General features: G+C 46.4%; 1 protein-coding gene and 4 long non-coding RNA genes across 6 annotated transcripts; 2 read left to right on the plus strand and 3 right to left on the minus strand.

Annotated features, from left to right (window-relative positions):
* Positions 1-28,034: 28,034 nt before the first annotated feature.
* Positions 28,035-28,629, minus strand: LOC135383825 (uncharacterized). The gene is made up of 2 exons (XR_010420086.1): positions 28,564-28,629; positions 28,035-28,218 (listed from the first exon to the last, which is right to left on the minus strand). It is a non-coding gene; the product is annotated as an uncharacterized LOC135383825 (long non-coding RNA).
* A 72,374-nt stretch (positions 28,630-101,003) lies between these two features.
* Positions 101,004-365,057, plus strand: LOC135385702 (POU domain, class 2, transcription factor 3-like). The gene is made up of 11 exons (XM_064615169.1): positions 101,004-101,056; positions 171,897-171,963; positions 231,690-231,766; positions 265,991-266,096; positions 345,872-345,987; positions 351,867-352,112; positions 352,820-352,903; positions 352,966-353,142; positions 353,479-353,684; positions 359,124-359,269; positions 359,360-365,057. Exons 2-11 carry the CDS (start codon positions 171,906-171,908, stop codon positions 360,016-360,018), a joined length of 1,875 nt encoding a protein of 624 aa, XP_064471239.1. The 5' UTR covers positions 101,004-101,056; positions 171,897-171,905; the 3' UTR covers positions 360,019-365,057.
* Positions 159,588-188,688, minus strand: LOC135385704 (uncharacterized). Its single transcript, XR_010420480.1, has 2 exons — positions 188,295-188,688; positions 159,588-159,861 (listed from the first exon to the last, which is right to left on the minus strand). It is a non-coding gene; the product is annotated as an uncharacterized LOC135385704 (long non-coding RNA).
* On the minus strand, positions 305,996-356,773 carry LOC135385703 (uncharacterized). 2 transcript variants are annotated; one of them, XR_010420479.1, is made up of 4 exons: positions 356,310-356,773; positions 340,728-340,919; positions 307,148-307,433; positions 305,996-306,564 (listed from the first exon to the last, which is right to left on the minus strand). It is a non-coding gene; the product is annotated as an uncharacterized LOC135385703 (long non-coding RNA). The 2 variants fall into 2 exon arrangements; XR_010420478.1 differs by lacking the exon at positions 307,148-307,433.
* A 13,691-nt stretch (positions 365,058-378,748) lies between the features above and the next one.
* Positions 378,749-379,647, plus strand: LOC135383826 (uncharacterized). The gene is made up of 3 exons (XR_010420087.1): positions 378,749-379,084; positions 379,186-379,275; positions 379,335-379,647. It is a non-coding gene; the product is annotated as an uncharacterized LOC135383826 (long non-coding RNA).
* The last annotated feature ends 38,637 nt before the right edge of the window (positions 379,648-418,284 follow it).

The raw sequence follows: 418,284 nt of genomic DNA on the forward strand, positions 1-418,284 counted from the left end.
GCAACCGACTCGAGGAACGGCTTTATGTAACAAGGTGAAAACATGCTTTGCAACTCGGTTTACATTTAATCTGGGTGGGCGGATAACAAATGGGCTGATCCAGCGACCAAGTGCCGGTTCCTCATTTCTCTTTGCGTGCGCCCTTCGTTCAAATGTTGCGTGTCAGGATCATTAACCACTCGAGGACAAAGAAAGAAGCATTGTGAGACGTGCATGCCAAGCAGGGAGAGAGGTTCTTTCCTTCTCTCTGTTTGTGTAAATAGCTCCCATCCCATAATCGGCCCTGCACGAGGACCATCTGCGATCACACGGTCGCTCGCTCTGCGAAGCACAAGGGGCATTGCCTGGACAACAGTCCCTTTGATGTATTGCGACAAATGCAGATGGCGTGACCGTGCAGGAGGAGGATGCTTTCGGCCTTCCGAACGTGAAAGCGGTACCGTATGCGCCGCTTAATAATATGGCTTTTGTTGAACATAAAAGTACACGCAAGCAACCTGGTGTAGATTCGAAGGTAATATTTCTTTGAGGTAGAGGGAAGGCACAAAGTAGACAGAGCAATAACGCATCGATAATTCGCAATGAAGTAAATTTACCACTATACACAACCAGAAGATCTCGAGTTAAACACAACAACTTTATTGTGAGATGATGAATGGGGAGTTTCATCGTAAGGGCCGATATTCTGCCCTATTTGCTGTGTTCTCCTGTCTGCTTAGTGCTTTGTCTTGTGTCTTCCATCAAGCTCAAGGAAATGTCGCCTTATTCAAATAGTAGACGCAGCAATCAAACAAGGAGAACGAGGGAGTGGGTGCGAATTATAGAATACCTTCTAGCTCACCATATGCGAATCCCAGTGATGGTTCTTTTTCTTCAACTACAATTATTCAGTTGTCACCTTATACGATGTCTTCCGTGTCATTGTGTCTCACGCAGCGCAAGTGCTGTTCGTCGACTCAATGCGAGTCTTTCTAAAAGCATGGAAAAGTGGGTAATGCTGTTTTGAGCACGACCTACTAGATTATAGCGACCATGTCATATCATAGGGACCCCTTCCCACGCCGCATTTGGAGGCTAGCGGTGGCGCTACTCCTCTGCCCGGTTATTGCTTCCTCAATTTCTACAGTACTCTGTACTTTAGCTTACCTTAGTATTTTTGTACAAGCGGTGGATGTCCCATGAGAGATGCTTCCTTATAAAGTTGATTATCATCATCACTCTACGCGTTTTCATAGCAACTGTTGCTGTCGTCTGCTACGGTAATCGTGGTGGTGGTGCTGAGCGTTCAAAATTCAAATGTCCATCGTCCAATCATGATGCAGGTCTCGCGGGCCAATGAGTAGCGCCCCTATCGGATCGTGCGGACGAGCTCCTCATTGGGTTTGCCGATTATGACATGGTCGTTATAATCTACAGGGTGTATGCTATAAAAGGTCAGTCACATTTTCGTGCAAGAAGTGATACCTCCTTGATGCTATACCTCTGTGCGAGAAGACTTCCTCTGCCTCAAAGTGAATAATTTATGCTAGAGGAACCTACGAAACGATTGTGGTTACCTAGCACTGTGTAACAAAATAAATATGACCATGCAAACTTTCACCTCCATCTATCGGTATCGCGCATAGGAAACACATGAAGACGAAAGTTTCCGAGGCCGTGTTTATTTTATTACGCAGTGAATGGTAACCACAATTTTTTCGTAGGTTTCTCTGGCATAAGTGATTCACTGTATGGCAGCACAATTCCGTCTCTCAAATAGATATATTGTCACACGCGGAAATGTCACTGACCTTTTATAGCATACACCCTGTAGTTGGTCGTGGTTTTGCCAGGGATGTCTCAGATGTTTCAGTCGAGTTGTTTCGAGTGAAAAAATCGCCGGGGGAAAGGGGGGGAGAGAGAAGAACGAACACTATAGGGGTGTGTTTGATGGGACCACTCAGGACACAGATGTGGCAAGGCTTCCTAAGTATCGAGTCCCACGTCGCCGTGCATTTTTAGAGTTGCAGCTTATACATTATTTGTCTTTGCGAATTACACTCTTAAAGATGAACTTCACCTTCATGTCGGATCTTTGTCTCCTTTTAGCCTGCTCGCTGCACAATATTACGTCATTGAGATGTTTTCTTTTTTGTCGTGTTTGTCCACACAATATTTATAAAATGCAAACCGTTCGAAACGTTGTAAATCAGCCGGACGTTTATTCACTCGTATTCAAATTTAAACTTACGTGCATAATGACGACATTTATGGGATCGTCTGTTCGGCCATGTTAGCGCAGCTCATATTCCCGCTTGTTCGGACACACATCTGGTGTGGCATACACCGCTGCGGGCGGGCATTTATCATCACCACGCATTTCCGTGGCTGTCTCGTAGCAGAACAAAATGGATCAATTTAGCCATATACCTACGTTGCTATGTTAATCTCCACTTGATGTACACGATTTACGCGTTACACGGCCAGAGGCTGCTCCTGCGCAATTACGCATCGCTGGGGCCCAATATTACACGCTGATGACGAATGTTATTCGATGCTGGACTTTGCAAGGATGTGGTGCCACATATTGGGTACTGGAACTAATGTACGCGCAATTCTCTTTGCAGGTAAGCTTCCGGGGTTGCAGAAGGCTCGTATAGCGTACGTTGTGGTATGTAAGCCCATTTTCTCTCGAATGATTGTGATTTTTCTTAACCTGTTATGGCGTGTTACCTGTTCAGAAAGTATACGAGTCCAAAGCGAAGCCTTCTTTGAATGAGTTCTATAACAATGCGTGTGCGACAGTATTCAAACTGGAGCCCACGTTTTGATGTTAAAGCCGCATGTTCGCACAGGCACGTTCCTTCACCATATAGAAGGTATGGAGGATCAAAATCTTGCACCCACGAAAAATGAGCAACAAACGATAATCAGAACGCGTGATTAAATATTTAGCCGATACACTCTCAAGAGGAGGCTTCACCGCGTAACACGTGGTCCTTGTTCCGCAGAACTCCTCCGACTCAAGGAGATGCTGCCGTCATCGTTCTCTCCCCTGGTTTGTCGAAAACAGGGGACGTACATCATTTTGGGACACTTGTCCCCAGCTCCCGTGGCTCCGTGGTTAGCGCGCTGGCCATGTCACGTCAAGACTGGGAGGTACCAAGGTTCGAATCCCGGTACCGGCCGTGCTAGCTGTCTGTGGTTTTCCCTGGGTTTTCCTCGGACGCTTTCAGACTGTCGGCATAGTTCGCTTAGAAGTCGGCCCAGGACGTACATTCCCCCAGGGCGTCAGTCGTCACGTTGTCCATCTCTGTTAGGCGGACAACTGCGAGCCCTTTCACCACCACCACCACCACAACCACCACCACCTTGGGACACCCGTGCGGTTATGTTAGTTTTCACGCATCAGATGCAAGGCCTACGAGTTGTTGCTGAGTTCCTCTGCAGCGCTGGACTATAATGGACAAACTCTAATAGGACACTTTTCCATCATCATCCCTTTCTCATCCCTTCCCCAACAGCAATGCGGCAGTGTACCGCCATAGCGGCGGTGAATGGTGTGTGTGTGTGTGTTAATTTTCATTAAAAGGTGTACGCCACGCGCTTTCCGCAAATCAGGAGTGATTGCGATATCGTCCTATGCGATGATTGGCCTTCATTGTGTTATTTGGCTGATTTGCGGAAAGAGCGGGGCGTACGGCTTTTTGTGACGGTGAACATAACCGCATGTGCGTCACAAAAAGGCTTACGCTTCCCGTTCTCAACAAGTAAAAAAAAGAACGATGTTAATCAGGATGACAGTGTGCTAGGAGCGTGCTGTGCGGTCAAGTTCTGTTTCAAGAGTGATAGACCGCTGTCGCAGGAACGTCTGTTGCTCTTTGGTTTGAATTAAATATTTGTTAAAAAATGCTGTAAGAAATTTTTTTTCCAAAATCTGATTATTTCGTGTTTGCATTTGGTACTACTGTACGTTTATCCTCAATTGTATCTGCCGTCTCGTCCAATCTTGTTGGAACGCCCTGTCGAAGTTTAAAATGTCTTTATCCGCCTTCGATACCCGGAGAATCTCGGCTCAAAGTGTCGTTTAATGCGAGGCAATTTATTTGGAACTCCTCCTCGCTATCAGATGCTGAACAGATTGCACGCTCTGTAAGTAGGAAAATAGGATTACCGACAACGAATGAGATATGAAAGAAGGACGTCACCAAAATTGGAGCCCAGTTCGACTAGGAAAGCTCAGACTTCCTTCCAATCTTGTAATGGTATATTTTGTAAATGAGGTTAGGACAAGACCCTCCGTGATAGGCCGAGACGGACGACGGGGACGTCCGCCATTGGTCGCCGCGAGAAGTCGCGACTGAAAAATCTGTCTGGAGTGCGTGGATGTCGAAAGCTGGAAGCTAATCCATTTGTTAGGCGGGATCGTAGCGACGCAAAGCCTATTCTGCTACGAAATTTCATCCAAATCCTCTCGCTCCGTTTGCCATGCAATTTTCTCATGCTCTCTCCTCCAAAATATATCAAACTAACCGTGTTCTGTCCTCTAATGAGGGCACGGACCAGAACGGCGATTGATTCTTCAGTAATCCTCAGTCCGTATACGTACGCTGTCGTCGTCGTCTTTCCTTGACGTTCCTTTCGTGTGAGGTGGCTCGGCTGCATCCACCGTGCAACGGAAACGAGCGTCTGCGCTGTCGAATTCACAAATCCGATTACAAGATGCATCTCGGTGTAGCATTGCTCAACGACGAAGCTCTTCCTTCCTGGCGTGGGGCAATGCTAAATAAACCTACAGCTGGACCGAACAGGCGGGCATTGTGCATTCTAAACGCATCGCAATTCGAGTCAATGCACCCCAACCATTGGGGAGCGAAACAGTAGATCCACGGGTATTGGGCAAGACTACTGGGCCAACCGATAAATAACGCTCACAGCAGAAAGATAACTCCGTGTGTTGCGCAACACGTGTTCGAAAAAGCTCACCTTGAGAGCGCCAATATTCCGTTTCGTCGAATGCAAATGCGCTCAAACCGGTTGCCCGCTATAGTGTATCGGGGCTCGCCCCGCGCATACATTTTATCTGCTTCGAAAATGAAATGACGTATGTTGAGCAACGAAGTCACGAATGTCTCCCGGCCGCGTGCGTCAAACCGGTTCTATTTCTCTACATACCCTCATTTCCCATACATATATGTGTCGTCCATATTCGAACACGTGTACCTGTGCACTTCACCCGTGTTCGTTGACGGCGATCTGTATTGCGCGGCGAGCGCTCTATGCTCTCACTCTTTTGGATGGTGTAGCGGTCCAAGATTTATTTAGTTATTCTCTCTCTCTCTCTTTTCTTTCCTAATCTATAGCTAACTCTTCTCTGATCGTAACTTCTGCCCTCCCCCCCCTTTTTTTTTTCGTTATCACAGCCGTTTCCGCAAACAGATATCAGAGGGACGAATGCTATTTACTTTTATTTCTATTTACTGCCTTTGTGACTTCGTGGTATCACACATCAATGAAAGAAAATATATCTGTCCTAGATTTAAGGCTGACGGGACTGGCTGTGACGTTTCCACGGCAGTGCCAATACGTGAGCTAAATCGTGCTTCAGTCCCGTTTGTAGAGCAATCCCGCACATCCCTCGCTAGGAGAGGCCGAATTTTCTTCCGTGTCACTTCTCCAGTATATCAGAAAGTTGAAAAATTATCGCACGTTACAGGCGGCAGATATAGCGATATCGGGCCCATCAGTGTCGACAGCCCTGTACGTCCGTCAGTTCTAGCACATATAAACTCTTTCGGCAGAATGCCCAAAGAATCCTTTTTTTTTTATTGTTGTCCATATGCCATGTAACGCATGTGATAGACTTGCGACTATACAATGTACTTGCCAGTCATGGTCAAGTTACTATGCCAAAATAGCAACTGAGTTACAGTTACATGTACCGTTTTTTTTTAAATTTAACTACTACAGCTATAGTTACCACATCGAAGTAACTTAAAAAAGTCGAATAAGTGTGACTAAAAATAGTCTTGGCGATTGTACTGTCCAAGCGTAATTATGCCGTGTTATAGACAGGATTTTCTACGGTTCAGTGCAGGGCCTTGGGAGTTAGTCTGAGGTTAGTTAGTTGGTTAGCTTTTGGCAATAGTCGTGACGATGCCGACTAGTGTGCGGCCGACAACGGCAAGGCCATCCTGACTGCGTATGAGATGACAAAATTCGTGGAATTCCTGTTGGAAAAAATGGCGGGGCATTTCAACCCTCGACAAAATTTGAGAGAACTGACCCGTGGGAAAGTATTGCAAAACCTGAGTAACTTAGTTCCATTACATTTCGCAGTTACCCTAACCAAAAGCGGCAGCCAGTTACAGTTATAAGTTACTTTTGCTGAAAAATAACCAGTTACGACAAAATGTGCCTAGTTACAGGTACAAGTATAATTTGTGAGTTAGTTACTACCCAAGGCTTGCGACGACGGGACGACGCACTCAGGGGCGTAGTAATACTAACGGCTTACGCGGACCCAAAAAATCCCGCTCGTATGCATGCCATGGAAACCAACCTAATCCGCTAGAATTTCACACAACCAGTCGGGGTGTATCGAATATACCCTGAATCCCATCGTGCCTATATAAGTATCCCAGTATCACGTTGCACAACACGCACTGCCTGCTATTACTACACGTACTAATTAAGGCAGCAACTCCGAACACGACCGTTAGAGGAAAACTGAGGGCGCATGTACGGTATACGCCAAAAGAAAGAAGGAAGTGTTACGCCAGGGAGCGAAGGCCACGCACTCGGCAGGGTGCTGCCAAGCCTTCTTGCGCCAATGTCGCGCGACCAGCCCCGTATACACGGCGTCCACATCCTCACAGATTGGTGGCCGCATGCGTGTACAAATGGAATCGGTATTGCAATCTAACCCGGTTGGCACTTCTCAATTATTTCGCGAGTGAACTCGGAACCTTTTAAGGGGCTCGTAACCACGAAGATTCATGAGGTACAAAAAAAAAGAAAAGAAAATGTCCCCAATATGGCGCAATAATATCGAACGGGAAAGAGATGTTCCGGGTTCTTTTGTTTATATTGCGTCGTTCGGAGAATGATATAGCTACCAGGCGTGATTTATCGGTCGATGCTGCATGTTCGATATGAGTATATTCCCCGGGTCGTCCGCTATCCTGGACGCACAAGGAGACGATAAATTGCCTTCTGATGCTGTGGATCTGTGAATGCCGTCCTGAGAGCTTCGATGATGTGCTCCTGTGGAGATGCGACTGGATCTTTCCGTTTGTCTTTTGTGAGCTGGACATGGTTGTCCAGTTGAGAAGACAACGCGCGGATCGTTTTCTGAGAGATGCCATCGAGAATTCTAACTCTGAGCTTGCGAAATATTGAAGTGTGGAAAACCTCCCCACTTCATCATCACAATATATATGTTGTTGTTGGAGGGGGGGGGGGGGGGGAGTGGATACTTACAGCTCGAGCGAAAAATAAAGAGTAACTTCCGTTCATTTACTAATTGGTCATATCTTTGCTTTGAACAGCATAAGGGAAGAAACGCTGTTGTATTGTGGTGCCTTGGGCGTTATTAACGAGGTATTAAAGCCGCCCTTTGAAAGACTACATTATCTATGAATAAAGTAAATAAGCCCGAATAAGATAAATAATATGATGGATGGCCGAATGTGGATGGAATTTTTTTATCTTCAAGTGTTTTGGATTTTCTTTTTCTTTAAGTATTTTGGAGTAGCCGGCTCCCGTGTTTTGTAGTAGTAATTCCAACTCCAACTTCATAGTCCTAGAATACTAAATGTTCACCAAGTAATCTCACATAATGTACTAACCATTGCTCGCTCATACATTACAGGCTCAGAAATGCTGAATTACAATCAACTTAAATAAAACGTCATAGCAGGGCAGGAGCGGTCGGTCTATTCAATCTTCCAACAATAAGAACCAATTATGGTAAATATTCTTTTCTTTTCCGCAGCGTGAGCGAATGGAATCGCTTGTCGCCTGAAATAAGAAGCATTGTAAACTCTAGGGCCTTTAAAGCTCGAACTAAAACCTTTCTCTTGGATACCTAGCAACCACTACATACGTCACTTTATAAAAATAATCTGTATATACTTCATCATACTTATAATCCAGTTCTGACTTATGCCTATGTATGTGATACGGATTTATTAGTCTACGGGTGTACTGTTTGTGATCTTATGTATGCATTATGGAGGACCCTTTATCAGGGAGTTGTTTGTCCCTGGGTCCTCGACCTGTATATTATGTCAATGTGTACTTTAATTATATGGGACAATAAAATTCACGATTCACGATAGAAAGAAATAATAAGATAAACCTCTTTCTGTATAGGCTCATCTCCTGGGAACGACGCCAAAGTAAAACTAAACCAATTGTATAATTGTTGCCAGTCCCGAGTGGCTCGAGACTAACATCTCCATTATTTTTGTCTTTTACAAATCATTCAATCAATCAATCAATCAGTTATACGAACGAGAGAGGAAATATCGTTTGTATACGAGAAAAATATGGTAGTGACGAAAACCAGCGCAATTTTTCGATAGTTTCGGGGGCCACGAATTGCAAGGACCACAATGGAGGGTCTGAACGTTACAATCGACGACCTCGTAATCTCGACGACCTCGTAATCCCCAGCATGATTTCCAACCACGCTTCAAAAGTTCAGAAAGAAATAGGTCGTATTGTTGTGGTGGTTTGTTGTGCAGCGAAATTCAGTATTTGAAAACGTGTCGTGTTGTCGCTATACGTATCAATTGATGGTACTTGGAAATACCCATACCATAATTGATTATGACAATGTAGGGATTTAAATGGCGCACAAACAACTGAGGCTATACCGTGCGCCATATGCCATGGGTAGATGAGGTTGATAAATTGTTAGGAAAGCCATGGTGATGATGATGACGGACAGAGGAAAAAATGGGGAGGTGAGTCGAAGAAAAAAAACAGGAACGGCGGTAAAAGGAAGAGTTCCTTCGGTGAAAGAAGACGAATGCCACAGCAAGAGCAAAGAACCAAACAGAGTGAGTCACAACATAGTGTCACCAGTTGTCGGTCACAATCTTAAGGCACAACGTAAAGACGCAACAGTCTTGTAGTTCTAAGCATAGAAGTCACTGACAAGTTACTATAAGCACTGATCAACTTGGTTGAGTCAAGAAACCGCAGCAGAATCCGCAGTGCCGAGAGCTTGGTTGTGTGCTGGTCAAGGAAAGCCATATTGATCGGCGATCAGTAGAATAACCGAATGTTTAATTCCAAATTCCATCTCCATAGTGACGGCACTCTGTATCAGAGGTAGAGAAAGACCATTAACTAGAAACGCACAAAGAAAGTTTTCACATTTTCCACGCTCTTTAAAAACGAGGAATATAAATAACAAGCCCCCGATGTTTATGCGATACTTATTCATTTGTGTGTGTGTGTGTGTCTCAGTAACGTGCTGCGCGCAAAGACACGGTTGGGCTGGACATTTCACAACGGTATCGAGAGGAGCTGTTTTTCGAGCGCTGCCAGAATTCGAGATGGCCCGCTCGATAGGAGGGGACTCGAGCAACGTATTTCCAAGTCGGAATAAAAACTTAAAAAAAAAAAAGCGAGGACGTTAGCATCTTCAACTTTAACCGCGGGACAACCAAGCGAGAATATTTACGACTGCCGATAAGAAAAGTTGGGTCTTTTACTGTTTTTCGTTATTACAGTTTGACCGCGATATAGAGTCTGCCTGCGGGGATGAAACGAAGAAAAGCGCAATCTTTCCCTCGGTTTCAATCTTGAATTCCCGCGCGGAATATTTGGATGGGGCCACGGTTACCGCAGTTATATGGACTTTCCAACTCCGGACGACTCCTTCTCCATCTTCTTTGCTGCGGAGTTGCCAGATCTGCGTCGATTTACGCTTGCGTGGGAATTCGCCCAAAGTTCCGCTTAAAGCTGGTATTTCAGGGGAGCCCCTCTGTTTTCGGCGATGCACTTTCTTTCTTTGCTTTCTTTAGAAGAAGAACGTATGCGCGTATAAATATAAAGTGGTCGCGTTGCTCTGTGGGAAGATGGAAAGCAGGCTCATCAGTATTCCCTGGGTAAAGTGGCACAAGTATATGGCTGTGAGGTTGTGGGATAAGTTGTGTAGGGGGCCGAAAAAGGGCCGAAGGGGAATCGTGATTTATTTGCTGGTCTCGGGGGCCCCTTTTGTGGCTGCTTTGACGGAGGAGAGTGCAAAGGATTCTCAGGAGGAGATGAAGATGTCCAGCCATAGAGACCAATTTTCTCCCTGTTTTTTTTTTTTTTTTTTTCGTTTCTCGCAGAGTGAAGGTTGACAAAGAGAAGACAAATGATGTTCTATTTCGCCATTCGGATGAAATATCTGTTTCGTGCAAGCATATGTGGCTTGCAAATTCTGCCCATCAGTGAGATTTGTGTGGTTTCTCGATGAATGACACCCAATGAATCTCTCAGATGCGTCCAAAGTTACTGAGGGTCATTTTTTTTTCCGTCTCGCTTTTGATGTGCGAAATGCATGTACGCCAGGAGAAATATAAGGTACGCACTACACTGGGGGGAGTACAAGGTCCACTTAAGAATGCTGAGAGGCACATCAATCTGTATTAAATAGCCCTATGTGTGTTCGGCAACCTCTCACGGTAGTTAACGTAGTCGTCGCGAAGCCGGCACAATTTCTTGATTGCTCGTGAAATTCTGTGAAATCCTCGTGAGAGTCCTAGAATATGTTAGCGCCGTTATATCGGCACTGAATGATAGCAGTGAATAACACAAATACGTGCAAACATTGAGTTTTCTTTGTTAGAGGCCCAACAGTGTCAGAAACACTGCTGATGCCTTTCATCAATTGCCCTTGTTTAATTCGAGCATGCAACTTGGTGTTGTGAAGCCTTAAGTGTTGCATCAATCCTTCTATACAACTATACGGTAGTTTTAGGAACTGAAGCCTCATAGAACTCAAGCAAACACTTACTACGAAGGTATAGCAATTGCTTGAGCGCAGAGCAGGCTTGTAAAAGATACTGAAAAACGCATTGAAGTGTTAGCACCAGAAGAAAAGCGACTGAGTAGAGTACTACATGCTCAACGATAACTTGATTGCTTTCAAACTACTATAAAGTTACGATTCGTGAAATTTGCTGTCAAACACACACAAACCGAGTGAAGGTAACTAAAACAGATATCGTTCGGATACTCTCCCTTTCCCTTCTCGGTACATATGCTCTCCTTCGCGGACATTTCGCCCCATAATATGCATGACTCGCGCGGATATCCGATGCTGTGCTCGGAGGAGGCGACGGAGAGCTCGAACAAGCCGAGCAAGCCACTTCAAACTACCTAGTGTTTTAATCAACTGCTGATTTCAAGTTTTTAACATTTATAGGCGTCCTTGCTCGCTATTGCTCCACGAAACACCGACCCTCTTCCGGCTTCGACGTACCCCGAGCATTCATGAACATTCCCTTCAGGCCAACACATTGTTCAGCGCATCCACTAAATGTAAGGTGCCCTCCGCTTTTGCAGGCTACGCCGCAGAATAAGGAGATGGCACGGAATATGTGAGGTGAAATGTATGCACGACGTGGAATAGCGCCCAACCAAAACTGACTCTTTTTCTCGATCTGCCTCTCTGTCCGAAAAGAAACGATATCGAAAGGGAGTATCTTAGGAGTAACGTAAGATATGGATACGAGCTACTGCCAGAAATATTTCAGTTAAGATACTATACTACCTTTTAAAAGTATTTGTAAGATACCAAGTCACTCCCAACGCATTTAAGATATACAGTAACTTTGGTATAGAGTACAATACTACCGCAGAGGCTTCGTAAGTCGAGAGCCGTTACCCTCTGTTTCTGACGTATGTGTATAGGAAAACACTTTGTGTTCCGTAGCCTATTCGAGTGGCACGTCGCCGAAAATATACGTTCAACGCACTTATCCGTTATCGTTTTTCTTTCTATTTCAAGTATCCTGTGTTCATTATCATGCGACGACGGCTTGTAACTGTTTATCCTTTTTAACGTCACTCGTAGCAGAAAATGTTAAAACCAGCTGCGTATGAGCGCGCTATCCCTCTCCTTAACCAGGGGTGAACAGCGATACTTGTTTTGTGTGCGTGCAATAATAGTAATAGAGCAATACACCTCAGCTCATGTACTGTATACTGTAATACTGTACTACAATACAATGCATCGGTAATGAAAGAAATGCTTTACTTTAAGATGGTTTACTTTACTTTTTCGAGGCCCACAAAAGCATAAACCTGCATACACTAAAGCATTTCTTCAATTACTATTATAAGAATAGTCCGGTGTAGAACGACTGTTTGATAAGTCGCTATGAAATGTAATGTCCGAGATTTCCCCAAAGATGATGATAATGCTCGAGAAGATGACGTTTTTGAGTTTCAGTTTGAAAAGAGAGAGAGAGAGAAGAAGAGAGCGAATAACATCATCCCCACCCCCGAAAGATGACGTTTTTCTTGCCCACACTGTTTGCATTTGTTGTGTTATTGTTACAACTCCTTTGGCTACTAACAGTCTCAAAAATTAGCAAAGGTCTACGTCAGCCTTCTTGCCCCAGTGCTAGGGATGGTTGACCTTTCTTTTCTTGGAGCTTTGAGGCGCGATGTCCAGATACTATTCCATAAAGGAGTCCCCCAAAGAGACCCAAGCTTTAGTGATCTGAATGGTATTTGAACACACAAATATCTCAATGCTTTTGAGGCATACCGTAACTGAATTACAATCACTGTGGAGACTCAGAGGGATTACTGTCTTGTACAGTATAATAATGCTTGTTGACATATTGTACACTCTACAAATAGGTGGTGCACTCTTAAAAATGAACTTCACCGCATAGCACGCTCCTAGCCAACCATTATCTCGAATGATATCACTATCTGCCCTGATTTGTTGAAAACGGGAGGCGTACGCCTTTCTTGTGACAATTATGAGCAGGTAAGTGTCACAAGAAAGGCGTACGCCTCCCGTTCTCACCAAATCAGGGCAGATAACGATATCATTCGAGATAATGGTTGGCTAGGAGCGTGCTATGTGGTGAAGTTCATTTTTAAGAGTGTGGTGGTGACGAAAACAGAACACAACTTAACCGCATAGCCCGCTGTGCTCCAACCACTGCCAAGAATGGTACGATTATCATTCTGATTCGAAGAGAGAGGGGGCGTACGCCTTTTTGTGGCAGTTTTCATATATCCAAATTGCTACAAAAAGGCGTACACCCATATCTCTCTTCGAATCAGAAGCGATAAACCTATCATTTGTGGCAATGGTTGGCTCACCGCATAGCACGCTGTACGGCAACCATTGCCACGGATGATAGGGTTATCGCTTGCGACTGGAGGACAGAGGGAGGCGTATATACGCCTTTTTGTGGCAATTTTCATATATCCAAATTGCCACAAAAAGGCGTACACCCCCATCTCTGATCGAATCAGAAGCGATAGCCCTATCATCCGTGGCAATGGTTGGCGCACACCGTGCTACGAGGTGAAGTTCTGTATTTAGAGCGTAGTCTTTCAATACTAATAAAATACTTTTTGAAACGTGTGTTATAAGACGTACTACAAAAATGTGTTACAATTACAATATTACAAATACAATACAATACAAAGTATTAATACAAGGTATTCTGGTAGATCCCCACCCCTGTCCCAGCGTACTTCCCACTGCGCGTTCATGCTCACGGCTTCTCCCCGTGCAGCGAAGCTATGCGGAGAAGCGAGCACCTAGGGGCGCTTCTCGTCTGCTTTCTTATCGGCGTGAAGTTCGTGTCGACATGTGGCTACCGCTGTTGCTCATCCACTTATCAGATGGCGGCGACGACTCGTAAAGTGCTTAACCCTTTCATGCCGCCGCTGTTGATCGCTTCGCGCCAAGTCACGTGGTGTACGTCGGGGGAGGTCGTCGCCGGTTTAGCGGAGCGCCCGCTGGAAATTGTCGGCCCGTGCCTCCTCCTCCGAGATGCTCCTTCAACTGCCGTTGTCTCTCGTCGTGTGTTTTAGGAGGAGGCGATCTACGCTATCCTTCTGAGTCACAGTTGGGGCAGGACATTAACCAAACTTGTCACGTATAGGCGTGCGCTCCCGTTTTAGACAAATCAGGAAAGAGCGTAATATGCGGCGAAGTTCTGTTTTTAGATTGCAGGGAGGCCAAGCAAGTATAAGTATATATGGAGACATACAGGCTCCGCCTATCACTTTCGAAAAGCCTTAAAAAGATAAAAAAAAAACACTGAAAGTATTGTTTATTAACGTATACAAGTTTCCTTTCAGTAGTTTGCATTTCATCAGGTACAAAAGTGATAAAGAGCCGACATCTGTATATAACATACGAAGTGGTCACGTGACCACTTCGTATAGTCACAAAATCTAGTCACCTCGTGCGTTTTCTCAAGGAAACGGGCCTTGCGCAAAGACCGCTCTAGCATACATCCCATCCACGGTGCACTTCGGTCTCATCGGTTTCATTCATCCTGTACATGCCTCACCTTCAACACTCCACCTACATGGTTTTCTTTTTCTCTTTGTTTTGCTGTACACTCTTAAAAATGAACTTCACCGCATAGCACGGTCCTAGCCAACTATCATCTCGAATGATATCGTCGTCTGCCCTGATTTGTTGAAAAAGGGAGGCGTACGCCTCCCATTTTCAACAAATCAAGGCTGATAACGATATCATTCGAGATTATGGTTGGCTAGGAGCGTGCTATGCGGTGAAGGTCATTTCTAAGAGTGTAGTCGTGAAAATGCCCTCTCACGTGCACTCTTAAAAATGAACTTCACCTCATAGCACGGTCCTAGCCAACCATTATCTCGAATGATATCGTTATCTGCCCTGATTTGTTGAAAACGGGGGGCGTACGCCATTTCTGTGACACTTATGCTGTTCATAATTGTCACAGAAAAGGCGTACGCCCCGTGTTTTCAACAAATCAGGGCAGATAACGATATCATTCGAGATAATGGTTGGCTAGGAGCGTGCTATGCGGTGAAGTTCATTTTTAAGAGTGTGCGGCAAACAACGGGAAGCTAATTTCGACTTCCCCCTCCCCTGCTTTTAGAGTGTATAGAGTATATAGTGAATAAACAGTAGTTTCCGTGTTTTTATCTTTTTATCACTTGTGTTGACCGCACTTGACAAAGTTTCTACGTTCCTTTTTCGAAAAGCGCGTACAATGAACTTACAAAATGGCTTTTCACGTGCATAGGGAAGCAGAGAAGCCGAAGCTCTTTAGGTACACGTAATGTATCGAACTCAACTATAATTCAAATGTGCCATACCAGCATCGGCCGACCATCGTCAGCGGTGCGCTGGTACACTCTTAATAATGAACTTCACCACATAGCACGCTCCTAGCCAACCATTATCTCGAATGATATCGTTATCTGCCCTGATTTGGTGAGAACGGGAGGCGTACGCCTTTTTGTGACACTTATGCTGTTCATAATTGTCACAAAAAAGGTGTACGCGTCCCGTTTTCAACAAATCAGGGCAGATAACGATATCATTCGAGATAATGGTTGGCTATAGGAGCCTGCTATGCTGTGAAGTTAATTTTTAAGAGTGTAGGCAACGTTTTAGTGGGTGTCGTCATAAGGTCAAATAGAACATGACGTCCTCCCGTTAGGGTGAGAGCCCCACCAGTGAAAGCCCTGTGTAAAGGCAATGAAGTATGTGGGACGACAATGTCTGTAAAGTCGGAGCATAAAAAACGCGGACAACAAGAAGGACGGAAAAAGCACAAGGAACACATACGGGCTCCTACTAACAACTAACGTTTATTATTTCCGTATGAGGCGAGGGAAACCACACGCGTGGAAGCACACTCTTAAAAATGAACTTCACCGCATAGCACGCTCCTAGCCAGTCATAATCTCGAATGATATCGTTATCTGCCCTGATTTGTTGAAAACGGTAGGCGTACGCCTTTTTTGTGACAATTATGAACAGCATAAGTGTCACAAAAAAGGCGTACGCCTCCCGTTTTCAACAAATCAGGGCAGATAACGATATCATTCGAGATTATGGTTGGCTACACTCTTAAAAATGAACTTCACCGCATAGCAAGCTCCTAGCCAACCATCGTCGCGAATGATATCGTTATCTGCCCTAATTTCTTGAAAATGGGAGCCGTACGCCTTTTCTGTGACAATTATGAACAGCATAAGTGTCACAAAAAAGGCGTACGCCTCCCGTTTTCAACAAATCAGGGCAGATAACGATATCATTCGAGATGATGGTTGGCTAGGAGCGTGCTATGCGGTGAAGTTCATTTTTAAGAGTGCAGAAAAGGGGGGAAGGGGACTAAAACAAGTCAAACTAGGCAGGTGCATAATTCCCATACATATAGATAAGAATTATGCACCTGTTCCGTCACGGCGCCCATGTTCACAGCATGAGACGCTGAGAACCAACCATCATTTCGAATAACATCGTTCTCTTCGGAGGTTTGTTGAAAACGGGAGGCGCTACGCCTTTGCGTGACACTTGTACAGTTACGTTAATTGTCACTAAGAGGCGTATACCCCGCGCTTTCCACAAACCAGGAGTGATAATTGTATCATTTTGCGCAATGACTGGTCTTCCGCGCTGTTATACGACTGGACACCGCTTTGAACCAGGTCCCCCAAGGTCGCCATTTTCCCATGTATTTGTTCCTATCCCGATGCGTGCAATGCCGGAGGCCGCCCTTAGATACCCCATTGTTACCAGACGTTGGCTTGCGTTTGATTGTAGCGCGCTAAAGATCCAGTTGAAGCACAATTCAAGCCAGGCCAAGTCACCGAAGGGGAAACGGACGACTGCGCCTGCGGCGCCCACTGGCGGCGCCTGGTACAACAGGTACGCCATGTGATGCACGCAGCCGTGCACTAGATCCTTCCGATCGCTCAACACGTTTAAAAACGGGACCAAAAAGTGAAACACGACACAGAAAGTTGTTATACGCGTTTTATTTGGACATATAAAGACTAGATTCATTCGCAGAAACAACAAAAACATTTTGCCGCTAAACTTAGCGCGCTGAAGTGATCCGGAACGGCAACAGTGGGGTATCTAGTGGCGGCCTTCTTCGTTGCACGCTTTTCTGAGGTGAGTTTGGGGGACCTGCTTTGAACGATTCTCCATCGGACGCGCTTTGGGAGAATAGCCCATATTCCCCATTGAGACAGCGAAAAGGATCTTGACCATCCAGTGACAATACTGCATCGCTAGCTATGGAAGACCGGCACCATGGGAACTACTCCATTTGTGGGAGGGCCAAGGCCAGTAACGAAGAACATGTAAAGGATGACCCCGTTTGAAAAACGTCCACTGCTCGGCTTCCCAGTGCATAGACCCACCATGGCCCCTCTATCGAGGGGCCGTGGACCCACAAATATGCGATCATACACATATCCCCCCCCCCCCCCCTGTCGATTCCTGGGGACATTACTGCTTCCACGCACCCGAGTCGCAACAGGGTGTTACGCGGTCAACTTCTGTTTAGTGTGGTGCGGCCAACCCATTGATCATTGCCATTCATCATCCGAGCGGGTTTCGCGCAAAATGAACTGTGGGTTGTGAGCGATGTACAGATATAGACAGGTGGAGAGAGGCCAGCGGTGGGGAGGTTAGTCCTGCGCCAACTCAAGGGGCAGCGCGTCACATCCACCATCGAAGTCTGTCAGAGACCCTGGGAAAACCTGAGACAGCACAGCCGGTGGCGAGATTTCAATCATTACTGGTAGCCTCTGAAAACTGGAATATACTCTCGTCGATCGGTTTTTGAGGATGGCTCGGAATCTTACTATATCACTGATGTTCGAGCAGCTTCACGGTGCTGAAAGCGCTTCTCCCTGATGATTGTGTCGATGCACCCCCCCCCCCCCCAAGTACACACACATCTAAAGTGACGTGATAAACGACAGGCCGGTATCGTTCGGTCGCCGCGAAAGGTGATGGTGTTCCTCGACTGAACGTTTCCGAGTTCATGTATACGCTCACTGTACTCTCCGGAAACAGGACTTCACCGCATGACATGTGATAGCACGATGATACCGTGCGTTACCACTCCTGAATTGTCGAAAGCGCGAGGCGTGCGCTTTTTTGTGACTGAATGAGTGTTGCAAAAAGGCGTATACCGCTATTTTCAGCAAATCAGAGAAGATAATGATTATTCGGGAGTAATAGTTGATAATAGGAGCGTATTTCCCATTCGACCTCACTCCTTTCGCGCTGCTTTTGCGGTTTCGCAACCACGGAGTGCTGTTCCGCCCCCTCTACGACAAACAGATGTAATCACCCATTGAAACCAACGCAGTTCGAGGCCTTTGCAGTGCCGCGATGATGCAACGGCACTCCATATGCACACACGTCAACCGAACAACCAATGGGAAGAGAGCACACCAGTCGACCTCATTCTACATGCACGAATGAGATCCGTCCGAGGCAAAGAGCGCGATAGAGTTGGTTGCATATCTTTTTTATTGGCACCCTTCTCCTCCTCCGTTGCGAAACGGGAATCCTTTCGTAACGGTTGGGTGCAGCACCGCCCCTATCACAGTGAGACGCGCATTGGTGAATATCGAATGAGAAGGGGTGGCTCGCGCATCATCCATCTTCCCCCGTATTCACCCATCGATTTTATTCCCCCTTTCCGACACCCAAGAAAGCTCTTTCCCAACTCCACCGCGAAATAAAATTTCGATCCTTTCTGGAAGTGCGATAAGCAAAAGGGGATAAGCGCGGAAAGTGCGCTCGAATCAGATGAAAGGCTGCAGCGTGTGACGAGCTTTGCATCTTATTCGGCCGACCGTCGCAGCCCTCTCTCTCGATATATACGACTTGCGTTGACATTTGGCTGGCCGAGGAAAAGGAGACGAAAAAGCAATTCAGGATTTCCGAGAGGAGAAATGAAGTTTCTTCCAGAGCGTATAAGAATGATCTTATTCCAAAGTCCTCCTTTCTATTTTATTTTTTCCCAGTCGAGAAAAAGAATAGAAAGACTGGGATGCGCGCGAAATTCTGGAAAACAGATACGCTAAGCTTGAATAAGACGATTTCTGGTCCTCTCCACCTTTTTTCTTTATTCCTTTTTTTTTTATGCTCCCTCTCCTTAATCGAATGAGCACCGAAGTGGAGGTTAAAGCCAGGCCGAAAAATGCGGCCTACCTGAATAAAGAGATTTCTCCCGAAAGGCCCACTCTCACTTTTACTTTGTGGGGAGGTTATTTCCATTTTATCGGAAAAAACTTGCGCGTCTTATTTATTTCTCTCCTTTATTTTGATTTATACCCGCCCTAGCGAACTGCACTCTATTGAAATTCGGGGCGAGATTAGAATGCGTCTGCCGCGCTGGCCCCGGCCGCTTTATTTCGCCGCATTTCTCCATACATTCAGCAGCCGCTTTTTAAGATACGCGAATATAAGGACTCCACCTGGGGCTGCGGAATTATGCGGCTGGCCGTGTTGCGTCTTGGACCCCGCGCGCTCTGCAATTCAAGAGTATGGGGCCCTCTTTTTACTCCCACGCGCGGAGTACTGTATACGGGCTATTTTCGTATGGAAATATGGCGCACTTTTTCGAATCCCCCAAGGCAAAGTCGGAAGTAGGTAGTCTCGTTTCTTTTCTTATATGCGCGTCCGTGTCAGGTTTTGAAAGACCCTGACACGAGGGACGAAGGAGGGCACTGTAAAGCTGGGAGAAAAATATTAAAGACGCGTTAGCGAACTTGCTCGTTTGCGATGGTCCTCTCTTTCCTGCAAAATTAGTATGTGGCAGCTTGCGTCTTTATTAAATCTGTGTTTGGAGAACGCAGATTGAAAATCGGGCCAAGGAAAGTTGGGATTTTCGCGCTGATACGTGATATCGTGCTATCACTAGTACGATCGAGGGCGTCGCACGGCCTGTGCCTGAGGAAGTCACTCAGAATACGTAAGGAATACACAATTACAGATAAACGTTTCTTTAATCTGAAATTCTATATGATCGGCTCAAGATGCGTCGCGATTTTAGTTGTGAGTTCATCATCAACGTCGTCCAGAGCTTTTCAACCCACTGATCCTACGTTCCACGAGGCCTTGTAAATGGTATCACATATGAAGAGGTCCTGTTGTCCATGTTCAGACATTATTACGTCGAGTAATTCTGTGTGTCACAGGTCATAAAAGACATCAAACTATTGGTAATATAATGTACGATCGAGTTACCGAACGATGCGATGAACGTGGCTGAGAATCCCACATTAGCGATGTCTGCAAACAATGAGCCAATTAAGAACTGTCCGCTATAGGCGGCGTCTTTCGTGGCCGCGGTTTCCGTGATGGTTTCTAATTCGAGATGGCGGTGAGAAAATGGGGAGGGCGGTCAGCCGTCTGAAACGGAACGGCTTGCGACGCTGACCGTCACGTGATTTTCGTTCTTGCACGCAATCATTATTCTTCATTTCGATGCTTTCTAAAACCCTGTTCCTCAAACCGGTCACTTTCGCAATTTGCACGACGAGCGTGAGACAGTCCCACGTGGCTTATTATGGTTTTACAAAGGGATTACTCAAAGTATATATACTCATTTGTATTGTACCATACTTCCTCATAAATACGCGGCCGGATCATGTGGAACATGAAAGTATAGTAAGTAGCTGCATGGTAAGCGCTCTTGCATGGTCTGTGCGGTCCATAACTTACATGTATAGATATTCTGGGAGCTCAAATAGTGCTTTATAGAAACGAGTGGAAAACCTCACCACTTCGTCGTCAAAAGATAATTGTTGTCATTATCGAAACGATGATTATGGTCACAAAACTATCGTGCTACCTGTCTCGACTCAATTTGAGTCGTTTGGGTTGCGCCGTGCTTTTCACCTACCTGCCCACAGGCTTTTATCGTTTTATAAGTATGGCGTAGGTTTAATAACTTAGCCTGCGAATACGCGATCTTGTGAAAGGTGTCGCGTTGATATTCGCTATCGTCTGCTGTTATAGGAACAAAAAAAAAAAAAAACGATACACCATATAAAAGAACAGCTGGTCGCACCAGTGCGACATACGTTTCCATTTTTTTCTTTCTATTACTATTCTATTCTAAAAAGAAAACGGTAAATTAGAGAAATTGATAAACATGTGTCGGATACCCGTTGAGATTATTACACTTGTACCTGGAGCTGTGGCCCACTTACGCACTTTCTAAGGGATACTTGAGGGCAACCACATGGTATAGATATTTTCCTTTCGTCCTATAGACTCATTACATCTATCTTTCCAACAGTAAAGATTATAGTGTTAGCATTACTCCACATGTTCAACGAAAGCCAGATCGGGCATCCAACACTCTTAAAAATGAACTTCACCGCATAGCACGCTCCTAGCCAACCATAATCTTGAATGATATCGTTATCTGCCGTGATTTGTTGAAAACGGGAGGCGTACGCCTTTTCTGTGACACTTATGCTGTTCATAATTGTCGCAGAAAAGGCGTACGCCTCCCGTTTTCAACAAATCAGAGCAGATAACGATATCATTCGAGATTATGGTTGGCTAGGAGCGTGCTATGCGGTGAAGTTCATTTTCAAGAGTGAAGTGTGAACACGATTTGACTGATTGACTGCAAAAAAGAAAAAAGAAAACCAAGTGGAAAGAAGTGTGGAGTGAACACAATTTTCCGTGTTCCACTTTCAATATTCCCGCACCGCCACCACCTGGCAGTTCATTCGTGGTCTCAGAAGTCCAGCGGCGCCGCCGCACGGGGGCCTCGCTTGTTCCTCACCGCCCATTCGTCTTATTGCCATATTTCGTAACATGTACCGCGAGAAGTGCTGCAATCTCAGCTCAAATCTCGTCGGGAATGTCGCGTTTCCGAGCAGACGACATTTTGCAATGACAGTCATTTAGCGAACCAGTTCTGCCTTGTACATGGTTCCAGAAATAGGCGCCACATATAAGCTCGTCGTTAACGTATTTCCGTTACGTGGTAGAAAAAAAGAAAAAAAAACGATATTTCTACCGCCCGAGTCCCTTATTTTTTACGGTTCCTTACGGGTTGCTTATGAGAAGGCATTTTGCTTTTTCTTGCTGAGGGTGTTTCGTGACTATTGTGACGAACGCAAGTTGCGATTCGTCTTTATTTTACGCGGAAAAAAGTTCTTTCGATATATACGTGCCCCGCATAGCAGTGTCGTCCGTGAATGCGCGAATCCATCGCAGTTATATTATCGCTCCTGTGCACGTTATGGCTTCGGGAAATGTGCGGTTCATCGGTGGAGTTGTTTTCCGACGTTGCTTACCATCTAGATAGATAACGCCTTCGAAATATTAATAATGAAGCCGATGATGCAGCCAGATAAGGTACTCGCAATATAGGCTTTAAGGACATCTGTCAATGTTGCGAAATTTCACAAGAGGAAGATACCTTATTTTTTAGGAGGTGCGCTCTAGGAAAAAAGTTTATCCCGATGCTGTACCATTGGTGAGCCAGTATTTTGGAGTGGGCCGGACAAAAAACGTAGTTGAACTGAAGATGCGATGGGAATAATGGGTGCCTGAAATACATGTAGCCGGAATATTTGGTTTTGAAACAGTCGGAAACGCTAGAAAATGGATTTAATCGGATTTTGCTGCGGGCTGCGCGCTCCCAGCTGAAGTCAGGTAACAGTGTGCGGACCGACGTCACTAGAGTCTGTTATGAAGACAGGCTGTCCGTCACAAAATGCGATCTTCCGACTCACAATCTGCTGCCCAACGGTCGCCAGAAGCATCTCTGTTCATGCTTTCGGTAGTATCGGGTTGCAACCAGCCTGGCAACGCCGTCAGCGGAGCGATTGGAAATCTCGCTGACAATGCCAATGACGTCACCGGAAGAGGCGAAGCAGGGAAGGGCCACTTTAACCGGAAGCGGGCAGTTGGTTTCGAATTCGATGTTTTTGATGTTTTATGAAAAAACACGAACGAATGTTGCGAAACATTTTTGTGTGTGTTTTCTTCTTGGAAGGCATCTCCAAGTGGATATCATATTAGCTTTAGAATATCGGATTCCTCGCGGACGCTACCTTTATTAAGAATGCGTTTGTTTGTCTGTGGGTAGTGGTGAGTAATTACTGATTCACATGGGGGAACACTGCGATGTTACTGGTACGAACCCCGCTGTATATACCTGCGGTGTTTATTTGCCCATGTTTCTTTTTGTGATCTTATGCAATTACTTACACACGCCTGTCTCTCTTGTCAAACTGCATTTATTTAGTTTAGTTTAACGAAGTATATATTTATCGGACCACTACACGAAGAAATAGTATAAGGGTGACGGTGGTCAACAACAACAACTTTATTTGAGATGATGAATTGGGAGTTTCATCGCCAGGGGTGATACTCTACCCATTGCTGGTGGTGATGTGGGGAATGTGGGGGAAATGACGGTGGTAATGATAACGATGATGTAGAAAATGAGGGATGTAAGTCGGGCTGACTACCCCGGTACACCTACACAGTGACAGCGTTGACACAGTGCTGGTAAGAAAGGGAAAACATATGACGACTTTTTAAATTAAGCATTTAAGTATTTATTGTTTAATGATAGGATATTAGAGATTTATTACCAGCTTCCGTGGCATAGTGGTTTTGATGATCGCCGTCCACGCCGAGACTGGGAGGTGACGCGGGTTCGAATCCCCTCACCGGCTGTGCTGTCTGAGGTTTTTCCTGGGTTTTCCTGCAGACTTTCCAGACGAATGTCGCCACAGTTCCCCCTGAAGTCGGCAAAGGACCCATACTAACCCCCCTGCCCCCCCCCACTCCATCCTGCTGTGCTCTCTCCATCTGCCTACGTCTGTACGCCGCTCATAGCCACAGTTGCTTCGCGGCGCTAACAAGAAATATATATATATATATATAAACGATTTTTTTTTTGCACCTCTCCGGTTAATTTCGCGACTCTAGCAAACATTGAAAATCATGTAACTGTTAATTGGCGTTCCGTTATTTAATATCCCCTGAAATATTTCTGTTCGTTCTTGCGAGGAACGCCGCGTTCATTTGTAAACACTATTTCGACAACTGTCTCATTCCTGTACGCACGTTTTCTTTCTGTTTACATTCGGAGACTTTCAAACACACATTCTATATAAATGAACCTTCATTTTGGAGCATATACGTGCGCCCTTGACAGCTGTATCGTTTCGATTACTTCACCTCCGTACAATTTCACCTCGTCCTCACTTTCTACGATACCGGGTCGACTAAATAAAAGAAATCCCGAGGAAGAAGTAAAACTCGCAAAAAGAAGTTGTCCTCTCACCGGAAGGGCCTCCTTGCAGCTTTTGTAAGAGTGCCGTGTCGATTGTACTTGACAGAATCTTCAAATTTAGCGAAACCTTTTCTCCCCTCAAAGAAGAAGGAAGCATGCGCGGTCCGTGTAAAAAAAAGTCCTCCTCCCTTCGTGTCCACACACGCAATTTCGAGTGCTCCCCATTATATTATGTACGAACACCTATCTCGAGCAAAACTTTTTCGTCGTAAGGGCCTTCTTTTCTCTCCCTCTGTCTCTTTCCCTCTGTGCCGGTCTCCTCATTTTTTCCCGTTTTTGAGTTTTTTTTCTTTTCTTTTCTGCGTGTCCTCCTCGCCGTCTGTGCCTGGCGGCCGGAATATTCTCTATATTATGGTCGGTGGTCAGAAGCTGTGAGATCGGCGTACACAACAGGCGCACACGACGAAATGAGACAGGCCGTAGGCTAGAATATCTCTGTATATTCTTTTGCTTTGGGCAGCCTTCATTTTGCGTTCTGTCGCTTTCCTAAGACGGAATCCCAATATCGACAGAGTTTTCTGTGTGGGCTTCCAGTTCCCCTAACGTGAGCTGTTTGGTCACCGCTCTCTCTCTCTTTTTTTTTTTTCGTCCCTCCCGAGTGAGTTGGAGTTTTGATTGTCACTTTTTACTTCCGGATAGTGGCTTCCTGTACTTGGTCTCTTTACTCGGGGAACGGACGATGGATTTGTTGGACATTCTGCCTGTCGCCGCCGTCGCTCGTTGCTGCTGCCGACATACGCGTATATTGTGTGTAAGCATCACCTCCGGGGTGCATGGGTGCGTTTCCCGCTCATGCTATACATAGCGGAAAAGTCTTCTTAACTTTTCTCTCGTCGCTAGGTTTTTCTGGTGCAGATATATATCGCAGAAAGTCACGGGGTAGACATTCAGATGGGGGAGGGGGGGGGGGGTCTTGCGGCGCAGTAGAAGCATAAGGTGATGATTTACGTGATATTGTTTTCGAACTGAAAGTCTACAGGAACCACACAAAATAATAAAAAAATAAATGAAGCAATTTTGAAAGCAGTTGGGCATCCGACACGTACTTTCTCAGTGACATAATTTGGTTGGTTGCTTGGTGGTTGGTAAAATAACAAAGGGAGGTTGAATTCGCGCAAGCGAATTCTGCTACCCCCAAAAAAGGGAAACGCTACGATTGCACCACAGAAGGTGCGAGCGCACCGCAAAAGTTCACCGGGGCGAGCGACTCGACCGCCACCACGCGACCACGCGGAACCGAGCGCGCCGTTCACATCAAGGATCATAGTAATGTCCAAGCACCGTCTAGTATAGGGTTTCTAGTCCAGATTTCCCAATGAAGTTGACAAGAGCATTGAAGACCGCGTCCCTGTGCTTAGCATCCCATACGCCTAAGACTTTCTCTATGCTGAAGTCCCTGCTGTCGAGATGGCCAAGGGTCTGCCTCAAGATGCCTCTTTGTGCAGCATGTTTTGGACAATGCATGATGATATGTTCAGTGTTTTCCACTGTCCCGCACAGTAAACAGTTGGGCGAGTCCACCTTGCCCACTTTATGAAGAAACTGGCGAACATATAGGGCACATTCAGGCGTAGACGATGCAGGAGAGTTTCTATGTGTGACATAATTTATTTGTGACAGACATGATTGCTTTTGTTTAAAGACCTAGCATTGCATTTGTATGACGTTACTGGCGTCTGTGGCTCTGTCGTGAAAGTGTCATTTCTATGACACTATACGGAATGTCGAACCGGGTCGCGCAGAGCAGTAATTTAGCGGTATAGGTGTACAGCTCGCTTCGACACACGGGCCTTCGAGAGGGACGTTAAATCGCGCGTGCAGTGTACTGAAATTTCAACCCGCTTCGAGAACCCTCAGATAGGCAAACAGCAGCACAACGTCTTGTCCCAATATTGGACCAGTATTGCCGATATACAGCCAATATTCGGCCAATATATGGTGATGGCCGAGAAACTATACGATATTTGAGGGATGCTGTTGTGTTCATGCGCCTCTAAACGAAAAAGCAGAGCAAAGGTTTGTATCGCCTTAGCGAGACTTCAGTTGCATTTACACAAAAAGTGTAGCTACTGGGGCCGGCATGCTGCCGGTGTATGTGGGCTTGGATAGTACATGGTAACTTACAGGAAGCGTGCCGACATTTGGCTGAAAACTGCTGAAAAGATGGGAAAAACCACACAGTTAAAGGTGTACGGAAATGACAAGTGAAGGCCCATTCAACAACAGCAATCATACGTGCAGTTGTATTCATGAACCTGTATGGTATTCCTGCACACCAGAATTGGGGAAATTTCTTTCATTTTGTAATGCGTGCGTGACCATATTGCTCTTTACAGTCTTGTGTGTACTTTGTATACTTTGTATCTTAAAGTTGTGCATCGTTGTGCTCATTACTTTTTCATTCGTAGTAATGCATTGCTAATGCCATTTCTTTAATGAGGTAATGACATTAGTTTGGCATTACATTCTTAGAAGCCTCTAACAAAGTCCTATATGCAGTGTTGAAGAGCGTGATGATAATTAGAGTTTCAGAAAAATCTCTACGGATGAATAATTAATCACAGCGTAGAAGGAGTTGGTGTTCAAAGGCGACACATGGACATGGACACGGGCGTTCGCGGACGAAGCTCCTTGGTAACTCCTTCTTGACAAACATGACTGGAAATAACCAGTTTGGGGATCTTCTTTGTCTGTACACTCTAAATCTTTTCACACCTTTAAAGGTGTAACAACGTGCATGGCGCACGCCTTTTTAGGTGTAATTTTGGTAACATCGTAATGAAGCACGGTTTGGCACAAATTTTGTTTACTCGAGTGTTGTCTGTCCTCCAAAAATTCAGTCTTGCAACATCTCAACAGTGTTCAACAGTATTGTAGACACTTGCGCGTGCTCGATTATCGATAGCGATACATATATGCATTAGCTCGTACCTACGATATCCAAGACATAATGAAAGCAAGATTTGCACTGACACTTGATCTTTAGTAATGCTTTCCAAATTTTGTAAAATATCATCCTGGAGATGCAATGTTGCGCAACCAGGTTGAATGTTCATAGCGCACACCTTTAAAGGTGTGAAAAAGTTTACAGTGTATACCAGGCACGATTCCAAAGTGGCTTCAGACAGCCCCTAAATTTTTCAACCCAAGTGATGAGTAATGTCAGTACGCATTACTCATTACTCATCCACAAAATGCAGTGCATTAGCATTATACCACTGCAAATCTAATCTCTCTCCCCCCCCCCCCCCCCCACCCACGCACCCATTGGCGAGATATGTAATGCATTATCAGCAAGGGCGACTCTCTATTTCTTTTTTTTTTTTTTGGGGGGGGGGCGGTTTCTTTGTCGGAGCGCGTACACTCTGAAAAAAAAAAAAGGAGTCGTACCGACTCCTTTACGGGGGTAAAACGTCCTAACTCCGGGGTGCAAAATAACACCCCTTTTGAATAGTATCTGCAACTCCGGAAACTACGGAGTAAAATTTACTCCTACGGTACAGAGTAAAAGTTACTCCCATACAGCTCCCTATTTACTCCAGCATATCGGGTGTAAAAGTAACTCCGTTCATGAGGCTAGCATAACTCCACTGGGGAGTTCTTGTTATGCTACATAAGGCATAAAAGTTATGCCCTTCACCTGTAGTGCACATTACTCCAGTCGTCTCCTCACCTTGAAGATCATGCAAATAAGTGTTGCAAAACAGTATATCTAAATAAGAAACATTTATTGTGTCTCTGATACAAATTGGCAAGAACAGAAAAAGGAAGCTTTCAGTGCTTAATATGATCCTATGAAAACAACTGGTAGGATGCCACAGGTACAAGTACATTCTTTCATTATAAGGTTGCCACACACCCAATGCAACTATCACCTGGCATATACTTCCAACTCCTACAAACAGGAAACAAAACAGTTATTTGAAGTTCATCTGTCACTATACATTAACATATCAGTGCATAGGAATTTGGCATATCGGCACCCACTTTTCTGCTTTTTCATGAGAAAGCAGGGGGAGACGCGCCTTTTGAAGTGCATCTGGCTGAGGCATAAAGTGCAGTACATGTACTTTAGATTTTTCTTTTTTCTTGGCAGAAGAGTAGTTGCCTTATATGAGAAACTGCTGTCATATGCAATTCACAATTTGGAGCCTACAAGAATATCTTGCCTAAAATAGATGTGTGTATACACTTCCCAATATATCTATTGTAAAACACCTGTAATAAGATGAGCACTTACACAAGTGAAAAGGTCAGATGCACCTCCTTCAGCAGATGAGCAAGGGCATGAATTGCTCATGCTGGGTAATAATCTGCAAGATAAATATAGGTAATGGAGTCCGAGCAGTGGCGATATGTTACGTTATCATAAGTCAAATACTTTCATAACTAACAATTTCTTGTGCCAAACAAACTATGCTAGGAAAATGAGTGGTTTGAATCATGCCTGTGCGTGCAAAAAGTGCTTGGTGCTATGTCGGTTACTTACTATCTTGTCCATCAATAATATTCTCATTTATGAGCTGATCATTACTCTAACTAGTCCCTTTGTCTTCCTTGCAATGTGCATCCATCCTTTGTGGAGGTGGAGCAGCACTTTCTTTTCTCTGTCTGCCCAATGTGCCGTGCAAACGACTCGTAAATCTGAAACAGTAACAACAGCATTAGAACTCAACACTGATCATGCAGTGGCGGATCCGGGGGGAGGGACGGTTGGGCGATCGCCCCCCCCCCCCGGCTCAAAACAGTAGGTTTAGCAGCGGTGTCCCCCCCCCTCGCCCCCCCCACTTAGGGGCTTCGACAAACAAACAACAACAAGAAAAGCGACACGGACTGGATCCGCCCCTGCACTGACACCACTTGTCTTCGGCAGGATACACGTGAATGATAATACAGAACGGCGGTAATACCTACCCCATTAAAACTTACCAGTGCAGGGTACCTCCTCATAGATGGGGAGTAACGCGTTACAAAGTAGTGCGTTACCGGTAACGCGTTACATTCGAGTAGTGAAATATGGTAACGCATTACATTTGGGAGAAAAGTAATGAGTAACGTAACGTCATTACATTTTTAACAACTAACGCGTAACGGCGTTATGCGTTACTGCGTGTTCGGGAACTTGAAAGCTTGAGCGAGGACCGTGCCTGCAGAATCCGGGAAAATCCCCGATTTTTTCTATTCATCTTGAACAATGACAAGAAGGTCACATCGACACCCACGAAGAACGCAAAAGAAGGGTTGTTGCCCTACCCTGGTTGAGGTGTCACCTTTGTTTGCCACCTCTGTTTTTCATTCCCTCTGGTATTTTTCGGACGAATGGGGCAAAAGCGGCAGAAAAATAGCCCCTACCCTCTGAACAAGTAACAAAGTACCAAGGAATTGGCTGTTTGGATTTGTACTGTATGAGATAAAAGGTCACCGTCTCTATCAACCTTGACAAGGAGCACTCACTGGTCATTAGGCGTCCTCTCAGCCCAACGGGCGAAGCTCACAGATGAAAATTTTGAACATCAACTACTTCTGTGTTGCAATAAATCGTACATGTAAGTTGTGTTCATGCGTGACTCTTGTTTGTGCCCAACATTGCTTGTATTGATTTGCGGAATGCACTTATGTGACTCAACCAAAAATGGTACATATTATAAGGACAACTGGTGAAGTAATGCAAAAGTAACGGCATTACTTATCAGAAGTAACGGCGTTAGTAACGCGTTACCTACTACCGCAACAGTAACGAATAACGTAACGCGTTACTTTTCGAAAAAGTAGTGAGTAACGGTAGTGCACTACAAAATAAAAGTAACTTCCCCACCTATGTGGCTCCTTACCACAACCTGCACAGTTCACTTCTCATTCCAGAGACATGCCGAGTGATGCTAGCCGTTAGGTAACTTGCCACCTTCGTCATCTGCAGTGCGTTCCATCAAAGCCAGACTATTCTGCAATGCTGTTCACATTAATTAACAAAGCGTCCTATCCAAAATACGATTTCACTTATCGTCAATTTGAAGTTCCTGTTCTTCAAAGAAGTTAGACTTCTTAGGATACAAAGGTCCACTTACGAAAAGAAACTCTCTTGAAGAAGCATAACTGTGAACAGATACCACATTTTCATAATTCGTGTACGTAACACAGGACGCATACTTACATACATACATACAGGACGACATTCAGACACATGATTTGTAGTTGTGGCATTCATTGCACTTCAGCACGCCGACGTTGTTCTTCGACGATAATCTTATTCAGCTTTGAGAACATCATTGATACAGTTTCAAGTTCCCGCACGACAACGGCCAACCGCTAAACGACCGCACGATGTCGGTGTTACTAGACTAGGCAATGAAAAGAACGAAAACGGTCCAAGAATATGAAGACGCCTCGCGCTCAACTCTTACCACGGAGTAAAGCGCTGGTTGAATGGAGTTATTAGAGCATGAAAACATAGAAACGCAGAAACAGGGAGTTGCAATGGTGTTTGGTGAGAGTTAAATTGCATCAAGGGGTGTAAAATTGCCTAATACTCTCGTTCGACTCCTTTTTTTCTCAGAGTGTAGTAGGGGAAGGAAGAGAGGGCAATCCAATGTATAAACTGACGTTATGGGGGCGATCGCCCACCGCCCCCCTGGATCCGCCACTGATTATCGGTAATGCATTACTTCCACCTCTGCTCCAGTCCTTTAAAGCGTTAAAAACCAGACACCCCACTCTGTATGCCTCTTCCAAACCGAAATCTCACGAAACCGACTGCGTAATTCCGCTCTCCGACGCATATGACCGATGACATTCACTATCAGGCATGCCGGCAGAAACCTCTCAGTCGAAAATAATGCGAACTATACGCGGAGCCCATTTGCCATTAAAATTCACGGGGTGCCCTCTGCCTTACCTATACGCAAGAAAGGGGCCCATTTTAAGGTTCCAAAAGCGACGACCTGTGTCCCTGCGATTCCGAAATCGCAAGCGTTCACCAGCAGCTGCAGCACGTAAAGATAAGCCGATGTTCTGTTCGTGGCCGGGCTCTTCGAAGCGAAATAAAAAAGCGTCGTGAATGCGGGAAATGAACGTATTCGTCTCCTCCGTCCTGTTTTAAACTTCCGCCTGTCTCGCGTTTATTGTTATTATGGGATGCAGCACTTAGTCCACGTATCATGCAACGACGGCTCTCAACAAAGAAAAGATAACAGGTCGATTGACGGTATAACGTGACGTGCATTAGGATCTCAAGTTTCACTGATAATGTTGCGTATATGTCGTTTTTTAGAAGTCTGGTCCTCATATTTAGTAGGTACGCACATATAGTTTAAGGGGACCGTGGAGGGATCCTCAAAACCTCTTCAAGCACTTTTAATACATTCCTGCACGCTAATACATTGATTAAAACAACGGAAATGTGAGCTAAGAACCACGAGCAAAAAAGGGGCGACTGCTGCGACCGCTGCCGGTGCGACGTACTAAGTAAACGTGACGTCTGAACTGTGAAGCAGATGAACTTCCCCCTTGGAGGACTGGCTTGGAATGAGCAAATGATGCAAGTGACGGACGGCCGCTATTTTTGCGTGTGACCTGCTGCCGTGTGGAATGCAATACGGCAAAAATCGAGGCATATGTTCGAAGTAAAAGTCATTATTGAAAACCATTCTCGGCCCGGAGAACTCCAGATTTTCGAGAAACTCTTCATGCTCCTTTTAACTGCAGGAATGTTCTCCGAGCATGTGATACGTAACACCCTTAGTCGCGTTTAATTGGTGTCTGTCATAGGCCGATTCGTACTTTGATTTTGAAACTGGGAATCACGATAAGGTGCACAAAGTGTGACCCTCTTGCTCAACTAATATATAGTGCTTGTTTACGCTACCGAAGCCCCTAGGGACAAGGACGTCGTATAAACACGACTCCACTCTATAGTGTGAAATGAATGCAGAATGATGACCTGAAAACAGCACTCTCTCTCTCTTTCTCGATATGCGCTTGCCGATAGGCGTTTCAAGTCCGTCATGGGAATAATTCGAAAGTGTTGGACACAGCGTTATCACAGCAATGTTCACTTCAAGAGGAACGTTCAAAGAGAGGACAACCAAATAGTGATGACCATTGATCCTAAGCTGGAAGGAGGGAGGGGGATATATTTATTAGACTAAAGGGGAAAAAAACGAGGGGAAAGGTTCCTAAGCTGGGATCCTAATCTACTGCCGTCCGTTGTGGTATGCTCAGTGACGATAACAAGACCACTTTACTGTTTACAAACAAGATGGGCTTCGGTGGCTCAGCCGGTAGCGTGTTCGCCTTCTGGTCCCGAGATCGCGGGTTCGAACCCGGCCGAGGACGCCAGCAACTTGGTGGCAGGTTACAAGTTGCTTAGACACGCCGTCTTCCGCGAAGGACGTTAAATACCGTGTGATGAGCTTTCATCGCACGTTAAAGAACCCTCAAGTGGGCAAAAGCAATCCACAGACCGACCGCTGTGGCGTCGCTCATGATCTCAGTTGTGTCGCGACGTAAAACCCCCAATTATTATTATTACAAACAAGAGGCGCCATCTGCGCATGTGCGTGGTTGGTATGGGCAAAACAAACTGAACGCAGCCGTGCGAATGCTTTCCGCAAGTGCAACATCGGCTGTGACTGTCTCATTCCACAATACCCGAAATAATTTACAGCTCTGAAGGAATGAGACAAGTGAAGTTGTTTATGAACGGTATACAACATGACGATCCCTTTGCGCTGTACATCGACAAGTCGACAACCCAGCCACAAAACATGCCGCCAATCACAATCGCATTGTAGTTCATCTAATATTTTCGCCGAGCCAGTTCACTGCTGATACTCTGTAAGCGTATACAACTCACTGGAAGCACGCAATTACTTCACCTAATGCGATCTTTGTGCGGTGCGTTTGTGAAAACAGCGCTGATTTGCTACCGTGCACCGATTCATGTGAGCGTCGTTGATTTGTACACAGCTGTCGTGAGGGAATCTCACAAAGGCGATGTCAGGGAATGTTTCCGTTGAACCCAGCAAAACGATTCCAACACACAGAGACGACTCACAATCAAACGATTTCTTCGTTCTGCGTTGCGCGGAAACTGATTAAAAGTGATTTCGCCACCCTTTCCCTATTGAGTTGTGTACCCCAATGATACATGCATGACTTTGCGGCATGCCCACTTTGCATGAAAACGATCACTCCAATAACTCCAATTGATTGCTGTTTTGCCCACACCAAGCAGACGACCTGCTGACTGCAGCGCCGCCACAAGCCGTGACGTCACGTGCGTAAATTGGTCTATAGGGAGTTTTAGGAAAACGATTCACGATAACGTTTCCGAAAACATGATAAGCCAATCGGCTGATTCCTTTGAAACGGCTGACATCATGTTGCTGATATCTTATTGACTGAAAGCGATACGGAGTCGGAATTGGAGGGCGCTTATGATTTCCTAAAACCCTAATGATCGAGACCTGGAACGACAATTTCAGGTGTGCGAATAGTTTGCGTAGGCCAGGTTTTCGTAAGGCTTGCGTACGCTTGTGTTAGTGTGCTCCCTTCAGTCCTTGTCTTTCGCGTCCCAAAATTTTGCAGTAGGCCAGTTTAGGTTACATGGTCGGCAGCGAGTCATCGAAGTGTCAGTCAGTCATGGTGAATTGTTGCAGCGGGCAATGCGTCCTTCGTTCAGTAGTCTGTGAGAGCTGCTCGTAGTGTATCCGGTATATAATCAGATAGTATTTGTGATTAGCAACACTTATTAATCTATCAATAAAACAGGGGGTACAAGTAGTTTGTCCTCCTCTTCCCCATACAAATTTCACGTCTAGAGATGCTCTCCAACGTATCGTGCCTTCTCTGACTTAATTGATCATGACGACTTTTGCGGGTCTGGTTTCATCTGATTCCATCGCATCATTTCCGTATTTTCCATTCGGCTATTCCATATCACAAGCTGCTACATGCGGGGTTAATGGCCGACGCGCTGCTTCTAAATACGCCGGTGCATGGTGTTGCAACCCTGCCTGCATTTAGCTAAAAACGGCATGCATATGCGCGCGGAGGTAGACATGGAACAGGTTTTTCGCCTGTATGCGGGCTAGTTCCTGGACTGCCGGAGTTAAGGTACGTGCGCAGTGAGGCCAGTTGGTTAGTTGCGCATTCTCTGTCTGTCTGTTTATTTAATATTGCAGAAGAAAAATCCGAAGTTAGATTTCTCCTCATCACACCATTAGGATATATTTAGTTAGTTAGTAGATTAGTAAAATATAATGATATAAAATAGCATAAGGGTCTAGCTCCGCTTTGTTTTCAACACTGTTTCAAGCGGCTGTGGCTCTGAGCGACGCCTGTTTAGACATGGACAGATGGAGACGGTATGCATCTTGGGCCTACTTCAGGGTTTACCGTGCTGACGTCTTTCTGAGAAGCCTTTTTTTTTCTTTTCGGAGTCGTAAACTACATGGGATTCTTCAAAGCCTATATCAGAGAGGCACTCTAACGTGCAAGTATTTCTCCGCGCGGATTGACGGATATGACATTACCTTGAGAGCAACACGAAAGGAACGGAATTTTGCAGTTGCGTCGTTCGTGTTTTACGCGCGAACGAAACTGCGGATTTTTTTCCTAGAAAAAAATTCATTAAGCTTATCAATAGACTTCCACTGCATTGTGATGGTTGCGGGAAAGGTTGGTTATTGCACAAGTAGAGACTCAACTTCTTGAGCTTCTGTGTTTTTCAATGTATGCAGCTCTCCTTTCTTTCTTTCCCTTTTCCTCGTTGCAGCCCTTTTTTCCACGTTCGTTGCATAATTTCTTGGCTGCGTTTTGCGTGAGCTTCACGTATATGACGTTCGTCACTATGGAGCGCACAAGCGAAGATAGAGATCCACCGAGTGCACGATTGTAATGGATGAGAGGGACCGAGCACGTCATGAATTCACCTATTGCATGCTACCTCTGCGGCACCTATACACGAAGAATTTTGTTATTTATGTTCCTGGTTTCGAATAAGCCACGTTTCTCCGAACATATAGCACGCGAGCGAGCAAAATTTATAGTCTTCAACCTACAGGCTTCTTCTTGGAATTTATGACCCTCAGCGACAAGATGCTCTTCTTTCAGCACCTGCATACATGTATTGTTCCTTTCGTTACGATACAAGTCTATTGGTCTCCACCGAAGACTTTCTCGTATCGTCTTTCCGTTTCCTGCTGTGCCTGCCATCCATTTTTGAGTATTCCACGCGTCCACTTGTCGCGTAAGAGCGGCGCGCAGCGAGCGACCTGTCTTCAATATTGCACGACCATAGCGATTAGCGTGCGCCGTCCACGCGCGCGATTGCCGTATTATACGCGCCGGCGTACAGCGCTGACCGCGGACGTCCATTTCTATACATATATAAACGCGCCCGGAGCGCATTTTACTTATAAACACGGTTGTCTCGGTGGCATCGTTGAAAATTCCGAGCACGATGCGGGGCCTATTCTTGTTTGGCGCGCCCCGCAAGTGCACTTACTCGCGGGCTGCCATGAATACACTATGCCAGGCTGGCCTCTCATATTCCGTCTTCACTGCCGCTCGCTCGCTCGCAAACGAGACCGCCGTTGTTGCGCGGACGATTTAGGGAATAGCGGGACCAGTCTGCATCTTATGTCTTACTTGAGGCTGTTTTTCTGCTTTGTGTACGGCTATTGTGCCTCTAATGGCCACATACGAGTCGACGGTCTTTTTCTTTTGATCTCAAATAGTTGCATAGTTCTATGCACTGGAAAGAGCGCCGCTTGTTCGTGTCGGATGGGGTCGGTCACAGTCGACCCGGACAATAATAGACGCAACCGAATAGCTAATCAGGAAGCGCACACTCTGCGCCGAGTGTTACTCTAATTTCCTGGCTGAATATTTAGACGTCTCTTTGCGCTGATGCAACACGGTATTAACGGCTGAATAAAGACCACGGGGTCAAAGAAGAATGAGGCCGAATAGGAGCTGTTAACGTGGCGTCATCAGCTGTAGCCCTGTTTCTTTCGTTGGCCGTTTTCGTCAAAGACATTCGTGGTGCCGCTAATAAATAACCAGCTTTCTTCTTCGGCGTTCCGAATGTTAAAACCTGAATAATAAACAGCTTCCTTGTGTGTAATATTGAATAATTTTAAATATACGAAGCATGAGCTAGTTAGTAAGCTAGTTATTAAATTAGTAAAATAAAGTGAACCTTGGTAAGTAAAGGATGATTTTTTGCGCTCTATTACGTTTTCTAGGAAGTCAGTTTCTAACGTGACTTTGCTTGCAACCCTCTTGGATGGAAATGAAGTCACCATGATCCGGTGTGATGTTACGGTAGATGGGAAAGCGCTTGTCTTAGAATCATACATGAAGTAAAGGAGGGGGAAGCCGTATTTCAAGCAAAAATGAAACTCAAAGTGGAATGAGCCATGTGACGTTACAGCATCTTTTCCGGTCGCGGTATTAGAGTAGTCTATATATAGTCCTTTGAAGGTAAGTTTTAGGTCGTTTTCCAGCACTGTCCGCGTAACAAATATGTAAAGAGGAACTCATAAATTGCTCAAAAGAACTACGAACGATCAATTTCTGGTTTCACAATAGAGATAGGAGAAGAATGTGGATTTTTACAGATCGGTTGTTCATGTTTCTTTCCCGCTACTTCCCCCCCCCCCCCCCAGCAACTTTTGAAGAGAAAAAAAAGAAGATAGTTCTAGAACAGCAATAGAAGACAGCAATATGGCTGAAAGCAGGAATACGTGTGCGGTCTCTGTGCTGAACTGAGGGGAAAGTTGTTCTGATATCGGTCTGGGAAAGGCCCAGGGAAACTTGAGAGTTCACAGTTGCCAATTTGGTCGGCACAGATATACATAGCATAAGTCTTGCAAATTGATTAATTAGCGAACTTTAGCCCATTTTCGTGACTGCACAGAAAGATGTCACCATTTAGATATTTCGTTATTTTTAAGAACGTGAAGGAGGCAAGCAAGCTGTTGTGAACTTGTCGATGCCAACGTATCTTCGAGTCTGAAGAAAGACGAATGAGGGGACGAACACGCACGAAATAGACAAGATAAGACGGACTTGTACGAAATTGAATCCGTCCTGTCCATTTCGTCCCATCGTTTATATGTCCTCAAAATGAAGGATATGTCGCAATGTTCAACGTTATTTTTAGTCATTCAGTTACTTTGATTGTTCCCCGAGTTGCATCATTAATGGCAGTAAAATGCTTATTACCACAGTTATCAAGAAAGCATCAGTGTCATGTGTCATACTTTCAGTTCCAATCATTTTCTGAGTAGCAAGAAAATTCTGCTACTGTTTAAAATTAGTATATATTAGGAATATGTATAGTGTAACTGTTAGGCATGGGAGTGTTATGGACATGTGTCATGTCACACCAAGTACTTGCATAAACTCTCATTATTGATCTCACCCGGCATTCCACTCCTCGCACTCGGCCATCGTCACTATACATGCATTTGTTTTTGCCGTCGTGGTAGTGTGAAAATGCGAGGAAACGGGAGATATATGTGGCGGTATGTCTGCTCTCTAGAGGGCACTGTGAGGTGACGTTCTGTTTTTAGTGAGTAACGCCAAGAAAAAAAGGAGCCACACACTCTGTCGCCACAGAGGAAGATTCACTTTCGAGGCCTCCGTCTCGATGACATGCTCTTCACGACTCCGTGACGGGATCTTCGTTCATAGCCTCAACCTGAATGAGCGCTATCATGAGAGGGTCGTAAATTTACGCCCTTTTCCCCCGGAGCCCTTTGGGGAATTTTTCTCACTGCGTGGATGCTGGGGCGTTTTTGTGACGTGATACTAATTTGAGCGAGTGACACTCCCCTCGAGGCTTTGAATTGTCGCGTAGGGAACTGTGCACTATTCTTGCATACTCCTCCAGACGATGGCTTTCATTGGCGTTCCTGCGGAGTGTGGACCTTTTCGACATATAATTGTTGCCGGGAAAAAGACGGGAAGGTATACGAAGGGCACCCAATGAGTTCTCGGCCTGACCCAAAAGGACGTGGCAGAGGTAAATCAATGCTGCTTTTTAACATAGTGTTCGTCCGCGTCCACGCACTTCACCAAACGATGTGCTTGGATCCTCGTGGAGTAAAGATCTGAAGTTCGTTCTGTGAAGAAATGGGTTGCGGCGTCACTGACGTCATCAGCAAAAGGGAAATTGACGCAAGAGAGTTGCCATTTCATCTTGGAGGAACAAATCGAAGTCCCGATGGCGAGACCTGGGAGGTATGGTGAATAGGAGTGGAGCCGCAGGAGTCGATGGCAACCTTCGCTACAGTAGCACGGTGTGGGGGCACATTGTCCAGAGAACCCTCTTCCGGAGCATACTGCGTCGTTTGGCCTTGATCAATCAGGGTTGCGTGTAGTGCCCGGTGATGGTCTGCCCTTTGAGCCCGATGAGCAGCATGCCGTCCGAACCACAGAAAACAGTGGCCATCACCTTGCCTGCTGAAGGTAACCCTTACGCGTTGAGGAGTAGGGGGGTTTGCACTGTTTGGACTGGGCTTTACTTTCGGGTTAGAAATCGTAGACTCGGGTTTCGCCAACAGTCGCAAACCTGGCACGGAAATCCGCGAGATCTGCCGGAGCAGCTGGAAATTGTCTGTCGATGTCGTGTAGAGCGTTCATTTCTGATCAGGCGTGAACAATGTGGGGATCACGTACATGGCAGAGACCACGTACATGTCAAAATATCGGGTCAGGATGCGCTCTCAACTGTGCTTTCTCTACCTCTGACCTAAGCGATATGGTCCGGATGTCGACCCGGCGACCTGCTATGACCTCACCGCTATCGCGGTTGCTGTTTCATAGGCCTGCCAGGAGAGGGGTCGTCTTCCAGGTTGTCCCGTCCTCGCTTGAACTGCGCAGCCCATGCTTCTTCACCGTGCTGTAGTATAGGAAAGTCTTCCCTCGATAATTGCTACCATGTCCTGGTGGTTGCCAGCCCGAGTTGGGCCCTTCGGAGGCAAATATTCGATGACTGTACGTGCCTTCACATCCTCTATTTTGCCGGTCTCGGTGGCTCAGTCGGTAACGTGTCCGCCTGCGGGTCCCAAAATCGCGGGTTCGAACCGGGCTGAGGACGGTGGCAACTTGGTGGAAGCGTACAAGTTGCTCAGACACGCCGTCTTCCGCGAGGGACGTAAAATGTGCTGTGCCGTGTGTCGAGATTTCTGCGCACGTTAAGAGAACCCTCAGGTTGGCAAAATTAATCCACAGACCCGATCACTGTGGCGTCGCTCATGATCAAAGTTGTCTCGCGACGTAAAGCCCAGAATCTATTTTAACCCAACTGCGAGGATCGCCACCTGCCGGCGGCCACCATGGGAAAGCCGTGTAGCGCGCATCCGCTATCTCTGGTGGGCGCCAATATAGAAGAGTGCCTACGTCCTTTGATAAAGTTTCGACTGCCTCTTCTTCCTCCGTGGTGTGTGTGCGCGCAATCCTTCTGTGTTAGGGATACGGAGTAGTACATTGCCAGTAATGTATTTCACATCGGTAATGCTAATGCATTACATTTTGTGGAGGTGTAATATAACGCCATCACGTTTGGGCCGGGTAATGCGTGATGACATTAATTACTTAGGTTGAAAATTCGAGCAATGACTCAAGCCAGCAGTTACAAATTGTGCCTGGTACAGGCAGGGAAGTTGGCCAATCTGTTTCTCTCTCCCGCGCGCCATATTTTTCACTGAGCAGGGCACCAAGAAGGAGGACAAAGTCCAAGTGGCTGTCTTTTGAGAGGATGAAGAAGAAGAAGTCTCTGAACACTAACGGATTCTCGCTTCGCCCTGAGGGTTAAGTGCACGCGCAGGGGCCCTTCGTCCATTCACGAAGCATGGACAGAAGGGCCCCTTCACGTGCGCTTAACACTCAGGGCGAAGCGAGAATCCGGGCCTAATTAAGGCCCGAATTCTCGGTTCGCCCTCAGTGTTAAGCGCACGCCCTTCTGTCCATGCTTCGTGAATGGACGAAGGGCCCCTGCGCGTGCACTTAACCCTCAGGGCGGAGCGAGAATCCGGGCCTAACTCCTTCTGTGCGCTGCAATGAATCTTATCAATGGCTGGCATTTAGGTAATGGATAATGTTCTCCTTGTCGACGAAATCGTTCATACGCCGGTGATGGTAATTAGAATCTCGTCTCTACAGCACACGTGCTTCACACACTTACGCTGAAGCTTAAAACAAATGTAGCTGGAGGTGCCCTCCAGGGAGACCACATAGCTCCAGACACCATCCAGTTAGAAGAAGAAGAAGATCACATATAGGTCTGTGTTAGAGGCTCTGAGAAAATGTAATGCCAAAATAATGTCATTACTTGATGAAAATAATGGTATGCATTATCGCGAATGAAAAGTAAAAATTAAAAGTAATTTCCCCAACTCTGTTCTGTATGAGGCCTATAACTTATGGGTTGGCGCACGTTACGTGCCCTGTTCCTCCTCTGCAATGGATTTTGCAGTGGTTCAGTTCTCGTATCCGTTGCGACATCACTGCATCCGTCGGAGAGGTCAGGCAGAGGAGAGGAGAGGGGTGGAGAACGGGAGAGCTCACGTGCTTGCGACTGCCAGTGGGAATGACCGTAGCTCTCGCTGTTCTGACGTCAGAGGTCGAAGTGTACGTTTTAAAGGGTGTACAACTACGGCATCACACGTAAAAAATGAATTCCTGTTCCCTCAGTACTCTGACATACGTATATAATGAACTACACATAATAAGGTGTCACGATCCCTTCCGTTTCTCCTTCCTTCTCATTCCTTCCCTCTGGAACGCAAGTAACTGTGGCTGGAACATGCAAGCTGCGCTCCGTAACTAAAGAAACAGGTGATCCACTGAGGAAATGGTATCACTTTACCTTTTATACCAGCAGCTTTCCAAGTATATTTCCAAGTATGATCTACGTGTTTTCTTGCCAATACGCTTTCAACTGTTCAACAATTCGTCCGGCAATCGTAACGAATATTTTCGCGATGTTTTTGGAAAGGAAAACGGGGAGGCGGCTGTTTCCTATCCGTTCGCAAAAGGCGTACGAAACGGGGCCTCTCAGAAACAACGTACTCATAACGAAAAGAGGTCCCTGGACATCGTTTTCTTCGGAGGTGGACCGCATAAATACATGGCGATTCGGCTACCAACGAAATCGCGTTATATTCAGAAAGCGTCGGCCGAATCCATACATGTGGGTATTGGCCCGCCCCGCGTTTACGTAAAAGCTTCTTCTGTCATCATCGTTTATCTTTGGCCTTTTTTTTTTCAAAAGCTCAGAATATGGAACGAGAACGAATATATTGCGAAACATGGTTTCGGAAATGGTAAATATTTCAATTGCATGAGGTCAGGCGAACACGGTCAATTGCGTTATGCTCCGCGACGTCATTGTATTTGCGTGTTACCTTCTTTTATATGTGCTTCCATATAGGGTTTTTGTAGTCGACAGGTGGAAAAGAACTCCGAATAAATCAACGTTCATGAGGGACATTTTTCCTGTACCTATAGCATTTGCAGCCTGAGTTTGTTTCGAGAGCCACTGCCATCACAGTTTTCTTACCGATAACGGGAACGTTTCCCCTGTCCTTGTGCATGTTTCGGCTGTTTGTGGGCGTACCCAGAACGACTTTAGCAGGGATTCGCCATCAAACCTTTCACGCCTGCGACGCATGTCCAACGACAGCACCTCGTCGTTTATTTCATTCTCCGAGGAGGTCCAAAACATTTTCAGCATATTCCTTTCTTTAAAACGGAAGTTATGTCTTTTGCAGCACACAGGTGACACCCTGCTTTAAAGACTTCGCTCTAAAGCTGGGTTCAGACGTGCCTATCAAAATGCGCCGCCGCCTCAACGTTCTCGGCTTGTTTGAAAGAAGCGAGTCGCAGATCGTCGTTCCGCAACAAATGTAATTCACACGATGGTCTTAGCCTTGGCCGATCTTAGCGATTGATCGAACTGATCGATTGATCGCTCTGAGATCGAACGGTGTCGGCGCGCTGCGGAGAACGGAGAACTACCGCAGTGTGAACGCGTCGTCTGCTTTTACACGCTTATTTCGCGTTCAGTGCAGTAAGTGGCGCACTGGGGAACCGAACAGTATCGTACCATCGCGGCACAAGTGATCTTCCGGTGAATATACACAAGAATTGCGGAAAAGAACCATCAACTCTGAACATCGGCCCACGTGTTAACCACACTAGAATGGTGACAGTGTCGCCCCCTATAGTGCGATCTCGCAGCGAATAGTTCAAACAAAAACGGACTGACTACAACCTTTTAGCAGAATAACCGCAGTAACCCTTTTATTTGCAACATGGTAACCGGGTAATGTTTTAATTGAGAAAACTTAAAGGGGCCGTAAACAGGTACAAAAGGTGCACATTTCTTTGTGTCATATTATTGAAACTTATGCAGTGAAAACTCCTCGCAATTACGAACGCTCAAAAACAAAAGGCACTTGCATAGGGATGCAATATTCACTGCACTCTTTCGCATTTTAGCTCCACCCCGCGCTCTAACTTTACGTCATTTTGACGTAGCGCTTTCCTCACCAATTACGATCGAGTGTTCCACGTATGATTTTTTTCAAATGCGGAATTGGACTAGATGAACGTGAATCCTCTTCTATTCAGAATCTAAACAGTTACAGCCTCAAACTGAAAAAGAAATGCGTTTAATTTAGGTATCATTTAGGCACTACGTTTTCTGGGCAGTAGCACGCAGCACACCGCGAGCGCGAATGAACATCCGGGACTACCGTTCCGGAATCTTAGGTAGGTGCGCGATGGAACATCTTCGTCATCTTCAAATGGTTCTGACAACTGGGCTGCCGTACTTTGGTTTGAGCCACGCAGCATCGCGTAACCAGCTCGCTTGGTACAGTGGATAGCGTGCTGGCCATATCACGTCGTGACTGGGAGGAACCCGGGTTGGAATCGCGTCATGTGATAGCAGCCCAACTGTTGACGTTTGCGCCAGTCGGCGATGTTGAAGATGTCATGACGTTGAATTTTGGAACCACGGAGCGCAAAACGTCGTTTCACACAAACAAACTGAGCGCTCCGACTCACAGCTAATAACGAGTATGTTTATTGGCTGGTAATTTGAAACGTCATGTGCCCAGCTCGGCCCCCGATTGGACGGCTCCCCTACGGTTTAGAGAGCCTCGTTTCAGAGAATTGCGTTTTAGAGAACAGGTCACTTTTTAGCGAGTTACGTTTTAGGGAAAAAGAGTCTCGTTTTAGCGAATACCGTTTTAGAGACTCCGGGGCACGTTTTAGGGAATGCCGTTTTAGAGAAAACAGATTTCGGTTTTGGTATGCTAGCTCCGAAGAACATAAAAGATGAAAAGAGGAGGGAAGCACAGCAGAGATGAATATAGTTCTGGCTACTTGTTCGAGCGAAGACGAATTATTTTGCAACCGTCACTCCAGCAAGCATACATTTCTTACATAGTTTTATTACACATAAGACATCGTAAAAACTAACTCCCTGTGCTCCCTAAGCGTATCAAGACGGAGTAGTTTGTACAGGTTGAGCTTATGTTGTGTGCTTGTGTTTGCCTTGCTTGCTCTCCCCATCATGGTATCCTCCCCGTGAGAATACAGGGTGTGTTATTTATTTTTGGAAACGCATCACATCACAGCGCGTTCAGTTAAGAAAGAAAGAAAATAATAATAATAATAATAACAATAAATAATAATAATAATCAAATAACAACACACGCTGTATATTGCTCACAGTGTAGAAAAACTAGCAAATAATATTTCATAAATTTAATTAACTTAAAAATTATTATTACTTAAAAATTAGTTCGGATGCAGCCATACATAAACCTCACCAACTAGCCAGACCTAAACACCATACATAAACACCGGCTTCTAAACTGAGCATACAAGAAAAGGGGAAAAAAATGCGTTGATGATTAGTGGGAAGCGAAACCTAAACCAAAATCGTGGTGGATTTCGCTAAAGCGTTATTCTCTTAAACGGTTTTCGCTGAAACGTAACCTACCGCAATCTTCTCTAAAACGCTATTATCTAAAACGAGGCTCTCTAAAACGGGATCTCTAAAACGAGGTTCGCTAAAACGAGGCTCTCTAAAATGAACGGCTCCCAAACGCTACGTAGCCATGTGACGTATGCGTGGTGGAGAGAGGCTCGCGGTTACTCATCTTTGAAAGCAGTTATATGGGTCAATGAGCTGGCACGAGCCGAACGAAATGTATATTTGGGCATTATGATCTGCGTTCTTTCATGGGGTATCATTATTTCAGAAATGTTCGGTGGTCTGTTTACGGCCCCTTTAAAGCGATTTAGGTGGCCCCAAGCTTTGTTTTGCTAGCGTAAGAGCTTTGAAAGAAACGCAAAGGGACTGAAAAATACGTAGAAAGCGATTTTTTTTCTTATTGATTTTAGGTGTAGTAACTTGACACTCTTAAATATATTTTTTCTTTTTTTGCATTTCAAGTATACGTGCAGAACCTGCAATCGGCTTAGGCATTACTTCGGTTTCCACCAAACCAACTAAACGTGTGATTTTGCAGAGATTCAAGGCGTAAAAGGCAACAGGTTTCGTCCAGATTCTCCAAATGAGATGCCGTGGGAAAACACACGAGGATAATTTTCCTCCTTTTGCCCATGTATGCGCGAAGGTGATTGAAATGAAAACCACAAATGAATTGCCTGCGTCCATTTTTTGTTAACGTGCTTGCGCTAAAGCGCGATTCCTTCTGCACCCTAGGTAATAGGTAATTGGAGTAGATTTACGACGCGCGTTCAAGTCAAACCGGGACTTTTCATTTTTCGCAAAACTAAAATGAACTTACAGGCGAGAAATTAGTTTTATTTTTCAACGTAATCTCCAGCTGCACTAATGCACTTGTCCCAGCGTTTCACGAGGGCTTTGATGCCAGCAGCGTAGAAATCCTTACCGGCGCGTAGCAGCCATGATCGGATCGCATTCTTGACCTCGTCGTCGCAGCTGAAGTGGCGGCCCCCAAGGAACGCCTTCAGTGGCCCGAAGAGATGGAAATCGCTGAGGGCGAGGTCTGGACTGTAAGGGGGATGTGGCAGCGACTCCCAGCCAAGTTCCTGTAGGTGCGTGTCGTGAGATGCGCGGTATACGGGCTTGCATTGTCCTATAGGATCAGGACTCCTTTGGTGATTACGCACGGCTTTCCGAAACTGGATGTGTTCATGTATGATAGTGTTCAACGTTCACGCAGAAAGGTCCGTCTTTCGAGCCAGTTCGAGACATGTTATCCGTCGGTCCTTGAGAATCAGGCGCTCCACAAGTTGGATGCTCTCAGGAACTCTGACACTGGGCTCTGAGCGGCCCCGTCCGGGATCGTCCTGCACTGATGTACGGCCGTCTCGGAACCGTTTGCACCACTCAAACGCTTTGCTGCGGCTAAGTGTATCGTGGCCATACTGAGCCTGAAATCTTTGTGAATTTCAGATGACTTTACGCCTTCATTCACGAGAAACTTCATGACAGTTCGCTGTTCGATGTGCGGGCTCACCTCGTTGTTGGCCATCTTGGCCAGGACGTGTCTTCTGTTTTGCACAAACTTTGGACCACCACACCAGAAGTAGCGCGAGCCATTTGTAAACTCAGGAGACAGAAAGTCCCGGTTTGACTTGAACACCCCTCGTACTTGCGAACCCGGCACCCTGTCTTTCGGACATGTGCACAACCAGTCATGCACCCCATTCTTGACTTCACCGTCGCTTGAATCTTCTGGAAGCAAGGTGGCCTTTAAGCGCTCCAAACATGTGGAAATGTGAAGGTGTTAACACCTTCACATTTCCACATGTTTGGTCACATTTGGTCGGGAGAACAAGAAGGCTGTGGGAGACATTTACGTCGCAGATGGTGGTCGGTTGCGACCGTGCTATAGGGACGTTCGCCTGGAGTTTGGCAGCGCGACACTAGCGCCGCGTTTCTCCCCTGGTGGTACGGGGAGGCAAAGTTTCAAAGTAGGACTCGTCGGGCGACGAATGTGATTACATGCGCTATGCACGACCTTCCACCTGCTTCCGTGCAATATCTGGGAATGTACAGCCCGTGGAACGGGAAAAATAAAAGCCTGGACCACGTTACTGTTATAAAATGTACGAACTGCACAAAGAACACCGGAGCGTACCTGTATCATATCTGTTCTCCTGTTATTTTTTGCATTGAAACTCAAGCTGATAGCTGTGTGATTCTGCAGGCTCATAAACTTGAACTGCTCGGTCATTTGTATCTGCTTCGTGCTCCACGCTCAGGTTTTTTTTATAATGAAATTCGTCCATCAGCTCGTCTGCGTCTACGCCATTCTGTCGTAGACGTATACCCATGCGTAGACCTGTGTCTGGGGCTGCGTAGTACTATGTGAAAATCATGAGTAATGTGGATCACGCATTCATTTATTTTTTAAATTCTTAATTACATATTCTACAGATATAGGTGGAACAAATTCCTAGGCAGCGAGTGCGTGGCACGCACAGGAGAAGTATGAGATGTCACGAACGCATGTAAATCCCGAAATGATCAGACCTGTGCAGGATCCACCGGGGGTCATTGCAATTGGTCATTGGATTATGAAAGTTGTATTGCACTCGAGACATGTCTGTCATTAAGTTAGAGCCTCAACGTCAATAATCCCAGCCACAAAGACATTTCAATTTTTGTTGTCATGACTGTTCTGATCTGACTCCCATATTCTTCTCTTTCGAAACAGTCACGGATATGTGATAAGTGGTAGCATTGTTTCGAGTAAGCAAAGAGGGAATGTAACGCTCATAAAAATACCGAACTACTGGCTACTGACAAGCATGCATAGTGTTCGCTCCGTTCATTTTATAAATCATTACTCCAGCGGCGCTCACACCTCCTTCGTAAACCCGAGTAAAACATTTGAAACCAGAGATATCCAACTGTATGCATTCATGCTTTATTCTTCAGTTAGGTTTCGCTCAGAGCTAGTAGATCTACGGCACCTGGAGAGCACCGGCATTTTACTCGTATTTCGAGCCTGTCCGATGATATTCTGCCATGCGCCAAAAACGCGCCGCTATAAACGGTTTCCCTTCTTCCGACTTGATGGGGAAACAATCCCCGGTCTCTTTTGCCTTACAAAAATCGCAACACAGCTTGGCCATTTTCACACAGCACATACCATGTGCGTGATCAGAGAACACCGCTACTTTGGAAAACTTAGCACTATCGTCACAAGTGGCGCTGAATGCCGTAATCAGGAGCGCCCTCTGGCCCAGCCCAACAACCCTATATAGGAGCGGAGTGAGGGCGTGCCTTGTGGCGCTGAACGCGAGAAAAGCACTTGAAAAAATAAAAAAATAAAAAATCGGAGTGTGAGATGATTCGATGATGAGATTTCAAGTACAGGGCCCTAGTGATTGAAATTGTCTTGTCATCCGACGGCATATTTCCAGCGGTCCACAGGCAAGCTACAGTCTTTAACGGTATCATCACTGTTAGGCATCTAGCCGAGCAAACACATAATTTTGCTGTTAATTAACTTTCAATGTGCATCTGTTGGCTGCCTACGTGAAGGACACGTTAGAAGAACGACATACGCTTTTGGATCCCTCAATGGGGATTACGGTATATACTTTCTAGGTCGTCCGGAGCCAGCGTCCCTTTCAAACCATCGGAACGTCCGGAGTCGTGGAAAGCGGGTCAGCCGGACCAGTATGCCTTTGTTACCCACTTCGGAGAAAGCTATGTTTGAAAGTGAAAGTTTTCCATATCAGCTCATGTTCACGTGTAAACTTTGACGTCAGTTTGTAATTATCTGATTGGTGAAGGAGGTGTGGCCTTTCCGTTAAAAGGCGACGCTTCTTGATCATTGGGGTTGATTGTCGGTTGTCGACGTGCCATCATATGTTGTAAATAAATGTAAATAGTTGTTTGTCTGTTGACTTCGCCTGCGAGTTCGTTCTTCAAGCAAGGTGTCGGCACAATCCGGGATTTGGGCCTCCGAATATCTCATCATCGCTAGGCCCACCCCGAGGAGGAACCTAACTGGCGCAGTCGGCAGGATTGTGCCGGCTTTCTGCGACGAAGAGGACACAGCGGGCAACGGTGGAGGCGACAACTTTTGCGTTGGGGACCGGACGGAGACCCAGGGTTTGGACTGCGACGCAGACTTCTCCAGAGCCAGAGGCATCATGCAAGGGGAAGTAGCATCCAAGTGTCTCACGCTCCAGAACAACAAGGTGATGACGACGACAACGCAACAACCCGACCGGATGACGCAGAACCCGTTCTAGCCACTGGAAGAATTTCGAGTGCCAGGATCACCGGACATCGGAGACCACAACTCAAGCTCCGGAAGCAAACTACAAGGTAGGTGCTTCTTTGGTTGCGGACTGTAATGCATACTATGACCGAAGGGTATAGCGAGTGCATAGGCAGGGGCAACATGAGGAGCAGAGATGAGTTGGAGGTAGATGACGCGTTGATGGCTGCCATCGAAATTGAACGTGGCGGGAGTAGAATGAGGGCGTCGGTCGCAGAGGAGTGGAAGTTTCTAGACAGGAAACTTTACCTCGCACAACTTCAAGCCGAAACGCGTCGGCTGCGTAACGGAATAGGGACCGAGCCAAACCCGAAATTTGTAACGGTTCGAAGCCTGTTGAACAGGTTGAGCATTTCACTGTCAAAAATGCCAGAAGATGAGTCGTCTACGCCCGAGTGGCTAGAAAACGTAGGAAATGTATTTGATTCGGAAAGTGTGCCCGAACAATGGAGAGTCGGATTCTTGTTCCCACTTCTAAGCATACGGGCCAGGCAATTGTTTGCAGAATTGCCTCTAGCTACGCGTGGTAGTTTCGACATTTTAAAAGCTACCATTCTAAAAAGTGCATTGAGGCATAAGTGCCCAATTATTGGATCCACAGAAAATCAGACAGGTGTTGCAAACAGCTCAGAAACGCTAGAGAACGAGTCAGACGTTGGGCAGCAACAGCTTGATAACCATGGGAACGCACCGATGGTGTCAGTAGATACACGAGGCAGCTTAGTGACGATAGGTAGCCGATGCGAAGGCGGTTCTCAGCTTGTTAGTGAGTGCCAAGTAGAGGCTGACTGTACTGACCAGATCGGCGACGGAGTGTCGAATTCGACCACTACGACGATAGTGGAAGAGCAGATCTCTGAAATCAGTCGCATAAATGAGCGCTCAGAGTGTAGCGGCAGGCGAACGTGGCAACCCGCTAGAGAAGGTGAGGTGTCGCGCTGCGCAAGTGACGAAGCACACGTGCGTGGCGAGCATGATGTGCGGTTCTCGACATCTATGGTATGGGATTTTGAGAATCCATGTGAGCAAAATGAGTTGGACGCCAATGGCTGCATGGCTCACACGCTGAAGCAGTACAGTGACACGGCGCCGGAACCAATTGAAATGATAAACAATGATGGAGATCTGTGCCGTTGTGGGCAGCCTCGCATTCTTAAGCTGATGAATGAGCGTGACCGTATGATAATGCTGATACTCTACCGTCAGTCGCCGTTGTTCACGCCTAAGGCAGGCAGAGGGTGTGGAACAAATACGACAGGTAGATTCGTATTCGACACATTCGATTGAGGTGCCCGTTTGTACCATTATCTCGGTCATGGTGTGCTGCAGTTTGTGATCAGAGAGGCACTCTGCCAGTGTAGGTGATCATCGTCCAGTGGCTGCATCACGATGTAGCGTACATGTACAATCCTGTGGCGGATGCATCCACAGGCCAGTGATGTAGAAGAAATGTTTCCAAGAACATTGGTTGAGCCTGGAACTTTTACATAGACTATCATGTTGTCGCTCGGCTTTTATATTTGTTTGTGATGCATCACATTTGAAGTCTATGCATCACATTTGTGGCGGAGGTGTTAGGCATCTAGCCGAGCAAACACATAATTTTGCTGTTAATTAACTTTCAATGTGCATCTGTTGGCTGCCTACGTGAAGGACACGTTAGAAGAACGACATACGCTTTTGGATCCCTCAATGGGGATTACGGTATATACTTTCTAGGTCGTCCGGAGCCAGCGTCCCTTTCAAACCATCGGAACGTCCGGAGTCGTGGAAAGCGGGTCAGCCGGACCAGTATGCCTTTGTTACCCACTTCGGAGAAAGCTATGTTTGAAAGTGAAAGTTTTCCATATCAGCTCATGTTCACGTGTAAACTTTGACGTCAGTTTGTAATTATCTGATTGGTGAAGGAGGTGTGGCCTTTCCGTTAAAAGGCGACGCTTCTTGATCATTGGGGTTGATTGTCGGTTGTCGACGTGCCATCATATGTTGTAAATAAATGTAAATAGTTGTTTGTCTGTTGACTTCGCCTGCGAGTTCGTTCTTCAAGCAAGGTGTCGGCACAATCCGGGATTTGGGCCTCCGAATATCTCATCATCGCTAGGCCCACCCCGAGGAGGAACCTAACTATCACCATGTTTTGTTGCCGGGTGGGTCAGGTCCTGGGCTCTCAAACACCACCGTACGCCAGAGAGCACCATACCACGCTGCCATACCGCTCTGCTAAGCCTTCGATACTTACTAGAATTTGCGATTTTCACTCGAATCATCATCGTGTGGGTGGCATCTATCTATTTATTCGTGTTCATTTATGTTTGTGTGTATATATAGACGTTTTCGGCCACGAAGTGATATTGGCGCAAAATACATGAAGCAGTCTTTCATTTTTGCTAGTATCTGCACTTCTGTCGTATCTAATTGATTTTGTTCCTATATTTTGACACATAGTTAACTCTTAATGAGTAGTCTTCCATTTTTCTAATATTGCACTTCTGTCGTCTGTATCTCATTAATTTGGTTCACATATTTTCACACATGTACATTTCCTCGACGAAGAGATACGGTTGGGAGAACGAAGAATAACTGAAGCAAACTCGTGGGGATTTTCCAAGAACCGTTTACGAGCAACACTCCCTGATTTATCAGTGACGCGAATCCCCGTCGCAGTTTTCGTGTTTTCCATCGCTGCAACATACTGTTACGTTGTTACATGGGTGCACCGTTCCAAAGGCCCGCTGCAGTGATATGCTTGCCCTGGATGCACCTTCTTCAAAAAGGCGTAATGGTTCCATCTGCTCAGTACAGACACTAAAAGGAAGAAACATTAGATCTTTTTTGAGCAGGGCGCCAATGCTCTAGGGCGCCTAGTAGAGTGGCGCCATCCTTTCTCCGTGTGGAGAAAACAGGAGCTACTGATCTCCCTTCCGTTCTGCGCCGGAGTGCAGGAACGCGCCGCAGCGAAAAAAAATGGCGCGACAAAAGCTGTGCCTCGTCGGTGTTGCCCTCTCGGGGGAAATTGGAACGGCTTTTGTTTTGGCGCGCTTTTCGATTGCGTCCTGCGAAACCGTTTTTAGTCAAAGAACGGCGCAGGGTGTATGGTAGAGACCCCAGTGACGTAGCCAAAGAGGGGATTCGGGGGTTTTGGATCCCCCGAAATCGTGCCTTCGGTAGGGCACTTGGAAGGGGGAGACTCCTCCACCACGTAAAGTTTCCGTAGAGCCCATCCCGAAATATTTTTCTGGTGTCGCGGCTAATGCACGGGTGGCGCGTGCGCATTAACGCTAGTTCTGCGAATGAACAATATGGAGTCGGCCTGCATGAACTTTCCATCTCTAATATATTCTACAACGTTCCACGCACTAATGATGATACGCAGGTTACTTCCAGAGGCATTGTTCAGCTGCGCAAGGAAGTTGTTGGGGTATCGGGCTGTGAGTATGTGCTGCAGGATTTGTTTAAATAATTCAATGTCTCATTTGGTTATGTTGATGGAAGATACACATTCCAACTACCTCAAATAATTCAATCTATTAAGTTTTTGGATGAAGAGCTGCAGCAAACCATCGGTGTGTCCACTATAGAAGGCTAGCAAGTTGTATGTGCTAAAGGATCGCTTTAGAACACGTACCTGCGAGAGGAAACTATCTCAAGGATGTTTGTATAGGAAGAGCTTACTATCATTACACAATATGGCCCAATCACGTTCACTCCAGGTCGCTCTATCAGTGCCACACCAAATCGCTTATTTAAAAGACAGGAAAACAATATTGGTCCCACGTCTCTTTGTTATCCCGCTGAAGAGGCTCCTCAAATTAAACACCAGCAAATTGATAGAAAATACAACACAACCCATTACAGACCCATTTGTATTCAGTTTTGGGGCTGTTATAGAAAAAGCAATAGTTGCATAGGAGGAAGTCCAAGTTCCATCAAATTATTATCAGACACGAACCGCGTTCGCTTCTACAAGCTATCAGTTCTGATAACCGTTCTACAAGCGGCGTGGCGTGGCCGTTGATGATAGCTAGTAAAGGTAATGGTGAAGACTGTCTGAGAGCTGGAGGGTTCGAATTCTACCGCCAGGTGTGCTGTCCGAAGTCTTCCCTGTGTTTTCAGGCAGACTTTCTCGTCGGATGTCGGCACAGTTCCCCCTCAGGCGGATCCATACTAACCCCCCTGTCTCCCTCCACTGCCAACATCTGTACACCTCTCATAGCCACAGATGCCTCGCGGTGCTGACCCACAGTTACAAGAAGAAAAGAAAAGTCAATGTCGGTGTGATGTAATTCGTACGTTATGTTGGCGGACGTGCTTCTATGTGGAAATACCAGCGCATGGCCAAGTGGATAATGGCATCCGCCTTTTCGTGGTAGCCAAGGTCGTCCTGAAGATTGGGAGGTGGTGGGTTCGAGTCGTACCACCGGCTGTGCCGTCTGAGGTTTTCCCTAGGTTTTCTTGCAGACTTTTCAGACGAATGTTGGCACGCGGTTCCCCTTGAAGTCGGCCCATGATGCAGAGTAACCCCCCTGGTCCACCACTCCTTCCTGCTATTCCTCTCTCCATCTGTTCACGTTTGTATACCCACATTGTCATTGTCATTGTCATAGCCACAGGTGCTTCGCGGCGCTAACATGGAATAAAAAAAAAGTGGAAATCACGTGTCAACATTAACCACTACGAAGTTCGCCGTCTTCCCTGTGGCATTTTTATACAAAGTGCTGAAATGGCACGCTGCTTCTAAAAAAAGAAAAAGGTAAAGAAGAACTAAATGCGGGTATAATTTTTCTCACCGTACGTATTCGCCGATTTCGAGGGCGTAAGCGAACTTCGACGCAGCAATTACCGAAAAACACCCATTTTGGAAAACTCAAAAGCCGGAAAGCGTACACCGCGTTCGTCCCACAATGAACACTGAAAATATGGAGCCCTAACCAAGAAGGGCCACTTTGAGTGCCGCTGCTGACTGTTCCTGCTCTCAGCAACTGCCTTCTTCAAACGGAATGTCGTATACAGCTCAGATGACAGAGAGAAATGTAGCTTTGCCGCAGCGAAGTCTCTCAAAACGTTGTAGAACGCGTGTCTCTCAAAACGTGTGTTGCAGAACTTAGTTTTTTGCGTTGACATGCCCGGTATGTTGCTGCATTGAGCAAGGTTTCACGAACCCTCGCAATTGTAAACACTGATTTTTTGCTGTACCTATGGAGAACAAACTGGTAGGGAGTCCATATTACCCAGGGGTCAGTTTGCGGTGGTTATAAATACCTTCTAACCGCCTTAAACTAACCATCAACTGGTAGCGAGCAACATAAACTTTGAGAAACAGTTATATGGAGATTGACCACTAGAAAGGTAGCTTGAAAAGTGAAGCGAGCAGAGAGTTTATGGACTGTTTTTTTATCTTCTTTTTTTTACCTTTTGAGTGCCGCCCTCGGTGGCAGTATTTTAAAGTAGAAATAACGCAGCTGAAGCTATGCTGCACGCACCATTTGGAAGTACCATGTATTTTTTGTATTCTGTGTATTTGGATGCTACGGTGTGCATCATTCATTCATCATGCATCACTGATTAACACTGTACAATCATAGCTTATTTTAATGTTTGTAAATAAACGTTATTACCTGGTGGAAAAAAAAAAAGCCATCGGTGGCTCAGTCGGTAGCGTGTTCGCCTGCTAATCCCAAGATCGCGAGTTCGAACCCGGCCGAGGACGGTGGCAACCTGGAGGAAGGGTACAAGTTGCTCAGACACGCCGTCTCGTGGTGCGCCGTGTGTGGAGATTTCGGCGCACGTTAAAAAACCCTCAGGTGGGCGAAATTATCCACAGACTCGACTACTGTGGCGTCGCTCATGATCGCAGTTGTGTCGCGACGTAAATCCCTGGCCCGAATTATTATTATTTCCTCTTGACTCCATAGCTTTGTGGCTATAGCTTCAGAGCAGACGATAAACCCGTTAGTCCAACTGATCCATGTTTCCCCGATTTGTATGATTATTTGAGCTTTTTGAAAATGTGAAATCAAATGTCTTTTGAATGCCTGACCAACCATGCCTGGTGCGCAGAGATAACAACTAATCCGCCACTTTAACACTCACTCAAGATGTAATTTGGGTGTAATCACACACAGAAACACACACACACACACACATATAAATGGGATGATGATGTGGTGGGTCATTCCCCGCCGTTATGGCGATAGACTGCCCCACGGTAATCACGCTGTGTGGCACGACATACGAAATCTCATACCTGTTATGTGAAGTCTCTTTCTCAATTTTTTCTTCTCTCTTTCAATTCACTAAACTCTCTTCATGCTGTGTCCAAGTTTCAAGTATTGAAGTATAAACAATTGCCTCGACACTTCGCCAGTTACCGACAAAAACAGATATAATATATCTGAGTACACCGCGGGGATGAACTTGTGGTCACCTTATCGCGCTTTCGGAAATTTGCAAATAGGAGCGTCAGAAGGTAGCGGCAATGCAAGTTGCGGGGACCTTAATTCCCCCCGCCTTCATGCACAGATCTCCCGACAGGGTGTTGGTGATCTCCATCACAAAGCAAATTTCTACAGGATCTGCACCCGTTCGTTCGCATCAATTTTGACTCTCTGCAGATAATTCTAAGTAAGGAAAACCTCTTACTGAACGCGTTCACTGGTACCGTCACTTCCCCTTTGACATGAAACGCATTCCAGACCTAAATATGTCTATACAGACATAACCATCGCCTAATTAACCACAATAGCGTAAAGTAAAGCTGTTTTAGCATGTTTTGAGTCATCCTTTACTGCTTGTGCCACTTTACTATGTGATTTTCTTTTTTTTTTTTCGTTTTTACAGTACGTTCTTAATGCACCAATCCATGCATCGAACTTCAGAATCATCAGCAAATCTCAAGTGCATGATGACCAGTGCCCGTTCCAAAGCTTTTTTCTCATGGTACGGCACTTTTATTTCTGCCGCACTCAAATGTGAAACTTTCAGTAGCCTTCTCATCAGATGACTTGTGTCGTGACCTTCCTATCGTGACCTATAGAAACTGCAGGCCTCATTGCATTTTTAAAATACGTCATTGCAAATTGTTTTAAGTTGTTCTCTTAGATGCGGTCTGTCTTGACCTGCGATGCGCGATGAGATGTCATCAGATGTCATGTCAATCTCATGAGATCCCTGGCTAGCGTACACGCGTTGTGGCCACGAGAGTCTTGTCTTTCGTTCAGTTCTTTCAGTTCTTTCGTGATAGAGTGAAAATCGTAGACCTTACGAAAGTGACTAAACATTTTAAATGAATTTGTATCTTAGTAGCATACAAAATTGTTCCAAAAGTAATTCCAAATGCACCGTAAATTACTTGCGAAAGTAATTCAATTACAGCTGTGGTGTGATGTGACGTGATAATGAAGAAAATAGTTACATAACATCAAATGTAATTATTTGGGTAATGAGTTACTCATAATGGAGTTAATTACATTAATTGAATTACTTTACAGATCCAGATCTGTTCGTGAGCTATCTGTCGGTGGTCCGTTTGTCTGCAAGAAACGCCAGATGATCACAGTGCAGTTGTGCTTCCTTCGCTCGCGTACGTTATTTATTGCGCAACTCGATGCTTTTGGTGCCTCCACGGGACAAAGTAGCTAAAATGTTTGTTTGCTTGTGCAATCTAAGTTTCATTTCACGATGCGTTCGAGTCGAACGCCATCCCCTGCATCCACGCTGTTCTTTCTGCCGGACAGAGTGCTGAATGCCATTTCTGAAGGGGCACCTGACCTGGGTCCGTTCAGTGCTGTTTAATTCAACGAGCATTCTTGTAACGAGCGGCCAGAAGCAGCAGTTGTGTTTACGCGGACCATTACCAGAGCGCAAGGGCCATTGTTTCGTCGTTGGCGCCGTCATTAGCGCCAACCTTGTGAGCCCTGGAAATCCGTCGCCACGGATCAGGATGCAAAACGTGCTCTCTTTGCTCCTTCTTAAGAAACAAGGCACGCAAATCGCACGTTTTAATGGTTCGCCCAGAGTGCCGTTAAAGCGCACAGCCTTTGAATTATACTACGGTACACACGTAATCGGAGTCATTTATTGCTCTCGCACCTGGTGGGCACCTTTGAGGCTTCGTTTGGTACGCCTCCGTTGCAGACTTTGGAAATAAAAGCCCTGACACGCAAAATGCACAATTTCGCCAACCCCACGTGTTGACGGAGGAGACGCAGAAAAGCGAGGATCGCGGAACGTATAATGCATCGGCAGAGCACAAAAGATTAAAAGATGTATCTGGTAGGTTTCTCTCAATATAAGATAGTAGCAGTCACCCTTTCGTGCTTTGAAGTATATACTGACGTATAGTCATTCAGTGCTTTCACACATCAAGCATCATGGAACAGCTGGTCGCACCAGTGCGACCGACGTTTCAATTCTGTTCTTTCCACTTCTATTCTATTCTATACTGACGTCTCTCCTGCGCAAGGCTTCTCGTTTGTGCTTGTCTGGTGCTTACAACATACAGGCGGGTTTCGGTCTTCACGTTATAAGGCGGAGGTGGGAGGAACGCAGCATTGCAGTTACACTTTGTAATGTGACCGCACGGAGCGAGGTCTGTAAAGAACACGTGGTCGTTGCGGAGGTTCGCGTGCATGCGCTCAGTTGCCTTCCACAAATTTCCCACAAAGGCCAAGTTAACGCAGCTCGCCAAACGCTCTGTGAGAGCACTAACATATCTTGTAATGCGAAATACCTTCAATTTGAGGGGAGTCAAGTATCGCACGAGGGTCAGCCAATCCCTTGCGTATTACAGAAGCACAATCGCTCTTTGCCTGTAATACGTACTATTGTCAAATTTTCCCCACGTATCGTGAGGACTTCTGCGTCCGATGGCGACCGAGTGGAACATCGGAAACACCATGCAGATATTTACGGCAATAGCAGCAAAAACGACAATATGCGGCTGAAACAATGAAATCGACAGCACAGCTTGTTTGGCTCGTTGTGTGATGCTCTCCTTGTACAGAAAGACATAGAGCCGAGACGAGCTCCAGAATCAACGCGACCACAGAACCACCAAACACCTTCGATGAACGACGAAATTTAGTTAGAAAAAGCAAATAGGTGCCGACGCCAAGATTTGAACCTGGATCCTCCCGATTACGATCAGGGACACTACCAATTATTGTAGCCGATCAACATTCTTTCATTTTCAAAAAACAAACTTTGCTTGTGAGCCACAACGAAGCCAGCGTGCGTATATGACTAATAAGTACGTAATGATTTCTGACGAATACATAAGCACATATAGACAATGAATGAAAGCAACAACAACAACAAATACACTGATTATGATGAATGGGCAAATTCGCCACCTGGGTTGTGGCCCACTACCCCAATGCCGACGGGAGTGCATGATATGTACAATGTCAATGAGGGGACGAGGGGGGAGGGACGGTAGCAAGGCCGCCCATCAGGATTAAAGAACATAAAGGAGACCGGTGTCTTGCAGAAAATCCAGGAAAATCACAGGGACGACGGTGTTGCTGGATGTCGGTCCAGGGCCCAAGGACTGTCGCCAAAGTACGGAGCGGCAGTGATTGGCTTCAGTCGGTTTCTCAAACTTCCTCGTTGAACCCTGAAAAGGGCACAGACCACGAGGACGTGCTGGATGTCTGCTAGCACGGCACACCTGGAGCATAACATGGTGTCAAAGCGACCAAGCCTGTATTTAAAGAGTGGGGCGAAGGCGACACCCGGGCGGAGCCTGTGTATCATTCACGAAAAGTTGCGAGGCAGACGATTGTGCAAGTTTAGGGATAAACCGGGATCCACGTTTCACATGATGGTCCTTGATGGGACATCTTGACACCATTGTAGATGGGACAGGGGCTTTACCATATCGGCAAGGTAGCTTCTTCTATCCCAGGGGTGCCGAACTCATTCGTGTCCGCGGGCCGCACTGAGCCATGGAGGAACTACGCGGGCCGCGTAGCACGGGTTTGGGGTAGCCTTTTCCGTATATATTTGCGTTGCTGAATCACATGGTCAGCAATCTTTCTTATTTGCTGTGTGCTGAGGAAGCTTGGCACCTCTTCTTTTTAACTATTGCGTCAACATCGGGTGAAAGTAATTGCGCAGTTGCAATCTTAAGGACTGTGTTGAGGTGTTCGTTTGTGAGTTGTGAGCGTAACTTTGACTTATTCAGGTTCATCACAGAAAACACCTGCTCGCAGACGTATGTTGATACAGTTGTCTTGCGACGTAAAGCCACGAATTATTATTATTGTTAGAGGTCTGTTGTACCGAACATAGATAGGTTTGTCTGCGCCAACATACGTATTTTCGGATACTTTCGTTCAACGTAAGAATAAAACGAAGCCGCACAAACTTCAGCGAATTTGTTCTGTATGGGTACATCGCACTGCAGGTCAATCAGTTCTATTTTTTAAGTCATGAGGAACGTTGTCCACAGCTGCGGAAAATGGCCAACAAAAAAACTTCGTCTCAAGTCTCCTGAACTCGAAGAACCTTTGCTCGAGTTCACGCGGGAGATCACCAAGCTTGCGAGTGAACCGGCCCGTTTCTGGTGGCATTGAAGGCACTAGTATTAGAAATCGGCCATGTAGGGTTTTATCCGAAATGTTGGCAGGAATGTACTAGCAATATCAATCAAGTAAAAATTAGCCACGCAGGGGCAGGTTTAGAGGGTCATCAGCGAAGACGACGAAAGTAACACAGGGACCCAGACAGGGAACGTCGAGCCTTCAACCTATAATCATACGATTAAAGGTTGATTATGGTTTAAAGTTGGACGTTCCCTGTGTGTCTCTGTGTTACTTTCGTGGTCTTCCCTCTTGCCATGTGCCAACCGGCCCCGTTCGTATCTTATTTAGAGAGTCATCGGCCGTTACAGGCCAATGGCAACAGCCTTCTATGACTAACCAATGCAAGATAAACTGCACGAGTACAGAGCCCAGCCAACGCCCAGTACAACGCCACGACAGTTCATGAAGCTTGGGACGAATTTCCCCCCCCCCTTTTTTTTTTTTTTTTTGCTCGAGGGCCACGCGGGCCGCATGGCAACACCATTCGGGCCGCCACTTCGGTACCCCTGTTAAATCTATCCCCTTTGGAGAGGATAGTAGATATTGTTGATCGGGACCCATACGCCGCTGCAGCAACAACCCTGTCTGCTTCTCAATTCCCGTGGATGCCACAATGTCCCGGAATCCACTGCAGGGATACTTTGTGACCACTACTCGTCTATAGACGGCTCATTTCCTGGAGGATGAATGAATGAAAGCAATCATATAGGCACCGTTTACACGATGGAAATTGATATTGAGGCTGAAACATGGAAGAACAATGAACCTAAAAACAATGAATGAAGAAAGAAGGAAGTCACCGAAAAGGTTCGCCAGCTGCAGGACTTGAAGCCACATATTCTGGATTGCCTGGTCCAGTGTTCTACCAATTGAGCTAAGCTAACACGCCTCTCCAATGACTTCCAAGGTTACGTCATCTGAAGGTACAAACCACACCCACTCACACACTCATTCCACTTTAACTCTTACATGTTTTCTCACTCACACTTAACCTTTTCACTGACTTCCTTCTTTCTTCATACACCGTTCACACCTCTTAATAGAAGAGACGAACGTGCTCGAATATGCACATTCGTCAGCATGGCCTTCTCGCTAATTGGGGAGAGTAAAGTATATTTCGGGACGGACAAGTCACTCACACTCTTCCAATTCTCTCTTACGTGTTTGCTCGCTATCATTATATTCTGACGGTGAAGTGGGGAGATTTTCCTCTCTAGGAGTGGAACGCTACCCCATAGGGGTCTAATATGAGTGATGACGGCGATGATCGGAGTGGCGATGGCGATCCTGATCGTGATGGTAGGAATGTCCCAGGTTGGCGGCAACTTGAAATACGGAATACGAAAATAAGGAGGATCTAGATTAAAATCCTGGCGCCGGCTCTCATTGGACACGAGTTCGGAATCCCGGCATCGGTTGTGCCCTATGGGTGTTTTCCTCAAACGGTGCGAGGCAAATATAGGCACAGTTCCCTGTGAAGTCATCCTTGAACGCAAGGTTCACCCCGAGCATAATATCAGACAGCGCAGTGGTAAACATGACGCCAATGAGCCATCCGCGGCGAGTGCGCTCGTCACCGCGTTATGTCCGAGGTGCCCGAACCTTCATAGTAAGTGAGATGACAGTAGGATATCGTTTCTGTCGGCGTTTGACCTTCACCATGTTATGCGGTGACGTATTCCTATTTTGAGGGAATACAGGGAATGATATTAAATAGCATTTCATGCTCTTGTTCTGTACTACGCGTGCAAGGTATGTGTCTTTATCAGCTGCGGTATTACAAGTATTAAGGAGTTTCAGAAATCGTAAGCGGCCTCCAATTCCGCTTCAGTATTGCTGTCAGTGAATCATATACCAGCAACGTGGTGTCACCCGCTCCAAAGAAACAATCAACAACTTTATCTTGAGATTATGAATAGGGAGTTTCATCACACGGGGCGATAGCTTATCGTGAAACTTCTACGTTTTCCTAAATCTCTATATAGACGACCTGTGCTTCTACGTCATTGATTACGTAACGCCGTCGCGCAAAGCATGCTGTGGGCACTATCAGCTTTATCAGCCTATCAGCCGACGCGTTTTTCCCGCTTCTTGCCCACCAGAGCAAAATATAACCTCGAACCGGTCTTCTCCTGACGTCACATTTTGTAAACAGAGGGTCGTCTATAGACGACCCTCTCTTTAAAAACTCGTGACGTCACGAGAAGACCGGTTCGAGGTTATATTTTGCTCTGGTGGGCAAGAAGCGGGAAAAATGCGTCGGCTGATAGTGCCCACCAGCCATGCTTTGCGCGGTGGCGTTACGTAATCAATGACTTAGGGGCGCAGGTCGTCTATTAACGGCTGTCCGCGAGCCACTTGCAGTACGCGGGATATACGATTGTATGTCTCCCTTGTTCGCTCACACTTAGGAGCGAATTCCTGTTAGACGGAACCTCCACAACCCCAACATGCGTGTTGTTCATTTGAGAGCGACTTGAATAATAAACTCTGCAGATTAGTATAACCCGAGATTAGTATAACTCTTACTATAACAGCGATGTTAGTACAACCCTGATCTTAGTACAATTCACTCCGGCCGTTCGCACATGACGTCCATCCTGTGGGACGCGTTTCCTTTTCGCCGAAGCACACTCCTATAGAGCAAACGCAGACGATGTAAGAAATGCTGGTTCCTTGTAAAGACGAAGCCCAGGAATGGCGCCGGCGAGAGAGAAAACGCATCCTCGTAATGAACAACAGCCGCTCGAATCAGGGCGCGAGAAGAAAATAAAGCCTCATAATGGAGGGGCGCATCAAAAAATGGCCCTCCCGATAGAGTCAGTCGGGGCCAAATTTTTGTTTAAGATAAGTGCATTGTCTTTGGCTGCATTAATCTTCCACGCCCTGGCAACCAATAAATCAGTGAGAGTAATAAGCAGACCCGGGTGAGGTCCTTTTGAACTTCCCCCTAATGGAAGGCCCGCGTTAAAAATGCGTTAGCCGCCGTCCTTTTACACTCTGTCAATTGGTGTTAAGCGCTCCTTGCCATACGCGCTCCTTAATTTAGCTGCTCATTTGTTTACGTTATCTTGGTCTTTTTTCCCGCACTCTAATGCCGCGTTGATGAAGGTAACCCAGCGATGTGACTCATAACGTGTGTCGTGTCTAAAATATGATGGCCGGGACGTTTCTGCCTGGCTATTGTGGTGAGAAAATTGCGTATTAAATGGGTCGTTTAGTTGCAAATCAAGCCGAGAAAGAAAACGAAATTGAGTGTTATGGCTCATATGGGTAAGTTCGTATTCCTACGTGTCATGCATGACCTCCCTTGACACGCACTTGAGCCGAAAAGGTAGTTCAGAGTCCAAGATAGTTCCAAGTGGTAGTGATTGCATGTGCTCTTCGTTGTGATGCTCGCATAAGGAGTCAACCTGCTATTAGGAAAGCCTTCAGCGCAATAATAGGAGGCTCCCACATATACCGCCCATGTTTCCCGTATTTATTTTACAATTCCGGGAACAACAAGTTCTGTAACAGCAACTTTCGGGATGTTTATTTTTTTTTATTTTACTATTTTTTTTATTTTTGGCGGGTGGTGGGGGGTGGCACTTGAGGTTAGGGCCCGGCCATTTCACACTAACGTTTTTGTCGCCCGTTTGCTTCAAAACTAGTATCGAAGGGCAATCGAGCCTCGTAGATTGCAATGGGTTCGTTTTGGCTCCGTAAAAGTCACGGACGAGAAAAATGTTGGTGTTAAACCGGCCTAAGGAATAAAAATAACCTGCCGAATTATGAATACATCGTAGAAACCAAATGCTCTGCGCGTGGAAAAGCGTATAAGGCTTTCGTACTATTTCGCAACATCAGAGCACATGTGTACCTAATACTTTTTATTTTGGTATTTTTACTTTCTTATGGCAACGTTTTTGACAGAAAGGATCACATTGCGTATACAGAATAAACCAAAAAGTTTTGGTAGTTTCATTTCATCAATAGTAATGAAAGTAACAACAGGAGAAGCCGGCAGTAAAGCTTGTCCAATCCTTCACGAATGTGTTTTCAAAGGAATCAGGTGTAGAGAAAGGTTTCACAGGAGGACTACGCTGTCAGGAGGATTCTTTTTGTTTGTTCTTAATGTTGTTACGGGAGTTTATCAGTCACGTATTATACTGAAGTCACTGTGGATGCAGGCATTCAGCAGTAACCGCTTGTTTACTGCCTTGGTACGTCAGCGAAACTTAGCTGGCTAAGTTGTAATAATTAAGAAATATCTTGCTAAATTTGTTGACTATCTGACAGCGTAATTAAAGAAATAGCGAATTGCTTTGCCCGAAAATTTTCGGTGACCTTTCGTTTTTCGTTCCTCTGAGGACTAACGTGATGATGATGATGATGTATAACTGGAACGTAAGTCGCAACAGGGTCGGGTTTGCTATCCCTGCGCTCCTAAGCTAATGAGAAGAAAATAAGAATATCAGCAGGAACAAATCAAAGAAATAGAATGAAGCGGATAACGTCATATAGAACCAAAAGATAGTTTACTTCCCCAGGGCTTTGGGCTCACTGTATATCCGGATAAGTTTCACGTTCGTTCGTTGATATTCGTTTCCCCGTTTTCGTCCTGAGCATATGGTGAGTTATGTACAACGTGCTAGTAAGCGCAGACTAGACGATTGAAAGTCGAAAAAGAAAGTGCCACATTGTCGAAACTGTGCATTTACTGATCAGGATATTCAATATGACCACGTAAACTTGTGTAGTACAAGTTCGTACTGTAATCCGCACATAAGGGAAATTTTGCATCCTGCTCTGCATTATGACCCCTGTTGTGTCGTCGCTGGGAACGAGGCTACGGAGCGCACGGAAGCTGGTGGTTTGAGAGTCACGCGAGAAGGTCTTGCTCTTTCCATTGGGATGAATACTGGTGGCCGACTTCTTTAATGAGTGCGACTGACGATAACGTGACATAGACATCCGGCACATATCTGGGTATCGTATCAACGTCCGAAAGATCAAGGAAAAAGAAGATTGCTTGCTTCCGCGTGCGATATGCACAGTTGTTCACGTGAGGAGCGCTGGTCGATGCGATATCTTTTCTACAGCGGTTCCCGAGCGGGAGAAAAGGAATGGGCACAATATGAACACGAACGGACACGAAAATGAACGAAAACACACACGGGAAAATGAGGGAACTCGGCAAACGGCAGTCCAAACGCGCACAGTTCCTGTGACTACTACGGGGTGGCAGCACTAATGGCGGCGCCCATTCCTTGAATTGTGTTCTTGTGTATACCTAGGTGAACGTTTTAAATAAAGAAGTGGTGGGATGCTCAAATATTTAGTTGATGCAAGTGAAAGCTGGAGCCCTCCTCGAAGTGTTGCTTTCTCTCTCCATCTTACACATTTTCTCGGGATTTTCATTTGGGCAATTACTTACTTACGGCGCGCACGAAAGAGGAATGACACTGCGCGTCGATCGTTTTCTTTTGTCTTTTATCCGCCATTGCCCTCAGGAACTGTCGTGCACCTTGTATGCATGTGCCTAATGTTCGCACAAACTTTCGTATCATTTCCAGCTTATATAATTTTGTATAATTCGAATACTCGCATGGTTTGGAATATCTCCTCCGCGGTGCTGGTGTAATAGTTTTGTACAAAGGCACACAGCCGAATTATGATCGCACCGAGTAATCTTGTCCTCTTATTTCTTTCCAGGTAAGGTACACCGACTTTGGCGATCCACGACTTCGTTTGGATCTGAGTAAGAAGTTGCTTTCAAATGTAGTGTCTGACTCTTATATCTTTCCTTGCTCTTGCTTCGGTGTATCCAAATACGTGTGCAAAACGTCGACCACAGTTAAAACAGTATTTATTATTATTCTATTATAATTAGTTATTTATTTTCATTTCTACAATACAGAAATGCGGGTACCGGGTACGGGCACAAGCCTGACAAATCATATCCGGACCCTTGTGGCAGTGGAGTGCGAACAATTCATGTAATCCACAGATATATTGTGGTGGTGGTGGTGGTGATGGTGAAAGGGTGCACAGATATATTGTACACAAGCCTCTAACAGGAAAGCAATGAATGGGAACACGCGAGGAAACAGAAACAGTTCTTATTAACCTGGTGGCATTAAGAATTTGCAAATAGCAGATAGTTGTATAGTGATTTCTTAAAATTATTGATCGAAGTGGCATTATTAACAGTGTGATCAAAATTATTCAAGAAGGTCTACCCGCTATATTTCTCTGAGGAACGGTCGCGTGGTCGTGCATGTTTACTGGTTTCTCTAAGTTTATCCGATTGTGAGTGATGTACTTATATCTGCCTTGCAGTATCTACCTGAGTAATAAATAACATCCTGACCAGAAGGTTGGAATGAGAAATTTAGATGATTGCGCACCATAATCGGTTCTTATCGAGAGAACCGTGTAATCGGGATGATTTCTGATAGGATAACGTAATTGGATTTTAGGAGAAAAGGCATTGAACCCAGCTCTCAGCTCGTTATACAGGGTGTTTCACGAAAGTCCCCCGGCTGAATAATTCGTGAACAGGTGGCGCCATCGAAGAAATTTCTTTTTGGTAAAGATCCTTGGGACATCGGCCATGAACTGAGTAGCGAGCGGCTCATTTGCATACGCTCATTAATTAAATAAACATGCTAACTTTTAGCTTTTACTTCGCACGCTTACGGAACCTCTGTTTTACGCATCGGGACCTTCAGCGAAAAGTATTCCAAGGGAAAAAACGCATCGACACTTAGTGATTTTTCCGAGTAATTAATTGGTTTCGGTTTACATATTTCTTGCGCGGAGCAGTGCACCAATGCGCTCTTTGGATGAGCTATCCGGCCGTCAATTTCGTGTTCATCTCCTGGTTCACGCACGGGGGCGGCGGAAGATTAGGAACAGCCGCAAGAGACGCTTTGGTATCCGTTCTCAAAGCGACTGCATGGTAGACAGCGCTAGCGGTTCTGTCGTTCCGTAGGTGAGATGCGTGCTCTTATCATGGATGATGACGAATGCGCCTCGAGCGCTGTGAGCAAGTGGAGTACACTCTAGAAAATTAGCTACACAACATTGCACGCTCCTAGCTCACCATTATCCCAAGTGACAACGTTCTCTCCCCTGATATGAGGAAAATGGGAGGCGTACGCTTTTTTTTGTACCAATTATGCCGAACATAAGGCAAAAAGGCCCCGCCTCCACTTTTCAACAAATCGAGCCAGAACGTTGTATTCGGGATGATAATTGGCTAGGAGCGTGCGATGTGGTGCAGCTAATTATTAAGAGTGAACCCCACTTGTTCACAGCACTCGAGGCGCATTCGTCAACATCCATGATCAGAGCACGCTATCTCACCTACGGAACGACAGAACCGCCAGCGCTATTCACCAATCGCTTTGAGAACGAATACCAAAGCGTCTCCTGCGGCTGTTCCTTATCTCCCGTCACCCCCGCGTGTGTCAACCAGGCGGATGAAAACGATATTGACGGCCCGATAGCTGAACCAAAGACCGCATTGGTGCACTGCTCCGCGCAAGAAATATGTAAACCGAAACCTCGCAAAAATCACTAAGTGTCGGTGCGTTTTTTTTGGTGGAATATTTATCGCTGAAGGTCCCGATGCGTAAAACAGAGGTTCCGTAAGCTTTTGAAGTAAAAATTTTATTTAATTTTTAAATTAAAATTTCATTAATTTAAAGTTTTATTTAAAAACTTTATTTAATCAGTGAGCGTATGCAAATGAGCCGCACACTACCCTGTTCATGGCCGATGTCTCATGGATCTCTACCAAAAAGAAATTTCTTCTATGGCGCCACCTGTTCACGAATTATTCAGCCGAGGGATTTTCGTGAAACACCCTGTATACATGGGTGGGCCTAATATGTCATATGTGAAAATTTTATCTATTCTTAAAATACGATTACATATTTCGAAAAAGATCAGATGTGTGTTCACGTGGAACTACGTCTGAAATATAACGTTAGCCCTTTTTTTTTTTTTTTTAAGTATGTACAGCTTACCACGGCTAGTCCCAGTTGTGTTCCCCCACGACAATAATAAAGCCTAGAGAAGGTAGGGAGAAGTACACACTTCTTTTTGCATATACAGGAAGTAAATTTTTGATACGGTATGTGGCCACTACGGTTCTAGAGATGTCTGTACAGACATGCTCAACGTGTGAATTCCAAGAAAGGGTATTTATGTTTTGGTATTGTGGTGAAGGCATCACAAGGAAGTAAACGCCCCTGATATCTCTCGTATAGTAACTCTGGCAACGAGACCTGACTACTTGGTATACGCCCGAGGCCTCGTCTTCGCAAAAGGGAGCCGCGCTCTTCGTACCGCAAATTCTTCGTGTTCGTTATTCCGAACGTGCCACCTTGCTCTCGCGGCGCTTTTATTTTTCGTCGTCAATTCCATCATCTTTTTCTGCGTTTGCAAGAGAATTCTTTATTTGGTGCGTGTGCGCTCCTTTCTATTTCCTCGGGGGTTCTGAAACCTTATTCGTTCCTGCAAATCCAGAGGTACCTCCCCCTTTGCTTCTCCCGCTGCTTTCGCGCTATTTCTTGCACTCGTATATATACAGCGCTATGAGGCAAATGCCGCGGGTGAGGACGCTCTCAAAAAAAGGAACCGAACGTAGAACAAGAAGAAAAAAAGCCCACCGAGTGAAGCCGAGCGAGAATGACAAAAATCGCGCGCACGCGAGCAGCCTCTCGAGAGGGAGAAAAAGAACGCCTTTATTTCTTTGCTTCCACAACTGGATCCTATCTCTCTCTTTCTCTCTTGCCGCTTGTCCCTCTGTGTGTGTGTGTGTGTGTGTCTGTGTGCGCTTGTGTATCGATTCGTGTGTAGTAGAAAATATCGACCGAGTGCCGCGTCTGACTCTTTATATCTATGCAGGGCGGGATTCGTTGGAAAGTTTTTTTTATAAAGTAAAAATACGCGTTTTATTTTTAAAGCCGGGGCGTGCGGGATTCGCAAAACCCCATCTCATACATAGCCAATGAGAAGTGGTTTTATGGAAATAGAGGCGGTTCTTTGAGTAGGCGGAGGCTGCCGCGTGTTGCTCTTGAGCCTCAGAGCTTCCTGTTGGGTTGCGAAATGTGCCAAGGCTTCCTTCCTCTTGCCTTGACTTTATAGGGACGTTTCACGCGCTCGATGACGCGGGAAGGACCAGGATTCTTCTCTTCGAGAGGCCATCTATGCACTACAGCTACGCTATATACGTTAGCGTTGTTGCCACAACCATGTGCTTTCTTGAAAAGCGTGAGTTAAGAAAAAAAAAAAAAAAAGGCGGCATTGAAGTAGCCGAGCTATACAATCTTAAAAATGAACTTCACAGCATAGCACGCTCCTGGCCAACCATCATCTCCTATCATATCGTTATCTGCTCTGATTTGTTGAAAACGGGAGGCGTACGCCCTTTTTTGTGACAATTATGAACAGCATAAGTGTCACAAAAAGGCGTACGCCTCCCGTTTTCAACAAATCAGGGCAGGTAACGATATCATTCGAGATGGTGGTTGGCCAGGAGGGTGCTATGCGGTGAAGTTCATTTTTAAGAGCGTAGGTACTTTTTCATTAGTTTTGTTTTATCTCTGTATAGCGCGAACAGATGCGTAGTCACAGCCTTCACATGTGAAATCAAAATGTTTCGTAGTGTAAGTGGTTAAGTTCCCATGCACCCCAGGAACACCTCAGTCAGTTTTCGTAAAGTAAAAAAAAAAGTACACTCTTAAAAATGAACTTCACCACATAGCACGCTCCTAGCCAACCATCATCCAGAATGACAACGTTCTCGCCCTAGATTTGCTGAAAACGGGACGCGGAGCCTATTTTGTTTGAGCCATTATGCACGGCACAGAATAGGCTCCGCCTCCCGCTTTCAACAAATCAGGGGCGAGAACGTTGTGATTCGGGATGATGGTTGGCTAGGAGCGTGCTATGTGGTGAAGTTAATTTTTAAGAGTGTAGAGATGTCGGAAACGTGAGAATTCAACGGGTACAACCTGCAACATGTACACTCTTAAAAATGAACTTCACCGCATAGCACGCTCCTAGCCAACCATCATCTCCTATCATATCGTTATCTGCCCTGATTTGTTGAAAACGGGAGGCGTACGCCTTTTTTGTGACACTTATGCTGTTCATAATTGTCACAGAAAAGGCGTACGCCTCCCGTTTTCAACAAATCAGGGCAGATAACGATATCATTCGCGATGATGGTAGGCTAGGAGCGTGCTATGCGGTGAAGTTCATTTTTAAGAGTGTAGTGATCGTCTTACGTAGTGAGAGGCACGAAATGAGGCCCCACTGTGCATCCTCCCGATGGTGATGTACGAAAGCTATACTCATATTACAATTACACATATTCCCTGGGCCTAATTACGCAGTCAAGTTTGGCACTGAAGAAAGTGCGGTCCCGGACAGTCAAAGTTTCCACCTCCTTGGTCTCATTTGTGAGAAATGCTCAGTCCTGCGCCGGAAGCCATTACGTATGCCATTCTCCTATTCGTACGCGGTTTCTTGCGTCGTCCAGTTTAGTCATTCCTTACTGCATTCACGAATATGGTTATAGTCCGTTTAATGTCCCCTTCTTTATCGCCACCTTCCTCCGTATCTACGCGACCTCTCGCACGCATCTTTCCTTACTGCCTTCATCTGTCCTGCTTCAGTGCTTTCCCTTGCATTGTGCCACATTATGTCGCCGACGCTTCCCTGGCGGCAGAAAATGCGTCAGGCCCAAAAGAGCCAGATAATGAACGGTATATAAAAGCGGAAGAAGAAATAAACGCCATCGGTGCCCAGAAAATGGAGAAAGCATTCACTTTTATTGCGCGCTTTTTATTTCTTTCCGCCGCTTTGCTGCTTCACGTGTCGCACACTATGAACGTCATCCCCTATGAGGACTCCAGAAAGGGGTTCTGCCTCCAAAAGTGCTCCACTTGCCCCTGTCTTTTCAATTTGGGCGTCAATGAAGTTGCATCTCGATGCAGGCGCTTCCCTCCTGGCTTTTCCTTCTTTTTTTCGTTCTTTGACTCTTTGGCCCTTTGCTAGTGAACGGGCGAGGGAATAAGGGTGCTGCGATCGCTATGCGTTTGATTGATTCCCTATTGAATACAGCGACTTCTTCTTTGGTTTTTATTGCGGGTTGCCCGTCTTTGTGAGCTGATGTCCGCCACTGACTCTTTCTTCTTCTCGCTTAAAGTTGGCGTGATTGCCCTCAGATAATGCGGGCGGCCGTCTCAGCGTGATATAGTGGCACAGTTCGGCTCCTGGGGAGCAGCCCGTTGTATCCGCCTTCGTCGTTTAGTTTTTCGAATTCTGGTTCTTCCTTGACACCGGGTCGTCGTGAATTAGATGTAGCGGTTAGTGGTGTAAGCTGTCGGAAAATGTGGGTATTAGACAGAATTTGTCCAGGAAGTGTTCTGGCTGTCTGCATATATATTTTGTAGCCCGTGCCAACTCGTCAGACGAATACCAAATGCAGAGATTGGATATTTAACTGTATCTATATGTAGAAAATTTATTATTTCCGCTCCAATAACAAGTACAAAGGGATCAAATATGTGCGCGGCGTTTCATATATATACTTACTGTTAAAATGAAAATAGTGGCCGAGGATCGAGTCTCAGAATTGCTGCCGTACGCCAGCCAACGCTTGGTCATATACTTCCAAGGTACTTGGAATCAGAGGTCTTTTTGACAGGTACGTTGTCGTTTGTTTATTTTCGCAGCGCGTAGTCGGTTCGCACGTATTACCATAATTTCGATATACAGACACACCGTCGTAAAAATAGGTGCCAAAGGGATACAGCTGCTCGTTTGTTCGCGCTGCTCCTGCCTTAGCACCATTCAGTCTGTTCTGCATTTCTTCTGCGGGGCCTCTCGGCGATGACTTCTGCGCTCTTTCTGAAAAATGTACCTTCGATGACGAGTGATATGGAGTACCGTTATATCTGGAGACGGCGGGGAGGGAATAGCGGACTTCAGCTGCTGTATAACCACACGGCGTCGTCTTCTCGCCTAACCCCTGATTTTGAAATCACTATTCGTCGTCTCCAAGTTGAGGTCTAGCAGAAAATTTGTAGCATTGGAGTGGATTGCTGGACCATTCGCCGTCATTGAATTGTCGCCAGTCTTAATTGTTTGCCCCACTGTGCTTAATCAACATCTGCTGTTCATACTAATTATACCGCGTGTCATGTTTCAGGCATATATATATATATATATATATAGTGTGTGTGAACATCTTTCTTTCTGTTGTATTGGTGAGGGTATTGTTGTGCTAGCAAGAAAATTTAACCCTACAAAACATCAATTGGACCTATAGTTGGACTACAGTCGTGCTAGCTATGCTGTTATGGCTATACTACTGTGTAATACACGTACAATGCAGTACAAACGCGGGCTATTTACCACAGATGGGCCCCCATCGTAGTATATTCTCCGGGAGGCTGTTTATTGTCGGGAGCCCGTTATACTGCGTCTTCTGATGGGCAGTTTTCTTCGATCGGCGGATCTACCACCTCTGTAGGGAGTTCGTCTCCCGTCGCTACAATATACCTAATTGTAGCTAATGGAAGTGGTTCTAAAGTTGCTTAATGGCTCTTTGCTGTCTGCTGTTAAGTAAGGGTGAAGAGAAGCACCGGGGAGAACCTCAATTACTCCGGGTGAGATTCTCCTCCATGAAGGATCATCAGGTTAAGGTGAGCAAAACGAAGGACAGAGGCTGTGATCAGGATGAAGGATGCTATGCTGTTTTTGTTAGACCCGCTATCCGCACGTATCCGGAAACGGAATTTCATCGCCTGTAAAGCATGCTCTGTCGCATCACACACACACACACACACACACACACACACACACGCACGCACACACACACACACACACACACACACACACACACACACACACACACACACACACACACACACACACACACACACACGCACGCGCACACACACACACACACACGCACGCACGCACGCACACGCACGCACGCACGCACGCGCGCGCGCGCATGGCTATTCGGGTTTTTCGCTCTCACAGGCTACTTCTTGTTTGAAATCGTTTTTAGGGAAGAAGATAAGCACATGTACATTGATGTTCTGCACTGTATAGGTATACCCTTCTATGACAAAGACATCGTAAACAGGACATGAAAGCACAATTAGCGTGAGGGAAAGACCATGGATAAAACTATGCGTTATATCAAAACATATTTAATATTGAGAAATTGAGACATTCTGATAAGATGTTACGAGTTTTCGACCCCTATACCGTAAATTATTTTTGTTGCATTTTCCTTCCGGCCAATCCCTTCTCGCCCACACCGTGTGTACCTGCAAATGATATACAACGAACCACTCGGTCTTTGGGTAACTCTTTTTTCTTTCTTATTATTTTTTCCGAATAATTGAGAGACGTACGAATTTATTAGACACTACTTTTGCTATTGGTCTCAAATGAGCTACCAGTATCCTTCTTTTTTTAGGCGCTGTAGTAGGTCCTAGAGGGTCTATAGCGAAAATGGCACAGGACCTCACTGGAAAATCTACTGGCTCGGAACGTTTAGTGTTCTTTGATTTACACTGAAAACCAACAGTCCGGTCTGTTATGTTAGAATGTAGCATCATTGCTTACGATGCTTAGAGCGAGCCGCATCTCACAAAGATGTTGTTTCTTGGTCTGAACGGTTGAAAATGTGACGAGTACAGTTGTACGGAGTAATAGTTTTGCGAACATGAACAAACTCTCGCAAAGAGGTGACTTTAACGGTGCGTTCATTAGACCCGATCTAGTGAATTAGGACATTTGAATTTTCCGCGAGACTTTCTAAATGTGCGTCGTCCCAAAATGGCAATGAAGTCAACCAAATACGCACATTCATGTCATTTCAACCAAACTTCTCCGTCACGCATATTTCGTCACCTGCTCCTATTTGGGACTGCATATGGTCATGTGCAGTGCCAACACGAAATTTTCGAATTTTTGATAGAACGGCATCATTATATTGCCGTACGGCAAAGCTCTGTGCCTGATAGGGGGAGGCTTTCGGTTTGCCACCGCTTTTTGCGATGCTTCGATGCCTGTTTTTCCACAACTTCTTCCTCGCGTCCCACTGACAGCGTACATACAATAAACGTACACGTAACGTCCTCGCCTTATTAATGGGCGCGCAATGTCTCTACCCGCAGTTCACTGGTCGAAGGGTAAGCCAAGCGTCGGACACACATCTTTCACGGCACGAAAGAAAGAACCAAGTCCGGCACACGGGGACATATTGCGCGTCCGGGAATATAGGCGGCCATTAGTCTGCGAGAAAATGGAATGGAGGAGATTTGGGCCGCGTGATGTTTATTGATAGCGGATTTGGAGCAATCTGGAGCCGCGCTCCCTTCATAATAGCCGGGCCTATGTTTTGGCACGCCGAGGCGCCCCGTTTGTGGTGCTCACCAGAGCAGCACAACGCTCTCTTCCACCACCTCCTTCTGCGCTCCAACAACGCGCCTTTTTCCCCGAGATTCTTCTATCCCCGAAGTTTATGTAGCATGCAAGAAACACGGGGCTGGCGCCCGCGCGCTCAGCATGTTTGCTTAACGACTTTCGCCGCCAGTCGTTTCCTGTCGTAGCCTGCCTATTGCGGTGCCGGCCAAATGCCTCGTTTTGTCTTTTGCCTGCTTGTTTGCCCGCTGTTTATCGATGATGTCCTGCGAGAAGCTCCATCGCATGGACGATTTATTCACGCGCCCGGTAAGTATGCGGTCCACCATACGATGAGTATGATGGAAGGGATACGGGCCAGCTGTATCGGTTTACGTCATCCAAGTTACGATAATTTAGAGCGACGCTTTTGAATTCTCGGCGGCATGAGTAGAACTGCGAGAATACACCAGCGACACGCTTAATATGCCCCTTTTCAAACGTCCCAACTGCCGTACAGAACGGTTGTTTCGAACGAATCGATCGCTTCATCGAACGTTTCAACTTTTCAGCTGAGCGCAGGAGTATTGCGCTTATACACGCGCATAGTACCTTTTGGCTCTCGGCGTTGTTTCTCCATTAAAACAATGACGTTTCCTTACCACGTGCCCTGTATGGTTTAACGGCGTCTAGCATGCGGCCCATATCCCCAACTTCCGTATTAATGATATCTCACATTCCGTCGCAGGAGGGAGCCTTCTGCTGGAGTAATATTCTTCCACGTATCTGCACCCAGGGAAGGCTGGCATCGTATTTTCGGCACGTAGAAGTAATATAAGATTTGCCTCGGCAACCTGCATGCGGTTGCTCATAGCGCAAGAGAAGGCATAAAGCTGCTGGCGTCGTGATGTGTGCTCTCGGAGTCTCACAATTTCCCTAACAGTGGTCGTTTTTATGAACCTTCCCCCGTGCACGCGCCCAGTAAATATTTTAGGGGAGTGCTAGAAATGCGATCAGCCATAACACTTCTCTCTCTGCGGGCATCGTATCGCTCTCTTAGTTGTTGTTTTTTTCCCTCCCCGTTTGACTTCCACATACATGCTTTTTCCTCACCGAAAAAGTGAGGCATTTTTGTAATGCGCCGTTGGTATAGCAACAACAACAATAAATGTGATTTACGTAGAACGCGTACGGCTATACCTGTAAGAGCGTAATTTGACACAGCTTTCGTTTCATGCCTATAACGTTTGAAACCTCAGCGAATCCACACATTGGGACGCGGAATGCGTGCTATCGGAAGACCGTCACATTGCATGTGTTGAGGAGTCCCTGTGGCCAGTGATGGGAAGTACTTGAAGTACCAAGTACTACTTTAAGTACATTATTCTCAGTACCTAGTGCTTTACTTGAAGTACATTTCAATTTGTGTACTTCGTACTGTACTTTAAGTACTTTTCTTCGTTACTTGCCTTTCATGTACTCAAGTACCCAACTGGCAATGCAAACTAAAAATTGGAAAATATCAGTGAATATTTTCTAAAAAGGGTGCTTAGTTCCTGTTAGCATGTTTGTCCTTTGTCTGAGAAGCAAGTCTCGTTCGTTCAGAGACCAGCCCGAGAACGTTGCGCACTATATGCAGGTGGATAAGTTGAAGGAATAGTTTTCACTACCAGAACTGATTCCCTGTGTACGCGTAAATGTAAATTCTGTCACTTGTTTCAGTTCACGTTAATGAGTCAGCTGTAAACTATCCATGTTTTCTAGCTACACATAGCAAAAATGCTTTCTAAACAGTTTCTGAAGACAACAGTCGAAACGTGTACCTCACCTTTTGTCACCACCAAGTGTTCAAACGTGTTGCGATACGATCTAAATTTGTAATGTACTTGATGAGTACTTTAAAGTACTTTGCCAGTGACTTTGTACTTTACTTTAAGTAAAATTTTGAGGTACCTTGCCCATCTCTGCGTGGCAAATGCGAAACCAATGATGTACTAATGTTGAGAACTTAACATCTGTGCGCAGAAGATGTTTTATTTTTCTTTAAATCAGTCAATCAATCAATCATTGCTTTTGAGAAAGTGCATCGCACTGGTCATGCTGAAAACGGCACTTCTTTCTTTGGTTGTTTCCTAGTGTGTGTGCGTGTGTGTTTCTCTCTCTCTCTCTCTGCTTGGCAGCTTTTCAACTCTCTTTTTCGGGAGCGTTCAGCAACACCTTGAAAAGACGTTGAAGAATCCAGAAACAGGATTCCGACAGCATCCATGACTCAAGAGCCACCGTTTCCGATCAGCTAAGCGGAATTCTCCTCTCCTTGTTGAAGATCAAATTTGTCGCATATTTCAGGCCTCAAGGAGGGATACATCCGATGTTCTGTCTATGGTACATTTCCCCCGCTGAGTGAAAATAAGATCAGGCAAAACCTGATGCACATGGGAGTGCACACTCCACGTTTATATAGGGGGGGGGGGGGGGGACTTATTGGCAGAAAAAAAGAAAAAAAAAGAAAGGGGAAAGGTCAGCCATGCAGCACGCCGGCTTGCTATTTCCTAAACAAAAAAAAAGAAAAACAAATATAAACAAGAAAGAAAAAGAAATTGATATAGAAATTCATAGAAATTTATTTTTATATAGGGTCTCGTTTGTGCCCCATTCCTTGCTGCCGTTAAACTTGTTTTATAAACTTAAATTTTACAGATATCATACTGGGAAAAGTATCGGACGAATAAACGCTCCTTATTCTCTACTTCCATCAACAAGGTGAATACGTTCGAGCATTTCCAACCGTGTGGTTTCCTCCTCAAGGAATTCTGTTTATCCCAGCTTCATTTATAACCACCTCCGCAGCATGTGCCTTCTATACTTTGCACAAGTTATCATTCGAGAGTAATGAATCCACATTTTTTTTCCTTCTCTAATCTAATCTAATCCTTCTCATTCCATGGCGCACGGCTCACGAGAATTTCCCCTTTGTGAGGGATTTGAGTCTCAATCGCGTCCCCGTCCGCCGTTCCTGTCAGGTGTCTTCTGCAGACTCTCGAACCATTTTACTCCATCCATTATTAAACGCTTGTGCCTGCCAATACTTTCTCAGTCCGAGAATTAACGTCGGAATCTCGTATATTTCTCTACAGTTGAATGACGTGCGTAGTCCGGATGGCGTCATCGTCTGCGTCCCTGGATGACATTTAAGCATTTTGCTTTGTTCGCAGCCATGCGTCCGAATTGTGCTGTCATTACACGACCACGAATGTCGTACATTCCGCATCCCGGGTGTATTGTAATCGAAAATGTGAGACGCACCAAAGATATGATGCCGCATTGGTCAACCCGTGTGACACGAAGGGGCGGGGTCTGCTTACGTCACTGGGTGGTGCTTCACGGTTCCACGCTTTCTGAAACGTGAACTCGCTCGATTTTCCTGGAATGTCACCGACGTCGTGAGTATTTCTCCTTTCGACGATTAAGCCGGTGCAGCACACCGCAGAAGGAGCAAAGAACAAGTACGCGCGCATATAAAAACGGGGACGTCTGTCAACTTGATCGTGGAGGGCGTAGAAAAAAAAAATGTTGGGAAGCTCTGGAGAGATGTTGTGCGTGTTGTTGTGGGGTGGTTGCATGAATCTCATCCATCATAAAGTAGGGAGGGGACGGGAGGGCGTTGAAGGGCGATTTGTTTGGGAGTTGAGGGCTCTCCGATGGAAAGGTACAAGTGTGGCGAATCAACAACGGCCCGTTTACTCAGCTTTGACTTACTTTGCGGTATTACTTGTCATCTTGAGTTGTCGTCCTTCCGTTGCGCTATTTCTGATCGCTCGTTAAACACGGAGAAATAACTGTCGTTTGAGTGAGTTAAGTGACGTTGAGCTGGGTTATTATATATATATATATATAATTAATATATTATATACGAATTTGATTTCAGATATTATTGTATAATAATTCGATGTTACGGACATATTTTTATATGAGTTTATATATAGCATTCGCCAGTCAGGGATGCCGTAATTTTGTTCCGCATCGCTTTCAGACTTGATGGAACAATCGCAACGAACATATTGTTACTTTCGTTTACTTTAACAGATAAGTAATTTGGAGTAGCCGGTTCCTATAGCTTGTAGGAATCAACGCCTCCATATTTTTCTTGCCTTACTTTGCTCGTGAAACAGTGGCATCCCGGATCTTTTTCGCCCTGGACGTCGAGAGAATACCGTGCAGGCGAACAATTCTCTGAGAGGGATTGGTTCAGATACTCAGTTAGTTTCAGTGTTTCTGCACTGTTTTTGCGACAACAACAACAATAAATGATGACGATGAGACGGGGTGTTTCGCCGCAGTGGTGCGGTACCCTACCCCATCGCGGTGCTGCGAAGTGGTTCATTCTGGTAGTATACTCTGTGGAAACAGACAGAGGCGAGTGATTTGACGGCGGAGTGAAAGTAATGGTAAGTTTAATGTATGTCGCATTTCGGTTATACAGGCTGTGCGTGAGTAATTACCAAGTATGAAGCGGATGGCTCTGTTTTGAACTGATTCAATTATTTGGTTAAGCGTCCAGGGTCCCAAACAGACGCTACATATTCAGGCTTAGGTCTGATAAGGGTGTTGTATAGTGTGAATTTCAACTGTAGCAATGCTATAGGGAAAAATTGCGTTTAACAGATCCATATGAGCGGATAACTACGGCGTCCAGTAGGGTGAGGTATGAAATAATATAACTTAGAACGCCACGAGAGAAGTACGATCATGTATGAAACACAGGAGGGTTACATCACTCGATGGGCCTAACCAACATCAAATAGGATACGGTCGACGTCCCCGGCTTTTTAATAGTCAAGAAGGATATGCCACGCGGCCACTTCTCATCAGCCGGTGGGCGACGGGCTGGACGGTATAAGATGGCTATTTCGGAAATAGAGCGTATACGGCCGCTTCGTTCCGGCCTTGCCAATGCTGCATCGACAGCGAGCACGTACACTCCAGCAATTAGGCTAATTCATCTGCTGACGGATAGCTCTTCGTTCGGATGCCCTGCCGATCACGTCCCACGTGTTTGCTTAATCAGTGACGCCGGGATGCGATTAACGGAAAATCGAGAATCCTCTTGGCTGTGGGACAGTTTCCAGTGAAATGTGCACTGATGAGGTAGTACTGTGATATACTTTTTTTAATCATTGGTGTATCCTGCTTGACAAACTGAAGTTGGATGTATTACGCAATTTCCAGGCCGTTGTTTGAAGAAGATTACAGCTACTGAAGGGGTACACGGACGAAACAGTGTTTACCCGGATAAGTCTAAAAAGTTTGCGCCCACTCCAACAGAATCAGCCGACGTCAAGAGTGTAATCACACCTGGTGTCGGTCCTCGTGTGCGGTCATCAATTCGCCCACGTAACATGTTTCAAGGAACGTACCAACGTGTAGTACGACGTACTAGTTCCGCGGCGAGTAACCAGTTCCCAGTGAAACATGTCAACATGATATCTTTTGGCCTTGGATAAGGCACTTATTCCTCGGATAATGACTTATCAATTGGCTGTAATCAGTGGGATGTAGGAATAGGACACGTATGTGAGGACGCTGGAAAGCGCTGTAGCAAAAGGGATATAAATGTTTGCAACATATTGAGGCCCAAGGCTCACACTATCCCTAATGACTTGGCGTTCTGCTATAACGTCCATCAAGTGTTCTGCACTCTAAAAACAGAGCTTCACCGCATGTAGCACGTTTCTAGCCAACCATCATCCCGAATGACAACGATTTGATGAAAACGGGGGTACGCCATGTTTGTGGCAATTATGAACTGCATAATGCCACAAACCACCTGTTCTTGAAGAGTGTGTACAGACGTTTGCACGAGCATAATCAGCATGCGCAGACGACCACACAGAAGCCTTCTCCCTTGGCCCTCAGGAGGTAACGATTGTGTTGTTACAGAGAACAGAGACACGGTGGAGACGTGTGATGTTCCCTGACAAGACAGTTCATCCTGGAAAGTGACTCCTGTAGTGTTCACGCCCTGAGGGAATCCGGCATCAGGTCCGATCCCACCAACATTATCGAATGCGAACAGTATGATTGTAGCGGTGTGATTGTGTAGAATGGCATCGTGAGCGACTAGCGTACACTCCTCCATGTCTTCTATACGGAAGTACGGTAATAGACGCAGCGTGAGAACATCCTTCAACACCATTTGCAAGATTTGCGGGGAGCATTCAGTCATCTATGACTACGTGGGCTTCCACACATCACCTGCTTGGAGCATTACCCCGTTCGCAACCGTACGCTCTCCGGACCACAATCTGAGCGCGCATGTGTACAACGCCCTTGGACTACTCATGTCATAAGACCAGCATCCTGCAAGGAGTGTACAAGACTTGCCCCTGATGTTAGATCAGGAGTAAGATCGTCTCTCCCAAGAGTTGCTGGGCAATGGAGCATGAAAGCACGATGTGCTGTGTATGTTCCTCGTGTGGGGCCACAGAGGCCATTGAAAAATGTCTACCACAATGCACTGCCTAAGACATGTACGCTCCCCTGAAAGCTGCGCTCGACCGCATGGGGATTCGGATATTAATGTTATCGAAGGCAATGTTCGCGCCCCAGCGTAATTGAAATAAATATGTCTGGCAGGACAGTCGGATTCCGAACACCTCTCCTGCGAACCTTTTCTCTCGAAATTTACTTCTTCTTCGGAGCAAGCAGGAGACTCTCTTCATCGGCTTTTGCAACGTTCCTGTGACGTTCCGCCAGGTTAGTCACGTGCTAGCGTCCCTCTCCCAGACTTCTTCTCACTTATTCTCCGCAGCAAGAGCGACTGAAGCAGATCAGTTGAGGGCAGGTAAAGGGGAACTCCCCCGTGTCGTCACAATGTCGTCACACTGACGTCGCGCATACATCTCTTCGTGCTGGAATTTCAAACCGCGTAGATTCCAGTTATTACGTATACCGCTGAAGTCGGCGAAAAGTGAAGCATGGTTTATATATAATTCGGAGTTTACGTCGCGAGACAACTGAGGAAGCATGGTTTCGATAAGATGGGGAATGCACCACCCGCCGTCGAAACAAAACTATACGACAACAACAAAAACTACTTTATTGTGAAATGATAAATGGGAAAAATATACGAATTGATGCTTGGAGAGCGAATTAACCCGTTCACGCACCTGTCCAACGAGAGAGAGGCTTCCTCAGGACTAGTTTTTTTTTTTTTTTTTTGGGGGGGGGGTATATTTATTAGAACAAAGAAAAAAAAGGAGGAAATGTCAGCCGAAATCCATCGTGAGCTACAGTAGCAGCGTTGACGCTTTCTCGGCGTATCAGAACCTATCGGTGGTGAATTTTCCCAGCATTTTTGTAGCGTCCAACAATTAATTTGTACATATCTGTTACCTTAACTTGGTCATCATCCTTCCTTAACATCCTTCACAAGTGTGGCCATGTAATCTGGCAGTTGCTGCATGGTAGTAATCTGGTGTCTGCCAATTTCGACTCATCATAGTTGAACGGGTATTTACTATACACTCTTAGAAAAAAGGGTGGAGCAGTTACACCTTTTAGGAAGTAATAGTTGGCCGCATATGTTGTGCTTAAAAGGTTGCAATGTTCTACCTGCTACCTAAAAATGGTAGGGTTACAGCTTCTGATTCGGTGAGCGAGGGGGACGTACGCCTCTTTGTAGCAATTTGGATATATGATAATTGCTTTTACCACTCTCTTACACCCTTTAGCAGACGCTATGATGACCTAGGTGGTAACTATAGAAGTTACCACCTTTTCACAGCCTTTTTTCTTAGAGTGTACAGTACAACACACTGTGTGATGAAGAATGACTTAACTGTCAGCAAATTATACTTGTTGACAGAAAAAATACTATAGTCTCATGAGGATTAGTTTGTGATCAGGATTTTGACGGTAAAGTTCTTGTTACGAATTGTTCAAGACCTACAAGTTGCGTTTATATAACGGGTTTTGCGAGTTCTGCAACTCTTATAGTTAATTGTTTCCTCACCACGGACATCTGATACCAGTGATTGATTGATTAATTATAAAAAATGTCTGTATAGATACACTATAAATCGATATAGCTTTAGTGAGCTCACATATGCAATACGCTTTTCCATCAATCAACATACCCTATGACGGTAAATTATTGTATTGTACAGATGCAGTAAGGATTATTCACGCACTTATGGCGTAAATAGGCAGCAAAATGCCGGTGCGGAACATTTAATTGGGTGTTGAGCACCGCGAAACAATAATGATACACAGCATGAAGGAAATTCGATATCCGTAATGCATTATTCCGAGGAAGGTTGATATGCTCGGTGTACTTTTATTGATGTGGTTAAGTTAAACGAGCTGCGATGAATAATTTCTAGAAAGTTTTAACAAATCAGTTCATTGGATTGATTTTTTTCAGCACGTTCTTGCTGTTGACGTTCGTTTTTCTTCCCTCTCTTTTTAAAAATTCTGCGCTCCATGACTTCCCGCATGAAATCATTATGAGAATTTATCCTTGTTGGACATTTTTCGCTCGTCTTGTCGCACGTCATTTTATTGCAGGGCTAACGAAACACCAAAGCGCCCCACAACGGACGAAAAATGGGAATTTCCGTGGCGCACCGTACGCTTGAGTGTTCACACCACTGGGGTATAGGACCGAAACCGTGTGGGGTGAAACAATCTCCGTCATTGTCATCGCATAGCTGTTGTTGTTGTTGTGTCGTTTGTATCACTTTTAAATTTTTCAATCGATCGTATTCACTTTGAGAAGCGTCTGGGTTGGTTATTTTTGGACGGAACAAAACAACTCGAGAGGCAGCCCGTGCAAACGCCCGTCACCACGAAATTACTCTATGTATGTATGTAAATGACTCAATGACAGTATGTATATCGAGCTTCGTAGCAGCACTCACTTTGTTTTATACCCTCTCTTGTGGCGTTTTTGGGCTTACTGTTCTAATATATGTGTATTCGGTTTCGAAGAGACATCGCTTCGATTCGAAATTAGAATGTAATGTGCTTATTCACTTCGAAAAAATCTTAATATTCGCACCGCCCTATTAGAGACCTCTGCACGCACTGACGTGGAGCAAAGAAAAACCAAAAACAAAAAAATATGAGGAACCCCCGAAGTGGCTTCCCGAAGACATGTACTGACCATGATTTTGAGTTCGGCGGCATTCAGCGTAACACTTTTATGTACAATCCCGTGAAGTGAAATGTATACTCAAAAAGACAAGGACAAGACGAGGTAGATCGATGTGTCTTCTTTTCTTTTTTTTCTTTTTTTGTTCTTTCCTTTCTTGTTCTCTTCTTGTTTTGTTCTCTTCTGTCATCCTTTTTTCTCAACTGAAAGGCTCCGGAAAAAGCTGTCTGCTGCAAGCGCGACTCCAGCTTACGAACACTATAAACAAATACCCTCTTATAGCGACATGTCAACTTTGTACTGGTGCACACCACGGGTAGCGTTTATGTCACGACATTGAAGACACGATATGATACGCACATGAACCTATCGAACCAGCATCGCTCAGCTGGACAGAGAGCTACGTCGACACACATCAAAGAAACAAAAAGCTAGTTGTCATCCATCAAGTCCTTAGTGATTTCTGGTTGGCAGATTTTAGCGTCACCTGGGCGCATACAGAGGTCGCTGTGTAGCCATAAAAATGATAAACAGGGATCGGATATAGGCAGGGAGGAGGGGGGGGGGGGGTCGTCCTCATTAATTGAGTGGTGCTATCGCATCCCGCCATCGCAGCGATCCGTCACGCTAGTTGGCTCTGCCGAAGGCCCACTGGGGCAATCAATTAGTAGGTGTTTGTTTGTGGCTTCTCGGCTACTATGCCGCATGCAAGCTGTCTTAATTATGGCTCGTTGATGGGCTTCCTCGACGCAGAAGCGAGGTACCGAAGGAGTGGCGAACGATCTGGTCTAATAGGGTGTAACGGCCGGCACTACCACCGGCTTGATCTGGAGAAGGGTGACCCCACGCCGATCAGTATGTACGTGTTCCCTCCGTCAAGCTGTTGCACTCGTAGTGACTTTGTCCGTCCTATCACGGTTAATGTAACGTAGCGTTATGTTATATCTACATGAGCCATGGTGAAAGAACGAATGGATGCCAGTATATGCAGTTATTCTAAATCTGCTCTACAGTCCCTTACATCGCGGCTGGAACACACAACTGTCTAGCCCTTATAATCAGTGACATCCTCGACTTATATCGAAGCGCTGTGGTTGCTGGGCCCGACATCATCTGCCAGTGGACACCACGCCATTGCGCATGGATGACGCAGCCGCCTGTGCCGCGTAGTGAACATCAGGACCATTCTGCACGATATATAATATTCCTCACTGTATAACGACCACTCGGGTCACCAACTAGCTAAGGAATAGTGACTCGCTGAAGTGACTCGGTCCTCCGTTCTGCACCGGGTTGACCCAGAGTTTACTCTTACCTTGCCATCTCTTCTGAGGCCGTTCGCCACGCTGTGCCATTGGGCTTCGCATAAATATGCGCTATAGGGCAGACGACAGCTGCACTAATTGGTCAAATCTGTGGATCTGTTCAGGACACAGCACGTATATTGCTGCCTTACAAACATCAACATCGACATCATCGCTGTGCCGTTTATACATTTTGTACAGTCTTTTATATAGATGTCACGTATGGTGGATTTGCTGTGACCACGGATGTGATTTCTGGTGTCCACCAGTGGCATGGCAGAGCGGGTTAATGCGTCCCGCTCGTTGGTGGAAGCCAAGGTCGTGCTGAAGACTGGGAGGTGGTGGGTTCGAATCCTACCACCGGCTGTGCTGTCTCAGGTTTTCCCTGGGTTCTGGGTTTTTCGAAGACTTTCCAGACAAATGTCGGCACAGTTTCCCCTGAAATCGGCCCAGGACGCATACTAACCACCCTGTCCCCCACTCCTTCCTGCTGTCCACATCTGTACGTCGCTCATAGCCATAGCTACTTCGCGGTGCTAACACGGTATTTAAAAAAAATTCGGGGGTCCTTGAGCCTATCGCTGTTTCTCGTCCTTTTGTTTATTTTCTTTCCTCTTCCTATCACGAGCACTGTGGTAGCTAGCCCTCTTCATGGACCCACACTCTCGAATTTTGAGCCACTCCCTGCGAGCAAATCAAACCAAGGGCAAACGAGTTGGATCCTCTTCATATAGCGACTCGCCAACAAAATCACTCCACAAATAACAAGCCCATACCTCGAATGCAATCAGCCCGCAAGCCGTTGCACCTAAAAATATATCAGCTTTGACCAGTTCGGTACGTAGGTCCGTGACAGCACCTAACGCACACAAAATGACGGGAAGAGAGAATGAGAAGAAGACGAGAGAATGAGAATGATGAGAACAGTCGATGTCGTTTCTGTCAGCACTCCACAGCTTTTCTTCATAATTATCTGGGTAAAAAATATGGTAAGATATTTCGCTCGTGGCATTCCCGTATTGAAGCAGCACAACTATCGTGCTCGCACTTATGGGTCGGTCCTAGCACCGCCGTCAAGCTGTTCTCCTAGGTTTTCGGCAAACTCATTGAAGCTAATGACGGCACAGTTCGAAGTTGAAGTCAGCTCAAAAGGCATGATCCACTCCTGTCCCACTGCACGGTGCCGCGCGTCACAGGCAGATCGCTCGGTAAACGCATATCGAGAGAGAGAGAGAGAAAGCTCTTGGTTCTAGATACGTCCAGCGCATACCCGGTAACCTTGCCATCCGCACGATTTCTGCAACCATTCTACGCGACGCCCGCCCACGATTCCGTCACTCCGATAGTGGTCGTGCGGCCACAGCCCATTTTAAAACCCACTCGCGTTCTCTCCAAGATGGAAACCCCGCACCTCAGACACGATCGTAATTGTCTTGTCAAAGCCACCAAAGTTCAACAGAAGCCGTGGGTATGCTGTGGAGAAGCTGGCAGCCATTTCTCCCATACTCGGCCATTTCCCAAGGAATCTGTTCCTGCCTGCGTCGCACTCTCCTGTTTGGCTGTTCAGTATTCTGCGATAATACCGGCGCCCGATTGAAGAGAAGATATTTAGATATCGCTTTGGAAGAAGAATAATGGTAATAACCAAAAAGAAGGAACTCTATTTATTCCCCGACGGTTCATAGAGACGCGAGCCCTACACACGTGGAATAATAAAATCAAAGGGAATAACTGCGTAAAATGATGTTGTGGATTTAGGTTAGAGGGAGAGGGAAATATGAGGGTAGATGGCGGGGAGACGTTGCAGTGACCGATGCGGGTGCGTGGGAGGAAAGCCGCATTGAAATGAGGAAGAGAATAAAAAATTGATTAGGGCTGGACGGCAAAATTGGTCAAGAATTCGGGTCACGTACGGAACGGAGAAAAGTTGGTTGAAACCCCGGAGGCCGCCCTCCTGGCGGTCGAAGGAAGCTTTCTTCCCGTCTATGTGTGTGTGTTAATTTCAGTGGTGCTCGACTGCGCATGCGTAAGTAATTCATCCCTGATGTTTTCGAAAATGGTGGAAGAGCTCTAATGTTTGCTATCGGTGTTCAGCTGACACCTTGCTGGCCACAATACACGATATTGCGCGCAAGTTGCTCTTAATTCCAAATTTACGGTATTTTCGTGCTACGCCATACCGTATATAGCTACCGTTCCCATCAACGCTTCTCTCGCGTATCCAGCTAGTGGGTTCGTGCTGCAACTCCGGCCTTATCGTGAGATCCGACCTGTGATTGAGAAGACTGACGCACGAAGAAAGGCACAGTCTAACTACGTAGAAACAATGCCTGAGACGGGGAATGAGACACAACACACAGTGTTGAGTCTCTCTTCTTGTCTTGGGTAACTTCTTTTTTTGTCTTCGTGGTTTTTATTTTTTTATTCTGCGTTAGCGCCGCGAAGCAACTGTGGCTATGAGCGGCGCACAGATGTGGGGAGACGGAGAGAGGACAGCAGGAAGAAGTGGGGGACAGGGGGGTAAGTATTGCTTCCCGGGCCGACTTCAGGGGGAACTGTGCCGACATTCGTCTGGAAAGACGCCGGAGAACCCAGGGAAAAGCTCAGACAGCACAGCCGGTGGTAGGATTCGAACTCACCACCTCCCAGTTTTCAGCACGACATTTGCTACCACCATCGAGCGGGACGCCTTAACCCGCTCGGCCATGCCGCTGGTTTTGTCTTCGTATAAGCCTTTCTCAGACTTCTGTATCCATACATGAAGAAACCCAGGCTCTAGGTGAATGCTTGTAGCCTACGCAATAAGAAGACGACTCGCATTACGTGTAAATCTACTCCCAAGTATTCTTCTTCTTCTTCTCTCTCTCTCACTTTTTCTTCTTCTGTGGTTGAGAAGCTAAGGCGAACAGGAATGACGCTGTGTTTGCGTCGCCGCATTCTTCGCCACACTGTAAAAAAAAGATTCGTAATTTTACGCAAAAGTGACTGCTAAGGGTGTTGCCAGGGTATGTCCTGTAAAGTAGTTATTGCAAAAAAAAAAAAAAATCGTTTGCAGTGCACAAGTCGGGGGGGGGGGGGGGGGTGCTTTGCTGGTCACACACGGGTGGGCATCGTGATCGAGTGCACTCAGCACATCTCCCATAAGCGAAAAGAAAGCCACTTACATTAAAGGGATAATAAACTGCGAAAGTCCACTCAGTAACTCTGCAAGTGCAGACCAAACAGATTTTGTGCGGCATATATGTTACGGCACATTTGCCGGCAACAGGGTTGGCAGTGACTTATACAGTAAAATTCGGGACATTTTTCTTACACTGGAGCAGTGGAGATAACTGAGTAATCCGAGTCTACAATTCATTACAGTCGAATACCGAGCTACTTTCTTGTATACTGCATGTTGGGTCTATCATGTCTATTGGTACAGCCCAGCATTTTTTTTTTTTTTTTTCGTTTTATATACGCGCTCTCTGGTAACGCATTTTCCTTTCGTTTGTCTGAATGAGGGTGAAATACGGGCGGAAAGATTTCTCCTAGCTGCTGTCCAAAACGGGAACCGTGGCTGGACATGGCCCTATAGCTGGAACAGTTATTAATGTCGTTACATGTTTTAAAAGCAACAGCACACAATCCGTATTAACGTCATTTCCCGCGCACCTTGAACGAACCATTGCTGCGTTAAAAACAATGTTGCGTGGGGGCATTTATTTCCGCGCGATTACGATGTCAGAAACAGAGTGTCCTGGCAGAGATTTGCCATTGGTCATCTCTTTGACGAGGACCCTTTGTGTGCTCGAACAGCGATCGCCGCCTAGACAATGCATGCCCTGGGTGGGTGGGTCCGGTTTTCAGGAGTCTTCCCTTGCGCGAGGTGATTATTCACGCTGAAATATGGGCCTCGGCCAGAACCCGCCCCTTGGACGCGTGCGTATGATGTTGGTCAGGGCCATTGTGCGATTCCCGCCGTGCCTACAACTTCCTTGCTATAGCGGAAGAATGCTATGCTACAATGGTGTCTGCTGCGGCAGTCCATCTAGAAATGTTTCGGCCGTTAGAAACGTGTAAGTGCGCTGCGTGGGTTATTCAGAGGTGCATCGACAGATCGATACGCGTCTCCATTTAAGGGGGGGGGGGGATATGTTTATTAAGAAAAAAAGAAAGGAAAGGGCTTGTACATGCATCACGTAACCTGTTTCTGCTCGGATGTAAGCCAGGAGGCAAATCATGTAAACGTAAATCGGATGTAAAATGGAATGTCCGGAAGTATACAACCCGACGAACTGGTGTCGGCGATTGTCACAATAGGTCACCGGTAATTTCGTGCGGAAATGACGTCAGTGTCCTTGCTTCCGTGCCTAAAGCGCCTCAGAGGTTCCGATAGGCAAGGTACTTGTGATCGCTGCGTGTTTAAAATTGGTTTCCCAGTCGCTTATGAAGCAGTACGGGTGGCTGTTGCGCTGATGTGAAGGGCTGACTATTCCCTTCAGGACTACAATGCCAGGTATTGGCACAGCGACGGTAATGCTGCGTACTTCTCCTACATATGAATGTATGGAAGAATATGAAACCCACGACATCAAAAACGAATTTTTGACATTTTGATTTTAACACAGTTTTTATTTTCAGCTGCAGCTGAAAATCGCTGCTTACACACGTGACGCACCTTGAAGATTGCTTGTTGCAGCCGTTATACTCAATGTCACGTTACGTGAGTGCTTACCTTCGGTACATCAGTTAATGTACATACACAGAAAGAAGTCTATATTAGTCAGGTTCTGACAGCCGCGCGTTACCGCTTTCTAAATATGTTTTTAGAGCCAGGCACATCCACCTCCAGCACCCATAGCGTGCGTCGTCTGCTAGCGTAGACACGGAAGTCGGCCGTTTCCCCATGATTCTTAAAAAGTACCGGTCACCTATTAAGTAGGCACTTGTCACAGTGTCACAATTGTTTCCCAGTAAATTGCCCTCCTAAACGGTGCAAGTGCTCTGGCGCACTTTTTTTTTTTCCTTTTTTGCGTGTCTGTACGCGCGCTCACGAACTGTGCCACTTTTGTTTTGTCGTCTGCAAACTGGAAATACTGCATTCTTTGCTCATTTGACTGCATTTACACCGCACATGATGTAACTGTTTCATTTTAATGCTTTGCTTCATGCCGCTTAGTACATCATCGTATTGGTACAACCTCGTGTTATCCACTGGACCCGACTCCAGAAGGGTGCTCTGTCCAGACGACATCTGCAACAGCGACGTGCAGGCGTGCCAACGTGTAACGTAGCTGTTGCTAGGATTCCACTATTTATCCTGCTTATGTTTGTGTATTTGCATAAATTTATGTTCAATATTTGTACGGTAACGTCATCTCAGGCCCCTGTTAAACTGAGTCGGTTGGACTGTGTTGAACGAGTCCCACCAGGACAAAAAAAAAAAAAAAAAAAATGTCGGAGTCACGTAAAACTGGTATAGTGTTGCGCGAACCAAAAATTGCAAAACGAGACTGAACTAGGAGTTTTCCTTGTCCAGCTAAATGTGCATTGAAAATCGTAGCGAATTCCTGAGTCGTAATTGTGTAAATTTTGAGAGATTTCGTTGTAGAACTTATGGTTCGTGTATGAGAATATGAGGCAAGTAACTAAATAAAGCTGCAAGTAAAAAAAGTGAAAAAGATGGATTGTAGGGTATGACCGTTCAGCTCACCGAAGGCGACTCTCGGCGAAAAATATTGCGCGACTAGCGTACAATGCGATTCTCTGAGAAAAAAATATTGCCCATAGCGGTGCTATTCCGGCTCGTTGTTCGCGCACCCGGTCACCTCTCCTCAGGTGCCTTTATATTGGAGCCCAGAGGAATTAATGCGATCCATGGATCCGTGTCGATACTTTCAAGTAGAAAGAAGTACTATACAGAAACATGTAGAAATGGCAGAAACGCGGACGCGCCACCGAAGGGCACACGCTTGTGTTGGGGGGAATTGGAATCGAGGGGGCTGAAAAGGGGGGGCGAGGTAGCCGCCACTGTAATGCGCTCATTGAAGCGGACTGTGGCGCTGGCCGCCGTCCGGCAGATGGGCCTCATAACGGGGTTCTTTCTTCTTCTGCCGTTTCCGCTCTGTCTATCATTGCACCTCCCCCCTCTTCAACATTTTAGCCTTCGAGGTAAAAGCGAACGAGCGTCACAGAAAAAAAAAAAAAAAAAAGAAAGCTAGAAATAAAAGCACTCGTAGGAAGGAAGAGCTGCTGGACGTAGAAATTCGAATTGGAAATGGACACCGTCCACTCGGGGAGAAGATGAAAGAAAAAGAAACAGATAAAAATTGCGAGAAGTAATATATTGAACTCTGTCGATTCCCCCTCCCTCGCTTTTGGTTGCCCTTTCTGACAGAGTTGCTGATATCGAACTTTCCTTTTTTTATTTAACGAATTTATGGAGAGGGGTCGAGATGGGTGCTATCTCGAGTCCATCCTCCCTCCTTTTATATACGTGGGTTTTGCTGCGTAATTCTTTAGTATTATTTCCATTCTGGCCTACACGTGACGTATACTTGGATGTGTTTCGGCGATATTCTATTTTCGTCGTGTATTCCTCCTGCAAGCGTTCTTCTCTCCTCAGGGTGGTTTTATATGCGGAGAGAGATGGCCAGACATGTATTTCCTGTCGGTCACTTCTTTCTATCTGCGTCGTTTGCTTCTTTTGAAGCTAAACTCTGTATGATACCACGCCAAGATATGTCGATTTGCTGCTTTCTGTTGACCTTCGCGTCGTACATGTTGTCTTTATATCACAGGAATGGTTGCAAATAGTTGTTCCTATAACAACAAGATAACATACTCGAGGATTTCTTCTTCTTCTTCCTTTTTTTTTTTTTCATGAGTCACGCTTCTTTAAACTGATGCGATTTACAGTTCTCCTTGCACGACAAGTGTGTACTTTTGCACTGAGAACCTGCGACATCCTGACGAGCCGAAATCCCACATGTAGTGTGTAATTGCGGTAATTTACGAGAGTGTTGTTGTGCCGGATCTTCCAGTTTTATTTTGTTCGAGTGTGATCCTTTGAAGTGTGATACATTCCCGCAGAAGTATTGTTTACTTGGTTGGTTCGGGGGTTTTAGTTGGCCACCTCTCTACCTCCGATAACTTCACGGCTCCGTGCTGCGCCGAATGCGCATGCGCCGGCTGAGTCGGAGGAGCCGATCGTGACGTTTCTGCCACTAGGTGACGTTATAGCTAATGTTCTTATCAGTCGGGGACTTATCGGAGAACATTTCGTAGCTGCTAAACTCAACTTGCTGAGAGGTTCTCCTTTTTCGGGGTTCATATGTGGGTATAGGGTCAAGTACCGCTAGGCACACTAAAAACTTACTACCCTTCTACTCCCTCACGAAATGTGCAAGTCATTTTCGTGTCACCGTCCGCATAGAGTTTGCATCGATGAGACACGAAATTTCATGGCGTATATGAAACGTTTACTACATCAGGAATGTTTACCGAAGGAATACTAATTGTGTTAGGCCGTGCTGGATTATGTGCTTCCTTCATATGTACGGAGGATGTCCCGAAAGCCACATAAAAGTCGTAACTCTTGACTTCAGCAATAGGTGTCAGGAGCCAACAGTCAAAGCTTCCACTTTCATCCTTCACTTCATAGTTCCAACTGTAGCCTATATAGCCAAGCTTATCGGGCAAATTGAAGGTGCGCATCAAAGTGTATAGTCATAAAAAAGAGAAGACAACTCCCTACATCTATCAATTCTTTTTCATTGGACGCGTTGGGATGCCTAGTTTTTTGTTTTTACAATTTTCATTATTTCGAAACAGTCCCATAGCGCAGTGCAGTCATTGAGCACGAGCCTGCATCATTCACTATTTTCATTCATTTTCATTTCATTTTTCATTTTATTTTCCCTCGCTCCAACCACTTCAGCTACTCACGCCTTTGCTCCTCTAGCGGGGTCCTGGTGGCGTCATCGAAGTCCCCACTTTCTCACCAGATTGATTAACGAACCACGACGGAGCAAGGTTGCTGGAGTTAGGCGTGGCATACGTGTCGTTCTGAATCTCGTCTACTGACTGTACTACATTTCAAGATGAAAGACATCAGTATATATCGCGAATGTCTTCTTTTGAAAACAAAAATAGGTAACAAAGAAAAAATTAATGCAGGCACGCAGAGAAATATGCAACGTGGAACGAAGTAAGCTGCGATCTTTCGGCATTTTGAAATCTCTTTCTGCAGCTGAATCCTCGTGGCAATGAAGATCGCAACGAAACCCAGAACCCGGAACGAACCCGGAAGAAAGTAGAAGTATTGCGAGTTAAGGTTCCTTAGGTCATATTCCTATATTCGGCTGGCTGTCTGTATTCGCCCCCTTTGTTTATTATCTGCACCCGTTGCTGGGGATCTCCATGCGACGTCCGCGTTTGTGCTGCACAGGATGGACGTGAGTTGCAACATGGCATGTATGTTGGGGAAGATATGGGCGTTGCACTGTCGGCTAATGTAATCTCGGGGAGGCTCGCTGGTCATCGGAGTGTTATGACGCGCTCCGGCGGCTACATTTGGCTGGCGAGGCCCGATTACGGTCGGCAACCCTCTCTCGCCTAATGTGGCAGCGGTGATGATCACTTTACGTCATTTCTGCGCAGCTTGCTTTAATAAGTGAGGAAAGCAAACACTCTTGTTACGGCCGTAATGGCACCTCTAATGATCGGATCGCCGCCTACCGTTGCAGAATTAATAGGCAGCGCCTTTCTGATGAGGAACTTGGTGCGTCTGCCACCTCCGCATGGATAAGCCCCAACGAGTGGGAAAACTTTGCACAGCGGATAACGAGTTGATCGATTTTCTAAGGAGCGTGGATGTGGCATCTTGTAAAGACTTGGTATTGCATCTAGGTGGCGGTTGGAGCGACGCAATGGAATCTCGTTCCTTTTATATATTTGCGAACGCAACGGGATCTTTGGTTGCTGGTTTCTGGATTCATCGCGAGTTGGATATATTTTCCCACACCACATTAACCGTGTATTCACACGAGCTACGTCCTCACGGAATATTTTAGTGGAAGAAAGTACTGCTCACGGAGCCCAAGTTTCGTCCCGTGTTATGTTGAGCATTCACACGGTGCCGGAATATCGGGAGTAGCGTACTGCACACTTAGCAGACGACACCGTCAGCGTCTTTTGCTGTCGTCTGCTACGGAATATGTTGTGGCTGCGTCGCAGGGTGTATTCCCTATGGTTAGCAGAGTACGTGAAGACACGTCGTTGAGCTGTCGTGCTCACGTGACAGCAGACGTATTTATGACGCATATGACGTATTTCGCATCTTCCGCGTCGCTCGGTCAAAGCCGTGTATAGGGAGAGTCTGGCCATTCTGTGATCTTTTCCCGCCCGGAGATTGGGACCCGCCGTGACGTCAGAGCAGTCATCGCTCCGCCCACTTATCCGGAAAGAAAGGCGAGCCGCGGCGGCAAGGGGGCTTCAAGGCTGTACCCCTGCTCCAAAATGGCGGAATGGGAGATTTCAAGGCGGTTGCTCTGATCCAAAATGGCGCCACTGGCCTTGGCGCCGCCCGTCGTGTGACGTCGAATGACGTGCTTTTAGGCAGGCTCCTCCCAATGACCAAACTCTCCTAATAAACGGCTTTGTACACGGTAAGGGATAAATGTGTCCTCTCCATCGTCAACCATATATGCCACGTCTATGCGATCTGCACAGAACGCGGCGAGATCCCTCGCAAGTGGATGTCGTGCTGCTGTATCAAGGTCTGTTATGTTTGCACCAAGTACTAATGCAGCGCGTTTGTGACAAATAGACAGCATCCGCAGTTCAGATTCTCGATATCGTAAGTAATTCTATGGGATCTGTACCAAGCCGCGTGCCTCGTTGCGCCCGAAGAGCACTACAAGGCGTCGATCCAGACGGGTACTCGAAAAGCTCGAAAACTCTAGCCACCGAACATAAATAGACCAGTTTTTTGTCTCGTTATCTGATTTATTGTTAGCACTATGTTCAGGAGACAATAATCATGCATGATGTCCTCACTAAGTCAAGCCACACAAACTTTGACACTGGTGTATTCTCAAAGGATTTTCTTTCTTTTTTTATGCTGATGGTATTTCACATCTAGCTTCCTTTTTATTTCTCCGAGGGTATGGGGATAAGGTAGCCATAAGCACGCAGGCATTTCTTTAAGTGCATAACTTTGCATTTCTACAACTGTTCATGGGAGTGACATCACTGTGAACCCATATGCCCTTTCCGGTTCAGAAATAGTTCCGCCGTCCTTGACGAACAGACAGAAGAGAGGCTTTCGCCTCGCGAAAAAGGAAGAAAGAAGTTAGTGAATCTTCATAGAGAATCCCTTGAGAGGTTCCCGCCATTTCCTTCTCATCCATGGCGACGCAAAGCATCACTTCCAGATGCCGCCACTAACAAGAAGGCCTTGTATACAAGAGAGACTGAACCCCTTTCGGTTCACTCGTATAACGAGCAATGCATCCAAAGCGACGACCGAGGAGTCATCCTCTCCCCATGTATTCGCATCTTGCGCGCCTATCTCTGCTTGGCCGGTGGCCGTAATGAGACTACTCGCTCATTGATGTGCACGTATTCCATATTGGAAGGAAGGAAAGACCGACAGATTCATCTGTTTCCTTGGAAACAACGTATTCTTGCCGTCTTGGATGTGTTTTTGCTTGACGTGGAGGCCCGCTCTCATTACGCCAATGGTCATATTCTCCCGAGCGGAAGATATATACGGGGGAGTGAGGCAAGGAACCATGATGAGGAGCACGATGGAAGGAGCGGATTAGAGGAGGCACCTTTCGCATTAATCATGCGCCTGCATCTATTCCGCCGTGTCAGCAACAGCAAGACCGACCCATTAACGTCATAAATTCACTTTCGCTACCCTCACTGTTTTCTTCTTTTGCCTCGGTCGCGGAAGTCGGAAGTTTCTTCTGTCTGCTGAGTCGGTGCCTTTCCTATTGGATTTCGCCTCTACTGCAGCCTGGCAGCGAATAAGCGAGCGCTACCATTTTGCAAATTTGTAACGCTGATAGTCGAGGCGGATATATTAGCTGCGGAGGAGAAGAACAACGTCGGCCGTGCCACGCGCTGCGGTACTGCCAAGTTTTTGATGGTTCTTTTGAATTTTCCGGTAGGGGGCGCCGACGTTCACATGCCCCTGGATTTGTTCCTTGGTCCGTTTCAGAGTTCCTTTGTAGTGGAGAAAAGAAACGTGCTGTCTCTCTTCAGAACAGCGTCCGCTTAGTTGATTTTCCTCTATAGTGGTATTTTAGCGTAGATGCAGGCGAGCTGGTGGACAAACTCCATAATGTGAGAAACCTGAGCGATGGTCGACACAGAAAGACAAACACGACACAGCGACTCAAACCAGCATAACGTTTAATTTTCACATCAGGCAGTCATAAATAGTCTCTGGTGGCTTTTCTTGCCCATCTTGGACACTTGTTCTAATAAGGGCTGGGAGTGTGTGTAGATCGCGTGGTGCAAGGAGGATGATGATGATGGTAGGAGAAAAATTTTGCAGATGTGAGAGTCCGTTTACCGCGGGACGAACTACTCCAGGTCTCCAGGTCCAGGTAAAAGAAGAAGAGTTAGCTGGCGTTCCTTCAGTTGTTGCATGTATGCAAATGCGAGTTCAAATCACCTTCTCGTTTCGTTTAAATATTATGATTACTTATCGTGTAGTATTCTTCAACGGCTAATCGGGCTGCCGATGGAGGACCAACGTTGATGACGCGGGTTATCATTCCGCGTTCGTGCGCACAAATTCCTTCCCCGGAACTGAGCTCTCAAACTGACACTCACACGCTTCGAATTTTGCTCTACATCGAGGGTGGCGGAACAGAATGGCCAAGTGCCATGTGCTTAGGCGTCATCCATCTGTGGAACGTACCGACGATTGCCATCGGCGGGTTCTATAGGAAATGGAGCCAACTTGGCCGAGCAAGGGAGCGAACTGTGAAGAGGGGCAAGTCGGTAGAAATCATCATCAGATGGCACCACGCCCCCACTTAGCTCTCTTCGGAGGAAAGGCCCGTTTTTTTTTTATTACTTTGGACGCGGCAATCACTTTGTTCATTGTCGACGTCGCCGTTAGTAGTTTTGTACTTTGTAAAAATCAGAGAGAAATTGGGAAGGACAGCTTCTGAACACTATGGATCTGTTTCTTCGTCACCTAAGGCGCTGTTTCGCAGTCGAGCTATATAGGAGTGCGCTAGTATTTTTGGTGCCAGCCAACCTTCCCTTTTCGATGGCATAATAGATTTTATTTCTTTTAATCGGGGCCACGACCGGGAAGCAGCTCGAAAGAGAAGGTGGTGGAAAAATGGCGTCTGTCTCGGCGACGTGAAGGCTAAGGAGGACTAAGGACTTGGATGAGAGAAGGAAGATGGATTTGCTTCCGTGCCGTCTGTTTCGTTCAGCTGGATTGGATGCAAGAGGCGACTCGTTATCACATCGGTGACTCCGGCAGCTGGCCCCCGTTCGTATACGTTAAGCAAAATAGTTTGATGCATGCTTACGCTTTAAATATCTGACACTTCCGGCATATACTTACATATTCAGTTGTGCACGTTTTCCATATCTTCTTTTTCTTTTTGTTGTAGTAGTTGTTGTTGCTCTTTTAGTTATCTGCTTCCTCGTGCATTTCATGTTACGCTAAATGTGACGTGTCAAGTTTTGAAAGTGTTTCATTAGTGCTAGGGACATTTTACATGAACTGATATGATTTATATTGCGTGATACGGTTCCTTTGTTGCATGGCACTGCTCATGGCATGTCCTGATGGCACAAAAAAAAAAAGAACTTGAGGCAAAATCACTTCTGATATTACACTTAGAACACACATACACACACATGCACAATACACTTTGAAATTACTCGCATTTTGTGTCACCGCTGTGACGGTCTAAACACTGTGAAGTCATTAGGTGTTACTTGACCACCAAAACCATTTGTGGATGAGCTCTGACAAGTAATTGTGACCTGGTAGTTTATACACCGCACGTGACGCGATCATAAGGAGTGTTCGAAAGCAGAAATCCTATTCTAAAATGTAGTATGTCTAATCGTATCGCTTCGTCTTTGAAGAGACCTCAAATAAATGGCAACTTTCCTGTGTAGTTCAAGCATTCAGTCATTCGCGTACGAGCCATGGATGTGATACCAAGATGGCGCTGTTCGTTCAAACTCTGTTAGCCACACAATGCATACTTCTAAATTGCGTACACAGTTGCTGTCGGCTAGCTAGTAGCTAGCTATCGTAATTTTTTGGGCTTGGCCCTTTGTCTGGAACGACCTGGTGAGCACGCACATTGCAAGCTGTAGCTGTAGCTATTTTCTTAGTGCGAGTCACATCATATCTACCCATAGAGTTCATCACAAACCCTTTGACTTCCACGTACGGCAAACGTTTACGTCGGTCGGCCCGTCGCCATACTAGTTGTTCGGCTGTTATGTTAATTATGGCCGACGCTGTAGAGATGCTTCATTTCAGTCATGACGCGTTCGCTGGCCTCTAACTGTTCCTCTCTCTTGAATTGTCAGTTTCCATCACTCTCCCGCAGCTGCTCTGGTCCTATAATGACCACAAATCGTATCATGCGACTTTATTGTTTTTTGTTTGTTTGTTGTAGTTTTGTTTGTTGTTTGATTCGCATCGTGGTTAATGTTACTCAATGAAATGTCGAACCTTAACCACTGAAAAGACCAGAGTACTGCAAATGGACAATCCGATAATTGTTGGTTACAGTAAGTGCTCAAAGATAATAGAATGCTACGGCGCTGACAGGTGTAGTTTGTGAGGAGAAAAGCAACATATTTATTTATTAATTAATACTACTCACCTCCTTCTGAGGGCCCAGGTAAAAGTGGCGCAATCAGGCCACAGCAAGTATGATATTGTGCTCTTACAATGCTCACAGGTAAGACCACTCCCTCGACAAGAACTCATCAACATGTCTTTCAGAGAGGACAGCATCTGGTAGGCTGTTCTAAACGCTGCTTATGCGCGAAAAGAAAGAAAAAGCAAACGGTTTAAAATTTATTAGTATTGCGTGTGCGAGGCTTGTCAAACTGATTCGGACCGGTCCCTGTTTATATTGATTTTATCGTCTGCCATCGTGTATATAGTTTTTAACCACTCTATTTCACGCCTTTTGTTCAGCGTTTTGATGCCTACTTTCTTGTAAAGATTTGTTACGCGACTAAGCACCGTATACAAGGTGCTTTTTTTTATTAAATATGCACTTTAAAAAAGGCTGTGAGAGCAGCACTGGTGCAGCTTTTGTGGGCGAGTTACGTGGCCGGGACGTCCTGTGGGAAAGAGCATGTACCTATTGGACGACTAATTACCCACAATTCATTAATTCATTATCTGATTAGATGTATTCGCGAAAATCAGCGCATCACATTAGCAGAATTGCAGGCGACTATTATTTGAATCGACCCTCTTTCTCAAAAATCCTGAAACGAGCGCGTACTTTGCGATATAAATCGCCAAACTTTGGTATGCAAATGAGACGAAACCAGAACTACGCACTTCTCAAGCACAGAAACGACATCGCTTCGGCTTATCGCGGTCGAAAAACGGTGATGGTGGTCGTGGTGCTGCTGAAAGAGCTCGCCGTTGTCGGCCTCACAGACCTCAGACAGGGCCTCACAGGCCTCACAACGTCACGACTAACGCTCTGGGGAAATGTGCGCCCTGGGCCGACTTGTAAGGGAACTAATGCCGAATTCTAAGTCACGTCGAGACTGAGGTATACCTGGGTTCCTTATGCCGGTGCCGGCTGTGCTATCTGGGGTTTTTCCTGGGTTTTCCTCGGGCAGTTTCAGTTGGAAGCGGAGGGGGGGGGGGGGTAATGGCAGGATAGGCTCGCCGTTGTTGGCCACACAGAAGTGGGCGTCGTCACGACTATAGCAAAAAGAAAAAGAAATAACACAAAACAAAAAGAAAGAAGCGGTCCGACCGACAGATCAGCGTGTGTTCCAATCAGCTCCATCGCTACGAAACACGTGGCCGTCCGACGCGAACGCCCTTTCCCTCATTTTGTGCTCGAGCCGCACAACACTCGCGTACTGGTCTGACACGCTTCAGTTTACCAGCTCGCATGGCGCTACACCCGTCAAACCGACCGCACAAGCATTTGGGGGTTGTGGCCTAGTGTTTAGGATGATGGCCTTCCACACGGAGTCCGATAGGTATATAACACGGGTTCGAATCCTGGCACCAGCTGTGCTGTCTGGGGCGTTCCCTGGGTTTTCCGGCAGACTTTCCAGACAAATGTCGGCACAGTTCCCCTTGAAATCGGCCCAGAACGCGTACTAACACCCACTCCTTCGTGCTATCCTCTCTCTACCTGTCCACGTCTGTACGTCGCTCATGCCACACTTGCTTGGCGGCGCTTACACAGAATAAAAAAGATACGTTGGTTAATTTGGTTTTTATTACGTGTTGCAAGCTGATGAGGACGCCTACGCGGGCGTCCTCATCAGCTTGCAACACGTAATAAAAACTGTTCATGAGAAAGGAAAGCCTTTTAAACCCTTGTAGGGCATTCCGGCAGAGGCCCCTTGTGGCTGTTACAGGCATTCTTATCGCTTATCAATGTGCATGCTCAGCATGTACACAAAAAAATACATTTCTTCGATTTCGGTAACGTGAAGACATTGGCACGTGAACACAGATGGGGAGTGAGAAAATTCCTAGAGTCATGGCACATTCATAAGTGATAAGAATGCCTGTAACAGGCACAAGGGGCCTGTACCGGAATGCATAAGGGTTTAAAAGGTTTTCCTTACTCATGAACAGTTTTCATTACGTGTTTCAAGCTCATGTGGACGCCCGCATACGTGTCGAAACGTCCTTTTTGTTATCGTCGAATGTTTGTTGTGGAAGCCAGTGTAACAAAACAGTGAATTATTTTGTTATAAAGCTTTTGGCTCGTTCTGGAATAATTTTTGCACGCGTATGCTGCGCTTACCACTCAAACGTAAACTCCAAAGCGAGTGGCAAGCATAAATATTAAAACTTGCACGACCTCTCATAATTTCTGTTGTGAGACGACCATGATTGTTCCCTTTCGTTTTTGCGAAGACGAATCAAATGTACGCTCGAAGAATTCTCTTTCGTCATGTGACAGAAATGCGACATCTCGTCGGCAGCGTCTGAGAGGGATATTGGAAAAATCGGGAATTCTCCCATTGCTCCAGGCTTCCCTGACGTTTTGTGTTTGTTTTGCCCGCTGGAAATGAACTCGTGGCTCGACGTCTACTGAAACTCCCGAAAATGCCAGAATTCATAGGACTTCGGGCACCGTGTCCAAGGGAACCATTGGTCAGTCGCATGTACTGTCGATTTCAAAAGCGGCCATCCATTTCCATCTCTCTCTCTTCCTTTTTCGTATTGAATTTCTCGAGCCGGCCGTGCTGTTTCCAGTTGCAAGAGAGGGAATGGCTCCTGTTGACTTTTGTTGGCGATGAGATTTCAGAATAATGTTTATCTTCCCCCAAGGTTTGATGGAATTCGGCGCGTATCTCCGTCACTGCTGCGGGCGTATACACTGTAGTTTCTGGCGTCTGCCTGAAAATAAAATCGAGACGTGCCTGGTTGCTAATATAGGGTGGGCGTGCCTTTCAGCGATGATACGTGGGAGGCAACTTGAATTTGTGAACACGAAGTGGATTAAATTTTCGGGTGCACCATGTATTTCTCTGCGGTAGCGTGAATGCCACGAGCGCTGTCCTCGCCTTGGTGAAGCCTTTTCGCCACCTTTTGCGTGTATTAAGGTTTCTTTTTCTTTTTTAGACCATTTACAGCTTCTTTCTCTCGAGTTTAAATGTTCTCGTTTTTCTTTCTTGCAGGTAAGCGCACAGTCTCTGACAGGTGGATGGACACGTTCACTCATATTCCGGAAATTCTGTAAGTACATAGTACACATTGACTATGGCACCGCACAACCATTATCCCAACGGTGCCTTCGTAACGCGAGCAGTGTAGGTCAGCTCTACATTAACCTAACTATCATCGGTCACAAAGATGTACCGTAGATATACTTCCGAGTTGCTTAAAAATGTCTGGACCCTCAACATAGCGTCACTTAACGTCAAGCGCAAACGTTTCCGGAAATCCCATAGCAATTGTAGCAAAGATAGCCAATAGGTACACCTTAGTTTAAACGCGGACTGGTGACAGAATACAGTTGTCGTCCAACCTGTCTACTCTCCCTAGTGGGCTGTAAACAGGTGGAGGAAAAATGTGAAGGGAGAAATGTCCCAAAGTGGCCCCGGGCACCTGTCACGACAAGCTGCAACTGCTGCCGTATCCAAACACATCGTCTCCTCCCTTCCGGCAGCGAGGGAGGAGGAAAGGCTCTTTTCCGTTTCCCTTCAGTCTTCTTCCGCATCCTTTTTGCCAGGCGTCGATCAATAGACGCTAGTTGATTAATTTGACGAATTAATCACGCGCGTGCAGCCCTAATGCCGTGCCGCTGAAAGAGCCGATATGGTAGGCTGTCGGATTTAGCGCGCCTCGGAGTCTGGTGGTGCAGCTATGTGAGGACTGTTTTATGCAGCGCCACCTAAATGGCCGGTGCTGCTTCTATTTGTGCTGATGCGATTTGCGTTGGGTTGCGGATGAGGAAGAAAGAGAAAAGGGATGAATAGTCATCGAGTGTATGAGAGAAGGAAAATGAACAATATGGATATAGTAGTCCCGACGAGGTCAGGTCGGGCGACTCCAATGCTTGTAAGCGGGGAAAATACACAGAGCGCGCAGAAACTGAAGAAAAAACCAGCTGGAACACCAAGCTTTGCGAAATGCAACACAAATAAATCTGACTACTTGCCAAATGACGCATACATGAGACCATGGGGGAGGGGGGGATAAGTTTATTAAGAAGAAAGAAAAGAAAGGTCAGCCAGACGGAGGTCGGCTTGCTATTCCAAAAAAAAACGGGAGAGAAAAGAAACAGAAGAAAAGGAAAAGAAAAAGAGAGAAAGGAAAGGAAAAGGAAGAACACGAAACTAAAACTGAAAAATCACACACACGGTCACACAATCACAAGGCGTTGACAAGGTTCGAAGCGTGGAGAAAGCGGAGGAGCGCAGTGGTGACGGCTAGAGTCACTAAACAGGGGTACAGGGGCTCCCTATTTAGTGATTCTAGCCCACTGGGTCGGCTGAAGAACGGGACCGGGTAAGGTAGCCAGTGTCATAGTGCCGTAGCCAAGTTGGGATACACGACGACAGAGGGCGTCACGGTGCAGAAGGTGTCCGGCAGTGTAGGATGCAGTGGGGAATATCACCCACCACGCCACAGCTAGTGCAGAGGGGAGTGCTAGGGGAGGCCATGGCTTAACAGACACACATACACAAATCGAGTGTTCTTGCCAGGTAAAGGCGTCGTCACGCATAACCTTACCGCGCGACATCACCACCGTAGGGGGTACCGTACACCGTACATCACCACCAGCAATGGGGTAGAGCGGCCCTGGCGATGAAACTCCCCATTCATCATTTCAAAATAAAGTTGTTTTTCAACAGAAAAAGTAGGGCCGGTTGGTACAAATCCATTTTTTAGCGACGAAAAATAGGGACACTCGGTTAGACACAGAATAGGAAAGAACAGGTCGCAACTTTCAACCGATTTACTAGAATGAGACCAAAATACAGGCCTATCATCCATACCCTCCCCCTCTTCTTCCAAACTTGAGCGCCGCATACTGCTTCAGCCGCCAAAATAACGACGATATCGCCAATCATGAAAGATCACGCCCTTCAGAAAGTTGTTTTTGTTGTTGTACCGCGCGAGCGGGTGGCCCGCGGAGACGCCAGCGCCGCCAAGCGTTGATGCTGGGCTGGGCTGGCTGGGCGCAGGGACCAAATGTCTCCAACCCAGCGTCGACGCTCGGCGACGCTGGCGTCTCTGCTGACCTAAAGTCACTGGATTGGGTCGCCAAACCCAGTCACCACTGCGTCACCCAATCCAGTGACTTTATGCTTGGCGCTAGCTCGCGCGGTACGGTTATGCGTGACGACGCCTTTGCACACGTGCAGTTACAGAAAGTGGAGTCAGAGTTGCTTACCAGTCCTTGAGAACCCGATCGCGGCCGGACTAACTTCTCCATATTTCCCACGGGAAATGCTTTGCCCGAGAACACGTGTTGTACCCCTATTCTTTGGTATCGCTTCTTTCTGCAGCATACAACGATCGGTTTGTCGTGCCATGTGAATGTGAACATATCGCGTTGAAACTTACACTAAAGGTAACTGGCATGTTTTGGTTGCCTAAATTACTGAGCGGAGAATTGGGGGAAACACACCTTTACTGTGTGATGACGTTGATGACGTGTCGGCCAAATGTGGATACTGGATAGAATGGGATAGGATAGAACATACGAGCGAAACCATCAGACATGCTTTAAATTGAACGCTGTATTGTAAAATGCACCCGTGCTGGTCGCTATACGGCATGGTAAACGCCTAGACAAGCAGCGCGTTTTCCCCTTCATCCGCTCGGTGCAAGATGCACACCCGTATTACGTCAGTCATTAGAGTGTTTTGGTGCATCGTACACTATCGCCTTTACGGACGTATGGGATAGCGTGGTGGTTCTGCGCAATTTTGCGAAGCTCTGTTTATGTTTTGCGCATGCGCAGAACCACCAGCGCTATCTCTTACGTACGCAAAGGCTAGATTGTTCGTTAATTAAGTCATGAGGTCCTTCCGTGTTACGGAGCGAGCAGTTCTCATTACTTCTTAAAGATTTCGCTTTAACAGATTAATAGGTACAGGTGCGGAACAGATCTACTCGCACACAAACCCCTGTGCAAATGTCAATCTTCACCGCCTTGGTGACCTTCGTCGGGTGTTGAAAGCGGTCTTTGTTCTGCACCTCCACTGTTCTCATTGTTCGCAAAATACTTAGATGTTGCGTTAGATGTTCCTTTGCAGCGATTGGTCGACTCTTCAAGTAACCTGTACCGTAGTTTTGCCATAGCTCGGATATATCCAATCAGGCAAAAGTATGTTCAGGATCTTCCTTCCCGCGTAAATGTAAAAATCTTTGATTCGTTCGTCCTCTCTTAGGCGTGTCTCTATACTTCTCCAATTGAATTGTTACTACGACCTCGATGGATCAATTGGCGTGTCTGCCTACTGGCCCCACACTCTTAAAAATGAGTTTCACCACATAGCACGCTCCTAGCCAACCATCATTCCGAATAACAACGTTCTCGTCCCTGATTTGTTGAAAACGTGGGGCGGAGCCCATTTTGTGACACTTATGCTGTTCATAATTGTCACAAAAAAGGCGTACGCCTCCCGTTTTCAGCAAACCAGGAAAGATAACGATATCATTCGAGATTATGGTTGGCTAGGAGCGTGCTATGCGGTGAAGTTCATTTCTAAGAGTGCATGGTTGCTGTTTCGATTCCGGCCGAGGACGCCAGAGGCTCGGTGGCACGAACTGATGTCTATGTATAAAGGCTGGATCGCGCATACACTCTTAAAAGTGAACTTCACCGCATAGCACGCTCCTAGCCAACCATAATCTCGAATGATATCGTTATCTACTCTGATTTGTTGAAAACGGGAGGCGTACGCCTTTTCTGTGACAATTATCATAAGTGTCACACACACACACAAATAGAGATACGATGATGAGATGATGATAAGTGTCACAGAAAAGGCGTACGCCTCCCGTTTTCAACAAATCACGGCAGATAACGATATCATTCGAGATTATGGTTGGCTAGGAGCGTGCTATGCGGTGAAGTTCATTTTTAAGAGTGTAGGAGAGGACCAGCGGCATGGCCGAGTGGGCTAAGGCGTCCGCTCGTTGGTGATAACCAAGGTCGTGCTGTAGACTGCGAGCACACTGATTCCTAAGAAAAATGCGTGCTAATCAGCAATAAGGAGCGTTTAAATCGTTCGGAGGTGGTGGGTTCGAATCCCACCACCGGCTGTGCTGTCTGAGGTTTTCCCTGGGTTTTCCGAAGACTTTTTAGACGAATGTCGGCACAGTTCCCCTTGATGTCGGCCCAGGACGCATACTAATCCCCCTGCCCCCCACTCCTTCCTGCTGTCCTCTCTCCGTCTGTCCACATCTGTACGTCGCTCATAGCCACAGTTGCTTCGCGGCGCTAACACGCAATCAAAAAAAAAAAGCATAGGAGAAGGACGCGTGAGTGAGAGTTGCGTCAACCGGCCGCCATGTTGGAGGGCCCACTGGCGCCGGCTGCTCCCATAGGAATCAATGGGAAGCGATTTGATTTGGAGTATTTATTGCGATTTAAACGCTCCTTATTGCTGATTAGCACGCATTTTTCTTAGGAATCAGTGTGCTGATGTATTCCAAACGTACTTCAGCGTATTCCTGTAGTTTTTAATGATAATTGCCTTATTTTGCCTCTCCGCTGCCTGTATTCCGAATAGGGGGTCGTATCTGTCGTGCACAGGGCGCATACGCATGAAGGTGATTTTGGTGAATGTCAACCTATAAAATTAATTATTTTTGCTCAGGAAGGTTTCACACTGTTTGTCATTGTAAGGTACTTCCGTTTTTTATATTTTTTGTTTGTTTTCGTTTGCTGTTCGGTTTTCGTGTGCTGTTCCGCTGTTCTCGTTTGTTATTATGTGGTTTGGTATTGTACGGTTCTCGTTTGACTTTTTCCTTTATCGTATTATGTTCTACGAGTGTCTCTGTGTGTGTTCTGCAATAAGACCTCGATCCTTATTCTGAAGGGGCTCATTATTTTATTCACCACATCACCACCAGCAAGGGGTCGAGTATAGACCCTGGCGATGAAACTGCCTATTCCTCATCTTAAAATAACGTTATTGTCACGAGTGCTTTGCAGTTGTTCAGCTGTCAGCGTATTTCATTATAGAAATTCAAAGCGCTGTGCACGAAGAGCACGCACATGCATGACTTATCACACCCGCTGTAGGAGCGACTGCACATACGAGGTTAACACAGCAGTTTATTTACTTCCACCGTGCCTCACAAATTAAAAGAACAGCGGAACAAATTGGCATATTGGCACAGGTTCTGCATCCGCTTCTTCGGCACAGCTGAACGACTGTGAGGGGAACCTGCAAGCACAAGCGCATTGTTTATAGAAAATACATGGTCTTGAGATTTGTAGGAGCAGCCACAAATACTTTCTTAGTACGTAATGACACCAGCGAAGTAGCAATGCAAACAAATCTGAGTTGTCAGATACATGCGATACGAATAAACAGATTTTTCCTCAAAATAAAGAGGTTACCTGTGAAAAATTATCCCTCTTTCTCTGTCCGTGGGAAGTGTACTCAAAGCTGCAACAAACTGGCATGACATGCCCTTTAGTTTAAAGCAATTTTTTTAAAATACGGGCAGCCCCGCTTGAACTAAATGCAGACGACAGAATGCGTTGGGCCCACCAATATGGCGGCCGGTGACCACGCTGTGGACCACCCTATGCGCGATCCAGCCTATACTATAGAGATCAGTGGTTTCACCGTACGAATAAAAATAGGTAATTGGAGTATGTTTACACGTAAGATGTGTCAGCCTATATAGTGCGGCAACATGCTGCACGTGCCGCAGGGTAGGACTGCGAATAATTTCGACAACCTGGGGTTCTTTCGGCGTGTGCCGGAAATATCCGACAGATGGTACTGGAAGCAATGTTTACCCAGAGCCATACCTCCCCAGCGTACCGTTCACGGCCTGGATTGAACTCGCGATCTTGAGCTCAGTAACCCAACGCGTTATCAACTGAGTACCGAGGCCGGTCGAGGCAGGGTACAAGGTGCTTAGATACGCAGCCATAATCCTCGCCATAGTGAGCCATAGACAAAGTACAGCAGGGAGAGCCGGTAGGCATATAGTGGGGGCGCACCATTCGATTCCGGGAGGGACGTTAGATATACGGTGTGTCGTGTGCTGAGATTCCAGTGCAGGTTGAAGAACGCTCAGGTGGGCAAAATTAATCCACAGACGAACCACGACAGTAGCGTCACTCATGATCATAGTTGTCTCACGACGTAAAGCCAGGAATTATCATGAATTAATTGTTACTGTTGAGTTTTCAATTACGTCACATAGAACCCATTGGATTCTTTCTGATAGGAAACGCTTTTGAGCTGGTGATTCCGAGAGCACGAAATCAGTAACGTACAAGACAAGCATGAACGAGTGAATGAGCTCAATTGTATCGCTAGGCCCGACACAAAAATAGCGACACAATATTTTACTTGCTGCACTGAAGAAAATGACGCTCATTGTCACCTTCAGAATCATCTCCGTAAGGGTATCCCAATTAAAGAACACGTTGCTAGACGAATCAATGATTGCAGATCCAACAACTGCTCGTTGCATCCATGCTAAAGACCATCCTGTACTGTACACTCTAAGAAATAAAGGTAGAAATTTCTACCAATCTCGGTAGAGCTGTATTGCAACCACATTTCTACTCAAACCAATTTTACCTTTTAGGTATAACTGCAGAGTAGAAACAAACTACACAGTAGAAGTTGTCGTTCTACCAGCTTGGGTAGGAAATCCTACCCCTTTTTTTCTAAGAGCAAACGTGAGAGAGAAAACAAGGGAAAGGGTCGCCGCCTCTTATACCCGCGGAGGAGAAGGTGCGCGTGGATTGGCCCGAAATGGTACAAGTACTGTTGTTCTACCAGCTTGGGCTCCCGTGGCTCAGTGGTTAACGTGCTGGCCATGCCACGTCGAGACTGGGAGGTACCCGGGTTCGAATCCCGGTGCCGGCTGTGCTGTCTGGGGTTTTTCCTGGGTTTTCCTCAGACGCTTTCAGACATATGTCGGCACAGCTCCCTTAGAAGTCGGCCCAGGACGCACATTCCCCCAGGGCGTCAGTCGTGACGTTGCCCACATACGTGAGGCCGACAACGGCAAGCCCTATCGCCATCACCATCACCAGCTTGGGTAGGAATTTCCACCTTTTTGTGTTAGAGTGTATGAGATAAGCAACACAGCAGAGAGGACACTACAACAACAAGTTTTAACAAGAGGTCTGAAAATCTGCCTCGAGGCACGTCGAGCCACCTCCAATGTTTTGGCAACAGCAGAAGCTAGAGAACTGCCTGTAGAGGTGCTGAGAACGCAAGAAATAGTGCGCTACTATCTGCGCCTGCAAATGCGCCATGACAAGCACCCCCTGGCACGGGAATTGAGATGCCGAAATTCTGACTTCTACACACCACCACCATTCCCCTTCTACCATTGCTCCTTACCTGCACAACTTGCCTCAAGAGAGCCTTCAAGAGCGACTCAGCATCCCCCCTGGACTCCAGAGCTACCGCGGATTTGCACATCCGTGCCTGGAGTACACCACTCCAAGTTCACTTTGCTCACTGCCGTGCTGAGACAGCATTGTGTTCCTATGATGGAGCGTCACTGTAGCAGCACTACTATTTTCACTGACGGATCGACGACAGCATCAGGCTCAGCATCTGCTTTTGTGGATCCACTGCACAGGAGAGAGGGAATGGCACGACTGTCGCAAAAAAAAGATCTTCAACAACAGCAGAATTGGTAGTCATCCAGCTGGCAATACAGTACGTAGAAGCACAACAGTCACCTGCCGAATGGGTTGTATACAGCGATTCAAAAGCTGGACTCCAAGCCATGCTTTCATTCGTGGGAAATGGCTGTATGACAGCAACAGTTCGCCAAATACTGCATGAATGCAGCAAACGTAGAGTCGCCGGCCACAAAGTAACTCTGCAGTGGATTCCTGGACATGTGTGTGTGTGTGGGGGGGGGGGGGATATGTTTATTAAGAAACAAAGAAAGGAAAGGTCAGCCAGACGGGACATGTGGGTGTAGGAGGGAATCAAGCTGCAGACGAACTAGCGGGCATAGCACACCCATCTTCAACACTACATCCGGTGATATACTCAAAGTCAGATGTTACATCTTCATTAAGGTCATTGTCGCAGGAATTGTGCAGACGGCTATGGGTACAATTGCAGAGTGATTCGTCGCTGCTACATCGCATAGATCCGGAGCTGAAGTTCTGTGTTCCATCTACGTTACCGCGCTCTGTTCAGACGTTTTTACGGTGTCGGTTGAATGTTCCTTATGGCCATTTTCTTCATAAAGTTGGAAGAGCCGACTCATCGAATTGTTCGGTTTGTGCAACGGTGGAGGATAGTGAGCATATTATAATGCACTGCACTAGGTATACATCTCAAAGAGCTACACTGAAAGCTATACTTGCTCGACTAGACAGCAGGGTCTCCGATATAGTGAAGGTGTTGGGACTTTGGGCACCGAACACGAGGGATGCTGCTTTGGCGGCACTTGTGAAATTTGTTCAGAGCGTTCATTTGTTCTGTGGGATGGATAAAACCTTCTAGGATTCTCTATGCATAATCTTGGGATAATTGTGAACAGTGGACTTCTAGTGAACATGTGAATAGTGAATAGCGAACTTGGGAGTAGAGCACATAAGTATTTTTTTGGGGTGTGTGGTGAGAGGTGGCGTCGAGGATGTTAGGAGTAGCAGAACAAGTCGGGAGACGAGTTCAATTTCCCTTTTTTTTTCTCACAAACAAACAAACAAACCATCCTAAACAACGATCATGCTAAAGAAAGTGGTAGGGTCGAAACCCGTTTGTGCTGTCTTGTGTTATCGTGAATTTTCAGGCCGACTCTTCCGATAGAAATGGTGGCAGAGTGTCACCTACACCTTCATGCTGTCGTATATGGAAGCTCATCTGGGCAAGTGCAGGAGGTGGCCAAGGTTACTGTCCTGGTCGAATACAGTTTTATACATATAAAAGTTTGTGAGCAGGCACGATTGTTTCTGTATTTGCACTTTCGGAGCGATGTTTGCAGATTTTCTTGGAGCGTGTAAACTACGTTCTGCGGGTCAGATCAACAGCTCTCACTGCTCCTTGGTGTTCTGGTGAGAGCAGGTGCTCCAAGCTTATTGCGATCAACCGTCAAATAACTGAAGCAATTCTAAAATGAGTGAAGCAAACGGTTTAAGACGACGTGGAGTCGTGCAGCGGCTGCGGTTCAGATTTGACTTGGATTGAATTCGCAACACCTTACCACCCTCTATATGAGCCAACTTTGGACCCAGATTTGGGTGCGGTATTTTTAATGCCGATAACAGTGGCGGCTGCCGCCGGCGTTTACATAGGAAAATGGTGGTCGTGGTACGATGTTCAAAGGAAGAGGAGTGAGGTCTGCCTGCTCAGACTAAAGGCGGCAAGTTAAACTCCTTTGTGAAAAATGGTGATCCATCTGGTCAGAAGTACGTATAGTTTTAGGAGATTGGCCGTGGTTAATCATCATTAGCCGTTTTAGGAAATGTTATCGTTATTCGGAACCTGGTCATTCACAGGGATACAGGATTAATACACACTCTATTTGGATACTGGAATCAAGTTTGCAGGTTAATAAGTTAAACAAAATACTTGGACAAAGTGACTGGGACATGGGCAGAAATGTACCTAGCAATATTTTCCCCCTCATGTTGAGCTTGAATTTTCGTTTGAAACAGTAAATTAAAAAAACAGTACGGATACCTCCAACCTGTTTTAGCCAGCTTTCCACATATTACTAATATTATACACAAGTCGGACGTTACGGCGTTGGGACTGATCTCTCCATTTTTTCGTGTGTTAATTAATACACTTTGAGCCGTTCTGTCAGAAGTCAATTTGATCACATATGGTTAGGCCCGTACTCGATTAAAACCAGCTTCTACGTCATATTTGAGCGAGGAACACTTCAGATAAGAGCGTGAAGAGGGAAGTAACATAAAACAAGTCTCAAGACAGAGACGAGCTTGTGTGGTTATAAAGGATTTGTACAAATATGGATATCAAACGGAGCAGGAACAAAGGACGCACCGTTATTCCCATTGCAATAGTTTGTATACCGTGGCCCTCAAACGAAGCGATATGATTCGATAACATCTTTCTTCTTATGCATGATCACTCAGCGGGGCGACCAAGGTATTCGGTTCCGATTCTCGTTGCGTGAAAACGGATTACACAAACTGAAGAGCTTAGCGCACTAGCATGGTCAAGCCTTCCAAATTCAATTTCATTTCAGTTCTGTAATCTCGCATAATATTTACGAGTTACTCGTTGAAAGAAGGTGGTGGCTCCGGAGAGATTATGGCTCACAGAAAGGTATCAGCAAAAATGATGACGCATGACGCGTTATTTGTTGCCGTACGATCTACTGACGAGCAGTAACACCACACCAACAGAACCCCCTACCGGGATAGGCACACCGACAATTTGTAGTCTTATGAGCCTCATACTTCGGCAGGTGTGTGTTCCCGTAGCAGATATAGCAATATACGAGAGAAGCTGCTTATTTATGAGGGGTGGAAAGATCGTAGTTTACAATAACTCCTGGATGCCCTCGCAGCGATTTTTTATGAGGGCACGTAAAGGAAATTCCGATCGAGTGAATTCAATCTAGCGGGATATTGCCACTCCCTGGTGATTCCGTAAGGTCATCATCATCCTTCCTGCTGCAATAACTTTGTTTCTCCAACTTTGAACCGTTCCGATATAAATGCTCGCTAGTTTATTTCCTGTTGCAGTTGGAAGGATACCATACAGTATGGCATAAGAAGTAAACGCGGCAAGCTATCTTTGTGTGGCACTGCACTGTGGCAGTCGATGCGCAAGGTGCACACCGCGCAGATGGGTGTTTGTGCATGTAAAGTGGTATAGGTCACTTGACTTTATACTTTCTTCAATATATGTGTGCACATGTTGGTCTCTTTCTGTGTTACGTTGGTGTCGATCCTGTGCTTCCTTGGCCGTGTCATGCACACACTGCGGAACTTTTACGTTTTTGAGAGGAGCCCACACTCTTAAAAATGAACTTCGCTGCATAGCACGCTCCTAGCCAACCATCATCTCGAATGATATCGTTGTAAACGGGAGGCGTACGCCTTTTTTGTTACAATTATGAACAGCATAAGTGTCACGAAAAGGGCGTACGCCTCCCGTTTTCAACAAATCAGGGCAGGTAACCGTATCATTCGAGATTATGGTTGGCTATAGGAGCGTGCTATGCGGCGAAGTTCATTTTTAAGAGTGCAGTCCGATAACGATTGTTTTGACAATGTGTGTGAATGCATAAATTGTGTAATTAGCCGATGTTTACGGTTTTTGTTTTGTGCGGTCTCCAGCGAGTGCCTCTTGGCGTCGTCAGTTACTGAGGAATTCACGTTCTGTTGGGAATTATTTTTGTGGCTTTTTCATTCTTTCTCTCTTTTGCGATATAAATATATTCGCAGCGCCATTTTTTACCATGCTTTCGTGGTTCAGTCATGAGAATGCACGTCGGTGTTGCTTGCGCTTGGCAAACGGTTCTTCAAGATCCCTGTACTCGTGCACCTCTCTCTTTTAACTTTACGAGTGGACCCTACTGTCTTTAACGAGATTAGAACGGGTCTCGCGTGCGTGGTACCAGCCACCGTTGTCTCGCGACGTAAAGCCGGAAATTATTAACCTCTGTGTCATGCAAGATGCAGATAGACCTATGTCTACATTTTTCCGGCGCTATTGTTAACAGCGATGGATGTTAGATGATACGAATAATTTATTCATCACTGATATGCTTGTGCGTGCGATTACGCCATTAAGAACCGCGATTGCACGCGGCGACAAATTCAGATTGAATCCAACAACGAACAGCTTTGATCGAGCGCGAAAGATGTCCCATAAGAATGCAGAACTGCATGGTATCTCCGCTACGAATGTCGGCGTCTTGTAATTGCACGATCGATCGAAAGTTGGTGTTCCGGGTAAGTTCGAGGTATGGCGAATTTACATTTAATCTCTATATGTCTAATGTCTCAATCTCCACTTCTATCAAAGGTGTGCTCTATCTCCAATATATGTATCTTTAATTATGACCTGCAAACTGGAATCTACATCCAAGTTCTCATGACATGTCCTTTCTTTTGTATACAATTTCTCTTCCCCATTGGAAAGTGGAAATTAAAAGGGCCTACGTCGTATATGTTTACTCGAAAGGGGGGAGGGGGAGACTTGAGCAAGGGATAATTCTGTCACACAAGTGTCGTACGAGGGGACAAGGCAGTGCACCATGTTGTAGTCATTACGGGAACATTTCTTTCTCAGTCCAGGCGATAAATGATCGGGTATCGATATAGCGCATTCCTATCGCTCGTTTGTCTCCTGAAGCCGTTCCTGTACAAAATTCGCGCACTCATTTCAGCCGGGGTCACGTTTGTATTACAATGGTCCCAGAATACCGTCTTAGTAACAAAGACAGAATTGTGAATCTGCGCTCTGGGAGCCATTGGGACGCATGGAACCTCTCGTGTGAATAGGGAAAAGGAAATCCATCCCCAAAACACTGCTCCTGCTGCTTGTACCCAACGATTCTATTTGTCGGTGGCAATTTGGGCATCCCGAATGTGCACCATTAATCCTGTCGCGGGTTTATGTGCGTGTGAATCGCGGGCACAATGCGCTATCCTTATTTATAGCGGGATATTGTCGGCCATTTATCTCGGCGTGCAATTTTCTTGGAAAGAGGAAAGTTCCAGGTACAGCGCGAATAAAGCTCCCCGATGGGCCAAAGAAAAGGAAGACAGAGTTTGATTATTTGCTACGGGTACGGCGAATGAATTCCATGCTTTGCCTTGCGGATGAATGCATGAGATGTAAGGTGCATGTTTGTAGAGCTGCTCACGTTCAACGGGCTTACGGGCACAGGTGGAAGTTGATGTAAGTCTGAAAAGCCGCAGTTTTCGGGTAAGATATATTTGTCCGTCGAAATATAATGGCAGTCGTCGAAAAAGCCAGTCAACGGCGGGAACTGAGCTCGCACCGCTCGATTACCGGTCGAGCACGCTAATAACTGCACCGCTATTGTTGGTTTGATTCCCACGTCTGTCTGACTTTTCGACGACCGTCACGTTTCGAGGTTTGATGTTCTAAAATGCCTTGAGGCTTGCTTTGCCATTGCCAGTGTGTGTTTTATAGCCTCAGAACGATTGCTTTCCATCATATTTGTCCGTTTCACGTTTTATTTCTAACCGCGCACTGGATCGAAAGTGGCGCGACACAGTACGCATGCACTTTGTCGCCGCTGTGCTAGTTAACGGAGCGCTTAGTACGTCACTCGGTGACTGCAAACAGTATGGATAACATAGCAACCCGCATTCCAGGAACGCCAGGAAAGTGTTGCATCATTATCTACACTGTCTACCTCTTTATTCGACAGTGTGGTCGAACCTTCGATTCAAAGCATTCGCTCTGCATTTCTTAGCGGTCATCAGCCGGGGCCATCCAATATCGTTCACCTTTCCCATCGATTTTGTGGACAGACTTACTGGTCTAACAATGGCACGATGATGATCAGAAGAAGTGCCGTCAAATAAATTCTTCTGTCTCGCAGCGTTGCCACCATCAGTGCGCTCGCGAGCGATCACCCATGGTTTTTGAGGCGTCGCTTCTCCAAATCGCCTTCGTCCCAAAAGTTCTACGAAGTAAAGACACAAATGAGTCGTCGCTTGTTAGCGCCACGCTCGATGCCGCCAGCAGCAAAGGGCCTCGGAGTTCTGGCCCTTAAGACTCCGCGGATTTCAAGCTGAAATCGGGCGTCACACTTCGCTTCACTGGATGTCTCTCGTGCGGTGGACGCGCGCAAGAAAGACTTCAGTGAACAAGTTTTGTGAACAACGCTGTTTAGGAGTTGTTTTATCGGCTCTGACACGCTTCTCGACATGTGGGGCAGCGCTTATTATTTTATTAGCTTCGAAAGAGCGCTTTAAGAAATATTTGTTTCGCTTCTTTTGGGTTCCTCCGAGCTCGAGGAAAAGACGTTTCCCGTCATCCATCTCTTGGGGACAGTTGGATAGTTGACACGACAGTTTCGAACGTGCTGTTCTTATTCGGCACAGGAGAAATATGTTCGCGATACGACCGAGGAATAAATTATGAACGTGCGTTTCGAGAAGTCATGCCCAGCTCAGTTGTGAGAGGAAGAGCGAAAATATTTGACATGCCGAACTTTCTTCGCGGCATTCGCGTGAGCCTCCGTAACAGATGTGAGTGCGACGACGACGTGTAAATATCGCATTCTCGTCTTTCGTCCGCTAATTTTCGTTTTTGTCACCACAGTTTCTTCGTGTTTCTTTGAGTCCCTGGCACATGAACCATCCAGAACACCAAAAGTAGAACGTGTTTTTCTTTTCTTATCAACTCAACTCAACCCAACTCAGAACGTGATGGACTGCAGAAGCGTTGAAAGGAACTGTGCGCCACAGCAATCTTCGTGAATAGGCCTGCCCTTATTGCTCAAATCATCAGTACGACTCAAGTTTTAATTTGCAACTCTAATAATTATTGTTAGTATAACAACCGTAATGGACATGCCGGTATAGTACACATTGCAATTTACTGAATCTAGGTCCCGTTAGATACCCAACAGTTCAGAAACTCAGACGGGACTCTAACAAACGTTGTACCGTAGACTTTCCATGAAAGCTGACAATCTGCACCAAAGCGGTCACCTCAAAAGCACGTCGTCACTTTACAGGATAGACCCAAACAACGCCTTTGTGGTACTTGCGTCGCCGTTCCAATCCATGGATACACTGTTGCAGCGCTTTCGACTGAATGTCCGTTACAGTGGCCGGATTCTACGCGAGATCGGGATAGGGGCCACCCTCAACTGATGCTCTATGTGTGAGGACGGGGACTACACCCTGGTCGTGTGCGAACGTTACTCTGAAGCAAGTTAACTGAAGCCTACGATTGGAGTTGGCAGCTCTGGGCGTCCCGCCTTTCTGCGTTGTCAAAATTCTTGGGCCGTGCAGGGACCCACAATTTAAACAACGAGCGTTTCGCGCTCTAGTCCAGTATTTCCGGGACATTGAGACAGACACCAAGTACTAGAGCTTTTCTGTTCAGTGAAGAGGAGTGGAACTCATCACGTCACTCGATATTTTTGCTTTCTTACCGTATATTGTCGCACGTCCGTGCGAGGGCAGACAGCCCTCTCTTTCTTTTTTCTTTCTTTCGATAAACGATACCCCCCACGGCGCGAGGGTAACTTCACTCCTTCGTTACCTTTCCTTTTATTTTACCTGCCCACTTTTTAATTTTTATTCATTTATCCTACAATCCCAAGCGGCGGCTGAGTACTCAGATTCAGGTGTCATGGAATAGACGGACCCACATTTGTGGAGCCACCAGCCCCAGATTTTTCTTATATCCAATCCAGATGCAGACCATACGTACCAGCCTGTACCTACAACAGTCAAAAAATGAAAAAAAAAGAAAAAACAGAAGGGTAAACGACAATGTATACTACAAAGTGTACAGCTCACAAAAAGGGCCTCGCAGTCGCTCTGTCAAGATCGGTAACAAACTCACGGAACCGGACTGTCCGCTTTCATTTGCACTCTCCAGTCTTGAATGCCCCCTGCATTGTGGATGGGCTCTTAAGTGACCAGCCTCCCCGTCTAGCGAAACTGACAAGCAACTGAAAATGCGCGTCGAAAAGCGCCCAAAAAAAAGTCTTTTTAGCCTGGCAGGATGAAAACGCTTTCGCAGTTCTCAATTAGGTGAATCAGCAGCTCTCAATCGCAGTACATGGAACCACATTTAGGCGGTGGCGTCGAACTTGAAAATTTTCTCCACCTAAAGCAACCAACCGAACTGTGTATGCTATGGGCGATTCTGTTCTATACCTGCCTGTCCATGTACACCGTGGGGTGGGACAGGACTCGCTGAGGAATTCGAACGTTGTTTGCTGACGCATTGATGCAAGACGGCATCGTCCGCGTCCTTTGATGATTTCGCAACTGCTCCTTCTGCTATTGCAGTTCCTTAATGTTGTTTTTTATTTATTTATGCTTGTTACGGCCACATCGCCTTGCGGCATAGAGTAGCGGGGGTGTAAAACGAAAATAAATGAAAATGTACATAACAGTCACGTTTGCCCGGTAGGCTAATTCACTTCAGTCATGAATTCATTTATCGGTATAATTATTTTTATATAGTATTTATTCTATCTGTTGTTGGGCGCCATAGTTTTCCCGGAGGAGAAGTGCAGGAAAGTGTCATCATTAGAGCGCGGATTTCCATGCGATTTCATGTTTTTGTTTTTCTTTTTCATTTGGTTTCGTACCTGGACGATGAAACAAACGCTTGTGGTCTTAGTTTGAGACCGATCAGAAGGGTTCTATGGTGCATATAAATGCATTTTTTTTTTGTGGCATATTTCGCATGAAAATGCGTGAACAATGCATATTTTGCCATATTTTCAGGTGCAAGAGCTTACTTCGTCTTTTCTCATGGGTGGTTGTGCTGGTTTCGAGAAGCTTTGGGTCCTCTTTCGCCAAAATTCTCATCAGAATCGAATATTTTTCATGTTTCGGTGGAGTGAGGTGCGGCGCTCTGCCCGTACCCTGGCTGCTCCACCCTCCACTGCGTGCATGGCCGATAAGCCGTTCTTCATCTTCGCCACTTTACCGTTACGAGGACGGGTGGCGTTCGCATTTTAATCGGCACTATGATGCAGTGTCGAACGCAAAGCCTTCAGCTTCATGATTTATATACGAGGGGTGTTAAAGTCAAACCGGGACTTTCTGTCTCCTGAGTGTACAAATGCCTCGCGCTACTTCTTTTTCGTCATTTTCACACGAGACAGGCCTCCGCGTTCACCACGTGGTGGTCCAAAGTTTGTGCAAAACAGAAGACACGTCCTGGACAAAAGATGGCCGACTACGAGGTCAGCGCGCACATCGAACAGCGAATTGTCATGAAGTTTCTCTTGAATGAAGGCGTAAAATCATCTGAAGTTCACAGAAGACTTCAGGCTCAGTATGCCCACGATACACTTAGCCGCAGCAAAGCGTTTGAGTCGCGCAAACGGTTCCAAGACGGCCGTACATCAGTGCAGGACGATCCCGGCCGGGGCGGCTCAGAGCCCAGTGTCAGAGTTCCTGAGAACATCCAACTTGTGGAGCGCCTTATTCTGAAGGACCGACGGATAACATGTCTCTAACTGGCTCTAAAACGGGACCTTTCTGTGGGAACGTTGAACACTATCATTCATGAACACCTCCAGTTCCGAAAAGTTAGTGCCCGTTGGGTCCCGAGGCAGCTCTCCGTGTTTGACCGGCAGAGGAGGCTGGAAATCTCCCAAGAGCTAAAGTACCGTTTCGACACTGAAGGACAGCCCTTCCTTGATGGGATCATCACGTGCGATGAAACGTGGGTGCACCATTATACTCCTGAGTCTAAACGCGCATCAAAACAGTGGAAGCATCCGGGCTCGCCAGCTCCCAAGAAGTTCCGAAGCACCCTGTCTGCGGATAAGGTCAAGACCACGGTTTTCTGGGACAAGGCTGGCGTTGTTCATGTTAATTTTCTGCCCAGTGGTACCACCATCAATAGTGCATATTACTGCCAGGTTCTCAGGGATGGGCATAGGACGCTGAAGCAAAAGCGGCTGGGCCTCATCACCAAAGGAGTCCTCCTCCTACAAGACAATGCACACCCGCAGATCGAGCACCTAACGACAGGCACTTTACAGGAACTTGGTTGCCACATCCCCCTACAGTCCAGACTTCGCTCACAGCGATTTCCATCTCTTCGGACCACTGAAGGCGTTCCTTGGGGGCCGCCACTTCAGCTGCGACGACGAGGTCAAGAATGCGGTCCGATCATGGCTGGCGAGAAATTACGGCGGCATTATTACAGGCGAGAAATTAGTTTTATTTTTCAACGTAATCTCAAGCTGCACTATTGCACTTGTCCCAGCGTTTCACGAGGGCTTGGATGTCAGCAGCGTAGAAATCCTTGCTGGCGCGTAGCAGCCATGATCGGACCGCATTCTTGACCGCGTCGTCGCAGCTGAAGTGGCGGCCCCCAAGGAACGCCTTCAGTGGTCCGAAGAGATGGAAATCGCTGTGAGCGAAGTCTGGACTGTAAGGGGGATGCGGCCGCCAAGTTCCTGTTAAGTGCGTGTCGTTTTACTTTTCCGAAAAATGAAAAGTACCGGTTTGACTTGAACACCCCTCGAATATGGGGCCTAGTATTCTTTGACTCGCGACGTAAACCCCCAATTATTATTAGTAGTAGTATTCTTTGTTGCGTGCTGCACAATGAAGGCGTTTTTATTTTCGCCGCATCCGATCCCAAATGAAATGCTTAATTCTTTTTTAAATAGACATTCTATATGCATTGCTTTCATACTAAGAACAATGAAACAAAAATACATATGCCAACGGTTTTTATTGCATATTTCGAAGATTTTGAGTGCATAATTGCATGCATATTTTCGGAGCTTTTAGTGAATATTTATCCACGCTCATAGTATTGAGATTAGTTTTTGAACTCAGCTAATCTTATTTATGTCCTGCGACCTGATTTCCATTACTATACTGCTGTTCCATTACTACTGTAGTTTGCTTTGAGGTCTTGACCTCTTCATTAGTTCATCCCTTAGTCTGGCTTTTCCTGTGTGAGCTTTCGCGGGGTTTGCCATTCGGGCGGTTTTCTTCTTTTTTTATGTGTGTGTGTGTATGTGTTGTTGTTGTTGGCCGTGTATACTTTCCAAGACAAGATGTACTGGTGTAACAACTGTAACCGGTGTACCGTCGGGACAAACAACTCCGTGTTTTTCATCCTCATCTGAACTAAAGTCTACGTAACAAGTATCGTTGGTTAACAACGTAATATTTCAAATCTCACAAGTATAGCGCAAGTAATTCTCATTCCGTCAATAACAATACTTCCACACTGTGGGGTTTTTCGTCGCTTCGTCCCGTCTGCTCTAACGACGGGGCTCGTATTGAGGAGGCCGTGGAAACTGTAATTGTCTCGTGCGATTTGCCTACGCTGCTTCTTCTAAAAAAACACCTTGACCGTATCCTACACGTCCCCTTTGTGCCGCCCAATTACCGTTCGATCCGCATCGTCTGCATCGAGAAATGCATTAACAAAGAAGGGATTTCTGAGAATAGCAAAGAGCCAAAGAACGAGGAAAGTATATACAATGTCTTAAAGTACTCGAAAGCAGACGCCGTATGCAGGTGAACCTGTAGGCAAATGGGACGTCTGGAGCCATCCGTCATCCCGCGCTTGAATGCGCATACCGGACCGGCTGAAGAGCGTGGGTCTTGCCTTCTTTCTATTTGCCTTTTTGCAAACGCTTTGAAGAGCTTGCATATTTGAAGGAAAAGTCTTTCCATCTTTTGGTTTTCCGCCCCGACTTGTTGACGCGGCTTTTGCGGCGTCTGGGAATTAGGAGATTGCTGGCTGCCCAGATGGGGCTTCAAGGGTCTTCATGGTGTCACTGGTGCGTGGAGGGCTGACAGTTTTCTGAGTGATGATGAGTGGCGAATGTTCGTTCTCTTTGTTTGTACGGGGCACTGCCGTCCAGGTTCTGTATATACTGCAGCTAGATATAATTGGTCGAGCCTTCTTTTGAAGGTGAGAAAGAGCGCCGGTGTTGTGTAAATTGAACGTCCATTAGAGGAAACAAAAAATAAATAAAATAACGAGTAAAATTTGGGTGGAAGTCTCGATACTACTGTCGAAGCTTTTAATACTTCGTTAGACTTGTAGACCGCCTCCGCGGTCCGCAGCACGTACTGTCGGCAACGCTGCTCTGAGTGAATGAGGTTGCTGGAAAAGACCTAGGAGGGATGCCAAACATTGTCTCCTTCTCAGCTCCATCTCATCATCGTTTCTTTATATATGTGTGTGTGTCTCCTGAGCCTCAAAATAAGTCATCTGTGTGTGTGGGGGGGGGGGGGTCCTAACCCCCCTTCCCCCCCCCCCCCCACTTCAAGTTTTGCGAGCTAGCATGCCTTGAAAGGGCAGACCCCGTTTGAAAAAGCCTTGGATTCGGCGCTGTCTGCCACTGCAGCAGCGGTTCCAGCTTCAGACCAGCTTCCAGCTTGGGCACTATAGGGCATCCTTTCACAACTTTTTCTTATTTTCCACACCCGTTGAGCATTTCACACCAACGACATTGCTACGGTTCTGTCCATGTCCACGAGCGGCCCCTACGACGTGCGACCTGATTCCACTCTCTGTCCACCGGCACAAAATGAAGCGAAGGGGCAGAGAGGGAGGGAGGGAGGGAGGGAGGGAGTGGAAATTCGTTAGCGATGCATTCGCCAATTTCGGAGCCTTCTCTTCCTCCCATGACGGCAGCTTCTTTCTTTCTGTGGATCAGCGCCGTCCGTCTAACTGTTAGGACCGTTCAGACTGACCGGATATGGAAACTAAAGTCCCTGTGAAATGGGAAGCGGGGGAAAAAAGAACGTCTGCCTCTGGGCGGGAAGTCGTTATACTTTCCCTTTGTTATGGTCAGTCTGACTTGGACGGCCGGGGAAGTTTCGGACTCCGCTATATTCCGGATGTCGGGAAGGTGTTTTTTTTTTTTTTTTTCATTCTTTTCGATGCCTTCGTGAATGCGTTTAAAAAGAAGTTTAAACTACGAAGGGAGAGTGGTAAAATAAAGAAGGCATAAAATAGGATAGCTTGAATACAACCAAGTCGATTTCAGACGAACAGGGGATATAGTCCAGGACGAATAGGAGACTTGTGAGAGGGGATAAAATAAAAATAAATAAATAAAAAGGGAGAAAGACACGGATGAATGGAGAAAGCGAGAGTGTGCTGCCACGGGTGTTTAGCAGTTTTTTAGTTCTCACTTTTATATGTATGTATTTTTGTAAAGTAGATACCGTGGCCATTTCCTCTCGTGGTCAGACTGATATTCTATGAAGTGGGTTTTGAGTGTGAAATGCATCGCGGCAGTCTAGTAAAAAAAAAAAGAAAGAAAGAATGAACCGGGAGGAGAGCGCATTAAGAAAGGAGCGTTATAAAACTTTTGTGGCCAGCAGAACGGAAGACGCGTCAGCTGAAAGATTTAAACTGGAGCTGGCCAAGAAAATCCCTTCCTGCGCGGGAATCAAGAAAATGGGGCGAGGCTAATAAGAGCCGGATGGAAGAAATAAATCAGGCCACCTGAGCTCCCTCTCTGAAAGAGGATCCGCACTTAGAACGCTCCCGAAGAATCTATGCAAAGGGATCCCTTATCCCTAGCACGGACGCGCGATCCAGGCAGGAAGTATAACGCCGTTCGTTTGGCTCCTGTGTAAAGCCGGAGAATGTATGCTGTGTCCAGGAAAGACAGCTACATTCTCGAATAGTGGGTATGTATTTCACCAAATAAGTGTGTGGGGCACGAGCTTTTCGTACATGTATTACCGCAATGAACACGTGAATTGGACACCCCGCTTGACCCCCCCCCCCCCTTAGAAATGAACTTCACCGCATAGCACGCTCCTAGCCAACCATGATCTCGAACGATATCGTTATCTGCCCTGATTTGTTGAAAACGGGAGGAGCACGCCTTTTTTTGTGACAATTGTGGACAGCGTAAGTGTCACAAAAAAGCGTTACGCCTCCTGTTTTCAACAAATCAGGGCAGATAACGATATCATTCGAGATGATGGATGGCTACGAGCGTGCCATGCGGTGAAGTTCATTTTTAGGAGTGTAGGCACGGTCATTCGCGATCGAAACGACGGAGCACCGAAATTCGAACGTAACTTGAGCCAAAAGCGATGAAAATAGTGAGCAATAGCAAATTATTTTTGTCTCTCTTTTATCTCGTGCAACCAGGAAGGAGAGAAAACAGTTTGGTGCTCTGCGCAGCTTTAATATGGATTTATATCCGCGATGGATGCACATAGCGGCCATAAAGACGATTGTTCTCGCACATTCCACTGTGATGCAGAAAAAAAAAAGATCAAAACACGTGGGCTAAAAAGCGAAACAACCTTCTTGATGTCTTAACGGCGCTCGAAGAACAAACGTCTCTGGCGATGATCGCTGTGCTGTGGACAGACTTTCAACTACTTCTCTAAAGCGAATCTCCCCCCCCCCCCCCCCCACGCAACCGCAAGCCTCCCATAACCTATTCCAAGTATGTAGGCCGCTCTATCTGTCTAAAGTAGCGGCCAGTTATATTCAGATGTTATGGCCGGGAGTTTGGAGATGGATAGTAATGACCGCGCGGATTTACTCGGCCCGCAGGAAATACATGAGAGCCGGTGGGTGCCGTGCATCGGAATGACGGCCGGTCCCCGTTGCCCGGGCAACTAAGCCTCGTCCCCTCACCCGCGCTACATCATCATTAGAGGCTGGGAGACAGTCGAGAGACCGTGTTCCGAAATTGTAATGCTGCCGCCCCACCTTTTGAAGCTGCTGTTTCTTTAGTTGCCCGGGGCGTTGTGTATTCAAGACGAGGTGAGGGGTCCTCTCTCTGCTCTTTGGCGTTTTCTTCTTTTTTAAATATAGAGCAAGACGCGTGTTTGTTTGACTTGGTCCGCTGGTGGCGTAACTATGGCGAAGACGTGCTCAGATTGGTCAATGTCTCTCGGACGAGGTTCTGCCATTAATTTCCATGAAGTCTCTGCGCAGAGGAAGCAGGGTCTGATAGTGACGGCATGCTGCAAGAGAAGGCTTCGCAGATTCCTTGAAGATTGCCCTCGTACGCCGTGCTGTATGGTAATGCACTATGTGGTAATGTGCATGTGGTATGTATATTTGCTTTACACTGTACCATCTCGATGTCGACACCGTACAGCCATGGGCCATCGGGTTCTGAATCCCTTTTGCATGCAGGACGACGACAGCGGTGTGCACCCCAATGAGCAGAACTGTGGAAGAAGAATAAATAATGAACTTGACACGCATGGGAATCCCCTGATGGGTTTGTCAGTGTCTGGCAAGGACACATACAGCAGCAGTGCACACTTATAAAGTACAACGTTCCGTTACACCCGTAAGATTCCCTAAACCGCGCATGTGTGACGAGTGTAAACGCAATGGTTGTTGTAAGTCAACAAATCAAGTAAATCCTATCCATGTGCATCACCAGAACTGCGACATTTCTCAAGACGATACCCTGATTGCCTCCTCTGTCACTTCTCTGTAACGTTTTGTTCCTTGCAAAAATTCCGGTAATTGCAAAGATGATTCCTGCCATAACATATGTGAGCCCGATTCTGGGGCACCGTATTTCAACACCTCCTTTGTGACTCCTTTGAGAGGCGAGCTTATGCGCCCGTCGAGCAGCCACCGTATTTTACGTGCTCTCGTCGATACTTGGCCAATGGTTGCAATATAGATGTCTGTATGATTTTCCTCGGACACTTCTCGGCAGCGCCGTATTTTGTCGGATATCGATCCTGGGTTTTGTACAGCAGGCTCTCCCGCCAATCCTAACGAAAAAAGAATGGAAAGGCAAAGCTGCATCGGCAGCAGTTTGTGCCTGCCTGCCTGTTTTCCATCTCGTCCATTTCTTTGAGCGTTTCTTTCCTTCTTGTTTGTCATCCCTTGCGCGGACCATTTTCAATCCCAGGGGCTATTTCGGTGCACTTATTGTTTTCTTTCTATAATGCCTTCCTTTTTTGTATGTATACATCGTCCGATGTGCTCCTTAATGCGTGTTTATAGAGATACATCTATATATATTTATTCCACGCGGGGACCGAGGCAAAAGGGGGTGACCCGTTGTTGCCTTGCGACTGCGCGTCGCGCAGCCGCTCGCCATTGGTCCGACTTTTTTGCAGTATTCCTCTCTCCACTTTGTTTGCTCCCCTTTCCCTGCATTGCGCGCTTACGTATGCGTTTATTTACTTTGGTTTTATGCCGTATTCCTCCTCCCTTAATATCGAACGGGATTTTAAATTTCGCTCCGATTCAGGGGGGAGGATTTCTGACACGCAGCGAGGGAGCGTTTTTTGCGCCCGCCCACAACGAGCTCGCGGAGGAAGGGGTGCTGCACTTTACAGAATTTAAAAAGAGCCTCGCGAGGAAGTGAAATGTAAAAAAGTGACGCAGCGTTAAGGGGGGCCCCCGCTTGCGTTGGGGGAAGGAAGGTCGCGCACCAGCGCGCGTGCGCTGCGGGGTGCGACCAATGGGAAGCGCGGAGCTCTGACGCGAGGAAGAGGTATGCTGCGCGAGAGGAAGCGAAAGATGGTGATGCTTTCTGTTTACGTCTTCCTATTGTTCGTCGCTTTTTTGCGCGAGTGCCATTTATATGCGCGAACGTCATTGGTTGACTCCATTTGCATCCGGGGCTTCTGGGACCTGGTCGTCATGGTGATGGCCTTTCTTTTCATTGTTTGTCCTATGCAAAAGCTGTGTACTATGCTTGTCTTGGACGAACGGAGGCGGAGCCTGGGGATATATCGGCGCGTGTATGAAAATATGGAGATCAGGGAGGACAGAGGAAGTAGTCCGCATTGCGATCGACGGAGCCGCATTATGAAACCTTTTGGATGAACGTTCTTTCCAAATTTTGTTCATTGATTGTGAGCATTGTAGGCTCTGTGGCGAGTGCTTTCTAACAAACGTGTCTGCAGCAACTCTGTAATGTTTGTTTGTAATAGAAAAAAAGGAGAAATCTTAAAACTCTGTAATCTTTTCTGGAGGCATATTGAATCGCGCTTTGCAGATGAATGGTGGGTGCACAGGGGCGTCGCAGCATAAGGTGATGGTCGTGTGTGTGGCTTCGTCTTCGTCGTCGCTAAGTGTTCCTGTTTCCACGACTTAAGTTTCTTTTCCCGCTGGACGCGTGCTATTGAAGTGCGGGGTTCGTCATCATTTAAGAACTCCAGCAAGGAGTAGCGTAGACAGAAAATATTTCTGGAGGGGTTATACGGTAACTTTACATGGGGGAGAGGATTTACCATAGTTTTACTCCTCTCCCAAATGCACTGCCAACCCTACGATTTCGGCTACGTTACTGCCTGCAGGGTTTGACAGGTTGCTTTCTCTTTCGGATTTCCTGCGCAGTATTAATACCTCTCGAACATGATTGTGGTGGCCATGTAATGCACGTTAAATTATCCGCGAAATAAACCTGCTTTTAGAAAGAATATTTACCAACGTACGTACCCCTGCTGTTCGGTAATTGCCACAAATACCAGTAAATGAACTACAGGGGATACTCTTGTTTTACTGGGTTTGTGTCCGTTTTCGGTATACAGTCATTCTTGACCGTAACGACCCTCCCGTAGAATCATGCGTTTCTTTAGGAGACAGTGCACGATTTCCTTATCTAGATACGTCTACAGTCACTATATAAGCTACGCTTATATAGTGACTGTAGATACGTCCTCTCTCACAGGCGCTGTACAACAGACTCCTCCTGGTTACGTGTCGTGTCTTCGAGGTTGTAGTTGCAAGTCGAACTGGTTAGTGGCCACCGCAGTTAGGCTGTGTTCCGTAGTCAGCTCGGTAGTATAGTAGTAGTAGATAATGTGCGCGTAGATAGTCAGTCACCAGGATTGTGTACTATGTTGTGTACCTGTAACGTTGTGATTGCCGTGACTCTATGCAAGGCATGGCGTCATGTGCATTTGTACGTAGTTCATCATAAGCATTTTATGTACCATGACTTGAAAACCCGAAACGAGGTAGTGGACGATAACAGACAGACACAAACACGGTCTCAAACCTCGTCCCGGGTTTTCAAGTCATGGATCGTCACCACCAGATCGCTTGCTAACTAACTTTCCTTTCGTAATCATTTTATGTATTAAGCATTATGCACGTATATGTACATAGCACAACAACCCATGTGCATTACCACCCGTCACTACTCGTGTCTACCTTGTAATTACCTGCTGGTTTGTGATGTTTATGTTTATTAAAGTAGAAAGTTGTCGCTAAAAAGGAAAAGAAATAAAGGGAACAAATTGTTTTTTTTTATTGTGTGCTGCGTCTTGCTGTTGTACTGTCCCGCCCCCGTCTCGCGATTTTGCATATGCATCAATAAATGAAATAAAGTCACGCAGACATTACCATCCTAACGTATACATATTGTTCCGGAATAATACTAATATATGTATACAACTTCCAATGCTTCTGAAATAATAAATAGTGCCTATAATGTAATACTAAGAGTACGCAACGTGGCAACGGAACTGTAACGGTCACGTAATACTTAGGCCACACCTCCGTCTGGTGGGTTCGAATACTACTGCTGGTGCCTTTCCAATGAACTGACATTCATAAATCGCGATACTGAGCTCCCATGCACTATTTCCTCAATGAAGATACCTCTTTCTCCGATTGTCTTTCCCAGCCGACTATACTGTGTCGGTCGCGTTGCCAGAACGGCGATCCAGAACACAAGATCCGTTCAGAGAAAGCGCTAATACATATAGGGCAGCTTTTATTGCGAGTTGTCTCATTCGATCGGCGATCTCGGCCGAAGAGCCTTAATGACGCTTCGCGCGTCGGGTCGATGGGCGATTGCGTGGCGGTTAATCACCTCTGATTAACTCTTGTAGCCACTCACAGCCACCTCTATAGCCCTCGTTTTATTCCATCGTCACAGATATCGCCATTTGTGTAATGGTTATCCGTAACGAGGGCGATAACGGCATCGCGAATGTAGCGCCCCACGACGGCTCATAAAGCGGCCGTTTACCAAAGCCGCCTCGGATTACTGCTCCAGGAGCTTTCGTTTTACGAAGTTCAAGTGCGCCGTGCCGAGAAAATCTGGCATCTCCTCTCCGCATTAAATGCTCGTAATTACGGACACGGTGAAAGGGGCTCCGTGCACCACTGTCACGGTATCATTCACCCGTGCGCGAACACAGTGCATTCTTCGTTGGAGACGAATTTTCCGCTGTGCATCTTAAAAAAAATAGGGTATGGCAGTGATCCGCTCGACCTGGTGGAGAATTTGGACATTAAACGCGTGAGTGTCGTTATATGGCACTTTTATGCCTCCTCCGTCTATCATACGGTGCGCGCGGTGTAAATCACGATATTTGTGTACTCCATGAAGGCAATGGCGTTGCAGGACGCGGCACAACCTGAAGGCAAAGAGTTCCAATCGTCGATGGTACGTTGAAAACAGTGCCTAAATACATAAATATCGCCGTGGCTCATGCATGCACACCCGTTACACAAAGAAGACAAATTTAAGACCTGATCTTTTACGTGGATATTGTGCAGTGGTTCGAAGTCCCAGGTATCTCATCATATCCGCGACAGACGGTCAGTGACTGTAAACTTTGAGAAATAAACGGAACAGGAAATGCCCAGGCTCACGAAAGTGATTGCCACTGTTAAGTTCATAAATTTATCTGGACTTCGACACAGCAGTGGTAATAGGTATTTCGCAGACTACATTCCTGACTCGTCACGCGTTCTGATTAAGGTGATAGATAAAAGGAACCTAGAGATATCTGTAAATATCTTGCCAGATCAGAGGTCGAAAAGTGACCCGAATTATCTAAAAAGTCTGGACGGATCTCTGTACACTGGTAGCAATAAAGGTGACTTAAGAGAGCGGAAAAGAGGAGAGTATACCCCTTGTAGTCTTTTCGCGTTGGGTTTACTCCTTAGGAAAGATGAAAAAATGTACTTTTTACTACTGTCTTCATTCTTCACTATACTATTTCGTTAGACAGCAAGGGAGGTATAACGTTGTCGTAAGTATCGGCGGTCGGACGATGAAACATTGGGAGGCATGTTTTCAGCAAGATGGTCCACCGGTGCGTCGTGCTATAAATGTGCTACTTCTTATCCTTCGTGTGCGGTGGTCGATGCCTGGGTGGACACCTTGGGTATCAATCGACCAGGTCCGTTTGGATTCGAATTTCAACGTGTTGCTGTTTCTGCTGTTGTATGTATGCGTATAATAAGTGTATATTGCAGGCCACATTCGCATGTCTGCAGGTCGCTAAGGGACGAGCGTGTCACTCCTTTTAAGGCATTAAGATTTACTCTTTCGGCGAACAGTGTCTCTTTAGCTTCGTCCTCAGAATATACGTATACCTCACTCCTTTTGTTGGTGAACATCACCCCCCTCCCTTCCTACAACTTAGGTGATGATGAACGTCCAACGCATTGTCGGTGAGGTCGCTAAATCTTTTATCGCAACGCAGTTTGGGTGCACATTACTGTGACGTTTGTGGGGTGATGGGGGTGGGGCATGGATGATGTGGTGGTGGTGATGGGACGGCTTCTCTTAGTCGACCACGCCCAGGCGGGCAACATCACCATTATACCACACACTCTAAAAACAGAACTTCACAGAACTGAACTTCACCGCATAGCACGCTGTGCGCCAACCATTGCTGCGAATGATAGGGTTATCGCTTTTTATTCGAGGAGAGAGGGAGGCGCACGCCTTTTTGTGGCAATGACCATATATCCAAATTGCCACAAAAAGGCGTACGCCCCTCTCTCTCCTCGAATCAGAAGCGATAACCCTACCATTCGAGGCAATGGTTGGCGCACAGCGTGCTATACGGTGAAGCTCTGTTTTTAGAGTGCAGGTGGAACTGCTTCGGGGCAACGCCACCTACAGTCCAGCTTCTAGTCCCCTAGATTGCAATTACGCCCCATTTTAATCCCCTGACCCCGACATTTACTCCCCGGGACTGCAAATAGTCAGTGAACTTCGCAAATGGTCTTCCGAATGCAACAGTCTATGTAAATATGTGCTCTTGGTCAAGTTGGTGGCATAAGGCTGTATAACTTAGCCAACTTAGCAATTTTCTACCCACACAGAGTTGATGATGATGTTAATGTTGGAAATACACAGAGTAAGAAACAGTTAGCGCTTGCTTCTTCGCAAATTGTGCCCTACGTATGTCGCAATATTTTATATTAGTCGATATATTACGGTTGACGGGTTGATTCAAAGTATTTTCATGCATGCACACGAATGATGTACCTGAGAAGCGTGAAATGCAGTATCCACTCTGGGACATTCATTTACTCCCGTGCATTTACTCCCGAAAGGGACAATTTCTTGTGGCAACGCATTTAGTCCCCCAAAGGAGTATAATTACTCCTTTTTTTTCTTAGAGTGTAGATACAGAAGGCCTGCTTATTGCCTCCTCTCTCTCCTTCGCTCCACATATAAAGTCAGAATACGTCTGCTACCGCGATTCGCCGTTGTGCGAGATTCGCAAGTGATTGCAGCTAACTTCGCAAATTGGAACCCGTAAACTAAAAGTGCAACACGCTCTAATTAGTCTTGAAAAAAAAAATATGGGAGCATGTTGCGCTTTATTTTGTTTTCCCATTTAGTACGGGGACGTTTACTCGCAGACGACAATTGCTGCTCATGAAGCAGACGGTGGGTCGTCTTCATCGTTACGACCGCTGAAAGCACGTTCGTGATTGCCTACGGTCGTTGAAAACACGAGCCTAATTGGCTGACTTTTAGTTGATACGTCACGTCGACGAGTAAGCAGGCTTTCTGTATCTAGGTGGTGTTGGTCGGGGCCGACTTCACAGGTAACTGAGCCCACATTTGTCTTAAAACGTCTGAGGAAGACCCAGCGAAAACAACCAGACGCGTAGACAATTGAGATATGGCCGTATGGAAGAGTGTGACATCGACGATGTAGAGTGTGAGCTGCGCTTCACCAAATGAACCCTTTGAACCAAATGAACTAAATAATGGTCCAGAGACATATCACGTCTTCAGTGGCGCCTCTTTCAACGTTTGGAAATCCGTACAGCACAAAATACGGTACGTGAAAAGGATGGCACAAACGTAACTTCGAATCGGGGGCACTCCGAGCCATACTGAGATACATCGCGAATTAATTCCGCTGGTCGTTGGACTGGAGTAATACTAGCACTGGCTTGAGTGTGCATGTCATAGCGGCCGCTTCATTGTAACGTGCGTCGTGTTTCATTGATCAGGTCCAGTCGTTTCTGCACTGAACCCACACCGGGTGCGGAATTACACTGAGTCCAAAAAATGCTCCTTCTTCTAGCGTGAACCTGACAGTGCGAGCCTTCTACTACCGAACAAACAACACAACAACTGGCACTCCAAGAAAAAAAAAGACTTATTATAGTTCATTTAGGGACTAAATGCATTGCCACAAAAATTAGTCTCTTTAGGGAGTAAATGCACAGGCCTAAATGGATGTCACGGAGTGGGGACTGCATTTCACGCACTATTCTAAGAGTCCCAGGTACATAATTCATGTGCATGAATGAAAATACTTTCAATTACACCGTCAACCGTGATATGTCGAGTGTTATGAAATCTTGCGGCATGCACAGGGCACAATTTCGCAAGAAAGAACCTTTTCCCCCTGTGTGGATGGAAAATTGCTAAGTTAGGTCAGTTTTAGAGCCGTCACGAAGAGCGCATATTTACGTAGACTGTTGCATTCAGGAGACCACTTGCGAAGTTCAGTGACAATTTGCAGTCCTGAGGAGTAAATGTCGGGGGTAAGGGACTAAAATGTGTAGTAATTGCAGTCTAGGGGACTAAAAGCTGCAATTATTCGCCGTTCTACTCCTTTTTTTCTTAGAGTGTAGTACGAAAACGGCCAGCGGAATTCGCTAAAACGGGAACCGCATAAGACGTTTTCTCGATGCAGATACGCCGAGCTTTGAGGTCGTGACGTCACTCCCGTTGTTTCCCGAGGTTTCCGACCAAGTATGCGATTGGTCAAGACGGACACGTCGCTTCCTGCGCTTGGGGCTCCGATCTGTTCACCTCAGATGTCGGTGTCCCCGCTCGACGGCTATTGTTGGTGGAGCTGAACGTAAAAATAGCGAGCGCTCGGCGTTCTTGCGTCGAGAAAACGTCGTATGCGGGTAGTTCGCTCTCCGAACTTGCCGAGCAGCACCTCGAAGGCTGACTCCCACGTCGTTGTACGATCTTTCCGTCTGTAGGAAGTGCTTCTTTTCTGTTCCCCTTCTTTTCTGACATAGCGTTCGAATGCTTGGCGGTGTTGCCAATTTTCCCATTGATGACATCTGTGTCGCACCTTCTACAACGTTGATGATCCTGTCGATCATCCTATTTTCCCATAAATGAAGATGGTTTGCCATATGTGTTTTGCGTGAAAATGCGCGGTGCCTACATTTTGCTTTTTCCATTTCTATTTCCTCGGTGCTTTTAGTTACCATAATAATATTTCGAGGTTTTACGTCGCGACACAACTATTTTAGGTGTACTATTTGATTTTTAAATGCTCACGAACGGGCAGTCTACATCACGGTGCATTGAACACCAAAGGAAAAGAACATAAATAAGACAAATAAAAAGATTACAAAGATAATTCAGAATATTGTAAGCATCGAGAAGGTTTGCGCAATGAAGACATTAATGCAGTCAAAGGGACATCAACTATGTGTAAATTGAGCTTGCTTGCAATCTCATTGAATCATACACTATCCGCTGTAGTGGGCAAAAGTTACATAAAATGGAGCCCACAGTTCCTGCCCACGGCAATGGGCAAGGGGCGATAAACTGATACAGTCAACGTGCAGTTGGTGTACTGTCATCATAGCACAGCATTATACGGTCAAGTAACTAGTAACTTTGTACAAGGGATTTCCCGGATTGCACGACCATTTGACAAGACCAACACGTTGCACTTTGAAAATACGCGTTCATAGCAACAACCGGTTAAAAACTACCATAAAGAACTATGATCATCAAGGAGGCCACATTGAGCATTCTTTGTATTGAGGGACCTCGAAGGAAAGGGACGACATCTCTTTGGAAAACGCTCATGTAGACCACAGCGACTTTTGCTGTTGGCCAGCTCTCTATTGCAAAGGGGACCGACCTTCCAGTATGCATTCTATCATGGCTGTGTAGGACATATATCGAGGGCCCCCAGCTCCTCCATTAAGTGACGTTTCCTATTAGGGACAATAATGAAATATGCAGGAATTAACTAGACAGCTTAATGCAGTAATTCAAAGGTAGAATATGCCTGCAGGAACGGAAGCACTGGAAAAGAACTGGCATCAGCTTTAAACGTTAGTTCACGCGTGAATGTATATTCATTTACTGTTTCTTTTACTTACTCACACACAAGTTATATAGGTAAACATGATGTTTTGCCTTTCTTACACAGCACAGCACCGTCAGTCAGTTTATTTTATTTTTTATTTTTTTTTGCTGAGAAGAAAAAGGATAAGAGCTGTATAAGGTATAGATCCCGCTATGATACTCGACGTACTATGTATACTACACAACGCACATCAGTTTCAACTGTCTTCGAACTAACCCAATGAAAATTTCCTTTAGCTCGTTCGATTACTTGCTGATGAACCCATTAGTCAACATGCCAGCTCATTTATATCACATAGCACAGCATAATCATGTGGCCCACAGTAACGAGTAACACACATTGTTTTTAAATGCCACATATTGCAGATGTTTCGCGAACAGACACCCGAGAGGTACAACGCTGCGCAATTGGCTCATGCGCTCCTAGCATTTGTTGACATTTCAAACGCGTTGGCTTTCGTAAATGTATGCCAGTTGTAGCTCTGATTAGGCGACGCCTCTTAACTCAGCGCAGTTTAGTCCCATGCACGCATACGTGCAGTTCGATCGCATCGTTTTCGTGTAGTTAAAATCGGACCGTCATTTCGTCAAATACTGGATTCATCAAACGGTAGGTTATTTGTTGATTATTCTGAACAGGGGTTTAAGCTGCACATATGTGATTCAACGGTTAGTTGCGCTCTGTTTTGCGGTGAGAATTTGTTTCTGGGCGTTCGAAGAGTACGTGTACCATGATGGTGTTAGTACATCGCAGTGAAGCTTGTATTTATTTGTAAGTATTCTTTTAAACTCAGTTATTAAAGCTATATCGTTACGGCTTCGTTATCGGGATGTTTGAAACTTTTTAGCGATGTCCTGCAACCCGCGCATTTTAAATGCGACCCGGATGCCACTTGCTCAGTAATCCATCTCAGTTCAAAGAGGAAAGCAGATATCCAAAAATACTGGATGATAGGAACAAGGGTGGATGAAGGACAAACTCGAAAAAATAACGGTATACGACGCTGACGCACTTGATCGCGCCACCTCGTGGGATCGTTCCGTTGAATGCGTGCCTCCCAGGGTTTCGAAGTCAAACAGACCGCGTCGGAAATTGCGCACACCACGTATATAGACCAGTCCTTTGGACGCATAAAAAATATAAGATTTCGCGTCGCCCCCCCCCCCCCCCCCACACACACACACACACACATGCACACCCGGCTTTCGCAATGCCACAAGCTTTTCGGTTTCACTGCATGAACATGTAATACGCAAAATTGACGCTGAGGTCTAAATTGACAATTAGTCAGCTGGGCTCAAAAAGGAAAGGCATGCAAGCAGGAATGTCTGTTCCTATTCACTAAAGGGAGCTTGTCTGTTATTCCTCGGGGTCCGCTACAGCGAGCTTCTGAGAATAGTGGGCAGGGCGTGGTCCAACGACATCATTTGCTGTCCCTTTTTCAAGTTTCCGAGCCGCTTCATGAACCCTCTTTAACAGATCTCTGAAAGTTACCGCAGTACCCCTCAGAAGATGTGAAACTTGTACTTGAACTGTGAAAATTGTAGGGAATTGCAGTCGAAGCACCCGAGCAACTTATCATTACAGCTGACCGTTGCCGGCACACGTCTGTATCGTAACGTCCGACCTTTAGTGATCGTGGTGGTATGTCTTCTTTTTCTCCCTTTTATTTTATGTTTTTCAACGTCAACATCATCAACATGTCTTACTTTGTGCCAACTCCTAGCGATGTGTGTGCCCTACCGGTACCTTACGTGTTTAGTTCGAATAGCTCTTGGCGTTCAATACCACCTGCTTGAAACGTCAGCCTATATTATAACGTATTTGAACTTGAACCAGCTTCAAACTGGAGGTGGTCTGGCGTACAAGTTTAGTCGAAATATCTTCAAAAACATAAAAGTAACTGGAGGAAAATTGCTTGCCTTCACATTAACGGCGAGATAACGGTGACAACAACAGAACTATTTTCACTGTTTAGTCTTGATTCAGTACAGAAAGGGCTTGTGCCCAGATCTTACTCTAAATGCCACAATTAATGTCGGTAGAACACCTAAAAAGTTCTGTGCTGAAACAGTCCAAATTGAGGGAACCCCCAGTGATCTCAGACAGCAGCAACTGCAATAAAAAAAAAAGAAAAGAAAAAAGTGCAGAACTGGTTTGTTGTTGGTGATTTTGGGGTCTGGCCTTTCATACCTGGGAGGTACCTGGGTTCGAATCCCGGTGCCGGCTGTGCTGTCTGGGGTTTTTCCTCGGTTTTCCTCAGAAGCTGTCAGACATATGTCGGCGCAGTTTCCTTAGAAGTCGGCCCAGGGCGCACATAATCCAGAGCGTTGTGACGTTGCCCACCTCTGGGCCGACAACGGCGATCTCTTTCACCACCGTCACCTTATGTCAATTCTCAAAAATCCAAATTGACGCAAAAAGGCGTGCGCCCCCTTCTCTCCTCGAATCAGAAGCGGTAACGCCATCATCCGTGGCAGTATAGTTGACGCACAGCGTGCTGTGCGGTGATGTTCAGTTTTCAGAGTGTAAAGTGACTAACACATCGGGAAACAGAGCGCACATGACAACAACACCTGCCGAGGCGCGTGGGAAGGAGCGAGATGAGGCACTAAGCAGGCCGTCTGAATCGGCTCGTCGTTGTTGGCCACACAGAACTGAGCTTCACCGCATAGCACGCTCCTAGCCAACCATCAACTCTAACGACAACATTCTCTGCCTTGATTTGATGAAAACGGGGAGCGTACGCCATTTTTGTGGCAATTATGAGCTGTATAATGCCACGAAAATGGCGTAACGCCTGCCGTTTTCAGCAAATCAGGAGAAAGAACGATGTCACTCGGAATGGCTAGAAGCGTGCTATGTGGTGAAGTTCATTTTTCGGTTTTCGTCACGACCACCACCACCTCATTTTTAAGAGTAAGTGGCGTCGGCACGGACCACATGATATGGAGAGGTGGGCTTTACATGATGTGACCATATTCCGCCAAGGAGGGACATCTGGGGCGAGGGAGGAGGGGAGGGGGTGCCGTCAGTCAACAAATAAAACTCTCTTTTCGTTCGCCTATACAGTGCCGTCATTGTAGTAATTAATTTTCTTTTAATATTTTTCATGTAGTTCTTTTTTTTTTTTACGTACTACCTAGCGCGCATATCAAATACTTCGCATATCAAATACAAAATATTATATTTAGTGTGTCTTCATATTTGTATATATGAAGGGAAAATCTCAGCCCCAAACTCGTTGAACTTGCGGTTCAATGTGCACCGCGGTGATTGATCGTGAAACCAAGGCCATGCTCCCATGGACTGAGACAACAACAACAAAAATGATGACGATGAGATGGGGTGTTTCACCGCCGAGGTGCGGTACCTTACCCCATTGCACGGGAACATTATGTGAAGATGATGAAGGAAGAATGAAAACACAAGAAAGAACTAAAGCGTCTGAAGCAATCCAGTGGGCTACAGCAAGTCCATGAACAGGTGAAGAACCCGACGATGGAGCCCATGATCTTCCTAGGAGCCAATGTGTGCAGCTAAGGTGAGCGGCCTTTTGCTGCTGCGGGCCAGCTCACCACACAATGTCCGCCTTTGCGGGCAGTAGAGTGAACATGCCATAAGAATGTGCTGGGCGGTCGCCACGACACCGCAGGTGGAACAGAGGCCCGTGTCACAGCATCGGGTCATACACCTGAATTGCGGGGTGAAAGAAACATTGAGCCGGAGTCTACGCAAGAGGGAGGCACTGAGCCAGCTTGATGAGCAAAGCGTGTTTTTCTTAAGACAAGGACCTATTGACTCTCGGATAGCATGATAGCGAACACGTGTGAATGTTCCATTGACTAGACCGTGGAAGAATGCGAACCGGGAGAAGACCAAGTGAAGGTTGAAAGCCCTTCTTGCTATTTAGCCTAATCGGTTTCCATTCAGAGTTCGCTGCAGCCAAAAGCGCGACATAACGTCGTCCCACAAGTGAGCTGCTGGGACAGCGGGACTTGGACCGTAAAGGCGGGACGTCTGGTCGCACTAGCCATACATATATGTGTAAAGTGACTCGAACATTTGCATTAAGACTTGCAAGTAACAAGATCATATGAAAACAACTTCAGAACTGTTGTCACACTTTAACAGATTCGGATATTTTTTATACTAGAACGTTAGAGCATTCTCTTTTTTGTACACGAATGCAGCGGGTCAATGTTACTGGTGGTCTTATTCACATGCTTGCATATGTGTCGTGGTTCTTATAACATCTGGGTGGTCCTTATTCTGATCCCATCAGAATCCCAAGAAAGTGACGAGTCAGAAAGTTAAACCTCGCGTAGTGATGCAAAGACGGATTTGAAACCCATAGGAGATATCGGAAAAGAACGTCCGAACAGTAGACTGGAGGTAATGTACTAGATGGAGGAACAGTAGACTGGTAATGAGCGCCTGATCCAAAGACAAACAGGAGTGCATATAACTCAGCGTGGTGGCCCCATCAGTTTGAAAAATGCAGCGCCCCCCTCCCCCCCCTCTCACGATATCCCCAGGATGCCCGACTATGCGTTGAAGCGAGTTCACATAGAGTCACAAGTCCGGAGAAGACAGTCACTGCTCCGCAGACAACGTAACTATATCAGAGACTGACCGTTCGAAGGTTTTCTTCTTGCCGTCTTGAGCCGTTTGTACTTGGACTGTCCGCATCTTACCGTCCTTCCCTTGTTCCACAGCACTGATTCTCCCCATCTGCCACTCGTAGCATCTTGTTGCCCATCCTTCAGCACGCCGACGTTACCGACCGCAAGATTAGCTTGGTCCATCTGCCACATGCGACGAATTGGGAGGCTGGACAATTTACTCCTTCCTCCAGCTTTGCCTGAACGGGTTTGACAGAGCTTGAACTTACGTCCGCTGCTTCACATGGAGACTTTTGAACTCTCCTGGTGGCAGCCATGGGTGGCGACGGCCTCTGCGCCAACATGATTGCTGCGGTGAGAACTGAGGGGCATTCGTGGTTCGAGGAGACCGGGGCCAAGGGCCTGCCGTTTATGATAGCAGTTAAATAGCTAAGGGTGAGGCGTGTTGAAAATCCAGGTGCAGCCATGCCCGTTCAAAAATGTTTCTACTTTGCGGGATTCGAAGCCAGCTGAAGATATCTTTAGTTCAGAGCAGATAATCAACGAAGTTCGCACCCCGGTTCGAACGGAGCCGCTTATCTACACCTCTAAGTACGATGAACCTTCGTAGGGCGCTGGTGAAGCTCGAACTGTCCATGGACTCGATCCACTGTACGGACGGCCATACACGTGAACAGGGCCGCCGACCTCTTGCAGTGGGCTAAGCCTTCCCTTGTGCATCGTGAGGCGACCATCCACTGCCGGAAAACGTCTAGTCCCACGAATGTGAACGAATGTTCTGAGTTTAGTCGGTCTTGAGATAGACCTGCCATCTTTTGCTGCTCGAGCTTTCGTTCAAACGTGCGGCATGTGACGCAACGTTGAATCGTGTCGCTATCGCATCATTTTCCGCCGATGATCCTGAAGCCACCATCTCTAAGAGCTCCTTCAGTATTTTCTCTGATGCTTAACCACGTTTTCATAGTTGTGTCGAAGCAGTAGTAAGCCTGACGACCGGAAACAATGAGATGGCGCCTCGGCCAAGTTTGAATTTCGTAGAAGCCCGCAAACCCTCAGCAGGTCGTCGTTGTCCATGTAAGGACCGAGTTGCCACAAAGCCTGGTGGAGATGTGTTTTCGTTGACGTTCGTCCGTGCAGGGCCGAGTGATTAACCCCTGCGAATTCGTCGTGTTGGACACAACGTGGGATGACCTTTCCAGCATGCGCTAGCTCTTCCACGGTCCCAGGTTCGTTGTAACTGTACCATCCGTAGCAAGTGGACGGAGGGGTCTGAAAAGAGGGAGCGATGTATACGAGGCTTGCTATGGCCCTTACAAGTGAGGTCCATGACCAATAGCGCTCGAAGCGATGGTCACCCAGTTGTTGGTTCCCCACAAAAGAATTTATGTCCTGTAAAGAGGTTGTACGATTGAAAACTTCTGCATCAACAGGCTGGGATGTCGTGATCTGCAGTGTCCTGATCGGTTGGGATGTATAGTGCCATTGTTGGGGTTTCGTGGATCTCCTTATCCTTTTCACGTTGTTGCTGACGTAGGTGTAGAAACGCCTCGACTGATTGAAGATGTACCCAAGCACGCCCTTGCTGTCCATGTAGAACCTAACGTTGTCGATGCGAACATCGATTTCGCTTACCACTATCACTTAGTGATCTCTAACTCTGATATACGCTATACAGAGGCTACTGCCTTCTCTGAACGTTGGAGAACGCCCAAATCTCTCGTCGACGAGAGTTACTGGCGTGACATCCTGAGTACTCCGAGGGCGCGCAGCGAGTCTTTCCACGTTTGCCATTTGTCGTCCAGTGCGAGAGAGGCATCCTAGTCAGAGGTGCCTCCCTGTTAGCTCCCTGAGCATGAGTCTGCCATGTACCGGAGGTGTGATTCCGAAGGGGTCGTAAAGGGTGCTCACGGTTGACAGCACACCACGCCTTGAGTTTGCACTGTCCGTGGCAGGCACTCTGAAGGTGAATGTGTCAGCTTTCAAATCCCAGCTCAGACTGAGGCTCCGCAGCACGGGGAGGTTTCCGCCGCTTGAGTCCAAGTCTCTAATGTCGGTTGCATTGTCTTCCGATGAGAAGGCATCCATGACGCCACCCGAGTTCGAATCTATCTTGTGGAGTCGCAGGTTGGAGCCCATCAGCATCCTTTGCGTTCACTTCGGTAGTTCGATAGTGTCGTTTTCGGTTTATACAGGATATGAGGCCGTCGTCCTCGTAGAAGTCTCTTTCAACGAAGTGCCGGACGTCCGCTCCGAATTCGGGTCCTACTTCTCCGTATATGTCGCGATGGCTGGGGAACATGTGTGTGTGTTGGTGCCATTATCGCTGAACCAAAGAAATCGCGGATATTCCTTGTCTTCACGTACGAAGAAGCAATAGAACATGCGATGGATATCTGCGGACGGCGATAGCTTCCTTTCTGAAACGGAGCAATACTCCGACCAAGCTGTTAGTCATGTCCTGTCCAAGAAGTAGAAGCAACTTGCAAGAAGTTGCAAGTTAGAAGAAAGAAGCAAGTTGTTTAGCGGAACTCCTTGATGTTTGGCGTTGGGATCGGATCTGGCCCGATTTCTGTGGGTGACAGACGCAAAAGCTGGGAAGACACCAGTACTCTTTGGATTCGCCTCTTCGTGGTGCCGGCTCAGCATGACCATATTCCAGTAGATCTTGTAAGAAAGCGACAAAGTGCTGCTTCATCTGTGGTTTTCTTTCTAGGGTACGACACAGGGAACTGAACCGAGGTAGTGCTTGCTCCCGATTATCAGCTAGGAAGTTTCTGTTGAGGGGCGCGAAAGGCAAGGGGCCACCCAATTGTTCGACGCGCTCTTATGGAACTCCTTATCCATAAGACTCCATAATTCTCTGACTTCCGCAGACGGTGCAAGCTTTTCGTCGTCTCTCGTTGTCTGGAATAGTGGGTTCACTGCGTCATTTTTCAGAGGCAAGGGACCAAGAAGGATAGCTTCTCTCTTGGGAAGCTGAGAAGATTACGACACGGCGTGAAGGGGACGTCCATTCCCCAGCACGGTTGTGGCGTAAGCGTCAGCCATCTGTGGCGTGGGTAGTCAGTCTACACTCTAAAAACAGAACTTCACCGCACCAACTATGGCCCGCCCGAGGTCCAGCGTATGGACGAGGCGAGCGTCGTTGGATCTATTCCGGTGCTGTCGCACCTTATGTGCCAAAACGAGATCACTGCTGACGAGCAGCAAGATTTGCGTGTACGCGGTCCAGCGGCGGAATGACTAGCATAAGAGTGCAAAAACGTAGGTGCTGGCATTGGACAATGCGTGAACCTTCAACCCACACTAATGAGTAATGCCATCACGCATTACTCGGCCAAAATGTAATGAGGATTACAGTACTCGTTACTTATTCACAAAATGTAACGCATTACTCGTTACCTATGCAATGCAGTACTCCCCATCCCTGGTGCAGGTCCATATTGAAGTGACACAGAGACGAGGGCGTGAACACACAGTCGCACTTAACGTGCTAAACTAATTAAGCTTTAGAAGCTAATGAAACTAACTCAGTATGTGTCTTTTTGTGTCACTTACGTAGTTATGGTAGTTGTCACAGAAACCCTTACGCCCCCGCGCCCTCCGGTTGTCATTCTGTACAATGGTTGGCCTCCAGCGTGTTATGTGGTGAAGTTCTTTTCGAAGAGTGTAAGACTTGTGTTTACTGGAAACACCGAGGAGACGCAATATGCTTGACATTCCTAACCGTGTGCGTTTAGTCTGCGGAATATTGCATAATGTGCAAAAAAGTGCCGTGCATGGTGTACACTGTTAAAACAGAATTTCACCACATGGCACGCTCCTAGCCAACCATCATGCCGAATGATATCATTCTGTGTCATGATTTGTTGAAAACAGGGGGGAGGCGCCTGTCTGGGACACGATAATCTGTCCTAGTTAGGCGCCTCCTCCCATTTTCACCAAATCAATGCACAGAATGATATCATTCGGAATGATGGTTGGCTAGGAGCGTGCTATGTGATGAAGTTCTGTTTTAACAGCGTACGACACGGCTCTGTACGGTGTCCCTTCATAAACCCTAAAAGCAGAGCTTCACCACATAGCACGCTCTTAGCCAATCGCCATCCCGAATGGCATCTTCTGCTCCCTCAGTTTAACCAACTGAGGGAGCATGTTAACCAACAACGGGTTAACAACGCTCGCCTGGTTAACAACGGGAGGCGTACGCTTTTTGGCACTTATGCAGTTCCAAAAAGGCGTACGCCCCGCGCTTTCCACAGATCGGGAGTGATAAAGGTATCATTCTGTGCAGTGGTTAGCCTTCATCGTGCTATATGGTGAAGTTCTGTCTTTAGAGTGCACGCAGCATAAACTGCGATTCTTCCGCGCAGCGTTGCAAACAGGCTTCCGAAACTGTGGCGGCCACTCAATGAAGGTCAAACGTGTCTACAGTACAGGAACCGCCCACTTTCGCATTCTTGTAATAAGGAAGCTACCCAGATGTATCTGCGTTTGGGAATTGGGTAAGGAGAGGGGCGTTGTCAGTACTTCTTTTTAGATGATTTCACTCCTGAGTTGATCGCTAGAGCAGAATGCGGCTGTTCCGCTCGAATGTACCCATTTTAATAGGCTGCTTTTCGTTTCATTCGTTGCTGTCATGCGTGTGGACAGATCAACAGCTGCAGGAAACACCTCCTACATAACGCTCCAATGAAATGCACGTTTGGAAGCAGTGTTCTCAACCGTTCTGTTCGCTATGCCTGTAGTCGTGTTCTACGTCAGAACGGCGCGTTTAAGCCACGCCCTACACTTGTTCCTTTTGGCAGCGGTAGCTAAACGCATCACTCTACGTCGCTGCATGTACGGTGGTGGTGGTGGCGATAGGGCTTGCCGTTGTCGGCCTCACGTATGTGGGCAACGTCACGACTGACGCCCTGGGGGAATGTGCGTCCTGGGCCGACTTCTAAGGGAACTGTGCCGACATGTGTCTGAAAGCGTATGAGGAAAACCCAGGAAAAACCCCAGACAGCACAGCCGGCACCGGGATTCGAACCCGGGTACCTCCCAGTCTCGCTGCATGTACACTTCACTACATAGCACGCTCATAGCCAACCATCATTACGAATGATATCATTCTGTGTATTGGTTTGTTGAAAACGGGAGGAGGCGCCTATCTGGGACGTATTATGCTTGTCCCAGATAGGCGCCTCCCCCTGTTTAGAACAAATCAGGACACAGAATTATATCATTCGGAATTATGATTGGCTAGGAGCGTGCTATGTGGTGAAGTTCTGTTTTAACAGTGGTAGTGCTCCTAGACGGAACCTACGGGAACCTTGTAGCTGGCACCTGGTGGCGCTGTCTCCGGCGGATTAGCTCTGTTAGGGCTGACGGACTACGTTTTGTGCCGTTCTTAGAGTGTTCATCGGTAAGTCGATCGGTACAAGGCCAAGGCCACGGGAGGCACGACTGTCGAGCGTCTGTTACTGTGTGTTGGTCGCCTATGTTCATCCCTCTAGCACTTAGGGATACGTCTGGCAGGAAGACCGGTGTTTATCGATTGCACGTAATGGTGGACAAGGTCAGCAGTTGTTTTCGCGGTCAGTGCAATAGAGAGGGATGGGTCATAGCTGCTTGATACAACCAGATGAAAATTATATTGGAAATCATGGAAGACGGAGTTCATTGGCTACCGTCTTGAGAGCATCTGTGTTGGCTGGCATAGGCCGCGGTAACACGTTGCCACGTTTTAATAGTGAACACTGCCACATAGCACGTTGAAGGTCAACCATTGCGCAGAGTGATACCATTATCGTTCCTGACTTGTGGAAAGCACAGTTACTAAATAAGCGTCGCTTCAGAGTAGCGACACTGAGTTCCAAGGGAGAGCAGGAGAGGCCATGTTGTTTCCGCTAGGGCGCCTCAATACAAGCTACCTCTGCGTATGCAGAGGGAGCTAGTCTTGAGGCACCCTAGTTTCCGCGCCACGCTGGACGGCGCTCACGATGCTATCTATCGAGCATGCTCTGAAATGTTGTTCCTGCTGCGAGCAGCTCGCCACGGTAGATACCTCGACAGCTTTGAGCTCACCTTGACTTCCTCTGGACGGTCTCTTGGACAATACACGACAATCACACACGCTTCCCTGACCGGTGGTTTCCATGAGCTCGACCTCCAACTTGTCGTTACCCCGATAACGTGCGTTAAATGCATCACTTCGACCGTGATTCCCCACAAGCTCTTGCGCGAGCGTATACCAAAACGGCTTTGGAGCGCGCGAACGATAACGATAACGCTTGCTGTGTCAGAGTTCAAGGTCGGGGCCCAGGGCGCGCATTGTCTCTGCTCCTCAACTGGGGATGGCGCTTGTGTCGAGTGGAAACAAGATGGCTACCTCGCTCGCCTGCGGTGTTCAGTGTCGCTACTTTGAAACGAAGCTTATTTACCGACTCTAGTGGAAAGCGTGGGGCGTCGTCTTTTTTCGACAATTATCGTAACTGCAAAAATGTAACAAAATACGCCTCTCTTTCTCAACAAATCATGGGAGCGTCTTTCGGAATGATGGTTGGATTGGATCGTGCTATGCGGTGAAGTTCTGATTTAAGAGTGCACATACGCAGAGCGTTCATCGTCCACTGCGTCGTCTAATACACTAATAACCAGGGGAAGGTAACGGAATATTTTGCGTTTCCGTTACCATCTCCGTTACTGGCGCTTATTTGTTTCTGTTTCAGTTTTGGTTATCACCATTATTGCTTACGTTTCCGTTACGTTGCCGTTTCGGTTTTCGGTATCGCTCCCCCCGCGTTTTGTTCTTCTTCTTTCTTTTCTTTCCTTTCCTTTTTTTAGATGGTTTGAGATCGTGACTTAACTTAATCCTGAAAACTTAATCCCTGTACGTTCTGAAGTCTATTTTGAGGACTCCGGGGATACATGCACACAGGAGACAACGTTTATTCAAAATATACATATACGTGATTTCTATGAACAGCTACTATGAACATGGTTTTCAGGAATGTTACTCACGCTTACAACTTACAAGTCACCATAAGCGTATACGAACTATGCTTCTTCTATTTACTGTATACTACTTATATGCTCCAGTTTGATAGTCCATTTTAGTTTTAGTTCTTCAGTTAATTTTCGTTTGCTTCATTGAGGTATATTTCATCAATTTCTCTACATGATACGGTACAGAATTGCAAGAATTCGGGTCCTGCAGTACCCGAATCATTACCGTAAATTATTGTCGTTCCCGTTTCTGTTACCTTTACCTGCTGTATTTCCGGTATAATATCGTTTCCGTTACCTTTCCCTGCTAATAACACGAGCATAAGTTTTACACGAGCACCTCTTTTGGTTGCCTGCAATACGTCAAGCACTCTCAGCGAAACGGAGTGCGGATCCAGCTCGTTAATCTTTGTTGGCACTCTGTTTGAAATCGAACTTGTTTCTCAGGTTCCAACTCACGGCAGCACTACAATTCCAAATCTGATAAGTTGTTCGTAAGCTGACATTTGTATGGCAGTACAACGAGGGTTGTCAATCCCGAGCCATTTTTGCAGTCCCGGTATTTCGGGATTTTTCGCTGTCAATCAATGGGATTTCGGGATTGTGACAAGTTCAGATGGTGCTTTGAAGTAAGTCCTGCGCGTGGCAAAATTATTTGACCCGCATCCAAGCCGTACCCGCGTGTGCAAATCCGCACCCGACACGCAACCCGCGTCCCATTACAAATTACACCCGCATCCGCACGCAGTCCGCATATTTTTTTTTCGAAAAGCTCACCCGCACCCAACTGAGAGTACTCCCTGGTGTATGCCTGACGATTAGATATGTCTGTGTGTATGGTTTCTTGTACGACATCAGCGTAGGGGGCAAAAAGGTGCAAATGTGTGTTGGTTTATGACTTGAGGAATGATGATACGAAACGCGACATAGATCGAGAAGAGCACACAGGAGCTGTTGCACCTTAACGGTTTGAGCGTTTGTTCCGCCCTTGTCAGCGACGTTTTACGTCATATTTCGAGTCACTACAGTACAGACGCGTAAGAAATTGGGCAACTCGGTGTACTTCCTAATAGTGTTTTGGTAAAATGCGCCGACCGCACCCGACCCGCTGCCCGCTTCGCCGTCAACAATGCCGCCCGCACCCAGCCCGCCACCCACACGACACCGAAGACCTAGACCCGCCACCCGCAACGAAATGCGGGTCACCAGTGGACACAGTGGCCGTGCAGGACTCTACTTCCAAGTCAGTGTTTATTTCAGTGTTATTTCATTTCAGTGTACCTCAAGTGTTTATATTGGCGTGTTCTGCGCAGTTCATGCGCGCTTGTCAATTCTACCTTTTCCTGAACGAAAATACTCAAAAATTCGCTGTGTGATCACATTGGTAAAGTAGTGACGGCGAAATGGTCACATTTTATTTATTTATTTTGCTATGATATGTCACTTCTTTTTTATTTATCCGCATTTCACTGTTGCGCGTGAAAAGAAGGCAAGTCTAGTTAAAGCTACAGCTACAAGCTACAGTTAAAGTATAACAGGAAATATTACTTTATAATTTCCTCAAACGGTGTAACATTCCACTTGAATAAAGAACAGGAACACACACAAAAAAGAAAGAAACGAATGGAAAGAAACGAAACACTAAACGGTTTACAACACCGTCGCTGTGTGCGTATCAAGTTGTACAGTGATTAACACACGACCTGAGTAAGCACAGAGAGTCGAGGGTGGTATCCCCCAGTTGGGAGCGAACTTTTGTGCAAATACCGGCTGCCGAACTGAATGTCCGTTCAGCTTCTACGCTAGAAGAAACGACAGTCAGGAAATATCTGTACGCATGTGGAGGCAGCGGTTGTCTTCCACCTCCAAGCCACCTCCTGCCAAAAGTGCCATTTCCTCACGAAGGAGTGAGTCTGCATGATGACCTACAGGTGTTTGATTTCCCTGTCATATATTTGTTCTCACGAAATCCAGGGATTTTCCGTAAGAAATCCCGGGACTTCGAGACGTCAAAAATTGGCCGTGATCCCGGGATTTCGGGATTCGGGATATCCTGATCGACAACCCTAAGTACAACACACAGAGACGCACCATCAGTGGTTTATCCAGGGGCCCGAGCACGGGTAAGAGGGGGGGTTGCAAACAATTGGGGGAGGTCATTGTTACAATTACGTCGTATCATAAGGTACAAAAGTTAGGGGGGTGTAGGGGGGGGGAGGTCTGGATAAATCACTGCACACCATAGCACGAGTGAGCCTGCAAAAGTGGCCAGCCTGCCTAAAGCGCCTAGGCCGCTTTAGTTTAATGTAAGTTTACAGTGTAATGTAAGCATAGGTGGGCATTTTCCTGCGGCCTCACTCATCCTCACCAAATTTTCCTCACCAGTAACTAAACCTCAGTCGCCCTCACCCTCACATTCCATTTTAAATTTTGACCTTACAAACCTCACCTCAGGGCATCGAGATCCCGAGAGGCCTCACCATCATCATCCTCACATGCCTTCACCTGATGAGGCTATTTACAACCCTTATGGCCTCACATATCTTCACCTCATGAGGGTCCTCATCTTCACGTGTCCTCACCTCATGAGGGCCCTCATGTCCTCACGGCGCCTCACGTACTTTCGCCTAGTGAGGACCCACATGGCCTCACGAGTCCTCATGAGGGATAATGCCTCACGACTGTCCTCGTGAGGAACGTTCAGCGTGGTCTGGCCTCACTCACCCTCACCTCATCGTCGTGAGGTGAGGGTGAGGCGTCTTCATGAGGGTCCTCATGAGTGAGGACGCCCAGCTATGAATGTAAGTAATGTAAGTTTACAGAGTTTACTAATTTGTCCTAACGCGGCTGAGGAAAACCCAAGGAAAACGCCCAGACAGCACAGCCGGCGCCCGGATTCGAACCGAGGTCACCTCCCAGTCTCAGCGTGGAATGCGTGGAATACGCTTTGAATTCTGGCAGTCCAGTGGAAGCACGTTACAGGCACCTATGGCCAATGGGAATGCCTCTTTAGCTCCGTGCACAGTGATACATTTCTTTCCAGCTGCGAGTGCACGGGCCAAAACGAGGCAGGCCTGCGCTTAACGGCCGGGTTACCGAAAGATTGCCATATAACTATCAACATTTCATAGAAATCGTAAAGGACGAGGCAAGTAAGAAGCTGAGAGCGAGAGAGAGAGAAAAATGGGGGAACGCAAAAGGATCAAACCCTCTCCCACCGTTCAGACCCAAGCAGCACAATGTACTGAAAGTCGAGTGCAATAGGGGTGGACGGGTAGGTGGAAGGCCTTGAACAGACTCGTGAAGCTAAAGAGCGCTGATAAGACACATACCGATCACCCCTATTGCACTCGACTTTCAGTGCATTGTGCTGCTTGGGGAGCCGCGAGCCGCCATGATAGCTAGGCCGCGGTCTTTGAATGCCGCCTAAGCCGAGTGCACTTGAGTTGCTTCCTATATTTCGCAGGGAAGGAGCATTGTGCCGTGCAAACCATCTATACTGCGACGCATTCCTAAAACAGAGGGGGGGGGGGGGTCGAGGTTACTTGCCGTTGTTGGCCATACTCAAGTGGGCATCGTCACGACTATAGCAAAAAAAAAAGGGGGGGGGGAGAGGGGAGTTGAGGATTTCAAAGTGATGCATAGGCAGGATGACCGATACGGATGGGACGGAGGCACACTGTAGATGAGAGGTGCACTAGAGTGGTCTCTCCGCGAGGCCCGTTTCTTGAAGAAAGCGCACGTACGAGGCCGCGAGTTTTTGAAAGTCGTTCCGCATAAGAACCTTCGGGGAAGAGGACGTCCGTCAGTATGCCAGGCCTGGCGTGAGGAAGATGAGTTTCCCGCATAGTATGGTATGCACGGCATTCTGTCAGGATATGCTCGATAGTCTCCAGATGATTACAGTGACCGCAACTGGAGTCCTCCCTGGAGCGGATCTTGAACAGTTGCGAGTTCGTGAACGCAGATCCCGTGCGTAATCGATTGAGCATTGTCTGCATAACACGGGGACATCTTTCATGGGAAGATCCTTCGTGAGAAGAGAGGGTCGGTGATTCTGCATGATGTCCTGTATGCCAGGATGACGCACCTCAACTAGCTGTTTGACGACCATGTGCCTGTCAGTGTCGGCCGGAACGGGTAAGGATGGGCTGCAGCTGTGATGTGCTGAGGATGCTAGCTGGTCTGCTCTTTCGTTGCCTCTGATGCCGACATGAGACGGGATCCATTGGAGCGTAAGCTCACCTCCGCTTAGCCTATGCTGGGCACACGACCTCCTTATACATCGGGCTAGGATGCCACCACACATGGGGTCCATCACGTTGTAGAGTGCACTTCTGGAGTCCGTAAGCAAAACGGCCTTAGTTATTCCGGTGACTTGAACCGCAGCATCTGCGTGTAACAAGGCCAGGAGCTCGGCCGTCGTAGATAAGATTGGGTAACGAACTGATTTCCCTTGCCAGGCCATGTTCATTGACGGGATGTAGTACGCGCTGGTAGCGCTCTCGGAACGGCTTCTAAAACAGAACTTCATCACATGACACAGTGAAGGCCAACCATTGCACGGGATGTTGCTCCTAGTTTGTGGAAAGCTTATACCTTTTTGTGACAAATTAATAGAATTGCACAAGTATCACAAAAATGCATACGCCTCTCATTTCATCAGAGCGCGCTCTTAAAGCAGAACTTCACCGCAAAACACGCTCCCAGACAACTATCATCCCGTTTCGAACGCCAAATGTTTCGGTTCGATAGCGCTTTCACATGTGTGCTTGTAAGGCTAATTGCAAGCTTGTTGAGACAAGGAGAAACTATGGTATTTTGTTGTCCAGCGCTTATATTACAACTTTTCTAATTGGGGCATTTTGTTCTAACGAAACAATGAACCAATTGTGCTGTCTGGGTACATAAGTTTGATATACACGTACATTTCCGTGTAGCGGCACTATTTAACCTTTACTTTCTATATAGGTGCATACTATACTATACTATACTATATAGGTACCTACCTATATATGTGTTGTCGCCTGCGACGGGCAACTTCTGACTTTTATTGTGACAGTACAAAAAAATACTTAACCAGCCAGACACAATCGCCTATTAACTAGATAGATAGATGTAGGAAGAAAAATGGAAACGTAGCGCTTCCCAGAATTCTAGGTCTGTTGGGTTTCTATATAAGCCACGTCGCTCTATAAATCTCAGTGAAGTGCGTGTTGACAACGGCCTTTAACTTCGTTTTTGTTCATTGCCATTAATCTCCCTCTCCCGTTCCTCAAGTGTAAGCAATTTTGAACAATCTGCATTTTTTCTTTTCCGTGCAATGCAATACAGTTTGGGATCTTTCGGTGTACAGGGCTAGGTCAATATAGCATATGTGAAACTTCTGTAACGGTATTGCTGTATATTGCGCCGTGCAATATTTGATCGTAGCTACGCCACACTGTTAAAACATAAGACTCTCTTATCCAGCCATCATTTCTATTTTAAAGTCATTTTCTGTAATCCATCTCATCATTCTTTCACCGTTTGTTAGTCATCTTTTTTTTTGTTGTCATCTTTGTCTTTAATCTATCTCATCCTTCTTTCACCATTTGTTAGTTTATACTCTGTTGCTAATTCTTCTCTTTTCTTTTTATTTATCTTATTCTTCTTTCATTTATTTTCTTTCTTTGCGGAATAGCAAGCCGACGTCCCATTTGGCTGACCTTTCCCCCGTTTTTTCCCCCTTTCGTTAATAAATATATCCCCCCCCCCCATCATTTCCAGTGACATCGTTCTCTTTCCTGATTTCTTGAAAATAGAAGGCGTACGCCTTTTTGTGTCACTTACGCAGTTATGTAATGCGTGAGCAAGCATGAACGAGCTGTCCTAGAAATTGCATTCACGCCTGCATGCGAGGCAGCATCAGCTTTATTTCGGTGATCATTGGGGAGACCTTCGCAGAGTTGTTTACTCCTACACCAGTTAAGTAAGCAGCTCTAAACCACTCAGTCGTTTCACAGCTGACGATTGGTGTCTACTACGGAGCTGTGCGAATAGTATATTGACACGAATCATCATCGCGAAACTTCCAGCCCCGCACCTCCACCAGAAATGCGCACGAAGCGAAATGGGCCGGCGAGTCGTCGAATAAACAGCAAACGGTTTATTAAACTACTTGGTAGCAAAAGCACAAGAGTGATAGCTCTCTGAACACAACTGAGTCCAAAGAATGAATGCTCCAGCTTGGAGCGCACAAGCATTTAAGCGTCGCGCCGAAAAATCCAGAAACAGCACGTGCGTTTGCCAGAGAGCAGGCGATGTGTCTGGAAGCTTCTTGCTTCTTCTTCAGCATACGCCGGGATGAGATGTACCGTTTCGTGCCTGCCCTGGATGTTTCGCGATGATGATTCGTGGCAACATGAAGCGAATATTTATGTAACGGCACCGAACATAGCACATAGGTATGCGGATATACAGTATATGTGCGTGGTGTGTGCATATCACGAATGTTTGTATGAAGTAGCCCTCAGTTTATTTTATACCTTCTCTTCGGTGGCGTTTTTGGTCCTACGAGTGCAGCTTCCGAACTACTCGTTAGATTTGGAAGAGACATCACTTCGAATCTCAAATATGGAATTCCGTATTTGATTCGGAATTCGAGTCGGATATGCAGTTTTTTCGTTTCCATGTATCCGAATATTCTCACAATGTCTACGTTTTCATTTACAAGACTGGCGGCGCAACTATACACGAGCAATCATTTGCTCATGCATAAACATATAGGACCTCGCTTTCGCTTAACCACTAGTCGTGGCGCTTCTCACTTTAATGCTTGCCTGTAAGAAACCTCAGTGCAAGCACCCGGACATGCTGAAGATCAAAAGCGTATGTCATTACATACAGAATCACACAGAACCGACTCGCAATGATAATTCCATGTTTGCTGCAGCGGTGGCCGCAACTTCTCTTTGAATGCAAATCGCCGGGGACCGAATAACACCGGTGCGTGATGATGATGGATGGAGCCTGCTTTTAGACGCGCCTCTGCGCCGGATAGTAGTAATTATACTGCGAGCACATAAAACGAGCTTTCGTGCGCGTGCATCTCGAATCACGTCCATCGTGACGTATGGAATGTTGCATCATAGGAGGACGTGAGCATTTGAATGCGCTGCTTTGTCATTACGTGACCCGTGCGCTAGTGGCGCCTCTTGGCAGCCAGCTCAAGTAAGATGGATGACAGGTGATATTGTGAAGGTCGTGAAATGACTGTGATATCGTTTGCGTGATAATATCGGACGAGAAGTATTTCGTGTTCGAGAAAACGCAGCGTAGAGTGTGTTCCGGATCGCACGTAAAATACAAAATATCGCGTGAAAGCATCGGAAAGCACTTGAGTGCAATCTCTAAATGTGTGTGCATTTGAAAGCACTGCACGGATTAATCCGAGTTGAGCCTTTACACTTGGTGCGGAATAAATCTACCAGCTTGCGGATGTCAGTGTGTCAACCGCGCCGCGGGTTGCGACTCGTGAACCTTCGGTGTCCCCAGCTCTCATTGCGGGGCTTCGGTGCACAATTACAAGAAATCTGTGATGAACAAGGAACCAGATTGTGATTGCATATTAACCTTCACATGCGGCAAAAATATCTCATTGATGTCTGACGCCAACGTTTGGTTTACAAAGAAAGATCGACCGAACGACAGATCCAGGCGCTGCAAATGAAAAAAGAAAAGAAAAGGAACCTCCTCTACCCGCGGTGTCGCTTCGCGAAAGACTTGGGTCCATTTTTGTGAAGTCTAATAGCGAACTCTGAATGTCAATCCAGGTGGCCAACCGTTATCACGTACGAAAATTTCACGTGATAGTTGTCCACTACCAGCGGCATGGCCGAGTGGGCCGAGCGTCCCGCTCGTTGGTGATAGCCAAAGTCGTGCTGAAGACTGGGAGGTGATGGGTTCGAATCCTACCACCGGCTGTGCAGTCTGAGGTTTTTCCCTGGGTTTTCCGAAGACATTCCAGACGAATATCGGCACAGTTCCCCCTGAAGTCTGCCCAGGACGCGTACTAATCCCCCTGTACCCCCCTCTCCTTCCTGCCCTACTGTCCTCTCTCCATCTGTCCACATCTGTGCGCCGTTCGTAGCCACAGTCGCTTCGTGGCACTAACACGGAATTAAAAAAAAAAAGATGTCCACTATATAGGCAGAAGGTTGTTCCACCGTAAGTTGTTTTAGTGGTCCTTAGTCGAGGAAGGATGCCTCCGCTCTTTCGCTGCGGAAAGAGGACACTAATCGTATCGAAGGAAAAAGCATACGTAAGGAGACAGTTAGGTGCGAGGCTCATTCAGAGAGCGTGAAGTTAACCAAGCACATATGTAGGGTTATTGTCTGACGTCATCCACTCGCGTATTGGCGTACACCGAGACACTTTTTCCCATGAAGACGTAGATCGTAGACGTCCTCACGTCACTCCGACATTGGTGGTCATGTCCCTGTATACTGTCGGGTGAGCCAAAAACAAACGCATCGAATATTCAATCGATATACGTATACCTATCAAAAACGAAAAGTCGTACCGACCACGAGCTAAGTGAAAATTAATGAAATCCCTAGACAGTAGTGGTTTGGGAGCAAACAGATGAGGCACAAGAGGTTACTTTTTGAGTGAGGGACGTAGCGGATTTGCAGTCAAACTGGTTGTCGTAGATTAGGTTAATTGATTAGCAATGCAAATGTGAAGTATGCAGTATGCAGTACGCTACATGTCGAGTACACTGCGTGGGAATGTTGCAACGTTGCGTCCCACCTCCGCCTAACATTATATAAATGTCGCCGAGGGCATAGATTGTATCGATGTAACAATAGTAGAGTCGTCATCAGCGTAATCTTTGGTTTCTAGCCAGTGGGCGAGCCGTGAAAGTCATCTTGCGTTCCATGAAACGGCTTGCGCCGTGTACGGCTGTCTCAATGAATTGTTATTGGCCTGCGCACGTCTATCATTATCGGAGTGTTAACTGAGGTGAAGCCCGCTGGCCTGATGTTTGCCGATAATTGAATGGCATGTTAGGTTATCTTTCTGGTACCCTATATCAGGCTTCCGTTTGAAATACCCTTCCTCAAAAAGAAGAGGAGGGCAATTAAGGGACACACTCCATAGGCTGCAATTATAGTGCGAAATAGTTTCTCGATAGAAAAGATGGCAACAACGAGCCAACACATTTTGTTTTTTTGGTGCCATTCAGCACCACTAAAGCAAGCGTTGCTTGATGGGGAAGTCACCAAAACCTTAGAGAATTACAATGTCATCGCGCTTTTATAAACTATATCGCCCGGAACTATATCGTGGAATAGCTTTGGTTATATAATTAGGTAGCGTGGTCATTGCTTTTATGACAGCTGAAGTATTTGCGTGTTGTACTGACTACGAAGACTGAACCGCTGGTCAATACAAATTGTGTGTATAGTATAAGATTGAAAAACCTAGGGGTAGTTTGCGAACTACCTCAAGGACATACGTGCTGAAATAATATTTTAAATTATTCAGTGCTTTCACATGTCAAGCGTCCTGGATCAGCTGGTCGCACCAGTGCGACCTACGTTTCCAGTTTTTTTTTTTCTACTTCTATTCTATGAAAAATCTAGAGCTACACAGAGAGGTGTGATGTCTTTGCTTCAGTCATGTGTAGTCCACTTCGTTATGTCGTCATCTTTGTATATCACTTGGACCGTCACTCGATACCAGACTTGTACGGAACGGAACTTAAATAAGATACTTACGTTACTCTGTCTTAAATACTTTTTGCGCTAACTTGATATCTTAAGAATACTTTTAAAATACAGTATTTGGTGTCTTAACTGAAATAGTTTTTGGCAGTACCTTGTGCGTTCCTTTGCCAAGTTACTCATAAGGTAGTCCCTGTATTTATTTATTTTTTCGGGAGTAAGGAAGGTTGAGACTTATGTTTTGGTTGGACGCAATGCCACTTACATACGTGCATACGCTTCAACTCAGATATTACAGTGTACTCCCGCCATTCTGCGACGTAGCGTGGAAAAGCGGGCGGCGTCTTAGAGATAGTATAAATAACGCGATAAGATGTTAGCCTGAAGGACATGCTGGTAATCCTCGGGGTCTGTCGAAGCCACGAAGAAGAACGGTGTTTCGTGGAGTAATAGCGCGCAAGGACGGCTATAAATGTTAATACTTGAAATGAACATGCAGTTGATTAAAACAACAGGTGTAGCCTATGGTGACTTGGTCACTTACTTCGTTTAGTGTAGCCCTTCCTCCTCCTTCTCTGAGCACAGCAGCAGGTATCGAGAATCATTATCGTGCGAGATGTCAGCGGAGGATGTTGTGTACCAAGATTATATAGCGGGAAAACGAGAGTATCCTAGTGATATCCGTTTTTATCTTCGCTTTGTTTGTATTTGTTTGCATGCAGTAAATTTCACAAATTGTAACTGGGTAGTACCTTGAAAGTAGCAAGTTGCTTTCGTGAGTATTTAGTATTCTACTCAAATACTTTTGAACGTTGAGCATGTAGTGCACCACTCAGTTACTTTTCCGTCTCGTACTCAATAAATTCACTTAAATAGTCTTCTGAGCACCTCGTACAAGCCTGCTCGATACGTGTCTTCCCGGAGGTCTTTCTGCAAGCCCGTAAAATGCTGCCCACTACAGAACTTCAACTCGGATGCGGCCTCTATACTTTGTGCGCAGAAAAATGTGCTTCGAGTACTCCACAAAGGGCGTGTACATTTCCTTCCTTCCTTGCTTTTTCTTTTTTCTTTCTTTCTCAGACGCTAAGTCGATTCGATTCTTCATAATGGCTTCCACCGTTGAAGGTTCCTTTGTGCTGCTGGAGTCGCAGCTCTGAACTGGCCCTCCTCAGCTGTTCCTCCCGTTACATTGTCGTGTTACACGAGATTGCATTCACTTGATTTACAGCTCGCGTCGCGCGAGTCCCGCGCGCGCCATGGAACTGAGAGAAGAAGAAAAAAAAAAGCAAAAGAAAACGGTGGGGCAAAATGGGCAGCCTTTATTGTCACCTTCCGTTCATCTTTGCCATGCATCTGCGACCCACCTCGTAAAAATGGCCGGACACCTGGGGTGTCACATGGCTAGGTCTTTATGATGATGCCGAACTTTCGATTCGGGAGGTACCTTCATACAGTCGGTCTCGTGCCTGCGCGTATCCGCTATTTTATTGGATAAGCAGGTGATATTTTCGTGGCACCGTCCTTTATGTAGAGAAGAGCATTTTCACTGTTCCTCCTAAGTCCGCGGAATGACGTAGGGTGTGGTTATAAAGGATCTGTCCAGATGCATCGATTTCTCTTGCACCCTCTATAGCATGTGTATTCAATGGGAGTTACGTCTCGCTTTTTGTCGGGCAAATACCAACTTCTCGTGGTACATATTTGATGGCATTGATGGGACCGTGTCCCGTCATATCGTGATTGAAAATTCTACGGGAATATTGCGCCCAATCTTTATTTAGCCTGTGTCGCGCAGGTTGCTCTGCTGTTCCAATTTACGCCCGTTGGATATCCCTGCAAATATGCTTACAGTTCTTTAAAGCAGTTCTATATGCAGCCTGTTGTCGCTGGTTGAAGAATATGTTTTGAACAGTTGCTCGCGGCAACGCTTTGTGCAGATAGTTCACGATGCTGAATCGCTTTCAAGTTTTTGCACATGAGATTATCCTTGTAACTAAGCTGAGAGGCATTTCTTTGTTGCTACTTGGCATAAATGCACCTGGGGCATGTCCGATGGATGACTGACAGCAGCCAGCAGAAGATCTTGGGGCTTGGTCACACTCGGTTATTGGCGTACGGCACGATGCAGACTGTACAAACTTATCGGTATTAACTGCACTCCTGAACTCTTGAGATTCCAAGTGTTTTTCTCATATACATGGCAATATCCGTGAGGGTCCATAAGGGACACTTAGAATTACAAACTTCCGCATTCGGTCGACATATAATCATTCGCTTTGGTTTACTATTTTTCTAGGCCGATTTTCCACGCTTTCTATACCTTTACGGCTTCCTCGCATCTCAGATACGGAGATTAGAAGACTGAGATGTATACGTCTCATTCCATATACCATCTTATTTGCAATCGTGAGCAGGTCGAGAGAGACGCCCACTTCTTTTCCGGCCTGGAGAAACTGCGATACTGGGCGAGATCTGGTTCGAGGCGTGGACTGTGTCCCTGTATTCCGCTGATTCCTTTCTCTCTGCCGGCATTTTCATGCGCCTGCTTTCGTATTCTTTTTCTTCCTTCGTACATTTTAGATCGTCCAACCAGAGTCCGCTGCGACAAAATGGCTGCGAGCAGCTGCTCTTCCCTAATGTGGCGTATACGATTCCAGATATTTTCCCGCTTTCCCGTTCAGCTCTTCGATGAGGACTATCTGTTTACTTCGGATTCTATTACCATCGCTGAACGTGTGTGTCAACTCCACATTCGAACTGTTTTCTTCCCGATATGTTTTGGGAAAGGTACTTTTTTTGAAATGCCCCACAATTTCGCGTCGGAATTGAAGAAAAATAGCGCGCATTTATTTATTATTTATTTACTTTTCGTGGGTTTACCTTTCTGCTGTTTGCAGAGCCTTGCAAGGGGGCGAAATGCTGATGGCCTAATTTCGTTGGAAACCGTCGCTGTGTCGTGAGACAGGGTTTTCTTTTGTTTCGTTCGTGCCTCCTCTCCCTTGTCTCACACATCGCTGTCGCAATGCTGATGGCAACAGCAATTGTGGACGACAGCAGAGCAGCCAGAGGAGGATGGCACTGTTGCTAAGTGCTTTTTGAAACCGATTTCGGTGTATTTTCTCTCGCCAGAAAAAGGGACGAGATGGGTGCTGGACATGGTTGGTTGCGCCATTCGATATGTCGCGCACCGTGTTAAAAAGAAAAGGGCGAGAGAAAAGACGAAAAATTAAAACGTCCTGGAGTCTAACGCTCTAATAATGGGTGACTGGACATTGAAAAGAAAGGAAACGCCGACATACGCACACTTTTGGCGGAACAAGCCGGGACGCGTTGCGACTGCAATTTTGTGAAACAGAATCTTTTTCTGGTGGCGCGAAAAAGAAAAAGATAGCGTTTCCCTCAATTCGTCCGGTCGCTCAGCTGAAAACGTGACATGATGGACAGAATGAGCGAGGCTCTTTCTTTTCCTGTCGTGCCTCATTTTCTGGCCGCTTCTCCCCATCGTCAGCGTAATGGGGAAAGGTCGCGGAATAGAGTCGCCAGGAATAACGAACGGGGCTTCCAAATGTTTCTACAATAGTATACTATGGGGATTCCTCGTTATATAGAGATGATTTTGCTCCACTGTTTCTTTGTACATGTCTAGCGTTCTTTAGGTCCCCCTCAGCGCTTTGAATAGAAACGAGCCATGTCATTCTACGTCATGGGCGCGTTGTGTGTGAAGTGCAGCGCCGTAAAGGTATCAAACCACATGAGACGTTGATGTTGTGAGGAAGATTTTTGGCGCATTCCTAAGTGTCTGTAAATTGAGCCGACTGAATTATAAATAAATCGGATATACTATGGCTTCTTTTGGAGAGCGGGTCACCACTCTCTCGTTGAGATTAGGGAAACTCACGCGAATGAAACTTTTAAACCGTGAATACGAAAGTGAATACGAAGCGAATAGTTTCATGTCCAAAGCAAAGTAGTTGTGCGACCGAAGAGAATACGAAGCGAATAGTTATGTAACCGAATCGAGCACATCTACAGCATATATACGAATATGGAGCGCATATACGTGAGATATCGATATGGATCAACGTATGAAGCACCACTCACTTTGTTTCGAAATATGGCAGTCATCAAAAAAGCCAGAGAGCGGCGGGAGTCGAACCATGCACCTCGCGATTTCCCATCGATTGCGCTAACCACGTGTTGTGTTTATATGTTTCAGCCTCAGGACAGTCACTTTGTTTTGTTCCCTCTCTTGGGGCCGTTTTCGGCCTTACGCGCGCAGCTTCAGAACTATTCGCACATACTGTTAACGTATTTTTATTCGCGATGTATTATTTTCGCGAATTTCGCGATCGCTAAAAAGTCGCGAAAAAATTGTACTCGCGAACACAGCTTGACGTTTATCCCGCGAAAGCAAACAGCCCCGGAATCGCGAAATTAAATGCTCGCGAATAATTTCGCAAATGACTGAATGCGCGATTCGCGAAAATTAGCACATCGCGAATAAAAATACGTTTACATATTCGGTTTGGAAGGGAAATCGCTTCGATGCGAAATTCGAATACAGAATTCCATATTCGTTTCGCACTTCGAATCGAATATGCAGTTATTCACTTTGGTATCCGCGCGACCTCAAAATTCACTTTAATGGGAATATTTGCGAGTAATTGCTCATGTTTTTCGTGGGCTTATGTTTATCTCCCGCTTATGTTTTCCCCCGTCCTCCGACGGACGTCACCAGTTTCCTTCGGAGTCGGCCCATGCCGCATATGCTGGTTCGTTCCTGCCGTGCTCTTTCATTCTGTGCACATCTCGACGTTCATACCGCAATTGCTTCGCAGTGCTAACAACGAATCAGCCACACCGAATGAGGATAATTTGAAGGCACGCGGTACACCATTTAATAGTCGCGTCCCTAATCATTAGGTTTGGATTGAGCAACAATTTGGAAACGTGACTAGTCATCTTCAGTTCAGGGTTGCTCGCTACCAATATCACAGTTTGAAATGAGCACGATTGTCCCCGTTATGTAGGCATTCACTTTGAGCCACGCTGAGTTGGAGCAGTATAGTGTAACCATTCACATAGCTGCAGTGCGGCGACTCACCCTGATTTCGCGGAATGTCTCACTGTACAAATCTGAAGTGCCTCCGTTCGATCCCTCAAAGGTGCTGAACGTTCAACGAGGCAGAATGCCAACAAAAAGTGTTTGAAAGAAGAAAAAAAAAAAAGAAAAAAGTCAGAACGGTGATTATTTCCCCCCATCTTTATGCAATCGTGACAAGGAAAGGCGGGGTCGATTCCGTCATCGGGCTACTGCACATAATTCGGAGAAAAGCCGCAATTTTTGATGGAGTAGGGTCCATTTGTCCTGCCAGTGTGAAGCCACGCTGTTGGCCGCTGGTCAGCTGTCGTGCTTTGGCGGGGGTGAAGATCCGTTGTCGAAGAGTTGCGTTGATTGGGGGCGCACACCTGGCTGACGTCGCCATCTGGCTTCTCCGCTTCCTGAGACCGATCACTCTGGAACGAAGAAAAAAAAAAGCGAAACATACGGACGCAATATTGTGCCATACTGTTATCGTATGCTTCCATGTTGCTTAAACTACCCGAGAGTAGCCCCCCCCCCCCCCCCGAAAGTAGCGCGTGTCAAATTTTTCAATAGAATTCTATACATATATAAAAAAGAAAAAAATATCAAAACAGTTGGCTCTTTGTATGTCTGCATCTAAAACGCGACTTCAGAAAACTACTACCCTGCGCAAATGTGAGAAGCCACTTAACTCGTGCGAGGCTGCGAAAATAATAACAAAGCGAGTGACGATATGTATGTGGGTAAAAAAATAAAAAATAGAAATACAGGACGGTTACGATTTTGTAACGCGAATTTCAGCGGTAGCTGTTGTGTATGGATGTTGACACTTTTATACAGGTTATTTATTTTTATTCATTACAAAATTCGTATTTAAAAAAACTAGCAGAGCAAAATAGATGCCGTTTTTGCAGTTAGGTTATATGGCCAGGTTCTCGAAGAAAGTATGTGACTACAAGATCACTAATTACGTAAAATTGATTAATTATCTGTTTAATTAGGGGATTTTTTAAATTCCGTGTTAGCGCCGCAAAGCAACTCTTGAAATGAGCGGCGAAATGAAATGAAATGAAACTCTATGAGCGGCGTACAGACGTGGACAGATGGAGAGAGGACAGCAGGAAGGAGTTGGGGACAGGGGGTTAGTATGCGTCGTGGGCCGACTTCAGGGGGAACTGTACCGACATTCGTCTGGAAAGTCTTCGGAAAACCAAATTAGGGGATTTCGCGCAACAGCGATATAACAGAACGGGAGATATTCTTTGTTGAAATACATTCCATGTTTAAAAAACCCTTAAACGCGCACGTGTGTTGAAATATCCATAGCTGAATTTCGCTATGCAAATGAGCCGCAACAAGAAATACGCACTTTTCGAGCGCAGAAATGACCGGACCTTCGCCTTATCTGGGTCGAAGAGCGCTCTATCTGGCCAACAGATTATCTCCTACACCAATCAGCTCCATCGCTCCAGTGCACGTGGCCCTCTCACGTGGATTGCCTGTCACTCTTCCTGCGCTCGTAAGGTGCTTAGTGCTTGTGTGGGCTCATTTGCACAGCAAAATTCAGCAATGGATATTTCAACGCACGTGCGCGTTTAATGGCTTTTTAAACATGAGATGTCTTTCAACGAGGAATATCTCCTGTTCTGTTGTCTCGCTTTTACGCGAAATCCCATAATTAAAGCGGTAATTAATGAATTTTAGATAATTAGTGATGATGTAGTTACATACTTTTTTCGAGAGAATGCTCGCCTGGCCATGTAAGTCAACTGCAAAAACGGCATCTATTTTGCTCTGCTAGTTTTTTAATAAAAATCCTGTAACGATTAAAACTAAACACTCTGTATATGACACCGATATACGTACAACTACTTTAGAGTGACGCTCCCTTGTGATCTGTGAAGTGAGTGGTGATGTGTAGAGCTAGGATTAGAATATTACTAAAATCGGGACAAGAGCGGGACAGGACACGCTGAAAAATCGGGACACTTTCCGGGACAACGTACCCATCTCTGAGTGCCAAAACTGCTTCTATTGGCTTTAGATTGTTTTAACTTGTTTTGCATCACCGAAACCGACAGTCAACAGAGAGAAGGAGACAGAAGAAGCGGGGGGTATTGTGATACAACCACAGCGATTTCCCGTGAACTTCCCGTTAACAGCTGCCGCTGTAAAAAGTACGAAAGCAGGCGATCTGCTGCAAAACAGTGACGTAGCGCCCGCCGTGGTCACCTGATACAGAAACACGTGAAAGAATCCGGGGAAATGTATGCACGCTTATGGCGACGTCCGACAGATGGCTCTACTGAATTGTATTGCGCGTGTATATGCGCGAAGGTGATTTGTGTGATTAATCGCGTGATTGACGCAGGGGAAGGTGCGAAACGTGGATTGGGCTAATCGCCTCTCTTTTGATCGTTACCTCAACATGTACGGGAGGTGACCCGGGTTCGAATTCGGGCGCCACTGGTGCTGTCTGGGTGTTTTCCCTGGGTTTTCCTCAGACGCTTTAAGACAAAATGTCGACACAGTTCCCTGTGAAGTCGGCCCAGGACACACGATCGCCTCCTACGATAGTCGTGACGTTGCCCGTCTGAGCGTGGCCGACTGTATACGGCAAGTACGCACAATGCATGTACGGCACGCTCAATATCTGGATCCCACTTCGGTGTACTGCGTTTGTTACTCCGGATTCACCTGTACAAAATTATTATTTGCTTGTGTCCTGAGACCTTTTTAGGTCGCGGGGGAGCGGGGAAAATATGTGAAGCAAGAGTGAATTTTATTCCTCGTGAATTCGTAGTGGCAACGCCGTAGATATCTGTAGGTGCTGATTCTCAGTGTTGTCCTGCGTTGTGAGTAAGAATATTCTAGCGCTGTAAAAGAAACTCGGACTTGGCAAATGAAAATCTAGGGTTTAAAACATTTCAGAACGACATTCAAGTCCACCTGAGTTCGGTCCAAGACCGGCGAAAAAGGAAGAACAATTAACACCGTAATTAAGTCTTTAGTTATGCACAGTTGTTTTCCATGGCTTGTGTTGTCTTAAAATATTAATCGCAGGCTCAAGGAAGAGGTGGAATCGTGTGATATGAACATATAATACGAAGAAGAAGAAGAAAAAAAAAGTTGTTCAGAGCAACCACGTAGGGTACACAAAGTGTCCCCAGCTTTTACGACTCGACTGACCCAGTTGGCGTGCCCCTCATACGTCCGACAGATACTCCAAAACTCATCTGCGGTAACGATTCTCCTGGGGAGCCTCGCTCAAAGTTTGTTAGTTGAATGCCAGTCTTAAAGCAGGCCCCTGACGTTAAAAAGTTGAAAGCAAAGTCAGAGTCGTCCCGCATTTGTGAAGCTGGGATCGATGTTATTTACTGCTGCCCCCCTGGCGTTTGCCTTCCGTGTGTTCATTCACTGACCTATACCTGTTTTATTAGTTCCTTTTGTACTTTCTATAATGCTGGCTTTGTCGCAAAAAAGAATGAAATCCAGTCGGAATAATGCGGGTTCGTTGGAGGGGTCGCTGTGGCTCCAATCGTTCTTGTTTCATTCGTTGCAGTATGATGCCCTCTTATGTGAGGAAGTCGTAAACTGTGCCTGCTTCCTGCTATCTTTGTGCCTTCTGAACATTTGTATCTCAGTTATTTTTGGTCCCATACATTTTCTGTTGTGTATGCATATGCATTCCACGTGTCCCTCTAACGCCACTTCCGCCAGCGCAACTTGCCTGCTGATGAGACCGAAACAACGGTGTACTCTTAAAAGGGTGGTGGGAGTGGATGTAATGGAACCGCTTGCCGTAGTCGGCCACGCTCATGCGGGCATCGTCACGACTACAGCAAAAAAGAAGAAAGAAGAAAGGAAGACGGATGGAGGATAGAGGATGAGGGGGGCAGATACGTAGAGGGTGCATGAGTTCGTCGGGGAGAGCAAACTGTTAGATGGGTCGTTGAGCAAGACCTGCCTTCTGCAGAAACAGAATGGTATTTTACCGCAGAACACGTTGCTAGCCAACCGTGTTCCTGAATGACATCGTTCTCTCCTTTGATTTGTTGAAAACAAGGGCCGTACGCATTTTTGTGACACTTATGAAGTTACGACAATTGTCACAAAAAGGTGGAGGTCCCAAGCTTTCTACAAATCAGGACTGGCAACGGTATCATTCTGTGCAGAGGTTGGCCTTCTGGTTTGCTAAGGTACAGCTCGGCGTATTAGTCTTTCGCATACACATTGGGCACGTTATGTAGCGGCTCGGGAGCGCATGGAGTGCGCTCCTTTTTACTAAACGAGACATCTCCTTTTGCGGAGTGTGTCGCTCCTACCCACCATTCGGAGTGCTTCTCGCGCTCTCCACCCTTCTCTCCGGTTGGACCCACCTGCACCTTAATTAATCTTTGTAATGGCTGCAGACAGCCGGTTCGGAAGACGGCTCTGTACCGGAAAAGAACATTCAATGGCACCCAGTGTCGTATAGAGGAGGTTTGCAGACGCAACATGCACCCACCACGTGCACACGCAACGCTCTCTTGGCTTAAGCCCCCGCTCTGCAGAGCCGGTACCTAACGCACCCATTGAATGTAGTCTGTAGGTAGCCCCCCCCCCCCCCCCCCCCCCCTTCTCCCTCGCTCTGTTGTAAGAGGGTACAGTGCTGGCATTGCGGCGTTTATGTTATGAACTTAAAGTTGATGTTCCTCGTGTATATACCGGAGACGGGAAACATTGCATGCAGTATCCTGGAAATAACCACTTGCATATCAGATTGCTTTACTTAATTTTTTTCTGACGTATGAACGCACTAAATGGACATGGTGGCAGTTGATGTTCTGAGGCTGGAACACATAGAAGGACAAATACGTACAAAGCCTCCAATGCCTAAGAAATTAATGATGAAAGAAGGTAGTCACTGAAAAGGTTTAAAGGTTAAATGAAACCGCATAGTGCGTTTCGGGCGTAACAGCCGTTTTCACGAAGGTACAACATTTCACGCACATCGTGCGTACGACACAAATTTAGTTTTGCCATATGTGACTGCCCGAAGCCTTTCTCCCGTTCAGCTCGCAGATCTGTGCATCCATCCTGTCATTCTATCTAACAATGCGTGTTGCGCCGCTTTGCTGCGTTGTCCGTATTTCGACGCTTCTATCCTTACCGCTCTTACCTAAGGATTTATGCAGTGACCTCTCATAATCCCCCGCTATATATACGAGGAGCAGAAACATCGTAAAGAGCGTTCGAGATGCACATATGGCCTGCAGTCGGGAGATACCTGCTCAAACACAGTAAATAACGCCAGGAAGCATCCCCGTGAACGAGGGACCTCTCCCGCTTTAATCGCGACGATAGCGGAGCCGGCGGCTTTTGCAGGTCGTCTTGCATATTGCCCTTCTATCGTGTTGACGCAGCAGAAGGCTGTGCATAGCCAGCATTTTGATAGCACGCTATTAGCGTCACGCCGTTATTTTCGGTAATGTTTGGTACACGCCCGAAGGTTATACTTGATACACGTTCGCATTTTTTGTTTAGTTAGGCCTCGAAGCACGCCCCAATTACAACACTGTTCGCTCTTGGCAGCATCTGCATGGAAGCATGGGGCGACGTTCGGGTGGATGCGGAGTGGGTTAAGATGTTCGGGGTGACGGTGTTGGGACTTCGGGCACCCAACACGAGGGATGCTGCCTTGGCGGCACTTGTGAAATTTGTTCAGAGCTGTGGGATGTATACAAGCTTCTAGGATGTTATGTGCATGATCTTGCGTTAATTGTGAATAGTGGACTTCTAGTGAACATGTGAATAGTGAATAACGAACTTGCGAAGAGAGTACCTGAGAAGTATTTTTTTGGGGGGGGGGGGGGGGGAGGAGTAAGAATTTATGTTAGGAGTAGCAGAACACGTCGGACGAGTTCAATTTCTCCTCTTTTTTGTTTTTTGTTTTCCTTACAAATAAACAACAAACAAACATGTTCGGGGAAGAAGAAAACAGAAGCGATAGCGGACTGGATGAATGACTCGACACGCACATTGAAAAGGAAAATCGACACACCTCAATGAAAGAAAATTTCGTCCGTGGTATTGCCCCAGGCGATGAAACTACCCAATTACCATCATTAAAATGAAGCTGTTGGTGGTGTTTTTTTTTTTTTTTTTACGCGGAGGAAGGTGATACGAATCGCGTACTTTTGGAACGGACTCCTACGACCAAACTGGCTAAATATCGTGTCCCGTGACATACAAGGATGTGATTGAGCCTGCAACTCTAATTGGCTGCTTCTCAATGCAAGCCCCATGTTTTGTACATTGTGAAGGAACAGCGTTCATAGCGAGGCACGCGTTCTTCGATGAAATCTCCAAAGAAGCACTGCTATGTTACCAACTAATTGAAGAGCAAGAAGTGGATTAGTTTCAGACATTGGGATCAGAGTGGCCGTATAATCTGGTGACCTGGGAACGGGAAGTTTTAGCGGAATAACGAAGGCGGTGGATAATTGGGATTCTGTTCCGGGTGTGCTCAATGCCCGGAGATTCATCTGTTCGTTTCATTTCCCTCGCCGATAGGATTAGAGGACCTTCTAATCGATTCCTTTCTTCTTGAAATCGCTTTTCCCATTGTCTCTTTTCTGCATGGGAATGTCCTTGTTTCGCTTCATCCATGAGTATACTGCTCAAGATGGCAGACCTCTTTTCTCACAGGATGCTTACCGTCCACCGCAGACAGCCGTGTGCCTATCCAAAGCAGGTAGAGCAAGGTTTGATAACTCTTCGAGCCTAAACGTTACTGTGTGGCGCAAGAATGCCGTTAAATTTAATGACTGTGGACCGCGTTCTCGTAATGGTAACAGATCCACTTGAATGATGACCTTTAAGGGAGGCGCGCAACAGGATGACAAGTCATGCCCCCTTGTACATAAACCTCGACACGCATACAGTCTTCGTGATTGTGCTACACGGCTTCATTTTGACTGCATTGCATGCGTGCTCAAGAAAACATTCAGCCAGATCACTTGCTTACTTTCAGCTGGTGCACCCCGTTGACACCTCCAAACGGCGGAGTTCAGAAAATTTACATTGAATGTAAATATTTTGATCACCAAAATTTCACTACAGTTCACTTTGCAGTGTGTAGAGGGTTTGAGTGCACGTACATAAATGGGAAGTCAATCTCACGTACTTTTTCTTTTTTTAAATAGTCATGGATGTGAGTTCTGATGAAAGGTTTCAATTGAATCACAATTGCTAGCTGCCAGTTGATAATGGCAGTCGAAGCAAAGGCACCAGTAGTGGGATTCGAACCCACACCCCCTCGGTCACAGATGCTGCCAATTACACACCCTCTCTTCAACGTACCGCCACGCTAGAAAACACGGGTACACGCGCTCTGTCTTACATTGTTGCAAGTCACTCCACCATTCACCCTCAGTCACTCCCAGATTACACATACTTGTGGTTGGTTGGTGGTTGGTAAAATAACAAGGGAGGTTGAATTCGCGCAAGCGAATTCTCCTATGAAAAAAAGAAGAAAGAAGAAAGGAAACGGTACGATTGCACCACAGAAGGTGCGAGCGCACCGCAAAAGTTCACCGGGGCGAGCGACTCGACCGCGACCACGCACGCGACCATATGGTGCACGTTGTGCACCATATCATGGGGCGAAAAGAGAGCCCCAAATTAAAGAGTCCCAATTAGCGGGACTCAAATCACCTCACATCTCTGAATTTTTTTATTGGTATACACTCTTAGTTCGCCCTACTCAAGACTCGAGACAAAATGGAAGCAAAAAAAAAAAAGAAGAAAACACCCTATTCATAACGCTGTCGTGAATGTTGTCTGTACCGTTATACCTCCAAAACCGCAGTGACGCGAGCGAGTTGGGTGGGATCCGCAATGTCCATAGCGCAAGAGGGATCAGAGACGGCGAACAGAACCGACACTGCGACAGAGGCCTGTTTCGTGTCGCCGTGTCGCCTCTGTTCCCTCTTGCACCATGAACATTGCGGGCCGTACCTCCATCCGCGTGTGAGGGTTCCTGGAACCCCCGTACAAACGTTCGATCATTCCTTTCTAGATGAGCGGACAGTGTAAAGGGTGAAGGTCACGGAAGGAACTCTTATTGTGAGCGGAATGCCGTAACAGCCAAACATATGTTCTTGTAATTCGTGAAAACGCTTTTGTGCGTGGCTCCAACAGCAATCGCCACGTACATTTTCCGTAAATGAAGTACGCGAAACTCGTCAAAAAATCGTCGAGGGCTGACCACTTCAGAGGCGGGCGAGACGTTATTGTGTGCAACGTGGCTGCTTGTTATGGCTGCAAACCGCCATAGCCGAACTGGAAAAAAAAGAAAGAAATGCACTACAGTGGTTTTACTTATTTATTTTTTCATGAGCCCCATTTCGATCTTTTTGTAAGACGTCACAGATACTTCACTTGCATCCCCTTAATTAATTAATATCTTCTGGAACTTCCTGTACGTGAAGCGCACCTGCTCCCGTTGGCGTGCTCGTAACGGATAATAATAATAATCCGGAGTAAATTTACACATAAGGTGGCTCAGTCCACATATATATGGCGACATGCTGCACGTGTCGCAGGATAAGGCTACTAAGGCTACTTTGCAACTTCCTAGAGTTCCTGAACGTGTGCCAGAAGCGTGTCTCTGACACACGGTTACCACTATCACGTTGCTACTGTCCTCGGCTGGGAACGATAACAAAGTGTGTTATGTGGCAGTTGTTCTTTCTTTTTGCTCTTTTGTGCCTCCCTCGCGATTCGTTTCTGAATTCGGGCGTGACGTCATCAGATTTGTACGCATGAATTGTCTGTGGGTGGACAATGCACATGGCCTCGCCGAATTGGCAAGGCTGCGTTGGGCTTGACCGCATTACTCCGGTGCGCAGGGAGAACCACGCTTCGAGTAGGAGCGGCCCATGTCGAAACGTTTCTTCTCCTTTGGACGGAATCTGTTATCATTTCTAGGTAACAACAACAACAACAACATATATATTGTGATGATGAAGTGGGGAGGTTTTCCACTCTAGGAGTGGTTTCTAGGTAATGGGTACGAAGATGTCCTAGATACAAGGTGTCCTACTGGTTATTCGAAACAATATTTTTGCAGTACCATTCTAATGGACATATTTAGTCACGCACTAATCAGCGCAAAATACGAAATCCACGCTTGAATGCACAAGTTATGGTTCTTATTGCCATTACTGTGTGTGTATTAGCCGTAAAAATGTGGTGTTGTAGTTGTTACAGTGCAGTTTTTTTATATAGTCTTGGAGGAGGATGCACTCGCTGCGTTCTTCGAAAAAGAAAACACAGCAGCACTACGGCGAACTTAATTTAAAGCATGAAGTTACCGCTCAGCTTGATTAGACAGAGTCGAATTCAGGCGCTGACAAACCAATCTTTCTGTGGCACCCATCGAGTCTAAGTGTTGATTGTATTGTGTATGCACATGAAAAACGCGTTGTTTGTTAGAAACAAGGCAGAGAGAGAGGATAGAGCGGCCATGGCTGTGTTGAAAATCCTCCCTCGTGCCGTCCTTTTGCGTTTGTAAGCGTTTGCAAAAATTTTAAAAGAAGGGGGACGCGCTCTCCTCCACGACGCATGCGCAGTCCTATGAAGGGGTGGAGCGCATTAAATTCCATTGAACGAACGGCAGCGTCGGATGCAAACTTTGATGCGCGGCCGTTTTCTACTTTATTCGGAAAGAAAAAGCGGAGAGGAGCGGGGTGATTTCTCTCCGCCCGTCTTTCTCCAATGCAGATGGCGGCCGTAATGCGATTCGCCGGAGGCCCCGAATACGTCACCTTTTCCCTAGCCAATGTCTCGTGGGTGCCTCTTTTTCGCCGCAATTCCAAAGCGAGGAGGCAGCAAAGGGGGGAAGGAAGAGCGAGGACAAAAAGTGCCCACTTGAAGCGCATGCGTGCGCTCCCTTTCTTCATTGCTTTTTACGAATCGCGCCGGCGAATAAAAAAAGAAAAAAAAAAGAAAAGAGTTGAAAGCGAAATAAAGGGGAACGATGGCGAATGAATAAAATGAAAGAAATTGGCGGATCGAAGCTTGCAGAAGGAGCCTTTCTTGTGTGGGGGCCGATGGCGGATGCAATTTTGGTGTGTTGCAGAATTTCTCGACTCGTTTCTGCTGTTTCGCGTCCGTTTCTCGCAGCAGAAGGAAAGGTTCGCCATCTTTAGACGGCATTCGAGAAAGATGCTGCATGCGGCGCCTTTCTTTTGTGCCAATTTTAGCACAGTGCGTTTTATTGTCGAATGTAGCGGGAATAACGACGAAGACTCTTCGTTGCACGCGAATGTACGTAGATCCGAAATGCACTCCTGTACGGGATGGCACGTGATACCAGTGATGAAACGTAAGCAGAAATGGAGTGCGAAGTATCTGCTAACGCCGCTTATCTAACGTCTCCCTACCTATACTCTTATGTCTGCTTAGCGTTTACGCTTATTTTTGTCCCGGAGGTTTATTTGAATTATGTCCAAACAACTTTTCGAAAATGCATCCAAAGTCATGTGTATAAAGAAGAATGTAATTACTATCTTTCCTAATCCAAAATAGCATCGTTTTCTAAGCAGCGCTTCTAGGTTGCCATCCTCCTTTCACACGTCCCCCTTCAGTTATTTCTATTCTCTGAGTCACGGCGGGCAAAACCTGCCTGCGTAATTAAGTTGGGAGCCCCTTTGGCCAAGCATTGCCGTGCATCGATCGCCTATTTACGTTCCTGCTGATTCACGTGCATCCCTTCTGTGTACCCCTTGGGCGTCGAACCCCTTCTTCCCTGGGATGAGGAGACGGCCCCGCAGACGCTGCCCCATAATCCCGACAGGAGGATATTAGCGGCGGCGCCGGCTCCCGATAGAATTAACGCATCCCGATGCTCGGGCCAGATTAGTGCCACCTCGGCGACGGATCGCGATGGACCTGATTTGGACGTGATGTCATCCGTGCGTTCTCCAAGTTAACGAACGTCCGTGCCTTTCGCCATTGTTCTCTAATTAATAACGCTGCTTTAGGAATTGAGGGAGGAAGGCGGTGAGAGTCGTTCTGGTCTCGAAGGGAGCACGCGGATGGCGATCGAAGAACTTCACGGCTATGGGCGCCAAGATCACGCTACTACAGCGACTTTTTTTAGGGTACCCTGCGCGGAGAGGCGGTGTCGGTATAGCTTCTATGCACGGCAGCTGTAACGTAACTTTCAGCTACGAACCGACATGGATTTAAGCAGTAATAACTGCACCGTGTCCCGGCTCTCACGCTATTACAGTTTATCACACAACGCGACAAAAAGAACAACGTTCACACTCGTGCCAGTGTCATACGATATCTTTTAGTATGTTTCAGTACTCGTCGATATGCCACTTATTGACGCAGCATGGGACTGTATCTTCGTAGAAGTGCATACATACACATGTCTACTCTCATATTGCTGGTTTGCGACACGTGTTCAGTTTTCCTGAAACGATATATGCACGTACAAGAACAACAACTACATGCAATGCGAATGGATGAGGTATACACGCGTAAATATGCAATGAATGCAATGCATTTTCATGCAGTCTCCTTTTCTTTCTCCTTGTGGGAGTAGCAGAATTCGTCAGTGACGAATTCAATATCTTCCGTTTTTTTTCTATAATCAAACTCAAACTCAAACTCTCGATGCAGAGACTGGTGTAGGTGCAGCGTACGTGTACGTGCAGCAAATCCATGATGCAGAGACTGGTGTACATTGAAAACAACCGTAGTCTATAACACCGCATCTGAACTTTTACCCCAGAAGATTATGAAGCGAGTGGGGTTTATTCCGTAAAATAATTAGGCTTCTTTGCGAAGTACTCAAATTTGTATGTGTCTACGAATTCTATAAGTGATGCGTTACGGTATGATGCCAGAGCACATCGCGCTTGCCACTATACTGAGAAGTAAGGTGCATTGAAGACGGAGGGGGAGGTCGGCGGTGGTCAACCTCAACCCCATTGATTTGTGGAGGGGCGCCCGAGGACAATTGACCAAATTTCTCATTATCTCCAGACAGTGGAACGACAAACCCCTTTTCTCCATCCACTTTCCTCTCTCTCTCTCCTTATACGTAGAGTTTCCGCTATATCTGGCTAGGAAAGGAATTTCATGTCTGGCTTTCCATCAGGACAGAAAACGCAGTTATCTTAATGCGAAGACAGAGGGCTGATGCCTTACATGGCGAATTCGCAAGTGCAGAACTTTGTCGGATCCACGGCCGTCGCGATTTCACGTCCAGGTGTAGGTGCATATTGCAGATATCGAAAGGGCTCTCTCAGTGCTCGTAGCAAACGCCATCGTGACGTATTCTTATTTTATTCCACTCGATTCCACTGACATTGAAATACACGACAAAGCTCGCTTTGTTTGGTCCATTTGTGATCGTACTTTTGCGCCATAGATCATGTTTGAATGTTTATTTTTCTCTTTACAGGTAAGCCTTATGAAGTATTATGCTATGCAGCACCAGTACGTTTTTATGGAAGCCACAAACATTCAGGGTGAGTGTTGGGACTATTTCTCGTTTTAATATTCGATTAAAAATTGTCATTACAAATACTTAGCTCCAGAGTAGTGTCCAACTACATTCGATGTATACTTTCATTCATAACGCATTTAGACTAACCTGAGTCCACTAGCTTCTGCTGGGCTGGGATATAATAACCCATAGTGAGCTGGAGTAGTTGGTTCTACAATCTCCGTATTATTAAAAATCTAATCCAATACAGTCGTCGGTTGTTGGATCCAAGGTCTCCCCATTTCTCTTACAACACCGAACCTATCCTACATTCGTAGAAGGGTAGAAAATCCAGGGAACCGGTAAGGAAATGTTAAGGGATCGTCTCAGGACGAGGTGATGGCGGCGTGCTATTTCCCTCTGCCTGCCGGCGTGGCGGCATGTTGCTTGGGGGGATCGCGCATCCTGGGCAGACTTCACACGGAACTCCGCCGACATTTGTCTTAAAGTACCCGAGAAAAACCCAGGGAAAACACCCAGACAGCACAGCCGGTGCCCGGATTCGTACCCCGGTCACCTCCCAGTCTCGGCTCAGGACGAGAGCCGCCGATATTTCGAACAGGGACTGTTCTTCGTGCATTCGGCTGGTTCTAGATCCACCTTGCCCACGATGAGCTTTCGAATGCGCACGCATGGATAATCTTGGGTAATCAAATGACGCATTTATTAACGCCGTCCAAATGTTGACCATTTTCTTTCGTACTGGGACTTAATTCCTTTTTTTTAATTATGTGCTGTCGAGATTTCGTCTTTGTTCTCGTAATATCCCGTTCCTGGGTATGTTACCACTAAATATTCGACCACCGTCAAATTCGGGATTTTAATCCCCTCACTGGATTGCGCCTTTCGGTTTAGTATCGTCAATCGTTTGGGATACGTCGCAAAATTACCTGTTTTACGGCGGAATCCAAAGGTAACGTATAATTCAGAAGCATATGACGGTTCATACGTTCACGTAGAAACAATACCAGGTGGTTTCCCTTCCGCGTGAAGACCTTCTGGACAGGTGTCTCAATGTGCCACGTGGTGATCATAACGACAAATTAAATTAGGGAAGAAGCTCATAACATTGCATTAGAGCGACCAAACGACAGTTGAAACGTTTTGGCTAAAATATTTTCCTCGCTGACGCGGAAGGATTGAGAGTTTCATGCGAACAAAGGGTTCATAACGATAACCTTTAGAGGGCAGGCGAGGAAAACTCACGGCTGTCTCAGCTGCCAATCAGCGCATGTACCCAATGAGTGAAATATCCGTTAGCATCCTGGTATGCTTTGCGCAGCATGCGAACAAAGCTTTCCCGCATTGCATTGCGTGACGTACTAAACGCGAGAAACCCCGGTGTTTTTGCGTCGAGTAGCGGGGATCGCACGAAGAACTTGTGGTGCTGGATACCCTATATAGTTAACACTTTCTCCCGGAGTCGCAAAGTCTGTGCAAGAATCTCGTTACGTGTTATTTAGACAACGTCGAGTGCAAGCGGGAAATAAATTTCTAGCTCATTTAATTCTTCATGACGTCACATGTGCGCGCAGGTGGCAATAGGTAGCAGGTGTACCCCGGAACTCCTGCGCACTGTTGGTTAAAAAGGGGGAAGAACTGCACAAATGGGGGACACAAGAATAGTGCAGACGCCACTGGACAGACTAAAAAGCGCTTGTTGCTCCCTTCTACAACGTGTGCACGCTATACGCTGCATATGCGGTGCAGCGCAACAAACAAAAGTACAGAAGAGTAATTAGGTTCACGTAGTAGTCGTGTAACAGAGAGTAATTAGGTGCAGACAAAGGGCCACCATATTTACAGGGCAGGTAGGGGGCGCCTCTATGCGGCCATCAATTATTCTAAATGAGTGAGTGGTGTCGCCTGTCTCGGGGTGACGTCCACAGGGAAATCAGAGGCGCCAGGAAGGTGACAGGTGCGCTTAGCTCCCGCTTGACAGCAGATTCCTGTTCTTTTGTGCCAGACAAATGGGCTTTTTAAAGCCCACAGCTGGACCTGGCGAGCATTATTCGTCGTCTTTGTCTATGTGTTTTCCCCTTTGGTCTTGCGTAGATCTGCATTGTCTATCTCCAAACGCCTCTAGGAACAGACAACACACCTAGAAACAAATCACTACAAAGCATCCCATTTTTTACAAGTTTATGCACATTGTGTACGTTTGTTTCAAACCCGACAGGCACTCAATCTCTGTTCGTCGGCTTCGCAGATGGAGTGTACCCAAGCGCTGTTTCTGCAAATGTTCTTCACTGCATGATAGCAAGGCACGTGAACACGGCATTGTCTGTGGCTGCATGGACGACTATACGAAATACATTACACGGTGCTGAGTTCAACCTTAAGCCTTGACGCAACCTGTTCGATGCGGCACTCATAGCGCACATGTGTACGACGGCGAAATGAAATGGCCTCATAGATTCGAATTTTCTTCTACGTTCTCAAGTCAGTTGCTACTCTCCGGTCCATTACAAGGTTTCCGTTGGATTCATGACTGTCCATATACGAAACATTGAAAAAATACACGTAATAACAAAACAGTATGTCCACTTGAATGCTCCCATAAAGAATGGGTTCCACTCAATAAGCATGTTCTGTACACTCCTTCACTGTTCTGAAATGCTCCTTGTGGTGATGCTATCCGAGAACGTCGTCACACCGGAACCTGTTCACCTGATGAAATCTCTTTGTACTGTTTTCTTTTTTTGCTTACATATACGTTTGTACGTAGCTCGTACACGTCGTACGTCATACCGCTGCGCGAGCCCCTGTGAACTACCCGAGTTTTGTGCACGTCGTTCATATCTTTCTTTCAGCAAATGTAACCCTAACAGATGAGCCGAATTTGCCGACTGTTCATGACCACCTGAAGACGAACGAGGCGATTGTCCCTGAACGTGGGAAAATAGCGAGGCCATTACGTGAAAAGGCGCGTGACCTGCTGCTGCCGACGACTGTGTAGCAGCGGGGGTCTTCGCATGTGGTCCCATGATTTCGATGCCTCTGTGCGATTTTTGTCGTGGGAGAATTATGCGCATCGTGTCACTTCGTGTTGTGCTTCTCAGAACGAACATGAAAACTGGCCTTTCAACAACTGTGGCTCGATCATATGTTCCGAATAGACGGCTTCAGCCATCCGTTGTTGCGAGAATGGTCCAGGTGGCGACCAGTTTTTTTGGTTTTCACGGCAGCATTGGAAACCTTTTTTAAAAATGTGTAATTCGTGCGTTTCAAATAACAGATGGGAACTTTATGCTGTTCTACATTCAGTTCTAACAGGGTACGGCAGCGAAGTATCAACGCAGTTTGATTGATTGATTCGTGAAAACCAGTATCCACTCGTTGGCAGTTACCCCAAGGTCGTGCTGAACCCTTGGGGGTTCGTTTCCTACCACCAGCTGTGCTGTCTGAAGTCTTCCCCGGGTTTTCTTGTAGACTTTCCAGACGCATCATCTGCACAGTTCAACTGAAGTCGGCCCAGGACGCATACTAACCCCCGGTCCACCATTCCTTCCGGCTGCTCTCTTTTGGTCTGTCGACGTATGCACGGCGTTCATTGCTACAGTTGCATGGCGGCACTGAATAAAAAAAAGTGATTCGTAACAGACATGTAGAGGGAAACTGGCAGGGTGATGTATATGGCAGGCTCCCATAAAGGTATACGATGCAGTGCAGCTAGCTAACAGATAGATGGGGCAAAGGTAAATTTCGTTAGTACGCTTATCGCTATCGCGTTTATAATACCTCTGACAATCCACCATCACTAAAAAAAAAAAAAAAAAAAACATGAATCGATGCAATAGCATTTTCCACCGGACCGGCATCCCCCTCACTCGGGGAATATCGTATTCGTATCAACGTACGTACTGAACCCCTAATTAAAAACGTGAACCAAATGTGGAGCAGGTACACGTCTACGTGCAACTCGAAAAGAACCTTCATGTATGGAAGACGTGCTGATGCGCTGGTTTACGGGTGATGCTAAACGTACATTTGGCACCCGTTACAAAATTACGGTTCGGTTGTTCTTTGACAGGTCACCAGCAGAGCAGCGCATCGAAGCGCACGTATCTCCTGCAGATTACTTCTCACCGCAGGTGTGTCCGCATGGTCTCCCTGTCACACCTGCGCATGACGTCATAGGAGTTTCACAGTTTCTTTCCTCGCCTGTGGCTTCTCCTTGCCATTAATGTGGCAGCTCATCGCCTTCTTCATAAAGCAGTAAATGGTCGCTTCCTTCCTTCCTTTGGAAGCAGTCTTCGGTGGGTTGCTCACCCTCTTCTTTCTGGGGCTCCGGGCTTTTATGTTTCTTTCCTCTCCGTCCTTCCTTTAGCAATACGTCCTGTAATTGAGAGGAAGTGCACTTCTTTGCCCTTTTTTCTCAACTTTTTTCTCTCTCATCTCTGTCGCTCTGCATTGTCTTCGAGGTGCTGTCAGTGGTGCCTCACAGGTGCTATCGCGTTACTGTGACATCATCGAACGATCTATACTGTCTCTTCCGAAAACTGCATCTCGTGGTTTTCTAACCGATAATTACTTACACTGCGCGTGTAGGGATGTACACACGCAGAGATGATAGGTGTATCGATACGATATGTAGATTGGAATAAATTGTTGTGTCTCTTTTCACATTGTGGTGCTCTCTGAGAGAGTAAAAAATAAATAAATAAATCTGGCTATACATGACGTTGACGAGCTTGCCGGTGATAGATTTGTTACGTGATCATTTTTTTCTACAGCTATGTATAGTGTAAGTTCGTTACTCTGTTTAAAGTGGGTAGTTAGGTTGCGTATTTCATACCAGCAGGAAGAAACGAGTAATGAAATGAAGCTATTTAACTGAACAATGGTTCGAGCTCAACTGAGAAGAGCGGCGAAATCTGGGGGAAGTTCGGTTCGCGCGGTGCCACACGGCTCCGAGAGCCGGGTGAACGCACATGGCGACGTGCGTTTCTGTCTCTTTCTCTGTGCGTGTGTGTTTTCCGAGCTCTCCGCCTGCAAGGAGCTGGCAGAATGCCTTTCTTCACACGGTTGCAGTACTATTCTCGTGGTTGCTGCACTTTCTTCTGCTTCTTGTCTAAATCTTTTTACGTATACCTGGATTGCCTACCGACTTCCACGTTTGCGTTTGAGAACTGTGTGTTCGCACTTTAGTAGCGTTAACGTAACTTATTAGTGTAAGTTACTCTTCGGATTTTCGGAGTTCATTATTCTCAGAAAATTCGGCGGTTTTCGTCGTTTTTGTTCTATAACTGAGTTAATATGCGAAATTCGGCAGAAAAAAATATATAAAAGAACAACAACTACATGAATGATTATGGGATGAGGTGATTCACTGTAACAATAAAAGAAGACTGCTGCGAAACCTCACAAAAAGAACGAGAAGCTGCCTTGCAAGGACCGTCACTTTTTAATGCGGCAGAAGTTGTGGACGACATCAGTTGCTGGATCGCCTGGATGCGTGAACAGAACATCTCGAAGTCCGGATATTCCTTCACATAATCGCAAGACAGCTTTCGCTTGTTTTCCCGTCCTACTGCGTGCGTTGCAACAACTAGCTGTCTTTTCAAGGTGACAAGAAAACCCTTGCCCACATTGAGGAGAAGGGCAAGGGTGATTCACAGAAAAAGGAAAACCCTAGGCGCTAGACAATTTCCAGGTACACCTGGGAAATATGGCCAAAACGTCCTAAAATGCCCTCCTATCAGTCACGAAATGGGATATGGCGTTCTTGCTGAGCTCTCGGTCTCAGTAACCCTCCAAAGCGGAGTTTATCGTAGGAATCTGGTTGACTTTAAATTTTACCGGCGTATGTTTTCGGATTTTATCCCGATAAATCCGAAAACCCGATACCCTGCTCATTCTTTGTGTGTGTCTGCGGGGATAGCATGGAAATAGCAGAATTAGCTGGGTGACGAGCCAACGTCTCCGATAATCCCAATTTTTAGTTTCCCGAATCCAAATCGAAGCCCAGTTATTGGCTCGCTCGAAGCAGTATTGAAGTTTCATCATCCCAGAACCCATTGGTCCGGTGTTGAGAGAAATGACGTAACAACTTAGTTTCAGCGGCTTGGATAGTTCCCGCCGTGTGGCACTAATAGAATAAAATTTCAAAAGAGATTGCCAAACACTCGATATCATACTCGCTTTGTGTTTCTAAAGCCGAAAAGCTAGGTAAATTCACTTACCGGCGCTTTCGGACGCGTTTGGAGTCGCATTTGAAGCGTTATTTTACGCTCTCGCAAAAAGCGATTTTTCCGTCGCGTATATTTTTGCAGGTCGGAGCGTGGTCCGCACATTTCGCACCGTTCGCGGGCCGAGTGCGCCTGCGAGATTCCGGGGTCACGCGACCGGGTCGGCTGATTTACGGCATACGCGCAGTTGATGAAAATGAGCCGCCTTATCGCAGCGCTGCAGGCACATCACCTTCACGTTCCTGCAGTCCCTGTTCCGTGGCTCGTTAAGAGGCAGAGAGAGAAAGGACATTTAAAGAACGCTACCACATTCTTTGTTTTCGCTCCAGAGCAGCAGTCGAGTTCGAATCATTTGCATTCCGTGAAAGGCTCTTTCAACGTGGCTTAGTATTATTGTGTTCCACATGTTGCTCGAGATCTGGACCTGCTCTGGGAAGGATGCAATCAATTCAGGCGCTGTACCAGAATACATGTGCAGTTTATTTGCAGCGACCAGACCGGTGCGAGTTGTTTCACATTTCCACGGTGGACAAGCTGATGGCGAATTCACGTAATCATTTCCTGGCAGATTTTTTTTTTTTTTTTGCAAGATTCCAAACAACAACAACAACAAATAAATAATGATGATGTAGTGTGAGCTTTCACCGCTGAGGCAGCACCCTATTCCATTGCTTGCTTTTGTTGCAAGATTCCGAGCAATTGCGTTCGCTTAGTCAAAACGTTGCTATGTCGTGTATTCTCGTGGCGCTCTCCGAGTGCCAGGAATTTGCCCGCTAGCACTTTTTCCGCCTGGCCTGGAAGCGACCGGGCAGCGGATTGCCCAACCGTATCCGTTGTCGTCACATCGGCACCGCGAGGGTGGCGAGCATTGGCCCGCACGTCGAAGTTCACGTGGGTCAGTAGACGACGGGAGCCGAAGACGAGCGACCGCGATGCCCCTAGCGTGATCCAAGCGGCTAAAACCGCTAGATTCCCGGCACTCCATGTTCGGGTAGCAACGATCACGTTATACAGCGCAGCACCGACCTATCAATTTGAGAGCGCTAGGCCGTGTTGCCACGAAATGACCACCCGAATTCGCCATAAGAATACAATCATTGTTAAAGTCGGTAATGGACAGAAATAGGTGCAGCGGGACACCATTTGTGTAGTTATTCCGACTTCCCAGAACATAAAACAGAGGATGGCAGCACCTTGTTGGCTGAAAAATAACAACGATCGTTATTCCAAATCTCCTATTTCGAATGATTGAGTTACTCGTTGTTGCGTGCATCAGTGAAAGTCATAAGAGCAGCAGTGATACTCGTGTACCTATATTACCATCATTGCTCCTGTGCCACATTAGTTGCTAGCAGTTCGAATAATGGTGACCAGCAGCAGCAGGCGCCCAGAGAGAGATATTGTATCTCAAGGGCCGAAGGAGAGATACCGTCGTTCCCTGGCGCACAAACTTTATGAGCGCAGGGGGCGGAGTAAAAGAACTCGCGATGAAATTTATACGACGGCGTTTATTTCGCGGCTCTAGCGATATCTCTGGGAAGAAGCTGCCGCCTACCAAGGACTTCCATCTGTCGTCTCTCAAAAGATGGGAGAGAAAAAGTTTTTGCCTCGGAACGCACTTTTTCCTCCGAGTATAATCTTCGGGAGAAAAGCTTCTTCCTTCCCTACTGGCCAGCGAAAAACGCATTTATATATTGCTGGCCTCTTTGTTTCGTGTGGCGTATGTGAGGCATTGTTTGTTCTCCGGTATCCTCTTTAAACCCCGCGGGGCGATGGAAGCATATAAGTCCAACAATCCTAAGTAGACGGGCCGGTAAAATAAAGTAAGCAGCGGCACGCGAAGCTCCATCCCCTTTAGTATAAGCAGCGGTATCTTTTCTCTCCCCTAGGTTCGTCCGAGGAGAATACGCTGAGGGCGAATGTTTGAATTTTTTGCCCCTCCTCTTCATCCGCCATTGTCTTTGTGGCATCTGATTCTCCTCCGCCTTTTCTTCTTCGGACGGAGGCGGGTCTCCCTTCAGAGCCCTTCTTCCCATCTATCCTTCATGGTTTTCCTCTGCATCACAATGCGTGGTGTGCTGTGCAGAAGCAATATTCAACTGTAACTTCTGTCAACTGCTGTATCCCCATGATGCGGTTAAAAAAAATCATTCCCGTTTCACGAAAGCGCAGTTACACTCTTAAAAATGAACTTCACCGCATAGCACGCTCTTAGCCAACCATCATCTCGAATGATATCGTTATCTGCCCTGATTTGATGGAAACGCGAGGCGTACGGCTTTTTTGTGACACTTATGCTGGTCATAATTGTCACAGAAAAGGCGTACGCCTCCCGTTTTCAACAAATCAGGTCAGATAACGATATCATTCGAGATTTGGCTGGCTGAGCGTGCTATAAGGTGAAGTTCATTTCTAAGAGTGTAGGTGTAAAAAAAGACGGAAGTACTACAGTTATTAAGACACCGCTCGCTCAAATAAAATCACTCCTGTAACTTTCATACAAAATAACTCCTGTAATTTTCGCGTGATACGGTTTCACAGCACATCACGTGAATTGCACTTTGAAAGCTCGTATTCCTGGTAGTGATAATCCGTGGCTTTACGTCGCCAGACAACTCTAATCATGAGCGACGCCACAGTAGTTGGTCTGTGAATCCCCCCCCCCCCTCTGAGCTTTTTTTAACGACCGCTGAAATTTCAGCACACGGCACACCGTGTTTAACGTCTCTCGCGGAAGACTGCTTGCCTAAGGCAGCTATACGCTCCCACCGCGTTGCTGGCGTCCTCAGCCACGTTCGAGCCCGCACCCCTGGTGCCAGAAGGCGGACAAATTACCAACTGAACTACCTAGGCCGGTGCTCGTATCTCCGCCGTGCGCTCTATGATATGATAAGCGCCACATGGACAAAAGACATACGATAAGCATTCACACACATGGATCTTTATGCGCCTCTAAGGTGTGAGAATCTCCACCGTTGAGAAGTCAAAATCATTTCGAGGCACCGACGTCAATCACTCCACCTGCTGTCTCACGAATGTTCCTCGACTCACTCTCAACAAGAGACTAAAGAAACGAAAAAGGCGAATCACCGATATGTTGCCCGGGATACGAATCACTGATTCTGACCGGAACCTCTGTATACGACTCATTGGCAAAAAGTGAGACGGCAGCACATCTCAATTTGATTTGACGACCTTCTCTCATCTGCGGGAGACAATATCACTATGGCCGTCGGTAGCGCTCTTTAAAGAGAGGAGCTCATAATGACGGGGAGCGAGAAAAAAAGAACCGCGCTCATTTCTCCAGAGAAGGTGATGGCCTTCTCTCTCCCCCGCCATCGAATGGTCGCAGGGAAGGTCGGCTGGAGGTGCACCCTGGAATTCGTGACCACTTCTTTTGCTCCGTCTGTGTCTCTTTTTCGGTGTCCTCCATCCTTCCCATCCACCTGGTGATGGAGCATCGCCCATTGCTCCTGTCTTATTTTCCTGCTGCGTCATTTGTTTGCCCCTTTAATCACGAGACAGGCTTTTTTCTTCCCTTAGTCGTGTCCCAACGTTGTAAGCACCCCCATAATTTAACCTTTGGCACTTCAGCTATGTGGAGGATATCCTTCGCAGTTGGCTCTCTGGAATCTGCAATCTGGTGCTGCGGGGAAAAGGGGACGCGATAGAGATTTTGGGATATGAAGGATGTGTGCGGTTGCGTTGCGGCTTGAAAGAGCCACTGCGATGCATTTGAGCTTGGGAAATTTATATGTAATGTATGAACTACTTCAATGGCTGTGATGAGCACGTGACATGATGTTACGATTGTGAGACACGGTAGTATTTAAGTAGAGACCCAAATATATGCATGAGCGTTATCGATCACTTGCCCAAACATCAGGGTGGTGGTGGTGGTGCACATCAGAGAAAAAATATGTTGCATGATACCGCAAACTGCCACTCTACTAGGCGCTCCAGAATGAATAAAACAGAACAAAGAGTATAATAAAGACATTTTGCGGCCTATTGTGTTCAGTATAGGGTATTTAGTCACTTCTCCTGTTTTCCACGACGCCTATTCCTGTTGTGCACGTTCCAAATAACCTTGTCTTCTGCGTTCGATTCAGAACGTCATAGGTATGCTGTGCATCAGTTAATTCATTCGCTGTTGAGAACATGTAGTATGCTATTATGTAAATTGTGATTATTGCTACGCTATTTGGACTTACTGAAAAGTAGCATTTGATACGTATACGCAGGAATTTGGCGATCGCATGACTGCGGCATCCAAAATGGCACCGGTCGCATTGGCAGTTTTGATTCTTCTAGCTGTCTTGGCAGCCATGATGGCTCCCGTCTCCTCCTGTGTCCGCATGACATCGCATCCGTCCGCTCGAGTGGTCATGCTAAGCTTTGACTTCGAGAATAGAAATCAAAACAGGAGAGAAGGAAGAAAAGCCGGATTATATTCCAGCCGGAGATTCCCTCGGCAAAATGGGAGGAGAATCACGCAGCAGGAAATTCGCGATAAAAGAAAATGGATCAATAAGCTAAGTATTCTTCTGCGAAAGAAATACGTACAAATGCCTGCTCTTTGCGTGAAGCAAGTGTGCAGGAATCGGATTTGAAATTTCGTTGTCAGGGACTTTTCTAATGTACGGGTCTTAAAACCTTAGCGAGAAAGAAAAACATGGGCAGATATATCCCAGAAATACCACTCAGTAGAGTGAAATTGGACATTGGAGAAGAAGTCTTAGCAAGGAAGAAAGAACGAAAAGAGAAACCATCCGATGGAAGGGAAATAGAGATAACCTCTTAAAATCGACATTTAACTTCGCCATCAAAGAAGGTGAAATAGGTAAGAGCCTGGGAGGGCGCCAAAATTCGACTGGAAACATGTTTTTCCCTCGCCCAGTGTCGCCATTTCTTTACTCTTTGCAAGTGCTTCCCTCTCCTTTTAGCTGATGGTGGGGAGGGTTTTTGAACGCAACATTCGACTGTTCTTTTAGATTATTTGGTTTTGAATCCCTGTGCGTAGGGGGAGAAGAACAGGGAAACAGAATGGATGGACCAATCTCAGTCGGGGTCCGGGCAATCCCAGACGAACATTGGCTGCATCACGTCGTACTTTATGGTTTCTCTACTCTCTGCCTACGTGCATTTAAGGGAGGCTTTTCCCAGATGGAGAGAGGAGGCGGGATCCCACCTTTGGTGCAGAAAATAGAGGAAGACACGAAAGTGTGAGAGAAAGATTTCTCTTTAGGACGTTCCTCATCCATTACGGATATTCGTCCCTTTTTTTTAATCTTTGGCACGTTCAAAATTTGCCACTTAGCGGAGTCAGATGTTACAGGCGGCCATATCAATGGTCTTGTCGTGAACACTTTAGAATTGCCCCTATTCGCGTGCACCGTGAGGGTTGCAGGTTGCAGGGAATGCGTGGTCGCTGGGGCCGTGTGTTTGTCCCTTCAGCTGTCGTTCTTGTGGAAAGCGTCACCAGTGCAAAGTGCTGACAACGGGGAATTAAACGGTGCTGTCTTATGCGGAATTGTTATGCCTCTATATTTATGAATATAGGTGTACAAATATGCGAGACGGTTACTATACCAGATACGTGGCTAATACCCTGGCATTCGGATCCGAAAAATATAATAATAATGATCGTGTGAAGATGTGTGTACTTACGAAAACACTGACTGCATGAGACATAATCCTGAAGATAAGATACCGGTGTTTTTATTTGAAAGCAATGTGTAACAGCAGCTTACAAAAATAGGACGCTGCTGATAGTTTTTTTGCTCTCTAGATGGCGCCGCTCATTCGTGGCGGTGTGGCGTCCGGTATGATAATATGCGCTCTAGCCATTCACGCTTCCTGTCTAGCTGTCCAAACTCCTTGTTAGTTCGTATTGCAGGGACACACATTATTATTTATTTATTTATCTCCAGAGAACGTACATCGGTACGCGGGCCCACCTAAGGCTTGTGTCAACATTAACATGCATGGGCTTGCGAACATTGTAAGGAACTGCCATGAAGGCGGCAGAGATTAAGGACATTGTTAATGCTTTGGAATATGTGAAGTCGGAAGTACGGATCTCTTTGTCGGACTCAAAAGCCAGGTACAGGATATCTCCATCGTATGGCTCTGCTCGCCAACTTTTCAGGTTCTTCAAACTGCTAGCAACGTTCATCACCACTTCGCTCTGGATGGGAATATTATTTTCCAGCGGGTTCGTGTACGCAGTGATATTGCACGAAATGAGGCAGCAAATGCTGCCGCTGTCGCTGCCCGCGGCAACGATAGATGCGACTGCACTGTATGCCGTTTACTCATAGTGATGAGAACATTCCTTCCTACGGTACTTACTACTACGGTACGAAGTTCCTACGGTACTTCGCTGCTGCGAAATCATTTGAGTATCGTCGATCCCTGGAGTTTTCCATATCTCGTGGTGTGAGCGGGCCACGAGCATCTTTGCTGCACCGGCTAAGTCTCACTAATACCTCGCTTCAGATGTACGAGATTAGGGAAAATGACTCCCCCTATTGTCCCACCTGTGGCACGCTTGCGGACACGGAGCACGTCTTACTACAGTGTGCTGTTCACGAACGACAGCAGTTCGTTTTACGTTTGTCCATAGGCAAGGTTACGGTCCTTTGAGTGTTGAGAGTGCAATTTTGCAACGTTTGTCCATCGAAGCTCTTGGACATTTCCTTACCGGCACAGGACTGGCCTCTCTTCTCTAGCTGTACCATGCAATGCTGGTGCGGTGCATTTCGATGATTGTACACAAACTAACCACATTGCTTCCACTCTGGTAGCACTTTAGCTAGGTCTTTATGTTTTTATTACATACTCTCGCCCACGTATGAGGCAGCCAAGTTGAATGTCCGAAAACGTCGTTACCGTTAGAACCTTATAAGCATACTAATAATGCAATCAACGACATTTCCAACAACGGTTTGCTTGGGTCAGAAAATAAGACATCGTTCTTGCCTGTCTTGGCGCATGATAGAACTCAGAGTTTATCTCTTCCCTAGATATAGAACAATTGATGAAGGTGCTCTCATGTGCATGGACCTGTTAAGCGACTCTGTATGCTGTTCCGTTGAAAGGGAAACTTTGTATCGCTTGTCCATCACTCCTGTCAGGTGAACGTGATTACCGCAGATTGCGCAGACTGCAGTATTGCATGTCGTCGCTAGGTGCTCAGCGATTGATTTGTTTTACACGTTTCCTCGAAACGCTCCTGTAAATGCTACTTGGGATTTCAGTACAGCGTATTGGATCGAACGCCGGTCATGCATCCACCGCGCTCGTGATTGAACGGCCTGTGAGACGCTTCAGTATAAAGGTGGTTACGTGCCTTCATGTTTTACTTCAGCTCTTTTTGTTTGTGCTGATTTGTGCTTTTCACGCTTTTATGACTGAAATATACATATACGACTTTAACGGGCGAATAAGGACGAACTTGTTATTCAATCAAAGGAGGAGGCAGACATTGCTTCCTAGAACGCCGTGGAGTTTCGGCTCACGTTAGAGAACCTCAAGTAGCTCCGAATTGTCCGCAGCATATGCCTGCATAGGTGTGGACTGGCTCACATGAAGTTCATTATGTGCATATTTGGTTCACTAAAATTTGTTTGACATTTTGCCCACCTTCTTTCGCAGAAGGCTAAATTTCTCACGAGACGACCCAGTGAAGGACATATGTGAATCACGCACCCTCGTGTAATAGAATTCATACGCCTGAGGCATTACATGCATAAACTTAGTGTCCTACATGTGAACGAGTGTCGTTTCGCCAGACGAGCACGATCATCAATGTGGACAGCGAAACGGCCTTGGGGTGAATGGGGTGCACCTTCATAGTTGACAGCAATGTTGCCCATCCTTCGGCTTTTTCTTTTCTTTCTTTCTTTTCTTTTTTCTGCAGTACATTTTTTTGTCGTCCGATATACGAATTACCGTATTCGAGAGGGATGGTTAGGGCCTCTACGTAATGAGCGAATTAGAATCCCAGTTATTTACGTGCTAACCTGTTCGTATATTTAGCTATGAACAATTACAATATAGGCAGTCGACGCCACTGTCCTTTTCTCAGTGACAAAGCTTCTCCAGAGTTCTGCAGGGAAGTGTTGTAACTGCAGCATCCGTCTATTTTCAATCAGCGTGCATGTAAACTTATGCATGTAAATCCGCAAACTTAGTGTTATAGCTGTCATAAAGCGAATGAGCCAGATATTAAAAACTCCACGCGAGTTAGGTTTACAACTTGGTTCAGCTAAAACTCCCTCTAATCGGAATAAGTCGGGTATATACCTATGTCTTGCATGCTATTGTATTTAATTAGCTACACCTCCATGTAGGAAGTTTGCTTAATGAAGAAATGCATTTGAGCGCATGTCTCAAAGCCTGTCAATGCTGTATAGCCACCCGTCCATACCAGCTGAATAGTACAGTTATACTTGATTTTGGGTTCAACTTTCAGTTGGATAGTGCTAATGCGACTGACTTCATAGCGAGTCGTGGAAGTGTGCGCAATAGCGACACGTTGTGAAAATAGAAAAACGAAATCTCGAGAGCGTTGAGCGTCAAGCGGTTAAGCTTAACGAAAACACATCGGAAACTTTCGAGACGGTAAAGTAGGCCCTTGGAGAACATGCTTTACAGACTGCACACGTTTTAAGTGCACGGTGCAAAGCCTTTACCAACAGGTGTGGTATTGTCGAAGACTAGCCTTTTCCCGGAACCGGAAGTTGTCAAGCACAGACGAAATTGTGACCAACGAAAGGGATCTTGTGATTTATGTTCGAATGATGTCTACTGAGTTGTATTTGAATCATCACTTTGTAGACGACATTTTGGCCGATATCTTAGATGCGTAAGAAATTTCTGCAAATCTCGTTCCAAGAAAGTCACCAACGACGAGAATGAAAACTGGATGATATGGACTAGGGTGCTTCAATACTAGCTAATATTCAGGCACCCTAATGGCACCCTGGATGGTATAGACACATCTTTAAGCGTGTCATAACAGCCGGTGAATCGTTTCGAATATGGTTCTGAAACCAAATGACGAAATGCGAAACGCAAGCTCATCGCGTGCAAAAAAGTCGAGAACGAATTCAAGAGCAGTATTAGTTCATCTTTTTTTTTTCGGCTATCCGTGTATTGTTCAAACATATTTTTTCTTTTATTCAGTGTTAGCACCGCGAAGCAACTATGGCTATGAGCGGCGTACAGACGTGGACAGATGGAGAGACGACAGCAGGAAGCAGTGGGGAACAGGGGGTTAGTATGCGTCCTGGGCCGATTTCAAGGGGAACTTTGCCGACATTCGTCTGGAAAGTCTTCGGAAAACCCAGGGAAAACCTCAGACAGCACAGCCGGTGCCAGGATTCGAACCCGTGTCACCTCCCAGTCTCGCGGTGGGAAGCGGTCATCCTAACCACTCTACCACGGGAGCTGCTATATTGTTCAAGCAGAATTCGTGCATGAGGGTCAGTTAACTAACGGTATATTATGTTGAAGTTCCCGTAAAGCTCGGACAAAGGGTTAGGCACATGCCAAGGATATTCCAAAAGGGTATTGCAGTGGTTCCGCAGCCCCGTAATCGCCTTATCTGATTTCTTTTTAGTCAATATTTCTTTTACAGAAACCGAAATCCCACGCCAAAGTTGACATTCACACATTAAGGATGACACGAAAATGTCTCGAAAGACCGGCTGAGGATATCCAGTCGCTGAAGCTGGGAACGATGTCATATATGCTGGAGCAACGTCCTCTACGGCGTGTGGTTTCCCACAGGAGGTATTTCGATCCGGATAATGCTGATTTGCAGTTCATTTGTTAATATTCATATTTATAGCCCCAATCTCATTATTTTTAGACGTACCATGTAATCCTCACTGTAAAACACCGCGGGGCTTCGCATTTTATCGAAAATGTTGCCTATCGAGTTTAAACGTTTCTGTCTAGGGTGGCCGTTGATTCATCGTATAGCCGGATTCTACGACACCCGATGCTAACTTGTACTTGATATGCACAAATTCACCAAGTGCGACACACTCCTCTCTATGCGACCGGTGCGACTAAACTTATGAGGCGGAAAGCACACATCCATAAGACCCACCTGAGAAGTTCGGCGGCACGGCATGCCCGTTCCTCATTGGCTAGTCGTGTTGAGCTCTGTCGCGGCCATTTTTAATCGTCCGCCACTCGCCATGAATTCTGGGATGGAGAATCGTCGAAAACGGCCAGGATTCGTCCGCCCGCAGTCACAATCGGAGCGGAGAAGTTGGTACGACCACGAGCACTGGCACGGGTAGGCCAGGCACCGAGCGCTGGCTGTCGTCGAGTGGTCTCTCGCTGAGCAGCTCCTCGAGGAAGAAGAAACCCCAAGGGTGTCTTTGCCAAAGTTGGCGTTGGGAATTAAGACGCAATTAGCCATTAAGCGGCGCTGGCCAGGGAGACGCGTAGATGCACCCTTTCGCCGATCTATTCGGAGACTGGGTCATTAATTCGGGGCGGCGTGGTGTTACTTTTCTCGAGCCTCGATGGGGGCTCTCTCCGTTGGCCGTAATGGCTGCTGCTTCTTGGGCAGTTCTTCCCTCGCCCTCTTAATGGGAGCCACGGCGGCGATGGAGCTTTCATTTGGGAGCAACGCTTGCTTGACCAACCCCTGTTCGTCTTGGGCTTCATAAAACAGGGTGAGGGAAGGCAAGAGAGAGCGCCTCTGTTTTTGTCTGCCGACACTTCGATCTGTTTTCGCGCTACGTTTTCTCGTTTTTGTTTGGCTCGTACGTGTGTGACAAGGGAAGGTCCCCACACCCTTCAAGCTCACGCCTGTTACCGTCACGCAGGACGATGACGGGGCTGCTTCTTGTCTCCCGGCGGCAACCAGAGACAGTTAACTGGCACGGTTTCTGCGAAAAAGCAAAAAAGCACTTTTTGCTACGAGTGTTCTTCTGTGTATTCTGTATACAACATTCTTATGCGTCCCGTAAGTGCCCCTCCAGAAAGAAAGGGAGAGAGAATGGCAATGTCCTTGCTCTTCCGAAACTTTCACGATATCACCTAACACTTGCTTGTTGATAAACGTGGGGCCTTGACATTGGCGAAGACATTTCGAGCCGCTTTGAGTGACATTATTCGCCCTACGCTGCATGTCTCAGCAGATTTCTTCCGGTTTTGACGATATTTTTCACGTTTTCTGGCTAAAACTAAATCAGAATTTTTTTGCATCCGGTTGGACAATTTCAAAGTCTTCCGCAAGATCCATGTATTTTGTGCTCTGGCCTTTCTGCCCGCATGAAACGCTGCACTACAGAACGGCTGCTGTCGCTGTATTGCCTCAACCGACGAAACGTGTAAAAAAGGCTTCATAAGGAAATAGGGTATTCGTAAAACACATTCGAAACGTAGAGAAACGGCTGTCGCTTTTACCATACCCGTCGGTTACAAGAGTCGGTTACAACCCTTTTCTCTCTCTCTCTCTGTTCATGTTTGCATGTGTCTTCGGGGTTTTTTTTTTCGTGTTATTATAGCTGGGGCTACCTGTTGGTCATAATTTTTTTCTTGCATTCTAGTTTTTCCGATTTCATTTCTTGCGTAAATCGAGACCTTATTCCATTGCACGTTAGAACAACTTGCGCTTGTTCGCTGAATAAATTCCCGTCAGACTGTGAATACTCATTTACACTTCTTATCTCATTGGAAGCACTGTGATTTTGCAATATCGCGCGACAGTCTTAAAATAGGTGACATATCATAAACAGAACCCTTATTTCTAGATTACCCAACACTTTCTCGATTAATAGACAAATCGAGTATTCGCACAAGATTTCCAGCACGTACATTTCCACACAGAGTCTCCACCCTCACTAAAAAAAAAGAAGCAAAATCAATACGCCAAATATAACGATTGGCTGAACAAAATAATGACCGACGGATGGCAAACTAGCAGCAAGTCGTTGCATTCCTCGCTTGTCCCGTAAGGGCCGCCTGTAAAGCGTGCTTCCCCGCAATGTGAGTGCGCGTGAGGAAAGCAAGGTTCACAGGCACACACGTCGCTTCGTACTTCCGCATCCTGGCAAGAACCGGGTTAAGTTCCCCAACGAAGTGACACAATAATTTTTATCAATTATTTTTAAAAAATTATTTTATGATTTTTTAACGTACGGCGGGCTTATTTTGTTTCCTTCCTGGGGCGTTAGGTAGGGCGGTTGCATTTATCCCAGTCCCGTATTGTACGGAAGCAAAGGGAGAGACCACAAGAACCGCATCATCAATCTAAGGGCACAGAGACCTGTATAAAAGGGAGGTTCATCATACAAAACGCAGGAGAGTATCTTGGAATGAATAACGATGCCACGATTTCTTCGGGGAACTTGGAGGGTCTCCAAGTAAAACTTCACTAGCGTGTGTTATCTATCAGACAAATTGCCCTCGCGCGCGCTGCCCCATCTTTGCTCCCTCTCTGTATTTTTCTCTCTCCCTTTTTCTTTTTTCGTGACACGTGGACGGGCCCGACGCAACAGCACTGATGATGAATGAAACGGAGAGCTCCCCCCCTCCTCAACACCCGCTCCCTCTTTTAAAGAAAACGAAGTCGCGTTGCAGTTTGTAAACTCGTAGACTCTGGATGAGCGGTACATCACGTATTGAAAGCGTTTTAAGGGGGGATAAACGGGCGCCTGGAATTCGCGACCCTCTCAAGATGATCATCTTCAAAGACGTCACTCGTTTGGCGTTGCGTTTGTGGACGTCCCTGGGCCATTTGACATCCGCCGTTTTGCAGGCGTTCGAGCGAAATATTTCCATGTGATCTGTCAGAACACATCGGGGAGCTATCATCCCATGGCAGTGCTGTGTCATGGCTGGGAGGTCATTGCCCGGTGTTGCGCTGTTCAAATCACTTTCAAAGAAAATATGCGTTGAGGTGAAACAATGCGTGAAAGCGGAAATAATGAAGCATATCTGCAGCGAGATATCAGCGGAGATTATGACGTGCTTTCTTTGCATGTTATTCAACGTCTCAAGTAAGTACACTTTTAGAACGGAACTTCACCGCATAACACGGTGAAGGTCAACCATTGGAGAGAACGATACCGTTATCATTCTTGATTTGTGGAACGCGCGAGCCGTTACGTCTTTTTGTGACAATTAGCATAATTGCGTAAAAGTCGCCAGACGTGTACGCTTCCTGTTTTCATCGTCATCCCACTCATATATTAACCCACATGCACTGAGGTATGGTACCGCAATTGTTGCGGTGAATCACCTCATCCCATCGTCATTCATGCAGTTGTTGTTGTTCCTGTTTTCAACAAATCAGGGAAGAAAACGATGTCATTCAGGATGATGATTGGCTAGTGAGTGTTGTGACACCCTCTTCAGAGTGCAAAATACACTAGTACAAAATCCAGTCAGGTGGAAGGGATGTATGCTACCTCGGGCTCGATGCTAAACTGAACATACCGTTTGTTATCGCCATTTCAGATTTTCAAATGAACGTCACGATTGGCCATGTCGCGGTAGCTCGTGACGAGTTGAGCATCGAGGCCCTGGTCCGTGATGCGCCTGCGCACAAAAAAAATAAGTTATTCGAGAGCTCTTCATGGTGCAAGAACCTTCTATGAACCTTTGCTGTATCTCCGAGAACGAAATAATGGCTAAGGATCTCATCGCGTCCTACTTTTGAAGAACCTTTCAAAGGTGAAAAACACGGATAAGCCGAATAACTTTAAAAAGTTCTTTCTCGAACGGTGATTGTCTCGTGTATCATATACAGAGGAACAACAGTATAATCCTCAGACAGCGTATTGTCGAGGACGTGTTGGCGGAGCTAGGATGATGTGTGTTTTGCACGTTAACCAACCCTGCCTTCTTCTCGAACTCCAGAAAATGCGTCTTCAACACGGATTACATATGTAATCGCCCGACACTTGCCTCGTGAATATTCTTCTCAAGCCGATTTACGCCTTTGATCCCTCAAAAGCTGTCTCTTCATGCAACGAAAGCCGCTTGTGCACTTCTGTGCGTTTCTTCCTGGAAACATCGTCACGTCTGCCTTCTTTGGCGCTTTTGATCCGTATTTGCGCTGCGACTTACCGCGCTACAAACCTCATATTCATGGCAGCACGCCGTTACGTAACGCTCTTGGAGCAGCAGGCACGCATTTCAGCATCCCTTTGTGGGTATCTTGGGAGCTTATATGCGGAGAAGCCGTATCGGGAAACATTCTGCAAAACATGGATGAATGGCTTTCTTGGCCAGAAAGGAAGGTTTGCCCATCGTGTGTGACAAGGAGAAATGTGGCATATCTACCTATAATTTATTAGAGCGAGGTTTGTGCAAAGTATTAGGCGCTCTATCAGGCTCTCGCCAGGCGCACCCTGTTTGTCTTAGTTGGTGGCTGCGATTAGCGCCGCTTTCCTACCCTACGCTATCGCGGGGTGAGGAGAAATCACGTCTGGCTTCTCACGTTTTGCTTTTCCCAGCACCTGGCGCGCGATACACAGTGGAACACGAGAGGGGGGAGTGCATGGCGATCGAACGGATTTACTGTCGGTGCTGGTCTTGTGGTTGTTTGCAGGCGTGATGAGTTTGCATCTTGTCGCTGTTGGTTGCACTTTTATGATTAGTTTGTTCAAATCTCCTTAGAGGTGTTCTGGGAAATCTAGCTCGGCTACCGCCTGGATCACCTGGTACTTCGGGTCGTTATTGTATTTTATTGCGTAGTATACCGTTACAAAGCATTGGACGTTCTTCTTCTTCTTTTCTTTCTTTTACTCTAAGCTTGGTGGCAACGAGAGCAAGGAGCTCTCAAGTGAGGAGGGAAGCTGTAAGGGAACGCTTCTCCACCAATACTTATCAAGCTATTTCTCCGTCCAAGTTTGCATTAATGTAGGTCCAGCTAGTCCGTGTTTCGGTTAGCTTGTGTCGCTGTGCAAAGAGAGAGAGACAGAAAAGCTCCAAAGCATTGCCATGAATGACAAGAATATAGCTCTAGAGATGTCATGAGACACTTGGTGTTATGCTGTGAAATTATTCCCCAGCATATACTGCCTTTGGTAGTTATCGCATATAGAACCACAGCACGATGTTTTTAACTGCTACAGATCGCCAATGGTCGTTTTCCTTACTCCCTTCGTTCTCGTTCCATTTGGACTGCCACATTCCAATAAAGATTGTGGTGATTGTTAACACATTCATTGCAGCGACACAAGGCAGAGCCCGCAACTTATAATGCATTAGCTGGATCCGAGGTGCGTACAGGAATGTGGTGTGTTTCCTGGTGTCTTGTTGTTGTGCGTATGGGACCATACCTTCCCCCATCTAGTGCGTTGGTATGACGAATATTCTGCGGTGGCATGTGGCTGGGCATCGCTCTCCGTTGTGGTATGTTCATAGACTGGGATGTTTTTTCTCCCCACTCCTTTTGGGTGGGTATATCGATCAGTCCCGCCGCGTGGGTTTTGGTACTTTTTTGTTTACTACTGCGTATTGTTTGCGTAGTTTTTCTCGGCATTGCTTCCTTCGTGTACCGTATCAGCTCATCGTATATGTCTTGATCGTAAGCACTGAACTTAATTGACCGCATAACAGGGAGGGGTACAGCTTTCTTTGACGCTTATATAGAGCTACTTTAGTTGTCACGAAAAGGCGTACGCCCCGCTCTTTCCACAAATCTGGAGTGATAATTCTGTGCAGTGGTTATATGTCTTCATAGTGTTACGTGGTGAAGTTAGTGTTTTAAAAATGTAGCTTTAAAAGCGTTTTTCAAGGGTACTGCTAGCGCTCGCCGTGCGTCCTTTATTGTGCGTCATTTTCTAAGAAGCCTTCCGGCACCTCATGCCTTCCCTTCGAATGGCCTACTGCATATTCGCGCGCGTCCGCCGAATATACAATCATTTTCCTATCTATTGTGACCGTGTGACGTGTCTGCTGGAAACACATGTGCATGACGTTAATGCATAAGTGAGAGATCGCATGTGCCAAGCGTAGCGCGAGAGTGATGGAGCACGTGATTTCGAATCAAACATATATACGGACAGAGCAACGTCACTGAGTTGATTACTCATTGTTATATTAACAGTAGCGCCGTTAAGCACTATATGAGCTCATTAACGCGCCACTAAGGTGTAAATTCACGAATGAATCATGCTGCAATATACAAGAAAAGTGCATGCATGTGGTGTATAATATGGGACAACCTTTAGTGACAGCGTAATGCAATAATTTGCATTTCCTGCGTATACCGACGGCTGTGGTCTTCTTCCTAATTGGAGCCGAGCTGTACTCTGGCGCAGTGGGCCCCAGGGTTTCAGTTCAAAGTGGTCCCCGGTTTCTTCTCGAGTGGTGTTCATTTGTGCCGCTGTCCAGTTCCAATTGCCCGTAAGAATGCCCCTTCGATCGCTTACTCGATAATGAGGATTGTGGTAGCTCTCGGCCACCAACGTTCTTTGCTTTCTTCGTTGTCGTCCATTCCTTACACCCTCTGCGTGGGCCAGTTTGAGGATGATGGTATAGCTGAAACGCGCGTGCTACTGATGAAAGCAAAGCGCATGCTTTTCTGTAATATCGATGATAAAGTGAGGTGGTACTCGAACACCTTGTTAGCGTAAGTATAGACAGCATTATTGGACAGAAATTGATAATTGTTTACGAGGGAGAAAAATGCGAGGACACGAAGCTTGCTACGGTTACCGGAGAAAGATGTTCTTTAGTTTATTTTTCTTCTCCAATTCTAATCTAATATAATGTAATGTTTTTATTTTTTATTTTTTTTATTGTGTGTTAGCGCCGCGAAGCATGGTGCCTCTGACCGACGGACAGATGTGGACAGTCGGAGAGAGGACAGCAGGAAGGAGTGGGGGGGGGGGTGAATATGCGTCCTGGGCCGACTTCAGGAGGAACTGCGCTGACATTCGTCTTGAAAGTCTTCGGAAAACCCAGGGAAAACCTGAGACGGCACATCCAGTGGTAGGATTCGAACCCACCACCTCCCAGTGTTCAGCACGACCTTGGCTACCACCAACGAGCTCGCCCATGCCGCTGGTAAAATGATGTTCTTTAGTCGAAATACTGAAAGTGAAAAATGGGAATATATTCCGCATCACGTGTGGCTCAAACACTGAAATCTCATTATAGTTAGCGATGACCGTATTAAATGGTTGGAACAATACTGGGGATTCATCCCATAACACTCGAATAAGAACAAAAAGTGGTGGAAAGGGAAGACGAACTTGCACCATTCCTTATTTCCTGGCGTGGTACAGTCTTAGCTAGCCAAAAATAAATGAAAAATAAAAGAGCAAGACGAGAAAAGCACAGCCTGCAGTGCAGTAATAGGATATCAATACAGAGGCTTCCGAAGGCGTGCAACCCAGAGGCTCTCTATCAGAAACGGCGTAATGACACGTTGGCCGTGCGCACGATGTATGACAACCTCAATTTAACCCGGCGGAACCGGCGTTTTGCCCTCTTTAATTCTCGCTCCGGGCCACACACTCCCACGCGCGGAGCCACCGGTCACCGTAATGCCGAAATGTGTAATCAGGATCTCCGAGTTATACGATCTGCTCCCGTATATTTATATATGTGTTTTTATATACCTCGCAGTATTTATGATTTCGGCGAGGGTGGGGCTGGTTAGAAGGACATCGATTTTGGATATGGGCTCGCAGTGAAGGAGAGCACCATGTAATTCTCCCTCCCGCGATCTTTGAGAGAGAACGCTTCCGTTGCCATTATAATCACACAGGCTGACTGAGGAGGTGCGCCATCATCTCGTAAAGCGTTCGCGGATCGTTAAGCTCGAGAAACGGCCTCCCCTTTGTCTCGATGGAACCGTCCTAATGAGTAAAAGGGAGAAAACAATGGAAGAGGACGGTTAGATGTCTGTCTCATCAGCTGTCGTCGATCTTCACTTTCATTTGACTATCTGTCTGGCTTTCCTTCCTGAACCTCGACTTCTCTGTAATGTGACTTTTTTTTGTTACTGTGATGGCACTGGCCTTGTTACAAGGAGTAGATGTTATGATTAAACAACAGAACCAATATTACACAAGCAGATTTGGAGTGTGGATCTGACGATATACGGGGGAAAAGGCATTTTCTTTTTGAGTGCCTTGCTGTACCGCAAATGTGTCGCGAGGATAGGGATATAGAAAGCCATCGAACGAATATCGGGAGTTTTTCAATGCAGTCCGGACAAAAAAGAAATGAAAGGAGAAAGAAAAAAAAACAATTAATGGAGAACAAAGCTTTGCTTCTTTTTTATCGCAGTCAACTTGTTCCTGGCCGATGACCCTCTGCATGCGAACACCATGCTAAAGAACCGCTCTTGATTTTAGTGCGTAAACTACATTTTCATTTCTCTCGTACATTCACGGGCAACATGTTGATATCACCTAATCGACGTTCCATCCGTAATGATATTTCGTCGTAGAAGAATAACCACATTGACTGGATCTATTTATTACCCCTTCTCGCGTACCTACCTGTCTTCTCCACTTGCTCAGTTTCATGTGCGTATCCCTTATCGTATGAATGTCTTCTATGAGATCGCAACACTTCCTCCCCTATCAACACCATCATCATCTCATCCTCCTCCTCTTTCGTACCTCGTTCATGAATACATACGAGTACTACCGGAATACTTGAACACTGCAGTCCAATCACTTCGGCCTTGTGCTTTTATTTTCACTTTCCCCGTCAATTAAATCGTGTAGGTCAAGCGGTTTGTGCAGTATACTTCTGGCGGAGCCTAAGGCTTGACAATATACCTACATGTATTTATTTTTGTTTCGTTCTTAGTAGGGCGTCGTCCACGTGATCTTCCTGACGTCGTTCGCTTCCATGAAATACCGTACGGTGGTTACATTTGATACTTTCCTCACAATCCATGCAGCACTACAGAAGCGCAACCACTTCACGAGCGAGTATTGCTGTCGGCGCAGATTTTCTGGGGTTCTGTTTCATTTTTTTAAAATTAACATGCGTACACTCAAAATATTTTATGCAGAGAGTCCCGGTGCATTTGAAAAGGGAGCTCTTTCTCCGGCTGCGTGGGCAATCGGTATGGAGACACAGTATTTCAACTATCATTTAATATACACTTTGAAATATAACCCGTCGTGTCAACGTAGCACCAGCTGGCCGTACGTTTCTATTGTACTCCAACTATACGCAAAAAGATAAAGAAGAAATATGAACATGGAAGTATTCATTTCATGCGCGCATAGACAGAGCCGTGTGCGAAGCGCAACCCAGGCGCGTTCACGCATGGGTCAGCAACACAATGTGAACCTTTCCATTTGTGAGAGGCAACATGTGCAGCACCTGTTTTACGTTCGCGTTACAAAAATGCTTAGCCTTTATGCGACTCTTGCTTTTTCCCAGTAAATGTCGAATTTTTTTTACTGGCCTGCTACATTGTACTGAACTATATAGGCTGTCTCTTGGACAAGCACCGCCTCGCCATCATTCATCGGGAACCCGCGTCTTATATTTACGTAGCTTTATAACGCATTTGAAGAGGCATGTTGCTAAGGTATTGGATGGTCAGGCGGAACGCCTCTCTTGTCATACCAGTGCCCGTCAGTTGCGAAACTCACCATTGTTCGCTAGCTGCGCTGACAACGTCTTGTACGTGATGACCATCTAGTGAGATTCGAAAGATCATCCTTGCTTGAAAAGTCTGTGAGCTTTAGCGATGTATACCGGGGCATAGGTCGGCATTTTCCTAAGAATTCATTCAACATCACATCATGGTCAGTTTTCTGCAAAGCCCATCACATCACGTCATAAACCATCATATCACGAGCCAATCACTCAACTTCAACTTCCGAATTCATCACGTCATAACCCATAATTCAACTTCAACTTCAGAATCCATCATATCATAACTCATCATTCAACTTCAGAACCCATCATCGACTTCCAACTTCAGAAACCATCACCGACTTCAGATCCCATCATCAGAATTCAACTTCAGATCCCATCGCGGTTTTGAAGTTGAATTCCTATGATGGGTTCTGAAGTCGGTGATGGAATCTGAAGTTGAAGGTTGTGATGGGGTTTTGAAGTTGAACTCCAACAAAGGCCTACGTTGGGTGTGCCCGGCTGCAGGATTACGACGCTAGCGTCCTGCTCGCCTGTGTTTGCGTGGGTTTCCTGGTAGTGGCTGCAAAAGCGTAAGCGAAGGAGGGGTATGCTGTTTGGAGGGTGCGGTCAGCCCGCACTCGGTTGGACTTGGAAGCAGGGTGTAACAATGAAGGAGTGAGGGATGCCACGTTTGAGCTCCGCTGTCGCATGTGAACGGCGGAAGGTGTGTTGTTTGCGCGGTAGGGTTATTGCACAATGTTGCGCCCGTTGTTGACAGATAAGTGAGCGCATAGCACATTGCGCGTTCATGTGGCTTCGGGCGACCGCTGATGGGGTTTTGAAGTTGAATACCAACGAAGGTCTACGTTGATGTGCACGGCTGCCCGCTGCTGGAGGATTACGACGTTGGCGTCTTCCTCGCCCCTGTTAGCGTGGATTTCCTGGTAGTGGCGGCGAAAGTGTAAACGGAGGAGGGGTATGCTGTTTGGAGGGTGCGGTCGCCTTGCTCTCGGTTGGGCTTGGAAGCAGGGTGCACCAAGAAAGGAGGGATGTCCCGGGAGGGATGCAACGTTTGACCTCTGCTGTCGCATGTGAACGGCGGCGGGAGGTATGTTGCTTACCCGGTAGGATTGTTGCACAATGTTGCTCCCGTTGTTGACAGCTACGTGAGCGCGTAGCACATTGTATGTTCATGTGGCTTCGTACGACACCCTTGCCGGCCGGCACATTGCACGTTCATGTGACTGCGTACGACCGCTGTGTCTGCCGGTACATTGCACGTTCATGTGGCTTCGTACGACTGGCTTTTCTGTCGTGCCATTTTTCACTCGTGACGCGGGGGTATTAGCTTTGGCATCGAAATACATCGTGGCCTGTCACTCAGTATTACATGAGTTCTTGTGACATGATGCTTACTGACACTGGAAATAGCCCTCGGAAAAGTGTAACCCATTGTATTCTTTTTCCTCCGAGGAGGGTATATACGGACAAACGCTAAGTGAATTATTAACGACCGAGACATTTGGACACATGTAATACATACAGAATGTGAGGCGCAAATTGAAGTGAAGACTGCAAGGAGCCCGGAAGACCACCAATTTACAGTCCGTGAAACAGTTTCTTTTCCTCTCTCACAATCCGTGAATAAATATGTGTCGACACAGTTTACAACAATTTTCACTTTTGCCTGTTTTTATTTGATGTTTGAAACAACCTCTCATCATAATCACTTGACTGTAGTGTTAGTCACTTTTTGAGGCAACTTCGCCAAAGTATCATGAGCAAAGTTAGAAATTTCTATTTCGCCTCACGTCCAAGCAGGCAGAACGCACAACGCGGGCTCCTTTCTTTTTATTTTACTGCTGAAAAATCCGACGATAGTGACCCCACCCCTTGCATGCGCGCGGCGCCAGCAGCCTGTCTGCTCTGCCTTGTTGCAGCGCGATGTACTGGATGTACGCTACCACAATTCCGACGTGCTTCTGAGTTGCGTCGCAGCAGAGCGTCCGTTTGGAGTTCGTGGAGTGCATTTTTTAACATGGAAGGTGATAAGGCCACACATGGCAGGGTTCTATGAAATGTGCGCGGAAAATGGGAACTCACAGAACTTCGAATTCCAATTCTCGCTTTGTGCCCAATTGACAAGGTATATTCGGACCTCCGCTCCCAACTTAATTTCGGCATGGTAGCAAGAACTTCCATTTCTCACTTAATTTAATTTTGAGAACTTGAAGGTTGTAACTTCATTACATATTTTGCTTAATGACGTATCTCGTAACTAGCAACTTTTGGGTGGTAATTGACCTCTGCTGAAATGTACTTTATTGGCGATGAATATCTAAGAAATAGCAGCTGCGCGCTCTGATGGAACACTTGTGTCCGATGGGTGCTACATGCATGCGGAACACATAATTCCCCAAAACATGACCTATGCACCTCAGATAAATAAGGGACCTATAGTGGCCTCTGTGTATTACATTTAAAAGAAAAAACACGACCGAAGGCGAAGCTTCAAATCCAAACCCATCGAATATACATGTAGAGGAGGTGGAGTTCCTCTACATGAGCCCCGACCGGCGATGATGGTATGCCACGGAGAGGCGATGACGGTGGCCTATCTCCATGGCCGCGCCGGTGGAACTGAGGCCGGTGCTCCAGGCGCGTGGCCATCTTCGTCGTTGTCCACGGCCCGCTACAGTGCTCCCCCCCTCAGACGCGGAGCGGCGATAAGAAAGATCCAAGAATCACGCCTATACCGGAGGGAGAGAGCAAGAGTGACCGTGGATGACGCGCACTGCTGGACATGTCCACGGGCGGCACGGCACACGTTGCAGGCAGAGGTTGATGAGTGGGGCGGGAGCGGCCGAGATGAGGCTTGCCAGAGATGAACGTTGACGACGTCGAAGTCGTGATCTGGCGTTGGAGTCGTGGCCTGGGGTGCCGCAACCGGCACGGTAGCGAGAGCTCGTAGGTTCCCAGGAAGTGACGCCAGGTGAGGCTGCGTAGCCGTGAGGACTGCCGAGACGCCGGCTGATGCGTGCCGTGGCGTCGGCTGCCGCGACTGCCGAAACCGGCAGGCGAGCATGTTGCTCAGGTGTCGCGGCCGGCAGTGGGTGCGAGTTGAGATGCAGAAATGAAGAGGGTGGTGAGTGTGCCGGGGGCCGTGGACAGCGCAGGTCGGTCCCTGGAAACCGTGGAGCGGGTCGGTGGGCGCATGGGATGATGAGTCTGGACGTTGCGTGGTCGGTCGGATCGGTAGCGTGGACGGATGCGGTCGGCGTGTCGGTCGTGATGCGTCGGGTAATGGTGGTGGCTTCCAGGGATAGCTTGCCTTGGTAGTGCTAGTCGATTTTGTCAAAAATTTGGGATGGAGAAGGGCCGAATTGCTCCGAACTTGATGTTCATCGTTCGGGTCACCAAATGTAGAGGAGGTGGAGTTCCTCTACATGAGCCCCGACCGGCGATGATGGTATGCCACGGAGAGGCGATGACGGTGGCCTATCTCCATGGCCGCGCCGGTGGAACTGAGGCCGGTGCTCCAAGCGCGTGGCCATCTTCGTCGTTGTCCACGGCCCGCTACATACATATATACGCACATTATAGCTGTAGGCGAGCAAATGAGTCAAACAGAACAACCGCAACATGCAGACAGCGCGACCGCAGAACGCCAAATCGCCTCTCGATCTAATCTACCGCTTAGATTTGCAACATACAGCTGCCTCCGGCTACATGACATTGCCCTCCGCGCCCCACTACGCGAAAGAGTAACGCGTTCCAAACACTTTCCCACTCTGCGTCCGCCGATACAGAACGGGGGGGGGGGGAGGAAGTCCGCCAGGCACCTGCAGTGTCAGGCCCATACGCCCACACGCCCGAAGCGTTTATGTTCGCTCGGTGCACTCCAATACACATTTTCCATTCACTCCGTGAACGTCAGACATCGACTAAACATTGTCGGCTTCAAAACCTATTATGAGGACTCAGAAAACTACCCGTCATCTTCAAAATCCATTGCACAGACTTCCCCTTCAAAACCATCGCGCTGACTTCAAAACCCAACACACGGACTTCGACTTCCAAACCCACACACGCTGACTTCAACTTCAAATCCCACCACGCTGACTTCAACTTCAAAACCAATCACGCGGACCTCAACTTTAAATCCCATCACGCGGACTTTACTTTCAAATCCCATCACACAGACTTCAACTTCAAAACCCATCACGCGGACTTCAACTTCAAATCCCATCACACAGACTTCAACTTCAAAACCCATCACGCGCACTTCAACTTCAAATCCCATCATAGCCCTTCATTCAACTTCAACTTCACATCACATCATAGCCCTTCCTTCAACTTCACATCACATCATAGCCCTTCCTTCAACTTCACTTCACATCATGCCGTTCATTCAACTTCAACTTCACATCACATCACGCCCTTCATTCAACATCACATCATTCTCTATGAGGTGATGGTGAATGAAGTTGGTGAAGGCCATCATGAATGAATTCGCCGACCTATGCCGGGGAGAGGGCTGAAGACACATACACACATAAAACAAAGGGGGGGGGGGAAGCGTTGTCAAAGGGAACAGAGGACGTCAAGATGGAACAACGGCCGTTTTATAAAATAAAGTACTGCCGTTACTTAAATGATCAAAAACATCCAAAACTTTATTATGAGCGCTACGTCCAGTAGAAAAGCGCTTGAGCTTCGCTGTATACGTTATGACATTTTACATGCAGGGCTAAACGTTTTAGCAAAACCCTCATAGATGGCAGCGCAGGCTTCGTGTGTCGGGCTCCATGCGTCACACTCCCGCTGTTGGTAACGCCGAGGTATAGGCACACCATGCATAGCCTCGACAGATGTTCAGAGAGTCAGAATCGTAGAGGAGGTGATATGTTGATAGCAGCAGGTTCTGCTAGTCGTACGGGAATGTCAAACGTTAGCTCCATATGTTCTCAAGCCCTGTGATGTCGTCCAGCACAAGTAAGGTTTTGCAGAGGCGAAGCCACCAACTGCAATACAGGGATATAATGCAATGTAGTTGCGATGAAAGTAGAAAGCCTATAACCAAAATGATTAACGTTTCGCGTGACACACTTTGGGCATTTTCACTATTCCGTCACCGTGACACGCGAGAGCACAGATTTCGGCAGGCTGTGTGGCATGGACGAGACGGACGAGGTTGTCCGTTGGATTGTCGGTTGTGGCCTTGTGGCCTTACTCTAAGGGGAAAACAAAAGAAAGGAAAAGGAAAGAGTAAGTAAGAGTAAATGGAGTGTAACTATGACTTTTATACTCTTTTCTGGCCATCTTTACTCTGATCACCCGACCTTACTGTTCCGATACTCTCTCTACCCTGCTATGACGACTATGACGTTTTCCATACCACGTTGAATACGCAGGTTCTCGTCCATTGACTACCTGTACCCTAAAATCGCGACTTGTGAGAATGATCACTAGAGAGTGGATTTTAAGGCATAAACAAACGCGTTTTATGCGCCTAAAAAGGTCACAAACGAGGCCCAAAAAAGCACGAATTTTCTTGGAATAGGCACCATCAATATCGCACTACCAGCACTACGAGCGATGCCGTCAGCATTGGCTGCTTTACGGTAACATACCACTCTATCGCGTGCACTTCTGAGACGATTACTGCTCAGTACTTCTGAAGTCATTCTTCGGTTGCACTGCAAAGATTCCATACAGCCAGCAAGAGAGAGACATATAGGAAGAAAAATAGTATGGAGATTTTGGCGTCCACAAAACCGCTCTGATCGCAGGGTAATCTTTATTTTTAAATTTTTACTACAAGCACCGTGCGCACGTCTTCTTATTGAAGCATGAAGACAGTAGAAAACAGGCATCATTTCAAGATGTTCCGGCGTGAAATTCTATTTCCTACGAATTGATCTACATGCCGAGAACGATTTGATGGCGCGTTCCTGTACGAACACGGGTACAGCGTGGGACAAAAGTTTACGGAACATGGCGCTTCTTCACTGGCGCACTTCGGAACTGTGCCGACAATCGTCTGGAAAGTCTTCGGAAAACCCAGGGAAAACCTCAGACAGCACAGCCGGCGGTAGGATTCGAACCCACCACCTCCCAGTCTACAGCACGACCCTTGGTTACCACCAACGAGCGGACGCCTTAGCCCACTCGGCCATGCCGCTGGTGGCTGTAAAGTAACTTGTTACAAATAATTGAGTTACTGTAAGTAATTGCTTTTCGTGTAGCTAAATACTGTAACAAACTACTTTCTAAAACGTGTATCTGTAGCTGTAATTTAATTACTTTTTTCGAGTAACTTGTATTCTGGAGAAAGTTACACCTTCAATCGAATTTCCATGCGAGTGTGAGGTCCTGGGATGCAACGTTGCAGAGTGATTCTAATGAGCACTTTAAAAATTTCCTGTTGTTAAGAACAAATTTATCAGCATTATCAGCTTACCAAGCGAGTGAGTACGAGGGTTGTTTCAGAAGTTTGTTTTCAACAAGTACTACGTTTGATACACTGTGTTCCTGAGTTTTACAAGTGGTCACCCCTTGAACATGATTAACGGGAAGTAATTGAGTAACTCATTGACATTTCACGGGTAACGGAAGCTATAACTGAGGTACATCTCAGTATCTTTTTCTGGAACTGTAGTTACTTTTACAGTCATGTAACTGTAACTTCATTACACTTCGTGAGTAACTTATACAGTTTGGTCACCACTAAGCACAGCTGCAAGGGCAGGCACGGTGTTACAGCGGGTGCAGGGAATGCAGGCGAAAGAGAATTCACTTTCTGTCAGAGTGGGAGACACTTGCATTCTGTGATGTAGCTCGGCGAAGCGTGTCCTCGGTTGCTGCGAACTTTTTTCGTTGCAAAAACTATGAAATAAACACGAAGCAGCAAATAGAGTACCCGTTTAGGCATTTATAGGTGCCTATTCTTAAGAAAAGGCACAAATATTAGGATTCCAATAGGTCCCCTTCGCTTTGATTCGTGCTTAGAACATTAAAAGGCAGCATCTCTACGTCTTCCGACGAAAAGGCATATACCTGGAAGTCCGCTCTCGACTGATCACCAAAGTATGTGCGTGTTAGTGAGCCATCCTCCCAGTTAGTGAGTCAGTCCAAGTCTCAGCGTCGTACGCCCGTCCATATAACCCCTCTTCGTGTGTATAGGCGCCCAGGGCGACGTCAGGCACAGGGCCTGAACGTTAAAGGGGGCACTCTTCATCAATAACGAAAAGGCAGTAACAAAGTAACGTAACTGAAGGACAGTAACGAAGTTTTACCCCGCATCAACGCAGAATAATTTTTACTCCCTTGCAGGGTTAAGTTACACTCCTGGGCGACAGTGTAACACACTTTCAAAAGTAAAAGAATGAACATTGCGCTAAAAAGAGTGATTTCAGTGACAAAGATTTTACACTGCATAACAGTTGGGCATACTCTATTTTTTCTTAGAGTGCATGTATCCACCATCCGAGACAGGTCGATGTCAGCCTTGCTATGTTGAAGAACAGGGTTGAACAAATGGAAGGTCCCTGGCCAGCTCAGCTGCAAGTGTCTGCTTACTGGCTTCCAGAAGACATTCTGCCGTACTGCACTTGCTTCGTTTTGTCGTTTCCTCTTTGTTCACAGAGGAGTAATAAGCAGTTTATACACGGATGGAATAACTTTATCTGCGTAAACACCCATCAGAACATACGAGGGGTGTTCAAGTCAAACCGGGACTTTTTGTCTCCTGAGTCTACAAATGACTCGCGCTACTTCTTTTTCGTCATTTTCCAACGCGACAGGCCTCCGCGTTCACCACGTGGCGGTCCAAAGTTTGTGCAAAACAGAAGACACGTGCTGGACAAGATGGCCGACTACGAGGTGAGCGCGCACATCGCATAGCGAATTGTAATTAAAGTGTCTCGTGAATGAAGGCGTAAAGTCATCTGAAATTCACAGAAGACATAAGGCTCAGTATGGCCACGATACACTTAGCCGCAGCAAAGCGTTTGAGTGGTGCAAACGGTTCCGAGACGGCCGTACATCAGTGCAAGACGATCCCGGCCGGGGCGGCTCAAAGCCCAGTGTCAGAGTTCCTGAGAACATCCAACTTGTGGAGCGCCTGATCGTCAAGGACCGACGGATAACATGTCTGGAACTGTCTCGAAAGACAGACCTTTCTGTGGGAACGTTGAACACTATCATTCATGAACACCTCCAGTTTCGAAAAGTTAGTGCCTGTTTGGTCCCGAGGCAGCTCTCCGTGTTTGACCGGCAGAGAAGACTGCAAATCTCCCAAGAGCTAAGGTACCGTTTCGACACTGAAGGACAACTGTTCCTTGATCGGATCATCACGTGCGATGAAACGTGGGTGCACCATTTCACTCCTGAATCTAAACGCGCATCAAAACAGTGGAAGCATCCGGGCTCGCCATCTCCCAAGAAGTTCCGAAGCACCCCGTCTGCGAGCAAGGTTATGACCACAGTTTTCTGGGACAAGGCTGGCATTGTTCATGTTGATTTTCTGCCCAGTGATACCACCATCAATAGTGCATATTACTGCCAGGTTCTCAGGGATGTGCATAAGGCGCTGAAGCAAAAGCGGCCGGGCCTCATCACCAAAGGAGTCCTCCTCCTACAGGACAATGCACGCCCGCATACCGCGCATCTCACGACACACACCTTACAGGAACTTGACTGGGAGTTGCTGCCACATTCCTCTTACACTCTAGACCTCGCCCCCAGCGATTTCCATCTCTTCGGGCCACTGAAGGCGTTCCTTGGGACAGCCACTTCAGCTGCGACGACGAGGTCAAGAATGTGGTCCGATCATGGCTACTACGCTCCGGTAAGGATTTCTACGCTGCTGGCATCCAAGCCCTCGTGAAATGCTGGGACAAGTGCATTAGTGCAGCTGGAGGTTACGTTGAAAAATAAAACTAATTTCTCGCCTGTAAGTTCATTTTACTTTTGCGAAAATTGAAAAGTCCCGGTTTGACTTGAACACCCCTCGTAAGAAGTGACCGAAAGAAGTGACAGGGCGCTGACAAGCTGGTGCATGATGAGAGAGGCGGAACCCGAGACGGGGAAGGAGAGAGACGACACAACAAGAATTCTCGAACACAGCAAAAAATTTTTTATTTACCAGAGCTCTATATATTCAAAAACCTCCGGAGAGGAGGAAGAGGAAGGAGGGAAGGCTTGCTTACGCAGTTGCCACGTGTACTAATCTCACAAGTCTCCCTGAGCAACCTACGCCAAGTGTTCTTTTCTTTGCACAAAACTTGGGTCTCGGGGAAAACCGGCTTACAGCCTCTGCATTCACGGAGATGCTGCACGAGTTCGCTCGACACAAAGCTCCGTTCATTGTTGCGCGAGTGTTCCCGTAAACGGTCATTGAGGCAGCGTCCCGTTTGCCCTACATAGCAAAAGCCGCATTCAAGGGGGATAGAATAGACAACAGAGCGGTTACAGGGCACAAGCGGGTCACGGTGCTTGACATTGCATCCCTTAAAAACAGAAGAAAATGGTGTTAACTTGCTTAGCTTCAAAGCATTTGAAAAAACGATCTTTATGCCGAAATCCTTGGCGACTGCATAAATGTTGTGCGACACAGAGTGATGGTACGGGATGACAGCAATTTGACCAGAGTGAGATTGGGGGACATCTGAAGAACAAGTGTTGTGATAAAATAGCTTTCGAAACAACATGAGAGCCCTAGCAGAAATGACATCATAACCATACCCAGCAGAACATAATCTGGAGCATTGGCGCAACAAACTGAAATTGACATGATGGAAGCAACTTTTTGTCACAGAAGCGTTCAACAAAGATGATATAATACCGGATTTGACAATCTTAGAGTGTGAGCTAGAACGAGGCAGAAGAGGCTTGGCACCATCCTTACCGTAACACCAACAAATGCCTGACAGGGAAAAAATTGTTAAATCAAGAAACTTCAGCTTACTGTCTGAGGGGTACTCAACAGAGAATTTAAGCTCGGGGGCAAAGGAAGTAAGGGTGGTGACCAAACTCTCCGCTGAATAGACACTGGGATCAAAAAGAACAATGATGTCATCTACGTATCTTCGGACAAATAACACACCATCATCAAAACGGGAGATGAAAGACCGAATCGTGTTGTCGAGAACGTTCAAATAGATTTCAGCCAAAACCGGCGCTACCGATGACCCAATACATACACCTTCAGCCTGAATGAAAGACTGATTATCCCAATTGATGACGGTGGATGTTAAATAGGACCGAAGAATAGCCAAAAAATCAACAACAGGCATACCTGCAGAGTTCTGAAACATAACCAAGTTGTTGTCAATTACATCTGAAATACGCTTGAGAAGAAGTGGGACATTCATAGAGTAATAAAGATCCTTGATATCAAGGGAAAACATGCTGAGGCGCGTGCCATGGAATTGTCTAAGGGAATCAATCAATTCCATGGAGTTACGTAAAGACAGGGAACCGGGAAGTGGCAAAGTTTGTAGTTGCATAATTTACAATGAGGCACGATTTGATGCACGTGACGTGAATAGTTCCTTCTACCCTATGGCGATAACCTGCAAGAGGGTCAAGTGGTAAGCGCTCGGGACACGACGAAGGACGCAGTATGCTTCGACGTAGTGGCATACAACTTCTCGCGCAGGTCAGCTTTTCCAAGAGGTATGTGCCCAGAGTCAGACTTTGCTGCTGACACTGGATTCGACATGCCAGTGAGGTTCGTCGCAGCCTGGGTTTCGGTTAAAACTACGCTCACTGGATAACTCAAGCTATATACTCCTCAGCATAACACGTAGAGTCAGCTAAACTTGAGATGTGGTCACTGTTGGGTATATGCGCTTGAACAAAGTATCGATGCTGCACAGTGATCCTCGACCACAAAGAAGCCCGGAGGTGAAGTACCAGTCATGCAACAAGCAGAAGCCATGCATTTGGCTGATCACTCTTAGCCCTTAAAAAACAAGCAAACACGGCAAAAGTGAGGAAAGCGTGACCCGAGTTCCACATGTCGTGATCTGATGACACACGCCGAGCGTGCCTGGCAGGGATTTGGTTAAACCACTCTCTAATGCCGTTCTCTTGAGGGTAGTATGCAAAGGCGGGATTTATACAGAGCAGGCTGGAAATAATGTGGCCAAGAAGGAGCTACCACCATAACGATCTCCCGTGGTGCGCCCCGACGAAGGAGAATGTTGCGTATCAAGAGGTCAGCGATTTCTTCTCACGACCCTGATCATAAGGCTTCCCACCAGATAACCCAACAGAAGCTGTTATATGTAGTAGATGAAAAATATGACTACCGATTCTTTGGGCTGTGTAAGAATAGCTCCAGGGGAAGTCCGTCAGGTGGCGTGGAGTAGTTTATGTCGCCGTTCACATGTTGACGTACCGAAGGATGTCAGTGTAGAGACGGGAACGAAAGTATATACCGTTTGCTAACTCCGCCATTTGTTTTCAAGCGATCACGTTGTGGTGAGTTGCCCATTGGCAAATACTATCGGGTGGCACCAAGAGAAGGTGCAGACCGTCAGTGTCGTTGCCTCTGAACAAGATTCCCCCTGATAAAGCAGGGTCTCTTTCTGTTTCGTATGGGCTTTCAATCTGATGACGGACGATTCAATCGGACGAGGAAGATGATGTGGGAGAAACCAAAGGTTACCGTTCGTTAAACGAACAGTACCGTAGTAACCACGAAAATAACGAACTCGAAACTGTTCAAGATCGGCTCCAGGGAGGACACCAGTTGTGGACACTGTAATCATCAGGAGACGATCGCGCATATCCCGACAGAATGCCGTGCATACCATACTACGCGGGAAACTCATCTTCCCCACGCCAGGCCTGGCATACTGACGGACGTCCTCTTCCCCGAAGGTTCTTGTGCGGAACGACTTTCAAAAACTCGCGGCCTCGTGCGCTTTCTTCAAGAAATGAGCCTAGCGGAAGGACCACTCTAGTGCGCCTCTCACCTATACAGTGTGCCTTCGTCCCCGCAGTATCGGTCATCCTGCCTATGCATCACTTTGAAGTCCTGAACTCCCCTCTCCCACTTTCCTTTTTTTTTTTTTGCTATAGTCGTGACGATGCCCACTTGGGTGCGGCCAACAACGGCAAGCTACCTCGACACCCCCCCCCCTTTCCCCGCCCAGACACACACACACACACAAATAACTGTAAATTTGCAGATGTGGCTACTAGTATAACACGCGAGCGAAAAACAGTTTTTGAAAATACCAACGAGCAGTACCAACACCTCCTAGATAGCAGAAGGCCTGCGCCCTACGTCACACACGGAGGCCTGCGTGAGCTTTGCAAGCTGCTTCGAGCTTTTCTCTTTTTCGCTCTTTCGTCGACGTCATAGCAGCATCCACAGCAGGCCTTCCTGTGTGACGCTGTGTCACGTGGACGCAGGCCTTCTTCTATCTATAGGAGGTGTTGCCAATGCACGATAAAGAACGTGGCTTTTTATCCGTTCCTTTCTGATAACATCCTGCATAGACAGTTAGACACCTCGAGTTAGTCGGCATTTTTCTGATATCGTATAAGGAACGTTTGCAGTCAAATTACTAACTTCCTGACGACCTGTCCGCGTTTCCGTTCCACATGTAAAGGCCAAGCAAACAGGAAAACCAAATAAATGCCCTCGCTATGAGCAACCGCGTGTACGATAATAACTTCCTTTGTATAATAGTTTTGTATAATAGCGCAGAGGAGACACCTTTTCCTGTGCACTTTCAAATTTTCTTTCTTGACAGCCCGATTGAAAATGCCGTAGGGTGTGTTATTCACTATGAGCTAGCTACGAAACGTTAACACGTAAAGAAAGGTTATCTATGCAATCTCGTCTCAACTTCAGACGGAGAAGCGGAAGCGCCGTGCATCACATGGAACACAGTGTGTTACAGTTTGTGTGTGTAAAAAGAGCGGAAGGGCAGACGGCTGCCAAGTGACATGGTACATCAACCACTGACAGAAAAGGTATTGAGAGCAACAGTTGAACAAACTGCCGCATAACTGCATGGAAGGTTATTTATATAGCCTCGCAGGAGACGTTCAGATTGAGCCTTCACCGCAACGCCTATCTTGCTGTCTGCGGCTCATTTGCATTATGAAAGAAGAAGAAAGCACAAGCCTTCCTCCATGGTAAAGGTCTTTCTAATATTCCGGCTAATGCATCTCTCGTGCCTTTGCAAGAATAAGAAAAGGCAGAAATTTTGAAAATTTATCATAAGAGGATTGTGAGTGTCGTGCGAGATGTAGCTCGTAAAGTCGAACGAGGGTCAGAAGCAAAGATTAGCTGAACCGAAGGGCATTAGAACGGCACGAAAACGTGAAATGGCGCAAAGCAAAATAGTGCTTTTATCACACCTAAGTTCGACGTCCAAAGCCCGCTTTATACAGTGCTGCATGAGAAAGCGTGATCTAGGGACACCTCACTGCCTCGCACACTCCGTGAAACCATTTTACATCGCCGCCGCCGAATCTTTTATAACGCATTCTGCTCACAGGTTCGCCACATGGGCAATTAATTTTCTCGGCGAGTGCATAGCTTCTCCGCCCAGATTTTGGCGCCGCATCAACAAACAAACACGGGACAGGTCTTGCATCCCCGATGCTTCCAGTGGCCAACATTCAAGCAAGCATGGTCAGATATCCTCGTAACGGTATTCTTATCATCTCGAGCTCGTATTTACTGTTCTTTTTTTTTTACCCTCTGTGTTTGTTTAGCGGAGCTTTCGGTATTCACTCCCTAATTGGCTATTCGGGCGCATGTGGTTCGGACGCACCCAGTTGTACTTGTTATTCCGGGAGGTTCATTATTCGGAGTGGGTGTTTTGTATGAGAGTCGTCTTTTCCCTCGCTGCCTCATTTGGAATGCCCGACTCGGGATCCCTTCATTTGCCTTCGCGGGAGATCGTAAACAAGTATTTCGCTCGCTATGTTCGATATATTGGGATGCATCTTTCCCCACCATTCTGTCTCCGATCTGATGAGCTGATCGTGTGAGTGCGTTTGACGTCTTGCTTCTGCTCTTCTCAGGAAATGCTGCGATTGGTAGGAATGTTTTCTTGCTTCGTCATCACGTTTTGTACAAGCAGTGATCACCGGTAAAGCTTCCTTATAACAGCGCAGTTTGCCATCTCAACAACGCCGTTGTATACAATATGAAGCACGAAGCCGACATGTACCATGTGTATTCAGGCGGTGGAGAGAAAATTGTCAAGAGCCCAAGTGCATTTTGTAGCAGAAAGTTACAATAGTACTGGGTGTGCAACGATACGGCAGCTAAGTCTAGCGAGCCAGTGTGCACCTCGTCTATCATGCACAACGTTCAAAACATCGTTTCTAGCTGTGTGTCGCCCGGTCACCCGTCATATATGTCGCACGAATTGACAAGAGTGGTTCGTGGTAGTTATCCCAATCACAAGTCGCGCTTGAAGGCGCTGTCATAGCAACCCCTCATTGTTTAAAGGAGCAGTGAAATGACATAGAGGATTGCTCGAAACTCAGCTTCGCCGATAAAGCAGCCTGTCGGGTACGACAGCGCAAAGTAATTTTGTTAAACGGTGTCTTATATTTATACAATTCAATTTACAAAAGCGTGAGTAATTCAAATACGGCAGTCGCTGAAAAAGCCAGAGAGCGTCGGAAATCGAACCACACACCTCTCGGTTGTCGGTCAAGTGCGCTATCGGCTACGCCACACTGGCACAGCTTACCGATGAGTTACTTTCCGTAACGTTGCAAAAACGCCCCGTAAAATGACACTTGCATGCGTGACCTTGTCTGCGCGGCCGTGACGTAAGAAGCACAGCCATTGCGAGCGAGCCATTCGACAGGCACACCCACCGGGTTCCCGTCCCCGTGACGTCAACCGCACTCATTCTCTATGAAGGAGTAGAACATCATCTGATACGCATACAAGTTTATGACCTCTTGAGTGCGATACCTACATGTCGACTACGATCATCGTTTTTGTACACGAACTCTCGTTGCTTCTCGTGGAGGTCGGGCCTTTCACTGCCCCTTTAAAGGAACGTCGATACGGCCCCCACAGTTTTTTTTTTTTCTTGGCTGCGGCGTGTTCTGCGACGAATAACACGAGCACTTGCAAAAGAAGGACGACCGCACGTACCTGCAGCGCGCTTGGGAGGCCGCTGTTCCGCACACCTTTCAAAAGTCCTCCTGTCCTGGAAGGTACGTGTAAGAGAACGAGGGAGGGGGGAGGGTACATCCTGACGTCACCTATCCCCGTGGCAGGACCGATCACTTGACGCCACGCCAAGAAAAAAGAAAGACAAAATTCACGGAGATTTGCTGACGTCAGGCGAGAGAGGCTGCTTTCTGCGAGTGTTTTTTCTAAATTTGATCGCTCTCTGACAATACACACAGAGCGAAAATATTTTGCATGGTGGCTCCTTATGAACAGCTTGACGAATGAGACAGGGTTTCGAAACAGACTAATTGTTCTTTAAGTTTGCGAAGTTTCGCATCATCTTCCCTGCTGGATATCTCTCACGTGGGACAGCTGTGAACGGCTAGAAGAGAATGGTGCGGTATCTGCTTCACTATAGCAAAACCATTTCGCGAAACTAGACGTGTTACATAAAAAAATACTCCACTATAGCATCTCATTACCAAAAGATACCTCTCATTACGGAACGTCTGCGTGGAAATCGAAACATGCTCAGGTGTGAAATTTCACTGTGAAGAAGCAAACATATTTGCCATCGCTGGTTGCTGCCAACAGCGCTCCAAGTCGTAGTCGCAGGAAAGGGAAAGAGATGAACAACAAAGCTGCACAGGCGACGTTTGAGTTCCTTGGGAGATGCTTGGCGACTATATCGTAACCTTTGTTATCTTCGGCAACCGACAGGCGTATCGTACACTGGTGACACCAAACGTTAACCGGAGCGTACTACACCTTACCACTCAACCACCCCAGACACAGTGAAACGATAACCACCCCTTTGGCACGCTGTTTACCTGGTCGATTTGAGTCTTTCCTGGTAATGTGTTCGGAGAAAGTTGTATTATGTATGATGAGTATGGAGACATAGGAGCCAATATATCCATCTTGCCTTACCTTACATTGATTATGTAATGTCGAACATGTGGAGGATGGCTGCACAGGAAGCGGAGTGAAATGTCGGTGGCACGTACATAGTCGCACGGAGAATGCACAATGGTCGCTCATGCATATGGGCGGACGAAGATAGATGCGCTGGCAGATGTTCCCTCGGTCCATTTGCGAGGCATATACGCGAGACGAGCACAAAGATGTTGCCTATCAGCCTACGACACCTGTGGAGCTCGCACATGCAACACGGCTGCTACTCGCTGCGCGGTTCATGATCTCGTGTGGGCCATCCGAGCTTTGCTTCTGCACGAGCCCACTTTAGCATGCGGGGACGGATGACAACAAATTTTTTCCTTCCAGGTACGTTCACTGCATTTCTCCACGCGATGTAGTGTCGACCAGTAGTATCGGGCAGCTGAGTGAGAGACAAGCAGGTTTTCTATGGGATTTACGTAGGAGATAGAATAACGCAATTACAGAGGATGAGTAGTTCTGCATGGGAGTGAACAAATGAGCATCAGTAATGTGGAGCGTGAGTCATTGTTCCGCGTTGTTGCAGTAAACATTAATGTCCACAATAAGACATCGTATTAGTATCTCAAGCAGGTTCTTTTCTCCGTGCATCTTTGGAGGCGGAATATTCGTATGGACGTATCCTGGTGGGGAGGGCACTTTCGTTATAGATAGTTTAGCTCAGACTGCTTACAGTGGATCGCCGTTTATGAGCAACGCGTTCGATTTCTTTTCGCTGAAAGTACCTTTGCATTGTAGCGTGACTGGAGCCACATTCAGGATACTTGCTGGATACCGGTACGGTTGTTTCTGGATACTTGCTGGATTTGGGATACTTGCCGGCTTTAGATTACATTGCCCCGGTATGAGAGCCCACTAGTCTCTAACCGTAAACCTACACCTAAGATGTGTTTGCTATGTCTCCCTAGAGTATTCGCCCACCTTTTCAGAAATAAACAGTAAGCGGAGTGGAGTTTCTCGTACACTGCTAGAGGACTGATGTGAACGTTAACCTCGCAAGGGATTTGCTTTGCGTGCAGCACACAGCTTGTTGCAATCACGTTGCTAGAGAGTAATTTATTAGAAATGTTATGACGAACTTCACAGTAGGGATCGAAGTCCTACGTTGTGCCTAACGGCGTGTAGTGCTTTTAGACAACACCACATAGATAGAGAAAGGCTGCTTACTCGTCGACGTAACGTAACAACTGAGAGTCAGCCAATCAGGATAGTGTTTTCAACGGCGGTAGCCAATCACGAGCGTGCTTTCACCTTTTAGTCGTAGCCACGGAGACGAACACCATCGTCTGCGAGTAGTGATTGAACGTCCCCGGGAAAACTTTAAAATAAGCGCAAAGCTGCCCTATATCTTTCTCAAGACTGATTTTCTGAAAAGCGTGTTGGCATTTTTTGTCTACAGATTCAGGTGTACAGGTTCCAAGTTGGCTGCAATCATTTGCGAGTTCCTGAATTCGCAGAACGGCGAATCGCAGTAGCAGACGAATTCTTCTTTTATATATGTCCGAGAACTTAGTCGATTTGAAGACACGGTAGGGGTTGGTACACTATTAAAAGAGAGCTTGACTACGTAACACGCTGAAAGCCGGCCACTGCACAAAATGATACCATGATCGGTTTGTCGAAAGTGCGGGTGTCCCCGCCGGCGACAAATTTCGTAGGAGATTTAGATTTCACAGGGCTGATCTAAAATGCAAAACGTGCCCCAAAGCTCCAACAAAACGTTGTTGTCAGCGTCCTCAGATTTGGCGAGCGTCACTCCCGCATTGGGAATAAATTATTCAATGTTTATCATGTTTTCAAAAGTGCTATTCGTGATCTAAGGTTTTTTAGTATCAGTACCTGTATGTAAGAAAAGAGTAGCCCCACGCTGAAAGGCGCCCCTGTTATTATGAGAAATGTTCGTTGGATGTTGAATGCATACTTCGTCTCCAAGAAAGCAGGCGCGTAATAAACCAACAAAGAAGTGCGGGCTGTGATACCCATTCACGTCGCACAGTGGTCATTCCATTGGCCGTAGCGTAATCCTAGAACCCAAGTCGAGGGATGTTCGATAAAGCAGAAGCGGTCTCGCGCGCCTTGGGCCGATAAATTTCAGCACCGCCGTGGAATCCCTCCATCAGTCTGCGGGCCAGCGAAAGTACATGCAAGTGGCAACGTGGTCTTCGCTTGCCGTATGTTGCAATCCCTTGCCACAGAGAAAAACGAGGATAACTTTCCCGGCTTGACCATGTATTTTTTGGGAGGGCTGTTCTCGGTTATCGCGTCTTTTTCAGGAGGCTCCCCGCCTGTGGGTTATGGATGGACCTCCGCGGAAGATCTGTTCGGCTTTCTGTGTTTCTTGTTTCTTTTTATTTTTTATTTCCTGTATCGCATCGGACACGGTCTGTTGTGCTGACATGGAGTAGCAGCAGTTATCTGGCACTGTGAGCATTTCCGTGTGACAGGAGCGGCGGTGCCATTGGAGCGGGAAGCGCCTGCTGCGCTCCACTAAAAAAGAGAGAGAAGGATTATGGGGGGGGGGGGGTGTCACTGTTAGGATGTTCTCGCGACCTTGCGGTGACTTCCCGTTCTGAGTTCGATTCGTGACACCTAAGCGTTTGGGCGATGAGCCGAAATACGGACCCAAGCAGCACAATGTACTGAAAGTCGGGTGCAATAGGGGTGGACGGGTAGGTGGAAGACCTTGAACATACTCATGAAACTAAAGAACATTGATAAGACACATACCGTCCACCCCTATTGCACCCGACTTTTAGTGCATTGTGCTGCTTGGTGGCTGTTTTTACGCTATCTTATACCTTCCTCGTTAAGAATCATGGTATCTAATGTAGCTGATATCCCTAAGTCATGAATAGTTGTTGCAGGTGGGGCATGAACGCCAGTCGGCGTCGACGTGTCAGTGAGAGATAGTGTTTCCTGCAACGTCGAATGCTCAGAAAGGTCGTGCATGCCGCTGTTTTTGCCGTGTGGCGCGTTTCCCCACTCATCATCATTAATTTATCTATTGTTATTGTTGTCATTAATATATCTGTTGTTGTTGTACCGTGCTCGCGAGACCTGAATTTTGATTATGTTCTGTGCCTTTATATCGTGCGGTCACGGTGCGAAGCCATATCTCATCGAAATGAAGAAGAAAAATAAAAAGAGAGAGAAATACTGAGAACGTTCATTGTTAATTTCATTCTACTGCACAATCTTCCGTTAATTTCTTTCAATTATTATTGGCGTGGCTCATTCTCCAGCGCCACTGCGCGCAATCCGCCGTGTTTTTCTTCCTTTTCCCTCCAACGTTAACGGCGCAGTTACATCGGGTTCTCAGTGGACGTGTCCTACTCGACAGCCAACAAGAAGCCCAATTTCTCAACGCCTCCGAACTCTTGCAGGGCAGAGCACAAATAGGGGGTGGCGAGCACAACGTTAAATATTGATCCCGACCTGCCAACGCATCGCCAATCGGGACACGTCCTCTTGAAATTCGGAAGAGTACTACGACAACCCTGTTGAGGATCTCCGCGGAATGCAGTTCTCTCCTTCCAAGTTTGTTTATGAGATGGAACCACCTGAATAAAACATGGCAGTACGACCCTCAAATCTAGTTTTCTTTCACTTCAGACTCCTCCCCGGGATGTGATGGCTCGGGTCGTAGGGCAGAACTTCAATGCTATTCCGGACATTTTTATCTGTGTTGCTAGACATGTACAAGGTGCTTTGAAAGGCGCGTAGAATACAATAATATAGGCACGGGTTGAAATGCATCGCAATTTAGGTAAGGTATGGTAAGGCATAGTAAGAAAAAATATGGAAACCTGTACCCTAAATTTAACCTAAATTCGGTAATATCACGAGCAAAGTACGTGCGGTAAATGGGTAGAAAATATTCATGAAAAGTAAGTATTAGTTTGAAACTACAATTAACCGCGCGAGCAACGTTCATGGTGGCCCATTTTTTTAACTACGCATCTCTTTCCCTCTTCCCACTGTACTTCGATGCTTCCTTCGCAAAGTGACTAACCTCCACTTTATTAACTTTTTGGCATTCAAAAAGAAAATGAAAATCCGTCAAGTACTAAAACAAAGTAGTAGCTGGAGGTAAGGACACATAGATGGACGAAGTCAACATTAAACCTCGCATTACCCCGTTGCATACTTGTTCCTTCAAGTAATTGCAGCTGCTGAAATGTCACCATGTTTCGAATCCCCCTACTTTTCACTACGTTTTCCACAACTGCTATTATTTAGTCGAAGTAACGACACATTGCGTCCAAATGAAAATGTCGGAAAGTTCAACACAACAAAGCTTCTATGCGCAGTCATTTCGTTTGTATATTAGTGTTATGTTATGTCGTTATATTAATGTGACAACATATGTGGCGTGAAAGTTAGTGGAGCCATTTCGTAACGTGTCTTGACGCACATGTTTTCCTTCATTACTGAAATATTCCTCAGTGGGAATATGTTCGGGCGAATGCTGAAACCCTGAGCTTGTCGCTGCAACATTTTAAAATACTGCATCCCGTTCCCTAGGAACTCGCACAGAACGCATTCGCTTAAATGCTATTACGCTAAACCCTTTTTAAAGATATTAGTTCAGGAAACGGAAATGCGAATGAGAACACGAAGGGTACTGGCACTTCGGGGTATTTCTATGTGATACCTCGTCCAGTATAAGAGACACTGCAAGTAAATTTGTTATGACGGTCGTGTTTATGAGAATTACTCGCCTAAATTGTTGGATTAACCAAAGCAGTAAGAAACCAGATCAGCTTACCTTTCCGTCTTCATATTACCCCAAAAGTCAAATTGCCCAACCTATGCATAGGACGTTCTTCTGCTCCCAACCGAAACATTTCTATAACTAAACAAACATAACGACGTCGATGCAGAAGAAGCAAATTCCTCATATTCGTTGCGAATTTCTCTCTCCCCCCAGCCTTCCTTGTCTCCCCCCTGCTCGATGGCTGGGACAAGCAAGCAACACGAGATAAACAAGGGATGCCGTATCAGCTTGGTGTTCCTCGCAGTGTAATGGGCCGGTGATCGTGGTTACGCTGGCATGCGAGACGTTTGAGACGAGCCATTTTCCTATAGCCGAACTGGCATCCCCCTTTTGTGTCCCTTCACCTTCTCCCGATATGGGAGTTATTAGGGACGGTCAGTGGAAAGGGTCGCCGATATGCCGTCATTAGTTATATGTCGGCGTCCGGCGAGCCTGTCATTGGCAGTCGTTCCGCTCGGCCTTCCTCCCTTCTTATTTCTTCCATCAGTCCATTTTGCGATAAAGGGCAGCACGGGACATTTATTTTGGCGATGGTTGCCTGTTTGTTTGTGACTCCATTCGTGCAAGCATGGCTGCACCGTTCGCGTCGGACGTTTAGATATATTGACGGAGGAAAATTGGACGCAGTGCGCAAATGGGCCTACGAGAGATTTCATGCGGCTGCGTAGGTGAACGTGGATGCTCTTTACCAAGTGCCCAACAGTTCAATACAGCCGGCAACGCTTCATTAGGATATGCAGTGACTACGTTGGATGATAAAGCAACCTGGAATTCCGCGGTGCATTTCGTGCACCTCGTGTTACACAAGCCTTGTCAAATTGAGTTTAATAAGAAGGGGTGAAAATTTTAAGTAAAGCCCAACAAATAAAAAGCAATTATGCGCCTCTAGTATTATACCCTGTCACAGCTGACAAGATAGGTGTGTTTACTAACATGAAATCTATCTATCTGTGTTTACTAACATGAAACGTCGTGCCTCCGACTAATGGTTTCGCCTAATAATAATAATAATAATGAAAGCTAGGAATACCTCTTGTGCTATTACGTAATGACATTCTGCATTACCGTTGTGTGTTTCATCTCATGCGAGCCAGAAGGAAAAAAAGAAAAGATTGAAACGCATTCGAGACAGCCCAAAAAGGTATATTGACATTTGTCTATTCTATGTAGGATATATCTAGTTATCCTGCTCTTTTATATATCCCTTTGACAGCGCCATTCAGTCCACGTGCCTTTTCCACCTCCATTTGCCCGCTTTCCAGGAAAGTCGAGCAGCGTGGTAAAATGTCCGACAACCCGCTCCCACATCGTCCGACAGAACCCCACGGAGTTGCTCTGTGTAGGGAGAAGCGCAGCGTTTAAATTCCATTTGCTTATCGCGGCAGAAACACCTACGTGTGTTTGCCTTTACCCTTTTCAATTCGGGGAACCCCACCGGGATTGAGGTTCCTGAAAACCGCGAATTATTCCCCCTGCCACTCTAGTTTTATTAGATACTCTCGTTGGAGTAGCTGTATCGGGATTAACCCGACCCTGGTCGGCGAAGAGAGGAGTTCTACCATTGTTCTCACTTCTTTTTACTTCATCCCTCTCCTGTTTACGACGTCATAATCAGGGCCAGTAAAGAGATTCCCCTTCAGCGAAGAGGGCTTCCCTCGCCATGATAGTGGCAACAGCGTTTAACGTACCGAGCTCACTTGCTTCCTTGTTGTTAGTTATGGATTTAAAGTAGCCATTTCAACATTGCTGGTTTACTCTTTTATCATTTCGTTTGAGTTGGCTTGTTAGCAGTGCATCATCGTTTCGTTCACTCTTGTTCTTTCTTCTGAGGGGTATGAAGCGATGTCTCGGCAGCTGGAGTTCTTTGCCTTCATGGTGAATGTGCTGCTGTAGGCCTTAGCAACTTCTGTAACGTCATCGGGTTGCACAAGACAGTAGGGAGTATTAGAAACACGTGAGCGCGCTCCGATTCCTTTTCCGTATCGCTATCAGCCAATCAGCTATTAGCTGGTAGCGTTGCGGAAAAGGAACGGTTTCCTACAACCCCCTAGTAACATGCATACGACAAATGTGAATATCCGAAATGTACGTCGCTTCCGTACTATTCGATAGGAGTTAAACGTTCACAGTGGCTCTTGCTACGTGTGAATCGTCACGAAACCTTACATCTTTGTGCATTTGGAAATGGACCAAACCATGCCGCCATACATGGGTAGGCAGACCTCACATTGTCCCCCTCTATACGGCACACCACCACCACCACGGAAATGTACCTATTCGATATACAATGCCGGCTGATAGTCGATACGACTTCAAGAGATGCACGACACCACTACACTCTTAAAAAAAAAAAGGTGTGTTGTAACTCCTTTTTGGGGAGTACGCCCTTGCCACATATATATCACTCCCTTTGGAGTGTGTATGGTGTACGAGTGTACAATGTGGCAAGGGTATACTACCCAAAAAGGAGTTACAACACCCCCACCTTATTATTATTTTTTTAGAGTGCACGCATACACAAGCTCTAAAACAAAAGTTCACCTCATAACATACTTTACACCAACCATTGCGGCCAATGAGGGCAGTTATCACTTGTGATTTCATGAAAGAATATGTCATGTGCCTTATTATGGAAAGTAACACGTTCCCAAACAATATCATTCTGAATGTTAGTTGGTTTTGAGCATCATTTCACCGCAGAACGTGTGCGGAGGATTCTGTTTTCAGGATCTACGTACACCACGTCAGCATTTACGTTTGCCATTCGCATTTTCTTGCACACTGGCAAATCAGTCTTGCCGTTCGAGCCACTAAAAAGCCAAAAATTCACCTTGCGTAATGAAAGATGCCTTTATCTTGTCAAGTGCATAACAACAGATATTAAAGAGTACGTGCAAATGCACAGCTAAGGAAGCTTCCAGCGCGACTTTCCACCTCGCGATGATTGCTAACGTAAGGAATGCAGAATCAGCCGAGGCATCTTTCGCGACTAATGAATTGGCTTTTAATTGCGAATCGGCAGTGTCACGTCCCTCCTTGTGACTCGCAGGTGTCCACTTAATTAGAGCACCTCGTCGCCCCCTTGTGTCCGTTCTCTCTGTTACTGACCTTTCGCTCACCATGATTACTGCAGTTCAGGAGGAAATGCGGTCCTCTTAACTCCGCGGGGAGACTTCTGCATGGAGAGAGCCGTGTGGCAGTCAAATAGGAGGACGAGCTCACTCAAGTTCGTCAAGCCAAGATAGTAATGTTCGCGTGTCCTTCACTTCCTTATTTCTAGGAATGCTTTTACAATCTAGACGAAAATAGGCTACAGAGTTACGGCTTCTTATATGCGTGGAATAGTTTGAACACCGGATGTCTCATCTAATCTATATTTGTATAAATTAATTATGTTCCTGTCTTTCCTTTGCGTTACCGTAGCGGTGACGCCTGTACTGTCTTTCACTAGGGCAAAAGCGTTTCATAATACCACGAAGGTTCTTGATATTATATATCTAAGTTGGAGTCAGCATAAAAATGTATTTTTTTTAACGTTGATAGCGCAGGATTTCAGGTCAGCTACAGTTAGCTACAATAATGACATATGTCGCAATATTAACCCTTAAAGCACCAGGGGGATAGTGTTTATTTAACTTTTCCTCTCCGCGAATGCATTATCACGTCTACGCTGCAATCTGATTTTTTTTTTTCTCTCTCTTTCTCTCTCAACGAAGTACAAGATGTTGAACGAGAAGGAGATGCTCTCAATTTCTATGGGAATTGTCGCTTCATATTGCGATGAAGCGCTTGGCAAGTCATAAGGAAGCAATTTCCCTTCTCTGCTTGAACGTTGAATGTTGCATGCAGTGTTCTCAGCGACGGTATATGTGACTACAACAACACTATACCAGCTGTAGTAATAACGAATGAATACTTAAAGCGAGAATTGCAGATCCCGTTGTTTGCGCTTCGCACTTTCGTTTTCCACGACGTCTCCCTGTGCAGATGGCGACAATCATTATTTGGTACGTTTTAAATACGTAACGCGCTCCATGTGGTTTTGCTTTCGCTCCCCTATACGGCGCTTCCATATCCTCGTGTCGTGTTGTAAGTCACAAAATTACGGTTTCAGGAGCGACCTCAACAACAACAACAACAACTTTATTTTGAGATGATGAATGGGGAGTTAGGAGCGAGCTCGTCGCATATGGGTCTGGTTTAACAATATTGTGGCAGCATTGAAACTAAGAGGTGATTCACCGCTCGGCTTGGAATGTCTTGCACGGTATGATTATTTCTTCTTCCTTTTCGAAGAGAAAGTTGAGTTTGAGCTTGAACGTAAAAAAGGAGAATTCGAAATTGAATTCGTCACCCGACGAATTCTGCTGCTCCCATAATAAATCTCTAGATGAATGAATCCCACAGAAATAAAAAAGAAAAATCTAAAGGCAAAAAGAAAGAGAAACATCAGCCTGCCCTCTCCACGAACTGCATATGCACATGCATATCTGCATCCCCTTTAAAGGATGAGAATGAGGATGCCTAGCACGCGCTCCTAAGATACAGTTTCGATACCACTGCTCACTATAAAGTTTACATGTGCTGACAACGCTGCATTTCTCTTCTTGGGCTCCCATGCACCCAGTACCTTCACTGTATCGAAGGTTCTATTGTCCAAGCGGTATAGAGCAGACTTCAATGTAGCTCTTTGGGGTGCATATCTTGTGCAGTGCATGAGGATGTGTTCCGTGTTTTCCACAGTTTCACACGCTGGACATTTTGCTGAACTGGCCTTGCGGCCTTTACAGAGAAACTGTCAACCATACGGGAGAAAGTTGCTGACTGGCACCTGCTTGAAAGCGGTAAAAAAGTTGGTTAGACCACCATTAGGTGGGCAAAGTTAATCCTCAGACCGACCACTGTGGCTTCACTCATGATCATAGTTGTCTCGCGACCTAACGATAATTATCATTGTGGGATGATTAACAGATCGATATGTCAAAAGACACGCACGAGAAATCGTCAATAGATTTTTTTTCTCTTTCTTCCCCTGCGGGTCCTGTACCGAGTATATAGCACAAGCGTGTTAGAAACCGAAAAAACGATAAGAGTGGCGCCCTCATGTCTCGAGTCCGCGATAGGTTTCATCTCACCAGCCTCCTTCGTCGTGTTTGTGTTAGGCCGGAAATGAAAGAAGCCATTCTTTTCCCAGCAAAGGAAGCAATGCCTTCAAATATATAAGCGTTTCTTTCAGTTTTCCACGTCATGGTAAGGATGGAGCGGCCCCCGAAATAAGGAGAGAGAGAGAGAGAAAAAAAAAAACTTTTCTCGGTATCGCCTGTCGGCATATAACTCAATGAGGAAAGAGAGGGCCCATATAAAAATTGAGCGCAGTATAAACGCGAAGAAACAAGAAATGATGTATAGATTTCTCGTTCGCGAGAACACAAGTGGCTCTTCCAATTGTTGGAATGGAATGACCTTTATTGTTTACGTCCTGACTTTGAGCTCAACACTCATATGTGAGCTGGAAGGGCAAATAAAACAGCGTTTGTCGGCCACCGATGGTATTCGATGTGTATGTCGGTTGGAATGGCGAAACTTTTTTTTTATTTCAGAGGCGGATGCAATATTGAAGAACTGCCTCTCGTTCCGGAGGAAGGCCTTTTTTATCCATATTTCATCTTCTGGGGAATTTCATCCCGCTGAAATTTTCCTATCGGCAGGTTATCCTTTTCTCTCCCTCTCACGCTCTCTCTCTCTCGAGTGAAGAAATAACTTGAAAAAGGAAAAAGATGGAGGAAGTGGGCGTCGTTGTTTTCGGAAATTTGAACGAAAGGAATAGAATTCTTCAGCCAATGGCGACGCGAACGGTGGAGCGAGCACGGACGATCTGCCTCTTGCAATTGGTCAGGAAGGAATGTGTTGCGCTTCTCACTCTGGCTACCAAAGATGGCGGCCAGTTTGCAGAGAAGGTGTGTCCGAGACGACAGTGACCACATGAGTCTGGTATAAGAAATGTAATTTCTACCAGATAGCCATGTGAGGATTTCTCGTACTGTGACGAACGAATTCGGAAAGTTATGCCGGCAGCAGATTGGTCGGTTAGTCCATCTTTTTTTGTAACCTCACCGGGTGCCTTCTCTAAATACTAAGACTGGTAGCTTTTTGTCTGGGGCTACAGCCATCTCTGATGGAAACGAAAAAAAAAAAAACTCTTTCTGCATGCATTCAAATTTGTAAACAACTGTTGACTCACTGCCGTAAAAGTGATAAGGGTGAGCAAGAACACACAGAAAAAATGTTTTCGTCCAGTCCAGTGCAATAGGGGTGGACGGGCAGGTGGAAGGCCTTGAACGAACTCGTGAAACTAAAGAACATTGATAAGACACATACCGTCCACCCTATTGCACTGGACTTTCAGTACATTGTGCTGCTTAAGTTGTATCGCTTTCTTCCTCTGCTACCGACGGAGCTCACTTTATCATTGTTATCTTGCAAGGAGAACTTGTGGAAGCGACGGAATTCGTATCCCCCCTCTACAGACGTTTATCCTCCAACTTGGCGGTTTTAGTGGTGTTCGTGGTGTTGGCGGCTTGACGTTATTGGCTGGTCTAACGACTGTAACTGAGACGAGATAGCTTTCGGAAAACATAGACCTTTTGCATTGCTTTAAAATAATGGTTCCTGATTCGCGGAACAAACTGCGATAACACAGTCGACTTCAAAATTACCACGACACTCGAGGACACGTTTTTGGTCCCTTGCTTACCGGAACAATTTTTCAGGCCAGTAGAAGGCGGTGGTGGCGGTGAAAAGGGGTCGCCGTTGTCGGCCTCACAGAGGTGGGCAACGTTACGATTAACGCCCTTGGGAAATGTACCTCCTGGGCCGGCTTCTAAGGGAACTGTGCCGACACATGTCTGAAAGCGTCTGAGGAAAACCCAGGAAAAACTCCAGACAGCATAGCCGGCACCGGGATTTGAGCCCGGGTACCCCCCAGTCCCGACGTGACATGACCAGCACCACGCTAACCACTGAGCCACTCGAGCTGGTATGCCAGCACAAAATTTGAACGTGCTATACAAACAACAGACCATACGGCGGTTTAATGCGTTAGAGAATATAAGGGGGTATCACCACAAATTGTTCATTTCAGATCCCCTAAGACTATAAGTGCGCAGTCCGCAGTGCGAAATATGAATTATCTTGCGAATTATCAGTCCACAAAGAGCGGTGTACTGTGGCATTCTTTGAGTAAAAAAAAAGAAAGGAAAATAAGTTATCAAAACTTGCACAATGTGGCGAACCCTATTCTCACCCTATATGTTCTCACTGCTACATCCCTTTCCTTTTAGGTACAATGAGGGTACATATTTTAGCGTTTTGGCTGCAGCGTTTACTGGACAGCGCTGTATCTAGCTGGCAAATAAGGTCGCGGCTCTTAGTGCTCTTTACTGACGAACCGGTAGCTGAAACATTTACATGATGCAAGCCGGGTCTTTTTTTTTTTTTCTTCTTCCTTTTATTGCATCCAGGGGTTTGAAGCATATCATGGCCATGCAGCTGAGAGGGAACAGGTTGGAACTTGAACACCTACAGAAAGCTTTAACCGCCAGAGATACAACATTTCAGTTACTCCGCTGCCGCCCCCCACCCCCCGTTTTTTCTCTTTTACATATATGCGAAAGACAGATTACAATTGAAGCGTCCGTGAATGGCGATGACCAAGAAGTACGTTACGCGCAGAGCAGATATACCGTAAAACGTCTAAAGGCCTCACATAAAAAAGCGCCCTTTTCTGCCTCCGTGTGCCTTCCTTTTACCGTGTCATATTTTTGAATCGACGCTGCAGGAGCCACGGAGTGAAGGGCGGAACAAGAAAGGCGCTTTCTCGTTTTCCAATTAGGGGGTTTCAGGATGGTGGCAAATGAAAGTTATTGATACGGCGTTATTGATAACGTTATTATTGTTATTTCTCGGGTTACAGTTGCTGCCAGCTCTTCCCCGTAGACTGGGGGCGCTACGATGAAAAATGGTTTTAAAAACGCTCCGCGAAATGAAACAGGTTGCCGTGCGTCACCCCGAGGGGTGGCTCAGGTCGTGCATCATCCTTTTATCGACTTCCGCGCCTCATTTATTTAGATGTTTCTCAATGAACACTTGGACGGCTGCTTCGACGTTTATCGTACGTTTGTGTGAGGTGTGCGGCGACCCTGCTGATCTACCAGAGAAATTGTTGTCACTGTTCTTACCATTGTTGGCTTTATGTCTTTTATAACATGCGTAGCAAAAACATTGTTGTATGGAACTGGGCATGGTTTCTTGACCCTGCAGTGTTGTACCATGCTTCCGGGGCTACTATCTATCAACGCTAAAACAAAAGCGCACTGCTGTTGTCCTGTCTACTCCTACCTATGTCCTTGTCTTCTTGCTGCTATTCGCCATCATGAACTGTTCAACGGAAATATTGTTTATTTGGCTCCACGTTGCAGACAAATGCGGTAATTGTACTTCGTGAACCAAACACGCTAAAAACAGAAGTCCACGGCATAACATGCTAGGAATCAACTGTCATAGAGAATGATATCGTTCTGTTTCCTGATCGTCAAAATGGGAGGCGTACGCCTTTTTGTGGCAGTTTTGATGGCCATAAAGTTGCTCCTGTTGTTGTTACAACAAAAAAGCATACACTCTAAAAACAGATGGTGGTGGTGATAGAAATGCTTTCCGTAGCCTCGGCCATGCCCAAGCGGCCAACGTCACGACTATGGCAGGGGGGATCGTATGTCCAGGGCCTAAGTCACAGGGAACTGTGCCAACGTTTATGCGTCTTAGGGAAAGCACCCAGACTGCACAGCCGGCGCCCGGATTCGAACCCGGTTCTCATCTAAAAACGGAACTTCACCACATAGCACGCTCTAAGCCAACCACCATCCCGAATGACGTCGTTCTGCCCCCTGATTGGTTAAAAACGGGGGACGTGCGCCTTTTTTAACACTTATGCAGTTACGTTAATTTTTCCAAAAAGGCGTACGCCCCGCGCTTTCCACAAATCGGGAGTGGTAACGGTATCATTCTGGGCAACGGTTGGCCTTCACCGTGCTATGCGGTAAAGCTCTGTTTTTAGAGTGTATAAGGCCCCGTCCTCTCCTGAAATCAAAAGCGATAACTGTATCATTCGGCACAGTGGTTGGTGGAGAGCGTCTTATGCGGTGAAGTTCTCCTTTTAGTGTGTGTACGGCGCTCGAAGGGCAACACGGAAGCAACACTATTAAACATGAGGGGGGGGGGGGGGTGATGGCAGGATCGGGTCGCCGTTGTTGGCCACACAGAAGTGGGCGTCCTCACGAATACTATCGCAAAAAAAAGACGAAGGAGAAGAAGAAGGATGGAGGTGCGTAGAGGGTGCATGAGTTCGTCGGAGAGAGCAAAGTATTAGATGGGTCGTTGAGCAAGACTTGCCTTAATAAGAATAAGGTTTCTTGCTTTAGTAGAACGTTCGGCTGAAGAACCAGCGGGGTAGAGGATGTCCGCTAGCGTACCCGAGGTGGTGCGAGGGGGGTGGGCTTCGCGCGGGCTATTAAAAATGAACTTCACCACTTGGCACGCTTCTAGCCAACCATCATCCCGAATGATGTCATTCTGTCCCCTGGTTCGTTGAACACGGGAGGCGTAGGCCTTTTTGTGACACTTATGCAGAAGTGTTAATTGTCACAAAAGGTGTACTCCCCGCGCTTTCCACAAATGAAGACTGATAGAGGTATCGCTCTGTACAATGGCTGGCCTTCAGCGTGCTATATGGTGAAGCTTTGTTTTAGGAGTGAAGCCTGCACTGGTTTGCTGTCAGTCAACTGTACTGGTTTGCGCAATAACACAGCGAGCTTCATGTATACCCCCTCTTAGCAAAAGGCGTTTCACACCTTCTGTGTATTTTAAGCCACATCTTTCGTGAATGAACCACTGGTGCTGCACCATCCGTCAACCGTCTGTGCGAAGTGGCTTCATAACGCGGACGGCGGCATAATATATATGTCCGGTCCGCAATGTACATATTGGCAGGTTTATGTATTCCTAGCGGGCCCCTGTGGTGTAAATTGAAAATCGTTTCTCTCGATTGTAATATCGGCTACATTTCGGGAACAGGCCGAGTAGCATTTTCTCAATATTTCATTCGGCACGAGAGAACGGGCGGGGAGAATTTAGGTTTGTGCCTTTTGTCCATGTGGCGAGTGCCGTTTACGATGGCCACTGTGTGTGAGCTGCCAGATGTCGCTAGAGTATTTCTCTCTCTCTCTCTCTCGTTTCTCTTCTTTTTCCCTGCCAACAGCTTGCCTCAGAATAGCATGCGACACAGTCCTGTCTTCCTCTCCTCTGTGGCGTTTCTCCCTGACTTCTTTGGATTGAGGAAATTTATGAGACCGATTGATCGCGCACCCTATTATCTGATCTGTTCCGGGGAGAAAGTGTGTGACAGTTCTTCGCGCGCGCTGGAATTGTTTTTGATGACGCACACAAAGATTTGCGCGCAGAGGTATGATATCATAAACCACGTGAGGGGCCATTGTCCCTAATATAGCGGAGAAAAGCACCTACACATAATTATTAGTTTATCTTCCGCTCAAAATCCAACCTAAAAAGTATGTTGCGTATGATTCCCTTTTCCGCGTTATGCATGGGAGATAGACTCTAAAAGCAGAGCTTCACCGCATAGCACGTTCCTAGCCAGCCATCATCTCGAATGATATCGTCATCTGCCCAGATTTGGTGAAAACGGGAGGCGTACGCCTTTCTTGTGACAATTATGAACAGCATAAGTGTCACAAGAAAGGCGTACGCCTCCCGTTTTCAACAAATCAGGGCAGATAACGATATCAATCGAGATGATGGTTGGCTAGGAGCGTGCTATGGGGTCAAATTCATTTTTTAAGGGTGTTGGCTTTACAGCAACAACTCCACACATGGGCTATAGATTTTGCCTCTCGTGGTAAACTGCATGCCTCCATGTTAACACGCCTAGTTCAGCACCCCGCACCTGGAACGTAGCACTCCAAAATCAGCACCTTTATGCGCGCTTTTCCGAGGTCTAGGCAGTGCGAGTGCTCAACGAAGCATTTTGGTGCGCCCTCTTCACGTGATCGCTTTTACAACGAACTCGCGTGCCAGGAAGCCGTTAGAGAGGCAGGTCATCGCGTGTGATTTAATAACCGCTTTGACGACGGCTTCCGATTGATTAAACGTTTCCCTTTCTTCTGGAGCCGTTGGTGCCTCCTTAAGTGGCCCCTATCGCCAGCCACAGGAAGGAGCCGCTCGCTATGCACTCGTCTGCACGCTATGGCTCTATGTATCTGACACAGTATGGGTAGAACTTGGACAAAGCTCCGTGAATTAGTGACACTTTGTACGATCGAACGGTGCCTGCTAATCGATTACTCTTCGTGACAATCTCAATTTCACATATTTACAAAGATCGCGGTGTTAGTCGAGTCTCGCGAAGAATTGAAGGGAATAGGGAGCGATATTGGATATGAAAACGATGTTACGGTGTTTCACGCGGGAACAACCTCGGTACTCGCTATAACCAGACGGTGGTTGCGGTGTTGCCGTTGCCGAGCTGTTTGGGTGCCTACTTATGAAACGGTACATGGCAGCATAAATGGCTGCGTGAACCAGCTTTTCAGAATAATGTCGTTCTGCCTTTGGTTGATGAACGAGGGAGGCGTACACAGTCCCGAAACACGTTGCATGAATGCACGCGGCAAGTATAGGGACATCGCTTAACAACTAATGCAAAATTGGGCACTCCTTATCACACGTTTAGTGAAGACGCGGGACAGACTATAGCACCTTCATGTGGATGAGAGGTTGGCGTTGACAGAACGTTGGTGGCCTCTTGTCGTGTCAACACCGTGCGGACAGTCACGAGAGCTTGCATGCCTCCATCTCGTTGTCTTCTCTACGTGCGTTTCCCATTGTACCATTACCAATTGCTCAGTCGCATGCGGATGTCCCACATTTGCTTCTTTTTCATGTATTATTCCCCCCGGCCGTGTCAGTCCTTTGTGCGCACAACGATAAAGGAGTTCACGGCCCTCGTTGAAGTTCGGGCACAGTCTTTTTGGATCGTTTGATTAATCTCTTATGTGCAAACACCGAGCAACCCTGTCTGAACTTATGTCATTAGATGGAAGGTGTAATTGATGTCGTATATTAGTTCCATTATTGATATAATCTAGTGAGGCTGTTTTGCTTCCAATCATGATAAAGACACTGTTAACGTTACTGTACGCTGTTAAGGAAGAATTTCGCCACATAAGAACCGCCGGGAGTCAACCGTCATCCAGAATGATGTAGTTCTGGGGCCCGATCTATCCCAATCTTCAACTTTTCGTTATCCCATAACGCGCGTTAAATGCATCACTTCGACCCGTGGTGGCGGTGGTGAAAAGGGCTCGCCGTTGTTGGCCTCACAGAGGTGGGCAACGTCACGGCTGGCGCCCTGGGGAATGTGCGTCCTGGGCCGACTTCTAAAGGAACTGTGGCGATATATGTCTGAAAGCGTCTTAGGAAAACCCAGAAAAACCCCAGACAGCACAGCCGGCACCGGGATTCGAACCCGCGTACCTCCCAGTCTCGACGTGGCATGGCAAGCACGCTAACCACTGAGCCACGCCCGTTATTCGCCACGAGCTCTTGCGCGAGCCTACCTTTGGAGCGCGCGAACTTTAAATATAACGATAACGATCGCTATGTGAAAGTTGAAGATCGGGGCCCATATCTGACCGGAAATCCTGGAAATCAGGTTCGAATCATGGTGTCAGCACCTTTTTCGTGAGTTGATTGATTTCATTGATTCTTCGGCGTCTGGAGGCTTATGTGTTCGTATTTGTCCTTAAATGTAACTTACCTCGGCTAAATTCCGTTGAGTTTGAGTTTGATTATACGGAAGATATCTAAATTTCGTTGTTTACGTGGTACAGATTGCTTCAACGCGTTTCTAACTAGTCTCCTTTCTCTTTTTACAGGTAAGACAGTAAAAGTGATGCCAGGGCAGCGCATCTGTGGGCTGCAGCATTCAGTGAACCACTGCTTCCACACACTGGTAAGCTGTTGCCACGAGATCACATGCGCAGCGACAGGAGAAACATATGTGTAACAACTTCACAGTTCCAGGAACAAAGTTCACGCTGCGAGACGGCACGTTTCCTCAGTATTTCCTTTTTCTTCGCACATTAGTTTTTCCGTCGCTACATTGAGTTGCTTATGTCTATTCCCCGCGATTCACACTACGAGAACACTAAATTGTTTTGTGTTGTGTCGGTATACATCGAAAGGGGTTCCTGAAGTAATGCACCAAATACACCCGAAATGCGGATTTGAAATTTATAAATATCGAAAGAATCTAATAAAAAATATAAATATCATAATGAAATACATAAGTTCAGTCATACTTTAGGAAGGGGAGAAGGATGTCTGCAATCTCTGTATCCTCTTCTTTTCAAGTGAAAGCGCAGCAGAAAAAAAAAAAAAAAAAAAAGAGGGGGAGGTTCAGAAGTTTGTAGACTTGTACCAATCTGCTAAGATGCCGGTATCGTGCACTATACGTACCCCAGATGTCCTATTTCGAATGCATTGTTCGTTAAACGCGTGCGATCTCCGTGCGATCATCGTGACATTGGGTATACGGTTTTGTACACACTCAGAAAAAAGGGTGGGGCAGTTGTACCTTTCAGTAGGTAATATTTGTCGCATATGTTGTCCTAAAAGGTTGTAAAGTTCTACCTGCTACCTCACTCTCTGCCACGAATGATAGGGTTGCCACTTCTGATTCGGTGAGCGAGGGGGGCGTACGCCTCTTTGTAGCAATTTGGATATATGATAATTGATTTTACCACCGTTTTACATCCTTTATCAGACGCTATGCTGACCTGGGTGGTAACCATAGCAGTTACCACCTTTTCACACCCTTTTTTTCTGAGAGTGTAAGGCTAACAACCTGCAATAAGTTCCATCCGCCATGTCGTTAATCCACAACTCGGTTTCAACGACCCTGTTTTCCTTGCAGTCACATTAATTCAACTTTCGTGTTTCCACATGGCTTACACTCATTATATTACCCCCGTTTTTCTTTCGTGCCGCGCCCGAACACGGATGACATCCCTGACAGCTGACATGTACCGAAACAACTCTTTAGCCTGCCGCCGTGGATATTCGTCAAGGACCACATTTCACATATGGCGCCTGAAAGCTTTCCATCCGTCTCTTTCCGACGCAGCTAACTTAATTCCATTCAACAGGAGGCCCTGCGTGGACATGAACATTTGTGCAGACGTAAACCTGTATATGTTCCTCGTAAAAACAAGGAACATAGTGTAGAGGTTCACGTAAGCACAAATGTATGTTAAGCTGATACTATTGCGCGTAAATTGTGGAATTGGTGACGAAGCTCGAAGCTCAAGAGAAAAGAAACATAGAATTAGTTATTTAATATCACCGAGTGATTGGCGTGCAGCTGCCCTGAGCGCAACATGCAAGCCCCCCACCCTATAGCTATAGGTTTGAACTGCTTTCACGTGCGAGTTTCCCGCTGCTCCCTGGAATGTGCCCTTAAGCAGTATATTATAGCGACGAAATTGATTACCTACTCGCCAGAAAATAGGGTAGCGAGGAACTGGACCAGCGATACGTGGCAAAGAAAGGTGGCAGTTGAAAAAAAAAATAAAAATACAACACGCATTTCCTAACAAGAAGAGGCCACGCGTAATCTATTGCTGGTGATGCAGCAGAACATGTTGTTCGGTTGCTCCGTCGTGTCCGACACTTTGGAAAGTGTTGCTGTGCGAGACGCAGCCTTTTTTTGCCGAAATCAATTCGACCGAAATTTATCGAATTAACGGTCCCCTGTTAGGTCGGTGAATTCGGTCTGTGCTGTGAATTTCAGGAGAGACCCGAGGGCGTAGCGCCACGCTTCACGGTGACGCTTCATACGAACGGTATCCAGTACGACCCTTGCTGTCTCTTATTTCCTATAGGATGCCAATCTCTTCGTTGACAGAGATGACTTTTTCTGTCACAACGAACACACCCAAGTGTCTATGGGTCAGTCGTGGTGATACAACTCGAGCATTCTGTCAGTGCGCTGCCACCTCGTGTGAGGATCCTATCTCAGCACAGAAGTGTAAAGATGGCTACTCCCGTAGTGGTATGTCGCATATATTTATGGTTGTGTGATTTGATTTAATGCCGTCGCATTTTGCACCTCGATGATGATCCACTGGGATACAGTGCTGAAGAGGAAGGCGGGCCCGAGATCTTTGATGTTGGCTACATATCCCTGAGCTTGGGGAAAAGACATTCTGCCTGAGCTGTGGAAAAGACGTTCTGCCTTCTGTCCAAAAATGGACAGAAGGCAGAACGAACAGCACAACACCTGGTATCGAACTGTCAAACCAGCTCAGGGACAGGTCGGCAACGTCAAGTATGCTGCACCAGCTATACTTTTCATACTTATTACTATTACTTTTATGTTCAACCGAGGTCCTTATCTTTGCCTGTAGACAAAAGTGCGACAGCTGCACGAGCTTAATAGAGATTAGTCACTCGTTTATTCCGCACGTTTTTTAATTAATTTCTCTATAGCGGCAACGACAAACTGAAAAATACACGAAAATACAACCGACTTCGCCTAACACGTTCTGACACCGTGTCACTTTTACAATCACTATCGCCAGATTTCTACCACAGTTTCTAAAGGAAATTTATCTAAGGGACTTTTTTTTTTCCTACATCGTGTCCCGTTGATTTCAGAGAGTGTGTGTGAGAGTGGGAGAAGAAAACATGAAGCGGGGCCCGTCTACCTGGCCCTCGTTCCGTTTTACGACACTGCGCGAGGTACCCTGTCTTCTTTCTAACAAGTTTCAGAAAACCCGAGGACGCTAATGGCTCTCACTCGGCCTATGATAAAATAGCTAGTCAGGTCCGGTACACGGACGGCATAAAAGCCGGTGTTAGCCCATCCCTCCCGCCGTCCATTGGCGTGGTGCTAATGCGTTATGCCGGAGTCCATTTGCGGGGCCTAATGCCTGTGTCTCAGTAGCTGTGATTAATTACGCCACGGGGCTCCTCTATGTTTTGCGCCTGGCACGTTTTATTATGGCGGCGACACTTTCTGCGCTTGTCCTCCTTCCCTCTATGGTGGGATCGTAAAATATCCTCCTGTATCGGGATGGCGTAAAAGGATTGTGGTTTTCCTCCCTCAATGAATGTTATCGCGATGGAGTTTCTTCTCCGGGGACGTTGCTCCGATGATGTGATTTGTTCGTCGTTTGCGTGATTATGGATGTGGGATGAGAATGGTTCCGTTTCGATGGAGCGTTGATGAACGGCAGAAGTGTCACTATATAGTAACACTGTCGTGCGGGATGGCTTTAGTCGTGCAAGAAGCGGTGCGGAGATGTTTCGCGGTTTATGATTATGATGCATATATTCTTCTTCTTCAAACAACACGATGGGGCTATGGATTAATTATATTTAACAAGTTAATTACACAAAGCGCACTGTTATTGTCCTACGTGACTGCCTAAGACTAGTCCCTAGATGTAATTACACTACCTAAATTAGTTACTCGTTCTTGAGGCTCTAAAATCCGTAATTAACTTGCTTGCGCAGATCAAGTTGGCTATCATGCCCTGTACATCCGTTTCTTTTTTGGGAGTCATCAACTATCGACTCTGAACAACTTTGAAGAACGTGACTATACTGCCCACTGCCGGCCTCAGTGGAGCAATTGGTACCCTGTCCGCTTACTGATCGCGGTTTCGAACCCGGCCGAGGACGCCAGCAACGCGGTGGCGGGTACAAGTTGCTTAGACGCGCCGTCTTCCGCGAGGGACATTAAATACGGTGTGCCATGTGCTGATATTTCGGCGCCCGTGAAAGAACCCTCAGGTGGGTAAAATTAATCCACGGGCCGACCACTGTGGCGTCGTTCATGGTCATAGTTATCTCGCTTCTTAAAACCACGACTGCCATTACCAGGCGCTGCAGACTCAAATATCACGAGTATTCATGGAGAGTGCAAAGCTGCCGCAGTATGCGTCAATTTCCTCGCTTCCGGCACTGGGAATCACCCCTAGCGTTCCCGCGATACAGATCTTATTAAACGACGTTAGTGACAACACTTGGGTGGGAATCGTTAATCTACGTGACACACTGAAGCATTTACCTCGGACAACACGGCTGCTTACGTACACTGTGTGAACCCAGCCACAGTTGGCGGCAGTTGCTGTCACAGGCTTGTCAACAGCTCACCTGTCATACCGAGCCCATTGAGAATCGCCCTTTCATGTGGCTGGTTTCTGCAGAAGAACTGTGCGAGCAGCTCTGACTGCGTAAACACAGAGATTGTAGACGGGCAGTTGTTGTATTGTATTTCGGGTGGAGCGTGGGAAATGAGGATCGCCGGCTCGTGCTCTGAGCGCAGGCCCCGGGGGGCCCGTGATGGATGGCGCCCCGTGGACCCCTCTCCCCGCTGTTCCCACTGATACAGAGGTTAATTGGGTCATGCGGTTGCCTTTTAAGTGTTTTTCCTCACCTTCCTGCTGCTGTCCATACTCGACGCGGTATCATAGTCCCCCGTAGGCCCGAAGAGTTCATCGCATCGTTTGTGTTACCAGGTTGGACGTGAACTGTAGAAGTTAAAGAAGCAGCAAAGTGCAAAAATGTATATATTAATGTACAAATAGTATATCGTGCACATCGCAAGTATAGTATACAACAGTCGGCTGTGTCGAGTGCTACCTTTTCGGTGAGATGCAGAGACCTGTCCTGGAGCGTCGTCAGCAGGCTGACTTTATTCTGGGCGAGTACGTGATTTAGGTCGCATTGTCGCTGTTACAATGACACTTAGCCAGTTTACTGCAAAGAACGTAACAGCTACCATATGCATGCATATGGCTGCATGGTGTTCCTGCACAGCTGGAGCTACTGACCGGATGCGACACTTTTATCCGTCCAAAAGTCAATATAGCTTACAGGTGTGTCATGCCATGTTTCCACTTTGGTTAGGTTTATTTCGAATATTCTACAGACTAGTACTCGAGCTGTCTAGGGGCAGTGCTTCTTTGTGTTCACAAAACGAACTGGCATATATCATCCTCGTAGCAAAGGCACTTGTGCCAACAGAGCCACGGAGTATAGGGTCCGCATCACTCTCTGAGTCGTCGCTGGGAAATGCACAGAGCGAACGGCATAACGTTGAACTGATAGAGGGCATCAGGTGTTGCGAAAGCAGCTTTTTTCTTTTGTCAGCGTCAGCAACGGGGATGTGCCTATGTCCGGAGCCAAGGTCTTGTCGTGCGTATGCCTACTACCACCGCCAAGATCATCCAGGACATCATCAATCTTTGTAGTAGGACCGACATCCTTACGAACAACAACAAATAAATCGTGACTATGACATCGGGTGATTCACCGCTGGAGAGCTGTCCACTACCCCAGTACATTCTCTAGTTCTCTTGTTCAAGTGGAGATAGTAACTGTGCGCCTGTAATGAAATAAATATGAGAACACATTTAACCATGGCTGTTGCGGATTTGAAGAAGGCTAAGTGAATTTGGAGAGTCAGGGAATGAATGCATAGGAGAAATATAAAAGGATGTACACGGCAGCCAATCATCCATGACAACGTGTCTCGGATACCAGCATGCGCTGTGCATTTTGTGGTATGATTTCTTGTCCATCATACTCAACGGAATGTTGCCTTGCCCACTTCCTGCACATTGTTGCACACCAGAGCTTTTCAAGTTGGCTTCTCAGTACGCTCCTTCGCTCAAGGTGAAGTACCCTTTACAGGCTGCTCTCCTCGGAGACGAACGGGTGGACATTGCGTTAAAAAATTACGAAACTTTTCATTGCAAAGCGGAAAGTGAAGCTGTACGGCGGGAAGTGTTATATGTATGGCGTCAACAAGGTCAACAAAATATCACATTGTCTTATGTTGATCGTTTTGTTCTTTCCTACTCACCTGGAGAGCGTGTTTTTTGTGTGCAATTTCATGTTGGAGACACTTAAGACTTGGACCATTTCGTAGGACCCATCCATAAAGACATTTATTGCTCTTTAAGCACGCGAATAGCTTCGTATTTCTCTGTGCTTATCATTCATCTACGTGTACAACAAAAAGTAAACAGGAGCAACAAAATTCGCATCTTGTGCTTGTGAGACACAATACATGATATCGTATGTGTGTCGTTTTCTCTCTCTTCCCTGTCTGGGGTTTTTTGTTGATCGAGATGTACCAGCTCGCCTGCACCCTTGCCCTGTTGCCAGGACATTACGTTTCCTTCGTTGACTTCCTGGGACAGACGCATTCATTGTCCGATACTTCAAAACACATCTCGAACTGCACGTTCAACTTTGGTGTCGTAGTTCATTGTCCACCATTTACATAAAAACAAAGAAGAAGAAGCGCGCAGCATCCCACTGTAATCCACGCAAGATGGGATTCCTTAACTATTTTACAATAATGCAGGGGAGACCGAAATCGAAACTAAAGTCGGCGACGCGAATGGAGTTGTGGCGCCCTGCGAACAGATGGCAGCACACCGAAGTGTCGTTCGTTCGGCGGGGAGCTCAAATGTTTAGAGCTTTAGAGCGTGAGGAGGAAGACAGGTCCTTCCTCTCTGATATCGATCGGGTTTCTTTTTCAGACACGAGCTTGGGCTGTTTTCGCAAATATGACAATCACATTCTGCATCCAGACGTCATTCTACGAAATAATATGGCTTAAATGCATGGTTGCGCAATGCAACAGCTAGAGCACAGTTTCATGTTGCGCCGTCGGGTACTTTTAGAATCACCCATGTTCAACATTAGTTTGTAGTAAATACCTACTGAATTTTACGTGTTTCAAGGGCATCAGACAGCTGTTGGCGGACCTCCTTGTACTTCACTGCCGACAAGGAGCCCCTGTTCTGTACCATCGGTCATTCCTTCGTTGTAACCAACGACAATATTGCTATGGTAAGGTCACTAGGGCATTTGTAAACCTGTGGCAGATTGGAGGAAAGACATTATGATATATAAATTCCTGTACGAATGCGTAAACCGAAGTTCTTTACAGCTTGCTTCGCAGTGCACATGGGGCAAATCGAAAATTTTATTACTGAAGCACTAGAACACGCTTAGTGTCATTTCCCTATTTATATCTACGTTGAGACCATTCGGAGGTACACGAAACACTCGAGTTTAGATTCCATCGGCTCTCCTTCCTCGTGACAGCCAAAAGGCCACTGCATTCAGTCTGATTGATGTCTCATTTGGTGGTCAGCAGCCCGGCAGCTTTATTGGCAAGGCCAGCAAATCTGAAGTCGCACAGGAGGAGGGTCCGCCTAATTCAATCCCTGGCGGATCGTATTTTCTTTGTTTCTCTGGCTTGGCTTCCTCCAGAGCGACTCCCAGTTGCATATTCGGACGGGCGAGCGTACAACACCATTAGGCCGGAGATTGCCGGGGAACTTGGGGCGAGCCTATTTACATGAATGTCCACACGGCGTGCGGTGACTGCTCTGAACTGACAAGGCTTTGGCTACTAGCTTCTGTCAAGGGACGCGGGGAAAAGACGTCGGGAACTTACTAACCGGTGGGGCTACTTAAGCCAGAAAAGGGGAACTCCTTGCGCGTGCTTACGCGGCTTCTTTGTAATGTAGGCAGCTTTTGCGATTGACCTCTTGGCAATTACATCTCGTAGCACAGCGCATAACCGCGGAGCTGTCCTTTTGTGACGCAAAATACGTACTCGGTCTCGTTTTCGCGTGCGAAAGAAAACTTGGAATTGAAAATGAAAAGAATTAAAGTAAAATATGGATATGTTAGTCCCGACCCAGTCAGGACTGGCTACTCCAAAACGCGTTTCTGAGTGGAACAATAGAGCCAGAAAAAAGAAAAACAAACAAACAAACAGTAAAGAGGTAGAGTGGGTCAAGCAGAAGAAGGCGTAAAGGAGAAAGGTGAAAAGGAAAGGGGGAGACGTTAGTCACCGAGAAACACTCACTGAAAACTCACGAAAGAAAACTTGTTGGTCTGAAAGTGCATCGTCGAAATTGTAAGTTGCCAGCGGGGCGCGTATACCACGCTTCGTAAAAATCGAAATTAGCTACTAAGATTTAAAACTAAGAAACGAACGAATTATTGCCGCGTTCTTCGCTCTATATCCTCTTGAGGCGTAAGAGTTTTATGAGCGACTGCTGTATACTTTTTTTCTTTTTCGCTCTCCTTTTTTTCTTTAATGGATATATACTATATCTCAGCTGCCTCTAGTAAATTCATCTTAGTTGTATTTATGCGAAGAAGATGACACAGTTTCTGAATTTTACCATCTGTTTACGACATCTGACAGTCTACATAACAGCCAACATCGAGCGTCGTCACTCCAAGGAACAACTAACTGTTTAGCATATTGGCTACATATCTACGCATTCCTTCTGCCTGAAATGCATAGGGACCGGCCTCGGTGGCTCAGTCGGTAGCGTGTTCGCCTTCTGATCCCGAGATGGCGGGTTCGAACCCGGCCGAGGACGCCAGCAACTTGGTGGCAGGGTACAAGTTGCTTAGACACGCCGTCTTCCGCGAGGGACATTAAAATACGGGGTGCCGTGTGATGAGCTTTCATCGCACGTTAAAGAACCCTCAGGTGGGCAAAAGCAATCCACAGACCGACCGCTGTGGCGTCGCTCATGATCTCAGTTGTCTCGCGACGTAAACACCCAATTATATATAAATGCATAGGGTCGGCAGACATGGCGGCGCCTTTGTCGACCTTGTATGGTCCAAAATTTCTTCATGCCCTGTCCAGGTGTTTTTGTGCACATCATGTCGTCATTTTTCGGCTGCACGTAAACCTTGTGTGACACGTCCATATATTTACTTGTTTGACTCTTGTGAGCTCAGCAAATCATGCATCCCCTATTTGCAGCGCAGCGAATAGGTACGTAATCAGGGCACTGTTGTCTGTGCAAGAGTCATTACCTTCGCTGCACATTTGAGTTGTGGAGAAAAATAAGGTGCTGCTGTGTTTGTCCATTAATGGAGCCTCCACTATTCAGCATATTATTCGGAAGATTCGCATCCGTTTCTACTTAAGCAAATCGATACAAACTAGCCCGCGTCCTTTGCTAACTGCTTTTCTGATATATTCAGAGATACGTAGCGTTATACTTCGTGAGGCCATCGTTCCACGCATCATTTCGCAAACGAAAGTCTTTGCTTTGTGTTCCAATTATATGTATAATTTATGGTGTGACGTAGTTATATGTATCACATGACGAGGAACGACGGCGTGGTTATCGGAATTGCTGACCGCGTTTTCATATTGATGTTACGAGACTGTTTCAGAGCGAGTTCGTCATATCGAACGTTAATTGAAGGTTCGAACTAGAATATTCCGAACGCCCTACGTCCGAGCATTATTTCCAAACACGTTCTACGTTTAGTGTAATCGTTCTTGCTCCTCGTTGCTGTGGATATCTTTGAAATCTTTCGCGGTCATAATGTCAAGTTATCGGCTTTTTTCTTCGAAAGAGTGTCAGAAATGGGTACATGCCGAATAACGATTATAAATTAAAATGTACTGAAAGACGGTGTTGCGTAGACAGGCTTAACACTTGCATCGTCCTCGTATGAGACGATTGATAATGCCAAACAACAATGATGTGCAAAGAAACACAGGACGAACGCCTCAGTACTGCATACTGCCGAGGCAATTTTACAAATTAGGTCCCTTCAGCTCAGCGGTAATCGGTTTTGAAGGAAGTATAAGGACATATCACCTACACGTACGTTGCCAGAGCTTCTCCGTCGTTTTCCTTTTTTGCTTCTACCATTTATTTACCGGTGTGATCTAGCAGATAAAAATGTGGAAGGAACACTATAGAAGTAAACTGCTAGGTAAGAGATATTAACACACCGAGTGGTATGACTGCAGCATTTGGTACCAATTTGCAGCTACCAGGAGATGTAATTGCCTTCGTCGCTTGGAGTCATGAACAAACGACGTCGTCGTTCCTCACTCCCGAAACATGTGTTGCTCTGGTAGAGCGCAAGCACTGTTTCTTCTGCTTACACATATGGATCAGATGGGAAGGAACCCGATGAAACGCTAGTCTGATTAGACTAGGGGGAAAGGAAAACACGGGCTCCTCTTATATGTGCCTCTGCAAGACGCCGTTTCAATCTGGATGATACAAACCGTTCCTCGGAGGGGGAATTGTGCTCGATGAAGATTAATCGCGCAGACCAGTTCAGATATGGATGGCTCAGTGTGCTATGCGATGCAGAATTCGCAGACGGCACTTTTTTTTGTACGAGAAGAGTTCATCTGTGGAGATCTGTGTTCACTGTGGCGGAGCAACAACTTTCTTTATTGCCATTGAATTTATACGAACTATCCAATACAGCGTGTCGTCGTTGGGAGCTTACTAATGGTGAATTCTACTGGTCATGTAGTGCCAGATAGCTTACATGGGCTTTAGTGTGCATGTTACACTGGTCGTTCGACATACTGAGATGTACGCGCAGTTTCTTCGTCATCGTTTTGTTTCCGTTTGTGTGTTTCTGTGATCTACTTAACACTGAGTACACCCGAGGTTTGACATTTAGACTGGATTTTTTTAGACGTTTTCGGGAGTCAGCCCCTGTAATTAGTCTTCCACACCGATGCCAGTACACAAGTCGTCGCAAATATCTGCAACCTTCGCATTGCCGGCCTATGCACACCTGTCGGCAATTGATGGCCAATCATGCTACGGCTTATATAGAGCCTTATATTCGAGCACGAGACCTGCTATTTCGTTTAATTTTTCACGGTTGAGTTGGTTCTGTATAGTTCAACACGTCAGTGTAAATTGACCGGACAATTATCTGCTAGAGGTTGACCGAATCTACTTCATTTTCTGACCAGTCGAGCCGCTGGTGAGGAGGGAACGCCATAAGAACCGAATTCGAATAAGAACATAAGAAGGGAAAACAACGAAACGAACAATGAATGGTACATTTTATGTACCATTCATTGTTCGTTTCGTCGTTTTCCCTTCTATCGGTCTATAGACTGATTACCCCAGGTGGGATCACTTGGTGACATTTTTCCTGTGTACAGATATAACGAAACACCAGGACAAGTTTGCCTGAACCAAACTTCGGGGGCTCTTCCCAGGCGAAGAAAGGAAAACATTCTAGAATAATTCGTGCCTTCGTTCCAAATCAAAAGGGTGGAGTTTAACCTGGCCGACATCATTCGCTAAAGAATTTTCGTTGGTGAAACAATTTGAATATCGTCTCTCGTAAACTGTGCACGTACCGGCGCGCATATTTATGGTCTTCCGCGCTCTACAAGTCCATTTTTTTTTTTTTTTTATCTTCCTCGATGTGGCTCAGATACGGAAAATCCATATTCACAGGCTGGCGTTCTGCTGACATAAGATTTCCATACATACTTCATTCGGAAACACTCACTGCGTTCCTAATTTCCTCCCCCTTTCCCTTGGCTCTTTCCCTCCTTTCAAATTGAATATTTAAGCCATAGGACCGTGTCGACGCTTTGTTCTCTCATTCCCTCCGAATGATCTGCAACGCGATTTCCCCCTTTTCAGCACGCTTTGCATATCGATACGAATATGGTTTTCGGCCTCCCGTAGCGTATGTACCTTAATGCTTTATGGAGACACAAAGACGCGCACGCATACGGACGAAGCACGGTGAAGCTGCTCTGGGAGGACATTACACGGTCATTAAGGCTTATCGGATCGTCGTATGCGCGCCGGACACTCCGCATGCAGAGTAGGTGATTTGCATACAAAAAAAAAAAAAAAAGACACGCTGTCTACGATGTAATGTCCATCGAACGAGATCTATCTTGATGGCTTTCTTTTTTACCTTCTTTTTCTTTTGTATTTCCTCCGTTGCCGCAATCGTCATCCTCAACGTTTCCTTTGTCGTAATTGAAAGATCTCCGCTACCATTTGCGAGCGACGAAAGCGTTGTGTCACTCGGCAAGCAGTCGGAAGCGTGTTGGTTTTGAAGGTACGTGAAAATGTGAGTATTGCACGCATGCCTATGGGGGCACATCTTCGGAGTTGTAAAAAGGGCTACACTGAAATGTTGATGATACGATGATGATGAAATATCGTCGATTACTATTAGGCTGCCTATTCAATGACACATTCTGACGTTGACACACATATCCCGTATTCTCAGAAGTAAACAGTGTGTCGCTTAATAATTGCTTTAAAAATCTATCTTCGCTATTTTTGTTGTTCATGTGTTCTCTTTTTAGTTCGCGGTAGATTCGATTCCGCTGAAGAAATGCACACGAAGTTAAGGGAAGCCTGCAGTATATACGGTCTGGTATACCAAACTGCACGGTATAAAAATATGCACGTTAACAGCACGACGTAAAATGTTGTCGACGAGGTTGCACACCCATTCCTACCTCACCAGCGAGTTTCCGTGATCCGTGCAGATGGAAGATTCCATCGTCGCATGTACAGGAGATAAACGTTCACGTATTATGACACGCACGCCTGACAGAAAATTACACCCGAGTCCGGCACGCAAAAAAGAAGAAGAAGAAGAAAAAAAAGGCCGTACATCTTGCAAAATTCGATACTGGGGAAATAACAAACGGCCAGAAATCAGAGATTATTTGGCAGTCAGAACCGGGAAAGTGATTTGTTTAGTTGCCTTCCCCGTCTGTCCATAAACAACTGAGGGGTTCTGTCTGACCCTGTCGGGAACAAGGCCAAATAACACAATCCAGGGAGGCGAACACCAAAGGACGAGATATTTCGAGGACCGTTCCCCTCCCGAGCTCCACTTGTCACCCTTGAACCCGCGTATTTTTTGCTCCTGCCCCCACCAGGACAAACAAAAACAAGGCACACCAACACTCGCTTCCCCTCTAAAACGACATCACCTACACGCGCTTTAGAGCGCGGAAACCCCTCCGCGCGGCTTCAACCCTCCGATGTCGATGCAGCGCCTTTATTTACTGCTGCTCTTGCATGCGCTTGCGTAGAAGCATGGACAGCGTTTCACTTTTTTTTTAAGGTAGCGGGTCACACGAATCTCCCACCTTAGCTTTCTATAGCACATGATGTCTTGGTCTTGATGAAGGGTTGTCGGTTCCTCTCCTCTATTCCCCTTCGATATTTTTATTCCCCCTTCTGTGCTTCCGGAAAGAGGGGTGGATGAAGAGTGTAGGGAAGTGTTAGTCGGTAAGCGTGATTACAATAATCAAGTACCACTTCCCATGGCATGCGTGTTCTTTTTTTTTTTTTTTTTCCAGCCTTTCTCCCTATCGCTTATGTGTTACGCTCTCTTTATTTGACATCAGATAATACGAAGCCGCGTGCAGAAAGGAGCACTGGCTGTGAGGTTCAGCCAAGTCCGTCGCTCCTGGCTTTGGTTTTGTTGGGGGGAAAGTTGAAGGTGAAAATGTTTAGGGATGGGCGCAGGTTCGAGGAAACAGTTGTGCGGAGGCGGAAGTACCTCGTGAAATCGTTCGTTGTTTCATGCTTTCTTCGAGGGTGAAATTCTTCGTCGCAGAGCACTGACAAAAATGGGAATACAGCTTTTCGTACAAAGCTTACGTCACACGTTTCTTGCAAAGCTTACGTCACACGTTTCGTAACCATACTACCACTCCGCCTTCGTACCGTAGCGACCACCTGTCGTACAGGTAATGGCAAAGGGTAATGCCCTTTGCACTTTGACCTTCACAAAAAGCGTTAGGATCAGAGCCGTAGCGATGGGGGGCGAGAGGGGCAGCCGCCCCTGGCGCCCTCGCCGGAGAGGGCGCCAAACGGCAGACCTTGGCAGGTTGCTTGTACAGTATAAAGCGGGAATGAAGAGAATTCGAATTTACGATCTCGGCAGTGCGAATGAGCGTTTTCTTTTCTTTGTTTACAGAGCTTCTGACGGCAGTGAGAGAGGGGGAGGGGGCGTTTCCCCGGCGCAAACTCTCGTCGCGTCGGACGGCTCTGGTTAGGACACAGTGTATCCCGTGTTATAGGCAGACAGTTTAGGCGTGTATTGGGCCACTATAGGTATCCTTCTATCTATGCTGTCTATATTTCCTCGATAAGATAAGAAGCTGCGCGCGACACACGCTCGTGTCTGTAGGCGTTTCCCTTGCGATTCGTTGTTGAACTCTCGGCGCATAAAGAGTTCGTTTCAAAAAAGAAAAAAATGCTTCTTTTCTTATAAGCAATTTTATATTAAACGGCGACACATACATTACCCAAGTTCAAAGTCTCACGACTCTCCCCTCACCTTATATAACTCTTTATCCTAGCTTAGCACAAGCGTATCGCTCTGAACTCGAACGACATCAAGAAACGTGCCTCGCCGACGCCTTTCTAGATTTATTTATTTTCCTATCGGAACGTCTCTCTTCTTTTCCCATTCGCATGCGGGAGACGATATTAGCATAACCAAATAGTCTGGAGCCGATCTGGTATAGGCTCGTTTGTATCCTTCCTGTCTTGGCTTTGTGCGCATATCTTCCTTGTTCCTTTGATCGTCTCTTCCTCGGTGGTGCATAGCGGAATCCTGATTTATTCCCTGATCTCAGGTTCGGCGTCGTCGCATTTGCTTGGGATGATAAGTGTGCTTGCCCGTTCGCTGGAAAGTGATGGAGACCCCCATTAAGGGGGGACCCTCGGATGTAGGTGTCGGCGCCGATAACCTTAAATGTCTCCTTCGATTCTTGGCGAGTCATCGGGAACAAATCTTTCATTTTGCTCCCGAGATGACTATTCTATCGTCGACGAAAGCCACTTGAGTAGGCCCGGCTTGAGATATCATTCAGCCTCACAATCTGAATAACTTTTGCTTTTTTGTTTGCTACTTAAACGTTTCTGTACAGTGGAAAAGTTTGAAAGGGAAATACTTGTGCAAGTTTCTTCAGCCTAGTAACAGTGACTGCTGCTTAAAGGGACGGTCTCGTACAGCCGAGGCGATTCCGAAACTTAGCCAAAACTAGCTTCATGAGTACTGTACATATACAACCGTCAAAGTTTCATTCGGAATAACCAAGTCGTTTTTGAGGAATTTGTCGAAACGTGCCGTAATAGCAGACGACGAAAGCCGCGCTTCTCTCATGCTTACGTCACGTATGACGTCGGCCTGCGGGTACGTCGTCGTTGTCATGGTAATTGTAACTTGCAGAAGCACCTTGCGTTGAGTCATCCCCTTTGCTCTCGAAATGGGGACACTCAGGCATATACCTCCGCGAGCGGAGAATATAGTCCAAGCATTGACTGTGGGGTCTCCGATAATGTGGCGCATAATCGGATACGTGGAAGCTAGGTCACGTGTTTTCTTTCCGCGAGTATTTAATGCGGTTTTTAAATAAACAGATACTCCTTCTCCATGTACGTCGTCAGCAACACTTCATTTCGAAGCATGATCAGTGTACAACGGGGAGTGTAATGGAAGCGCCCGTAATATATTTTTAGTCGGAGCTGTAATAAGACCGGGCGCGCCGATGGCCAGCGACTTCAGATTTGTGGTTGTGGATGGTGTTGTCCTGCGACTTTTAACTTGTCTCAGAGGATTAACATAATTGTTCAAAACCACCATGCTTGCCAATTCTTAGAATGTGCGTTTTTCACCTGAGAACTGAAAGAAAATGTACGAGAGTTGCCGCGTGCCCAGTAACTTCTGAAAGTCGTCTGCTCACGCCGATGCACTAGCGCGCGCAAAAGCAGACGATTTCTGTATCCTATAACGGACATACCCGCAGGGCGACGTGGCCGCTCTTATTGTTGCCAACACAGATCGCGGCATGCTCTGCAATCTTTATCAATTTAATTCGGTTCTTTAATAACTGTGGCGTGTTTTGTCGGGTAAATTAGTAGTATTTCATTTTCAACAAAGGGCAATCGAATGGTACACTTTATGAAAGGGGCAGGGGGTACGAGACCGTCCCTTTAAACTGTTTTCTAGTCAGATTTCGTTCTCTTGTTTTCGTTCGTACGACGTACAACCCTGGACACTTTTTTTAGTCATATTCGTGTAACTGGGCAGCTGTGTAGCAATGCGTATTAGAGAAGAGAAGGCCTTTGCATGTTCCCTGTACAATTTTTGGAAGGCTCTTCACTCCTCATATCTTGGATTCGCACCTTATACGTGTTCCCGGCCGTATACGCACGAAACATTGGCCTTGTCTTCAATATAGCTGGGAGTAAAGAAAGAGCGAATTTCAGATGATGCACCTGAGTCGCCCAAGCGAAGCGTTGCTGTATGTGCAGGCGCGCATTCGATTCATTCATTAGAAGCGGAAGACATTTGGAAGGCAGAATGAAGAATGGACGCTGGCACGTGTTGCGGATGTCACAGGTGGTGTTGAATGTAGGCGTGTGTGTCAACAAAGAACTGTTTTTCGAAGACTCGTACAACAAGTGGCGTCCCTCGACGTATCGATCCCATATTCATCCCCAACTATTCTGTTTGGCGTATAGTTATTCGCGGCGTATGCTAGCGCCAAGAGGAGCAACAAATATGAAAGGTAATGAGCTTATTTCCACAGATAGAGGCAGCACCTGACATGTGACTCATGAAATTATTTTTTGTTGGTACTGGGCAAATGCATTGTGATTTTCAAAGCAACTGGTAACGGAGCACAGCCCCGTATTTATATGCGCTGGTTCACTTTGTCTGTATCTGCTTATAACTCGTGCTTTGTCCATTGGCAACCCAAGAACCCATTCACAGTATAAAGGATAAAGGCGGGGTACCTGGTAGGTATTCATACTTCTTCAGCAGCCAAAACGAAGAGACATGGACGCGTGATTACGCATACTGGTGTCGTCTCCCGTCCCTGTATCTTCGTTTGGCTGCTAAAGAAGCACGAGCCATCCACCGGCAGGCTGATCGCGAGGTACTCGAATGACGACGACAGGAGCTATATTTCATGAAAACCAATGAGTTATCCTGTGCCATTATCAACTCCGTCAATACAAATGAGTAAGTTCCCCCAATTATACTGACGCACCCCAGAACACCATGCGAAAGCATGAATGGCTCACGTAGGATAGACATGCGGACTCTCAATCGAAACGGATATTACTTCTGGGTATCCTTGCTCGTAGAAAATACATGCGACATACTGTAGAGGTGCTGTTCAGATCCCGGGCGCTGTGAATGCTGGGCAGGATAAGCGAGGCAGCCACTGCTAGCCTTCATATAACAACAGCTCCAAGAGCACATTACTTTGAAGAGCCAAGTACATGGACATAGCAGTTCGCAAAACTGACTTGGAAGAAGATGCACTACCGTTCGTCTCTGTGTACGTACCATAGGCAAGGTGCTGGGCCCATGGTCCAGTAGCGTTCATATGCACCAAGGGCTCCGTCACCTTTGGGATTTCCTGTCATCAACAGGCCTCTCCACCCTGCTTTGATCACCTGAATCCTCATCTCCATCATCATCTCTCACTATCTACAAATGGCACTGGGGCAGCGCCCAGCCTGCTGACTGGCATCAGCCCCATCTCATCATCATCTCTTTATGTGTGTGTTTGTGTGTGTGTGTGTGTATGTGTGCGTGCATGTGCCTGTGTGTGTGTACGACCCTGTACTTTCAGTATACGAGAACTCGTACATTCGAGATGATTGATTCAGACTTCGTTTGCCATTCTATTTGGTCCTCCACCAAACCAAACCAGAGTTGCAGAAATTCAGTTCCCCCGGTTAACTGTTTCCACGATGGACGCCTCTGAGAGCGGCCAGTGTCATTCCAGTTGATATTGAAGTCCAAGCTGCAAACCATGAACCTGAATAGAATATTTATTTCACTTGTCTACGAAATGTTCAAAATATGACAAAACCTGACTGCTGAAAAATCTCGGACTAGTGTGCCACACGGCCGCCGTCCTTTAGAAACAAAACGATGTCATTTACCTTCTCACCTAGTCACTTGCTTAGTCATTTACCTAGTGGCTGGCTTACAGAAGGCCACATCTTCAGATGGCGTATCTTGTGACACATTTTTCATTACTCGCACCATACAGCGTGCTGAACGTTAATGCTTGCTCACAGTAGGTGGCGGTCTAAGAAGCTCCTCTCTTGGACCGAACTAACTTGATCACGCACAGATAAAGGACACACGTGACCTTTTAGTGATCCAGACCCATTCCACACTTCCAGTTGTGCGTCATTCATTAATTTTGGTACGGAACCAAGGTGGAACTTCTTGTCTTTTTTTCTTGCACCTTGTTTCTAATGACGAATGACCCTCTAGTAGTGCATCCGCTGCGGAGTGCCGTGTTCCCTTACATAACACGGCATTACGAGCCATCAGGAATCATAAATAACGAAGTACCTCTGCTGGGAAGATTCGAAAAGTCGGGAAGATGCCGTTCCCTTTCAATTACGTTTCACGTTGTCTGGGCTTCTTCTTCGGTTGCTGTACGTAGTTATAGTATGTAGCTGATTTGTCGGCACGCTGCCAACACTACCATCTGGAAGTACGCGTGAAATGATTGTGAAAGTGTGTGGGAGGGGGAGGAATTATGCAGTAGTCAATGTTGTTTGATAGCTTTCAATATAGTCCTTGCCTTCCTACTATCCTGTGAAATCTGTACAGAATGTCATTATCTGGAGGAAATGTATTCAAGGATCACTTTTTCTTTCATTGACTCACTGTTGCTGTTTGTGTGCTCTTGTAACGTATGCAATATATTTTGAGTCAAAGTGACGCGGATATAATTTGTACGAGTTCCGTGTGTGTTTTAACGCAGAATGCGCTCTACAAAGAGGGAGTGAAGTCAGACAAAGCGTGTGTCCGTCCGTCTTTCCGTGGTAGTCTCCTGTAAAGCGTGCTTTCACCGCAGTGGCATAATGTATGCAGGAGAAAAAATTAAGCAATATGTGTCACTCTGGGTCTGTCTCGAGCAGACGTAACGTTGCCGCGCTGTTATAATCGTGTGTGATGATAGTGAAGTGAGCCCTTCGGATTGGCTAAGAGGCACACATCGAGAACGCAGTAGTGCATTGCTATTCAAAATGAAGAAGTCCGAAGACCGAATCCAATCCAAGACCGACGCACAACGAGCAAAACGACATGGACTAAATGAGGAGGTCGAGGTCCGAACCCTTGTACACAACAGCACCTCAGACATCATTTTTTTTACACATCGGCCCAATCAATCAGACACCAGAAGCCCATTCTCTTCACCACTTCAGACATCCCGAATCGAAAGTCACACAAGACCAAACGAGTGCCCAAGACCTTCCAGTGGCTATTGCTCGTAACAAACAGGCGGCACCGGTAGTAGTAGCCATCAGAACAGTAGAAAAAAAGAAAAACAGGGTACCACTCAAAAATCAATTAATTTAGTTTCATGCATACTGGCTTCGTCTTTGCGACCGGATCGCGTATAGTATATATGCATTCCGCGTGCACAGGTTTGGTCGAAATGACAAAAAGGCCCTCCAAGTTTTCTTCTTCTTCTTCTTCTTCTTCTTCTTTTTTTTTTTTTTTTTGAACATAGCGGCTCTCATTATTTTTAGTCCAACCCTTCTTTTTCTTTTCTCTACTAAAGATTTGCAGAGTTATTTTCAGTTACGTGCTTACACGTTTTCCTTTTTTATTTTGAAATATTTAAGCACTTTTCAGCTGCGAGCTATCATAAAAATGGGTGCACGTTGGCCACGACCAACGCCTGGAGGACAGAGCACATAGCTAGAAACACGCAATACACGGCGGAATATCGGCTCGATGTCTCATTCAAAACAGATTCGCACAATGTCCTCAAAGTATATACCCGCAGCATTTGTTCCCTGCTTTCTATTTCCCATGGCGTAAACTTACTCCCGCATGCTATTCAAACGATGCGATCGTCGCATACACTGTTGCGTGTCGTTCTATAGTTGCGTTTAGCTCTGTTTACCTGCGCAGCTATTCAAATGAGAGAGAAAGAAAGCCCAGGTGGTCACAAAGAAAGCACGTGAACGAGCGCATACATCCGAGCGCATTATCCAAAGCTGCACAAATGACTGTTTCAATGAGTTATTGCGGGGCGCACGCGATTTCGTTAAGAAATGGAACAACTCTAAACATACATGATACGGCCTTTGTGCAACTTTCGTGAAAGTATCGTTTCTCGTGACGTTATTATTTGAAAGACTGGAAGCGAAATGGCTGCCATTGAAATCGTAGCTGCTCGCAGGAGAGTCGAATTTTCCCCGTTTGTTTCGGTAACTGGCTGGACCATATAGGATGGGATGCATGTTCCAGGTACTCTTCAGGCTGGAAAGTCCTTTTGTCCCTGTATCCATTTGTCCGAAGGTTAATTTCGATGCGGACGTGGATCTGTTTTCTTCGTTCTAGTCTGGCTCCCATGTGGTCGCACAATCTTGTGCACTTCTACGTTCTTGAAAAGAAAGAAAAGGAAAGCGTGTGATATCTGCTCTTTTGTTAAAATTATATTTTCTGTGTTGTACAAATTCTGGACAATCCAGCAGGCAGCCATGCTACCATTCGGTCATACTAAAGAATCGGCCTCAACAACTTTTTTTTTTGTCTTTTCCGAACATTAGCCCTGCACTAACACATTAACGATGGTGGCGGTTACATCAATTCTTTTTTTTTTTTTTTGAAGTCCACACACTGTCTTTCTTAATCTCTGAATGCGAAATAATGTATCTGCGCTTCGAAGAATCCAGTATAGTTTGAAACTTCGCGTTTTTTGCGTATTGCTTTACCCTCCAGGACACCGTCATTCGCCCCGCTGAGTTGGGGAGATTTTTTAGTCGCTAATATTACTTTCTACTTTATTTCTGTTGGTTCGATAAGGATATCAATACCCAGCGTCCTCTTCACCGAAGTGCTTTGCATGTCGACCACCGCCCGAAAATTTGACATTCATGTATTCAGGAAGCTTGCGTATCTCCTCGACCGCTTCGCTTTGCCTCTTTTTGAGTTGTAGGAAAAAGAAAAGACAAGGAGGGCACACCTACCATTCACTGTTTTTGAAGTCACCCCCAATCATGACCAAGCCAAGTTTGTCTGTAGCTCTGCTTCTGGAACCGATGACTCTGCTTTTAATGTCTTCTCCTCCGTGTCTGTTCCCTTCTCTTTCTCTCTTTTACTATTTGCTCGGCTACTTTCCGCGTTTAGGACTAGCAGCGCAGCATTCACTCTCGCAATGGCTACCTTGTACTTTGTAGTTTTAGTCTATGGTATGTTACCTTCTGTTGCAGTTGTTTTTTCCAATCGAGGTCCTCCATCCCTTCAGTGTAACATGTATTAAAATATACACTTCGATCACTGTCCAAATGTCCAAAGGACGCTCGCATGAGAGTATCACACGTAGAGAAGCGTCTGTCGAAGACAGGCGAGGCTGTGCGAGCTTTTACTCTGCGTCCCGCAGTGTAAAGCTTGTGGACACCGGGGTCGATACGGTTTCGAGCAATCTTGTACTAATAATAGTTTTCCCGCGCATATTCAAGAATTCGCACACATATGTCCCATGTTTTGCTCCGATTAGATTCCCGCTTTTATTCGTCGAGCTGTTGGGATATTTCTCTGGTTAGACCTGGTGGGTATTCCGCTAAATGAGCCATTTTATCCCTCCTTACCAGACTTGTGCCCGTTACTCGAAAAAAGTAATTGATTACCGTTACCGTTACTTCTGTGGAAAAAGCAATTGATTACCATTACCAATTACTCGACTTCAAATGTAATTGAGTAACGAGTAGAAAAGTAACGCGTTACTTCGGTCCTTACTCTGCAATCACGCAAGTTATAACCGTCTTTGTTGTGCCTCAGAAAAAAAAAGAAAAAAGTTCAACAGCGGAACAGCTGAAGTAACAAGACAAACAAAAACACGTAGACAAAGAGATCTGTACGTCTACTGTATTTATCGCCCGGGAAAACGTTGACCCGATTGTGGAAGAGCATTGCGTGGAATTTCTCCGTGACTCACTAAACCTGCAAAGCTTCAGGTACCATCACACGTTGGCGTAGGAAGAGATTAGGGAGAGAGACTCTGAATTTCAGAACGTTATTACAACCTCCGCTTGCTGTAGTAGAACAGCCTGGCACCAGGGGCTTGACTTCGGGCAGAACATCTGAAAGATAAGCTAATCTCTGCCGGAAAAGTAATCAATTACTGAGTAATCGATTACTCAGAAAAGTAATTGATTACTCGAAAAATTACTTTGACAGTAAAGTAACTGATTACTCGAAAAATTACTCAAAAAAGTAATTGATTACAAGTAACGCAATTACTAGTAACGCGTTACGCACAAGTCTGCTCCTTACTAATAACACGGACATCTGCTACCAAATGTATGAAATGCTATCAAATTTCAGTTTGGTGTATGATGCACACGACCAAATTGAATGTCGCCTATTCACATTGATGACGCAGAACGCGAAAAGGAATAAAAAAACCTATGACTCAAACTGGCTGCAGTAACGCCTGCGCTTGATACTGCTAAGCCGAAACGTCCGGCATAAATCATAATATTCCGAATGTTGTCCATGACGAAAGAATCGAATGAAAAATTACCGCGCGCCTCTATAAAGCGCAATCGATGCCATAAAGAGAGACCCACAGCGAAAAAATTCCACCTCCAGCTTTGAAGCCTCCTAGAAATCGCACGCTCATTATTAGATTTGCAACGCGGATGAAGGGGAGGTCTCATACTGGCGGCATATTTCCATTTCGCATCTGCATTCGGCCTCTCCCTTCTCCTCACTCTCCTGGGTGTATTTCGCAGTTGGGAAGAAATAAATTTCACTAGCTCGCATTATGACCCACGCGATATTATCGCCGCCCGTCGTTATATCGCATGTCCAGTCCTGCCTGCTGCACTATATATGGGGGTATTTTATTTCTTCTCTCCGCTAAAATGGCGCATTGGTTTCCCTCTATACTTGTCCTGCCTACATGCGGCTTTACTTTCTGCGTCCATTGTCTCGGCATACAGTACAGATAGAAGAAGGGGTAGATCAGATCAGATTAGAAAAGAAAACAGTGCCGGTGTGCGTTGCATGCAATACAATCCATGCTACATGGATACTAAAGATAGAAAACACAGCGGTGGCAGGTAGAGATAAGTTATGAAGCCGAATGCTAGCAGTACCATTTTCCTGTTTTAGCATAGTTCTTTCTGTCTGGTTGTAAGCGTTGTCAAGCCGACATGATAGGCGAAGCAGCACTCGACATATACTGTATTTTTATTACCTAACTCGACATATATCATACTATGGTTCGTGCATGATTGTTATGCTGACGAGGCTCCCTCGACATTAACGGGGGCCACAGACGATTGAAGCAGGCGTGAAAGCCCGAGGAAACGGTAAATATACTGAACGAGCGTGCTTTGTGTAAGCAGTACACGATCTGCGGTTCCGTCTTATCGTTCTCATTCTATATGCGTTATAGGTGGAACCAGTTTAACCGAGGACTCGCTTTTATGACAAAAAACGAGACTGAAAAGCTATTCCAAAGAAGCGAGCCTCGGAGCATCACTCTCTCTCGACAAAATGTGTAGAACAAAGAAGTGGAATTCGATGTACAGAGAAGCTGGCACAAGAAAGGGGAAATAGGGAGGGTACTTCGGTAGCAATGCAGGTTAATATCGACTGAGAAAAGTCGAAAGGAAATATATATATATATATATATATATATATATATATACACATATCTTTATATGTACGTCTACTACTCATAGTTTGGAGCAAAGTGGGGAGCCGATGGGTGGGGCAGCTTGGGCTGAATCACGTGGAATCACCATGCTGGAAGCACGCTCACACTCGTGGCCTACGCGTTCCCCGCGGCTCCCGACCGACCCTATATTCTGTTTTCTTTCTTTCCTTTCCTTTTTTTTTTCTTTCAGCTTTCTTTATAACTTTTTGTTTTGTGCGATGTGATCGGGATGTGTTCGTCCTATACGAGCAATAATTTCACACTTGAGGCGCGAGTTTTGTTCTTTCTCTTTGCTTCACGCGGAGGCTCCTGTTCATATTTATATGTTGTTTTTTGTTTATTTATATGTTCCTGTTCATATCGTTTGGTGATCTTCTGCTTCTTACTCGAAACTCGACGTCCTGCAAAGTGCTGATGAGTCCTGTGAGTAGGATGAGAAATCTAAACCTTAGAATGACACATCTTTGATCACGTCGATGGCCACGATAGCAGCTTTGGGCCCAGAGACACATCAATAGCCGCGAAGGAGACACCGGTTGCGAAAAAGATGCTCTTGTACGAAGTTTGAGGGGTATACCGAGCCTGGCACCTCCACCAGATGCTATACAGGAGTTAATGAGCGGACTCGCTTATTACAGGAAGGACGCGCCAGAAATGGTCTCGCTCGTCGTCGTATATTGTTTGCGTCTTTAAGTTGCGAGATATTTAAAAAAGTCGTAATAAAACTGACTCACCCGGAAACTTTTTTTCCTAAATGTCGATTGATCCATCTGCACCCTGGACCTATAGATTCAGGTGAGCCTCATCCACAGAACCTCATCGCCTCGAAAGCGATATGAAAAAAAAAAGAAAAAGAAATGCGTACGTGAAGGTAAACTGTGGGGGCCATAACGAAGCCTCAAGAAACATAAACGTGTACTGTTAAAGGAGCAACGAAGCATATCGAACTCATCTGCAAAGGATATGTCTTTATCGGATAACGTAATTATCGCTATTGTGTATAACGAAGAACGTAACATTCAACGCAAAGTGTTCTTCGTGAAACACGTATATATTATGGGGGATGGGGGTACACGTTTATTCGCGAAGAAAAAGAAAAGGGGAGGGAAAGGTTAGCCTGCGTAGGAAGGGCAACTTGCTGGTCCCATAAAAAATATAAAATAAAAATAAAAAACAAAGAGTTCAAGAAGAACACACAGAATTGGTCAGAGTTCAACCAGAAGGACAGAGACCCGCAGGAACTCAAGAAATGCCTTAGTCACCTCGCTGTGCTGTGTGGGACCTAACAGCGTAGCTAGGGAAAAGTCTGAGATCTTGATGCGAGCGACGAGCGACCGCAGGAGAAGACGGTCTTGGCGGTAACTGGTGCAGTGGAGCAGCAGATGTGGGACGTCTCCTTCAACATGACAGGTGGGGCAGATGGATGATGGAAGGGGGCCCATCTTGAAGAGGAGCAGTGGAGTCCGCACTACGTTCAGTCGAAGCCTGTGGAGCAATGACTCTCCCTCCCTGAGGTAGCAGCCTAGCAGACTATGGGCCATCGTCAGGTCATTCGAGCGCAGAAAATTGTTCGCCCTGACGGCGTCTTGGAAAAAAGACCCCAGAGCTATTCGTGCAGTACCGGCGAATGGCTAGCCGGTACACAGACGTGAAAAACGGAACGGAAGTGACAGACTCAGCTGAATGGGCATTCCCCAAGATACCAGTGTAGCTCGGAAATCACTGGAACTGCACACTATGGCATAGAGACGATAGCATGGCGTACAGGCAAAGTATCCCCGTGTAGATGTTGTTGATCACTTTGGGTGAATACGATGCCAGGGCCTCCAAGGCTGACTTACTGTCGGAAAGGATAGTCCACGCTCTTGGTGTCGGCGAATAGATGTACCGCATGGACGGGTAATATGGCAAAGGTTGATGACAGCACTGGCAGGAGCTTGAAACCGCGCTCGGATGCATCCTCAGGAACATAAAATGCAGACGATGAGCCATCAGAGTACACCGAGCCGTCAGTGTAAACCTCGGTTCGATTCGAGTGCAGGGAGTGTAGATGTTGCAGCGTGGGTTGACATGCCACAACAGCTGGTACGTGGCTCTTTTCACAAGACCAGGAACGGATGTGTGCACGGGGGGCAGACATACGGTCCACATCGGCTCCGTATAGGAGACCAAGGTATGCGGTATGTGACCAGCGTATTATGGGTGAAATATGAAACTGCCGCCAAAGCACCGAAGTTGCGCGAGAGATTAGAACATACAGATGCAACGCGACCTAGAAGCACCAAGGCATGGGTGATGGTGGTGGTGGTGATGGTGAAAGTACCTGCCGTTGTCGGCCTCACAGAAATGAGCTACGTCACGACTGGCGCCCTGGGGAATGTGCGTCCTGGGCCGACTTCTAAGAGAACTGTGTCGACATATGTCTGAAAACGTCTGAGGAAAAGCCACGAAAAACCCCAGACAGCACAGCCGGCACCGGGATCGAACTCGGGTACCTCCCAGTCTCGACGTGACATGACCAGCACGCTAACCACTGATCCACGCGAGCTGGTGGCGCTCCATCCGTGGCGTAGCAAAGCGGGAAATCGTCTGCCCCACGCGCACTATTTCTTGTGACCAACCATTCCAAAACAACCGTAGGCACATTCCGCTTTTAAGGCCTTAGACTTCTATTGTCAGTTCCTTTCACCGCCCTAAAAGAACAACGAGGAAAAAGATGTGCCCTTTACATTGTGTGTTGTCCTACACATTAGGGCGTTTGTGCACCGTTATGCTCTATTACAATATACTAATCATCAAGGACTCTCAAAAGAAATAGCCAGCTACCACTTGCCTCACTGGCTCCCCACAGGGCTGCCACGTTTTAAAAAAAAGAAAAAAGAAAAGTAATTTTAGTCCTTTTATGTACTAGGTGCTTCGCCAACCAATAGTTCCTTTCGAGATTAAATGCATGGAAATTTATGCGACGATCATTGCAGTACTGGGGAATAAATTCCAAGGTCAGAGGAACGGGGTGGGGAGTAATGGGGACTTGAAGCTGTAATTGTTCCCCAATTTACACTATTTTTCGTAGAGTGCATGCATGATGTAGTCTAGCCCTAAATAAACGTATCTTCTAAACTTTAACCCAAAACCACACTCTAACAGTACGCTTATTAAGTCGTGCACAGAACCTACAGCTATCCACTTTATCGATGCTAGCTCGTAAAGCATTCCCTTCCCCCGCAGTGCTTTGTTTCCACGTTCACGAACCTACTTTTGGGCTGCGTGCACGCCGTCGCTTCCCAACAACCTAGCAACTGACACATCAATGACCACTGCTTCTCCGAATATATACAGCAGACATGCAGACACACAGAGAAGTGTGTGGAAATGAAGAGCACGCAGTCGATATTTTCCATCTGCTACTTCTGTATGCACCGTTAATGGACGGAAGGAGGCTGTATGGGGGAGATCCGGATAAAGCGTCCGTGTGGGAGGGAGAGGTGTCTATACGGCTGACCATCGATGCTGCTGGACCCCGCTTGCCAGTAATCCAGCTCTCTCGATGACTCATGGGGGAGAGATTTTTCTTGGTCATGGCAGGAAATTCGCATTCCGAAGGTGCACGGTCAGTTCGTCTGGTCTCATGCAGCTCTTGGCATGAAGGCGTCATTTTCAAATTGGCATGGAGACTAGGAACCATTTATATCACGACGCTCGAGATAAAGGGCGCATCGTGCACCGCGATAGGTATATAGGATGTAATATTGGGGTCGACCTGGTGCTATGGTGGCCATTGTTTTGTGATAGCTGCGTGTGTTGCAGAGTCATTATAGGAAAATTGACGATGTGTGGAATTAGTCTCGTTCTTAATTGAAATTCCAGAATGAAAAAAAAAAAAATCCACAGTTTCAGCCACAGTTTTCATTGCGCATGCGTTGGGGGTGCTATCACCTGCTAAAGCACGAGGCTCACGTGATTTAGGCTACCCAGAGGAGGTAATCGTGTTACCAGTATATAGTTGTATGATCGAGTTTATGTTCGAGACGCATCTCCCTCCTTCGGGTTGCACTCATCCGTACTATAAGTCCCTTTCCGAGGAAAACTATGTCGCGCAATGTGCAATGCCACTGCTTTTTCCACTATATATCAAGAAGAAAATGAAACACTCACCCCATGAGTACAGACGAGCCACCTGAAATTGATGTTATACACGTGTACGGGCTTAGATCTTGAATTTCAATATGCAGGGAAACGGATGATAAGCAACGGTTCCCTTCGTCCCCTTGTATTTGTTGTGCAGCAATTGGGCCGCCTTTTGATGTGTGCCTGCACCATCCGGTTCGCCTCGGGCGCACGGATTAAAAGTTTACACGCACGGGGAGCTGAATGGGAGTCCAGTTCGGGGAAGCAGCCGCCCACTATATACGTATATATAAAGCACCGCCGCCATCGAGATATTTCCTTCCTCATTTCTGGCCGTTGTTGGGAGTGTCACACGCAGGTTCCTTTGGTCAGCGCCCTCCAGCCATGGCTAGAGAAGCTAGAGAAAGTATTCTACAAGCAGGTCCTGGCGGCTTGACGTGCGATGCGCTGCGACACTGTCGAATACGTGTAACGTGCGGATCGAAATGACGAGGCTGTCGTTTGCTCCTTTCTGTCGTGCGCGTGAAGGGGATCCAAAATGCGTCGTTAGTACTGTCTCGAGTTGCACAAATTAGCGTAGCATCGTAGCATTAACGCATTAACGCCTCAAGGTTACGTCTGCTGTCCACGCGCGTAATTTTCACTTCTTTCTTTTCTTTTATTTAGGACAAGATGACCAATTGAAAACTTTACAGGCACTAATGGTATAAGTGCAATGCAATCCCAATACAACTTGCACCATTATTGCCCGTAATTTTTCAATCAGATTACATTTTATATCCTTTCTCTTTCTTTCTTATCTATGTAGGTGTGGATAATACGATAGACTTTGACGTCGGGCATCTCGGCATTAAAAGGCACGTAAGCAGATCTATGGCTGATTTGCTCCACGAGACCTCGGGCGTTAATCATGGATTGGCCAAAGTAGGCAAACGGTTTTCTTTCATGTCAACAGTCGCTCTCGCCCATCTTCGATTTTCTTTCCTCTCTAGTAACAGAAGGAAGAGAGCCTTTGGCGAAAGGGTTGAGTCTGCCGAGCGCTGACCATCCGTCTTGCACGAAGAGGGGGGACCACTGCCTCTAGGAGGACGGTGACTGCGATTTATCAGGGGAACGGCACCCCGTTCGGCACCGGGGTTTATTCAGAGCTGACGTCTCGTTTCCATAATTAAAAGACGCGACGGCAGACGCGAGATGGATGGTCCACGGCCGCGCGTCGTCCGGTCGCCTGTTCTGATGGATGCGACCCGCATCGCTCTGCATATGCCACAGTGCTGAGATGAACGATTCACAATAAGGCGGTTAAATCCACTCTCTAACTTTGCTGATTAGCAGCCCCGGTGTTTGGAAGGTAAGACGCGTGGAAGAAACGCAGTTGGTATTGAAATTTAGCTTGCTTTCTGTTTATTCGTTTGCTCGGTGCTTTTGATTACGAACGATGGATAATGAAGGAGTATACTTGGGACTACATGGTCGAGAACGTGGTATGGTACGAGGCACGGCAGCAGAGAACAAATAAATAAATAGACGAAAAGAATTGCTACATATTATTACAATCCGGTATCTTGGCTATTTCTAACGAGCAACAGAAGCAGAGTGAACAGCAATAGCGTGCACTGAAGACGCGTAACACCAGCCCACAGCAGTGTACAGTAACGGCAGGTCACTAACGCACCGGTGGACAAGTTAATGATCATGCTACGAGAACGAAGTGTCTTGAAATTATTTACCTATATCACGGAAATGCTACAGGACCTGGAAGACGAAAAGGGGAATTTCTTTTGTACTCTCCCTCCTATCCCTCTCTTCTGCCCCGAAGCAACGTGACAAAACGCAATTTCTCCTCCTTCACGTTTCTTTTCCAGGAATCTTAAAAAAAAAAAAAAAAAAATCAGTTTCACTATCGATTCCTTCCTACACGTATACGAGCCTGCGCGAGCCCTGCACCAAGGCCAATCTCTTTTTATATGTGTGTCTGGAGATGTTACAGGCATACGGCATTCCGAAACGCATACGCGCCTCGGGAGCGCGCGTTTTGCATACGATGCGAAAGACGCAGACGTCGTTCGCTGTCTCCGATTGGTGGAGGCGGCTAAGAATGGCGATACTCTGCGGCCTCGTTTGCATAGGGCGCGCCGCGGAGGACTCAATGGGTTTGCGCAACGGTGATTAGCATATGCAAGAGGCTGGGGCTTCTGACTGCGTCGAATGGGGAGAACCCTTTTTTTCCGTCGCCGTCGTCGAGGCCTTTTCGAGGCGTTGCCGTTAAGGCAGATCTGCATACGAGTGTCTGGCCAATGGGTGCTTGCCGATTAGCGTTGGCCGTAACGCTTTGCTTGGATGTGATATTGAAAGTGTTGTTTGGAACAGGATTATACTTTAGTTTTTCCTCTTTATAATTGGAACGTTCAATTTATGCCGTTAACACGTTTATCGTTCTCTAGCGTCAAATGTCTCTATGTTTCTGCCTTTTGTGGCGCCAATTACAACTAACCGTTTTACCTCTCGTTATGTGCATATTCGTTTGATTTGGTCTTGTTATGTCTCTTTCCTATTGAAGACTGGAGTAGGGTTTTTCTTCTTCTTTCTTGCCTCTCTAGAGTGTTTGCTTCAGTCCGAGCGCTCTGACGCGAAGCAGGTTTAAACGTGAACGTTTCTGAAAGAATCGTCCTGTATGGAATAATTTGGACTGCATTTTCCACCGTTTTCCTTCTTTAGAACGAAGTCAAGGTCCTCTGGGTAGTATAATTCTTTCGAAAATACTTTTTTTTTTCTTCACGGGTTTAGTTTCGCAACGTTTTCAGTTTGCAACGGAGAGGCAAATAATACTGCGGGAGTTCGGGGCACTCAACTTCCAACACTTTTTCTTCTTCGCACGAGGAATACGTCTTCGAGAGAGAGGGAGAAAAAAAAGAAGGGAATGGCGCTCGTGCGTTATGTATTTATTTAGATTCACATTTATTCCAACGACGAGTGGCATTTTTTCGCATTTTCTGGACGATAAGGAGAATATTTTTGAGCCGCATACATTTCTCGGGTGCAAAGAAGAAGCCTCTTTGAGAGGGTAATTTTAGAGGCGCACCGCGGGCGAGGGGGTAATCTTAGGGATATACAAAGATATATTTCTCGCGCCGGCCGAGAGAGGCATTATCATAGCAATCATGCAGGATGCGTGGCTGAATCCCTTTGTGGCTGATTTTCTGATGCCGTCGGGGCGCGTTTCCGTTCCTATTTTCCTGCTTCGCTATGCGATGAATACGTTAAGCGGTGGCAAACTTTAAATAGACCCTTGATTCGGACCTTTTTTTTCTTCTTATGTTGTCTCCTTTTGGTTCTTCTTGGCTTCAGGCGTATACCGCATGTGGGCGCATCTGCGGTTGAGATGGAATATTTTGGCTTGGTTTATATGTGTCGCTTTTTTACTCACGAAGGAAAGGATCTTGCGCGAAGTGAGAAATGATTCTATATGCACGAAGGTCGGGACGAATGGTTGGACTGTGTAGGAGCTCTGGGGCGCCATGCGGGCTACGCCTTTGAGAAATAATTTGGGGATATGTTTAATATGGGGATTTGTTATGGAAATATGTTTGGGGATATGTTTTGGGGAAAATGCGGTCGCCCATCTTGCCGTGAACAAACGGGAACAATGTTACCCTGTATCTGCTCACAGAAATCATTCTCGAGCACATGCTTGGGTACGCAGCATAGATGCGCGGGTCATCGGCACTTAACACTGACCGATACCTTCTCTCGGAATGAGCCATGTTTTCCACGGACAGGTGCTTTCCATCGCAGCCAGCTGCCCTTCCACTCCGTTATGACGACCTGCACGCACCCCTTGCACAACACGCAACTTTGCTTGCAGGACGCGCTGCACTGCACACTAATCACAAACCGTTGAGTGCGCGCGGAACCGAACAATGCTAAGGCCAACGGTCAAGCCTAAAGAGAGTTGATCCACAGTCTCTGAAAAACACTCGCAATCGGAAGCAAGACACGTCACCTCGCTTTATCAGAAAACGAACCGTTCGAGACGGAGGCTAATCAACTACCGCATAACGCATAGGTATACGTGACAAGGCATTCGAAAGATACGTATAACATGCAACTGTATATAGTGTATGATGCGTGAATCTAACTGTGACTCGCTCCTTCCAACAGCAATTAACTCTTCCCTAAGTGATGTTTCGAATGATGTGGTTTGGCAGCGGAATTGGGTTGCGATATTGATAGTTGAACTTGGTCGAATGTCGTTCACGATTGTCTGTGTATTCCTACCTAGAGAGGGTGCTCATTCCGAATTTAGGATACGTCTCTCCATCCCTCTCTCAGATCAGTGAGCCGCAAGATCACCTACAAATTTAGCCGGTTATACTCGAAACTGTTCATAAGCTGACTAACCGCTTCGACTTTAGGTCAGCCACTCACATCAAATGATATTGAACAGTCTGCCATCCCGCATCAGCTTGTATAGCGATGAACTGTCAAACAGGTGGCTCAGTACACTCCCTCACTTTCCTCTTCTTTTCGCTGACACGATCTTGATTACTGAATACTGATAGCGATTAAATTCACATCGCGGTGCTTCTTGCCCTGGATGTAGTGTTTCTTGAATTCCAGAAATGAGTAGTGATGCAACAGTCGCCTTCTGACGTGCCTCACCCTGAGGCAGCAGTAACGTGTAGCCTTTGAAAAAAAAAAAAAAAGTAGAAAGGATAACTTAAGTGGAAGTCTATTCTGCATATAGGTCCCTGAATGAGTCGTACTCTGCAGATTACTTTCCTCTTTTGTACAAAACGTATTCACCTGCAGACTAATCTGCAAACGACAACTCTTCAATCTTTGCACGAGCGTGCATGCACCATGAAGTGCGCCTACTTCGCCCTTGTCTCCATTGTCAAATTCGGGTATTCTACTTGAGCGGATGCCTTTTCAAGTATACGATAAAGCTCTGAATACACGGTCGTCATATTGTTGCGAATCATGTGTGCATGGAGGCTTGCCCGATAGTCACACCCGTCAGAGAAGATAAGCGGTTCCTTTGAAACTTCTCGTCGGGCCTTGATTTTGAATTTCATTCATGTCCCTAGCAGTGAGACCAATTACCCGTATTTGCTGCCTTTTCCGCGATCATCGTCAACCACTCGTCGATAGGCGTTCTTCGTTCTTAATTCCTACCGATTGATGATAATACTTGATACACAAGTGTCGAAACCGAACCATAGGTGAAATGTTCCGACGTATGTGCTTATACAAGGTGTTTCACTTAACAGTGACCCCTAATTATTAAAAAAAAAATGTACATGAGATACAAATTAGGAACCTTCTGCGTGATACTTGTGAAGGTTTTTGCCGCCCAAACAGGTGGTTTCCATCAGTGTACCCAATTAATTTGTCTAATTAGCTTAATTGAACTTAAAAAAATTCAAGGAAAGGTAACGTTTTTTTTTTGCGCTAATTAGAAAGCCCATGGCCACAACACCTCATTTCAGTCACAATTACAGGATCTCTCACGATCTTTCCACAAAAATTTGACACCCGAAAACGCGTAAAGACTGCCCGAAAAACCGTCGCTCATCAAGGCGCGCTCGTTCGAGTTGCCCCGCCTATGTATGGGGAGGAGGAACGGAGGAACACAGGAAACAGCACAGAACATCCGATGTCAGTGATTATCGGTAACTGATGCCTGCGAACAGATAAGCTTGCGAAGACAAAATGCGTGATTGGACCGGTTCAAGGCCTGCCTTTTTTTTTCTTTTTTTTTTTTTTTCTGTTTATCGCATGATGTTGTCATGCGCAGTGGGAGTGTCTTCGGGCCTTGCCGATAGCGCCGCCACTGATGAAATCCGAAAACGGTCTTGCAGACATGGCAAGTTTTCGGGTGTCGAATTTTTGTGGAAAGGTCGTGAAAGAGCCTGTAATTGTGACTGAAATGGGGTGTTGTGGCCATGAGCTTTCAAATTAGCGCCAAAAAACGTTGCCTTTCCTTGGGATTTTTTTGAGTTCAATTAAGCTAATTAGACAAATTAATGAGGTACACTGATGGAAACCACCTGTTTGGGCGGCAAAAACCTTCACAAGTATGACGCAGAAGGTTTCTAATTTTTACCTGAAGTACTCTTTTTTTTTTTTTTCAATAATTAGGGGTCACTCTTAAGTGAAACACCCTGTATGTATGTGAAAAAAAAAAAAAGGAAGTGTGCAGACTGCTTTGCATTACTCTCTGCAATGTCTGGTGACTCTTGTGTATAGACCCTTTTCACTGACCTCATTCCGTCCACCATACTTTTGTGTTCGCACGTGCTCGCACCACAGTTAATGCTGGTAGCGTGCACGCGCCATGTACAAAAAGTATGGCTGGAAGAACGCTCCCGCCCTCAGAAATGTTACGCGATCTATGTATTTTTGTTGTTTGTTGGTATTACTACACTGTATTATTTTTAACATATTAATTACCGTTAAATATATGATTTTCTTTCACAGGTAAGCGGACCTTTTCCGTCTCGAATACCGTGGGACAGTTCTTTCGTTTCATCCGATGCTTACCTTGACTGCCACGACCGCTATCACTGCTGCCACCCCGGTAAAGGTAACATACCTTAATGCACGTATTTCTATCTTAACCATGGGCGCCGCCAGGATTTTTTTCAGGGCGAGGGGGGGGGGGGGTAGGGCAGAATGTTTGGGGGGAGGTGCGTCAACTGCGCCCGCAACTACATTGTCTTGGCTCAGAAACTTTACGTTTCTGGAAGCCAGGGTGTGGGGGGACGGCCCCACCCCCCTTGCCCCATGTGACGGCGCCCGTGATCTTAACCATCCCCCTAAAAAGGTAATCGCTCTCCCCATCAAAATTCACATAAGTCACGTGACTGTGTCACGATTGTATACCTTAATGGCACCTGTTCCACGTATTGTTGGCGTTCCACTTACTGCCGCATGCCCGGTATATAGCCAAGCAGCATACCGTGTCTGCACAAACAGGCAGCATGACTTGAAGGACAGCGGGGTGATGAAAAAGTGGGTCCGCCACGCTGTCATTTGCATAGCATCGTCTGCGGCAACCGAGTAAATAGGTTCAAAGGCACCGCCCCTCGCGGAACCCACCTTCATTTGCATATGAATCAGCGGCCGCTCGAGAGAGGAAAATTTCCCCGAACTTATTCGCTGTTTGTTGTGCTTTGCTTACTCATCTTGTTTGTCGTCGTCTTCCTTGCACGACAAATAGGGAACAAACGAGAGCGCTTCACGCGGGAGGTATGTGTGCATGTGCACGTGGTATAGAGGCACCCCTAGTTACCCTCCCGGTACACAGTGTTATGCGTGATATCATTTTCGGGGTTATCATGCGCAATTGCTATATAGGGTGTTGCGCACATGCCACTGAGAGTAACTATGAACCCATCATATAGCGTATCCGCAAACGTAATTTGAGCCTGTTAACTCATCCGCAGTATTGCTTACACTATATACGCTTCCTCGTCTCTCGGCGAATATTTCGTCGAGAAAGTGATCAGAAATCAGTCTCCGACTGCGAAGGATGAGTGAATTATACAGGGTGTTTTTTTTTTCGTTACAGATATAAAAAAACGGTATTAGTGCAACTTGAATTTTGTTTTCACAAGTGTGTTATACGTCCAGGCGGACATCCTGTAGGACAGCGTATGCAACTACTGGACGACTAATTAGTTACAATTCGTTCATTAACTTATTAATTAGAGGTTTTCTGGGAAATGCGAGATAACAGAATTGGAGCCAGTCATTATTCAAATCCATTGTCCTTATCAAACACCCTGAGAAGCGAACGTACTCCGAGACATAAATTGCCAAATTTCGCTATGCAAATGAGCCTAAACAAGAACTACGCACTACCCGAGCGCATAAAGAGCAACAATCCCACGTGAGAGGGCCACGTGCTTTGTAGCGATGGCGCTGTTTGGAGTAGGTGCCAATCTGTTGGCCAGATAGACCGCACTCCAAACCAGCTTGCGTGGCTCACTGGTTAGCGTGCTGGCCATGTCACGTCGAGACTGGGAGGTACCCGGGTTCGAATTCCGGTGCCGGCTGTGCTGTCTCGGTTTTTTCCTGGGTTTTCTTCAAACGCTTTCAGACATATAGCGGCACAGTTCCCTTAGAAGTCTGCCCAGGACGTTAGTCGTGTTGTCACCCACCGAACTCAGTTCCCCGTCAAGTTAATGCAAGATGCTGCGGAAGGAAAACGGTCTCCTGCTCTTACTTCAGACAGCTTTGCGTTGGAACCATGCTGCCGTTATCAGCTGAAGCTTGGAAAAGTGAAAGGGCAGGTACATTACCCTGTCGCATCGCTTCTTTATGAGATCTTGGCAAATCTACGACGAGCAATGTGAAGTTGGTGCCAACCTCGACATTGTGTTGCACGTTATAGTTTAACGTTTTCTAAAAAGTATGAGCGCAGTTGGTAAGAAGGTTGTGTCGTAAAAGTATTGAGGTCTCAGGTCATCGAATAGGTAAATGATAAGCTTTCTGACTGCACGTCTACTACTTTGCTGTGCGGCATGAATTCCAAAGTACCGTACCGAGGTGCGTGGTAAAAAGGAGGCGTGGCAGAGTCAAGAATGAGTAACGGCTGTTATGTAGGAAGCGACGAGTTCCTCGAAGTAGCGTGTTTTCTTCTTCCGACCCTCTGGTTCGCGTAGCTGCCGTGATAAACGATTTAGCGCCGGATCCCGCCCTGTAATACCTCGGTAATTAATGGTAGCGGATTATCGTCGAATGCGTAATCCAGTGGGCGCCTCGGTTCGCGCGACTGGAATCTGTAGGGATCGCGAGGGCAACTCTTACTATGCACATGCACACCCCGTCTTGCGTGGAAACGCGTCCTGCTCGCCGTTTTATCTCGCTTTCTAGAGGAGCACGGAGTGGATCGAAAAAAAGGAAGAAGAAAGAAATGTCAGGAGGCGTAGAAATTATTTTCACAAGCCCAGGGATACATGCTCACACTAAAAGTGCGAGTGCAGCGGGAAATCGTGGTACGCAAGAGAGCCTTCAGTTCGGCGGGTCAGAAAAGCCTCTTCCCTCCGCTACCAGTCTGTGACGTCATCTCGTCCGTCCAATAGCGAGGCGCGCGCCTTCTTTTTTTCTTTCTTTTTTGCGGTTGCATTGGGCACCGCGCGCCCGTGTCTGACACAGAGGAGTCGACTGGTCTCCTTGCTCCCACGCTGTAGCAGACTGCGCTGGGCAGCCAATCAAAGTGCTCGGATGAGGTGACGTCACAACACGCCAGAAGGAGCTGGGAGAGACCGCCGCCGTTGCGCGGCTCGGGAAATGCAGTAAATTTTCTACAAAGGAAATATTCTACGTGACAGTTCTTGAGGGTAGTAGGTTTATATCACGCGGTAAAAATATATACGTTCTACGTGCATTGCACGTTCCTTTAAAGACGGGGACGCTGAAGCATCGCCACCATATACTAAAGAACCCTTAAATGGGCCCTCAATGAATCCACTGCAGTAGCTGTCATTCATGCATGAGTACAACATGTGCAGTAAAACCCACTTCTTCCTGTCGGCGATGATGTCATCCTGTGTTCCTGGCAACACGCGTGTGGCAGTGCATGCGCGGGAGTCATACTACACACTCTCTCCCAATGCTCGGCTCCGCTCCGCTGGTGCTGATAATCATAAATAGTTATTCGTGTCTAATTATAAAGGATATCTCACCATCAATGATATGCGCATGAGTTTCCAGACGAAGAGCATATTCTGTGTTCATCGAAATGTACAGGCGAGACCGGCTGTGATTTCAGTAACCGTACCGGTGCTGAATGGTTCAAGAGGAAATGTTGATCGAAAGAATGATATGCACATCATCCGAGATACATTTAGAAGGGCGCATGATTGATATACCTTGGATAAACATTGTCAAGAAAAAGAAGATACGTAATATTTATAGGTGCTTTTTTTTTAAATATGAAGTCATATAAGTCCTACAGACAACTTACAGCGATGGTAGATAAGCTTTGCTCAGGTAGTTATTATTATTATTTATTATCTCGTAAATTAAAACTCAGAAACCAGCGGCATGGTCGAGCGGGTTAACGCGCGTCCCGCCCGTTGGTGGTAACCAAGGTCGTGCTGAAAACTGGGAGGTGATGGGTGCGAATCCCACCACCGGATGTGCTGTCTGAGGTTTTCCCTGGGTTTTCCGAAGACTTTCCAGATGAATGTCGGCCCAGTTCCCCCTAGAAGTCGGCACAGGACGCATACTAACCCCCTGTCCCCCGCTCCTTCCTGCTGTCCTGTCTCCATATGTCCACATCTGTACGCCGCTCACAGCCACAGTTGTTTCGCGGCGCTAACAAGGAATAAAAAAAAAAAAACTCGGACAATTTCACCCCGTAGAGTTCTTGTGTACTCGCCAGTTGAGAAGTTCCCTTCGTTTGCCGTTTATTTATTTATTTATTTTTGACATCCTCCCGTGGAATGCGGTTTTGACATTTAGCTGTGTCAGGACCCATTACTATCGTGTACATAATGCTCTATATACGTTTTGTTGAACCCAATCCGCCCACCCCGGAGTTCCTATTGTACAGAATTTGAAGTAAACACTTTTCGCATTGACGAATACACTCCCGGTAGCGTGGCTGCTCTAAAGTTCGCGCAGAACCCTGCTACTACAATGTCCCAATAGATGCTGCGTCGAAGGGAAACCTAGGAAGCCGGGTTAGGATTCCTATGTATCAAATCCACTCTATATTTCTTCGTGTTGAGGTACATTTTCCGAACACGTGCTGGCAGTTGAAGAATGGTGGGCAACGTGATATACGCTCTCTTGGACCATGTTTCGTGCTGGTCTTTTGTCACTGTTGCAGATACACAAACAGAATAATGCCATAGATTTCATCATGAGCCGGCGAGGGTTATATTCTGGGCACCAGAACAAAGTCGTGTAAGTATACTACTTGGTTCACGAAGAAAAATAGCGGTCGTTGCGAGAGAAAATATGCTCAGCTCTATTGCGCTTGAGCCAGGTTTTCAGGGAAACCTGGACTGCGGTAATTATTGTCTGAGTGTGTGACATATTGCGGAGCGCTGAATACTCCGAGGGATATCGCTCTTCGCCTCTTGCATCATTTTCCCTTCTTTTTCTTGTCCCGTTTCATCTCCGATGTCATCTACCTGCGTCCGACCCTCTGCATCCTCTTTTCCCTCCGCATCCTCATCTTCTCCAACGAAGGTCACCCTCTCCACAGTTTTCCTTTTATGCTAAGAGGGGAAAATAATAAGCGCGTGCTTTCTCTCGCGCCGTAACGGACAACATTCCCTCTTTCTTCGGGTGATTTAAAAAAGAAAGCGCTCCACGAGCGCATGCGCATATAAGGAGTTACCCCTCTCATTTCCCTCTCTCGCGTGCGCGTGCGGCGCGCGTGCGCGAGGAGGGGCGCGTGCCAGTGTATGGCACCGGCGAACGCGCACTCCGAGCGGGCACCTGAGTGCTTTTGCCAGCGCTGAGAATGCCGGCCGGGCGCTCCGCCGGGAGCGGCCGCGCCGCTGACTCCTCGTGACCCTTCTGACAGTGCGTTTGATTGCAACGTTGCCTTTGGACGAACCACGGCCGCGTCGAACGGCTTTGACGCCGCGGCTTCCGCCGTGCTGCAGCCTGTGGATCTCCGCTCCGTGCGCCAGGACGGAGCCCCTAACAAAGTGGCGCCCATGTTGGCCCTGGAACTTTTCCGTTCAGGTACCAAGCTTTCCTCTCCTTGACAGGTGAACGTCCGTCTGGCGATCGCGAGCGCGCGCGGCAACCGCGCGGCGCGCACGCTGGATCGGGAATAGCATGCGCAGGGTTTTCCGTGTGCGAGAAAAGCGTGGGTCGTCGGCGGAGGGCGTCAGTGGTTGCGTGGCCGCCGGCGCGATCGGTCGATGGAGCCCGGTGCTCCGTTTTGCATGTCATCGTTGGATGGCCGCGGTCTGAATCCGCCATGGAGGAGGTGCGCTCAATGTGCCGGATGCCGGGGCCCGCGGTCTGGGCCCCTCCGATGGGACCCAACCGCTGCGCCCTACTGCCCTTGGACCTAAGCGTAGCTGACAGCCCTCCGGAGTCCCCAGGTAGCAGTCCATGTGCTATCAGTGTGTGTACTGCGTCAATTGTGTGCGCGTGACCGCAGCAGGATGACAGCTTGCGGTTTGATCTGAATTGCGCAATGAAATGCTACCATTCATTACGCCCTTATTGTTCGTTCGTACTCCGCTCTTGACATTCATCTGGAACTTACGATGTGTCTGTAACACTTAGCCATTTCATATTCATTTCGACAACGAATAGCATGGTCACACACAGGGAACGCAAAAGCACACGAGAGGAAGTAGTAAGCTAGCACCGCATAACTGTGGAACATCACTTTTTTCTAGATGCGACATTAGCGTATATTTTCGAGTCAGGCTAATTATGTCATTTTATTTCCTTTGTGCTTCCAGAGAAATAGATGTAATACTCACATTCCCTATCAACATTCCGAACCTAAATGTTATCTGCGTGTGCATTTTGACATTCTTTCCAACCCTCTTCCTGTCATTTCTTCGAAACGGTTTCCCTCTTCTGAGCCCAACTGTACTTCCGGCCGAAAAGTCTTAACGAGCTGTACTCCACCGGTCGTCGCGTGGCATTATCGGACTTGCTTCCGCAGGATATTTCCTATTCTGCCACTTCAATTATAGTAGTATGCGGATTTCGCGACCTTTCACTAACGTTGCACCATTCTTATGCCATACCGTTCGTATACATAACAACCAGTAGGCCTCTGTATAAACGCAACAAACTACTATCAGTATCACCGAGGACTGATTAGCGCCTGCTTCCGTCGTGGTCAGTTTCCAAACATTATATTCCCCTTTGCTGACTGTCATCAGAATTGCTACTGTTTCTGCTAAGCTGTGCTCTCTTACAAGCGATTGTCAACATACTTAGTTTTTTATCTACTTAGTGTAATTTACTGTATCATGTTAATGCTCAATTTTTTATATATATGAGAAGCTCTCCGCGTTCACCCACGAAAAACATACCTGTGGGACAACCCACTGTCGAGTCGCTCGAACAAATTTCAGTGTTGTTACAAACATAAGGGTTGTTGAATAACGCATGCTTTTTCCTATTTTCCGGTCACACATGTATTTAGTCTGACTGCGAATGCACAACTCCTATAACCAGATCTCAAAGCGGGAATCATTCTAATCACGCGATTGGCTAGCGTTGCATTTTTGTTGTTATCCCACCTTCTCAGTGTACGGTTCTCGTGTGATTTGGCATTCGTACCGACTTCGTTAGACCGTTCGTTACCGTTCGACCCTCTCGAACTAAAATGTTGCAGGATAATTTTCCAGCATCAACATTCTAATGCCTAATTAAATTTGAGAAGTTTCGATTTTTCCTTCCCGGCTATCTCACGACAATTTTCATTTCCGCTTTTTATACTAGGTACGATTTTTTACTCTTCTTATATGACATTTTAGTTTTATTATGTGCTTATTGTTAGCGCGGTTGTAATATGTTGTACCCGCAAGCCCACACAGCGTACAGTGGACGTTGTCACTTTCGATTTTAATTACCACCACCTAATACGCAGAATACGATAGAGTATAGTAGAAATCTTAATACGTAGGAGTTGCAGATAAAGTATAAACGATCATGGTTAGGACTATGTCCTAACTATATGTCCGTAGCCAACCTTGCCCTGACAAGTTCGCGTTGTGTTATAGAGTGTATTCAGCAGGGAATTCTGTAATGCCTGCTAGGTGTGTGCGTTTGCTTGGTCACATAGCGAGTATATCTACCTGTTGCGGTATGGACTAACAATAGTAGTTTATTAGCGTGCTTCGTTCCCAATTAACCGACCAGTCACAATTAAAAAAAAACTGAAAAGAAAAAGAAAGAACTCCGCGTAGGAACTTGCATATACGATACTGTTACACATGCATCCACGCCGTCTGTGCATCTCTTCGTTCAGTGGCACTCCGCGCCCGCATCTGTTTCGTATTGCAGCGTTGTTTGTTTATATTGTGCAATACTTCACCCCCCAATAGACGGGATGTGCCCGCATCGTCGCAAGATTTGCGCGATTATGGAAATGACCCCGTGATGTGCAAGATAGGCATCTTATTCCGTCCGCACGCGGTCCGCATTGCCAAGTGACTTTCGGCGTGCGCTCTTATTATTACTTTTTTTTTATCACATTTATATTGCCTCATATCCATTCCCCCTCCCGAGAAATAGATATAAGCGTGCAAGGTTTACGCACGGATCTACACATTGTCAGCGAAAGCTGCAAGTGAAGACTTGCTGTGCGTTTGTGCATGAGGATTCAGATAAGTGTGAAGTGCGTGATGTGTTTTTGTAGGAAAGAACTTCTGTTTGATAGAAGTATTCCATTAGCGGTAGTAAATGATGCTATTCTAACGCTCTTGGCGCTAAAGGCATCCAAAGCAACGACAAGCCCAGAACACCCCAAGGCGAGTTTGTTGATTGAACCCACCTAAAAGTTTAATGAATTATATATTACGCAAATGCAAGCTGAAACACTAGGAATTATTGGTGAATCACGATGGTCAATATGAGATAATTTTTAATAAGGTAGTACGGCGCAAATGCAAACGTAATCGGATGAATACCGTATTCAACAAATAATCGTATCCACCGCTGAATTTGTAATTCTGATATGGAGTGCTGTCGGCAATGCTTTTACGGATAGTATCTGATCTCGTGACCCATCCCAGTCTGCGTTGCGCAGTAATAGCGGATTTTGGGGAAGACATGAACGCCATGCAAGTTGTCCAATACACGTATCGCTCTGAAGGTCACACAAAGAATACAACGCATCCTGATGGATAACGAAAGAAATAACAACTATAACAGAATGTCTTCCGATATGCCGCCACCACTTTCCGATGCGATGGCTGTATATTTCAATTCTGATATTCTGTATTATTCAAGCTGATATTCAAGTATTATTTTTTGGGCTTGGGAAAAATGAGGAAAGTCCTGTAATTTGTTCATGTGCACTAGGGTTTACTTTTTATTCGTGTGCTTTTTAGAACACTTTTTCGTAAAAAGCACGGGGGTCCAGAAACCGCCAAGTAAGCCCCTAAAACCCACTAGGAACGCCATTCTTTTCTTTCAACCTTCATTCACGAGCATCACTATGTGTCAGTTTTCCTGTCTGCACGCATAACTCATACGCTACTCGTTGCTCGGTGCGCATATCGCAGAAGCAGATAAAATATTTGTTGTTAAGAGCGAACATGCCTGACTTCTTGTACTCGTTTCCCTTACATATCCACACCTTCATTATTTGTGGTTACGGTGACGACTTTCAGCCCTTTGTTGACTGCACATCCTTTAGCGTAGACAGAAGAGGCAGGCCGTTCTGCGTTGGCGCGATAGTTTGCAGCCATTTCGGGAGGAGGCATAATGAATCGGCAGCACGCCATACGGGCACCCGTCCAGACGACAGCATTTGGTCTGCTCTAGCTCGCCCTGCATGATTATGTGCCCTGCTTTATTTTCCCCGTCTGTGTGGGCGAGCAGGTATGCTAATGCTTCCGGCGAATATTCATGACGCAAACACAGTGGCAGCCTCTTCGACTCTAATTATAGTTCTGTGACTCGGCTCCGTCTTTCGGGAAGCCTAACGATGCTTCACGACCAGCATCCGGCGCTGCTTTTGTTGACTGTCGGGATAGATACGGCATTTTCTTTGTCGCGTAGACACCAAGCATAGCATTACACTTGCTTCTCTGTATTTTGTAACACCCCGCATCGTCACAGTATATTGACCAGAAGAAAAATAGCTCCCCTATAACTTCGGGCACCGAAACGAAGAAACATGTCGACTTTGTTATCTTGTGCTGCTGCAAATGGACAATCCAGTAGAAAGAAGCTATCTGCAGTTATTTACGCGGATAAAGCCGCGTGTTTTTGTATAGCATGCAATCCACTATCTATACTCGCATGTGTATTAGCCAAAACAGTCAGATCGGCGAGCTTTCTTGTTCTTCTCCCGCGGCATCCCTGCTGAGGTGCGCTTATACGATATGCTAAGCTATCACGTTACATTAATTTAGTAGAAATTTGTCAGCACATACATCTTGATCAATGCAGGATGGAAGGGCAATTCCTGTGTTTATTAACTGTCTTACGGTGTGCCATACTGAAAAATGACTTACGGTTTCATTGAAAGGAAAATATTTAGAAACTGAGAGCATAAAAGCAGGAGCGAATCAAAGAAACTACGTATGATAACAGGCATCGCTAACATGTTTTCGTTGTAGCTACGCAAGTGCGATTAAGTTGTCACAAAGGGACTTTCTCTTTTTCTTTACATCGGCATAATTTTGTCAGTATTTTATTCACATTTCTCTTATATTGTCTGTTGGTCGAGATATACTAGTCCTTGACATTGTGTCCTGCGTACCTCCTGAAAGGGCAGACGCTTCCTCTGTACGTTATTGTAGGTAATGTTTCAAATCTCGTTTAGATCGCAGCTATCTCGTTTCGATTCTGTACTCTGTTATTTCTTACGTAACTGTCCTTCAAATTACTGGAAGACGCAGCCTAACTAACATTGTAAATAGTACATGATTGAGGACAGCAGATGGCGACATATCGCAGACAGATAGTGACCTACTATCGTTGGTCACATCCCTTCCGATGTTCTGCATTTCTTTTTTTGACCATCCATTAGGTTACCTGTTTGACCTTGTTGTCATTCCGCTTCTTTTGGTTTGAGCGGTGGATGTCACTGCTTTCTCATACTAGCACCTCATCCACTGGTGTGTGGCGGATCCTTTCAAAGAGGTTCTATTGGCACGCGGCTTCAGAAGCTGGTCAGGAAGTTGCTGTCTGCGACGATGTCGCTTCACAGGCGCCTCTCACCCAGTCAGAAATTAGCACTAAGTCGGGAACAGCGACTGTCATTCTTTGTCCTGGTTGCTTTTCGAGATACGCCAGGCCGCGTAAGAAATTCTGTAAACGCGGCGTTGTTGACAGTACTGCGTGCGTGGTATCAATGCGTGCGGTACAGCAAAGAAATCTGTGCCAAAACCTTGACATCTAAATGTGTTCCTGAAAGTGTTCAGTTACTTTGTTGCGTTCCTCTTCCCTCTGTCTCTCTCTGCGCATAGTTCTAGGTGTTCTTCCCCCCCCCTTTTCTTTTTACCGCTGTAACTTATATTTGCTTTCGTCAAACCCGAAACGATCTTGCTTTCAAACAGTTCAGCATGCAGGCTGTGCGAACGTTCTTTCTCGGCAAAATTGTTCCAACAACGAGAATTAGCCGACGCAAGCTACAAACATAGACGACTCAAACACATGAGGCCTTTTCCTCAGTTGCTTTCATTTCAGAAGTTTATTTCGTAACAAACCGCTAGAACTCCAAAGGACTGAATTTCTGATAGACTGCAGTGACAAATTGACTCGTGCTTTTCCGAAATATCTAGCGGCTGTATTGATGACTGTTTGGTTCAGTGCTGGACAAAAGTTTATGGAACATGCTCCGGCGCATTCCTTCCTCGGAGTAACACGCTAGCAGCGAACGGTACCGTACGGGCTTATAAACAGGTGACTGGGTTAACTATACAGGCACGTGTGTGTAAGTCCGTATACGGTCCCATTCGCGACTAGCGTGTTCCGTGAACTTTTGTCCAGCACTGTACCAGACATCAATATATTACGCTTTGAAGCGGAAATGGACGCTGACATTTGTTGACAAGGTGTATTTTCGTATCTGGCGGCGTAGCATTCGAAAGTCCCTTTTCAAGGAGGACGTATAAATATAGTGTCGGGCACTGACGGTACTGAAGCATCGGCTTGTGACTGCCTGATCCACATATCAAGCTGTGCTAACTGGACTTTTTTCCCTTTCTCTTTACTCCCGAAAGGTGTGCCCAGGAACTCTATGAAAGCTTTCAACCTAACATTTCAACCGAGCTGACATGCGATATTGTCGGATTGCCGTTATTGAAATAGCCGAAACTCAGTGATTGTGAAATTAGCCAAGCATAGTATAGGGGAGGGAATCCAGTTTACAGGTAACAGCTTATAGAGCGAGAAGCCCCTGGTCTCTATACTTGGCAGACTTGCACGGAACTATATAAGATCCTACTCAAGTTACTAATCTTGGGAGTAATGTAGTGCCTCACAAATACTTTTAAAAGTCAACATTTAGGATATTAAGTTAAATACGTTTTGGAAGTAACTTGTGCTCATTTCTTAAGTCACTCCTAAGATACTTCCTTCCATTTTAAACTTAAAGGTCGAGTGAAAGGTGAGCTTCTTGTGTCTTGCTGGGCGCTATGTCCCTTACATATGCATACATTTCATGTAAGATAATCCGGCAACAAAACAGCAACAAGGATGTAGCCTTCTACTCAAATACTTTTCAAAAATTTAGTATTTAGTACTCGACTCAGTTCTCTTTTGCCTGGTGCTCAGTAGCTTAACTTAAATGCTGTTTTTCAGTATCTTGCACCAGCCTGCGACTCTTTAGACGGCACCGAGGTTGTTTATCTTACATTGGCGTCAACCAAAAAAGAGAGCACGATTAAAATACTAGCGGTACAACGATTAAGATACTAGCGGTACAATCTAGTTGTCTATACGGTGCGTGCAGGGAGCATCCGCTTTATGGTGAAGCAACGTGGGACACGTATTCGCCACGCATTGACGCATCAACCTGGTGGATCAACAGGAACACATAAATAGATGAGGAGGATGAATATAAAAGGTGATGGCTGTTGTCCGGCTTCCTGATAAAGAAGGTCCAGGATGCTATGAAAGCCCCTATATAGACTGCGCTATGTCTCCTTCCGTTTGGAATACGTCTTCTCTCCTTCTCCGGTCAGCACCCGGTCGTTGTATCTCTCTTTCATCTACCGTACTTCAAGGTTCTGCCGCGTGATTCCGCTGGTGTGGCACCGCTATATAGGCGCTATAGTGGAATTCTGGCGAATACGGGACACTGTTCCCCGCAGGTTTCCAATTTCATGCGCATTGTTTTAACAAGAGGACACTTCGTCCCGTGTAAAGCATAATAAATGTTAAAGACGATTACTTGCACCGATGTGAACCTATACATACAAAGTTTTACAGCAAAGAGGATAATAGATAGACGCGTAAAAAATCAGCATCGCGAATTCCGGATCTAATCGGGCTCTGACATCACTGACAGCGCAGGTGTCTCCGCCAGTGAGGCACCGTGAGAGAGATATAACGCGCTTCCGACCACCAATGGGAGTGGTCGTAGCGCTCGCTCATCTGACGTGAGAGCTCGACGCGTGCGTCTGTTCCAGGGGTTATAACTGCGCCGCGTAGAAAATTATATATATATATATATATATATATATAACGAGGGAAATAAACATTAACGAAACAAGCAAATGACACTAGACGTTATATATACGTGAAGTACAATGGGTACTGTACGTGACGTGACGAACCATATAGATTAAAGTGTCGCACCCCTTCAATGAGACGAGCTTATCAGATTGATCATTATAGATTATATCAGGGTGTCGAACCGCAAAAAATACGGGTTCGGTTCGGGTTCGGGTTCGCGTTGTTTTGATTTCGTTCCGGTTCAGTTCCGGTTCGGCCACGCCAAAAACCGAATCGGTTCGCAAACCGATTCGCAGCCCCGAACCGGTTCGCGAACCGGTTCAACGCTTCCGTTTTATATGTTCCATAAAACTGCTTTTATCAGGAAATGCGTGGCTAATAGCTTACTGCTGTTGTCTGCATTGACGTCTTTAGCGGTGAGGTAGCTCTTTAGCGAGAGAAATAAGAAATGGATGAACACTTATTGCAAATCGAGTCCACGCTGATGAAGCGGTGTTGTCCCGCTACTTTCTGTTCCCAAAATCTCTTTTTCACACGCACAGTGCCAGCAAGATAAACTTAAAGGAAGCCTAATAAGATGGACAGTGTAAGATAGACGACACTACTTGCCGGCACACTGCCTTCGCAGCGTGAATCCATCTGAAACCGTACTGAAGCATGTCGAAAATAAGCCTGCCAGCCTTACTCTGTCCAAGCTCAGAGCAGTGTACTAGTTAATCCACCACACAAAGGCAATGTATCACGACACAACTGCACTACCAATAAGCAGAACCACATTTACTTTTCAAACCACGACCAATCAAACAGGCACCGTTCTGCGTACGCTCCTTCTCCACTTCTCATGTTTCTGACTTGTTTAATTTTTACTGCTCACGTGTAAAAAGAAATCTTAGACCTTATTTGATCACATATTCGTCGTGTAGAGCTACATAACTGGCCTACTCCATTCCTGTTGCATTCGTCCGCGTGGCACCTCGTCTCTGAAGAGTAGACGCCGCATCACCGCGTGCGTGGGGCGCCAGCCGCGGCGCTCACAAGGACAACTGCGCTTCAACATGTTAAAAAGATGCTGAAAGTATACTTACTATACGTCGTCGTCTGACTGCTAGGTGAAAATTTCTGAAATCCATGATATAGGCGCGTGATGATGATACCGATGTGTCTTCGTTCGGGGATAGAGAGGAACTCTTGTGCTGACTTCTATGTCCGAACCGTTTTGTTGCGAACCGGTTACCGCTATTATTTTTTATGGTTCTGCTCCGGTTCGGGTTCAGCAGTGTTCTGAAAATTTCGGTTCGGTTCCGGCAAAAATAACGGTTCGGGTTCGGGTTCGGTTCGACACCCTGGATTATATATCTATTTTTTTTTAGACACCACCTACACTCTAAAAACAGAACTTCGCCGCAAAACGCGCTCCCTGTCAACCATCATCCCGAATGACATACATTGTTCTCTTTTGTGATTGGTTCAGAACGACAGCCGTACACATTTTTGTGGCACTCAGTAACACGACGTCGTCAGTCGTGACGTTGCCCACCTCTGTGAGGCTGACAACGGCGAGCCTTTTCACCGCCACCACCACCACCACCTTGAGACACCGAGGCAGTAATGTTACTGAATTTAGCTGATCGTTTATATCTAAATTGTTGTTTCCCATTTAGCCATAGTATTAAAATGAAACTTGTGACGCTTTGTAGGAGGTCCTTAAAAAGATAGTCGTCGATGAAAAGGACGTTCTGATAGCGTGTGGAGTAAGAAAAAAAATATTTCTTTAGAGGGACGAAATATTTTGTTAGAGGGCCAAGACTGCATTCGATTACTTTCTGCGGCGTCAATCTACTGTTTTAACAAACACAGGTGTACATTTCGCACGCATAAGCGTATTGACGCCTATCCCCGCGGCTGTATGTCGGAACCTCGCTGTAAACCCACGCCTTATTCTACATCTTCCCAGTCTGCTATTCGAAGTTTGGACAAAATCGATCCTCCACGAAGCCGCCCTTGAGGATTTTGAATCCGGCTTCTTTCCTTCTTTCTCGCCTCCCGTTTCTGTGAATATACGTATGTCTCCACCAGTTCTTGACGCACACGTTTTTTTTTGTTTTTGTTTTTGCGCTGCTACTATATGCGGACCGTGTGCCTGCATATGCGTTCTCTGAGTATGGTGCAACTGGGGAACAGCTATCGGCCAGCCTAAAATCGATATTCCCTGCTCGGAGGGTATAACGCATACTCGCGACGCTAACAACACGCTGCTGCATGTCTAGGAACCCTGCCGTGGTGTATATCAATAAGTGTGGTCGTGTGACATGCGCTGACAGTTGGATCGACGCTGTGTGCGAATCATATAGCCCAAAAGTACAGAGTGGTGGCCCCACTTGCATCATGTGTATCATGGTTGTGGAAATAATGCGTGTACTAGACACGTGACGGGAGGTCGTCAGGTCAGACTCCGTTGGATACCGTTCAGCTCTAGAGGGGCTTAAAGGACAAAGGAAGTGACATTTAACGTGGCTCAAAAACCCGTTTCATTCATCACGCAGTCTATCGGAACTACCATGCACTTTCGCGGTTCGGTGTATTGTCCCTGCGCAATAAAGTTTACACACACACGCACACAGAAAGTGCCCGAAGAAAACCGCCCCAGCTTCTCGCCTGACGTCAACAGGTCTAAACCGTAAGCTCTCATCTTCCACCAAAAATTCATCCGCTACTCCTATGGAGTTTCGGCCGCGCCGTGCAATGTCGCTGCGATGTCACGAGTCACCTGGCAAAATTGGCCCTCTCATCGGGACTACGAACGTCACGAAGTGACGCCGACTTCCCTCTTTCACTTACGGGCTCTTTGGAGGAGTGGAGGGTTTATAGACGGCGTGCAGATCAGAGGGCCCCCTCTCGCGTGCGCGCGCTACAGGTCGGCTGCCCTCACCGTTCCTTCGCAAGAGCTCATGTTATTTGTTGCACAACACACAGCAACAAGAAACGAAAAAAAAAAAATTATGGAGGGGCATTTTACTGCTCCTTTAACTTACGCGGTCCAAGGCTTAAACTTCGTTGTCGATCTACCCCGCGAGGTGCCGCTTACGCGCGTTGACCTTAGCTGCAAAAGCTTCTCCTCCGTGAAAAGCTGCAGACCGCAATCGCTGTGCATTAAGAAGACTGCCTGACGGATGTAGTCGGTGCATTACGTTGCAAATCTTGCTGGAGTCAGACAATGCTGAACGTTGTACATTTATACATCTCCCCCTCATCGTCGTCGCACATTCTTCAACGTCAACCTCACGTCATCTTTAGCACCATCTATATTGTCATCACTCTACGTCGCTTCCACATTTATGTCCTCTGCTGTAGAGTTATGTTGTATGTGGCGCAGTTGCGGAAACTCGAATCACAGCAGAAATGCAATGTGATTTTGAACATTTGCCATATCAGCCAACATTTTCACAGCCAGTGTTATTTCGTGTATATTTATTCGTTTAAAGCTTACTAACTTTGGCTGGTGCTTCGTCGGAGCAATCCCTCATAAGCACGCCATAATTATTCTGCGCGTGCGTAAAAGTGCGGTTACGTTCGGACACCGATAACAGGAAAAGGGTTGTCTTTTATGGGGGGTGGCCGCCCTCGGCACGAGCTTTCAGCGTGCTCGCATGCTAATGCAGGCGTTCCGTCGACGTCCGCTCCACCCTCGCGTATCGACCGCTCGCGCGTCGTGCAATCACAAGTGGCGTATGCAAAGGAGGCATGCATGCATACAAGCTCCGCCGGTGTCCTCAGCCGCCTTCCGGAGGGAAATCCAAGGGCCTCCATACGCAGATGCAATCTTATCGATTTTGAGCGCCTTATTTTCCTTTGCATCTGGCCGCTGTTTCAATATCACCCTCCTCGAAAGTAAAATGTCAAACAGGCGGTACGAGAAAAGCAAATTATAAATGTCTGGGTGGAAGAAAATGAAATAGCGTGGTACGCATGTAAACGCAATAGTTCAAAAAAAAAAAAAAGAAGAAAATCTCGGAATGGGTAAAACGGCACGGTATTGAGTTTCCGCCTCGTTCATTCTTTATAACGTTCTCTTTCGGCGGGCGGATGTCTACATTCACGTACAAGAGAGAGAGAGAGAGGCACGCTTTTCGGACGTCGGTCCGGATACATGGGCCTCCTCCTATCGAGAGCAGCCAACTCGGATGTGGCCAGTTTAATGCGGTTTTATGGCTTTATGGATGCGCTTGGCAGTCTTTTCTTTCCGCCCGACTGACTCGTCCCGCCTTTTATGCTCTACTCGACCAGTGTCTTCCTGGCAGCTGAGCGTATCATCGTAAATACGTGTCAATGACTCGCTTATAACGATGACATCTTGTCTATAACGATCCGTCGGATTTTAAACTGCAACTCGATAATGAGTTACAGCAAAACGCAACGTAGTGAATGAGAATAGTGAGTTTTAGTGCGTCGTACGCTATTGCGTTTGCGTACGTAAAGGATAGCGTGGTGGTTCTGCCCACTGCGCGAAGCTCTCTTTACGTTTTGCGCGTGCGCAGAACCACCAACGCTATCCCTTACGTACGCGAACGCGATAGCGTACGATTCAAACTCACTAACAGTGAGTTTTAGCATATCGTACGCTGTTGCCTTTGCGTACGTAAGGGATAGCGTGGTGGTTCTGCGCAATGCGCAAAGCTCTGTTTATGTCTTACGCGTGCGCAGAACCACCAACGCTATCCCTTAGACACGCAGAGGCGATAGCGTACGACGTACTGAAACTCACTAATATCAGTCGCGTGAAATGCACGCAGTACAACAATCCGAAAACGAATACGATAAATATAACGGTCAAACGTATTGGCACGGCCATGGTGTACACATCCAAGTAACGCTGGGTAGGCGTGTACCAGTCTGTGATTGTTCTCGGGCATGCGGACACCCGTTCTTGTTGTCGCTCTTGCTGCGCGCTTGTACAAGAGGGACCCAAACTTCGAGAAACGTTTTCCGCGCGTGCAATTTCTATTTGAAGCGGCGCGGTGCTCGATCGCCTAGTGCCAGAAGCATTGGAGGGAAACTCGATTAATTAAGGTGGCGGAGGGCAGCAGTTCTAGGGAGGAGAGGTGCCGGGGGTCCTAATGAGGAGCGCGTTATTGATCGGTCCCCTGTATATGCACCCGCTATACAAATGACCCTGTTCGCCTCAGCACTGGACTCTGCACACAGGCCAGTGATGAGCAACGGCCAACTCGTCAGTTTGGGTACAGAAGGTACAAATTCCGCGTCCTGGCTGCAACTTTGAGCTGTGGCATTTCCAAAAATAAACTGTTGTAGGATTAGGGTAGTACCCAAGCGCATTGAGGTCCCGAAAAAATCAAAGGTCCCCACTGCGCACGCCCAGAGTCCAAAACAGTGTTTGGCAGTGTCGAAGAATACTGACTCCTTATTTCTTCGGTATACACGCTGATGTCTTCGTGCAGTCAGTGCCGATGTTACGCAAGGAAAAGCGTGACGCAATAGTTGATTGTGACGAAATGCGGAGGCGGGTCCTGCTGCTTGAGCTTCCTTGATTACATGTTATGTATTTTACAGGGTTGGCGATTTATCTCTTTCCTGAAACTTCTGGAACTCATAAAAAAGGCAAATTATGAGGGAACACAAGAGTAAATAAATAATTGCGAGCTTCTGTGAGTACCTGCTGGTCATTGTTTCACAGCGACAGCTGTATCTGCTAAGTTGAGCATCTGATAGCGGGCGGGCGCTGTCCGTCGCAGACATCGCTGTGCGAGTGACGCCAGCGCGCTGTGAAGATGGCGTGATGCGACCTTGGGTGCGACCCAGTTAAAGAACCCTCACCTCTGCATAATTAATCCACAGACTGACTATATACTGTGGCGCCGCTCATGATGTCTCATGACGTAAAACGGTCAACTTTATTTATTATGTATTGTATCATAAGAAATCATCGAGATTTTCTGTTGGAACAGTATAGGTCGTCCCTGCCTCTATTGAAGGAATAGCGTGAAGCCATTTCTTATCAGATTAAGGTTATGTCTGACTGTATCTTATTTTCGGGCGTTTCTACAACAATTCATTTCGTTGGTTATGGGAAGTATGCTTCGCAACTCCCGTAGCTTCGGAGATGAAGAAAAAGGGTTACGCACGTCTGGCTGATAGTTTAGAGTGACGTAAGCATAAGCAACAACAACAACAACAATTTTTGTGTGTGTGTGATTAAGCGTAAGCATTGCTGATGTTACATACGTATAGCTGACTGAGATGGAGGCGACTGGAGTCTGCAAACAATTTTCCCCCTCTCTGTCACTCAATATTTCACAGAGCAGGAAATTGCTCGTATAGTGACGACATGTGAGAGAAAAATGACAACAACAACAACAATAATAGATCGCATAACCATGCGACAACAGCATAGCTTTGTAGTTTCTGCTTGGATGCGTTCCTTTAAAGAATAGTACGTCTGTTGAACGCTTGAAGTCCGCACATATAGCATATCAACATGCACAAAAAGAGAGACGGTTAATAGTATGACGCTGTCGTAAGCGGGATGGAAATGGTGCAGTCTGCGGGCGGCCGTATAGCTTTGTGCGAAACGTCGTTTCGTGGACGTATTGATTTTTGAAGAGTATTATTCTAGGCATCCGGATGTGCGTACTGCCTTCGGGATTTAGAGCGCCCCCTGTCCACTTCCTCCCTGGGGGATCTCAGCCGCAGGCCACCGAAAAATTCACGCATTTTTCCCGGAATGGCACGCTTGCCTTCCTCCAACGTCACCTATATGCGCGAAGCCCCTCCATCTTCACATTTGTGCATTTTCTTACGTTCTGTGTTGCGTTCCGTTTATTTGGCTCGGAATGATATACTCTTACAACAGAACTTCACGACATAACTGGTGAAGGCCAACCATTCCACGTAATGATACCGTTACCACTCTTGATTTGTTTACAGTGCGGGGCGTACGCCTTTTTGCGGCCATTAACGTAACTGCACTCTAAAGACAGAGCTTCACCGCATTTTACGCTTCTAGCCGACCATCATCTTGAATGACAGCGTTCTTTCCCCTGATTTGATAAAAACTGGGGGCGGACGCCATTTTTGTGGCAATTCTGAAACGCATAATGCCAGAAAAATGGCGTACGCCCCCCGTTTTCAGCAAATCAGGAGAAAGAACGATGTCACTCGGGATGATGGTTGTCTAGGAGCGTGCTATGTGGTGAAGTTCATTTTTAAGAGTGGGCATAAATCTCACAAAAGGGCGTATTCCAAATCATGTCATTCGGCACTGTATAGTTGGCTAGTAGCGAGTTATGCGTTGATGATCGATCTGTGCCCTTCACCCCTTCACCTGTTTTCTTTCTATAGCCGTGGCGATGGCCACCTGCGTGTGGCCAGCAACGGCAAGCCTATCTCGACATTACTCCCCCAATCTGTATTAAGAGTGTAATTGGGAATGATACCGATCTCTGTCTGCTGATTTGTTGAAATTAGGAGACGTACGCCTTTTATACGTACGCCCTTTCGATACACGTGAATTGCCACAAAAGAGTGCACACTCCACTCTCTGCTCAAATCGGACACTTTCCCATCATCATCCCTTTCTCATCCCTTCCTCAAGTGCAATGGGGCAGTGTACCGCCATATAGCGGCGGTGAATGACCCACCACGTCATCATCCCATTTATGTGTGTGTGTGTGTGTGCTCAAATCGGATGCGCCAACTGTATAATTCGCCACGTAGTTAGCCCAGAGCGTGTTATGCAGTGAAGTTATGTTTTTTGAGTGAATAACGAAAATACAGTAACCAACGAGAATTAGCTTAAGCGAGCTCCATCAGCTCTATGGGGACGGCAGAAATACATGAGTCTCGAACTCCCAGAAAACAATGAAATGCACATAAATCAGGAAAAGTGCCGTCTCCAGGGGGAGAAGGAGACATCGCAGTGCTTGTGTGGTGTAACTGTTAGCATCCCAGACTGGAAGGGTCGTTTGAATCTTGGCATCGACAACCTTTCTTTCGTGAGTTATTTGCAGCGTGGTAGCCCCCGTAACCTTGGGGTTGCCGCTGAAGCTCGCTGTCTGAATGGGTGTTTCGGTGCCACATACCCAACTTTTACGGTAATGGGTATGTCGGCACAGCTCCCTTAGAAGTCGGCCCAGGACGCACATTCCCCCAGGGCGTAAGTCGTGACTTGTGCCGACTTAAGCCGTGCCGTGTGCCGTGCCGTGCCGTGCCGTGCCATGTGCCGACATAAGCCGACTTCTGTGACAACGGCGAGCCCTTTCACCACCACCACCACCACCACGTTACGGTAATGATTTTAGAATTGCGCATTATGCATCGTGAATTGACAGTCGGTTTCATGAGGCTGAAGAAGGGTCACTCAATGGCATAACGGAAACAAGGAGTGAAAGGCTTTCGCGGGCGCACCAGGGAACTTGAAGGAGAAGACCTCCCTGACTTAACGATAAGTATATAGGGTACCGAGTTTTCGGACTTTAGCGTCGTTCATTTTCTTTACAGCTGAGTTCATATGCAAAATTCTGAGAACAAGCAACGGCTGTGGAACAACACACTCACAAATAGAATGAAAAGCAGCCTTGCAGAACCGCATTCCGTTGTCCGAAAAGCAGAACTTGCAGACAGCGACATCTGTGTCACGACCACCTGTCTACTTAAATATCTCGAAATCCGAATATTCCTTGACATAGTCGCAGGGCAGCTTCGCTCGCGTCCCATCGGAGGTACAACTATAATAGCTGCCCTTTCAAGAAGACAATTTGTACGTCACCTGCGCTTAATTGTCCATTTTGAGTAGGTGATCGAACATGATTAACAGTAAAAGGGAAAGGAAAAACCTACAGCCTGAGAAGGTTTTACGTGTAGACCTGGGAAACGGCCACAATGATCTCAACATGCCCTCATGTTGAGAGCAGTCATTAAATAGGGTACAATATTCAGTGACTCCAATGTGGAGGTGCCTCTATATACTGTAGTTCACCGGCGTTACACGGTTGCTTCATGCATTGGAAAGTGAAATACTGCTGAACGTGGGTTTGGGTGAACAGAGCCCATCTTCCTTGTCGCGATAGGACTGGTAACCCTCAATGCGAGGCAGTCTCGATGCAAAGACAATCCCTCGACAACCAGTCATCAGGGCATCGCTTTTCACGCAGAGCTCCCGGTTCCTGGAACCCCCAAAAGCGGAACTTTTCGGATATATCCGAATTGCTTTAAATATTACGGGAAACATCTTATGTCATGTCATCATCACTTCTCCTTCATTTATAGTTGTTATTTAAATTTTAGCGGAGTATGTTTTTCGGATGAATCAGAAAACCCGGGATCCTACTGATAAGACACTAGCGAGTTTTAGTTACACCAGAAAGTGTTCACGATAACAGTTCCATCATCAATGATAAGCCAATCGCCCTGTTTCTTTTGAGTGGGTGACATCACATTGCTAAGCTTCGGTTTGATAACTTCACTTATCGTAGCGTTTTCGCAGAGTTCCTTAGAGTAGAGTAGAGAGTTCCTTAGGGAGTTCGTAGAGAACACTCTTAGAAATGAACTTCACCGCATAGCACGCTCCTAGCCAACCATAATCATAATCTCGAATGATACCGTTCTCTCCTGATTTGTTGAAAACAGCAGGCGTATACGCCTTTTTTGTGGCAATTATGCAGGACGGCGTAGGCCTCCTGTTTTCAACAAATTAGGGGAGAGAACGATGTCATTCGATGATGTTGATGTTGATGAAGAAAAAAATACTAGGGAGAGGTTGAATTCGTCACACGACAAATTCGAGCAAAGGCCAAAATCACCGGTTAAAGTAGCGCCCAATGAATTACATGGTCCTAATAGACTGACACCAACGCACACCTCTGAATAAATGTCACAAGCGCTGACAAGGCAGCATCCCTCGATGTCATTCGAGATCATGGTTGATTAGGAAAGTTACTGCCATTCCGTTTATTGCGTTAAGTTTGTCGTGTGGCTAGGGTATATAACTCATTATTGACGAACTCTCGGTACGCACTACTCACGCTATATTTGACGTGCACTTCGTCAAAGAGTCTCGCACAATCCCAAGTGGCACTGCAACACTTATTTAGGTGAAGTCCGACGACTTACAGTGGACCATTTCCTAGTATGCGCATGCGCAGCCACCTCCTGGGCGCCGCGATGTTAATTGGGGAGAAAACATCGTCATTCTTAGACATGATGATTACTGGCAGAGACTCGACGACGCTTCGTACTCGTCCTGCGCGTCTTGTCTATATATCTCACCACACGACGTGCCAGTCCGTATTATCATCACCATGATTACTGATAAGGAGACACGGCATTCGACATAGCGCTGCTAGAGCTGACGCCTATATGGAAATGTTCCAGTGGGTAGCTTCGTCCAATTTTACTAATGAAGTTCAGTAACTTAACCAAGTACTTGCTACGCCAACAGATCTCGAACAAAGCCTCAAGGCCTCTTCCGACATATAGCGATTTGCCATATAGCGCTAGAAAATAGCGCTTTCCGGACTTGAACTCGTGTCAACTTTTTCAGCGCTAATACTAGCAGTATACATTCGTGTTGGCCAATGAGGAGGCCCTTCAGCGACGACGTCGCGGAAGTCAGAGTTGTTTTGCTTTCGGGTTTCACTGCGGGGCGACCGCATTGTAACCGGCGAGTCTGTTATTCAAAATGTCTGATAACTTTTCGTCCAGTCATTTCATCGAACTTGTTCGGTGCTGTCGAACTCCGGAGGCGCCATGATGGGAAAGACCGGAAACGACCACCGAACTAAATTATAGCGCTAGCGCCGCTTGGCAAGTGTGAACCGTCCGATAGCGCTGCTTCAGCGCGCTGTTTTGTAGCGCTATATTAGCGCGCCGCTATATGTCTGAACAGTCTGGTTTCCAGCATCGAGCAACATCATACAACGTTTCAACAGACTGTGCCTAATTTTCCACTTTTTTGCGCAGCATTCTCGTTCTTTGGGTTACCCTATATAGGAAAAACATCATTCAAGCACGAAACGAACACATAACAAACAGCTCAGAAACCAGCTCTTAACTAAAGCCCGCAAAAATGCTCCGTCTTTTCGTTGCTCTTCAGAAACTTGGGCGCCGCCGATATGCCTGCTTGTGACATGCTCGCATTCTCCGAGTATGTCTTACGTCGGTAAACGAGAAGGAAATTTGTTTCTAGACAAGAAAAAATAAGGGTGGCTTGTTGGGTAAGCAGGTATTCTTATGAGCGATGCAAGAATGTTGTGCCTCGTCTGAAGCCCTACCGTCGGTGCAGCGCGTTTTGAACCCATGTCGAGCGCTCGGGGAATCGATTCGTGGGTCATCCATCTTCCTCGGGTCGACTATCGCCGCCGACCAGGTATGACCTCCAACCCCCCTATACACCCACCCACCCAGTGCTTCCTGGCCACTTGTCTATGCTTGAGACCCGCTTTATTTCACGAGACACTGCAGTAGATGCTGTCATGTGTAAAGAAAGATCAATCTAGAATAGTTGGCTGGCCGTTGCGTAACGTTACATTCATGTTTTTTTTTTCCTTTGTTTCTGTACAGCGCGAATAGAACAGAAGAGAGGTGGAAAGTGTCGATGCTTTATTTATCGTTCAATGAAAGTAAAAAAATAAAAAAATAAAGTCATAATGTCAATTAGGAAAAAAAAAAAAAAAAAACAGAAGCACGAGTTTGGATTTCTCCAGCGTCGGATTAACGCTAGACCAGAGACAACATTTAAGAGGAGTTACTATTATTATTATTATTAATTCTTTTAGGCGTACCCGTAAAGCTATCGATGTGATGTGATGTGATGTGAATAAAGAAAAAAATGGGGATGTAAGTTTCGACGAAGTCAAACTGGCTACCCCAGTACACTTAATACAGAAAGTTCAATCTGATGATGAGATGATGAAAACGCAAAAGGATGATGTCCAGAGACGAACAGAGATGATAATTGAGTTCAACATGTAGGTCAAAAAGTTCAAGAGCTGCGCCCAAGTTAGAGTAAAGTGGCGGAATCACCGGGGCACACACAGGACACATCACACATTCACCGTGTCATAGGATGTCCATAAGCCCGGTTGCATGCAAAAAGTCTTCAAGTGCCCTTAGCGCCTTGTCGGACGACGGAGGACCTAATAGTTTCGTGATGTCGAAGGCTCGGGAGTCCAAACGAGAGAGGCTTGTGTCTAATGCCCTTCGAGCATCGACGTACTTCTGACACCTGAGAAGGATGTGTTCTACATCCTCTACAACGCCACACTCACTACAGTTCGGAGAGTCTCGCTTTCCGATTTTGAAGAGGAGACGTGCGCTGTACGGTACATTGAGCCGTAGCCGTCCGTAAAGCTATCATCATTGTTCCCTTCGAAGCTTCTTGGCGAAGACGGACGCTTCACTTCCGCAATTGAGTCGCCAGTTCGCCACAGGGCCTCAATCTTGAACTCCCACATAGCAAGCGTTGTCGTTATTTGAACTTTGCGCGCTCCAAATATTGCGATCAAGCTGGTCTCCGCAGCTTTTTGCATGTACCACCATTTCCCTTTAGAAATAAAGCTTAAACAATAAAAGAGATATCTTCCAGGACCCCGAATTCCAAATGTGTATACGAAGGACTTCAAGGTGGTTGTTACTGGATGTTCTCCTGTATTACTTCCGCTAATTTTGTCACATGTGGCAAATACGTTGGCAGGGCGTCATGTCATTCTTATAATCAGTTATGGCATAAGCGCTGGCACGATACTCGGTGGGGCCGATCTTTCGCCTTCCAGACTGAGCCAAGTCAAGACCGCGCGGTACAGCTGGATGTCGTCGACTGTGCTGGAAATTGAGGAAGTCCACGTGAAATTTGAAAATTCGCATCAACGTAATGGGCAGTAGGCCATCGTGATGTAATTGTGCAGTTGATTAATATAGAAGCACGACATCGTAAATAGCCCATGTAGCCTATCGCTTCATAATGTAGTTCACTACCGATTATTAACTCAGCAGCATTTTCACAGCGCTTTCTATAGGGTGCACTTGCGGCTCATTGAACTTTTTTTTTTTTTGTTAAGCCTCGAAATTTGCGCGAATATGTCGACGACAAGCGATCTCTCATTTGCCAGCCGTTTTTTTTTTTTCTTTTTTTTTTCTTCTATGCGCGAATGTTCACGATCAGAGGAATGACCCGAACTGTGACACCGTCGTAGAAAATCTCATAAAAATTTAGAATAAAGCTGTCTTTATTAATGCCAAAATATGTACGTACACTTCTGCTATTCCTTTCTTGACAGCCCCAGCTTTCTACTTGATATCAACGTGTTGCTAGTATCATTATAGCATTTTCATTAGGAGGTGTTATTACACCCCGAAAGAAAGGTTTATCTACGATTTTGGGTGCTCGACCCCCACATCAAAGCCAATTTGCGCTGCGTGCCTTGGTCTGTTCCTGTGGGAAATTGGCGCTGACGACAAGTTTTGTCTTTTGTGCTTCTGTTTCTGTTGTTTCTCTGTTCCTTTCTCTCTTTTCTTTTTCTGATTTATCCATGCCAATTTATCCATGTTTTTCTTCTTTTTACTCACTCGCTTACTCACTCTCGGAGGAAAGGTATGTGTTAGCAGTAATGTTTTTTGCAACTATGAAGTTGCATTAAAAAGTACGAGTATTACTGCCCTCCCCTGCTACAAGGCTTATCTAAATTAGGTACTATATATGTATATTGGGTTAAATGTCACACGGACGTCCGCTACCATATCCCGATCCGTGTCACAATTTTTCCTCGTTTCTTTCGCGGACAATAAAAAGGCCACCCAGCTACGGGTTGCAAACAAACACTTTGTTCCCCGATCGCCGAGAAATTCGAAACAAATGAGAGAATCATGGAAAGGACGCGCCGACACATAGAAACACAAAAGGCGCTGCGACCCTCTGAAAGCCAGAAGTCACACGTCTAAAAATCTGGGTACCACGAAAAACAAACAGAAGGACTGAAACGAAAGTGCAAAATACGCAGCAGCTCGAATCGCGAGCGGGGATCGGTCTGTCCCACTCCAGACATAAATTTCTACCTGCTTACCGTAAAGCGACAAGTTTGCATCCATTTATTTTTTTTCTATTCGTTTATTTCGGCGTACTTCCCCCGTTCTATTCACGCTCCTTCCTCGGCGATGGAAGCTTTGTTTTTGCTTTTCCACTCGCGAACAGGAACACACAAAGAGATGCATTGGTCCTATAAAACTTGTTTGTCGCACTTTGCGAGATCTATACAAGACAGTTCGCAACAGAAGCATGCGTGCATAAATATCGTAAAAAGAAAGGGACAGAGATAGAAGATGCCGGCACAGTTTCACTTTCGCTCACAGCCTCTGATACGCGAGAATGTCCTTCGAAACTCGAACATGTCTTTATACTTTTGTACGGAGTGACATAGAGGTCCGAGAAGATATATCTAGTCTGGGAGTGTGGCGCGTGCTGGGCACTTCACGCATTAGCATTTGTGCTGGAAAACGTGGGGTACGCCGAAAAAAAGAGAAAATCCTTTTCGGAGGGGAGCATTTGGAGGGAGAAAAGAAGAAAATCGCCAAGTCAGCTGTCACCCCTGGTGCATTGTGAGGCATGACGTGCCATGCAAAAATGTAGAGAAATGTTGTGGTCCTCAGAATTCGATGATGGACCTGTCCGTTCTTATGGATTAGGTTTCCGCGTTGCGTATGCTGCAGTTAGTGCGTGTATGAGGGGAGAAAACCGACCGGTTTTTGAAACGTGCTGATGGCAGCGTTCGTTCTGCACGTACGAGTACAAATTCTGAAAAGGCGGGACGATAGTTGCTCGTTGTTTACTCCTGGTGCTCGATATGCGAACGTGATGCATCGATCACGCTTTTTATAATTATCATTTTGTTGAAAAAAGAGGTGTTCTCAATGACAAAAGTAAATTCAAACGATAAACGAGGTATGTTTAGAGAAATTTAGACCAAAGTCTAGACGAAACAATTATTATTTTCAAGTAAGGATAAAGGAGGAATTCTAGTATTCAACCAGGTGCACCCATGTGATCTCATTACCTCTAGCCACTGTTTGAAATTAGCTGTGCGTCGTTAAAATGTGCGAGAAGCTTGAGGTCGTATCTAATGTTGACATAATCAACTGTCGGCTGTTACACATCTCTGACGTGATCAGAGGCTGAGTATACGGCGCTGGCATTTCCATTTCGTAATAACCATTTATGACTTATAACTTGAACCACACTGTGCTATCGAACCAGTCTACTTTCGTATGTCCTTCGGCATCGATGTCACTTTCCTTTCTCCCGTGGCTGCTATGACCGCAAGAAGTTGTATAAACACAAATCTATTGGGGGGGGGGGGGGGGAAGGATGGGTTCACTCACTCCCTGCGCCCCTGCCGATTAACCTGTTCTCCCGCGTCTCCCAAGGGAAGCGCAAATCCTTTCCCGCGGAACATCGCCAGCTGCAGTAACCCAGGGTCGGGCGACCACTGGAGTGCTAGTCTGAGCGCCTTCAAGCCTCCACTTGTCTTTACTTTGCTTCAGCCATGGGCAAGATGCAGGCGCGAATAAAAACGCCGCTTTGTGTGCCACTAAGCCGTCCCTCGCTGTTAGGACTGTCACGTCAAAAGATGGATCAGGCGGTCACTTGTTATGGAGAGGAATGCGTTTTCTTATATTTTTTTTTATTCTTCTTCTTTTTCGTCACAGCACCGTATTGTGCGGTGCATTGAGGCGGCTTGCATACACCACGCAGCCTAAACAACTTCCTTCCGATTCTCCGCGTTCTAGCCTGCTTTGTACATATTTATACATGCGCCGTCATGTGGTCATGCGCGCGAGGCTCTTTATTGCTGTTAAATTTCGCGTGCTTGACGATGTACTACATGGAACTTGCACTTTCTGGGGTGACCCTGAAGTGACATTTCGCGGGTGCTGTAATTATATACTAGCGTACGGCTGAACGTGTCGTAAGCTGTAGCATATTAGCAACGTCATCACGCGGAAGTCCTGTTGTGCTAGTCGTATAGGGTTACCAAATAAGCTTCACATTGTGAGCAAAGTACAAAGCAGAGCGCAGCACACGCCAAGTACGTCATCCGTAGTTACACACCAGCTAGTATATGTTCCTGTCCGTCCTCGTCTGTTTCGCGTTGCTTCGACGTGTTCCGAGCGATGAATCAGGACCGAATAGTCGCGAAAAGTTAATACCGCCTCGTGAAGTATTCGACAGAGTGTCTCTGTTCGCGGCGACGCTGTAACTGCTTAGAAACAAAATGGCGCCGATTGCTTCCTCCTGTACCTCAGTTTCGATACCGTCATGCAAGCAGCGTTTAGTGAATCTCGCTGGTGAACGTTACACTCAATACTTCATGTTGGGGCTGGTGTCTAGATCGTTCTGCTTTTCGCAGCATTTGTTCCGTAACCCATTTTTCTATTTATCTATTCGTATACGCTTTATTTGCGTGGCGGTCCGCAGCACACACGGAGGAACTTTTATACCTCGTGTCGCGAAAACATTTATGCACGCGGGATGCACTCAGATGGTATACAGCATAATACGACGGTATACACAACCTTTACCATACAGTCGCAGTCACCGTTTTGAAAGAAAAAGAGAACGGTATGAAAGGCGATGACACACTCCCCCGTCGTGAACCACAAAGGAGCACTTTCCATGGCCTTACGGCCTCCAGACGCACGTCTCATCTGGAAGACCATAACATCCTCCAACTCAATTCCTCTAGCTTCCCGTCCTCCCTATTTTGGGAACGACCCTCAAGGTATATATGCACCGTCCACTCTCCCCCGTCCATATAGCGCTCTTAATGAGGACTGCTCCATCCTCCCGCGCGTCTTCATCACGAGGAAAAATAGTGGGAAGGGGAACCCAAACTACTGGAGGACGGCTATTGAAAATGCACGTTTTATTCCAATCGATATTGATTACCGATCGGAGGGCGCCTCTTATGTGCCGACTGGCTTTTCGGGGGACTGGAGCGTTACCGAATTCGCAACTTTGTGTTCCGGAAACAGCTCAAGAGTCATATCTCCTCTGCTGCGATACGCCTGCGTTATGGTTTTTCTTTTATGTTCATCGTATATAATGTCTCCTGCTGCCATGTGCATAACCTTTCCCGCTTTACCTTGTGGCTGGCATTATGTTTGTCCCGGGTAAGACCTGGCAAAAGTCTCAGACCTAACCCTGGACATCACAGATATCACACCAGCCGCTATGTAGTTTAGTCCTCAGTGCAGCGCTGTATCGTCGTTCTTGCGGTATAGTTATAATCGTAGTCTGCCGCCCGTTTTTATCCTGTCAGGACCGAAACCAAGTTGTTATTAAGGGATCACTAAAGTGCGAAGATTTCTTTTTTCTCGTGGAATGAAAGGTGCCGTTACTTTGAGAACAACACAAACGGAACGGGATTCATTCGTTTCGTCATTCGTTGATTTATGATCGATAGAAAAAACGCAGTTTACGCTCGCTTGTCCTCTCCCTCTCAAGAAGGCCGACAGTGCAGAGAGTGCGGAGCGGGCGCTCATTGGTCTCCTCAAACGATTTGTCCAATCGACGCGGGAGATTGTTCGAGGCGACCAATCCAAGGATTCTCCGCAATGTTGCGCTTCTTGAGACGGAGAGGGAAAGAGTTAATTGCAGGTCCTTTCGCTCATAAATGATGAACGACGCAACGGATAATCGACTCCCGCTCCTTTTTGTGTTGTTGTCGAGGTAACGGCACCTTTCATTCCGCGAGGAGGAATTTTTGCGTTTTAGTGTCCCTTTAAGAAACGAAAAACTCGCGTACATAGGCCCTTCTCATGCTCGCTGTGTCGTGCTCTGGTATAACGGCTGAAGAATAAGTAATGGCTGCACAGCAAGCATGCACCGTTATGGGTGTTGTTTTATGCTGTCGGTGTATTATATATAGGCCCACTCAGCACGCTGATGGGCCACCCACTTGCGGAATATGTAGCGAGTAGATTTATGTGCGACAGAAACGATATATTTGCGAGCCGAAATGGAAACGGCTTCCAGCATTGACGCGCCTCCGAAGAAAATTTTGCGCTCCCACATATAGTGTTACGAAGTGCGTATTTCTTTGAGTTCTGCCTTGGACGCAATATCGGTTTCTGCTTTTCGTTATTCCGTACCACTTGGTTCGAAGCGAGTGTTTCGTCTCAGGATTGCTACGGTAGGCAGAATACGTTATTCGAAAATGGACGCGATTTCTGTCTTGCGTATTTGCTGCGAACTCCTGGCGACTGCAACCTCCTACCCAAGTTTATTATGCCTGCGGACGTGGTTCTGGAGCAATTTTTTCCTATCCTAAAGGAAACGAGAACATTGTATATTTTCGTGACGGAAATGTAAATATTCGCGTATGCCCGGTAATAAACCTGTCATACTTTGAAGAATATTATTTATTGATGATAACCTGTTTTACGTTGCTCGATGGCTGCCCCTTGGGGTTTTTTCTAGTATGCCAACACGCGCGGGAATGTTTACGTGTAGTTTCTAATTTGTGCGGCCAAGTGTGCAGAGAAGTAGCTTCACTCTTTATTGGCAGCCGTTGATTTGCAGTGAGCAGGAACAGCATCTTTGCGTCGATAATGGACGTCGTGTGCATCGCACGCTTGTAAATTCGTTCCTGACTGACTCCTCGGAAGGACCACCGTGGACACGTCTTGAAAGGTCGTTGATTCCGCTCTCTTCCTATAGCACCACCTGTTGGTATAATAGTGTAGCCAGAGCGCCTTATGCTGATTCTTGATTCCCGTAAGCTGTGCGGACGCACAAGCTCAATCATCTGGGTAAGCTGTAAATTGGATGCCCATGTTCAATTCACCATGACACCAACAACACAACACTGCAAAAGCAGGAACAAAACCAATCCCACTGCTTCCGCCACGTCATGGGTAAAACAACCTATTGATTGGCCATCACGGACCAGCGCTAAAAATGAGCGCTGAAAAAGTTTACAGGAGCTGAACACTGTCAAGCGCTGTTTAATAGCGCTGTGGAGCAAAGCGCTGTATGTGTGAACAGGCCCTCATCCTCTTCATTGCCATTTTTTTTTAGTTCCGTGTTAGCGCCGCGTAGCAACTGTGGCTGTGAGCGCCGTACAGATGTGGGCAGATGGAGAGGGAACAGTGGGGTTAGTATGCGTCCTGGGCCGACTTCAGGAGGAACTGTGCCGACCTGGAAAGTCTTCGGAAAACCCCGGGAAAACCTGAGACAGCATAGTCGGTGCCGGGATTCGAACTCGTGTCACCTCCCAGTCTCGGCGTGGAAAGCGAATATCCTAACCACTATGCCACGGGAGCTGGTTTTCATTGCCATTTACCGACGTCATCTTCACCTTCGCGCAAGTCGTGACGTTGCGCACTAACGTCAGGCCAAATTCGCCAAGCGAATACAACATCACCAACACCACTATACCCTCAACATACCGACCCGACAACGCAAGGGTCGAGCCCGTGTACTTTTCTCGGACCACCTCTTACATCCCACACTCTCACATTCTCGTTGATAGGCGCTCCTGTGCTGTTTCGCGTCTATTATCCGCGCTTCTCTTTGAAAGAATTCTCCGGTGTTTCTTTTGCTTCAAACGGCGACAAGCTCACTCCAAGTCTGACGACGAGATTTCCGTTTCCCAAACGACGTGTTGACATGAAAAAGAGCAACCACTATCCAAGCGATGGCCGAGAAGGACCACCCACTCCACATATAGGGTATGTGTGAGTACACTCTGTTTGCACTGCACATCAGCGGGAGCTGTCGTTGGACGCATCGTCCAGTCCGTCTGATTGTTTTCACGAACTTGATCTCGCGGAAGGCGTGAGACAGCTCCCGTTCATTCAAAATCCAAATAAGAGTGTAAAGAGAAAACCCGATATGTGGCTGACACGCGCACAGAGACAGAAAAGAGACAGAGAGCCTCAAGTGAGCGAGTTCTCCCGTTTGGGATCCCTTGTGTTTCTTTCTACAGTTACTAAGAAAGACGAATCATCTGAGCTCCTTGTTCTTTAATACGTGTTCTTCCTTACAACACGTGTTCTCTTTTCCTCGTCCCTTTCGGCAGTCTGCCAGTTGTACGGAGACAAGGATCTGCTTAAGACGGTGATTTATTATTCCGCCTCGCCGTAATGCGAACGGCTGTAAGCATTTTTCTGATCGGGAGACACGCCTCGCATTGTCCTCCTGCTTTCTCAGTATCTCTGCTGTCCAGGTTGGCTTCAGGGTTTCTAAATGCAAAGCCTACAAATTAAAAAAGAAACGGCATTAGAGTGACAGTTAAATGATTTTGAAAGAATTATGTTCACTGGCACTTGATACGCGAAGCCGTCTCATGTTTTAGAGACACTGCTTCGTTTAATCTCTGTCTTTACGCTAACTATGCTGCTAATCATCTCCCTATTGTGCACTTCATTTCTTGCGCCGTGTACGCTCCCTATATACCTCCCACATATAAACGCGTATATTTTAAAGACAAAAGATTGCACGTAACGTGCCTTTCAGAGGGTGTTATGTTCTGGATGTGATAGACAAAGCTGCTCAAATCACCTGTAAATAACATGCCATTATTCGGACGGATGAGGCTCTGGAGGCAAACTTTCTTCCCCGATTTCTCTTTGTTAGCACCGCAGCTATAAGTGATACGGAGCAGCCGGCATCTTCTCTTCCATGTTTCATCTCTCCAATACAAATTCGTGTCTTTTGGAGGCTTCAGCCTTTGTCCAGCACACCGACGAACAAGTCTCCATGTTGTGCTTAAAACTGTACCCTGATGCTTACCCCCCCCCCCCCCGCCCCGCCCAATCACACACGTGGAACTGTTATTGTCTAACACACCTCCCCATACCACTTTCATATGAACCAGGGAACCGCGCACAAGGCAGCTGCTTCCAGTCACCATTCTGAAATTAATAGCTGGACGGTAGCAGCGCGTGGGGGACCGTCGTATATAAGCGCGCGGAGGGGAACACTACCTTTCCATTGAGGCGCTGCTCGTTTTTCCTGGCTGACATGCAGAGTGGACTTCTCCGGTAACGTCGCAGGAGGAAGGGGACCGGATACATGCTTACACAGGGACCGCCCGACCCCGAGGCTGGCTGGCTAGCCGCGCTTCGGGTCGAAGCCTCGCGTCCATCACCTGGTCTCGGACATTAGGGACGGAGCAGCGTGTTATACCGAAGGAGCCAGGGAGGGGTCTTCCTCCGGGTCTGTTGATACAGCAGCGATCGCTTGGATCGAATATATGTTCATCTTGTGTCGCATAGGGCTGTTGTTCTTGGCTGCTAGTGGGTATCTATCTGGGGAGAGAGGGAACATGTGATTGCTCGTCTCGTGGTTCCGCGTTTTTTCCTGCCTCTTGCCCGCGATTCATAGAGTGAGCGACGAATGCGTGCTGTCTATTACCTTTATCTATTTTTCTTTTTCCCCTTTCGTGTCTAGTTCTGATGCATGTCTTGTACGAGAGGTGAACGCGCTGACAGACGCAAATATAGTTCGAAAATAATGCCTAGAAAATGTCGCACTACACTGGCGTCGGCTAGTATCAACAAACATTTGTCATTTACTGTGCTTAAGATTCATCTGTCTGATTAGGGTCATGAGATTTATACACTCTTTAAAAAAAGGGTGTGTTGTAACTCCTTTTTTGGGGAGTACACACTTGCCACATATATCACTACATTTGGAATGTACAATTACTCTCCATTGCCCTCGTTGAGGAATCTCCTCCCTGCTTACCGAGGGTAATGGAGAGTAATTGTACACTGCAAAGGGAGTGATATGTGTGGCAAGGGTGTACTGCCCAAAAAGGAGTTACAACACACCCTTTTTTAAAGAGTGTAGGCATACCCCTCAGAGTTTGCCGCGGTTCCATAATTTGCACCCTTGTTTGTAGCCCAGGCTGCTTTAATCTGGCACCTCACTCGGGCCTATCCATTCTTACACTTTCTATAGGTAACACTCCGAGATTCACAAAGTACCTTGCAAGCGCAACGCAAACTTCTCCAAATACACTCTCAGCAATGACTGCCTGCCAACCATATCTTCGTGACACCTCCACTACCAGCGCAACCTGTGTTTTGAATGTACAAGCAGGTATAGCACGCACGTAGAGAAGAGGTGCCCCAATCTTCCTGCTGTGATGGAGTACCGCCATGAGCCCGAGTCCTGAGGGTCTCCGTTCCGTAGTCGATGGCCCGCATGCTATGCTCTGGCTTTACAGCAGCAGTGACGTATCTCCGTTCCCAACGGCTTTCGCCGCTTGATTATTCGCTGGCTGCTTTTGGGCCTGACGTATGAGTCAAATATGCGCCCGTATGCTCAGCTCAGGGCGCAAATGTTTTTCCTTCGCCTATATCCCGCGCCATCCAATTTGTGTGGCTCCGTCACTCCGTCATGTTGAGCATCTCCTTTCGCCTCATGGTACTTTGCCTTTGTTGAGCTCCACTGGATTCAAATAGTTCGCTCCACTAGGCAGAATGGGGGATGAAACATGACTGTATTCCACATGTGGGAATGCGTCGTTTGTTTCCCAAGAACGGCAGCTCCGTTGAATGACATTCAATGTTTCTGTCGGCTCGGCTTCCATATATACGCCTATGAATCCGGGGTTTCTCTACGGCTTTCAACAATCTCAGATCCTACGTCTTCTTCCTGGGAATTACGATTGTAACATTTTTTTTTCTATCCTCATGACGTTGTTCAGCTCACAGTTATCAATATGTGGTTCGCCTATATAGCGGTTCCAATAATGCTCCGTCTTCTCCCTTTCTGTTCTAAAATAGGTGGTGATGGTGTGCTATTTCCGAGCGGTCTGCCTGTCGCTGTGGCGGCATGTTGCTGGGGGAGGGGGGGTGATCGTGCGTCCTGGGCCGACTTCGCAGGGAACTGCGCCGATATTTGTCTTAAAGGGAGACTCCGGGACAATCCGAAGCTATTATAACAGCTTTGTAAATAAGTTCGATACATTCTTCCGAAACGAGAAATAAAGTTGGTTTGGCAGTCGGGGACTCATTAGTTGCCAAGAGAGCTGCGAAGCTCGAAACGAGACCGAAACTTCGGAAGGTTCCCTTTCCTACCTCCTGTACCATGCGTGACGCCACCGGTAGTCTCGTGTGGGCCACCGACTGTTTTTCGGGCACAAGCTTTGTAACTTCTTCGTGCTACATGGATGACCAGTCATCTGTTTCCTCTATTTCGTTCTAAAATATTCGCCAGCGGTAAAAGCAAAACCTATACAGAAAGCCACCTTTCCTCCCTTCTTGCTTTGTTCTAATAAATATGTCCCCCCCCCCCTTTACAGAAAGCCGTACACGAAGAATACGGGTGAGGTGAAGCCCAGTGTTGCTGGACTGCTCTTGCGTGGAGGAGCGTATAATCACTCAAGGAAGATATTCACTTCAGTTCAATGATATTCACTGAAATACCATACGGTACGGATTGATGTTGCACTGTTACCTCAACACGTTTTTGGTGCGGAGTCTCCCTTTAAAGCCGTCTGAGGAAAACGCAGGGAAAACACCCAGACAGCACAGCCGGCGCTCGGATTCGAAACCGGGACACCCCAAACTGGAACTTCACCGCATAAGGCGCCCCAAGCCAACCATCATCCCGGATGACATCACTCTCTCTCTCTTCTGATTTGTTGAAAACGAGAGTCTTACGCCTTTTTGTGACACTTATGTATAGTGATGTTAATCGTTACAAGAAAGCGTGCTTCCCGCACTTCTCACAAATCAGGAGTGAACAACAATAACATTATTTAATGATGGTGAATGGGGAGCTTCATCGCCAGGAGCGATACTCTAAAATCAGGAGTAATAAAGGTACCATTCCGCGCAATGGTTCGCCTTCATCGCGTCATTTAGTGAGGTCCTGTTTCAAGAGTGTTCGGCGGCGCAGTGGCAACTGTGCACTGACGTGGCTCCTACACTCTTAGAAATGAACTTCACCGCATAGCACGCTCCTAGCCAGCCATCATCTCGAATGATATCGTTATCTCCACTGATTTGTTGAAAACGGGAGGCGTACGCCTTTTTTGTGACAATTATGAACAGCATAAGTGTCACAAAAATGGCGTACGCCTCCCGTTTTCAACAAATCGGGGCAGATAACGATATCATTGGAGATTATGGTTGGCTAGGAGCGTGCTATGCGGTGAAGTTCATTTTTAAGAGTGTATGCACACTCTAAAAACAGAACTTCACCACATAGCACTGTGAAGGCCAACCATTGTACAGAGTGATACCTTTATCAATCCCCATTTGTGCAAAGCGCGGGGCGTACGCCTTCTTTGGAACTGTATAATTGCTCCAAAAAGGCGTACGCCTCCCGTTTTTAACCAATCAGGGGGCAGAACGATGTCAATGGGGATGATGACTGGCTAAGAGCGTGCTGTGTGTTGAAGTTCTGTTTTTAGACTGCAGTACGTGAGTACTTCATCTCGGTACACCCGAAAACTGGACGTCACCACAAAGCAGCTCTGCGCCACCCATTGCCATTAATGATAGGGTTATAACTTCTGATTCGAGGAGTGAAGGGGGGGGGGCGTACGCCTTTTTGTGTCGATTATCATGTATCCAAATTGACACAAAAGGCGTACGCCCCGCTCTCTCGTCGAATCAGAAGTTATAACCCTATCATTCGTGGCAATGCTTGGCGCAGAGCGTGCTATGCGGTGAAGTTCAGTTTTTAGAGTGTAGTTTACAAGCGCAACAAAAAATTTCCTCGCTTTGCAGGCTATCCAAATGCTGCAATGTAGTACATGAACGCGTTTTCCAGACTCTGGACTTCTCCTCTAATGTGTGAGCGATGTGTAACGCAATTCGTCTGTCGCCTGCCGTGCATGTACTGTGCATGCCGGCATTCGTCACTCGGACATTTGCCTCAACAACAATGGGGCACAAGAGGTGAAGAAGAGGCATAAATCACCAACCCCCAAGGAAACATTACATGGCCACAACTCAGCGCGCATCCAGTAGGGCCAATGTCCCGTAACGCCGTGATGGCACTCACATCCGCCACACATGGGTTTCTCTACTCGCGCTCATAAATTTGCGCATCCAACGCAGACACACATGCATGGAAACCAACAAGAGGGAGGCAAATCTGTCGCCCCTCTCCGGACGGAAACGACGGAATGAAAACAAATTTTCCAACTCCGATAAATAACAATAATAAGGTCAATAAAACGCGCACGTGTAGCCATTATTAACGTTTTTACTGTATGCTTTGCCGGATGAATGTCGCGTGCCCCCGTCTGATGCGTTTACGACTCCCCCGAGACCCGGCAGCATGGCCTGCGTTAGATAACAACCAGGAAGGTTTCGTGTCGCAGGTTTGCGCGTGAATATCTGACCATCTCGAGGTTTGCCCTGTTTAGTATGCGCTCCCCGTGGCCAGGGCACTACTTGTGTTTGCACGTTAGTTGTTGTATATCTGGCATTACGGGGCTTCGCAACGGCCTCGTTGGAGAGATAATATGCAGGGAAAAGCTCGTTCAACCTTCCTATGTAGAGAGGGTCACGATTGTAAAAGCGCCGCGATTACGGTTCCCTGCGTGTTGTTTGTTCTGACGCAGCCCGTGGCTCGCATGAGAATTGGGATCCGCTCGCAGGACAAGACTGCTAGGCGTGCCATAACAAGCTCAGAGGGCTCACGGTGGGGTCCGTTTCACGTAGAGTGCATGATTTATTAAACGTAGCTAAAATGAATAGAGAGACAGAGCGGAAATTGAAATCTTCTGCTCGCGAGGGTACAACTCAGCTGTTATTGCTAAGACATTTTTAATCATTTTGATTGAACTGTTCAGGACCCAAACACCAACTAAAACGTTGGGATATCTAAAGTGACCATGAAACACAGTTCAGTAACATTCGCGGCCGATTATTTGTAATTTAACCTTATTGCCCGCGGTTTCACTTTCGTGACGTCACCGCCTGCAGCTCCCTCTTGTGGGCCACCTTTGTATCGGTCACGCTCTGTGACGCACGCATTGGTGTACTTGCTAATGTTGACGTTATTCAAAACCAATACGGGGTTCCATAAGAGACTGTTTGTTTTCGATAGCATTCATATTGTGTTCTTGAGAATCGAATAATGCGAATAATGAGGGAGAGAGAGAGTGACCCCCACAAGGATCAGGTAGGAAAGATAGCTGGCTTGGCTGTATTGTGTGTTGGATACCTGTGGCACGCTTTGGTTATCTTCAAATCTAGGCGGTTTTGCCGAAACAAATTTTGCATACCGCAATTGTATTGACACCGCATCAACTGTAGTCTCGTTACCGGTGGACGAATAATCAACTTTGCTCTCGTAACCGGTGGACTACTCAAGACTCACTTTAATGTCCTTTTCCGCGTTGCCTTCCAGAGTAACTTAACTGGGACTGTCTAGACGTCTGGCATATATAGCCATAAATCAAACCGTGCTCCTACGCTGACCCAGCGTGTGCCTCCGAGCGGCATTTTAAGTAAAATGATGGGGGTCGACATTGCAGATCCTATTATGCCCGAGAGCACCGATGGGGACTGCTGGGGTGTGGCCTCCAAAAATAGCTCCGCTACCGTGGTACTCTTTGTTAGTTTACAAAAGCCCCCGTCACCGTGTCGCACACTGACCTCCCGTCCAGACTAACGGGCCCGAGTGTCGTTTAAACCCCCCCCCCCCCCCCCCCGCCTCCCTTCCAAGCGAACGGTGAGTCAACGTCGGCCAACACTGATTGGCCCTGTCTCCATCAACGTTTGTTCTGGCTCGAGCGCAGTTTGAAATATTAACTAATAGCCAGTCAGGGGTTTCCAACATGAGAATATATTGCGAATTGGTCACGAGCTGCTGTTCCTGACCGTCCTTCGTTTCTTCTGTAAAGAAGGGAGCCCACATAAATGTCGCGATAGTTACGGCTTCAAATGCGGTTCCTTTTGTGTCCACTGCAAGTTCGTCGCGATTACATGTGACGCGTAGATATATTTTTGCGCATACTTTCATTATAGTATCGTGAGCGTTTGCCAGGGCTCTGTGCTCAATGTCTCCCTCGACTTATCGTCAAGTTCCATTCAGCGCTGCCGATTATCATCGGGCATCACTATGGAAGAAGCTCGATCAGCTCATTGTGTCAGCGTCAAGGTTAATTTATTGAGATGAAAATCACGTACATTTTAAGCGTAGATTAACTTCCAGGTATTCCTACGAAGTTTCTGTATAGCACGTAATATCGCCCGTTCTTTTTCGCATAGCATTTCGAACGCTCCGATACAGTCCACTCTATAGCAATTCCCCATAACCTCGGCCTGTTCCTCCTCTAAGAAAGGGGAAGCTTTAAAAAAAAGAAAAACCGGCCCGCAACACTGGCGTAAACGTAGCAGCCGTTGCCGTATGATATTTGCTCGTGCGCGCACGTCGGAGTTCCTGGAAAAGTAACAACGTCGACTTGGCGTTGATTTGCATCCCTGCTTTGTTGCGTTCTCGATATCGCACAGTTGGACGTTGTGTGTCGTAAAAAGGAGAACTCCCTCCGAGTGTGGCGACCAGTGGCTCCATTGCGGTCTTTCGGGGCTGATCGTAAAGGAAGGACCGTCTCGTGGCCAGAAGAGAGTGTTCCTTTTCTTTGTTTTCTTTCATCGCCGGCCGTCCCGTTGAAAGGCGTCCTCGGTGCGCAGTTTTCTCCGCGGAAATGCCACTGCGATAAGGGAGAAAAGGGAAGAGTATAAAACGCCTTTCGGAGCCATCACCGTTAAACGGAGAATAATGTCTCGCGCCCTTTCCTGCCCTTTTCCCTCGTATAGGACTACCGGAGACTGAAGAGCGAGCTGCCGCTGCTTACTCAAATGTTCTACGGCCGCGGTTCTAATTTCGTCGGCATGGCGAGGATTTTTGCCTGTGCAGCTTTGTATACTGCTCCAGTCTCACTCTCAAAACTGTGCACTTTTGCCTCTCCTCTTTTTGTCATCGGTGTAGCTGAACTTTATAATTCGACCAATGGTTATTTATTTGTTTCCTACATTTCATATTATTCCATGGACTGCTTATGGACTTACAGTAACGTAGCGTTAGATGGACCTCTACTGTAATCGTTAGTGAAGCTATTTGATAGAGATAAGCGAAGGAATGGTATAATTGACGTTGGCAACGTGTCCCTGAGCTTGGGGGGAAGGACGTCATGTGTCAAGTATCCACCAGCTCGCTTGCATTTTACTTTTATGTTCAACAGAATGGTATAATCACGCCCCACACTACCCGTTTATGAACTATCTACAAATAACCTTCAGGGTATAGAGCCGATGATGAAAAGAAGCCCTGTGGCATCGACGTTCAGATTCTCCCTTTATTCCGAGAAAGTAACTGCCTGCCATTGATAGGATCCGAGGGAATCAGGAAAGCCGTTTCCGGCTTGATTTTCCCGCGTAGGTCTTCAAAAGCAAGGACGGCACCGGGCGTTGAAGCCTGCCCGTACCACGTTTTGTTTTAAGCAGAAGCGATCACGTCGACTACGCGGGCTAGCACGTAGTATGAATCCACCACGTGCTGTACTTCGAGCGAGCACTGCTTCTGAAAAGAGAACATTATACAAATTGCAACAAATCGATGTCTCTTCTCACACACGTAGCCGACTTCATTACCACAAGCGCACCGCTTCGCCATGCAAATTGCCAGGCCCACTTTCTGCCGCTGTAGCGCTGAACTTTTCCCGTGGCCATCTGATTAACAACGTCTGGACCTCTTCCCTTCTTTTATGGCGTCCTTCTCCCCCACTTTTCTCTGGACGCCCTCTCGACACGCTTGGCCCGCTCTGAAAGCCGTGCGTGGACCGCGGTCCATGCATGCGCGTCCCCTGTCCGTGCTCAGTGGACGCGGCCCAGCTTCCCCCTCCTAGTCCTCTCTACATCAAACGTACCGTGGAAGAGGGGAGAGAAGGGTCATTTCATGACTCAGAGTGCATGTCCTGCATTAAATTGGCTGAGAGATGCGGAGAAAAACTGTGGGAAAGCGGCTCTCTGTGCGTGTCCCTCCTTGCGCATGCAAAGACAGAGAACATTTGCGATGCAACTTTACGTCCTTCTGAAACCGACTCATCTTCGTATTTTATTTCCCCGCTCGCGCGGGGCGCATGCTAAGTGTTTGGGGTTGAAGGGGACCTTCCGATTCAAATTTGTGAAAAATTGATGCTACTTTCCTTCTAAAATGCGAACCGAGTAAACACGAAGGAAGGGAAAAGATACGATCCCGTTTTTCTCCCCTTTTCTTTTTTCTATTTTTGTCTCGTGTTTCTTCTTTATGCCGTTGTTGGCTCTCATCCTGAGAGCATCCTTTACTGTACCTTTGGGGACGGAATGGCACGTATGACCAGCTTTACTTCAAACATACGGGATCCGGGTTTATGCATATACGCTTGCATATCTGCTTTTATAGATGCGTTCCACGGTTTCTTTGGCTGCTTTTTTGTAGCGGGCGTTTTATGAGCTCGTCTTCTTCTTCCATTCCGAATTTATGGAGAGCCGCTCCGTATTTACATCATTCGGTGATAAAGCACCCAGATTACGTTCTCTCTCCTAAGATGTTGTTTGGCTCTTTTGGTAACGATATTCTCGTGCTCTTTATTTATGCCCGCGGGTGCGTTTTTTATTGCCCTATGCTCGCACCCAACTCGTGTGTACGCACGAGGATATACTTCCATCTGGGCAGCTATACCGATATTTTCTTGTTGTCGCTGGTTCCGACGGAATCGGCTGCTGGCACGATGAATAAGTTAAGGGTCCCTCTCGGCGAAACTCTTTGCGAGATTTTCTATCTCGGTCAGCTTTTATTAGGTGCCATAGTATTGGATCCGCGAAACGAATGCATAATATTTTCTTTGTCTGAAATACATTTTGTCCTCTACCTTCGTCGTGTGTTCCTTGCGTTAGTTCTTATTAGGAGAAACGTGTTTATTCAGTATGAACGTCTCGCGGCATCCTTGTGTCATTTTGCATCAGTCTTCTGTCTCTCCCGGAAGTACAAAAACTTACAATAGGTGGTGGGCTCTCCATACAACGCACGAGCCACAGTTCAGTTGTAAAAATTATAAATATTTAAGTGCCACACCTCGCACATGTAGCAGCGTTATACCTGTTTCCGCATCACAGAGGCTCAGAAAACCTTGGTCGTGGCGATGTGTCTTTTGTGTTTCGTATGTTACAATGTAGACTCGCGCCAAGCCATTCGATTTTAACGATTTTGGAATGTTGCACCAGTTAGCGCCGATTTTTAGCCTTCATATCGTTATCCCTTTTCCGTCAGGAAACGCAGCAATTCCTTCAAACCCATTTGGATATACCATTTGTATCAACCTGAAACATGAGTGTATTTTCTCACGACATGGACATGATAACAGATGCATGGTGTCCCATGTGCCCAACTTCTTTTGCTACCGTCGTGTGCATGAACAGAATTTAGCGCGCATTTCCTGTATGTACCTCTCGTGCATTTAGTGTGTGACCATGGTTGGCAGCACCTAAAGTGGTCGGGCCGTATGTCCCTTGCATGCCGTGGCGAGCATTACACGCACCGAACAACCCAGGCACCCGTTATTAATATTTATCGCGTGGAGGCGTCCCGATTGCTGTATCAGCTATATTGAACATGGGTGGCAAACTTGAAATGGGTATCATAAGCAGCAGATGGGCCCGTATGCTAGCGAATCTGAAACAAGAGCACTATATGCTTGATTGCTCGCAGGTTGATCGTTGCATTCCTCATCGCGTAACGGCCCAATAGCGATATTACTTTCGGAGTTATTCTGTGGTGGACCATAGTTATTCTAATGGATGGTATGGCGAGGTTGGACACGGAGCGCGTAACGTTGTGTGAATGCGCATGGAATGTTTCATTATGGCTGGAAACAAATTTCGGAAGGAAAAGAGTTTTGTATTTGAATCGCGCGGTGTGTTACCATCATACAGATATCTAAATTTATGACTGGAGTTCGGCTGACGTTTTGCTTTCTACCATCTATGATCACTCTATTTTATACACCACTTTCTATCGCCCACATGATTGCGCCGCAAATAATTTGGAAGCATTTTAAGGCGATGATGATTTTCTCGTTTTTACTGATCAAATGGAGAATCCGCTCTTTTAATGACCGGGAATGTTCTCCAGGTGCGTAGAGTTATTACTTCCGCAGAAATATGGACGCACACAGTGGAAAAACGGTGTTTGGTAGGCGCAGCTGCTTGGAAAACCATCCTCTGCGTGTTAGTGCCTGTTTCGAATGGAAGCAAACGGAAACTGCTCTTTCCGTCTCTATCAGCTCTTGAAAGCACGCATATGCAGACAGGCGGACTGAGCCTGGGGAGCGGTAAAAGATGAAGATTAAGAATCTTCTCAGCTCCATCTGGTGCCAGCCGTCTGCAGATCGATAGCTTAAAAAAGAGGCGACGTTTCTCGGAGCCCCATAGCGTGCATTTGTGACGCGGGAGGCAAGTTGCCTTCCCTCCGGGAGACGAAGAACGCGTGATGACTTCATTGTCGCCGAAGCGCTCAGTTGTTGCGCGGTTTGAAATCCGTGTTTCACAGACATCCACTCTGAACCTCGATTTTTTTTCTTTGTTTCCTTTCTGATGCAAATACGACGCAGTTCTTTAGCACATAAGATGAGGGTGGAATGACATTCTCGGTAAATGGCCCATTTATTTCCAAGACATGACGACTTTTGAAGGGGCATATTTTTATTGATGACCCGTCCAAGAGAGCGTTGAGAGATATAGAGAAATGCGCTGATATGAGAGATGAAGGACTATTACACATGTAGAATTATTATTTCAATAAGAAGGACGAATACTTTCTCATATTACGTGTTATTGTAGCACAAGGTGCCTGGAGCCTGGAGGCTCCAGGCACCTTGAGCCTGGAGGTCAGTAGTCATACCAGGTGGAATTGAAGAAGCAGAAGAAAATCAAACAAAAAATCGGGGTTACCAGGTATTTTCGAGGATACCAGGAAAGTACATGTTAAGCGCAATACTAAAACTAGTAAAACCGCTAGTTTCTGTAAGCAGGTACATTTATGCATGATACCACGCAGTCAAGTGTCCGTCGTGAGCCACTTGCTTTCACTCACTAGCGCTTTCAGGTCTCTGAGCTCGTATCTTCGGCTCAGAAGCCAGTTATACATGTATTTGGCTACCTTACCGAGGCCACCCATGGGAGCCATTTGCAATGATCATATCGCTGTGTGCACGCTATGAACTTTGCGCTATGTACTCCCGTTTATGGCGCTTCTTTTGTTGCCTACCGTAAACAGTTGTGTTTTGCCTGTGCAGACATCTGCGTTACACCGTTCACACGCTGACGTGCGCCATGTTGCACTCGTCGTGACGATGAGCGCTGTCGTCGCGGCTGAGACAGCTGTCGTGGTGCGCCCGCGGTGTATAGCTGCAGCGAGAGGAGGCTTTTATGACGGCATCTGTCAAAGCGAACACGGCAGGGGTCGGCGCCGACTCGCCGCTGGGACGATGAGCGATGTCGCGGCCGGCCCCTCTTGACGTCGTCTCCGCCACCGTGCGTGCAGCGGCGCCGGTGAGAGGCCCATTTACTGGAATCCTTTATTCAGGAATCACTTATGAAAGATGAAACACCGTGTAGAGACGATCATTCCACGTTATGGATACACCTTGTTTGCTTGCCAGCGTAACGATGGAGCGCCCCTTGCTGCTTTGATTTTATTTTTGTCGTCCCATTGTGTTGTCGAGATTGCTTGAACCGTGGGCGTGTCATACTAAAGTGGAATGTATATTTACCAGTTGTGTTTTATATGACGCGCTTTCTTTCTCACGTTGTCACCTGTGTATGAATCGATGTGTCGGAGGGAGGGAGGGATCGACGAATGGGAATCAGGGATGCAGAGATTTTTTATTCCCACGCGGGCTTTCTTTCTTTTTCTTTTCTGTTTGTCTGCTGTTGACAATATTCGTTGAAATCGTGTGAATAGGCAAGAAGCGTTCAACAGAAAGGAAACGGATTATTAAGAAACATTCTGCGAAGCTGAGGCCACTTGAAGGTTCTGCTCGTTCGCCTGCATGCATAAGGACGTTAACAAAGCGTCTCTCTCTCTCACTCTTTGACATCACGTTACAGTACGTCATAAGGCTATACTAGGCAGCTGGAGCTCGGCTTCCCCCTCCATTTAATTGTTCATTTGCACCCTTTTGCTTGTTCTTGGAGTTCGTTGGCTCGCGTATTTGAAGCTCATTGTAAAATCAATGTAACGTGTGGCTAGGAACTAATGACCCGGAATTTATGAAAATTTTTATTAGCGTAGAAACAACAACAATTTTATGATGATGGTTTGGGGTGTTTCATCGCCGGAGACGATACTCTACCTCGTTGCTCGCAGTAATTTAGTGACAATGTGCCTCACAGTAAAGACTACTAGCGTATATCTTTTGCGAGCACAGATTTCATGTTTGCGTTGCAGAAGCCTGAACAGACCTACATATTGATACGCAACCGTTTCGTGTGTGTTTCATTTCTCTTTGAATTTCAAAGAATGGGACGAAAGTCAATCGATTAACACGTACCGTGTCGAAAGCGCTCTATGGCTTCACCTTAACCATCATCGCATCCCCACCAAAGAACCCACTTTAAAGACTCAACAACTTCACGCTTCAAAATTACCGCATTTAAAGTGTCCATTACCCCCCTCCCCTCTTCCGCTGACTTTTCACCCCTTTGCTACCCCGTAACACGACCTCAAGTGTTTTTTTTTTTTTTATACATACAAACCCCTTATCTACATGAGGTCTAATACAAATGGAGCAGCGACCCACCCCGCTGTGTAGTTATTCAATCTGGCCCTTCTTTGACAGGTCCCGCGCGTGTTCGTCTTTTTAGCGCACCCTTTTTTTAGAGGTGCCGCACGAAAGGCGGCTTTAGAGTGCGAAAAGAAAAGAAAACACGACCTCACTACATAGTCATTCCTGGGGAGCTGCTTTATAGAGCAGGATGAATGGGTTATCCGAGCTTATATATGCAGATATCAAATTGCCCCCTTCTTTTTCTCTTTCGCTGCGCCTCGCTTACCCCCTTTCGCCGCTCTCTATCAAAACCGCAGTTCATAGTTCTCCCTCTTTCGACCTAAAGAAAGATTTACTGTATTTTTTTCTGCGCTATTTATAAGGGCATATAGATATTTTTTAAGGCGTAGATTTTTGCGTCGTCGATTCATGGTACACTCGTGGAATGCTATGCGTACTCGAAATATTTTCGAAACACTCTTGACTCGTATCGGCTTTGTATCGTGCGCTGTTGAAACTGTCCTTGCACCTCATTCCATCGTCATTCATGTAGTTGTTGTTGTTGTTCGTGCTAATGGCCCCTATATCACTCGCACGGGGTAAGTTTCGTGTTGAATATGTTTACTGTATTTTTGAAGTTTAACAGCTTTGACGGACACAAAAAGGATAAGAGGGAGGGGTAAAATGAGAAATGGTTCCAATTGTCGCTGTTACTGAAAATCTGCTAGTAATTGCCTGAAACTCAATGAATTGGGGCTTACCTTGCATATCAATCATTTATTTGTTTTCAATCATTTATTGTTGTTGTTGTTGTTGTATGAAAAACACAGTCGGCGTTTAGTGTAAGAGAGGGATTCTTTTAAACGTGAAACTATTTTCAAAATGCAAAACGTTGGCGTCTCATGCCTCCTCCACATTTACCGTGGGAAATAAACGTACGACACTGCCAGAGCGTGCTTCTCTTATGAGGGTTTCTTACGTTGAAGCCGCGGCTCCTCTCCGACAGATAAACATATAAATGATGGCTGTGACGTGGGATGTTTTCTTTCTGTGTACAAGAAGATGGCACAATACAACGACACATGCTACACACACGCGGCGAAATGGCTGCAAATACGATTACCAGTTTCTACTTACGGCGTCCGGCTAATTAGGAAATGACTATCCTTTCTCCATGTGAATGACAGGTATGGACACTCGTGTTTTGCGTCAGAGTGGTCGTGTCGGTACCAGCGAATATGTTTATGCGACGTAACAGATTTCGCTCGCTAATTTAGAAGATGTTATCTACAATATGCAAAGTTCATTCAGGTAAACATGCAAATCCCGTAACAATCTGGAAGTAAAAATACATGACTCTCTGCCTGATCTCCGCGCATGAAACGGCGGGGAGCGAGGCTTCCACAGACCGAGATCAAGGGGCGGCTGCCCCACTTGCCTCCACCTTGTGTGTTTTATTGTTTCCTTCCTTTCTTTCGTTTTTCTTCTTTTATTTAGAGCACCTTGTTGCCTCTTCTGGCCGGCATGTGCCACTTCTTCAAATGTCAGGTGAAATCGAGTGAACATAATAATTCTCCGCGTTCCTACGCGCTACAAATCAATGAGCGTCTTCGGTAGATTATATAGTTCCTAACGGAAATATACTGGAATTTCGGCGCACGTTTAGAGACACTCCAGGTGGGCAAAATTAGTCCCCAGACTGGCCAGTGTGCCGTTCCCTACGACGTATAAAGCCTCTATATATCTTTATTATCGCTACAAGTCATTGTACTGCTCAAATGGTTCTATACATGGTTCATTGGTCCCTATGAAGATCCTGTCCCTGTGCTCCATCGTCGCGTTCTTCACCTGTCCATGGACTTCCTGTCGTCCGCTGGATTACTCCAGACGCTTTAATCCTTTCCCGTATTTTCATCCTTTCTTCATCATCTTCATATAATGTTCCACGTGCAGTGGGGTAGGGTACCGCACCACCTCTGTGAAACGCCTAATCTCATCGTCATCATCTGTTGTTGTTGTTGTCTACATTGTGTGCTGCTGTCATTCACTTCCGTACAAGCCCCTGTAAACCGCAACGTATAGATCGAGCTCCGTGTGCTCGATAAAACCTAAATGAGCCTAATGTGCCTCCATTAGGTGACAAGTGACTAATTGCGCGTCCCTATCATCACCAGTCGTACCCTCACAGCCCAGTCAATTCCAAATATCCCTCTTTATCCCTGTCCACACATGAGGAGGAAATTGGTATTAATGAATCCAAATTATTCGCCCACATGCACGCCCTCCCAAGCGGATGTCAGCGGCGTGTCTGTATCACGCCGCGTTTCCTGTGTTCGTTGCATATGAGCTCACGAATCCCAACCCGCGGGTAAATCGCCAATTAAGCTATCCCTGACAACTTCGTCAAAACGCGGCCGTGGAAGCGGAGTTTTCTGTTGCAAAAAACGCATCAAGGCCCATCAAGTTCAATTTGCGCGCTTCGCGTTGCAAGCTGGGATGGATAGGAACCTCTTTGTTCGCATTAATTTGTTCAGTTGGTGGTGAATTACAGGCAGAGCTATAGGCGTGTTCTCTGATTCTGTCTGTTGTTGTATGTGCAGTCGTTTCGTAGATGTTAGCCCCCCAGTAAGGGGGATGCTTGGGAGGGAGCAGTTATTCGCAATTGCATAGAAGGTCACAAAGTTAGCTTCGCGCGAAAAAATGCCAGTAAGTAATTTAGTTGAATAAGTTGAACGACGATAGACTAGAAACCATGCATATGAAGGCACCTTGTACCTTGTATTTCTTGTATACTGGGACGGAAGAAGGTAAATGACATCGTTTTGTTTCTAAAGGACGGCGGCCGCACATGTGGCACGCAAGTCCGAGATTTTTCAACACTCAGGTTTTGTCACATTTCGTAGACAAGTGAAAAAAATATTCTATTCAAGATGAAGGCAATGCTCCTCTGGCACACTGTTACGGGTGTCTTAAATGCGTATTGTCGCTTCCAAGATTAATTAACGTCACTTTGCATAAATTAAAAAATCTAAAGGTGTTGGGCACTGTATATTGAATTGGACTCCATATTTTTTCGTGGCTTAATACTCGAGGCAAATTTCCACACGACAAGACTTTTGAGGAGTGGAGGACAAGAGGACTGGACGCCTTTCTGTAAAAATTACTGTTCGTCGATTCACATTGCCGTGTCGATTTGCGGCGGCATTTCTGAAATACAACAGACGCAACAACAAAGACACGCTGTGACGGCGAGTGAGGAGATATGCCACTCGGTCGGACGCACGAGGGATGCAATTTTGAGTTTGTAGCCGCATGACGAAATACCGCCACACTGATACAGTCACCAGGTGTTTATCCCCATTGTATCGGTATACACGTCGGAAACGAAGATCCTATTTATCATCAATGGGAACGGTCGCCCAGTACATGCATCCGTTGTGACGAACTGTCCCGACCAGTAAATTATATTCTTTAAAGCTTTCACGCCAGATGAGATGACGAAACACAAGTTACATTCTATGCCCTTTATGACAATCGCCCTTTCTCCGTTGGGAAGGTTCTCGGCTGCTGGCCTGCCCATCACCAGGTGACGGCATTGCGCGCTCTTGTCGACTTCCTTACCGCTCCGAACCTGCTTGACACTCCGTGACAACTTCTGTGACAGTGCGTTCGCGCGGTATCTGACATTATGAACCAGTGACTGTTTCTCTGTGCTTAATGTCTTCCCCTTTCCATTCTGTTTTCCTTTATTCTTTCTCCTGCTTGACCCACTCTACCTCTTTCCTGTTTGTTTGTTTTTCTCTTTTTTTCTGACTATTTTTCCACCCACAAACGCGCCTTGGAGTAGCCAGTCCTGACTGGGTCGGGACTAACATTTCCGTATTTTTCTTTCATTTCCAATTCACTATGCATCGTATAAATAACAGCAACAACGTACTTGGTTCATTTCAGTGGTGAAGTTGCATAGCAACGAACGTTAATTAATGTCTCCATATGGCATTACACGCGCAACGTGTTCGAATTTCCGTCATCGCAAAGGCCTCGTAGAGACAGCACGCAGTCTGATGGATTGCAGGGGCTCGTCTCCTCATTGGTTGTCTTATGCAACAGTCACGCCATCCATCATTGCAGGGCGGTCACAAGTACATGCTATGTAAATGAATCCCTAGGGGCTGGCTTATAGTCACCCTATGTATCCTATGGCCATCGTGAGAAATCTGAAACAAAACAAGGTGGCAGCTGTTTATTTGACCTGCCGTAGAATCGTCACCTTTTTCTGGGAATCAACAGCGCGTAACACTTGCAAGCTGTTTTTTTGACACTGCTGCTTTGGGCTGTCATGACAGTGCGTCTGTCTAGATTTTTGTCATACACACACTATGGATCAGTTGTGTGCCTTTGAAGTGACGCACTAGGTTGACCTTCACGGCAACTGCAAAGCATTCTGGGTGCATAAGATACGATATGTTTGTCACTCGCCGTGAGAAATGTAGTATTAGTGTTTCGGAAAGGCCTTCCCCCTTACTGTCAACGACGCTCGTAAAGAACTAATTAAGAATCGCCCTATGCATAAAATGTGTACACAAACGACGAGGTTTTGCATTAAGGAAACAAACGTCCCAAGCAAATCGAAATGTATCATACATGTTTCATAGATGACATAAATTTGGTCCCCCAAAATTAGAGGTGTAGCGAACCTTTTGAAGTTCGAATTCGCAAAAGTGAGCAAAATTCGAACTTTGCTTCAGAAAATTCGCAAAGGTTCGGAGCAGTTCTATACTTCGACTGTGCATGCGCGCCGATCTCCTTACCGGAAGCGAAAGCGTATGTTTTATGACTCGAAAAGCCGCCAAATACTTGTGTTATATTTAGATTATGGCGTTCTATATATTTTGTGTGCTCTTGTATATTTACTACACTAGCAAGGTGGATTGGAAACCTGAAAAGGAAAAAATATATATATATATATATATATATATTAGGCGAGTTACCTGCTGGCGCGACGAGACGCCGCCTACTAGCAACACTGTTTTCCCGTGTCTCGTTTGTCTTCATAACATGCGATTACAAACTATTCTGGAGCAGGCGCAGACAGACGGCAAAAGGGATAGGTTGGACAGATGCGGATGCATTATTATAATCTCCATTGCACTTCCTGTGGTAGCGGTTCTAAGAACTGTTGTTTTCAGTAAACTTTCCGTATTACTTGCTAGTGAGCGCCTGTGCGGTGTCGTTCTTTCTCGGCCCCTCTCCGCGCTGGGCTCGTTTGAGCGTGAACTTATACCGTCTAGCCTAACCAATGTTTTGTCATGTTTGACAAACACACATCAATTTTAAAAGCTATATCAGTCGAGCATTTTTAACTTTTCATTAGAAAGGTCCAGTCTGCGAAACTTTGCGAACCTCGGCGAATCTGGCTTGAAATTCTAAAGTTTGTCGAACCTCGCAAACCATCGGGTTTCGACTGCAAAGTTAAGGGTCGCGAAAAGTTCGCTACATCACTACCCAAAATACTGATATAACATATTACCCGCGGGTGAATATCAAATTCAAGAAAAATGAATTCGTTCTAGGCGTTATGGGCAGGCAGTAAAATGAATCGTATCTCTTTTAGCACGAAGATTATGGCTTTAAAACCATTGGATATAGGTCTGCTATATAATACCACTGACAAGAAATATGCTTAATGTTCCTCTTGCATTACATTTTATATTATTTTAACCCAGCCCGGCCCAGCCTGCTGGCGGTCATAGGCCCCACCTCATCATGATTTCTTTATGTGTGTGCGTGTACATCATTCTGCATAAAATTTAAACACGTGTTACGCGTGATGTGAACGAAAGGATGATGGTACACACAATGCACAGTTACAAGAAGTACGCTCACTTGGGACTCCTCTCCTTATATGTTCCCTATCGTAACACCACGAAGCAGAAATGGCGGTGTGCAGTTGTTCTGTCAGTGGCGCTCAGCGTATATGCTGCCCATCATCACAGATTACAATATAAAGAATACTTAACTAATGATACAGAGTCTTACGTCGCGACACAAATGTGGTCATGAGAGACAGCGCGTTGCTCGCCCCGTGAATTAACTGTCCTCACCTGGCCATTCTTTAATGTGCACGGGATACATTTAATGACCTTTCCAAAGGACGATGTTTCTAAGCCGTTTGTACCATGCTACCAAGTTTCTCGGTTCTCAGCAGGGATCGAACTCGACGCCTTGGGATACGTAAGCGGACATGTTAGCAAATGTTCCACCGAGGCAGGGGCATTATTGTATAGTACAAATTCGAATGCGCTAGGAGAAGCAATATGTGGGATATAGATACACATGTGTAAAACTGTCGAGAGACAAGGTATTCTTGTAACTCCACCCTTGCAAGATAGCTGATGCCGTGGTGAGGCAATCGAAAGTCCAAATTATCCTATACCTTATCTGTCGCTTCCATATGTTCACAAGGAGTCGATAGCACACTTCAGAGTCCATGTTATCTATAGCTAATGTGTCCTTGGTACAGAAGAATCTTTTGGCAGTCAGCGGTATTATAAAGCCTAGGAAGTAAGATATCTTGGCAGTACGAATCACTTTAATACACATACCGGAGAAAATCGTAATTAAAATGAACTCGAAAGCGATCATTTTAATGATATGATTGGGAATGACAAAATCTGAGAATGGCATTCGTCCCTTCTTTCATTTCCATAACTTTGGCTGAGATATGACATGAACGCATATTATTGCAGCAAGTATTCGTCGGAAGAAAGAAGATGAAATATGGAAGTAACTCCACTGGAATGTTACCCCTATCTCTTTCGAGCTGATTCATATCTTATTTATTGGGCTGTCGCGGGGCGTTCGTCAATTTAAGGGCAATCCCTACGCAAATCTCTCGGAAAAAGGGGTCAGCTTTTTTCCCGCATGCATGATACACGCAAAAAAGATGCATCCTACCGTGCAACGACCGGCTCCTTTTATCGTAATACTTCTCGGCGGGATCCAAGCAGGGGAAATCATCACAGCGGGACCAGCTTTCATTCATAATCATACAACCAGAGCTGGATCGTGTTTCAGTGCGCGTAGTATCAGCATCATCGCCAAATAATAACACAGCTCCAGGGTGCTTGAATGGGCGGAGATGCCAGTGGATTCCAAACTTTACCCCGTTTTTTTTATTGTGCAATGTTTCGGCGTCACCACCAGCGAGAAAAGCGCTTGGGAAATGCTCAATAAGCCTTTTTCTGTTTTTTATTTTTTGAATAACCGGCGTTTGAAGGAGCACAGGGTGATTCGGATGAAAATAAAAAAGACGCAAGCGATAGGCGTGTTACGTACACAAATTCGACGCGCACAAGTAGGACTTTATTTATGGAGCGCAGACGCGATCCCATGATTTATAGTGCTTCATCATTTCGCATGAGTTGTGCGCCGGGGTTCCCGAAGTGCACCCACCACGGATTTTGTCTCTTTTGTACTTACGGATTTTGCAGGAAAATAAAATGCCACCACTGCTTCTCCCGCCCGAGAATACGTTGTATATATGTGTACTCAGCGTTCCTGGAACACATCAGTAGAATAGGCCAATTTGAAAGCCGTTCTTCAAACTGGGCCGAAAGCTTTAGCCTGTGTTGTCTGGTTCGGGGTCTGTTTATTCCTGACGTATCACATCGGTTCGCGTAAAGGAACGACGCTGTAATGGCTTTTAACTGATTTTGCAGACACCATCATTTTCGAACTGTGCACGTTTCGCAGTGTATTGTCGGCGCGTGAATTTGGGAGCAAACTGTGTGTATAACCAACCATTCCAACGACCCCTTACGAACAGGCGACAACGAAGCGAATTACTCTATTGCTCAGAGGCCTCCATTAACACCGACAGGTATTTAGTCTATCGCTTCCTTTTTAAGTACACCTCGCGGCAGTTTCATACGAAACAGAGAATCACCGATAACATGGTGAGATACGAAAAATTTGCATCATTCACCCCCATTAACAATCCATGCTACCTCACTTTTAACCAATGCGCTTTTAGCCTGATGTAGTACACCATTCGCGCTGCCAGGTGTGGCTGCAAGCTCACGCATGCAGTGTCGGGTCACTGCAGCAACATGGTAAATACACTTATGCAATAACTCTCGACGCGGGTAACTCCCGTTGGAATTCTGGCTCGTATAGGACTCCTTATATACAGGCATTAATGAGTACCCTTCAATTTAACGCAAACATCCTTTCGGGGCTTCCTTATCGCCGTTTCCAGAAAGTCCCTGCTCGTTTCCACTTCCGTGCCAGCACCGCTCCGTCCCACGCGCCTAAAAGCCAGCTGGTTTCAAGACAGTCTATACATAAGGCCTTATAACGACATCGCATTAAGAGTTCTCCTCCTCAGATATATACGCCCAATCTGTGTCTTCTCCAAGATGTCCTAGCACACATAGCGCCACTGTATAGCTATCAACTGGGTTTCTTTGGAGCCGACGTTTTCTTGCTTATCCGAGGGGTCTTATTTTCGGTGCTCGCTAAAACAAACATAAAATGGGTGGCCTGGAGGTGTCTATCAGTTCATCTTCTACTTTGTACGTATACCGTCTGCTGTGTATGTTGAAGACGTGAATCCCCGTCTATTTCGCCTCTCTTTTCTAATAGAGAAGCGAAAATGGCGTAGGTATTAAGGTTATAGGTAGCTTCAACGATGGGAGATCTTTGTTATACGCTCGCACGAGAGCCTTCGTGATTAACCTCAAAGGATCGTCTCTGCGCGCTCTCTTATTGAGTTCTAATCTGAAATGATGAGGGGTGGCTCCCTACTATTACAGGCGATGCCATACAGAGCTCCCTTCTTCCGAAGAAAGTTTTGCGCTTTTCCTATCTTTACGGTTGGGAAAATGCTTCACCGGGTGGATGAAGAGTATGAAGATCTACTTTGTTTTTATTTCATTATACCCCTGCGTAACTACGTGATACTCTTCTTTGCTCAGTACGCGAGTAAAAGTTGATTAGGGATGTTTTGCGTTTGTCTGGGTTTCCTTTTTCCTTTTCAGTGCCATGTATCCTGTGATTTTGATTTGAGTGTAAACGACAAACTTATTTTGGTGATTATTTAGGTCTTACCTTTATGTTTTGTCATTATAGTCTCAATAGTATTGTTCTCAATCGTCAAGTTCCTATAGTTGCATTACCGACGCGGAGCACCAACGGCGACACGTACGGTATAGCGTTTCATTGATTGGCACAAAAAAAAAAGGCATGTCAGTCCCAAACTACTCGGGACTGGCTACTCCAGTAGGCCTTATTTAGGGCTCATTATATGTAGCGTGTAGAGGTTTGGTTGTTTCCTAGTTGGGTGGTTTTTTGGCTACGAATAGTTTGGTCTTCGTGTGACATCATAGTAACTTGCGCGATTTCACTTCGCAATAGCTGTTCTTGCATCCACCGAAATATCATCTGGCCTTAAAAACGCTTCCGTTACTTAATTCGTTTAACCAACAGCCCGGTTAGATTGAAGCAATAGCCTCAGGGCGGGGGTCACTGATGTCTTGAACAGAGACTGTTCTTCTACCGTCCGTGCGGTTAGTGGTAATTGAAGGACTGCGAATTGAATTATTAGTGCGGAGTTATGACTATAGTAATTGGATGCAGACCATTACTATTATTATATTACTATTATTAAAAATATACTGCACGTGCAGCTTCGTTTTTCGTCACCTTCTCGTGTGATTTTTTTTATTATTTTATTATTATTATTATATCGTGGCGTCACTCAAAAGCACCTGGGCGTATTGCATCTAGTAATCATTATTCGCTGCGTGTTACATTTGTTTTCACCCTCGACTTCCCAACATCGCATCCAATTATCCCGTGTCTCCCCTGCCGTGCACGAAATCAACTTCTTAATCTGCCACGCATGCTTTTAATTCTTGGCTCATTCCTCTAGCTTTCCACGAACTCATCGTCCACAACGGTGCGGAAATCGTCTGCCCATGCTGGGGCTGCGCACGCAGAGCGATGATCTGTGCTGAGCACAGGCAGCTCCTCGTTCATGAGATGGCAAAGCTGTACCTCAATCATCCAATATATGCGGCTTTCGTTTGGAGGAGGTTTAAGGATGATATCGCGTGCTGCGGGAGCACCGTGGCATGTCCATATTCTCTCCGAGGAGGAGAAATAGATGTAATAAACGGCAGGGGGCAGCAAAAACCGTTTAGCGGAGGAAGGGCTTTTTTACTTGCCAGTCTGATGGAAGACGTTTTTTCCCACAGCTTCTTTTGGCTTTATGTCTCTTATGTCTCTTTATGCCTCTTATGGCGTAAAGTGATTTCCCGGTTTCTGTGGCGTCTTTCAATTTCTTGTTACGCGTTCCTTTAATTCACAGCTGGTTGGCGTGTACGTGTGGAATTTTACGGCAATGCGTCGTATCTGAAAGCGTGCACAAGAAAGCATGTTTTCGCGTACTGACACCATGCAGCGCGCCCGACCAGAAAATGTAAGGACGCAATGAACGTGATAGATAAGGTAGGATACAGGTGGTCCGGCGGTCCAAATTATCCACAGTCCTACCCTGCGGCACGTGCAGTATGTCGCCACATAAAATAGGCTGACACACCTGACGTGTAAACCTACACCTATTACAGGATATTATGCAGGCAAGATCGTGGACTATATCCATGACGACGAAAGCGTGAGCTTCGACCCAAGCTCGGGCTCCATCGTCATAGAAAATGCACGTACGTGCAAGTCAAGCCAAATTTGTCTCCGTGCTTTCTTTTTCGTCTAATATAATCAAATAATTCTGGAATTTTTCGAGTGAGTAGGTTTAACCGTAAACTGTTTTCTTTTTTTGAATAAGTAGCAGAAGACGACGGCCACCAATTCCAACGTCTCACCAACACACCGTTTTTCGTTACCTTTTGTTGTAGAACATACATCGTGCACCTGCAGAAAATGCAGCAAGACGAAATTAACACACGCCTGCAGGTTGGTGACAGCGGATAAGCCATAGTCTTACCGAGGCTCTGGCCCACCTGAGCTGCAGAAAAGGGGGTCTCTAATAAGAACACTGTATACGCGGTCCTGTACTGTACCGGTCTCTGCTATCTTTAGCTTCCACGTGCGAGTTACAAAATGGAAATCACATACAACACTTGTTTCTGCTGAGAACTCTGTGTCTACTGCGCCTCCTTGCTGACCACTTTATCTGTTAATACAGGATATCTATACATTGACATACGACTTTTACACAGGCGTTGTACCGCCGTTCGGTGTTTTCACTAGCAATATCATCTTGTTGGGTATCGGTATTGGGGTAGACCACAGTTCACGTGGCGAATTTCCCCATTCATCATCGTCATTATATTTGCTGCTCTCGTTTGTTTGCATCTTATCGCTTCTGCGTTGAAATGACTATGCAGTGCCAGTGACAAGGGAAGTGCCTCAGGACGACAGCCGCCGATATTTCGAACAGAGACTGTTCTTCTTCTGGGTTCACTGTGTTTTCTACCTTTCTGTGTGCAGTGTCAGGTACTGCGAGAAAGATAGGGACAATACCATCTTACCCTGTTATATACTGTATGATTTCATTAGTGTTATAATTTCATGAAACATTAGTGTTGAAACATGAAACATGAAAAATTAGTGTTATAGTGCATGTACTTTCCGCTACCGTGTTATGTCGCGTCTTCAGGATAACGCCCGGATATGTAAGGACATCAAAGCCGTGTCAAAACAACGCATAACTCACTGATATCGCGCGAGAGTATCATAACTCCAGCTACAGGAGATGCAACTCGAATAGCATATTACACATCTTGGGGTTTTTGTTTGCTGTTTGATTGGCTTTTCCTATTTGCTCTTCTTTTTGTGTGTGTTAGAAGGGCAGCCTGTCCCAACTGATCTTCGTATTTTTCTGTTTTCAATCTATCAAATAGCACTGAGGGTGTCCGAGCGGCTAAGTATGTGACATAATGGGACCTTTCCTTGTCGTTCCCTTATTCGTTCTGCTTCTCTTACGCTTTATACAAATATGAAAGTACAGCATTCTGCATAGCCGAACAACACATGCGCCGCTCTGCGCATGCTTGAGGATACGAGACGAACGTGTTGTCGGTTTGAATCACGTTGTCGCGGTTTCCTTAGTGCACCGCGACTTGCCTATCATGCTTGCATGTCAGCTACTCCCCAAGCAGCACAACGTCATGGACCAATATTGGCTAGATATTGGAAATACTGGTCCAACAATGGTCCAGTATCGAGTCAGCATTGCCGACATCCAGCCAATATTGGGCCACGATGTGGTGCTGCTTGGGCCGCCGATTCGTTTAAATGGAACATCTGTTCCTTATTTTATCCTTTGCTGTTGACTCTGGAACCACACCGTCTACGTTTTCAAAGCTTTTATGCGTCAACTATACGCATGTACACTAGAGCAAGCAGCATGAGAAAGTCCGAACGTTTCAGAAAAACGCACTGCTTCTACTTCAAACTTTTTTTTTCTCGTTCGCCATATTGAACAGGTTTTCCATCTCCCTGTTCGAATAAACGATTCCTGTTTCCCGTGCACGTTCAGCATTATCTCTTCGTTGTGATTCAAATTTTCTTCCGCTAATGATGGCCAAGCAGAAAAGCTTCTGCGTATTTACAAGTTTAATTGAGCGCTGCTCGCTTGATGGTGCAACTTCGCCGAACGCTCGATAATGTAAGAAAGTTAGCGAACTGTGTAACCGTACGTATCTAGGGTAATATATGAATGCACATCGTGATTTATTATGGCATCGACGTTGACTCATCTATACATTGGAACTAGGCATACTAAATGCTAATTACCAATTACTCGTCGAACTTTCTGCAGGCAATACGAAGACTTATGATTCTGTAGACCGAAAGCGATAGTTGATGAATGGTTCGCCAAGAAAAGCTGTGCTTCACGTGCAGTATAGGAGTCCATTCGGTACGTTTGGACTGAACACGTTTCGTTGACTTTGACTGAGTACATTGCTCAAGAAGCCACCCGAAAAGTTTTGATGCAGAAGGTTTTTATGCAAAGTCAACCTTGTACTCCCTCGCTGTATCTTCAACGTCAACCAATCTAGCCATTCACTTGTCCATGTGTGTGACCCTTTGCAGTCGTGCCTCAGCTACACGGAGAGCAGAATCTCATGAGGGCTGTTTCTGCGAACAACTGCAAAGAATTCGATAACAGCGTCTGAAAGGTACGCCAAGCAGTTTGTTGCTTGTAAACCCAACGCAACATGTTGTACAAGTGCCAGAGCATTCTTAATAATTTCGATTCGCTAGCAAAATTGCGGTAAATGTTTTCGAGGTGACATTTACGACATCCGCGATAGAGTTTTGCCGCGCCAAATTTGGCGAGCGATGCGAAATTGGTGACAACTTCGACACAGAGTTGCCCGTAGTTTTCAACTTTAATTTTATGAAAAACTACGAGTGCAATTGGGAAGAAAATTGCGACGTTGGAGTACTGAGGGACCCGACTATCGTAAAAATGAATTCTCGAAGATTGCACGTCTACTGCTTCACGGAACCTTTAAGAGCTTACAAGTTTTCCAACCTCCTGGATGTAAACGGATTTATAGGAAAGTATAGTACGTTAGACGGCGTGTCGAACGGAATACTTTGCGGCACTAATTAAGCCGCTTAAGGAATCTAGTTTTATTTATATTGTTCGATTATTCTTACGTTGCTTCGACAGTTCGAACGTACAGCTTTATTTACAACAGAGTCCTCTCGCCTATAGTGTGATATAAGCCCGCCAAACGCACGATAACCATGCAGCTCGCTTTCCTGTACCTATCATTATCCGTCTGTGGAAATGGTATCGACGTCTGCCGGCTGCTGGTGACCTTTACGAAACATGGGTTATGCTCTGAATGCACGGTTGGGCGGATGGCATAATTACGCTCACAATCTGTATTCAAAAGGGCACGACATTCCATAGTGGAGAGCCACGCTCTCCTTTCTTCCATGCTGATTGTTCCAGTTGGCGATTCCGAAACGGTTATTCTATTATGCCATTTGGGAAATTAAGTGAGCATCAGTTGCCTGCTCGATTGAGAGATTATACGATATGGGAGCCGCATTGAGTTGCACGGCGATGAGCGAGGACCGTGTCCTGTTACGAGAGCAACTGTAAGTGCTTCACCGTGTCCAAAGGATTTAGTAGTGACCCGGGAAACGAAAGAACAGGACGTACGTATCCCATGTCAGGAGCTCTTAGTTTTTCGCAGTTCCATCAGCGTTTTTACTTCTGTAGTGTGCACCGAAGAAAACCAATATACCAAACGATTGAATCAAGCGCTGGAAGTAATTTTGATACGCGAGATATATGCTAAATTGATATAATAACAATAATTCGTGACGTTACGTCGCGAGACGACTACATACTAAGTTGAAATTTAATAATCATTGTCCAGCTAGGTCGCACGTATCTTTTCTTTTCGCTATTTGCTTATACCGTTTTTCGTTAGGATATCATTAATTCCAGAAATCAAATACGCACGCATATAGGCACACTGTGTTCGTCTCCCTTTAACGCGTGTACGTGAAAGCATAACGCTGCTCAGACTTGCATGTGCCAGTTACTGACGCACTGTCCCGGCTTTCGGTGCTGTTTTCAGTATTTAAAATTCATTCCAGTACACGGGTGACATATGATAGGAAGCGTGCTGTTCTCACCACCAAGGCGTCTTCGATTGTTTGCTTTGCCAGGATGGAGTGGTTTTAATGCCATGACAAGCGAATGACAAACGATCGCCCTTCTCTCTGCGACCTTCTGAACGGAACAAATGGACTTCGCGGAGCTGGGCTCTCGCGGATTATGTATAGTTCGTCGTTTTAAATGCGCCAATGAGCAGGCCGTCACGAAGTTTACATTCGTGTTTTATAGTTAACAAGTGCGCGTTGTCTAATAAGTCATGCCAGATAAATGTGAAAGACAATTACACCGGAGCGAACTTGCATTCGAAGTTTTACAGCAAGCCGAGTAGCAAAGGCGTAGTAAACCTACAGCGCGAATATACCGAAACTCATCCAGCTCTGACGCCACTGTAGGCGTCTCCTCCAGTGAGGCTGCGCGGGAGAGGTCACCAGCTTACGACTTCCAATGGGAATTGCCGAGCTTTCTGACGTGTTCCGTACGTGTGTTCGAGGGACTATATCTCGCCAAGGACGACACGTAGAAAAAGAATTCCTTTTTCGTCAATACTCCGGCGAGAAGTACAATGTGTGCATGATGTAATTCACCGCATATATCAAAATGTCATAACGCTTTGAACTGTACCTCGTGCCCACCGTGATTATTATGGTAACCTACGCGAATTCGCAGCAGATCGGTGGTCTGCGAATTACTGCGAGTCACGAAGTATCTTGTGTTTCGTCAACGGAGGCGTGGAGAGCTTGGATTTTTGAAGTTGTTCTTTTTCTATTTCTTTGTAGGAGCGACAGTTGTTATCGATGCAGCCGTGACAACCACGCGACTTAACCTATATACCTTCAGACCACTCCTGTCTTAGACATTCATAACCTTTCTGCCCATTCGCTATCGAAAACCGGTGTCACAGTCATCATCTATTTGTTGTTATCGTTGTTGTTGCTATCGAAAGAAGCAAATGGACCGGATATATTTTCCCGCATATATCCAGGCTCCAGACTTAGCGTCGAGATATCTCTCTTTGCAGGGTTTCCTGACGATCGCGCATCCACTTGTACCTTCAAAATATTTCACAACTCGCATTTATCACGCATTCAGGAGAACCACTGCTGCATAGCGGATTCACGCGAGATCTATCTATTTTTGAAGCAATCCGCGTTTGTCAAAACATGACTGTGGCAGGCTTTTTATAAATTGAAACCGTTCGTCTTATTCTCTCGTCATCCTCCTCAATGCAGACAGAGCGGGTCCCCGTGACGTGACCACGTGCCCCCCCTCCCCCAAATGCTCAATATTTCTGTCACCGGACACGCACAGAGCATGGCTGGACGACGTCCCCAGAATGCAGCGTTGGGCCCCAATTTCATATGGACGGCGCACGTATATATCTATGGAGCTATATATAGATAAATGGGATTCCTCATATACGAACGCAAGAAAAGCCCCAGGAGTTTGGGGGAGCGTCCGGTGGGCTTTGTAAATGCAAAAACTGGACATTCCAGCGACGCCGGCTTCCATTGGCATCTCTTCATGCATGTCTTCGATTGCCTGCGATTCCTGGAGTATTCTCATGCGGGCGTCTGCTTGCCCTCCCATCCCTCCCAACCGTCTTTTTTTTTACATTTTATTTCTGTACGCGTTTTGAATCATTTCCTGTATCGTGGTGTATTGGATAGGTTCCGTCCATTCTGAGTATTTTCCTCGCAGTTTTTGGCCCCGCGGTCGTAGAATGGAGCGCCATCTCATCTTCTAGAGGCCCCGCAGCAAACATTTTATTTCTCTGGTCCGACACAAAAGGAGAGATACTTCACTGCGTGGGCTTACGCTCGAGAAAATTCGGTACTTCGTTCAGGTGGCTCGGTGGTGGTGTTAAAAGGTACGAGAGAATAGGAACATTTTAACTATTGACAGTTTACGTTCTTCACAGCGCGCTCTTGTATACTACATTTATTGCTTCTCTTTCTCCTGCTGACTGCGCGTCGAACGGCTCGAGCTTGTATGCCGAAAATGACGATAATTCATGTTCTGCTAACGTGACCCGTAGATGTGATTCCCAGCACAACTCCCATAGCACAATACTCATTAGTGTCCACCCATTCCATAGGAAACCCTGTCCACTCGTTTCGTGTCAGTGCAGGCTGTTCTCTGTCATTCGGGAACGAAAAACGAGTTTTAAAAAATACAATTCGAGTCGAAGAAAACGCGATAGTAGTACGCTTTGCGAGTGAGAACAAAGTTAGATTTCACAGTATGCTATCCGTCTTTATGGTATCAACGTGAAATTTCGCCAAAGTCTCAGTCACCTTTGGGATTTCCTGTCATCAACAGGCCTCTCCACCCTGCTTTGATCACCTGAACCCTCATCTCCATCATCATCATCATCTTTCACTATCTACAAATGGCACTGGGGCAGCGCTCAGCCTGCTGGCCGGCATCAGCCTCATGTCATCATCGTCTGCGTCGTCGTGCATGCGCGCGCGCCACAATCGCGCATTCCTCGGCGCATTTTGCAGCAACGAACACATACGCGAAGCTCCCCCCGTTACAACACAGCTCGCACCAAGTTGTCTCTGTTGTCTGTTGTCTCATTCTGCGTCTTCCTTTTCCATTTTGTAACGAAGGCATCAACCGTATTTGCGCTCCGTACCTCAATAATAATGACAATAATAACTCAGACCTTTGGGCTAGTTGGTATTCCATAGTTGATAGTGCGAAAAGCGCTGCAATGTGATACAGGACGGACGGTGAAGAGACAAAAACAGAACAAGCGCCACTAGCAACTTTAATGCAAGAATGAGACACAGTACACTGGTACGGGTAACAACCATAAAGAGCCCTCTCAAACACGCCTTCAAATCGTGTGCTCATCCCGCTGAGAGAGAGAGAGTGATTTGAAGGAGTGTCTGAGAGGGGGGTCGGGGGGGGGGGAGGCGTATGTTTATTGAAAAAAGAAAGGGAGGAAATGTTAGTCAGGCGTTGGCCGACTTGCCATTTCTTAAAAAAAGAAGAAACAAAACAAACAAACAAAAGGATTCTTTATGGTTTTTACCTGTACCAGTGTGCTGTGTCTCACTCTTGCATTAAAGTTGCTAGTGGCGCTTGTTGTGTTTTTGTCTCTTCATCGTCCGTCCTGTATCACTTTGCAGCGCTTTTCGTACTATCAGCTATGATAATAATAATTTTGAGTATATTTATACGTAAGGATGAGACCTTACGTGTACATTATCCATTAGCTAGACTGCATTAGCCGCGTTACCTATACGCTCTTCATATTTACACCCTAAAGGCTTTCTTCACAAATCTTTCTTCGCAAATGACCCGGACAGCTTCCCTGCTCTGCCGCTTCCATTTGAAAAAGAGCATATGTTCCCATACACGGCAATGGCGAAGTGAGGTCTTATCATTTAGTTAAACGAAAGTGACAGTGTATCATCTATGTAAAGAGCGGAAAGTCGACGGCAATAGTAGGAGAGCAGCAGATAATGGTGCGTTGGTTAGACAGTATATGATGTAACATATCTAGATTATAGTGTTGATCTTGTGGCGTTGCTCCATCAACGTGAGCGGCTCATTGAAATGTGATATCTGCCTGGGAGTATTCCTAACTTACGATTCTCCAGCTCGCAGACATGCAGCACAAGGACAAACGTCCGTTTTTCTTTTTCTTTCTTTTTTTTCGCTGATATCGCCAAGGGCCAGGCAAATCTAAGCGGGGAAAGTGCCGGAGTTTCCTATATACGCGGCGAAGCGCCTTGGCATCTTGGCTCGTGCATAAAGCAGAGACACGTATTTTTATACCAGCGGCATGACCGAGAGGCTTAAGGCGTCCCGCTCGTTGGTGGTAGTCAAGGTCGTGCTGAAGACCGGGAGGTGATGGGTTCGAATCCAACCACCGGCTGGTGCTGTCTGAGATTTTTCCTCCGTTTTCCGAAGCCTTTCCAGTCGAATGTCGGTACAATTCCCCCTGAAGTCGACCCATGACGCATACTAACCCCCTCTCCCCCACTTCTTTCTGCTGTCCCCTCTCCATCTGCCCACATCCGTACCCCGCTCATAGCCGCAGTTGCTTCGATGCGCTAACACGGAATTAAAAAAAGAAAACACGTGTTTTTGTATTCCCGTCAAATTGAAAGTTGAACACACAGCTCTTTGAATCCAGCACTATCCCTGAATTTGAAAATAAATATATAAAATAAAACAAAGCAATTTAAAAATATTTCTTGGCACCAGTATACCCCTCTGAATATGCTATACCGTACATGTGCCTTCTTTACACTGGTCTCAGCTGCTGTTCTTACATCCACCATAGATAGGTGCTTTCTTCGGCAAATAGGGACAGTCAAGGCTGGAGTAGCTTCACGATACAGCTACTGCGGTGGATTCATTGTGCCCACTTGAGGGTTCTGTAGTATGGTGGTGAGTCCCCATAGCGCCCCGTCATTTCCTCCTGTACTGGTACTATCCTGAGACTGGCATCCGATAGAGGAACGTTACGGGCGAAAGCCAATCACCAGCCCATGCAGGAGCGAGGAGGAGATAGCGCAGCATATGATAAACATCGCTTAGTGATTTTTATCGCTGCCACCAAATAGAGAAGCCGAGTCGAAAGTGAGAGCGGAGGCCCATGTGTGCCCGCGTTTTTGGATGCAACAACGTGAGTCTCCTTCTATCTTGATGGACGCACTTGAAAGTGTCGAAATTTAGAATTACTCTAAAACCAGAAGTAGTCACGAACACTACAGATTACGGACTGCTTGCCTTTCAGTGTCCTCAGGGCCGTATTCTTAACCGAGCCTCGACTCGGCCCTCCTCGAGACCAGTTTTGTGCGTAAAAGTCATGTACTGTCCCAACCCAAGCAGCATAATATACTGGCCCGATAATGGCTGTATATCGGCAATGCTGCTCAAATATTGGGCCAATATGGCCAACGTTGAGCCAAGATTGGACCAAAATATGGTGCAGCACAGTATATTTGCCAAATACTGCCTGGATATTAGCAATACTGATAAAATATTGATCCAGTAGTAGACCAGTATTGCCGATATTCAATCTGTTGGCGAATCCAAGATGTGCTGCTCAGGTAGAAGTGCTCTCTTTTTCTTTTTTTCTTGGATATATATTTTCGCGTGCCGCCCTGAAATCGCGAATATAGCTTTCCGCGAATACATCCGTTGACATGGCGTGCAACACGTTCGACGTTACGCGTTTAAGATAAACACCGTTCTCGTTCTACAGTATGTCGGGAGCTTTAGTGCTTTGCCGGGAATCCTTTGGCTTTGTCATACAGTTCGTGTAATGCATTGCAGGAATTCAATCTTACGACATCCTTCTTGAACTATCATCTGAGCTTAGACAGTCAACATCTTTCCCTAATTTATGTTAACGCGAATAATTTTTCGAGGCAGTTCTGCCCAAAACGGCAAAAAATATTTTTCAAACAAAAAGAGAAAATACTTTTATAATACAGCTTGGCACAAAAGTTCACGGAACACCGCAGGGTTGTATTTCTCTATTGGAGCGACACCCTAGCAGCAAGCAGGAGCGGACACACACACTGGAAGATGGATAGAATAGCTGGTCACTCGTTTCTTATCCGATCTCTTCCTGATTTCAAGCAGGGGTCCGCTCCGATGAAGAAGTACGCCAGTGCAGTGCTCCGTAACCTTTTGTCCCAAGCTGTAGCTTCACATCAGAACGCAGTCTTCAAAATATCCCATGATGCTGTCGTTCAACGGGCGTTCTCTCTTCGTGCACCTGCTTACATATTCCGCGATATGTGCCTGCAAAAATATTCTAATCGCAAGGATCACTGATAAGCCCAGGCTCCCTGCCTCTTCGCTTGCGACGCTTGCCTCCCCAGTGCGCGATAAAGTTGCAGGTAGCAGTGCGCCTTATCAGTTAGCAAATAGTGAAACTGGCGTCCCTACATACTATGTATCGAGCAACGTCGAATCGGCAGCCGGTGCAGGTGTATATTTCCGCAACAAGCATGGGAAATGCCGTGCTTACGCACACGCAGACGCATGTGGATACCTTGCCGGCGTACGTATAACATCCAGACGTATGTGTATGTATGCCCTTGCTCACTGCTTCTAATCTATGCTGTGCTTGAGTATCGTGTGGGGCTGCATAATCATGTTATTCCTAAGCGCCATCGCGACGCTGTCGCGTCAGGTTGTGTCGCGCAGACACTTCCATTTACGTGTACAGGTTTCCTAAGATATATGTGCGCACGACAGCTCGATCTGCACGCGCTCCTCAGTTTCATGCTTCAAAAATCGCTTTATGCGGCCCCGGTGGCTGGTGTTTTCACGTCATGAGGAGGCATAGAATATGTGGAGAAAGCATGAGCTCCTTGGTGGTCACTGCATGCTTATGCTAAACAATTGGAGATAGTGGTACTGAATGCCATAACCAGCAGCGTTGCCTTGGTTTTCTGTCAATTCTCTGAATGTTTCGGTTGATATTTTAGAGAGATACCTCCCCTTGAAGTCAGCCCAGGACGTGCACTAATTCCCCTACCTCCAGCTCCTTCGTGCTGTCCCCTAGTCGGCGGCTGGACGTCGCTAAAAGCCACTGTTGCTTCGCAGTGCAAACGCGGAATCATGCAAACCAACAGAATATGAATAGAAGCGTCGATTATAGTGCGAGAATTGCTCATTCTGATGTCTATCAAATTGTATCTTCCTCTTTTTTTCCTTCTTTTTTGTAAATATATGTGTGTGTTAAGACTTAACCTCATCTATGTGTCATCGGGAATCTAGCCTGGATTTCCTTGTTTGGGATTTCGCCAGGTTCGCAGTTCAGGCTGGTTATTTCTCTCTCTCTCTCTTTCTTTTTGTAATTGTATCCAGCCTACAAGTACTGACGTCGCCCAACCCGACTCCGCCAGAATCAGCACCCCCATATTGTTAGTTTCCCTTCTAATTCGAATTAATAAAAGAGTGTCTATTTGCGATGCGTACACCTAAGAAGCTGTAGGCAGACATTAACATTATCTACAACGTCTATCTTCTGATCGTTGGAGAAGTTTGTAACCCATATGTACTATTTTCTCACCCGGTGCGTTTCCCTGGACTCTGAACACATGTGGACCTGCATCAACCAAGCGATTGGAAGTAACATGGCATCTTTTGGACTTCCAGCAAATAAAGGAAAGCTCCCAGTTGACAACAAGCAGGTAGAACAATGCGAAGCCCAGAAGCTCGTTCCCACTGGTTTCTGATATAGAAACGCGACACAAACCCCTCGATTTTACCTCCGTCGTCGTTTCTACTTTCTTCTTCTTGTATGTATTTGCATCTTTGAGAGGAACAAATTCTCGCGCGACGAGCGTTACTTTTCGCTCTCCCTAACAAATATTGCAAACTGAGCAACGCCGACTGCAGCCGGAGGCCCTCCTCGCTGAAGGCTCTCGTAAAAAAACAATTTCTGCCGACGCGTTGGCACTTTGCTTCGATTGATCTGCCATTGACACTGCGCCCTCTCTCGTCTTCCTGACGCCTATTTTCTGCTCACTTTTTTTTTTTCTGTTCTTCAGCGCGAGCCAAGTAAGATATATATGCATGCATGCGATGGACGGAATTTTGAGGAGGGTCGTAAGTCTCGTGGACGGAACAGAATTCAATTTCCTCCCCATTCTCTCGTTATTGTTTTCTCGCTCCTGTCCGAATTTATTGTCCTCGCTTTGGTGACCCCCATCTTTGCCGGGCCTGGTCGTCGCATTTACGCGCAATGCATTCATTCAGACGTTGTCAGCTCGTCGTTGTGTTCCGCACGTTGTCGCTGGTCGAGGCCCTTTCCTCTTCCTTCCATCTTGCTAAGAAAGAGGATAAATGGGGATGTTGCCGCGGAAAGTACGAACGTGGCTAATTACATTACCGTTTGTGCATCCGCGTCTATAATAAATGTGTGGTATATTGCTTGACAGCCGAACAAGGAACGCAGAATTACATGCAATGGTCTGTGATAATTCGTGGTTTTACGTCGCGAGAACAATTCTGATCATGAGTGGTCGGTCTGTGGATTAATTTTGCCCACACGTGCTTTGATATAGGCACTCCGAAAAGGGAGATTGCGCAGTATACTTTTCAGCTCCAATATTCGTCGCTCATAATGGATCTTTCACCTGACGTCCCTGCACGAACGCATGTGTGCGCATAATATTACAGCTACCGTGTATATGCGCTGCACACATGTGCAAAAACAAACCTGCTTCCTTCCTGCTGCCGTTCAGATTGGACTGCTTTCCATGGCATCAAAACGGATGGTCGCTTCACCTCGTATACGTGAGTTATATTTCGTCCGTCAGTTTAGATTTTTTTTTCATTGCACTTTTTCCTTTGTACTTTGTATTGTGTACCGCTGAACTTCGTGAACTGCCGTTCGATTAGTAAATTTGCGGGTTCCCCTACAGTTGACGTGAACTGTCTCGCATTATTTCAGGCTAAAATTGCGTTCAGTGATGTTAAGTACGGCATCATTTTAAATTGCCTATACTAAGGTCATTACTACTGAGGTAATTATTAAGTATTCTCATTATTCCGCGCAAAGTCAATCTAATCAGGTCTGTACTGTTAGCACTGTAATGAAGTGCAGGTCATTTGAGATATTATCGTGAAAAGATTGTACCATATACATAATGAAAGTACGTTTTAAAGCTTCCAAATTAGGGAGGCGTGTTTCGTGTTCTACAAGTGTAGTCAGTTGATTATAGACGAACTCGTATTATTTTGAGACACTCGTCAAGAGCAATAATGGCGATTGGAAATAGTACGTGAGCCTTAACCAACGGATAATTCATCATTCTTTCGTTCGCCGATCAACGGACATCGTAATCATATATAGGCAGTAATTTCTTTTCCAACTGTTTCGTCGAGAGAAGGTTCTTTTACTGCTTTTAGCATCAATCGGCCAAGCGAATGTTTTATTCCTGATTACCGTTCACCATATTTCCGGCACAATTTCCCCGTGAGCCCCTCATTCTTGCTTCACAGCGAACGTGTACTATACCGTTAATGGACTAGGACGCCCATAAAAATATTCTTTGCAGAGATTAAATGATGCTTCTCGGTCCCTTTACTTGTATGTGCTAAGGCTCCATTCCTACACGTGCATTTCTGTTTAATTTCACCGGCATTGCCCTTATAGACGGGCCATGACATGTGATAAATTGATTCTTCCTGTGCTCCTTTCTCACGATGAAACAGAAATAAATTCGTTCCTTTAGGAAGATTAGAAGGCTCTTATTTTCCGTCTACGCAAACGATAATGAGTTAGACCCTCTCATCTTTAGCTGTCCCCCCTTGCCACACTTTCTCCGTATAGACGCAAAGATAGAAACAAATTCACGTCGGATCCATCTGTTTCCGATTCAAATTGCGGTTAATATTTTTCCCTACCGCCGGCGATCTGTATACGCTGGAGTCATTCTGAATACTCTCAACTTTTCCTTCCCGAAATATACATATTTCACTCCGGGTGCATGAGCACGAAAAGAAAGTTTAAGTAAGCGAAGAATTCTGGGTAATTTCGTGATTTATGCTGCGCTCTCTCGCCCTCTGTATTTCCTCGTTTGTTGAAATTTTCTTTTATTGGGTTTTAAGTCCATATCTAAATATCGAGTGAGAGGGCACGGAAAAGCTGCGTAGTCCTTTGGCGAAAGGGGGGCGCGATACATCGGTTCGCCAACTTCTTTTTGTGTTCCGAGGAAATGCAAAGAATCTGTATGTAAACTAATAAGTGATGATAAAACATGATGGACCGATCTGAGTCGAGGTACTCTTGTTTCCTGTTAAAAGAATTCCCACTGTTTTCCTTTTTCTTTTTCTTCTCTTAAATATATGCACGTAGATAAGGCGTAAAAAGATCAATGTACCCAAGTTGCGACTCGGACTAGGAAAGTTAAACGTTCGTCATCTACTTGAATAAAATGTAGATGTATTGTTTCCGATAAATATATATTTCGTCATCCAAAACGTCGACTTGTAATCTTCCGATCAATCAGTGCGAAGTTACTCAAAAAGTAACAAGTTTCACGACGCAGTGTCAGACGGCAAAGTGAATGTCATTCCCAACGGATGACAGTCACGTTGGATGTCATTTGCTTGAGCAAGATGGGGTTTACACGGCAAACAAAGATGCCATTCGATAATAACGGCGACGACGATCCGTGAAATACCAGCTTCCGTGGCATAGTGGTAGCTCACCATAATAGTGGTTAGGGTGATCGCTTTCCACGCCGAGACTGGGAGGTGACACGGGTTCGAATCCTGTCACCGGCTGTGCTGTCTGAGGTTTTCCCTGAGTTTTCCGAAGACTTTCCTGGCGAATGTCGGCACAGTTCTCCCTGAAGTCGGCCCAGGACGCATACTAACCCCCCCCACACACACACACTCCTTCCTGCTGTCCTCTCTCCATCTGTCCACGTCTGTACGCCGCTTATATCCACAGTTGCTTCGCGGCGTTAACACGGAAAAAAGATGCGTGAAATAGTTAGTTAGTCAGTTAGTTAGGAAATTAGTAAAATAAAGTAAACCTTGGAGCTTTCAGCAACCCACCATGGGTGCTACCTGCTCCGTTGCAAGAGCTGTATAGCTATTACACACTCTGAATCAAAATCCTCACAGCAATCAAAACAAATCACATCGGGATCCCTCACATACTCACGGGCAGTCAATCAGTAGACCATCAGTAGGCTCAATCAGTAGACAATAGTTTGACCGTGTGATAGTTACGCGTCAATATTTGTAGACATTTCTTATAAAGGTTCAGAAATAAAGAAACGCGGAAAAAATTTATCGGACACTAACTTTCCATTCGCGGTTCTTCTCTTCCTGCTACTTAACGCTGTTGTTTGTTTTATTTTTATTTCTTTATTGATTTTTGCTGTCTCTCTGCTGTCGAGGGTACGTCGTTGGTGCGAGAGGGAAAAGCGAATGAGCTCCCCAGACTCATTTGCTGAGCGCAGTCTCATGAGCTGAAGTGATGCATTTAACGCGCGTTAAATGCGTGACTTCGACTCATGATTCGCCACGAGCTCTTGCGCGAGCCAACCTAAGAGGCTTTGGAGCGCGCGAACCTTGAATATAACAATAGCGATCGCTATGTCAAAGTCCAAGATCGTATATATGAGGTGAAAAAAAATTCGTGGACTTTCTTGTTTGGATAAACGGCAGGGCATTGGAAGCCACTACAAAGCGACGCTACAGGGAACTGACGCGTGGAAAATATTGCAATAACTGAGTAACTCATTTAATCCCTCTTAACCCCTTTAAACCCTCTTACATTTAATTACAGGTGACCTTTATAGCACAGTAACTAGTATAGTTACAGTAACTTGCTGTAAAAAATAACTAGCTACAGTTAGAAGTTACTACCAGAGACGTCTTCCGGGCAACAATTATATTCATTCCTTTGACAGCTTTTCCTTTAGGGGCGAATAGGTGATTCATTATGATTTCGATAGCGCGCACATTACTTACACACGGAACTTTCATTGTGTTTCTACCACCTGTGCTCATTATTGCGAAATTCAAATTACGGGTTAGCACTCCTGCAACTTGATGCTTTGCTGCATATCTGCACGGGGAAAATATATATTCTATGTGCCACATCTGTGATGAATGCGATGACGTGATGATGACGTGATGCGAGAAAACGCAATGACACCTTTGGCAAAAACAGTAATGGGAATCGAGGAATAAAAAGAGACAGCTGCAGAGGAGAGAGACAGACAGAGAAATGCATGGGACACAATCAATGACGCAAAAGGGATGCCATCAGCAAGCGGTGTTCCACGTTGTCTCCCTCCCATGTACTGACCGAGCCCAATGCTGCTTAACTTCGGTGATCGGACGAGAACCGGCGTATTCAGCATGGTATGAAAATAGACCAAAAGCCAGGAAGCATCTTCAGTATATTGATTTTTTACACTGGCTTACGTAACAGAGAAACAAAGCAAAAAACAATAGGTCGTTTCGACACCTATACATGTGTCCTCATCAGCATGAACACAACGAAATGTTGAGGTAGTTAGCGCGGTATACCTTTTAAACCCTTAAAAGGTTTCGCGCGCTGACTACCTCAACATTTCGTTGCGTTCATGCTGATGAGGACGCCTGTATAGGTGTCGAAAGGTCCTATTGTTTTTGTTTTGTTTCTTTGTTATGTAAACCAGTGTAAAAAATCAGCATGGTATGGCCGATGGTGAGAGACAGTTCATAACCGCACGAGTATACTATAGCGTGCACCCGAGGACCAGCAGTCTCAAACGCGGTTTTGATGTCCCTGCCCGCGCGATATATCCCTGTGGAATTTCGAAGAAACCGATGCGCTCCGTTAATTTTTCGGAAACCACACAAGAAACAAGCGTCAAGCATGCAGTTTCTATGCAGGGAAGAGTAAGCTATACGGCATGACTTTGAATTTGAATCGGCGTCGAACCGGCCATGCGCGTGCAAGTGCCTTTTGCACGTTCTAATACGCTTTTGGTCCTATAGTATAATGTCGCATGTGTGTGGCAGTGCATGAGGGTCGATTCCAAGAAACGGTATTAAATGTTTTCTGCCGCGATGTGATGTTTTGCTACGAGTGGGCATTGTCAAGCGTTGCCTTGGAGCGTCAGTATTTGGAGGACCATTATGCATTCGTTTGAGTGGAGGTTGTCTGTCGCGGCTGCAAGCGAAGCCCCTGAGGCCGACGTAATCGGATTAGGGCAACGTCTGCGCCTAATAGAATAGTCGGACAGCATAAGCGGCCCGTAATGCAGCATTAAGCTTCCGGGGAGCGTCTATTAATAGTGGGAGCTAGCCAGCGACGACGTGATTGTGCATCATACGCGCACGACACACGTGAACTCTTCCCTATACGGGATGCACTCGCAGAGGGACAAAGGTTATCCGTCCGGATGTGGGGGATTTTCAGTCGTATTTATTTCCCGAACCGGGTGTTTCCCGTGCATTATGAGGGCGAAGAATAAACTGTTGTATGTAAGCGGGACCTCCGCACGCTCGCCGAAAGGTACCGATATATTCGTTGATCTGCGAGTCCTTTGTATGCAAGCATGCAGTTGCATAACCGTTGCGTAGTGGAAAATTGTACGGGGGAATAATAATCGACGAGTGTGTTCACAATATCTGGTGGTTGCAGGACTGTGCAATTGTGCTCCACTTTCAGTACTGTGATGAACTTTTGAAGGCAGTGGCATGAATCCACCTCTATTCCACCGCAACACCAGTGGTGGAACACTTCATGTCATTATCATCCAATTTGAGTAGTTTTACACGTAAGCTGTAAATCTACTTTGCAGTACGCGTACTCTTGCAGCGTACTCTGCGAGCACGTACTTTGAGATACAAATCGACAAATCTTGCTATGCAAATGAGCCGAAACTGAAACGAGTAGTACCTTGCAAGCTGCAAGCGTAATGAGATATCGAAGGCCTCGTTGCTGGAACTCATGAGCAGCTGTCTTCCGTGGCCACACACTATAATGAAGCAGGTGCTGCAACATGTAATGAGTTCTGCATAATGCCTCCAGAATATTGGGAGCCATGCTCTTCAGTCGATGCTTCTATTGCACGTGCCGCTGAAGGATTTCCTGCATGTAAGTTGTATGGCATATACTTTGAGGAGCATAAATCTCTGTCCCATTTAACCAGCAAGTGTCTCCCTAACAGCATCTTATGTGTATCTCACAAACTGCTTGCCTGATTATGAAGACTTACATCGAGACAGAGTAGAAACACCTTTTCGCCTCCAGGTTTTCTTATTAATGTTTGATCTAATATACACGTAGTAATATATTTTTTGTGGCCGTAGGTTGCTGCAGCAGCGTGACGGATGAGCCCACGACGCCCTGCGTACGTCCGCGAAAATTGCCATTTCCAACAGTGTTCGAAAACGAAGATATTGTTTCTCGAAACAACACGTAACGTGTGCTCGCGGTAAAGGGTGTTGAACGTACTGTATGCGGTTATAAATTTAGAGGTGTGCGAATATTACAATTTTCGAATACCATTCGAATACGAATATCTGCAAAATTGCCCTTCGAATATCGAATATCACGTCATAGGATAAATGCTTCTAAGAGTAGCAATTAAGTCCCGGTAAACTATCATCTTCACGGTTGTGTACTGCTGATCCTTAGAAAAATGCGCCAGCAGGGCATGCACTTGGAAGGGGCTAATAAGAAATAAGCGCGCAACCAGCAACAGCCTGGCAATAAGCTGGTATGGTATTCGAAAAAGTTCTAATATCACTTTTCGAATACGAATCGAATATCCGGAATTTCGGATATTCGCACACCTATGTTATAATTACACTGTTAAAACAGAACTTCACCACATAGTACACTCCTAGCCAACCGTCATTCCGAATGATATCATTCTGTGTCCTTATTTGCTGAAAATGGGAGGAGGCGCCTATCTGGGACACATTATGCTTGTCCCAGATAGGCTCCTCTCCCTGTTTTGAACAAATCATGACACAGAATGATATCATTCGGTATGGTGGTTGGCTCAAAGCGTGCTATGTGGTGAAGTTTTTCGGCTGGTTTTCAGTGCGTAATTTTTGGGATATTCGGTGGGAAAAATCGGTGGCTATTTCATCCACTAGGAACCGGCGGCTGTCGATGGTAATATTTTTTAATGTGAAGACACCCGGTGGAAACCAGCTACAGTGGGTACACTCCATGGTCCTTAGCCTCTAGCTGGGGCATTCCTTGCTTTTAACTGTTCTGACTAACTAACTTCTTAACTTTACTTCTTGACTATCTGGCAACATTCATACCGGGTCTGAGGCTATATACGAAATATTTGGTCTTTCAAGAATGACCTCATGTCCCCTGACTCTTGCGAAGCAGTTCTGCACAAAGGGACGGCAAATGATATCAAGACATTTGAGCCCTCATTTCGACGCCAATTGGTGAATAATGATTTCCACTAAACGCGTAAAAAATTTACCGGCGTACGTTTATCGGTGCTTTTCGGTCAATACCGAGAACCAGGAGCCCTAGTTATAATGTATTGCAAACTGAAACTACAGCGCAGCATGTCACGGTGTGGACTGACCCTTCATGATCTTCCTTCTTTCACGTCAATTTGACACAAGGAAGGGTAACGGGAGCATTTTCGTCATCGCTTCCATTTTTGTTACTGAAATATTTCCGTATTTCGCTTCCTATACCAGCCTTCCAATTTCGTTTCCGCTACGTTTCCGATACTAGCGAGTGTTGGTAGGTCGCAATCACTCTACGAAGACGATACGATAAAGGACGCTGTCAAATCCAAGATCAGCAACGTGATGTCAGTGAGTTGTAAGAAGTAGTGCGATTAGCTTCTTATGTTCTTTGAACAGCCATCGTCAACGTCCTCCCAGCTGTTTCCGGTAATGGAACACGCCTGTTATGAAGCTGCGAGTTGGAGAGCCCTTACAGCTGTGTCAGTACCCAGATTTGCCTAAGTGGCGCTTCGGGTACTAAACACGCACACAAGGAATTTTGCTTCGGTGAGATCATTAATGTCCCAGGATTTAAAAGAGTTATGTATAAACGTGTTCTCGTCCCGTGGAGTGCCCTGCGACCAGCAACTCTACATGGGTGTAACCAGTCCAGAGACGTAACTATCAGTAGTAAGCACCTTTCCCGCCATGCCATGAAAAAAAAAATGGTGGATCGCGTCCTCGTGCTCTGTCATGGATTCGTCCTTTATGTATTCATATGTCCTCGAGTGTGTGTGCATCTTGTTTGCACTCTATGTTTGCATCATGGACGTGGATGGAGGAACGTCGGGTGTATCCTGAAGATCTCAGATTGCGTTTTCCATGCTGTCGTGCAGTTGTCAGGACATTACAGGGCGGAGATCGCTGTGCCGTAGGTGCGGTGTTACCGGGAGTTAGAAACCTAAGAAAAACCAGTATGATGTGCGCAATGCGCTGCGCTAGTGTAGCTTGTTTAAGTGGACAAGTTATAATTTCCTAAGGACGGGGAAAAGCCTATATATTGACGTTAGCGCCTTATTTGCATAAAGGCGCGTTGCCGCACGGTCACTGTTGCAAACTACATGCCTATCGGTAAATGGAAATCGGAACAAGCCACGCGAAAGCGGCACATTCATTCCGCTCTCCGATGCGAACACAAACACTTGTCATTCGTCGAAGACAAGAGGCGCATCTGTGTTAAAGTGCTCCCTTTCTTGCTCGGCCTACAAAACGACGGGAGCTCAAACAAAAAGGCACGTCGACAAAGAAGTACCTGCCCTAAAGATGGATGGAGATTGGATGATGATGTTGGCGGTCGTCGCGGGAGAATAAGAAAATTGCCTCTATTTCGTTGTCATTCCTATAGGTACAGTGTAGCTTCCTGCTGCATCAATTCGCGGAGGTCAAGTTGGGTCGCACGATTCTTCTTCTCAAATGGTTTCCTTTGCATCTTTTATCGTGTGCTGTGATACCTTGTATCTCTGTCTTTATCTTTTTTTTTTTTTTTCTGTTTGTCGCGATTCGTGGGCAGCTGCAAGCGGTCGCCGTGCTATACAGATACATAAAATAGGTGGATTGTGATGCCAGCCTACCTCGGTGACACGTTTTTAAAGCAGTGAGAACGGGTCTCAGCATGTGTGTTTTCTGCCTTATCGGAGTCTATCATCTTGAGCGCGTTAAAGCTGCCGCATGTGCTTGATGATGATGATAGTGAAGTTGCCCGCTTCGATCAGTCCCTTTGTGTGATTTGGGTTTGCGACGTGAGCCATCCATGTGATAGTCAGACTGATTACTGTAGTCCGACTGGTTCGTACTAAAGTACGCAGAGTTGACGGAAAAGTCAAACTCAAATGCCACACTCACCCTAGGCTCCATTTTTTTGTCTTTTTGCGTGTATGTGTTGGTTGTTAACCCTTTCCGCGCTAACACGGCCGAGGACGCCTGCGATTAGACACGCCGGCTGCAGCCAGGGACGTTAAATACGGAGTGCCGTGCGTTGAGATTTCGGCGCACGTTAAAGGGACGGTTGCGTCCGTTCCAGTCGATTTCGGGACTATAATGTCATTTTATTCCCCGTGGACCACGGTATCGAAAATCGCACGCGAAATAGTGGCGTAGTTTGACTGTTGTTCGAGATGGAATACGAGAAAACGTCGCTCCCGAAGAACCAACGAGGACGCGACCTTTAAAAAAGGAATGCCGATGGCCATGCTCACAGAGTTTCGGCTCGCCTGGACGGCGACTTTCTCCTCTTAGTTCAGCCCCTCTCACTCCTCCGCTTAGGGAGTGACGTCACGCCGCCGGAGCCTCTGCAGCTGCGGAGGCAGCGCTGATCTTTAAAATTCCTGTATTTAGTATCTAAGCACTTTTCGGACGAAAAAATGGTCCAAGTAGATTGTCGGCCGATGCCGAACATAGTGGTATCGGTTTCATACATGGGTTTCCGGATCTGGCCGTCCATTTTAAGAACCCTCACGCGGGCGAAATTAATTGAATTAAATTAATTAAATTAATATTATTATCGTTCCGCGGTATGGAAGATTCATAAGCTTCCCAAAGCTATCTTCATGGCACTCGCAGGTACATTATTGTTATGCGCCGTGACACACAGCTTACACGTTGCGCAACATTATTTGGACGACAATGCGTTCCTGATTCTGATCTCTGATATATGGGGATTCGCGCTTTTGAAGCTGACTGCCTTCGCGCCTTTTGGATCGTGCGTGACCCATAGATCCGTCATGCAACCTGCACACAGCGGCAGTTTTTTATTGGCACCTGCGTTGTCAAGGGGCGCCTGCCCGTCTTGATGGAGATGCCCCATCGACTGTGACGCGCGGAGCCGCCTCTTCCTTCCACTCGGAACGTCAGACGTCAGGTTGAGAGTGTTCTCGCAGATATCATTTAACTTTATAAGGAGATGCAACTGACACGCATGAAAGCACGAAATGCAGCTTGAATTGGGGTACGCTTTCTCCTAATGTTTACAGGCATAAAATGGACAACATGTGGCTATACCTGTAAAGGGAGGTAAACTTAATATGCGCAAACTGGTTGGTTTGGTGCATGCAAAAATAAAATGGCGACTGTAGCGCTCATGAAGAGAGACGACGCGCAAGCCATTTCGAACGGCCACGGCGTCCATTTTGTCAAGCTTTGTATACATCATAGGTGACGCACTCGATTATTCTACCTGCATTAAAGGGCCACGTGCCACAATCGTATTAATATTTGCGTCATGCGATACAGCTCAGCTAGTTTTCTCCTTTTGCATTGCTGTAACGTCATTCCCAAATGTAGCAGCGCGGGTGTTTTCCGGTACGCGGGCAACTGCTACATTGCGTGTTAGTGTTTTGCTTCTTCGTTGATTATTTTTTGTTTTTCCTGCCCCCTAACAGCTGTTTCCCTATCAGTTTTCACTCGCCCTCGCATAACGTCACGAGGTTAAAATCGCGCATTTGTAAAACACTGGGTGACGTTTTACTCATTTGGGTTGCGCGGCTTCAGCGGCCGTCAGTCACGTGGATTTGATGCCGCAATCGTTGCTCAGGTGTACGTATCTTTGCTTCGCAGATCCAGGGATGAACGGTGACCTCTCGAACGACACACAAGACAGTGCAACTAGTCAAGATACGGGTGACCTGGGTCAGGATGAGGACAGCATGGACTCCGAGAAGGCCCTCAATCTTGTAAGTACCATGCATGTTCTCGAAACTATACCATACGCTACTTTGATAACTGGGTTAGCTATCTAACGTGGTAATATGGTATACAAGGAACGCAGACCGATAAACGTCGCAGCTAGAGCTAGAACGAGCAAAATACGAAGCTTCGGACAGCGGTAAACTGGAACAAAGTAAACTTGTTTGTATGCGCGCGGTGGGCCCTTGAACACCTTGTTTTCTCGCCACAGACCAGAGTATTCTGCGTGCGTGTAGAATATTGCATAAGGTGGATGTGTAATGATCGATGATTTTCGATGTTCCGCAAAAGCCTGAGAACGACGAGGTCGTTGGCGGACGCCGGAGGACTCATAAGAGGCGGGCCTTGTACATGTAAATAGTGAGTCCGCTCGTCATAAGCCCTCCAGTGAAACATCTGGTACAGCAAATCTGAAGCCATTGTTTTACGCATAAACGACCGCGCTCAAATTTCGATGTCCAAAAAGCAACCAAAAGCAGAACCGACGTGGAGTTACCACACTGGATGGTCAACGGATGCAAAACTTGCCTGGCACGGCTAATCTCTAGTCCACTTGCAACGCGTGCATAGCAGGGATACAAATGGAGTGGGAATTTGCTGGTTAATGGTCAGTATGCTATACAGCATAGGGCCCAGTAGTAGCTGACGTTTAATATGAGTTGAAGAGATTCTTCGGTCTTTGTTACGCTTTCCTGAGTTGTTTGATTCGTTTGATTTCTTTGGTACGTTCCTGGTCTAAATTGCATAGCTTTCCTTGACGCTTGCTGTCCCACGTAATCAAATGGCTACATTCACACATTCGATGAACGTGTCTATGTACTATGTGAACGTATACTGTGTCCGGGTGACTCCGCCATTGTTGAGCCCGTTGAAAGCATTGCACAAGGTATGTGCTTCAGCGAATCGGAGCATTTCCGCAGGGAAAGATAACAGAAATTGTAAAAGAGACGGAAACGGTATTATACCGGAGATATAGAAGGTAACGGTAACTGAAACAGATATCCACATACACAGAATACATGAAACAGAAACGGAAATAACTTACCATAATAATTCGGGTACTGCAGGACCCGAGTTATCACAATCCTTCACCGTATCATTTAGATAACGAAATACAGCTGAATGAAGCGAATTAGAATTTTTATTGTTGACTGATTAGATGAGCCACAAAAATAGTGAGCCCTTCTTACTTAACGTTTTAGCCTACTATTAATTTCCTCCTTAATTTACATAATTTAGTATTCCAAACTATGACAAGCGCTATGCTTAATTTACTTCATCAAATAACTGAACTAAACTAAAATAGACTATCAAACTGGAGTAAATAGTGTATAGTAAATAGAAGAAGCATATTTCTTATGGTGAATTGCAAGCTGCAAGCGTGAGTAGCATTCGTGAAAACCATGTTCATATTAGCCCTTCAAAGAAACCACGTATGTATATTTTTGAAGAAAAAAAAAGTTGTTTGTTGTTTGCACATCCCCAAAGTCCTCAAACTGGATTTCAGAATATATACGTTGGAGTATTAAGTTTTGTCACGCTTTCAAAGCTTACTAAGAAAGAAGGAAAACAACAAGGGTGTGTGGTTGGTACCGAAAAGCTAAACGGAAAAGTAACCGAAAGAAATATGAGCCAGTAAGGGAGGCGATAACGGAAACCAAAAATATTCCGTTGCCTTTCCCTGATGCATGTAGTGAGTCCCAACGAATTACTACGCAAATTGTCTTTAGCTTATTGCTACTGTTCTTCCCAATAGGCGTAAGTTCTAGTAACACACGAGGACGTCCTAAACCGGAGGAAACAGTCATAACATAGACGTTCTAAAACCATCAGAGAGGTTTTTATTCGATACAGATTTATATAGCGGTGACAGCAGCATAGATGCCATTTTTTTATACGGCCAGGTGGACATTTTCTTGAAGAGAGCTGTAACTACTGGACGACTAAGTTGCCTAAATTTCACTAATTTTGGGGAAGTGTTAGATAGCATAATTGGGGCCAGTCACTCTTTAAAGCCACCCTCTTTTTCAAACATCCTGAAACGAGCACGTACTCTGAGATAACCATCACCAAATTTTGCTATGCAAATGAGCCGTAACCGAAACCAAGCATATCAAGAGCGCATGAAGTACACGACCTTCGGCGTCGATGTATTATCTATGGCCAACAGATTAGCGCCTAATCCAATCAGCTCTATCGCTTCAAAGCACGTATATAACTCTTCGATTTGGAATGGGCGTTGTTCTTCCGCGCTTTTGATGGACTTGGTTTCGGCTCATTTACATAGCAATATTTGGTGATAGATATCTCGAAGGATGGTGCTCTGTTCAGGGTTATTAAAAAAAAGGGGGTGGCGTTAAACAATGACTGGCTGGCTCCAATTGTGTTATGCCACATTTCTCCGAAAGCCTCTAATTAACGAGTTAATTCGTGAAATTTAGGTAATTTGTCATCTAGTAGTTACAAACTCTCTTCGGAGAGAACATCCGCCGGGCCCTATAACCCACCTGAATAAACGGCATGTATGATGCACTCATATCTCCTTTAGAAACAATCAGTATCAAATAATACGCGAACTTTTATATTGACAATGGTGGCATACTCTGCATCACTTGCTGGCTTGTGCACGCTGGCGGCACAGGTGGCCGAGGACAGCCAGAGCGAAGTCATGACCTATCTGCGACAGGCTGTAATATCAAAAAAATGTCCCACCAGCAACAAGCGTGTTATTTCGTTGGTCCCGCTACTGGAAACGTTTTGCGATGCTGCAGTGTTTGTTGCACGAGGCATATACGCCACGTAAAAGTCAAGTAAGCACGAATTAATCATGGGGCTGGCTGTCATTTAGAAACTGCACTGGCAGACGGCGAACTTAAAAGCACATGGTCTATGGTATGGAGATATAACGTGTGGCATACTTAGTGGTGGACATACGAAAAGAATACGAAGAAAAAAGAAGCTGCTCTCGCGTATATCAGCCACTGGTAAGCGGACATCAGCACACACAGAAGAGAGAGAGAGAGTCGTGGTAGTTTCCATGTGAAGTCAGCCCGGGACGCACGGTGTCCCCACGAGCAGCATGCCGCCATATTAGGCAAGCGAACAGCCCGGCAATAACGACATCGCCGCCACCAGGATAGTGTGTGCCGTAATTTTATGCAGTCCTGAATAATGGGCGCATTCACCTGCCGCCCACGCATGGGTTTAACGAGGACGCACACCAGAGCCTCACACCGTACTGCGTATCCTCGTTTCGGCAGCTACATACGTAGATGCACCGATCTACAAGTTCGCAGGTGGCAGAAATAAGCTGCGGTGCTCGTGTGTGGCAACCGAGCGATGACTATAGTCGCTTCGATAAACGGCACACGTATTTGTACGAGGACTGGATATTTAATTGCTGGGCTGACATTTTTTTAAGGAAAATATAATACGCAGCGAAGAGTGGCAACGAGGCAGGACACGTTGCACATCTGTGCAAGTGCACGTGCAAAAAAACGGATGTGGGAGCCACTCAGCGAACGTGTGCAACACACTGCGCCGTATTTTACTACGAAGGAGGAAATTCAGCAGTGTTATCCCCATTTTTTTTCTTTCAATCATCATCATCAGCAGTGTTCGGGCCTCCACTTCTGGTTTCGTCTCGGTGAAACCTGGCGGGGAAACGTACAAAATTTTGCGAGCAGCTTTAGGGAACCTTTGCCTAAGTCCGTCGGGGACATTTAAACGGTACACGTCCCAAGGCCGCCTTTAAGGCAGGCACAACCTACACCAATAATCATGATCATTCGTAACTTTACGTCGGGAGGTTAGTTATGATTGTGAGCGACGCCACAGTGGTTGGTCTGCGGATTAGTTTTGCCCTCCTGAAGGTGCGGCGAAATCTCAGCCCACGGTACACCGTGTTAAACGTCCTTCGCGGAAAACGGCGTGTCTAAGCAACTTGTACAGTGCTGGATAAAAGTTTACGAAACACGCTCCGGCGCATTCCTTCCTCTGAGTGACACGCTAGCAGCTTATGGTGGCGTACGGACTTGCAAACAGGTGACTGGGTTACTTAGACCCATGTCTGTAAGTCCGTACGGTCCCATTCGCTGCTAGCGTGTCACTCTATGGAAGGAATGCGCAGGAGAGTGTTCCATAAACTTTTGTTCAGCACTGTACTCGTACCCTGCCACCTGGTTGCTGGCGTCCTTGGATGGATTTGAACCCGTAGCCTTGGGAACAATAGACGGACTACTACACCGAGGATACTGTGGAACGTGTGTGAGAAATTGTTGACGCTGACAACGTCTGACTTTGAGAGAGGTTGCGGAGAATGTCACAATAGCATTCGGTCCGTGCCAGAAAATCTTTACTGATGACTTGCAGGTGCGATGTATGTCAGTCGGTTTCCTTCCCTGCGTCCTGACGGCAGGGCAGACGGAAGGTCATGCGACAATTTGCACTGACCCCCGTCAATGAAGGCCAGCGGGCCCAAAAACGGTTCATCGTGTCCTCTGTAACCGATGACCAAAGCTGGGTGTACGTGTATGGCTCGCGAAAAGAAGCAAATATCTTCCCTGTGGAATCATACTCTCCACCGAATTGACGGGCTGGATTCATGAGTATATCGTTTGAGGACGACGCGAATTTTACAACATTGTCCTCCAACACATCTGCGACGCTTTGCGCAATCGTCGCTTTGACAAGTGGAGCTCTGGCCGCTGCATCCGGCACGCCACGCGTCATCTTCTTGTTACCGCAATTGAAGAAAACAATGAGATGTCGCCGACTCGATGAAGTAGGAGATATTCAAGACAACGCGTGGAGACAAATTATAGTAAGAGATGCCGTCGTCGGGGGCAGGAAGGCTGGAATGAGTGCACAAGAGCTACAAAGACGATGTCTCGAAGGACAAGGGGAGGCTGTAAGGCTACTCGTTCACTCGCTAAAAAATCCGTTCCCGGAATTAAATGTGCAGTCCTCGTACGTAGAAGTAGGGTTGGCCCCGTAAAAGTGCTGATATATATATATATATATATATATATATATATATATATATATATATATATATCTGTCCGTTATCTTATGGTACGGAACGTTTTCTCCCTCACGTGCGTCAACGTCCTAGACGTGTATTGTCATAGCTTGTGAAGTCAGTGTCATAGTGTCTGTCAAATCTCCGGTGAGCTTTCTGCTCGTGACCTAATGCGCGTCCCATGCTTCAGCGCCGACCTGCTTCCACCATAACTGTACACACTCGGAACGTGATGCAAGTGAATGCCACTACTTCTTGATAAGGGATGAGAGTGATCAGCCAAAGTAAAATGACTTGCTACTCTTCATTTTGTGCTGGTCCTCGAGATAGCCGGGAATAGTTGCATCTTAAACCATATGGGACATGAAAGTAGTATAGACAAGGAAGTATGGACCTCATGTTTGGCTCTTACTGAGGTGTGCTTTCACGGACGATGTGAAAGGTAAGAGTCAGACGAGGGCTCAGTAGAACGAGTGCACTATAGAACTGTATATGCATTTGATAGTGTTAACTCTTGACATATCTTGACTTGATGTAGTGTCTGGCAGATATGCAGATTCCATTGGAAGTGCATTAAATATGTTGCTTTGGTTTCTTGTCTCGTGAAATTGACTTTTTATTTTGTAGATTTGTAGCAGGAACCTCGTATGTGACTAGACATATATTTGAAAGTGAAGTCGGAGAAATGTTTCAGTGGACTTAGCTTTATATCATAACAAGCTAACGAGTTAGTCGTCGCCGTGTTTACATGGCCTGAACTTGTGTCAAGTTGCGAGACCAACTGGATGTAGTACGGCTGGAGATCCAATGTGATAATTTAGTTTAATGAGTGCTTTCTTTTCCCAGATTAAAAAGTCGGCGCGTTCGGAGTTATTCCATGAGATGGAAACAGACCACCACTTATCGACGATGGCCGGCATTCCGCTGGCCTCCGTTGCCGCTAGTGGAACCGCCAACGGCCAGGGTGGAGTTGGCGCTGGCCTCCTCAGCACCACCTCGGCGGCTCCAACGTTACCTCCTTCCGCCCTGGTGACGACGACGGCGGCCGCCCTAGCTGCTGCGGCCGCCGCGGGACAGCTGTCACTCAACCAGGTAGGACGTTATCCATTTGCCCGGTGTAGGAGCACAGAAATTGAAATAGGCTTACAGCGCCCCTCTCTAAAGGACGATCGTGAGTCGATATGGTTGTGTACACATCTGTCTAATGTGCATATTGACGGATTGACCAGGTGATGCAGGCCAGGTCCTGGGAGGGAACAGTGCTGCCGGTCATTAGATAAAACCTCTCATTCATTCATGAATTAGTACCTAGTGGCTTCCACCTCCATGCACAACTCTTAGCCTGCTAATGAGAGATGGTATATACAGGCCTGTAATCACGGCTCTTTGTAAAGCACGGGCACTGCTGTGTGCCTTCATGTCTGCAACTTGATTAGTCTTTTTAGTATGTATGTATGAGATTCGGGAAAATTTCTACCTCTCTCTCCTAAACATATTTGAAAGAAAAAAACAGACAACAAAGACAACAAAGCTAAACAAGTACTATTGTAAGTGCTGTATTTCTATGCATCGATGAGCCCAGTAACACAGGCACTGAAGGGGTAACTCAATTCACCCAGATGTTCTTTTTTTTCTCTCTTTCTTTTTTTTTTTTTTTTTGTGTGTGTGATTGTGCAACCATCATTACATGCTGTTCACACTATCATGTAACTATCACACCTTTTGTGCTGTGGTGGGCAAGAACAAGTAACACACATATGACAGACTATGACATGTGTTTTTGTTTCCTCTGTGTATAGCTGATGGTTGCTGGAGCACAGAGCCAACAACCCAACATGTTGATGCAGGCTGGATTAGCTCAACAGCTACAGCAGGTTGGAAAAGTAAGGACGAATGTGTCATCTAAAAGTCTAATGACAATACAATTAATTTACTTTTGTTACAGCTACCTGTAACATCAGGTCTTCCAGGACTTCCTGTAAGTCCTCAAGACCTACAGCAGCTACAACAGCAGCTTCAGCAACATCAGCAAAATCTTCAAAACCAAATGCGACAATTCGTATTTTTACAACCTGGGCAGCTGCCAGCCAATGTGCAAGCGCAGCTCTTTCTGCAGAACCAGGTGAGGAATGACCGTGCACTAAAGTTCACTGGCTCATAGTAATGACAGCAAGTTGACAGAGGTCATATCTGTGTTTCATATCTGCCTTAGCTTGAATGTAGCAAAGGGACTTGACTATTTTTCTGCATGCCATAGGTCAATATTGTAAATTATTTGTTCTAGCAAGATAACATTTAACAAGTTAAATCAGCCACAACGAATTGGAAAGGCAGCAGCAATGGCACTAAGAGTCGATGGGGTCTGCAATTCTAAAAGTGGTCGAATGGGACAGTTGTGCCTTGGGACTTTTTATCGAAGAACGTGCAGCTGATTTTATCATCTCACTTTCTGTTGCAGGGTCTCCTCCAGCAGGGTTTGATGCAACAGAGCCTGCAAAACCTGCAACTGCAGGCGGGCCAACGGGCGTCGCTGCCGCAGGGCATGCTGTCGTCACAGGCAGCTGCAGCGACGGTGGCCGCTGCAGCGGCTGCTGCACAACAGCAGTTACAGCAGTTGCAACATCAGGAACAGCAGAATCAGGGCCACAACCGGGCATCGCACCAGTCTCCTCATCACGTGACTCATCTGTCTCAGAAGGCAAGTCTTGCCTAGCACGTCTTCGTGCGCATTAGGTTATAGTAACGAATAATGAAGGTGAATAATGTTCTTGCAGATATGCTATTTTCTAACCACCACTGCATAATGCATACACCTTTGTTTAGACCAGTCGCGAACCCCGTGAACGTGAATCCCGCCAGTCGAATTTGAGAAATTATCGGCCGTCATTAGTGCATTTCTGTTGGTTGTGTAATCAAAAGGAAGGTTTGACACCTTTAAAACCGTGTGTCTTACTTGCTTTCCCGACCACGAGCAAGCGGCATCGTCCCATGACAGCTGCGTTTGCGCACACCATTACGGTTATTCGTTCCTTGCTCCTCTTCCCTCGGCACAAATACCGCCTTTACTTCAGCCGCCAACTTCATACGCAATAGATAAATGTGTCACTTGATAAACCAGCAGCACGCAGCCAGGCGCTTCTGGGCCGATGTGTAGTCAGCACGGCCGTACGATTTCTTTCGAATAAACCGTTACGCAAGCTCATATGTTCGATATAACAGGCGTTTTTCCCATGCAGATACACGTGACTTTTACGGGAGCCGAGCGTCAGTGCGAATTATCCGGAAGTTCAAATTAAGAGATTTCGAATTAACGGGATTGCACTGTAGTGATGTGAAAGAGGGCGAAATACGGTCGTCGCACCTGGCTCTTCTTACATATATGACGACGACTGAAAAACAAGACAGGACCTTCAGGAGCTACACAGTCGCTCCAAACTATCGAGCGGCCCTAATATTTAATCAAACACAAAAACTCACATTTTCTTCCGCCGCATAAGCACGGACTTTTGCGTATGCGTGAAGTCGACGCAGTCACCGCCAGAACTGCCTACAACATTGGAATCTGAAATACACTGTTCGTCGTGGCCCTTCTGTGGTCACGAACGGCGTGCTCCGGAATATCAGGAAGGTTCGAGCTGAAATGCTTATGGAAAATCGAAGTGTAGCTTGAAGATATCATACGAAATACAGTCGAGCCCGTTTACAATGATCTTCAGTATAACGATAGCTGCGATATTACGATGAAATTGCTGGTTCACGTCAGCTCGCCCATTGAATCACGTGCAAAAAGGAATACTTCCGATATAACGAATGCCATGAAAGCACTTGCGCGCCGATAGCGATCAGAATACTCCGCGCGGTCGGTAAATAGACGGCGAGAATAGACAAGCGATATTCCATTTTTTTCATTGAAAACAAAGGAAGGAGACGCTTTCAAGAGAGCGTCCCAGTGAGGGCATGGTGCCAGGGACTGAAACCGGAACGGAACCGAAAACCGCTTGGAACCCAAATTTTTTCAAGAACCGTAATCGGAACGTAACCGCAATTCACCATCGGCAATTAACCGAAACCGAAACCGTAACCTCAACCGAAAAATGTGTTTTCGGTTAACTGTTTATATCAATCGGTTCAAGCGTGAACGCGAACAACTCTGGATGCGATATTTGTATCGCTTTAAAACTTCGATTACTGGTGTAGTACGTGCGTCTGTTAAAGTAGATCTCTTCGTCATGTGTTTTTCATTCAGAAGTTGTGTAGACAGCATACCATCTCATGAGCTTGGACCCACATAATAGGATGACATACGCATCGTATGACATGTATCGCGTCCGTCAGTACGTCCGTCCGTGCGTTCATGAGTTATAAACTGTATTATTGTTATCATTTAGGATACCAGGCGTTGCACGTCGTTTGTTTCCACACCTGTTTGCTTAACCACTGAACGCACGCAGTTTTTCTTGCCTTGTAGCTTGTTACAGCACACGCGAAATGAATGTGCAAGAGAATAAAGACCACATTTTACGGGGAATGTCGCAAACGGCAAGCGTCGAAGAAAGAGTTAACTCTTCCTTCAACCTGGCAGATGGCACTGCACCACCCTTTCGGAGCGCAACGGATAAATGCATTCATTTTTACCCGTTTGCACTTTGTAGCTCATTTTGCGACATCCACGCGGCCTGCAGATACATCCTAGAGAAAACCGGGGGAAAAAAATACCGGTTCAAACGCTTGGGTAACGAGTAACCGCAAATATTAAAACGGCGAAGCCCGTAACCGGAATCGCTTTTACAGTGCTGACACTGAACCGTAACCGATATTCGTTTCGGTTTGATTCCCTGCATGGTGCGCTTAACCACTAGTAACAGACGGGATTTAGACGCACGTGCTGCGGAGCGCGCGACGGCGCCACCTCAAAGGCGCTCGCTAGAAGTAACGGAAGTGGCTCCCTTCCATATCATTATCTCGCCCTCAAGTCTTTTTCTGAATTGCTGTGTGTAACGTAACGTGTAACGATATGGCGCCTGCAGCTTCGGCGCTTTGGGAAGCATTTTGATGATGAAAGGAACGTGCGTCGAAATGTAGCGCGCGTGTCTGGTGTATGCTTCTACCGACGCACCGGTATGGCCACAACACGGCATAACACCGGTGCAAAACTTCCTTGCGAAGTATGCCTTCCAAAATGTGCGTTCGCAGACTGCGCGTCGCCACTCAAACACGTGTCTGCGTATTGCCCGCGGGCGCGTTCTACTGGACAACGCAGTCCCGATAGTAAGAAGGATGATGACTTACGTGACAACGACACTGTGATGACGAGCACTGGCTGCGGTGATCGATTTCAAGAGGTGCGGATCCTCACGTGGCATCGCTTATATGCTGTTAGAAGAGCCTTCATGGAATGCGCACAAAGCAGCTTCAGTTTAGAGCTAGATAAACTGCTCTCATGCTTTCAACAAACACGCATGTTCAGTGCCGTTCTACTTCATTAACGTGATTCCGATTGGCGATTTCGCGAAACTTCGCAGTTCACGATACTCCGATATAACGATATAGTTTTGCGTTCCCATCAGTATCGTTATAGAGGTCTGCCCGGGTATGTAATTCTTGACCCGCACCCACAGTCTCTCACTCCGTACCCGCACGAGTTTTGGTAGAATTACCCGCGTAGAGAAGATGGTGCTCCCCTATTGAGTCCTGACCTGCGGCAGCGGGCAGATGTTCGTGGCCTCACGCTAGGACGGTGCTGGTAGAACTGGCTGGCGTAGTGGAGCGCGGCAGCCCAGGCACGTCATCGTCGTCGTGTGTGGCTAGAGCAGATAGGGCGCCACAGGTACTGCCCTGCCTGGACACAGAGGCATCTGCACAAGAGCGCCTGGTGTGTTGATGGCAGTGGCGGATCCGGGGGGGTTGGGGGGGGGGCGATCGCCCCCCATAACGTCAGTTTGTACATTGGGTTTCCCTCTCTCCCCTCCCCCACTACGAGCTTCGACAAAGAAACCGCCGCCCCCCCAAACCGAGGGTCTGGATCCGCCCCTGGTTGATGACTGTGCGGATGTATTGAGGCTTGTAGTCGCGGTGCAGGGGGGTTCGGGATCACGACGTCTGTTGCTGTTGCCACTGACGGTCTTCTTGGAGGTGGGAATGAGGTTGGCAGGGTGCGCCAGGGTGCAGTGAGGAGGGTATCGGTGTTCGTCGGCTCAAGGGATGGGTGCAGGTGGCGATGTGCGCCATGCTTGATGATGTGCGGTGGTGTTTGCCGGGCCCAACTGCCTTGGCGGTCAACAGGCTGCCGGCAGTATTAGCAAATAAATAAATAAATAAAAAACTGCCGAGGCAGGGAGGTCAGGGATAGAGTGCACCGAGACACGTGACAAGCGCAGGGAGGTCGCTCCTTTTTACTAAATGGTGTCACTCCTTCTCCGGAGCGTGGCGTTCTTGATGAACTCTCACGCTCCTGCTCTGTGACGTATATAGGAAGGGGAGCCCGGAAAACGTATGAGAGCCGCATTGGAAACCTCGCCGGGGCGCGTATCGCGCTCGTGGCAGACCGCTTAGTAGAGGCACTGGAGTACGAGGGACAGAGTACACCGAGGGCGTTGGGTAGAGCCGTTACTTAACGCACCCTTTATCTTCCACTTCTCCCATACTTCCAAAAGATAATTTGAATATGTGAAGGTGTAAATTGCTTCTTTGTCGCAGTACCACTGTTTCTGTGCACTACACTACGTGTGTCCGTGTGGATAGTGCCTCCGTACGCCATAGTACACGTACGCTCACAGGTCCAAGTGAGAGAAACTAGGAGTCCGCAGGGACGTCCAACGGACATCTACAGATACAATGAAGGGAACATGGAGGGATGTTTTATGGACATTGCTATTCTAGTTGTTTTGGGCGTTTATGTGGAAGGCTATTTATTTATTCATGTGAGTACCTCAAGTGCCTGCAAGGCCATTACATAGAACTTGGAAATAAATTTGAGCAGTAGCTAGTGTAGGAGAAGGGAACCAAAAATATCCCTGTATAATTCTGTAATTATATTTAGCATGGCTTGTTGACATACGTATAATTAATAGTCGCACGGGCACAAAGACAGTTTCGGTTCTGATTTCTTCTGTTGCCTTGTGTGAACTTACTTGACAGGTAGTATTCTAATACACCTAATATTTTTGCAGGAATTTTCAAATCTACAGATACTTTTCTGAGAGCCCATTGTGAGACAATAATGGCAGCTCTTACTGAATGTTGCTAGGACCGATAAGTAACAAAATGTGTTGTAATTGTTTGACAAATCTTGCTTGTGGCCGATCATGGTAGTGCGCGGCACGTGCGAACTACAGCGTGCTGTGTTTGGCATTCCCAGGGATATTCATGCTGGACATTATACGGATATTGTGTGTTCAACTGCGCTGGATATCTGAGGGATATCCATCAGACGTACAAATCCAATCCCAGACGTTAGGACATTACTCGTACATCCAGAGGATATTGGTTGTTGTCGGGGAAGTATATCGAAACTTTGGGACACATGGCACTTCGCACTCCACTTCATGCACTGTTGGAAACAAGATCGGTATCTCCACCTTAGAAGGCGTGTGTGGGTAGTGCGGGTACCCGCACGACCCATGGGGGAAACCTGCGACCCGCATGAAGTGACATTTTCTACCCTAAAATCTGAAAATTGCGCGGGTTTCCGCGGGTAACCGCGGATACCCACACCCGCGCAGACCGCTAGTTACAAATATGCTCGACTGTATTGTAACATGAAAATGTATAGATGCATGGTGTCAATGGTGTTATAAAAGAAAAAGAAAAAGCAAGCACAGGGCAAATGCACCCCTGTCGGCAAATGTTACCATTACAAAGATTATGTGCACACTGTGTGTTGTTTCTCTGATTGCATGAATACATTGAGATATAACTTCAAATCTTTTGAGCATTGCATTTCTTAGTGCTAGAGTACTACCAACTAACAACGCACAAGGGGAACATTTTTATATTCAAGCTGTGACACCATTCAACATATCTTGGATTGTATTCTGGACCCTGGTTCTTGTTTTAAAATTGGAAAATTTAATAAATTGCACATTCTGAGGTTCAGAAATGCAGAGCATCTATGTCTATGTTACAGCAAGCGCCGATTGTTCCTCATCATGTCAAATCGAGACCAGCGGAGCCAAGTCCGGAGGAAATGACCGACTTGGAAGAGCTCGAACAGTTTGCCAAAACGTTTAAGCAAAGGCGGATCAAGCTCGGTAAGAAAAATTTAATACGAAAAGTTTTCCTTCTTTAGTTCATGAATGTCTGATGTGCTAAATAAGTGGTGCATTACCAATCTATCCCAGGTTTCACACAGGGAGATGTGGGCCTGGCTATGGGAAAGCTGTATGGCAATGACTTCAGCCAGACCACCATCTCCCGGTTCGAGGCGCTCAATTTGAGCTTCAAGAACATGTGCAAGCTGAAGCCGCTGCTGCAACGATGGCTGGAGGACGCGGACGCCTCGCTCAACAACCCGGCGGCCCTCGCTAATGCCCACACCACACCGGAGTCGATCGGCCGGCGCCGCAAAAAGCGCACCAGCATCGAGACGAGTGTGCGTGTGGCTCTCGAGAAGGCCTTCGTGCAGAACCCCAAGCCCACGTCCGAGGAGATTGCAGTGCTCGCCGAAAGCCTCTCAATGGAGAAGGAGGTGGTCCGGGTCTGGTTCTGCAACCGTCGCCAGAAGGAGAAGCGCATCAACCCTCCCCCAGGTGCTCCATCTGGGGGCTCACCCACGCCTTCCATGGGGGGCCTCATGTCCCTCGGAGGAGCGTCTCCCGCACTATCAGCACTCCCGCTCAGCCTGCACTCGCCTTCATCCCTGGCAAGCAGTTTGCCCTCCACACCCTCGCCGCCTATGGTGGCAGTACCGCCCCAGAGGCCACCGGCCATCGTGTCTCCGCCTACGAGACCAACAGCATCACCACCAGCTGGATCACCGTCTGGCATCAAATATGAGTAGGCGGCCAATCCCAGTTCCTACTTTTTCGACACGTTTTACCATATCAAAAGGGGCGTGAGTTGCTTTATTTGTTTAGCGCGAGTCGCGCTTGTGCAGTTTTAGAAACCAAGTTGAGGCCGAAGGACAATGCGCCTCCACTGTTGTGTCTGGCCAGCCTCAGGTCGAGGATACTAGGATTTTATTTGAGATGATTCCACAAACTCTGCTCTGGTGGGCTCAGGTTAAGGGTGATGACAATGCAGTTGTGCTTGTGAGCAGTAACTCAGGGATTATTACGTACAGAACGTTCATGAACCTCTGTATAATATAAAGCTTTACACAGGCTGCAAGGACCCAACGAGAGATATGTGTATTTGAACCGTTTTGGAGCCTGTTGTATGTTCATAATTTTGTGTGCATCCCATCTCTGTACACCCACCTCATGTAGTAACATCACTTTTGTTAGTGTTTTTGATAACACTGCCAGAATGAAAGGCATAAAAACACTACCTCAGTTCTCTTCTCTCGCTTTTGCTGTTGCTTCCTTTTTACCGTTTCTACCTCTGGGTAGTCTGTCCCTCATGGAGATCAGGACCAAAAATCTCACCATTTATATTACCTGTGTAGTTTGAGTTACCCATTCGAATATCATGGGAACTGATTCAGTGAACTAGAGAGCTTTGACGCCAGTGCCATTATGCCAGAAAGCATATGACCTTTTTTAAACGTGTTTTCCCGTCATGTATTATATATACATTCTTATATTGCAATGGAAACTGATGTTGGTTTCATATATAGTTGTGTTGAACCTAAATAGAGATTTATTGGTTTACTCAGTCACCTTTTTTTTTTTTTTCCTTCTTATTTTTCTGTGGCCTGTGAAATAGTGTGTAAAGAAATGAGGAGCATCAAAGAAAAATGTCCAGGTTTGTATTGACTGTTGGCTTGTCTTTAGAGGATTTTCCAACTTATGCGTTGTTATGATGTCGTGTACATATACTACAAAGAATCATCAAAGAGGAGGGGACCTCTATCCTGGGCTTGATTTATTCTTCAGAACATATATTAGTGCGTGCACACAGCCACCTGCTCTGGAATGGCAATGTTTGGTTAAAATGGTGCATGTGTCAAGAAGAAAGCTGTCCCGATGTGATGCAACACGTCAAAAGTTCCTGTCAGAAATCAAACCAGAGCAGTAAGAGGAACAATGTTAATGCAATTCAGATGTATATTATGAATGCGTATAGTGCTCTTGTCCATTGAAGGGGCATGTGCTTATTGACGATATGCGAGGGGTGCAAAGGCCAGCTGTGACAGCAGTTGTGAAACAAATATGTTTGCTCACTGAATCTGTGTGCGTCTGCAGTTGTGTAGCCGTCCTAGGGAGAAGCTGATGGGTGTGCAGTATGGCCAGCTTCACTCTTAACTGCAATTCGTTAATAGTAAAGAAGAACTCGGTAATGCATACGGTTGTTCGTTGGTTCTTTAAAGGAGCCATGTGGCCAAAGAAGGTATATTCTTGATGCTCTTCTAAAATATTAATAAACTCACATTGGTATGTGCATTATTTGATTTACAGTCCAGTTAAGCTCTCTCTGGCTAATGTCTAAAGTATTAACTGTTGTACAAAAAACTAATGCCAATGTATGTGGCACACAATGTATGCGCACACACAGATTGTTTGCAGGTCATTCATGTAGTGTGAGGATATAACTGCAATTGTCGTTAGGTCATGTTCAGTAAGCATGCACATTGTTTCACTCATGTAATCCAAAATTGATGAATAGAAGTCATTCCCAGATAACACGTAGTACATATTAATTGTAGTCAGTTAGTGAGTATTTAGTTTTTAAGCTCTTAACGCCTTCCAATAGCTCACCCATTGTGATTCTTGACCGAAGCAGTATGGTATTTAATTCACTGTATATTTTCGTTCATCCCCTCTCGATGATACTAAACTGTGCATGCATGGGGAGGTAGATTACTAAAAAAAAACAAAGAGGTAGAAGTCTTTCTTCCGTAGAAGTTTTATCAAAATGGGCACACTTACCACAGTAAAGCTAGTATTTTGTGCTGAGTTTGCCTGCTTCATTGCGTCTTCCTGCTCAATTGAAAGCAGAACATGCATACTGAAACCTCAGGAATATATCAGAAACAACTCTGGCACAGATGAAAAAGAACCTATGCAACCAATCTATTTGGTGAGAACATAACATTATTTATCTTTCTCATAGTCCTCTGGATGATTTTTTGGTTCAACCCCCTCGTAGATGAGTGCAAGTTTGTCTGTGCCAACCGTAGCATTTGATATGAGAGAGAGAGGAAGGATGTCAGGTCCTGTACTGAAAGCGGGTATTTTCTATGTATGGAGGACAGGGATTGTGCAAATGTCATTCACAAACCTCGTTCTGTAGAAATGAAAATCAAAGGAGTTCTTTCGTTGTTCTTTCTGTTTTCCTTGTTTGTATCGTGATTTCTCAATTTTTGTTTTCTCAATTGTGTCTTACACACAAAGGCCAACTTGTGCTTGTTCATAGGGTGTCTTCGTGGAGTCTTGCATTTTCCTGTACATTCAGGGATTTCTACATTACAAAGTGGGGGAATGCAGGAGACCAGAAGAGGACACTTGCCAAACTTTGTGCTGCATTTTGATGACTTTTCTCTGGGCAAGTGCTTCCTCTAGTGTGGGAGTGTGTAAAAAATACCATTGCTGTGGTGCTGTGACTAGAGTTCCTCTTTGCCCTTTAGCGGGCATGCGGCATGGCCCAGAGCTCTAGTGCGGGTATTACAAAATCATATTTTGGATTGAATCCTATTCATTCCTTCTGGGTCAGGCCACGTCTCCCCTAAAGGTCTAACCAGATGGGAAAATAATCCTACTCGTGCTGAGATGCTGTAATTGGTCTGCCTGTTGACATCCTCTGTGACTGATCCAAGACTGGTTTATGCTCAATTTCTCATCCAATGCCTTTCATTTTATTGCTACAACAGATCACCTCTTCTTAAATTTGTATTCATAAGTTGTGATGAGTTTTAGCAGCTGCACATTGCAATGCTTGGTACTTTGCGAAAGACAGAGAGTAGAACATTGAGTCATGCTCAGGCTTTCTATTCATGAGTCTATCTAGAATGTAACACAGTGGAAATGTAGAAAGAAATGCACATATACAGCATTCACATTTCATGTTCAGTAAAATTATTCATTGGTGGCTGTCTGAACTGTGGAAAGGCACAGTGGGGTTCCTCGTTCTGCACAAGTAGCAAGTATTGACAAATGCCGTACCTGTTTAATTCACACATTAGACCTCTCTACAACCATTATATGTACATAGTTTACAATTGCATTGTGATGTATTTCGATGACAGCGCAAAATGCTACTGTGACGCAATATTGAACTAAAAGTTTGTTGGATTAAATGTATTATAGCCTTTCTCTGAATTCTTTGAGAGGGTTTACTTTATTTCATTGTATATTTTCCATTGCATGCATTTGCAGAAACCAAAACCCATAAAATTGTCATAGTATCTGCCATACATGCATGTGTGAAAAGGTTGAAAGGAGGGTGTGCGGACTTGCAATAACAAAACCTTTGAGATTTCAAAGTGCATCTCTGATTTACCTTGTGGTTAAATTTACAGCTCAAGGTGCTCCACCTCAAGCATGGGATTGAGTTCAACAACCAAACAACACTATCTCAAATTTAAAAGAAGACATTTGCCCTACAACTTTGTCTGCCACATTTCTTGCAAACTCTCAGATCAGCAGATAACTGAACAGTAAATTCAACTTTGTTTTGAAATAACCCCTAATTGTATCTTTCTTACTTAGTATTAATTTTCTTTAGCTGCATGTGGCTCTTATAACTGGTATTTTCGTCTGTGTAGCATACTTTTGTTTGTGCTGCTTTCTCACGCTGGATAAATGCTTTCTTGATTTTCGTTCACTCTGATTCACGCAAATTCAGAACATTGAGAAGGGAACAAATAAGGTATAGGCTGTGACGTTCAGTATCTGATTTCTCCCTCATCAGGCTCTATCAGTATCAACCAATTCTACTGTAACTCTGCTATGGCTTTTCTGTAAGGTAGATTTATTTGAGGCTGTAAGTGTGACAGGGATAGATGGTGCTGTACAACTGGCCTGATAATTCCCATTACTGATTATGGCACAGCTATGTAAAAAAAAAAAAGGTTTCTGTATGCTGCAGTGACACACTTGAGCTGGAAATTCTATGTTGCTGTAAACATATTAACACATGCCATGCGGAAATACATTCTCTCCTACCAACCTTTTCATTTGAAATCATAACTGTGATGCTGTCACAAATCGAGGAAGGGCAATACATTGCATGTGCATTGTTGCAATTTGTACATTAACGGTAAGCTGAAAAGCATGTATATGAGCACAATTAGGTAAGACCAGTCTATCACGATCATTATGTAACATAAACCCGTTCTGATAAGACAGCAAGTGCTTTTCTTTTTCTTTTTTTTCATTTGAACAAAACAAAGCGTTTGCCATGTGTGTTGGCATACTTAAAAGTGTAAGGCATGGTGCATAAGGTGTGTTTTGGAAAGTCCAGTGTGTTCTGTTTTGTTAATGGTGCAAGATGGAGGATGTGGCTAAGACGGAAAAAGTTAGTAATACTGTCCCTATTGCTGTTAAATGTTTCCAACCTAGTCAATGTCCCCATCCGGTTTGCTGACTTCTCTTGTGTCCATATGTATGCCTTTCTCACATTATTTTAAGCGGTGCTATTGGTTTCTCTATTCTGTTTGATGTGCAAATGTTCTATGGTGTTCAATATGTTGCTCCCTCGCATCAGTTCACGTAATCATAGAAATGGTTAAGATTCTAGTACCAAGTATTTGTTCACACTATCAAAAGGGACAAGGGGAGGCGTATGGTTTTGCATTACTGTTGATTTTTGTGTGAAAGTAACTGGTGCGAAGAAATGCGTGTTATGCCATGCTAGATCTTGGTTTCTTTTTCTTTTTTAAATTTTGTTACAACGGGAAACAGTCATCAGATGCGCAATAAAACACGGCAGATTCCCAGTCTTACTGTCTGTTCACTTGTTATACGGGATTTGGAGTCCTCTCACCACAAGGCGCAGGTCGAATTTACATGGAATGTCTAGGTTTTGACAGATACGATGTAAGCACACTCGTCTCTAGGCTCCCGCCCAGCAACACTGGTTCTCCACGAGCCAGAGATTTATTCAGACCCCCCTACACCCCCAAATATTTGACAGCACCCCCAATATTTTTCCTGTACATTCCCTACAAAGGGGATCTTGCTATTCCCCCCTAATTTTTTGTAACACCCTCCATGCTTGGAATCCTGGATAAATCACTGGTACGAACGCCTCTGACATAATCATCAAACTCCAAAACAGAAGTGCCTTCCATTCTGCAATGCAAAGCAGTAGCAAGCCAGGTCCTATTGACAGGTCCTATGGCACAGGTGGCAACATCCTTGTACAATCCTCCAAATGTCATACAGGACATCCTCTGGAAAAACAGAAGACATTCATGGATGCACCTTTGACCATCACGCAGATGTCCAGATACATATCCTGTCAATTTTTGTGGGTGTCCTGAGGACATCTATATGATGTTCATAGGATGTCCCAGAGACATATACAGTCAAACTCCTTTACAACGAAACTCAGGGGACAGCAAAAAAAAATTCGCAGTAAAGGTATTTTCGATAAAAAAGGATGTCCATTATTGGACCTATAGGGCTCCAGCGGGACCGCAAAATATTTGCTGTAGTGGTATTTTCGTTAAAAAGGTGTTCGCTATAAAGGAGTTTGACTGTATGGTTGTCTTGGAATTCCGTGTGTGGCATGGATGGGGCAGGTGAGTCGGGAGGAGAGGCGCGGGCAACCGTATCATCTGTTCTTTTTTTTTCTCTCTGGCTTTCGGTGACTTTTTTGGGTGGGAGAGGCGTTGTCAGGTCTTTGGGGAAGGTATTAGAGGGGTGTGGGGAGGTGCTGACAAAATCCCTGGCCTGCACCGTTGCTAGGACACGAACGCTCACCACACGCAATGACTTTGCCTACGTCTCCGCGACACCGAAACTTGGCTTGCCAGTGCATTGGTAAATCACTATAGAATTACACGAGGCGTATGATAGCGTTTCAGTTTGGCATGTTCGGTATTTATGTTTGTTTCATTAACTACAATAAATACCAACTTCTGAGTCTGTTAGTGACCCTTTCAATTACAATCGCAATGAATCAAAACCACCAGGGTTTCTGTTGGTAGCTTCTTCTTGTTTATACTTGCCATCGATATTGAGGGCACTGACGCTACTGACCCCTCTTGCACGCTGCTTTTTCTTGCGCTAGCTGGTTCTTATTTGCTGGGCTTCCGATGAAAATACGCAAAAACGCAATGGGAGTAGGTTGACAAGTAAGGTAAGTCAGCCTTGTATGAAGACATGCTGCACGTGCCGCAAAAACGCAATGATCACATAAGAATATGCGGTAACTATATAGCATAAGGAATTCGATGTGAACACACGAAATGTTCACGGCAAACTTTGGCGTTCACGAAATGACCTGTAGACCTTGTCGTTATAGTTATGTCTACTAGTCATCCGGTAAACATCTGAGTAGCACATCAATGTTCGAAAGATCAAGGAAAAAGAAGATTGCTTGCTTCCGCGTGCGATATGCACAGTTGTTCACGTGAGGCGTGCTGGCCGATGCGATATCTTTTCTACACCGGTTCCCGAGCGGGTGCAAATGAACGGGCTGAAATGAACACGAACGAACACGAAAATGGACGAACACACACACGGGAAAATGAAGGAACTCCGCAAACGGCAGTCTGCTCCTGCACAGTTCCTGTGACTACCACGGCAAGGGGTGGCAGCACTAATGGCGGCGCCCGTTCTTCGAATCGCGTTTTTGTGTATAACAGCAAAGACAACCTAGAACAAATAACCAGTTCATGTACAGGGTGATTTCACGCCGAATCAGGCAGGGTGCTTCGGTCGACCTGTCCATATTTTTTTTATTTCCTAGCCTTGTCCCTAGGAGGCATGTTTGCGCTGAAAGTAGTCGAAAATAATTGGTGGTTATTTTTTAATGAATTATCATTCAGATGTGGACATTTCGACCATTGCGCTTCCTACGAAGTTTGACGCTATGTATCTTCATAACTACTTGACATATTCAGCTGAATTTTTTCGCATATTGTCAGGGGTGGGTAGCATTAATGACAAAGATGCAACCCGAGGCAGGGAAATAAACAACAGACAACAATTTCCTCAGTTTTCCCTGCCTCGGGTTGCATCTTTGTCATCATGAACCAGCTTGTCTACGCCCTCTCTCTGTTGTGGGTAGCATTGCATCCTAAGTTTCGAAGATTCGAAGGTTTGCCTTCGAGGAGATAAAAAATCGCAAAGTTCGTCTCCAAATGCCTTTCCTTCTCATAGCAAGTACATCGTATTGCGGTTTGGGGCAACGAACCTAACCGTCTTTTTCTGAGGGGTGTTTACCGAAAACGCGTAAATTCGACAGCGCGCATCCCATATATTCCCACTCGTGACATCGGTCATTTTTCTCACAAACGTTCTTCATGACGACCCAAAACGGCACATCAAAAAAAAAAAATTTGCTTCAGAGATGGTCGAAGTTACGTTCGTAACGCAACGTCGTTCGCAGCGTGGCTTCGACCAGCAGCGACGCTCGTGTGAAGGGCGAGCCGTCGGAAGCATGGCTTACGCCTTCTCTCTTACTCTCTCTTCCCATATATAGTAACTTAAAAAGCTGCCAGGCTGTCACCACCAAAGTTTGTTCACATACGTGACTACCCCGGGTGCGTGTGCACCACGGTTTCGTTTTTCTGGCACTCCCGCTTTCTCGAAGTTCCGCTTATATCGAAAATTTATCAGGTTTCGTTGACTTCGTTATAAGGAGGGTTTACTGTAATTCACTATGCTTGATAGAGCAAATCGTGCGTCCTGGACAGACTTCACAAGGAACACTGCCGACATTCGTCTTGAAGCAGTACAGAGGGCAATCAAAAAAAAAAAAATGAGTTTAGGACGTTTGATGAAAGTGTGTGTGTGTCAAGTTACCGAATAGCACAAAAGGTTGTGATGCGTGAAATTTGCTTCCCAGAAAAAACTCTCAAAAACATAGCTCACCCTTCACTCGCCACTCCGGGTTAACGAGGAGGAGAACCATGATGCCACGTCACCAATGATGCTACAGGGTCCACGCGTTCTGGTTCGCTGGTCAGTGGGGGTCAGCGCCCTGTCCCTTTGCCGCCGTAAACCAGTTTTGCCAGTTCCCCTGAAGAATTGGGGATTGAAAGAGCGACCGAATTACTACCGATCCAGGAGCAATGCTTTTTCAGAGCCCCGAACAGCCGAGTTGCAGAAGACAGCTAAGTAGCAGACAGCATTTCCCTGAACCAATCAGCGAGAGCGGACTATGTATAGCGTCAGCGCGAGGTCACAGGCAGATCACAGACTGGTACCTGGTCTACTCTCCACCACCGTTGCGCACGGTCGCTTTTTGCGGTGTACTTAAATTCAACTTCTGCGATAATTATGACTCTGTGGTGTGGATTACTGCTACTTAACACTACTACTACTTAACAGTTTTATAGGAAGAAAACAGGATGTTAAATGACTTCTGTGCTACTTTAAAGGGGCCATCGCATCCGTCCCGGTTGATTCCGAAACTATAGCGCCGTTTTACTCGTCGTTCATCGCCAATAATTACACAAAAAGTCCGACACGAAGAAGTGGAGTAGTTTCTGTGCAGTTTGATGGAAAACATAGCCTTAGCAGACGACGGACGTTGAGGGTTTTCTGGTATTCCCTCTCCGCAAACGTCACGCAGCCGCACCAATCAGGGAGCGACTGTCGGGAGGTCGTCTGCCTGGGAAACCGCGTAGAGCCTAGCTGTGACCATGTCGGACGTCGAAAGCGAAATTTTTTTCTCATCGCTGCTGGATGAATTCAGTGAGGACAGCTGCGACGACGTGGTGTCAGATGATGATCCGTATTCAACGGACCCACTTACGCTTCATCCTGCGATCAACAGAGATGCAGTTGTTCGCGAAGACACGCAAAACGAGGACTTTCGGTAAGTCAGATTATCACATTGTACGCATCTCACCCACTGCAATTACGCTTTCAGCCGATTGTTGGACTGGTACTTGAAAAACGACAGGTGCCTGTGCGGCCTCTGCAGTCCGGAGCAACCCGACGAATACTTGTGCTGCACATCAGTGAGCCAGGTTGCAGCTCTGTGTGACAGTGCTGGCGTGCAGTGCATCACCGAAACCGTCTGGTCCCCGACTTCTGTCTGCGGAGGGAATTGCTGGCGGTGAATGCACGCCAGTAATGCCGCTACAACTATCGGCTGCGGCTGTTGGATCCGACAGACAACAGGTATCGTTTCCTATGGGCGCGGCGGGTACGGTAATAGTCCCTTACAACAACAACAGCTGTATTTTAACCGATAAATGGGAGTTTCATCTTTTCATGCAACCTTTTAATGCAATCTTCTATAGATATGTTGGAATACACTAGGATATTTGCAATGTCTTTTGGTCACTGTACATGTGATACCTTTTATGTATGTGAGTTGGTCATCCTTTTTTGCTGCAGTATCTCTGAAACTGACTGGCCTTATCTTCACATAGGTGTCAGAGATTCACAGCCTATTCTATATTTGCCACTTGGGTCTAGGGCTACCTCGGCCCTAGAAATAGGCGACAAATTCCAGGCTGCGCTGTGCGGGCGATTCGAAGAGAGCACCCCTTGCCTTCATACCAAGGGTTTCTTTCTTAAGAATGGTATGTTTTCAGTATACATATATTATATGCATCTGCATGGCTGATTCCCTTTTCGTGGTTATACCTTCATATTAACAAGGCTGTATACTTCAGTGAACATAAAATGAGTAGGCAAGCTAGCTGGTGTCGACCTGATATTATTGCTGTGAGTGTACATTCCTGTACGTTTATCACACAGTAAGGCTTCAAAGGCACATACCTCTCTTCCTTTTTTCAAAACATCTAACTCATTAAGCTAATGCTTATAAAAAGATCATGTACCTTTTGTCAAGCGTGATCAAAATCGAGAGCCACAAGCTGCCAGTGTCGACAGCAGTACATGCACCATACATACAAAAATGTCCAGGATAGCACGAATATAAATTATTTCGTGTTTTCCGTTTTAATATTTCTTTTGAGTAACAAAATGCTACAGTGGTATTTAATATCTATGCACAGATGGTGATGATACTGTTGTTCACAATTTCAGTAGATCCCAGACTGCTGTCTTCTCGGAACTGCCCATGCGCTGGAAAGAAAAAAATGTTAATTTGGTTATAATAAAATATAGTTTTGCAATTCAGCATATCCATAAGACTTCTTTTCGTGCAATAGGTACCGCTTAAAGGGGCTGCCGCATCCGTCCCAAATGATTATGCCACTGCGGTGACATTTTTTCTACGTTGCTCACAGACAATCACGTCTAACATAATACGCGAATTTGTGGCATTTTTTGGTACAATTTTTGGTAAAGCGTGGGCAAGAGCGGATGGCGGATATTAGAGTATTTCGAAATTCCTTCTCTGAAAATTGGAGCAAACGTCACACACACACGGCTCATAGCAGCTGAGAGTGACAAATTTGTCTTCAGCTGTTTATGGAAGTGAATTTTGGCCAAGTTAACTGTTAAGCGACGACTAACATACACACATGGATGCGATAGTCCCTTTAATGATTTTAGTTATACAGTTATCAAAATGGGTTTGAGAATTAATATGCAATGTCATATGAGGTGGGTTAATCTACAAGCAACGCTTGTCTTTGCGGAAAGCATTGGATGGCCTTGAAAAGGGCCGTTTATGACGTCATATGGCAAGATGGCCAGTTGTCCGTGGTCCTCAGCCGGTGTGGACATGACCTACTTTCCCTTCTGGAACCTACATGTAAAATCCAGAATAGAGTTAAGTCATCAGGAGCAAGCAGGTTGGGTGCAACTTGGAAGAACCAATATTTTGCGTAGCGTGTTTTGTGTTGTTCCACAGCTTGCCTAAAGCATGGTTCACACTAGTGCGCTCTGCTGCGTGCGGGTGCCTGCGTGCGTATTCGTCCGTTCCGCTGCTCACATACCTTTGTCCGAATGCGTGCGTCACCAAACCGTAAGCCAATGAGCGCCGAGCGGGATTTTCAACGCCTTCCACTCCGGTGGCCGCCATGTTGAAAACAGTCTCACAGAGAGAAATCTACTGCGCACGCTCGGAAGGCGGCCTCGCGATTCGTTCTCCGCTTGATTGCTGCTGCGTGCGTCGGAAAAAGTTGAGCTCGGGCGAACTCCTTGCGTTCTGCTGCAGGAGGTCGCGCACGTATCTGTTGCAACGGTAACCAGCGCCCGCACGCATCCGCACGCAGCAGAACGCACTAGTGTGAACCATGCCATGCTTCTTGCCATATGTTCCTGAACGAGCTGGCCGAGTTTCTGCAGCTGCTGACTGCGTTCGTGTTGTTGAATGCGAGTCAGAACCTCTGCAATCAGTGTTGACGCATAATCTGTTGATGGATAAGCATAGGTTGACCATAAATGTGTTAGGTGAACTTGAAGGACTATGTTTAATAGTGGGTGTTTTTATGAAAAAGCTATGGGAGCAGCACAGACATCACTTTTCCAACTGAGTTATACAGCAATGCGGATATCATTTGGAAGGGGGTATATGTGACCTTTCAGCAAAAGCAAGCAGAACAGAAGAAAATCCACATTGAAAGCCATTCTATCTTTTAAAAATCCTGAAAAGCATGCCATGAAATATCTATTGCTGAATTTTGGTATGCAGATGATCAGAGACTGAAAAAGCACGCCTCAAGAGCCATCTACGGCAACGGAAGTGGTTTGTTTAGCCAGTAGATCCAGCACCTACTCTAATGATTTTCATTACTTCAAATTACGTGGCGCTCTTGCATGAAGTGAGCGCTGTGCTTCCTGCATTCCCCGCCGGCGTAGTTTCAGCTCATTTTCATATCAATATTCAAGAATGGATATTTTAAGGCACATGTGTATTTTAGGATTTGTTAGACCTGGAATAGCTCTGAACAAGAATAGCCTCATTCTGCTTGCTTTTGTCTGAAATCACCTAATTAATTTTTTTAATTAGGCAAAAATTAGATCTATATCTGCTGCCCTCATGGCTTTTCAATAAACAAATTCTGTAAAGGATAAAACACTCTATAACTAGCACTATAGCCACAATAACTACATGCATGTATTGACACAGAACATGATGCACGCAGTAGTGAAAATATACCATAGGTAGCATTTTCTTTGAGGGCTACGGCCACCCACGTATCTTTCAGCTTGGAGCTTCTTTCAGCTTCAGTCGGAACTGCATGGAGCCCTCTCTTTCCACTTACACACAGTCAGCATTCTCATTGTAATGGAGTACTGCCAACTGTGTCCTAAAAGCCAGTTATGTAATGTAGATGGTACAAGTTTTGTATGTGTGACATGGTTAAAGAAGGTTTAATACCTGGCCACCATCCCCTCGCCAGAAAATGAATAGGATTTCGGAACGAAATGGTTCAGGACACTGCGTGGTATGACTCCAGGCCATATGTCTGTTGTTTTGAAGAAAGCAGAGGGACATCCCTGAGCAGTGCGGGTGCTGTCAGGATATCCCTGACCTTTCTGTACGTTTCACTATCTGTAATTGTAAATGATAAGCTTGATTCTAGCTCTGTCAACAAAGTTAACATACCTACTACTCCATCTTGAGAAAGCGTGAGCAGCCGACAACAGAATAAAACAGACACAACAAGACAGTTGTGTTGTGCTTGCTTTCCCTTGTCACTCGCTGGTCAGGCTTCCTGACAGTGGAGTTCATCCACCAGCTCGACCGCTTGTTATGTAAAATTACCGATAAGCTTGATGCTTCGAGATGCAAACACGACATAGCATACAACTGAACTCGCTGGTGTAAGAAGGGGATAAATCAACTTGTCCCCTCTTTAGTATTTTTCTTGCTACGAGGGTGGTTCCATAAGTTTCCGGCCCGAGGTAGAAAATGCGCGCGAATTTCAAAATGCGATAAAGGACGCGTGGCACCATCTGTTGGAGGGCCGGAGCACTACCCTCAACCCTCTCCCTGCTTTTGTCGGTTGGAGAGCGGCATTTCAAACAGCCAGGGTGCACTCTTCAGTTAAAATGGAAAAAATCGAGTACCGCGCAGTGATAAAATTCTTGATAAAAGAGGGACTTTCGCCTAAGGAAATTAAAGCGCGACTGGACAACGTGTACAGGGAAGCCTCTCCGTCGTACACAACGGTAAAAGACTGGGCTAAGCAGTTTCGACTGGGGCGAGAGTCCATTGAAGATGATCCACGCGATGGTCGTCCAGTGGAAGTGGTGACACAAGAAAATTTGTCTCTTGTCGAGGAGGAAGTGCTGAGCGACAGGCGTCTGAAGGTGAAGGAAATCTTTGAAAGGCTGGGGCTTTCCAAAACAACCGTTTTTCGCATCATCGGCGAGGGCCTTCACATGAAAAAGGTCAGTGCGAGATGGGTGCCACGACTTCTGTCGTCAGTTCAAAAGCAACAGCGCGTCGTCTGTGCCAAAGAGTTTTTGGAGCTCTGTCAAGAGAACGAAGAAGAAATATTGAAGTCAATTGTCACAGGGGATGAGACTATGGTGCTCTACTATGATCCCCTTTCGCAAAAGGAGTCGATGGAATGGCGCAAACCCGGAGAAGCACCCCCAAGAAAAGCCAAGGTCACACAATCCACAAAGAATATCATGGCAACAATATTTTGGGATTGTCACGGGATCCTCCTCATCGACTTCAAAGAGAGGAACACCACAGTGAATGTGACTATTTTATGCTTCACTCCTGCGCCGACTGCGAGACGCCATCAAGAAAAAGAGGCGCGGCAGGTTGAGTCGAGGTGTCCATACTCGTTGCTGGAGGTTGCTCCAGGACAATGCCCCTGTCCACACGACTTCTGTTGCCAAGGCTGCACTGAAGGAGTGCGGTTTCGAAGAAATCCACCACTCACCCTACAGTCGAGACTTGCCACCGAGTGACTACTTCCTGTTTTCAAACTTGAAGAGGGATCTCAGAGGACGGAGATTTCAAAACGATAGTGAGGTGCAAGAGGCAGTTTTCCAGCATTTTGCGGACAAAACTTCGGACTATTTTTTCAAGGGTATAAGAATGCTGGTTGAAAGGTGTCAAAAGTGCATCGAAGTTAAGGGTGACTATGTCGAAAAGTGATACACTTGTTTCGTCTCTATGATTATTAAAAGTTGGTCGGGCCGGAAACTTATGGAACCACCCTCGTATGTCTACGTACTAGTACATGCCTGCAAAAGAAAATTTAGGACCATAGTGCTATTTATTGGCCCTCTACAGGAGGGCAAGCAATGAAAAATCCATGTGTGTCAATGGGAAGGTAAGTGACGGCAAAGACAATTCAAAATGACTAGAGGTAGAGTGAATAAGTCATAAAAAGGCTAAGTAGCAAGGTATTCTGGTGAAAGCTCCAACATCAAGGTATCACAAGTCCAGTTGCAACAGCAAGTTTGAAGCAGTCAACCAGGTAAGTGGGCAGAGTGCATTACTGGTTGTTGAATATGATCAACCTTGACAATTTCTTTCGCAGATGAGGCCTGGCTGTCACCTTCTCTGTATATTCCTTGATTCCATGGCAAGGTGGTACAGTCCGATACTGCTGTAGCACTGGGAAACTTCTTTGATCAGACGGATCACATTGTTTTCATTTGGGCTGCATTCAAACATATATTGTCGCAAACTTAAGCAGGGAGAATAAAGAGTAGACATTCGAGGTTGAAAAATTATTTATTGTATCTATGTAAAGTAAACATGTTGGAACGCACCAAAGAGACATGTGGCTGGTGTGTTTGTATGTCCCACTAATACGAGTTTGTACGTTAGGCAAAATTTTCATGCAATACTTTTTCTTTATATGCTTTTGCCCATCTTAGTACTGTCCTATCCAATATGGAGTGGCTTTTAACTGCATATGAATGCATAATTCAGGAGTGTTTTCATATATTGGACTAGTTGCAGCTTTAAGGTGCCCTTCATGCAGTACTGATTCCAATCATCAACCATCACTTGAAACTCTTAGCTAGGGAACATGATTCATAGAGGCTAGACTTTCATGCAAATACACACTTTCAACCAGAGTTCGAGGCAACTCATTACTGTAACTAAGTTCCTTTTTTTGGTAACTTATAACTTAACTCTCTACTTTTGCGCCGTGGTAACTTTCAGAGGAACTTATTTCTTTTTCAGGTAACTTTGCCAAAGTAACTTAAGCTAAGTTCCAAGTTACTTTTAATTCGCTTTTCACTCACGTTCACTTGTTTTCTTGCTCTCTCTCCGGTTCTTCCATTGCATTTTATGTCATAAAACGTGATGTTCAGTCAATGACAGTATTCTGTTCAGGAAGTAAGAATCGCTGCTATTGAAATGAAGCTGAACCATTGTGGGCCCACAGGGAATAAGATACAAAGCGTTCGCATTGTTGGAGATAAACCAAAAAACCAACGCAGGCAACTCAGGGTCGAACTCAACTGCTCACACGCGCTGCACCTGTGTAGTGCTATTTTGTGTCTGAAGTAACTTGGGAGTAACTCATTGTTTTTTTAAAGTAACTCCGTAACTGCGAGCTACGTTTCGGACTGAATAACTTTGTTATTAACTTAGTTACATTTTTCACACGGTAACTTCGTAGGGAGTTCCTTTTGACTGGTAACTTCTCGATCTATGCTTTCAACTCTGCATGCTGTTTGTACACTGCATAAAGTAAGATACTTTTGCCCCAGTGAATTTGTTGCGTGTTTTAAATGCATGCAAGTGAATTTCTAGAGGTGCATATTTTGAGCAAGATTAATGAATTTTTCATGCATGTGTGTTCAACCAGCTTTTAATGCATATAAATCCGACCTCTACATATGACGTATGCATTATTACTTTCTTTAGGTGTTCTGGGAAGTCGAACTTGTTGGGCACAGCGTCAGGCCTCAATGTAACGGTTTGCCCTGTTCTGTCGAAGCACCTGTCTTTAAAATGTTTGCTGCAGACCAGTGATGTCCTCGAAGGCGTCCAGTCCTTTCGCCTGACATTCACCACACACTTTTTTAAATGTTGTGGGCGGCTGTGAGGGATCCTGCATTGAACAATTTATGCCATCAGTTACGGCAGGGATGACAAGGCTGATCCAAGCAAGCAATCGTCGATATCGTGACCAACAAACTGAGCCGTAGATCCCACACCTGACAAGCGCACTTCAACGCCTGCTACGTGCCGAGACCATACCCGTGAAGTCTGGACTATCACAATGACTCTATCCAGATAACGTACTGCTTAAAGTTTAACGTTTAGATCTTGAGATACGAGTCACAAAGTGCCGCGCACATGCTTCAACAGCAACGTTTTGTCGTCCCGCTCGTGGACTAATAAATCACATTTATTTGTAAAACTAAGTCACTTACTTGTGAAATGTCGTCCCCGGTGCCGTGCCAGTACGGGCAGTACACACATAACCACAGCAGGCGGGGATGACACCACAAAAATGCTACGCAAATGCGCTTGCAGAATATGCAGCTGAGTCGCGGACGGCAATGTTTTGAGCTTCGCAAGATGGCGGCCGGTGACCGTACGGTTGCACCCCCAATCCGCTATCCACAGTGTGAACGAGAGGGTCGCGAATGCCTTAAAAGCGGTGAATGTGTTCCCCGCGTTGGCGACTTTCGATGATGTAGCGTGAACATAGCAGGAGGCAGCAAACAAGTGCCCAGTCGTGGAACCCAGTCCTCCCCTTCCGATTTGTTTCGGTTTCAGTCTGTCTACTAACGTCATGATGACGGTTCTCGTGTAGAGGTCAATTGGGGAGGGGAGAGGAGGGAAACTGATGTCCCAAGCACAGTGATGGGCAGTACTTGAAGTACCAAGTACTCAAGTAGTACTTTAAGTACATTTCTGTGTACTTGTACTTTACTTTAAGTACATTTCTGTGTACTTGTACTTTACTTTAAGTAGATTTTAAATTGTGTACTTTGTACCGTACTTAAAGTACTTTTTTCCCGAGTTCTTTCCCATCAAGTACCCACACTTGGACTCCAGACAAAAAATCAAAAGAGTATCAAAAACGCACCCTGCTAAACGCGCTAAAATGACAACAAGAAAACGAAAACACACAGATAGCGCTATCTGCGTGTTTTCGTCTTCTTGACGTCATTTTAGCCCTTTTAGTGGGATGCAGTACCAAGAGTCCCAGTCTGACATCTTACCAAAAGGGATTTTTGTGATTTGTTGAAGCAAATTTATTGTTGAAGGGTTTGAAATGTTGAAAAAGTATCAACGCTTCTATGATTATGTAAAACGAATGGAATGCAAAGACACGCACACATTATGACACTGCAACCGGCAGCACAATGACGTGGTCAATTGTCATTTCAGTTCTTGAGTTTGAGTTTGACTATACAAAAAAAAAAAAAAAAAAAGAACGGAAGATATTGAATTCGTGCCCTGACGAATTCTGCTATTCCCACAAAGGAAATGGAATGAATGAAGGGAGAAGAAAAGTGACATTTCAGTTCTCCCAATGCAGGGTTCTATGCTTTTTATATTGTTTCCTTCATTGGCAATTAATAATCATTTTATATCACAATGTGTGATTGCATTACATGATGAACACTCTGAAAGACACACATGCTTTAATTTTTACATTTTACGCTATTTTAATTGGTCACATGGATTACATTGCTGCAGATTGCGATCATATAAAAATGATGGCTTACATTGTGCCTCATCCTTTTTTTACTTTCTTTATATTCTTTTTTTAAACATGTGGTATTTCAAAAAGCAGGATGGAATGCCCAGAAATATATAATATCTGTTGGCTTGTACTTTTTTTTCCTTGAAATTTCCTAGCCTGTTATAGCAGACGATTAGTACCGGAACACCACACTAGGCGGATGATCTTGGATCAGTCAGGGTATAATACATAATCACAGCACAGCTGACTGATTACCTCTTTACACGTAACTGCAAACTACGTTCACGGGTTAGCACTTAACCTAGGACTTTATGGCTTTAGAGCATTTGTCAAGAATGCTCGCTAAAGTTTTGCCAAAAAAGCAAGACACAGATACTAAACAATGAAATGCAAAGTGATACAAATTAAATTCGCAATGTACTTGACGAATACTTGAAGTACTTTGCCTAGTACTTTGTACTTTACTTGAAGTACATTTGGAATTGGGTACTTTGTACTGTACTTGAAGTACTAATCACGCCAAGTACTTGGTACTTTACTTTAAGTATAATTTTGAGGTACTTTGCCCATCACTGCCCAAGCAACACAATGTACTGAAAGTCGAGCGCAATAGGGGTGGACGGTATGTGTCTTATCAGTTTTTAGTTTCACGAGTCTGTTCAAGGCCTTCCACCTACCCATCCACCCCTATTGCGCTCGACTTTCAGTGCTGCTTGGGGTGTGACCTAGCGTTTTGGGGGGCGATCACCTCCCCCCTCCCCCCTGGATCCGCTGTGATAACTCAAGGCTTCTCGCGATTTGAGTGCGAGCAATTCTATACTGCGGATCCACTTTTGGGCGAGACTGAGAGTGAGTGAGAACAACACAGTTCATAACAATGGGAACTGTTTATTAACAAACCCGTTCTCGATCTAACCAACGCCTCGACCCCGGGTGCGCTCTGGACTCACCTAGTAGAACTTGGTTCCGGGGATTGCTTGCACCGTCCACGTCGCCGTCCTCCTCTGGATTGGCTTTCCTTTACGTTTTCACTAGGGGTTGTTGCTCGTAGAGTCGCTGTGAAGAGTCGGAGGCCGACGTCCGTGTGGGAAAGGGCCGCACGTCGCCAGTGGACAGTAGAGCTTCAGTTGAGTGCAGGTGTCCGGTGTCCGTGTCCGGAAAGGGCCTCACGTCACAAGTCGGGGTTGCGGATCCTCGTGGGCAGCTCTCCGGTGACAGGCATGCCGATCTTCCTCCTCGCAGCAACACTCTTCACTGTGGCCCAGGAAACTATGTCAGTCATCGTTCGCCGTCGGCTTTTGTAGAGACCATCGGACGCGGTTGAGCTTCTTGCGTCGCCTGTTCCATTCTCCCGGAATTCCTTTTCCCTTTCAGTGGGACGTGCGTCTTCATTGACAAGGCCGTCGCGCGACAGTTTTCTAGGAACCGCTGTCTGCTACTTGGTTCTTTTTGCGGTGTCTGAAGGTTAGGTTGTCCGTCATTCTGTGTTCTGGGGATTCCTCATCGTGGTATGCTCTTCGCAGGTAAAGACGCTGCAGCACTGGTTGCCTCTTCGGTTCTTTCAAGGTTTGGGACAGTGAGAAGGGCTTTCTTGTAGTTTGTCTCGGGGAGTGCAGAGCCGTAAAGGGTGCATTACAATGCCGAATCCTCGTCCTAAAGGTGAGCAGAGCGCACGTGCAAGGTCAGGCGTCCATATATCTACGGGTAATTCTTAGAAGCAATAAAACGTGTGGCGAAGCATCACACCGCCACTGCCATATCGTGACGGCAAACATCTCAGTGAATGGCAACTCTGCCACTGCCACCGCTTTCCCGTGATGTTTCAACATCACTAACATTTACCGAAGCAAAAATACAAAGGAAAAAAAGTGTTTGACCAGTTGTCGTCTTATCTGGGTAGTCACGTGGCGTTCTTCTGTTCTCATTCGCAAGGGCACAACTTGATGGTGCATATTACCCAGTGATGGGCAGTACTTGAAGTACCAAGTACTCAAGTAGTACTTTAAGTACATTTCTGTGCATTTGTACTTTACTTCAAGTACATTTTAAATTGTGTACTTTGTACTTTTTTCCGAGTACTTTCCCATCAAGTACCCAAACTTGGACTGCAGACAAAAAATCACAAAAAGAGTATAAAAAATGCACCCTACTAAAAGCGCTAAAATGACAGCAAGAAGACGAATACACACAGATAGGGCTATCTCTGAGTTTTCGTCGTCTTGTCATCATTTTAGTGCTTTTAGTGGGATGGAGTACCAAGATTCCCCAGTATGACATTTTACCAAAAAAATATTTTTGTGCTTTTAAAGAGCATATTTCTTGAAGCAAATCTATTGTTGAGAGGCTTGGAATGTTGAAAAAGTATCGACGCTTCTATGATTATGTAAAACGAATGGAATGCACACTGTGACCAGCAGTACGATGACTTGGTCCATTGTCATTTCAGTTCTCCCAGTGGAGGGTTCTATGCTTTTTTATATTGTTTCCTTCATTAGCAATTAATTATCATTTGATATCACATTATATGTGTGATTGCATTACATGATGAACACTCTGAAAGACACACATGCTTTCATTTTTACATTTTGCGTTTTTTAATTGGATACATGCATTACATTACTGCAGATCACAGTCGTATAAAAATGAAGGCTTGCATTGTGCTTCATCCTTTTTTACTTTCTTCATATACTTTTTTTGAACATGTTATATTTCAAAAAGCATCAAGGAATGCCCAGAAACATATGATCCCTGTTTGCTTGTCCTTTTTTACCTTGAAATTTCCTAGCCTGTTATAGCAGACGATTAGTACCGAACACCACACTAGGCGGGTGATCTTGTATCAATCAGGGCATAATACTATTTTGCATAATCACAGCACAGCTGACTGATTACCCCTCTAACGCTACTGCAAATTATGACATCTGGTGAAGTTCATATTCACTGGTTAGCGCTTAACCTAGGACTTTATGGCTTCAGAGCATTTGTCAAGAATATTCGCTAAAGTTTTGAAAAAAAGGCAAGACACATATACTAAACAGTGAAATGCAAAGTGATACAAATTAAATTGGCAATGTACTTGATGAGTACTTTGTACTTTACTTGAAGTACATTTGAAATTGGGTACTTTGTACTGTACTTGAGGAACTAATGATGCCAGGTACTTGGTACTTTAAGTATAATTTTGAGGTACTTTGCCCATCACTGATATTACCAACCTGGCACTGGTGATAACGCGTCGGGTCGCGGGTGATAACGTCAACCGATTATTTCTTTCACCCCGGTTGACGACCCCTTGCTTGTCACCTTTGGCCTCAGCTCGTAGTCCAAACCGAGCTTCGCAGTCAGTTACAGAGGCAGCTGACGTCCTGCTCGAGGGATCCGGAAAAAACGGTCCCGGAAAAAATGGTCCCGGAAGAAAGGGTCCCGGAAAGAAGGGTCCCGCTGGCACAAGGCGGAAAAAATGGTCCCACAGGCAGGCGATATAGCTTTGCCATCGCTTGAACACACATCTTTGGTGTGACAGTGATATATGTATTATATTTTGTGAACACGGTGTTTTATTGTCCTCTTTCTTTTTTTGCTGTGAATTTGCTTTTAGACATTCAATACATGACAAATTATAAATTGCGTAGTGAATTGCGTAGTAGTAGCACATGACTACCCCGCTTGATTAAAATTGCTATCCCAAAGTTGGCAGTAACTCGATCGGTGCGGGACAGATGACATTAGTGCACAAATACGCTTGGATTTATTCAAGAACAAAAACAGTGGGCAATTACATGTGACACTGCAATAGTAAGACAGGAAATAATCGTACCGGACCCAGCCGTTATTTTCTTTCTCCCGCACATTCTTCTGAATACTCTTAGTACATTCATGCATACCGTGCATGAACAGTCTATGAACTAGTGCTGAAACAAGTTTTTTATTGTCACTCCCGTGTTCTTTTCTGTGTTTAAGGAGTAGCAAACAGGCTTCGCACCTGGCTGACCTTTCCTTGTAGTTATCATTATTAGTTTTTTTTTTTTTTCAGTAAACATATACCCCCCACCCCACTGGTATAACCCGCATACTTTTATTCGAGGCCTCCTCCTGACCACCCCTAGGATAGAGTAGATTACACAGACATAAAGAACTCCGGCCAAAGCCGGAAAAGAGAATAACGTCAAGTGTATATAAGCGCTAACCGAAGGACAGAAAGCTTTTCACCAGTACCATGCTTAGGCTAGAGTAGGTTAGAGTAGAGTAGGTAGGTTAGAGTAGGGTAGAGTAGGTAGAGTAGGTACACAGACAAAAAGTTCACTGACCTAGGTCTAAGAACTCCGGCCAAAGCCGGAAAAGAGAATAACGTCAAGTGTATATAAGCGCTAACCGAAGGACAGAAAGCTTTTCACCAGTACCATGCTTAGGCTAGAGTAGGTTAGAGTAGAGTAGGTAGGTTAGAGTAGGGTAGAGTAGGTAGAGTAGGTACACAGACAAAAAGTTCACTGACCTAGGTCTAAGAACTCCGGCCAAAGCCGGAAAAGAGAATAACGTCAAGTGTATATAAGCGCTAACCGAAGGACAGAAAGCTTTTCACCAGTACCATGCTTAGGCTAGAGTAGGTTAGAGTAGAGTAGGTAGGTTAGAGTAGGGTAGAGTAGGTAGAGTAGGTACACAGACAAAAAGTTCACTGACCTAGGTCTAAGAACTCCGGCCAAAGCCGGGAAAGAGAATGACGTCAAGTGTAAGCGCCAACCGAAGCTACTACCCGAAGCCAGCTACCGATCGAGTTATTGCCGACTTTGGGGTAGGAATTTTAGTCAAGCGGGGTAGCCAGGTCCTACAACCAGGCAATTCAAAGCAAGAAAAAAAAAAGAGCAAATAAAACACCGTATTCACAAAACATAATAACTATCCCTGTCTGAGGAGCATCATCTGTCACATTGTGCACAAGCGATGGCAAAACCATTCCATGCCTGCGGGACCTTTTTTTCCGCCTTTTGCCAGTGGGACCGTTTTTTCCGGGACCATTTTTTCCGGGACCGTTATTTCCGGGACCGTTTTTTCCTACACCCCTAACCCACCGGCCTCTCAGCGCCCCCTGGAGCAGTTTCACTGGTGTAGTACTGCTATATTCGGCAAGTTATTATCCAGAAAAAAGAAACTGAGACCATCCTATCTTCCCAAGCCCAGGTATGTAGTTATACGAAACTTGCCGAATTGCGAACCCCGAAATGTCGGAAGACGAAAAATTTGGACATTTTATAAAAAGCATCGCCGAAAATGTGTTCAATTTCGTAACGCCCCGCAATGTAACTTCTGTCAGTGTCCTTATTCGAGATGCTCCGCCGCGACAGTATTGTACCATATCACATCTAACGTCTACCCAATGTCGTAACCACTGTAGCTACGGTACATAGCACTACGGAGGATTGGGAGACCCTGATTCGCCGCATCGTCCATGACGAAATACAAGCAGTCCTGAAGGACAACCAGCAGCAAATGTGTAGAACATCTTCCAGGACGAAATTCAGGGGTGGTATTTTTCGTTCTTTTTACCTTTTCATTTTTCTTTCTGTGGGGCTCATTCATTTAAGGGTTCATTATGGGAGTAGCAGAATACGTCGTGTGACGAATTCTTTTTTTTTGCATTCAAACTTAACGAAATTCAGCTGGTAATCCTTTTCCTGTCATTCAGCCTGCACCGTGACTCCCTTTATACGTAATTGCACCTCGGGCGGACACCTACGCACCACATAGCACCTGGTCCCCTACTTTCCTTGTTCAAGACCACCGTGAGGAGGAACTGAACAATCTTGGCATGCCTGTTCTGCGTAAGTCTGCCCCGTTGCACAGTCCCGGTCGCGCTGCTCATATCCAACTGATCTGTTTTGAAACAAGTCGAAAAGGTAACGTGCGATGCTACTGCCACCCAAGTAACGCATATCGGAGCACCACCGGCGGACAGGCTCTACAAGGAAACAATAGTGGCCCATCTAATGGCCATATATACAAACCGTTCGTTTTCGACCGACTGCCCAGTCATTGTTGTAGAATTCGTCTTGGGGTTGCATTCACCCCCCATTTCAAGCATCTGATCGGCCGCTCTGACTCGATGCTCTGCTCTCGCTGTGCTGTTTTGGCGGACACCAAGCATGTGCTCCTCGACTGCCATCTATACACCTCCCAAAGAACAGCTCTGCAGTGTCGCCTGCAGTCGATCACGGCCGCACCACTCACATTGGCAACCATTCTCGGCCCTGGGTCTAACCAGACTGACCATCGTCAAGTTCTTGAGTATTTCAAGATTTTTCTCCGGGACACTGGTCTCCTCTCTACCCTATAATCTGCCTGCGTACCTGTGTGCTGTGTGTGTATTTTTGTGTGCTGTGGTTTTGCCTACCGTTCTGATGTCATACTGACTCCACTGACTATCCCTATTTAGCATCGTTCATCACCTCATCACCAGGACACATCACATCCTGCCCCATTGTGCCTTGGGGTAGTGGGCCGCACCTTAAGTGGCGAAATTCCCCATTCATTATCATTAACTTATTTGTTGTTGTTGTTGTAGAATTGTCGTTTCGTATGTTTTGGGCACTCCTAAAAGATAATAAAACAAACACGGCCATACCTTAAAGTGACCATATACGTTCTACCCTTCTAAGCGGGACATTCTGGTAAATGGGGTGAAGGGTGTCGCCAGTCAACAAACCAAACTCTTTGTTTTGCCTACACCTTGTGTCGATATTTTATTGAACAACGTTAAAATCTGGGCAGGTTGGTATCCATTTAAAAGCAATACAACCCTAGTGCTGGGTAAAAAAGGACAGAGGACGGAACAATGAAAAGACAAACGATGACTGCACTGGTATTTTATTGTTCTTTCTTGAACGCGATGCGTTATTCTGGTACCCCGTGAATTTGTGCGATGTGAGTGAAAACTCAGTAGTAGCGCTTAGCGGCGATAGACAGAGATAGAGTCGGGGGCCTAGCGACGACTCCCTGGCGGTCTTACTGCTGACGCGGCTCGCTGCGCAGTATCAGACCATGTGGCTGTGAGTTTAGGAGCTGCTAGTATAGTATAACACCGGTATTGTGTGCAGCGTTTTACTACAAAAGGTCGTCATAGGACGACCAAGAAAATGGCCTCTCACCGAAGTAGATCGAACAGAAAAAAAAAAGACATGCCACGTCGCAGCGAGACCCATGTGAAGCGGGGCAAAACGCAGTCCCACAGCCATGCTTGTGGAACATCGGGAGAGCAGAAAGTAGGACCCCTCCCGCCTTGATGGAATGTCTGGTCACTTTACCATAGCTTTACTATGTGGCGTATCGGCGAACTGGGTCTGTGTGGTGCGAGAGAAGAAACCAAATTGTGAATGCAACCATCTAGTATTGGGCGAGAAGTCACGTCCATGCTATGTGAAGTACGATATGACGGCTGCATCACAAGCCGGACAAATTTCTTGCGAGTAGCATGTCGGTGCCCGAGCCACCTAATCGTCGAGGCGAGCCTGAAACCAAACGTATCGCGCATGAAGTTAAGAAAGGTGACGTATACTCGCTTGTGTGTAACGTCTACATTGAAATCGCTGGCGAGCGCGATGGGCATGTCGTAGCAACCTTTTGCGGTCAGAAAGCATTGATCTGGCCGATGTTGCTGCCGGGGTGTCAGAGCCCACTGAACCGGAACCAAACTAATATTTTGCTGCCATCTTTTTTTATTATTTCAGCTTTTTATTTCATCTTGGAACCGAACCCAACCCAGACCAATGAAAAATTACTGCTCCGAACCGGTTTGAAAAACGGTTCAGACTGTCTTTCGTTTTTTTAGCAATAAAGCACTAGGGAGCAGTCATGGGCAGTATCGAAGATACATGTATCTTCGATACTATCTTTCGATACACTTTGTGTATCGGTATTAGGAATCGCGTACAAAAAATGATAGTATCGGAGTATCTGTATCGAAAATACATTTTTAGTGTATCGTGTATTTTAACGATACTCGATACTAAAAAAAAGACGCAAATATTGAGGCTGTTGTGAGACTTGGGGTCGGCGGCGCTCGCTCAGGCGGTAGTACAAGCCAGGTCACAGCAGCGTAGGCATGTCGACCATAAATTCGCTCGAAGCTGATGTCCCCGCGCGCGCTCCATCGTCAAGGTGGTCGGGAGAGGAGGCCCTGGGCCGTTCTCTGGGACGCGGGCGCGCGCGGCTTCTAGTTGGTTCCTTTTACTTTTTGTTGTTTTCCTTCCAGCTTTTAACGAAGAATGTTCAAATTAAAACTTCTATTATCGCAGTGCTGGCGAAATAGCTTCTCGGTTCCCCAAGCGCACGGGGCTTGCACCTTTTAGCACAGAGCAGAGTCAGAGGCTACAGGGTAGGTACTGCAGTACCAAACGAAAAGCAGCCGAAAAAAGTTTCAGGTTTATTCGTATGTATAGTCAAGTGCTCACAGATCGGTACACATGAAGAACATTATCTTAAAGAATTGTTTTTGCAAGGCTGCTTATGGAAGCGATTGTTTCAACGTACCCATGGCTTCAGTCCCATATAAAGCTAACAAGGCTAGCTGCTCAGACAGTGCAGCTTCATTAAATCCGTGCGGTCGGATACGTTTAAGCCCTTTCAGAAAAAGTGCGCTATAAAAATACACTAAAGGTTCCAGAAATAACGGATAATTTTTTTACTTCCCTAATCATATTACGAGCTTTATTATATTCGGGATTTCAGTGATGTATCGAAGTATCGACGATACAGTATCGAGTATCTGTATCGAAAATCAATTTCGGTTCTGTATCTTGTATCGGTATCGGAAATACAATTTTTGAGGGTATCGAGTATCGGTATCGAAGATACTTTTTTGAAGTATCGTGCCCAGCCCTGCTAGGAAGATAATGGGCAAGGGAAAGAGGAATGCTGCGAATGACAAGCAGATAAGTTTCCCTCATGCACATCCTCAAGCGACTGAGTTTCCGTTCTAATTAGTGAGAGGGCCCATCGAAGTCGTTTTCCCGATATGGTATCTCCAATGTTTGTCTTGGCGTTTTGGTGTTCATTTTGGCCGTCATATATTCCAAGATAGGTGAGCATTTTCTGCGATGAAAGGCCAAAATTTCCGGCGCTTGTGCCTCATCGCACGCGTGCAAACCAACCTGTCGTTAACGTCTCTTCTACGTGCAGACGCATGTCCGATTCCACAGAACGATTTTCGTACTTTTCATGCATTCTAAAGAGACGAGATACATTCTAACGAGAGTTCTTTTAATGCACTCCAATGCATTTTAATGCTGAACGCATTCTAACTAGAGTAAATTTCGCGAGGCGTGGTCTCGTCGGCGTGCCGAAAGCGGAGGTGTTCCCTGTCTGAGTTTCTATTTTCATCAATTTCCATTCTCGAAACCACGATTTTTGCAACTTTTTTTTATCCATGTGGTAGCGTAGCGGAAGGTAGTCAGGCAGGGGTCCGTCTAACGAAACAACATAGGTTTATTGCATGACGAAGTCTCGAGGAGAACAGACAAGGAGGCCGTCCCGGGCCTCCGGTTTTACACAAAATTTGGGGGACGTGGCTACACATAACACGCTTCTTCGATTGGTGACCATTGTCCGAAGAGCTTGACGAGATCTCCTGGCGCGACGATGATGCATGTATTCTTGGCCCAGAGGGGTTGGTCTTGACCACGGAAACAACAGGAGGCTCAAGGGCTGTTGTCTGGTTCTGTCCCACTGCCGAGAGGATTAGACTAATTATTCGTACTCGGGGTTTTGTTAGACGGTCTTGGAGTTCTGACGGCCAAGGGCAGGAAAGGGTCGCTTGGCCTTCTTTCGTGCACAGGGGGACGCAGAATACAAAGACAAGGACACGTGCATTATCCGGTCGCAACAACCGATAGCTCCCCTAGCGGAACCTGAATACATCTCTCCTGAGACTGCGATGTTGCCCTATTCTAATGCACGGGAGTTCATGTTCTCGTCGCTCCATTAATTTTCTAAGCAGAGTATGAGTAACACGATTTTTCTGTCGCATTCGCACGCATAAATGTGCCGCCGAGCGCCACCGGAAGGTCAAGTAAGCAGGCAACAAGTTATGTCTGCAAATGCCACTTATGTTTATCTGCACACACCCTGTATTCGTGACCGTTTAGACTTATTGCATTGGCAGAGTTGACAGGATGAGAGCAATGTGGATACAGTTCGCAACTGATTTATGGACCTCTGAGATATGTGCAAGGAACGTTTCCACTGATGTAGTAGAAGCCAGTCTTGCGAAGTAACAAATTTACAAGTAACAACTGAAAAGGTAGCTTTAACTACAGTATTAGTCTAGCAAACGTTACACATTTCGATCGCATCTCACCCCACCCCACCCCACCCCAAACTTTGCAGACGGATATAGCAATTTGTCTGAAGTTTTACTAGAAGTAGCTTTATGGTCATGTAGAAAGAAGATTAAAAATCAAGCAAAATCTCGCCACATGCATTTTCAATTGCCTATCTCACACAAACACCGCCGTCTTTTCTTGTGTCTGCGTCACATTGACATCACCTCACACGAACGGCGCTGTCCACAACAATGTGACATGAGTAGTATAGAATGGTGCCCCACAACGACATCCTTTTTCTAGTCCAACTTGAGCCAGTTCTAAGCCTGTGGGGAAAGGAAACCTGAGACACCGAAGACGACCGTCAGCTGAGGATACCAAATTCTTTTGTAATCTCAAACCGAAAAAAAAAAAAAGAAACTAGATGAGCTCCCCAAGCAACGAATAAACGTTAGGCCAAGCCAGCTGTCCGGACCTGTAGCCGGATAGAGAGACGTTTAGGCTGGCCTACCTGGCCTTGCTTGGTACATTATCGGCCAACAAGCTTGTTTCTTGATACGGATCTGTACCTTGGCCAACAATTTGCCAAGCATTGGCCAGCCTACGTTGTGCCAAGCTTGTGCCAAGATACAGACCAAAGCATTCCTGAGGCGTCCCTCATTTTCAGACTCAACTGTCTCGCGGCGTAAGGTAACGATATACCATTATTTGTTTGTTGCTCGTATTTCCCACAACGTTTCCTGAGGAAAAACAGATACTATACATAACTTGTCTCGCGAGCTTCCGCAAATTCGAGAGACCTGTTCGCGCGTGTGTCAAAATGAAGGGTGAGGCGTGTCTAAGTTTAATTTGGCGCGTACACAAACGACACTGAAATGATGAATTGCTTGTCGTATTAACGCGCCATGAAGGTAATCCTTCCGTTTCTTACTGCTTTAGTTTTGAGAAATTCCCTTGGTCCACCGAAAGTCGAACTTATGCAGTGCTAGACCATTCTACGTTTCCCTCTCGCCCAGGCGAGATTAATCAAAGCTTTAACAAGTACTTGGCCAACGAGCTCGTTTCTTGATACGGATCTGTACCCTGGCCGACGGCTTTCCAATCCTTGCTCTGCCTATCACTATGCAATGCTGCGCCAACGTTGGATGGCCGAAAGAGTCATTGGCCAACTGTCGTCCGACCTTTTGCCAACCGTCGGCCATCGGCCATTGCTTGCTTGGGTTCTCGCGTAAGGCGCGCTTCATGGCCCCAAGGTACTTGCTCCTCATTTACTTGCAACAAAGCCCTCTGATTGCTCAGTCCCAGTGACGTCATAATTCCTCCCCTTCATGCTGATTGGTCTATTCCAAGCTAGTGATCGCTGATTGATTGGCATAGCTCTACCCCTTCACTCTGACTGGTCCACTGGTTACTTGTTTCTAGATTTTTAAGCCCACTCATAGGTTGGTAGACTATCCCAATCGCTCATTGGCTGGCCTCTGCACCAATAGCATTGGTTTTTGGGGTATCCCTCTCCACTGATTGCCCGGTCATACTTGGTTACTCACTCATAGGCTCGTTCCCACCCCACAATTTCTGTACATTTCTAGACTTCTACGCCTCCACATAGGCTAGACGTAGCTCCGCCCCTTCACGGTTATTGGTTTAGAAGCTGGTTCACCCTATCCGCTGATTGGTCCAGGACGCTTTCTCATTGGTCCATGGCATCATAGACCGCTTATTAGTCCATTGGCTAGCTCATAGGTTGGTAGTCTATCCCAATCGCTGATTGGACTATGATGTGTGGATGCCCAAACCATCCATCCTGCTGGGTCCGTCCATCTGCCCGCTGGGTCATTCCATCATCGCCGGTCAGGACTCATGTAGAGGGACACCACCTCCTCTACATTTGGTGACCCGAACAACGAACACCATGTTCGGCGCAATTCGGCCCAGTACCATCCCAAATTTCCACAAGACTGTATTCGAAGCCATCACTGAAGGTCCGGTGCACCGTTCTTCCGAAGAATCGCTAGGCGGCGACGTCAATCCACCGAGGCTCACTCATCGCAACGCCCGGCCACTCAACACCATGGTTCGCTCATCCACGCCGCTCAGTTCGCCGTTGTCGCACACTCCACGTCACGTCGCCACACGCTTCGTTATGGCACTCTTCGGGCTTCGCCCAGCGGCACCTTCACGAGCATCACCCTCCCATACCGGTCACGGTATGCCGCTGGCGACTGCACTGCCCCATCCGCATCGTCATGACAGTCCCAGGAACCCTGCCCGCCTCGTCTTCCCATGAGGCTTCGATACAGGATGCTGGCAGCCAATTGCTGTCAAGAGGCACCGGGACCAACGTTCCACCGGGGACCCGCACGGAGGCCACTGAGTTCTACTCCCAGTCTCCCCGTGCTTCGCGATGGTCCTCCCTGGCACCCTCCTTGGCGACATTAGCTCACTGCTCACGACCCGGTCGCGGTTCTGTCGCCGCCCTCTCTGCATCACATCGGCCAACCTGCCTGCTCCCTGCTTCGGCCCGCCCGCCTCTGGAACCCTCCCGGCCAGCTCTTGTCCGCACCATTCATCCCGCCACTTCTGCCAACTTAGCACAAGACGCAAGACCAGCCGTCCCTGTTCCGAAGATGCGATGACGTGCGATGTCGAAGACGTGCCTCCGCTGGCGCGCGCCACTGCGCCTGCCAGCCAGTTCTACCGGCACCGTCCTAGCGTGAGGCCACGTCCATCTGCCCGCTGGGTCATTCCATCATCCCCGGTCAGGACTCATGTAGAGAGACACCACCTCCTCTACAGATGCATTCTCATTGGTCCAGGGCACATGACCACGTATTGGTTCATTGGTAACTTGCTAAGCCCGCTCATATGCTGCTTCATCCTGCTTATTGGCCCATTGGCTAGGATAGCCCATAGGCTAACCTAGGCTAGACTGGGCCCATTGGGTGTCGCTCATACGTGCTCAAACTTGCTTGCCGTATGGCACGCCCTGCTCCACAGCAACTCTAGGTCACATGGCTCCCCACAGAGAAAAACATGAATAGATTTCAACATTTGTTAAGCATGTGTTTGAGAAAGCTCATGGCAGTCTTGGAGAGATTGATTCTCTTGATGGTAGGTGTGGCTCCACGGTAGCATCGGATCATTTGGATGTCTTCAGGACATCGACTAACAAAAATATGATCTTTGGATAGCTGACACGTTAAGGCACACGGGACATCTTCGTAGTTTTCACTCACGTCCAAGGATTGAAGACATGTATGCAACGATCCCCGTAGTGTTCTTATCAAGATAATTCTCAGTCGCATAGGTACCACGTGCCACTCTCTGATGGCTAAAATATCACCAGAGCACTCTTGCGCATAGGCATCTGCATGAAAGCAGCAAGAACAGAATGAGGCAACACATCCTTCAAGCGACGCACCCCAAATGGACTATTAGTTCTCTTCCTCCACATCATCTGAAGCAGGAGAGAACATTATGAAATTCACTATTTTTGTAATCCATTTAAGCTTACCATATTCACAGCTTCTGTAAGGGCTGCATGCGGTTAACTGTGGGCGTTTCTCGACAGCATCGCTTGCCGCTGGGAAATGCTCGGCATTCTATCGCTCGAAAAACATCTCAGCAGTTGTGCCTTTCTCTTCCACTGTCATTGCCCCTCTCAACTTCTTTCTCTTTCGTATTCGCCTTATTTCTTCCCCTGATGTCCTCACTGCCACTTGGATTGGACAACAGATAACTTTTTTTCTCATCTGCTTTCGCTTTTCAACTTACTGTAACGCCTTCTTGATCGTCCCCTTTCACATAGAACGCTTTCTATCATCCTCTCGTTTGGTTGCCGTTTGGGGAGTTGCATATCTCACACCATCCTTTTATCAATCATCTCCTACATATCATATACTCAGCATTTTCCATAGTCTATTGAATTATTGCCTTTAAGGCGAACTCATGCGATGTAGTTAACGTTCGCTTCCAAAGAGAGTTGGCTGCACCTTCGCAAAATTGTTTTCTTCCCTTTGCATTCCTTCCGCAACTTAAGAAAGTAATGTAATCGACGCCAGCGTGCAGAACATGATAGCAAACGAAAAAGCCATTATATTGATACAAAGGGATTTAGAAAACTGCAGTAAGCTTGTCGAATTTGTTGATTGCAATCAATTCCCCAACTGTTACTCTCGGGAATGACATCATTTTGGCCCAAATATCGCAGGCGGACGTTTCGAGAGAAGCGATTTTGTTGCATCTCCCATAGGCTCTCATGTATTGAAAATTTGACATCCTTTAATTCGCCAAAAATCAGTGGATTGCGTGAGGCCTTCGAAAATGTCATTCCCTAGATAAACTCGAGGGGAACACGACTGTACCTGTTTCGTGCCGAAATCTAGTGAGGTTTACGAGAACCCTGCGAACGAAAATTCCCCATAGACTTGTTAAGAAGAGAGTCCGCCTTAACTCAGAGCTCTGTAGCCAATTGGTAATGAGCTATTGCACCATTTTTGTTCTCTCTTTTCTCTTCTTTTTTTCTTGAAGAACAAGATTCTTCGAAATCTTGTCACAACATTTTGGTGGCAGCGTTGGGATGCCTCAGGCCCAGGGCCATGACTGCGCAAGGTAGACAAACACCCAGTAAGGAGGAGGCCCCCGCGCATTCCCACATCGCACAGCTAGCGCTTCCAGTGACTTGGTCTATGCTGTCCCCACACAGGGTATTGTCCTTTGGAGCAACTTGACGCTTATCTTCAGAGCCACTCTGAGCATGTGGCAGAACGAGGTGCCCAGCTTTTGGATGCCTGAGACGAGCGATTTTAGGCAAGCATTCGGGAGCTGCATGCTGATATAGCCACTACAATCTGCCACAAAGTGTAAGCAATCACGTGTGACTGCTGTTCCAGAAAATGTTCCCAAAATGTGACAAAGCGAAGTGCTACAGGTGCGGACAGGCTAAGACCACTGCAGTCACCGGTGTGGTAAAAGCCAGGGCAGATGGTGTTTTATGGGCACAGTGAGCAAGGACGACTTATACAATGATAATTGAAATAAACAGTTGGCGAAAACAATAGGTGTAGTTTACAGCAGTTTTCTCACTTAGGTTTGTTTTCAATGGCTCTTGCTCCTCCTCTGAGCACAGCATCAGGTATCCGCATGCGCGACACTGTTGGGCAAGATGTCCGTGGAGGAGAGCATGCACTAAGAAGCTATCGCAGAAAAACAAGGTTTCCGTTTCTGTCCTCACTCTGTTTGTATTTCTTTGGCAGTAAATTTCACAAATTGTAACTTGATATCTTAAAAGCAACAAGTTACTTTGTGAGTATTTAGTATTCTACTCAATTACTTTTCAGGGTTAAGTAGTTAGTACTCTACTCAGTTACTTTTTTGCCTAGTACTCAGTAACTTATCATAAATACTATTCCTGCACTCACTCATCCCAAACAACCTGGGATCACTCCATCCCTAGTGCCACCTTTTCTATAAATACAAAAGATGACAAAGTTCAACCCATTCTCTATTGTCTATGGGAGGACAGCATCATCACTCCCCCTCGACACCCACTTGGGGCTACAGCAACAAACCGTGTTCAATTACCCTAAACAGTCTGCCAACCTTGAGTCACCTTACTCGTCTTGCAGTACGGGTTCTTTGGAGTCAACTAGAGCAGTGACTTGATTCATTGAAAACCCTTACGCTTGTGCTGGGTGACTTCAACCTACAACAACAACTTTATTTTAAGATGATGAATGGAGAGTTTCATTGCCAGGGGCGATACTCTACCCTACTGTTGGTGGTGATGTGGGGAATGAAATAATGAGCCCCTTCACAATAAGGATCGAAGTTCTATTGTGTCCAAAAAGGTCAAAAGCTCTTTGAGCACAGAGTGTTGGTGGGCTGGATTCGGCCAGGGACCAAGCAATTTTGATAGAGAGAATGGGTAGGAGTCCAACTGACTAAGAGACCTAGAGAGTGCGGTTCGGGAAGGTTGGTAGTGTGGGCAATGAAGAAGCATGTGCTCAAGATCCTCTAGAGCACCGCAGTGACAGCATCTGGGAGAGTCAACTTGTCTCAAGAGGTAACGCCGCTGAGCTGTAAAAGCCACATCGAGTCGATGCCACTAAATAGCATCTGTAAATAATAGAGCTGTAAAAGCCACTCGATAAATTAATGCAGCATCTTGACAAGAGGTGTTTCCTGGGGGTGAGTTCAAGGTTCATCATAGTGCCTATGGAAGTTAAAGGACCGACGGGAAAGCAAGAAGGCTGTTGGATTTATAATAATAGTAATAATGTTTTATTTCATACACAAGGTGCGGGGGGAAGCCAGGGCAAAAAGCCAACGTCTTGACAAGGCCCTGGATCCCCTACATTACAAGTATAATAGTGTAACATGGCATTGCAGTCTTGCACTCAACTTGAATGAAAAATAAATAAATAAAATAAAAACAGAGCAGCATAGACAGTGAGCACAACCACCATGAACAACAACTAAGTCAGGAAGAGTATTTTCATACTATTTCATGAAAGAGAAAAAATGTTACAGAACTTTAAAGTTTACATCATTTAATAGGCGAGGTGCTCGATAAGAAATTAACTGAGTTCCATAACCTGCTTGACAGAAAGGGAGGTGCCAAGGATTTAGTGTTCTGAGAGGATACGTGCTTGTGTTTTTTTTAGGGAAAGATTTGCATGGGAACTTCCTGTTTTGACCATCTTTATGTAAAGCTGTAACAATCTGTATTGATACAGGGAGCTTACATTTAAGATGTTAGATTTTTAATGCTTTAGCATTAGAGTCCTCGGTACGCAAGAATCGCGGCGTGGTCTGTCTGTAGCCACGGCGCGGTGCGCATGCGTGGTGAGTGGAGAGGGCACGTGAAGAACGCGCGGCGCGGCGCACCGGCCAGTGCTGCTGTGTCGGTCGACAGGTTCGGATCTGTTATCGTGGTTGCGACACGTGCGTAAGAGACAGAGGCTGCACGGCGCTGCCAAGCTCAGTTGGAGGAAGCCCAAAAGGTTCGTTTAACTGCAGATGCCATCTTGCATTAGCGTTGTGTAGGGTTGTGTGAAGAGTTGTGTAACATTTGTGAAGGGTCGTTGGAGGGATGTGTAGCGTTGTGAAGGGGAGTTCGAAAGGGGTTGTCAAGTTTTAATGCTGATGCATTTCCGTCGGATTAACCAACGGATCGACTATGTTTTTTTTAACAGAAATTCAGTGTGGTCTCTGGAACTTAAATCTGCAATTGTGCATAAGATTCTTTTATGGATAACGTGGATTTTATGTTGGTTTGTCTTGGTTGTCGTACCCCATACTCACGCACAGTAATTAAGTTGACAATTAAAATACTGTTGTGCAGTAGTAATGACTAGACACAGACTGCCGCCAACTCACAACTTCGTCTAAACACGATTTAATTAGCAATTAGAGCTAATTGGACCCCCCACATTAATCAGCACCTTCCAGGGTAGAGCACTGCACGGGCTGACTTTTCCGGGCCCGACCCGGCCCGGGCGCATCGAAAAATGGCCCGGCCCGACCCGGGCCCGGACCTTCATATTTTTATGCGGCCCGGCCCGGCCCGGTGACCCAGTGACTAGAGCCCGGCCCGGCCCGGCGTCTAAGCAAATAGAGCCCGGCCCGGCCCGGCCCGGTGACCCGGCGAGTAGATCCCGGCCTAGTATTTCCAGCCGCGACGTACGCGTTTCTGGCGATTATCAAACAAATTTATAAGTAAATTTATAAGGAGAGAAGACAAACATACAAGTGATGGCGGTTTAACACCGTAACCGCACGAGACCAAATTAAATCCAGAACGCACGGGGCGTTATCGTTACACTGTCAAGATTTTGCGGAGATAGAGCATGCTGTCGACAAACTGCTTCTCCCAGTCCCTATCCCTCTCACCAAGCTTTGCCAAAGTGATTGTGAAATATGTGAGGAGTGAGGAGCAATGTAAAGTGGCTTGGAGAATGTTCCAGAGGGTCGAATCATATGCATAATGCAGTACCCTTTGCTTGTCTTTGCAAAATATGCACAGGAATGACGCAAGCGCATGATGATATGAACTAATGCGTCTCCAATGTGTGGAATTAGCTGCGTGGCCCGGCCGGGCCTGACTCTCGGGAACATATTTGTCGGCCCGGGCCCGGCCCGGCCCGCGGTGGTGGCGTATTTTAACGGCCCGGGCCCGGCCCGGCCGGCGGTGCTGCCGTATTTTGTCGGCCCGGGCTCGGCCCGGCCCGGAGCACACAGCCAATAACAAGCCCAGCCCGGCCCGCGGGCCGGGTCGGGGGCCCGTGCCCGTGCTGTGCTCTACTCCAGGGTGTCACCACACTAATTGGGGAGCATCTATCTCGTGTCCAGACCAAGCTGTGAGTTGGCGGCAACCTGTGTCCATAAAAAAGAAAAAATAGATAGAAATAGAGTGTAGAGAAACAATTTATTCGAAAATGAACGATGCCGTGGCGAAGAAACCGCTCCAAAACGTCCGAGTGACCAGCGCCCGCCATGTTGGTAGTTGGCGACTGGCAGTTGCGGAGATCGACGACAGGTGGCCACTTAGTTGCAAGGCATCACACCAGATGGCGCCACCATCATAGCTCTATGCGAGAAAAACAGAGAACAACAAGATACTAGGTGCATTCTTTTCGCTTGCACCTCCTGCACCAGATCTGAACTGGGTTATTTGCGTGCTGCACTTTCTTGTTGAAACGAAAGGCAATACTAACAAAGTTCCTTTCAGCTGGAAAGTGCAGCTCCCGAAAACCCGTCTTGCATGGAGTCCAAGGTAGTGCAGTCCAGTCCAAGTGAAAAGAATGCGCTTACTAGCGGCGGGTAAAATTGGCAACACTGCGAGACAAGTCTAGGCATGCGAGAGAAAAGGTTTAACCGCTACTGCTAAGCAGAATGTAGAAAACAGTACACATCGGGGGGAAAGGCGATCGGTTTGGCCTAATCACAGCATCACAACACTATGCAGCTAACACACGGCGGGAACCACTGGGCACACAACGCTAAACATGCGTCAACACGAATAAAAGGCTTCCTGACCGCTAAACAAGTCTAAACATGCGCGTACGGCGAGAAAAGGCTTAACACGAGTGCGGTCAAACATCGTCAAATCACTCGTTGGTCACCGCTAAACAAGTCAAAACGCGGGGGCACGGCAAACATGCGAGAGGAGTAGCTCGGTAACACGACGCGGCAAATCACTCACCCTTTTCCCCTGCGGCTATGAGTGCGACTGCTCCATCCGAAAGGCGGGCAGAAACTGAGTGGGCGCGGGGACTACGGAGCAAGCGAGCGCACGTCTGCTCTCCATGCCAGCCAGCGAGCAACTGACTGGGGCGACGCGCCGCGGCAGCTACGCATGCGCGCGCGCGCTCCTAGCGCCCTCTGCGCCGCCCGACTGCGGGCTGTTTCGGTTTCGGCTCTGCGCTCCTCCCGCTGCGCGCGCGCTCCTAGCGGCGACGGGTGGCTTCTTCGTTTCGGTTTCGCTCTCCCTTCTTTGAGCGCATTTATCTGTATAAAGGCAGCGCGCACCGCGCTCGCGTCATCATTCTGACTGATACGTGGAAAACGCCGTGTCTGGCTTATTCTCCTGCGTTTCTCGTTGGCGTGGAAAGACAAAAAACGAAGAACTTCACGAATTTATTCGCGGCATCGTGGAGGAAGCCTTTCAAGTCCACCACCTGGAATGGTTGCAAGCACGTCAAGAAATGTGTCAGGACAAGATGAAGACGCTCGACCGCATCTTAGCGGCGGACAGACTGACGAAAAAGAAGTCCAACTTTAGCCTGGATAATCTGTATTGGGAACGCAATTACAATCTAGAGGACGACGACGACGTGTAAATATAAGCAATGCATTCCTCTTCGAGTCTCTTCTTTTTCTTCGCGCAACGTGTACGCACGCAACATGTCTTCTCCTGAACCTTTTCGTTTCCGTCATCCTTTTCGCTGTATCTTAAGCGGTCCCTCCATGTGCGGCAAATCTACTTTCGTTGCGAACGTGCTGAGGAACCTGAACGACGTGGTGGACAAGCCTCTGTCCCAAATATTCTACGTACAGAAATATGCTTCGTCGAGCATGCAGGACGAATTTGGGGACTCCGTTTTACCAAGGAGCTACGGCGAGAGTGGGACACGTCGCGCGCTACGCTGATTGTCGTCGACGATCACATGACCGACGCCGGTTCCTTGAAGGAGGTAACCGATCTTTTAATTTGGGGTTCTCACCATGCCAACGCGTCAATCTTCTTACTCATTCAAAACATCTTTTTCGACAGTAGTCATTTTAGAACGATATCCTACAACGCCAGTTATGTCGTCCTGTGGCGCACCGTGCGCAGCGTGCACCAGATGGAACATTTCGGCCAACAGCTATTTGGCAGAAAAAGATTGGAGTATTTTCTGGACACATATAAACAAGCGATCTCGTCGCCCCACGCTTATTTACTGATGGATCTTCACAACTACACGCACGAGGACCACAGGTTGCGTAGCAATATCTTTCCGGGAGAACGTCAATATATCTACACTCCGAAATGAACCTCCGCCCTCACTTCACTTTACTCAAAGTACTCTCCACTCTACCCCCTCTGTGCCATCGCGACATCTTGAGACGTTCTTCTTCGTTCGACATGAACCACCTCTCCGAAATTTGCCTCAATGTATTGAACGAAAAGGTGGCTCTAGCTCCAGACACGTTCGCGCGTTTGAAGAAGCACAAACGCTTCTTACGACGGCTCGCCTACAAAATGATTCACAAGAATCCGCAACGTTTGAAGCTCTATCTGTCTCAGCAGCGAGGACAGGGCGTTCTCTCGTCGGTGGTTCCTCTCCTACTTTCCGCCGTGTTGAACCTTTTCGCCAATGGCCAAGAGAATTGAAGTGACCACCTCCTCCATCGGAAACATTATTTCCTCGAAGGAGAGTGACGATGTCAAAGTGAAACTCATACTACAAGCACTGTATCGCATACTCAAGCAGTACGGATTTGACCCCTACGACAATAAAAACAAGGCGTCCGCCGCTACAAATGACTTTGACTATTTGCTCATCTCTCCAGCGGTGGACGAAGAGGAAGCGGAAAGGGTCATCTCAGAATTAAAGAAGGTTCTTTCCTGGGATCGCGAGGGTTGTGCCTCCGTGTCAGGCAAGCCCATCAGGCACTCCTCCGTTTACGAACTCGTCAATTATTTGTTGCAACGTAAGACGGGAAAGAAACCTTCCTGGTTCCCCAAAGTCTCGAAGCTATTGCACCTGATTTCTCTACCCAAATCTCGTGAGCCTCAACAGCAGCAGCAGCAGGCCTCCATTGCATGGACGACTTATGGAGGGATATGAGAAGCCAGAGGGTGGTTTGGGGGGTGTGTGGACCGCTATAGAAAAGCGCATCACTTGAGCAAAAAGAAGGCTCTTGCCATTCTCAGAAAGCTGGACGCCTACACACTACACCATCCGGTGAGAAGAAAGTTTAATAGGAGACGCATCATCGCGCTCAAGCTCAACGACGTGTGGCAAATGGACGTCGCCGACTTTTCAAAATACAAGAGATTCAACGGCGGCTTCTGCTACATTCTCGTGGCGATCGATTCCCTCTCCTGCTTTCTGCGCACCCTCCCGCTAAAGAAGACACGCCCCGCCGAAATGAAAAGGGCCATAATACGACTTTTTCAGGGAGGTAACGCACCTACACGCATCTTTTGCAACAGAGGAGGGGAATTCTACAACAAGACCGTCAAGGAGTACCTGTCACAAAAGAAGGTCAACATGTATTCCACCTTCTCTCCAGTAATCAAAGCATCACAGGCAGAACGGGTGATACGCACTTTACGCGACAGAATATTCCGCTATTTTAGAGTAACCGGAAAATACCACTTCGTTTCCGTGCTTCCCAAGATCGTGCGCGACTACAACAACACCAAACACAGGACTTTGGGCATCAGCCTGTCTGAAGTCACACCCGAAAACGAATTGGAGCTGTTCAATAAGATAAATGGGAAGCCCGTCGTACCCTCCGTGAAAAAGAAGCTCAACGTGGGGGATAAATTGAGGGTCCTACAACACAGAAAAGGTTTTCATAAGAGCTCGGAAGGGAGTTGGTCGCCTCAGATTTTCACCGTCTCCCGCCTGAGAGACACCTCCCCTCCCGTCGTGCACCTGGAAGATTACTGGAGTAAGGAAGTCAACGGATCTTTCTACCCGGAAGAGGTACTCGTCGTAACCCGCGACGCCAACCAGCCTTGACCTGTAACGAAAGTGCTGAGAAAGAAGAAAGTGAATGGTCAGAGCTTCTCCTTGGTTCGCTGGTTCGGTTACGACAAAGAACACGACAGTTGGGTTCCGAGCAGCGACGTGGCCAAGATTGGGAAATGACGTCAGACATCTACGTCCACCTGCTCTCGTACGCCAGCATGGATAAGTTTCCCTCGACTAAACTCAATACCTTGACAGTACACTCTAAATTTTTCCACACCTTTAAAGGTGTAATAGCGTGCAAGGCGCACGCCTTTTTAGGTGTAATTTTGGTTACATCATAATGGAGCACGGTTTCGCACAAATTTTCTTTACTCGAGTGTTGTCTGTCCTCCAAAAATTCAGTCTTGCAACATCTCAACATTGTTCAACAGTATTGTAGACACTTGCGCGTGCTCGATTATCGATAGCGATGCATATATGCATTAGCTCGTACCTACGATATCCAAGACATAATGAAAGAAAGATTTGCACCGACACTTGATCTTTAGTAATGCTTTCCGAATTTTGTTAAATATCATCCTGGAGATGCAATGTTATGCAACCAGATTGAATGTGCATAGCGCACACCTTTAAAGGTGTGAAAAAGTCTGCAGTGTAGCTTTCAAAAGCCCGCTTCAGCTCTCGAATCGCTATAAAGTCTGTCTGATGGATCTCAGCACAAGCAACGATTTTTTAAATATCTGATACGAAAGGCAAGTTGCGAAAATCGAGGTTTCTCTCGACGACACGGTCGAAGCCGTGAGAACTTTTCGCGTTTCAGAATTCGCGTTCGAAAGCCCTTTCAGAATTTAACGTGTCTTTTGCGATGAATAAATCACGATACGACTTCGTCTTACCCGTAGACGTGAAAGCTGTGGAATTGGAACCTCGGCTCGCACAGGCGCTCGACGCGTCGCTGGTATCGCGCAAAGCAGGTTGTGCAGTCAAGCCCCCCCAAATTGAGCGAACGCGAAGCCACCTCCATCTTATTGGAGCACGCCGCACCCCTCGCTTTCGCCCACGTCATTTTGAATTAGGAAACCATGTCTCTACGTAACACACTCAACAAGTATTTCCACTCGCACAAGCTGGACGCCTCGCTAGAATTCGCGGATAACGTCTACTCTCTGAAAGCGCCGAAAGAGTTGCATGTTCCGGACCCCTTTTTAAAGCTGCTATAGTTCATACCCATCAAAGGACACGGAGAAAGTCTATGCGTCTCTGTCCCCGTAGCGCGCCAATTTTCTTTCACGACCAAGACGAAAATTCCTCGATCTTTGCAAGTACATCTGCCTCCCGGCTATTATGCGACGCCGCAAGCACTTCTCGATGCGATTAACCAGCGCGTAGGCGAACGCGCGCGCTTCAGCTTCGACGGAACCGAACAGAAATGTCAAATTCGGCTTTCCGAGAGTACCTCCACCTTAAGACTTTCTGGAGTACCTGGCCGTGCTTTTGGGCTTCGAATCGCGTACCGTGTTCACGGGGGAGGAGGATGCCACGAGCTCCGTCGAGGTACTCCTGGAACCCCCGTTTCACAACATAATCGTCTACACGGATATCGTGGAACCCACATACGTTGGGAGCGGGGAAAAAACTGATATTAAAAATACTACCCTTTTATTACGAGAAAGACAAGCGCGTCGTCACCTACACGTTAGATAACATCCATTATTTTAACCTGTCTCAATTCGAAATTCCGTCAGTGACCATTGTTCTCGCGGACGAAACGGGAAGACGTTTACTGTTGCGGTCCAAAGGTAGAACCAATTTAACGTTGCATTTCAAATATGTACCGTAATTCCCCCAAAATAATTACCATGTACACGGGACCCCTTTTCCAACGAGGGGGCGGTGTGTTGAGCAATATATCCAAGTTTATCGTTCCCATGTGGCAGCAAATGAAACCGATCGCCAAGAGAACGTTGAAGCGCTTGGCGCGGAATTTGTCCGATGGCGAAGGAATATCGCGCGCAGTAAAAAAGACTGCCATAGCAACGGGGAGAGACGTGCTGGATTCCATGGAAGGCTCTGGAAACAACAATGGAAAGAAACGTCGCAAAAGACAACAAAAGGCGCCGACACACGACGCACCTGGCGATATCTTTGGTTCGCCGTGAGGGTCACACATCCGCTGTGGGCTCCAGCCATGACGTCAACGAAAGACAAAAAAAAACAGTCGCAACAGTCACCGCTCTGTCTGACATGTGACGTGATGATATTCGAACCCCATTCCATTCAATACGGAGTGGAAGATACTTCGTACCAACTCTTTTATCCGGTCAACGGCGTAAATAATACAGTGATCGAATTTTCTATTCAAGCTTTGCAAATGGTACACTTGGATCTTTACGGCAGCTTCGTGTCTTTGACTGCACGCATTGTTCACGACGACGGAGAAGAAATGGACGGGAAAGATGTCGTTTTCCCACTAAACCATCTGTTGAGTGCCATGTCTAAGACAGTCACCATTTATGCGAACAACAAGCTTGTAAGTTCCAACAAGTTGCACGCCTAGAGGAGTATTTTGGACGGCGTGCTTCATTCCGCAACTCTGGCTCAAGAGACCGTGCACGCGGCTGGACTCTTTGTCGAGGACGACGAACATATAAAAAACGATTACGACGACTCGTCTCGCGGTCCGTAACAACGTTACGAAGCGACGAGGGGTGGAAAATACTTTAACCTGGTCAGACAGATCAATACCGACCTGTTCCAACAGCCGCGCTTGATGGTACCTGCCATCGAAATTCGTGCTGTTTTCCTGTTAAACAACGACAAATTTCAACTCATATCGGCTCCCAACTACAAGAAAATGTACAATTACGAGGTGGACATTAAAGAAATGATGTTCCACTTGAAAAAGGTGACGCTGGCACATTCATTGTTTTTGGAATACGAGCGATGGCTTCAGACCACGCCAGCCATCTACATGTTACGCGGACTGAAAACTAAAGTGCGGAGTTTGAGTGCCGGGAGCTTGGACGCTCACTTTGAAAACGTTTACCGCGAAAGGGTGCCTTCTAAATTATGCGTCGCCCTGCTCGCCACGTCCGACTTTCTCGGCGACATCCAATCGAACCCCTACAAATTCCCTCATTACGACCTGTCTCGTTCGATGCTCTCCGTGGACGGCCAGCAAGTGCGAGCCGAGTACGACGTTAAGAACGACCTCTTCAAAATTCTCTACATTAACTTCTTGCAAGAACTGGGTGAAAAACATTTCAAGTACAACTATATGATCCATTTAATACGAACGGGTTCCTTACTACTTCAACTTGGACGTGAACAAGTGTTCTTCTCCTTCGCATTTGAACGAGTGGTGAAAAGGAAACGTTCGCATGCAATTACACTTCGCTAACGCTCTGCCACACGCGGTCACCGTCCTCTTGATTTCCGAGTGTCCGAAGCCCAATAAACGATATGCGTCTCAAAAACGTCCACAGGATATCCCACTTGGGATTTTAGGATATCCCAGGGATTAGGCTGAATAGCCCGTTGACGTCTCTAGGACACACCGAGGACCCGTATTTCTTCCGCATTTGCTGATCCTGGGAAGGTTCCGGGAATGTCTCTCAGGGATATTTGGACATATAGAGGACATATACAGGACGTATTATTATTATTGTATTTTGTTGCTTTTTGCAATTTTTACTTATTCTACGGAAATAGTACACTGCAATAGAGAACATTGCATCAACAAACTCTTGTTTATTGAACACAAACCAAGTACACCGATGTTACGTCCACTGTAAAAAACGATGTTTCTAATAGTACAAAATGCGATATTACAACATAAATAGGCTGATAATTAACAATACAGGGTGACACTGATAAGACGCATAATAAGACGATGATAATGATAATGATAATACCGTGATTGCTACGCCTCTTCAGGTTCGTCATCCCTGAAAGATCTATGTTCACAATCCACCATTGACCAGGTGCAGTTGAAACAGCGTTATTCAGTACTATCTATCTACATACAACCAATAATATAGTTCATTCAATCTATTGGGGTAGCAGCTCAAACAGTGCCATAAATAGGCGTAAAGAAGTACAACAAGTGGGAACAAATGCAAGACAATGACTTATCGCAGTTTCTTTCAGAGCATAGATGGTCACATGCCCGATCATTATAATTCCCGTGGAAAAGCGAAAATATGTTTTTTCTCTCTTTCTTTATTGACTATGGTGCGATACATGACGAGTCATTACAAATATGATTAGCAAATGTATTGGTATGAGAGTATAAAATAAATATTATTATTATGAGGAATGCGTGAGATAAATACCACATCAAATAGGCCTTACTCTACATGCGAATGGCATATGAACAAATTGGGCGCGCAGTATGTTCAATAGAGACGGCTTTTCCATTCGTGATAAAGTTCGACAATATGTTGAGGGTGCAATGTAGAATCCACACAAATATTTGCTGCGTAAACAGAGTGACTCTTGGAAAATCAACGTTGTTCTCTATGTTCACAATCCACCACTGACAAGGTGCAGTTGAAACAGCGTTATTCAGTACTATCTATCTACGTACAACATTAGTCAACATTAGACAACGTACATTCCACATTAAATCAACAGTCGGTGTTGACTGGCAGCTTATTCTGTGAGAGCTTTTTATTTGTTCTGTTGGATATGTCTGAAGTGATAAGTTATATAGTTAAAGGTAGTTTATAACATTTTGATGGAAAAAGAATGAAATTGTCACGCATACTGATAATGCTGGAAATGGCTGCTATTGATACAAGAACTCTTTACTGTAATGTAAAGAAATGTCACAGTTGTGATATTCATAGTATATCCACAGAATATTCACTAGGGGATATGTGTGACGTCTCATTGTGGATATACAGCGGACGTTGTGAGGATACACGTGACATCTGTGACGTGTGAGACCAATTTGGGAAGTCTGTGGGATATTGATGGTTTGCTGGGCAGCATAAACCTTTGTCCTCTCTGTACATTTTTTGTGATAGTCAGTGACCTAGATGTTAGCGTTTAAGATGCTGTGTTCCTTCATTGAACTTCAATTGAGAGTCTGCAGGCGTCCTGTCTATACTTCTACCCTGTCCTAGTCTTCTTGCTGCTATTCGTCATCATTTCCAGAGTACAACACTATATGATCCTTGAGACAACTAAGAAAATCCCTCCATGGCAGCCCCCTCCAAAATGTAACATATGTCCCTCTCCAGATACAACAAACGCGAAACTGCTAACACCGTACTGCAACAGGAATTTGAGGTGCTAAAGGATAGCGTTGGCAGCCATGTAGAGTTGTACACTGATGGTTCAAAGACTGTTTTCGGGGTATCGTGCGCTATGGTCAACAGTTACAAGGTCACATCGTTTGAAGGTCACTCTGTCTGCCTTCACAGCGGAAGTGTATGCCATAATTTTAGCCCTCAATTATATCTTACAAAGTCGTGTCAGATCATCAGTCACATACACAGATTCTTTGAGTTCCTTATAGACTACCTGTAGCATTCATTGCACAAAAGACCCCATTGTCCATCGTGCAAGGAGCCTAGCAAGCACTATATCTAACAGGGCTTATCGGTTACTTTTCTGCTGGGTACCCAGCCATTGTGGGATAGCCCGAAATGAAAAGACCGATCGAGCAGCCGCAGCTGCTCTAACAAATGACATAACGCCCTTCGACATTCCATCGGAAGATGTCAGGCTATGTTTAAAAAGTAGCATCAACGGGCACCGGCAGAGCTTTTGGGACCAACAGACAAGCAACAAGTTACACAAAATAAAACCTAAGATAGGCACTCCTCCATCTACATTAAATGCTGTGCTACATTAAGTGCTGTCCTGGCGTTTCCGCATGGGAATCACATGCTTAACATACGAATATCTCTAACGGGAAGAAGACCCTCCCGAATGCAGTCACTGTGGGGAACAACTCTGAATCCTTTACATCCTCATTGTATGCCCAGCATACCAGCATCATCGTGAACATTACCAGCTCCGGTGGCGCAGCGGTAGCGCGGGCGCTTGGAGACTGGGAGGTCCGCGGTTCGAATCCGCGGGCCGGCTGTGCCGTCTGGGGTTTTTCCAGGGTTTCCCTCAGATGTGTAATAGGCGTATGCCGGCACAGTTCCCCTGAAGTCGGCCCATGGACGCAGCTATCCTCCCCCCGAGCGGATTCCGCTCGGTCTTCCACTTCACCCTTCCCTCTCCACCACCTTTCCCTTCCCGAGAAACATGCCGCCTAATCAGGCAGGCAGACCTCTCGGGCTCCTCCCAACGACACTCCTCCTCCTCCTCCATCGTGAACATTATTTTGTTTTATTCATAGAAACTTCTTACCACTGCACCCAGCGCTTTTTCTGGGTGATGAAAGTTTTGGACCCTTTGAAAAGGTATAGATGTTTTTAGAGATACCAGGTTTTCTAAAGGATCTGTGATTTTAATTACTAGCCCAGTACTTAGCACTGTTTTATTAAACACACAAATTTTACCTAGGTGAAACTTACAGTAGTATTTGGCACATTATGGCCTTAGTAGTTACTAATGCGCCAGAAAAACCGAAATCAAATCAAATCAATGGTATATCAAGACCCCTGATATCTCCCCCAAATGTTTGACGGCACCTCCTAACTTTTCTCCTGTGTACTACTGCTAGTGCACCCCAATTTTTTGAAAGCCTACCCACCCCCACCCCGAGCTTGGGTTCTGGGTACACAAAGAGCCATAAGGTGGGGATTTATTGGCAGAAAAAAAAGGAAAGATAAAAGGGGAAAGGTCAGCCATGCAGCACGCCGACTTGCTATATTCCCCAGTGATGGCCAGTAGTAAACTACATGTAGTTAAACTACCTGATTGTAGTTAAAAAGTAGTTATCAACTACTTGCAGTAATGCAGTGGCAACTACTAGTTAAACTACTATTTCGAGTAGTTAACTACAGTAGTTACTGCAGGCGCCAACTACTTCCGATTTTTTCCGCAAGCTTTACGGCACGATTTGCTTTACCTTGAGCTACTAATTGTTTGATGAAAACGGAGGTGCAGAGCAATTGTGCCGTGCATGTGTACTAAATCTTAATTCATTTTTATCACTGCTTGTGATTCATATTTAGGTGTCCAAGAACGCTATAGAATGGGATAGGTGTTGATGGACAACGTTAACTAGTTAGAGATGTAGTTAAAATACATTGCAGTAGTTAAAGAAGTAGTTTTAACTACCCCCTCTGAAAAGTAGTTGAACTACTAGTTAAACTACTTCATCGCAAAGTAGTTAGTAGTTATAGTTAAACTACTGTAGAAGTAGTTAGTGGCCATCACTGCTATTCCCTAACATAATAAATATATAAAGAGACAAACAAGCTCGGCTCACAGGGAGCCCAGGAGGCCCGTATCACGCAGAAAGCGGAGCACCGCCTTTGGGACATGCACGGCATGACAGTAGACCAGTGGGGTAGCCGTTACCGAATGTATATCGCGACACGGATACTTGCTACTTGGGTAAAAAGTATAGCGAAATACGATATCGATGCTTCCTGTTTTGATGTAACGCGCCCAAGAACACACATGGTCCTGAGGATGTCCCCACAGTGCCATCGTGTCCTCGTCCTTCGAGGTGTATCCGCAGAACGTCCTGAGGATAACACTCGCGGACTGTCCGTGAAGAGTCATTCAGGTACGTCCTGTGCCCGTCCCTGGGGGTAGCTAGGGGGACGAGAAATATTACTTTGTTTAGTTTACCTGCTCAGACTCCCTTGACACATTTGTTTTGTTTTTGGGCCGATCCTAGGACCTGACTGAACTTTTTCTTAAATAAAGGGTGGCCCAGCGTATAATTCCCTGCCGCCAAAAGGAATGACTGTCTATGATACATGAAGGATTTCTCGTGGAAAGAACAGAAACGCGCCATTCTGTCGCACTGCTTTTGACTTTCAAAGGTCCTACCTGAATGTCTCAAACCAAAGGGAGTAAGAAACATAGACTTTGGAATGAAGCAGAGCTAATACTTCAATCAATTCCTCGCTTTGATATTTTTTCTTTGTGTAATCAAAAGAAACATGGACAACTCACCCTTCGTTTTGCGTACTAGGCGAGTAGGACTCTCGAATTTAAGGTGGGTCGCGTTATAAGCAACAAATGGTATCTGTTTTGGCTTAGGAAGAGAATTCTAGTACCTTTCGGATTGGGCAAGCTTAAGCTTGTCCCACCCTACAGTTGGCAATACGAGGATTTTTCAGACTTAGTGTCCTTGACAAGATTCTGTTTCTCAATGGAACAATAAAAATGTTGCCGTAACTTTGGTGTCATTGCAATTTGATGTAACTTCTGCAAGCACTTGGCGGATGTGCGTGCCAGAAATAGCAAAAACAAACAAATCAAAGCATGCAATTGAGGGAAAGCATTGTCCTCCATGTGTACTTAAACTGTCCTAAATTGGTCCCTGAGGATGGGCGAGGGACAGCCTCGGGGATGTCATCTCATATGCCAAAGTGGCAGTATTATGACATTCTGAGGATCAGATTTTGACGTCCTAGGGATGCCATACCTGTCCCCATCTGACAACCTTAGGATAGCCCTCGGATGACAGTGTGTTCTTGGGGGCAATATCACTACCGTTACTACAAGACTTCATACCCGATACTTTTCTCAAAATACGAAGAAGTTGCATGAAATCTGCAAAATCAAAATCTCGCTTGCGTGGGTACTCAGTTTGCATAACAGCGAATTGGGAGAAGACAGGTTTGCAACAAAAAAGTTGAATGTTTATTATACGACCTAGACACTTTGGTTGACCTTTAGCAGTAGCTATCACCAGTAAAGAAATGGTAGGGGCACTACACAGACACGACACGACAAAACACGTAAGTTACTAACGGAAATATTTTTCCAGTGCAGATTTCATAAAGTATCGCGATACACAGAGACTGTGTTGCATTGAAATGACCACCCGAATTCGCCATAAGGCAACAACCACAGAGAGGAGAGCGACTTTTGGCGCAGACGGGCTGTAAAACTACAATGTTAAGCTTTCTAGCTGGCGCGGTGTGAATCTGAGAGGAGCACGTGGTCGGCTCGAAACAGTAGAACGTTTGTGATACACACAGAAATGTGCTTTCCCCGCCTGGCGCGTTGCGAGCGACTGTGCAAAGCACGCGCAATTCTTCGCCATTTGGTCGGACGCTGGCAAACCATTCTAGCCCGCCATAGTTGCCGGCTCTTTGGTGTGATAAGGTAAATAAACCTTGCTGTTACTTCGCTTTGTTGCTGTGCTGTGTCTTCTCCGGTGGCAGAACAGACGGGCTTTGCCCCGTGAGTGGGAATAGTTTCCCACAACTGTCCCTGCTTTGAGGCCCGAGCTCGTGTGTTCTACTGTGGGGAGGATGCAGCAAGTTTCCTGTTGTTATTTTTGTCTTTCTCTGATTAACGGTCGGCAGGCTTTGTTTTGGCCGGATAGCGCCGGGTTAATGTTCTTTATGTTTGTTCTCGGGATATCGTTTTTTTTCTAGCTAGTGTGCTTTCTTTGTTGTTTGTTTTTCTGTGATGTCAGTTTTTTGAGCGTTGTAACTCCCATCTTGTGCCGGAGCCCTCAGAGCAAACCCAATAGGCCATACGCTGCCATGCTGGTACCACCTCCGAAGCAGGGCACACGGTCTTGTACACCAGCTGTCCCACTCAGAGGAGAGGTGGAGTGAAGAATACCCAGTGTCCGTCGTGCTGGGAACACTGGCTGATGAAACAAAGACATTCACAGCCCCTCCGCCACAAAGTAAGTCGACTACAGTATCTGCAGTGCCACAGTTAGGCTCCACTGTAATGGCAGAACTCCTGTCACGCATTACGGAGATATGCTCGTTGGTATCTCAGCGCCTTAGTGTTGGGGTGGTCTTGCCGCTGCAGGCACAAACACCCCTGCGACTGACTACCTTTTCCGGGTACACAGATAAGAAGTCTGCCGCAGATTTTTTGGATGACCTATTGGAATATCAGACCGGTATGGGAATCTCTGGTGAGATTCTGATACAATGCATCCTGCAGTTCGCTTTAGCTGGAGACGCCACTCGCTGACTATGACTGCAGTCAAGGTTCACATACTTGCAGGACTTCCAGTGGCTGTTGAGGAACGAATTTATCACCTGGATTATGAATACCATATCCCAGAAGAGCATACTCATAAACATCCTCCATAAGTGAACTCAGCATCCTGATGAGAGCTTGGCAGAATTCGTTTGGGCCTTATAAGAGCTGTACACTAGAGGTGAGCATGCTGCTACAGAAGCACAGCATATTGCACAGGCTATCCGTCAGTTCTGTGCCAGCTTCTGGCCCTATCTTCGAGCCAGTCACTTCGATAGCCTTAAAGCGATGGTGCAGGAGGCTCACACTATACAAGAAGGCCTCCTAGCCGAGCTTGAGTATCGGCCCCTGCTGCCACATCAACCTGCATTAGAACCACGCTGCGCATGGTCATAGGGAACAACCTCGGTTAAGCACTGCGACAACAACGACAATTCTTGTCCAGGTGCACGGGCGCACACTCACGCACACCCGTGTACTACTGTTCTTAATTAAACCTGTCACACTTCTAGCAGGTAGTTGCTTCCATATTTGCCGCCACTGTACAGGTTATGGCCCCAAGAGCTACTGGAAGCTGTACGAGCAGGCTGTGAGATTTCGTTCTTCTCTTGGAAGAGAATGACAGATGCCACCCAGCTTATGCTAGCCAAGTTGACTGATGAAAATTACCAAGCCTGTAAATTCAAAATGAAGACATTACTGGTTCACGAACACACTTGGGCCTTCGTAAGGATGCTCCACTGGAGACCCTGATGACCATATGGACAGTAGGCCATCGCAAAGCCCAAAGCACCATTTGCCTTAGCACTGCTGACAGCCTGATTGTCCATCTCTGTAATTGCAAGTTGGTATGGGAGACAAGGCTGGAACTTCGCAAGGTGCAAGAGTGGGCCAACTTGAGCAATAAGCTGTACCTCTTGAGGAAGTTATACCAGTCGACACTTGGAAGAGAGAAGGAGATGCAAATGTTCATCAGGCGCGCTTTGCAGCTTGTAGAGCGCCTAAGAGGTATTGGTCAAGACATCACCGAATCTCAAGTGGCTGCTCTTCTCAGTGGCCTACCAGAGACGTACAAAACACTTGTCACAGCTCTTGACGCTCGACCAGATGATGATCTCCCACTAGAATATGTGAAGGGCAAACTCGTGGACGAGTATAAAAAAAAGCAAGAGTGATTCTCATCTGCAACATGCAATTCCCAAACCGCACTCCGGAACGAAACATGCAACAAAGGAAAAAGCTACAGATGAAACTAAGGATTGCGACTTTTGGAAGAAGGCTGGTCATTTGGGGAATAACTGCCCCGTGCACAGAGGAGTTCTTTTAAACAACACCCTAAGCAAAGGGCAGGGGTGGCTGCATCATGTAGCTGGACAGCTTCCGATATTGCCTTTCCATTTCGCGAGGGTACATCCAAGAGTGGTTGGTATATCGACTCTGGCGCGGCGAGCCACATGTGCAACGACCGCACGTTCTTCACAGCAGGTTGTTCCGTGACTATCACTGCATCATCACTAAAGGCAAGAATACTGTCGCTACTGGCACCATTCAGAATGAGCTCTATCGACATGTAACAGGGAATTCAAAGCGAGGACATATCACTCAGGTTACCAGTCACTAGGAGATTGTCCATGTATGGCATCGTCGCTTAGGGCATCGGGACACAGAAGTTCTGAAAAGTTAGAGACACAAAGCTTTCCACATGGGATTTGCATAAGTGAGTACGAGCATCAGCTGAAGTGCACAAGTTGCTCAAAAGAGTAGATGAAGAGGTAATCGTTCCCCAAAGTCGCTGCATCGCAGTCTACACAGGTGCTTGATCTAATTCACATGGATGTGTGTGGACTGATGTGAACTCCAAGCAGACTCCGGTGGTTCCTGACTTTCATCGATTATTACTCCAGATACACAGTTTTGCACATGTTGCGGTCCAAAGAAGAAGTCCCTCCCAAATTTGCTAACTGTTTGGCACATGTCGCAAATAAGTTTGTAGCAGCACTAGCTGCACCAACATCGCCTTTGGCCACATGACCCTGTTTGTGCCCTGCCATCTCGCGCTCACGAGACGCGAGCTAGTTACTTCTTCTTCTTCTACTCGAGCGACCGGCTAGGACGGTCAATAAAATAGTTTGGTCCGACTTGACGCCTTTTGTCTCCTGGCCTCACTCAACACGCGACAACTGGTGACCCGGACGTGATGGCCACTGGACCCCCTTCTGCTACTGGCCCTCTCCCAGGACCAGCAGGCCACTTTCCGCCAGTCCAGCAAGTCCCAGGACCACAGCAACAGAACGTTGCGGTGCCCGCTATTGCGGCGCCCCTGTTGCCCCCACCGCAAGTTTCCGCCGTCGCTATCAAGCTGCCGACGTTTTGGGCCGCCGATCCCGTCGTATGGTTCGGGCAAGCTGAGGCCCAATTCGCCCTTCGTCTCATCAGTGACCAACTGACGAAGTTCTACCACGTCATTGCCGCACTTTCCCCTACTGATGCTTCCGAGGTGCGCGACTTGGTTGCCTCCCCACCGACACAATCACCATATGACGTGCTCAAGACTGCCATCGTTACACCATTCGGCATGTTCGAATATCTCAGGATGCCCTTTGGTCTGCGAAACGCCGCCCAGACCTTCCAACGGTTTATGGATCAAGTGCTGCGCGGCCTTCCCTTTGCGTTTGCCTACATAGATGACATCCTCGTTGCCAGCGGGTCCCCCGAGGAGCACGAAGACCACCTTCGCGCGCTTTTCCAGCGTCTCCAAGAGTTCGGCATTGTTGTGAACGCCGAAAAATGCGAGTTCGGCAAGCCATCGCTGGAGTTCCTCGGGCACCTAATCAGCAGCGACGGCATCCGCCCTCTCGACCACAAAGTTCTTGCCATACGCAACTTCCCAACGCCAACGTCACTGCGTAAGCTGCGAGAGTTTTTGGGAATGGTGAACTTTTATCGACGATTTATTCCATGCTGTGCGCGCATTTTGCGACCTCTGACAGACATGCTGCGCGGCACGCCATCTTCAACGCCGTTTTCGTGGACGGAAGAAGCGAACACCGCTTTCCTCGCTGCCAGACAAGCCCTTGCAGACGCTACTGTCCTCGTCTACCCGAAACACGGCGCGCCAACTAACATCATGGTTGACGCCTCTGACCATGCTGTTGGCGGTGTCTTACAGCAGTACATCGACGGGCAGTGGAGACCTTTGTCTTTCTTCTCGCAGAAGCTCTCTCCAGCGCAGTCCCGCTACAGCGCGTTTGGCCGTGAGCTGCTCGCTGCCTATTTAGCCATCCGCCACTTCCGGTATTTCGTCGAAGGAAGAACGTTCTACATCCTGTCAGATCACAAGCCTTTGACTTACGCGTTCCTCTCCAAGGCTGCCGACAGTTACTCCCCGTGAAGCCCGGCAGCTGGCCTTCATAAGTGAGTTCACCGTCGACATTCGCCACGTCAACGGAACCGACAACCCTGTAGCGGATGCTCTGTCCAGGATGCACGTCGATGCTGTCACCTTTCCGAAGTTGACGATGGACTATTCCAAGATCGCCGAGGCGCAGCAGTCAGACGAAGAGCTTCGGAAATTGCGAGATTCTGCCACCACTCTTTCTTTCGAAGAGGTGCCTCTGCCCGGATCGCTCCTCAAGTTAACTTGCGACATCTCCACGGGCAGACCCAGGCCGTTCATTCCGCAGGTTTTCCGTCGCCTTGTCTTTGATAGCGTGCATGCCCTAGCCCACCCTGGTATCCGCGCCACGCAGAAGCTGCTCACCACCCGCTTTCTATGGCCATCGATGAACGCCGACGTTCGGGCATGGACCCGCGCTTGCCTCGTCTGCCAACGTGTGAAAGTCAACCAGCACAACAAGGCACCTTTAGCAGCATTCCCGCTCCCTGACGCCCGATTTTCCCACGTGCACATCGATCTGGTGGGCCCGCTACCCCCGTCGCATGGTCATTCATACCTGTTAACATGCGTTGACAGATTTACGAGGTGGCCAGAAGCAATTCCCATCGCCGATTCCACCGCCGAGACCGTTGCCGAAGCCTTTTTGCACGGCTGGATAGCCCGTTTTGGTGTGCCTGCTACCCTTACCACAGATCGCGGCCGCCAATTTGAAGCCAGGCTGTTCACCCAGCTCTTGGAGACCCTCGGCACACATCGGATACGAACCACCTCATACCACCCCCAAGCAAACGGGCTCGTTGAGCGTTTTCACCGTCACCTTAAGGCCTCCCTCTCCTGCGCGCGTGAGCGTACCCAGTGGTTCGCCGCTCTTCCTACAGTGCTGCTCGGTATTCGGACGGCCCTCAAGCAAGACATCGGCGCCTCCAGCGCAGAACTCGTCTACGGGACGTCACTACGTTTGCCGTCAGAATTCTTCCATCCTGTGCGCCCCGAAGCACCCGAGCCATCGTCATTCCTTCACCAACTCCGTTTGACAATGTCCCAGCTCTGCCCTTCCCCAACCCGACGAAACCTTCGTAGCCATCCCTTCATCAGCCCAGAGCTTGAAAGCTGTACACATGTTTTCATTCGCCGGGATGCCGTTCGTAAGCCTCTTCAGCCTCATTTCGACGGCCCCTTTCAAGTTCTGCACCGATACGCCAAGTTCTACCGTGTACAGCTTAATGGCCGCGAGGACAACATCTCCATCGATAGGCTGCAGCCCGCTCACCTAGACCCCTCATCTCTGGCGCATTTCACCCAGCTGGAAGTTTCTTCAGATTCGAACAAGTCTGACACACAGCATGACGATCGTACCGCCCCCTCAGCCGCATCTCGATCTTTCCCACTGCGCCCAGTTTCAAGCAAGCACGTATCGTGGGATCTGCACCGCACTGTCCAGCCTGCAGCTTCAGCATCATCTTTCTCCAGGGGAGGGAGGATGATGTAGCAGCACTAGCTGCACCAACATCGCCTTTGGCCACATGACCCTGTTTGTGCCCTGCCATCTCGCGCTCACGAGACGCGAGCTAGTTACTTCTTCTTCTTCTACTCGAGCGACCGGCTAGGACGGTCAATAAAATAGTTTGGTCCGACTTGACGCCTTTTGTCTCCTGGCCTCACTCAACACGCGACAAGTTCAGCCGTTATCCGAACATCCTTCATGCTGACCACGGCACAGAATATACTGGCGGCAAGACAATACAGCTTCTCCGCCGACACGGTATTCAACTCCAGACGTCTGTCCGTTACAGCCCACAACAGAACGGAGTCACTGACAGGAAGAATAGGACACTCTGTGACAGCGCGCATAGCATGCTGTTTGGAACAAACTTACCCAGGACCTACTGGGATGAAGCTATCCTGACGGCCCTGCTACATCCAGAATCCGATTGCCGAGCAGGTTTGTGGACAGGACTCCCTATGAATTGTGGCACAGTCAGAGATCGAACGTGGAACATATCAGAATGTTCGGGAGCAAAGCGTTCATGCATGTCCCTATAGAGCAACATCACAATTGGGACGCGCGTGCGATTGAAGGCACATTGGTTGGGTTCAGTGAATGATATTGGATTCTTGTGAATGGGTCCCACATGGTCAAAGTGACACGCAACACAGTCTTCAACGAAACGCCAGTCATGAAGGCTTTTTGCATACAAGCTGCTCATGCATCTTCTAGTGGGCACGATCCTGCAAGATACCAATGCCGAGAGCCTTCCTGTCACATTGAGCAGTGTCCAGGCCCTTGCACTGAATTGGAGGTCGATCTGTGGACACCACCTCCGCTGCTGCCTTCACCAGTCAAACAAGGGGAGGATCAAGTAACTGCACTTTGCCATTCGGAAAGAACCAATAAAAGTGCACCTCCGGATCGTCTGGCATATGTGTCTTTGGTTCAATCCGTCACTGATCCTGCGAGCTGGAAAGACATGCAAAAAGTACCTCCTTCTGACAGAGGCCAATGGTTGGGGGCAGCCGAGGAAGAATTTGTCTCTACAGCAGCTTCATACCTGGGACCTTGTCGAGCTGCCACAAGGCAAATGGCCCTTTGGCTGTAAGTGGACATTTAAAACCAAGCGGGACAATGATGAAAACGTAGAACGTTATAAAGCAAGGTTGGTTGCCCTGGGATGCTCACAGACATTTGGGGAAGATTATGCCGCTACCTTCACACCCGCGGCCAAATTGACCACATTGCGAGTACTTTTTTATTCTCGCAGCGACACGGCGATTACATGTCTGTTACTATGATGTGAAAACAGCCTTTATTCACGGCGATGTCGAAGAAGACATCTATATAAAGCAACCAGAAGGGTTTGTTGCAGAGGGGCAGGAACACCTTGTGTGTAAGTTGCAAAAATCCCTTGATGGTCTCAATCAGGCAGCAAGAGCTTGGACTATAAAGGCAAACAGTGTCTTCCTTGAATGAAGCTTTTGATGTAGCCAAGTGGATCCATGTTTATATTCCAAGTTAGCAGGCATGACACGTTTGTACATGTTACTCTATGTAGACGATATGCTGCTCTGTCATGTAAACACCGATGTCGTTACTGATGTTGGACGGAAACTCAACCAGTGCTATCAGATAAAGGCCCTTGGGCCAGTCTGGCGATATCTTGGCATTGAAATTGAGAGGACTCAAGATAGGAGTTTTCTGCTTCACCAGACGAAAATGATCGACACCCTTATTGACAAGTACGGCCTGTGGAGTGCAAAGGGTAGTCCCACACCAATGAACTCAAATTATTTGAAGCTCAAGGGAGAACACGATCTACTACTCAGCAACAGACTCTATCGTCAAGCAGTTGGAGAGTTGCTCTACTTGAGTACCATGCATGGCCAGACATCTCCTGTGCCATAGGAATACTCTGCCGTGGTGTCAGCAATCCATGTCAGCGGGACAGCAGTGCTGTGAAAACACGGCTCCGATCTTCAGCTGCTTTCTTGCGCTTCGATGGAAGTCGACGATGAGGACCTATTACCAGCCAGTCTGCAGACTTACAATTGGCTTCAACAGGATTAGCACTGGCTTGAACTCTATTTTCGAAAAAGTGGTTCTGATTGGACGTGGCTCTGTACTAGTTACGAGTACTTCGACCTTTTGCAGCAGTACGGAAATTGAAGGTTCGTCACTATGATGTCAAAGCAGCACTTGTAAATGGTTACACCAATAAACACATACATTCAAGAAAAGATCAAGACCTAGTCTCGTCAGTGTAGCAATGGAGTCCCCAGAAAACAGACAACCAATCGTAGAGTTCCACGCCTTATAAAGCACACACACTTTCCCTTCATCGTTCTCGTCTTCTACAAATATGATATTACAAAATAAAATACGAATACGAAATCAATCCGAAACATCCTCCCCGGGAAATGAGAATTCCCGGAAGAATGAGTAAGTAATGAAAAGTGGCATATACACTGACCAAGAAAGTGAGAATTGCAGACGAATGCAGAAAGATCAAACACCTCATAGCACACTCAACACAACTCTAGTGGATACAGTAGTTGTACGGGCCTGCGTAACACTGTCCCATCAGGAAGCCCTACTGCACAGGCACGTACCTGATTGTCCCTTCCCACAAACACAACCGTTATTCATCCAGTTTTCCACATATAGTGTGGTAATCTCTCGTTGTGGATGACGACTAAGTCCCCAACTTGTAGCGGTGCTTGGCTTCTACTGGTGGCCTTGACCTGATGCGCTGATCTCAGCTGCAGAAGATACTCTGTTCTCCAGCACCTCTAAAAGGCGTTTAGCATCTGTTGATGAAGTTTCCGCCTAATCTCTGTACCAGTCCTTGGTTCATGGAAGTTGACGTCCAGAGACAGAAGAGACGTCATCCTATTTTCCCACTGAAAAGTGTGCTGGTGAAAGCGGTGCTGCCTCACTTGAGCTGTCGGTGACGAACGTCAGTGGACGCGAGTTGACTACAGC

Source organism: Ornithodoros turicata, chromosome 2 (genome assembly GCF_037126465.1).
Source record: "Ornithodoros turicata isolate Travis chromosome 2, ASM3712646v1, whole genome shotgun sequence".
NCBI classification, from domain to species: domain Eukaryota; kingdom Metazoa; phylum Arthropoda; class Arachnida; order Ixodida; family Argasidae; genus Ornithodoros; species Ornithodoros turicata.

What these genes read in the sequence shown, in the direction of transcription:
- LOC135385702 (XM_064615169.1), top strand. Translation starts at nt 171,906, where the DNA reads ATGAAGTATTATGCTATGCAGCACCAGTACGTTTTTATGGAAGCCACA. An exon ending in CCGAGAAGGCCCTCAATCTT is followed by an intron (nt 345,988 to 351,866) that starts GTAAGTACCATG and finishes TTCTTTTCCCAG; the next exon opens with ATTAAAAAGTCGGCGCGTTC. An exon ending in AGCTCTTTCTGCAGAACCAG is followed by an intron (nt 353,143 to 353,478) that starts GTGAGGAATGAC and finishes TTTCTGTTGCAG; the next exon opens with GGTCTCCTCCAGCAGGGTTT.